Source organism: Mustela erminea, chromosome 3 (genome assembly GCF_009829155.1).
Source record: "Mustela erminea isolate mMusErm1 chromosome 3, mMusErm1.Pri, whole genome shotgun sequence".
NCBI classification, from domain to species: domain Eukaryota; kingdom Metazoa; phylum Chordata; class Mammalia; order Carnivora; family Mustelidae; genus Mustela; species Mustela erminea.
The window spans coordinates 71,197,544-71,677,676 of record NC_045616.1 but is presented as its reverse complement, the minus strand read 5'-3'; the positions used below and the strand labels follow the sequence as shown (position 1 = coordinate 71,677,676).

Sequence of the window (480,133 nt, the reverse complement as noted above, 5' to 3'; positions counted from 1 at the left end):
AGAGATTCTTACTTTCTCCTTTAATATTCTTTCTGTATTTCAAAAATATTTTCAAAGACATAATGAAAAGGAAAACTACCACATAAATTGCATATTTAAATTCGAAATAATCGATGATTGTTCTCCATAAGTGGTTCTCAATGAGGAGATGTGAGAATGCCTATATTCGTGAGCTAGGGTTGCTGTAACAAAATACCATAAAGTGAGTGGCTTAAGCAACAGGAATTTATTCTCTCTCCGTTCTGAAGGCCACAAGGCCAAGGTTACCATGCTCATTGTATCAGGTCCTTCTGAGTGCAATGATGGAGAGTAAGTCCCTATGTTCCATGCCTCTCTCCTAGCTTCTTCACACGATGTTCTCTTCGTATGTATGTCTGTATCCAGATTTCCCCTTTCTGTAAGGACACAGTCATTCTGGATGACAGGCCCACTTTTCTCCAGGATAACCTCGGCAACAACCCTAGTTCTAAATAAAATCCCCTTCTGATTCTGGCCATTAAGATTTTAATGTGAACTTTGGCAGAGTAATACAATTAAACCTGAAACAGTGCATTATCTCTGGTTCAAAGATAAGTAAAAAATTAGAAGAACAAATATATATATATATATATATATATATATATATATATATATATATAAGCAAATGTAATGTATTTGGACCATGTGTTACAGTCCGGGTTTTTGGCTTTGACATTTTAAACTGAGACTGACCATTAAAAGAAGAGATCTTCATAGCTGATAAAATTCTATCGGTAAGTTTCATGGCATTACAGAAGAATATATGCCCTTTATTCTCCTTCCTTCCTTCCTTCCACAAGTATCTGAGAATGAAAGGTCCCCCAGTAATGGGTCTCTGATTAAAGAAGCGAGACTGATACAAAGCGAAGGTCAAGCAAAGCTTTATTTCCTCACCAAGCATCGAGAATCAAACCCACCGTTCGGGGCCGCACCTCTTACAGACAGGGCGACCTCTCTATGCCTTACAGACTAGCTTTTAAGGGCAAAGGCCATGTGGTTGGGCCTGGCCATGCACAGGTGGCCAATGAGATTGTAACACAGAGAGAAAGCTGCACAGTCCTGCTAGGTCACACATAAGTGACCAATTGAATTACAATTTACCCTCTAGTAGATATTTGAACTAGCCTATCACCTTGGTCAGAATTGGCACCCAAAAGGTGCCCAAAAGGCAGTGCCCATACTCCTTGGTAACTAGGGAGACAGTATGTGCACTCCACTGATTGGATGTCTCCACCTGGCCTGACCCACCCTTGTATTTGGGCTTTGTTACCTGGGACTGGTTTCCAGGACTTGTTTTTAAGTAAGTCCCCTGACGGATGGGGGTGGGGGGGTGGAGGTAGGGTCAGTTTAAGTTTTACTGCATAAACAACAAAATCACTGTTTAATCCAAGATGGAATCACTCTGGCTAAATAGGCCCTTACAAGAACACCTAATGTGTATAGCCGGTGTTATTACAGGAGCTGGAAATAGAAAAGAAATGAAAATCTTTGCCCTCATAGAGTTTCCACAACAGTGGAGGGGATACGCAATAAAATAAATACATTAAACATACCGCATGTCGGACAGTGAAAAATGCTAGGGAGGAGGGACGGGGTATGAAATGCTGGAGTTGTATTTTGTACAGGGGAGACCAATCAAGGACTCGCTGAAAAGGTAACTTTGGAGTAAACACTTGGAAAAAGTGAGAGAATAAGCCTTCTAAATATCTGGAGCAGAGTACTGGAAACAGGAATGCAGGAAGGGCAAACACCCTGAGGTCAAAGGAATTTCTTATTCAAGGAATCACACTGACAAAAAGACCTGTGTCGCTGGAACAAAATAAATAGGAAGAGCGTAGTAAAAGATGGCATCAGCAAGTGGAGAGAGAACAAGGCATGAGAGGATTCTGGCATTTACTCTGAATGCGGTGGGAAAACACCGGAGACCTTGAGGCAGAGAAATGATCTGATCTAACTTCCGAGGCAAGAAGACTCACCACAGATCACACCTTTGACAGCTTTACGACCCTGAGGATATAGATCTATTTGCTCAAAGGTTTACAACTTCTAGTCCGGCAAGCACCACTAAGTCAAGTCCAAGTTCGAAACAGGTTGACTGCTCTTCCTCAGGCTCATGCTCTTCCTCAGGGAAGTGAAAGCCTTCCAGGTAGAACATGTCAGCATAGCCAACAGTTCTACGCAACTGTCCACCATTGATTATGTTTTGTTCACCCTGTTCCTCTTTCAGTGTCTCTTGTCTCCATTCCAGGCTATAGGATTTGCTGTGATAAAGGCTGTCATCTTCAACTCGATCCTCTCGCTTGCCGTCGGAGTGGCACAGACTTGTCTTGTCTGCATGTGTGCAAATTCATTCATCAGATAGTAATTTTTAGTCTAATTTTAAACAGAATAGGAGGTGGGGAAATTATTTTTCAAGAAAAGTGGCCGACTGCAAAGGAAACAGCGCAGTATCTAATCCAGGAAATGCCATGAATGTCTGTCCAAAGATGTGTAAAGTAAGTTTAAGACTAGTAACACATCCTGCAGAATAATGGAATCCTTAACTAAAGACCGATTTAATTGGCCCCCAAATACCATCTTGCCTGCCTCAAAGCAATTTAAAGGTATCTGACACTATCTCTGCATCTAAATCAACTCAGATTTCTGACATCACTACATACAAATCAAATCAATTTTTTAAAAGATTTTATTTATTTATTTGACAGACAGAGATCACAAGTAGGCAGAGAGGTAGGCAAAGAGAGAGAGGAGGAATCACGCTCCCTGCCAAGCAGAGAGCCCAAAGCGGGGCTCGATCCCAGGACCCTGAGATCATGACCTGAGCCGAAGGCAGAGGCTTTAACCTACTGAGCCACCCAGGCGCCACATCAAATCAAATTTTAACGGGTGTTGATTATACCTGGGAAATATCTCCCACATATATCCTCTCCAGCCCCTCAACAACTTATTTTCCACCCTGTCACTGCCACTGGTTATTTTTCTAAAATATAAATCAGATGTTGCTCCCCTGCTTATGACCGTTCCCCTTAACCCACAGTGAAAGGTCTCAAATATTTAGGACACACATTCCCAAGGCTGGCCCTACATTGCCTTTCAAAACTCATACCGCTATCTCACACGCAGGATGTACTCCTGCTCCTCCATGTACAAAGAACTGCTTTATTCCAACTCCCAACATGTTTTATGCCCTGGCGAGCCTCACTCCCCCTTGGTGAGAAAAAACACAAACAGCAACAATGAAACATTTATTCACTCCCAAGGGAAATATATACCCAAGAAACACACACCCAAGAGAAATTAAAACCTAAGTCCGCAATAAAAAGGAACGAACTAAGGGTGCACGCGAATGTGATGTGTCCTGAAAATATTTGCTGTGTTCATAAATGACACATATTCCATGATTCCATTTATACAAAAGATCTGTACTAGACAAATCTATAAAGAAGCAGATGGGTGGTCACCTCAGACTGGGGGTTTTGAGGGAAAACCAAAAATGACTGCTAATGGGCACAGGGTTTCTTCTTGGGAGGATGAAGAGGTTCTAAAATTGACTATTATGATGATCACACAGCACTAAAAATCAGTCGTGTACTTTACGTGGGTGAATTGCTTGCTATAGGAATTCTAATTCAATAAAGCTATTAAAATTTTTTAAGTGATATATGGAACTTTATCAAGAAGATTCAGTCTAAATGGGTACCCTTTTCCTACCCAAGTCAATTCTTTCTATGGTATCTGCCTTTGCACGTAATATCTCCTGCACATTCCTCAAGGTTAATGAGGATGACCTTGAGTCATTCAACAGGGTCAATTTTAGCAATAAATTTGAAGGCAGAAAAGCACACAGTACTTTATGGAACAATCTTACTAAGTTTTCATCCAAAATGATGAAATTTCTGTTCTGATATTAACTCTCAGCTGGAAAAATCCATCTTTTCCTCCTAGCAGACCTGGGATGTGAATAATTGAGGATTTCCCTAAAAACTAATAATATTTAACATAGAAGAATACAAGAACTTGTGAACATAGAAATTTCTTGATTGCCCAAGACAGGGCACATGGGAATGTTTGTCCAATAGCTTTCACTGAAGAAAAGCTGATACAGCACCGCCCTTAGCCTGAAGCTGGGTTGATTTTGGCATTCGACTCAGTCTTCTTATTTGCCAGCCCAACTAATGCTGACAGCCAGAAAGCTTTTTGTTATTTTGAAGATTTTATTTATTTATGTGACAGACAGCTAGACAGCAATAGGCAGAGAGGCAGGCAGAGCCAGAAGGAGAAGCAGGCTTCCCAACAAGCAGGAGGCCCTATGCGGAGCTCAATCCCTGGACCCTGGGAAGATGACCTGAGCCCAAAGGCAGACGCTTAACCAACTGAGCCACCCAGGTACCCAAGCAAGAAAGCCCTTTTAAATGAGCTGACCTCCAGGCAAACAACAGTGCTGCTCAACTCTTGCAGGGTCGTTTCCCTGCTACCACACCCACTAACCAGATCCCTAAGAAGGATATGGAAACCATCTCTATGTTGTAATTATCTCTTTTTCACAGCTTCTTCCTTCCTCCTATCATCTTCCCCCTACCTATTCAACATGTCAGTATTCAGCTAAAACCCAGTTAACCACGGTAAAGTCTAAAATACCCTAAAATAATTTTTACATTTTTAGTTCTGACTTCAAACATTCATTCTGCTCCTGCGATGTGCCCCTCCCCTACCCCACCACCAGGCCCTTATTCTAGGGAAATAAGTTAAAATATGATTAATTCCTGTCTACTCCTCATTTCATACTAGCCTATAAAATTAATGAAGAATGTCTAAAATGCCTTACTGGGTGCAAGATGCCTTTTGGGTATACTCAAAAAGGGAAATGACACGGAGTGACTTTATACTAGGAGAACTCTGAAAGAAAGGAAATTTGCCTCATAGATCAGAATATACATGGAAGCCTCATAGAATCTATTTCCACCCATCTGTAGGCTTTTTCTGAAGAAAATGACCAACCCAAAAGGAGAACACTGGATAAGAGCCTACTAGGCCAAGTAATACAACTATAGTTTGAAGAAAAACCAATAATCTAAATAAAGTAAGGGCAAATAAATAAATAAATAAAGTAAGGGCAAAACCTAGGCCCAATTAAAATCGTGTGTGAAATCCCCTTATGGATGTACCTAACAACACTTAATATCAAGAGGTGAACTACTTACAAGGAAAAAAAAAAACACTACTGGCTATAGCTCAGTCTTAACTGCACTTACTGTGGGAAATAAGCATTTCTAACTTTGGGGGAAAAGGCACTTTCTCTGCACTTCACCTTCAACTGTACACACAGGTAGCCAGTTAACTTACCTTAAGTTTCTTGAGTTTATTCTCCATGTTAGCATCAGATCAGTTTGATGTTAAAATGTAATTTATTTTGATGTTAAAATGTCATTTATTGAACATACCAAAAACCAGTTGGATGGATGAAACTTGAAAATATGATAAGGGCAAGAAGATAGTAAAAAGGTAAAATAAAAAAAAAATTAAAAAAAAAACCAGTAAAAAGTAAAAAACAAAAAAACACCAAACCAGTTTAGTGGTTACCTAGAGCTGGGTCAGGGGTGGGAAAGAAATGCCGAGAATGACTGCCGAGGGCTATAGGGTTCCTTTTGAGAGTAATGGAAATATTCTAACATTGACCACGGTGATCGTTGTACAACTCTGTGAACATACTAAAAAAACACTGAAAATTGTACACTTTAAATGGATGAGCTATATGGTATGTGAGTGATATCTCAATAAAGTTTTTTAAACAAAACCTAATTGATAACAACATTTTGTAAAAGCAAAAAAAAAAAAATTTCTCTAAGCTTTCTCTACAAATAGCTGGTCTCACTCTATTTTTTAGGCTCTTATTAATGCCTGCTGCTTGGTACTCTACCATATGTACAGTAAAAAACAGTATAGATCACAAAATTGAGTTTCTACCATGTCATATATTTTGGTTGAAGGGGAAAAGGGAGGGAGAAAAAGATCCTAAGCCGTAAGCCTACTGTTCCATCCTCATTTACTTCAGAATTCTATACTGGGACTCAGTATAAAGCTGATTTTTAAAAAAGTAGTATTTCTCAAATAAGAAAGAAAAAAAGAATTTTAGGTGGTTAGATACTGAGATTAAGGGCCCACTCATGTATACCCATATACAACTAAAAATTGTCTGAGTTTTTAACAGAAAGTATAATTTTTACTGACCAATATTTTGACAAACTTGTGCTATTTCTTAAAAAAAATAATTTGAGATACTTCTAAACATCCTTATGCACATTTAAAAATTTATTAAACTAAATTTTTAAAATGTTAAAAGCTATTTAAATTCAGAGTTTTCATTCAATGTCCATGATGGAAAAAAAAAAACAAACTACAGAATACTTTAATTAGTAGACACTTACACACAGGGCACCTGAGTAGCTTGGTCATTTAAGCATCTGTCTTTGGCTCGGGTCATGATCCTGGCGTCCTGGGATGGAGTCCCATATGGGGCTCTCTGTTCAGTGGGGCGTCTGCTTCTCCCTCTGCCTCTCACCCCTGCTTGTGTGCTCTCTCAAATACATAAAATCTTTTTTTTTTTAATTTTTAAAAATTAAAAAAAAAAGAAACTTACACACAAAACTCCCATCTACACCTGGATATTTGGGGAGAGGAGAAGAGTGCACAAGTAGGAGGGGCAGAGGGAGAGGGAGAATCTGAAGCAGTCTGTGCTGGGCACAGAGCCCGACATGGGGCTCGATCGCTTGACCCTGACATCACAATCTGAGCTGAAACCAAGAGTCGGGCCTCAACCAACTGCCCCTCCCAGACGCCCTGTCCAACTGGGTACTTGTACACCCCACTTTCGGCTGCCTCAGGCATCTGTGCACCCGTTATTCTCACAACTGAAACAGGATCCACTGTGGGAAGGAGAGCCACGAGATCATACAAAGTGAAGCTCCCTGCTTGATGTATTTGTATTATCGGAGAGTGTCTATAGTTATCTCAGAGGGAAAAATACATACGTTGATTTATTTTTTCCATTAAGTGTCACCTATATAACTCAATCTTGTGTTCAAAACTTCAAAATTCAGCATCACACTGACAAAAATGTTCTCCTGCATGTTTTCCCATTCCTAACCCCATATTTCAATTCCTGTCCTCACACTTACTTTTATCTTAAGCTATAGCTGTATCTAGAATATTCATTTTTGGAAGATTACTTTCATGTTAGCCAATATTCTCTTTTTAATTACAGACGGCTTTCCCATGCTTTCCGACATGATCGTGCCTCAGGCATCTCAAAGCAAGGGTCTTCCATTTCTGATGATCTCCATGGGGGCCGCCCCAAAGAGGTACTATGGAAAGGACTTGAGAGTTTACTAAATCTCATCCTTGGGAAATATCTCCACAATCTCATGTATATTATTCATGTGGAAGATTAAGATCACTTGGGTTACCAGCTAAAATGTCATGAGAGGAGGTTGGGATGTTAGATGACATTACATTCTAAACTTTTGAATAATTAATGTGACAGTGTCTGAAGCTCCAGATTATGGCATATGAATCAAGGTAGGTTTCAAAAAAGGATAAATCTTATTTGGCCTATAAAGACTCTTAATATCTTACGACTCATTACAAAAATGGTTGGGTTAGAGGGCAGTTGCTTTGCCACTCACCCTACAAGATGTCTTTTACCACATCCCTTTACTGCCCAGGTAAGAAGGGAAAATTAACAAAAGGGCGAGAACTTGAGTTGAAAGATTTCATTGCACTGTTTCTCATATAATCAAGGCCTGAATGAACACTGAGTTTAAAGTAGATAAAAGACGGCTTCTGTATCTTGGCTATTATAAATAAATTATAAATAATTGTTATTATAAATAATCATAAATAATTATAAATAAATAATAAATTATAAATATCAACGGCTCTTATAAATAATACTAAAAATAGTAAACATAGGATACATATATCTTTTCAAATTAGTTATTTTTCTTTTTTGAGGGGGTAAATAGTAGTGGAATTACTGGATTATATGGGATTTCTATTTTTAACTTTTTTGAGGAAGCAACAAAAGTGTACACCAACTTGGGGCACCTGGGTGGCTCAGTGGGTTAAGCCTCTGCCTTCAGCTGAGGTCATGATCTTAGGGTCCTGGGATCCAGCCCCACGTTGGCCAGAGAGCCCGATGCAGGGCTTGATCCCAGGACCCTGGGATCATGACCCCAGCCCAAAGCAGAGGCTTAACCCACTGAGCCACCTACGCCTCCCTCTAAATATCAAAGTATTAAAGAGATATTAAATTACTGTGTATTTCAACAATCATTAACTTCTCAGATTCATTTAGGGGGCTAAGTTATCATAAATTTTAGGAGCCTGTTTCAATAAATTCTAGAGCCAGGAAACTGTTAACAAAAATATTTAACATCACTGATAGCAAGCTGATCTGAATATAAAGTCATCCATTAACACTAGACCAAAATCAGAACAGATAGCGCCTTTCCTATTGAAGGAATCTAGCTACCAGAGGGTTATATGAGAAAATGCATGTACAGATGTAAACAGAACCCAGACCATACTTCGCATCAAGCTCTTGCAAATGTAACACACAAACACACCCCTAGGACACAATTTTGCAGAAGACAAGATCTGGAACAAAAGACAAGACTCAAGGTCTCAAGGACGTATAAAAGTTAATGCAGACTGATTATAAACCACTCACAGTTTGAGGCACTTCTATAGGGAAAAAAAGAGGAGGGAGCTACTTTTCATTACAACTGATTTAAATTCACCTGCTCTTTCATTAATTTAGTGCTGCTTAAATTTGAGTGGCAATCCCTTTATGAAAGTTATAAATTCTTCCATAATTTGGAGTGTTGAGAAATGTTGTCATAATGGTAGTTAAAATAAGTTCAAATATTAAATTAAGTATAAATCTTTGTTGCTTATAAAACTGAAATGAATTGATAAACTGATCATGAAAATTAAGGTCCAATGAAGTAAACACCATCATTTATTTATTGTGATGGAAGAGGACATGTGCTATGTTGGTTTTACACTTGAGTTATTACCTTACACCCGTCAGAATGGCTAGAATCAAAAAGAAGTAACAAGTGTCTGTGAGGATGTGGAGAAAGGGGAATGGAACCCTCTTACACTGTTGGTGGGAATGCCAGCTGGTAGAGCCGCTCTGGAAAACAGTATGGAGACTCCTCAAAAAATTAAAAATAGAACTACCAAATAATTCCATAATTTCACTACTGGTATTTACCCAAAGAGTATGTTTTGAGTCCTCAATAATAAATTATCCTTTCCTTATCATTTCTCTTTCTTTCCCGGTAACTTTGTAAATAGTCCTGTTATTAAACTATACACTATAGGTAGTCACTACTAAACCTAAAAGGAACTACAGTTGAGTTTTGTCTTTCTACAGAGATCAGTAATGAGAATAATCATCCACTGAAACCTTCATATGCTATATTTAATTTAATTTACTATAAAAATAATTGATTCTAATTTGGATTCTAATTTGGAATGTGTACTGGATTTAAGAACCGAAGAGATGTTTATGATTTAGCTCTGTGACAAAAGTACAAAGCAAACCATATATTGTAAGAAGCATAGCTCAAACTGAGAACAAAATTAAGGATTTTGATCATGCTAGTACGTATGCCTTGAAGTCAGATATCATAATACGCTTACACCATTTTTAACAGACATTCATTTCTTGTATAAATTAGTGAAAGAAAACATCCTATGTAACCTTGTAAGTTTCCCATCTATCAAAAGTTTATCAACAAATGCCTCAGACTAGGTGCACTTTTTTTTTTTTAAAGATTTATTTATTTGCCAGAGAGAGAGAGAGAGAGAGAGAGAGAACACAAGCAGGCAGAGAGGCAGGCAGAGGCAGACAGTGAAGCAGGCTCCCCACTGAGAAAGGAGCCCAATGTAGGACTCAATCCCAGGATCCCAGGATCCTGACCTGAGCCAAAGGCAGCTGCTCAATCGACTGAGCCACCTAGGCGTCCCAACTAGGTGCACTTTTAATGAGTAGAATTAGGTTTTTAAATGCTCTCCCATTTCAAAATAAAATTTACTACTTAATTTCACCATTTTGGCAATATCAAGTTCCATTAAGATGAACTGTTATCAATTAATCTCTCAGAATTAAAGCAATAAATGTAAACAAATGAAAGAAATTCAATGGGCTAAATCCAAGCTGTGTGCCCTACTATCAATGATAGACAAAGACTAATCCTACATAAAATGTTACTTTTAATAATGGAAATAAAATAGGCAATATAAAAATTCTCAGTTTGCAAATACTTTTTTAAATTTTTTAAAAGACTCTATTTATTTATTTGAGAGCAAGATCATGAGCAGGGGGGAGGGGTAGAAGGAAAAGCAGACTCATCATTGATCGGGGAGCCTGATATGGGACTCAGTCCCAGGACCCTGGGATTGTGACCTGAACCAAAGGCAGGCACTTAACTGACTGAGCCACTTAGGTACAAAATTTTCAAATTCTTGAGTACACTTTAAAAATCTCTTATCCAGGGGCGCCTGGGTGGGTCAGTGGGTTAAGCCTCTGCCTTCGGCTCAGGTCATGGTCTCAGGGTCCTGGGATTGAGCCCCGCATCAGGCTCTCTGCTCAGCAGGGAGTCTGCTTCCTCCTCTCTCTCTGCCTACTTGTGATCTCTCTCTCTCTCAAATAAATAAACAAAATCTTTAAAAAAAAAAAAAAACTCTTATCCATAAATTGCATGATTGCTATTCTAATTCAAAAACTCAGTTTATCATTTATATAAAATCGAACTATATATTCAAAATAATTCCCATAATCCAATTACATCATAACTTTACCCAATACTTCCACAGTACAATGTCATACATTAAGTGGAATGTGTAGTCCTTGAAACTTATGTTTGCAAAGCCTTTTAATGAGTTATTATACTTCATATCTTCAGAAGGCTTTTCCAGATTCACTCTCTGTCTCTGCCCTGCTTTGGGCTTAGGTAGGCCAAACCCATGGACTATATGAACTGGCTCCCTATTGGGTTTAACCCATCGTAGATACAGCCAGAATTTGAGAAAAGGCCTGGAAAAGAGAACAGGGGGCAAAGTATTTATCGCCCAGACTCTTTTCCTTTCTGGGTCCATGTATGCATTGGTTACAACCCTCTACTGAGGATCATGGTTTTTATCAGCTTATCTTTGAAATGTACTCCATACTAGTATTATCTCAGAGAAATATCATCCAAATAATGCATACAATTTTAATTTTTCTACTAGCCACATTTTTTACAGAAAGAGATATAATTATTGTCAATGTATTTCATTTATTTATCACAAGGCATCCAAAAGATTATTGTTGCAATATGGAACCAATATGAAAAATGATTAATGAGGTATTTTACATTCTTCTATTTCATACTAACTCTTAAAATCCAGTCTAATATATTAAACTTATTGCACCTCTGAATTCAGACTAGCCACATTTTAAGTCCTCAATACCATATTACCCTTCACTTATGTCGCCCCTTTCTCTTCCACAACTTTGTAAATAGTTCTTTTATCAATAACTTTACCCAATACTTCCACAGTACAATAAAACTATGATAAAAACAGAGAGAGAGCCAAGACATAAGAGACTGTTAACGCTAGGGAACAAACGGAGGGTTGCTGGAGGGAGGGTGGGAGGGGTGGGTAACTGGACGACAGGCATTAGGGAGGGCACGTGATGTAATTAGTGCGGGGTGTTCTATGTAACTGATCAGTCACTCTACGTCCTGCAATTAAATAAGACAGTGTATGGCGACCAAACAGAATTGATATTAAAAAACAATTCTCCTCAGATTACCCACAAGTGTGTATCATCTATATTCTGTCAGAATGAAAATTATATACATGGGGAAAAGCTTGATACAATGGTTAAGAAAAAGTAGTGCCGGAGATTACACAATTACAGTTCAGTCTCAACTACGTGAAAAATGCACATAAAAGAAACTGCAAGGAAGTAGCCCAAAATGTTTACCTAAAATAATGAAATTGCCAGCATTTTCTTTTTCTCGATGCTTTACTATACTCTTCAAATTGTATAAAATTCGTAAAAGAGAATTTTAAACGTCAAAACAAAAATTCAATATTATACTTAGCAAAACTGAGAAGATGAATACAACTCAGAGAGTGACTATTTGTGCTCACCTTCTTCCAGTAGCAGAACCCACCCCTAAAAGGCCTCTCAAAAGAAAACTGAAGTCCATCATATATAGATTTACGGCATAAACAGAATGTCAAACAAACTGGAAGTAAACATCACTTTCAGCATATCTATACATTTCTCAGAAAGGAGAGCCAAACACTCCTGAGTTCAAAAAAGGCTGTCAGGTACACTGAGTTTTCAACCAGAGTCCCTCTTTCACAATATAGGTACCAGAGAACAAAGTCAGCACATAAGGCCCCAGTGTAATGCTGAGGACTAAAATTAGTAATCAAATAAACTGGATTTAAATGTGGAGCATTTCTAGATTTTCACATTCAAAATCTACATGGTAGTGAGTTCAAAAATATTCCTTAGTGTGTGTCAAGACAAAACAAAGAACACAGAAGCACGTGAAGAAAGGGTACCTCTGGGGCGCCTGGGGTGGCTCAGTGGGTTAAAGCCTCTGCCTTCAGCTCAGGTCATGATCCCCAGGGTTCTGGGATCAAGCCCTGCATCGGGCTTCTCTTGCTCAGCAGGGAGCCTGCTTCCACACCCGCTCTGCCTGCCTCTCTGCCTACTTGTGATCTCTCTCTGTCAAATAAATTAATAAAACCTTAAAAAAAAAAAAAAAGAAAGAAAGAAAAGAAAAGAAGAAACGGTATCTCAATACAGTACTGATTGTGTCTTCTTCAGTCATTATCCTCTCTGTTGCCCCAAGAAACAAAGCCCATTCAGAGTTGGAAAAACGGAACAAATGATTTATATAATCGTTTCCTCCTTTAACTATTTGGCTTTGCCACCATAGCAGGCTTACATTAGACATGCCCTAAGAACTGTGTAAAATACCTCAACATCCTTTTGTTCCCCACATCTGCTGCCTCTGATGTCTTTTAATACCAGTTTTATTGTAGTAACAAAAATAATCAGAAACAATTTAAATATCTATTAAAAGATTAAATAATAAAACATCCATTAAATGGAATACTGTGCAACTATTAAAATTAATGTTATAAAAGATTATTTCATGCACTACAACGCGAATGTACTTAATGTTACTCAACTGTGCATGTAAAAATAGTTAAAATGCTAAAAATCTATATTATATATATTTTACTATAATAAAAAAGACAATTGATAACATGGGAAATGCTGACAAGGTATTGTGGGGTGGGTGTGTGTATGTGTGTGTGTTTTGAAAGAGAGAGACAGAGAGAGAGCACAAGAAGGGGGAGCGGCAGGCAGAGGCAGAGGGGAAAGCAGACACCCACTGAGCAGGGAGATGATGCAGGTCTTGAGCCCGGGACCCTAGGATCAAGACCTGAGCCGAAGGCAGAGGCTTAACGGACAGAGCCATCCAGGCGCCCCTGTATTGTTGGGGTCTTTTTAGTTAAAATATTAAGGGAGGATGAACCAATATAGTATGGCAACTCATCATTAAACAAAGGGAATCGATCTCGTTTGTCTACTGTATAAAATTTAGAAAAGCTCCCAGAAAGTATTTAAAACCTCCTTTATCATCCGGCTATAACAAATGCCAATCATTGTATCCCTAAGATGGGCTAGAGTGATATTGATATCGGTCCCTACTAATGTCGTCCTCTATCCATATTCCCTAATAATCTCTTCACCGCAGGCAAATAATGCCCAGACAATTATCTCCTCACTTCTCATCAAATCCACACATTTCAAGGCCCCTGGGTGGCTCAGTCAGGTAAGCGCCAACTCTTGGTTTCAGCTCAGGTCATGATCCCAGCCTGAGATCAAGCCCTGCCATCAGCCTCCACGCTCAGCAAAGAGTCTGCTTCCTCTCTCCTCCTGCCCTTCTTCCCTGACCCCTGCTCGTGCACTCTCTCAATTTCTCTCCCTCTCTCTCTCTAAAACAAATAAATAAATCTTAAAAAAAAAAAAAAAAACACACACACACATTTCACTAATAGTTCAAACATCCTTTTTCCCTTAGTCATTATTTGTCTGAATAAAAACAGATAAAATGTTAACTGTGTGCTTACTATTTTACCATTCTATCTATCTTGTTTAATCCTTACAAATCCCGGGTGAAGCAGGTACCATTATTTTCCTTACGTTGCGTCTGATAAAACTGAGGTTTTGAGAGATCAGCCACTTTTTTCAAGATCATTTAACTAAAGGCTGGTGGAACCACATTTCAGGTACACGTCAGCTAACTCCAAAGCCTGTGAGCCTAACTACTCAGAAAATACTTCTGACTTTTGTATAGGCACAAATAAAAATCTAGCTCCACAATCTAATAATAAAATCAAACCTAAGTTTAATTACAAATTTTCAGATTCTTTCAAGAGTCCTGTTGATCAGTTCCTAAATGCTCTGTCTCAGTGAGTAAAACTGGTAAACAGGATTACTCAACCTCACCATGGTTGTCGAATTAGAAAGACTCTCTAGGGATGCATGATGTATACTCTGAAAACTTTAAGAAACTGATGAAATAAATTGAATACAAAAATAAATGGAACAAATTGGCTGATGAATAGATAAAGAATATGTGGCATATATATACAATGGAATACTAAGCCATCAAAAAGAATGAAATTCTGCCATTTGCAATGATGTGGATAGAACTAGAGGGTATTATGCTAAGCAAAATATGTTAATAAGAGAAAGACAATTATCATATGATTTCACTCATACATGGAACTTAAGAAACAAAACAGATGAACATAGAGGGAAGGGAAGGAAAAATAAAGTAAGAGGAAACAGAGAGAGAGACAAACCATAAGAGACTCTTAAGCTATAGGGAATAAAGTGAGGGTTGCTGGAGAGGTGGTGGCTAAGGGGATGGGGTGACTGAGTGATGGGCATTGTAGAGGACACTGGATGTAATGAGCACTGGGTGTTATATTTAGGTTATGAATCACTGAATTCTACCACTGAAATGAATAATACAGCATATATTAATTAAATTGAATTTAAATAAATAAAATTATATTCCGTGCTCATGGATTGGAAGAATTAATACTTTTACAATATCCGTACTACCCAATCTATTGATTTGATGCAATCTCTATCAATGGCATTTTTCACAGAAATAGAACAAACAATCCTAAAACTGGTATGGAACTATAAAAGATGCAAAAAACGCCAAAGCTTTCTAATATAGGAAGCTATAGTAATCAAAACAGTGTGATGTTGACATAAAAACGGTCACAGAGGGGCGCCTGGGTGGCTCAGTGGGTTGACCTCTGCCTTCTGCTTGGGTCATGATCCTGGGGTCCTGGGATCAAGCCCTGCATCGAGCTCTCTGCTTAGTGGGGAGCCTGCTTCCTCCTCTCTCTCTCTCTCCCTGCCTCTCTGCCTACTTGTGATCTCTGTCTGTCAAATAAATAAATAAAATCTTTAAAAAAAAAAGTCACAGAGATCAATGAAATAGAATACTGAGCCCAAAATAAAGCTACACATATACTGTCAATTAATTTACAACAAAGCAGCCAAAAATACACAGGGTAGTTAGATTCTTCAGTAAATAGTGTTGAGAAAAATGGCCAGCCACATGCAAAACAATGAAACAAGACCCCCATTTTGCAACATGTTTAATAACTAACTCAAAATTGATCAAAGATTTGAATCTGAGACCGAAGACCATATAACTGCTAGAAGAAAATGTAGGTGGCAAGCTCCTTGATATTGGTATTTAAGATTTGATACCAAAAGGAAAGGCAACAAAAGCAAAAATAAATAAGTGGGAGTCCATCAAACTAAAAAGCTTCTGCCACAGCAAAGGAAACCTTCAACAAAGGAAAAGGCAACGCACTAAATGGGAGAAAATATTTGCAATTCTTACATCCGATAAGAGCTTAATATTCAATATATATGAAGAACTCCTACAACTCAGCCAAAAAAGAAACACTCTCATTAAATAGTAGGCAGCAGATCTGAATAAACATTTTACCAGCAAAGATACATGAATGGCCAAAGGACACATGAAAAGGTGTTCAGCATCACTAATCATCAGGGAAATGCATATCAAAATCACAGTGAGATAACATTTCACATATATCAGAATAACTACTATCAAAAATAATATAAGAAATAACAAAATAACAAGTGTTGGTGAGGATATGGAGAAAAGGGAACCACTGTATATGCTTGGTGAGAATATACACTGGGGCAGCCACTATGGAAAACAATGGGAGGAATCCTCAAAAATTGAAGACTGAAACTACCATATGATCTAGCAGTTCCACTTCTGGTTAGGTATCTGATGAAAATGAGACACTAAGTCAAAAAGATATATGCATCCCCATGTTCACAGCAGCCTTATTTACAAAGTCAAGATTCAGAAGCAATCTAACCATCCATTGAGGAATGAATAAGGAAAATGGGATATATATGGACAAATGCACATATATATACATACACACATATATGTACACATATGTATGTCCACAACACATATATATGTACATATATATATACACCGATACATGCACACACCAAAAACGGAATTTTATTGAGCCATTAAAAAAAGGAACTCTTCCATTTGTGACAACATGGGTAGACCTTGACGGCATCATACTGAGTGAACTTAAGTCATATATATAAATACCAAATCACTGTGTTGTACAACTAAAACAAATATACTACCAAATGTTAATTATATCTAACCTAAAAATATTTTAAAGATCTTTCTATCTGATAGGACAAGCAAACAAAAAATAAGTCAATAAATATATAAAATATTTAAAGAATATGATGAACCAACTTGACAACACTGGCATATCAAACACTATACCCAATGATAGAATATACTTGTGCTTGAGGAGATACGAATCACTTCACAAAACAGACTATATGCTGGCTCATAAAGCTAGTATCAAACATTTCACAGTAGTATAACATATAGAGTATGCTCTCTGACCATAAGGAAGCTAAACAAGCAACTCATTAATAAAAAGGTAACTAGAGGGGAGCTTGAATGGCTCACTCGGTTAAATATCTGCCTTCAGCTCAGGTCATGATCCTGGGGTCCTGGGATTGAGTCCTGCAGGTTCCCTCCTCAACAGGGCATCTGCTTCTCTCTTTTCTTCTCTACCTACCCCTCCAGCCCCTCACTGCACCCTTCAGGCTCACTCATGCTCTCATTCTCTCTCTCTCTTTCTCAAATAAATAAATCTTAAAAAATAAAAGATAACTAGAAAATCTCTAAATGTTTAGAAATTAGGAAACACAAATCTGAGTTGCAGATCAACGAAAAAAAATCACAACGGAATTTTGAAGTGAATAATAATGAAGAAACAATTCATTAGAACTTGTGATCACTGTATGCTAACCAACTTGAATTTAAATTAAAAAAAAAAAAGAACTTGTGGAATGTAGCTAAAGCAATACTTAGATGATAATTTATAGGTCAAAGTGAATGGAGAGTAGAAATATTGAAAACTATACATCAAGCTTCCACCTCAAGAAGTACTAGAAAAGGCAAAATAAGTTGAAAGTAAAACTATTAATAATAAGAGAAAAATAAACAAAATAAAAAGCATATATTCAACAAAGAGAAAAGCAATGAAATTATAAGCTCACTCATTAAAAAAAATTAATAAACCCTAGTAATAATAAGAAAAAATAGAAAAACCACAAATTATCAGTAACAGAAATAAAAAAGAGAACATTCTAGGGGTGCATGGGTGGCTCAGCAAGTTAACGCTTCAGCTCAGGTGCTGATCTCAGAGTCCTGGGCTCTAGCTCCATATCAGGCTCCCTGCTCAGTGGGAAGCCTGTTTCTCCCTCTCTCTCTGCCACTACTCTCCCCCTCCCCGCACTTATGCTCTCTCTCAAATAAATAATTTTTTTTTAAAAGAGAAAGAACATTCTATAGAGTCTACAGTTTTTCAAAACATAAAGGAAGACATTATAAATATATTTCTATCAGTAAATGTAAAAATTTAGAAACAAAGACCAATTCTTTGAAAAATAGAACAAAATTGACATGAAGGGATATAAAAACCAGAAATTTCCTCTACCTAGTAAAGAAATTGAAACCATAATTTAAAACTTTTCAACAAGAACAATGAAAACTCTAGTCCCGGAATTTCCTGGGTATGAAGACCCATTAAAAAGTGATGGTAATTAAGACAATATAGTCTTAAATCAATAGAAAAGAATACAGCCTTATAACTGGCATACACATACACACACACACACACACACACACACACCAGGAGCTTGATTAAAGACACCAAACCAATTCAGTGTGGAAAAGGATAGTCCTTTTCATAAAGGTGCTGGAGCAACTAAATAAAAATAAATATGAACATTACAAACATATAGGAAAGATAGGAGGAGAAAAAGTTGACCACCCCCCACCTCATCTACTTAAAAAAGTTAATTCAGGGTACATCACAGATCTAATACACACATCAAAGCAACAAATCTTCTAGAGGAGCTCATAGGACAATCTCTTCATAACCTTGGAGCAAAAACCTTTTAAGTCAACCAGAATCAGCGCTAATCATAAAAGAAAATATTGATAAACTGGACTTCATTTAAATTAAGAACTTATGCTGATCAAAGTAAACCACCAAAAGAGTAAAAAGGCAAGCCATTGATTAGGTAATATATCTGCAAAGCTTATACACAAAGATGGAAAAATATTCAGGATACAGTAAGGATTGTTACTTATCAATAAGAAAAAAAAAGACAACCCTATTTGTTTATTTTTTTATTAACATATAATGTATTATTTGCCCCAGGGGTACAGGTCTGTGAATCATCAGTCTTACACAATTCATAGCACTCACCACAGCACATAATCTCCCCAATGGCCATAACCCAGCCACCCCATCCCTCCCACCCCTCTCCCCTCTAGCAACCCTCAGTTTGTTTCCAGAGATTAAGAAGACAACCCTATTTTTAATAGGTTTTTAAAAAAAATTTAAAGAATAAATGCAACTTACAAATTAAAAAAAAATACTCAATACAATTTTTCAATGGGAAATACACATTAAACCCACGATGGTAAAACTAAGTAGACAATACCAAATGGCAAGAATGTGGAGCATTTAAAACTCTCAAGCACTATTCATGAAAATATTGCTGGTAAAACTATTTTAGGAAAAGGCTTGGCAGCATCTTTGAAGCTATACATATACCTGTATGTGACACACAAATTCCACTCCCGGGCATACACCCAACAGAAATGAGTCCTTCTGTCCACTAAAAAAATTATAGAAGAATGTTGAGAGTAATAATTTCATAACCTCAAACACTGGAAATAATCCAAATGTCCTTCAACAGTAGAGCAGATAAATCAATTATGATATATTCACACATTAGAATATAATTCAGTAATAAAAACAAATTACTGACAAATGCATCAATAAAGTGAATCCAAATAAACAATGTTGAGCAAAAGAAGCCATACATGACAGAGTACAGTTTGTAGACTCTCATGATAAATGAAAGAATAGTGGTCTGTACTTGGGAAGGGCATGAGGCAGACATGGAGGGTGTTAGGAACACTTCATATTTTTGTGTGGGTGAAAATTACATTAGGAAAAAATCATGGAGCTTCCCACTAGGATCTGGGTAATTCAGAGTAATACATCACTTATTTAAAAACAAACAAAAAAACCGAGATCCCTGGGTGGCTCAGTTGGTTAAGAGTCTGCCTTCTGGAGGGAGAAAAACCATAAGAGACTCTTAATCTCAGGAGACAAATTGAGGGTTGCTGGAGGGGAGAGGGCTGGGAGGGATGGGGTGTCTGGGCAAAGGCCATTGGGAGGGTGAGTGCTGTGAAGTGTGTAAGCCTGATGATTCACAGACCTGTACCCCTGGGGCAAATAATACATTATATGTTAATTAAAAAAAAAAAAAAAAAAAAGAGTCTGCTTTCAGCTCAGGTCATGATCCCAGGGTCCTGGGATGGAGCTCCTCATTGGGCTCCCCTGCTCATCCTCGCTCTCTGTCTCTTTCAAATAAATAAATACATTTTTTAAGAAAATATACAAAAAACAAATTGAAAATAACACAGACACACTATGCAAAGTAGTAAAAAAAAAAAAAAGGAATACAAAAGCGAGTGATACAAGAGATCAGAGGACTCTCGGAACAGTTAAATCTAAAATGGAAAGTAAAGCCATAAGATCTGGACTGACTCTTGCATAGACAGGAACGAGATAAGCACAGAGAGTGAATGTATGAGTAAATAATACAGTGAGGAAACATAAGTCATATGCAATTGATGAGTATTTCAAGTAAAATGGTACAGATGAGCCGTTCCTAAATTATGTCCTCAGACCAGCAACATCAACATCAGCTACCAATTTGTTAAAAATTCAAAAACTACAGGATTTCATTCATATGTGCAATTTAAGAAACAAATGAGCAAGGAAAAAAAAAGAGAAGACAGAGGTAAATGAAGAAATAGACCTCTTCACAATGGAGAACAAACTGATGATTACCAGAGGGAAGTGGGTGGGGGATGGGTGAGAACAGGTGATGAGTACTAAAAGTGTACTTGTGATAAGCACCGGGTGTTGTAATAGAAGTACTGAATTACAATACTGTACACCAGAAAACTAATATTAAACTATTTTAACTACAAGGAATTTAAATTAAAGTTTTAAAAAAAGAGGTCAGGGCTAGGTGTTTGATATAGGACTAGAATATACAAAGCAACTAATTCTAAATTTATAAATTGCTACACATTGCTAATTCCTAGGGATACAAAGATGAACCAAAAGACTCTACCTTTATTGCCAACAATATAAATCTACATCAGAGGCTCTTTATTAAGACTCTTTTCACTCTTAAAGTTACTAAGGACCCCAAAAAGCTTCTTATATGGGTTACATCTAGCAATATTTACTACATTAAAATCAAAATTGACAAATTAAAATATGTGCCTATTAATTCATTTAAATAACAATAAACCCCCTACATGTATTTTTATGATGAATTTCTTTCCGAAAGAAAAAAAAGTCCATGAATAATGTGGATTTCTGCAAATCTCTTTGATGTCTAGCTTAAGAGGAATAGATGGAGTCTCATATTTGCTGTTGCATTTAATCTACTGGAAGAGAATGCTTTGGCTAAAGTATGTGAAGCAAATCTGTTCTCCCACAGACAGGTAACTGGAAAAGTATTTCAATAAACTTCACAGATAATGGTGAATATTTTTCTTTAATATACCTCAAAACTCAACCAGAGACAGTTTCTTAACAATTAGTTGCAATGTGATATCTGAAACCAAAAGAGCAAACTTTTCAAACTCCACAGACAGGAGAAAATTCGAGTGAACAAGGCAAATAGCATCTATTAAGACTGTTATTAAAATAGTTTGGCTTTGAAGACCTTCAGAGGATCTCATGGAGACTTCCAAGGATCCCCAAACCATTTTTTGAGAATATTTGGCAAAACCCAAAATTGTCAACATGGTGTACACAGCTCTGTTTATTCTGATCCATGCTACCTCTCCGAGTTCATCTTCTACCAAGCTTCCCTCTGCTTCCTCTGGTCCAGCCCCTGTCACCTCCTGATGTTCATGGAACCCTCTAAGCGCATCCCTACCTCAAAATCTTTGATTTTGTAACTTCCTCAGCCTGAAACACTTTCCTCATAGCTTACCACATGTCTCATACTACCTCATTTCACTCAGATCTGTAAAGGTTACCTTATTTGGAAATAGGGTCTTTGAAGATGTAATTAAATTAAGGAAAGGTCATTAAGGTAAGCCCTAATTCAATGACTGGTATCCATAAAAGATGAAAAAAATTTTGACACAGAAATAGACAGAGGGACAACGCCATGTGAAGAAAGAGACAGAGATTCTAATAATACATGTACAAACCAAAGAACACCAGGGATTGGAAGCCATCACCAGAAGGTAGGAGAGAGGCATGGAACAGATTCATCCTCAGAGCCCTTGGAAGGAGCCAGCCCTGCCAACATCTTGATTTCAGACTTCTAGCCTCCAAAACTGTAAAAGAATAATTTATACTGTGTTCAGCAACAAAGTTGGTGGTACTTTTGTCACAAAAGTATAAAATAGAAAAGAAGACAGTAATCTCTCACGCCAAAGTACTCCCAATAATTTACGTAGCTACTTTACCCTCAAGGAAGTAGAGCAGAACTTCCCACTCTCATGGAAGTATAGGCTGCACACAGTGACTTCCTTCCAAAGAGTATAGTATGAAAGAGCAGTGTTATGGAGATTAGCTTTACAGTAGAGAAACCCAACCAAGGTCAATATCGACAGTGATAAGTCCTGTGAATAGTAATGCAACAATGATACAATGTAATGAAAATGGCACTTTACCCCTATGGTCTTCCTTCCAAAAACTCATAACCCTAGTCTAATCATAAGAAAATGATCCAAAAGATTTCAAGGACATTCTACAAAATACCTGACTAGTACTCCAATAAAGTCAAGGTCATCAAAATACCTGACTAGTACTCCAATAAAGTCAAGGTCATCAAAAACAAAGAAAGCCTAGGGGCGCCGGGGTGGCTCAGTGGCTTAAGCCTCTGCCTTCAGCTCAGGTCATGATCTCAGGATCCTGGGATCAAGCCCCACATCGGCTCTCTGCTCAGCAGGGAGCCTGCTTCCCCCTCTCTCTCTGCCTGCCTCTCTGCCTACTTGTGATCTCTCTCTCTGTCAAATAAATAAATAAAATTTTTTTAAAAAAGAAAAAAACACAAAGAAAGCCTAGAGAAAAAAAAAGTTTAAGATAAAGTTTATTAAAAAGACAGCAATGGCCAAGAATCACTAGAATTTAGCTCACCACTACTACCAATGCAGATTAAATTATGAAGTCAACATTCAGAGCCATTCTATCTAGTTCTAATTGTACCACACTTCCCATATTTTACCATTCCAAAAAGTATGTATTCAGTACACATTATGTACCATAGCAGACACTATTATGGGTGCTTAGAATTAAATGATGGTTAAAATCAAATTCCTGCTCGGAATAGTTCACATTTTGATGTGAACACACTGCAGTTTTTAAACATAGTCAAAGATGTATACAGGTTCCTACATGATCCCCAACATACAGTTCCAAGTACACAACCCAGAAGATCCACGACTAGACAGTCTTCAGTGAAAACATTTAGGCAAATTAGCCCACTCCTAATATCGGGTACTTGGTAGTTCCCAAAAAGGCCAGTATCAGAACAAATGAGCTTTTCCTTATAGAAGCCACAGAATTTAAGGATTTTCCCCCTCAATTTATAGAAGAGCTATACATGTACAAAAGAGCTTGTAAGGAAAAAAGTGAATTAAAATACTAAAAAGAAAAAGGATGGTTGAGATATACATTTTGCCTAATTATTTGCTATTTACTTCTATCCACAAAGTAAACGCACACCTTAAATTCAACTTACCTTTCCAACACCAATTCCCATCACACCAGCTACTCTGCCAGAAATAGTTCAATGCTCTTGCTACCCAGTAAGACAAAAGAGTAACTGGAGACCCCCTTCCTTTTCCATATCTGTACACTGGTACACACATCACTGAATGAGCAACTATGTCTTATTCACTGCGCCTGCACTCTCTCAAATCCACCCATTACTTTCAGTTCTTACTGGCCCACAAAAGGTCCCATCAATTTCTCTTTTTTTCCCTATTTAAATTCAATTAATTAACATATAATGTATTATTTGTTTTGAGGTACAGGTCTGTGATTCATAAGTCCTACATAATACCCAGTGCTCATTACAACACATAACCTCCCCTGTGTCCATCACCCAGTTACCCCATCCCTTTCACTCCCTTCCCTTGGACAACCCTCAGTTTGTTTCCTACAATTAAGAGTCTCTTAATGGTTTGTCTTCCTCTCTAGTTTCATCTTATTTCATCCCTCTCTTCCCCTATGATCTTTTTCTTCATTTCTAAAATTCCACATATCAGTGAGATCATCTGGTAACAGTCTTTCTCTCACTGACTTACTGTGCTTAGCATAATATCCTCTAGTTCCATCCATGTCAATGCAAATGGCAAGATTCCATTTTTGATGGCTACATAGTATTCCATTGTGTATATATATACCACCTCTTCTTTATCCATCTAGGCTCCTCCCATAGTTTGGCTACTGTGGACATTGTTGCTATAAACATTCAGGTGTACATGCCCCTTCAGATCACTATATTTGTATCTTTAGGGTAAATACACAGTAGTGCGATTGCTGGGTCACAGAGTAGCTCTATTTTCAATTTTTTGAGGAATCTCCATACTTTTTTCCAGAGTGGCTGTACCAGCTTGCATTCCCACCAACAGTGTAGGAGGGAAGTTCCCCTTTCTCCACATCCTTGCCAATATCTGTCATATCCTGACTTGTTCATTTTAGCCATTCTGACTGGTGTGAAGTAGTATCTCACTGTGGTTTTGATCTGTATTTCCCTGATGCCAAGTGATGTTGAGCCTTTTTCCTATGTCTGTTAGCAATATTATTTCTTCTTTGGAGAAGTGTCTATTCATGTCTTCTGCCATTTCTCGATTGGTTTATTTGTTCTTTGGGTGTTGAGTTTGTTTTTTTGTTTTGTTTTGTTTTTTAAGATTTTATTTATTTATTTGAGAGAGAGAATAAGAGAGAAAGAGAGAGCATGAGAAGAGGGAGGGTCAGAGGAAGAAGCAGACTCCCTGCCAAGCAGGGAGCCCAATGCAGGACTTGCTCCCGGGACTCCAGGATCAAGACCTGAGCCGAAGGCAGTCGCTTAACCAACTGAGCCTCCCAGGCATCCCCAGGTGTTGAGTTTGTTAAGTTCTTTATAGATTTTGGATTCTAGCCCTTTATCTGATATGTCATTTCCAAGTATCTTCTCCCATACTTTCAGTTCTCTTTTGGTTTTGTCAACTATTTCCTTTGCTGTGCAAAAGATTCTATCTTGATGAAGTCCCAATAGTTCATTTTTGCTTTTGTTTCCCTTGGCTCTGGAGATGTGTCTGGCAAGAAATTGCTGTGGCCGAAGTCAAAGAAATTGTTGCCTGTGTTCTCCTCCAGGATTTTGATGGACTCCTGTCTCACATTGAGGTCTTTCATCCATTTTGAGTCTATTTTTGTGTATATGGTGTAAGAAAGTGGTCCAATTTCATTCTTCTGAATGTGGTTGTTCAATTTTTCCCAACACCATTTGTTGAAGACACTGTCTTTCTCTCCATTGGACATTCTTTCCTTTGTCAAAGGATTAGTTGACCACAGAGTTGAGGGTCCATTTTTGGGTTCTCTATTCTGTTCCATTGATCTATGTGTCTCTCTCTGTGCTAGTACCATACTTTCTTGATGATTACAGCTTTGTAGTAGAGCTTGAAGTCTGGAATTGTGATGCCACCAGCTTTGGTTTTCTTTTTCAACATTCCTTTGGCCATTCACAGTCTTTTTTGATTCCGTACAAATTTTAGAATTGTTTGTTCCAGCTCTTTGAAAAATGCCAATGGTATTTTAATATGGATTGCATTGAATATATAGATTGCACTAGGTAGCACAGACATTTTAACAATATTTGTTCTTCTAATCTAGAAGCACAGAATGTTTTTCCATTTCTTTGCATCTTCCTCAATTTCTTTTATGAATAATCTATGGTTTTCTGAGTATACAGATCCTCTGCCTCTTTGGCTAGGTATCTTTTGGCATTTGGTACAATTGTAAATGGGATTGACACCGTAATCTTTTTCTTCTGTCTTGCTGTTGGTGTATAGAAATGCAAGTGATTTCTATGCATTGATTTTATATCCTGCCACTTCACTTCCTGTAAGAGTTCTAGCAATTTTGGAGTGGAGTCTTTGAGTTGTCTACATATAAAATATCACATCATCAGCAAAGAGTGAGAGTTTGATTTCTTCTTTGCCTATTCAGATGCTTTTTATTTCTTTTTGTTTTCTGATTGCTGAGGCTAGGACTTTTAGTACTCTGTTGAACAGCAGTGGTGATAGTAGGCATCCCTGTCATGTTCCTAATCTTGGGGGGAAAGCTTAATGGGAAAGTTTTTTTCCCATTAAGAATACTTTTTGTGGGCTTTTCATAGATGGCTTTTATGATACCGAGGTATGCTCCCTCTATCCCTACACTGTGAAAAGTTTTAATCAAGAAAGGATGCTGTACTTTGTCAAATGCTTTTTCTGCATCTGTTGAGAGAATCATATGGTGCTTGTTCCTTCTTCTATTTATGTAGTGTATCACACTGATCGATTTGCAGATGTTGAACCAACCTTACAGCCCAGGAATAAATCCCGCTTGGTCATGGTAAATAATCCTTTTAATGTTCTGTTGGATCCTGTTGGCTAGTATTTTCTTCTCCTTAACATATTTTCCCCAATCCAAAATTTTCCAAAAAAACTACCTTTCATATTGCTAAAACACCTGGGAGTTCAAGTCACAATTTTCTGATCATTCTCAAAAACCTGGACAAGTTTCCCAACTGCCAACCCAGCATCCAAAGTTTTCTACCACTGCAAGTTTTATACCCTACTACTCCACTACATGATACCCACTGTATCTCCCCATTTCCTAGTATTTTCCATCTAGATCAATGTCAGATGGTATCCAACCTCCTAACTTTACAAAAAAGGCAAATAAACTCAGAAGTTCAAACACCTTGCCCTGCCCCAACATAGGAGGCGAAAACAAACAGAAATCCAAACGTAGGTCCCATAAATGCTAATCCTGAAATGTTTCCCAGCTCCACTTCCACGTCCTACCTTTAAGTTCTAGTCAAATGTCTTCCTTGGTAATTTCAGGTATACTAGTTTTTAACAGTCTTAGCAAAGGAGAAGAAAAGATATGCTGACAAAATTTAGTAGCTCACTATTAGTAGTTTTAGATGTCTCACTCACTCCTGGCAATTTTAGAATACAAAAAAAAAAAATTAACTGACAGTAGATGCTCACACAAGCTAGACACAGGGATCAATGCTTTGCATGAATTTCCTCACTTAATCTTGCAGAGGAAAAAAACAATTCTTCTCACAAATGATGGAAAAGATCTAAGAAGCATATGCCCTTGTCTAAGATCACACAAACCATTGGTGGAAAAGCTGAATTTGAACCCAGGTTTGGATTAAATCTATTATTGGCATTTCCCTTTGCTCACATGTCAATAATAGGTTTTTATTCCCTTATTAACATGTGCAGACACCACTACCATTTTTTTCCCTTTCTTAGGCTTGCCTCTAACAACCAGCCTGGGAAACCATGGTGACATATTCGCCAGGACCATCACTACCAGGGCTATGGGAGCTAACAGGGCATCCCTGGTTTGTGTGGGAGAAGCTCTCACAGCTTCCAAGGCTTCTTCACCAGGTTCCCAGACTCACCACCCCCATTTCCCCTCCAGGACTGTGCAGGGTGGATGGCAGCCAACAATAGTGGTGCCTCCCACAAGCTCCTGCAGGTTTCAGTCCACCTTGTGAAGGTTATTGAAAAGAAAGATGCTGGAGTTGTGAGACCAATGTCCCCTGCACTGCCCCCTTAGATCATCAGAGAGGGCTCAGCCTGCAGCTCTGAAGGCAAAGGCAGTGACCTGTGGAACCTCCCTAGGGGCCTCCATATCTCAGTAAAGGACCTAGCAGTGACCTCCCGGGCATTCTCAGCCTTGGCAGCCCAGCTCACTGAGCAGGCCCTGGTCACCAGACACCACTGGACCAATGCCAGTTTAGAGAGGCCGGGCCAAGGGGCTGTGGGGACCTTGATGGCTTAAGGGTAACACAGATCCCCCTAAGTCTTCTCTTCCTGGGATGTGTGAAACAGTTTGCAAACTAGCAAGCTCTGGGTTCACAGAGTGCTGTCAAAGCTCATTGCATTAAAATACTACTGGGCAAACATTTTTGTCTAGGAGCCTCACACCTCTCCTCTATAAGGATTTTGCCCTCTTTACAGGAAAACAGCCTGTTAGTCAAGAACTCTTTCAGTAAAACACTCTTGTCATCCATTTCCCAGATTATGCTTCATCTAAAGAGTCCTTCAATTTGATAGTTAATTCACCATAATTAAATACCCTTATTTCAAGCAGGTGTGGGGCTGAGGATAAAACTAGCATCATAAATACAGCTTCTGGGTGCCTGGGTGGCTCAGTTGGTTGACTGTCTGCCTTCAGCTCAGGTCATGATCCTGGGGTCCTGGGATGGAGCCCTGAGTCGGGCTTCCTGCTCAGCAGAGATCCTGCTTCTCCCTCTCCCTGCCTGTTACTCTGCCTACTTGTGCTCTCTAGCTATCAAATAAATAAAATCTTAAAAAAGGAAAATAAAATCATACACATATCCATACAGCTTCTGTTCTAAAGAAGATTACACTGGATGCCTTCACCTCCCCCCATCCCATTTTTTCCAGGCTTCGCCACAATCCTGGTGGCCCCTTTCTGCCTCTACTATAATTCTAAAGAGCCTTTATTTTTTCCACTTTTACTTAAAATCTAGACACTCCACACTTTGTTTTCTGATTAACCACGTGATCCTTCAGGAGTGGTTTTCCATCACATCTAATACTACAACTCAGAAATCCTGTCTTCTCTTGTGGTGTGTGCTCTGACATTCTCTGTGAGAACAGGCTAAAGGGGAAACTAATGCTTGTATCGAATTCTATTTTACAGATGGAATCCCAGTTAATCAGTAAGTACTCCCGGAGTACTGCAAGGCCTTGGAATATTGCCAGTTGGTCATTTGTTCAATTGAATCTGGATTAAATGGATACATCTAGAAGAATACAAAGTGCCAAATTTGATAAAATAAGCAAAATAAAGCTTGAATAAATAAGTAAACATTAAAGAAATTGAAGTGATGGCCAAATATCCCCCCTTCCAAAAAGCCAAGAATGTTTAACAGATGAGTCGTACAAAGCTGTTCAGCTTATTGCATGAGGCCAGTGTAATTATGATACCAAAATCAGATAATAACAGTAAATGAAGAAAAACATGTATGCTCATTTTATTTATGAATGTGGTTTTAAAATTATTTCAAAAGTAACTAAATACAATAGTACTTTTCAAAATTACATTTTTTAGAGTTCGTACATTCCTAAGAATGTAGTTATGATTTAGCACCGGAAAAAATCTATCAATGTTATTCACCATAGTAATATGCTGAAATATAGAACTGAAATCATTATGGCAAACAATGAGGGGGGGAATTCTATTAAAGTAAGTGGCATCTGCCATGAAAAATTCATAAGTATCTAAGAAATAAAAGCACGTTTTTCAGCCTGGTGAACCAACAAAACATTACATAGTAAACTAACTCTAAATATGTTCCTGATAAGATCATAAATAAGACAAAGGTGGCCCCATGACCAACATTGATTGACAGATTATTGAAGGTCCTGCAAGACATTATATATATTTAAAAAAAACAAAAACAAAAACAAAAAAAGGACAGAGAGAGCAAAAGAAAAAGAATGCAAGGGAGAAAATAATTAACTCAGTATAGCAGATATGGGAATGAGTGACACAACCTACATGATCCCCTCAACAGACACAAAAAAATCACTGGACCAAATCCAGTGTCCATTTCTCAAAAATGAAAAACAGAAATGAACTTCCCCAACTTGATAAAGAGCCTCTCTGTAAAACCTATAGTTAGTATTGTACTTAATGTTAAAAGTCTAAATTTTCACCCCCTGAGATTAAGAACAATGCATGGATATCCACTTTGAACACTTGCATTTATGGATGTTCTAGACAATATAATCAGTCAAGAAAATGAAATAAAAGACAGCCAGATTGTAAAGAAAGACGTAAAATTCTTTAATTACATACAATGTGATCCTGTTAAAAAATTCCTAATAAAGCCAACTACAAAATGGCTACATGAACTCATAAAAGTTAGCAAAAGCAAATAACACTAGATCAGTTTACAAAAACTGATCTTATTTCTATATACCACAAATAATCAAACTATTCAGAAAATAATTCCATTCATAATAACATCAAAAATAACAAAATTCTGACAGTAATATGGCAGTTGGTGGAGCAGAAAAATCCTGAGCTCACCTCCTGCTAAGGATGAACAGAGTCAACAGCTACTTGTAAGGCAATTTACTACAAAAACAACCTGAGACTGACACAGCAGACATTTCACAGCTAAAGGCATAAAGAGAAAGCTCCATTGAGAAAGGCAAGGTAGGGAAACAAACCCCAGCAGAGTGCAACCCACAATCAGGAGGTATATCACAGGTGTGGAGGCACAACATGAGAAGCAAAGGGATCAAGCCCAAGTGGGGTTGGCTCTGAGGACCTGCAATGGGAGGAGGAGCTCCCATGATATATGACTTTGAAAATCAGTGTGGCTTAATTCTAGGAGGACCAGGGGGCTATAGGAAACTGAGTCTCTGCTCTTAAAGGGCCAGCATGCTGTATCACTTAGCCAGAGGCCCAGCACAGAAGCAACAGTTTGAAAACCACATAGGGAATACAGGAAGGAAATGTATTAAATTTTAGGACATCTGCTGGAAGGGCAGGCTTCTACAGGAGCATTCCCTGGGAAGAGAAGTGCTACTGGGTGCCATTTTCATGGCCTCCTTCAGCCTACCCAGCTGGATGCTCATGAAACGAGCTCTGACACTCTCCATCTTTACCATGCTGGCTCTGCTTGCCCCACCGTGCAATCACCTCTGGACCCACCCTACCCAAATGGCCTATCAGGCACCCCCCAAAGTAACTCTAACCCCATCACATTCAGCTGGCAGACTCAGCCAGCGCAAGCACCTTTAAGAGCAATTCCTGCCTGAGGTTTGGGGAAACTAGTCCGATCTACCAGTGCCTCCACAGTAGCTACAGTGAGGCCTCTCACTCAGCTGGGCCAGGAGCTAACCTTACCCACCAGGAAGCACACAGCAGTTGCATTGGTCTATACACACAGCCAGGCTGAGAGCTAGCCTTGCCAAGTGGGCGTCCTTAACAGTTGTGGCTGACCAACAATAGGAGGATGCATTACCTTACAGAGGGGTTCTGGTGACCAGGAGGACAACAGAACTGGGCACCAGAGGTCATAAGGCCACTCACTACTTTCAAGACCAAGAGACATAGCTGATCTACCTAATTGATACTAACAAACACAAATGGTCAAACAAAACAATGAGAGAGAGGAATATAATTCAACCAAAAGAACAAGACAAAACCACAGAAGAAGATAAGCAAAACTCACATAAGCAATCGACCTAATAGCTCAAAGTAATGGTCATAAAGATAGTCACCAGACTTGAAAGAATGGATTAACTCAGTGAAAACTTCTACAAAGAGATAGAAGATATCAAAAAGAACCAGTCAGAACTGAAGGATACAGTAACTTATGTAAAAATACACTAAAGGGAATCAACCACAGATTAGAGAATGATGAAAAAGAAAACATATGAGAGTTGAATGACATGGTAGTAAAAAGCAACCAAGCTGGAGAGGAAAAAAAATAATTTTAAAAAATGAGGATAAAGGCACATTGGCAGCACCATCAAGTGTACTAATATTACTAGCATTCACTTTATAGGGGTCCTACAAGGAAAAGAGAGAGGAAGAGGGCAAAAAACTTATTTGAAGAATATTAGCTGAGAATTTCCCTAACCTGGAGAAGGAAAACGACATCTATGGTGAGGAAGCACAGAAAACCCCAAACAAGATGAACCCAAAGTAGTCCACAATACACATAATAAAAAGGCCAAAGATTAAAGGTACAGAAAGAACCTGGAAAATAACAACTAATTACACACAGTGGAAACCCCCTAAGTGTCTTAGCTGATTTTTCAGCAGAAACTTGACAGATCAGAAGAAAGTGGCACAATATATTCAAAGTGCTCAGGGGAAAACTTAAAAGCAAAAATACTTAACTCAGCAGGATTATCATTCAGAATTGAAGAAAACATAAATAATTTCCCGGGAAAACAAAAATTAAAGGTGTTCCCAATCACAACAGAGGCCTTGCACGAAATGTTAAAGGGATTTCCTTAAGCAGAAAAGATCCTAAATATAACTCAGACAATTACAAAAGAAAAAAAACTTCACTGGTAAAATCAAACATACACTGAAGGTAGTAGTAGATCAGTCACTTAGCTAGTATGAGGGTTAAAAGACAAAAGTGATAAAACAAATTTTATCTACAAAAAACTACTCAAGGGATATTCCAAATATAAAGATATAGAATATGACATCATTTATATAAAACATGTAAGAAGGAGTCAAAATGTAGTGCTTTTAGAACATATTTCTAGATTGCTATGTACACAGAATGTTATATATCAATTTCATGATAACCACAATCCAAAAATCTATGACAGATACACAAAAAATTAAAATTAAAAAAAAATTAAATCCCTTGTGAAATCACAAGGGAAGTGAACAGAGAAGAACAGAGAACCACAAAACAACCAGAATACAATTACCAAAATGGCAGTAAGTACATACCTATCAATAATTACTTCAAATGAAAATGGATTAAATGCACCAATCAAAACACAGAGAGTGACTGAATGCACAGAAAAACAAAACTCACCCATATGTTGCTTACTAAGACTTATTTCAGACCTAAAGACACAAAAGGACTCAAAGTGAAAAAATGGGAAAAAACAGTCTATAAAAATTAATGCAAAAAAAGAAAGTTGAACCAGCAGTACTTCTTTTTTTTTTAAGATTTTTTATTTATTTGACAGACAGAGATCACAAGCAAGCAGAGAGGCAGCAGAGAGAGAGGAGGAAGCAGGCTCCCTGCTGAGGAAAGAGCCTGATGCGGGGCTCGATCCCAGGACCCTGAGATCATGACCTGAGCCGAAGGCAGCGGCTTAACCCACTGAGCCACCCAGGCACCCCAAGCCAGCAGTACTTCTATCAGACAAAACAGATTTTTTAAAATGACACAAACAAAAGACAAGGGTGTGGCATAATAGTAAAAAAAAAAAACAACCAAGAAAGAAAAGTCAATACAATAAGAAACTATAACAATTGTAAATATCTATGCGTCTGACATAGGAACACTTACAAAAGGCAAATATTAATAGACATAGAAAAAATGACAATAATACGATAATAGTGGGGACTTTAACACCTCACTTACATCAATGGATAGATAATCCATACAGAAAATCAACAAGGAAACAGTAGCTTTGGAGGGCATAGTAGATCATAGGGCCCTACCAAATACATACAGAACATTCCATTCAAAAGTAGCAGAAAACAAGGACATCTGGCTGGCTCAGAAGCATCTACTCTTGATCTCGGGGCTATAAGATCAAGGCCCCATACTAGATGTAGAGATTACTTAAATGAATAGAACCTTAAAAGATAAAGGAAACAACATTCTTTTCAAGTGTACATGGAATATTCTGCAGTATAGATCACAGGTGAAGCCACAAAACAAGTCTGAATAAATTTGAGAAGATTTAAATCATATCAAGCATCTTCTCTGACTATAATGTTATGAAACTAGAAATCAATTACAAGAAAAAAAATCTGAGAAAAAAATAAACATGAAAAGCCTAAACAACATGCTACCAAACAACCAGTGAGTCAAAGAAGAAATCAAAGAGAAAATTTAAAAATTCTTGATGACAAACAAAAATGGGAACACCAGAGTTCAAAAAGCTTGGGACATAGGAAAACAGTTTTAAGAAGGAAATGTTTACTATACAGGCTAACATCAAGCAACAACAAAAATCCCAAATAAACAACCTAACTTTACACCTAAGGAAATAAAAAAAGAACAAATAAAGCCCAAAGTTAGTAAAAGGTAGCAAACAACAAAGATCAAAGAAAAAATAAATGACAAAAAGACTAAAAAACAATAGAAAAGATGAGTGAAATTAAGAGTGGTTCTTTGAAAAGATAAACAAAACTGACAAATCTTCAGCCACTTTCATCAAATAAGAGAGAAGACTCAAATAAAATCACAATTCAAAGAAAAATTACAAATGATACCACAGAAAAAGAATTATGAGAGACTAGTATGAAAAATTATATGCCAACATATTGGGCAACCTAGAAGAAATGGATAAATTCCTAGAAAAATTCAAATCAGAAAGAAATAGAAAATCTGAACAGACTGATTCCTAGTACTAAAATCCAATGACTAATAAAAATTTTCCAGCAAATAAAAGTCTAGAACTAAAAAGCTTCACAGGTGAATTTTATCAGACATTAAGGAAGAGTTAACACCTATCCTCTCAAATTATTCCAAGAAATAGAAGAAGAAGGAATGCTTCCAGATTCATTCTTTAAGGCCAGTTTTTCCCTGATACTAAACCACACAAAGATACTACCAAAAAAATTACATACCAATATACTGCAGATATATTGAATACAGATGCAAAAGCCCTCAACAAAGTCTTTGCAAACCACATGCAATAACACATTAATAGGATCATTCAACAAGATAAGTAGTATTCATTTGGAGATGCAAGGATAGTTCAATATCTGCAAATCAATCAATATGATATACCACATTAACAAAACGGATAAAAATCCTAATTTTTAAAAAAAAAATTGAAAAAATTTAACCTTGTTCATGATAAAAGGGTCCATATATAGGGAACAACAAAGTCCATATATAGGGAACATACCTCAGTGTAATAAATGTCATATATGAAAAATTCACAGCTAAAACCCTACTCAGTGTAAAAAGCTGGCAGCTTTTCTTCTAAGCTTAGAAACAAGATAAGGATGTCCCCCTCACCAATTTTATTTGACATATCACTGTAGGTCCTAGCCACAACAATCAGAAAAGAAAAAAAATCTTCCAAATTTGTAAGAAAGAAGTAAAATTGTCACTATTTGCAGATGACATGACACTACATATATAAAACTCTAAAGACTCCACCAAAACTACTAAAACTAACAAAACTCAAAATGGACAAAAGACCCGAATGTAAGACCTAAAACCAAAAAACTTCTAAAGGAAAACATAAGCAGTAATCTCCTGGACATTAGCCACAGCAATATTTTTCAGAATATTTCTCCTCAGGAAAGGGAAACAAAAGCAAAAATAAACAATTGGGACTACATTAAACAAAAGAAAAAGGAGTCTACTGAACAGGAGAAAATATCTGCAAATCATCTATCTCATAAGGGGTTAAGACCCAGAATATTTCAAAAACTCAAACATCTCAAAACCAGAAAACAAAAAAAAAAATACCAAATCCAATTAAAAATGGGAAGATGACCTAAATAGACATTTTTCCAAAGACAACATATGCCCAAAGACACATGATTAAGTGCTCAACACCACTAATCATCAAGGAAATGCAAATTAAAATCACAATGATGAGTGAAATAAGTCAAGCAGAGAGAGTCAATTATCATATGGTTTCACTTATTTATGGAGCATAACAAATAGCATGGAGGACATGGGGAGTTAGAGAGGAGAAGGGAGTTGGGGGAAATTGGAAGGGGAGGTGAACCATGAGAGACTATGGACTCTGAAAAACAATCTGAGGGTTTTGAAGGGGCGGGGGGGTGGGAGGTTGGGGTACCAGGTGGTGGGTATTATAGAGGGCACAGATTGCATGGAGCACTGGGTGTGGTGCAAAAATAATGAATACTGTTATGCTGAAAATAAATAAAAAATAAATAAATAAAAAACACAATGAGATAGGGCTTCACACCATTAGAATGGCTAGAATCAACAAGAGAAGAAAGAGGAAGTGTTGACAAGAATGAAGAGAAAAAGGAACCCACATACGCAACTGGTGGGAATGTAAATTGGTGCAGCCAGTGTGGAAATGGTATAAAGTTTCCTCAAAAAATTAAAAATAAAAATATACAACCCAAAAGTCCTCCTTGGGGTATTTGCCCTAGGTAAATGAAAACACTAGATCAAAAAGACAGATGCACCTCTATGTTTATCTCAGCACTATTTAGAAGAGCCAAGATATGGAAGCAACCTAAATGTCCATCAACAGATGATGAATAAAGAAGATGTGGCATTATATATTCAAGGGAATGCTACTCAGCCACAAAAAAAAAAAAAAAAAAGAATGAAATCTTACTGTTTGTAACAATCTTGGTAGACCCAAAGGTTATTAGGCTAGTGAAATAAGTCACACAGAGAAAGACCACATCATTTTTCGTATATGTGGAATCTCTAAATAAATAAATATATAAACAAACAAACAAACAAACATCAACAACAACAAAGCCAGACTCATACACAGAGACTAAATTTGTAGGTGCAGAGAGAAGGAGGTGGGGAGACAGGTGAAATAGTTTAAGGAGATTATAAGGTAAACTTGCAGTTACAAAGCAGTTAAATCACAGGAATAAAATGTCAACACAGGAAATATACTCACTAACATTTTAACAACTTTGTACAGTGATGCAAAGTAACTAGCTTTATTGTGGTGAGATTTCATAATGTATGTAATTGTTGAATCACTATGTTGTACACCTGAAATCAATGTATGTCAACTATATTTCTACTAGACATACAAAAAATTGGGTGCTTGGCTGGTTCAGACAATAGAGCTTCTGACTCTTGATCTCGGGGTTGTGAGTTTGAGCTCCTTGTTGGGTGCAGAAATTACTTAAAATTAATTAAATCTTCTAAATAAACATGCATTTTGGGGCACCTGTCTAGACTGGTCCACAGAGCATGTGATTCTTATCTCAGGGTTTTGGGTTCAAGCCCCACATTGGGCATGGAGCTTACTTAAAAATAAGTAATTTAAAAATTTAAAAATTTTAAAAATAAGTAAGAAAAAGACATACAATTTTTTAAAAGATTGGAAATTTTAAAAAGGATAAAATACTTAGAAACAAAGTTAAAAAATGGAAGACTTGTACATCAAAATTTACAAAACACTGAGGAAAATTGGAGAAGATCTGAGTGGAGAGGAATATTTCAGGTTTATAGATTTGAAGACTCGAAATTACTAAAATGTCATTTCTCTCCAAACTGATCTATAGATTCAGTATAAACCATATCAAAATCCCTGCAGGCTTTTTTGCAGAAACTGACAAGCTGATTCTGAAATTTATACAGAACAGGAAAGGATCTAAACTGCCAAAAAAATTTTGACAAACAAGAACATTTATTTTTAGTTCTTTGAACACATTTTCCTTTAATTCTATGAATATATTTATAATAGTTGCTTTGAAGTCTTGGTCTGCTAAGTCAACATCTGGACCCATTTGAAGTCATTTTCTACTGAATCCTATTTTTCTGAGTATGAGTCACACCTTCCTGTTTCTTTGCATGTCTAGTAATATTTGGTTGGAAACTAGACATTATATAATGATGTTGTAGTGACTTTGAATTGTGTTATGTTCGTCTGCAGATTGTTGCTTTTTTGTTCTACTGGGTAGTTTACTTGCCTGGACTGAAACTGGAAACTTTGTCTTTCCTAGGTTATGCTACCGCTGCTATATCTATTCTCATCTTACAGTGTGTAGTAATTGTTATGTTAGCCTGTGGTACACACTGTGCCTCAATGCTTTTGGAAATTCTTGAAGTTACTGGAGGTTTTGAAAGTAATTTCACAGTCATCCAAGGATATGGACAGACATTACACTTATATCTGAGAGATCACCCTCAAGTTTTCTTGCTTCTAGGCAACCCACCCTCCAACCAACTTCAAATCAACCTGCCATCCTCAGTCCTGTCCTCCAATTGGTTTTATTCTTAAATTTTCAACTTTATCTTGCCCAAAATGCACATAATTGGAAAATGTACTTGCTTTAAAAAAAAAAAAAAAAAGTGGCAGTAAATTCATGGGTGCCTTTTTAAGTTCTATCTTTCAAGCCTCCTTTTTGTTGTCTTCCCTGGAGTCAATCAATTTGGCTGTTGGCCAGGAATTTAGGCAGAGTTGATACTCAGATTTTTATCTTACTCTTTATTACTGTCCCACACAGAGTTTCTCCTTATACTTTCATCTAGTTTTTCAATGATAAAGTGTGATTTGGCACGTTGAGGTGGTAAGGCAGTGGTTTATATCTGTGGGTTTCTAACTCTGTAGCTGTGGGGGTTAGGAATGAGGCCAAACAATTCTCAAGCCAAATCACAACCTTGAAATTCTTAACACTTCAGTATTTTTTAAGAGAAAACTTTTCTCTGGCTTCTATTTCAGATGCCCACAGTACCTTCAACCCAGTGCATTTTAAAATATTTTATCCAGCTATTATTGTCATCATTACCTCTAGTGTGATTCACATAATTACATGACGCCACACACATTTACTAAAAGGTTCCCCTCCTCTCTTTTACTTTAAATTTCTCATTTTTTGGTAAGTTCTTTTAAATGTTATCAGCACTCATCTTTTTTTTTTTTTTTTACTTCTTTTTAAAGATTTTATTTATTTATTTAACAGACAGAGATCACAAGTAGGCTGAGAGGCAGGCAGAGAGAGAGAGAGGAGGAAGCAGGCTCCCTGCTAAGCAGAGAGCCCAATGTGGGACTCAATTCCAGGACCCTGAGATCATGACCTGAGCCTAAGGCAGAGGCTTACCCCACTGAGCCACCCAGCCACCCCCTATCAGTGCTCATCTTTAAAGGTATTGCTAAACTTACACTGATTTCTGTTAAAGGCAATGCTACACAATGTATTCACTTCTTCCTGGTTGAGACCATCGCATAGGTGAGAGTGGTCGGTGGGAACAGGCTGAATGGACACGGGAAATGTAAACGGCTTAGAAAATTTGAAAACAAGAATAAAACCAAGTTAAAGTTGGTCTGCTTTTTTACTATTCCCATGACTAGTAAGGCTAAACAATGTAACTCATTAAATACAATTTCCCTCTCTTTTGAAGTGTGCCATTGTTGTGATAAGCACATTTTAACCCCCATCCTTCTCCCCTCTGATTCCCAGTTTTTCTTAGCAAGGTCGGAGATTTGAGGTCTAGATTATTACTGTGTTACTATAGTTATACCATAGAAGTTCTTCTGCTTCATCTTCTTCTTCTTTTTTTTTTTTTTTTTTTTTTTTTTTTTTGCCTGTGTATTTCTTGGCTTTGGTTAACAGTGTGTGTGGCCTGAGGTCCAGTTTATTACTATCTTGTTATACTAACACCACACATTGCCTCTTTCGAGATTAGTTATATGCCTAGATCAATGCCAACTCATCATACTTAGCTTTGTTTTTTATACTTTGCCACTCTTGAGTTCTTCTGCTGTATCTATCAATAATTTTACCAAGAAAAATAGGTCATTACAGACAATAAACTGTTTTCATTTAACTCTCAGATGTAAAAACTTGGGTATAAAATTTGGAAAACACAATCTTTCCTCATTATTACTACAGACCTTATTCATTATCCTCTGGTACATAACATTGCAAAAGAATTCTGAGGTCAGCCTGATTTTTGTTACTCTGGAATTAAGGGTTTTTTTTTTTTTTTTTAACCTCTGTGCTTATATGATTTTTTAGTCTAATATTAGAAATATTTTACAAGGGCCGCTGGGTGGCTCAGTGGGTTAAATCCTCTGCCTTCAGCTCAGATCATGATCCCAGGATCCTGGGATCGAGCCCCGCATCAGGCTCTCTGCTCAGCAGGGAGCCTGCTTCTCCCATCCCCTCTGCCTGCCTCTCTGCCTACTTGTGATCTCTGTCAAATAAATAAATAAAATCTTTTAAAAAAATATTTTATGAACATATGTTTTGGGGTAGATCTCTTATTTTTACTGAAATGCAATGTGTTTTTTTTCAATCTGGACCCTTAGAGCAGAGATTTAAGATTTAAGATTAGCTTAGGGAGCACTAAAGAACACTACTCAAATGTCAGTGGCAGGATAAAAACTAGATGAGGGAATTTACTTAGAAGGGGAGTTTAAGTTTACCCAAGGGAATCTAATAATAGGAAAAGAATTCATATTTTTAAATTTTAAACTTCAGGATATTTATGCCGCTAACTTTCTATTATTTGTACTACACTATTACCTGGTGACATCTGATACGGGGATGTTGGGGTTCTGAGAGAAGAGTCAAGAAAGAATTCTGCTGATGTCTTTGGTGAAAAAAGTTGATTTTATTAAAGCACCGGGTCAGGATCCATGGGCAGAAAAAAAGCTTCACTGAGGTCATGAGGAATGGCTGATTATATACTTTCAAGTTGGGAGTGGCCAGGGATAGGGTAAGTCTCTAAGAGATTTTGGAAGCAAGGTTTCCAGGACCTTGGGGGGCTAGCTGTTGTTAGGAAAAGGTCATTTATCACTGTCTAATAAAACCTTAGTCATGAGACCCTTCAGATATATAGCAGTAGGCCATATGCTGGAGGAGGATTGCCAAAATGCATCTTAGGGGATAGAAATAAAGGAAATTTCTGAAGGAATTTTTATATATTAAAGGATACTTACAGGATCCAGGAAGTCAGAATAATGTAAAGTTTGCCTTTGGCCCTTAGCAAAGTATCGGCATCGAGGCAGTTGAGTTCCTATAGCAAGGTCACTCTGCCAGTCTCGAGGATTTGTCAGTGGGTTGTAAGTTGTAAGGAAATTTAATTTTTTCTTTTGCTTTTGTTTCCTATGTCAATATCCTTGTTCTATAAGTTCAGTTAGACAATGTTACTGACCGTAAGTTCAGATAAGAAATAGAACTAGATGTGAATTCTTGGCCTAATATTTAAGGAAGACTCAAATTACTTATTAGTTTTCAACATTTTAGAAATTTCAGAGGATAACCCTAATAGAAAGGAACAGTGGCAAAAACTGAGAAAGGAACCATATGAAGTTATGGAAAAGAGTTCTCTTATATTCCTTTGATCTCTCTCTCTCTTTCAAAAGAAATAAACCAAATCTTTGATAAACCAATGCTCAAATTTCAAGCTTATTAGTTAAGATAACAATTTTAAAAAAATTTAAAGCATAGGAATGTTGGCCTCTAGAGGCCATTTCTTTCTCCATTTCTTTCTCCCAAAGACAGACAGACAGACAGACAGACACACACACACACACACACACACTTCATGCCACCCTCAAAAAAAGGTTGTTACCATTGGCCAGACAGAGGGATATTTCCTTGGCCACTTCCACTTGCGACCAGTTAAAAAGATAAAAAAGAGATGTGGACACTTGTACCGTCTTTCATAATACCATGTAAATGGAATACTTAAAAGGGTTGCGCTGGCTGAGCCAGCTTTCACCTTTTCTCTCTCCCTGCCTTTTTTCTTTTTTTAAGTACTTTATTTATTTAATTGACAGACAGAGATCACAAGTAGGCAGACAGGCAGGCAGAGAGAGAGGAGGAAGCAGGCTCTCCACCGACGGAGAGCCAGAAGCGAGGCTCAATCCCAGGACCCCGAGATCATGACCCAAGCGGAAGGCAGAGGCTTCAACTCACTGAGCCACCTAGGTGCCCCTCTCTCTGCCTTTTTAAAATTCTCTTCCTCCCAAGGCTGTGAAGAATTCACAGCTGGCTAGTACTTAATTCTTTGCTGGCTCTCTTTTACTGCCATGGTCTTGTAAAGGTTAGACGGCAGCATTTAGGGAGTTTTCATTTTCATATAATCACTGTTCTTTAGAGTGCCTACAATGTGCACAAAGCTAGACATGTGGTGAGCACTTTCTGATACCCTTTAAATAATAAATGAATGAATAAACCCATCATCACCTAGATTTTTATTTCAGACGCCTGAACCACTTTTGGCTTTTCCTTATTCTAAAACTACTTCCTTTTCTTTCTTCCATTGTTTTTGTTTTTTTCTTTTCTTTCTTTTTTTTTTTTTTTTTTTTTTTTGGATGTCTATATATGTTATTCTAATGTTTCCCAATGCCTCTGAAAGGAAACAACAATCCTGGACACATATCAATTTATTGTGCTATACATCTATATTATGACTAATTTTTTAAAAATATGGGTTGATCTATTACCTATTGAGAAAGGTATGTTACAATCTCCCATTATGATTGTGGGCTTGTCGATTTCTCCTTTTAATTAAGTCATATAAATCTTTGCTTTATATGTTTTGAGGTTATGTTACCAGTTAGCTTCCTAGTAAAGCTTTCACCACCATGGGGTGATTATCTCACATTAATGCCTCTTATTTTATTTTTTTAAGATTTACTGATTGATTGGGGGGAGGGATAGAGAGAGTGGGAGAGAGAGAATCTCAAGCAGAATCCCAGCTGAGCAGGGAGTCTGACTCAGGGCTTGATCTCAGGACCCTAAGACCATGACCTAAGCCCAAATCAAGAGTCAGACACTTAATCAACTGAGCCACCCAGGCTTCCCAGTGCCTCTTATTTTAAAGTATATTTTTTCTGATATTAATACATCTATTAACTTGAATTTGGTTATTACTTGCATGAAAGCTATTTTTCTCTTTAACTTTCTATCTTTCTGCATCTTTATTTAAATGTGGCTCTTATCAATAGCAATTTTTAATGATTTTTAGTTTAGAATTATAGATATACAGGAAGTTGAAAAGATATTATAGGAAGAATTACAGATTTGTAGGCAGTTTAAAAGATATTAGCTTCACTCAGTTTCTCCCAATGATTACATCTTACATAACCATAGAACAATATCAAAACCAGGAAGCCAACATTGGTACAACATGTGTGTAGTGATCTAGGCCATTTTACCCAGTTGTGCAAAACTACCATTGTGATCAAAATACAGAACTGTTCTGTCATCACAAAGACCTAAACAGCCAAATAAACAAGATGACTTAGCCAACTAATGTTAGGTAGCCTTTGTTTGGGTCGCTTCTCTCACTGTGTGGTATGGTGGCCTCTAAATGAAGTGGTGTATTGCAGACAGGAGGTAAAACTATAGTCACCAATATCTGGTTCTAAGGATTCAAATGATGACATTATGGCTCTGCCTCCCTCTGGGGTGACTGAGTTATCAGGTAGGTTCTATTTATGTGGTAGTAAAGAGGACTATAGGAAGCTTCTGGCTTCCATTATCTACACAGTGAGTGATTACATAGAAAAGAGTTGGCCCTCTTTACCTTAATCTCTAGGCCAAATCCTAAAAGGATAGAGCGTCTTGTCTCTACCTTTGGACTAGTCACTATATCTGGGAGATGGATATTTTGACTGTCCAAACTGCATCCCCCCATCACCAAATCATACAAAGAGAGAAGGAGGCAGCTTCTAAAATACAAGGAGGCTTCTGTTAGCAGAAGAGGGGTGTTGACAGAAATGACAACTGCCATTGTACCAGTGACTTTGATAGATGGCCTGGGGACAGTCATTCGACGCTTTCAGAGATTTATTCTCAGGCCCTAAACTTTCACTTCTACCAGGGGACTTCTCAGACATCCATCCAGAGCCCTCATCTCTTTACTGACTTTCAGGCATGGCATTTATAATGATCCGCAAGGCTTCTTCCCAAAGAAGTCTTACCAACACCACAACTTAACACATTAAGATGCAGCCTAATTACTTCCCCACCAAACCAGCTTCTCCTCTGCATTTTCTTATTTCAGGCAACGGTTATATCATGATTCGGCCTCCTAAATTTAAAACGCTGGAAACATTCTCCACACCACCCTTCCCCATCTCTGCAGATTTTCCCAAGTATTCCTAGGTAACATCCCTCACAAATGCCCTTTCCTCCCCCGCCGTGGCTTTTGAATTCCAGCTCCCATTATCTTATGGCATCAGTCTTTCTCATTCTAACCCTATCTTCTCCATTCTGTATATTGATAGCAGATTAATAGTCACAAAACATTGCTGGACTTCAACTCCCAAAGTAAAAAATAAATAAATAAATAAATGAAATCAATTTTCTCTAGTGTTTATAGGATACAGTCCAAAACACTTGGCCTGATATTTCAATATCTGCTATAATCTGGCTCCAATCCACTTTCCCAATCTACTTGATTATCATTTGCTTATATAGACTCTCCGATCCAGCCAAACAGATGTACTTATCATTCCCTACACATACTACAGACATCAGAACCTCCTTGTGTTCTTGCTTCTACTGATCCCCCGCTTTGAAAGGTTTCATTATTGTTTTCTCCTCATATCAGTCCTCTTTTAAGACCCACCTCCAATTTCATTTCTTCCTGAAATCTTTCCTTCCAACTTAAGCAATGTGCTAGCTCCCTCCTCTATGGGCAATCTGGCCCATTACTCATTCAGTAACAATATGTGAGGCCACCTTTCTGAAATCAGGTAAGTCACTCTGTGTGTCCCAAGCCCACTCTACCTTTCACCCAGCGCCCCCCACCCCAGATACTCCGAAGACAGGTCGTGCATCACAATCTTCAGATCTAAAGTCAGTTTTGTTGGCAAAGACCAGATGCCTGGTGTGGGTGAGTTTCTATACCCATGTAATCGTTGAGCTGCAAACTTTCTCTGTCCCCAAGAGTGTTGGCATGGTCTAGTAGCAGCAAACTCCTATTTTACATTTCTAAGTTTTTCTTCACCTCTCCAATTCCTTCTGGAAAACAGGATTCAGTTCTGTATGGCAGCTCATTCTCTGTAACCCTCTTGTCAGCCTGCTTTCCTATTACCCTGTCTTCTGGGAGATGCACTCCCAACACATTACTCTCCCAGATGATACCGCCACCCGAGGGATTGATTGCCATTTCTACTTCTGTTGCTCTAAGTTCCTCATCAGCAGAAATTTACCTTGTCTTTGGATCCCCAGCAACTTGCACACAGTAGGTACATGAGTCATGCTTTTGAACAACAACAACAACAAAAATCCCCACTAAATAAGATCTCCATGAACTCTTACGTTCATACGAATCAGGCCAATTTTGTCCTTCCCCTTTGCACACTACATAATGGCCTGTTAGTTCCCCACCAAGGATCAGTTCTCCTTGTTTCCATCCTGTCCAGATTCTCTTCTTCCCCTTCCTTATATGTCCATTCTACTAACTTCCCAGAATGCTTCAGTCAGGCAAGAGTGACAGCATTTAGCACTTGCCGTTTTAGACTGGTATCTGTTCAGATGGCTCTGAGGATGGACATGGTGTCATCATCTAATTTCTTAGACTCCCGATTGCATAGCTCAGTGCCCTAAAAACACCAGACACTCAATAAAGTTTTGCTGTTGATGATCTGAGTTTATTATATAAAACTGAAATGTTCTGTGGTCTTTAATGTTATAACAAAGAATTATCTATCAATGACTCAATATTGGTTTCTTATTCCTCAATATAACCCTGGACTGTGCCAGATTTAGATAATTCCTCCTGTTGTACTGTACTTCCCAGTATCCTCACCCGAGCATTTAATTATGACTAGAGTAACAAGAACAATTTTATTTGTAAAAAGGAAGGAGCTAGTAGCTCAATTTAAGGCACACAAAAACATTGATAACTAATAAGGTCCTCTCCTTTTGAAAGTTCTAAATAAATCAAACTTTATTTATCTTATCTATTTTCTCTCTTTTTAGGCCTGATGTAAAAGCCTATCGATATCCATTTGCTCTTAACTAACATTGTCATGTAAGGTGAGAATCATATCTATCATTTGGATCATGGAGTCAACAGATTACTAAAGCAGTCATTTAGTTTTAAAAAGTAGTAGAGACTCTGTTTATTTGTGGGCTATACCACAAAGGTCTAAGAAAGTTGCTTTTACTTTAATCATATTATAAGAGACCTTATTATAGAGTTAGTTCCAATTCTTTGGAAATAACAAAAATGAATGCATGCCTCCTGGAGGGAAAGGTGAAGCAATGGAATTATTTTAGTCTGAAAGGAAAAAAACCTGAAAGGTGACTTGCCATCCTTCTTTAAGGATGTGAGAGTTACTGTAAAGGGAACGGTGGCCTTATTTTACCCATCGTTGTGCAACGACTCGGAGAACTGGGGACGGACTGGGCCCTGGCAGTTTTGAAAAAGCCAGAGGTACTGCAGCTGTATTTACTGCCAAACTGGAAGTCAGACACACTGTCCTTCTGCCAGGCTGCCAGAACAGAGACATCAGATAAGTCCTTCCAACTGCCACAGAAATGGAGAGAGAGGACAGAATGAGCCAGACGGGAGGGGCTGGAACCCATCTTAGGCTGAGGCTGAAACCTCCATCTTGTACTGCCCCGAAAGGGCCCTCTTATTCCCGGATTCCTTGGTGGAGGAAACCCCCCCAATATTCCTCCATGCCTAGGAATCAAGAGACACTCTCCAGCCTCAATTCTGTCTTATTTCTGTCAGACCTTAGAAGACTTCACTACACCATCAGTTTCAAAGCCAGTTTTGATATTAACTCATCCATCTCACTTCCAGCCTGGCCACAAATGCTCTTTATTTCCTACATTCCCTAAGAAAATGGAATTAAATTGCTTCGGGGGGAAATTTAGAACATACATAAAGAATGATGTCCTGACTACAAAGTTTCCTGGGTCTAGAACAAGTTATTGAGAGAGACTTTAGAATCTTCTCCCAGAAACAGCCTTGAAGTGGAAACATAAGCCCGGTTCTCAGCTGGCCTCTCTTGTGAGAGGAATGTCACTCACCACCCTCCGATGCTTCTGAATTTCAGTCATCAGATTGGAAATTCAAGAGTTTGAATGCCTGAATCCCCGAAGCCAGCCAATGGTGTTATTTTGTGGCCCTTGATTGATTCAATTGATTATTTTATTAGCATTATCTAAGATCTAAACACTTTAAATCTAGATTTTATTTTCAGTATTGAACAGAGATCAACAACACTGAATTCCGATTAAGAACTCTCGGAAATATTGTCCATACTCTTCTCGTTTCCAAAAATACCAGTAGATTTCCATTCATTTGCATATTGGACCACATTCTTCCCTCTCTTCTCTGATGCCTTTTTTCTATAATTATGTGTTTTTATTAAAACAACATGTAACTTTTGCTTATCCACTGGTTCTTCCCTTGTCCTTCAAAAAATGGGCGTTGAAAGGCAAACACCAGAACCCCCGATTCTGTATCAACTGTCCTATCTCTGTCCTTCTCATACTCACTGGCCCTTCCTCCTTACCCTGTCCTCCTTATCCTAATTACTCACTTACCATTTGGGTTTTGTTTCTTCCATTTATTAGATATACACAACTTTCCCCAATGACCTCTCCTTGCCAAACGGAATTTTTCTATGTCCCTTTCCTCCTTAGTATCTCTAAGACAACTTACGGCTCGCTCCCTAACTGGGACTCTGCCTTGTGCTTTGTGACACCGCACTGAGTGATTCTTCTGTTTTTCTGGCAGTCCCTTCTCTATGCCTGTGCTGGCTCCATGTCTGTCTCACCTCTTACCTGCTGACATGCCTCAGGATATCGTCCCTCTGCCCGCTTCCCTTCCTACACATATTCCTTCCTGGAAACACAGCCATTCTCCAGGCTTCAATGACCAGTTTTTCTTCTGACTTCTAAATTTATACCTCCAGCCCTAAGCTGTTACCAGATCTAGCATTTTCAGTTGCCCGATTCTATCAGGAAAAGCTCCATTTTCTAATTTCAGAGACTAGGAAATATGAATTCATCTTTTACTCTTTTCTCTCATCCCTGCCCTATTTTTCTTAATAGTGAGCCATCTGGAAGCCCACTCTTCCGGAGGTGGGCTGTACCCTACTCAGGGCTACTCACATGAGCAGGAGTTCTGGAAACATGAAGAGTGGAAAAGTAGTGTGTGTGCGTGTGCATGTGTGTGTGTGTGTGTACGTGCATGCATGCGTAGGGGATCATTACCAATCCAGAAAAGGCTACAAAGAGTCTTTGCTAAGAGGACATAAGTAAGTAGAACCTTAAGAGGAGAAACTAGAAGGCTGAGAGGTAAGAATGTATGATCAATATAGAAAGTCAAATTGGCACAATTTAAGTTTAATGATATCAAACTGGTATGTGAGGAAACCTGTACTTTTGTAAGAAGCCAGCAGGCATGAAATATGATACAGCTACTTGGGATACAAATTTCAAAGTACCTCTTACAAATGTAAATGCACGTACTCTATGATCCAGCAATTTCACTTCTTTATAAATTCTTATTAAATATATGCCTTCATATGAAGAAAAAGGCACGCTTAAGAATTTCCTTACAACACTCTTAATATTAAAATATTGGAAATAATCTAAATGTCCCAACTAGGGGATGGTTTGGTGAACGGTGATGTATCTCTTACTCTGGAATACGACGTGGCAGGGATACGTAGATATGTACTGACAGAGAACCGTCTCCAAAGACAACACCATTGAGCAGAAGATAGGTCCCAGAGTAACACATACAATGAATCATTTCTATGAAAATCTACACAACATAAACAATGCTGAATGACTACCTTCTTTTCAGGGAGATGTAAAATATACAACCATGTAACAGAAAATCTACACAGCAAACCACTAGGAAAGATTATATCTAGGGAAACAGGATAGGACCGAGGCTGGGATGGTACTCAAAGGGGACTTTGCCCTTATCTGCGCTATCATTTGTTTTAGTTCCTATTAATTATGTAATTATTGGAGAGACAAGGACAGTGGGAAATGAAGAGGGAGAGGGAGGAAGAGCGAGAGAGAAAGAGAGGATGAGAGGCAGCAAACAGGAACCAGGGACTGAAGCAAAGACAGGAAGCAGAATAGCCAGAAATGAGCCAGGGCACAGACAGATCAAAGGACAGTTAACCAACTGGCTCTGCAGACACAGCCTGTCCACTGCAGTGTTCCTTGGACATGTGCTTCAGCACACTTGGCAGGCCCAGAACCGTCCTCAAAGGAACCAAGTTGTGTTGGAAAGAGTGGCCACTGAAGACAGAGTTGGACAGTTGGTGCAGATCAGGTTTAGACCAGAGCCATGGTTGGCAAAAAAAAAAAAAAAAAAAAAAAAAAAAAAAGAGGTCTTGTCAACGGGCAGGAGGTTCCAGAAGAATCCATTAACAAGGCAGGCAGAACTCTGGCCAAAGGGTACATGTCCTGGGTATACAGAAGGCTCAAAGAGCTCTACACACTGAAGGTTAGATGTTTTTTTCTGTGGAGACTGAAATGCTTGCTGCTTTTTACCTCAGATAGTTCACAATGTTTTCTAGTCAGTTCTATTATGAGGTAATGCTCTCACTATAAAAACATCTTAAATTTCTCCCCAGTTCTTAGTGACCAGTCAGATTCCCAATCTACTTGGATTATTTTAATAGCCTAACGAATAGCTTCACTCTCTCTTCATTACAGTGCATCCTACCTACCACTACGAAATTCATTTTCTTAAATTATCACTTGCCTCTTATCAGATATTCACTTCACCAAGAAATAGCAGTCATTCTCTTTTGCCCACAGTCCATCCCAACACAGTGTCAGGATCAAACTCCTCTGTTTTGCTCTACAAGTTGGCTGCCATGAACTCCCTCTCTGCCCATAACCTGCATCACTGTTTTCTTAGATCACTGGAAGAGAGTCCCCAAGTCTACTCCTTCGAAAGTCTACAGAGTCAGTGGGAGACCTGAGTAGTCCCCTAGCGTTTCTTCTCAATGTGGCTTAATGATTGTCTTTCAAAGAAAATTGTTTTCTCTTCTTCTAACTACCATCCTCCTTTTCCTGAACCGAAGTACCTGAGCCATTTACCCTGCCTCCATGACTGGAACCCGATCACTCCCACACTAGCCCGTCTTCCTTCTGTTCAATTCAGTTCTGTTCAATTCAAATCAGGTTCTTCATGCACTCCACTCTTGTGCCTTTGCCCCTATTAGCCAACTCCTGGGCAGCTCTCCCCACTCCTTCATCTATCCAGATCCTACACATACCTCCATTAGGCTGCCTCTATCTCTACCACATAGCCTGTCCTAGTAATTGTACTAGTAATGTCCTAGTAGCCTATAGAGGTTGATCCCGTCTCTAAATTCCTGCAGTATTCATATACATCAGAAAATAACACTAATACAGATTTTACCATTCTTCTTTATTTCATGTATGCATGTATTCATCTCCTCAGTTCAAGTACCTGAGAACGAAGAACCATACCTTTGATTTTTTTGTATTCTCCGTAGTCAACATGTTCATGTGAATAGTGAATAGTTCATTGTTCATGGTGAATAACTACCATGATACCATAATTTGATGCATCCTATACTTGAGCACAATTAGCCTTCATGTATTATTTTAATCAGAACTCTTCTGGCTGCATATTGTGGTAACTCTGATCAAACCAACTGAATTTAAAAGGAATTTGGTTCACCTAGCTGAAATTATAGGTATAAATTAAGGCCAATTTAGATCCACCTATTCAAGTAATATTAAAAATCAGTATTTCTACAATGACATCAAAAAGAGTAAAACACCTAGGAATAAATTTAACCAATGAGGTGAAAGACACATACACTGAGAACTTTAAGAAATTGATTAAAGAAATTGAAGACACAAACAAATGGAAAAATATTGTGCTCATAGATTAAAAGAATTAATACTGTTATAATGTCCATGGTCTCCAAAGCAATCTACAGATTCAATGCAATCTCTATCAAAATTCTAATGGCATTTTCCACAGAAACAGAACAAAGAGACTCCCAATAACCCAAGCAATCTAGGAAAAGAACAAAGCTGGAAGCATCACACACCCTGATTTCAAACTATATTACAGAGATATCATAATCAAAACAGTATGGTATTGGCGTAAAAAGAGGATCACCAATCAACGGAACACAGTAGAGAACTCAGAAATTAGCACACACATATATGAACAATTTATTTGCGACAAAGGAGCCAAGAATATACAATGGGGAAAGGACAGTCTCTTCAATAAATGGTGTGAGCAAAATGGACAACCTCATGAAAAAGAATGAAACCAGACCCCTAACTCACACCACACTTAAAAATTAATTCAAAATGGATTAAAAATTTTAATGTTAGATCTAAAGCCATAGAAAATATATGTGACAGTTTCCTTGACATTGGTCTAAAGCCATAGAAAATATATGTGACAGTTTCCTTGACATTGGTCTTAGTAGTTTGGATTTGACCCCAAAAGTAAAGGCAACAAAAGTGAAAACAAACAAGCAGGATTACATCAAACTAAAAAGTTTTTGCATAGGGGCACCTGGGTGGCTCAGTGGGTTAAGCCTCTGCCTTTGGCTCAGGTCATGATCTCAGGGTCCTGGGATGGAGCCCCGCATCGCATCGGGGGCTCTGCTCAGCAGGGAGCCTGCTTCCCCCAGCCCCCTCTGCCTGCCTCTCTGCCTACTTGTGATCTCTCTCTGTCAAATAAATTAAAAATCTTAAAAAAAAAAAAAGTTTTTGCATAGCAAAGGAAACCATGAACAAAATGAAAAGATAACCTAGTGAATGGGAGAAAATATTTGCTAATAATCTATGTGATAAGAGGTTATTATCCTCTATACCTATATATAAAAAAACTCCTACAATTCAATAGCAGGAAAAAAAAATCCTACTAAAAAATGGGTAGGGGATCTAAATAGACATTTTTTCCAAAGAAGAGAGACAGATGGCCAAAGGGTACATGAGAAGGTGGTCAACATCACTCATCATCAGAGTAAATGCAAATCAAAATCTCTAGTAGATATCGTCTCACACCTGTTGGAATGGGCATTTTTCAAAGGCCAAGAAATAGGGGGCCTGGGTGGCTCAGTTGGTTAGGCAACTGCCTTAAGCTCAGGTCATGATTCTGGAGTCCTGGGATCGAATCCCACATAGGGCTCCCTGCTTGACAGGGAGTCTGCTTCTCCTGCTGACCTCTCTCATGTTCTCTCTCTCTCTCATTCTCTCTCTCTCTGTCTGTCTCTCAAATAATAGATAAATAAAATCTTGAAAAAAAAAAAAAAGAAATGACAAGTGTTGGTGAGGATGTGGAGAAAAGGGAACCCTCAGGCACTATTGGTAGGAATGTAAATTGGTGCAAGTTACCGTGGAAAACAGTGGGGAGACTCCTCAAAAAATTTAGAACTCCCAGCAAGTCCCTTCCAAGGAATTTCATTTTCTGAAGAAAATGATAATACTAACTCAAAAAGATACATGCACTGGGGCACCCGGCTGACTCAGTCAGTAGAGCATGTTACTCTTGAACATGAGTTCAAGCTCCACGCTGGGTGTAGAGCCTACTTAAAAAAAAAATTTTTAATAAAATTTAAAAAAATAAATTAAAAAGATATGCACCCATGTATTAACTACAGCATTCTTTAAAATATCAAGATATACAAACAATCTAAGTATTCATTGATAGATGAATGAATAAAGAAAACGTAGTATACACACACACACACACACACACACACACACACTCACACACACAGAGTAGAATATTATTCAGCCACCAAAAAGGAAATCATGCCATTTGCCACATCATGGATGGACCCAAAGGGCGTTATGCTAAATGAAGTGAGACAGAAAGACAAATGTATGATCTCACTTTTGTGTGGAATCCAAAAAGAGATAAAGAAAAAACCAAGCTCAAAGATACAGAGAAAAGACCAGTGGTTGCCAGAGGCATGGGGTGGGAGGGGCAAAAATGGTGATGGGAGCCAAAAGATGCAAAATCCCAGTTATAAAATAAGTAAGTTATGGTGACATCATGTCCAGCATGGCAAATATAGTTAAAACCACACTGCATGTGTGAAAATTGTTGAAGGAAACCTTAGAAGTTCTCATCACAAGAAAAATAATTCTGCAACTGTATATGCTGATGATATCAACCCTACTCACTGTGGTGACCATTTTGCAATACAGTTGATCCTTGAACAACTCGGGGATTAGGAGTGCCTACCCCCATGCAGTCAAACATCCATGTATAACTCTGACCACCCCAAAACAACTACTAATAGCCTACTGTTGACCAGCAACCTTACTGAGAACATGGTAGTCATTCAATACATATGTGTAAGCTGGATATGTACTGTATTCTTATAAAGCTAGAGAAAAGAAAATATTAAAGAAAATCACGAGAGAAAATATATTTACAGTACCATATTGCATTTATCCGAAAAAATCCATGCATAGGTGGACCCATGAAGTTCAAACTCGTGTTGTTCAACAGTGAATTGTTTATACCAATATGGAATCACTTAGCTATATACCCAAACCTAATACATTATATGTCAACTACATGAAGGAAGGAAGGAAGGGAAGGAGGGAGAAAGGGAGAAAGGGAGGGAGGAACAGACTCCTTCTCCATCTCTCCATTTTGTTTTCTTCTGAGTTGCCTCTCAGGCAGTCGCTTAACCCTGAGTGGAAAAGGCTGCCACCAGGAACTACGGGCTGTTATCCTACCACCCTAAGAAACCCAACACAAAGAAACAATATTAGGGTGAAATTACCTCTGACATAGGTCAACAATGGTTGACTGATGGCTATTTCATATGTTTCCACCCAAGAGTTCCAGAGTCCCCAGGGTCTAAAGTTCCTTGGCTCAGCTTCAATGTTATGCCCACTGTGATCCAATCACTGTGGCCACTAGAATAGACCACTCTTTTTGACCACATCTGAGACATGTGTCCATTCATGAGTTATGTCACAAGAATTGAGGTCAGACCGATTCCTCAAAGAAAACTTAAGGAGCTACTATCAGAAAAGGAGGAATAAAAATGGAGGAAAAACATCAGATGCCCACTGTGCATAAAACAGGAACAAAATGTGTCAATTTACCATGAAGGTATTGAAGACTCACTTCAGCAAACCTCACCTGCACAGGCTTTTTCAAAACCATTTATCTAGTTTCGTATTTACATTTTTCCATCTTTTTTTCTTACGAGTGAGTTTTATTTGCACTCTGACCCAAACACAGATCCAAACACATATAGATGGTATAGTAACCAGAGCAAAATATGCTTTCTTGTGCTTTATTTCCCATACAAAACAATGTAGCAGGGTTCTTTTTCTTTAAAAGGGGGCCTCCAAATTACATAAGCTTTGGGGCCCACAGACCGTGGATGTGCAACTAGTAAAAATACTCAAACCTATTTTTGAAACTAGTAAGTATGTATTCCCAGTATATTGTACTTCCTTCTGCGTTTAGTGGAATAAAGCATTTAGTAGGTAGTTTGCTCACTAAATTCTTTTCAACAACTCAATCTCTTTTGACACTAACAGGAAATAACCCGATCATTCCCTTCAAATCTCCCCAACTTCTCAGAGCTCGGCATCTTCATGAATATTTCTTTGCCTGGGTCACAGACCAACACAAATAAGGTCCTTTCTCACTTTTGCTCTCAGCTTCAGCTTCACTCCCAGGTGAAACCTGCCTCCCATCTGGGCATCTCTGGGTCTCAGTGTGGTTCCTTATAATAGATTTTTTTTTAAGATTTTATTTATTTACTTGACAGAGATCACAAGTAGGCAGAGAGGCAGGCAGAGAGAGAAAGGGAAGCAGGCTCCCTACCAAGCAGAGAGCCTGATGCAGGGCTCAATCCCACAACTGGACCCAGGGATCATGACCTGAGCTGAAGGCAGAGGCTTTAACCCACTGAGCCACCCAGGCGCCCTAGTGTGGTTCCTTATAGCCCCAACCTGAAGAAACTTCACAGACACTCCTAGTCACTCCTAACTAACATTTTTTAAAATTGCAAATCAAAATGAATTCTCTGAAATTACCAAACAGAGAATGTGAAAGGCGGATCTTATACTGGAGTGAATCTAGGATAGGAGATGGCGTCAAAGCAAATAAACCTACAGAGGACCCATTATTAGGGTTGTGCCGAAACTGGGTCTGGACGACCAGAAAATGTGCCCTTCTTATAGGGATTTCCAACTGCACTTTACCCTTCGATTTGGCAGTCAGACAGCCCCAGGAATGTAAATTCACGCTGTTCTGAGTGTGGGGGAAGGTGAGGGAACTAAGCCTGCCTGCTGCTATTCTGATTACAGCATTTGTCCCTGGGAGAGACAGCTTTGGCACGGATGCTACTTTTCTCCCCTCTCGGGAAAATGGCTCGGGCTGTGTATCAGGGAAGGCCAAGGGGCATCGACAAAGGTAATTTCTGCTTAATCCCCCAGCAGGTTTCCAAATCTGTAGTCCTTCAGATGTGGCATTGAGTTTGAATCCATTTTTTTCCCTCCCCCACCTCCTCCAAGAAATATGGCTAGAAACCGGGCAGCACAATTATGTCGCCTTTTTTCTTTTAATTTGTTGAAATTGTCTCTAGGCAGAAGAAGGGGGGAGTTGAAACCAGATGGTTGTAGTTGGAGTAGAAGCCTACTACTGAGGAGCTTTGAGACGCTCAAATCTGGTGACAGCCACTATCACCCCGCAGGGAAAAGGAGGAAACAAGAGAAAGGTGGCAAAAGATTTTCCAAAGAGTGACCATCAGCATCCTGTTTTCTTTATCCTCTGACCACACACATGTAAAACGGAGTCTCCTTTCCTTTAATTCCCCAAAGGGCTACCAACCTTGGGTTAAAGCCGACTTTAACTCCTGGGGGTGGAGGGGTGGAAAGGGTTCATTACTTGTTATGAAAGGGGTTTATGTTATCACCAGGACTTAAAACAGTTTACAAATGAGTATTATCCATTCTTTCTTAAGGCTCCTTAGCCTGCCTGTAACTACTTTGTCAGCATCCCCATGCTTCAATCACATGCTAGCAAATCTCACCGAATCATCTGAAGCGTTTCTCAACTTCTCCCTCCACACAGAAGCACAGAGAACATGGAAACTGAGGAAAGAGGAATTGTCAGAATGGGCTAAGAGTTATCTTTTATCTTCCTTTATCTCCCAGTATTTGGAGACACTCTGCCAACAGAAGAGCTCCACCCTGGTCTCCAAGTCATCCAAACACCTGGAGGGAAGGGAGCACACCAAGATTCTCAATCTTTGTAAAATACTAGGCAACTACAACTGAATATCCATCCAGATGTCCACCTGTTAGGGTTTTTTCTTCCCCAACGGCCAGTGTCCCCTTCACCACTAGTTCAACTCTCCAGCAGCAGCTGGGTGTTCTGGAATTCCTCTCCACCCTGCCCCTAACTGCCTGGAGTTAGCATCAGACTCCATGGTTTAAGGGCTCTGTCTCACACAACTGCCTACACTCCAGGGACCGACACGAGTACCAGGTCCACAGATTGCCCACACTCTGGTCGCACCTGAGACCCATTCAGAGGCTCCCACAAACCCCCCCTCAGATTGCATAATTTGTCAGCCTGACTCAAAGAACTTAGGAAAAGGCTTTAGTTACCAGTTTACTATAAAGAATGCAATGAAGGAAGAGATGCCCAGGGCAAGGTAGGGGATGTAGAGCTTACCACTTTCCCAAACCTTCCACACCTCCAACCTGGAAGCTCCCCCAGTCCCACTATGTAGTGGTTTTTATGGAGGTCGCATGATGTGGATATGATTCAGAAGGTTACCAGCTATTCATGATTACATCAATCTCTAGCCCTTCTCCTCTTCAAGAAAGTTGGAGATGGGACTGAGAGTACAAATGTCTAACCAATTCTTCGTCTTCCTGGTGACCGAAGGCTCCTATCACCCTTATCAACTCAGGAAATTCCAAGGCTTTTAGGAGCTCTGTGACAGGAACTGGGGACAAAGACCAAGTATCTTTCTTATCCCACTCCTTTATGTTTACCTATCTTGTTAAAAAAAGGCGGGGGGGGGGGGGGGGGGGGAGAAACACAATCCTAGAGACACCTTCCTTAAGGTGTCAGTCTTCCTATTTCTGGCACTCCCTCTGTGTGTACTCTCCATATCCTCTTAAGAGAGTGACCAGGAAGTCTGATTTGTTCTTCATGAGGCTGTGGGACACATAATTAGTTCCCCTGTGGTAGACCTCTTCATCTGTCCCCGCCAAACAAATCATTCATGAGAACAAACATTAGAGCAGAATGCCAATTCCCCCCTCCCTTCTGCCCACAAGAATCTTCAGATGTCAGTGGTAAAAGTGGACTTAAATGGCCCAGCAACTCACTCCCACCCCCCCCCCCTTTACATAGGCACCCCCTCCACTTTCCTGGACCACCTCCGCTCACTGATGTCTCATAAGGGAGACCTGGAGGCTCGCTCTTGTTATGTCTCCAACGGGAAACAGAACGGTCTGGACACTCTGGAACACAAGACCAGGAACGTTACTGGTGAAAACGGGAGGAGGACCGATTTGACTGAAACTGTGGGTTCTGCCCTACCGGCTGCTAGTCCCCTCCCTGTATGCCCAACAAAGACAAAACAAAAACAAAAACACAACTACACCAGCAACACACTCAGGGAAACAAGGCTTTCCTTTTAGGTCAATCAAGACATTTTTCTTTTGAATGAAAAACCACGCTTGCGCCTCCGTTTGGGCTTTGATTCTCTGTGGCCCCCAGATGGCCTGAGATGGTGAGGGCCTTCCACGCACACAGGTTGGTTTGAAAACCATGTTTAGGTCCCAGCATGTGGCAATGTGCTCCACTCTGATGACACTTTGCGCTTCTAAGAATAGCGCAGATGAAGTAATATTGCAACTGACGTTCCCGGGGATTTGATTGGGTAAGTGCATAAACTGTGGAGGGAGAAGGGGGGGTGGGTTCTCTGGCCGGATCACATTAGTATTCCCGTCCTATCAATGTGCGGGGCAGCGCACAACGTCAGGCGGACCGATTCCCGGCGTCTGCCAGTCCCGCCACGGATTCATTTGGGATCCTCAAACAGATGAGCCCGTAGAGACGGGGGATCAAGGCAGCCTATTAGAGCCGACTGCCTGCTTCGGGGACTGCCAGCCCTTCCAGGCCCGGCGACGGGGGGGCGGGAGGGGAAAGACGACGGAGCGCCGCTGCGGGAAGACACTGAAGCCGGAGCGACACTCGCAGCCCCCCCACCCCCACCTTACAGCGCAGGCTTTGAAAGCTGCTCCCCCATCTGAATGGAAACTCAGAACCGCCTGGCGGCGCGTTCCTCCTCGCCCAGCGTTGCGATCCATGCCGAGGGGAAGGTAGTGCGAGCCCGCGCCAGCGCCCAGCTCCCGGGACAGGGCCGGCAATGCTGCTGAGCAGAACTTGACCGAGCCCCTTCCTCGCTGCTCAGTGGAAGCGATGCTGCACGGCACAGCCAGCGTTTTCCCGGCTCTCCTTCAAGCTGAAGGTTACCCACCCGCGCAGCCAGCCCCAACCCTGTGAGCGCCGCGCCTCGATTCCCGGCTTCGGCTGCTTGGCGGCGCGCAGGGCAACGACCGGGCCGCCCGCGCCGGGGCGCACTGCACCAGCGGCTTCGGCTTGGTGGATGTGTATGCATGAGTTCTGCACCGAATGGGCGCAAAAAGCGCCCCAGCCGGTCCACCCGCTCCTCGATCTTCCAGATCAGCAAGCCCCCGCTGCAGAGCGGGGATTGGGAGCGCAGGGGCAGCAACTCCGAAAGCGCCCACAAAACCCAACGAGCCCTGGACGACTGCAAGATGGTAGGTGAAAACTGCGCCTTTTTTTTTCTTTTTCTTTTTTTCTTTCTTTTCTTTTCTTTTTTTTTTTTTTTTTTTTTTTTTTTTTGAGAGGAGGTGGGGGCATCTTGTATGTTAATCGTTTGCTTGACTGCCAGCCACTCCTCCACCCTCACCTCCTCCATGCCGATCACGTGCACATGCACTATTTTTAAATCTGCAGTCCCCAGATTCGGGGTGACACCCGGGTCGTAATGTCCCCGCAAAGAAGTGCCACGGCAAGGGTCTTAGGGTCAGCGGCTGTAAGTCATGCCTCTACCCCCTCAGAGAATGGTGGATAGGAAAGGCACGGTGAAGTGGCTTGCTCACCAGGGAGGGAGAGGATGGGAAGGAGGGGGTGCTGCTTTGTGGGGAGACAGCAGCAAATAAACCCAAACAGAGCACACGGGGCGCTGCAGAGGGGACGAAGGTTCCAGCGCAAAGGCTGTGGCCGGTCTTCCAGTCAGGATCCTAAGCCAGTCTCTGGTTCAGTGGCCTGGGAGGAGGTGAACCGTTTCCCTATTGCAACCTATCTTTGGCCTTCTTCCCCACGCAACTTAAAATCCTTATCTTAGCTGTAGTAAAGGGGATCATTATATGTGAGAGTTCCCAGCATCAAGCTCTAGTGACCTGGGAGTGGCATACGCTCTTGCTCTTCAGAAACTGAATTGGGGTGCGGGGGAGCGGGGCGGGGGGGGGGGGGCGGCGGGAGGACGTCTGGAAATACAGCTTCTGCGCCCGGACTTACTGATGAAAATAAACACTCGCCTTGGACAAAGAGAAACTTGCCATCTTTCTACCTTGATCTTTAAGCAGTCTGTAGCTGGAGACTTGTGGAGTTGGCTGAGGGGTCACTGAAAACCCATGTTTGTATACACCCAAATAGGAAATGTTCCTGAAAGAAAGTCAATTCTTTTCCAGCTTGTCCAGGAGTTCAACACGCAAGTGGCCCTGTACCGAGAGTTGGTCATTTCTATCGGGGACGTCTCTGTCAGCTGCCCCTCACTCCGGGCGGAAATGCACAAGACCAGAACCAAAGGCTGTGAAATGGCTCGTCAGGCACACCAAAAACTTGCTGCCATCTCAGGGTAGGAGACTCTTGGCATTATTTTTGCTCATTCGTATACTGATGCATGGATGCTGACAGTGATTTCTGGTGGTCAAGACCTCAGAAGTGATCTGCAAATCTGGGGTTTTAACCAATCACCCTGAGCCAGGACTCTTTCGAGAGCTGTAGACAGACTAACTAGGTGCCAAATTACAATCTGAAGGTTGTGTGATTCTTAAATATACATATATTCAAGATCTGGGTCATTACGTGACTTTTCTTTTTTAAAATTAACTGGCAATATGCTGTCCACATATCCGGACGCAGGGCTTCGGAATTTTTTTGCAGAATGTTGGCTGTCAAAATGAAGTTAAGTCATCACGCTTCGAGATTATTTGTCATCTGCTGAACATCTACGGCACGAAAGGCCAGTTCAGTAGAGAGAAAATCTTTGCTTAATCCTAGATTGACTAAACTATTTATACCATGAGATAAATTCCTATGATACCATTTAAAATAAAATCTCTAAAATAAAGTCTTGGATGTAAATTACTCTCCTCACTGTAGTGTATGAGAGGAAAGTTTTAACAGAAGAAAATTTTTATGAAGACTGGGGAAATTCACAAATCCATCTAAACCTAGGCTGTTCATGTGCCCCTCTCCATTATTTTTATCTCTTTTTATCCCCCTTATGGGTCCCAGGTCCTACTTTAGGTGCTAATACAGTGAGCAGAAACTTCTCCTCTGAGACCCCATCTACTTCTTCCTGATCTCTCATTATCAGGAAAGATGTTAGTCATGGATTTTGTCAACAGTTACTATACTCAAGTAAGAACACAGAGTGAGGAAACACAGGAATCCTTATAGAAATACATTAAGTGTTTGAGTCCATCTGGCTATAACCTTTATCTGTTTATCTGTGTATGTCTGTATCATAATCAAAGTTCAAGTCTATTAGACTAAGCTGATAATGTTGCAGATTAGTCATGTGTAGGAATTGAATCTAATTATCCATTTGAAGAAATCACTCTGTCATTTTTAATGCCAATAATATATGGCCGATAATATGTATCATGACTATATATATATATATATACACACACAGATTAGAAGGCCCTATGTTGCCTTTTTCAGTAACTGCATTTAACAAGTGGCATTTTATATCAAGAGAAAAGACACAGTATCTAATGTCCTTGAGATGAGACAAAAAGTGTATTACAAACCTATTTCATTTGGTAGAAATAGTTAGAACCCTCATCCTTTTCTGTTTTAACTGTTATACTGTGCCTAACAGGAAGTGAATCTGGGATTCCATCTAGAAGGTGAAGGGGATTCAGTGTTTAAGGAATTCGGGGGAAGAAATGCAGCTGTGATAAATCCCAGACAAGAAGGGAGGTAGAACAATCAGAAGCACAAAGGGGAACAGTGGTGGAAAAAAAACTGTAGAGAAACAATGATTCCGAAGGGAAAACAGCTTAACAACAGGAAATGTTATGCCCAGAGCTAAAGAGTAGCACCTTTGTCAACTTTGCGTCCAAGACTGTACGATGGGGTTATATTCAGGACCTCTCTAAGGAGAAACACAAACGGTGACAAGTTCTAATCACAGAAGATAGACTGGAGAAAGAAACAAAGAGTTCGATTTAGTCTGCATTACCAAACACAAGAATTTCAGGTCCTTCCAAACTTTCAGGAAAGAAGGAGTCTGAAACTACTGGCTCAAAGTTGAGTTTTGAGGATTTGAGATGGATTTGATATCTCAGGGGTTGGTAGCCCCTTGCTACTTACTTTTATGTTACCTGAGAGTTTATATTATTGGGAGCAGTTTTCTAAGACTTAGTGGGGAAAATATGTTGTTCTTAGAGCCTTGCAAAGATAAGGCCTGCTCTGTACAGTGTTTTAGGAGAGAATCTGAAACATTTTCTCCTTAAAATAATGAACACAATTTAACCTTCTTCCTTAAAAAAAAAAAAAAAAAAAAAAGACAGCATTATGACCAAAGGAAATCCCTTTAGCTTCTTACCATCTGGGTTTCATTAATGAAGGATGTGATGATTCTTCTCAGTGCAATTATGTTCCTAACATCGCTAGTTATGTTGGCTCTCATGTCAAGTTTAATGTTAAAGCTGGTAGGGAGACTGTAGTATTCACCTTAAACTCTGATGCAGGGTTAAGAAAAGCAAAGGCTCCTGGGGAATGTAGAAACAAAGCCTGGATTTCTTGAGCTCCCATCACTTGCCAGCACAATCCAGATAATTCATAGAATGATCCTCTGAGGGAGAGGTGATTATTATCCTTATTTTTACAAATGGGTCTCAAAGAGGTTAAGAAACTTGCCCAAAGTTACACAACTCAGAAGCGGTAGGACTGTGATTTGGCCCCACGTTGCATGCTTCTGAAATCCATGATCTTTCCTCTACATAATGCTGCCACTTGAAAAAGTATTATGTAAAAAGAAATGAAATACAAAAACACACTAACATATAGGTGAATCAGAAGAGTTCACTAAATCAAAGACAGCAGTTACAAAATGCCACATTATTATATGATTCCTTTTACATGAAATGCTCAGAAAAAGCACATCTATACACCTCAAAAAGGCGATTAGTGGCTGCCTAGATCTGGGTGGGAACAGGGAGTCACTGCAAATGAGCTTGAGGTAACTTTCTGGGGTGATAGAAGTGTTCCAAGATTGAACTGGTGATGATTGTACAACTAAATCATTGAATTGCACATTCAAAATGAGTGAAGTTTATGATGTGTAAAATATAACTCAGTAAGTGTCGTGTGAAAAGGTATGATCACCATCACCATGAATAATAACACTTGGCCTTATTCTTTTCTACATACACACCTTTTAGTGAAAGGGGTGGGAACTATAGGGATGGGGAAACAGAAAACTTGACTCTCCGTGCATTCATCAAGATGCCGGCCTGACACCTGTCACCTAAACTCCAGTGCTTTGCTTTGAGTAGGAACACTGGTGGGACAAAAGCAAGACTTGGAGGAGTAAATGAAATGACTTATTTCTTAACCAGCACAGACCCCCTCCTTTCCTGTTTATCACTTGGCACTGAAGCCAGAGGAGGGAGACTGGGTTGAAGGTAGGACAGGGTAAAAAGAGGACGAGGCAAGATAAAGAAGAGGAGAAAAGCCCATGAGTTTTGATTAAGCCACAGATGCTTAGACCCCTCCATCCTTAAATGACACCCTCAGGGAATGGTGACCACAAGAAAACTGAGACTGTGTCTCTCACTAGCCAGCCCTGGGGAAGAAGGCCATCATCACAGACATCTTTACAACAGCTTTTCAAACTGTGTCTAGATCAGCCAAAGTTGCAGTATATCCTTTTCTTTCAAAGGCAGCTGATGTTTTCTGGACAGAGCCAGCCAGGTGAACCCCCAGTCTCTTCTGCCTGGTATGAGTGACCACAGCTACTGTCCCTTTACGATGCTGATCCCCTCATTGGTACTAAAGCTAAGAGGGGCCTCAGGGATCCCTTGCTAGAATCGTCCCCAAACTTGTTTTAGCAGCAGAATCTTCCTTCTGTCTACATGTGCAAAGTCAGACTTAGAAGGCAGATTTCAAGTGGCATTGCTCTGTGTGTGTGTGTTTGTGTACATACACACACACATCAGGGGTAGGTGGCTACTGGGGCCCGACTTTGGACTTCCTTCTCAAAACGACTTCCGAAATACCTCTGAAGAATCCCTAGGCCTTCAGGGCACAGAGTGTACTCATACAGCACCATTTCCTTGTTTCGTATTTGAGGAGATTTAGAGGCTTTCAAGCAGCTTTAGAGGCAACTTGGGCAAGTGTATGTGAAGACTTAGCATTTAGGCAGACCTCGCAGAGAACCATCTTCTGTGACCTTGATGGAACTACTTCACTGTCTCAGTCTCGATTCCCTTCTCTGTCAACTGGCTGTCATGCTCCCCACGGAGTAGTTGAGAGCGTCTGTGGGGCCAGGTAGGTGACTCCCAGCCTCCAGAAGTTACTCTGCCAATCCAAGGCTGCTCTAAGACTGGAGCCCATGCCCATCGCTCCGCGGTCTGGCGCCAGTTCCATCAAACATGTCCTGAGATCCAAGAGAAAAGAGCACAGCATATGCGCGCAGGCTAGGAACGGCCCCAGAGGAGCCTGGGTCCTCCAGCAGATGCCGGGAGATAATGCTGTGGCCGGTGGGCTGGGCGTTGGGCAGACAGGCACACTGGCCTAAGTACACAGACTATGCCTGTGTTCAAATCTCAGCCCTGCCTTTTTACAGATAGTGGAACCTCGGATAAGGGCAGATACTGTCCTTCCCTGTCTCCGTTTTCTCATCAGAAAATGGGGTTAATAGCTAATGAGACTGAATCATACAGTATTGTTAAGGACTGAAAGTGAAGATACATCAAGCACTCAAAAGACTGACTAGCACATGGTTACACTATTATGAAGTTCAGATTGTGTTCAGGTAATTATTCATAAGACATGCAAAATTCAGGACATCATGATGCACTTATATGAAAAATAAATGTATCCATCAAATATTTTTCAAATACTTTGGTTGAAATAAATTTTTGTTTATCTTAGTTCCTTACATTATGTTTGGAGGAATCTTCTAGGTTGAAGCTTCCCAGATGGCTATCAAAAGGCTTCAATTTATTTTTTTATTTTTATTTTTTTTGAGAGCATGATTAAAGGGGAGAGACAGAGGTAAAGATTATCTTAAGCAGGCTCCACACTCAGCATAGAGCCAGACATGGGCCTTGATCTCACAGCCCTGAGATCGTGCCCTGGGCCAAAACCAAGAGTCAGATGCCCAACCAACTGAGCCACCCAGGAGACCAAAGGCTTCTTTAATACCTTAAAAATATATGGATATGTGAGGGTTCAGAAGTAATTTAGAAAGATTTTCTTTGCATAACTCAAACTGTATTCCTCATAAATTACATATTTATAAAAATATTTTGGCCTAGCTCTGGTACAGGCTGTGTGACATTGGACAAGTCTGTTAAATTCTCTGCACACCTCAATGAAAGGGCTGAACTGAGGGACCTGAGTCTTCTAGCTTCATCATTCCAGTGTTCTGTGTTAATTCAGGGTGAATCACAGACGTTGGTTACAGAACTAAGCTATAAAAAATAAAATAAGCATCATGCATGAAGTTCGATGATTGAATTCCAGAGACAATTTGTTGAGATGTGAACACATGGGATCACAAGGAGAATCTTAATTTTCTAATGGATTCTGAGAATAATGTAATGAATATCATAGAGATTCATACCCAGAGATTTCAGATTTTTTTCCTCCAGCAATTGGTTTCCGACCAACCACACCTAGTTTACTCTTCTTTTCTGCTTCCACCTCTCCTCCTGGTTTTTTTTTTTTTCCTTTTGGTGTGTTTTAGTTTTGTTTGACTCCTATTTGACTTTTCTGCCCCATTTTTTCCAGTCCCACTTTTAGCTGGTTCTTATTTGTTCCTTGTTCTGTTTGGTAGGAAGTCAGGAGGGCAGGGAGAGGGAGAATTCAGATTGGCAGCTTGCTCAGTAATGCTTCCTTTCCACGGCGAGGCTGACACGGCAGCCAGTACATGGGGTGGGAGAGTATGGAAGTGCTTGGTGAGCCTGGAGGCAGCCTCCTCAGCTTTCTTAATCCACGTGATGGAGGAGGCCTTATTAGTCCCAGAGGCCTGGTTGGCAAGCCTGCCACGCCACCCACTCTGTCCTGTGTGTTCCCTTTCTATTACAGGTGTTTTTGGTTTAAAAATGTTAACTCTCACTGGTCAGATAATGAAAGGGGAGTTCCATATGCTATCCATCAAAGGGAAGGACCGGAGAACAATTCTCTATTAGTGTGCTAGGGCTGCAGCGACAAAGTAGGCCCCAGTGGGTGGCAGAAACATCACGAAGTTCTTGTCGCACAGAAGGAGGCTGCACATCCAAGATCAAGGTGTAGGGAGGGGTGGTTCCTTCTGAGGGTTGGGAGGAAGAATCTGTTCCTCTCTTCTAGCTTCTGGGGGTTTGCTGACAATCCTGCTTGTTCCTTGACTTGTTGAAGTGCCTCTGTCTTCATTTTCATACATCCCTCCCCCCGCCCGCCGCCATGTATGTGTGTGGATCCAAATTTTTTTTCTCCATAAGGCAACCAGTCATATATCAGTCATATCAGATTGGGGGCGCCTGATCTATTCTGATCTGACTTCACAGTAACAGGACTAATTGCATCTGCAACAATGTATTTCCAAAGAAGATCTCATTCTTAGGTACTAAGAGTTAGGACTTCAACATACGAATTTAGGGCTGAGGAGACTTAATTCAACCCAGAGCAAATACCTTTGGCCCATCTGTAGGAGAATGAACACTTTGGGTTGTTGGGCCCAATGAGAATGGAGGTAGAGCTCTGCCCAACACCTCCACACAAAGACTCCCCAGTGCCCAGTGCTTTATCATTTGCAAGACTTCACTTAGCTCACATTAGGGGTGGAGTTTGGGACCAAGGACTAGATCCCTTTCTGTATGCAATAAATGTGATCACAAAGGTACTGAATCCCCAATATGGTCAGCCCTTGGCTCTAATTAATTTAGCTACTAGTGTATAAACGTGGAACCAAAATCCAGCTGCAGGACAGAATATCTGGAGGGAGGGGGATAGGAGAGCCTCTTGACAGTCCACATACACGGTGTTCACATTCTCTCGTCTTCTTGGCTAGAAGTCGGCCGGTGCTGGTGGTCTCTCCATAGTACTAATATTGTTGCTTAAGAACCATAAGCAACTGACACAGTACTGACTCAGACCAAATTAAAGAACAGTGTTATGGGGCGCCTGGGTGGCTCAGTGGGTTAAGCCGCTGCCTTCGGCTCAGGTCATGTTCTCAGGGTCCTGGGATCGAGTCCCACATCAGGCTCCTTGCTCAGCAGGGAGCCTGCTTCCTCCTCCTCTCTCTCTCTCTGCCTGCCTCTCTGCCTACTTGTGATCTCTCTCTGTCAAATAAATAAAATCTTTAAGAAAAAAAAAAAAAGAACAGTGTTATTATTAGCCACAAAATGACAGGTGATATGGAATCTAGACAGGGGCTCTCCCGTTGCCTGTTGAAGTCAGCCTTTTTATGCTTTGAACAGATCTAGTGACCTTCACCCTGCTAGAGCATTCTTAACAAATGCACCAGTCAGAGAGAAAATTAAATTAAAATGAACTTTCGGAAAATTTACTGTCACTTTATTATTTAGATGGTGAAGTACAAGAGAGCAAAGCCGTGCTTCATTCATGCTTGCTCCCTGTGTGCCAAGTCAGTGAGGATGTGTCCCTTCTGTTCGTTCATTAACTTTAGTTGGTATTGTAAAACCTATTCCAACAAAGACTTCAGTAAGAACTGACCAGTTAGACTAACTTACATTTTATGATGTATCTATTACTTTGGACCATTATTTCTTTGTGATTTGTAGCTGTAAAACCAGTATGTTGCTTTTAAACAACAGAAGACTTAAAAAGCACACTTAAGGGGTGCCTGGGTGGCTCAGTCGGTTAAGTGCCTGCCTTGGGCTCAGGCCCTGATCTCAGGGTCCTTAAGTTCCACATCAGGCTCCCCCTGACCCCTCTCCCGTCATGCTCCCTCTTTCTCCCTCTCAAATAAATAAAATCTTTAAAAAAAAAAAAAAAAGGCACACCTACAAGCACTTTCCAAGGCGTAGGTATTCATTATTACAATGGATCAGCAGACAGGGTGTTATTTTAAGGTTACTCAAGTCAGGTTTAAAGTTATTTGATAAAATATCACCCTAACATCTATCTGCTCAGTGGATATGGAATAGTTGAATAATGATTTTTCCATTAGGATCGCCCTTAAAAGCCATCTTCTAAAAGGATATGTACATAAAGCACAGCTCAAGAGCGGTAACTATATTCATTTATTTCCTCTGCTCTACAAGACAAGACTTTAAAAAAAGCAAAAACCACATGAAAAAACATTTAATTGCTTGTCTATATCCATATATGCCCATATGTATAGTCCTTGTCTATATGTATATATGCATGTATTTATATATAAACAAATACTCAAATTGGTCAAAAAGACTCTTGTTAGTGTAAAGTGTCTGAGCCTTTAAATGGAAGAGCTGATTTAGCAAATAAAGGTTCCCCCACCAGCTTAACAAAAATCAACTTAATATTTGTGGCTGGAAGGAAACTAATCATCTACAACCATTTAACTGAGTTTGAGCAAAGGTGGGGATATATGGATGAATCCAGAAGTCAAACCCCTAGTGTATTCTGTAGGCACGAAGAATGAGTGAGTCAGTAAATAATAAATCCTCCTCTCCTGTCAGGTAGTAAACTCTGTGAGCTTTTATCTTCTGCAGTGTCCACTGTCTCTCTCCTCTCCTCTCCTCCGCATTTCTGAGGTCACCCTCTTAGCTCACAGATGGTGTCCCCGAGGCCATCAAGCACCGCACTGTCTCCCAGTTGGTCTCCATACCACCCGTCTCTCACCTCTTCTTTTCAACTTATTCACTAGTTCTAGATGAATGCTCCTGTCATTTTCTTCCGATCTTGCCACTTCTTTGCCTTTGAACTTGAAGTCCTTGCCCATTACCTAAAGCAGTGTTTCTTCAAAGCTCATCCTCCCAGACTGGCGGTCTCAGAATCACCGGTGCCCTCACAGCTAAAGAAGCAACATCTCTAGAGAGTAAGGGGTGGAAATTCCAATTTTTAACAAGGACCACCCCATTCCCCCCGGGGATTCCTGAACATGCTAAACATCAGGGCTGGCAGCCTAAAGCCGTGATTCTCAACTTGGGCTACACACTGGAACCACCTGGAAAGCTTTAAAAAATTGCTGATGCACGAGGGCCATCCCTAGAGTTTTTGATTTAAACGATCTGGGATGCAGCCTGGGTGTTGAGATATTTTTTTTTAAAGCTCCCCAAGTGGGCATCTGTATCAAAGTGGCTTACATTTGGCCGCATTGAACAAAAAATTCAAAGAAGCAGTTGCTTAAAGACACCAGGATTTCTTCTGTCACAGAAAAGCAGCCCCAGAATGGGAATTCAGAACCGGCGCGGGGCTCCATGAAATCATGGCTCTTCTGCTCCCTCTTAGCATAGGCCTTCCACCCTCAACGTGACTTTATGATGCAAGATTATGACAGAAGCTCCAGCGAGCAGTCCCAAGGAAAGGGTAAAGAGGGGAAAGGCCACACTTCGCAGCTGGGTCAGCTCTTTTTAAATAAACCCAAACGCTTCTTCCAGAACTGCATCCCGTGCTCCCACCTAAGCACAGGGGAGACTGGAAGTGTATTCTTCTCTGACTGGCACCTTGACTAGAAAGGAAAGGGAGAGAATGGATACGGGCCAACCACTAACTCTCTGGGCCACAGCACCCAAACTGTATTCCTGGGCTCTTCTCCTACCATCTGATGTGAATTCTTTACCTCCTCAAACGGATCGACTTCTTATTCCCTGAAAGTATATAAAGGATGGTCCCCGTCCTATCAGTCTGCATCGGTGGGTTCTCTCTATATAACTTACCCTTCAGACATTTTTTTAAAGGTTTTATTTCTTTATTTGACAGAGAGAGACAGCAAGCATAAGCAGGGGAGTGGGAGAGAGACAAGCAGGCTTCCTGCTGAGCCGGGAGCCTGACACGGGCGAGATCCCAGGACCCCGGGATCATGACCCGAGCTGAAGGCAGACACGTAACCAACGGAGCCACCCAGGTGCCCCAACCCTTCAGCCATTAAGAGAGATCATTTACTCTCCTGAATGTCAAGGTCTTATGTGTAGTCTCCTGATAGCCCACCATACTCCTCACACCGAAATGCCAGACAGAAGGGAGAGTCCCAAGGGGATTAACAAACCTCTCCCACTTTAAATGGACCTGTGGAAAAGGTAAGAGGTGCAGGAACCACTGGGGAGGGCAGGAAGTTCGGCAAGGGTACGGTTGAAGGGGATTGAGTATAATCTCCAGACAGGATGTGAAACGGGATGGGGGCTGCAGGGAGTATAAGCAGCAGCACTCAAGAAATCAATTTGAAAATAACTACCTGAGACTGAGCAAGGCTCCTTTTGGAAGGATTTTATAACTTCCTTTAATAAACTAAAGAAAGAATATCATCAAGGAGTTAAAATCTGACGGGCTATCAAGAATTAAAGGTAGAGGGGCGCCTGGTGGCTCAGTGGGTTAAGCCTCTGCCTTTGGCTCAGGTCATGATCCCAGGATCCTGGGATCGAGCCCCGCATCTGGCTCTCTGCTCAGCAGGGATCCTGCTTCCCCCTCTATCTCTGCCTGCTGCTCTGCCTACTTGTGATCTCGCTCGCGCTCTCTCTCTCTCTCTGTTAAATAAATAAATAAAATCTTTAAAAAAAAAAAAAAGAATTAAAGGTAGAGAGGCAGTGCTTTCTGGTTATAAGGATAGGCTGCGGGACAACCTATGATCAAGATTGCAGTGAGGCCATTAGGAGAAACTGAACTAGAAACTCATCTAAACTATGTGAGGCAGCAGTTAGGTCCTAAAATGCATTTAACCCATTGTTTCCTAAATTATAAACCCGTGCAACATAGAACAGTGTATTCTACGGGGAAAATATATTCTTTTTGCAACTCAGAAAGTTTCCTCCCTGTCTGGGAAACTATTTATAGAGCACCCAACATATGCCACGTGCTTTTCTAGGTGCTGGAGATACAGCAGTTCTGAACAGAATAAAGAAGGTTCCTGCCTTCTTGGTTAGGGTGATCAAGAAGTGCTATGGGTCTGAACGTTTATGTTCCCACACAGCTGCTACGCTGAAAACCTAATACCCAAAGTTATAGTATTGATAGGTAGGGCCTTTGGGTGAAGCTCAAGCCATGAGGGGGAAACCTTCATAAATGGGATTAGGGCCCTTATAAAAGGGGCTCCAGAAAGATCCCTCGCTCCTTCCACCATGTGAGGCCACAGCAAGAAGGCACCAGCTATGAACTGCGAAGGGAGCCCTCACCAGATGTTGACCATGTGGCACCTTGGTCTTGGACCGCCCAGCTTCCAGACCAATAAGCAATAAATTTCTGTTGTTGCAAACCACCCAGTCAGTCCACAGTTTGTTATAGCAGCCTGAATGCACTGAGTGAAAACGAACAGGCAAAGGGGACTGCAATTCAGAGAGTGATAAATGCAGTGAAGAAAAGAGAATGATAGGATTAAAGATTGATGGAGGACTATGGGTAGTTCTTCTCCAATGGGGTTTTCAGAGAACTCCCCGCCCCCCAGCCCTGCACAGGATGACATTCTAACCTAGTATCTGACCTTGAGAAGGTGCCAGTTAGGTGATGATCTGTGAGAAAAGTACTTTGGCCAGAGAGAAGAGGAAATGTAAAAGCCCAGACATTAACTGACCTAGTCATGTCTAAGGAGAAAAAAAAAAAAAAGAACAAATTATCAGTTTGGAATTATCTTTGGCTGCAAATAACACAGATAGAATTTCAGTGACTTAAACACAGAAGCGTTTCTTTTCTCACATCATTAAAAACTCAAGGGTAGGGAACAGTAAACATTGGTTTGTGATGCAAAGAGATCAGGTATGAGATGTGAGAGGTCCCAAGACTGCTGCTCCAGCTCTAGAAATTGTGTCTTCATTCCCAGCAGGGAGTAAAAGGCAAAGATGTAAATAATTAAATGCATCCTTTCTGACAGACTTTCTCAGAAGCCTCACACAGAACTTCCATGAGCAGGTCACTGGCCAGGACCAGGTCACATGGATCTCCCAATCACAGGTTTCATGATCTGACTCACATACATCCCTCACCCTACTAACTGTCCAGTGGGGACAAAATGTCCCAGGCTGTAAGCCAAAGTGATGCTTCCTGAGGCCTAGGACGGGATCTTTAGCAAGACTGGGGATGGGTAGGGAGCTTGGACATGACACATGGGGAAAGGGCTGCTACAGTGGGGAGAAATAAGGAGGCGGCAACCCCTCACTGTCTATCAGCTCCCTTCTTCCATTTTCTTCTTGCTTTGTTTGTTCATTCATTTATCCGTGAAATCCTGAACACCTACTGTGGACCAGGCACAGTGCTAGGTTCTGGAAATATAAAGATAGATACAACCCAGCTCTGCTTTTGTGGAACTTAGGGGCTAGCATCTGTGTAGAGACACACATGTCAATAGGTCATCACAGAACATGGCATGGGCGATGCGATAGAGATGTGCAGGTGATACAGGACAGACACAAGGGAGGCAGTGATCAGCTCTGCTCAAGTGACTGTAGCCAGGAAACAAGACTTCAGAAAGGGGATGGTGGCGCTTGGACCAAACTTTGAAGAACAAGCAGCAATTCCTTTCTCTTTAATTTGTGTGGCTGCTGGCTCCCTGCCACAGAGTCAATGTTTCTGTCTTGAACCAAGGGAAAAGAGAAATAGCAATGTCCATGTGAGAACCATCGATGTGCAGTACACTTTCACGAGGACATGCGTTCATCTGAAATAGTATCTACTTAGTCCAGGGAGAGGTTTTCAAGTCTGATATTTTGGCTAAGAAATGCACCCACCTCAAAGTCGCAGGGATTAGACTACAGGGGTCTAATCATAGACCCAACTATATAGGTAGCTGGGCACTGGGGTTATCTCAGTAGTTGAATCATATGAGGACTATGGTCTTTGGGCTTCTGTTGTTTTCATTTTTCATATTTTCTTAAAATATTTGAGGTGGGGGGGCACATGCAGGCCCACACAGAGGGGAGGGGCAGAGGGGGAGAGAGTCTCAAGTAGACTCCATGCAGCATGCAGAGCCTGATGTGGGGGCTCGATCCCACAATCCTAAACTGAAACCAAGAGTCGGATGCTTAACTGACTGTTCCACCCAGGCAGCCCTGGTCATTGGGATTCTTGGCACTGTTCCCTCCTGCCTCCACTAGAGTGGGGCCACCCACAGCCAGTGAGGCTTCAGGGCTCTCTCTTGAATCCAGAGGAGACACACCTGGAGGCTTTCCAGCACACCCAGGATACTATTTTCCTAATTCTCACTTTGTAGTGCATTTATGTTGAGAAAGTTGAGATGTTTGGTTAATTGCTGGGGCTGGGGTTTCAACACTGGTCTTTATTCTTGACACTATGCCAGGCTATTCACCAGGTGGTTTTCTTTCTTGGAATGGCTCTCAAATTGGCCTACCTGCCTTCCTTCCCTTTCTCTGCCACTAAATACTATTTCCACTCAAAGCCTCTGCCCTCCCTTGGACACACTTCAAGACAAGGACCTCTTCACCTGGCACACAGCTGAGTTTGAAGGCTTTTAAGGTTTACTCAGCTAGTAAGAAGAGGAAAACAAGCAGGAAGGAAAAAAATAACAACACAGTTAGGTCTTTCTGAAGCCGCCAGCAGAGTGTGAATGGACCTCGGCTCTGCATTCTGGAAGCCTCAGCACTTCTCTCTGAGCCCCAACTCTTTCAGACTTTCTTTCTCCATGTTAGGTCTACTAAGATCTTTCCATTCTTAGGAACCTTCTTTCCTGCTTGCCCGTGCAAGTCCTAAAAAGGAGTACATGCCATCAGACTTTCATTCAGGCCTGTGTAGGCTGAATTCTGGGTTTCAGGAACCAACATGGTTGGTGTGAGTAGGACATGTGAGTAGGAGTGGGACACCCCATGACCACAGTGACACTGACAGCCTAAGGCGTCATTGAGCACAGGGGTCAAGAGAGAAATGGAAGTGAGGAATGCTATCGAGTGTGAAGGGACTCAAAGGACAGAAAACTTCCCACTGAAGAGGTGATGGGTACACCCAAGAAAGGAACATTCAAGCCAAAGAAAAATATAGGAAGAACTCAAAGGAACAAGATTGGAAAGATATCATCAGACCCATCTCAAAACACCCCTTCTTAAAATATCCCAATCCTTGGCCAGTGAACCCACAAGAGCCCATTTGCCAAGCAAATGGAGTTTAAAATCACCGTAGTTATTATCTACATTGCCCCCCTCAACAGAGTTCCAGTTTTTAGCCAGAATGACAGCTTGTTAGAGCTTCAGGCTCTGAATCTTGGACTCTTTTATTCCCTTAGTGGGTCTAATTTGGAACTATTTCAATTTGACTTGGAATACCTATTTCCCTTCTTGCCATCTACTTACAGAGCTGAGGAATTAGGTGAAGTGGATTTTTTTCCTTTCTCACCTATCATCAACAGATCATTTCTAATTTTTCATTTTTCGTCCTACCATTTCATCACTGTGGAAATTCCTATTTAGCTTAGAAGATAAATCACGCCCCCTCACCCACATGGACATATTTCTGATGCAGATTTCTGATATGTCCATTTATTAGGTAGAAATAGACTTCCAAAAATTGTTGCTGGTATATAGTAAGCACTTAATGCTTCTTGAATTCTGTATCTCAGGATACAAGATTCCCTGTATTCAGGTCCTCAGTGGAGTAGACAAGGCCCATACACATTAGGGAGAGCCATCTGCTTTCCTTAGTCTACCAATTCAAACACTAATCTCTTCCAGAAATACCTTCACAGACAGAGACAGAAATAGTATTTAACCAAGTATCTGGGCAACCTGTGGCTCCACCACATTGACACATAAAATGAACCATCACACTGTGTCCATTCCCTTGACAACAGCAGATGGCTAAAAGCCCCATAACCCATAACTCTCCTAGCAGAGCTGTGGGGAGATCCCCTGTGGACACTGGTAAGGCCTTCTCTACGGGCACAGTGAGGAGAAACTGGACGAAACCCCTACCAGTCAGCATACGGTCAGGAACGAGGACAACATTCACCTCTCACCAGGGACTAACTACAGAGCAAACAGTAGGTTCTGAGGGAGATCGCTGGATCTTCCCAACTGGGGGGGGACTCCCATGAACATCTTTCGCCAGAAGTCATGTTTTCTTACTGTCTGAGTTTTGAGCTCAAATGGCTGCATCTGTTTCAGTACTGTACCATCGCTGAATAATGAGGAAACTGCTCACATTATTTTAGGCCACAGCATGCACCATAATGCAAAATCGCTCGGCAAATGTTCTCTCCATAAAACAAGCCTTATCAACCATTTTTATATTCATAGATTCAATCTTTTGTTTTCTGAGGATGAAATATGTTTTTAGTTACCAAGTCTGTTCAGACTCAGAGTGCCTTTAAATTACACTCTGAATTTCAGTATTAGGTTATGGTACGGGCAACACTGTAGACCTGACATGAAGATGGGAAGTGATTTCAGGTATCTATCTGGGTGTCATCTTTGCGAAGGAAAGATCATCACAGTCATTTGGGGACAGTCTTTTCCTCACACTTCAGCATTATAGGAGCATTCTCCAAGGAAGGAAGGAAAGAACGTGAGGAAGGAAGAATGAATTTGTTCTTTGGAAAATGGGCTGATTAAGGAGTTGGAATGGCCAAGAGATACAGGAATGAAGTGAAGAGAAAATAAAAGGAAAGAGGCAGTCAGGTTAGTGGTCAGAGAAGTTCAAGCTTCCCAAACCCAGGTCCACCACAGGCACAGAAGACAATGTGAAGAAATGAAGTGGTGTTTCGGGGAGAGAGGGTGCCCCTGCTACCCAAGCTTCACGGATTGCTGGTTCCCATGTGGAGAGGTGGGCCAAACCTGCCTTATTTGTGGCTTTTCCGTTTCTTAAGAGAATCCATGAATTCATGCTTATGTGTCAAATAACCCAATTTTTAAATGTTGGCCCAGAGAAAAATTCTACAGGCTACAAATGGCCCCAAGCCATTAGTGTCTTCCTCTGTTAATCATCACCTGCTTCTTGCGCGGAATATCCACAGACTGTTGGTTATGAACAGTAAGAAACACCAGGAGGTCTTCTCTTTTTAGTTGGCATTAGTAACTCTGACCTGTATGATGTTCTCAATTTCTTTGTTGCTTTCAGAATGGCAACTTGGGGATTTAAAACTTGTCAGTGTCTGTCACCTTGTTAAAAAAAGATAACCAAATACAGAAATATATACATATCTTAGCCTTGAATTGTTAGTAAGGCCAAATACTTAATTAGCTTTAAGAACATGTTAAACATTTCTGGAATTGAACCTAAAGAGAGAAAATAGAGTATTTGTACATTTGCCCTGAAGTCAAATTCCTTGAAAGACCCTTTCTCCTTTGATAACAGGACAATTATTTAAATTATCATACAGCTGACACATTACTTTCTCATATCAAACAGGAGCTATTGATCTTACTACGATCAAGATCAAGACAAACAGCCTGCCAGATATATAACAGAGTCTGAGGTCCACATGAATGCTGAATAGGGAGCAAGTTTTTTTATCTATATATCTATAGATAAGTTTTTTTATCTATATATCTATATAGAGATATAGTTTTATCTAAACTATATCTAAAGTTTTATCTAAACTATATCTCTATAGTTTCTGAGCTTTCAAAGTGCAAGAAATTTTTAAAGATCTTATTTATTTAACTAAATGACGGGGCCGGGGGTGGAGGAGCAAGAGTCAACCCGATTTCTTGTTATTTTTATCATTTGGCAGCTGATAGGATTTCACCAAAATCCTGTGTACCTTTGTACAGAGATACTCTGTACAAAATACTAACGAATGCCCATTAACCCAAGAGTCATGACCATTTCTAAATAGCGATTTCTGAATTCCCAGCAAAAGATACTCATTCCATGACCTGTTTGTTCTGCTTACAAGTGTGGAACCTACATCAAACCTTTCCTTTCAATACTCTATATGTCCCTATGTAAGAGTGAAGACTTAGTGTATCCCAGTGGATTATCCATTCGTCTCTTGCCCTTCCCCCCGCTTACCACACCCCTACTCCCTCGATGACCCACAGATCTGCCTCAGCCTCCAGTAGGGTTACATCCTGATAAAGCCACTATAAATCGAAAATATTCTAGGAAAAAAAAAATATTCTAGAAAGAAAATCCATTTAATACACCTAACCTACTGAACATCATAGCTTAGCCTGGCCTCTGTCAAGGTACTTAAAACACTTACACTGGGCAACAGATGGGTAAGATCATCGAACACCAAGCCTGTTTTATAACTGAGTGGTCAACAGCTCACGTCAGGTACTGTGAGAAATGGAGTGGCTGCCCGTGTGTGGCGTGTGTGCTCCCGCATGTGTGCATGGCAGATTGTAAGCTGAGGCTCCCTGTCAGTGCCCAGCGTCACATGAGTGCATCACACCGTACCTTGCTAGTCTGGGAAAAGGTCAAAATTTAGAACTGAAAATAGTTTCTACTCAAGGTGTCTTGCTTTTTCACCATCGTCAAGTTGAAAAATCCCAAGTCAGACCATCCTGACACAAAGACCACCTGTGTACAGGTGAAGGAAGGTGAAGGTACAGGGGAGGTGGCCCCCGCAGAGGGACAGAGGTTTGGAGAAAAACTTAGACATTTGCAGAGAAGCTGGATCAAACAAGTGGCCGACCTGTAAGTTTAAGAAAACGGTAAGAGGCTGGGATTCTCTGGCAATTTAACTTTTTCTTAAGGGTCTGTTCTAGTTACAGATTCGGCATCAACATTTGAAACATCGATGCTATATTGTTGATACCATTATACCTTTGGGATTTTGAGGTCAGTAAGGTCTCTATGGTTTCTGAGCTTTCAAAGTGCAAGAAATTTTTAAAGATCTTATTTATTTATTTGACAGAGAGAGATCACAGGTAGGCAGAGAGGCAGGCAGAGAGAGAGAGAGGAGGAAGCAGGCTCCCTGCTGAGCAGAGAGCCCGATGCAGGACTCGATCCCAGGACCCTGAGATCATGACCTGAGCTGAAGGCAGAGGCTTTAACCCACTGAGCCACCCAGGCACCCCACAAGAAATTTTTATTATTATACTAATCCCCGCAGAGATAGCTCCTAGGAGCCCACGGATCTGTTTGTCATCACAGGCACCAGGCTCTTCTGGCCCTGCTCCCTCTGTCCTGTCTCAGCCTCTGCCCCCGACGCCCCTTCACACCCTGAGCAATCGTGCCCCTCAACTTTCCTAGCCCAGGCCCTTGGATGGAGTCTGCAGCTTTGAACTGAAAGCTGAATCGCTAAAGGCCAGAGTTCTGCAGATGCTTCTTCAGATAAACTGACCACGGGGCAGTCTTTCTAACTTGCAGTCTCTGCCCTCAAGGAGCAGTGGGTAATCTCCACTTTGCTCAGTCTTGGGGTACAATTCCCAGCTCCATTGTAGCTAGGAAGGGGCAATGGCAATGGCAGTGATGGACAGTTCTAGTCCAACAGGCACCTCTGGGACACCTGGGGCCTGAGGCTGCAGAGGATCAGGCCAGAGGACTGTGGCAGTGAGCAACGAAAGGCAGGGCTTAGACACCTACTGATATTTTACAGAAATAACCTCAGGGTTCCTGGAAACGCCTGGGGGAGGCTGGCTGCCACCAAGCAGGCAAGAGCCCAAAGCTGTAGCGAGCTGAGGGCTAACATGAAGGGGCCTTGTAGCTGTGGGGGCAGGTGGTGGCCACCCAAAAGCTTTAGCTCCTCGTTGCCCTGCTGCCCTCCTGCTGGATCAGCTCTAGAGCAAACATTCAGAGCTCTTGAGAAGCTTATTACAAGAATACCCATTCCACTTTCCACCCCATGAACATTAACTATGACGTCACCCAAGTAATTTACTCAGGGGCTGGTAGCTCCAGAAAGAATTGTAAGAGGTTTATAGTTCCACCATTAATTGGCACAAGTGAGTGCCAGGAGGATCCCAGATCACTTCTCTGTGAGCTCCTGGTTCCAGAAGCCTCGAGGCATAACCACTGTTCCCAGCCCTCCTGCTATTCCAGTTCCCAGAGGGTTTTGTTTTTGTTTTTGTTTTTGTTTTTAAGGACACTCTTAATCAGAGCTCCACCCATAGATCCACTAAATCAGAATACCCCCGGTGAGACCCAGACACAATATTTATTTAAAAACAAAAACAAGGGGCGTCTGGGTGGCCCAGTGGGTTAGGCCTCTGCCTTTGGCTTGGGTCGAGGTCTCAGGGTCCTGGGATGGAGCCCCGTGTCGGGCTCTCGGCTCAGCAGGGAGCCTGCCTTCCTCTCTGTCTCTCTCTGCCTGCCTCTCTGCCTACTTGTGATCCCTCTCTCTGAAATAAATAAATAAAATCTTAAAAGAAATAAAATAAGAACAAAATAAGAACAAAAACAAAACAACCCCTCCCCCGCCCCCCGCCCCCCCCCCCCCCCCCCCCCGCACAAGCCCGCTACAGGTGTTTTGCAAACCTACAGCAGGGTTTGAGAACCACTGAGTAGTTGAAAGGAAAGAGGGTAGGACTGATAACCAAAAGACCCTATTTCTAGTTGAGGCCCTACTTTGAACTGGGTTATTTCGCTCAATCCCCTTGACTACTCCGGGCTGTAGATATCACTCCTACATTTCCTTGAAGCTGTACGAATGTGTGTGTACATTACAGCAGGACTTGTAACAGAAAAGCACATGAAAAACGATCTAAATATCCAGCAGAGGAGTGGTTAATATAGCCAGGTGCTAGACACTGTGCAAACATTTACAAGGACATTAAGTGAAAAAAAGCACATTATAAGTTTTACATAACGACCCCATTTCTGAAACGAAGTCAAAATTACATAACTAGATACAACTGCAAGGATATCCACCCCAAATTTTACAGCATTTCCTTTCTAGATATGTGATTTCCATCTTCTTTTTACACATCTGTATTTTCTAAATATTCTGTATTCAATGTTAAGAGGCAAAATCTACTCACACATGTCAAGCCTTGAATATCAGTCTTAAATGCTAGCAGAGGAAATATGAAAAATATTTATTTATATAGGTAAAGTTCTAGTTCCTGTATTTCTAAGGCAAAAATCTGATGCTTCACTTCACCTCTAAGTTACTTACAAGAACGGTACTAGCCTTGAACTCGTTCATCTTCCTTATTAGGAACTACAGATCGGGGGAAGGCCGGGTGGGGGGGCGGGGGGATGAAACAAAGGAATTCTCCTACAGTATATGTTCTGGGAACTTGTGGGTCTGCCCCCATTTGCTCGGAGAGAATAATTGGACAGGAAACTGGAGTGAGAGAGTCAGGAGGCCAGAGAACCAGGGGAGAAGGCTTTTGATCTGTTTCTCTTCAAGAACATTCTGTCACATTTTTTGCCTGGTGTGCTGGTGGTTATGAAGATAAAACGAGAACATCAGTGAAAGGACTGAGCACACCTTTAGATGCCCAAATGCTCAACAAACTCCCATTCATTCATGAATGTTTCCGTGAAGGGAATAATTTAGCTACTTACCCAAGGTGTGACCTCAGAGCATTCCCATCTCCTTCATGTCTGTTTCTATCCCTACAAAAGCAAGGAAAATAATAGCATCCACCATCCCGGGTTGCTCTGAGACTTAAATGAGGTGATGTATGCAAAGCACTAAGCAAAAATTGAACATATAATAAGCACTCAATACATACCAGTTATTACTAATATTACAACTTAGTCCAGTATTCCTTAACTGAAAACACCTTGCAGTATTGATAAGATTTTCATTGTAATCCAGAGAAAGAATTTATACAAGTGCATAGCTCTAACAGTTTGGGATGAGAATGATAAAAATAGTTTGGAAGATTATATTTTGATTAGAAAAATGTACTTTTTTTCACCATTTCAGTGCTAAAAAAAGATTATTATTTCAACTGCTCAAGAATTATCCCTCTGTGGTTTAACACCAAGAATAGAATATTTCATTTCAGAAAGAATGCCTAAGAGAAATGATAAGCCACCAATAAAGGTTATTACAGCACAAAATGACTTTGGGTTTCAGGCAAGTATTTTTGTGTTATAAGTGATTAGGCCTTTAGAAATGTTTTCAAAACAACTAAGTGTATGCATGTAAGACAATGAATGCGTAATCACTTTTGTTGTTGGGCTCAAGGTTTCCAGAGACCCAGGAGTTGGTAGAGGAATGGGGAAAAAGAAAGCAGACATTGATGGTGTGAGAACAACGTAGACCAAATGTTCCCAAACTCGTGATGTCCTGGAATTACCTGGGGAGCTTCAGAAGACCGTAGTGCCAGGGTCTTCGGCTCAGTGATTTTGATTTACATGGTGTGGGGCATGACCTGGGCTCCAGGATTTATTAAGTGTCTCCGGGTGATTCTGATGCATGAACAAGTTTGAGAACGCTGCCACAAAGGATCTGTCTGAGCAAACGGCACCCAGGGGGTCTCCTTCCCTTTCCTCAAGGGGACGTTCCCAGGGCATGGCGGAGAGAGCAGCCCATGCTGGGGACCCTCTTGGCTTTCCACTTTTTGCCCTGCCCTGTGCTACAGGAGTTACGTCAACGGCCCAGAAACAATTTGGGTTGTATCATCCAAGTCCAGCGATCAGATTTCAGACTGCAATTCACTCTGGGCCAGCATCACACCACCTCCCTTTCTCTCCATCTCCGGCTCAGCTTGGACCCTTCCTTTAGCTGTGTCACAAAACCAGAACACTTCCATTTCTGGCCACCGAAGAGCCTCCATGGGCTGGACTTTAACTCTGTACTCAGTGATATCAGTAAAATGAGAAAACATGTTTCAATCACTCATTTTTAAGAAGAAGCCAAAATTCAAGTGGTAGCTTTAAAGGATCTGGTGGGCCACAGGCAAACACCCTGTGGTTTGAGCTCTGCCCTATGTGCATGAGTCTGTCTGTCCAGGGCTGAGCTAAGTTGGGTCAGAAATAAACTTAGCTTTTGAGTTGAGAAAGAAGGCAGGCATCTAGACACCTTTTAAACAGAGTTTAAGTTTTACTGCCTTCGTGTGAAGTAATGATACAAGGTACTTTTAGAACTAAAATCTGAAGGCCCAAGTATTTTACCTCCCAGGCGATATCCAAAAAAGAAACTAGGAAGTATGTAACAGATGTGGATTATGTACAAAATGAAATTATAAAGAAGAAATTTCGTTGGCCTGGAATGATTAAAATAGCTTGACGTTTTAAAAGTGCTTTCGTGATAAAAATAATCTCATCTTGTCCTGAGAATATACCTGTGATATTTTTATTCTTATGCTCCAGTTGAGGAAATGGAGGCCGACAAAGACAAAGTATCTTGCCCAAGGTCACATGGTCAATAAACAGGGTCAGTACTCAAACTCATACCCTCTTCATCCCAAGGCCACTGGATGTTCCACTCTGCCACAAGAATGCAAGTATGGCTGACTACAACTCAGATTTATGAGACAGAATTTCTAACTTGTTGCTTTTCCCTTCATTTTCTTTATAAATGCCAGGAATAGACTTAGCTCTGTTACTGTAATTGAAGAGCTATATTAAGATTTTTTTCTTCTTGCAAGGAGAGCAGGTTTCTCTGAATATCTTAAAGAGGAAGATTTATTGGGAGGTTATGTAGTTTTGCGGGGATCACGCAATCGAAGGCAACATGAGGGAAGGCTTGGAAAACGGACGCGAACCAAGGAGACTGCACAGAGTGTGTAACAGGCTGGCTAAAATTTTGTCTCAGTCAATGCCACTGCTCAATGCTGCTGCCCCAGTTAAGCCAAAACCATCCCTTTCTCTTGGGTCACACACTACAGATGCAAAGCCCTAGTTGGGATGCCTCGTTGGTCAGGCGCGGCGTCCTGGCTGTAGGTGCTAGAAGAGAGGCTCTCTTGCTTTCAGCTTCCACTGTGGGAAGGAGGACACTGGGACTCCTCAACACCAGGGATAAAAGGGAATCTCCCAACAGAATGATAGGTTGGATATTGGGACACCCAAAGAAATGACAATTATCTCCTGCAGAACAACACTGATTTAAAAGGATATATTTTTGTATTTTCCTGCAGCATTAGAACTTTTTCTACAGATTCGAGAGAGAGAGCGAGAGCATGAGCAAGAGGTAGGGGCAGAGGAAGAGAGAGAAGCAGGCTCCCCACTGAGCAGGGAGCCCCATGCGGGGCTCCATCCCAGGACCCCAGGATCATGACCTGAGCCGAAGTCAGACGCCGAGTAAGCCACTTGGGCGCCCCAGTATTAGAAGACCTTTAAGGAAAGTTTCTAAGGAAAATTATAAGCTACTATAAAAAGTATCTGTATTTATTCTTTTCATTATGAAAAAAATCCCTGGTTAATAACTCAAAGTCACTGGCAACATTAAGTCAGCTTGCACGCTGAGAAAACAAAAGTCTGTCCCTGGGGAGTGTGCTAGGAGGTCTGTGGGGTTACCCTCTCCTGAGCTTTCTAACAACCCAATTTCACTCCACAAAAAAAATGCCCCATGCAACAGGGTCACATCCGCTGTAAGCCAGTCTGCTTGTCCTTCATTCGTTCAGCCTACATTTATTATGCCCTCTTCCATGTGCTAGGAATTCAGGTATTCAGTACCTGGTACTAGGAATACAAACATAAAAATTCAGATATCCTGGAAAAACATCTTGTCTGTGCATGTATGTGCCAGGCCTGCCTTCGCAGGTATGAATCTGAGTTTGTGTATGTTGCAACGCAAGAACTACAGATAATCTAATTTTTCAAACCACTCAGGGGATTTAGGTAACCTGCTAAAATGTTTAGACCTTATCAAAATTTATCATCTTGGAAATTCACCTCCTGCTGGATCTTCAAGTCTCCTACCTGCCAGATTTTCCCCCTTTTTAGCTATGTGCATACATACTCAACCAAAAAATAAAAATTCCTTATTGCTAAGTGCTATTTTTAGAGAGAATCTTAGGTCTTCAAAGATTTTGTTCCATAAATCTGTTCAGCGTGCTGCCTTTCAGAAAAATAAAAAGGAGGGAGCTCACCAAAGACAGGTTTATACTTACAGTCAGGCTAATTTAAGTGATAAAAAAGGAGCTAGAGCCATATATGGGAAGAGCTGAACCAGGACTTCGTGTATCAGAGTTTAAATCTTTCTCGAAACAGGACACGCACCACCACAATTTGTGGTAATATCCTTTCTTTCCTGAAGCTGTATCTGGGCTGTACCAGCTCAGGGTCTGTTTTCATAAACAGAAACAGAAAAAGCTCCCTAGAACAATGAGGCTTAATCTGCAAAACACAGAGAGGCAGAATGGGCTTTCTAAAAAGAGCATTTACTCTTAGGAGAAACTGTGTAAATACCTTTTCAAGTGTCAAAATAATAACCTTTTATTTCCTGAAGTTGGGTGGTGAAGCAACTATGCTTTTCTAGGTATTTAGAAGGCCATTTCCATTTAAAAACATGAGGTAAAACACGAGGATGACCTGTCTCTGGCTTCACAGAGAAAGTAAAAGCATCAGCTGCTGGAGCACCTTTATAAATAAGTAAAACAGAGTTTCTCTACTTCCGACTACTCTTAAAAACCTTTAGTGGCCCTCCCGCATCCTTCAGGGAGCCCAGTGCTCCCCACGGTCCCCACACTCGGGGCAAGGCTGTTCTACTCCCGGGCATTTGGGTAGCACGGGGCCCGTCCTTTATTCGCCACGGAGTCAGCTCCCACTGCGGACTGAATCGCCCATTATTAGTAGACTATCCCCTTGGTGTTGCTCGCGCCTCTTGGGTCTCTGGCTCTTTCCTCACAGCTTCCTCCGATAAACACACTGATGGGAATCTTGTTCACCACTCTTGTGTCATCATCTCCCAAGGCAATGCTAACATGAAGGTGCTGTTACCAATTGACCTATCCCCCTGCACAAGCGCCCCCTGGACGCCATCCCTGAGCATTCTTCCATGTCTTGCTATGAACCAGGTGAGAACCATGACCAGTTTCTTCACTGAACCACGCAGGTGGTAGTCCCTTCATTTCTTTCCTCTTCAGCGAAACATCATTCCCCACCTGCATTCAGACGAGATCGGGCGCGTTCAGCGTGGTATGGCCGTAGACCCCACCTGCATTCAATTCTCTTATTGTGGCTTCTGGAAAGTCTTAGACTTTGTGTTACCTTCCCAGCTTTAGAGGGACCCATGTGGTTGGTGATACTCAAACCCAGCCAGGATACAGAAGGCCTTTTCAGGCCAACCCTGGTCATATTAATGAATAAAAAACTGGTTAAAAAAAAACCTCTAATACTAGGTTCTAAGACAAATGGCTCTACTTTCCAGATTTTATGGACTTTGGGAAATTATTTCATGAGATCCAAAAATATCCTGTAGGACAAGTGTTCTCAACTTTGGATGCATATAGAATCACCCAGAAAGGGGCACCTGGGTGGCTCAGTGGGTTAAAGCCTCTGCCTTTGGCTCAGGTCATGATCTCAGCGTCCTGGGATTGAGCCCCGCACCGGGCTCTCTCTTTAGCAGGGATCCTGCTTCCCTTCCTCTCTCTCTCTCTCTGCCTGCCTCTCTGCCTACTTGTGATCTCTGTCTGTCAAATAAATAAATAAAATCTTTCAAAAAAAAAGATCACCCAGAAAGCTTTTACAACCCCGCATGCCCAGGCCACAACCCACACCAGTTACATCATCATCGCTGGTGGTAAGACCCAAGCTACTCAGGTGATTCCAAAGGTCAACCAAAGTGGAGAACCACTGCCCTCAAAAGTGTTAGGAGGAGGAATTCAACATAAATATCATTTTTTCTTCCATGGACTAACTTAAGTACCTATAAGACACCTGGATTGTAAGATCAGTTTCACACCCTTCTAAAGCTTTATTTCTCTTTGTAATTACACACATCGAAGTAAAAATGCATTACAAGTAAAGGTTAGAGGATACTTCAACTTTTTTTTCCCCTCATGTCTATTTCTGAGCTACATTACTCTTTCAGCAAAGATTGATTGAGCACCTACTATTCACCAGGCACTGAGGGTGACCCAGGAAATAAAGCAGACATGGTACACCCTGATGGAATTTATATCCGCTAGAGGACACATACAATAAATAAGAAAATTATTACAAATGTGTAATAATTTAGACAAAAAATCTAATAGAAAATAATTTAAACAAAGAATCTAATAGAAAAGGATAAAGTGGCAGCAAGCGTGTCCCTTCCAGGGACAGGAAATGGGCAGTTGGTTTAGGTGCCACTCTCTGAGGGAGTGACATATCAGATGAGACCTGAATGGTAAAGAACTGGCCAGCTGAAGATTGGGGGCACAGCATTCCAGGCAGAAGTAGGGGTGAGTGCCAAGACCTTGAGGCGGGAACAAACTTGGCCAGTTTCAGATTCTGACAGACTGGAATGTGGCGACAGGGTGGGAGAGAAGGACAAGACAAGGTCAAGGAAGGTGTTCGAAGCTACGCAACCTGGTTAAGTCACAGGGAAGAGGGGATAGGATTCAAAAACTAAGAAGCCACTGGAGGAGATTCACGTTTTTTAAATGTGTGGGGAATGGTGATTGAGGGTAAGAGAGAAATCAGTTTCTCTGGTGATAGTGGCTCCTTGTATTGTTCTAGTGATAAGGCCAGAAGGACTTCCAGATGGAATGAGGGTTGGAGGGGGTGGGGTGGGGAGGGAGGAGGGAAAGGGAAGACTCAAAAATGAGCGCTCTGCTTCTGGCCTGAGCAACTGGCCACATGGTCCTGCCTGCCAGGTCATGGAAGAGAGAGGTCTCGGCGAGGAGCATTTTGAGAGACGAGAGAGCAAAAATCAGCAGCTTTCTCCGGACATGATAACTTAGAGATTCCTTTAGGCATCCATTAATATCCATTAGAAGCCAGTGTCCATTAGGACAAGTCTGGAGCTCAAAGGAAAGGTCAGAGCTGTACATTTAAATTTGAAGGTCACTGACATGGAAGTGGTATTTAAAACTTTGGAACTGGAAGAGTTCACTTAGAAAATGAGACAGAAAACAGAAGAGAGCAAAGGACTGAGCACTAAGTTACTCCTAACCTTTAGGAAGAAAAGAGAGATCCAGTTAAGGAGACTGAAAAGGGGGCTAGGGGTTTTGAGTTACAGGGCCTTGGACGTCCAAAGAAAAAGTGTCTCAAGATAGAAGGGATGATCTTGGAGCCAAAAACTGTTGAGATGTCAGAAATGTCTAATAAGAGGACAGAAGGACCGTGGATTCTGTGAGATGTTCTTGGTGACTTTGACAGGAGCAACCAATGAGGCAACAAGGACAAAGAAATCCAGACAGGAAGGATGAAGAAACAGTAGTAGGTGAGGAAGGCCAAGGTGGTGACTGCTGACACACGTACCATCAGATTTTGCTATGCCTGGAAGCATGTGCTTCTCCACATCCTGACTTACACTCTGAGCAAAAAGACACGTGACAAACATGCACACTTCTCTTACCAGGACCCAAGAGGATGCATTAGATGCGTGCCCAGTTTACACCCCATATATTCAGTGTATCCCCTGGCTGGAACAATGGCCACAAGAAACACGAATGAATGTTTGGGGTAGGATTGATTCTACCCTTACCCTGTACATTTTCCTTTTGGAAAGACGCTCCCTACGGGGCCCACCTCTCCAGCTAACCACCATGATCAAAGAGCAAAATACACAGTCAGCTATAAACCTATAAATGGAAGTTAATTATCAAATGAGAGAAAAAGCTAATATACCTTCAACCTTAAATCGCATAAAATAATACTTCCTCACATTCCTATTCATTTTCACTTAAAACTTGAATAAATCTATGGCTTTTAGGTGAACTAGATTTTCACCTTCCTTCCACAGCAAACAGGAAGCTGTAATCCTCCTTTACAGAGATTAAATGGTTCTGCCAGCACTTTTTATAGGTCGTGGCCTCAAGAAGTGGTTGCATGTGTTTGGACAGTAACTGTCAGCGAAACAGCTTAATATCAGGTTTTCTTTAAAAAAAAAAAAAAAAAAGGCAAAGATCTAGCTTTTGGAGGAGAGACCTGGAAATCAAAATGGGTATCATAGAAAAGATTCAAAGAGACTTAGTTGTCTGGGTGTCCATGCATATGAGCCTTTGGGGTACAGTCATGACTGACAAATTACTATTAGAGGTGCCAATTTAAGTCTCTGTTTTGCAGAGAAGGATAGTTTGTAACTTTCCAAGTCAACATAGTCTTGCTCTGCATAACGGCTTTCTGAGCTGGAGTTCCCCAAGTCTCTTTGGATAAGTAATGTCTTCAGTAGACATCAAGGAATAGCTAAAAAAGTGGCCCATCATCTTGGAGCAGGGCCAAGTTCGAAGACAGAAAAGCCTGTAGCCATAGTAGCAAAAGGAAGATCGTTCTGATTTTTATGGGCAAACCTCAACTGGGAGTAAGAGTAAGATCACCATCGCGGTGAAGAGATTAGAGAAATAGAGAAAACTCTGAGTGAAACCATGTGAGGAATTCAGCGGGCATCAGGGAAAGTGTGGAGAAAAAGGAAATGTGTTATAACCAGGGTGATTGTGTTCCTTCTGGTGTGATTGCCATGTACATTCACATTAAAGAAATCCAAATGTGTTCAGAAGTAGTAGTCACAGTAGTAGAAGTAGTTGTAGGATGAAAATCTTAACCCTATTTGCACTCACGCCTGCAACTCATCTTTCTGCAGAGGGGGGTTGATTTCTAATCAAGGCAAGAAAGACGTACCACACACTTCAGTTTTCAAAACAAAATGTACATAAAACAAGCATGTAGTCTGTCAGTCAACGACACAGAATATCTACATTTCAGGTACGATAGGTATTATTTTACCTTTCACTTACTTGACTTACTGGATTAAGGGATGCCCCCATTGCCTCTGTAAAACCAACTGATGAATGCTCATGTTAGCAAATATCTTCTATACCTGCTTTGGACTTCTTTCCCACCAGCCAAGTTGTAGGTTATCAAGAGTCAAGTTTTATTGGTTTCCAAACCTCTTTATATTTATGCTGTAATTCTGACTGATCATATGAGATAGGAGGAGCAAAAAGAGAGCTGCTCGTAGGGGCACCTGGTGGTGATCCCAGGGTCATGAGTTCGAGCCTTGCATCAGGCTCCATCCACAGCATGGAATCTGCTTGAGAGTCTCTCTCTCTCTCTCTCTCCCTCCCTTTCCCTCTGCCCCTCCTGCCTATGCTCTCTCTTAAAGAAATAAACAAATCTTAAGAGAGAGAGAGAGAGGGCTGCTAGTATTAAAAACTAAGTAGTTGAATAACTTCAGAAAGTAGAGCTGATAAGAAAAAATGTAGTATCAAATTAGGTGTGGACCAGATAGCAATAAAAGGCTATGAACAATAATCATAAAATTCTAGGAAGATTCTACACTCCGTGTGCATCACGAGTATCTTTAAGTTCTGGTACACTAAAAAAAAAAAAAAAAAAAAAAAAAAACCTGTAACGGGAAATTGGAGATGACGTGTTGTGAGTGTGGTTTTTGCCAGATGGAGAGCTCCACACTCAAAGAGAAGTCCTTAGCTTTTCACCAGAAGACTGGTGGAGGAGTATGTAATTGCGTCTCAGCTTTAAATAACAATTTAAGATAAGAGTTACAGCCAACCTATTAACCACCGAATTGCCAGTCTAAGTGATGCTGGGTGAGTTTCTACTGTAGCTGTAGGGAGGTACACTTGGAGCCTCTGAGCTTTCCTTCTCACTAGAAGCTTGGCTAAAATCATTTATACTCAAGAGATATATCCTAGAAATATGTTAGCTCTATCCCTGGATCAGGTCAGATCCTCCAAAAGTTGTATCGCAAACCATGGTGCTCTAGACAACGATGGAAATTCCTTCAGAGAAATATGATTTTAGTGTTAGACTCTTGACTTTTATAGAGGGCCCATAAAAGGAATGATCACGGGAAGAATATCTCTGCCTGGCTTGTCAAACTGATATTTAAGCTTTCTAATACACCACTCAAAGCCTGGTACATACCAGAAACACCACATGATAAACTTCACCCTGTTAATCACCCAAAGGCATCATGTGGGAAGGGTGGGAAAGAAGAAAGAAAGAAGAAAGAATTGGGTCAGTTATGTATAACTGTATAACCAATTAATTACAAAGCTCCTTTTTCCTTCTGCTTTACCATGTTTTCTTCTGGATTCATGAATTTTAAAAGTTAATAAACCTAATAACTATGTATTATTTTACCTACTTAACCTAAACTGTATGTATAATTCTTTTTCTCTGCTTTTTTAAAATTGAAGTATAGTTGGCACACGGTATTACGTTAGTTTCAGGTGTACAACATAATGATTTGACAAATCTGTATGTTATGCTAGGCTCACCAGAATTATAGCTCCCGTCTGTCACCATACAACACCATTATCATACCACTACCTATATTCCCTAGGATGTACCTTTCATCCCCATGACTTATTGCTTCCATAAATCCAAGCCTGGATCTCTCACTGAACCTCACCCACTCTGCCCATCTCCCCCCACCCCCTGCACTCGGCAACCACCAGTTTGTTTTCTGTGTTTATGAGTCTGTTTCTGCTTGGTCTGCTCATTTGCCTTGTCTTTAAATTCCACGTAAGTGAAATCACATGGTATTTGTCTTTATCTAACTTATTTCACTAGCATAATACCCTCTAGCTCCATCCGTATTGTCACAAATGGCAAAATCTCATTCTTTTTTATGGCTGAGTAATACTCTATTATGTATACACACCACATCTTCTTTAACCATTCATTTACTGATGGACACACAGGTTGCTTCCATATCTTGATACTATAACTAATGCTGCAACAAATGTGGGGGTGCATGTATCTTTTCAAATTAGTATTTTTTGGTTTTTTTGGGGGGGGAGTGTAAATACCCAATAGTGGAATTACTAGATTGTATGGTCTATTTTTAATTTTTTGAGGAACTTCCATGCTGTTTTCCACAGTGGCTGCACCAATTTATATTCTCACTGAACAGTGCACAAGGGTCCCTTTTTTTCCACATCCTTTGCCAAAACATATTATTTCTTATCTTTTTTATACTAGTCATTCTGGCCAGTATAAGTGATATGCCATTGTGGTTCTGGTTTGCATTTCCCTGATGATTAGTGGTGGTGTGCATCCTTTCATGTGTCTGTTGGCTGTCTCGATGTCTTCTCTGGAAAAATATATAATGTTTTTCTGCACATTTTTAATTGGACTTTTTTAATATTTTGAGTCATATAAGTTCTTTATATATTTTGGATATTAACCCCATATCAGATATATCATTTGCAAATATCTTCTCCCATTCAGTAGGTTTCCTTGTTATCTTGTTGATGGTTTCCTTGTCTATGTGAAAGCTTTTTTATTTTGCTGTATCCCAATAGTTTATTTTTGCTTTTGTTTCCCTTGCCCCAGGAGACCTAGCTAGAAAATTGTTGCTAACACCAATGACAGCGATTACTGCCTATGTGTTCTTTTTTTTTTTTTTAAGGTTTTATTTATTTATTTGACAGAGAGATATCACAAGTAGGCAGAGAGCCAGGCAGAGAGGGGGGAAGCAGGCTCCCTGCTGAGCAGAGAGCCCAACATGGGGCTTGATCACAGGACCCTAGGATCATGACCTGAGCTGAAGGCAGAGGCTTAACCCACTGAGCCACCCAGACGCCCCTGCCTATATGTTCTTCTAGACGTTGTATGACATCAGGTCTCACATTTAAGTCTTAAATCCATTTCGAATTTATTTTTGTGTATAGTATGACAAAGTGGTCCAGTTCCACTCTTTTGCATGTAGCTGTACAGTTTTCCTAATACCATTTATTGAAAAGACTATCTTTTCCTCGTTGTATATTCTAGCCACCTTTGTCTTAGATTAATTGACCATATAAGCATGGGTTTATTTCTGGGCTCTCTATTTTGTTCTGTTGATCTGTATGTTCATTTCTGTACCAGTACCATCTTGTTTTGATTCCTATAGCTTTGTAATGTATTTTAAAATCTGGGGTTCTGATACCTCCAGCTGTATACTTCTTTCTCAAGACCACTCTGGTGATTTGGCATCTTTTGTAGTTCTCCACAAATTTTAGCATTATTTGTTCTAATTCTGCGAATAATCCTATTGGTATTTTGATAGGGATTGTACTGTATCTGTAAAGGCTTTGGGTAGTATGGACATTTTAAAAATATTAATTCTTCTAATCCACAAGCATGATATATCTTTCCATTTCTTCAAGTCATCTTAAATTTCTTTCATCAATGTTTTCTACTTTTTAGAGTACAGATCTTTTACCTGCTTCATTAGGTTTATTCCTGGGTATTTATTCACTTTGGTGCAATTATAAATGGAATTGCTTTCTTAATTTCTCTTTCTGCTACTGTTATTAGTGTCTAGAAATGCAATCAATTTTTTATATTAACTTTGTATCCTACAACTTCACTGAATTCATTTATTACTTGCAGTAGTTTTTTTGGTGGAGACTTACAACTTTCTATCTACAGTATCATGCCATCTGCATATAGTGACAGTATAACTTCTTACAGATTTGGATTCCCTTCATTTCTTTTTCTTGTCTGACTGCTGTGGCTAGGACTTCCACTACTCTGTTGAATAAAAGTGGGGAGAGAAGACATCCTTGTCTTGTTCCTGATCTTAGTGGAAAAGACCTCTCACTTTGTCACCACTAAGTATGATGTTAGCTGCGGGTTTGTTACATATGGACTTTATTGTGGTGAGATACGTTCCCTCTAAACCCACTTTGGTGAGAGATTTTGTCCTGAAAGGATGTGGAATTTTGTCAAATGCCTTGTCTGCATCTACTGAGGTCTTATCCTATGAGTCTTATCCTTCATTTTGTTCATGTGATATACCACATATCACACTGGCTGATTTGCAGATACTGAAACATTCTTGGATCTCCAGAATAAAAATGATGTTTTTACTATATTGCTGAATGCAGTTTGCTAATACTTTGTTAAGAATTCCTGCCTCTGTGTTCTTCAGGGATATTGGCCTATAGTTTTCTTTTTGGTGTGTGGTATCTCTGCCTGATTTTGGCACCAGGGTAATGCTGGCCTCGTAGAGGCTCTCCATCTCTTTTGTTATTTTGAATAGGTTGAAGAAGGTAAGTATTGACTCTTCTTTTAATGTTTGGCAGAATTCACCTGTGGCTCTCTCTGGTTCTGGATTTTGCTTTGTTGGGAGTTTTTTGATTACCAAGTGAATTTTGTTACTAGTAATTGGTCTGTTCATATTTTCTATTAATTCATGATTGAGATTTAGCAGACTGTATTTTTCTAGGAACTTATCCATTTCTTCTAGTTGGCCCAGATTGTTGGCATACAATTTTTGTAGTAGTCTCTTATAATTCCTTGTTTATTTCTGTGGTATCAATTACTTCTCTTTTGGGGGGTTCCGATTTTATTTATTTAAGTCCTCTTTATTTTTTTCTTGATCAATTTAGCTAAAGGTTTCTCAATTTTGTCTATCTTGGTTTTATTGATCTCTACTATATGTTGCCTAAAAGAGACCCATGTCAGACCTAAAGACACACACAGACTGAAAGGGAAGGGACGGAAAAAGATATTCCCTGTAAATGGAAATTAAATAACAAAAACATAAACAGCATAGCAATAATTATGAGGCAAACTAGACTTTAAAACAAAGACTATAACAGGAGACAAAGGACATGTATAATGATAAAGAGATCAATCCAACGAGCGGATATAACAACTGTAAATACCTACGCACCCAACATTGGTACGTAAGACAAATATTAACAGATATAAAGGTGAATATAGGTTTTTAGTTCTCTTGCGTAAATGCTGAGGAGTAAAATGCTGGATCGTGGGCTAGGTATGTATTTAGCTTGAGTAAATACAGCCACAGTTCTTTTAAAGGGGCAGTAACTATTACCCTCCCCAAATCAATCCACAGAAATTCTTCTCACCAAAGCTTGTTATTATTTTTCTTTTTCATTTTAGCTTTCCGGTAAGCGGACATTTTGAAAGTCAGGTTCTCTGAGATAATAAACCACAGCCTCCCGGTTGGCACAAATACAAATTTCAAAGCTTTCTACCTTAAGCACTTCCCATCATCGGCAACTGCCCTTCAGTAAACTAAATCTAATATTAAAAACATGTAAACATAATTCAAGAGGTTTCATCATAGAGAGATAATATCATTTTCCTTTAAAGTTAGCTAATTTAACAGAATGATCAGGAAAATCCTGCCAGACAGAGTCTCACCATGAAATATGAAGATGTCGGAAGTATTCCCATCCAATGTAGGACTAAGAATCGAGTAACTTATATGGTGATGGAAGTTCTTCACTGATACATCTATTCCAATCTGCATTCTGTATTAGCAGGAAATTTGGAGATAATGGTTCTATTTCCTCTTCTCATTTTCTTTTTAAGGAACTATATTTGCAATCATCATTCGCTACGATCAGAATTACAAACAAATATTTTGAAAAATGCTAGTGAGTCTTTTGGGGGGGAAATAACAAAATAGAATAAACTACTCACTTACAATTAAATACTGATTATCTTGTATTTGACTCACAGTTTCCCTCTCTGTGATGCAGTTCTTTCTGTGGGATGCAATATCCGAAATTTGGCAAAGAAAGCAAATATAGAACACTCAAATAATGTTATCTCTACAATTGACTGTTGCGTTAAATAAATATTTATTCATGTTACTAATACACACAAAATTGGTTGTCAACACCATCAGCTAATAATTTATTTAATTGTTACATGCATTATGGTAAATCTGTTGCAAAACCCATCGCACATTCACCAGAATGGGATGGGTTACAGATTTAGGTTTAAAAGCCAAAGTGATAGGAGTACTGTTAAATAATAGAGACACACACATTTATATAATTAAGTTTTGGAAAGGGCTTTCTAAAAATGAACCCAAGCCTGTGACCATAAATAAAATGTTGGATACGTTTAAGTATATAAATATTTTAAACATGTGTATGCAAATAAAAGAACACCACATAGAAACAGAGAAATTCAGCATGTGTACCATCTTGCTGGGTAACTGACCCAGGCTCTTCAAAAACAAGCCACCGTTGGGGCGCCTGGGTGACTCAGTGCGTTAAGCCTCTGCCTTCAGCTCAGGTTATGATCTCAGGCTCCTGGGATCGAGCCCCACATTGGGCTCTCTGCTCAGCAGGGAGCCTGCTTCCCTCTCTGCCTGCTGCTCTGCCTACTTGTGATCTCTCTCTCTGTCAAATAAATAAATAAAAATCTTAAAAAAAAAAAAAAGGAAACAAGCCAATGTTATGGGGGGAAAAATGTGAGGGACAGTCACAGATTGAGAAGAGATGAAAAGAGACTTCATACCCTGTATAAGCCTTCATAAATTTTAGGTTTGGAAAATTAAAAAAGGTATTTAGCAACTATTGAGAAAATTTGAATTCAGATAGTATTCAACATGTTTTGTGTATTAACCGATGACATATCTAATGTATTTATCAGTTTCTGCAGCTATTTATTTAGCAATTGAAGGAAAACCATACGATGAAAAATATTTCAACAATTGTTTCAGAAAGAAGTTAATAACTTACCTTTAAAACTTTTATGTTAGTAGAAGACAAACACTTCATGAGTAAAATAAGCCAAGGACATGAAATCCCAAATCATGAAAAAAGAAATACGAGGAGTGGAAAGCTTATGGAAATTTTACCTAGTTTGGTGGCAAGCAAAGAAATGCAAATTCCATTGCCAAGGATTGAAAAAAAAATAGGAAATCTACATAGTCTCAGAAATGACTGGTACAGGACATAAATTAGTGTACACCTGATGGACAACTCCTCAGCAACATTCATCAAAAGCCTGAAATTGATTCCTCCCTTTCGTGGACCTGTTAGCCATTTGCACATCTTTCTTTTGAGAAGTGTTTCAACGTCATCAGTCATCAGGGAAATGCAAATCTAAATCACAATAAGGTATTACCTCACACCTGTTAGGATGCCTAATAACAAAAAAACAAAAAGTAACAAGTGTTGATAAGGATATGGAGAAGGAAACCCTCTGCACTGTTGATAGGAATGTAAATAGGTGCTCCGTTATGGAAAACAGTATATGGAGGTTCCGCAAAAACCTAAAAATAGAGCAACCGTATGATCCAGCAGCTCCACTTCTGGGTACATATCCAAAAGAAATGAAGTCAGGATCTCAGAGAGATATCTGCACCCCCTTCACTGCAGCATTACTCATAAGAGCTGAGATAAGGAAGCAAGCGAAGTGTCCTTGGATAGGTGAATGGATAAAGAAAAGATGGTATACATATAAAATGCAATATTATTCAGCTTAAAAAAGAAGAAAATCATGTTGTTTACAACAACATGGATGAACCTAGAGGGCATTATCCTAATTAAAATAAACCTCACACAGAAAGACAAATATTCACATGATCTCATTTACATGTGGAACCTAAAAACATCAAATTTATAGAAGGAGAGAATGGAATGGTGGTTGCCCAGAGTTGAGGTCAGAGGAAGTGAGGAGATGTTGGTCAAAGGGCATGAAGTTGCATGCAGGATGAATGAGGTCAGAAGAGCTAATGTACAGTTAATAATACTACTTGAAATTTGCCAGGAGAGAGATCTTCCCATCACACACACACACACACACACACAAATGGTAACTATATGAGGCAATGGATACATTAATTAGCTTGACTGTGGTAATCATTTCACAAATATATACATATATCAAAACATCACACTGGACACCTTCTATATCATTTTTGTCAATTATACCTCCATAAAGCTTATTAAAAATATTCCAACCTTGAATGAGAAATCCCAATTGTGGTAATTTATCCTAAGGAAATAATCCCGCATTTTGTAAGTATGCATGAATAAGTTTTCCATAAAATGGAATTCTGCTTGTGTACTAACATGGAAAAACTCACAATGTAGCATTACTCTAAAAACAGGTTACAAAATACTATTTATGACATGATCCCACTCATTCTAAACTTGTGGGGTTTATATATTACACATTTACTTAAGAAAACATTTGAAAAATACAATGAAAGTCAATTATTACTAGTGCTTATGTTGCCTTCTTTATCCTAAAGTGACTTGCCAAAGATTCTATGACGTGTATATATTCATTCCTTATTAAGGGGGAAAAAATGTTACCTTTAAAAGAAAGCAATCCATTTGGAGCTTTGCGGGTCTTTTGAGATTTTTTTTCCACTTCCTTTTGCTGCAAAGAACAGTGTTCAGAACCAACTTGATTGGAGCACCCGCTTTATTTTTGTCTGATTTAAATCTGTATCTGGAAATATGAAGTACTTTCCCACATTTTACCCACACAAAACCCCAAGATGGCATTTGAACTAAGTCTGATCTCTTGTTTTTATAATTAAGCAAAGAGAAGGTCACAGTGATGAGCTGGATCTTTCCCCTCAGTCAGTGGGGAGAGGTAATGAGCGGGGAGCCAGGGCTCCTGACTTTTTCCGTAGACCCTCAGGAGTCACTTTTGAAACACCTGTCCCAGAAGTACATCATGCCAACTGTATCTCATTTGTTGTTCTCGGGACTGACACCGTTTACTGCAAAACCACCTCGAATCAAACCTAAATATTGCTTTTTAAGTGATTTTGAAAACAAAATATTTTTTCATTAATTTTTTCTTTTCAGACTTACAAGAAAGTTGCAGAAATAAAGACTGTGTTGGTACCTGCATACCTATTGTAAATATTTTATTCACTTAATGTGAATAGTTCACCCCGTCTGCTTTATCATTTGCCATATATATCATTAAATATATGACTATTTTCTGAATCATTGAAGGGTAAGCTGAATATTATCATGGCTCTCGACACCTGAATATTTCAGTGGATATTTCCCAAGAATAAGGATATTGTCTTCTATAACCCTAGCATAGTTAGCAACATCATAGATGTACATTGAAATAATAATGATGTAATCTACTGTCCATATTCCATATTTGTCAGTTGACCTTAATAACTTTTATATAGCACTTTTTCCTCAAATTTAAAGGCTTTACTTTAGGTCAGGTATTGCATTTAGGTGTTATGACTCTTTAGCTTCTGTTAGTCTGGGATATTTCTAAAGACTTTTTTTTTTTTAATCTTTTATCATATTTTTTGAAGCAAAGAGCCCTCCTTTTTTCATAGAACTCGTAGTTTGCTCTGGCTGCAATAACAAGATATCATAGACAGGGTGTGAAAACAAAGAATTGATCTTCCCACGGTTCTGGATGCTGGAAGTCCAAGACCAAAGCACCAGAAAGGTCGGGGTCCAGTGGGGGCCCTCTCCCTCGCTAGCCTTTGGCTCCCTTCTCACTGTGTCCTTGCACGGAGAGAGAAAGAGAGAACACGCTCCCTGCTGGCTTTTCATTTAAGGGCACTAATATCAGACAGGCATTGCCCTCACGGCCTAATCCAATTTGACTCGTTGCCCAAAGGCCGCATCTTCAAACACCATCACACTGGGGCTTAAGGCTTCAACATAGCAACTTTGAGGGGGATACATTCAGTCCATAATATGGAACATCCTTCATTTTGTAAAATAAATGCATTTTTAGATAGATTAGAAATGAAATGGCCTAAACCTATAAAGCAGTATTTTCTAAAGCTATTAAACCAGAATAAAATCATAGCAATTTCCCAAACTGAGTGCTCACGGAGCTGATATTTTATTGTGTTGAAACCCCAGTCATTACCAGCTAGTCTCTGTATTGGACTTTCTATTTCTGTGTCACCCTCATTCAAGAATGTGCCCCCTTCTGCCAACACAGTATTAAAATAGAAAAAGATTACTCTCTACAGAAACACACTGTGTCTCAAGTATTTTTATGGAAGTCAGCCTATATCAGAACCATAGAATGTACTTCAATTCATTTTTAGACATCAAGTATTCAGAAATATTATTTCAGATCAGCACTTGGCTAATAAGAAAAAAGGGATTTTTTTTTCATGCAATTCCTGATCTTTTAATTTATTTAAGAGAGAGCACACGTGCACATGCGGGGGGGGGGGGTGCGGGGGAAGGACAGAGGGAGAGGAAGAAAGAAACCCAAGCAAACTCCACATTGAGCATGGAACCATCATGGGGCTCAATCTCACAACCCTGAAATCAGACCCGCACCGAAAACAAGAGTCCATTGCTTAACCAACCGAGCCACCCATGTGCCCCGATCTTCTTTTTAAAGTCATTATAATACAGTATGTCTTTTCTGTACTTTGTTGAAATATTGCATCTTTATTTCCTTTCAGTATGTGTTAAGCAGTTATTCACAGTGAATGAATTGAATTCCATACTAGTATACTGTTTACTGTCTTTACTTTTAATCTAAAATCGTTTACTATTCAAATTTTAAGACAGTTTTTCAGTTGTTCCAGTTAGGTATCACCTGGTTCAAATGCAGTTTCTTTTTATTTTTTGTTTTGTTTTGTTTTTAGAGAGAGAGAGAGAGAGAGAGAGCACACAAGTGGGGCTGTGGTGTGGAAGGCCGGGAGGAGGAGCAGAGGGAGAGAGAGACTCTTAAGCAGGCTCCATGTTCAGTCGGGAGCCCCACTCAGGGCCTGATCTCACCACCCTGAGATCATGACCTGAGCCAAAGTCAAGTCAAAGGCTTAACCACCTGAGCCTCCCAGGCACCCCAAATGTAGTTTCTTTTTAAAATTTATTTGTTAACCTAACATCCTTACATTATGTTTACTAGTGGACCCAAAACAGTACCCTACTCCATGTTTGATACCTTAAAACTTGACCTTCCTCGGTAACTGGAATCTGGGTATGCACCTTTTCCAAATATTTTTGAAAAATTAAAGCATCTCTTTATCTCTTACCTACAGAGTTCAGTTTTCTTATTTTCAAGGTATATTCTAAAACAAACTACCCCAACGTTCAGGAAAATATGCCTCTTGGTGATCACAAAATGTTGATAATGTGGTCTAATTAAAGTCTAGAGAAGTTTACGCACTAAATAACAAGTTTCCAAAATGATATTTTTAAATGTACACATTAAGAAAAATTCTCATTTTTTTCTTTTTAAATATCTTTTCTCTATTCTGATTATTTCTTCCAAAGTTAGTAGTATTTTTAACATACTTTTCCAAAATTATCCAGTTTTTAGACTATATTTGCTACATCTCACATTTTCTTGATTATTTAGCCTTTCCAATAGGATAGGTGTTACTGCGTATCTTTTCCCCCTTTCCTTTGCACTGATTTCTCAACAAAGCAGAATTTTTTCTTTGTTTCTGTAAAAACAAAAGTTCTGAAATAAAAATGACCCAATGCGCCTAACATCTACTCATTTTTATTTTCTTCTACATATGAAGCAATTATTTGACCTGATTTGTCATAATCTGGATATAGAACTTCTTCTAACACCTGGTTCTGAATTTAAGTCAGGGTTTTCTGAACTTATAAGTGTTCCTTTCTTCTTTCCATCAAGCGTGTTGAGCATTTCATCTATTTGGAATCTTTTGATTCTGTTTTGAAACAACAAGGTCATGATACGGCTGTAAATGCTCAGATAATCTGAAATCAGGATTTTCTATGTCATGGTCTTCTATGATCCATAGGAAAATAAATGACCAAGATTTACCTTTTTTCCTGTGTTAATGATGATGTCTATGGAAGAAGCAATGTCAAATTCACACTTGCAAGCTGTAATACTTTAATGTTAGTCCTTTTATTAAAGAATCTCACTGTTCTTGTGTTTCAACCTATTTATCTTGTCTTTTCTTCTTGGAGCTTCTTAGTTAATTTCGCAGCTGACCTCATATTGCTTGAATTTTTTAGGTTTCCTCCCTCCCTCCCTTCTTTGTTCCATCTTCCCCCCACCACCACCACCACCAAATGGCAGGCACATAGCATGCCTCCACAAGAGTATAATGTAGCATAAAGAGCCTGGACTTTGGAGTCCCAGCTTACTTATTCTGTGACCCAGGAGAAAGTAATCCATCATTAACATTTCTAAGGATATCTACATCAGAGAGTCTGTGTAAGATTGGGCAGGGTAATTTGTCTCGTTTTTTTTTTTTGGCAATGCAGTTAGTAAGGTGACTCTAGGGCATACAACACAACTACCTTGTATAAAATCTGACAAGCAAACACCCTTTTAAATATATAACTGAACTTGTAGGAAAGAGAAATCCCTAAGGTCAAAAATGAAAAGGGAATCAAAAGTAGGGTGGTAGACAGCATGGACTGATCCAATGGCTTCCCTGAGGGAGTTTGCTGGCTCCATTACTGAAGAGCTTGCAGTGGGAAGGTCATGTGGGAACAGGAACTACAAGTGAAAAATCACATACTGTGTAAATCGCATACTGTGTAAAATCACATACTGGATGGATATTCTCTGCCCCTCCAGATCCACTATTCACCCATCTCCACCCTGAATCATGAGGCTCCCTTCTCCTCTGGCTTCCAGCTGGCCTTAGCCAATGAAGAATAAGTTGGGAAAGAAGAAGAAGAGTGAGGTCGGGATATTTATTCTCTTGTTTCCCACCCTACGCTGTCCCTTTGAAGTGGCCTTGTCCCATAACCCCACACCCCATGGAGGCCCGCCTTATACAACTCTCTCCCCTGGGGTTCCAGGAACCTCCTTTCCCTCTCATTCCTCGGTGCCTATGAGTGGTCACAGCACCACATGGTCAGCTTCAAGCTGCTGTGACTCCCAGTTGCGCCCCATACCTTCATAATCTATCCGTGTATGAAGAAATGCTCCTCAAACCTTTTCTGGTTGAGATTCTGAGACAAATCGAGACTCTCAAAGGGCTATGTGTTCAGGGAAAGGGGAGTCCAGGGAAAATGTAAAACCAGCACCAAGAAATTAAAACCATGCTTTACAATGCCCTGGAGTCCAAAAGTAACCCATCTCAGGTATCTACAGAGAAAGTCTGGCTAAATAGGAGATCACAGCCTTAAATGGTAAAACAACCAGGGAAAAAATCTTGCAACGGTGAGACCTGCAAAACAGACAGTAGGATTTAACTATGCCAGAGGGGTAGTTAACAGCATTACCCGATAAGGACTTGGAATTATTAGAGACACAAAAGAACACTTGAAAACATGAGACCAAAGAGAGTATGTAAGAAGACCAAGCACACCTGGAGAAGAACTCAAAAAATCCCAGGAAGGAAAAACATATAATCTTTAAAAGTAAAACCAAATGGCTAGATTCTACAGAGGAAAAAGAGTTGACTGGAAGGTAGATATGAGGAAAATGCCAAGAACTCAACAACGGAAAGGTATAGATGCAGGAAACAAAAGAAGGGGATTAAGACACAAAGACTGGAATGCAAAGGTCTAACATATTTCTAATGAGAGTTTCTGGAAGAGAAAATAGAGAAAGGATACCACAGGACACTGGGAGGGAAGGAGGCTGAAGATCTTAAAAGCAACCAGAAAGAAAAGACATTACCTACGGAAGAAATGCAGTTAAAGTGGAAGTTTTCTCCACAATAGGAATTGAAGCCAGGCGGCCAATGGAATAAAAATGTGTAGCAGATTAAGCAGCACACGGTAAATGTGCAAGCCCCTTGCTACACCTCTCAGCTGACTGCTTCCTTTTGAACTGGATGAGCTCTTCATATGTTACACAAACATATTTGTGCTCCTCAATGCAATCCAGCATTGGCATATTTCTTCTAATAGGAGTTTAGGGTTTTTAAAAAAGAGTTTACTTCCTTACTTGAAAGAGAGAGAGGGAAGGAGGGAGAGAACACAAGCAGAGAGAGCAACAGCAGGACGGGGAGAAGCTGACTCCCCGCTGAGCTGGGAGCCCCACCCAGGGCTCCATCCCAGGACCCTGAGGTCATGACCTGAGCCAAAAGCAGACGCTTAACTGACCGAACCACCCAGACATCCCACTAGTAGTTTAGTTTTTATCTAGTTAAACCCATTCTTTTTAAAGATTTTATTTATTTGACAGAGAGATCACAAGTAGGCAGAGAGGCAGGCAGAGAGAGGAGGAAGCAGGCTCCCCGCTGAGCAGAGAGCCCAATGAGGAGACTCGATCCCAGAACGCTGAGATCATGACCTGACCCGAAGGCAGAGGCCCAACCACTGAGCCACCCAGGTGCCCCTAGTTAAACCCATTCTTAACTAAAGCTGTTTTAACCTTTAAACAAGAAGCTGGAAGTAAAAATGCAGAAATATTTTAATGCTTATTGAAAAATGCAATGGGAAAAATTGCATTGACGTTTCAGAGGATACAAACTAAAAAGAAATTAAGGAGTATATAAAAGTGGTAGGAACCAGTGCCAGGAAAAAAAATAATACTACCTGGGACTTCTTTGCAAGAAAATAGCCAAAGGGTATGGACAGATAGTTGGAATAAGCAAACATAAGAGAAAGTATTCAACTCTATTAATAGTTGAAAAAAAACACATTAAAATATAGAGTTGTACATACTGTAAATTAGCAAAATGTCAACAAATGATTATAGCCAGCTCTGGTAATTCTGTGGTAAACCTGGTATACTTAGATATTGCTAGAGGCATAGAAATTTATACATAACTAAAGGAAAAAAATTCAGTTCTGTAGTCACACTAGCCCATTTTGAGTGCCCGAAACCACATGAAACTAGTGCCTCTCACACTGTTTGGCACAGACCATCTCCATCGTCACAGGGAGTTCTACTGAACTCCAGCGGTTGGGGACAGACACAGAAGTGATGGGTTTTTTAAGACAAATAGCTTCCCTTGTACTTGGTGATTCCAAGTTGTTCTCCAGTTCTTCAAGGCTTTCCAACAGTATCAATCCACCCTTCCACTGATACGTTACTCAGTCTCCTAAGTAAATACACTTGGTATTTTCAGACTTATTTTTCTAATCTAATAGGTATGAGATGATATTTCTCACTGATTTAAATTTGCATTTTCCTGATTACTAATTAGGTCAAGTATTTTTTTCATGTATTTATTACCCTTTCATATTTCCTCTTCAGGGAGCTTCCCGTTTTTTTTTTTTTTTTCTTCACATTACCCTGTTGCAATGATTTAAAATGGGAAAATGTTTATGATATAGTGACAAGTTTAAAAAAAGAAAGGACAAGTTCTTAGTCCTTCTCTTCCAAGTCTTCCTCTTGACTCCATGTAGACGGAGGGATTATTTTTCTTTATTCCTGATATTATTTTTATTTCACATTATTCCTTTCTGATAGAACACTGTGTGCTTGACCTAAAAAAATCTGTGTCTCTATGTGTGTGTGTCTGTATGTGTGTGTGTGTGTGTGTGTAAAAGCTAAGATCGAGCAGTGAGAGAAAAACAACATTTCAAGATTTGTATCTTTAATTAGACTACATGTTTAAATTGCAAAGGAAACTGCCTTTCATAATTCAAGTAGAAGGAAATGAATTCGCGTATATTGCTTGGAGATTTCACATATTCATGATGTGGAAATTAACTTAAGCACACACCAGTCTAAGTAGTCAACTTGGAAAAGAAATGACATTCTTCAAAGAAGTGGAACAGCACTGTTTAAAAACAAAAACAAGATGCAGTGAAATGGGAGTGTAAAAACTGAACAGAGATTAATTCCTACCCAGCCTGAGTCCTTGGGGGAAAACAGGCCATGGTCCCTAGCATGTTCCACAGCAGCAACAATATCCAGCACGTGCAACCTTCCACGCTAGTGAAATGCGGTTAAATCCCCATATGTACCCACGCAGATTTGTCCCCTATTGGTCCTTTCCCTCTGTTTTATTGTCAACTGGGCCCTTTTCTATCATTCTTTCCTTTCCTATCTAGATCAAACTTTCCCAATATCCCTGTTAATGCTTTGTTGAACGTTTCCCACCCCTGGTACAAGTGCTCTTTGCAGCAGGTAGGGAGAGAATAAGCAGGATTTTTTTTTTACCCCTAACAAAGACAGACAGGAGCTGTCTTTCTACATGCTCCCGGAGACCACAGGCCCTTAGGTGATGCTGCAACCTCACATTCTCCAAGCAATTTTCGTCTATTTATCTGTCAGGGATCTCTCCAGCATTTTAGGAGTGTGAGCTGGACTGTGCCTTTATACATTCTCTGCATTTCCCACTTGCTTCCATACGAGCACCCTCGTAAGTGACTTGCTCAGAGCAGGAGGCAGAGGGCCTCTGCGTTTATTGTTCCTGCCCTTGCCCTCGCCAGTGGCCTCTCCATGCCGGGCTCTTTGTGAACTCAAATAGTAATTTGTAGAGTGGGTGTTGCCGCATTTCCCTCTGCTTTGCAGTCAGATGTCAGTTCCTTCTAAGGTGTTACAACATGAGTTATGGGACAGGAAGTGAAAGAAGGCCACACTGAAGTAAAATTTATAAGACAAGATGTTTTTAAAATGAGGATAAATCCTGGCCGGGTGAAACCTGGAGCGTGAACGAAATAGGATTTGCAACTTGAATGCACACCCTTCAGGAGGCCTCTCAGAAGAATGTGCCAAGCTGGCTTGACTTCCCAGGGGTGCTTGTATGCAGGAGGGCCTTATCACTGCAGTCCTAGAACCTCCCAGGGTCTTCCATCTGCTTAAGTTGGAGCTAAGGTGTGGGTTTGGATCTACTTACTAACACTTCCCTAATGTGTTCCCTGAACACTATCTGGGAACATTTTTCCCTCCTTGGGCCTGAAACGTGTGGGGATGTTTCCTGAAGCTACTCTTCTGTGTAACAGGCTTGGATTTGCAGCTGTGTGTCATGATTTGGGGGCACTCTATAGGGGCGTCTGTTTTAAATACCAGCCTTACCACTGGCTTGCTAACTATATGACTTCTTTCCTTTGGATGCTGGATGCCTTCCCTAAAGGATAGGCTGTAATAAGCTACCCCATTGTTTCACAAAGTGTGGCTCCTGAATCAGTGGGGAAGTTATTAGAATTCAAATAACCAGGCCCCAGACCAGACCCACTGAACTAACTGGAAACTCTAGGGACGGTGCCCAGCATTCTGGAGCTTAACAAGTCTTCCAGGTGATTCTAATGCCCATGAAAGTTTGGGAGCCTCCTACTGAAGCCTGAGCTTCAAACTGACATGGGCAAGAGGACATGAAAGAAGGTATTCTAGTTTTGAACTTCATAGTCTCTGTTTCTAATTTCTATTTTTGTGCACTTTTATATATGTAACACGTATACTATTATAATACGTACATGTATGTATTCGTATTACATATATGTATGTAGTATACGTATGTATACGTACATGTATGTATGTAGTATACGTATTACATATATGTATGATTCATCAATAAATTCGCGCTGTCTACTAGAAGTTCGTGTTTAATTTTGTTACTGACAGAGAGGCATGATATACAAAGTCTGAAGACTACTTGTATAACATTTTAAAACACTTATGCTTTAAATCCAACTGAGCTGTTAGCCACCAGTAATGTCACACATTTGTGTTAATATATTTTTCTCCTTAGTTCTAAAATGCTTTGCACGTAATTTATAGCTTATTCTCCTGTTGTGCGGAGAACACTCACATTCCCAGTAAAGTGAGAAAAGGGGGCCTCTGTGTTGTGTCCTAGACTCTTTCTGCCTGTCCTTGAACAAAGGAGAGACCAGCAGTGACCCATGAACAGCGTCAATGACACCTCCCCATGTCCCCCCTCGGCACATTCATCAGATCTGCATGCAGGAAAGGGTACAAAGAGCGAGAAAGAGGATTCTGTGCCCAGTCCTTGCGATGTCCTTTTCCCACTCCCATTGCTTGGCTTAGAGGAAGGAATCCCTGGGGTCTGGGGAAGCACTCTGTTCTCGTTCCTCACTCCTCAACAAATACCAGCTTGCACTAGCGCGGTAGGCCTCCTGTGTTACACACTCATGCTCCCTTTGTCTTCGTATTCCAGAGCTACCCAGAAAATACCGCTGTATGCTTATTATAAACGGGAAAGTGGAGGAACTGGGAGTAGGGCTGACTTTTAAGCCACAATAATTTAGGAGCTCAACAAAGAAAAAGGAAAAAAAGTGGTTATTTCCTTCTTAGTATAATATGCACATAAAGTATGCTCTCCAAAGCTATGCGTGGCATGAATGAACAAACACATAAATATGGTTCGGTTCCTGAGTGCTGAGTTCTAATACATAGCCGCTAAAAGCATAAATCCAGGTTTGAGTCTTCTCACGGCACTTAATATTTCTGTGACCTTGAGGAAGTCCCATTACCTCTCTTAAGCCTCATTTCCTTTGCTCTGTAAATTAGGGATAAGGATACCAAACACTCCATAAACTCATTGTGAGAATTAAATGAGATATAAGAGCTTAGCTTAGTATCTGGCACAAAATCAATCCCCAGGAAAGGAGAGCTATGTTGGATGTTGCTAGCGCTGAATCAAATGCTGAAAAGGAGTAAATCGTATTCCTCCCCTTCGGTCGTCTGTCAGGGAAGCTCACAACCCCTCTTTTTTTTTCCCTAGCTCAGGCCAATGATCTTACATAATCTATGCTATTTTGAAATCACAAGTAATGCCTTAGGGCGTGGCTCGGTGGGTTAAGCCTCTGCCTTCGGCTTAGGTCATGATCTTAGGGTCCTGGGATCGAGCCCCACATGGGGCTCTCTGCTCAGCAGGGAGCCTGCTTTCCCCTCTCTCTCTCTCTGCCTGCTTCTCTGCCTACTTGTGATCTCTTGCACTCCGTCAAATAAATAAATAAATAATCTTTAAAAAAAAAAAAAATGTAATGACTTTACTAGAGAGACTGACCTAAACATTTGTTAATCGCTATCTCCTCCAGCCCGTATGTCTGTATACCTGGAAGAGCTGTTTTCGCTCTGAACTACTGTAACTCCTGGTCAAGGTGCAGAGTCCTTTCATTCGGTTTCACCTCACGATACACTGTCCTTCATCATTAAGAGAGAAGGGGGGAAATTCTGTATAGATCTCCACGCAGAAGCCATTCAGTTGAAAACTGGATGGCCGTAAAATGATACCACATGAAGGAAGGGATAAAAGACTGCACGTTTTCTATCACTGTTTAGAAAAATTAATTTGTCTCAGAGGAGACTTGATAGCATGTTACCATCAAAAAAATCACAGGATAATAATGGAAGTTTCCGTGAACTCTGAAAAGAAGGACTCAAGGAAAAGTAACTCTTCTCTCTTCCCCCCCCCATTCACCCTTTGTGAATAATGGGAAATCAATAAATATGATTTGATTTAATAAGGAAGAAGGAGGCCTGTGACAAAGGTGTAAAGATGCCAAGGCAAAAAAAGCACCAAAATTGCTTCCCTGAGACAATTCTGCTCATTTGTGCTTCTTATAATCACATAATTCCCATCTGGCTTGATTTAAATATTTTCAGTACTGTATGAAATAGGTATTACCATCTTAATTCAGTATTTCAGGCAGCAAGAATTTGAGAAATTTGCCCAAGGTCACAGTTAAAGTCATGAAATGGAGATATAAATCCCAAACCACTTACGGCTTCATGTGGAGGAGAAAGGGACCTTTATGTTCATCTCTTCCTTCTTCGAGAAAATGCAAATTACTGCCATAAAGTGGACCCCTTGCTCCCCCGATCACTTAACCACTGCTTTTCCTTCACCAACTAGAGCACTCTGAAGTGACCAGCCTTGCCCCTCTGAGACTGCTGGATCTGTTGCACAGACTCAGATAAGGGTCAGCCATGAATGTTCAGTTTGATTCATTTCAAAAAACAGGGACTTAGAACCTTCAGTGAACCAGGCACTATGCTAGGGGTTTGGGGACCAGAAATAATGGATAAAACTTCCTGCTCCTAAGGCTATCGGTCTGGAAGGAAATAGACCAAAATGATAATAATGGAACCTCTGGCATTGGTTTAAGTCATCTTTTCCTCTTTTCTCTTACCTGCATAAAATGTCTAGTAATGTGTGCTACTTTTATAGACTAGCTTAAAGAAAAGGGGGGGGGGTGCTGCAAGAGAAGAAAGTATTAAGGAACTGATCTCTAACAGTGAAAAGAGGATGACAAAGACAGAGCCAGCAGTGTAACCCCAGCCTTCTGACTCCTTACACCCTAGAGGCATTACTGTGGAAAGCCACTTTGGGGAACTCTTTAATTGAGAACCTGCTATGATGCAGGCTATCTGAAACATAATCTGGAAGTCACAGAGATAAATAAGATCAACTTTCCAGTGGAAAAATGGTGGATTATGATATTTTCCAAGTGTACAGATACTGCTCTTACCTGTGTGCATGAAGCTTTTGCCTTTTTTGGCAGCAAGTATCTATTATATCCGTCTAGAAATGCAAATGGCCATACTGGCATGAAAGATGTCATCTTTTGAGAGCTATGCAAAAAACACAAATTATCATTGCATGCCAACAGAAAGACAGAATAACCCCACAGAATCCTATTAGATCTAATATCCAAAGAACCTCTGCAATCAGGTGGGAGTCTAAAGCTGAGAAAGTCAACTGCAAAATGCTACATAAGTCTTAAGGCTTCTCAAAGTCCTTCACATGAACAGAAGAATGAAGCGGGGTGGGGGGTGAGGGGGGTCACCTGGGTGGCTCAGTGGGTTAAGCTTCCTCCTTAGGCTCAGGTCATGATCCTGGGGTCCTGGGATCCAGTGGGGTTCCCTGCTCGATGGGAAGCCTGCTTCTCCCTCCCTCACTCCCTCTGCTTATGTTCCCTTTTTTGCTGTGTCTCTAATCATCAAATAAATAAATAAAATCTTAAAAAAAAAAAAAAATGAACCAGAGGGCTGAAGTCCTAACCCATAGCGGAAGCTCTGTTGTATCTGTTGTTATACTATGACACACAGATGCCAGAAATGCCAACTTTCTACTCTATTCCTGAATCCTCCCCACAGAGCCTTCCTGGTTGAATCCTTTCATGACGCCAAAAAGGGATAATTTCAGGCTGTGTGAGCCACACTTTGGAGTCCCCTTGTCTCCTGTCACCCTTCAGCCCATCACCCTAAATAGCCTCTCGCATGTAGGAGGAGGCCTTTGGCACTGACGACAAGGGATGTGACTGCTTTTCTCTAATTATACAACCCATACGTCATCGCTACGTATTCAAGTATTGGTCAAGTATTGATCATTTTGTGCTGTTACAGTTAAATGAGATGAGTTATCAAAAACTCTCTTGTGGATAAACGGAACGAGTTAAATTTGCTCAGCCGGGTTATCTGAGGTTGTTTTAAAACTGTGTTATCATTTTGGCTAGATCACTGAACCCCTAGTTTTATCTAAAGGGAAATATGATATCCCCTAAATTAATGACATGATTAAGAATGAAGGGCTGAATGCCCTTTAAATAAACCAACAGTTTAATATATTGAGCCCTAAAATTCTGGGGGATAAAAGCAGGAATTAACTGCAAGCTGCAATTAATGACCCGGACTTTGAATATAATGAAACGTAATGAGCTGAATTCTTTCCGGTGTAACACATGATAATTGAATGATAATTGACCTTTGAAGATCATTGGTATCAGGTGAAAACAGGACGCATCAGAGGATGAAAATCTTGATTTTCGACTCAAAAAAATATTTTCCAATTATAATGTGAAAACCTACATATGCTTAATTTAAATATAAATATATACATATGTACATATTTAAAATTAAACTGATCCCTGCTCAAGTCAGGGGGCTACGGCTTTGTTGGAAGCACAGAACCCCCTGCTGACTGTCACCCCAGCAGACAGGCCAGAACCCAGGACTCATTAGACTATCAGCCACATGCTTCTCTTTGCGAGCCTGTACGAATCACGAGACCTGGGAGACCCAAGCTAAAGAGCTATTTGCAGACCCCGTATGACACCCAACCAGAGACCATCAAGAGAAAAACACTGAGAGGTTCAGAAAGGAAAAATGGAAGTTCCTGGAGAGTCTCAAGCCAGAAAGGATAAAGGGCAGGGAGGCAGGCCAAGACAGGATAAGAAAGGTATTTCATTTTGGAGAGTGAAGAAATATTGCTTTGTAAATGTTAGCTTTCCCTGATCGATAAACAGGAGTCTCGAGTATCAAGCAAGGGAAGTCATAATGTGCAGCCCATTAACTCCTTCAACCTCTAATGCCCCGAGAAATGCCCAGAAATTCCCTTCACAATCACCACAAAAGTCATCCCCTCTCCCCACCCCTGCCCAAGAACGCCTTAAACGGTGACATTTAAAATAAATAAAAGATGATTTATAATTCAGGAGTCATACTTTTAGTCTTCATTATTAAGTATTATAATGTCAGGAAACTGATGGCTATTGATTTTTTTAAGTGTTTAAATACAGTTTTTACTCTTCAAATGGAAAAAAAAAAATGAGTAAGATGCTCAGTAATACTACCCATTATTTATCCACTCTCCCTTCTGGCTTATGGGGAAATGCCAAAGGTCCTGCTGGAGGGCAAACCAAAAGCCACAGGCAGATGAAGACCAGAACAGAGCCCTCAATCAGAAAAGGCTCTCGGGCTCCCGAGGCTTTGCATAAAGGCACCTGAAGAAACCACCCACAGATAATTAAGGTGCACTGCACATTTCACTTTGCTGTTCAAAGTCACGTCTCATTTCTGACTGAACCCCGAACAGCTCCCAGGCGGAGTTTCATCCCAACTCTTGTTCAGTGGTGAGGAAATCCCGGAGCCCTGCGTTCCCATGGAATGGCATGCTGACAAGTGAGAGGAGTTATTGCAATGACTTCTTCTAAGGCTGCTGGCGGGAACCAGACTTGCTAGGACCCTCTCTGAAGATCCTGGAAGAGATTGCCACCGAAAACACAAGCTTCATGAGAACTCTCTGAAGAAAGTTTATGAGAAAAATGGAAACAAGTGGGAAAGTCAACTGTTAAATACACAGATACCTTGAAAAATGCTTCTGTTCTTCTGATTAACTAGGCTCCTTTTTTATTTTAGAAAAAGATTTTATTTCTTTATCTGAGAGAGACAGCATGAGCTGGGGGCGGGGGGGTAGGGAGCGTGGGGGACAGAAGGAGAAGGAGAGAGACAAGTAGACACCCCGCAGAATGCAGAGCCTGACCTGGGGCTCAATCCCAGGACTCTAGGATCATGACCTGAGCCAAAGTCAGAGGCGAAACTGACTGAGCCACCCAGTGGCCCCTAAATGGATTCCTCTTTTTATTACAGTGCTTACTTTGGTGTAAAAGAGTACAGTCATTTAGTAGGTACTCAGACCTTATTCTGTTTAGGAACTTGGCTAGAACTTGTAATCATGCTTAAGAATTTGAAACCTAAAATAATACCTGGGGGACACACACACACATGCATTTGTGCCTTCTCTGTCCTCTAACTATCCATTGATGACTTGTGCTATGAAGCCACCTTGAGAAGTCTCCTGCATGGAAAATATGAGAAGGCAGGCCTCTGCATCGGTCACTGCATGCGACCTAGACCCAGGGTATCCTGTTGTTAAGTGGAATCCATCTGAGAGGAAACCACTGGGGGTACTCAGAGACATCCTGGAGCTTGCTATCCTGGGGTAAGTCAGTTAATCCCCATCCTCCCTCGCTATTTGCTCTGAAAAATAAAGCAAAGGGTATCACCCCCTTCCCTCGTGCTGTTTGGCTCCCTGAGTCTTTCCTTGCCATTTCGCCTCATAGCCGGCGACAGAAGCGATTCTGTTAAGAGAAACTGGGATCTCTCTCTGCTGCAAGCTCGGATTCTGGTTTTCGTCTCTGGGAGCTGACAAACCCCAAGTGTTCATCTGTCATCACCCAAGTCTGTGAAATGCTGAGGGGTTGTCAGTGGGGTCACATCTTTTTTTCTCAGTCTAATGGCATGTTTATTTAACCAAAGTCCATATTTGGGAACTGTAAGCAAATAAAGAATGTTACAGAATAACAGATAATTTTTAAAACCAAAGACTGCACTCCAGCAGAATGCTAAGTAAACACAACTTTGATGTGTTAAGATGGACGGCAGCCAGCTTCGAACAATCCGTCACAGTTGTTCCTTGTTTTCCCACACAGGATCTCACTTGATCCTTGCGAGCCCCTTGAAGTACTTCAGTCGCGAATTGCCGTTACCCCTATTTCACAGCTGAGGAAACTGAGTCTCAGAGAAGTTACCATGGTTTTCCTAGGATCACAGTTCTAAGCAGCAAAGTCTATATTTAGAGCCGAGGGTTTTTTTTAAGATTTTATTTATTTATTCGACAGAGAGAGAGAGATGCAAATTGGCAGAGAGAGAGGGGGAAGCAGGCTCCCCGAGGTGCAGAGAGCCAGATGCGGGGCTCCATCCCAGGACCCTGAGATCATGAAGTGAGCCAAAGGCAGAGGCTTAACCCAATGAGCCACCCAAGCGCCCCTAGAGCTCAGTTTTCTGACTCCAGACCCACTCCCCTGTTTTTATGTCTTGCTGCCTTCGAATGAATATACAAATCATGACTTCGGGCACAGACTTTCAAAACAACAAAAATTTTGCTGTTTTTTAAAAAGCCGGTAGCAGCAACATAGAACGCCAAAATCTGGCAACCTTGACCAAAGAACAGACAGATGCGGGGCGGAAACATTTCCCTGGTGTGTCCACGCCGGAATTTGACCTTAATAGTCATAAAGTTTCTTTTTTTTTTTTTTTATTGATTTGTTCAATTTATGCCATGTAATTATTTGGGGAACTATAAATCCTTGGACGGCAAGTAAATACCCACCACCTAGATTCTACAATTAACATTCTCTTACACTTCCTTTAATGGGTTATCACCCTGTCTGTCGATTTCTCTAGCCACCCCGCAACCCATATTATTTTCCTGAAGTTGCAGGTATCAGTAACGTTTACCCCTAAGTAGTTTGGCTTGCATATCATTCATTAGAATTCAGTATTTGCTGATGGTTCTTATTTTTTTTTAAGTAAAATTTGCATATAATCAAATATATAAATCTTAAGTGTACCATCCAATAAGTTTTGCCAAATGTATATACCCGTGTAATTCAAACCTCTATCTAGACAGAATCTTAACCCCCCACCCCAGAAAGTTCTTTCTCCTCATGCCCCATCCCAAATTCCCTCTGCACCACTATCCTAATCTTTATCACTGACAATCAGTTTTTTCTCTTCAAGAATGACATATAAATGGGGTCATACAGTATTTACTCTTCGGTGTTAAGGATTTTCTCTCTCAAGATCCTGTGTTTGAGAGTCATTCATGTTGTTTTGTGTATCACTTTACTCCTTTTAAGTGTTGAGCATTACTCTACTGTAAGAATTTATTAGGTTCTTTATATCCACTCTCCTCTAGATGGGCTCTTTGCAGTTTTTAGGTATTCTAACGAAGACTACTAAGAACAGTCTTATAGAGATCTTTCTGTGACTATGTTTTCATTGCTCTTGTTAAATACCTAGAAATGGAATTGCCAGGTCAAAAGGAGGTATGTTTAGTGTCGTACGAAACTCCCCAAACCCTTTTCAAAGCAGTTGTACTGTTTTAACTCGCATCACCAGTATATGAGAGTCTCTGTTGCTCACATCTTCAGCAACATTTGGTGTTTTCAGTCTTTTTAATTTTAGCCGTTCTGGTGGGTGTTTATCATATTACTTTTTGAATTACCCAACAAGAATATCCACCAAGTATACCTACACTTGCATTATCAAGGGGCATCTTGGGCAATATTTATATTTATAGCCCACTAGTACTATATGCCAATTCAGGCTTCTTAAGCCATGTGATTAAGACATTAAATCTCAGGTGTTTGGGCGGCTCAGTCAGTTAAGTGTCTGCCTTCAGCTCAGGTCGTGATCCTGGGAGTACTGGTATCGAGTCCCACATCATGCTCCCTGCTCAGCAGGGAGTCTGCTTCTCCCTCTGACCCTTTCCTCTCTCATGTTCTTTCTCACTCTCTCTCAAATTAAAAAAAAAAAAAATTAAATCTTGGTTCTCCTCCTTTAGGACTAAAAGGTTCATTATTTTACAGTTATTTAAACAATTTTGGCTTCAACCTGAGCTCTAGTTCACTGAATACCATTAATCTTTAGGATGTTTTTCATTAACACTAAGACTTTCAAATTCATCAAAATGATCAGGTTAGGTCTTGACTTACACTCATTAGAAAAATAAGGAAATAAGCACAACCTAGTCACTAACCTATAAAATGGCTTTGACTGAATTACATGGGCACCACCACAGCGGTTACTCTCTTAGACCTAAACGTGTTTTTTGTTTTTTGTTTTTAAGATTTTTTATTTATTTGACAGACAGAGATCACAAGTAGGCAAAGAGGCAGGCAGAGAGAGAGGAAGGGAAGCAGGCTCCCCGCTGAGAAGAGAGCCTGACGCGGGGCTCCATCCCAGGACCCTGGGATCACGACCTGAGCCGAAGGCAGAGGCTTTAAACCACTGAGCCACCCAGGCACCCCTAAATGTGTTATTAATAACAGTGAGTCCATTTAGATGAAACTTAAGTAATAGGTGGTAAAGATTTCTCCCAGTTAAATTGCTTCCAGTTGCTGGAGGAAGTCATAGGCCTAATTGTTTCTTAATGCAAATTCTTCCTCAGGCCTTCTAATTGATCCTTAGAAAGTTTTCAAGCTTTTACACCGCTGTTTTCTTGGCTTTTGCTGCATTCTGCCTGCTCTAACTTTATTGCTTATTTGTCATGAAAATAACCTACATGAACTTAATGCTCATCAAAAATGTATTTCAGTCCACTGCTCATAACATTAGATGTAAGTCATCTGGCATTCTGTCTTTTAATGAACGTTTAGTGAGCAGTAGCAGTAACGCAGCCAAGAGCTCAGAAGTGGGAGAAATAAACTGTACACATCTTGAAGCCGACGGAACCTGGTCAAGGCATCGCATGGAACACTAATACGAATGATAGGTTAACTTTTCCACTGCTCTTTTTTTTTTTTTTAAGATTTTATTTATGTATTTGACAGAGAGAGAGAGAGATCACAAGTAGGTAGAGAGGCGGGCAGAGAGAGGGGGAAGCAAGCTTCCTGCTAAGCAGAGAGCCTGATGCGGGGCTCGATCCCAGAACCCTGAGACCATGACCTGAGGCAAAGGCAGAGGCTTAACCCACTGAACCACCCAGGCAGCCCTTCCACTGCTCTTTAACTAACTTTTCTTCGTACTTCAATTCTCCAAGATATTAAAGGCTACTGTGCAAGGATTCATAAGAATTTTTGAACTGGAAAATTTATAATGCAACCTTAGTATTGATTAATTTTTGTTGGGCAGATTATATTTCTGGTGGCACCTATTAGGTTCCTTCCCGTAACACCTAGAAGAGCAAGATGCTTCCACAGTTTGAGAATTCCCCTGGTTACAGAGGCAGTAGGGAGATGGCACCTGAGGGAATGTGATGAACTAGGCATTTTAATCTCTGTCCTGACTTGCCTTTTTCAGGAGCGCTGAATGCACAGCTTTATCGCTCACTGTGTAGCTGTAAGATAATAAAACATACTGGTTCTTATGATATGTTAATATGGTAATCATTTGTGTAAATTACATAAAATGTCACCTATACATGAGTTTGCCTATTTGGGGAACTAACCACTAGGCACATATTTTGTACTTCTGAAAATAAAAATACTCCATGACTTGAAATGATATTACAGTGACTAATTGTCCCACACATCAAATGTGCAATATATACCACAGATTTATCATAGGTTTCTTCTTCTTCTTTATTTTTAACGTGCCTATGTGCCAGCAGGGCCAATGTTATACACAGGTGAAAAGATTCTGGGATGACACTCAGGAAAAACCTGACTGCCTTAATATATTTTTCCGCTAGCCTGCCTTAGGGATGAGGCACTTATCTTCAGATTTTCCTATCAAATTTCCTATCAAGTCAATGTATTATCAGGTAATACATGAATATCACTTTTCATTAAACAAACCATTAATGCCCACTATTCCTCCAGAGTCTGGCAGAACCCGAAGGGATGGAACACAGTCAGAGACATTTGAAAGGCTGAAGGTGATATGAAGGAGCGAGACACTGTGTCTGTGCGGTGGTGGTGAGGGGGGAGGAAGAACCCCGGGGAGCGGGAGGACAGCTGGAGAGTGAAAGGCACCTGTGGGAGGAAGCTCTGAAAGAAAATCTGGAACTTTTGCAAAAGAGACACTTGTTTGCAACATTAGCCTAGGGCTGGACCCACCAGACACAAATAAGAAACTAACATCGTTTACTTTCCAGAGAAAGCCAAATTTTGCATGTAAGCTCTTTTGAGGCACTTTGTTGTGACATAGGAAAGACAGAATAACTTTGCAGGCATCGATTGTACCGAGACCAAAAAATGGTGCATTTTTCTGTTACATAAGCCAGATAGTTAGATAAACTCTAGTTCATCTACTAAATAAGTATGGAAAATGAAAATTGATTATCATTGTAAAGGGCTACATAAATGCAAATTCTTTTTACTGTGAGTCCAGAGCTTAAATAAAAATCAAGTCATCATTCTTTTCTGATAATTGTCCCTCACATTGTGCCAGCGACCACTTTATAAAGGAATCAAATCCAAACGCTGCATTATTTAATCAGATTTCATTGCATACTAAATGAACGGGGATAGAAATAAAGGTAACACATTAGGACATGTGACAGAGCTCACTTCTAGGCTACTTCCATTTCTAATGTATCTCTAAATTTTATCCCTTTTATTTAGTTTGCTTTATTCAGTACATGCTATTTTAATGGCATAAAAAGATTTCAATGACAACTAATTATTCCCTTAATAAAAATAAAAGTGATCACTCCATGTTTTATCATATTCCCATTTATCCATTTTTGTAAAAGATTTTATTTATTTATTTGAGAGAAACAGAAAGCGCCTGAGTGGTGGGGGGGGGGGGGGAAGGAGGAGGCAGAGGGAAAGGGAGAAGCAGACTCCCCGCTGAGCAGGGAACCCAACATGAGGCTCAATCCCAGGACCCCCATATCGTGACCTGAGCCAAAGGTAGATGCTTAACTGACTGAACCACCCAGGTGCCCCCCATTTGTACATTTTATCAGAATCAATAGAGAAAGGCTCATGGACTTGTGAATAAATTTTAGAGCATAAGTTCAGTAATTAATTAGCTTTAGATTGTTAAGCATAATTATTAGAATTGTATAACTTTTCTTTTTCATGAAATTTTTATGTTTTCATTAAAATCAGATGGCCTTTTTTAAATTAACTATAGCAAACAATAAAGGAATATTCTTCAGACTGAGACAAAAGACCTTGTTCAAAATAATTGATATCTTGGCTCTCTAATCATATTATTCTAGGGTCTTAATATTAAAAAGCTCTCATGGTTGATAATTGAATAGGTCTTTGTTAGTTTCTCTAAAAATAAGAGTTTTTAATCTCTTTTTGTGGCTAGGAGAGTCTTATGACTTAAAAATATTTTGGAAATTTGTTTCAATGCTTAAATGGAAAATGATACTTTCAATTACTTAAAACATTTATGATTTTAAGCTCCCAGCAGAAATCTGCTGCTAAGGGGAAAAAAAAAAATTAAAAGCTGTTAGTCAGAAAGACGCTTATGTAAGAACTGTGACATTGGTCATTGCTATGAAAGCAGGAAGTCGTCCTATATTTTAGAGTCAAGGCTTAAAGGAATTTTTCTCGAGCATTTTCCCCTCTCGGAGCTGAGACAAATGGCTGAGGAGTGAAATCTTAAGAAATGCTCACGGCTTTTCTCCTTCATTCTGTTGCAGCCCAGAAGATGGTGAGATCCATCCAGAAATCTGTCGGCTTTATATCCAGCTGCAGTGCTGCTTAGAAATGTACACAACAGAGATGCTCAAATCCATATGTCTGCTGGGGTCTCTTCAGTTTCACCGAAAAGGTATCTGCCTTTAGCATACTACCATAAACACTGATGTTACACAAAAGCTTATCTTTTCCAAAGGCCTGGAAGCACCCTGCTGTACACACAGTTGGGATGGATGTCAGTGTCCAGGAAGTATCTGATACAAATTAATCAAAGAAGTCTATACCAGTACTAAGTGCCTAGGAACACGGGTCATCTTGAACAGAACCTGTGGTAGAAACTGTTCTCAGATGTAGTCTTTTACCACTTGCGAACATGACTTCGGTTACACTTGGCACAGAGAGCAAAAATACGTAACGATCTTCCTAGGGGTAAATGCCATCCAAGACGGCTGCTCTTTCCCTAAATGAATTTGGCTGCAAGACGACAAATTACATATTATGTCTCAAAGATTTAAAAATAGGGGGAACTCAACCAACAATAGGGAGGCATATGAGTAACAGAAAAATCTCCTTCCTTGACTTAAACTATAAAGGAACATACTGGCTAAAATGGCTGAAACGTCCAGAGATGGCAGTGACTTTAGTGTGGTCTCATCAAGCTTTTGACCCACACACCGAATGATACCCTGCCTTCTCCTGGGTGGTGGCCTTACCCTCACACTGCTTTCCCCCACATGAGCAGAGGGATCCCCGCAGTTCCAGTCATCACATCTGCCTACTAAAAGATCCATACAGAGAATTTCTCCCCACCAGAGACTCAGATGTGTCGTGAGCTTCATTCTGATTGGACCAGGTGGGATCATGGGTCTGTGCCTGAACCAATCGCTTTAGCCAGAGGGATGGAATTATACCGATTGGTTTCAAAGCCCATTCCTGGATCTAAGATAGGAGTCCACACTACCCAACCATTGGCCATTACCTGATGGGAGCAGGTGGAATAGAACAGATGCTGGGGAGGAAACCAGAAGTTTCTGTCAGTGGAAGATTCAAGCTCTATTTCTTTCCTCATTCATTGTGCAATAATTTATTGGAAAGCTCCTGAATGCAAACACTTCTTGCTTGAGCTCAAGAGGATAGGATGATGTATAGAAGGTAATCCTTACCAGTAATTTAAATCCAGAGAGAGAAGAAACCCCTATAATATTCAGGGAAAATCTTATAGAAAGGGTGAGGCTTGAGCTAGGTTATGAAGATAAAGTTGAAGCAGGGAAGGAAAAAGAAGGACCTTGCGAGGGAAGAAGCAGTTAAAGTAGAGATTTGAAATCAAATGAGCATGGAATTTGTGGGGAAGTAAACGGCATGACAAAGAACTTGTAAAAATCAAATCTTGTGTATTCATGGATATATGCACAAGGCAGAACTAAAAATAGGATTATGCTACACTGCTCCCAAGAGAGAACATTTTCTTAAAACACGAGTATTATTTTTTTTTCCTTTTTCCTTCTTTAAAAAAAAAAAAGATTTTAATTATTTATTTGAGAGAGAGCACACAAGCTGGGGAGAGCAGTAGAGGGACAAGCAGATTCCCCACCAAGCAGGGAGCCCGATGTGGGACTCGATCCCAGGGCCCTGAGATCATGACCTGAGCTGAAAGCAGACACTTAGCAGACTGAGCCACCCAGGTGCCCTCCTTTTTCCTTCTAAAGGCAGAACTTTCAACAGCTTCTTTTTTTTTTTTTTTTTTAAACTTCTGTTATTACTGCAAGTGAACATGTTAGGAGAGATGAGGTCCTAGACACTCCTGATGCCTGATCAGAAAACTGAATACTCATATACACTGATGGCCATTCAAATAAGTTGTCCCTGGCCCAGTGTCTTCTCTTTTCCTGTCTGCTCTCAATCTCTGTCTCTGTCTCTCTTTCTCTCAATCTCTATCTCTGTCTCTCTTTCTCTCTCTCTCTCACATACACACACACACACACACACACACACATTCTCACATAAACTCACATATACAGATTATATACAGAGTACATTTTCACTCTTTTTAATTATGGTTGAACAGAACATAATAGTTTTTTCCCGAGGTCTGCACTGGCTCTTACATGTTTTATTTCACGGCCACGAGGCCACAGGAATCATCCTCGTTGATGACATGTCCGCAACACCCAATGTCCTCCAGCTCCACTATCGCTCTAACTCCTCAGAGTGCCACTTGGTCTCCTGCCGTCCACTCCTACTCTGTCTTCTCACGATTGGCTTTTGAAAGATGAACCCTTCTCTGCTAGCTCTCTGGTCAGAAGGAAAAGGTAGGGGCCCCTGGGTGGCTCATTCTGTTGAACTTCCGAGTTGATTTCAGCTCAGGTCATGATCTCAGGGTGGTGTGATCAAGCCCCTCAAGGAGCCTCACTCAAGTGCAGAGGCTGCTTGTCCCCTCTCTGCCCGCCTCTGTTCCTCCTCCCCCTTACCCTTGCTCATGCACTCTCTCTATATAATAAAATAAAATTAAATTAAATTAAAAAAAGGAGTCCCTCATGCCAGTTTATTCCTTACTGTATTTGGTCTTGAGCACACAAGTAAAAAACACATCCCCTCTTAACTGATCAGCTCATTTGGTCTTCACTTCCTGCTGCCTTCACTGTCAGTCTCTGATCTGCTTCTTTCCCTGCCTCTTCTTTTAAAAATAAGTCCCCCTGGAAAGAGAAAAAGGGAAAAAAAAAAAAAAGTCCCCCAGCTCTCTGCTCTAGCACCCGGCCTTCTATGTCCGACTCTAAAAAGAATCTGCCTGATAACGTCGTTGATTGCTCCCACATGTAGGATTAAGGCTGTGCTTGGACATCTATTTTATTCTTCTAAAATCAGCATTACTTAAAGTGCAAATCCTTAGCAAATCTGCTTCAAAATTACCCAGGATGCTGAATAAACATGCAGGCTTATGGACCCTGCCCAGGACCTACCGAATCAGAATCTCCAGGGGCATTCCAGGTGATTGTGAAACACAGTGAGGAATGAGAGCTGTTGCTCTACCTGCGAAAGGAAAGGAAATCAAATCACCCCACCATGTGACTAAAAATGAAAACTTCAATTCCTTGACTTGCCATTCCCTAGTCACCTAAGTATATGCTTTCAACTTTGTTCTCTGCTTTCTTCTTTATCGCCCAAGGTGATTAAAAGCAAACACCAAAGTAGTAGGCATCTCTGATGCACAGAGTTGTGGGTGAGGACTGGTGCTTTCTCCGCCAGCCCTTGATATGACCTTGACATCAAGCTGTGGTTCCCAAAGTTCAGCCTCTCCACTGGCAGCACCAGCTTCCCCTGTTAGAAATGCAAATTCTTGGGCCCCACCCTAGGCCTACTGAATCGGAAACCCCTCAATTTACTTTTTTGCTCCTTGACAAAAATTAAAAGAACTATTCATGGAGACGTTTCTTTAACGGAATACATTTGTAACCTTCTCTACTCACCATCTATAACCAGCAAACCATACTTCTTTACTCTTTTCGAGTATATATATACCATCTACCCCTGGTCAGCCTCCTGTGTTTCCAGAAAACCCCTCCAAGAGCTGTCTTATGGATGGTTGCCTCTCTATGAGTACCCATAGAGGTAAGGCAGCAATGAGGAGAAGGACATTTTCTTATCAGTGAGACATCTTCACACTAGACACAAAGACAATAGTCTTATTTAAAATCTAAAAACCACACCAAAAATGGAAATAAGTCATTAAAAGCAGACCCCCCCCCCAAAAAATGTCATTAAACCAGACAAAATAAGGCACTAGAAAACATGCATGAAAATACACACTGGACAAATACCCTGAAAATTTCTGGAATGCCAAATAAAATACCAGCTCTTGGGAGGGATGGTTCCATTAAAGAAATCATTTTTAATTTTCCTGGCCCCATTTTTTTATTACACTTCTCTATTTCTTTACTTTCCCCATTAATTTCCTTATTACACCTAAGAGATTAACCCTCTAATTGTTTTCAAGTCCTGGCTTGTTTATACTGTTCACTAGTTTATATTCCCACCATCAGGATGGCATAGAAAATGTCAGCTGATGTCACTAGTTTTTGCTTTTTCTATCTTTGGTGTCATTGGAAAGTGGAGAGTAACCTGTGTCCAGAAGCCTTCAGCTAATACACAATAAGTGTATGATATCTGCTGCTAGCAATCTGGAAGGCCTTGGCTGAAAAGAATAGAAACACTTGACTCCAGTGACCATGGACTGCCAGAAATAACTGGAAGAAATATGTCCAGGGAGCCTGGCTGGCTCAGTCAGTAAAGCATGCGAGTCTAAATCTCAGGATTGTAAGCCCGAGCCCCACTTTGGATGTAGAGATTACTTAAAAATAAAGTCTTTTAAAAAAAGAAAAAGGAGGGGCACCTGGGTAGCTCAGAGGGCTAAGCCTCTGCCTTCCGCTCAGGTCATGGTCTCAGGGTCCTGGGATCAAGCCCCGCATCAGGCTTTCTGCTCAGCAGGGAGCCTGCTTCCCCTTCTCTCTGCCTGCCTCTCTGCCTACTTGTGATCTCTGTCTGTCAAACAGAAAAAAAGAAAAAGGAGTAAATATATTCATAGACCACAGCACAAGTTAAGAGATGTAACATGCATCTTGTCCTATAAACATAGTACAACACGTAACAGTAGACACTGGGGAATGAGCAAAGTCTAAGCCTTTTGACTGCATGAGAACAAGAAATGGGGAAGGGATGGGGAAGAAGGCTCTACCAGAGTAACTTACTAAGAAATGGACTTAGGATGTGTGATTATGGAAAAATATATAAAGCCTTAATTTTTTTTATTTAAGGTTTTATTTATTCCTTTCAGAGACAGAGAGCACCAGTGGGGAGGTGGGGCAAAGGGAGCGGGAGAAGCAGACTCACTGCTGAGCAGAGAGCCTGATGCAGGGCTCCACCCCAGGACCCCAGGATCATGACCTGAATCGAAGGCAGACGCTTCACTGACGGAGCCACCCCGGCGCTCCACAAAGCTTTTAAATGAGCAATGGAGTGAAACCTGAAGTGTGGGTGATTTCCAACCTCAGGAAAGGTGGTAGAGGTGGCAGGGGAAGCACGGATCAAGAAACTAGCCCCTTCCACCAGACATACACACGTCTGTCTCCCAAGACTTAAGATGCCAGATAATGTAGTCTTTTTCCAAACATAGTGGTATCTCTGGTGTGGCCTCGAGTTAGGGGAGTGGCCTGTCTAGAAGATCTCACTAAGTCCCTTCTTTCAGGAAGTCAGTAGTCCTCCGAGTCTCAGTAACAGTGACTCCCGTTGTAGTCTGTGACACTCGAAATATCTTTCTGCTTAGAATTTCCTTCTGTTATGCTTTCCCTAATGAATGATTAAAAAAAAAAAAAAAAAAAAAAAAGAAAGAAGCGTTTGGCTGACTCTTAGGTTAGCTAATTTCTTCTTGCTCTGTGTGAGTGTCACCAGCTGGCAACCCCCTTCTACTTCACTATTTTCACTATTGTGTTTCCACCAGGGAGAGGGAAGGACTTGTAATCCAATCATCCAGTCTGGCCAATCTTTGTTGTTGTTGAGATTCGATACTGAAGCCAAAGTGTTTCACAGTTATGTGGACTTTTAATTTATTTTCATTCTCCTCCCCTCATGGCTAGCACCCAAGTCCCGCACGTACTGTGTATCCCATTTAGTTTCCCCCCTGGGTAGGCATGAGCTTACCCTTTGGAGAAAAAGGGCACACGCAGTTACTGCAAGGGCAAAGAGTATGGTTTCTTTCTGGGAAAAATAAGGCTCAGATCATTTTGAAGCTCCTTCAGTGAGCTTGAATTTAGTACCGATGATTGTTTTCCTCTCCCAATTAAGCCAATTAGGAGTATCCTGAGTCCTTAACAGTATCTTCAGTGGAACTTCATGCTCTTTCCATGCACCATGCTTCCGCATTTTTGCTGTCTCATTAAGTCTCATTGGTACAGTCTACTTGGAAATCTTTTTTGTAATTTACAAGATCACGCTACTGCCAAAAAGAAGAAGGAGGAGGAGGTAGAGGTGGAGGAGGAGAAAGAGAAGAAAAGCAGCAATAGAATGCTTTTCTTTTTTTCATGGCCAACAAAGTTAAAGGCAATTACAGTAATGGGAGGTAAAAATCCAGATTTAATAAAGGCACTGGGTTGTACCACGTAGCGTGTGGTTCTGAAGAATTGTTTGTTTCGAGAAGATGACAGATGGGAATAATTTTAGTCATTTTGTAGTTTCATATTCTAACATTTAAAGTTGTAGATTGGACCACTGCTTGACAGAGTGTAATTTCTATGTTTATAGTGCAAAACAGTTGCTCTCCCTTCTTCACACTTAGTTAGGTAGGCAATCTTTTCCCATAAGTGAGCCCATGTATCGCATTGACCATCAGCGCCTGCCGCCTGCCTCCCGAGGAAATGAGATTGCAGGTCTCATTCACTCTGTTGGCAGAAAGTAGAGCCACATTTCTAAAGGAACTCAATGATCCTGCTATTCTGACCGTGGCTTTCCTCTCTCTCACATTCTTCCCCCATTCGATCCATTTTGGCAACATGGCCATTCTCAAAGGAATACACACAATAGAACACTCCTATGCCCCCCCCCCCACGCATGAACTTGAGCTTTCCATCTGTGTTTTTGTCTCACCTTGCTCTGTCAGTGGCCCTCTTTGACTCCACTCCACCTCTCAGCCCCAGCTTACAGCAAAATTGCCTTCGGGTCCTTGGAGGCTATAATGTAATCACCAAGGGAAAGGACAACGGAATGTTAAAAGTTGAAAAATCTTAATTCAAAATCTAGTGGAAGCTGAGAGCTCAAGATACTATAATGAGAAATTAACGAACTGCTATCCAGCAAAATACAGGATGCACTCAAGACAAAGAAGAGAATATGAGCAGTAAAGACTCGGAAGTATTCAAGTCTCCTATTAAGAAATGTAAAGGTAGGGGCGCCTGGGTGGCTCAGTGGGTTGAGAGCCTCTGCCTGCGGCTGGGGTCATGGTCTCAGGGTCCAGGGATCAAGTCCCAAATCGGGCTCTCTGCTTCCCCCTTTCTCTGCCTGCCTCTCTGCCTACTTGTGATCTCTCTCCCTCTCTCTTTGTCAAATAAATAAATAAATAAAATCTTAAAAAAAAAAAAAGAAATGTAAAGGAAATGACCCACACCAGTAACGGAAACAAGCAACATAAAAACAGAAAGAATACTGCCACAAACAGAATCTGCCACAAATGAAGACTTTATTTTCCAAAGAAATGAGGCAATTGATACTAAAATAGTGCAGCAGGTTAGAAGAAATGAAGCAGAATGAATCTTAAAGCAGACTATGATTCAAATTCTGAGTGAAAACATACATTCATTCTTTGAACAAAAATTTAATGAGACTCTGTCGTATCTAAGGCTCTGTTATAGATGCTAAGGGACTTTAACAACCAAGGCTGAAGAGATCTCTGTTATTGCGGAGTATATAATCTAGTGCAGAGAAACAGTTTAAAAAAGGGGGGAGGGGGAAGAAAGGAAGGAAGGAAGGAAGAAAAAGAAAGAGAAAAGAAAAAAAAATTAAATGTTCTAAAAATCCCCAATACTAATAAGTGCAATGTCAGTAATGTCGCAATTAAAACAGAATGTGTGATATCATACAAAGTGACTGGGGAGCTAGCCTAGAAGGGATGGTCAGGAGTACAGAGGACGATGGGGGAAGGAGAAGAGTCCTGTATCTCTTCTGAATTGAAAAATGTTTACTTTTCGGTGTATGGGTAAGAATGGGGCTCTGTTGATGAGAACATTTTTATTTTCCACTATGAGTCTTATGGCACTGTGCATATCTTCCTAGCACAGTGTAGAAAAGCCTTTGAAACTACTTTTTAGTACAGGTGAACAACTAACTGAATTAGTGTAACTTTTTTCTATGCAAATTACATGCTTTTTAGAAACATGGGCGTAAAGGTGGATTACCTCACAAATAGCCTCCATTTCCTCCATGTTTTTTCACAGTGCGCCTCCCAGTTATAGAAATCCTTGAAAGTGAGAAGAACTATCTAGATAAGGTTCCATACATGCTTCTCATGTAGACCGTGTTCATCTCGCTCACAGTCCGGATGAAACTCTTGTGAAAGCTTTCCCTAAGCATAGCAGATAACGTGTCAGGAGTACAAAGAACATGGGAAATTTGCCCCTATCATCAAGGAAATGATAGTGCAGTAGTATAATATTAGCTCAGAGAAGATTGGTTTGTTTCGTTTTGATTCCTGGGGAAATGTATGCAATTGGATAATATTGACATTGCTAGACACCAGAGGTCAAACTCAGGGCCTCCAAAGAGACCTTGTCTAGAGCACGCTTCCCAGTGTCACTGGTGGACTGAAGATGGGCAGGAGAGCAAGAAGGAATGGAAGGGAGAAAGGGAAAAGGAACCGAGAAAAATATAGATGGAGGAGGAAAAGGGTGGAAGAAATAAGAAATCAAGAGAATGAAAGTCAAAGTCAAGTATGATAAAGAACCTCCTACATCTGTAAATAAAGGACCCCAGCCCCATCTGCCAGCGCCAGGGCTGAGGACTTCTGACATGGAGGGAGCTCAGTGGAACTCTTGAGGCTGCCCCACAATCAGATGTGTTTTTTATTTCTCCCAAACAACTGACCATTTCTCACGAATATAAGAATAACCAGCTTTCCAAACTGGTATGTGCTTCATGGGTGGTTTCCCTTAACTTTTCCTCAAACATGCCTATTATATTATCCATAAACAAGCTAAAAATACATGGAAATCCCAAAGGAGCTAAAGGCAAAAAGCCTTGAAAGGCCCTGAGGAAAGTGGCCAACTTTTTGATGTCCTAGTTCTTAACAGTGATAAAGCCAGCTTAGTATGATTTCAAGGTACTCTACAGACTCTCTCCCCTACCCCTGTCCCCTCCTTGAGCAAATATTTGTTCACTGAGGCCTGAAATTGATTTTTCAGGGGCCAGGGTTTTTCACTGCATAATCAGAAATGATTTTAAATGCATATTTACTCTCTTGGGAAAAGTAAAACATTGACTTGAAGTTACCATTTGTAAGCTGGTTGGTCCCTTTCCTGAGAGCAGGGCAGAGAGCCCATCTGATGTCAGAGAACTGACACCCACTCTGAGGACACCTGGTCAAAGCCGGGAAGTGAGGGGTAAAGAACTCCAGGTGGCCACTGTCCAGGGTTGAGGAGCACTCTTCTGCTGCCTCGTTGATGCTGTTCAGAAGAACATGCATGCATTGACCTTAATGTTTCCAGCCTCCTCTTTCACTAGCAACCCCCACCTCACCTGCCCCCCATACCTTGCCATGCCACTCTCCAGGCATCATGAACTACTTATAGGTACCTGAACTTGCACCTTCTTTTCAGTTGCTCCTTTTACCTGGGACATACTACCCATTTCACATTCATCCCTTTTATCTGGCCTAGTTTCTGGGTCAGAACAGAGATGGACTTCCTATAGGAAGCTTTCGTTGGCCCTGCGACCCTGGGCTGATACAGCCCCAACATGGCCCCCAAGCATTTCCATGGCACAACCTGTAGCACCTTTTACACTGAGGGGTAGTTGTGTGGTTTCTTGTCTATTGTCCTCTCTAGATTTGACGTCCTTGAGTGTGTTCACCTCTATATCGCCAGAACTAGAGCAGGCTGAAGTTTCAATTAATAACTACTGAATGAAAGAATGGACTGCTTTTATTTTGCATCTGTCATCAAAAGAGGAATGTAATTGGTGGAAAAGCTTGTCCAGAGACGTGAGACTGAACTCATACCTGTATTTCCCCTTATAGTACCAAAAAAAGTCATTGAAATAACAGAAGAAGATATAATGAAAAAAAAACCCATATTAGTTCTTAGATTTGTCAGGGTAGAGTCACTACGGCAGGAAACAACAGCAAATCTTGGCAGAAGAGAACAATACAAGTTCGTTATTTATCCACATCATAGTCCAATGCCAGAGCTGGGATGGGTGAGCAGTGTTGCTCTTTCTATTATACACATCCACTGAAAGGTCGGGAAGAGAAAAGAAAGCAAGGGGAGTCACATGGGAGGATTTTCAGGATCCAGTTCGGAGGAGGCCTACATCACTCCTACTGACGATCCACTGGCCATAGTTCTGTCCCGTGGCCCCTCCTAATTGTAAGAGGAAAAGAAAACAGAGATCCGCAAACACAGCACAGTCTTCTATGCCCCTGAGAAACAAGGTAGGATGCTCTCTACAAACCAGAAATTTTGGAGAATTTCGCAAAGCTAACAAAGCTCTTGGGAACGGATTGGTGGATATAAACGAACAGGAGAAACCATAGCTGATAAGACACTCAAAGAGAAACAAAAGAAATTCAGGCAGAAGAAAAGTACTGCAAAAATAAAATCAATTCCAGAAATACTTTGAAGCTGGAATCAACAAATGCAAATCACAGGAAGGATTTCTGGAACTGCTGTCAGGGAAATTAAGGTTTGAAATTGCATTCAGAACAAGCTGGCTTTAAAAAAAAAAAAAAAAGGCTGGGCTGCCCCACAGTGACCAACAGAGACCATCACTGCTCGCCCCAGGAGGACATCTGGTGTGATTGTCCAGAAGGGGCACCAAAGCAGAGCCGAGTGTGAAATAACTCTGTGCCTCCATAAAGACAGCTGTAGAAGAAGAAGAAGAAAGTGAGCACATTACTCACGTTTTTCCCAGGCTAAACTGCTCAGTATATCTCGCAGTAGTAAGTTTTAAACAGAAAACTCTGAATAGACAGGGGGCCCAAAAAATAGGCAGGTGCCCAGGTAACTTATACTGGAGATGAGAAACACCCAGAAGACAAGCCTGAAACACACGTTTTGCAGCCATACATCCTGTTCCTTCTACACAATAACAGGAAGGAGCTCCCTATAATCAGAGTGACGGGCAAACAGAGATCCTCACAGATAAACCTGGATACACATCCCGGGATGACAAATTTAAAAATCATAAAGTGGGATCAGATGAAGAATTTAACATATATGTAGTCGATATTCTCAGAGATTTATGAGTCTACCATATCCATAGAACAATAATAGTCTATAACGAGAAGGAAGCAGCCAGATTTGTTGGGGATAAAAATATTATCAATCAAATAAAAACTAAATAGGTTAATTGGTGTTGGGAGACAACTCTCCAGTCTCTTGCATTTCTGTACATCTTATACAGTGAGGCACTGACTGCCCTTTGTTTCATACTATCTTTTCAAGGATATTTACTTAGTAAATGCCTTGGAAAATAGACATAGTGTCTCTCCCCATGGCAGGCCATACTGACTATTCAAGAATAATGAAAATGTTTCCCTCTGGGGCAAAGAGCAGACATGCTTTTAAAGGCAGGATCCCTAAGCTCGGGGTTCCTTTCCTGTCACATAGCCCTGTGTTCCACAGGTAGTGATCTGGCCCTTTCTGTGTCTCCCTGTGGGAATTAGGACTCAAGAAACCAACACAAATGCTTATAGTCTGGCCACTGCTGTTCTGTAAGAAACAAACTGTTTTTGTATCTGACTTAGACGTCTCAAGTCCTCTTCCAGGATCCATGAAACTGTGGCAGGCTAACTCACAGATAGAGTAAAACCTCAGACCCTTCACAGTTCTTAACAATTATTATAATGAATATACTGAGACCCTAAAATAGTGAACTATAAGATCAAGTCAAGGTATTCTCCCAGAATTCAGCCCCCAAAATAAATGTGGAGTGTGGGTGATAGTTAAGAAACATATCAGGGGCGCCTGGGTGGCTCAGTGGATTAAGCCACTGCCTTCGGCTCAGGTCATGATCTCAGGGTCCTGGGATCCAGCCCCGCATCGGGCTCTCTGCTCGGCAGGGAGCCTGCTTCCCCTTGACTCTCTGCCTACTTGTGATCTCTCTCTCTGTGTCAAATAAATAAATAACATCTTTAAAAAAAAAAAAAAAAGAAAGAAAGAAACATATCAGATGGGGGATACCTGGATGGCTCAGTCACTGGGTGTCTGCTGACAGCTAGGGTAATGATCCTAGGGTCCTGGGATGAGTCCCACATTGGGCTCCTTGCTCGGCAGGGAGCCTGCTTCTCCCTCTGCCTGCCACTCCCCCTGCTTTTGCTCTCCATCTCTTTCTCTCTCTCTCTAGCAAATAAACAAATAATAAAATCTTTAAAGAAAAAAATAGAAAGAAAGAAAGAACAAAAGAAAAAAAGAAAGAAAGACAAGAAACATATAGGATGGTTCCAGAGACTCCAGTAAGAAAGAGGAATTCTGAAAGAATGGAGAGAATAGAGAAGGAGATAATCAAGAAAAACAGAAAAACTACTTAAACTGAAAATGCTGTAACTTCTCAATGAATCACTCCATAGAGTACTTAGTAATCACTAAGGGAATAGGGTACATCTATAATGGTGGGTCCCTTTTTCCCACTGGAATGAAAGCTTTGGGCAGAAACCAAGCAATCAATAATACTTAACAACAACGGGACAAAGTGACTCATGAGCTTTCAGATGCACTGCTCTAAGAAGGATACAGTATCACTTCTGTCATATACTTGCCAAAAAATGTTTACTCTGAACCCAGACATGCAGAAACAAGAAGACAAATCCAAACTGAAAGGCTCTCTATAAAACAACCAGTCTGAACTCTTCATTCAAAAATATTAATGACATGAGAGACAAAAAGACTAGGGTGCTCTTCTACACAACACGAGAAGAAAGAAAAACAACGACCAAATAGAAGGCACGGTCCTTAACTGGAGCCTTTGATTAAGAAAAAGCTAGAAAAAACATTATTGAAACAACTGGGGAAATGCGAATACAGTCCACAAATTAATTAATAGTATTGTATCAAATTGTATTGGATATTTAATCCAAGTTAAATTTTTTTTTGGTGCAATTATTGTTTTGAGCTTATGGACGAAAACATACTTGTTCTTTAGGAGATGCATGCTGAAGTATTTAGAATAAAGTGTTATTAATGTCTGCAACTTACTCTTAAATGGGTCATAAAAATGATATTTATTTATAGTTTTAAATATAGAAATTACATATAATCCATATAATCTATATATATGAGACCTATATACATATCATACATATAGAGAAATTAAATTATTAAATTAAATTCAAAAGAAATAAAATACAGCTAAATGTTAACAGTTGGTGAGACCAGAATATCTAGGTGTCCGTTGTGTTATTGCAAGGTTGCAGGTGGTTTGCGAATTTCCAGAACAAAAAAGGGGAAGGTTGCAAATGCCAATCAAATGCCAACAAAGATGAACAGAAAAAGAAGCTACACTTACACAAATTTAGGAACCGTCTCATAAATCAAAAAATTTAAAGATAATACCCTACAAATTTTTCAGAGAGCCGTAAACAGACTCCATACAAATCACTGTGGAAATGGACAAGAGATAAGGTATGATAAGATAAGCTTTGAGAGAAATTTACTTTTAAGATAGATTTCTACATCCAGCCAATTAAACTTTAAGTGTGAGCACAAAGAGAGAGAGGGGAAGAGAGAGATAGAAGAAAAAAGTATTTTCAGTTACTTAAAGAGTAAAAATTTTACATTCCAGATAGGCTCTGAAATCATCAGTCAAGGATATGCTGCAACAAAATGAAAACTGAATCCAAGAAAGCTAAAGATGTGGAACCCAGGAGATGGTATACAAAGAAATCAGGAGCCATGAATACACAGCATTAGAGATATGAAAGAGTTACAAGAAAAAAGCATATTCAAATTTATGTACTATTAAAAAGGTATCGGGGTGCCTGGGTGGCTCAGTGGGTTGAGCACCTGCCTTTGGCTCAGGTCACACTCCCTGGGGCCTGGGATAGAGCCCCGCATTGGGCTTCCTGCTTGGTGGGGAGCCTGCATCTCCTTCTCGCTCTGCCACTCTCCCTGCTTGTGCAGGCACTCACTCTCTCTCTTAAATAAATAAACTATTAAAAAATAAATATAAATAAATAAATTAATTAATTAATATAATAAAAATGTATTTAATTTGTTAACCAATACATAAGCAAGATAATTTCTAAAAGAGATAAGTACCATGAAGGCAATAAACAGACTCCATACTGGGAAGCGATGCCCTCCAGAAAGTCAGTGCTCTGAGTACATGAAAGCAGCAATTACCTACAAGCAGAGTGAACGTGACCCCACAAATACTATGGAATTGAAAACCCCTTAAATTCATACTGATCCCTTCTATCTTTTCAAGATGTTTCAGCCAGAGAAGATACCATACGATCAAAATTCTGCAGAGATTGTGTGAGCTGCTAGAAAGCACTAAACTGCAAGTCCAACATCCAAGGTTTTTATTTTTGTTCATCTACATTAGCAGAGTTAGAACTAGTTCCTAAAAAAGGAGGAGAAAGAGGAGATGACTTGGCATTACAAGCTCACAGGTGTGTCACGGGTGTGTTTCAGGAATAGATGAACTGTTATTTTACTTTGAAAAGGTTACAGAATGATCTTTGTCTTATAGAAGTAGTAGAAGCATTAGGGGCAGTAAGTGTAAACACACTGCTTGTGGAAAGGATTCTATTTGTGCCTTTTTACGTAAAAATGTATCATCTCTGTGTGTATGTGTGTGTGTATATGTATATATATATATGAATGAGACAAAGAGAGGGCTCCGAGAAAGAGCACCACACTACCTTGTGTCCTCTCCTGTCCTCATTTGAATGAAAGCTTTGACCACAGGACAGGGGCTATGGTGGCCCCAAGCCAAGCAAAGCGGATACACGGAGGACTGGGTCTGTGTGTGTGTCTTCTTCCTCTCCCTTTGCTGCCCAAACCATGCTGTGTTCCCCAAGGCATTTCTGCTCCACAGAAGGACCACAGCAGCCATGTGTGCTTTCAGATGGCCCAATCCTTCAGAACTTTAGGGACACCCCCTCCCTGCTTTTGCTTCTCTCTCAGATTGCAGCCACCCCTGCAGAACTGCTTCCTAAGGCCAACCCTGCCCGGCGGGGGGTGGCAGATGGACTGAATTTGTTGCACTCTCCCAGGAAGCGCAATGCAATTGCTTTTAAGAGGTCAGTGGCCTCCAACTGTGAAATGATAATATGCTAAATTACGTGCTTAATTAAATTTCACCCCAACAGCATACCATAAAATTGGAAAAGCCGTTCCATCACTCAAGATCAATGAGCATAAAGTACACACAAAAGGATCAAAAGTTCTCATCAGCAAACTTGTGTTTGAGCTTTGGCTGAATATTCCAAGGTCCATTTCAACTATAGGTTGATGAATGGTGAACAGTTAATTACCACTTAATGGCTTGTCTCTGTTTCCTGGTGTTGCTGCCATATAGGTTAGAATTGTCAGGAATTAGGTTTTTTTTTTTTTTAAGATTTTATTTATTTATTTGACAGAGAGAGATCACAAGCAGGCAAAGGGGCAGGCAGAGAGAGAGGGGGGAAGCAGGTTCCCTGCTGAGCAGAGAGCCTGACACGGGGCTCCACGCCATGTGGGATTTGATCCCAGGACCCTGAGACCATGACCTGAGCGGAAGGCAGAGGCTTAAACCACTGAGCCACCCAGGCGCCCTGGGATGAGATTTTCTGCTAGTCTCCTTCAGCCAGGAATCCAAGGGAAAATCTTCCTATTAGATTTTACCATTCTGTTCACAAATGTGTTTGTTTTATTGTTTTGTTTATATTGGGGTTTTTTTTTTTTTTAAGATTTTATTTATTTGAGGGAGGAGAGAGAGCCTAAGTGGCTGGGAGAAGCAGAGGGAGAGGGAGCAGCTCATTCTCCACTGGGCAGGGAGCTCGACGCAGGGCTCTATCCCAGGACTCTGAAGTCCTGACCTCAGCCACAGGCAGACAGCTTGACCAGCTGAGCCACCCAGGCACCCCTATGTTGTTTTTTTAACCATACAAAACACACATCAGGAATAGGTAAACAGCTGAACGGTAACCTGGTGTAGCTGCTATCTCATGGATATTCAATGATATGGACTATAACAAATTCTTAACAACTCGTCTCCAGCTGCAGCTACATACTACGAATAACACAGCATTAAAGGGTAAAAGAAACAATCCAGCATCAATCGCAGTACCTGATACTTGGCTAACACTCGGGAAGTATTTGTAAGTGAATAAATGAATGAAAGAGTGAATGAACAACTGACAAAATTCAGTTCTCTGACTTCATGATCAGTCATTCCCATGATTTCAGGACACAACCCTGCAGAAGACAAAGTTCATGGCTGAATCAAAGATGTTAACAGAGGCTATCTGGGCCACAGACTATAACTCCCGTTTGACGTCATATGAATTTATTACTGAACCAATTTGGAGATTTGTCTCTAGAAAGTACTGATTTTTTCACTTGAGATTAGGCATGCTAAATACAGTCCTAGTAGATTGGCCGTGCATTGCCATGGACGGCTACCCAGTAACTCCATGGCACTTTAGTTGATGGCACATTATGGTCTCAGCAGAGCAAGTCTGGATCTTGAGGCTGAACTTGAGGCTGTGAGGGAATACCCTCACAGAAGCATAAACTAGAAGCAGTTGGAAAGACAAGGAAATGGAAGTCAAGTCCATAATCTTTCCTGTTTCCCACATACTAAAATAGTACTACTTTCCTCGTACTGGGTCCCAAAATGTATATTTGATTAAGAGATATGAATCTAAGACAGCCAAGGTCAGAATCAGAGAAAAGGGCCAGAGCTCCCATTCTTCCTGAGGGCTATCATCTGTTCCTGGCCATCTTAGTTGCCCTTGAATCCAAGAACCAAAAATCAATTTGATTTCACAGGCTGAAACCCCCCTCCCAAGGTGACCTGATCTACCTCACTAAGAATGCATTATAGAGGCCCCATATTCCATCAAAGACTGAACCCTTATTTTGCCTTGATCTTGTTGCACTGACCTCAAACTATCTTTTGCAGAATATTGTGAAGCATGCTATACACACACACATGCACACACACACACACACACACACACACAAGTACATGTATTTATATAGCTAGAGATAGAGATATCTATAGAGATAGATATCTCTATAGATAGAGCCAGAGATAGAGATATCTATATTCATGTTATTCAGAAACTGAATTAGTATTATATTTAGAATTCAGAAAGTTATTAGGGTTAATGGAGCCTATAACTCAAAGCAGATGATCCTTGCAATGGTGTCTTGGCTACAGAATCTGAATTTATGATTTCTTTTCCTTTTCTCTTTACCAACATCCCCCCCTCCAACTGCCCCCAACATAGGAAAGGAGCCTGGCGGGGGAACCAAGAGTTTGGATTGCAAAATTGAGGAGAGCACAGAAACACCTGCTCTAGAGGACTCCTCATCATCCCCTGTAGATATTCAGCAACATTCCTGGCAGGTTTCCACAGACATCGAGAACACTGAAAGGTAAGTGGGAAGTTACCTTAAATAGACTGCCAGTATTCTTCCAGCAAATACTCTTAGGGGCTATAAAAGTTGAGATTTTTCTCTTTAGATTCAGCTTTTGTATTTCAGATTCAGATTTCAGAAATCTCAGAATATTGAGGTAAAAGAAGGTAAGGAGTCCAAACCCTGCAGCAGAATGCTAGCAGGATTTCCAGTAGTCACAGGCTCCCAGGCCTCTTTTTATACCACTGTACCACACTGTGTCTCCATGGAAATGAAAACAGTGTGCTTCCTTGGGAAGGGAGAAAGTTGAATCTATATACCATCACATCTCACCCACTGGGTAGGGACCAAAATTTCCATTTGTTTAAAGGAGAAGAATCCAAAATCATGCAAAGATGTCACCAGTAGACTCATGCATTTCAGGTGTATGGAATGGCCTGCTGAGCTGTCAGTCAGGGGCTAAGCATTCTGTCCAGTTGACAGCTTTTCACAGAGCTCCCTTCTCTTGCTTTCCCAGAATATAGCTGAATGCCTCCTTAGTGGTCAAAGCCAGTTAATGCATTTGTCTTAACAAACAATAGCTCACTGATAGGGAGTTTCCTTCTAGAGAAGAAGAGATTCTACAGTGATTCAATTTCACTTGGGAAAAGGAAGGAATAATAATATAACAATACGTGCCATGGCTCATCTAGATGCAAAAAATGCCATTCTGGGAGGCAGGAGGATGAGGCCCCTGTTTACTGGCCTTCACAGTGATATCATGTCCTTTGCTACTAATGTCCCTAGAGCTGACACAAAGCAGTTGAATGAATACTGGGCAATTCCACTGAGTGCTTTGTGTGGAGCTGAATCACTGACAAGATAATGAACATTTTATTTTTTTATTTTTAGAAATGTAACACACAATGGCATTTATAGCCATTGTGGTTCTACTTTCATATTGTAATATAATTCTAAAGCTAATTACTGAATTTCTGTGTTTATAGAAAATTGAAACATGTGGTAATTATGTGCTATTAATAAAACTTGGATTTTGTATAAGCTTGGAAATCTAACAATTCAAACAATAAAGCTGTTTGGCATGGTCTGATACAGCTATAGACAAATGGTGAGGGAATGATTTATCTTAATTTATGAAAAAGAAAATGCTTTGCTCTATTCCCAGGAAGAACTGTCTGCCAGAGTGCCATGATTCAGGGCATAATCCATCAGCAAAGACATTTGCCCTTGCACAGCAGCTGTATCTAAGCTTTTTGACTTAGAAGGTAAAAAAAAATAAAAATAAGAGAGGGTGCAGTTGGGTTCAAGATGGTGGCATAAGAAGATGGAACTCACTCCTTCCCATGGATCCAACAAATATACAATAATAATTTCCTCACAAAAAGACCAACAAATTGGATGAACAGAGCCTCCACAACAAAGGACAAAAAGGACAGCACTGAGATGGGTAGGAGAGGCAAAGACCCTACCTTGCCAAAAAAGACTCCACCATAAGTGTTGTGTTCCACAATGAGGCAGGGTCTCAAAATACAGAATTTTTTCCTAAGAAGTGAGGGGTCTGTGCTCCACAGCAGGCTTCTAACCCTTAGATCCTGCGTGATAAAGGAAGAAGCAAAACTGTCACTATCGGCAGATGACATGATACCATACAGAGAAAATTCAAAAGACTCCAAAAAAACTGTTAGAACTAATAAATGAATTCAGTTAAGTGGCAGGACACAAAATCAACACCCAGGAGTCTATGGCATTTGTATATACTAATCACAAATTATCAGAAAGAGAAATTAAGAAAATAATTCCATTTAAATTGTATCGAAAACCTAAGCATAAATTTAACCAAGGTGAAAGACCTACACACTGAAAACTGTAAGACATTGATGAAAGAAAATAAAGATACAAATAAATGGAAAAAATATTCCATGATCACGGATTGCAAGAACAGAGTTAAAATGTCCATACTATCCAAAGCAATCTACAGATTCAGTTCGATCCTTATCAGCATTCCAGTGAATTGTTTCTTTTTACATAACCAGAACAAATAATTCTAAAATTTGCATGGTACCACAAAAGATCTGCAGTAGCCAAATCACTGCTGAGAAAGAAGAACAAAGGTGAAGGTATCACAGTCCCTGGTTTCAAACTATGCTATAAAACACAGTAATCAAAACAGTATCATATTAGCCTAAATATCATATCAGTGATGAAAAATGGAGAGCCCAGAATTAAGCCCACACATATATGGGCAATTACTTTATGACAAAAGAGCCAAGAACATACAGTGGAGAAAAGGCATTCTCTTCAACAAATGAAGCTTAAAAGGGGCCCCTGGGTGGTTCAGTCCTTTAAGCATCTGCTTTCAACTCTGGTCATGATCTGGGGGACCTGGGATTAAGCCCCACATAGGGCTTCGCTGCTCAGCAGGGAGTCTGCTTCTCCCTCTGCTCCTCCTCATGCTCACTTTCTCACTCATTCGCTCTCATAAATAAATAAATAAATAAATGTTTTTTTTATATGGAGCTGGAAAGACTATATATATATTTTTTTAATGGAGCTGGAAAAACAAGACAGCTGCGTGCAATAGAATAAAGTTTGACCACTATCTTACACGATGCACAAAAATTAACTCAAAATGGATTAAAAACCTGAACGTAAGACTGAAACCATAAAATTCCTAGAAGAAAACATAGGCAGTAAGCTCCTCAACATGAGACTCAGTGGTAATTTTTGTGGATCCGATTCCAAAGGCAAGGGAAACAGAAGCAAAAATAAACACATGGAATTACATCAAATTGAAAATCTTTTGCACAGTGACAGAAAGGGTCATCAAAACAAAAAGATGATCTACTGAATGGGAGATTTTTGTAAATCATATATCCAATAAAAGGATTAGGATCCAAAATACATAAAGAACTCATACAACAAAGTAAAAGAAACAATCCAACATAAAAATGATCAATCTGAATAGACATTTCTTCAAAGAAGACATCCAGATGGCCAACAGACACATAGGATGTTCAACATCACTAATCATCAGGAAAATGCAAATCAAAACCACAATGAGGTATCACCTCCCACCAGTGAGAAGAGCTAGTACCAGAAAGACAAGAAATAACAAATGTTGGCGAGGATGTGGAAAGAAGGGATCTCTCATACCCAATTGATGAGAATGTAAATTGGTGCAGCCACTATGGAAAATAGTACGGATATTTCTTTAAAAAAAAAGAGAGAGAGAGAGAGAGAGAGAGAATAGGATTACCCTATGATCCAGCTATCCCTCTTCTAGGTATTTATCCAAAGAAAACAAAAATGCTGACTCAAAAAGATATATCACCCCTCTGTTCATTGCTGCATTATTGACAATAACCAAGAAATTGAAACAACCTAAATGTTCATCAGTGGATGAATGGAAAAAGAAGATGTGGGTGTGTGTGGGTGTGTGTGTGTGTGTGTGTGTGTGTACTATAATAGAATACTACTCAGCTTGCTATTGGCAACAATGTGGATAGACCATGAAGGTATTATGCTAAGTGAAATAAGACACACAGGGAAAAACAAATACTGTATGATTCCACTCATCTGTGGAATCTACAAAGGAAAACAAAACAAAAACAAACTCACAGACACAAGAGGACAGGTAGATGATTACAGAGCAGAAGGGTGGGGGATGGAAGTGGTTGAAATGGTTGAAGGGGGTCAGTTATAGGGTCAACCAGACTTGTAGTGGTGATCACTTTGTAAGACACACAGATGGCAACTTACAATGTTGTACACCTGAAAGTTAAATAATGTTATGTACCAATTTTGCCTCAATTTAAAAAAAGAAGAAGAAGAAGAAGAAGAGTGTAGCCGAGTTTCGAAGTTCAGCCTTAAAGTCCAGATTCAGGTCAAAGGAAGTGGGAAGGACTAAGAAAAATAGGCACAAGAGACCTGGTCTGGGAAGGCGCCTTCCTAAATTCTCCCTCTCTCTTCCCTAAGAGATCAGTGCGTCTCAACCTGGGCTTGTACATTAAAATCACTAGGACGGCTTTTTAAAAACATTGATTCCTGAGCCCCATGCCCAGAAACCAGCTGTATCAGGTTCTCATGGGGTGGGATCTCCGCATATGGTGATTCTGTGTAGCCGCCTGAGAAGTGGTGCTTTCTGGGGAGACCTTGCCTCTGTCTCACATACAGCGTTCCATACCCGTTTGCACTATGTGCCCGCCCACCTCCCAGCCCATCCACCCTTGAACATTTGATAGGAAATCAGAATGTGCCCCTTGCACTTCTGGATGTATGGGCCCTGACTTCCTTTTCCTCCCTCCCCCGCTTGCACCTTCTGTCTCTAAAAACACCCTTTGGGACTTATCAGCATCAACACCCCAACGACATATACTTAAGGAAAAGAATTCTGATTTTTTTTTTTTTTTTTTGTAGGTTTATTTCTACAGCTGAGCCACATGGCTGCTTTTTTTCTCTCTTTCTAATCAGCTATTGCTGAGAAAGAGTTCCTTTTTACATGTTAGTCAATACTCAAGGAAAGACCCTATGGGGTCTCTGGCCTCACCCAGGACAACTGGTCCTTAAACTATACTCAAAAGAACAGTTGTGTATGGAGAAATACACTGAGGCAGGGGCACTGGCTGGCTCAGTTGGTAGAGAGTATTCAACTCTTCATCTCAGGGTTGTGAGTTCAAGCCCCACACTGGGTGTGGAGCCTACTTAAAGAAAGAAAGAAACTGAGGGATTTCAAACCTAAAGTTAAATGGCGATTCTTTTTTCTTCACACAGCAAAAGGAAAATAAGTTAGTAGATAGAATTTCCTCAACTTTTGGACTATCCTCCCCCCAAAACTTTCTTAAATTCTTAATACCCGCTGCTATTGTTTGCCTATTCTAGAGTTAACTAAAAAGATGTATCTGACTTTTGCTCTTGTAAATGAAATCTGCCACTCCGTCCTGTGATTTCAAGAGCACTAACTCCAGGGGATGACCACCAGAACATGTGGAGAACTACTGCCCCAAGGATTTGAGAAGTCCAGCTGATCCCTGTCCCAAACTAGAAGCCCTCGGCATGGCTTCCTGCTCCACAGTTGGGGGATTTTATGATCACATATATTCTAAGATGAGAGAGTGGAGATGTTGGAGGGAGGCAGCGGCTTACCGACATGGGAGGGGCTAGAAGAAGGTCCGTCTGTCCATCTGTCCCAGGTGCCCTCTCTCCCTTCTTCTCCCTCTCCACGCACCCCCTCCCCACGCCCGCCATCATGAAGAGCTCTTCTCTGAAGGTTTTAGAATTCATCCGTTTCCCCTTATTCCAAGTCACTTTAATCAGTGCTGAGCCTTGTGAATCCCTAACACCTGTGTTATACTGACTTTCAATTGCAGTAATGAGGCAATAGCGAGTGAACCAATATAAAACCACGACAGCCATCAGACCTTAAAGCCTGAGAGCAACATCACCCAGCCTCCGCTTTGCCCAGAGCACCCCTGTTATCCTACTTGCGTGTCCTTGACCTCCCTCTTAGAAATCTGCAACACCGGCCTCATTATCAGACTCTTCTCTGACCTCAGCCAGGTCCAACCCAAGGCAGAGATGAGGGCTCCTTCGGCAGAATGCCCTGTGGAAATGTTTGCCAGAGTAGTTCCCATTCCTTCCAGAGCCAGCAATCTCCGATTTTTTTCTTATAAAAGCAAAATAAATTCAATATTTGCCTACTGGAAACTAGAGCTAGTACAATTAAGCGCAGACTCTCGTCTCTCAATTGTCTCACAGAACAGACTGTTTGGGATTGCATTTCAAAAACTTACAGCTGATTTTTTTTTCTTTTTGTCACTTTTACAGAGACATGCGAGAAATGAAAAACCTTTTAAGCAAACTCAGGGAAACTATGCCTTTACCATTGAAAAATCAAGGTAAGTCTTGTCATTTCTCTTTGAGGCAAAGGATGTTTGTAACATGATAAAATTGGTACTTGTTTCTTGAGAAATTACAAATTTGTTTTACACAAACAATAGAAGGCACTGAGTGTACATTCCTCACTCTTTAAAATGATACAATAATGAAAATGGAGCCTCTCAGGAGAACACAGTCATGCTCAAGGAGAGCCAAGATATACTCTGACCCTCAGAGGCCTCTTCCACTGGCCCTGTCAGTCAAGAGCATATATTCATTGACAAGCCCTGGAAAGCACTATCCCAGGTATAGCAAATATAAAACAACTGAAGACTTGGCCCTTGCCTTTAAGAAGCTGGACATTAGGGGCGCCTGGGTAGCTCAGTGGTTTAAGCCTCTGCCTTTGGCTCAGGTCATGATCTCAGGGTCCTAGGATCGAGCCCCACATCGGGCTCTCTACTCAGTGGGGAGCCTGCTTCCCCCTCTCTCTCTGCCTGCCTCTCTGCCTACTTGTGATCTCTCTCTGTCTATCAAATAAATAAATAAATAATCTTTTAAAAAAAACAAAAGAAGCTGGACATTAAGGAGGGCACACGTGGTAATGAGCACTGGGTATTATTTATAAGACTGAGGAAATCACTGACCGCCCTCCCCCACCTCTGAAACCAGTAACACCTAGTTAACTGAATTTAAATTACAAAAAACAAAAAAAAGTTTACAGCCTAGAGGAGGACACTTAAAGAAATTTCGAAAGGGTGGCTCAGTCCATTAAGCAACCCACTCTTGGTTTTGGCTCAGGTCATGATTTCAGGGTCATCAGTTGTGGAGCCCTGCCTCAGGCTCTGCACTCAGGATGGAGTCAGCTTGAAATTCTCTCTCCCTCTGCCCCTCATCCTCCCTCCAGTGCACTCTTTTTCTCTCTCAAATAAATAAAATCTTTTAATAAATAAATAAATGAAAAAAGAAATTTCCAAAGAAACTCCTCTGCCATCTAGATGTTTAGTTATATAAAAGAAGTAATAATAATTAACAAATTGAGACCTTACAGTGCACCACTGGATTCTGCACCTAATTCCAATGTGTGGGAGAGTTTTCCCACAGCACCAAGCAATTCGTGGACACCAGCATGGTGTACTGCAATTCATCTGAATTCTGAGATGACCTGGTGGACAGCACCAGATCCCCTAAGTTAAGGGCTACAAGACCGCCCTCCTGGAGGAGGAGGAGGTTGGAAGTTCCAAGGACCCCCTGCATGAGTCTATTTAATTTGCTAGAGCAGCTCATAGAACTCAGAGAAGCATTTTACTTACTAGATCAGCAGTTATCACAAAAGGGTATAACTCAGGAACAGCCAAATGTCAGACCCAAGCATAGTGTTTGGGGAAGGACAAGCAGATTCTATCCCTTCCCCAGCGTGCGCTGCTTGGTACAGCACCTGTTCACCTACCCAGAGGCTCTCCCAACCTGTCCTTTGTTGGTTTTTATGGAGGCTTCATTACATAGGTGCGATTGATTAAATCACTGGCCATTGGAAATGGAATTCAATCTTCAGTTCCTCTCCTGTCCCAGGAGATTGGGGGGTGGGACTGAAAGTTCCAACCCTCTAATCACACTTTTGGTTCTCCTAGCAACCAGCCCCCATCCTTCTGTGGTTTTTGTGAAAGTAATCTCATTAACATAACAAAAGACGCCTCTATTGCCATCATCCCTGAGGAAATTCCAAGCGTTTTAGGAGCTTTGAGCCAGGAATGAGATGCAAGACCAAAGGCATGCCTTATTATAAGCCACAATGTCACAACCACTATCCTAAATACTTCACATGTGTTAACTGTATTAACTTACTTAATTCTTGGGGCGCCTGGGTGGCTCAGTGGGTTAAGCCGCTGCCTTCGGCTCAGGTCATGATCTTAGGGTCCTGGGATCGAGTCCCACGTCGGGCTCTCTGCTCAGCAGGGAGCCTGCTTCCCTTCCTCTCTCTCTCTCTGCCTGTCTCTCTGCCTACTTGCGATCTCTCTCTCTCTCTCTCTCTCTGTCAAATAAGTAAATAATAATCTTAAAAAAAAAACTTATTTAATTCTAATAACAACTTCGAGGGAAAGGCTATTGATGTTTCCCAACTGGCAGGAAACTGAGGCAAAGAGAGGTTAACTAACTCAGTCAAGGTCGCACAGACTGTAAGAAGAAAGGCTGGGAAGTGATCCCAGACAGTCTGTCCGCGGAGCTATTCTGTGGGACTATACAGCTTCACATAGGAATGGAGAGGTATTTTCACTAGAATGTTAACTTCCATGAGGGAAGGGCCTCTACACGCTTTTGTTAACTGTAACTGTATCTTCCGTATCTAGAGCAACGCCTAGAACACAGTAGAACGACACAGTAAATGTTTGTGAAATCTGCGCGGGACTTGGCTGCCCGGGGGCATCTGATGATACGTACCGAGGACTACCCGCAGCACTTACACTGAGCATGTGCGGGACTTGGAGGCCCGGGATGGGGGGGGAGGGGAAGGTCTGATGATGCGTCTGAAGGACGACCCGCAGCTCTTACACTGAGCATGCGCGGCCGGAGACGTCTGCGGAGGGGCGTCCGCTTCCGAGAGCGCTCCGTCGAGGGTGGGGAAAGGGTTTTTGGAGTCAGAAAGCGACTCCTCTGGCTTCCACTGCAGAGCCGAGGGAGGACAGGGTGCCGCCTGGCTCCGAGAGGACTTGGCAGCAGAGCTGGAGAGCAGAGCTGTTGGCTCGGGGAGCGGCGTGGCAGAAGGTGGAGAGGTGGAAGTGAGAACGCCAGATGAAGAGGCCGAGAAGTAGCGTGGCCTGAGCCGTGTGGGCTGGAGCAGGGTGTCAGGAAGGAAGACGCTGCGCGTGGGGCGTCCGTCACCTGCCGCGAATTGCGCCCTGCAGGGCCTGGGATCGGACTGATGGGCTTGAGCCCTGCGCGTGGTGCTTGGAGACCTCGCGGCGGTTTCAGGAAGCAGAGTGGAGTGAGGAGCGAGCCGTCCGGCCGCAGCTTGGACGCTTGTTGCTAGAAATACGCAGGGCGGTGGGGACATGGGACTTGGGATGGAGACGAGACGACCCATGGGTTCGAATGCTGGCTCTGCCACTTACCAACTTGGTGCCCTGGAAGTCTGTTTAAGATCCACTGGTTTCAATGTCCTCATCCCTGAAAAGGAGATAAGAGCATTACTTACTTCGGCGGGCTGTTGGGGTCTAAACGAAGCACCGCAGGTCTTGTGTCTGCTCCCGACCTTGTAGAGGACAGACACTGGACAGATGCTTTATTGTGATGACTGTTGCTGGTACTGGTATTTTTTTTTAATTTATTTATTTAACAGAGATCACAAGTAGGCAGAGAGGCAGGCAGAGAGAGAGGAGGAAGCAGGCTCCCTGCTGAGCAGAGAGCCCAATGCGGGGCTGGATCCCAGGACCCTGAGACCATGATCCGAGCCGAAGGCAGAGGCTTAACCCACTGAGCCACCCAGGCGTCCCGCTCCTACTGGTATTCTTTACCAGCCGGTCAGCCGGCCTAGCTCAGGAGAATGCCCCATCATCAACAGAACAGCCCGGGCTTCCGCTCGTTAATCTGGAACCCGCAGTGCAGAACATTGGTCCCTGGGACTTTGGAGTTGGAGTTCACGTCTGAAGCTGTTCTTAGTTTTTTTGTGTTTGGCAAATCCCCCATGGGGCAGCGTGGGGCCCCCCTCCCGTACCTATCAGCTGCAAGAGGACATCTGCCAGGGCACGCAGAGTAAATGGCATGTGGGCCATGTAGTTTTTAGTACAAATCAAACCATCCCAAACATCCCCTCCACATTTCATGAAAATGCATCCAGCGGTTCCCAAAACACGCATTAATGGAAAAATAGAAATTTCAGTATATTTACTTGGGACATTTTTATAATCATGAAGAGTAGAAATATTTTGTGTGACTTTGTATTCCCTTTATAAACAGAAAAAAGAATTTTAAGTACAGTTTCAAAATATAATAATAGCAATAAATGAGCAATACTGTGAGTAAAAACATGAGTAAAAAGGGAATAATCCAAATAATTTGATACTCAGGACTGAAACCCTAAATCTGTATAGAGGATGAAAAGGAAAAAGCTAGGAGATTCAAGGAGCTATTCAGGAGGGAATGATGCAGTAGGATTTTGAATAATAAGAAAGAAAAAAATGACGTGAAGGCTTCCATTCAGGGGAATTCAGGTTTCTTCACTTAGGGGAAAAACAGGACCCTTGGCATGAGATGCCACATCTCTGTTTTTTGCAGGTTTTGTGGGGACTCATAGCATGATGTCACTATGAGCTGACCAGTGGAGACAGGGGAGTATGAACCTGAACCACAGGGTTTGAGAAAGCCTGAGGGAAGGAGAGCAGGTCCCTTGGGTCCCTCTGGGAACATTTTTTTTTTTTTTTTAGCAGATGTATATGGCAGTGTTTTTTTTTTTTTTTTTTTTTAAAGATTTTATTTACTTATTTGACAGAGATCACAAGTAGGCAGAGAGAGAGGAAGGGAAGCAGGCCCCCTGCTGAGCAGAGAGCCCAATGTGGGACTCAATCCCAGGACCCTGAGATCATGACCTGAGCCAAAGGCAGCAGCTTAACCCACTGAGCCACCCAGGCGCCCCATATGGCAGTGTTTTAATGAACAAATCAGCCAGATGCCTCTGACTCTGTATACCAAGCTAGACCATAGGAGCCTTCCCATGACCTTCCTGGAAATCTTTTGCCACTGATCTGTTTAGTCTATGGGTAGGTGAACAGTATGGAGTGAAATGTGGAAAGATATATTCCAGTTCTTTTCTCTAGGACCTTATTGTCAAAACATCTTTGTAAGTGGATGAAAACCATTATAGAAAGCCATCTGGTTATTTTCTGGCTTCTTATTTCTTTTCTCTTTTTATTCCATTTACATGTGTGATTGAGGCAGAAAGAAAAAAAGGGGAAAGATACCATGCCTGGTTCCCTTTGTTCCTACCTCAAACCCCCGACCATGTGCCGATCCTGGCCGGCAGGCCCTTGGGGGAACATCCCTGGGAGGAAGGGCTCAGAACTGCTTTCTCCCGGTTCCACCCTTAGTCCTCACCTCAGAACCTTCCTTGTTCACCTTGTTCACCTTAGCATTGAAAGAGTCAGTCCTATCTTCCCCCACCTTCCTACCACAATCAAAACTTGACAACAGTTTGTTGTGAAGTGATTTTCAGTGACAAATAAAGGAAGGTAGCCAAGAGCAGGAATTTTAATGGTTCGTGATTGCGGCCTCCTTTCAAACAGCGCCTTTTCTTTCCCATCCTTCAGTGTGAGACTGGAGACAAAGAGAGGCACAAAAGAAAGGCGAGCTGCCCTCTTTCTGCAGAGCCCCACAGCAGGCTCCTGACCACGTCCAGGTCTCCTGGCTCTCAGCCCACTGTTCTTGCCATTGCTTCAGCACCTCTCCTGTCCCACATTCTGGGTCACTGGCAGCGCTGTAGGGAGCTTCATTAATTATGATAGTCTTGCTGTGTCAAATGGATTACAAATGGAACCACCTGTGGAGAGCCTGCAAGGTTACTGACAAAGGCTAAAAGGAGACTGGAAAGTGAAGGGCAAGCATCTTCTAAATGTATGTTACAATCAAACAAAACAAGTTGGCAGAAATAAATTAAACCTGAAAGACAGTTGCACCTTTTCCAGAATTCTGACTTAATGAATGCTGTGGGGTGTGTTTGTACGTTCACCTTTGCCTAGAATTTGGTTGTTGAGACCAGGCATTGGAATCAGTCTGAGGTGGATCCTTTGGGAATTGAATCTACTCTAGAATGGGTCCCTTCCTGGGGACAGTGCAACTCCAGACTCAGTTGGATCTAGGAACATTTCCCCCAGAGTCATACTCTCAGTCCACTCCAATCTGGAGCCCCCATATCCACTCTAGCTATGTCACACAGCAGTGTCTGACATCTGCCTGGAGAACATGAGGCAGTTATAGCACCTGGTAGCCTCAAGATGATCCTTTAGGTCCTCTCGCCAGGGCCTCCTAGAAAGACTTTGTATACTTCAGTCTGGTGTGACTCTGAATGTTACTCTGGGTAGTTTTTACTCCAGCTGCTCCGTGTCCTTTGCAATCTCTGCAACTTTCCATCCAGGATTCAGTATGCCATATGTATTTCCTCTCTCCTCCAATTAATTCACACATCACTGATCACACATCACTTTCCTAATGCATTACTCTGTGTTCAGCCCCTACTCACAAATGTTACCTTCCTACTCATCGTCTACTAGAGGAAGAACAGACGTTTTCTCCTTGCATCTGGCGTCTCTGCCATCATCTGTTATGTGATGGTAACCTAGAATGTGCCAAGTTCTGTGTCAGGGACTGGGAATATCTCTCCTTCTAGAGGTTCTCTATCTTAACAGAATAGACTGGAGGAGAATCACCTGGAATGAAAGGCCAAATGACAGGTTTCCCCTCTTAGAGATTGGGATAATATTTTTGGGGTAGGGCATGTGAATTCTGGAAACTTTCTCTCTCTCTCTCTCTCTCTCTCACACACACACACACACACACACACACACGCACGCACAATTGGACAGACAAAGAAACTACTGCTTAGAATATAACGGTGCCATAATAGCTAGACTCAGGTCACTGCAAGGGTATATGGGAATCTCACCTAGCCTGATGTGAGCTGTAAGGAGTTGGGTTGTGGGATGGAGGAGAGGGTTGCTGGTGTTGAGAATTGCTTTTTGTAAAGTGAGCTGAGATTTCTGAGGATGAATCAGAGTTAGCCAAAGAAAGAGATGGAAAAAAGAAAAAGAAAAAAGAGGTAGGGGGGAAGAAAGAGAGTCTATGCAGAAGGTTCTGGATATTGAAGGTACACGAGGAGATGAAAGAATAGGGCTTTTTGATGAACTGCAAGCACTTCATTAGTTGCGAAAGTGGTTAGAAAAGAGGCATGAAAGACTAGAAAAGTAGGTGGGTCTATATCATTAAGACCCCTATAATTCATGTTGAGAGGTTTGGACTTTATCCTGAAGCCACTGGAGAGATTAAATAAGGAAGCAGGTGCAATAATCCAAGTGAGAAATGCTTAAGATCTGACCGAAAGCCAGGGGGTCGGAGAAGAGGATATGAACAACTGGATGGGCTGCATATGAGAAAAGGCAGAATCAAGGATGAAAGCCAGGTTCTGACCTGGAAAGCAGGGTGAATGCTGGTTCTATTCACTAAGTCAGAGAGAACAGAGGAGGAGCAGTAGAGACAGAAGACGATTAAAGTTTTGGAGATGGAGGACCTCCAAGAGTGACGTTCAGTGGTGAATAGCAGATGTACCAGTCTTATGCCAAGGTGAGACGTGTGAGCTCGGAGGCTAGAAATACTCATTTAAGCATCATCGACATAATGGTAATTGAAGCCTTAAGAATGGCTGACTCCACCCCAGGAGTGTGTGCATAGAGAAGAGCCCTGGGATGACACAGTTTAAGTTTCAAGGGGAAAGAACTGCAGTTTACAAAGGGCACTGAGAAGAAAATCAGAACATTATGAAAGAAATCAAAAGAAATTGCAAGCTAATCTTGGAGGGACTGGCATTTGTCTAAGAAGGGAGGACTTTTCTGGAAAAAGGAATGGTATGTGTAAAGCTGGAGAGGCAAGATAGGGCACAGTAATATTTAGGGAATTCTTTGTGTTTCTATTTTGTACTATTCCCTCCTTCATATACCTTTCAGTTCACCCTGAACTGTCCCTGAACAGACTGGACTGTTTACTTGGACCCAAATTCAAGTTGCCTCTGATCTCCATGACTGTTCTCTCCAACCAGAAAGCCCATCTCCACCTTCATCAAATGTACAAGTTCTCCTCACACCCAGCATGAATACCAAGACCTCCATGATTTTCCACAATTATCTTCTTCCTTCTCCACTTGGGAGTAATTCCCCCCTTTGGATTTCTCATAGCATTGTATCTGTATCTCTCTTATGGCATTTTAATGAAGCTTCGTAGTTACTCAAGCAAACATTCTTGAGATCAAGAACCCTCTTTGTATTAGGACCCATCTGATATAATCCCCACCCAATATGGAGCCTGCACTTAGCAGGCCTTTGATCAATGCAGGGCTTCTCAGAGTGTGGCCTCAGGACCAGCAACATCAGCATTTCTAAGAAATGGTAAGAACTCTAAATATTCTCCAGCCCCACCCCAGACCTATTGATTGGGAAACTCTGGAGGGAGGGCCAGGGATCTGTAGTTTAAGATGCCTTCAGATAATACTTAGTGCAGCTTAACGTTTGAGAAGCACTGGGTTAGCTGAAAGTGTCCTTTTTTTTTTTTTTTTTTTTTTTTTCTGGAATAGAAATTTGCAACTACGGTTACATTACGAGCACTTCTCTAGATTCTATCTGAAAACAGAGCTTTCAAGTCAAATGCTCAGTGGATTATTTGAAAACTTATTTTTATGTCCTTCTGTTTCTTAACATATCATCCATGTAAGAAATCTCATATCAGCAAAACAAATGTGAACAACAGAGAAATGGTATCATAGTGCGTTGGGGGATTCTGGTGTCCCTGGCTTTAGCAGTATCTAGGAATTAAGCTTCAAATAACCAAGATCTGAACTGGCTGATGGCTGAAGTGCCTATTCTCCTTTCCTTTCACTTTCTCCACTTTTCATTTTCACACCTAAAACGGTCTCAGAGCATGCACTTTGGAGAAAAGATGCTATAAAATTCTCAAACATTCACAATAAAAATCAAAGGTTTCCCAGCAAGGTCAGGTGGATTAGCCCAGAAAGCTGAGAACGAGTCGGGAAAACATTCCATTTTGTCCACAGTCTTTTGGCAGCCCGTAACTTCAGAGACAGGATTTCAATCAATATGAAAAGACATCTTTCCTTGGACTTGAATTCACTCCAAACCATTCCAGGCGTACTTACTGCTGGTGAATTTCAGCATTTACTGCCGGTGTCAGCTTCCTAGGGTGGAGAAAGCTGCTCTGAATTCCTGCCAAAAATTTTCAAGCTTTGTGTCACCTCAACCCTAGGTGATGATCAGACAAGCTCTGGGCTAGGCGAAGGTGTCACAATGCTCAACAGAGATGCCCCAAACCAGCAGCTGTCCTTAATAGGCAGCCAGTCCTTTGCTTAACATCTGAGCACCTTCTCATCAATTCTAACGCTTCTTATTCATGCGAATGCTGTGTGTTTGTGTGTGCGTATAGCACTCACAAGTGAACATATATGTGTGTATCTATCTAGCTATATATAGATAGGTAGATAGGAGAAGAAGACTGAGGAAGGAGAATTCAATAGCACAAAAGATTTTTTGATTCACCGTAATGAGTGCACAGGTACAAAGGTCAGTTTTGATGCGAATCTCATAGTATCTGTGTATAATACCTGTTCTTTTCATACATAAAAAAGGGAACATGGGAGCAAACTTCCCGCCACAGCATACACCCACCGGAGCATACACATACACAGTTTCTTTATAAATTCAACCTGTAGTAGACATTTCCTCATGTAGTGGGAACAATACACATCAGCATTGCCTTTTTACAAAACATAAATACCCATTCCATCACTCCCCAAAAGTGTTTGGAGAAAGGGAAGGATATATAGACATTCAGGAAATAGATCTTCCAAATATAAATGGAAATAAAATAAATTTTTCTTCCCTATAAATATCTCCGTAGTTTTGGTGATTCTGTTCAAGGAACCACTGAATTCCTGGGGGACTTGTGTTTCAGAAAGTATAGTCAGTATCCCAAGAGATACCAAAAGATGCAATTCTTTAGTTTTCAGAGTCTGCTGTAACTTTGCCATTTCCACCTAGGTTAAGTCTGTTGACAGTCTGGTGGTTTAAAAAGTAAGGGTCCTAAAACTGATGAGAAAGTGAGTTATCATCTCTTTCTGTTCTAAATAGACCATGATTCATCTCTGAGAGATTCTCCTGAGAAATAAGGCTCACATAGAGTGTTTGACTTTGCTTTCTGAGTCTTAACTGTTTGGGGCAAGTGTAAGTATAAAAGAGAGATGTCCTATTTTTAGTCTCAAAATGGTGACATCCAGAGTATAGTGAAATGTTTTTCACCACAGAGGAGAGAACGAGCATCCTGTTTTTCTCCACACTTGCAGAATATGAATCTTAAGAGAGAATATTAATCTGTGGAGACCAGGAGAGGGCACTGTGTTTGATTAATTTGATGTGCTCAGCTGGGGCACCTGCTTTCTTCCCTGACTCTGACTTGCTACTCTGGTTCTATCTAAAAGTATAGCATAGGGCACCATTCCAAGCAACACTGTCAACTTGGTGAGTGAGGCTCATGTACAAATGAGTATGACACATGGCAGCCTTTGGGGAATGGAAGGAAAAGCCCAAATACTTGGATGACACAATCCACATAAGAGGACTGGGAAGCCGGAACTTGTTATTGTTCTTGACAGTTTACTGAACGTCTAGACTCCGTAATCAAGAAAACCCATCCTCAGCTACAAACTAGTTTTCTTGAAGTGGGACACATCTTTCCCTTTCTGCCCCCTTCATCCAATTCCTGATTCTGGGCTCTTTCCCAAGGTCCTGTATCTTCCAGGTTGGGATGGGGAAAGGAGGGAGCCCCTTGGCTCTGCTCTGGGCTGGCAAAAGCTTAGGTGCATAAGAGTTACCAGAGCCCACCAATCATTTTGTGGTGCCTCGCTCCATTCTGATTACATCCTAGTGCTCCCCTCACTGGCAATTTCCAGATCATGTCTGTGTGGTCCCTCTCCAGCCTCTGGGACCAACCAGACTGCCAGTTCTGTTGCAACAGGCTATTTCGATCCAACCTCTCTTTTGGGCTGTACTATTTCTTTAAAACCCAGCTCCCTCAACTGAACTTGGCTTACTGGTTTATTTCCTCCTCTCCTTGTCATTGTGTTAAAAATTTCACCCAAAACTTATAAATTCAACAGCTGGAAACCTTCTCGGAATGCCCTCGTGTACAGAAAATCTATAGAAATCAGGGATACCTGGGTGGCTCAGTGGGTTAAGTGACTGCTTTCAGCTCAGGTCATGATCCTGGAGTCCCGGGATCGAGTCCCACATCGGGCTCCCTGCTTGGCAGGGAGTCTGCTTCTCCCTCTGACCCTCTCCCCTCTCATACTCTCTCTCTCACTCTCTCTCTCTCTCTCTCAAGTGAATAAATAAAATCTTTAAAAAAAAAAAAAAAGAAATCTATAGAAATCAGTAGGCAAAAACTCAACAAGGAATAGTTGAGAAACTTCTTCCTGAGGCATAAATAGGTGAGTGGAAGCAAGACAATGGTCCTCTGTAAAGGAAAAGAGTTAATAAAAGCTGTACTTACTGAGTGCTTCCTCTATGCTAGGCACATAGGATACCGGCCAAGCTTCATGTTTTCATAGATAATTTCATACAATCTTCATCTAAGGTAAGTGGTACAAAAGCCTGTCTCACACATGGGAGAACGGAGACTTAGCAAGCTTCCAGTTACATGTTCAAAGTCACAGAGCTAGGAATTAGCCGAGGTGGGTTTAGAAAAGAGGCCAAACTTACCCCAAAGCAGGGGCTCTTTCTAAAACAGCGCCTCCAAGCGGCTTATATTTAATTCTAAGCCGTGATTCTCAACTGCAAGCTACAGTGCTGGTCCCATGCCCCACCCCCTTACACACACACACACACCCCTCCAACCACCACCACCAAAAAAGAACATTTCGTTGCTATCTGGGGGACATTTTTGGTTGTCACACCTGAGTAAGTAGGGCCAGGGATGCTACTAAATGTTCCAGTGCTCAGGAGAGCCCCAACCAAATAATTATCTGGTCCAAAATGGCCAATAGTGCTGAAGTCAAGAGACCTTGATTCAAAAGCTGGTCGATTTTAAAAGCCAATTCATCAAACCGAGGTTATTTTGTCTGTATTCACTCATACGTACATTCTGTCCCATCACAGATGACAGCAGCCTTCTAAATCTAACTCCCTACCCCCTGGTTAGAAGACGGAAGAGAAGATTCTTTGGGCTGTGTTGTCTGGTGTCAAGCTAGACAACTCCTCCTGGAAACCCACCATTGCGAAGACCCGAAAATATCACAGAACCTGAGGACCTCCAGACAGCTGAACCACAGTTATTGGTTTTTGACTATGTTTTCTATGCTTCCTTATTACTTTTATTCGCCTCCCCCTACCGTTTTAAATGATTTTACATTTGAAAGCAGCTGCTGTCAAGGGAAAAAAAGATTCAAAAAGCAGGCTGTTTTTAAAAGGATTTTTAAAGCTGACATTGTGCATGTCTGCTCCAAACCATACCATGACAGATGCAAGAATTATGGTTTTTAAATTATTTCAAGGTTTTTTTAAATGTATTATACAGAGAAAAATTATTTCATGTATAATAGTATATCTTTAGCTCTTGCTGTTCTCATGTGAACAATTTATCATATATGAAAGTCTTTAAACATAGAAATCTATCTAAAACTGCAAAACTGTGTTCAAAAATCCAATCTATCAATATTATTAGGAATAATATTATAACCAAACATATACCACCTCACCTATTGCTTTGTCTGCACTCATTTACATTCAGTCTTCCATTCCGTTGGAATCCAAGAGCTTCTACATACAGATATCTTAATTTATAATGCAACAGAAACCATATATAAAACATATTTAAATTTTGTAAATACACAATAATCCTATTATCTTCGTACAATGCATATGGGCAACTAATTTCCTTTCGATCCAATGGTGTCTTTTTCAGCTTCTTGGAGAATGAGTAATCCAGTTAGAAAATGGTGTAGTAACATATACAATTACCCTCAAATGTAAAATTGAATATTATCACATTTTGTTCTAATTGAAATCTGAAGCATGATGTCTGCGCATCAGCATAGTGTTAAATCTTATAGGGCATGCTGGAATTAGCTCAGATCGTAAAAATATTTAACATTTTACGTTAATAAAATCTTTTTAGTTAAGCTAAGCTTGTCTCATTTTAGATGACTATGCAGATATGACTTTTCCGATGTGTACTTGGTGTCTTGTCTTATGCTTAGAATCTTGAAAGCAGGACACATTAAGCAATACTATATTTTAGAAAGGAGGAAGCCACACGCTTTGTTTTTCTGCTCACAGCTCTCTTACGATCTTCCTCACTAAACTTGTAACATGGTACAAATTGTGTTGTATTTTCCCCTGTTCTTCCTTGGCCCGTTACCTGAACAGGATTTCCTATGGGTTGAAAGATCAGGCCTTTGGACTTCTCTTCTTGCTTTTCAAAAATCTAAGGACTCCTCAAGACAGACAAGAGACACAAGTGTCTAATCCAATAAAAGGATGAGCTACATGCCTATTGGTGGTTTATCCAAGATGCATCTTCAATCCCAACCCTATACTTTCTCAGTACTTCTGTGCACAGGCATTTAGATGTCCAATATTTTTGACCCAACAACTAAATACATTAAAGCTGTTAGCTTTAGTGAAGATGAAGATAGGTGTTTATGAACTACTGGAATAATTATTGTATTAGATTGACCTATATGAAATTGCTGGTATTTGACTGTTTGAGCTACAAAAATGGCAATTTCATATGGTTCAACCTAGTATCTGATGTTGTGGAGATTATACTTCGAATTCTCTTCTAGCTTTTGTGATCGAAAGCAAAAGGATTAGAGGGTTGGAAAAGATCTCAAAAGGCTATGCAGTCTCTTAGATCATACCAGCTGATTTTTGGCCTTATTCTTGGAGTCCAGAGTTCTGTTCCAATGAACTTGTAATTGACACATGGTTATAGGTATGCCTGACTTCATATAAAGAGGTATCTTTCTGAAAGTTATATGAAAAAAAATCACAACTTTCTAAATCAAATAAACAACTGTAAAACAGTTGTTGGAATATGCTCTTTAGAGACTCTTAGAATGAATACCCCCTTGCAAAGCAGGTAACCACTCCCAGATTTATCTGGTCTGCAAACCCTGGTTTCATAAATCAGGTCTGATTGAAGTTTAATATCTTTTTTGAATATGGTTCATTTTCATCCCATGTAGTCAATTCACTTAAGGTCCATTGTTTTAGAAATGATAAAGTAGCCCAGTTGGGCACGTTCTCAGCTCCCGTCTCTGCCCTCATGCACCTTTACTTTACACTATATTGAACCCTTAGTTTCAATCTCATTCCTCTTAATTCATGCAAAGGTATTAACCGATAAATGCAACCTTGGTGTTCAGCACGTTCCTCTAAATGCTTGACCTAAATCACTTCTGCTGGGTTAATTTGGGCTCACTTTCGCCTTAGTCTCGGTATGAAAGGAACACTTACCTCCTGTGCCATTGTCCTTTGTACAACTGAAGACTGTTAATAAATTCAGGTCTCACCTCCAGGTCTGGGAGGGCTATGGTAGCTGTTCATGGAGATGGGAATTTGTCTAATTCCCCAGCTAGGCTTTCCATATCTGAGGTAAATAAATTCAGCCACCTTATCTTTTATTCATAGTGCCTGTTTCCCAGACTTTGATTGCTTTTATAGTTCATGTGGACACACTCCAAGATTTATAGATCTTCTTTCACTAGCAGGTTCTAAAACGAATTTCAGTGCTCCAAGTCGTGATGACCTGCACTGGCTCATAATGGCAATAGATATAGCTCACCACCTCCCACTGGATACGCCAATGCCTCTCTTTAGGGGCTGACCCCACTGTCCTCTTACCTACCAAAGGACTTTCTCAGGTGTAGTCCATGAGATACAAGTCTACCATCTCGGCCTCCTGCTGGTAAATTGCTTCCAGATTAGCAATAACACTGAGCTGATCTCTAGGGGTAAGGAGAAAACACTGAACCCATTCCATTGCATGTCCTCACATGCTGAAACTGGAAAAGGATGTCAACTTTTTCTAGCACACCGTCACCCATTTTACCCCCCCCCCAATTTTAAAATCCCGTGTTGATTCATCATTTTCTTTTTTCCAGATTACAGAAGCGATATATGTTCTTTGTGGGAAATCAGGAACAAACCACCAAGTATAAAGAAAATAAAAACCACCTGAATCCCACCACAATCCTATTGTTAAGTCAGTCAGTGGCGGGGCCCAGAGGCACTTGTGGATAAGGTATGTGAGCGAACGCCCACAGGGCCGAGGTATCACTTTAAAATACCTGTCCCCTGATGTCTTGCATGCCTCTAGGAACAGATGGACTGCAAAATTCTGGCTGAGCCATTGTTCAAGGTACAAAGAAGACTTTAGAAGTAGCACAGCCCTGATGCCTCCTCTCATTAAAGCTCTTAGGGAAATTCTAAAATCCTGCCGGATGATTATGTTCTTCGGTGCTCCTCTAACGGTTGGCTACTTACTGTAGGGCAATACTGCCACCTACCGGATGCTGAGCTTTAGAATAAGAAGGGAAAAGAAATGCACAGAGTGTAAAGACAGCAAACAATGGGCCAGATTAACAAATCCCATATAGCATTCAGATTCTGGAAGTCTCAAAGTTGAAAGGATTAAGAATATCATCCAGACTCACTTCCCTTGCCACACGCATATACCTAAGCACTATCATTTCTTTGTGTTCTAGAACGTCACCAAATGCAAAATGCTCAGCTTTCAGATGACTATAGAGAGGATGAGGAAAACCAGTGATGCTATTGGCCTGTAATAAATCATTATAATTAAATATAAAGATCAGAAATAAACCCAAGAACACAGAAGCATTGAGTGTGTTATAAAGATGGTGTTTCAAATCAGTGGGAAAAGTTTGGATTACTTAACAATAGGGATGATCGGTTGGCTAATTATTGGGGGAAATACTAGATCTATACCTCATAACTTCCATCAGAATAAATTCTAGGTGAAGTTAAGATTTAGACGTTAAAACACATAAGCACATAAAAGGACCAGCAGGCAATATTGACAAATATTTACATAATTTTACTATGAAAAAAAAAAAAAGGCCTTTCTAAGCAGGACAACAAAGGAAGAAACCAAAAAGAAAAAGATGGATAGATTTGACCAATTAAAAATACAGAACCCTTATACAGTAAAAAATAAATCAAATTGAGAGAAAACAAAATTTGAAATATACGCAACAAAGAGCATAGATCTCTAATACGTATCAAGACCCCATTGCCCTTGGAAACTTTCTATGATCTACAATCTGCGCAACCAAGTGTTCCCATTTCATTGTTTCCTCATTGCACTTTTAAAATTATTGCTTGTTTGTCTGTTTCTCTTCACTAAACTGGAAGTTCAAGAAAGCAGCAATTATGTCTATTTCGCTTACTGTTATATCCTCAATACTTAACACAGTGCTAGACACAAAGCAAATACTGAAAACATATTTATTGTGTGAGTGGATAATGAATGCATGAATAAGTAACATTTTATGATCAAAAAGAATCAAGCTTTTGAGTAGAAAATTGAGCCAAGGACACAAACCGTCAGTGTACCATAAATTAATGAACTAATAATAAATATGAAAATATTTAACTAGTAATTAAAAGTGCAAATTCTTACAATATATTCTTTTTTATGTATCAGGCAGACAAAGGGTATAAAGAACTATAGTTCCCAGGGACAACAAGGAAGTATGGAAATGAACATTTTCTCACAGAGTCAACAAGGGTGTAAATTGATCTGATCTTTATGGAAAATATTTTGGCAATATATTTTTTGTGTATGCCAAATACTTCCACTTTAGGGAAATTCTCCTCAAAAAAAGCCAAGAAAAATGAACTAAGGTACATTCATGCATTATTCAAAAAAATATATTTAAAAAGGATGTTTATAGGAGCATTATTTGGAAGAATGGAAAAAATATAAGTAAACCTACAATATAGGGTTGATTAAATAGGGTATATCCTTTCAATGGAATACTGCCCACCAGTTAAGAGTAAGCACTAGATGTATATTGTTAAATGGAAAAGGAAGTTACAGAAGAATATAGTGTGTTTCCATTTTAAAAGTATACATATACATGTGTGCATTACAGCATCTGAAAGGATATTTGCTAAAATGCTAATAGCATCTATCTCTGGGAGGTGAGATTTGGAGCAACTATATTTTCTTTTTGCATATCTGTAATTTCTGGTTTTTCCACAGTGAGCATGTAGTATCTGTATAATTTTTTCAGGGAATAAACAACAATGTTCACGATATATCTTAAATGAAAAAAAAACACGTTATAAAACAGTATGTATAGTATGACACAATATTTGTAAAAAAGAAAATTATATATAAATATTATCTATGTATGTATATATATGCATAAGAAGCTAGAAGGACATACACTAAAATGTTAATAGTAGTTATTTATGGGTAGTGGGATTATGGGTGATTATTTTTTCTTTTTGCTTTTCTGTGTTTTCTAATTTTTCTACAATGAATATGTAACCCTTGTGTAATAAAAGCTAATAATAAAAGTTTAAAAAAATGAAAGAGTGAGACATTGTGACCCCACTTGCTCTCATTCTCCCCACCAACCCCTGGACTGACTCCTCATTGTCACTGTGTGGGCAGTGGGGGCGTGGAGAGGAAACACCAGGGCACCATAACCTTGGGAAGACAGAAGAGTGAGCCAAAAAAGAGGGGAATGGGGACGGGGGAAAGAAAGGAAGAGAGAAAGAACGAATTAAGTGATGGTAAAGTCAGTAGTGGAAGGATTAAAGCAGGCTTTGGAAACATTTTCTCTGACAAGAGCAGTGCGTATCGAAATTTAATCAGTTTTCCTGATTAAAAAATAATTAAAAATAAAAAAAAACACTGAGTTAAATAAATTTGTTTTCTAATCAAAGGAATTCTATACATGTCTGGAGAGACATCCAGGAATTCTGTTCTGACAGGAAGGTATCCTGAAGTTTCTCAAGGAGACAAACTGTGGCAGTCCGGTTGGTTGTCGAGGGCTGTACAGTAGAGCCTGGAGGCACACAGGCTTTTGTCTGAATCTCAGATGTGCCACAACCAAGGATTCCACGATGGCTAGCAATTCCCATATCCGTTCTCTCCTTCCTCCCTATCAAAACAGAGACCCCAAATCTTGGCAAGATGCTGGCCACCTAAATTAAAGACTCCATTCTGCCAGGCTCTCTTGGTTTGATGGGGCTATGTAAGTGAATTATGTAAGTGAATTTTGGCCAATAGGCTACAAGTAGAATTGTGTAATTTCCAAGTAACATCCCTAAAATAAGAGGCATGCATTTCCATGCTCACCCTCCCATCCCACTAAGCTGCAATGAGAACACGTGAGTGGGAGCTGGAACAAGAGGCTTGGACCCACTAATGGACACCACATAAAGACAACAAAGTGCCGTAGCAGACCTGAATCACCCATCTCCATGCTGTTATCTGGTTAATTAATTAAAAACTTCTATTTTATTTAAGGCACTCATAATGAGAATCTTCGTTCAGGAGAACCTGCCCACTTAATTAATTAACTTCTATAAGTCTCAGTTTCCTTAGTTAAGTGAGATGATAATGTTACTATCACAAAAGGGTCAGCCAAATAACTATTCACTGTTCACTTGCTTGCCTAGATCCAAAGTTCTTTCATGAGAAAAAAAATCCAACAAAGGAAACACTGCATGATACTGAGAGTTGCAGGGCAGCGCACGAAGAGGACTCTTTCAAATAAACAGTCTTTTTAAATCAAATGGTCAACTGATTTCCATATGGATAACATTGAAACTTCACCTTTACCTCATTCCAAGTTGACTACTGATCTAGAGATGAAAGGAAAGCAATAAAGCTTCCAGAAGATCATACAGAAAAATATCTCATGCCCACAGAGTGGTGGGATAATTCTTCACAGGACACAAACCACTTCAGAAAACACTCAGACATTATCTACTACTGCGGATCTGATGTGCATCTTGTGACCCCATACTTTCCTAGGTAGAAACGCGACAGATATGTATGTGTACATTCAAAGACAGGTAAAAGAATACCCATGGGGACATTATTTGTAATAACTCAAACCCACTAACAATTTAGAGCTCCATCTATAGGAGAACAGAGGAGTAAATTATGTTCGATTGAGAACACCAACTACTAAAGAGCAGCGGAAAAGAAATGAACTCCATTACAGCTATATATAACCAGATGAAAGAACAAAACCATTATACTGTTGGATGAATAAAAACTAGGTGTTCAAAAAAAAAAAAAAAAGCACATATTGCCATTAGCAACCAGCATTTACAGCAAGTGAGAGAGGGATGCTGTGGCTCAGTTGCACACACGTGGGCATGTACCACAGCGCCCCCTACAGTTCACCCCTGGCACTGCTCAGACCCACCCACCACATTGATTTACTCCACCCAGGTATAGCTTCTTCTGGATTCTGTTATCGCAGTTCACTATACAAAAAGAGGGACAGTGGGATGAACCATAGCTTCCTCTTAATCCATGCTAGATTCCCTTTATCCTAGCACTTCTGAGATGCCTGATAAAATGATCCAGACCCTGACCCCCAACTGGCCTGAGACCCTAGTTATCCAGCCCTTAGTACAATGTAGTTACTATCCTTGCCCATTTACAGTTAAACCTGGGCATACCAAGATGTGACCCGGTGGGTCATATGAGTGCCAAACATACTCCTCTGTGCTCTCATCATGTTGCAATACTCTCCCTGCTATTGATGATCAGAGCCAATAACCTGTCGGTATGGTCACTTTTTTATTTGCCTATGAATTTTCTGGCCTTAGGAACCTTAAGTCACCATGTAGCAATGGTAGCTTAAAACTTAGTGTGACTCTTTATTTTCTCCCTCTACAACTCAGGACCTCTAGATACACAGATTCTGGACCCCCAGATAGACTGCTCAAATTCTTCAGTGGATCCTAGAGCCACTCCTACTCTTACCCCTTGGTTTTTGGACCCATGACTGTAGAGCTATACAATGACCACAGATTGATGGAAGGAGTGGACTGCATCCCATCAGTTGCCCTGTCCCAAGGGTATAAGGCATCCTCGCCTTTAAGAGGTTGCGTCACCACTCCACCAGGACAGCAGTTTCTGCTCGGTGGGTATGTGTAGGAACAGCGGGTCCCACAGTCATGTCTTCACTGATGCTTGGCTAAAAAATGGTGCCCTTGGTCTTAGGCAATGTTATAGAGCATCCCATGCTGGTAGACCAGACACTTAGTGAATCAATGAATACTGGGGCTGCCTGAAGCACCGCTGGCAATAATGGCAAACTCCTATCCAGAAAGTAGGTAAATTCTAGTCAGGATGGATGTGGTCTCCACTTGTCACCATCTGGCAGTTTGTTCTCCTGAAGGAATGATATTATCTGGAGCGCACAGAGTCGGTCTCTAATGCCAAGATGAGGGATGTTCAAGAATAGCTTTAAATAAACTTTGCTGGAAAAGGCTTGTATGAGTATCTTATTGCTGCTGCTATACCAAATTACCATCAACTTTGCAGCTTAAAATAAATCTATCACTTCCATTTCTGGAGCCCCCAAACCAGCTTTCACTGGTTTCAAGTCAAGAGGTCAGCAAGTCTTCTTCTGGAGGCTGCAAGGGGAAAATCTATTTCCTTTTCTTTTCCAGCTTCTAGAGGTTTCTGGTACTCCTGGGCTCATGGCCCCTTTTTCCATCTTCAAATCAACAATGAAGTAGCATAGCTTTAATTCCCTCTCTGTGACTCCTCCTTCTATCTTTGTGTATCCTTCCTACTCTGACTCTCCTGCCTTCCTCTTAGACGAAACTTGTTTTGTTGGGCTCACCCAGATAATTCCGGCTAATTTTCCCACTTGAAGAGTCTTAACACAATCATATCTTAACACAATCATATCTGCCAAATCAGAGATTTGGGCCCCATTACTCTGCCAGTGCTATTGGACCCATTTATAGCTTCCATCTCTGCCAGGAGCTGCTTGTTGAATGGTCTATCTTTCTCTGCTCCTGATAACATGGTCTTGCTCTAGAATTCCAAGGGTCTGTGCTTTGTTAGGGCTCCTTTATTGGAGTTTGCCAGAATGTCCGTATCATCCTTTTACGCCCAGATACTTCCAGCATGACAACCTCAGCCAAATGATATGGCCCACGTGACTACTTATACTAAAGACTAAACCTGCTGCAGAGGTCCTTCTTGCTCTGGAACCAACCTAAAACTAGTAGTCCTAATATAGCCCAAAGGTAAGTCAGAGCTCCACCCCACATATGAAATATGCTGCATTCCAAATGTAAAGATGCTGCCCAAACTTCAGGTTTCTATCTTGATGGTAGGAGATGCAGGGACAAAAACTTGTTTTTGCTTTGGAGGACACGTTGCAGCATTTCCCAGATCACTCAACTAAAAACTGCACTGACGTAGTGTGCCCCCTCATCTCTGCAAGGTCTATCTCCCGTCCTCTCAAGTTTGTGGTTCTTACCAAAGAACCACGTCCAGGTAACTTGATGGGCAAAAGTGATGAGAGTTCTAGAAAAAACTCTCAGATCAATAGGATTGGACTATGCTGTTGTGAGCCTTGGAGAGTTCATCTAAGCTACCCAAGCCTGCTTCCAAAGGTCATCTGCGAAAGCAGAGTCTAGTAAACCCTCTGTACTAAAATACTGAATGATGAAAACAAATATCATACAATGAGGACATAGCGTGCTATAGACATGTGAGATCTACTAGTGGTAGAGAAGTTTGGTTCCAAAAGGTCATCCGGGAGCATGGAATGGGGCTATACCCTTATACACAGCTGCTAAGTTATAATATTATAGAATGAGTACACAGAGTTCCATTTTCTGTGTTCTCATTGTTAGATAAAAGCCCATAACAATTTGGCATAATTTCTAATAGTGTGTATGCATTTGCTGGTTGATAAAACCCAGCCGGGGCTTTTAGGGACCTCATCTCCACCTGCTTCCATAAAACCTCTGCTGGGAACACTTAAGGCTAGTTAATGTGTTGCAGGGAAAATAAAAGTAGCAACTCCTATGAGGGACCCACAGCGTCTCTAGAATCCTAATGCTCTTCAAAATTCTTATCTTGATCCTCTTTTAATTTCTTACAACTTTTTTCTGTCCATAAAGCACAGTCACTAGAGATACTTGGAACTGTGTTAAAGCCTCATGACATATTCTTGAGGCTGTATTAATCCATTCTAGTAAAGATAGCCACAATGGGAACCACAGCTCTATGGGAGCTTCTTAGATAAGCCTGTGGCCATGCTCTTCCTCTGCCATGATACATCCAGTGTTTGAAGAGGCCAAACTGGTGATTAAAATGGGGGATATGCCAAGAACCACCACCTCTGAATCTCTTCCACCATCTTTGTGATAATGTTCTTGATTAAATACTTATAACAGCTTTCCTTCTGTATGTCAAGAAATCAGTGTGATTTCTGAGTATGTCCATAAACTTTTACATTTAGAAACTAGAGAAAAGATTGCTGGATGGTTCCATGGGTACAGCTGGCCCATGGTAAGGCAGATATGGGCCATGACTCCATTTATGAACCTTACCTCCCTCCATTTTTCCCCTGACAAGTGCTGGATCCCTGGGTAGCAGTGTCAACTCCGACCCTTCAAAGATCTAGGTATTTCCTGTTGCAATTGTTTGGTTATCTAGGTGAATGGATACAGGACCCTTTGTGGAATGACTAGAAGCATCACTACTGTATAAACTTGGTAGTTTTGCAGGGTTTGTCTTAAAATCTATGCAGCTCCTTCCATAGATGGATTTGGGTTCAGATGTCTCAGGTCTGGAAACTGAGTAAGAGATTATCACTTTCCTTTGGGGGAGGCTATGTAAGTCTTCTGCTTGTCTATTCTTGATCTCTTCAAACTATATATATATATATATATATACACACAGAGAGAGAGTAATAAAATTTATCTATTTATTTATATAGTAATATGAAATTTTATATATATATATATATATATATATATATATATATAGCCTGTCTAACCTCTAGGAATACATGATCACCATTATTGACCATCTCCAAAGATGCCTGCAGGTCAGCCTCTCCTGCGCTTTTCCGATCTTGTTGACCATGACAGCAATGATGCTCACCTTGCTTACAAAGGTTATGTGCTCTCATCTAGCCTTTTCCAATCCAGGATCCTCTCCATTGCAATGAGCTGCCCTGTTCAAGAGCAGCCACTAACTACCAGCCTGGCCTATAAAGGAAAGACACTACTGAGCCCCTTACCGATGCTGCTGTCCCCCTCATTAGCACATTCCTTATTGCCTTGGAAAGTAAATGGTTCATGGGTCCTCCCAAAGAACAGAGTCAGCTGGGGGATTTTCCAGTCTCAGAGGGGATTTACTTCAACAAATTCTTTCCTCTCTATCAAGCCATGAGAATTTTGGTATCTCAACCTTATTTAATGAAGCTCATCATTTTTTTCAAGCTTCCAAGTACCATAACATTAGCACATTTAAACCACCATCCAGAGCCCTTACCAAAGTGTTAAATCCTACCTTATGAAAGAGCGTCCTCATATTCGTCTTTTGTATTCCATCACCCTTGATCCAGCCCGCTTTGTACCCACTCCTGGGCATGCTTTCCTGGGTTCTACTAGTACATGTGAGTCAGCACCTTTGATGTATCGTCCATCACCTCCCTTCCTAAGCCCAGGACTTGCCTATTGTACAGCTGACCCTCATTACTGATTTTTCAACCAGAAAAGGAAATGAAGGCAGATCTTGGGAAAAGCTAGCATTGTCTTTTAAGGCCCCTGTCTCATTTGAAGGGTCCGTATTGTCTTATCAATACCTTCCACAAGGTAGAGGAGGCCATGTCTTCAGGCCCCGAGAGCTCAGGACAGTCTAGGGATTTAAGAGGCTCACTGAAAATATTCAGAAGTACCCTTTACAGATCTCCATCTCTATCAGGACTTTAACTCTGATACTGAGAATTCAGCCTGCTCTGAAAGCCTGCTGTTCTTACCATGAAGTCTAGTGTCTGGTTTTCAGGGATGTCTGCCCTCCAGCTACAGGACATGACAGCCTCTTTAAATTCTTACCCAAAGGCCCACTGACTCTCATACTCAGCTTGAAATTGTTGACTGATTACCCTGAGCCTGTCATTTTCTCCCAGTGATGTCCACCCAATTCCACAGCCCCCCTAACTGCTAGCTCTCCCATGTAGAGACATCACACGTGAGCCAGTGCATTCCCTCCTACCTCTGTCCCCTCCAAGTTCACCAGAGGTGAAGGTCTTAGCAACTGCACTGCTACACCATGCCAGAGCTCAGTGCTCCACGTGCCATCATGGCTGGAGACCTCACTGCCCTCTGACTGGTGAGGAGGACCATCCTTAGAGACAGCTTCCTAAGACTGCTTGAGTACCCACCATCCTAGGTAAGTTTCATAGGAGCAGATCCTAAAATAAGGATTTATGTATTTCATCTTATCTTATTTTGGAATGCTCTTTGAGAAACACCTGTGAGGGAGAGAAGGAGGCAGGACAGGAAAGGGGTAAGGGCTGAGCAAAGCCATCTCGGGTAAAAATCTAAGCTGTCAGGGGCAGGAGAGGAGGGATCTGCAGCATAAAATATATCACCAGATATGTCACATACGTGGATTATCTTTTCAGTCAACAAAAACCATCATTTCTCCACCATTTCTCTTTCCTCAGAGTATCTGACATGCTAATTGGCCACTCCCGTCTTCTCATCAACAGGGAGGCTGAGACTGCCTAACAGATTTCCCTATATATTCATCTAAGTTCTTTAAGCTCTGTCCTCCTCAGTACCTACTGGGGAAAAATAATCCAAAAGCAATAAATTAATATAGTTGTCAAAAGATGCCACTATGGAGTTACAATTTTGCAGTGCTTGGGTCTCAGCTGTTACTTTTGACTCTGTAAGAGAAATTTCTATATGAAGAAACTCTTTCACTCTTCCACAAAATCTCCACACTCTTCCACAAAACTTCACAAGGTTACAGTCTCCATTATATTACTCCATATAGGAAACTGTAGCCAGGAGAAGACTGCTCTGAGTTTTCTATGGGTTTCTATTCTAGTTCTTGCACGACCGCAGAAGCCTACTTTCTCCTCATTCTATGTGACACTGGGTTACTTTACGTCAGTTACTTCATCCAGAAAGTGGAATAACATGCCTAAGGAAAAGCCAGCAGAACTATATACTGCACTAGGTATCTCAGAGAAAAGAGAGGGGGAAAAAAATTGCACAGGAAAGCTTTGTCAGATTGAATTTGTTCCAATCTAATTCCATTTTTTTTAAAACCTCCTTGACTCTCCTACTATAAATTTATGCACTAAAACAGTACACTGTATGTCTCTGAAGTTTCATTTTGTCCCTTATTCACATCAGAAGTTATCATCCATATGGATAAACCCCACATTAGGGTAGGGTGGCTCCAGCATTCGTGTTACCCCAAAAGCTCAGAACCCCAACTGTGGTACCTGATCCAGGCTTCCTCCTCCCGCCTCCTCCAGCAGCCTTGTCCTTAAAGCTTTCTTGCTTCCCCTCTGTCACATCAGAAATCACTTCTCCTGTGTTTGACTTTCTCACAGATTTGAAAGGGACTTCTACATACCCATGAGTTTCTAGAACACTAGTGCAATTGCATACTTCAAACTGTAATCAAGTAGATATTTCCCCTTTGCTACCTATTGCTATGGTGAGTCTATCAATGAGCTGAGATTAAATGACTTAGTATAGAGCAGGGTAGCACCTTCAAATAAGAGGTAAGAGGCCTAAAAGACATCAAACTGGAGTCAAAGAAAGACTGTATGCTTACTGAATCTATAATTAGCTTTGCTTCATGGATATATAACACGATATGGTTATGGAAGTGAACAGTTCTACCAAAAAGTGGCATATTGATGATTATGGGAAACCTGGTAAATTGTTCAAATCCTATTCTGCCAAAAAAATCCTAATGCTAAAGCCTGTGGTGTGCTCCTTATACATTTACCCTAAATTGAAGCCATTAGTCAACAGATAACACTCATAGTCAGTTTTACTACTCATTTTTAATCACAAACAAACAAGGTTCACTGGACATAGGGAGGGAATAGTCTATAATTTGAAAGAGAAAGATGATCATGAAACAAACAAATCAAAAAACATTGACTTTGGCAGGTACCTGAGTGGCTCAGTCCATTTAGCATCTGACTCTTGATTTCAGCTCAGGTCATAATCTCAGGGTCGTGAGATCAAACCCTGCACTGGGCTCATGCTGGGCATGGAGCTGGCATCTCTCTCCCCGTCTTCCCCTCCCCTCCTCCTACATGTGTGCAGGCGCGCGCTCTCTCTCTCTCTCTCTCTTAAATAAATAAATAAATATAAAAAAAAAAAACATTGACACTGGAGGAAACAGAGATAGTGCTAGTTATATTCAAATAAATTTGAAAAGATATTCCAGCCCCATCAAACAAGTACAGGATGTTCAGAAAAAGGAACAATGAAATAAGAGCTAATAAAAATTCCAATCAACTGCTGCAATAAAAATTCAAAGGAATTATTGAACAAAACACTAGCAAAACATAATATATAAAAGAGATAATTCCAGCTAGACCAAATGGGGACTGTCCCAGGAATACATGGGTGGTTCATTGTTTAAGAATCAATCAATGGGGGTGCCTGGGTGGCTCAGTGGGTTAAGCCACTGCCTTCGGCTCAGGTCATGATCCCAGGGTCCTGGGATCAAGTCCTACATCGGGCTCTCTGCTCAGCGGGGAGCCTCCTTCCTCCTCTCTCTCTCTGCCTGCCTCTCTGCCTACTTGTGATTTCTCTCTGTCAAATAAATAAATAAATTATTTAAAAAAAAAAAAAGAATCAATCAATGTTGGGTGCCTGGGTGACTCACGTGGTTAAGCGTCTGCCTTCAGCTCAGGTCATGATCTTAGAGCTGGGATTGAGACCCACACTGGGCTCCCTGCTTGGTGGTGATTCTGCATCTTCGTCTCCCTCTGCCCCCTGGTCATGTTCTCTCTCTCAAAAATAAATAAATAAAATCTTTTTAAGAAAAGACTCCATCAATGTTATTTCCCATATCAAGAAATCACAGAAGGAAAACCACATGAAAATCTCCAAAAACGTGGGGCGGGGAGAATCATGTAATAAAATTCAACATTGACTCATGATTTAAAAAAAAAAAAAAAAAAAAACCTCTCAGCTACAAAAAGCCACAGCTAACATTATACTTAATGGTGAAAAACTAAATGCTTTCCCTTGAAAAAGAGAGACATCTACTCTTAACATTCCTATTCCTATTGTACTGAAGTTACAATACAAAACAGAAGATAACAGATGTCAGCTAGCAATGTGAAGAAACTGAAACACTAAGACATTGCTGGTGGGAATGTAAAATGGTGGGAGCTGCTTTAGAAAACCATCTGGCAGTTCTTCAGAACGTTAAACAACGTTACCATATGACCCAACAATTTCATTCCCAGGTCTATACCCAACAGAAATGAAAACATGCACCCACACAAAAATCGATACGCAAACAATTATAGCAACATTTTTCATAATAGCCAACAAGTGGAGAAAAAAAAAACCAGCATCAATCATCTGATAAATGGATAAATGAAATTTAGTATAGCCAGACAATGAAATATGAGGTCACATGAAAAGGAACGAAGGATGGACGCACACCACAACATAGATGAACTTCGAAAATATGCTAAGTGAGGGGCGCTGCGTGGCTCAGTCGTTAAGCATCTGCCTTCAGCTCAGGTCATGATCCCAGGGTCCTGGAATGAAGCCTCGCATCGGGCTCCCCGCTCAGCAGGAAGCCTGCTTCTCCCTCTCCAACTCCCACAGCTTGTGTTCCTTCTCTCACTGTGTCTCTCTCTTCAAATAAACAAATAAACTCTTTATTTTAAAAAAAAATATATGCTAAGTGAAAGAACCCAGTCACAAAAGACCATATTTTGTATGGCTTCATTGATGTGAAACGTCCTGAACAGGCAAATCTCTGAGAGACAGAGAATAGATTTCTGGCTGCCTGGGTAAGGGGGCTGGAAGAGAGATAGGCAGTGCCTGCTCATGGGTATGGGGTTTCTTTCTTGCAGGGGGGTGGGTGGGGTTGGAGGCATCCTCTTCCCCAGGCCTGGCTGGGCTCTGCTAACACTTGGCTTCTGCAACTCTAGTCTTCCTAAGCTCAGAAGGATGATTCAGCTCACTTCCGACAGATACATCCTCCCTCATAAATGGTCATACCATCAAGTGAGTCATAATTGAGTCTGGCCGACCTGGGAACAATGGTGCTCTTTGAGGTGACACTGCATTTCTGGGCTGTAATTTATTCACAAGCTAATACCATAGTTTAATTCTTAGAGGGCAAGTTTACTTCCAAGCCCTTAGGGGACTTTCCTTTTCACTTCCTTGTATCATTTGTAAGGTGGCAAAGGGGTAATATGCAATCATTCACTAAATTATTTTTTAAAATAGAATATGGATGATGAATTGTCATAAGCCACAAAAATGACCCCTAAGGGCTGCAGCGTGTTAGAGTAGAGAGCCCTGGACTGTAAGTCAAGAGTTTCAACCTCAGCTCCACCTGCGGCACTGACTGACATGGCCCTGGCCTCAGTGGATCACCCATCGACCCTACAGAGATAGTGATATCTGTCCTCCTGGTCTCCAGAACTATTACAAAAGGTCTGTAAGTTGTAAAATTCCATACCAGTTTAGAGTCCAGGGATAAGAGAATTTCTTCAAGCAACCGGAGAAAGCACGACCATTCTACGGGGTATTTTGATAACTTCACCACATCCTCTGTGCGTCTCTCCCGAGCCCTGCCTTCTCGCAAGCAGCTCACCACCCAAAAGGCAGACAAGCCTTGAGAAGAGTAACGTGGTGTTCACAGTAAGCGAGCACTTCTATGATGAGAGCCAACCTGCCTACTGGGGGAAAGAGCTCTTTGCTCTCTAAGCAGCCACGTTGGGGAGTCTCCTTTTACCCCCCTCCAGATCTTGCTCCTTTCTTCTCCAACTTGCTCTGTGCCCCAAGAGGATGACCCATGTGAATGCCCTCAGGGAGCTCTCTTGGCCTCTGGCTTCTAAATGTGTTTTGTCAAAGGGAAGCCCTGGCCAGAGTGGGGAGGGAAGGAAAAAGAATGAAGTCAGAGTTATGTATTGCCCTGATTCTGTCCCTTCAGAGTCCCAGTGGACTGGCTGAATGTCTCAGCTCCTGATGGAGGACGCCTTTTCCCTACAGCTCTCTCTCTCTTTCTCCAGGTTCTGCTCCCTAGGGTTGGTAATCGTATCCCCACTGTTACTAGCCTTGGGGTCCCACACTAGCTCTTGCAGTTTTCCTGTACCCTGTCTACACTTCATGAGTCCTTTTATTAAACTCTCCCCAAACCAACTGTGTGTTTCCCACACCTTGTGTCTTATATCCCACAGTTGACACAGACACGCTGAGGCACTCATACTCAAGGCAGCACGAAACATTCCCTCCTTCCAACAAATATTCACGGAGAGACAACTCTGCCAGGCTTCGGGGACTATAGCAGTGAGCAACATGAGTAAATCCCCTCCCTGTATCCTCAGATGGCCGATCAGGGAAGGCTTCCTTGAAGAGATGACGCTGAGGCAGAATTCAGGACAACATAAAAAAAACAGACGTGCAAGGATCTCTAGGAAGAAATGTCCAGGCAGAGGGACAAACAGGAATCATGATTCCTGGGCAGAAACAAGACTGACCTTTTGAGGAATGGACAGAACTCCATGTGGATATAAATCCATATAGATTCATCGGCTGCTATACAAGAGCAGACTGTACAGCCAAGGTGACCCAGAGACAAATTACCAGAGTATAATAACAGCTGAGGCAAGGGATGACATTGGCCTGCATCAGGCTGGTGACATGAGAGCTGGGGAGCAGTAGTACTCAGAAAGTATTTCAGTTTGATTGTGCACTGGATACAGGGTGAGGGAAACAGGGAACAGAGGATGTGGTGAAAAAGTGTAGTGTCAGGAACTCGGGCACCGTTTGCCGAGTTGGGGAAGACTGGGCTTTTGCAGGCTTCTGCAGGTTAGAATGGCCGTGGAGAACTAAAACCCTGTGTGTCCACTCAAGGCCCAGACCGAGATGTTGAGGAGGTGGCAGAGTGTGAGCCTGGCTGTCAGGAAAGTGATGAGAGGCCAAGACTCCTATATGCGAGCCATCTACACAGGGGGCTGGATAGGATCTCCCTGCAGAACAGCGAGAGAGGAGAAGGTTAGGGACAGAGACTGAGCCAAGAGCATCTGCTGGGGTGTAAACCTTGGGGGAAAGAGGAAGCGCTAGCAAAGAAGAAAAGAGAACAGTAAAAAAGAAGGAAGATGAGGACAGGTGATGGGTGTTCAAGGCTCATGTAAGTCTGAGAGCCACATCACCTAGGAAAACCCTGTCCAAGAAAAAATCCATTGCACTAGATACTGCTGAAAAGAGGAATAAGACAAAGCCGAAAATTAAAATCACTGAGTTTGCCAACATGGAGGATGTTGATGATTTCAACAGTGAATGACAGAAACAACAGTAGGTTAGTGAGAAATTTAAAGGTTATGGAATAGAGACCAGCACAAATGGACAGCCAGCACCAGTAACTATTTGAAGGAATTTTGCTGAGGGGGAGCAGTGAGAGGGGAAGACAGAGTCAAAGAGGGGCTGTTATTAAGACAGAAGATACTAGCCTATGCTTGCACGCTGATGGAACTTACCCAGCACAGAGAGAAAACCTGATCATGGAGGAAAGAGGGGAGGTGAATGAAGGAACAAGGCTTTGAGGACATGAAAGTTTCACTCTGTAAGCAGAGGAGATGTCCACTTATAGGACCTCAGACATTCCAAAATCTTGGCTCTGAATTCCAACGCATATTAGAATCCCTTGAGAGTGAAGAAAAAGTGTTCTACATCAGATTAAATAATTCAGAATCTCTGGGAGTGGGATTCGGGCATCAGGATTTAAAAATTCTATGTAGAGGGCACCTCAGTGGCTTAGTCAGTTGAGCATCTGACTCTTAGCTTTCGCTCAAGGTCATGACCTCGGGGTCATGACCATGTGGGGCTTCTCACTCAGCATGGAGTTTGCTGGGGATTCTTTCCCTCTTCCTGTCCCTCTGCCCCTCTCTCCACTCACATGTGCACCATCTCTCTCAAATAAATAAAAAAATAAAATCTTAAAAAGAAATACTACGTATAGCTCCTGTCGATAACCACTGAAGCAATGGAACAGCAGAGACTGAGTACAAAGGCAGGTAGCTAAGTCAACCTGGTGAGTGAAAGATGAGGCAATGTTCTGATAGCTTCTGTTTTCTCAAATAAATATAAAACAGGTTCTGAGCAGAGAGGGTATAGTTAGGCTGAAGAGAGAGTTAAGGTATGAAATAAGTTTAGGACATAAGAAAGCAGATCTACTAAATATATATATATATATGTATATATATATATATATATCTCATATATATATACACACACACACACACACACATATATATATATATATTATAGGATTGCAAGGATTTGCAGAGAGCCCACTTGAGATTTGAGGTAATAAATATAATGTGAGCCTGAGTTAGCACAGCTGTGTTTCTTCTCTAGCCACAGCCATCCGGGTAGAGTCAGGGAGTAGGTAGACATATTCTTTCCCGAAATCAGAAGCAGCTGACATCACTTGACTCCTGATTAAAGTTACAGTGTGGAAGGGAGTTGTCTTTGGAAATGTCCTACCTCCATCCCGCTTCCCAAAATTAAGGTACCCCAGGCTGACCTAACCCCTACCCTCAGCCCCCCTCCCCAGTGTTGTAAAAGAGGAGATAGTAAACCCAAATGGAATTCTGGGAGGTGGAAAGGACAATGTATCAGTAACTTACTGAGGCACAACTTACATGAAGTACAGAGGTGTAAACCTTATGCGTCCTTCTTGAAAACTGTGCATTATTTTATACACCAATATGTGATCACCGCTAGATCAGGACATAACAATATTCCCGTCCCCTCACAAGACTCCCCTCCCGCCAACACTCACATTCCCAGATGAGAGACTCCAAGGCTGATTCTCTCATTTCCAGCCTCAACCCAGACCAAGCCCACGGTCACAAAGGATGAAGGCCTGAACCCACCCACCCTTCCTGGCTGCCTGCCTGCCTTCCTTCTTCCATTCGCATAGAGATAAACAGGTGATACGTACTCATGTGGCACCTGGATCTCTGTTTTCTCTCCTTTATGCCAGAGGTTTCCTATCTCTTCTTCCTGGGCCCCTTCCAGAGCTGAAACGTACTACGCTTCCTGTTGTTGAATCCCAAGCTGATCTCAGGGCGGCGGACAGGAAGCCATCTACAAGGACTGGCTTCTCATTCCCTTCCAGCCTTAACAGCTAATCATTGCAGGGGATCAGACTCATCTATAGGCCGAGCCACGTGACAGGTGTTTGTCATTGTTGACTCAATTCCTTATGATTGATCAAGTAGCTAAAAAGCCTTCACGCTCTATGCCATGATCATAATCACTGTTGTTGATACATTTAAAACATGACTATGTTTCTTTTGAAAAACATTGACCGAAAATACTCAGGTGTAGTTCAAAATATGTCCCAAAGATGGCACTACAATTATACTTTGTGATCCACTGTACCTTCAAGTATTTTTAATTCTGCTAACTTAGAAAACACGCTGAGGGGAAAACATCATGAGAGACCGGAAAAACGTGGAATTTTTGTTTTCTATGATTCTCTTACTGCTACAGGAACATGTCTGCAAACAAATAACATCACACTCTGCAAGGTTCTTTGAAATACGCAAAACACCATCACATACCTGATTTCACTGGATCCTCACAACAAACCTGCATGATTATGAATTTAATTGTATATCATGAGGATCAAAGATTAATTATGCCTAATTCAAGGTCACCCAGCTAGTAAAAGCAACAGAACCAGTTTTCCAAAGACCAGAACTCTTTTCCTGTACGCGTCCACTTAGCAAAAAGCAAATATTGACAGGTCCATAATTTCCTTTAAATATCGAGGGTTATTATGACCCAGCAGACACATGGGGTGAAAGTCGCGGAATTTGGAGATGAGATTGTTTGATCATCCTGGTTTGCTTGGGGCTTTACCAGCGTCAGCACGGAAAGTCCCATGTCTTGGGAACACCTCAGTCCCCAAGCAAAGCAGGATAGTTGGTGACGAGCTCCCGCCTCACTTTGCGCACCGGTTAACTGACAGGTGTCCGACAGTTCTCTGGAAGCTCTGCCAAGTGGGACCCAGCACACTGCCCTGTACTTAACACTAGTCAATGCATATTTATGAAATTTTAATTCAGTGTTGTGTTTCATTTGGGGGGAAAAAAAATAGTTCCTGCTTTTTCCTAGATAGGACATAATCTTTGAAGTTACTGTTGTTGACTCCAGACTCTTCAGCTCGGCGCATTTGAGCATCCTTTTTGACTCTGGTCCCATCTAATCTCAACTTAGTCCAGACTTCCTTGAAGTTTTAATATTCGGTATGGAGGCAGCTTTTGGGGCAGGGCGGTAAAGCACAGGTGTGCAGGTTGGCGTGAGTGGGAGAGGGGGACTTTCCTCTGCCGGACTCCACATTTATACAATGTGAGGCAAAACCAAGACCTTTTACGTTTCAGGTACTAAAGCACTTCCTCAATGTTCAATGCATGATACACAAACGGCCCGTCTGCCATTACCCTTGAAGCTATGGGTATGTGAAGATGAACACATCACTGAGAACATAAAAACAAAGTCAGTCACTCGGGACTTGAAGTGTTCTTTCTTCTCCCCAGTAAATGAAGTTCTCAGGCAGGAAGTCGTTCTGTCATTATCGCCCCCAAAGAAGGGAGGAGGGGAGTGAGAAAGCCTCCTCAGGAAGAAGGATATGAAGAAGTGGCCATCTGGCCCCTGTCAGCATCCAGGAGATTATGGAGAGGAGGAAAGCAGTAGAGAAAGCAAGACTTGAGATGTTTGCTGTCTGACTTCAGATTTCTGCGCTGATGTTAGAGAGAGGGCAGGCTGAGAAGAAAGCTGCCTCCCAGGATACCTGAGGAGCCCTGTGCCATACAATGCCCGAGGCCATAATTACAAGAGCAGCCCTTCAGCAACTCAAGGCGACTGCTTTACAGTAAAATTGGAAGGGTTATGAGATTACATGGTCTTGGGGCGCTGCCCAGTCTTCCTCAGCAGCTGGTGGTATAGAAATTGGCTAGTAGCTCCCATTGGCCTGTAGTGGATTACGTAGATGTTGGTGTTGCTTGTTGATAAGCTCCCTGGGGTCATTCTACACTGACAGCCATGTCTCTAGGACAACAGCCCAGTCAAAGAACCAAATAGGATCCACGATCAGATCATAGGGAGAATATGCAGGATCACCAGCAGCTGAGGTGGGTCTGACTATTCCGAGAGAAATTAAGACAAGTTCTCCAGTAACTTCAGCAGACCTCAGAACAGGAGCCAGCAGGGAGATGAGGGACAAGAAGGACAGGGAACATTCCTTCCACAGAAGCACAGGAGTCCACTCCCAGATCAGAGCCCCCTCTGCTTCCCCTGCCATTACCACAAGAACACAGTAAGGCCATGACCCCAGGAGCCATCTTTGTCAGGGAAAGGAGGGAGGGTGAGAAACTGTGAAAGAATAGACACACACTGAAAAGGAAACAGTTGAAATGATAAATGCTTAATTTAAGTTCCCCTGGCCCACACTACCCAGGGGGATAGGAGTGAGGAGGGAGAGCACTCAGAAGGAAGACTGGATTAATTGTTGATCAATGGCATTTTCTCTGCACTTTTCTGAATCAGATAAGTAAATATGCCATTCTGTTGTAGTAGTTAATACAGCGAAATTTTTATGTATTGATAATTCAGCAAGCAGCTCTTTTGATGGATTAGTCAATCAGCTAATTGCTAGTCCAGAAATCACAATGTAGCAAACAGGTACACAGCAAGCTGTGAGTTTTGTTTTTTTGTATTTTGTTTTTTGTTTTTTTTTTTTTTTTTTTTAGCAACATTATCTTTTGACAAATTGCTGTTCAGTGAATTGATCTGTTTCAGCCTACTGGTAAGGAAATAAAGAGAATCCCCACTCTTGTGATGTTTATTTCGATTTTGTATTGTCTTTGCAGCTCCAATTTTGCACTAGTTGGAAACAGGTTAAGACACTAAGATTGCTTCCACACCAGCCCTGCACCCTCACCATTTTGGCATAAACATGAAATCTAATGGACCACGCATGATTGGTCACAAATCTGATGTGAGAGGCTCTCCAAATACAGCTCGAGCCTTTCCAGAATCGTTCCAGGCATAAGCAGGATGCAAAAGTGGGAAGGAGGGAAACGGGGTGGGGGAGAAGGAAGGGAAGAGGGCATGATCCAGATAATCCCGAGGGGAGCCCTATGGGTGCGTGAACAACGCTTCCTCAGCCAGAGCTCGCATGCCTTGCCCTCACTTTGAGATCATCTTCCCCATCTCAAACGACTTTGTAGCTCCACAGCACACAGAATTCTTTCCCGTGGCTAAATGTTGTTGGTACGTGGTAGGCAACAATTTTTCTAAGGTCCACTTTGTATAAGTTGAGACAGGTGTCCCTGGGAGCATCTGTAGTAAGGCAGCCTTACAATCAGAAGCTTCCCAGTGTCATACTCCACAGTGTGGAAGTAGAGCTCTGCATGCCTGATGGGCCCGATTCTAGCTCTCTCTGCTCAACTCGACCCAGGCATTGGTGAACTTGACATGCTAAGGGTTTCCCAGACACCACATACCCCTTCAGCACTGTGTCCTGTTCTTCATTCACCCTCCCACACTGCCCATCTCCTGTTCAGTGGCTCCTTTTTCAAGACTCTCTGATAGCAACAACTGCATGACCCCTTCCATCAGCTACCTCAGCCCACACCCATTTTTTTAGAGACCTACTGCTTGCCTGTTTCACTCCTTTTGGCTCTCAGATTCCATACATCCCGTATCTTCCTTACTTCGTGCACCTGTCATTCCAAAGTCTGTAAGCCTCTCGAACGTAGGTGTTGTGTTTCATATTGTCAGAACATTACTGGGATGAGGACATCCACATCCACTCTAATAAGGGCTTATGGAAGTGAACGGAACTTTCAACTGCAACTTAAACACTTTGCTCTGATTTAGAAATAATTTCGCTTGCTCATACGCTCAAAATAGACACCATACCAAGTCATTCAGTAGAAAGAATGCTTTCAGAAAGATTTTTGTAATGATGGGGAAAGATGGCATTCAGAAATGGAACTGAATTTGTTCTTTGAAAAACAACTTTGGAACATAATATTCTTCTTACAAATTTGTTGAACAAAGCATACAGATCTAGTATATATAGATATTTCTGGGGGGACAAATAAATGTAGAGACAGACACTGAGTAATTCACTATTATTAATAGGGAAAACCCTACAAAATGCAAGATATGGAAATAAAGTACTTATTTTCATATCTCAATAGGTCATAATGAGAATATGAGGTATTTTTACAGTGAATATAATATAGAGTGAATAATATAGGTATTTTAGAGTGAATATAATTTTAGAGTGAATATAATGAGGTATTTTTAGAATGAATATAATATAATATAATATAGGGGGTAGAATGAATGAAGCATATGTACTAATAAACCAGGGTCAGAAAACGAAATAATTTTTGACAAAGGGCTCATACACAGATCTACTGTGTACATATTTAAGTATTAGAATTAAGTCTACTAAGTATTAAGTCTACTAAAGTCTCCCTAAGGAAACTTAAAATTAATTTGTTATTGTAGTTTATGCCTATCTCAAGGCTATATCTGTTACCATAAATACAGAAGACAAAATGATGGTTGCCAGAGGTGAGGGTGGTGAGGGGATGGGGCGAGAGGGAGACACCGGCTTCCAGTTATGGAATGAGTAAGTCATGGGAGTAAAAGGCAAATCATGAAGAATATAGTCGGTGATACTGTAATAATGATCTAATGGGACAGATGGGGCTACCTTTGCGGTGAACATAGCATAACGAACAGACTTGTCAAATCACTAAGTTGTATACCTGAAACTAATGTGACATTGTGTGTCAACTGTACGCAGATTTGCTGCTGGGCAATAAGGTACATTCTTTTTTTTTTTTAATATTTTATTTATTTGACAGAGAGAAATCTCAACTAGTCAGAGAGGCGGGCAGAGAGAGAGGAGGAAGCAGGCTCCCCGCGGAGCAGAGAGCCCCATGCAGGGCTCCATCCCAGGACCCTGGGACCATGATGAGCGGAAGGCAGAGGCCTTAACCCACTGAGCCACCCAGGTGCCCCTAAGGTACATTCTTTACGTCCTACTGAAATTGGTAGATCTTGGAGGTATTGAATTTTCATTTGGGAACATCGTCCAGAAATGTAGAGAAACTGCAGTTAGAAAGCAAAAGAAGGGGCTCCTGGGTGGCTCAGTTGGTTAAGCAACTGCCTTCGGCTTAGGTCATGATCCTGGACTTCTGGGATGGAGTACTGCATCGGGCTTCTATCTCCTCGGGGTGTATGCTTCTCCCTCAGACCTTCTCCTCTCTCATGCTCTCTCTCACTCTCTCTCTCTCTCAAATAGATAAATAAAATCTTAAAGAAAGAAAGAAAGAAAGCAAAAGAAATAAAGGCTTAAAAAAAAAAAACCCAAAGGTTAAAGATTTTGTAAGCATGCTTTGAGCTGTAGAAGTACTGGAATATTTCTGGTGCATATATAAGCCACAATGTTACCATTTACATTTAGATATAGAGAGATAAATACCAGAAGAAAGAGAGCGGAAGGAGGTGGAAATGTACCCCCGCCCAGTGGATGACGGAAACGAACAGGGTGGGACAAGGACTATTTGTTTCGCTATAAGCTTTGTAAAACCCATTGATTTTTAAAACTCTTTATGTTGTCACTTTGAAAAAATTAAAATGAAATTGTATCTCAAGGCTGAGATGCTGAGATGCTGACTGGAGGTGCTGCAGACCTGGATGGAGCTTCTCGGTGTTGGGGTGGGGACTTCACTCTGGGCCCTAGGGGTGGGGGTGGGGGGACAAAGTGGCGAGGGCAGCAGGGGGGTCTGCCACTCTTGTTAAATAGAGACTCTGGGGCTATTTTCCTGAAGTAATATCATAGTGTCTACAGTGGATCAATCAAAATTTCAGGATAAGCCTATTTTTAAAGATACAGAGAGAATTAAATAGTCTTTTCCTCTAAGAGGAACGACAGACAGGTGAGGAAGAAAGAAGTAAATTGTCACTTTCCCTTACAAGCCCATTTTCATCATATGCATATACCACTGGGGACATCAAAAAAGAGTAAAAGCTTTTTTGCTGTAATCCATTATGAATCATTTTCAAAATGTAAATGACCGTTTCCTATGGGGAATTGTGCTATTTTCCCATTTGTTTCTCTCACTTTACTGAGTGCAGTGCTTTTCACATACCAAGGTAATCAATAGGTGTTGAGTGAAAGAACGCCCTTCGCTATAGGCGTCTGCTGCATTTTCTCCATGTGTCTGTCCAAATTAGTCTCCACCTTGATCTACTCCGCTGACTTCCGGTTAGCTCAGACAATGGGCGGCCTGGAAGGAGGTCTGGTGTGGGAAAAGAAAGAGGGCCAGGCATTCGCTCCATCACCTCTTCCCCTCCTCCTTTTTTTCCCTGTGAGGTCCCAGTCTGGCAGTGGCCATGTTCACCCCCACCCCCACCCCAGTTCACCGCTCTGGCTGGGCACCCTTTCTCCACCGCCTCAGCTCTTACCAGATTCTAGCAGCCACCCCCTCTCCTTGTCTCTTCACACTCAGGGGAGGGGACAGCTTCCTGCTCTTTTGGCCCCTGTGTCTTCACCATCTGCCCTTAACCCCGCACCTTTGTAAATGGTCCTTTCTCTCAGCTTCTTCCATTTCTCTTTTGATTCTTCTGCTTGATTCCTCCCCTATTTCCAGCTCAACCTTGACAGATGCAACGTGTACGCAAAGTACTTAGTCAATCCGGGTTTGATGAATCTTTAGAGTACAAGGCGTTGTACAAGGTAATGAGGGAGATACAAAGGTTCGGTCTTACCCTGGAGAAGGGGGCATACAAGAAGACATATATAAAATCATAAATTCAACATATGGATCAGTTTGATTTTTCGTGCCTGTAAAATATTAGAACAGAAAAGTTGGTAAACTCAGAAAGGGCCCACAACTTTCAAGTTTGCTCTTTGCCCACATTGTTGCTAAAGGAGCTCTTCAAGGGAGAGTGGGTATATATCTGTATACTGGGTGGATATATACAATTGTCTTATCCCTTGTCATAACTAAGTTAGAATAATTACCTTAAGCATGTTTCTGGACCTGGGACTCCTTCCAGCACCTATCTGATATGCACTTAAGGCCCTGGAGGGTTGATGTGGGGCAACAAGATGTATAACAAAGACCCAACTCTTTTACTATTTATGAATGCTTTTTTTTTTTTTTTTTGCTAAAAAGCAAAGAATATCCAAGAATTTATGAAGTCAGAGACTTCCCATGACAGAGGGAAAGAAAATACAATTTCCTGATCCTGTTCCCTTTCGTCTACCCTCCTCAGCTTTGTCCTATGAGCCATAAGGTTGTTTTGCTGGGAGAAGAATTTAATTTGTAGACCCGGATGTCTAAAGTTTACAGCAGGCAGTATAGTTTACTAGTTAAGGGCAGCTGGAGTGTGGGTGGCTCACTTGGTCAAGTGTCCAACTCTTGGTTTTGGGCCCGGTCATGATCTCATGGGTCATGAGATCAAGCCCCAGGCTGGGCGCCATGCTCCCGCAGGAAGTCTGCTTGAGATTCTCTCCCTCTGCCCCCCCTCCTCTGACTCATGTGTGCACTCTCTCTCGTTCAAATAAATAAAAAATAAATCTTTAAATAAAATAAGCGCAGACTATTGGGTTCCATCTTGGTGCTGTTACTCCCTCAGACAAGCTATTCAGCATCTCTGTGCTTCAGTCAACTTATCTGGAGAATGAGGATAGGAATAGTACCTATTTCATAGGATCATAATGAAGATGAAATGTGCTAACATGAGCAAAGAGCTTGCACATAGCACATTCTCTATAAGTATTATCTGTTGTTTTGTAATTTTTTTGGAGTTTATAAAGTAGTCATGAAATCCCTTGTCTGCATTAGACATGGCCTCACACATGGATTGATTTTCTTGATGTGAAAAATTCCATATAACTCTTGAAATTTTGTCAGTTAAATGTTTCTGTCTTAATTATGAGTCTTGATTGGATATAACAGTATAAAAGAGAGCAAAATTTAACATTAACTTAAGAACTCTTCAAACTCTAAGATACAGAAGGTTCAAAGGGAAGAAGAAATCATTGTTGATTGGGAACAGGTCAGGAGGCACTTTATGATGGTGGGTATTTGAGATGGAACATGAAAAAAGGCAGTAGGCCTGAGAGAATGGGAAAAGAAAGGTACATGGCTTTCCTCTTGGGGAACCATTTTTAGTTACCAGATTGTGCTTGTCCTTTGTTAATTCCAGGGTACTCTTTCTAAAAGCACTTAATCTTTCTAAGTACAGCACTAACAGGCTCTGATATTGTCTATTCTGGAAAAAAAAAAAAAAAAAGAGGGGCAGAGAGAAAGAGAAAGAAAGACAGCCAAATAAAGGTTATATAACCATGTTTTTTGTTCCACTTTGCCAGAATTTCATTAAAGACTGAGTTCACAATAGTTAGGTACTAACTGAGGGGAGGGGGGTGTGGGTGTGTGTGGCTGTGTGTGTGTGTGTGTGATCCTGATGATAGCCTTTCTCTCCCTGTTTCTAAATCACTTTCTTCTAGTTTATTTGGGGGCAAGGAGGGTCGGTGTCATACCTCTTCTGACTCAGGGCCATGACACAGCTGCTTCTCTCTGCCTGCAAGTGTCCCCACAGGTCAGCATTCACTTTTCTGCTAATTGCCCTCAAGACACCTGACCTATTGCCCCCTTGAAAAGATGTTGCTCCCCACCATAGGCATCAGCAAAGGTCACTGGATTTTCACTGTGCTAATTCTCTATTTCCCTCACCACGAGCCTCCAAATTTGGCAAATTAATTGTATACCGAAGACTGAGAGTTCTAGGAAGTTTACTTCCCGACAACACACCTTCTCAGTGACTATGAGATGTTCTGGGTCTTGAATGTCTTGGCTCCTCTACTATTGGGAATTGCCTTCCTTCCCCTTTTTTACTGCCAAATCTCTCTCTCCTCCTCCCTGGATCTCTCCCCTTCCAGATGCATCCCAGTAAAAAACCTTTGTATATTCTCAGGCAGATCAATGTATCTGTTTGTTTCATCATGCTCTTGGAATGCACGCCTCAGGGTCTATTCTTTCACCCTCAAAGAGGTCACCCAGCGTTCTCCTAAATAAAGGCATTTATTCAGGTACTAAGTGGTAAACATGAGCTTGTAGATGGACCTCAGTGATAGAGAAAGAATTCTCACGGAGGAAAATAGTACTGGACCAGCCAGGATTGTTATTCCTCGACTGCTGCGCTAGCAAATAGACAGACAGTAGCAAAACAGAAGGACCGCCTTCACTTAGTCAGGTTCAAGGTTAGATGAGTGTCTAAAGGGGGACTGCCTAGAAATAGAAGGGAGATGGAGATTACCTCGCAAGCGTTATATGGAGGGGATGCCCTCAGGGTACCCTGTAAGAGAATGAGGACAGCAGGATGGGACCAGGGAAAAAGCCAAGGCACTAAGAGTTCAGTCCAAGTCTAACCCTGGTCTGATCCCTCAGGGAACTCTGGAGCAAGAATAGCACCACAGATTTATCCTAATTTGAGACGAGAGGTCCAGGCTCTCGCACCCACGTGTCAGTCAGACATTAACTGTGCACCATCCTTGGGGGAAGGTATAACCAACCTCCCAAGAATCTCCCGATGAGGTGGCCCTTCTTGGCAGAAGGTAGGTCTCAGAAAGGTGTTACCTGTGAGCTGTTACCAGATAAAACATAGAGCAGCTGGGGGATGGGTGCAGCAGCCGGACTGGGGGAGGGGAGGGGAAACATCTGCTACGTAGATTACATAGTAACAGCATCCACTGCAATCCCACACCTCATCGCAGAACTTTCCGTCCTAGTGCCCAGGTCTGGAGTTGACTGAAGCAGCCACAGGAGAGGGTAAGACCCTGCAGAAGATCAAACACACGAAACTGCATTCTGCCCATCACTTTCTTTTCTTCTTTTTTTTTTTTTAAGATTTTATTTATTTATTTGACAGAGAGAAAGAGAGAGATCACAAGTAGGCAGAGAGACAGGCAGAGAGAGAGGGGAAGCAGGCTCCCTGCTGAGCAGAGAGCCCGATGCGGGACTTGTTCCCCAAATCCTGAGATCATGACCTGAGCCAAAGGCAGAGGCTTTAACCCACTGAGCCACCCAGGTGCCCCTGCCCATCACTTTCTTTTGCACTTTTTCCTCCCTCACTCAATTCAGAATGTCTATCCCCTCCATGTCCTCAGCATATTTCCTATTTTAAGTTTCTTATGACTCATCAAACATGAAAACATCCTTAACTTAGGTGTGTTGCCTGGTTGCACAAACAGTTGAACTATCAAATTCTAACAGATAACATAACTAGATACATGCAGGAGACTTACACAGGATCGAGGCATTCCTGGGTTCTCATTGGTTGGATTCCTTGTAGATTGATCTAAATCTTAGCTAGAGACGCATAGTCACGAAAATTTTATTGCTCTTGCCAAAGAGGTAGATGCCATACTCATTTAATGTGTTATATAGCAGGTTTTCTAAGCAAATATTTGACAAAGTCCCATTCATTTGATAACTGCAGATAAAGGAACCCAAAACACAATTCCTATTTTTAAAAAAAGGAACGGAAAAAGAAGATGTGCACGATTTTATGGTGTAGCATTAGAGCCAAGATCTGTCAGTTACCAAGAACAATCAAACTAATTCTGCCAAAGAAAGAAGTTAATTTCAAGGACTCAGAAATTCACAGACTCTAAGGATAGGCAGGGACATGGAGGGCGATGGTGTGGTCTCCTTCATCCCTATCTGTTTCTGCAGTCTGGTCCATTTGCAGAGCCTCTCAGTCATCTTCTGTTACCTCCTCACCTTATACAGGGCCTTGGCTCAGCTGACCTTAGATCACTAATAACTTGAAACGTCCGTCTAGGTCTCTTGGTTCAAATTCTTGAGATCGGGAATCCAGCCGGCTGAGGTTACTCTCTCTTCACCCGCTGAACTCTCTACAGGATCAGAGAAGCCTTGTCACCAACTGTCTACTCAGCATGGCTGAAGCAAGAAAGTTTTAATTAGAAAATTTAACTGGGCTTGATAGATACACTGATATTTACGATACACTGAGTTTGCAGAACCACACACAGTCATTCCAGTAACGCTATTTCGTGCTCTCTAATCAGTTGCTTTTGTTGCCTCTTGGATCATGTGTATTTCCACTTTTTTTTATAACCTCCTTTGTTTTCAAATAAAAGTATTAAAGCTGTAAATTCCTTCTTAACTATTTCTTTAGCCATATCCTACGAATATTGATGTATAGGATTTTCATTAATATTTAGTTCTAAACTGTTTAATTTTTTCAATACAAAGACTGTTTTTTCAACATGCTACAGTTTCCTAACTTACCTTTGTAACTATTCTTTTGTTTTAATTAGTATGTAGAACATTAATGCCTAGAAATGCATTGAATTTGCCGACATGGCCTATGCTGTAAGCAAAAAGACCAAAGACTCAAACTTTGGAAATAGGGCTCTTGTCACTTACGGAAGATCTGCCTACAGAAAAAAAATGAGAGTCACCATCAGCCATGAGCCAGAGACCATTACCCATCAGTATTCACCATAGGAATTTTGAAGGGTTTCCTCTCCACAGGGGTAAAATGCAAAAGTCTCCCATGTACACCTTCCAGGAATTGCTTTGAGACCTCCCAGGAAGAAAAGACATTGTATCCACAAGTAAAGAATGATTTGAAAATGTGATTTAAAAATAATGGGAGGCACAGTAAACTGGGTTAAATAAACATTTGCAAGAGACAAAGTATTTGCCCAGTGGCGAAAGTGGGAATGTTACTTAAGTCTTTAGAGAGCTACTGGTGATTGTTCAATAAGTTAAACTTCAAGAATATCTTCATGAGTTACTTTTTTAAAAGTTTTTATTTAAATTCTAGTTAGTTGACATACAGTAGAATATTAGTTTCAAGTATACAAGATAGTGATTCAATAATTCCACCCATCATGGGATGCTCATACAAATGAACTCCTTATCTTAACTTATAGAATACATGACCTAATATTCTATTCATATCTCTTCGCTTAATATACAATGTGTTTTGGTAAATATTCTGTGAGTTCTTTAAAAGGATGTGTATTCTCCATAAGTGCAAAGTTTTCTACACATCTGATAGTTCTTGTGGCACTTTTTGGTATCAGTCGTCTTTGCTATCTTTCAGTTTTTAAGTGCGTGTTAAAATCTGCATTCAGTTGTTGAATTACCTGGTTTTTCCCCTACAGTTCCGGCCATTGTTGCTGTATTTCAAGGCTTTTGTTACATGCATATATTTTTAATGTTCATGTTTTATGATCCCATATTTTAGTTTACCAGGATATAATACCTTTTTGTCATTTATAATTGTTGCCCCATATTCTGCTATGTTATTACCATTGCTACTTAAGTTTCCTGTTGTTTAATATTTTCCTGGTATATGTCTCTTTTTATCTTTAATATTTCATTCACTTTTTGTATGGCTCTTACAGAGAAGATATTGTTGAATTTTTTTGAAAGTCCAATCCAAATCTGATCTTAAAATGAACTGCTTAACAGTTTGCATTGTTTTAATTTGATATATTAGGGCTTGTTTCTGCCTTCTTACTTTATTCTACTGACACTCTCCTTTATTTTTATTTCTTTTTTCTCTTTTGTTGCTCCTATTAGGGATTCGAGTGATTTTTTTCTTCTTCTGATAGTTATATATCATATTTCTTTTCTTTTGGTGGTTGTCCTTTAATGCCTACACTCGAGTTTATTTATACTGCGGACTTTTAAAATTTATTAATATCTATAACTTAATCCTAACAAGAAAAGTTATTTAACACACTCTCATGTCCCTGCAGGATGCCATCTAATCCCCCACTTATCATGTTGATAAAATCTAGAATTTTAATTTTTGTTTATTATGAGTATAAGAGTTTTCATTTCCTTTAGTCCTGGCTTTTAAAAATAAAAAAACATAGACTTTAATAAGTCATTCTACCACCCATATTTCTCTTATCTCTTGCTATAGAGCCTAGACTTTCCTTTCTCCACCAGTGCTTTCAGTCAGAGTCTGTGTGGTATGCTGTCTGAGGTATGTATGCAAGAGAATATTTTTACTAAACTTTCAAATTTGATTGAAAATTTGGCTGCGTATAAATTTCTAGTTTTGAATTTTTCTTCTTTCAGTTCTTCAAATATATTGCTTCATTGCCTTTTTGCATCTCAGGTCGCTGATGAGAAATTTGATGTGAGTATGACTTTCATTCCTTTTTGATGATCTGTTCTTTCTCTTGGAAAGCTTGTATAGACTTTCTTTTTGTCTTTGATATTCTTTAAATGTCCTTATCATGTCTAGATATTTCCTTAGTTCTCTTTTTTCATCTGAAACATTATATCATTTTATTAAAAAATTTTCCTCCTCTTTACTTTTATTTTTCTTTCCTTTGCAGTCTCCCGTGGCCTAAATACTGTTCCTGCCCTTCTAAATTTCTTAGTGTTTCCTTTTCTCCTTTATTTCTTTATCATTTTTGTTAGTCTGGGAGAGTTCTGATTTTCCACCTCACTATCTCATTCCCTAGCTAAGCATCTCTGCATCTATCTGACACTTATTTTTAAGTCTCAGGGCTTCTATTCCAGTATTTCTAACTCAGATGGTAAATATTGTCCAATTTGTCATTCTTTTAGAAAGTTGAATTTTTCACCCACTAGTTATTTTGGCTTTTGAGCTCATGTTTTCCCAGGATGTCAGCTTATGTCTTTAATAATGTGCGCCAGCGAACTCCCAGAGTCGGGCCCTTGTCCTTGTCAGTCCCGGTATACTGAGGGAACAGAAGAAAAGATGAGTCAAGGACGGAGAATTGCAGGCACAACAGAAACACTAATGAGCCAACACCAAGCCTTTACCATGAAACCTGGAATAGGCTAGGTTGACGTCATAGCCCTAAGGGTTTGGAAGATCCATGCCCAAAGAAAGACATTGTCCTGCTTTCCTTAACACCGTACCCCAGAAGGACTTAATCCTTTGCCCTGATTTTGTTCCTAGCACACCAGCGTCAGAGTTGATTGTTCTAAGGTAACCCAAAAGGGAAGAAAGAGTAGAACTTAGAAGCTTTATTCAAACCCATCCTCCCTTTGTCACACCTAGCAGCCTTTTATGCCAGACTGAGCCACCCAACCCCTCCTACTCTTTTTGGAAACGCCATAGTCTTCCCAGGGGGTTTTCACTGTCTTTGTGGGAGCTGCTGTTCCTGGAATCTGTACCTTCCTCTTCTACAATTACTGCAGAATTGCTTTTGAGTATAGCAGCCTGCAACAGATACTAGTCCACCATCTTGGCAGAAGACATTTTATAGCTCTTGATCTAGAGTGGATTCAGCATTTTGGACCCCAGCACAGGGGCGGAACATTCTGAAGCAGTTTGTTACAGCCACTAGAATGTACCACAATGCCCACTATTTAGCATCCTCACCAGCAAAGTGTTTACATATCATTATATATTTTCCTAATTCAAGAGAAAAAAAGTACATCTCACTGGTTGAAGTGCATTTCTTTGTTCATGAATAAAGCTGAAAATTTTTCCAAAAGATTTCTTGAGTCCCTGGATTTCTTCTTATGAGAATTTGACTATAGCTTTTGCTATTCTACCTTTTTAAGGCTTAGTGGTTTTCTTATTTAGTGAGTCTCCTATGACTTATTTTGATTTACAATTTATTTTATTTACTGATTTATTTTGACAGTCAGGGTTTTTTAAAGTATATTATGAAAAGACTTGACAGAGTGATAAGAGTGATAACAGATCTGCTAACACCACAGAAATGGCATTCTCTAAGAGCTGTCTATGAAATAAAGATCATAACATTTTTGGTTTTCTATGTCCAAAGTTATTATTTGTATGCACTCAAATCTGTCAATATTTTCCTTGATTATTTTATCTATTGTTTCTAAGCCTATAATTATAAGAAGAACTCTTCACAATCTTCATAGCTATCAAATCATATTTTGTTCTGATTTCTAAGCTTTAGTATTTTATCAGTCAATCCTCTAACCCATCTGAAATGGATTTGGGGCATGAGGAAAAATAGTTTAAAATGTAAAAATTAGAAATTGACTTTCTAAATGTACTCTCCTCTTCCTTTTATCCAGCTAAATTACTACTACAGTGGATGGCATAAGACCATGAATCCAGGCATTGCCAAGAAGATAAATACTCTGTTGTCAGATAAAGATTGCTCAGGCAAAAGAGAATAATGACAGAGAGGAAACTCATAAAAATGTTCTTATTGAGAGACTGTTGTGGTTTTATTTTGCTGTTCTGATAGCTTGATTGTTGGGGGAAGGGCTACAAAAGGAAATGGAAAGAGCTGGCTGATTTTAACTCTTTATCTTGGGCAAAATTGCCCACCAAACACAAGCACAAAGCTTGAACTGCAGAGTTTCAGGGAAAAGCTGAACCATGACGACACTTTGCTAAGCTGATATTCTTTTATTTCCTGAATAAACTCAGTACCTCTAAGATTCCCATATTTTTTTTTCTGCTTACCTTTGATTCCAGTATTAATGAATGTAAAATATGTACACTCCTTGCACCTTACCGAAACCTGTCAGTCATCCCCGCAAGCTGACCTTTGGTTTCCAGTCAGTCTTTGAAGGAAACCAAGGAAAAGTTCCTCGGTCACTTTTTACTAATCATCCGGAAAAATAAGAAACGCATGACAGAAATGTTCTCAGTACCCTTCCTGTGTGCTTTCTCCCTGAGGAAATAATTTGTTTTATTGAATTTATGCAGTTCTTACCTTCAACCTGGTGGAAGGTGTTTATCAAGCTGCTTGCAGAATTCATGCCTGGATAATTGTGCTGCTTGAGCACAATGATCGTCAAATTACTTGAACTAAATCAGTTTCCTTCTTTGTGCCTTAATGTTTTCATTTGCAGTGGCGTGTAGCTCCTGTCTGTTTGAGGATTCAGTTATTCAAAATATATTGTATGAATGTTTGAGGATCATAGTTGAATGGGATTTCATAATTGCAAAGAGAGGTTACAAAAGGAACAATAGAAAAAGAAAATTTAGTTATTTTAACCTATCCACCATAATGGCAACAGCGGCTGCTAATTCTTAAAATGGTATTATCCGGCTTGCTTTACAGGGAGTTTTATTGCTGTTAGTTTTTGTTGTTGTTGTTAGTGCCACCATGTCTAGCATATATAAGTATCCCTTAAATAAATGAATTAGTGAAATCCAGCAATTCAAATTCTATACTCCAAAATTAACTAACGACTCTATGGCAGCCTAAAATCAACCATTTACAGGGACTAATTTGAAGAAAGTACATTAAATCGTTAGACAGGGCCATGCCTCACTAGAAAAAATGTAATACTATTTTGCAACTTTAAAAGCTAATCCCATGAGAAAGTAATTAAGAACAGCTCTGCAGTACTTTGTTTTGGCCTGTTTTCTTATTCTATTAGGAACAGTTGATTAATATTCCTATTAGATGCGTGTAATTCAGATTAAATGAAAAAAAAAAAACTCCACACTTTTCTATTTCAAGTTCTTTCTATCGTATTATGAGATCTGGTTCCTACTGGCCTTTATTACTCAGTGTTAGAATACTTCTCTTAGATGGGTTTTACCCATTAGAAGCCCCTTATTATTAGGGGGCTAGGTTCTCAAATTGGAGTTCTCTTATTAGATTAGCTGCCCTGTTCCTACCCCCAGGCCACCCTGAGGGAATAGGTTCCGTGTGGGCAACGGTCAAGCAGGTGATGGGTGAAGGGAGGCTGGGAAGATAAGGGACAGCCGGAAGGGAGCAGGACATGGGGCATCTGGCTAGGTTTTGTGGGGAGGGAAGGAAACAGGGGAAGCCCAAAATAATAAGGACAAACTTAGCTTCACCCTTAATGTTCAATCAACCAATCAGGCAGTCAACCAACATTTGTCGAGTACCTGCTATAGGCAGGCACTCTGCCAGGTTCCACGCAACTATGTCAGTGTCAAAGACCCAGCTTCTTCCTGTCTTTCAGTTTATAATCTAGAAGAGGAGACAACAGGAAGATCTAATGGTGACAATAGAAGGTAGAAGTTGATAAATGTCATGGGTTCATTCATTCTTGAATTCCTCTGCTCCCAATTTCTCTTAAATCTACTCTAAAAGGGCTCTCACCGTGCATTCAAAACTACTTTCATAAAGGTCCCCGGTGACCAAATGCCAAATCTAATAGCCAGTTCTCAGCTTTATTGGACTTAGCCACAGCATTTGTGAGAATTCATCATTCTCCCTGAAATATTGTCACCTTTTGGCTCCCAGGACAACACCCTTTTTCTGATCTCTGTTGATATCCTTTCTTGGTTCATCTTCTTCCGTTAGATTTCTTTATGTTGGAGTCTCCCAGATTTGGCTGTCGATCTTCTCCTACCATCTACACTCACCGACTCAAGGATCTCATCTGGGCTTCTGATTCTGCATACTGCTTTCTTGTCTATAACTCCTTAGTATAGATCTCCAACCTAGACCCCTTTTCTAAGCTTGACATTCATACACCAAATGAGTCGTTGATACTCCCACTTGGATGTCTAATAAGCACCTTATATTCAACTTGTCCAAACCCAGACTCTTGATCTCCCATGACCCCCAAAACGGACTTAACCCACAACTTTCCCCTTCTCAGGTAATGGCAACTCTAGCCTCCTGTTTCTTCAAGCTAAAACCTTGGAGTCATCTACATCTCCCCTTGTTCTGTCATATCCAAAATCCTGGTGGCTATAGATTTAAAAAAAATTTTATGTCAGCTCATGTTTGAAATCCTGCAATGATTTTCCTTTTCACACCAGCATGAAAGCCAACATCCTTACAGATGGCCAAAAGGACCCCCATTGATGCCAGTTAGCTCTTTCACTAGTCCTTGCTCACTTTGGTCTAGACACACTGCCTCCTGCTCTTTCCCCAACACTCCAGGAATTCTCAGGGCCTTTACACAGGCCATGTCTTGGCCTGGAACATTCCTTTCCCTAGATGTCTGTATGACTAACGCTCCATGCCATCATTGCAATGGGACCTAACCTGACCACCTGATTTAATACCACAAATTATGCACTCCTATTTTTTTCATACTTTTTCATTATTATGTAATTTTTTAATTTTAATGTTTTCCATAGCACTTAACACTTTCTAACATACTATAGAATTAACATATTCATTATCTTTATTGTCACTCTCTTCCTGCTGGAATCCAAGCTCATGAGGGAAGGGATCTTCATCTTCTTGAGTCACTGATATACCTCAGTCACCTCAAACTGTCTAGCATCTTGCATGTGCTAATAAGATTTGTTGACTTGAAACTGAATTTAATGAATTTCAACATCCATTCGGCAAATGTATAGTATTGACTACGTGCCACACACTGTGCTAGAGGCTTGATACTCAGCGTGAATACGGTGGATTCATCCTGGTGTTCGTGGAACTCACAGAGCAGCAGAGATCAGAGCCTCTGAGCAAGTAATTGCAACGTGATAATTAATGCGACAGAGAATCAGAGAGCATTCCAGGAACGCATACTGGAAATCTCACTGAGGCCTAGGAAGCAGAAAAAGCCTCCCGAAGGAAAAGACTCAAGTTCAAACCTGAATAAAATATGAGTGGGGACTAGTTAGCTAGTGGGAAGGCTGAGGAGCAGTGAGAAAACAGGTTGTGATGGTATTGATAAAGGCATGTCCAGAAGGAACAGCTCGCTTGTGCCAAGGTGGTGGGGAAAAGCAGCAGGATGGAGATTCCGTTTAAAAGTAAATTGAACTAACCAGGCACGATGGTAAGGACTGAGAGAACAGAAGTAAGCATGTACCAGATGGAGGGGCCAGTTGAAGCTTAAAATGAAGAGGCAGGAAAATGAAGCATTTGTATAATTCAGTTTGCCTAGAACATAGTGTTGGGTTCTTTTTATTTATTTATTTATTTATTTAGATTTTATTTATTTACTGGAGAGAGAGGTAGCATTAGCAGGAGGGAGTGGCAGAGGGAAAGGGAGAAGCAGACTCCCTGCTGAGCAAAGACCTCCCCGCCTACCCCCCATGCAGGACTTGATCCTAGGGTTGGGCTTTTCAGGAAAGCACTGAGAAAAGACAGAGTGGGACCAGAAGGCAGTGGAGAGCTCCTGAAAGACTTTATAGCAGAATGATAGCATGACCAAAACTGCACTGTAGAGAGATTGAATTTAGCTGCAGGATGGAGACACTATGAGAGGGTGAAAACAGCAGAGGGTGAAGGGTCTGCAGAACTTATCTCTACTTAAAGGACCTCATTTGCACTAAGGAACGAAAGACAAAGTTAGGATAATGAAAACTCACAGGGAACTAGGATAAAAATGGGGATCTCCGTTTGCTGTGAGGAATCTGTTACAACGACTGGAAATCCTTGTGTTAATGAACTTGAGCCATTCTTTCCATGAATGGAATGGAAAATGGTGACAAGAAGTTCTTTCAGAATGTGCAAGAGAAATGTCACAAAGACTCAAAGTCTAGTTTGCCTGGTAAGTGGTGAGCTCTTTCATCATCAAACCCTAGGCCACCACGGAATCAGGATGAACGGTTAGCTGGCCTGGGTGAATGGCAGACATGAATCTACAGCAATCTGTTGAGACTGTCTCACAATTGGAACTCAGAGTTTACCAGAGATTCTCCACCCTGGATCGGAATCTCTTGAAGAGAATTTAAAAGATACCATGGCTACCACACACACACACACACACACACACACAGAGGAACGTGTGCGGGGGTGTGCATACACACACAAAGGTAACCATGAAGAGCTGGTGAATTTATTAATTGGCTCGATTGTAGTAATATATATAGATACAGATATATAGAGATATAGATATCTCAAAACATCAAGTTGTACATCTTAAATATACACAATTTTTATATGTCCAAGACATCTCATTAAAGCTTTAAAAAATACCAAGGCCAGTTAAGCCTCTGCCTTTGGCTCAGGTCATAATTCCAGGGTCCTGGGATCGAGCCCCGCATCGGGCTCCCTGCTCATCCGGGAGCCTGCTTCCTCCTCTCTCTCTCTGCCGCCTGCCTTCCTTGCCTACTTGTGATCTCTGTCTGTCAAATAAATAAATAAAATCTTTAAAAAAAAAAAAATACCAAGGCCAGGCACCACCCCAGGTGAACTGAATCAGAATTCCTATGGGTGAAGCCAGGCATTGGTATGACAGAGGTAGCTGCTTCTTCTTCTTCTTCTTTTTTTTTTTTTTAAAGATTTTATTTATTTATTTGACAGACAGAGGTCACAAGTAGGCAGAGAAGCAGGCAGAGAGAGAGGAGGAAGCAGGCTCCCTGCTGAGCAGACAGCCCGATGCGGGGCTCGATCCCAAGACCCCGGGATCATGACTGGAGCCGAAGGCAGAGGCTTTAACCCACCCAGGTGCCCCATGGCAGAGGTAGCTTCTAATAGCTCCCCAGAATTCTCATTTTGGATCTGTCCAGCCACAGGCTCTGGAAGGCCTTCTTCATTGCACCTTCCTGTTGGCCTTGGGAACCTTCCTTGTGATACTTCCAGAGATAATTAGCTATAGTCAGTTTGACTCAGTCTGGCTCCATAAACTCATTCTTTTATTATTATTTTTATTACTTTAAAGGTTTTATTTATTTGAGAGAGATAGAGCAAGTGAGAGAGAGCATGAGTAGGTAGGGGGAGGGGCAGAGGAAGAGGGAGAGGGAGAAGCACTCTCCTCACTGAGCAGGGAGCCCAATGTGGGACATGATCCCAGGACCCTGGGATCATGACCTGAGCAGAAGGCAGATGCTTAACCAACCAAGCCACCCAGGCGCCCCTCCACATATTCATTCTAAGACATTCCGGAGGAGAGTTTCCTGCGGACCCGGGAGCATCCTGCTTTGAACTCATGTCTGTCTCTGTTCTTTTACTCATACATTGTTCACAAGACTTTTCCTAATGGACAAAGTTTTCCTCATCCTCATGTTTTGGAGTGAGGGGGTACCTCACTAGGGCATTAGAGGAACTGAAGGGAAACCAGCCTAGAACAGTAAGGCTGGCCAGAGATCCAAGCAGTGGTCCAGTCTCTAGGTTTTATGAAGATACTGATAGTGGGACAGACACGGAATGGAAAGGACAGAGTTGGGGGTGGTAGGCAAAGAAAGGAATGGGAAATTAAATCAATTATATTTGATTCAAATAGTCCTCTTTGTACCCCAAATTTTTAACAGTTACAGAGGAATAATTAAAGTCAGTGTGGGGGGGTGATTCACAAAGCATCACAACACAGAAAATTGTGGAAATTGTTCTCTGTTAAACATTGCTTCATTGACAAACTAACACAAGTTTACCCTTTATATTTTTTTCTAATGTACCTTTGAATATTTTACTTTTTCTCTGTCTCTAAATTACATATTATATAGCAGTTGGACTGTTAGGTCACAAAGCAGAAGGCTGAGCAATCAATAAGTGCATTTTGGAAATGCTAGCAATCACTCCAGACATGTAGTTTCAGACTATGGCCACACACGCGCACACACACACACACACACACACACACACACATGCACATGCATGGTATACCTGAATAATCCAAATGTTGTATTCAAAATGATTTCCGATCTTGGTAGTAATAAAGATTTTGCCATCCTTGGCTTTTCTTTGACTATGCAGGCAAGAGGTTAAAAAACAAGTAAGTGAGACAAAATATAAAAAAACAAAACACCTCTATAATGAGTGTCTCCTACACAGTTGAACATTTCTGTTTCAGACAAGGAATACGATTGTTTGACTTTCATCACTGTTCCCAGAGATACTTAGAAGCAATGTGTTCTGTACCAAATCCCTTTCCTGTTTTTTTCCCTCTGCATTCAGGGATATAGCGCAATCACCTAACTATCTAACCAGCTGTCCTATTGAGTTAATAATAGGACACTTGCTTTTTCATTCTGGAAGTTTCCTCGTTCATTATTTCGATTCAATAACACCTATCTCAATTACAAAGTACACCAGACTGGGAAGTTTTTGACAGAGAAATACGATATCCAAAATTTTAGAAAACAGAACATTTGCCAAATTTTAAACACGATAGCTTGAAGTCACTGGTTTAAAAAACATATATACAGATCCTTTTGTGCTCAAAACTTTACCGAGGGCCCCGAGAACTTTTCCACAGTTAGACAGCAGGCCCTGGGGACTGAATGTGCTCGAAATAGAGCATCCCCCAATGCAAACACCTATGGGGACTGGGCTGCAGTCGGTCTCAGTGGGATTCAGAAACAGAATACTGACAGAAGCATCTTTGGGATGTTTGCTCTGTCCCCATGTGCATCAGTCAACTTGTGCTGTACCAAGAATACTCCCCAAAACTCTTGAGGTACAACAACAGACATCTCTTTCTCCCTCTCAGGTCTCGTTCCGACCGACTGGGGCTCTGCTGGCTAGGCCTGGCTCTGGTTGCGGTCTGTGTCATATGTCTCTCATTCTCTGGGTTTCCTTCTGCCAGAGAAGAGGACAGAAGGCAAGTGGGAACACACACGCCTCTGAAAGCTTCTGCTCAGAATGGCTCAGTGTTTCTTCACCCCAAGCCCCATCGGTCAGAGCCCAAAGCCAGGGAGCTGATGACAGGTCTTCCTCCCACAGTGAAGCATGACAAGGCAGGGAAGGGAGCGCAAATTGTGGAAAACGGTACGATCCACCCTTCAGTTGCTCTACACGTCAACGTCCTGTTGCCCCAGAGTTAGGGCTCTGGCAGAAATGTTTATCAACGTGGTCGGAACATAAAACCCAATTTAAAAAATTGTTATCACAAGCAAGATAATGGCAATGTCTTGCTCATAATTTGAAAACACGGATAGTAAAGCCAGCCTACTTTGCCACATGTGGTAGGCAGCCCACAGAATGGCCCCCGGCGATCCCTGCCTGCAGGCATTTCCCCGTGTGATTCCATCTCCTTGAGTGTGGCCTGGACCACATGGCTGCATCCAGGAAAACCACTCCTGCATTTTCCTTTACTCACACATGCACAGTACTTCTGACGGCCTGTGTGGATGTGTGCGGTTTCCATAAGTCAAGCAATTCTCTGCACTACCAGCTGGGTGTCCTACAGCTTAATAAATTCTGATTCTATCTACTTGGAGTTAGCATCATCCAATTTCAAAAGTTTGGAGCTCAATCCCTTAGCTGTCCCGCTTCAGACACCGCCCCCGAGTCCCAGATGTCGCCTATACTTTTGACCAATCGGCTCTAAAGTGGGGTTCCAACAACCCCTCCTTGTGTTTAATAATGTACTACAATGACTTACAGAACTCGGGAAAACAATTCCTCAGACCGGTTTATTACAAAGGACATAATGAAAGATGTAGGTGAAGAGCCAGATGAAGAGATACACAGGCGAGGTGTGTGGGAAGACGCTCGGAGCTCAGCCCCCGCCCCCCAGCACCTGCAAGGGTTCACTCACCTGGAAGCTCTTCGAGGGATTTTAATGGTGGCTTCATCATCTAGACATACTTGATCATGAACTCCAGGCCAGTTTCTCTCCTCTTTCTGGGGGATGGAGGATGGGGCAGAAAGTGCCAATCTTCTAATCATGGTTTGGTCTTTCTGGGAACCAGCCCCCAACCTGACTTTCCATTAGTCCACCAAGCCTCACCTCTTTTATTTTTTTTTTTTAAAGATTTTATTTATCTATTTGACAGAGAGAGATCACAAGTAGGCAGAGAGGCAGGCAGAGAGAGAGAGGAGGAAGCAGGCTCCCTGCTGAGCAGAGAGCCTGATGCGGAACTCGATCCCAGGACCCTGAGATCATGACCTGAGCCGAAGGCAGCGGCTTAACCCACTGAGCCACCCAGGCGCCCCCAAGCCTCACCTCTTTAGAACAAAAGATACTCCCGTCACTTAGGAAATTCAATGGGACTCAGGAGCTCCGTGCTGGGAACTGAAGGCAGACACCTAATACACATATTTTCTATTATTTCACACACTCCCTTCGAATAAATGAAAAAAGGCAAAAGTGATGGGTTGTCACTTCTGAGATTAGGTTACAAAAAGACTGTTACTTTTCTCTCTGTCTGTCTCTCTCAGAGTTCTCATTCTAGGAAAGCCTGTTGCCATGTTGTAAGAAGCTGATGGGACAAAAAACTAGTATGTTCCTCTAACAGCCAGTGAAGCCTGCCAACAGCCACGTGCGTGAGGATGGAAGCCCACGAGAGCCTGGGGATGACTATACTCCTGGCCAAGACCTTGAGGGTGAAGGTTCATGAGTCCTGACGCTGAGGCTCCTGGCTAAGCCGCATCCAGATTCTGACCGCAGAAGCTGAGATAATAAACATTTGTTGCCCTAAGGTGCCAAGCTTGGAGATAATTTGTTATGCAGTAATAGATACCTAATACGCCATATGAAAATCGGAATAATTAAATTGGCTGGACTTCCTGCTAATGCTTACTGAGATAAATGCTATTATTAAAAAGTGAGACTTGAATCTAAGAAAAAAGAACAGTAAGTATCTAAGTCATTACACCTAAATTAAATTACAAAGAATGACAATATTCTACCACTTAGCTGGACATACCTGTAATAAGTTTTGTTTTGTAATAACATAATGAGGTAATGAGTAGCCATTTTGTAAGGGTAAGAGAAAGATGATTACTTTTTTAAAGTTGTTTTTTTTTTCCCCTTGGTGTGTGAGAGAGGAAAAGGAGAAAGCAAGGGAGAGTGAGACCATACGCAGCTTCAGATAAAAGTGTTTTTTCAAGGGTAAACAGTTCCAAATATATGGGAACAGGCTGCATGAGAGATCCTGTGGATATAGCTCCAGTCAGGATGATCTTATACTAGAAACTCCTATAGCTTTAATCACACAGTTCAGACATTGGCTCTAAAAAAAATATCAGGGGCATCTTTGTGGCTCAGTTGGTTAAGTGTCCAACTCTTAATTTTGGCTCAGGTTGTGATCTCAGCGTCCTGGGATTGAGCCCAGCATTGGACTCTGCACTCAGCCCAGAGTCTACTTGTCCCTCTCTCTCTGCTTCTCCCCCATGCTCACATGCTCTCTCTCTTTCTCTCAAATTAATAAATTAAGTATTTGAAAATAAATAAAAATTAAAATTAAAAAGATAAGTCTCAATGTAAAGAAGAGAACAGCCCAATATGGCCAAAGACCAGATTTTCTATAGATCTCTATATTACTTCAAGTCCAGTCACATGCATAACTAGAAGGCTTATCCTTTTGTCACTTTTCTTTTTTATTCTCTTATTTGCCCTCTTCCTATCTTGGGCTGCAGGCTGTGCTGATACATTGTTTATATTGGACATATGCTTATTGAATGAATCAGTGAAAGAAGGAATGGAGGAACTGAAGTTCAGATGCTGACCGCATAAATTGATGCAGCATCCTACATAGTATCATTTTTACTCATTAGAAACATAGTGCTCAGGTTCCCTGAATCACATAGGCTAGAACAACTGAACTATGAATATGAGACTTATTTCTAAGTAACATGCAACAACTGTGCCTGAGGCTGTAGGGTATTCACTTTCTATCCTGAAGGTCATGTGTACACTGTCAAGTTCATTTAAGTGACCTCCTCCGATCATTCCCTCCCCGGTTCATGCTACTCTCATTCTTTTACCTGTTGGCAATTTCTTGGAAAAGTCATTCCTGCGAGACACTCAGTTTTCTTTAAAAATAAATAAATAAATGAATTAATAATAATAATAATAATAATGTTCTCGGTGACCAGAAAATCAGTAAAAGCAATGAAGGCTGTAACTCCTATACCAGGTTTAAAAGTTAGATATGCAAAAATAGAGTCTTAAATCATATATAGCACTGTTATCGTCCACCATCTTCTGTAAGAGCCAAAAAGGGCAGTAGGAGGGGGTGCTGTCATGTCAGGTGATTCGTGAGGTCCTTGATGACTTGCTCCCTTTTACAAAGTTACTTTCTATTTCCTGCACGTACCAATACCAGTGAGATTCCATGCCAGGGAAAGAGTTCCCTTTCTCTTACACATTCGCCTTGCAAACTCCTGCTCCTTTTTCTGAGTCCAACCTATGGAATCAGCCTCTTCCAGCCACCTCCCACCCCCAAGGGAGAGCTAGGCGACTCGATGCCCACCCCCCAGGGTGTACACCTGTCTGTCAGAGCACTGAAGGTATTTGTTGACATGGCTTTCCTCTCACGAGATCAGGGATGAAAGCTCTGTCTTATTCAATTCCGGGTTGGGTGTTAACATAAGGATGTTAATGAATGATCCAGAAACAGTCTCAATATTGTTATTGGTTCAAAAATCTTCCACCAAGTATCCTCATTGAGGGAGGATCATTTTTATATCAGTAGCCAAATAAGGGGGGAAATGTCATCATCAAAGTATTTTTAAAATATTTACTGGCTGTATGGTGACAGATGGCAACTGTACTTATAGTAGCAAGCACAATGTAAGGTACGGAATAGTCAAATCACTATGTTGTGCACCTGAAACTAATGTAGCACTGTATGTCAACCAGACTTCAATAATAAAAAAATTATTTTTAATGTTTAATGGCTGGGAAGCCCCCTTTAACTTACCACATCATTCTGGTAGAAGACGAAAGCAAAGTATGTGACTTGGTAAAGGAGGCCTAAGGGAGACCCACATCCCCCAGTTCCGTCATCTTTGTTGTTTTATCCTCTCTCCTCACAAAGCCAGAGTTGGGATTTCACCACAACAGTGAGAAGGAAAGTCATTTCAAGGCACTCCCCAACGTGTGCCCCTATCCCCGGCTCCCTGGACCATGAGTGGGGTCTCAGCTAGAGTAAGGATGACAGTGGGAGGAGAGAACACAGATAGAAGAGCCAGGCTCCAACCCCACTTCTCACAGGGGACAAAGGCCTTGATTCACTTAACTACCAGGAGCATGGACTCAGAAAACAGAACATGAAAATTTTGTGTCACCTCTATGCACCAATCTTTGATGTAAGGTGACCTGACCCACCAATAAAAAATGGCCCCAGTAAATGTTAAAATTAATCAATCAGGTTATGAACTTTCTCCCATAGGCAAGAGTCAATAGGGGAATAAGAGGTTAAAAAAAAAAAAAAAAAGGTTGCCAGTGTTTATTCCCAAATCCCCCCTGATGGTATGTCAGTGTCATCATTCAGGAAGCACATTGGGACAGAGTGGGGAGTGTAGCAGGCAAGGGGGTGGTGGAAGAACAGGGCAGCACCCTGGGAAGATGAAGGAGAAGGAAGCACGAATGGGCAGGAAAAGGTTTTGGACCATAGTTCTGATCTAACACCTGTAAAACGCAAAGGAGAAGGAAACAGGATCATTAGAAATGCTCTCAGACCACAGTGGGGATAGATTCAACAGTCTCAAGCAACCTAGCAAGAGTTCTGAAGCAAAGATCAGTGTGATGGTTAATTTTAAGTGTCAATGTAGTAGAGCACAGTACCCAGATATTTGGCCAAACATTATTCTAAATATTCTGTGAAGTTGGTTTTTTTTTTTTAGTTGAAATTAACATTCAAATCAGCAGACTCTGAATAAAACAAATTATCCTCTGTAATGTGGGTGGGCCTCATCCAATCAGTTGAAGGCCTTAATTTCAAAACAAAACAAAACAACAACAACAAAAACCCTGATCTCCCCAGAAGAAGAAGGCGTTCTTCAACAAGATGTCTTTAGGCCTGAAATTTATTTTGGTATTCATACATGAAATAATAGAAAATATGTATATTTCAGTTTCCGCCTGCAATTCCAGGCACAGAGCTCCTCAAATCCTTGTAATTTCCTAAGGGATAATAATACTATATGTAGTGAAAAGAAGGGCCATATGTACCCCAATGTACACTGCAGCAATAGCCACAATCGCCAAACTGTGTAAAGAGCCAAGATGCCCTTCAACAGATGAATGGATAAAGAAAATATGGTCCAAATATACAATGGAATATTAAGCAGCTATCAGAAAGGATGAATACCCAACTTCTGCATCAACATGGATGGGACTGGAGGAGATTATGCTGAGTGAAATAAGTCAAGCAGAGAGAGTCAATTACCATATGGTTTCACTTACTTATGGAGCATAAGGAGTAACATGGAGGACATTAGGAGAAGGAAAGGAAAAGTGAATTGGGGAAAATTGGAGGGGGAGAAAAACCATGAGAGACTGGGCTCTGAGAAACAAACTGAGAGTTTTGTGGGAGGTAGAGGGATGGGTGAGCCTGGTGGTGGGTATTAAGGAGGGCACGTATTGCATGGAGCACTGGGTGTGGTGCATAAACAATGAATCTTGGAACACTGAAACAAATAAAAGTAAGATGTGGAAAAAAAAAAAAAAGAACACTAGGTGCATCTTTTGTTCTAATATTTGGTCTCAGGCACCTTGGACTGGACTTTTTTTTTAATATATATATATATATTAAAGATTTTATTTATTTATTTGACAGATCACAAGTAGGCAGAGAGACAGGCAGAGAGAGGGGGAAGCAGGCTCCCCGCCGAGCAGAGAGCCCGATGCGGGGTTTGATCCCAGGACCCTGGAATCATGACCCGAGCCGAAGGCAGAGGCCCTAACCCACTGAGCCACCCGGGCGCCCCTGAACTTGGACTTCTGATTTCTCAAGAGAATACATTTCTGTGTGTTAAGATGCCCACTTCATGGTAATTTATTACAGCAGCTATAAGAAACTGATACAGCTCTCCATTATTTCCCCCAAACTAAGAAAGCAGTGAGTACTTTGGTTGGGGACCCTGATCTGCCATGCATCCAGATGATATGCTTAAAGCACTGTAGAAGGAGAAAGAGCCATTATCTCTTAAAGAGCAAAGAAAATGAGAGGTTTCCATCTGCCTATTCTTAAAAGTGTGAGAGTATTCATTTCTATCCTCAGCACCTATAATTAGTCTTTAATAGTAAGCAAGTCCTTTATGTAGAATGTATGCATTGAGGTTATCATTTCACATGAAATCCTGTGGTTGTGTCCTTTAAAAATGTATAAGAGTTCCTTTTCTTTTAGTATCCTTTTGTCATTCATTGTGGTCCTTCTGCTCTCCTAATTAATGTTTCCATGAATTAAAAAAAAAGTCCTTGTTGTTGATTTCCTGGTTTTATTTGTAGGAGGAGATAGAAGGCCTTTCTAAACTTGATTTAATCATTTATTTATAAGAGGTATATTTTTTTCAAGGCATGTTTTGCAGCTTGCATTCAAGATTTCATTTCTTATTACATTTTTATATGCATGGCTTCTTCTTACGATGCATTTTCTGTAGTTATTTAAAGCCACAGTTTATTAAATCAAGAATTTAAAAGTGGCAGACCCTTTTATTGGCAGTGTATGTGTGCAACCAATAGCATTCATTACACAAGTTACTTTTCATGTCTTTGTTTGTCGGGTTTTTGTTTGCTTTGATCCTTAATTTCTTTGGAGATTATTTCTGTAAGAGCAACTTCTATAAAAAATGGAGCATTTATAGAGAGCGATTCTCACTGCTGTGTATGTTCATCTTATTTCTCAGATTTTTATACCTTTTGCATATTAATTATGAAGTTCAAATTAGATAGTTTCTATTATCTACATTATTTATTGCTACCAAGTTGTCTGTTCTCTGTAGCTCTTTACTGTTTTACTTTTCATCTCCAATATAAAAAGGATACTATTTCATTAGGAAAGCAGTGTTCTCTTTTCTTCCACAGTTTTTTTTTAAAGATTTTATTTATTTATTTGACAGAGATTACAAGTAGGCAGAGAGGCAGGCAGAGAGAGAGAGGAAGAAGCAGGCTCCCCGCTGAGCAGAGAGCCCGATGCGGGACTCGATCCCAGGACCCTGAGATCATGACCTGAGCCAAAGCAGCAGCTCAACCCACTGAGCCACCCAGGCGCCCAGTTTTTTGTTTTTTGTTTTTTTAATGTAAGGAGTTTTTTTTTTTTTTTTAGAGCTTTATTGAGCTATATTCCATATACCACACAATTCACCCACTTAAAAGTGTATATGTCAATGGCTTTTGATGGTGTTTTATTCATTCGTGATTAACTCCTCATATAGGAATCCCCATGACACCCAGTAATTTCCATGAAAAGAGCATGGAGGGATGGAGAAGAAGCTGAAGAAGTTATAACCTAGGGTCTGCAGAGGGACGATCAGCTGGAAGAGAAGGGGAAGCTCTCCTTCAGGTCACACAATAGTCACTGCCGCAGGACGACCTGGGAGAATGGCACAGGCTGACGCAGGACCCCGCCCCTCAGGGCATGGAAGAGAGGTAAGGTCTAAAACAAGATCACTAAGCGACAATTTGTGCAATGAATGGTGGGATATGTAGCTTCCCTCACCCAATCCACTCCCCCAAATGCTAGCAGCCAGGATAACATTAACACACACACACACACATACACACACAAGCGCGAAGGAAAATTAGCAGATTTTTTTTTTCAGGGAAAAAAATGAATGCCCCAGGGAAAAAAAAGACTTTCACAAATGACATTTAGTGGTCTCCAAATACAAATGTGGCAAGCCCACACTTTGACTCAGATTTTTAGTACCTAACATTTCAATATGAAGAGAGTCAAAGATCACCAGACATTTAAGGAATGTTTTCTATGAAAGAGAGTCCATCATACACATGCGCATGCACACATACACACACAGACACACACACTCCTGGCACTTGGAGAAAATGGAGACACACCGACAAGGAGGGACAAAGGAATTTAAAGGAGAACAAAACACGTACAAGGAAGCAAGCAAAATCATACTAGATGAACTGCCTTGGTAGGGAATAATTATTACAATTATTTTTAATTGTAATATAATTATATATAATATTATCATAACAATGTAAAGAAAGATTAAATAAGGTGATATAACTATATTGGGAGAGGCAGGAGGAACAGAAGAATACAGTTTTTAAAAGCTAAATCTGGGGCACCTGAATGGTTCAGCGGGTTAAGTGTGTCTGGGTCGTGATCCCGGGGTCCTGGGACTGAGCCCTGAGGAGGGTTCCCCATTCAGCGGGGACCCTGTTTCTCCCTCTGACCCTCCCCTCTCGTGCTCTCTCTCTCTCAAATAAATAAAATCTTTTTTAAAAAAGTAAAAAAATAATGTGGGCGCCCGGGTGGCTCAGTGGGTTAAGACTCTGCCTTAGGCTCAGGTCACAATCTCAGGGTCCTGGGATCGAGTCCCGCATAGGGTTCTCTGCTCGGCAGGGAGCTTGCTTCCTCCTCTCTCTCTCTCTGCCTGCCTCTCTGCCTGCTTGTGATCTCTCTTTCTCTGTCAAATAACTAAATAAAGTCTTTTTTTAAAAAAAAGTAAAAAAATAATGTAAAATAAAGAGCTAAATCATCTACACTGTGAAGCAAATCATAGATGATGTCTAAAATGGATAAATCAGTAAGTTGCAAGTGAATTATTTTAAAATGTGGAGAAAAGCATCCACAAGTATCAAATGGACAGCTAAGCCCATTGTAAGGGCCTGCCTCAGGGAAGTGGATTGGATTAGCACTGGGCTGCGGGTAAATGAGAAGGAACTGTTTAAAAACGACTGCTTTCATTATAAGGCTTTCGGAGAACTATTTAAATGTTTATCTTTAACTATCCATACATATTACTTTAATAAAGAACACAAATTAATTAAAAGGATAAATCCAAATATAGTAACTTCGTGGGCAATTCTTGGTTTGTGTTCTGAATTACAGTTTGTAAAGGGAGAGAAGCGGGGAATTTTGTACTCTGGCTTGCTGTGTTAACAGACCAAGGCTTCTAATATTTTTAAGTCAACTGGGTATACATCCTTACATGATTCCTCAGTGGGGAAAATTTTAATAATTTCTTCAGAAAATAAACCTTGAAATTTAAAAAAAGAAAGCAGGCAATCATTTTTACTGCAAAGAAGAAATAAAAATTTCAAGAGGTGGTAATAATATTTTTCTCAGATATATGTCTTTGGCCTCGACCGCCTAGAGGATGTGAGAGCTGATTCTGTCCCTCCTAGTCCCTCACCTCCTCCCACTTTTTGGCCTTCCTTCCCTCCCCTGCCTTTCTCCTCTCCTGTCCCCTTCTCCCCTACCAGCACTGGCCATAACATGAAAGATTTTTCTTTTCAGGTATACCTCACTGAATAAATAATGACAGGTGAAGAGGTAAAAATTTCTTTGTTCAACTAAAAATGATTTTTAATTTTTTAAAAGATTTTATTTATTCATTTGAGAGAGAGAGCACGCGCGCGCGCGCGCGCGCACACACACACACACACACGAGCGAGGGGGAGGGGGAGGGGGAGGGGCAGAGGGCAAGGAAGAAGCTCCATCCCAGGACCCTGGGATCATGACCTGAGCTGAAGGTAGAAGCTTAATGGAATGAGCCAACCAGGTGCCCCAGAAATGATTTTTTTTTTTCAGAAATGATTTTTTAAAAACTCACAATGACCAAAAGAACTGCATATATGCTTTTTTTACTTGGTTGAGAATGTTGAGTACCTAATAACATATGAAGATTCATCACGACTGATTTTTTTTTTTAAAGATTTTATTTATTTATTTGACAGAGAGAGATCACAAACAGGCAGAGAGGCAGGCAGAGAGAGAGGAGGAAGCAGGCCCCCCGCTGATCAGAGAGCCTGATGCAGGGCTCGATCCTAGGACCCTGAGATCATGACCTGAGCCAAAGGCAGCAGCTTAATCCACTGAGCCACCCAGGCGCCCCACATCATTACTGATTTAAAAGAAGAAAAATGCACAGGCGTATTTTCCAGCAGGCTACAGATGATGCATACACAGTTTAAGGGCTTTAGTGGAGACACAGACACATGGACTCCAAATTCACTGCTCTCCTCCTAAGCGCTGTGTGTCCAGATTCGAACTTGATCTCTGCAGATAGGATGTCTGCCCTCCCGTCATCCTTCTGAAGGGAACAGAGCCTTCAGATCTCTGCCCTTGGCTTTCCGAAACTGTCTGTGGCCTTCTGTCATCTGATGGCTCGGTCTTTGTTCCACCTTGCCGAGGAAATGACTTCCCAACAACTCTAAGTGTGAGTATTTCATTACAGCAATTCTTGAGAACTATCTATGACCATTTAGTCTGGGCTTTTTGAGTGGCAACCTACATGCTTTTCTTCGCACTTGACAGAATTAAATAATTTCCATGCTAGAAAGAGAATGACTGATGGAGAAATGTTATATTAATAGACATTGAAAACATAGCTTCTTACATTTAAGATATCTCCAGTTGACATTCTCTTTTTTCTCTCTCTACCCCTCTCTTCATTTCTGATAATTCTGGGATCTACAGAATCATTAGAATTTCCTTCTTCCCTTGCCCTCCTCTCTCCTGCTCCGTATTTGGGGTCAGCATGAAATCAGTCTTGCTTCTGCCCTTATCCTCACCTTGTCGTTGACAGGGCACTGGCTCAGACTTGCAAGTGAGCTTGAGGTCATTGAACAATCAGGACTTTGCCTTCTTCCTTGTGGGTCTCCTGTACCCAGTTCAGAGCAGATAGCTACAGAAGAACTGTGACAACTCTGGTAATCAAGGAGGAGGCTGTTGCTAGGCAACAGGAGGCAAGCAGGATGCCTAGTGCTTGGGTCTTGGCTGTGTGCATAGGGAGACCTGCCAATTGTTGCTTGTCCTCAGGAGACCACTTTGAGGTGCAGGTGTAGGGTAGGCCCAGAATGTAGAGATTCAGCGCTGGCATCTGGACTCCTCTCAGGGGCCCTAGTTTGCAGCATGTCGCCATTCCCTTCCCCGATGCCTCTTTCTGCTAATGGAGCCCTTGTCCTCAGTAAGCATCTCTTCCCCCCGGTAGGTTCTCCTTTCCCCTCTTGATACATTTTATTTCTGAGAACCAGGCTTCTTATATTCCCAGCTGAAGATCCTCTGTCATTCTCAAGATCTTGCTTAGAGTCCCCTGTCTCAACCCCACCCTAGGACAGAGCCTCAATAATGACAACAGTACCTTCCAGCCATACCGCCTGCCCAAGTGGCACCACCACTGCGGCCCCCACCTGTTGGGGGCTTCCTGCATTCTCCCTGGCTTGGGACTGACAGTGAGAATTTCCCAGCTCCTTCCTGGCCACCCGCACCCCCACCCCACCCCACCCCAGTTTCTGCCCTGCCTGACTGGAAGGTCTAATACTAGGCCCCAGCCCTCATTCATCCTCCCAAATGCAATCCTTTCCCCACACATACCCCAAGTTCCAATGTCCATGCCTCTTTGATAAATCCTAGGCATGATGTTAACTATCTATTTTCGCCTTGTTTTGATGCTCTTATTTTGAACCTTTGTTCTGAACATGGAGGCCCACACAGGTGCTTTGGGCATGGGCTAGACACGTGATCCAGACTAAGTATGAAGTACCAGAGGGTTTCTAATTTACAAATGGGTTTTGTTCCCCCAGAAGAGTCTATCCTAAGACAATAACTGAGTCCAGAGGAACAAACACTTCAGAGTCAATGCCATAAATTGTTGCTGGGTTCTTCTGTTAGCCTGCAAAGAGCTATTTGATAGAAAATGCACCAGAGGTACCATACTTGAGCATTATTTCAACTCTGGCAAAAACTGTTCCTGTGAATAAACCGAATCTGGGCTCTAACCAGCAGTTCCAGAATCAAGCCTGTGAGCCCCCGCAGTTGAGTAGGGGACCTCACTCATTTCCCACAAGGGCAGGTGGAATCAGAAAGGCATTGCAGGAGTACAAAGAGTACTGGAGTGGGAAGGGAAAGATGAAAAACAAATTGAACTCAGCTATTGCTACATAAGCTGAGGTGTGGGGATCCCATCCAGCAGAGAAGGGGAGGTAGAGAAGACGCTATCTGTTGCAAACCCTCACGCCTGAGCAGTCAACACCATTGGTAGAGAGACAGCAAACTAACATGACCCAGGATGATCAAACAGGGACTCGCTGTCTCAAATCTGGGACAGGACAAACTTGGAACAGGACCAAGATTATGAAGAAGAGAATGGTAAAAAGGAAGAAGGAATGGTAAAAACCTATGGGACTTTCTGCCCAGAATTTGCTTTGCAAACACTGTTCCCTGCACCCCACCAGTACCCACAGTCATGTCATGGTAGCCTGGGGTCGCCAGAGTAATCCAACTCTCCCTGAACCAAATAGATCAGACAACTAACTTTTCACCTTCCCAGAAATTTGATGTTAATATTGGCACGACTGAGGTACTCTCAGTACGCACGGATACGACATATAAAAATTCGGGGACTATGTGTTGTCATCTTCTGTCATGTGGCCAGAGAGAAAACTGATTGCAATAGAGAAGAAATAATTCCTTTGTTCATTCATTCATTCATTCAGCAAGAGGGAAAGAGAAAGGCAGAGGAAGGGAACCTATGCTTCACGAGAGCTTCGTATGTATTAAACAGATAACAGACAGGCTGCAGAGAAAACTGGACAACTTTCAGGAATGGGTGGTGTAGTCAGTAGGGATTGTTTGCTTGTGACGACGAATCAGACACACCTGGAGTCAAGACCCAGGCCATTCCTTGGCTGTTTGAGGTATCCACCCAGACCTCCCAGTCCTACCATTAAAGGGATTTTTTTTCTTCTCTTGCTGAGTGCAGCAAACCTAAGAGAATCTCCACGGGTAACTTCCTGGGATTAGTAAGTTGTTTTCTCTATGCATGTAGGAAAAATTAACGACCTGGCTCAAATAGCCATGATGTTCTAAAGGAAAACAGGCCGTGTTGAGGAGAAGCAAGCACCCTTACGCAGAATCACCAACAATGTGTAGAGTGAGTTAAGCACCTTGCATAAGAGTCGGCACAATTGGGTACTTCATGGTTTTATTGATGAATATTGTTTTACAAAACTGATCTTTTTTGTCACCTTGAAAGAGACACCATCATCCACATAATAGAAAATAACACTTTATCCTGACAAGCCTACAGAACAATAACATCATCAGTGATGAACACTGTTGTATCCCAGAAAAATGAAGCCAAGTTGTAATTAACACACTCAGGGACTCAAGTGGAATATAATACTTCTAAGCTTCTGTGAGTTGAGTACCAGAAATGCAATCGTTTTTACTTCTCTAAATTGATAGCACTCTTAAGAATCCCAGCTTAAATACGATTCCATGGTACTCTTGACAAATGCGACAAGATAAACGAAAAGAATAATTAACTGTGTTTCATGTTTCCATGCTCTCAAGACAAAACAGTGAGATGCACGACTCCAAATTCCCTGTTCCCACTCTGACCCATCACCCTCTAATGATGCGCGCACAGCGCTTGTCCGGGAAGGCTGCGGTACCGAGAGCTGAGAAGGGCAGCGGGCTGAGCCGGCACGCTACAAGGAAGGGATGGCAGTTACCCATGATCCCCACTGTCCCTCCCGCAAGGCGTCAGTGGCTATTGTACTGCAGGGGAGAAGACGGGTGCCCAGGAGTCACAGAAACAGTCCCAGGGACTGTGTTAGGCAGGCCTGCCACCTTCAAACAGACCCTGGAGCCAAGAACAGTGGCATCTCATCTCTAATGGAATGAACACAGATCATGGGTATAGCGAACACACTGGACACCAGGAGCTCACCTTTTTTTCCTTTTCTTCTTTTGACATCCTTACCTCCATAAGCCAAATTGTTTCAAGAATTAATCACATAATAATAACTATTTTCCTGATGATTCATTCCTTAGCTTCAAAGCAAACTGTTAATTTAAAATACAAAATTTCAATTTGAGAGTTATTATGCAAATTCTGCAGATAAAGAGGCTCTAACGAAAGGGGAATATTATGCATTGCAGCTCGCATGCTCATTCCCTGTTTTAAATTGTAAACACAAACAGAAATTCCAGGTTGTTATACAGAATGGGAGAACCGGAGTGGCTGAAGGTCTGCTTCTTCTTCTGTCTAATCCGTGTGTTGTCTTCGCTTCTTCTGAGTTGAAGCCACAGTTTGGGCACAGGAACATGTAGCCTCATGGGGATTCACTCAAATGGTTCCGAGTCTTTAGCAATGTAGACCTAAACAAGCGTATACGACTAATGTCCCACGGCAGGCATGGGGGTTGGGAGCAGGGGTGGGCTGAATACCTGAAGATTCTTCTAACTCAAGTTCATGTAGAATGAAAGATTTATGAAAAGATAAGTAATAAAAAGTGTTTTTAATAAATACTCATCAGGGGGTGCCTGGGTGGCTCAGTGGGTTAAACCTCTCTGCCTTCGGCTCAGATCATGATCCCAGGGTCCTGGATCGAGCCCCGAGTCGGGATCTCTGCTCAGTGGGGAGACTGCTTCCTCCTCTCTCTCTCTCTGCCTGCCTCTCTGCCTTCTTGTGATCTCTGTCAGATAAATAAATAAAAATCTTTAAAAAAAAAATAAATACTCATCAGTATTTATTATTTTTTTTATTTTTTTAAAAGATTTTATTTACCTGAGAAAAGAGAGAGAGGGAGCGTGTGCATGCATGAGTGAGGGAGAGAGGGTAGAAGGACAGGGAGAAGCAGACTCCCCGCTGAGCAGGGAGCGGGACAGTGACAATGATGACAAATCATCGTCATCCCTGGGCTTGATCCTGGAAACCTGGGATCATGACCTGAGCCAAAGGCAGACGGTTAACCAACTGAGCCACTCAGGCACCCCACTCAAGAGTATTTAAAGCAATTGTTCAGACTTTATACCCACAGAGATTTGTTTCATGAAGGAGTTCTATCACTGTTTAAAATTGCCAGTGCGTGGTGATAATAAAAAGCAGAGCAACTTTTTAATCAGCATTATTATTATTCTTAATTATCTACAAAAAAAGCACCCCTGATTGCTAGCAGCTGGGGCAGACTGTTCCCACCAGCCCACTTGTCATACTCACAAATTGTCTGCAATCAATCACCTCTTGTTGCCAGGACATTTGCAATATGGGGCAAGAGGAAAAGGCATCCCCAAATATAACTGAGATTAAGTTTCCCACCACTTAGACTGGTGTTTGCATCAGATTTCATCTAGTTTTAAAGAAATGATTTTTCACCTGAGTGTTATAAAATAAATTTGTATCAGTTGTCATAATATCATATCATAAAACAATACTGCTACAATATAACCAACATAAGTGATATATTACACGCTTAAGTCTTTGTTTTTTCTAAATAAAAAACATCCAAGCATTTCTATATTTTTCTTCTGGTAAAATATGGGAGGAGGCAGTCAATTTTTCAAAAATTTATAAAATAAATCTATCCTAGAACTTAGTAAAACATTTTTTTCTAAATAATTCTCCTACCAGAAAGCCTTGTATAGGTAAGGTTTAAAAAAAAAAAAAAAAAAAAAGGTTCTCTTGCTCCCTAGCCAACTTGGCAGTCACCAAAAGTGTTTCAGGCTTGAAAATTACTCAGCCTGTGTTTGCCCAGGTCACACCATTACACGATGCTGCATAAATAGTAATTAAAAGCATTTCTTTGCTTCAGCTTCCCTCACTATTTCAGCACTTACAGTCACTTCCCATCTCCCCAGTTACCTGCATTTATCTCTGGGTGAATACAGAGGGACAGCTCATTTCTGCAAACAAATAAGCCCTCTTAGCCTTCGTCAATTCAGAGATCTCTCTCCTGCCCCCCAAAGCCTTGAGGCCACCTAAGGCCACTATGTTGCCACAATAGGCCTCTGCTTTCACTGCCATCCAACATTCACATTCACAGAGCTGCTGCTGTCACAGCTGTGGCCACAGCCCTGGGGCAGTGGCTCAGCTGACCTAGGAGTCACCCACAGATGTTTGAATATTGGTAGCAGTACTTGAAATTACAACCAGAAGTTAAGAACATGGACAGTTTATTCCAGGAGGAGAACAAGAAGTTTCCCCAGGAAGCATGGAGAATTGGACAAGGCCAAGAGGCAGTGGCAGGGCTCACTGTAGAGACAACACGGTTATTTCTCCTGGCAGGAGCATCCCTCCCTGAGGCACCAAAACTTTCTGGCCAGCAGAGCCCATCCCCAGTCCTTGACTCCCGGACCTGCAAAATCCAGCAGACAAAGGGGCAGAGTCTTTGAGTAAATACTGATTTAGACTAGTTTCTCCAGCCATACAGATCACACGGAACCGTGGTAGAGTGGCCATCAATTTTGTCTTTGGGAACCATCCATGCACTAAATCTGAAGATTTTAATGGATTAGGCTACCTCACTTCTGCCACTCACTAGCACCCACCTCTCTGGACCGCTCATTCACTCCATACTTAAGAGCCTCTATCTGAACAGTGCCTCTGCCGTCAGATGCCAAGAGCACAAACGGTCAATTCCACTCTCCTCTGGGAGAAGGGGGTAGGACGAGCTCCTCTTTAGGACAACATCTGACTCATGGTCAATGCAAAATGGGAGGAGGAAGCAAGATGGCAGACAAGTAGTGGACCCCATTTCAACCGGTCCCCTGAATTGAGCTAGATATCCACCAAACCATTTTGAACACCCACGAAATCAGCCTGAGGTGTAAGAATATGTATCTGGATCTCTACAAGCAGAGTAAATGTGAAATGAGTAAGAGTCTTTTCCTTTTTCTTGGTAGGGGGAGGGCAGCTTAAAAGTAACTATTAAAAGTAGGTTAGTAATTGTTAAACATACGTACTGTAAGAGAAAACCCCTTAAAATCACAAAATACCATACTGAAAAATGAAACTCTAATCAAACTGCCTCCTCCCATGAGGAAGGGCCCTTTTCCTCGCCATACATCTGGAGAGTTTTAGGGAAAGGAGAGGCTCAGAAATGAGTCGTTGAGCTCTTCTGACACAGTGACCTTGCCTCATTTCTGCCCCACCCTGGGGACTAGTGGAAGACCCAGACCCCTCAGGAGTTGGGAAGGAGACTTGTCTCAGCTCAAGCCATGAGTGTTACATGAGGTGACCTGCTTTCAGTGGAGGATTTGTGTCATCTGTTGATGACAGCCACCGCTTCCTGGTGAAGTGCCAGAGCTCCTCACTGGGTTCCCTAACTCTGCGCTGGTTCGGTCGTGTTCTTCACCTGGAAGCACAAAACCTTTGAATATCTTTGCATGGTGATGCTCATCCCAAAGGAGAAGAATATAAATCAGCCACATCCACTGGGCCATGAGCCATTACCTTGTTTAGCTCATTCATGGGCCAGAATGTTCTCCCGGCAAGTTCAGGTCTTAGATGAAATCTGACAGTCCATTCTACATCAGATTGTGATTCTAAGTTTGGCTCCTGCTCCTACCCCTACAGCTTCTCCAGGAGAGGGGCCTACTCTTGGGCCAGGTACCCTTCCTTCAGCAGTAGCTGATGTGGAGAGACCCAGCTTGGATCCCAGCAAGAGAGTTTCTTAGACGAGGGTGTACTCTGGAGACATTTTCTTTAAACTTTATGAACAATAATATACAAAGTAAATAACATGTAATTTTATGCATAGACAATGCAGGAGGGCAGTATATGGACACATATAAAAAACATACTTCAAAGTATAAAGAGGAATGTCCCTTCAAAAATCACTGGAGGCATTCAGGAGCAGAAAGGAGGTACAGCTCAGAAGTTAAGGCTCTCAGAGTATAAGGGTTAAGGAAACAGAGCCATGTAGCTGGGGTTAAATTCCTACTCTACCTCTTGCTGGCCGTTGGACCTTTACTTTCCTGTGGCTCAGCGTCCTCATCTCTGAAGAGGAGCAAACCAGGAAGCTTAAGGGACACAAGATACATGAAGGGTTCATGACAGCCCCTGCACATGCAGAACTGTCACCCCTTGGTGACATGTGCAGAACTGTCCTCCCTCCACAGCCATCACTGGTGTGCGAGGACGCACGGTCGTGTCCTGGAGCCGGCGCCACCACAAGCACCCTCTTTCACCACCCGCATTCTGTCTATTCTTCTTTTACCCCCTGACTGGGTCAGAGAAGTATCTGAGGTGAGACAGTCCTCTGAGGTCCCAGACAAAGCTAAGGTAATGGCTAGCATCCTTCCGTCTTCTGTCTGTGGTTGGGATCCTCCAGTGGGAGGCAGTGAGGGAGTACTATGAGGCCACACATGGGAGTAAGGACAGGAAGTGTTAGGTCTACCTTCCTCACCTCCCCCAGCACATCTGGGGTTCACAGGCATTCCCCATAGCCACTGAGCACTGAGCTTCCGATGTAATGTGTGGTTTATTGAAGACACTGCTGTTAGCAGTGTCTTTGGGGTGTCATTGAAACTCATGTTGTGGGACTCCCAGGTAAAGTTCCCAAACCAGGCCTCACAGCCCGCAGCTCTGCCAAGCAGCCGCGATCCAGCACTTCTCCAGTCCTCCCAGCCACCCTCCGGCCAGAGGGCGGGGCTCGCACCAGTTGCCCCAGATGTTAGAATGGGCCTCCTCCTCCTGAAACATAGTATTTGTTGGGGGTACTTCTAGTTCTAAGTATCAGAAAACCCAGCTCAGAGAGGTTTAGACAGTAAAGCAATTAATTGGCTGCTAAAGGAAACCTCAGGCCAGTGACTCCATGTGGAAAAAGGACCCAATTTCCTTCTGCCCCTTGGCATGGCTGCCTGCAGCGTCCTCCTTATCCCAAGGCAAACTCCCATTGTTGTTGTAGCATAACTGACTGCCAGTGACCTCAGCGCCCGGGCTTTCCTCCACCTCCAGAAGGGACAGACAGCTTCTGTCCCAGGGTTGCAGCAAGAGCTTGAAACACACTCTGACTCAGCCTGCTGAGGTCTGATGCTTAACCCTTGAAGTGGTGACTGCAGCTAAACAGTCAAGGGGCTAGCCCTGGTGCCGGGGGAGGACGTGCCACCGCCCAAGTCAGGGCTGTGCCCAGACACTAATGCATGGACAACCTTCGGAAGGAGGAAGGGAAGAACAATCACTCATTAGAATCAAGACGTGATCTGAAAGCTATAGAGGGATGTGCATCTTAAGGTTCTCTAACCTTTGCTGTGTTCCCCCAAAGTCAATAACAGCTGTAATGTTAAATCTGGTAAAGGGGATTTCCATCCAACCAGGAGGCACTTGCAGGAATCCAGACATTGCTCCCATGGAGGCTGGTACCCGAGGGATGGAGGGACACACAGGGCTCTAGGCTCTACACATAGCGTAGGGCTTGCTATGACCCCTACGGCAGCAAGAGGCATTGTCACCAGCCCATCGTGGGCATCACACTCACTCAGGAACTCCCTTTCCTCTTCTAACCTCCTTCTATCACTAACAAGTAACTTTACTCCTTTTGGTTTCCCATCTGCGTATGCGTGTGTTCTGCTGCCTGGGAGCTTATAAGCCATAAGCCCAGCTTTGTCAGGACCCCTGCTTTCTGGTGACCTCATCACATGTGTCTTCTCAAATGCCATTCTATCTAGGAATTGCCTGACTCTAGCAGTTTCAGGGAGCTGGGTGGTGAGCTGCAAGAGAAAGAAAAAAGTCAAGGTATCTCTTGGATGGAAAAATACATGAAGATGATTCTGAGGCAGGAAGGAGTCTGTTTTGCCAGAGCAGGAGAGCACGTTCGAGATGGTCTGAAGAGGAGTGAAGTGAGGAGAAGGGAGTGGCCCTGGTTTACAGCGGGTTTAGAAATAAGGATCTGTTGAAAGCTTTTGAGCAAAGCACTCATCTGGCCTCTTCATTTTTTCTACAGCCAAGTCAGCTTCATTTGAACCCTGGCTTTGCTTTCACCCAATAGCCAGATACCTACTGTTCTCAATCTTTCTCTCCATTTGTTCCATCATGCCTGTTCTGGTTGAATCATGTTGGGCTAGAGATCAGAGGTAAGGAGCAACACTCACCTCTGAGACATACCATAGGCCGTTGCCCTACTGATAGAGCTTAATAGTCATTCTCAACCCTATCCAACTCAAGTGTCCCCTGTTATTTTAAGAAGTGTCTCAGTAATTTTCCTTTTGCTATTTTGAAATGAAGTGTGTACACAGCATGATTGATCTACATGCCCAATGGTATGAGATGAATCTTAGCACACCCCAACTCGTATGGCCAAGTCCTAACCCCCAGTACCTCATTCAGAACGTGACCCTATTTGGAGGTAAGGGCTTTAAAGAGGTAACTGAGTTAAAATGAGGTCATTGTAAGAAGAGGAAATTTGGACACAGACACATACAGAGAGAAGACAATGCAAAGACCCAGGGAGAAGACGGCCAGCCACAAGCCAAGGACAGAGGCTGGGGGCAGATCCTTCCCTCACAGCCCTGAGAAGGAACAACCCTGCCAACACCTTGATCTCAGAATTCCGGCTGTGAGAAAATAAAGGTCTGTGGTTAAAGCCACCCAGTCTGTGGCTCTAGCAGACTAACGCAATCTGTGCAATGCCTGCATCGTGGTATCGAGCAGTGAACGGAACGAATCTGTGATGGAGTATGTATTTCCATGAGGACGTGCTCAAGCACAACGATACCTAGAGATATAACATTGACACTAACAGTGTGCACGCAACGGCTCTGAGGCACTGCCGAGCCCAAATGCAGGCTGGTGCAGGCGGTATGCCCAGGTGCCAACCCACACACGACATTGCAGGCAACATTACCATTGGGAGCAGATTTTCTCCAGGGGTGGAAAACTCTTGGTAAAGTTCCACACGAAACAAAGAACAATCTTCCCTCAAATTACATGGTAGTTACGTTCCTAGAAAATTCAACAAATACGTTATATTTTATTCGTAGCCCAGAAACAGGTTCTAGATAAACACAGTTTGCATCTGTGTGAATGTCCTGGGGAACAGTTGAAAAACACAGACAATTCTTCATTTTTCTGTAGATGTCGCAGGATGTCAGGACATTGAGCAATCCTGGCCTCCATCCCTCATTGCCAGGAAGGCATTCGGTCATCATGACAATCAAAACTGACCCTTATTTCCAAAATACTCCCTAAATATTCCCAAAGGAGGAGGGGTACCACTTTTGTTGAGAACCAGTGAGATACATGAAAATAAAAGGTGTAATTTATGGCCGTCTCCAGGTGTTGGGTCAGCCCCACCTCCACCGGCTGCCAGAAGCCCTCCTGTCTGGAGGCCATGACCTGGGGACTGGGTCATATGGGACCATGTGGCAGGCATCTTCTCAACCCTCAGTCTTGACACTGCCCTTAAGTCCCATGTAGTTAAAAAGCTCTTTTGTTTACTCGAACCTCAGAGGCTTCGAGGTAGTCCAAGTTTGGTGGAGGCTAGCAGCTGCGGGCCTGCCTTTCTCTGTGTGTGTGTGTTTCATGCGTGTACGGCATGTATCTAGGGCCAGAGAAGTGCCAAGGCCCTGTGGTGACTGTAGAGGCATGGGGACAGGGGGCAGAGCACAGCCGCAGAGAATCACCCGGCAAGTCCTACTGCTCACTTCCCTGCTCCTGCTTCTCCATCATGGAACATTCGCTGCTGGAGAAAATCACAGGACCCAGCAGAATGGTTCCACCAGAAAGCTTGAGCTTCTAACTACCCCCGGGGCCCTCAGCGAGGTGCCAGTCCTCCCTCTGCCTGCCACCCGAGCACGCTTCCTAGTATTTGCTCTTGGTTTCCGTCATTCTCCCGACCACTCACGTCGCACCCTGGTGTCTCAGGCTCCAGAAAGACTTCGGTATGTTTTATTGAGATAGTCGATAATACGGTCCAAAAGAACTTTCATTCTTTTCATCCCTGAATTTCTTTTCCTCTTACACAACAGGAAGAAAAGTCCACTCGTGCTGCCTAGAGTGCTCCCCAACCCCACACCATCACCTTGCAACAGAACAAGCTTCATCGGTCAAAGAGCCCAGGTTTCTGCCTTTCAAGTGCCTGCTCTGTCAACTTCACAGGAAGCCATGCTGTAGGAGTTAGAACGTTTTGGGTGCAACTAGTAGAATCTGAGTTGAATGCACTTCAGCCAGAAAAGGGATTTTACTTTAAGGAGTCAGGGATGTCCCAAAAATCAGAGTGCTGGAAATACAATGGATCTCAAGAAAGGACTTGTTCAGAATTGCAAAACCACTGGCACTCCCCTCCACCCTTCTTTGCTGCTCTTGCCTGCTTTGTTCTGTCTTTCCTGTACACTAGCTCCCTGGGAATTCCTGTCCCCAGGGCAGAATCCTAATCCCAGGACAGAGAACCCTGCTGGCCTATTTTGGATCAGGTCCAATCACCTGGCCAACTTCAGCTAAAATGGCTTGAGACAAGATTAACCCTCTTACTTGAAAAAACTAAAAACAGGAAACAGATTGTGGATATCAGGGAGCCCAGGACAATGATCCCTAAGAGAGGGACAGACAGGAGGGCTTATGATTGCCCTGGCTTGCTGTCTGGGGAGTTTCCAGATGGCAGCAGCACCAGGAGAGGACCCAGTGAGACGCCAGTGGTTCCCCTCGGGTGAGAAGACTGAGTTGTGAAGACAAGAAGCCATGGTGGCCAGAGGATACCAGGGAGTAGAGAGCTGGAGAGACAGAACTGGATTCCTGGAGGATCTCCTTGAGTCTTTAGCTGAGTACTGATCAAGAAACTACCGGAAGCAGGGAAAGAGCTACCTAAAAGGAGTAGAAGGAACACTTCTGTGAGCTGTTGGGAGGCCTTCGAATAGTTTGTTTCCATCAGTCAGAATGGTAAGACTAGGAATCCACAGGTGTCGAGTAAAGGGCTCAGAAGAGCATCATGTCAGTGACTGGGAAACTTTAGTCCTCAAGACCATTCTGGTTCTGCCAAAAAAGGTTAAAAGCAAACTCAAAAGACTCCAACTGTGTCCAAGGGACTTAACCACATTCCAGAATGATGCTGGGAATACAGAAATACCCAGCACCCAACAAGGTAAAATTCAGAATCACAACATCCAACCAACTCTCTGGCTAAAAGGAAAGATACAGAAAAAAAAAAAAAAAGAAAAGAAAAGAGGAAGGAACACCGTTTTATCTATCTTACCATTCTATGAATGTCAGTCTTCTCCTCTCCCACCTTATGGCTATTATTATTTTCTTCTTTACACTCCCAGATGTTCTTTGGTTTACTTCAACGGCATCCATTACTATGGCTATTTTAAAAGACTTTGCAAACAAATGCATCCTCAAATGAGAGTATCACACAAGAGACATTTCTGTCGCTCTTCAGAACGGATGCAGTTCTTTCCTATCTCCTTTGCCTCCTTCTCTTTCTACCCGTCTCTGCAGAAAGCCCGGGCTTTCTTTTCTTGAACCCCTGCCCTGTCCTTCCCTTTGCAGCCCATTTCATATTATACGGAATGTGTGGCTAGTTTTTTGGTGAGAAACCTTGTTACTGTCTTTGATTTTCTTCCTTTCTTTCTTTCACTGGCAGATTTTAACGTTTCACGTGTACTCCTCACCACCCACCCCCTCCCTGGTAGTTCTGTCTTTGGCTCTGCCCAGTACACAGCCCCAGCACAGGGGTTGGAGGAGTTCGGTGGCCCCCCTGTGGGTGAAGGCTCCCCGGGCCCCACACTGTCTTTGCCTGGACCCCACCTGCCCCGTCCCCGGCAGGCAGAACGGCAACTTCGGCGAACATATACGACACCTTCACTCTTCGGGTGAAATCGCTTTCTGGCGTGCAGTGGGACCAGCTGAGCTCCCCAGGCTGCCGATGAAGTGAGGAGAGGTGGAGGGGAATCGAGGGAGCGTGAAGAAAGCCCACGAGGGAGGGGAAGAAGCGCGAGTAAAGCAGACCCCGTGTGGACAGCGGGAGGAGAGAGCGCAGAGGAGGCGCGCGAAGGCTGAACGCTGTCCGACCGACCCCGGCTCGCAGGGGTGCGCGGGCGCGGGCGGTGCGGGACGCGTGCGGTCCGAGGGCAGGTCCCGGGGCTCTTGTGCCCCTGTCCGCAGCCGCCCGCGATGACCGAGGCGACCCGGGTGTGCTCGGGCTACTACAGCCTCAACCACAGCTTTGTGGAGCCCTTCGAGTGCCCGCGGAGCGGCGAGGGGGCCGCCCTGCTCTACTGCTGCGGCTTCGCCGACCTCAAGTACTGCTGCAGCGAGCCGGGCAGCTACTTCCCCTACAAGCACAGCTATATGTGGAGCCTCAGGTGGGCAGGGCGGCGGGCTGACGGCGGGCTCTGGGGAGGCGACGAGCGGGGCCACCCCGGGAGTGGCAGGGTCACCTGCTCGGGTCGGGGCCCTCCGGAAGGACATGGAGGCTCCGCGGGCGGGTGAGGGACCCGCAGAGAAAGCGCGCCCAGCTCAGAGCTCCCCCATTCCCCGCCCCGGGACGGGTTCGGTGCTGCCCGGGTCCCGCGAGCGTCAGGCTGTGGCTGCCAGAAGTGTGATTGGGCCCTGGCCCCCGGGGCTGGCGGGGAGGAGCGCGGGCTGGCGCCGGAGGGGCGCGGGTTGCGCGTCCAGGGCGCACGCAGTGCGGGTTCCGCCGCCCCGCCGCGCCCGCCGGGGACCAGTTCCAGGCAGGAGGCTCAGCCCGCAGAGAGAAGACGCACAGATAACTTGAAGAGGTTTTCATTCTCTTTATTTGTTTGGGCTTTTGGTGCTTTGAATAGAAAGGGGGCGAGTTTGGGACTCATTTTAATGTATTAACCAAGGACCAGAGTGTTTAAAGTCTCTCTGAGGGTGTGTGTGTGTGTGTGTGTGTGTGTGTGTGTGCGCGCGCGCGCGCGTCTGTGTGTACGACAGGACTTGACAATTGGCGCTTTTCAGATGATCTGACACTGACCCAGAACCGAACTGGAGACCCACAGGCAGGAAAGATTTTACTCTCTGTAACACATACTCTGTAGAACGTTTTTTGGGACAGCCCTTTCTCAACACCTCGGCCACTCGGCCATTACGGGAAAGACAAGAGACTTTTTCTAAGGTGGAGTCTTTCTTGCTTTTTTTTTATTATGATGGGAATTTACACATTCCACCTAGTATTTATGCAGATATTTTCACTGTGAAATGCTTTCTTCACCCCCCCCCCAAAAGATTGCAACCTTTGAACTTGATTCTTTGATTTTGCCTGGAGAATGAATGTGAAAGGATTCCAAATCCACCTTCTATTGTTTCTCACACACCTATTAGCTTATGCGTGACAAGAGAGAGACTGCTGGCAAGCAGAAGGGTGTTATTTCTCTAATCCTCTAGCATGATCCAGAATTTGTCACACATGTCCAGTCCACAGCAAGTGACTTTAAATGCTATTTCTTGAGGCAGTAAATTATTTTTTCAAGATGTATTGCTAGCGTCAAAAAAAACAAAAACAAAAAAAAACAACAAAAAAAACAAAAACAACTCAGAGTGCCACATAACCAGTAAGTTCGGCTAACATTGTGTTGTGCCAGAGTGGGGCATAATCTTGGAAAATAATGGCAGCTTATTCCTCTCATTCAGAGAAATAATCAGTATTGCAATGGTATATTATCTGGCCTGTTGGAAAATAGCATAGTAACCCAGCTCTGAGTCTTTCCAGGTGTTAATAATGACGGCAGCACCTTGGACAGAGGCTGGCAACTCTTAAGTCAAACTCGATTGGCAAAGTGCCTGGAATTCTCGGATCTTTGAATAGTTCCAAAGTGATAGGCAGCAGAGCATAGGTTTATGAGGGCACAAAGAATGAATAGCTCACTGGGGTCTTCATTCAGCATGGACACAATGGACAGTATGGCTCGGTTCCTAGGACCTACAAAAATCATTTCAACTGAGAGCATCATTGGTAATGTTAAACCTGGGAATATTAGTTACTGAGCATTGAGAACACAAAGGGGGGGCAAAAATTCAGTGCTTCATTTCCCTCATATTCTTTGCTCTCCGCCCAAATTTAAAATAGTTCAACTGAGCAAAATATTCTCAAATTCACTAGCATTCGTTCTGAGATTCTACAGCTGCTGGAGAAAAGCAGAGCACAGGTACTCCTAGGGAGTAAGCCAAGGTGCTAGGTAGGAGAACTGTGACATGAACAAGGTTGCAACCTCAGACCCCCCATCCCCAGGGACTGGAAAGCAGACTACCATCATGGTGCTGTGAGGAAAGGATAAGGCTCTCTTTCTTGTGGCGGGCCCACCACAGTCTTTTTCCCTCTTCCAAATCCCTAACCTCATAACCTGCTTCAGGACCTAGGAAAATAATGCCTGTTGCACAGGGCAACACATGAGTTCAGTAAGTAGTTGTGAAAATGACTGTTTTAGGAGATTCCTAGAGTTCTGTCTTTAAGCAGAGTTTTGTATGCAGGAAGCAAAGCTTCTATAAAATGGAACTGTAACACAAGCTGTCTGTCAAGATTATGAAGAACCTTCTTTCATTATAACAGAAAGCAGAAAGAGCATGCTTTGTTTCTCCTACAAATCACATGATGGGTTTTTAAATTGTGTACATTAAAAGCTCACAATACACATGTGGAATTTAATTAGGTTGACAATCTTACTGATTACTTGACTAAATTACTTTTTTACTTTGAGCATTTTTTAAATAACTGGTTCTCATTTCAAGAATCTTTCTAGATGTGTGGCAGCCTAGCTGTCTAGTACAGCAGATAATGTTAATGAAGTGGATTATGTTCCCCTGTGTCTGCGCCTAGTCCTAACCCTCCCTGATGCATAGAACCTATAAAGCTTTGGTGTCAACAAACTTGAAAGACAAGTTACCAAAGCCAGGGATTCTCGCCCTTGGAAGAGAGCCCAGAAGTGAGGGCAAACTCCAATTTAAATGCAAAACATATACTGGCTCTAGCCACAGAATTACACAGTCCTCACTGTGTGCAGGGCTTGGGGGACTGGGCTGACATTAAGAGACCAAGCACAAGTATCTTTGGAGGTCTGACTCCAAGTCTGTGGCCAAGGAAGCAATCTCTAAATGGTGGGGGTCCTTATCTCCTAAATCAAGGATAATAGGGATGAGCTTGAGCACTTCACTTTTAATTCTGTTCTCCCTTTTTTCCAGAGCTCTAGCCTCCCTAGTCAAGTTCTCCCCTCCTTCCCTTTAGTACTTGTCAGACTTGTCGGAGCCCTAATCTCTAGGAAATAGCAGAAGCCTGCAGGCAGGCCAGGACAATGATGAAGAAAAAGGTCATTACTTTTTATGACCATTTCAATGTTGATTACTTTTCAGTGATGATTATACTATAATATACTTTTTTTTTTTTAAGAGTTGGCGGGGAGGGAAAGAGAGAACCTCAAGCAGGCTTCTCACCCAGCCTGAGCCTGTCTACGGGCTCCATCTCACCACCCTTAGCTTGTGATCTGAGCAGAAATCAAAAGAGTTGGCTGCTTAACCAACTCAGGAGGCCAGGCACCCCTCTATTTACTATCATTTACTTCTGTTTACTATAAACTAAGTGCCGTATTCAGAGCTTTTAATATGTATGCCCAGCACTATGGGAAAGTCAACAGAAGTCTGTGTTCTTGAGCAGCTTAAAATCTCTTTATATGCATTTACATACCCACACATACTTTGGATTCGAGAAAGTAAAGTACATATGTTTCCTTCTTAGTCTTTCAAGATAACTTTTTTCCAAGCTCCTTTTCCCATTTAAAAATATGAAGTTCACAGGCTTATGAAAACTGTGTTATTTCTCAAATGATTAGTCTTATAGATAACTGTATCAGAAGGAATTATTACAAAGTGAATGCAGAGAAAATAATATCAGATATACATTTTTTTTTTTTTGAGAAAAACACAAGGGTTTCTTCTTTAGTGCCAGAAGCCATTGGTGTTATGCTCTTTTAGAAAGGAAAAACTCAGGCTACACCTGCGTGTTATATAAATTCTATAAACATTGCTTTCCTTTCTTCTTTGTTTTAAGAGTTGTGGTTTTGGATATTAGTAAGTGCTATCTTCCACACGTGTCTCCAAAAGAAAAGTTCTCCATTTCTGGTAAAAATTCGCTTCACTACTTTTGCACTGGTCATTATTTTTTTTTTCATCTTTTGTGGGTGAACACAATTTTTCCTTCTAAAATATACTAACAAAGGTTTCTTTGACTGAAATATTTTTAGACTCGCCTGAGAGAATGATGTGACCTTTCACCTGCCATGAGTTCACATGGTTTTCCATACTAATGTTAATATATAAATGTGTAGAGAAAATAGAAGAATTTGAGGAAAGCAAACGTTGACCTGTAGATTTCCATCAGATACTGTTTATACTAAAATAGAGTTTGGTGAGGAATGACTAAAGCGAGGACGAACAATCTTCAGACCTTCTCTTTAGTGTATGTGTAAACCATTTTGTGTGACAGTGAGAATGTTCTTCCTGTTTCTTCAGCATTGGTGCCCTGGTTGGACTGGGAACTGCTGCCCTTGTTCTACTTGCCTTTGTCGTCAGCGTCTGTGTCCTTTGCTACTTATTTCTGTCGACAAAGCCTCAAAGGTTAGACACTGGCCTTAAACTTCAGCACCTCGAGGCTTCTTCCACTCAAGAAGGTAATCTGTGTCTATTATCTGCAGCCAACTTCCTGCACTCTATTCAAGAGAATCGCCCGTCCCTGGGTAACCCACCACCCTGTGAACAATGAATGTTTTTTAAAAATTCAACTCATTATATGCCTTTATAGAAATTCACAGGAAATTAGGCGTTCATGGTGAAAGACTTTTGAGAAATTGGGCCAAAGGACAGAAGAGGGGCAGGATGTAAATGTTCTCATGAAAAACCACCCATGGATCCAATAAATCCACTCTACTGTATTTAAGGCTCTTAGTTATAAAGGCTTTAGCCTCTTGGAGTTGTTTGTGGTAGAGCCAAAGAAGTCGAATACATAGAGGAGTGGAATATCTGATCATTAATTCTCGGGGTTGCCTTGCTCTAGATGGGTCAGTCAGTGGTCAGCTGGGTGTTCACCTGCATGCCTGAGGGCTGCAGAATTCAGAGGAGGCGCCTAAAATATTTCAGAGGCATACAGAAGGAATAGAAAAACAGGAAAGGTAAATAGAAGACCGTCTTTGTTCTTGAACAGATTACGAACTAGGTAGGCTGTGCTCATGTGCAGGGGCACACAGAGTGACTATAAAGTAGAAAGAAATGTTTTTGTATAGTTTGTGGGACTGGGTATCATCATCTCAGTTACAAGGTGCCACACAAATGCTAATGGTTAGCATTATGAAAGTCAGTCAGAAAGAATGGTCACAATTTTTGTGAATATAAATTTCTGTTAGTGTATGTAAAAAGCAGTAGTCATAAATTTCAAGATATAGAGAGCATTTTTAATAAAAATTTAGAATCTATAAACAGACTACATACAGGTACCATGTACATGTATATATTTAGAATAAGAGACATGTGCTCACTAACTTCTGTTCAAAAAGAAAATGAAGGGGTGCCTGGGTGGCTCAGTGGGTTAAAGCCTCTGCCTTCAGCTCAGGTCATGATCCCAGGGTTCTGGGATTGAGCCCCGCATCGCATTGCATCAGGCTCTCTGCTCAGCGGGGAGCCTGTTTCCCCCTCTCTCTCTGCCTGCTTTTCTGCCTACTTGTGATCTCTGTCTGTCAAATAAATAAATAAAATCTTAAAAAAAAAAAAAAAGAAGAAGAAGAACATATTTAAAAAAATAAAAGAAAATGAAAAAGTTTACTTAAAAAATTTTTTGGAAAATCACTTGCTTGGATGCTGTCTTTCGCCTGATCCCTGAAACTTATATTTCTGGAGTACATGCTCTGTGACCTTATCAAATACACTTTCACTGAATGATCACATTAGCTCTGCTTTCTTTTTCTGTAGAGCAGGTATCTCTCAGAGGGCGTCTTGTGTCACAGAGCAAGAGGCCAAGGTCCCTTGGCAGTTCTTTTCTGAAGCACCGTTTGGAACTGTGAGGCTGAATCAACAGGATGTTAGTTGAATTTAGTTCAATGGCTAAGATCCTATTTCTCCACAGGCAAAATGAAGCAGTGGTTTAGTGACTACCAAATCATTAGATCATAAAATCAATTTTTAAAATTTTTTAAAAATTCTTTTAAATTTTTAAATTCTTATTTAATTTTAATTTTTTATTAGCATATAATATATTATTTGTTTCAGTGGTACAGGTCTGTTATTTATCAGTCTTACAGAGTTCACAGCACTTACTATAGCATATACCCTCCCCAATGCATAAAATCAATTTTTGTTTTTAAATTTTCCTATACATAAGAATCACCTAGGAAGTTCGTTAAAACTGCAAACTCCAGACTCTGCATTTTAGAACAAATAGCTTCTCTTCCCAGCTAAGTAAGCCCTTGCTCTCCTGCTGTCTGCTCTCCACAAAGCAGCCAAAGTGTGCCTATTACAAGCTAAGTCAGGTATTGTCATTCCTCTGCTTAAAAACTCTAATCCCTTCCCATCTCTAGGATACAGAAGTCTTAACTGGGACCTACCAGGGCTTCTGTGGTCTGCTGTCTCCACCCACATTTCTCTCCTCTTCTGTGCACAGACACAGTAGTCTCTTTGCTCTTCCTTGAAACTCCTCTGCCTCAGGGCCTTTGCATGTGCCGTCACCATGGTCCAGAAGGCTTTTCCCTCAGATACCCATATGACTTTCGCTTTCTTTACATCCTTACTGAAAGTCACCTTCCTAGGGAGTTCGTCCCTGGTCACCATATCCGGCTTTTTTTTAACTCCCCTCCAACATTTCATATACCCTTCCTGTTTTATTTTTCTCCTAAGCATTTGGGATTAATATACTATATATTTTAGTTATCTATTGTGTAACTTTTCTCCACTCCAACTGGAGAGTAAGTTCCCAGAAAGTACTAATTTTCACTTGTTTCCTCACTACTGTATCCCTATGGCCTAGAACATGTGACAAGGTTTGCTGAATGAACTGAATGAGTGGTACTACACCTTTACAGTACATGATCACAGGAACATCTTTCCTGTCCCCTCTAGAGGCATCATACAGTCATTAAATGTCTCCTCTATGCCATGCATTGTGCTAAACAGAAGTTGATTGTTTTTCCTGGCTGATCTCAGGGACGGCCCCTAAATGTTATTTCATGTTGGCTCTGAGACCTAGCAACAGAATTAGTTGGCTTGTTGATTCAAGTATTGTAGCCTTACTGCTGCTTAGCTAAGGAGATCCATTAATGCGCTTCTGATGTCATTAGAAGCAGCTCCTTTCTTGCATGGAAATGTCTCCTCTCAAAAACATTGTGTTTATGAGGCCACCAAACTCAAGACACCATTCCTGAGTGCTTGCTATTGACAAGGTAGGATTTCAGATGATCACTGCCTTACTGCTGCTTTCCAATGAGGTGATTCTGGTCCTCTGGGTTGATTTTAACCAAATCAGATATGGTGGAGTGCCCAAAACAAAAGGTAATTGAAATGTCACTGAAATAGGGAGAGAGGGTGGTTTCTATTTGAAAGTGACCCGTTCAAGTGAAAATGCTGTGGTGGACTGTGAACTGTGAGACGCTCTGCTCCAGTGACTCTCCTACCTGGGAACAGGTTCCAGTGCTCTAACTATTAAAAGCAAGAAGTCTTTCTTCCACTTAAGGAATGCCTTCAAGGTCAAGGATAATAAGTGTCTGAAGAAGAACCAAGTAGGTAAACATAACATCAGAGGAAACTGATTTCATCTTCTTTCAAAATGATTCATTCTTAAGAGTCAACCTCCCATTATTTTACATTAATTTTTACAATTGAGACTGTTTTCATTACAGGCAATTTGGATGGCCAGAAGGGAAAAATGTTTCTGTGCACATTCTAAAACTGACGCAGGGCACTAACCTTTCCTGTTTCTATAAATGATAACCATCTAAGTCTAAAATAGTCTCATCTTGGGTGGTTTTGCCAAGGTTTTCCCTTTGTGTATCTTTAGTCTATTGGTCTTTTTTTTTTTTTTTTTTTAAACATTTATTTATGAGAGAGAGTGAGAGCATGAGGGGGGAGGAGTAGAGGGAGAGGCCTGAGGGACAAGCAGACTCCCCACTGGGGATGGACTACAAGGCAGGGCTCCATCCCAGGACCCTGAGATCATGACCTAAGCCGAAGGCAGATGCTTTAACTGACTGAGCCACCCAGGAGACCGCTCCTTTTTAATGTATACAATTTAAGCCTTTATAGGTTTTGAATTGATCCTGAAAACAGCAGGCCAGTGGGAGGGACTGCAGAGTTTCACTGGGCTACCTCCAGGGCTCACTTTGTGCACAGGAACTGTCACTGATTGCCTTTAAACTGTGTCCCATTGTTCTTTTCTTCCCTTTTTTTGTGTTTTGTTACACATGTTTCCAATGCCAGTGTTTAAAGGATCCCCTTGCTTGTCAGTTGTATGGCTCCAAGAAGACGGCTGTGTGCAGGGCCTCTTCTCAAGTAGACACTCTTGAGGGGGAGGACTCATTTCATAAGATGTGTAAGAATGAATGGCTAACAAAGAAGCAGTTTGAGGGGGTGAACGTCCTAGATCCCTGCTTCTCAAGCTTTTCCCCAGGAAAATCCTAAAAGGTGGATGAGAAAGGAACTTGTACCTCCAGAATTCCAGGGGCTACACTGGAAAGGCTTGCCTGAGACCTCTGAGCTTTAAGTTATTTCAAGTTCCTATTTTATTTTATTTTTTTCCCCATCTTATTTTTAAAGTTTACATCATTTTTTCAATTTGGCTGAATTTAATGGCTTATTTGAGTCTAATAACATCTTCTCCTTCTCATATCTGAAGAAAATTGGTGCTCCGGGAAAATCAAGCACATCCAGCCCGTGGTTCTGAGTACCCACTGACACTCTGGGGGTACGGGGTGCGGGGGCTGGAGGCCTGAGGAGAGGGGCTGCTGGAAGCAGGGTTCTAGGGGGAAATTAAAAGAGCAGACATTAGTAGAGCTGCTTGGCACCAAATAAAAGAATACAGTTGCACAGAGATAACAGACAACTTCAAGCCCCTGTATCTGGTGGGCTCTTTTGTAAAGGCAGACGATACAAATGAAAACAGGTAAGCAAATGCTCACAAAGGTGCAGCTGTCTGGGAGAAAAACATAAATTACACGTGGCGTACTGAGAAACCACATCTGAAGATCACACAATTGTTTCTTCTGCCCATGAACAAAACATGACTCGGACTGGCTCCAAATGGTCTGCGGTATTTTTTTCTTCTTGGAAGAGACACCTGGAAAGAAAAACCTCTCTTTCAACTCACTTTTAATGATGGAAAATTAGAAAATATAGAGAAACAAACAAACAGTGTATTCCGTGGCCCCACCAAACAGAGATGAGAGTTGTTAACACCACGTTGATTTCTTCCATGGATTTGTGGTATGCAGGTCTACAACAAAGTGGGGGAGGGGGTGAGTCTTATGCTTTTTTTTTTCACTGAACAGTATCAGCATCTTTATTTGCCAATAAATAAATGCCTTTGCCATAGACTAGTTCCACTTTAATATCCTGATGGAGTGCTGTAGGTTTTTTTATTCTTTTATTTCAATATAATTTTACATTTCCAGAAACGTTGCAAGAATAGTATAGAAGGTTGTATACGTCTCCTCAGATTTACTTCATTGTTTTTTGGTTTTTGTTTTTTTTTTTAAATATTTTATTTATTTATTTGACAGACAGAGATCACAAGGAGGCAGAGCGGCAGGCAGAGAGAGAGAGAGAGAGATAGAGGAGGGAAGCAGGCTCCCCGCTGAACAGAGAGCCTGATCTGGGGCTCGATCCTAGGACTCTGGAATCATGACCTGAGCTGAAGGCAAAGGCTTTAACCGACTGAGCCACCCAGGCACCCCAGATTTACTTCACTGTTATATTTTGCCTCATCTTCTTTACCATTGATTTCTCTCAAGGCATATTTTCTAAATCATTTGAAAATAATTTGCAGATATCATGCCTTTTAAACATAAATATTTCAGTCAGTGTTTCCTAAGAACAGGATTTTTTTTTCCTTGCATAGTTACAGTATGTTTATCAAAGTCAGGACATGTAACACTGAAACAATAATATTATCTGATCTGCAGTTCATATTAAAATTTTGCCAGTATCCTTTTTTTTTTTTAAAGATTTTATTTACTTATTTGACAGAGAGAGATCACAAGTAGGCAGAGAGGCAGGCAGAGAGAGAGAGAGAGGAGAAAGCAGGCTCCCTGCTGAGCAGAGAGCCCGATGCAGGACTCGATCCCAGGACCCTGAGATCATGACCTGAGCCGAAGGCAGCGGCTTAACCCACTGAGCCACCCAGGCGCCCCTTTGCCAGTATCCTTAATAGCAATGTTTTTCTCATCTAGGATCTAGTCTTGGAATTCGTTGTCGTATTTCTTTAGCCTCCTTTAATCCTCAGGCTTTCTTTGTCTTTCATGATCTTGACATTTTTGAAAAGCAGAAGCCAGTTATCCTGTAAAGTGTCTTTCAATTTGTCTGATACTTTCTCATGATTGGAGAGAGATAATACGTTTCAACAAGAATACCACAGAAGTCATAGTCTCAGGGCATCCCATCAGGAAGCACATAATACTGGTTTGTCCCATTGGGGTGATGTGAACTTTGATTCGTTGGTTAAGGTTGTATTTGCTGGATTAACACATTGTAAAGTCACTATTTTCTCCTATTAATTCCTAAGTAATCTGTAGAGAGGTACTTTGACACTGAAAATATGCTGTTCCTCCTCAAACTTTCATCCACTCATTGATGGTTCTTGATTGAGTTTTTTCATTAAAAATTTCAAAACAATTTTAAAACTATTATTATAAGAGTTCTAAAATGGCGACTTTCCAAGCCCCATATTCCTTTAATGTTGATTGTTTGTTATTCTACTATAAGGAAGAGCTTTCCCTTCTCCCTCTTTATTGACCTATTCATTTATTTTTTTCAGATCAGTACAGACTCAGATGCTTTGTTTTAAAATATTCTGACTGTCATTATTTATTCTGATCCTTACATTGTCACAGATTTGGCCTGGGGGAGCCCCTTTAAATTGGGTCCTTTGTCCTGAAATGTGTCCATAATTTTTTGAGAACTTTTTGGCTTTCTGTCACAAAATGCTGTGTCACAAAATGTTCTAGGCAGCCTATATGTCCCCTGTTCCAGCCCTGGAATCTGACATTTATCTAAAAAGCCAGGTTCATTTTAGTTGGGAACAGGATTTAGAAACCAAAATCCAAGTATACTATCTTTTACTATTGACTTTGAACAAGCTCATATATTTTTTTTTCCATTACACACATACATTGCACAAACTAAGTATTTTCTTAGCATAAATCCCTGAGAATAGACTTGTTGAGCAAAGGACAGGCACATATTAAAGGCTGTGGATACAAGCTGATGACTGCTCTCCAGAAAAGTACTATTTCATGTGTACTATTATTTCAAAAGATTTATGTTTTACTAATTTCCTTGAAAGAAAAATAATAGTGTTTTTATCTCAAATTAAGAGTGGGAGTAGACTTTTTTAAATTTTTTAAAAATTTTTTATTAACATATAATGTATTATTAGCCCCAGGGGAACAGGTCTGTGAATCGCCAGGTGGGAGTGGACATTTTAATGGTTAAGTCATTATTTCTTCTTTTTAAAACCATTTCTGAGTAATCTCTCCACCCAACGTGGAGTTTGAACTCTTGGTGCTGAGATTAAGAGTTGCATGTTTTGGGGCGCCTGGGTGGCTCAGTGGATTGGGCCGCTGCCTTCGGCTCGGGTCATGATCTCAGGGTCCTGGGATTGAGTCCCGCATCGGGCTCTCTGCTCAGCAGGGAGCCTGCTTCCTCCTCTCTCTCTCTCTGCCTGTGTCTCTGCCTACTTGTGATCTCTCTCTGTCAAATAAATAAATAAAATCTTAAAAAAAAAAAAAAAAGAATTGCATGTTTTTCCAGTGGAGTCAGCCAGGTGCCCCGTCATTTCTTTTGTGGCATACTGTTGTTCATATCTCCTACATGTTCCTCTGTGGGGATGTACATTTTTCGCTGCTTTAAAAGAATTTTACACACAGCAACTCTTTTCCGCATATATTACAAAAGTTTTCACACTTGTTTTCCTTGTAATTTAGTTTGTGCCAATTTTTCATTTAGAGAAGTTTCTCCTTTTGTATTTTCTCCCTTTAGTTTCATACTTAGAAAATTCTCACCTTTGGGGGCGCCTGGCTGGCTCAGTTGGTAGAGCACGTGATTTCTTAACCTTGGAGTTATGGTTTCAAGTCCCATGTTGGGTGTAGAGATTATTTGAAATAAATAAATAAATAAATAAAAATTTTAAAAGTCTGGGAAAAAAAAGAAAGTTCTCACCTCACTATAAGATACAAAGATATTCACCCATATTTTCTTCTAATATATTTATTCATTTCTATGTTTAAATTTTTATAATGTGGAAATTTTAGTTTTGGTCTAAAGTATGAGGTAGGGATTTGTTTTTTTATTTTGCAAATGAGACCACTGTCCAAATATCTATTGGATAATCCATCTTTCTCTTGCCAATTTAGTATGTCGTAAACTGAATTGTTATATATACTGTGATCTGTTTTTAGACCTTCTGCTCTGTGAATTTATCAATCTATTTATTCTTAAGCTGAAAATATACTTTAAAAATTATTCTAGTGGTATAATTTTAATATCTGACCAGGCAAGACTTTCTCCTCCCTCCCATTATGCTTCTTTATCAAAGTTTCTTGGCGACTCTTGTAATGTTCAAGTTTCCAAATGAATTTTTGAGTCATGTTGTCAAATTTTTAAAAATCAAGTGGTATTTTGATGGGTTTTGCACTAAATGTATAGACAACTTTGTAGCCTTAACACCCATCCAACAAAACTCTGCTCAAAACTCTTATTAATTAGTCCGCCAAATTATTTTGTAATACCATTATTTGTTTCAGAAAGACTTAAAAAAAAAAAAGACTTACTTATTTTCGACAGTGAGTGAGCAAGAGAGCAGGAACAGGGGGAGGAGCAGAGGGAGAGGGAGAAGCTGACTCCCTGCTGAGCAGAGAGCTGGATATGGGATTCGGTCCCAAGACCCTAAGGATCACAACCTGAGCCAAAGGCAGGCGCTTAACTGACTGAGCCACTCAGGCATCCTTTCTAAAAAGAAATTTTGTTATTTTTTAATATTTTACTTATTCAATTGAAAGAGAGAGAGAGAGAGCACAAGCAGTGGAAGGGACAGAGGGAGAGGGAGACTCCCCATCGAGTGGGGAGCCCACCACTGGGCAATGGAGCTGAAGGCAGTCACTAACTATGTGAACCACCAAGGCGCCCCCACAAAGCCTTTAAGAACTCACTGAGATCTTAATAGAAATGGGGTAATTTGAACTCAACAATAGAAAAGGTTCTGTGCCTCCTAAAGGCAACTTTCTACTTACAGTAATGAGTTCGTAATTTCCTATGACTGCTTTTGTTCCTAGATGTAGAAAATCAAACTGCTCAGCAGAGCTATTACCACATTCAGTATTTGTGGGTCTTCGTCAAAGCTAGGGGTTAGGCAGTCTTGGCTGATGTTGGAACCAACGACCAAAATAGAAGCTAGTCTCTTGTGAAATTCATTTAGAGGATTTTAAATATGAGCTGAGTTATTTGTGAGTTATGTTAGTCGCCGGTGGTTGGAAAAATTTAATAATGCAGAAAAGAAAAAGGGAAAAAAGGCCTGTGGTGGAAAAAAATAGGATAGGAAAAATATTTCTGGATAGAACTGCCTTCGCTCATTGATGGATGGATAAAGCCAAAGGGCAAGTCTAAGACTGTAGCTTTTATGGTGAATTTTTAACTACATTTATTTGAGATACATATACATATACATATATATATATATATTTTTAAAGATTTTATTTATTTGACAGAGGGAGAGAGAAAGCACAAACAGGGGGAGTGGCAGAGGGAGAGGGAGAAGCAGGCTCCCCACTGATCAGGGAGCCTGATGCAGGACTCAATCCCAGGACCTGGGGATCATGACCTGAGCCGAAGGCAGTCACTTAACCAACTGAGCCACCCGGGTGCCCTGAGATACTTATATATTCTTAAGAAGGCAGGGTCGTGCACACGGTAAAGCACAATACATCAGCAGGTCACCGGGAAAGTTTTGCCCACTTCACCATTAACTTGGGATCCAGCCCCACGCTTCATAGTAAATTCGAAGGGAAAAATATCCTCTTGCGGATCAAAACCACTTAGGGTACAGATTTTTAAGGTGGCTTGTTTTCACTAGTCGGAACTATGGGATGAGCAGATTGTGTAGATTTTCCACCCAGGAGTAAAGTGAGCCAGCTAATTAGGAATTAGAAGCTGTGGTAGGACTGAGAATTTTACACAGAAGCTAGGGGGATGGAGGCAGATAATGGCAGAAATGCCTAATTACAGTTCTGGCCTGATACTCAAAGAGACAAAGACCTACAGGGGTCTCCAGCATTCTTTTGATATTTTGAAATGGCAGGCAAGGGCAGAGTTCATAGAAGTGTTTTAAGATAAATGGATTTCTGAGGACTGGTTCTGAAAATGAATGCAAAACTTAACCATGATCAGAAAAAATATATTGGTGCATTTCATGATGAGGATACGTGCAAAGATTGTTTGATGAATTGGACTTGAATTCTGGCAAAGGCCAAAGCTTTAGTGTAAATGTCAGTCTGAGAGGTATAGGATTAAAGGAAGGTTGAGATTTCCCTTTAATGACCAGAAACAAAAAAAAAAAAAAAAAAAAAAAAAAAAAAGAATGAGCAGCAGAAAGAACAACTGATATAAAACCCAGAAAAGACCAATAATGTTGGAGCTTTGCACTCTGCATTCAGTAAGGAAAAAGAGGAATTAAATATAAGGAAACCCTTTTATGTGTAACAAATCCCTTGGGAGCTCAATGGAATTATAGATTTCTTATTTAAAATCTAACCCATGTTGTAGTCCTGGGACAGAAAAATAGGCTGCTAATTTTATCCCTGTTGGTTAAGAAATTAACTTCTATTTATCAAAGCAAAACTAGGAAAGAGTGAAGTTGCTCAGACTTTTTCTTTTGTCTTTTTTAAAGTTATTCCAAAGGGATGCGATTAGCTGGACTCTGTATCACTGTAGTTACTCACTGCAGTTGTTTTTCTCTACATCCAGTTATCCAACTTACTGGAAAGATGTACACTGAAAGCACCTTTGGGTTTTTTTGTTGTTGTTGTTAAGTTTTGAGAAGAAAGTCAACACTAGGGGTGTTAACTTGGTAATCAAAATTCCTGCTTCAAATGACATTGGTATGGTGTTTATAACAAATCTTTTCTTGTTGGCAAAGCAAACTGATTCTATTAGGGGGACTGCCTTACCTTAAGAAGCCAATCTAAGAACATAGATATCCATCAGCAGATGAATAGAGAAAGAAGATGTGGTATTTATACATAATGGAATACTATGCAGCCATCAAAAGAAATGAAATCTCGCCATTTGCAACGATGTGGATGGAACTAGAGGGTATGATGCTCAGCGAAATAAGTCAATCAGAGAAAGACAATTATCATATGATCTCCCTTATATGAGGAATATGAAAGGCAAAGTTGGGTGTAGGGAAGGAAGAAATGAAAACAAGATGGGATTGGGAAGGAGACAATAAGAGACTCTTAATCTCACAAAACAAACTGAGGGTTTCCGGGGGATGGGGGTAGGGAGAGGGTGGTGGGGTTATGGACACTGGGGAAGGTATGTGCTATGGTGAGTGCTGTGAAGTGTGTAAACCTGGTGATTCACAGACCTGTACCCCTGGGGCTAATAATACATTATATGTTAATAAAAATAATAATAAAAAAAGCCAATCTAAGAAACAAATTTGTATCTACACCAATTAAAACGATCCGGTAGCCAGGGGAATAAGGAGTTAGGGCTGGAGAATGGGTGTCTTTGTAAGTCCTAGATGAAGAAAAACCTGTAATACTGGAATATGTTTTCTTTTTCTTTTTTTTTAAGATTTTATTTATTTATTTCACAGACAGAGATCACAAGTAGGCAGAGGCAGGCAGAGAGAGAAGAGGAAGCAGGCTCCCTGCTGAGCAGAGAGCCCAATGCGGGATCATGACCCGAGCTGAAGGCAGAGGATTTAACCCACTGGGCCACCCAGGCCGCCCCAATACTGGAATATGTTTTCAAGCCTTTAAATCTCAGAGAGCAGTAGTAGACAGTAGTAGACAGGTTAGAGAAACTTTTTCAGTTGCTGCCAGAAAATACATAATGGAAACTAAAGCGGTTAGAATGGAGATGACTTAGAGAGAACCCCTACGTTAGGAAATAACCTCCTGAATTTGTTTCTCACTTAAAAAAAAAAGACAAAAACAAAAACTGTATGTGACAAGGTAGATAAAAACACCATGAAAAGTGTTTGAAAGTCTTACTGAAGTATCTTACGATTCTAAGTATATGAAAAGCTTAGGAAACATGAAGGACTAGAATTAACCAACATTCAGTTCAGACTTTCAGGAACTCCAATAAAAATTTAAATTTTAGATGTTTAAAGAAATGCTTATGCAAGATGCAAAAGTCACCCAGATAATCTGCAAATAATTTACATCTTATATCCTTGATCTTTACCTGCTAGAATACTGAAGAGGACAAACAATGCTATGCCAGTCAAAAATTAACCTATAGGGCGCCTGGGTAGCTCAGTGGGTTAAGCCGCTGCCTTCGGCTCAGGTCATGATCTCGGAGTCCTGGGATCGAGTCCCGCATCGGGCTCTCTGCTCAGCGGAGAGCCTGCTTCCCTCTCTCTCTCTGCCTGCCTCTCCATCTACTTGTGATTTCTCTCTGTCAAATAAATAAATAAAATCTTTAAAAAAAAATTAACCTGAAAAATGTTGTTTTTCTCATGTTACATGAGGAAAACAGAATCAGTGGTCCCCACAGAGAATAAGTTCCATTACTTAAATGCTTTGTAGCTAAATTTTCCTCTTCTTTTTTTTAAAACTCCATTTTGCAAGTAAGTCAAGTCAAATGTATCAGTTTATTAGATTTTCATGCCAGCCTTTCCAGTTACTCCATTTAGCAGAATTATTGCTGACTGGTCATTGAGCTACTTGACAGGCTAGAAAATGTTGTGCCTATAACAAATTAACTTTTAAAAATCAAATTATATGGTTGAAACACTGTGATTGAATGTTGAGGAGAACATTTTCTTTCTTTCTTTCTCTTTTTTTCTTTTCTTTCTTTCAACCACCACAGAGGTTCAAGAGTTATAAAATAAAGCCATCTAGGCCCTTTACTTTAAACTTACAGTATTTTAAGATAAGCTCAGAGAACAATACCACCCACATTTCAGTTCTGTGGGCATGATCTAGGAGCTGGAGTGAGACATCATTCTTTATACCTTATAAATAATATTGCCCTCTGAGTGCTGAATTCTGACACCAACCCACAGTGGGGGTATTCTGATGGTGCCTGGGAAGCAGTCTGTACATTACTTATAAATGGGCAAAGCCAGGCAGCATGAACACACTGAAAGACGAGAATCGACTTATGCAAATAGCAAAGGGTAGAGGAAGGACCTGTTTCTAATAGTGGAACCTCTTGGCCAGTGGGTCCTGCTTCCTCTGAGGCAGGTTCAGAGTGGATTTTTCTAAAGGAGACTAATTAGGGAGGAAAAGGGTGGTAGGAACCAAAGGGCTGAGACCTGAGGGTCTCCTAAATCTAAGAGGCTGGGAGAAAGAAAAGGACAGAGGAGACCGAGAAGGAGCAATGGAGATAGGAGGTGAGTCAAGAAAGGGTGGTATCAGGGTGCCTGGGTGGCTCAGTGGGTTAAGCCGCTGCCTTCAGCTCAGGTCATGATCTCAGGGTCCTGGGATCGAGTCCCACATTGGGCTCTCTGCTCAGCAGGGAGCCTGCTTCCCTTCCTCTCTCTCTCTGCCTGCCTCTCTGCCTACTTGTGATCTCTCTCTGTCAAATAAATAAATAAAATCTTAAAAAAAAAAAAAAAAAGAAAAAAAGAAAGGGTGGTATCCTGGAGGCCAAGGAAAGAAAATGCAGACAGCATGCAGAATATGAAGTGGGCTAGGGATTCAGCACCAGGCGAGCCGTAGCGACAGTGAGATTAATCTACTGCTTCTACATATTTATACATTATTTAAATTTGTATGTATTTGTATATGTTTTATATATATTGGCAAACTAAACGATAAAATTCCTTTTCTTTTTTTTAAAGATTGATTGACTGACTAATTTAGAGCCTCTCATGCAGACTCCACGCTGAGTGTGGAGCCCGATGTGGGGGCCTCGATGTCACGATCATGACCTGAGCCGAAATCAAGAGTGGGATGCTTGACTGCCCACCCAGGCACCCCCTTAACTTTTCTAACACTCATTCTTGAAGAATGATCCATTTCTTTGCTTTAAGCTTTAGTTTTTTGTGATGAGCCAAGGTCCATATTCCTCTACCCTTGTGCATTTTGGACCTATATTTATGTGGAATGAGTGAATGCAATTGGGGCACAAATGTGGTTTTAAACATTACATCTAAACGGATTATGATCGTAAAGCCTTAAGAGGGCTGCAAATTATTAAGATAAGCTTTAGTATAATTTTGTTCATTTTTATGCATAGGGATAGTCATACTTTTACTAAGTAACCCAGAAATTGTTGCCTTCTTCCCAAATGTGTAATATCCTCCACGGAGGCACGGAAGACAAAAGGGTAAGCACGGAAATGAAATTCTTACTTCTGTTACTAAGTCTTTCTCTAATTTGACTTTCAGAAGGAAATGCTCAAAACAACCTTGAAATGATTCAACTCTCACTCATCCACATAGCATTTTCAAGACATATTTTCAATATGGCTCCAAATGTATTCTTTAAGCACACATAAAGCCAAATTTTATGTCATAGTTCCAGATAATTATTTCATTTTGTTTTGTATTTTGCAGGGAACCCAAGCAGGAAAACCAAAGCCCCCAATTCAAATGCAGCATCAAATTCAACAATTGAAACGTCCTATGAAACTGATGATGTAATTCAAGATCCAAAAATGGATACAACACAAATCAAAACCGTGTATTATTAAAAAGCCTGTGTTGCAAAAGCTCACTGGAGAGGTGGAGCAATGCAAAGAAAGAATGCCATCTCAAATACAGTGTAATTGTAGTGTTCAAAAGTTCACCATTTACAAAGCAAGACCCAGCTGCATTTTTGATTATTCAATTAATTTATTAAAAACCCACTAAGGTTTCTGATCATGTGCAGTTTACTTTTATTTGCTAATTAAGATGTTTCTGTATTACATGAAATTATGCTAATACTTCAGGAGAAATTAAAGAACGTATCAACAACACAGACGAGCGAAACTATGCCAGTGTGGAACAATGAAAGATTTGTCACATTACCAACATTTCACAATTCTTTTGATACTCAGAGGCAGTTCTTTTTATGAGAAGATTCTGAACAGGTAAATCTCAGGGTGGGGTGGTCTTATAAAACAAAGGTGGCCTGTTAAGCCTCTTAGAGATAAACCACTACCTTTTTTTCAGGGCTTGCTGGGTACAAAATGAATGTACTGTGTTTATACAACCTAATGTTCAATAACAAAATACGTAACAATGAATAATCTGCATAATAAATATTTTCTGCATACCAAGGATAACCATAACAAAAATCCTTCACTGATAAAATTCCTACGGAGCTCCTAAAATGAAAGCTTTTTAAAAATAATTCTCTATTCCCACCTAAGGCTATTGCATTAATACTGTAAGACATCTAGAAACAAAACTATGGTTTCTGCACATTGTAATCGTCTTAGAAGATTTTTATTCCTAAGTATGATTTCTATTATAAGAACACAGACCTTGTTTTCTAAAGGAATTTACTAGGAAAAAAGGATTACTTTTAAAAGCTGGCTCTGCCCAACACATCCACTGTGTTGTGTAACATTACTGTAATTGAAAGAGTAGCCTTTCAAAATGAGTCAAATATGGCTTCTCTTGTCTGGGTGGGGGGAAAAAGGAATGCCCTATTGCTCTTGGCAGGCAAAGCTCAGGTTTCAAAACTTTCTACCATTAGGCTGTCAAAATTTTGACCAAGAACTGGGGGTATATTCTCTACTAGCACTGTGCACAAGTTTCTGTGGTGACGGAAATGTTCTTTCTGTATCTGCACTGTCCATGGTAGCCACTAGCCACATGTGGCAACTGGGCACTTCAAATGTGGCTCATGCAACTGAAGAAGACATTTATATTTATTCAATTCATCTAAATTCAAATAGCCATGTGTGGCTATATTGAGAGTATAGCTCCAGATCATTACTGCAACATCCACTGCCTGTGCTGGATTTCACACTGGCTGTCCTGATACACAGATATTCAAAATTAACACTATTAACCAGATGTTGCCTCAGGCAAAACCCTGGGATGAGAAAGTTAAGGCGCTGGTACAGTTCAACCTTTGCTCTTCAAGGGCAAGTGCAGGTGCCATAGATAACACAGGAAGCAGGCAAATGGGGTCAAGGCCAGCAAAATGCTCATGGTCCCCCAAACTCCTCTTAACCTGTGAAAGGTACTGAGGCTGGGCATGGCCGAATGTGTGGCTGGTTGGGGCCTCTGGGCTCTGAAAGTTGGATTACCGTCATGCTGGCTTTTAAGACACATACTCTCCTTGAATGCCAACTGCTCAGGAAGATGGAATCCCAGCACTAGTACTAGGTATAGTCCCTGCCAAGCCAGCTTACCTGAGGGAGAGCCACCAGGCTCAACCAGAGGACCAAATGGTATGTGTCTCTGTAACTCTGAAATAGTTGTGCTTCACACACTGAGACAAAATATTAAGAAAGTGAGAAGCCTCATCAAATTACAACCAAGTCTATAGAATGAAAACTACGTTAAATAATTTTTTGGGGGGTGTAACAAATACTAACCTAGGGACAGAATTTCAGTCAGTCAAAAATAATCTAAAAAAAAAAATCTTCCTTAAAATAATCTAAGAATTTAAGACAAAACACATTTTCAATTATGCACATATGCCGGTCATTCTGGGGATGGGTCTGATAAGGAATATAGTAGCTTTATGTGTTTTTAGAAGACAAGTCACTGGAATCTTTGGTAATCATCAAATCTTAGAGAGAAAAGTGGGTCTAGAAGAAGAGAACATGATAGGAATATACAAATAACAGGATGCAAAAGATTCAAGTTATTATTTATGTGGCCTTCTCATGAGAGCAATTTCATCTTTTAAAAATTGTTTAATTGGATTTTGAAATGGGTGAAACCAAACCTCAATAAAAGTCATTTCTTTCCTTAAAACTCTCTCATGTGTCTCATGAGATTGAAGTCCAAGCTTCCAAATTAGAACTTAAGACCACTTTCTCATGTTCCTGAGAACCTACAGAAGTAGTCTTAATTCTTCACACTTCATGCCTCACATATTGCTTGCAATTCTTGACACACGCATAACTCAGATTTTTCTGTTGTGGTCTCTGTTCACAGTACCCACTCACCAGTAACTGCCAGCACTTCCACTTTCATCCTCCATCAAAATCCAAGACAAACAATACTTTCTTTAGGTTGCCTCTTCTAACTGCTCCAGGCAAGCTAAGTAACCTTCTGTGCTTCTATAAATGCATGCTCAGGTCAATTACTGCACTTATCACAGTGTTGTGTTCTGCTGCTTCTCCTACCAATTAAACTAGGAACCTCTTCAGGGAAGCAAATGGGTCTTAAGAATCTCTGTATCCCCAGTACTTGGCAGAGTGTTTGCCATGCCAGGTGCTCAATCGGTGTTTGCTGAATAAAGGAACTGATGGTATTTCGATCAACATTATTCAGAACTCTGCAACCTAGTTTAACTGAAGGTGACCTGGGGTTATATAATTTTATATATATAATTATGTAATTATATATATAATTTTAGACAGAGTCAATATATAATTTAAGACAGAGTCAATTGGGGTTATATAATTTTAGACAGAGTCAATTGTAAATACAGACACATAAGTTGTTTTACTCCTTATTTATTGATGTTTTGGCCTCAGAGAACCAAAGACATAAACGGATATGTATGAAGGGTGAACAACTAAGGATACCTCAAAGATATTTTAGCCAAAAGATAATAATGGAGAAAAGAGAGAGGGAATTGTATAGGGAGTAGATCCATCAGCTAAAAGCAATAGCCTTAGGTATTCAGGTAATCAGGTTACAGATACAAAGCTAAACAGAAATTCTATACACATCTAGAGAAAATGACACACATTTATTGGTAAGAATGTAAAGTAAATATCAATTACCTGCTTAAAGAAGTTGAATGTGTTTAACAGTTGTATTAAGTCAAACTTTACCATTACAGAATGCTACCTTATTACCTATAATTTCTAAAATGAATAATATTACTTGAATTGTACTAAAATATTGGTAAGCATATACATTAAGGAGGGGAAGAGGTCTCAGAGATAACTGGGTACAGTATGTTATAGATGAAAGACACCAAGGCCCAGAGAAGCTAAATGATTTAGTTAAAAGTCACACAGGTGGTTAGAAAGGCCAGGACTTTTTAGATTTTTACTGTTAAATTCAGTTTTCCTTCTGCTACATAGCATCTCAGGGAAAATTTCACTAATCTTCCAAAATTTATGAATGAGATCTATATCCAATCCCAGTAATAAGATCATTTTAGATGAAAATTAGTGAAAAGAAATGGATTTTATTCAGATGAGAGATTTCATAAACTGTTCTCATACTATAGGGAATTTACTTAAGAATAATTCCAAGAATATTATCTAGTAGAAAAAATTATTGAGCAATCAAGTTTTTTAATTTGCACACTATATTAGTTAACAAGTGCTGAATTGTATATAACTCTTCTGGATAATTATTAATTGCGTCCCCATTCAGGAAACAAATCTAATGAGCCAATTATTAATCTCTACAATAAACAGAAATAAAACTCACAAATACCTGAATTAACTTTGTTTCACTACAATTATTAGCATTTTTTTAACCCTGTTACACATTCAATAGGATGAGGTCATCCTTGTGCATGCAGCATTTTTCAATCATTTTTAAAAGTTTTTTCTATATTTTTTTCATCATGATAATCAAAGAACCATATTTTTGTAAAATGCAGTTTAAAAAATACGTAAAATACAGCAAAGGCCAAACAAACCCTTAAAAACCAGTAACTGTGTTTCTCCTCAACAGCTGACAGAACTACCAAAAAAAGAAAAAGGTGGGGGGAAGACTTCTTTTTGAGGAGGCCATCTGACTAAATCAGATTATGGGAAAGCTAGAAGTGTGAAAGCTTCCTCAGCTGTACCGCTCGAGTAGGGATGGTGATGTGGCTTCCCTAGAATGGGAATATGGTGAGCACAGGTCTGAGGAGTCAGAAAGCTCCCCTAGTCTAACTGAGGTCATGACCGAGGAGAGCTGCATGAAGAATCAGTACACCTTTCCAGCTTGGGAGGATACGTGTACTTACCTGATTTCACCAAAATGATTTCACCTGTAGCCATGTCTGTAAGTGAGCAACTTGAAAATTTCTAACTGCACCACAGTGAGGTACCTGCAGTCTTTGGTGCGGAGCCATGATAACTGGGTGACATTTGATGCTGCTACACCAGTAAGTGTTTGACTTACTGGATGTCAGGGCTAAATACTAAGCAAAGTAAGTGACACTGATCACTGTGAAATTAAAAATGTAAGAAACACTTCTATCTACTAATATATGTTTGAAAATGCTTACCCATATAAAATTTCCATTGTTATATAAAGGCTTTCATGATGCAACTCCCTGGCTCTTAAGTTTAAAAAGTACAGAATAAAATTCTTAATCCTAAATTTTTGTCACTGCACTTAAGGTCTATGACTGAAGTAAAAGAGAGAAACATCCCCAAACTGGTCATTATTGAAACCATAAATTCAGTGTGAAACCAGCTTCAAAACTACAAATTATTTTAGACAAATAAATATATATGTTCACATTTATAAAAATTTTCCACATTACTCATAGAAACAAGCTTCATAAAATTTACATACAGAATACAATAAAAATCAGTTCTAATGATGATTTAGCTGTCATCCTCCTAATTAAAAAGTTCTGTGTTTGAGGTATCACTTGAAGAGATGCCAATATGGCACAGTTGTAAAACAACCCAGGAGTCTGTCCTAAAAATTCTATCCAACACAGCGTCATCTCTATGAGGCGGAACTACACTTGTCTTTTTAAACAAGGAAGGAAATTGTAATTGTTACGGTTCAGAGGAGGCAGATACTAGACACTCTGTTTTGTATAACAGTAAATATTCCTTATAAATATTTTCATTTCATCTTTCTGCCAACCCATTCATTTCAAATGTTCTAATTAAAACCAAGTAAGCAGCTTCATCTCCTACGACATCCAAAAAAGATGAGATCCAAAAACAACAGTGAAAAATTTCACCATCTTTATATATTATCATAGGATATAAAGCTATTAAATCTTTCAGAGTCCAGAGCAAAGCATTATCCCCTACCTCACTTAATCACTGGAAGGTGGATACTTGGTTCAACAAATACTCATTAAGTGCTTGGTAGGTTATCTGTGTTGACTGTAGTAAAGCCATTTACAATCAACTTAGGAAGCAGTAACACTAGTCGGACAAAGAGTCATGAATACCAAAAATGATGTGTTTTGTATGTACAAATATCCATATTTGGGGCATGTCTACCAAGTAGTAAGACTGATTCAATATTTTAGAGTCAGCACATTAAAAATGTATTGCCAGATGACAATGGTCCCATATATGAAAAAAATGTCTATATGGAAAAGGCTGTGATTTATTGCAAGGCATAATTATATAGCAAATTCCAAGGAAGGTCAGATAATTTTCAAAACCAATTTTAAAATTTAATGGCTTAGGCCGAAGATCCAGTTACTTTTTGGAGATCTCAGAAGGATTAGGGGTGGAAGAATGCTTTTCCTTTTTTCTCTTCTTTTTTTCCTTTTTGTGGTGTTTCCCCCTTTTTGACTTATTCTTTTTTTCTTTTTTCTTTTCTTTCTTCTGATATTTTTGTTTCTTTTGTTTTGAAGTGTCCTCTTCAGTGGAACTGGATGAATAAGACCTATGGGCAATAATACATACTGACTGATAATTGCATTTATGGCAGATAGGTAAATTTTAAATGGTATTTTAACTGTCTTAAATCATTCTTGGAGCAATGTGAGGTATAAACAAAGAAACTCAAAATGTGCTTTATATATTTGTATTCTCTTCAAGTACTGACTTTGGAATTTTTGCTCGTTGGCCCCAGAAACTGATGAGTAATTCTGCTCAACTCTAGTAATAAGTTTTAAACTCAGTAAGGATGTAATGGTTTTTCTGTGATTTTCAGTTTTTCATCCTGTCATACCCTTCAAAATCTTACAAGGTAAAAAAAGCGTCATTTACCAAGCCTTTATTATACATACAATTCAGGCGTGTATGCAATAACTTGTTAGCAGGGTCTCTTAAAAGAGCTACAGAAAGAGGCAGTTATATAAAAAGGGCTATAATTGTACCTGGGCATTAATGGGTGAAAGCTGAAAATTAGCAAAGTAAAAGCACTTTTGTTAATTCTTTTGATTTCTCAAGTTAGAATACTTGAATCTTCTAGATGCAGAATGACACAGCTGAGGACTTGCAATCCAAAGTAATTTTCACTGGTTACAAAAAAGATGTGTTTGAATGAGTATAAATGAATGAGGATGACTAAGCATTATTCTTTTTTTCTAATATTACTCTAATAAAAAAAAATTAGGGGGGAAAACTATAAAATTCCTTCCACTACTATGAGAAAAAAAGAAAAGTAACAAAAAACAGAGAAGCCACCTCTTAAGATCTTATATAAAAAGGTATACAATAATCTGCCCCAAACTCTGTGAAAAGACACAAACCGAGTAAATTTAAAATTAAAAAAGACATCTCAAGAAATAGTTGAGTGATCTAATGATTAAAAGTTAAAGCCCAAGCTAAGAAAACCCAACAGAGACATACGGAAGGGAAAAAAATTAGTGTCTGAGACTGTAAGGTTGAGTCTGTAGAGTGACTCATGAATCCTGTGTAGGAAATCCGAGTTTTCCCTTGTTTCTGTGATGCTGTACTCTCTTCTCCATCTTGTCTGTCTTACTTGGACTTCTGGCTGTTTCCTGGCCAATTTTCTCATGGAGTCTCTTGTTCCCTTATTGTCAACTCTTGTCTGTTTTCCTATTTTTTTTTTTTTAAGATTTTATTTATTTGACAGAGAGAGAGGCAAGCAGAGAGAGAAGTAGAAGCAGGCTCCCCATCGAGCAGAGAGCCTGATGCGGAGCTCGATCCCGGGACTCTGAGATCATGACCGGAGCTGAAGGCAGAGGCTTAACCCACTGAGCCACCCAGACGCCCCTGTTTTCCTATTTTAAAGACCCTGCTTGACCTATGGATTCTGACTAGAGCTTCTTTGCCTGTACATTTTTCTTTGGCTTTTTGGTCCTAGATTCTCATTTCTAAGATAAGGTGTTATACTTGTACACAACAATTCTACTAGGTGGCAAAATCTCTGCTAAGCATGCCTAGAAAAGTTCATTTAATTTCAGGCCCTGTCTGAGTTGATACTAAAAATTCACAGGTGGCTGATGAGGGTTGTTGAAAGACTTGAAGGAATTTTCAGCATCATTAGTGAGTATATAAATCCTACTAGTAACTTAATTTTGTAGCCATGACAATGATATTTTGAGAATACAAATATTGAAGCTCCAACTTCATATATATGAGGACAAAATATATATGTAAAGAACTTAGATATCATCCAATTAAAAGCCTGGCTGATGTTTTAAAATCAGAATTCTAGAACACATAAAAGAAGGGAGGGTGGCTATTATTTATTTATACCTTAATTTGCTCCAAAAAAAAAAAAAAATTAAGGTGGCTAGGTATCAACATTTTGATTCCTGACTTTGTTATTATACTGAAACAACTGAATATCTTAACTGAATTAGTGTCAAATTAACTGGACAACACACAAAAAATAAAATTTTATAATCCATCCTGGATTCACAGTCCTGCTTTTAAAAAACAAGGATGTTAAAAAAAATACCTTTTCCTTTTTTTTTTCAACTTGATTTTCTCTTTGCTTTTTGCTTTTTTCTTCTCCTCTTCTTCATTTACTCCTGTGTGTTGAGGGGAAAGAATCAGGATACCATGAATCTACACACTAATATGGTATGCATACATTTTTTTTTTTAAATTTTGGTTGTTGGCTGATGAATTTCATTGGTTAGGATATTGCACTTTTCTTGTAATAACTTTTCCTTTCCTGGTAGTTTTTTTTTTTTAATTGAGGTATAATTGACATATATCATTACATTCCTTTCAGGTGTAAACATAATAGTTTGATATTTGTATATACTGCAAAATAATCACTGTAAGTATAGTTAACATCTATCACCATGTTACATAGTTACCCCCCATTTTTTTTTTTTTGTGATGAGGACTTATAAGATCTCTTCTCCTAGCAACTTTCAAATATACAGTACGGTACTATCAACTATAGTCAACATGCAGTACATTATATCCCCATGATTTATTTTGTAACTGGAAGTTTGCACATTTTGATTACCCTTATCAACTGCCTCTAACAATCATAAATCTCTTCTCTGTATCTTCTAGCTTGGCTTTTTTGTTTATTTTTTAGATTTCATATATAGGTGAAATCATACAATGTTTATCTTTCTCTGACCTATTTCACTTAGTTTAATACCCTCAAGGTCCTTAATTGTTTTTATTTATTAAGAATCTTGTAAAAACTATTATATGCTTTTTTAGAAAAATTTCTATCACTGCTAGGTACATTAAGTAAAAAAAATTCATGCACTCCACCATGAATTTCCATAGCAAATCAATGTCAACAATTTGGTGGGCAGCACTTCAGGTCTTAAAAAGCAAAACAATACAATCAGATACAGATTTTCTCTTCCTTCTTCCTTTCTTCCTTCCTTTCTGTCTCTCTCTTTCTCTTCTTCCTTTCTTCCTACCTTCCTCCCTTCCTTCCTAGTAGACGCCATGCTCAACATGGGGGGGTGAACTCACAACCCTGACATCAAGAGAGTTGACCTTGCATGCTCTACTGACTGAGCCAGCCAGGTGCCCCTTGAATACAGCTTTTTAAAATTTTCTTTTTCAAACAAACTTAGCATTATGGGATTCTAGGATCATGATGTTAGGATCCCAGGACAACAACAACAGATCTAGTCTGGTGTGTTTTCTTCTAAGCTTGCTCTCTAATAACCAAATATGCATATACAGTCACTTATGTAAAATAGTTACATATAAGTCCTAAGTTTTTCTCTCTTTTGAAAGATGGATATATGGTATTTTATATGGTATATAATACAGTGGCATATATAATATTTTGCAACTTATTTCACCTTTGTCAAAAAATCAACTGAGCAGCAAAAAAAAAAAAAAAAAAAAAAATCATTTAGACTTCTGCTTCTGGGAAGATGAAGTAAGTGTATTTTTTTCTATTTCTCCCAGTAAGTTCAACTAAAAAGTACCAGACATTATAAAAACAAACATAAAAAATTGAAAAGTAGAAATAAGACAGACCAGCTAAGGATCCTGAAACCCAGAGAAGGACAGAGTAGTGAGTTCCCTGGAATTCTTGCTTCCTATAGCCCAGACTGGAAGCGCAAGAAGCAGGCAACCTGGCAATGTCAACAGGTACATCAAAAAATGCCCTAACGAAAGCCTCATTTCCTTACCCAAAGGACCAAAACAGGGACAGCCTAGGAACAGGTAGCTAGTAGATAATAACTGCCCTTTCTGAAGTCAAATATCACAGAAAAAATAGGCACCACCCCCACCCATGTCAGCAGATGCTAGATGGGAAACCTAGACATTCCACCCTTGTAAAGCTGTGATAAGGCACCTCAATTTCCCAGCGTGCCTAAGTGGGTGGCCAGAACTTTCATCTCCACAGGCCAGTATAGAGATCTGCACTAATAGTGTCAATGGAGACCACTTAGGAAGCTCTGACTTCTGCTGCCACCCAGTAGTAATGAGGGATCCCTTCCATCTACAGTGAAGTATTGGCAGAGGAGAGCTCATGAAAGTCAGGGCCTTCATCATCACTCAGTGGTAACAAGACCACTCCCACAATGCGATACCTCAACAGGGAGTTGGAACTCCTACCTCCACCCGGCAGTAGCAAGAAGTCATGCCACTTTGAGTATTTGTGGAACCTGAGTGGGGAAACAGAACTTCTGTCTCCTCCTGGCAGTCACAAGGTGGTATCCCCACTTTTCTTTCTGTGGTCATACCAGAGAAAATCAGATAAAAGAGAAGGTTTAAGAAAAGTCAGAGATGCATAATACAACATAACAATGCCCAAGTTTGAGCTGAAAAGAACTCAGTAAGTCAAGAAGCAGGAAGGTCTCAAATTGGATAAAAAATCAAACAATGAATATGCAACACCATAATGAGAGTGGTATTAAAATAATCCAAAAAGATTTTAAAGCAGCTGTTATAAAAATGTTTCTATGAACTATAATGAGATGCTGGAAACAAATGAAAAAATATGAAAGCCCCCAAGAAACTATAAATCCAAAGAAGAACAAAACAGAAATTTTAGAACTAAAAATATAATAAGTGGAATTAAAATATTCAGTGGATGGGCTGAATAGCAGAAGGCAAAGCACTGAAGAAAAATATCAGTGAACAGAAGAACAAAACAAGAGAAATCACCCAGGGCGCCTGGGTGGCTCAGTGGGTTAAGCCGCTGCCTTCGGCTCAGGTCATGATCTCAGGGTCCTGGGATCAAGTCCCGCATCGGGCTCTCTGCTCGGCAGGGAGCCTGCTTCCCTCTCTCTCTCTCTCTGCCTGCCTCTCCATCTACTTGTGATTTCTCTCTGTCAAATAAATTAAAAAAAAAAAAAAAAAAAAAAAGGAAGAGAAATCACCCAGTCTGAGCAATGGAAAGGAAACAGGCTTAAAGAAAAGAGACTGAGGAATCTGGGGGACAGTAACAGAAGACACAGTATTTATGGCACTTGGAGTCCTGGGAGGAGTGTATAAAGAAGGAGGGGCATAAAAAGTAATAGCTGAGAACTTCCCAAGTTTGGCAAGGGACATAAACGTACAGACTCAAGATGCTGAGTAACCTGAAACAGGGTAAAACCAAAGAAATCCATATCAAGTTAAATGACAATTTAACCTTTGAAAACAAATGAAAAAAAAAATCTTGAAAGAGAAAAATAATACATTACTTGTGTGAGTGAAACAATTAGAATGGAAGCAGATTTCTTATTAGAAAGCACAGAAGCCAGAAGTTATATGGCACAACATTTTTTAAGTGCTGAAGGAAATGTCAACCTAGAATCCTCTATCCGGTAAAAATATTCTTCAAGAATGAAAGAGAAATCAGGACACAGTCAGATAAGGAAAGATAAAAGAATGTGTTACCAGCAGACAGACCCTAAAAGAATGACTAAAGGAAGTTCTCTAAATGGGAAGTTATTGTAAAAGAAGAAATGCTGGAACATTGAGAAGAAAGAACACAGTAATCAAAAACCTGAGTACAATAGGCTTTCCTTCTCTTGAGTTCTAAATTATGTTTGATGGTGGAAATAAAAATTAAAACTATTGTCTCATATGGTTCTAAATGTATGTAGAAAACATAATTAGGACAACAGTATTAAAAAGGGGAGAGGGTAAAGAAACATAAAAGGAGGCATGGTTTCTACCCTTCACTTGAATTGGCAAGATGACAATACCAGTAGACTGTGATTAATTTTGTATACATAATACTTAGAGAAGCCACCAAAAATTTTTACATAAAACACCATAGAAAAATTTAAAAACACTATGGACTTGCATTTCCCATTAAAAAAAAAAAAACAAAACCACTATGGACAAAGCCAAAGATAGTACAGATACATCAAAATGCAATTCTACAAGTGTTCAAGTGACACTATAGCTAAATCAAAGCACTAGAGATAATTCTAAAAGATATTCAAGTAACCCATAGAAGGCAGGAAAGAAAAAAAACAAGAATGAAAAAAATAAGAATTAAAAACAGAGAAAGTCAAAAGAAAACAAATAATAAAATGGCAGAATTAGCCCTAACATATAAATAATTAACGTAAAAAAAGAGATACCGATTAAAAGAAATTGGCAGAGTGGACTGAAAAATATGATCCATCCATCCACACTGTTTATAAGACTCCCACCTCAAATAAAATGATATAGACACACAAAGTAAAAGGACAGAAATATGTCAAACATTATCAAAGAAAACCTAGAGTAGCTATATTAATAGCAGATAAAACAGACTTCAGAACAAAGAGGCATAATATAAAGATAAAAGTTTTGACTCACTAACAAGACATATCCTAAATGTGTATGCACCAAATAACAGAGCTAAAAATACATGAAGCAAAAACTGATAGAAAGGAGAGAACAGGCAAATCTATGATGGTAGAGATTTCAACATCTCTCTCTCTCTCAACAATTAATTGATACCATATACAAAGTAAGCAAGAACAGAGAAAAACTCCATAATACCATCGATCAACAGAATCTAAATGATATTTTAAAAACACTCCACCCAACAAAGGTAGACTATACCTTTTTTTCCAAGTGCCTACAGCACATAGACCAAGACAGTCTATACCCTCGGTCATAAAGCAAATCTTAACAAACTTAAAAGAACTGAACATATACAAAGTTATGTCTCTGTCCATAATGGATTCAAATGAGGAATCAGTAAAAGAAAGATAATAGGAAAATTTCCAAACACTTGGGAAAAAACAACACCCTCAAGTAATCCACTGGGCAAAGAAGAAGTCTCAAGGAAAACAAAACACACTGAAGTGAATGAAAGTGAAATATATCAAAATTCGTGTAACACAGTAAAGCTGTGCTGACAGGAAAATTTATAGCACTAAATGCTTACAAGAGAAATGAAGAAAAGTCTCAAATTAATAATACCTAAGCTTGAATCTCAAGAACATAGGGTGAGAAACCTAAATAAACATAAAGCAAGTAGAAGGAAGAAAATAATAAAGCACAAAAATTAATGAAATTGAAGACAGAAAAAAAAATAGAGAAAAAGAATAAGAAAAGGAGCTGGGTCGATAAACCTGACAAGTCTCTAGCAAAATGTGAAAGAAAAAAAAAAAAGACACTAACAGTGTCAGGAATGATAAAAAGGATATCAGCGCGGACCTGTATACATCAGAAGCATAACTGAAATAAATCTGACAACTTAGACAACATGAACTCCTTTCTCAAAAAACAAACTGCCACAACTTATTTCACATGAAACAAAATATTTCAAAAACCCTTTAACTGCTGAGGAAATTGAATTTGTAATTTAAAAACTTCTAAAAAGAAATCTTTTTTTTTTTTTTTTTTTTTTTTTTTTTTTTTTTTTAAAGATTTTATTTATTTATTTGACAGAGAGAAATCACAAGTAGATGGAGAGGCAGGCAGAGAGAGAGAGAGAGGGAAGCAGGCTCCCTGCTGAGCAGAGAGCCCGATGCGGGACTCGATCCCAGGACCCTGAGATCATGACCTGAGCCGAAGGCAGCGGCTTAACCCACTGAGCCACCCAGGCGCCCCTAAAAAGAAATCTTGAGGCCCAGAGAACTTCACTGAAGAAGTTCACCAAACATTTAAAGAAAAATTAACACCACTCTTATACAAATCTTATTCAATCTTTCAAAAAAAAAAAAAAAATAGAAGAGAATGAAATCGCAATATTCTATGTCACTGTTACTCTGATACCAAAGTCAGACTAATATAGTACAAAACAAGAAAACTATAGGCCAACATGTTTCATGAATATAAACGGAAAAATCCTTAATAAAATATTAGCAAATAGAATTCAGGGGGCAGAACTGGTTCAGTTTTCAAAAATCAATAATATAATCTACCATATTTACAAGCTAAGGGGAAATCATAATATCATACTGATCAATGCAGAAAATGCTTTTGGCAAAAATCTGACAACTATTCCACAATAAATACTTTGAGAAAAAACAGGAATAGAGAGTATCTTTCTTAACTTGATAAAGAGTGACTACATAAAAGTTAATGCTAACATTATACATAATGGTCCAAGTATAAATGCTTTTGTCCTCTAGGATTAGAATCCAGGTAAGAATGTCTTCTCTCACCACTCTTTCTCAACACAGTGCTGTAAGCTCAAGGTATGGTAATAGAGAAAAACAAACAAACAAACAAACAAACAAGAAAAAAGAGACTTACAAATCAAAAGGAAATAAATAAAACCACTCCTATTTGCAGATGATATGTTGGTTTACATAGAAAATCCCAAGGATTAAAGCCTCTGCCTTCAGCTCAGGCCATGATCTCAGGGTCCTGGGATCGAGCCCCACATCGGGCTCTCTGCTTAGCAGGGAGCCTGCTTCCTCCCTCTCTCTCTGCCTGCCTCTCTGCCTACTTGTGATCTCTGTCTGTCAAAAAAATAAATAAAATCTTAAAAAAAAAAAAAAAAATCCCAAGGAATCTACAAAAAACTCTTAGTGTAAACACAGACAAAAGAATTGCGTTTCTGTAAGTCAAGCAGAGAAAGACAACTATCATATGATCTCCCTGATATGAGGAAGTGGTGATGCAACATGGGGGCTTAAGTGGGTAGGAGAAGAATCAATGAAACAAGATGGGATTGGGAGGGAGACAAACCATAAGTGACTCTTAATCTCACAAAACAAACTGAGGGTTGCTGGGGGGAGGGGGGTTGGGAAAAGGGGGGTGGGGTTATGGACATTGGGGAGGGTATGTGCTTTGGTGAGTGCTGTGAAGTGTGTAAACCTGGCGATTCACAGACCTGTACCCCTGGGGATAAAAATATATGTTTATAAAAGATAAAAATTTAAAAAAAAAAAAGAATTGCATTTCTATATACTAGTTATAAACACAGAGACAACAAAATTCAAAATAGCCTAGTAATAAACAGAGACAATAAAATTCAGAATACACCATTTATAAGTATTTTTAAAAAGAAATATTTATAAGTAAAAAACTAATAAAACATGTACAGGATTTTATGCTGAAAATGACATAATGCTGAGTAAAGAAATCAAAGATCTAAATAAATGGAGAGAGATCATGTTCATGGATGGGAAGACAACATAGTAAAGATGTTAATTTTCCTAAATTGATATACATTTTTAATGCAATTGTTTTTTTTTTAATATTTTATTTATTTATTTGACAGACAGAGATCACAAGTAGACAGAGAGGCAGGCAGAGAGAGACAGAGAGAGAGAGAGAGAGAGGGAGAGAGGAGGAAGCAGGCTCCCCGCTGAGCAGAGAGCCCGATGTGGGGCTCAATCCCAGGACTCTGGGATCATGACCTGAGCTGAAGGCACAGGCTTTAACCCACCGAGCCACCCAGGTGCCCCAATGCAATTCTTAACAAAATCTTAACAAGATTTCTTTGTAGATATAGATATTATTCTAAAATTTATATGGAAAGAATAGAGAATAGTTGAAACAACTCTGGATAAGAATAAAGTGAGAAGAATAAGCATATTCAATGTTAAGACTTATTATATAGCTATGTTAATCAAGACTGTGTGGCAGTGGTGGAAGAAAAGACACAAAGATCAGTGGAATGGAAGAAAGAAACAAACCTACACAAATATGACCGACTGATATTTGGCAAAAATGCCAGAGAAATTCAATGGAGGAAAGATAGCTTTCCAACAGAGTGCTAGAACTGTTGGTTATTTTTAAGCAAAGACCAAAACCTGGCTTGAGTCTCTCATCTTAAATAAAAATCAACTCAAAAAGGATCATGGACTTAAACACTATTCAACGAAGAAAAGAAACAAACTACGGAAATGTGCAGCAACCTGAGTGCATCTCCAGAGAATTATAGCTAGTAGAAAAAGACAATCTAAAAAGATTATAAACTATAGAATCAATTTATGGAACAGTTTCAAAATTATATTACAGAAATGGCAAATTTTTGGTTGCCAGAAATTAAGAAGGTTGTAAGGACAAGAGGGACGTGGCTGTGACTTTAATAGAAATATTATCTTGATTCTTATCAATGTCAGAATCCTGGTTGTGATATTATACTACAATTTTGGAAGATGTTATCATTGAAGGAAACTTGGATAAAGTGTACAAAGTGCTCTCTGTATTATCACTAATAGCTGCATGTGAATCTACAATTCTCTGAAAATAAAAAGTTCAAAGAAATCAATTGGCCATAAATGTACGGATCTGTTCTGTTCCATGGATCTATCCTTACATCAATACCCCATTGCCTTAATTACTTGGAGCTTTACACCAAACCCTGAAATAGGTTGTGCTAGTCCTCCAACTTTATTACTCTTTTTCAAAGTATTTTAGCTATTCTAGTTTTTTACATTTCCACAAGACCTTTAAAGTGGCTTGTCAATTTCTAAAACAGTCTGTTACAATTTTGATTGTGATTAGTTTGAATCTATAAATCAGGTTGGGGTGAACTGACACCTCTCTCTTTTTTAAAAAAATTCAGTTATCCAATACATAGTACATCATTAGTTTTTGATGTAGTGTTCAATGAGAGAACAGACATCCTAAAAAGATTTAATCTTCTATTCCACGAATATGGTCTATCTTTTGATTCGTTCATTTCTTTAATTTCCCTCACAATGTTTTGTATGTTCCAGACTTGCACATCTTTTGTCAGTTTATTCCTAAGTACTTCACATTTTTAATGCTGTTACAAAAGGTATTTTTAAATTTTCAGTTTTTGATAGTTTGTTGTCAAAATACAGAAATACAATTGATTTGTGCCCATTGGTCAGTCTCGTATTCTACAACTTTGCTGAACTTAGTTTTCAGGTTACTAGTTTCTGTAAGTTTATTTTTTGTTTGTTTGTTTTTGTTTTTGTTTTGTTTTGGTAGATCCTACAGGATTTCTATATAGAGGACCAAGTCATCAGTAAATAGCTTTTACTCTTTCCTTCCCAATCTGGATGCCTTTGATGATTTTTCTTGTCTTATTGTGTGGCTGGACTCTCCACTACAATGTTGAACAGAAGTGGTAGGAGTGGACATCTATGTTTCGATTCTTAGGTTATAGAAACATTCAGTCTTTCGCCATTAGGTATTATGTAATCTTCCCCCCCTTTTTTTTTTTTTTAAACATACGTCTTTTATCAAGTTGATAAAGTTCTTTTCTTTTCCTAGTTTGCTGAGCATTTTTATAAAAAATAAAGTTCTTTTCTTTTCCTAGTTTGCTGAGCATTTTTATCAAAAACGGACAGTGGACTTCCTCATATAATTTCTTAAAATGCTGTAATTATCATATAGGTGTTCTTTTTAAAAGAATATTGAAATGGTGAATTACATTGGTTGGGTTTGAATTAAAACATATCTTATACTACTGGGATAAACACCACCTGGTCATAACATCCTTTTCACATATTGCTGGATCTGATTTGCTAAAATTCTTTTAATTGCTTAAAATTGTTTGTGCCTGTGTTTGTAGGAGTCTCTATTTGCAGTGTTATCAGAAGAATGCTGGTCTTATAAATTAGGTTGGAAAGTACTCCCTCTTCAATTTTTAAGATTTTATGTAGAAATGGTATTATTTCTCCTTCAACATCTGGTAGAATTAAGAGAGAAGCCATTCGGCTATGGAGTTTTCTTTGTTGAAAGTTTTTAAACTAAATATTTGACTTCTTTAGTACATGCAAGCCATTCAGTTTATTTCTTCTTCAAAGAGTTTTGGTAGTTTGTATGTTTTAAGTAACTGTCCATTTTATCTAAGTTGTCCAATTTATTGCAATAAGGTTTTTCACAGTATTCCATTATTTTAGCACCTTTATAATTTGGAGTGTTGTCACTTCTTTAATTTCGGATACTGGGGTTTTTGTTTGTTTGTTTTGATTTTTACTTATCAGTTTGGAGAGCAATTTTTCAATTTTATAGATCTTCTCAAAGGGCTGCTTTTGGTTCTACTAATTTCCTCTATTGTTTTCCTATTTTCCATTTCAGTGATTTCATCTCTGACCTTTTTTATTTTCTTTCTTCTGCTCACTTTGGGTTTCATTACTCTTCATTTTCTAGTGTTTAAGGCAGAGGTTACATTATAAATTTGAGACATTTCTTCTTTCCTAATACAGGAATTTAGTGCTGTAAATTTGCCTTTTTTTTTTAAAAATTATTTATTTATTTGTCACACAGAGAGAGAGAGAGATCACAAGTAGGCAGAGAGGCAGGCAGAGGGAGAGGGGGAAGCAGTCTCCTTGCTGAGCAGAGAGCCCAATGCGGGGCTTGAGCCCAGGACCCTGAGATCATGACCTGAGCCGAAGGCAGAGGCTTACCCCACAAGAGCATCCCATAAATGTTACACCGTCTTATGTTCAAAATGCTTTCTAATTTCCTTTTGCCTTTTTTCTTTGACCTAATGGATTACTTAGAAATATGTTAGATTACATATATTGGGAAATTTTGTTAGAAGGTATTATTAAATTCCTAACTTAATTCCCTTGTGGATAGAGAACATAATTTGTATAATGTGAATCCTTCAAAAAGTATTAAGACTTGTTTTATAGCATATAATAAAGTCTATCTAGGTAAATGTTTTACCCGCTCTTGAAAACAAATGTGTATTCTGCTGTTGTTGGGTGATGTGTTCTACAAGCACTGAATAGGTCAAGTTGGTTGACAGTGTTATTCAACTCTTACATATCCTTTCTGATTTACTGTCTACCTGTTCCATCAATTAATGAGAGAGGAATGCTGAGATCTCCAACTATAATTGTGGATTTATTTACCTACAAGGATTTTCCCTGGTGGTTCTAGCAGTTTGTCTCATACAGTTTGAAGTTGTAATTAGGGGCATAATCACTTAGTATTCATAAACACTTAGAATTCAGATGTCCTCTGCACTAACACTTTCATCATTACAAAGAAATCCTCTTTATCCCTAATGATATTCTTTGTTTTGAAATTGACTTGATCTGACATTAAAATAGTCACTTTAGCTTTCTCTTGAGCAGATTTTTTTGATATCTGTAAGTTCAGAATGACTACTATAAACATGCCCTTCCTGCAAAGTTGTAAGAAACCAAGCAAATAAGTAGCTAGGGGAAAAATAACTACTTCCATTTAGGAATGATGGATAAGGAATCCAGTGTCTCGGTTACATACAGAAATTAGTTCTAATAAAAAAGAAATAATTCTAGAACTCAAGAAATCTTTTTTCCTGGCTATGACACTTAGGAAGTAGCAATATTGACAGTAACGGTATAAGAGAATTCAAGCACTGAAGACAAAAAAAAGTTTGATTTAGACAGTTCAGTGTTTCGATACCACCACTCTTAAAATGATTCCACCTCTATTTATTGAAGTTCCTTCTGAGACAGGATATTGAAATGTAATAGGCATAGGGAAAAGAATCTGAGTTTTTTCAAAACAGTATTTTCTTGGAAAATGATACAATTAACCTTTGGAGTACAAAATTGAAGGCAAAAAGCCCCTATGTACTTTACCACTTAACGTTTCTAATGTTCAGCAAGAGTGGTAGTCTCTTGTGTAACACACAGGCATCACAGGATATGATCCAGTGCTTGGGAGACAACTTTGGGATAACAAGAAAGGAACACCTAGTAGCACCAGCAGCATCAGCCACTACATCTTTGCGTATGTCACCAGGTGTTTAGTTTACTCCCATTGCATTTCAATACCTAAGTGGTTCCAAACCTAGATCCATTAGTCTAAATTTCCATTCACTTTTGTGACTTCTAATCAACTACTTAGCAAATATCTTTTGTAGCTTTCTTATGAAAAGTACATTTTTAAAATAATTTTTTCAGTGTTCCAAGATTCATTGTTTATGCACCACACCCAGTGCTCTATGCAATACGGGCCCTCCTCGAAAGGTACATTTTGAGCCAAATACTAGTTTCATTCTAATCATGCTATGGATTCACTTAAGCCCTATCTTTATGAAGACTGAAACCACCATTGTAAGTTATTTTCTTGAATCTGATTCCAGCAGGTACTAAAGGGAATAAGAGACACAATTATGGTAACATACAAATACCTGACTGTGGTATTTTCTCCTGGGCAGCATTCAGTATCAACCATCCTTAAATAATATCAAGTATGAACTTAACATAAACCTTCCTTAAACAAACAAAATCATACCAAAACATCAAATGAAGCCCAAACCCCCAAATTTGTCAAAATACAACATTTCTTTTGTGGACTGCACTAAAGGAATATCATAAAATATTAAGGGATGAGAAATCAGGAGAGGACAACCTCCTGATTACAGGTAAATAGCTGATTAATACTGAATGATGCTAGGTAAAATAGAATGAGAAAAAAATCCATACTCTTGATTTCTTGGGTCCTTTGGAAATAGTAAAATCCTTTTACTTTGGCTTTCTGCATACTATAACATAAATAGGACTTCAGATATTTGCTACTATCATGTATAATTCCAAAGGCAAGTTTCTTTAGCAAGTTCAAAATATACTATAAAACCTTAAAAAGCTTACTAACTCATTGTAATGCCACTGAACAGAAAGCATGCTCACACACAAACATACAGTAATCAGTAAGATCTTTAAATTCTTGTTAGGTACAGATTATTGACTCTTTCCCTGTTCACAGCACTTGTAATGCAATTTTATAAGGCTGCATGGGTTCCAGGTTGTTGTACTATAAGACAGCAACTTGTTCTCATCCATGCCAAGTCCTGCTCTCACATTATCTAATCTGTGTCAAAAATCGATGTATTTGTCATTTGGACTTTTGTTTTAAATGAAATATCAAATTATGTTCTTTTAATTCTTTAAATACATTAAATACATTGAAAAATATGCTATATAATAGAAACAAATGTAAACAAAAGCAAAAAATATATAACTTAAACGAAAATAAGTTTTGAGTTTTATTTGGGGACATTTAGCTCTCTTCCCCTTATGTCTCTATTTCATAAAAGCAGAACAACTAATTAACGTTAAGTATACTAAAAATTCTTTGCTTTCTCCTGGCTCCCCATTTTTATTGTCAACCAAAAAAGTACCCCCCAAACCATAACTTATTCAAAAGAGCTGATAAAAGAGCTCCCCACCTCCAAGAACCAAGGAAGGATTTAGGAGCCCTTGGTACCACTAAAGCTTATGGCATGAGAACTCACACTCAGCAAGTCCGTGTTTTACCCTCATGCCATCAGAGATCCTGAGCAGCATCAGAAAGTTATCAATGCAACTAAGAACCACTACCTCTGTATACTTTTTCTTCCTGTATTTAGGAAGAGGTTTATTGTTTATTTGAGTAGGGGGTCACTGGGCTTCCACCAGATGACCATGAAATAAATATGGATCCCTTTTATAATACTTTTTGAAATCTGCAAGATATCCTGAAATAAGCACTGTCTTGTGTGGGAGCAATGAGACTTGGAAACAAGTTCTGAGCATTTAAGTGACGGTAAGCAAGTGTATCTTTTTAAGGGGGAAAAAAAAAGTCTGTATTGAGTTAGTCATTCTCAATGTGAAGTTAAGGGAAAGCTGATTCTAACAAGGAAGTCTGACCAACCACTCACTATTCTGGTATATGGTATGTTAACTCCCTCCCTTTTCCTGCCAGGGTAAGATTTGCCCCAAGTTTTCTGATTCAAAAGTCACCTCTAGACTAAGCCACTATTCATGATGAGGGTGTACTTTCTCCTTCAAGACTGATGTGGTGAGGGAAAAAAGGTCAAGAACCAATAGACTGGGTAATCCCTATGGTAGGAAAGCACCACACTGTAAACACTATAGGACAAGAAGGTGAGAAACATGGATCACAAGGATCACAAACATGGTGACAAGTTAGTGACCTGGGGTGACCATGGTGACAAGTTAGTTACCTGTCCTCAGCTCCTTTCCTGTAAAACTAGGTTTAAATTATGTGTTCTCTAGCAGCCTTACTAAATCTAGAGTTTTTGTTTTGGTTTGATTTTGGGTTTTCTTGTTCTTTATTTTTAGATAGGACAGTGGAGATAGATGGGGTAGGAACTGTCTCTGTGGAATTGAAAATCTTAGCCTTTCTCTCCTAGAATCTTCATTTTGCTCTTTCAGCCTGGTCTCTATGACGGGAGTGGCTGCCTTCCTGAGACTGCCTCTACAAGTGCCCTAGAGACTCCCTTCTTATCTCTTCTATTCCTATAAAGTCTTCCTTTTTAGGGTCTACTCCCTTACTTTGTTAGAAACCTCTGGAATCAGTGCTCTAAGAAAGAGTACGTGAGAGGTAATTCTTCCTTCCTTCCTTCCATTCTCTCTCTCTCTCTTTACTTTGAATGCCTGCCACAAGGCCTTTATTCTATTTCACACTCGGTTGATAATTTGGGCGGGTATATAATTCTCATTTGGATATAATTTTCCTTCAAAAATCTGAAAGCATTATCCACATCTACTAGCTTCCAGTATTTCTTTACAGAAGAACAAAGTTATTCTGACTCTTGATCTTTCACCTATGACCTGTTTTATCCTGGACTATTGAAGTGTGAATTATAATCTCCTTATCTCCTATGATACAAAGTTTTGTAACAATGCGTCTTTGTGTGGGTCTATTTCTAACACCCGTAGCCTGCTGAGGTGATAAAGGGAAGACATCTGGCTTCACTGAGTAGGCAAAGGGAACTGAAGGGGATTACTTCAGATTTTTAACCAGTCCTTCTGTTTTTAGATTTACAGATGCCTTTACAGAGGTACCTAAGGACTCATTACCAAGTCTTTGGGGAGTTTTAAAGTATTTACTATCAGGTGACTCCTCAGACTTCCTACTATTCAAGGATTGAGCTTCCTCAAGTGTGCTGTCCATTATCCCTAAACCCACCTGCTTTTCAAAATTTTGTTACTACTGCTTCCTATTTCATTTTCTTTGCCTTTGTGGGTTTATGTTTTTTAAAAAAATTCTTCCACTCTCACTTCAGTGGTGTTTCAGTAGGTAATAAAATCAAGTGTGTACAGCCAAGAAGCTATCTTTACCTGAAGCTGTATGTACTCATATGTAATGTAAGTCTTGCTTGCCCTTTCTAGGACTCTCCTCCTCTTGCCTTCTCAGCCCATCCTACTACGCTGGCATTTGACTTCACTTACATTCACTAGATATAATGTGGAAAACTTAAAAAGTTTTAAAAGGTACATGGTTTATTTTCTGATGAGCTAAAATAAGATTTTAACATTTTGTATCTCTCTCATTCCATGCCTAAGCCCATATTCAAGTAAGTTGCATTTTTATTCTGTGTGACATCTACCACATGGCATTTTGAAGTTCAAAAAGTATTTTCACCCTACAGCATTATATTTTATCCCTAAAAACCCCACTGCAAGGATGGGCCATTTTATACACAAGATGGGAAAGAAATGGTTAAACAGTAGCTATGCAATCTTCTCTTTGAGGAGAGAGGAGGATGCCCCCAAGAGAGAAAAAAGGCAATTTAGTCAAATCTCTTCCTAAACAGGCTAATGACAGACCTCCTGGAAACAAATGAATGGTATTTCCTAACTAGAGAATAGTTGGCCAGGGGGAGGAGGGTGTTGTGCTTAATTAACAGAAATTTATTTCCTCACAGTTCTGAAAGCTAGAGGTCCATAATCAAGTTGCTGGCAAGAGAATCCTTATTTACAGACTGCTTAAAGTAGGATGTAGCTGGTTTGCCTAAGATTATTTATGGGACCTAATCCTGGGATTTATGGATTTATGAGGCATGGCTCCCTGGACTATATGGATATAAAATTGAGATATTTCATGATTAAAGGACTTTCTTTTGGGTAAGTAATGAAGAAAACTCATGTTAATCTTGGCCAGAGTGGGTTCTGAAGTAGAAAGAAAACATGTTGGGAGCTGTATTGGTGGTCCTAGAACCCTTGCAGCTTTCCCTATGCCTCATGTCATGTATATACTTGAAATTACTAGTAAATCTGGCTACCAGTGAACATCTCTGATTGGAGTGAGTGTGACTTGACACACCAATTCTTTGTGATACCCCACAAGGAAATTAAGACTTGAAGTGGTTAAATGACTTGCTGAAAGGCACATGCTACAAAATGGCCAAACAGGTCTAAAAACCAAGTCTCAAATCAGAAGCTTTGTACCATGTGACACATCTTAGTGTGATGGAAAAACAACAACAAAACCTGCCTTGTGGAATCAGAAACAGACTTGCCTCCTGGTTCTAACACTGATCACTTGTTTGATTTCGGGCAAAGCACTTACAATAAGTCAAAGCCTATTTCCTTACCTATGCAATACCTATTACGTAAAATACACGACCTATCTAACTGATCAATACAAGAGGACAATGAACATGACATAATCATAGGCAGGAAGTTTGGAAACATTTCTAAAGGACGGAGGGAAAGAAAAAGCACCACTCACTTTTTTCTTGTAGCGCCTGCGATTTACTCAGTTCTGCGTGCTCTTCCTCGCTCTCTTCGCTGCTGGTGCTGCTCACGTCCAGAACTATGTCCCTTTTGGGGTCCACTCGGAGAAAATTGCGGCATTCAAATGTCAGGTGACCAGCTAAGTAAAACAAACACACAAAAACGTGAAAGACAAAATAATATATACATCATGTATTTGTGGTTTGTTGCCTCATGGTTAAGAAACAAGTTACAATTTTAAAAATACAATGTCTAAACTTTGATTATTCGGTGGGTGATAGTTTGCTTTCCCTGAATGGACCACTCAAGAGAGAGAACTTCCTTTCTTCATCAGGGCTTCTAATTTAATAAGCATTTTTGGCTACATCACACTTCCTGTATTTTCCCTTTTTATGTACTTAATTACATAGCAACTATATAGCTTTCATCTAATTAAAGGTGTCATAATAATATAACTTTTTTTTTTTTTTAAGATTTATTCACTTTAGAGAGAGAGCGAGCATGTATAGGGAGGAGCAGAGGGAGAGGGAGAGAGAAACTCCAGGAGACTCCTCGCTGAGCCCAATGTAGGGCTCCATCTCATGATCCTGAGATCATGAACTAAGCCGAAATCAAGTTAAAAGCTTGGGACGCCTGGGTGGCTCAGTTGGTTAAGCAGCTGCCTTCGGCTCAGGTCATGATCCCAGCGTCCTGGGATCGAGTCCCACATCGGGCTCCTTGCTCGTCAGGGAGCCTGCTTCTCCCTCTGCCTCTGTCTGCCACTCTGTCTGCCTGTGCTTGCTCTTCTCTCTCTCTGATAAATAAATAAAATCTAAAAAAAAAAAAAAAAAAAAAAAAAAGATCGACCAACTGCGCCATCCAGGGTGCTCTTCTACAGAACACTTAAATAAAAATTTCATTCTGAAAAAAAATTTCATTCTGATATCATTCACCCTCTAAAGACTCTCCCCATTATAAAACTGTAATAGTTACCCACTTAGTGCATGATACAGCTTTTCCAAAAATCATATAGTACAAATAACACAAAAGTACAGGAAATTATATAGCCAATATATACCCAAGTGCCTATCACCCACATGTTAACACTTTGTCATATTCACTTAGCTTTCTTTTTTTAAAGTAAATCTTTGCAAAAGTACTGTACACACACACCCGTGCACACACACATACACACACACAAAGGTGGGGATCTTGCACCATTCCTTGGGGCACTGTCCTAATCCCATTATTCTGTCTTTGGAAGCTGGTATATTACAGTTGGTATTTATCTTTCCAAAACAGCACACTGCATTATTTTATAACCTAAACTCAATTATACCTACCTATCAGTCTGCAATTAGTTTTTGCCACTCAAAATTATGTTTTGCACTTGTATACACATTCAAATACAGATACACACTAACACATTAACAATGAAACGAAAAGTTACCTCAAGCATTACTACATTTGATATTCAAAAACAAAGATAAGAAACAACACACAGTGCTGATGGTAACCACATAATTGATTCCACGATCCATTAATGACTCACTCTAACTCTATGCTAGGGTTTATTTCTAGTCCTCTTACTTTACGTGTGAAATCCTTTGTAAGTTCTACATTTATACAAGAACACCTCTTATTAGAGTCCCCATCTTAAGCAGAACCCCAGGCCTTGCTTTTATCTGTTATACTCTTCCAACCCACGAAAACACAAGTTCATGAACACTGGGTTCAGGAAATACCCTCAAGTCTTAACCTCTTTGAATTTCTGTTTTCCTTTGATTGTTATCTTCTAGTTCTTTATTTTCTTCCTAGAACACTACTGTAACTAATATATGTATTATACATTTTATACAAGTTTCTTAATTGTTTGCAAGAGGACCCAGTCTGCCATACTGCTAGAAACAAGTTTCCTCTGTTGTGATTTCTTTCAAATGAATCAAAAGTATTCTTTTTAGTTTACAAACATATGGAGTTTTCAAATTATGCTTTTGTTGTTTTATAAATTTATTACACTGCTACCAGAAAGTAGGGTCTGTATGAGATCAGTTATTTGCTATCTGCTGAGATTTATTTTGTGGACTATCACCTAGTAAAGTAAAATACATTTGGATGTATTTTAAAAGAATGTATATCACACTGTAGGATAGAGTGCTATGTCTATTTTGTTGTTTAAATCTTCTCCATTGTATTTTTTTTTTGTCTAGTAACTTCTGATAGTGTAATTTCTAAACACCTCTATCATCAAAGATTTGCCAATTTCTCCTTGTAATACAGTTTTTACTATAAATATTTGGAGACTATATTAGTAAGCACAATCAAGATCATTATCATTTTACCTTTTTCACTGTTCTTGAATCTCTATTCCTAATACTGCTCTTGTCCCAAAGTCTGATGTTGAAATTTCTCTACCGGGCTCTTTTGGTTGTTATTAGTTTAATCATATGAAGTTATCATTTTTGTGAGAAAAACCACTAAATATCAATGATATTTAATCTATCTCCTCTTCATTCCCCAATCCCTTTATTTTGAAAATTTTTACACAGTCTTTAATTTTCTGTTATTTTATTAATAATGACATATAGCAGGGGCACCTGGGTGGCTCAGTGGGTTAAAGCCTCTGCCTTTGGCTCAGGGGCTCAGGTCATGATCCCAGGGTCCTGGGATCGAGCCCCGCATCGGGCTCTCTGCTCAGCAGGGAGCCTGCTTCCCTTCCTCTCTCTCTGCCTGCCTCTCTGCCTACTTGTGATCTCTGTCAAATAAATAAATAAAATCTTAAAAAAAAAAAGACATATAGCTGCAATTAAGTTTCTTTATCTAATTTGATATTAGTCCAATTTTCCCCACACTTTTATTTAAATTCCAGTTAGTTAACATACACTGTAATACTAATTTCAGGTTTAGAAGTAGTGATTCATCAATTACATATAGCACCAGGAGCTCATTCTAAGTGTCTTTCTTAATGTCTATCACTTATGAAACCCATCTCCTACCCACCTCCTTCATGGACCTTCAGTTTATTCTCTAACATGAAGTGTGTGTTTCTTGGTTTGTCTCTCTTTATTTTCTCCCTTGTGTTCATTTGTTTTGTTTCTTAAATTTCACATATGAGTTAAATCATATGCAGACCAATCCTTTCTCTTTTTTTAAGATTTTTTTACTTATTTGACAGAGAGATCACAGGTAGCTGAGCAGAGAGCCTGATCTGGGCCTCAGTCCCAGGACCCTGAGATCATGACCTGAGCCAAAGGCAGAGGCTTTAACACACTGAGCCACCCACGCGCAGCCCACACTTTTTTAAAAGTAATCTCTTACACTCAACATGGGGCTTGAATTCATAACCCCTAGATCAAGAGTTGCAGACTTTACTAATTGAGCAGGCCAGGTGCCCCACTACCAGATCAATTTTCAATATTAATTTCTTAACCTGGAAAAATAGTTCCTGCCTCGCTGGAGGCAGTGTAAATTCACTCCTCATACTTACACATGGTATAAGCCTGGGTTGCCAATTCTTGATTATTCCTTTTCTTCTGATTATTATTTTGCAGGAATTCATACAATAAAGTTTTCTGCCACTCTCCCTAGATAGTGAATGTGATTTTTCTAATCCCCACTTCGCAGCCTTTAGAAAAGTCGGGCTTTATGCAGGAGTTCCCATCCCAGCCATGCTACCATCCCATAGTGGTCTGAGGCTTCATTCCCTATCCATAGAAGTCTACCCAGTAGGCCTGTGGACCTCATCGCTTTCAGCTATTATTCCCTGTTCTGGCTTTGAGTTCCTTTTCATTTCCAGCAGTTGGAAGTTCCCTTTCATTAATTTGAGCTGGGTTATTTCTTTGTTGTTATTCTGGTTTTCTCAGCATTTCTGTGTTGAAAGCATAAGGAGGACCTTCAGTCTTGGTTCAGCTTGCCATTTTGATCAGAACTCCTGATGATACACTATTCCCTTTACTTAAGCTAGCTCTGCACCCAAACACTTCATACTACCATGAATATTTAAAGTAAATAAAATACTGAAGTCACAACCACACTGGCAGCAAGCTCCATCTCACATGCATTTTAGCTTTACTTCAATGAAACTGACCCTAAACTAATCTTAAGACAAGTGACCCATGAAGCTACAAATAGAGTTTCCTATTTTTTTTTCCTCTTGGGGGAATAAGTGAACAAAATTAGGAAATAATCATATTCCAAATTACAGTTCTTGTGACTTCTTATCTAAACAGACTCTAAGCAGACAATGATCAGAAAGTTCTTAGGTGACCAGAAACAAATTCTGGCCACAGATACACAGAGACATTTCAAGTTACAACCTTTTACTGGCTGATTACTCCCAAATTCAAGGTGCCCTGACTAGCCAAACAATCCTGAGAAAGTATAAAAGTTGAAGACTCACACTTCCTGATTTCGAAAATTTCCACAAAATTATAGTAATCAAAACAGGATGGTACTGTCACAAGAATAAACATATAGGCCAATAGAACAGGATTAAGAACCCAGAAATAAACCATATACATATGGCCAATTTTTGACAAGAGTGTCAAGACTGCTCACTGGGGAATGAACGTCTCTTCAACAGATGGTGCCAAAACATCTTGATTTTCATATGCAAAATAATAAGGTTGAACATCTTATTCATATCATATGCAAGCCTGACTCAAAATGGATCAAAGACTTAACAATATAAGATTTAAGACCATAAAACTCTTAGGAGACAGTATAGGGTCAGTCTTCATGACCTTGAATTTGGCAAAGGATTCTTAGATATAAAACACCAATGGCACCTGGCGCGCCTGGGTGGTACAGTTGGTTAAGCATCTGACTGTTGGTTTGGGCTCAGGGGGTGATCTCAGGGCTGTGGGATTAAGCCCTGTGTTGGGCTCTACACCTAGCATAGAGTCTGCTTGAGAGTCTCTCTTCCTCTCCTCTGCCCTTCCCACTCACTCTCTCTCTCTCTCTCTCTCAAATAATAAATAAATAAATCTAAAAAGAAATTACCAACAGCACCAGCAAAAGAAAAAAATGATGAACTGGACCTCATCAAGATTTAAAACCTTTTTGCAAAGAAATTATTATGAAAGTGAAAAGATAACCTACAGAATGAGAGAAAATATTTGCAAATAATGTATCTGATAGGGTTTAACATCCAGGATCTATACAAGTGCTGTAACTCAAGAAAAAAATAAAGTAATCATGAATATTAATATACCATCCCCCAAAAGTATAAAAATTAGCATATAATAGTAACACAAAAGTAACAAGATAATTTTTTAAAATATTTCAGAAACAGTTTAATAATTTAATAATTTTCATATAAAACAGCAAATTAAGAGGCCATATTGTAAATTAATTGTGTATTTTTTAAAACTGCATTACAAAATACTATCGCTGTTTTGTTAATTAAAGCAGAAAATATCTATTAAAAAAAACGAAAAAAACCCCCAACTCACTTAAAAAATGGATGGAAGACTTGAATAGACATTAATCCAAAGAAGAGATACAAATGTCCAATAAGACTATAAAAAGATGCTGAACATCATCAGTCATTAGGGAAAATGAAATCAGAACTACACTGAGATATCACTTCCTATCTACGAGGATGGCTACACTTATTAAAAAAAAAAAAAAAGGAAAAGAAAAATACATATCAGCAAGAGAAATTGGAATTCTTGTATATTTCTAGTGGGAATATAAAATTTCTAGTGGAAAACACTTAGGCAGCTCCTCAAAAAGCTGACACAGATGACCCAGCATTCCACTCCTAAGCATATACCCGAAAGAACTGAAAAGAGGGATTCAAGCAGATACTTGTGCATGGATTTTCACTGCTCCATTAGTCACAATAACAAAAAAATGGAAATAATCTAAGTGCCTACCAAGAGATGAATGAATTATACAATGTGGTGTATCAGACACACACACATACACAGGCTACAACATGGGCGGACTCTGAAATGTTACAAGAAGGGAAATAGGCCAGCCACAAAGTACAAAGTACAAATATGATTACACTTCCATGATATATCCAGAATGGCCAAATTTGTAGAACAGGAAGTGCATCAGAGTCTGGGGCCCGGGGCAAGGGGCGGCTGCAGAAATAGAGGTTATAGCATTTCTGTTTAGGGTGATGACAAGTGTCAGAATAGACAGTGGAGACAGTTGTACAACACTGTGAATATAATTAATGCCCCTCAATTGTATACTTAAAAATGCTTAAAACAGCAAATTTTATGTTATATTTGTTATATATATGTTATATATTTTACCACAATTTTTACAAATGGTGGGGAAAAGACCATGACATAGTGTCAAGTTTCACAAATTACAATTCCAGTTTTCCCACTTAATAATAAAGAAATCCTCCTGAGCCTGTTTTCTGATTTATAACAGTAATAAGAGTCAGTAATAATTATTGAGGAATTCCTATGGCAAACCATTGAGCTCAACCCTTGCATTAGCGAATTTAATCTTCACAACAACTCTGTGGAGCTAGGGGCTATAACTGTTTCATTTTATAGACAGGAAACTGACACAGGTGGTAGAGCAAATTCCCTGATGTCACAAAGCTAGTAAGTGCCCGAGGGGGTTTGCACTGAGGCGACTGATCTGGGTATCAGTCTTTTCTTTTGAATGTTCATAAAAATGGAGACCATGAAACCTACTTCATAGGGTTGTTTTAAGAATGAGACACAATTAATTGTATCTTTAAAGCGCTTAGTCCAGACTCTAGCACCAAGTAGGTACTTTATACATGGTGTCAGGTTATGACCATTTATGACCAATAAAGGGAAAGGTATATTCTCCCTTGTCTGCATTCAAGGAGTGGCTAGATGGGTAATGTCAAGTGCCAAGTAATAATAAAACCTATCATTGGATTTAGACTGTCCTGATAAAGATCTGTCAATGAATGAAAAGAACTTCTGTTTTATAATTAGGGTGCTCATGTACGTTTTACCTGGCATGTGGAGTATACAGACCATGTGAACAAGGGCTAAGTAAATCAGCTTTTGGCTTTACCTAAGGTTCTCAGTTCTGAGAGCATAAAAGCTACATTACAAACTTTTCAATTATTAAACACAATTAATTCCACCAAGCTTCACCTCACTATCATTGTGATTCCTACCCAAAAATGCAGGCTTCTGTATCCATTTATCTTCCTTGAAGTCTTATCTTCATATTGTTTCTGGTCCCCTGACCTAACAGATAATCACTCCTTTCTTTCCCAATCTTTTTTTTTTTTTTTTAAGATTTTATTTATTTATTTGACAGAGATATCACAAGTAGGTAGAGCAGCAGATGGGGTGAGGGCGTGAAGCAGGCTCCCTGCTGAGCAGAGAGCCCAATGTGGGGCTCAATCCCAGGACTCTCAGATCACAACCTGAGCCAAAGGCAGAGGCTTAAACCTCTGAGCCAGCCAGGCACCCCTCTGCCAATCTTTTTATGACATCTTCTGAAACATGCAATCCTTAATGGACAGACTGTGATACCTGTTTGCAGTTTGCTCCCTCCACCACTTGCTTTAAAGGATATTTGGCTCTTCACTGGGAACACTTTTCTACAGCTTACCTCTTTATTATTAGTATCTGCTGGGCTTTCTTTCTTTCTTTCTTTCTTTCTTTTTTTTTTTTAAGATTTTATTTCTTTACTTGAGAAGGAGCGAGCATGCAAGGACAAGCTGAGCGAGGGGCAGTGGGAGAAGCAGGCTCTCCTCTGAGCAGGGAGCCCAATGTGGGGCTCAATCCCAGGATTCTGGGATCATGACCTGAGCCAAAGGCATCCCTATACAAAGCCTATCCACTGAAGTCTTTGGAATCAGGCTCCTATTCGAGTTCTTCACCCTAAGCCCTTCCACAAGGCTCAATGGGCAGTCTAGAGTGTTGCATGGCTTTTCTCAGTTCCTTGATATTCTAGATGCCATGGCCACACCATGCTCCTTGTCAGAACCTGAAGTGTTCCATCTCAGAAATTTTTTTTAAATTTTTTATTTTTTTAATAACATATAATGTATTATTAGCCCCAGGGGTACAGGTCTGTGAATCACCAGGTTTACACACTACACAGCACTCACCATAGCACATACCTTCCCCAATGTCCATAACCCAACCACCCTCTCCCTACCCCTTTCTCCCTGGCAACCCTCAGTTTGTTTTATGAGATTAAGAGTCTCTTATGGTTTGTCTCCCTCCCGATCCCATCTTATTTCATTTCTTCCTTTCCTACCCACAAACCCCCCATGCTGCCTCTCAACTTCCTCGTATCAGGGAGATCATATGATAACTGTCTTTCTCTGATTGACTTATTTCACTCAGCATAATACCCTCTAGTTCCATCCACATCACTGCAAATGGCAAGATTTCATTTCTTTTGGTCAATGCATTGTATTCCATTGTATATACCACATCTTCTTTACCCATTCATCTGTTGATGGACAGCTAGGTTCTTTCCATAGTTTGGCTACTGTGGACATTGCTGCTACAAACATTTGGGTGCATGTGCCCCTTCGGATCACTACATTTATATCTTTTTTTTTTTTCAAAGATTTATTTATGTATTTGACAAAGAGAGAGAGACAGTGAGAGAGGGAACACAAGGTGGGGGAGTGGGAGAGAGAGAAGCAGGCTTCCTGCAGAGCAGGAGCCCGATGCAGGGCTCGATCCCAGGACCCTGGGTTCATGACCCGGGCCGAAGGCAGACGCTTAATGACTGAGCCACCCAGGTGCCCCACTACATTTGTATCTTTAGGGTAAATACCCAGTAGTGCAATTGATGGATCTTAGGGTAGCTCTATTTTCAACTTTTTAAGGAATCTCCATGCTGTTTTCAAGAGTGGTTGCACCAGCTTGCATTCCCACCAACAGTGTAGGACGATTCCCCTTTGCATCCTCGCCAGCGTCTGTCATTTCATGACTTGTTAATTTTAGGCCATTCTGACTGGTGTGAGGTGGTATCTCATTGTGGTTCATCTCAGAAATTTTAAATTCCAACATCATACTTTGACTCAAATCTTTTATCCTTCTAGCTTTCTCACTCACACCCATGCATCGATCTGATTTGGAATCTTAAGACCTTAACTCACTCAATCCCTTTATTTTCTCCTAGTCTTTCAAATTTCTCATTCTTGACTCTCTGAATACTCTTTTATAAGCCTCTCTGACTCATTCATATTCTTGTTCTTCTATGATACCTCACTGTAAAACAAATACTCTGGCTCAAAGCTAACCTTTGGATTGTGCCTATCCCTGAGCAGTCAAGCAATGTTTGAGCACAATCATACATTGACGAACGTTAGCACAAACATAAAGCATTTCATTTTTTTTTGATCTGTCCTATTTTCCTCAGTGACTTTTCCAAACTTATGCCTGACTTAAACTATTGTTCAACCACTTTCCCGTCCCACTCAGGGCCCGCTTCCCAAATAGCCAGCTCTGCCTCCTAAGTTTACCAGACAGCATCTCCTTTTACTTTCTATTTCTACACCTGAAATATCTGTACTTATTCTCACCTAGCTTCCTCCCAAGTTAAGAGATATCCTTGTTATAACTCTTAGATGAAATTGCTTAATATTTTCCTATCACCTGTATCTGAAACATCTCCTGTATCCCCTCAGTCTATATAAACACATTATATCTTAAATATAAGACCCTCCATTTATCCTGAATTCCCTTCCAGGAATTACAGTTGACCCTTGAACACAGGGGTTGGGGCAATGATCTCCAGGTAGTCAAAAATCCACATAAAACTTCTGGTTCCCCCCAAAACTGAAATACTGTATTTAATGTGATAGAAAAGTAAGATACAAGTAAACACATGATGAAAAACAAAGCAATGGTGGAGAAAACTTGCAGAGAAGGCTAGAACTAGTTCATTGAGGTCTTGAACCAGGAGGTGCAAGAAACAGGCTCTGGGGAAGGATTCTTGGTGAAGAAACTAAGGGCCACATGATAACATGCCACCCCACAACCCTCTGACCAAGGGGGTGCAGGAGGACACCAACACCAGACAGAAGCCTGGGCCCTAGGGTGGGACACTGTCCAAGGTGCTGAATATTTTCTGAAGAGGGTAGCTAATATTGTAGGGAAACTGGCAGCTTACTCCTTGACAGCATTTTCCATGAGAGCATTTTCCATTAGAGCCACATAAAGTGGATCAGGTGGAACAAGTGATCTAGAGAGAAGGGTAAAGGTATTTTGGCTTCCCCTGGTTATCCCCCTTCCCTGGACTCCACATGGAAGGACATTTTCCACATTCCCAGGAAAAGAGCAAGAAACGGGTATTACTATAGGATCTATCCTGGCTAAGTGCAGGTGGGGAGGGGGAGACATGGTGGTTCCTGTTCTACTGCTATACTGTATTTATTAAAAAAAAAAAAAAAGACTTAAAACTAAACCCGTGCAGTTCAAACCTATGTTGTTCAAGGATCAACTGTATTCAGTATGTTCCTGTTATGACCTGAATCTTTGTGTCCCACCAAAATTCATATGTTGAAATTCTAATCCCCAAAGAGAATGGTATTAGTTGATGGGACCTTTGGGAGGTTATTTGGTTCTGAGGCTGGTACCCTCATGAATGGGATTACTGCCTTATAAAAAAGACTTCAGAGAAATCCCTAGTCCTTTCCACCATGTGAATATAAAATGAAAAGTCTAGGACCTGGAAAACTTGCTGGCACCCTGAACTTGGGACTTACAGCCTCTCCAATGAGCAATAATTTCTGTTTATATGCTACTGGGCTTGTGGTATTTTGTTATAGTAGTCCATAAGGACTAAGATGGTTCCTTACTTTACCCACATAAATTTTTGAAATAGGAGACCATATAGGATCTCTACTTTTTTATCCCTCCCCATATAAGCCTGAATCGGCACAGTTTGCTTCATGACATATTTGTTATTATTAGATATGTTTGCCTATATACAATCATGTAAGGCCAAAAATATAAATGTGGGGCAAAAAAGAGTGGCTGTTTCTATAAAACAAAGTTGTACTTTTGGAAACACCAGATTTAAATGAGTTATTTTTATTTTTATTTTTTAATTTTTAAAATTTTTTAATTTTTTAAAAAAATGAGTTATTTTTAAAAGCAGTTTTCAATTTAGGTACTAGAAAAGACTGTACAAGATAGAGGGGAATAAAACCCAAAACAATGAGAAAAAATTCTCAAAGGGGGTGGCCACTGTCATTCTGAGGCAGACAATTCTTCACTGTCCAATACTGCCCTACACATTACAGGATGTTTATAATCTCTATATCCTACATACTAAATGTCCTACTGTTGCCCTCAACCCCGTATGGACAACTTAAAAAAAAAAAAAAAAAAAAAAGGCCACAGATTTCCAGGGGGGGCTGTAGAGGAAGGCAGTATTACCGCTAATGAGAACTAAAGAAAAAATGATTTTGCACTCATGGTGATTCACAGACCTGTACCCCTGGGGATAAAAATATATGTTTATAAAAAATTAAAAATTAAAAATTAAAGAAAAATGATTTTGCACTCAGGTTTACTATTTTTCACTGCTTATCTCTGAAGAAACAAACTATAAAAAAGTAGCAAATGCATTTCAGATATTTGCACTTAAAAGTCTATGAGAAACAATAATGAGCAGACCCACAGGCAAAGAAAAGATCATGAATGTCTATTAATAAATAAGCATTTCAAGTTAAATAAACCTTAAAGATATTTTGGTATGTTTTTATTTCCTGCTGCTATGATTAAATGCTCAACTACTGAGTATAATAAACTGAACTGAACTTTTTAAAGGTATATTTTCTGAGAACTATCAAAATTATTTGAGACATTTATTCTATGGAAAAAGGCTTAGTGACCTTGTAGCTTTTAAATAATCAGAAGTTGCCACTCCAAAAAAACTCAACAACTTATCACAGAAATAAAAATTCTTATTTTGTTGAGGGAACTTCCATGAAAAAGTGACATCTGTTATTTAGTAACACACTCACTCTTAACTTGAAACTTAAAAACAATATAACCAATATTGAAACATATTGACAATAAAATCTTTTCAATCAAATATTAAAATTTTTTAAATAGTACAACCTAAACCATTAGTTTCACAACACTAGAGAGGCAATACTCTTTTGTGACTGACTGATGAATATGCACATTTTTAGGCATTAAAAACATTTCAAAGAGTTTCATGCACTTCTCTATTACATCTGCCATCAATACAAAGATTTTGGACTGCAAATAACAGGTAATTTTTAAAATGTAGTTTCTATCATAAAGACATGTAAATGGAAAAGACCGTCATCTTTAAAAGATGTTTATAACCCATTTGTTTTTTTTAAAGATTTTTATTTATTGATTTGACAGGCAGAGATCTCAAGTAGGCAGAGAGACAGAGAGGTGGAAGCAGGCTCCCTGCTGAGCAGAGAACCAGATGCAGAGCTCCATCCCAGGACCCTGGGATCATGACCTGAGCCGAAGGTAGAAGCTTTAACCCACTGGGCCACCCAGGCACCCCTTTAACCCAAGTTTAACCCAGAAGGGAACTATTACTGAATTTTCCATAGGAGACAAATGAGAAGTTATTTAATAACTTAATCATTAAAATAACAGATTAAAATAATAAAGCAGAAGGAAATAAACTTAGACCGCCTATCTGCTTACCTGCCTTCTCAAAAAAAAAAAAAATCCATTTACTACAGATAGTTGCATCATTGTGTAAAATAAAATAACAGTAAGGAGACTAGATCAACAAATACTCTATTTCCAAAATATTATTTTTATTATTTTCCTATAAGTCTTTTTTTTTTTTAAGGTTTTATTTACTTATTTGACAGAGATAAACAGGGAGAGAGAACAAGTAGGGGGAGTGCCAGGCAGACCAAGACGGAAAACCAGACTTCCTGTTGAGCAAAAAGCCTGACGTGGGGCTTGATCCCAGGGACCCGGGGAACATGGCCTGAGCTGAAGGCAGATGCTTAACAGACTGAGACACCCAGATACCCCTTAAAAAGAAGTCCAAGTAGATAAACTGGTATTTTAGACAAACTGGAAAGTCCATTCTAGATTTTGAAGTAAATAAAACAGCATATAAGGAAGAGAGAGAGGATGAGTGAGCAGGTTCTTAAGTCCTAAATCAAGAAATGGAACATGGAAATTAGCAAAGATTTAAAGAAAGGAAACAAAGCAGAAATAAATACATATACGTTTAAAACACAGAAAAGATTTCACAGCAGTCATTTCTTACATGAAAGTATAGTCTTTACGAGTTTTTATTTAAATGAAGGATATGTATGCTTATGCTCCCACTTTTGTTAACTGAGCAAAATTCCCTTATGCCACATTTCAGCCTTTGCTTGGAAGAATGTGACTTGGTACTCTCAGCATGCTTTCATTATGAGCCCTTTTAATGAAGATTTATGTACTGAGTGCTCTCTTAGCGCATGTTCTTGCATGGACATCTTTTATTTTTTACATAACTTTTCTGTACAGAATAGGGAATATATATAGTCGATGTTATTATAATAGCACTATATGGTGACCAATGGTAACTACCCTTGTGGCAAGCACAGCCTGAAGTATAAACTTAATATTATGTTGTACATTTGAAGCTCATGTAACATTGTGCATCAAATGTAACTCTACTTCTATGTAAATTAATTAATAAATTAATTTTATATGGAGTATTAACCATAATCCAGGCTCATGTACATGGTCTCCAATTTATAAAACAACAAAAGCTACTGTTCTCCCTGTTATCAAAGCTTTAGGAATTATTACATTTAACTAAAGAAATTATATTTGTGGTACATAATTACAAATTTAAGTTATGTAATTGTACATGACTTAAAGTTTACTTTTCTAGGGGCGCCTGGGTGGCTCAGTGGGTTAAGCTGCTGCCTTCGGCTCAGGTCATGATCTCAGGGTCCTGGGATCGAGTCCCGCATCGGGCTCTCTGCTCAGCGGGGAGCCTACTTCCTCCTCTCTCTCTGCCTGCCTCTCTGCCTGCTTGTGATCTCTCTCTGTCAAATAAATAAATAAAATCTTTAAAAAAAAAAAAGTTTACTTTTCTATTCCATTTCATTGATCATAATAGAGATGAATGACTGTTTACATCAACTTTTGCCTGTGAGCAGAAATTCTAGGACCAATTTCATCCTTAAAAAGACTAAATTTAATCAACAGGAAAAACCTTTAAAAATAATTTTCACTGCTTTCCCCTTTTCACCCAGTATCTAGAAAGACAAGGAGTAAAAGATTAAGTATATGTGTACTTTTTTTTTCCTGGATATACTCTCTCCAGTCCCCTAAATCTACCCCACTTGAATTTGACATCTTTGCTAGTCACTAAATATACAGCCACCTGTCACTGAGTCTACAGCAGGGAAGAAAGGAACTGTTTAGGGCTGACAGAGCAATTTCTGAATCATCTGCAAACCCGGGCTAAATAATAGGGCTTCAGAACTATGCTGAAATCAGGACACTGAAATCAGGATGCCAAATCACACAGCCCAAAGAGGCAATGATTCACTCTTTGAAATATTGTGTTTTTTAATGTACTTACGATATCCACATTTTTTACAGCCAGCTCGGACACTATCCTTGTTGCAACCTGAAATAAAATTGGATGACATTTTAGGAGACATGTAAAAAGAAGAAATGCAAGAATTTTTTTCACATGAAAAAGCTAAGAAACCTCTTTTTGTAGAATTTCTTTCTTTAAAAAAAAATCATTCCTGACCCAAATTAGTAACCCTATTCATTCAATTGTTATGGATGTTAGAAATCACTGGAAAAGCCAGTTCACTCAAGTTATTTTATTTGGCAGTATTTCAAGAATAATTCCGGAATATATTTTTCTTTAACAGAAATGCAGTGTTAGAGTCAAGAGCTTAAACATTCCAGGAATTCTAGAACACTAAGGAAGAAATTCCAGAGTGTTTCAGCTTGTCTCTCAAATGTAAGTAATTAGTGATATATGTATATACTCACTATATATACTAGTTATTATACATATGTATATGAACATTTGAGATAACAAATGTTTTTCTGCTCTCCTTTAGAAGAAAAACAAACCAATTTTTTAAAAGGAATTGGTGAAAATCCAGAAAAATACTTTGCTAGCTATTCTAAGAAACATCTGAATTCAGCAATCAGATTCTGACAAGAGAAAACAAACTGCTAGTTACATATCCAGTCTAAGCGATGTTCAGAAATATTTACAGTGTCTTTGTATCATTAGTGCTACACGCAAGCAATGTTGGAAGATAGTAACAGATGAAATAAATTGATTTTGTAATAAAATATACATAAAATTTATCCCCTTAACCACTTTTAAGTGTGGAATTCAGTAGCACTGAGAACATTTACAAAGTTGTACAGCCATCACCACTATTTCCAAAATCTTTCATCACCCCAAACAATAACTAAACCTATTAAACAATAACTGCCCATTCCCCCTTACCTTGAGCCCATGGTAATCTCTATCCTACTTTCTGCCTCTATAAATTTACCTATTCTAAGAATCTCATATAAGTGAAATCACACAATATTTATCCTTTTGTGTCTGACTTATTTTACTTAGCATAATGTTTTCCAGATCATCCAAACTGTAGCACATATCAGAAGACCATTCCTTTTTATGGTTGTATAATATATAGAGTTGAAACCAATTTTCACCTCCATTAAGGGCTTCTGGCAACCAGAAGGTCAGGAAAGAATTATTCCATTACCTTAATGCAAGGCATCAAACTCCTAAATCCTTCACATGGAAATATAGCCCAAATTCACTAATAAATTAAAGTACATGGGATGCAAATATAAAAGAATGTTAATTTTAAAGCAAAGATCACTTTTAAACAATCTCTTCACTGCTATGAAGTCAAAACATTAGTCATTTTTCTCTAATCCCAAATTTACTTTAAAATACACATTACTGAATAATCCTACTAAAAATACAGTCAGGTGTGCTATAATGCTTGTTTTAAAAACATAAAATTTGTTTCAATGCAACTGATGTAAGAGAAAATGACTTGCACATAATGTGACTTTTGTCCACGAAAAACCTAGATGAATGCAGAAAGTCGTACCCAGTTGCTCTAAGGCTCCTAGGAATATACAAAACACATGTAAAGACACACCCCAGAATATTTCTAGTGACCTCAGATCAGCATGTGTGCTATGAGCAGTGCCCACCCACAGAAGCTGTTATAACGCTGATCTGATTTCACATCATCCTCTTCCTACCATTATTTCAGAACAATTCACAAACTGCAATTCTTAATGAAGTCTGCTTCCACAGCAAATTGCAGGTCAAGGTATAGTACACTATTTACTGTATTATTTATGTGCCTTTTAGCCAATTAACATGTGCAAAACTGTGCTACTGTTATTAGGTTTCTATCATTTTTTTATGTATCACTGAGGAAGTTTTTGACTTTTGTTCCCCAATCTCATTTTTTCTCATAAACCTTGTGGTTTGTATTGCATAGGGTGGGAATGCATATGCCGCACTGTAGCAGAATTGTGGTATAACACTGGATTAATAATAAAATCTGAGGCTCTTTCATTATGAAATAATTGCCTGTTGGAAAAAAAGCTCAGAGAATCCAGGTCAATGTTAAGTCTGTTTCCATAGAAACCATAGACGCTAAATGAGACAGAACAAAACTGTTCTAAAAGCGCCATTACCATTCCTATGATAAACTAAAAATGTTGTAATGGACAGATCTGAAATTATCTCATCTCAGCACTTATGAGAAATTAACTTATTTATGATGAACTCTATCTCGTACTTTTAGAATGAACCAACTATCAAACTTTTTCAGAGTAGGTCATCTTCTTTAACAAAGTTGTAACTTTTACATAAAAGGGCAACACAACAAGAACTCTAAATAAATAACTCCATATCAACTATGTCCTCTCCAGCTTTTGGTTAAGTTAAAATTTCAAGCTTCATTCATCCTAATTTCACGACTGCTGGGCTAAATGAATGCTTCTACCTGGGACATTCAATCTGACACCTCTGATACAATCAATCAGAGAAAAGTGACTCTATGAAGTGGGGACATTTCACTCATTCTCCTGTCAAGGTGTAGTTTCTAGTGGCAGTGATGCCACAGAGAGCACTCTTAACCAGGTCTGGGGCTGTCCACCGTCTTGACTATGGGTGCCCTTGGTTTCAACTGTTTTCCAAGCCTTGCTATCTAGCCTTTGCTTACATTCTGTGGGCTACCTGAGATAGTTCATTTTCTTCTTCAATTAACTAGTCAGTTTCTGTTGTTGGGAACAAGAACTCTGCTGACACAACTGTACTCAACATCCCTGTCAAACTGAATAGGAAGGCCATATTGAGAGGCCCTTATTACTTCAATTAGAAGTTAGCCATTTCTCCATCAGAGGTTCTCATGCTGTTCTTCGTTCCATTCCTTTTAAAGTTTGCTAACACTGTTCAGAGTAATAGAGCCTGTCTCCCTCCAAATGTTCCTTTGTAATCATGACCTATAATCCAAAAACCATTCTATAAAAACTTATAAAATTGCCTACATAAAAAAATGGCGGAGACCAGCTAAAACAAATTCAAAAGACACATGAAAATGTAGGAACAAATATTTGCAACTCATAGCACCAATAAAGGGCAATTATGCCTACTGTATAAAACCCAGAAAATCATTATGAAAAAAACCAACAACCAACACAAAGAAAAAAAAAAATCAGCAAAAGAGCTAAACAGAAAGCTCAAAGAAACAAGTTTGAAACATGGAGATGCTCATCCTTACTCATAATAAATTAAATGTACATAAAAATCTATACCGAGATTACATTTTTCCCTATCATAATAGCAAAGAAAGGGTTGAAGAGAGTTTGGGGCAGAAACACTCCCACACAGTGCTGAAGAGTAGCGTAAATCAATACCACCCCTGTGGAAAGCAAGCTGACAAAACCTATCAGAACTATAATGTACACACTACTTTGACCTAGCACTTTTCCATTTGGGAATGAATCTTCACAATTTGCTTACACAAATTCATACTTATATTGACTTACATACAAAGTTATTCACTAGAGCATCATTTATAATAGTTGAAGAGTGGAGATAATTTAGACATAAATAAATTATGGTTAGTCTTAATGATATCTGATGATCTCTAAGATATAAAGGAAAAAAGCAAGGTATAGAACAGCGCTTATGGTATGTTGCCATTTATATGAAAGAAGATTAGATATAGCTAAGACACAGATTATATGTAGATTTTATTTATAAATAGATGGAGATACACAAAAAAGATCTCTAAGAATATAAATTAGTTACCTGGAAAAAAGAAGTGCCACCAGGGGTAGAAAGGGTGAGAGATATGTCACTATACACCTTTTGCTACCTTTAAAATCTGCAGCATGTGGATGAATTATCTTCTCAAAAACCAAACTAAAAACCTCCCTCAAAAATCCCAACATAAGAGTTGCTGTTGTGCAAAATTCTCTAACAACTAACTGCACTTGTAAATTCTTCAGAGAAGGCACATTATAGATTTATAACAAAATTTTATTAACTGATGGTTTTAGGAATAAACTGCAGAGGTCTTTATCTCTTATTAAATATCAGCAAGGGCTTACTCTGGATTTAGAACTCTTAATGTTAAACAACTTGAGTGGAAGGGGTCAGGTAAATGGCTTTTACCTCCCAGAAACTTAAAGAAGTAGAGAGAGCTTGTTTTTCTAGCTTCCAGAACATGCCATTCGATTCTATATACACCTCTCTGCTTAGCATAGTGTAGCCTTGCTAGATGTCCTCAACAAATGCTTGTTCATTTGAGGTTAGAAACTTAATACTTAGCACTTGGGAATCAGTAATGTATGCAGCTCCCAGTTGCTAGCTGTGAAACTTGTGTCTGCAGTGTCACTGGCCCATCTGAGGAAGATAGGCACTGGAAGAACAGTTACAAAAGAAGGACAATTAAAAAAGAAAAGGGGGCGCCTGGTTGGCTCAGTTGGTTAAGTGACTGCCTTCGGCTCAGGTCATGATCCTGGAGTCCCAGGATCGAGTCCCGAATCAGGCTCCCTGCTCAGCAGGGAGTCTGCTTCTCCCTCTGACACTCTCCCCTTCATGCTCTCTCTCTAAGTAAATAAATAAAATCTAAAATAATAACAATCATAATAATAAAAAATAAAAAAGGACAATTGAAATAAAACTAACGGTTATTTAGGCAAGGGAAGGGGGAAATGACAAACAACGCCTTCCTATGGTGATGGAAATATTTAAAATCTTGATCTGGGGGATAGAGAAATATGAAATTCACAGATAGGAGCCAAGAACTAACTTCTTAGCACTGGCTGCCCAACCCACCCCAGGAATGACAGGATCAGATATATAATTAAGAAAAATACTTCAGCAGCAATGTGCAGCACAGACTAGAGAAAAGAAATTATGTACAGTTTAGGAATGAAAAGCAATTGGATACATTGTAATTTAGAGTACTTCTATTACTAAGAAGTTACAGTGATGTGTTTTAAAAATTTGACTCACTTTCATATGCCACATATAATGTTATTTTGGCTACAGAAAATTCCCTATCTTGGCTATACAGATTTTACTGAATGAGAGAAAGAGTTTTTGTGCCAGCCACATGGGTAACATTCACTGACACTGGTGTTAGGCAGACTCTTCCTGGGGAACGGTGAATCATTAACATGAATCTCAGAACTAATTTTAACAACTTGAATGGGCAAAGTAGTTTCTAAAAGAAAGTCAACTTCACTGAAATCTGTATTTAAAGCTCATTTTTATTATTTTTTAAAAGATTTTTATATCTTTATTTTGAGAGAGAGGGAGGGAGAGAGTGAGCACAAACAGAGAAGCAGACTTCCTGCTGAGCAAGGAGCCCTATGTGGGGCTCCATCCCAGGACCCTAGTCCATCATGACCTGCGCAGAAGTCAGACATTTAACCAACTAAGCCACCCAGGTGCCCTTAAATGTCATTTTTAAAATAACAAGTACGAGTCTACAATTTCCCTAAGAAAATACACATTTCATTGTGTTGCCTACATAATGGTGTATGTTTACACAAAATGCTGTGGAAAAACAGCTGAAGTAGGTGAGCATAAAACAAAAGAGGCTGATTTTCACTTGTGGAAAGCATCCTTGTCACTTTATAGTCTTATAATAATAATAATCACTAGCAAGACAACCCAAGAAATGCCATGCTGAATCCATATGAGCATTATACCTAAAAATAAAAAAGCATAACATAATACTTGGCCTTCTCAATAATTATTTCAAAAGGTTTCTTGTGGAGCCCTATTTTTCTTCAGTCCACTACCTGGATCGATCATGCAGGAAATTATCTCAACATTTTCTGTAACTCTATTTCCTAATGGTACTTGCATTGTACTCTTACAGTGCTGTCATAATTATTATCTTCATTTTTGCTGGGTTTAAACAGTCTATCCATGTCTTGCCATCTAGCTTAATGGCACAATTTAAGATTATTATACTTTGGACCATTATTTTGAACTGGAAGAAGGTTAACATATCTATAACACTGGTCTAAGTTTAAGGAAATTCCAATAAGGATGTTTAAAAAAAAATCACTTTTTTTCTTCTTTCTTAAGCACCCCGCTTTCATTGCTAGACCTGTTTCATGAGATCACAAGCTGTGATATTGTGTGCCCTAGAGGGTCTAGACCATGTAAGTGCTCAAAAACGCTTGCTCAAGTAATAAAACCAACCATTTAGGAATGACAGCAACTCAACTCTAGTTGTAGTGGTGCAATACAAGAATCACCAGGGCTGATGTGAAGGCTCACGATGCCTAGGCAACCTACCACGCAGACTAGCCTTCCTCTGCTAGCTCCTTACATGTTGATAAGCTCCAGGCTGCAACCACAGACCCTTTCTTCAGTCTCTACACACTCCACCTGAGCACAGGCAGACACTACAATGGTCTCAACTCCTATTATACCTGTGGATGACTCAAACTGTGGTCTTTGATTCTGGCTTCTTTCCTAAGCTACAAATTTTCTCTCTTACTACCTATTAGATAGTTTCAGTCATATGTCTGACTATACCTCAACACAAACCCTAAACTGAAATTCTCATCATCCCCCTAAAACCTGCTCCTTCTCAGGTTTTACGTATAGTAGAAAATGGCCCCACCCAACTGTGTAACAGTGAAACCCATGTATACCCCACTTCCTGTCTTACCCACCTACACCGAGTCAGTCACTGATTCCTAGTGAGTCTACCATTAAAAAGGTATCTCCAATCCATGTGTTTCTCTCCGTTCCTGATACCATACCTGAAACATCATCATAACATACCAGAAATTACTCCTAATCAGTGACCTTGTCTCCAAACTAGTTCCCTTCCAATCTACTGTCCAGCCAGAATGATCTTTCCAAAATATGAATCTCTTAAAACTTTTAAATGGCTTCCTTTAGTCCTTGGGAAAATATCCAAAATATTTGTCATAGCTTCCAAGGTCCTTTAAGAGGTGGAAACTACTTTGTAAATTATACTGTAACACAGCCAAGATGAATAAGTGCATGGGGATTAGAAGAGCCCCCGTGACCTGTCACTTACTAGCTATCCCTTAATTAGCAAGTAACTTTGTTTATCCCTCAGTATGCTCATATAAAATTTAAGTATTCATACTTATTTTACAGTACAGATGTTAAATGAGATAAAATACAATCCTTGACACAGTGTGACACATCTGATACATAGTAAACACTATTTACACATCTGATACATTAATAACTATTAGCTGTTATTAACTCTCTAGTTAATTTCTCACTTCTCTCCCATTTGTATTCTGAGTTCCATTTATAGGGAGTATCTTTTACTTCTTTTATTTCCTCTTCTCACACATTTCTTCCTCCTTTATAATATCCAGTCCCACTGGCTGCACTTCCTCTCTCACCACTCCAACCCTCCTGGAATTCTTCAAGATTCATCCGAAATGCCACCTCCTCTAGGAAGGCCATTTTCCTAGCCCCTCTAGTCTTCTGTGAGGTGCCCTTACTATGCGCTCTTGAAAACTCCAAAATTTCCCTGCCATACATACGTCTGACTTTTTGGTCCTTCCTCCCCATAGCTACATTCTAAGTTCTGTGTGAAGTGCAACTGTCTTGTTCACCCTGTCTTGTTCACCACTGTATTGCCATTGCCTAGGACATTACCTAGCACGTGGCAATACAGAGAGTTCTGTGTATGACTGAGTGTATCTTTTTCCTCTTTCATAATTCCCCCTCCTCCCAAAACTGCAGTGGTTAGAAAAGAGCACTATTCCTGAAACAGTGATCCGTAAAATATGGTTCAGAAAAGGCTGCCACGGTACAAACATGCTTAAATAAGACTGGGAAGGGTAGGTTAAAACTTGAGTTCGGACTTCTGCACCGGAACACTTCTGAGTCTCTCCTGTACTAAGGAGCACTGTGCATCTCCAAGCTGTGTGTCTGGGGGCTGGACGAGTTGGGGGGGGGGGGGGTGAGGAGGGATACAATTCTCAAAATAACTTCTGCAACCAGGGTTCTTCAAGAGACATCGCAGCAAACCTGGTTGAAGCAGATGCCCTCCCCGACCAGAACGTCCGAGTGAGCTGGTAGCTGTGGCTCAGCAGTCTCTGAAGCACTTATTTCGTAGGGTTCACTGTTGGTAGGTCGGTACCCACTGGACACAGAACCCGAGAGCGGGAAGAAACCGCAGACGCACAAAGAGAGGCCCCGCGGGGCACCGCGACGGGTCGGCCGCCGCACAGGAACGCCGTGCAGGAGGAAGCGAGAGAAGGAGCCCAGACGTCAGTGTCGTCCTGCGACTTCCACGACAAACAATGCCTCTGGCTGCTCCGGGCCGTCAAGGGTTGCCACCTTGAGTTTTATTTTCCAGCCAAACCGAAGCGAAGTGCGTGTTTCTCGGCGGCTCGCCCCCTAGGCCTACGGTTCCCGGCCGCCTCCCCGCACGACACACGTTCCCTGTAATCCAGGCGGCGCCGCGGGAGCCCGGCTGGGCTGGGGGAGAGAGTTCCGGTCGCTCCTTCTTCCCTCCAGAGATTACTTGTGGAGTGTAAACTTTTTCAAGGAGACCAAACGAGCCCGTTCGTTTTAACGCCCCCGCCTCCATCCCCATGGGCGCTACTCCCCAGCCCAGCGCACCCAACCCACCCTACCCGCTCCCTTCCTCGCCTCGACCTACGGGCCCTGGCGTCGGTCTTCACCTGGGACTGCCATGGCGCTGGTAAGAGGGGTCGCAGGAGCCGCAGGCTTTCGAGAGGACGCCCGCCTCACGCCTGCAGCGAGGACAACAAATGGCGAGGGCGGCCTCTTCCTCCCACCGGCGCCGCGGGACCTCGGTGACAGTCCAGGAAGGCCTCCGGCGATAGCGGAACCCAGTCGCGTTGATTCAGTTTCCGGGGGAGGTATATTACAGAACACACATGGTCCGAACCATTGCTGCCAGCTTGGGGGGGGGGAGCGGTGAGTGAGACCTGCACATACGCGTAGTGAAGCAAACAACACCAAGATTTATAGATTGAATTTAAAAATTGTAACACAAATTAAATTAATCTGTGGGTTCTTAGTAATATTTTCTGCTTCCCTGGAGCCCATCGGAACCCCCCTTTTCAGGATTAGCGGTGCTCTGGTCCGGGAGCGACATGGCGGCGCCCGTGAGGAACTAGTTTGGGGTAAAGGTAGTGCTTGGTTTCGCTGTCTTGGCGACACTGACAAACTGGAGCTTTCCGTGACCATCCGACTGAAGGAAGCCTTCACTGATAGGTGGACAGCTTTAGAGATCGGCCCTCCGTTCTTATTCCCAATTAGAAGCCGAGTCCTGAGCACTGACCAGCATGAGCAACATCTACATCCAGGAACCTCCCACGAACGGGAAGGTGAGCGCCTCATCTAGGGAACCTGGGCTCCTCGAAGTGATACCGCACCGACCAAGGGAGCTCTGGGGTCTTACGGTTGGAAAAGATCACAAGAAGTCATGTCCCGTACTCCTGTCTCTGAACAGGATTCCATCTATTAAACACCTCTCTGCAAACACTTTGAAAAAGTCCTCAAAGGCAGATTTCTCCATCTACCAGCCTTCTGGTCCTATTTCTTGCTTCAGCCTAACTCAGGCAGGCGTTTCTAGGGTCTTAGGTACATTGTAAATTTCGACTTTTTTTCCCCCCTCTTTTTGCTTAACTTGGAAATCACTTTCTCCATTCATCTTACAGTTACTTATGGATGCCTGGTAGGCACCAGGCACTGTACTAGGTGCTGGGGCTACAAAGATGGTTGGGTAATGTTGTTGCCCTGGAAGAGCTTATGATTTTCTCTGGGAGGCAGGCAGGGAAAGAAAAATCTTGTGATATGTCTAGGCATGCTTAAGGAGAGAGGAATCTAGTGCTATGGTAGTACTAAAAAGTGAGCAACTGGGAAGGAAGAGAAAAGCTTTGTGGATGACGTATCTTTTGAGCTGGTCTTACTTTTTTTTTTTTTTTTAAGATTTTATTTATTTGACAGAGATCACAAGTAGACAGAGAGGCAGGCGGGTGTGTGTGGGGGGGGCGGGTAGGCTCCCTAAGCAGAGAGCCTGATGCAGGACTTGACCAAGGGCCCTGAGATCCTGACCTGAGCTGAAGGCAGAGGCTTAACCCACTGAGCCACCCAGGCACCCCTTGAGCTGGTCTTAAGACATGAGATGGCTGTCAGAAAAAGTAGGGAATGGGAAATGTTCCCACATTAGAATGGGAGAATGATTTTCTGATTGATTTAAATGGTCAAGGTATGTCAATTCCATTTGAAGATTTTTCTCTGCAGTCTGAGGCAGAGGAGTCAGTGATGGAGTAAGTATCACCTGAATTCTTAAAGTGAGAACTAGTCTATATCACGTATGAAAGACAATGAACCAGCATAATGGGGAAAATAGTGTGGCTGAGAGTACATAGTTGTATTAGGATAAACTAAATTTACATTAGATGGAATTCTATTGCATGATTGTATCATAGTTTGTGCAATTTTTTGTTGGTTGACATTTTGTAATATAATGGAAGCAATTTGAAAACAAAAACAATAATGCTCTAATTGATACCCCCAGCAGAAATTTCACTGGGTATTTTGAGCTGAGCAATTATTTTAATTCTTTGTTGTTTGAACTTCTCCTTACTCCTTACCCCTACCTCACATCATTGGGAAAACTCAGAATACCCCTTTTCATATTTCAAAATGTTTTTTAAGGGTGATATCACCCACAGTTGATAAACACTGGTAGAGAATTGATACATTGCCCATCCTTCTAGACTGGGCCTTCACACTTAATGTTCCTTTCTCTGGTATACTCTTTGGCCAGCTCAAATGTCCCCTTAGCAGGGAGGAAATCCCATTCATGTCTTGCCTGCCTCTCAACATTCCCTGCCTCTCTCCCTTTACTAAACTCCCTTTAGTAGTTTTTTCTAACTACTTACTAGTTACTGTTTATTGTGTCCTCTTCCTTCCCTTCTCCCCATAGAATGCAAGCACTCTGATGGTAGGGACCTGCTTCTAGAATGATGCTTGACAAATGGTAGGAAGAGTGCAGATATGTACTGACTGAACGAATAAATGGATGAATTAATACTATATTTCTCTTAAAGTATTAAGCATCAGTGAGTTTGAGGTTATACTGCTGCTGGTCAAGGGAAGATTTAGTTGCTTTACTCTGGAGGAAGATTTGATGTGATCATAAAGAGAAAAAGCTTTAACAGAGATACATTACTGAACAGGAGATCTTTTATTCAACAAATGTTTATTGAGCAGCTAGCACATGACACCTCTATGCTAGGTCTTAGGGATACAAGGGAAAGAAAAACCAGCATTGTCCCTATTATCATGGAGTCAGTGAAGTAAAATATACATTCACCAAATAGTCATGCAAATAAGTACATGCCAATTGTGATAAACACTGTACTTGTGGAACAGAATTGGGCTTATGGAGAATATCAAGCCTAGCCAAAGTTTTCTTTCAGAAACAACTGAGGATTTTTTCCCAGTGTAAGTCCAGTTGAAGACATTGAACCTCAAAGTTCTGTATCATAGAGAGCACGTGGCAAGAATTTTGGCCTGGAAAGAATTTAAAGATTTTATTTATTTAATTGACAGACAGAGATCACAGGTAGGCAGACAAGCAGGCAGAGAGAGAAAGGGGGAAGCAGGCTCCCTGCCTAGCAGAGAGCCCGATGCAGGACACTCGGGGCTTAATCCCAGGACCTTGAGACCATAACCTAAGGTGAAGGCAGAGGCCCAACCCACTGAGCCACCCAGGCACCTCTGGCCTGGAAAGAGTTTAAAGAGATATAAAAACAAGTTTGCTCAGTGGATGTTTAGTGCCTGTGCTGTCTAATGACACATTAGGTACTAAAAGAATAAAGAGATACTCAGAATAAATGGGACAAAGTTCCTCCCTTCAAAGAGCATAGTATCAACTGAGAAGTAATTGACATGTTATATCAGTGGTAGAACCCCTAGCAATTGTCTACAAATGTGCTGTGTTTTGCTGTTACTCAGGCCTCTGAATCTGAGGCACAGAAAGTACCATTGAGAAATGTCCTTTTACACTCAAGATGAAATTGCCACATACTATGAACACATAATTTAAATTGCATATTAATATATATTTATTAAGAAGCATAAAGTGTTGTCTTAGATGCTGCAGGAAAAGGAGCCACTGAAACTTCACAAAGTAGAGCTGGCCAACCAAATGTATGCAGAAAGGAGACATGTGCCTTTTTTTTTTTTAAATTCTTTATTCAAATTCAATTTAGTTAACATACACTGTATTATTAGTTTTAGGAGCAGAATTTAGTGGTTCATTAATTGCATATAACACGCAGTGCTCCTTACGTGTCAGGGCCCTCCTTAATGCCCATCACCCACTTACCCCTTCCCCCGATTCACCTCCCCTCCAGCAACCTCAGTTTATTTCCTAGAGCTCAGCATCTTCTATGGTTTGCCTCCTTCTCTGTTTTTATCTTATTTTATTTTTCTTCCCTTCCCCTATGTTCATATGTTTTGTTTCTTAAATTCCATATATGAATGAAATAAAATGGTGTTTGTCTTTCTCCAACTAACTTATTTCACTTAGCATAATACCCTCTAGTTCCAGCCACGTTATTGCAAATGGCAAGATTTCATTCTTTTTGATGGCTGAGTAATATTCCATTGCACAAATATGCCATATCTTTTTAATCTGTTCATCTGTCAATGGGCATCTGGGCTCTTTCCATACTTGGGCTATTGTGGACTTCGCTACTAACCTTGGGGTGCATGTGCCCTTTTGAATCACTTATGTGTGTATCCTTTGGATTAATACCTAGTACTGCAGTTGCTGGGTCATTAGGATAGCTCAATTTTTAACTTTTGAGGAACCTCCATAATGTTTTCCAGAGTAGCTATATCGGTTTGCATTCCCATCAACTGTGTGAGAGTTCCCCTTTCTCCACATCTTCGCTAACATCAGCTGTTTCCTGTGTTGTTAATTTTTGCCATTCTGACCAGTGTGAGGTAGTATCTCATTGTGGTTTTGATTTGTATTTCCCTAATGCCAAGTGATGTTGAATCTTTTTTCTATGTCTGTTGGCCATTTGTATGTCTTCTTTGGATAAGTGTCTGTTCATGTCTTCTGCCCATTTCATGACTGGATTTTTTGTTTTTTGGGTGTTTAGTTTGGTAAGTTCTTTATAGATTTTGGATGCTAGCCCTTTATCTGATAAGACATTTACAAATACCTTCTCCCATTCCATAGGTTGCCTTTTAGTTTTATTGACTGTTCCCTTGCTGTGCAAAAGCTTTTTATCTTGATGAAGTACCAGTAGTTCATTTTTGCCTTTGTCTCCCTAGCCTCTGCAGAAATGCCTAGCAAAAAGTTGCTGCAGCTGAGGTCAAAAAGGTTGTCAGTGTTGTCCTCTAGGATTTTGATGGATTCCTGTCCTTCATCCATTTCGAGTTTATTTTTGTGCAAGGGGGAGAGGGAGAAGCAGACTCCCTGCTGAACAGGGAGCCCAATGTAGGGCTCGATCCCAGGACCCTGAGATCATGACCTGAGTCAAAGCCAGATGCTTTTTAATAGGTATAAGCATTCTTTTTACTAGGTGTAAGTTGACTGTGGCCAAAGAAAATTATATAGGAATAATAATTACAATAGTAATAGCTACTATTTTTTGAGCATTTACTATTTGTCAGGTACCGTTCAAAGGAGTCTATGTAGAATAAATCATTTTGTCCTCACAACAAACCTATAAGAATATTACCCCTATTTTTACATAAGGAAGTTGGGTCACAGATATGTTAGATATCATGTCTAAAGTAACAAAGCTCCTTTACCCTTTGTAAGTGGAAGGGTCACTATTGTCCTTTGAGGACCCTGACTCCACATACTACAAAGGCAGGGATGATGTATATTAGCTCGTTCTTTAGATCAGTGGTTTCTTTTTTTTTTTTTAAGACTTTTTTTTAAAATTTATTTATTTGACAGGCAGAGATCACAAGTAGGGAGAGAGGCAGGCTCTCTCTCAGTAGGTTAAAGCCTCTGCCTTCAGCTCAGGTCATGACGCCAGGGTCCTGAGATCGAGCCCTGCATCGGGCTCTTTGTTCAGCAAGGAGCCTGACTCCCTTCCTCTCTCTCTGCCTGCCTCTCAGCCTACTTGTGATCTCTGTCTGTCAAATAAATAAATAAAATCTTAAAAAAAAAGCCACATATTGTATGATTCCATTTATATGAAATGTTCAGTAGGCAAGGCATAAATATAGAAAGTAGATTAGTGGTTGCCAAAGGATAGGAGTAGGAGGAAATAGGGGGTGACTGCTAATGGGGACGGGGTTTCTTTTGAGGGTGATGAAATGTTCTGGAATTAGGTAGTGGTCATGGTACTAAAAACCACTTTAAAAGGGTGACTTGTTTTGGTATGTGAATTATATCTCAGTAATGCTGTTATTTTTAAAAAAGTTTCATTATATCACTAGTAAAGAAGATTAAGATTTATCTAAAAATACTGTTTTTATGTAATCCTTTGAAATGTTTATATTCTGTGACTCTTAAAATACTATAGGAAAAAAAAGTACATATTTGAGGACTGTGTGCGCCCAATTCCTTAACTCCTTCCCACTTCCCTTCTCATCTTTGCTAATACGGATGCATACTTTGAAAAAGTTGGAATCATTGTATTAGAATTGGAAAGGAGAGAAGACATGTGTAGGTTCCCTTTAGCAGTAACATTTTATTTTAAGTGTACAAGGGGATAATAGGTAGGACAGGACATTGTCTTTTTAGATATACTGTATTTTTGGGATTGGGATATATACCAGTTTTCATTAAAATCAAAAGATGTTACCCAGTGTTCTAGATACAGTCTAGGGAGTTACTCAGTCACTCACTTTGCATCCCAAAAATATACCTCCCAAGAGTATGAGAATCTAGTTGGGTTGATTTGTCATGATAGAGTATTTCTTTTATTTTCTTTCTTCCTTCCTTCCTTCATTTCTTCCTTCTTTTCTTCTTTCTTTAAGATTTTATTTATTTATTTGAGAGAAAGTGAGAGAGCATGCACACATGCACCAGCCAGGGGAGATAGAGGGAGAAGCACACTCCCTATTGAGTAGCGAGCTTGACCTGGGGCTCAATCCCAGAACCCTAAGATCATGCCCTAAGCTGAAAGCAGAAACCTAACCTACTGAGCCACCCAGGTCCCCTCCAGAATAGATCTTTTGGGCGTTGTTTCATGCCAAGCCAAGTTAGAAGTCCTTATCTTCATGAGAAGGTAGAAAAGAGGCTATCAAAGGATTCCACTGACTATAGATGGTGATTTTGAGATATACCATTTTAGTAATATACAACCTAGAATTAGATTGAGAATGTTTCATTGTAGGTGTGCCTGGGTGCTCAGTGGGTTAAGCCTCTGCCTTCAGCCTATGTCATGATTGCAGGATCCTGGGATCAAGCCCCGCAAAAGGCTCTCTGCTCAGGAGGGAGCCTGCTTCTCCTTCTCTCTCTGCCTGCCTCTTTGCCTACTTGTGATTTCTCTCTCTGTCAAATAAATAAATCTTTTAAAAAAACTTTAAGAAAGAATATTTCATTGTAAATTAGGAATTTTTTTTTTTTTTTTTTTTTTTTAGAGAGAGAAAGAGAGAGAGAGAAGGAGGTTGGGCAGAGGGAGGGAGAATCTCAAGTAGACTCCCCACGGAGCCTGGCATGAGGCTCAATCTGATGACCTTGATGTCCTGACCTGAGCCAAAATCAAGAGTCAGATGCTTAACAGACTGAACCATCCAGGTACTCCAGGAATGGCATGATTTTGAATGAGAAAGTAGAATGTTTATATGTAAAAACATAATTGTAAAATTGTCTTATGGTGTCAGGATTTCATGGGTTCATTGTTCTTTAATTTCTTTCTTTTTTTTTTTTTTTTAGATTTTGTTTATTTATTTGACAGATCACAAGTAGGCAGAGAGGCAGGAGAGAGAGGAGGAAGCAGGCTCCCTGCTGAGCAGGCATCCTGAATGTGGGGCTCCATCCCAGGACCCTGGGATCATGACCTGAGCTGAAGGCAAAGGCTTTAACCCACTGACCCACCCAGGCACCCCTGTTCTTTAATTTCTTAATTTGCTATGCCAATATTATTGGAAGAAAGGCTGCAAACTTTCTTAATTAAAGCAAGTTTAAATGATTGATTTTTAAATGAGTAAGTTTTTCTGATTAAAAAGGTATATGCTATTTTTTCCTTAAGTCCTAAGTTGTTTCTGAAAATGGTATTTGAAAGATATAAATTTATAATGACTTGTATTGAATTTTTTTTTTATTCAAGTATAATTAACATACAGTGTTATATTATTTTGAGGTGGAATGATTCAACAGTAGAATTACTCAACAATTCTATACAATATTCACTGCATTCATGAGAATAAACGTACTCTTTAATTGCCTTTATCTGTCTCACCATCCCCTACTTCCCCTCTGACAACCACCATTTTGTTCTTAGTATTTAAGGGTTTGAGGGCTTTTTTTGATGTTTTTGTTTGTTTCTTAAATTCCACATATATGTGAGAACATATGGTATTTGTATTATTGTCAGACTTACTTCTCTTAGCAGTATTACACCGTCTTTATCCATACTGCTGCAAATAGCTGTATTGCATTCTTTTTTTTTTTGAAGATTTTATTTATTTGACAGAAATCACAAGTAGACGGAAAGGCAGGCAGAGAGAGAGAGGGAAGCAGGCTCCCCGCTGAGCAGAGAGCCTGATGCGGGACTCGATCCCAGGACCCTGAGATCATGACCTGAGCCAAAGGCAGCGGCTTAACCCACTGAGCCACCCAGGCGCCCCTGCATTCTTTTTTATGACTAACATTCTACTACCAGATTTATATATATAATATATATATTTATGTACACACACACACACACACACACACAGGCATCCATGCCACTTCTTTATCCATTCATCTATGGATGCACACTTGGGTTGCTTCCAAATCTTGGCTATTATAAATACTGCTGCTGTAAACATAGGGGTACAAATATCTTTTCAAATTAGTGTTTTTATTTTCTTAGGGTAAATACCCAGTAGTGGAATCACTGGATCATATGGTAATTCTGTTTTCAATTTTTTTTGTTTATTTTTTTTTGTTGAAGATTTTATTTATTTACTTGACAGACAGAGATCACAAGTAGGCAGAGAGGCAGGCAGAGAGAGAGAAAGGGAAGCAGGCTCCCTGCCGAGCAGAGAGCCTGATGTGGGGCTCGATCCCAGGACCCTGGGATCATGACCTGAGCCAAAGGCAGAGGCTTTAACCCACTGAGCCACCCAGGCACCCCTGTTTTCAATTTTTTAAGTAATCTCTGTACTGCTTTCCACAGTGGCCACACCAGTTTACATTCCTACCAACAGTGCATGAGCGTTCCTTTTTCTCTACATCCTTGCCAACACTTATTTCTTCTTGTCTTTTTGATTCTAGCCATTCTCACAGGTATAAAGTAACATCTCATTGTGGTTTTGATTTGCATTCCCTTCAGTATTTGCATTGCTCAGCTGATTTGAGCATAATTTCCTATGTCTGTTGGCCATCTGTATGTCTTCTTTGGAACAATGTCTATTCAGATCTTCTACCCATTTTTTTTTCTTTCCTCTACCCATTTTTTTTTAAAGATTTTATTTATTTATTTGACACAGAGATATCACAAGTAGGCAGAGAGAGAGAAAGGGAAGCAGGCTCCCTGCCGAGCAGAGAGCCTGATGTGGGGCTCAATCCCAGGACCCCGGGATCATGACCTGAGCCTAAGGCAGAGGCTTTAACCCACTGAGCCACCCAGGCACCCCACCTCTACCCATTTTTAATTGAATTTCTTTTTTTTTTTTTTTGGTGTTGGGTTGTATAAGTTCTTTATGTATTAACTGAAGAGACATGTCTATAAAAACATTGCTAAGGCCAGTGTCACATTGCTATCTGTTTTTTTTTTTTTTTTCTGGGAGCTTTATGGTTTCAGGTCTCATATTTAAGTTTCTAATCCATCTTAAGTGTATTTTTATGTATGGTATAAGAAAAGTGGTCCAGTTTCATTCTTTTGCATATAGCTGTCCAGTTTTTCCAATACCATTTGTTGAAGAGACTGTCTTTTCCCTGTTGTACTTTTTGAGTGTATTTTTTTTTTAAGTATAGCAAGAAAAGCTCAGCAAAGTTTTTAAATTTAAAATTGAAAACTCATTAATGAATGCCTTAAATTGAGCAGTGTTTCAACTAATTATCAAGCCAAGATGATAATTTAATGTAATGATGTCATATTCTTTCTACAGGTTTTATTGAAAACAACAGCTGGAGATATTGACATAGAGTTGTGGTCAAAAGAAGCTCCTAAAGCTTGCAGAAATTTCATTCAGCTTTGTTTGGAAGGTAATCATAACTCTTGAGTTCTATTCTGTAGGAAAACTTATTAATTTAAAAATAAACTGAAGTGTATCTTTCCACAACATTGAGGCCTGCTGTTAAATGGTGGTGATGAATGATAGGAGTTGATATGAGTGATATGGTGTTGAGCTACTGCATCAGGAAATGGAGGAGATAAAGACTGTCTTTCAAATAAATCTGTGTATCTTCAGTAGAGAAATTTATCTCTCCAATAAAACTTTGATCATTTTTTATCTTTGTCTATTCCCCACTTCTTTCTTTCATCCTCCAACTAAAGGTACTCCCTGAGATTGCCTTGAGTTCTTTACTCTTCAGTTGTTACTTCTATCCAAATAACTGTCAGATTTAAAATTCCAGCCATTTTCTCTCTTCTTCACTCTAATTTACATATGGAAGTGGACTTTACTCCCAATTTAGGAGTGTACTTTACACTCCTCTGTCAGCTATAACTAAACCAGATTGCCTTGACTTTCATCTGCTGATTGTGATTGGCTTTTACCTGGGTCTTTCTCTCTGTAGTCTTTAATCTGTATACCCTCTTTTTTTATTCATCTAGCAGCCAAATCCTCAGATGGCTTGGCTTCCTAGCCTTCCAGCCTTGTTTTTCATCGCACTAAATAACCATATGGCTTCAGCTGACTATTACTTTTACTTCCTGAGCACTTCCTTCCCATTTCCACTTTCACACATACCCTCATACCTTCCTTCATATCCTCAGTCTCCTTTCAGAATACTTTTTCTTTCCTTCTTTACTGTTTGCCCACTTTTTAATATCTGCCCACAGTTCCATCTTCTCAATGAAGCCTTCCATTCAACATTCAGTGATGTCATTATCAATGTTTCCAGTATGATTTTAGACCGAGTCACAAAGTGACTATTTTTCTTTCAATAAACTTTACAGAATTATACATCCACTTGAGTGTTTTCTCCTTCAGAATATTCTCCTGTAGAACTAAACATTCTAAATATTTTTGTAACTTACTGGCTTTTGGAATACATTGCATATGGTTTCAGATATGTACAGGGGTGGCAAATCATTATCTCTCTAAGTTATATCTGATTGGTAAAGACAGACAGGGTTAATCAGGTATCAGAAAACAACATTTCGAGTCAAAAGCAAGGTGTGAAAGAGAACTTAGTATAACCAGTAGGAGGGTACAGAAAGAGCTCTCCAAATAGATAATAATTATACAAATAGATAATTACCAGGGGAGGATTTAAGATATAAAAATGAATAGATTTCCCCAAAACCTGCCCCCCCAAAATAGAGGGAAAGACATCTGCAAAAACCATTATTAATAATTGCTATGGCAGGCAGGAAGGAAATTGAGTCAGACAGGTAGTACAGTCAGAGAAGCCTCAAGTAACTATCAACAGAACTAAGAAACACAGTAGACATAGAGAAGTCAGACTCGCTTCTGGAAAGAAGTTTTGAAGACTCAAAAGCTCAAATTTTATAGGGGAAGAGTGAAAGTACAAAAACATTAGAAAGAATGAATGGTAATTAATAATCCATGACCAGGTGAATGGAAGAAACAGAAAACATCTGGATATAATATGATAGTGAAGAAAAAATAAAGTTCTTAAGTTAGGTCATGGTGGAACTTAATTGGAACAACAAAAAAATTATTCCCCTATTTATAAGAATACAAAGAGAAAGAAAAAAGAATAGGAAAATCATAAGAAAAATAACTTAGAGCAATTCTCTTAAGTTGAACAGGTGAAAGATAGAATTATTACTGCAGAGGCTGAGAAGAAACCTGAGAAGATTAATTTAAATGAGAGTACTCCCAAATAAAGTCAAGGTTTTAAAATCGAGAACCCCATTTTAATTAACTAATTCTATGATTTAAACAAGTCATGAAATTTCTAGGTCTTAGAACATTCATATCAGTATTTACTTCAACAAGGGATGATTTCCAGAATTAAAAAGTAAATGAGTAAAAACCAGGAGGGTGGAACATGATGTAGATAGGGCAGTTAAAGGCAAGTTTTTAGTCGTTTTTTTTTTTTTTTTAGCTTTACTGAGGTATTATAGACAAATAAAAATTGTATATATTTAGGATGTACAACATGATCTTTTTAAAGTGTACAGTGTGATGATTTAAGACACATACACATTGTGAAATGATTATTACTATCAAGTTAAGTAATATATCCATCACCTCACATAGTTACCTTATGAGTGTGTATGTGTGGTGAGAACACTTGAGATCTACTCTCTTCGCAGATTTCAAGTATACAACACAGTACTGTTAACTATAACCTCCATACTATACACTGGATCCCCAGTAGTTATTTATTTTATAATTAAAAATCTGGGGGGTATCTGGGTGGCTCAGTCAGTTAATAATGAGAAAATTATATGTATATCATGGTAGATGATAGTTAATAATATTGTATTGTATATAGGGAAGTTGGTAAGAAAGATCTTAAAAGTGCTCATCGTAAGAAAAAGGAATTTGTAACTTTGTGAGGTGCTGGCTGTTAACTAGGCTTACTGTGGTGAAACTGCACAATATATATAAATACTGAATCATTATGTTGTATACCTGAAACTACTGTAATGTTAAATGTCAGTTATATCTCCATTTTTTAAAAATGGTGGGAAAAAATTATGTTTAAGGCTACCCAGCCAACAAGATGCAAGAGTCAGAACTCCTGAATGCTGCCTAGTTTTAACGTACTCTGAGTAAATGGTTACTTAATACAGGAGAGATACTTTTAGACTCAGTTTTTACAGTTTCTATTTGTAACCAAGGAGCACTTCTTTGCACTGAGTCTCTCTTGCCAATATTGCTTTAAAGTATGGATTTTACATCCAGATAGATCTTGCAAATGTAAATAATGATGAGGGTGCCTACAAGCCACTGTATTATATAGTACTTTATGAATTACGATAAACCATAGTCTTGTTTTGACTCATAAAGTAGACACTTGATTGTATTTGTCATTGAATGAGTTACCTTGTGTTTAGGTGCAAGTAAGAGAAGACTCAACTCATTATTTACATAATAAAGACTTTATAATCCTGTATGAATGACAAGAAATCTGGTGTCAGGCAGTTCTGCAGCTCAGTGCAGCTTTCAGGGAACTATTCTCTCTCTTTCTGCTTTCCAGTCCTAAGCACGTGACTGAACTAGGACTACATTCAGGAATTAACTCCATCTCCCATCTACTCTGCTGCTACTTGTTTTTTGTTTGCTTTTACAATAATAATAGGTTTTGTTTATTCAGTACTTCCTTCAGGGCTACATATATATTCTTCATATGTTTTCCACTTAATATAAACTGATTCTGTCAAGCCCTAAAAATTGCCCTTCTGCCCCCAACCAACTTCTTGGCTCAGGATTTACCTCACTGAGATGCTGTGCTTCTGCCACATACCACTTCTTTTTCTTGGTGAAGTCTCCTTAATGATTTCAGGTTCCAAATAGTAAGTACTATTAAGAGATTATATATGATCCCTCTTGTATTTTTATAGCTTCCAAACATATTTATTATATGTTCCAAATATATTTAATATATTAATATATATTTTATATATTCCAAAATATATTTTATATATTCCAAATATATTTATTATATTAATATGTAATCTGGAGTTGGAGAGAATCTTGGAAATAATTACAATACAACCACCACCATGCTTTTTTGTAGAAATTGTACTATTTTGAGTAGACATTTTAGGGTAAGTAGGGAAGAAGAGCTTTGAGTTATGAGCCTATTTAATAGTGTGAGAAAAAAATCTTGTGACTCTAATACTAACTCTCAAAGCTATACACTTCGTTTTAGACTTTGCTAAATTATTTTAAATTTCTTTCAGCATATTATGACAACACCATTTTTCATAGAGTTGTACCTGGTTTTATAGTCCAAGGGGGAGATCCTACTGGCACAGGGACTGGTGGAGAGTCTATCTATGGAGCCCCATTCAAGGTGAAACTGAATTTTTATTGTTACTTATTTGCAAATCAGTTTGGATTGCTTAATTGAAAATGACTGTGCCCCACATGAAAAAAATGCATTTCACATTAGTGCACAAAATCTGGTACCTGTCACATGTTTAGGATTATCAGGTATAAGAGCAGCACTTCCCCTGTCAAGCATTCTGGGTTGTCTTATTGCTAGCGTTTACACTAGGTTGAATTCAGGTACACCTGCTTGTGGTCATGAGGAAAATGTGAGGCAGGAAAAAAAACTATCTTATGTAATTCTTGATATCTGATAATATCTGATCTCTGAAACTCTGTAAATGTAAAAGATTTTTAGAACATTTCATATGCCATCCTATTTTAAAATATTTTATTTAACACTATATGGAATTTATATTAATCTGTTTGGACCATTATAATAAAATACCACTGATGGGTTGGCTGAAACAACCCATGTTGTTTGCTTAAACAACAGCAGTTTATTTCTTACAGGTCTGGAGGCTAGGAAGTATGGGTCAACTTACTAGCATTCAGTTTCTGGTGAAGGGTCTCTTCCTGGCTTGCAGATGGCCACCTCCTCGCTATGTCTTCACATGGTAGAGAGAGTGAACTTTGGAGTCTCTTCCTCTTTTTATAAGGGCACTAGCAGTCCTGGATTAGGGCTTCACACTTATAACATCACTTAACTTAGCATTATCTCCTTGCAGGCCCTGTCTCCCATACAGTCACACGGAGGGTTAGAGCCTCACTATATGAATTGGGGAGACACAATTAGGTCCAAAGCAGAACTCATTCTTAATTATGCACAACAGATGTTTGTAGCCTAAAACACACGTCATAACAGGAAATCACAAGGGGGACAGAAGAAAGAATTAACATAAAAAATGTTAGAAAAAAAGTGTATTAATTAAGAATAGGTCTGTGATTTATTAACTGCCTACACAGATCTAAAAAGAAAAAAAAGAGCATTGTAGTTAATATTAATATCAGTGGGTTCAAATAAAAACTACAATTTAGGTTATTTATTAATCTGATGGTACTAATGTCATGTTCTTTGTATGAGTAAACATCGGTAGCTCTTAAAATATGAGAATTTTTAAAGACATCATGTTTATATGAATGAGATAGAGGGTCTGGAGTTTCTTTTAATTTTTTACTAGGTCACTGTGTGATTCTTGAGAAAAATATTTGAACTGTTTGCTTTAATTTCCAGATGATAATGACCTTAGAAAATGAGGAATGGCTATAATAAAAAAGTCTCAAATGTCACTAAAAACTACTTTGCATTTTACCAAATTAACTTGTCTCATGATTTTAGAGCTTCCATCTAGTAGAAAGCATTCCTTTATTCTGTTGTTCAGTGTAACAGTATAGCACTTTCTCATAATTCCTTTCTAAATTGAGATTTTTACTTATTATATAATACCATTATCTTGTTAAGTTTTTCAGTTAGGCCACTTTCGATACAGTATAAAGAGTTATGGCTTTTTTGTTTTTTTTTTTAAGATTTTATTTATTTATTTGTCACAGAGAGAGAGCACGAGCAGGGAGAGTGGCAGGTAGAGGTAGAGGGAGAATCAGGCTCACTACTGAGCTAGTTGCCTGATGTGGGACTCGATCCCAAGACTCTGGGATAATGACCTGAGCTGAAGGTAGATGCTTAACCGACTGAACCACCCAGGCATCCCAAGTTATGACTCTTTGTGCTCAAATCTTTAACAATTACTTATTAAGGAAAAATAACTTTCCCTCTGAAAAGCACTGATTACATCATACGTCTGTATTATAAATGAGTCTAGTATCAGGTCTGGACAGAAATTCTGTTAACTGAGAGACTAATGTATGTTATGTAGCCCTACCATAGCAAGAAATCCACTTTAGAGAGGCTTGCTCTGGTTCTTTGGAAAACTGGCAAATGGGAGCAGTGCCAGTTCAGAAAAGACTCAACAAAGACCTTTAAAAAAAGTAAAGCACATAACACAATTAAGTAGATTCCTTGAATTAAAAAACAAGAAGAAAGCCCTTTTTTTAAGACCTTTAGAATGGAGTGGGGAGGGGCAGTAGTTGAAGACCCTACAATGACTCCAAGGTAGTGTTTTTGGAAAAGAAAAACAGAAGGTTCTAAAAAGTTAGATAACTTTAAGGGTTGGATAAAGGGGAATGACTTAGAAATCTCTTCCCCTTTGAGTGCCCTTCTGTGTAAATAGGCAGCTTTCCCATAAAATGGGATACATTTGTGGTTGAGGATATTTAGAAGATGCTTACAGGCTAGTGAAGTCGAGTTTAACATTAGAGAAGGAATAGGAAGTATTGGATTTGATTATACTTGAAAATCAGTCAAATAAGACTTTAGCATTTTTGATTGGAAGTTATACAGAACCTGGTTAACAGAGTAGGAAGAACCTTATAACTGAGGTCATTCACTAAACTTTTTTTTTTTTATGCTTCAGGATGAATTCCATTCCCGGTTACGTTTTAATCGGAGAGGACTGGTTGCCATGGCAAATGCTGGTCCTCATGATAATGGCAGCCAGTTTTTCTTTACACTGGGTCGAGCAGATGAACTCAACAATAAACATACCATTTTTGGAAAGGTTTGTGTCCAGTTATCTTCAGCTTCTTTGATAAATATGACCAACTTATCTAGGAGCTGCCCTCATAAAAATATTCCCTGGGATATTTATTATTTCTAAAAATGATGGAATATATTCCTTTTACAATGAACTATCAGGTACCACCTTTATTTTTGTTTGTATGTTTCAAATAAGTCATTAATTATGACTGTAAATGTTCTTTTCTAAAGTCATACTGATGATATTAGCTACTATATTGCTCATCTGATAATTTTTGTGTTTTTAGAAATCTAGGTAACAACATTTAGTAGTTTAAAGTTTATTTTTGTCAATGATGAATTTCTTAAGTGAAGAGTGGAAGTTGTGTTGACATTAAACCATTTTACCTGAAATATTACTTTGAGTAGTACCTATTTAATTCTGTTCACATTTAACATCTTTCTTTAAAAGGGGATTCTGACGGTTTTGTTTTTTCATTCTCCCTTCTAAAAAACATATTTCCACGTTTTAACTCGTAGGCATGTTAGACATCACTAGTGTATCAGCTCCCTCTACTGGTTCAGTAGGAATGGTTTCCCCACAGCCTAGGCAAAACTGGATTGTGTGAGGATGAAAGGGAAAAAACAAACTGAGCACAACTGGAAAATTGGTATTATTTTAAAACTCCTGAGAAATGTTGAATGAAAGGACTCATGCTGAAAATGTTGAATGAAAGGACTCATGCTGAAATCTGGTTGCTTAAAACTTAACAACATAGGTTAAAATATGCACATTTGAACCACTATAACACAGGTTGTCTGATGTTCGTAGATTTTCCTTCCTACTGTTTTTAAAAAATAAAAACATATAATGAAGTGAGATTTAGATTGTCATTCTGCACCACTTCTTACAATTGCTAATATAGAACTTTCACATTAGAGACAAAGTGTAGCATAGTAATAAGAATTCAGAAAGGCCATCACTGTTGGCTCTGTAACTTCTTTGAATCTCAGTGTTCTTACCGAGAGAAGGAGGATAATGGCAGTACCTGCCGTTAGGATATTTGTGAAGATATAACAAGATAATGTCTGCTAAGCATTTACAGGTGGTACTGTTATTTGCTTGTTCCACCCACTTCTAAAATCTGAATTTGTTTATTTTGTTTAAATGAAAAGTTGTCATTCGGTATGAGGTTACTTGGCATCATATCTTCACTTTTAATAAAACCTGATGTTAAATATATATTGGAAGTTTTCTTGAAATGTTATTGAGGGATTGAACTCCCTTTATGCTTTTTCCCCTTGAGAAGAAGTTCCTTTATTTGCATTATTTAATGCATAGGCTCCTATATAAAAATATGAGATTTCCTCTTAATTATTGAAAAAGTATTTTCAGAAGCCCTCTCTCATTTCAGAGAATGAATGTAATAGTTTACAGCTAGGTTTTCTGTCTTGTTTGATAGGTCACAGGGGATACAGTGTATAACATGCTGCGGTTGACAGAAGTTGATGTAGATGAGGATGAAAGACCACGTAATCCACACAGAATAAGAAGCTGTGAGGTAGGAGCATGCTGTCCAAGATACAGCGCTTAAATTATCACATAAGAGAAGCGGGCGTTAGTATTTTTATTTATTTTATTTTTAAATTTTTATTATTTTTTTCTTAGGTTTTATTTATTTATTCATGACAAACAGAAAGAAAGAGAGGCAGAGGGAGAAGCAGTCTCCCCACTGAGCAGGGGCTCCTGATGCAGGACTCGATCCCAGGATCCCGGGATCATGACCTGAGCTGAAGGCAGATGCTTAACCATCTGAGCCAACCAGGAGCCCTGTTAGTATTTTTAAACTGTTGGGTAAAGGCTTTATACTAAATCAACATCATAATTCGGATTTTGTCTCTGTAATTTAGGCACAATTTCTGATTTAAGAATTTTTTTTTTTAATTGAAGGTTTTGGTTTCAAAGATGAAACTTTAGCTGATAATCCTGTATATGAAAACCTTGACTTATAAGGGAACATTAGAAGAATTAGGCTTATTTAGCTCAATGAAGTACCTTCCTGGGTAATGTTAGAGTGATCCTTCATTGAGGAAGAAGGTCCTTAGAAGCATTTGATTTGGGGTCATACTCTCTGAGTTTGTTTTGCTTACTCTAGGTATTATGTTTTATTGAATGTTTTTCCGTTTTGTGAAATCAGGATAAAATACCTTTTACCTAATTACACATAGGATTATCAGGAAAATCCAGCAAGGCCATGTAAGTGGAAGTACTTTATGTAGTAAATATATCACTAGGCTTATAATAGTTATGTGAGCAAAAAATACAGAAGTTAATATTAATGCAATTGAATACTGGTTTTAATTTTTTGTGAAATTTTTAAAAATGGGAAAATGTTTTCAAACTATTTTTTCCATAGGTTTTATTTAATCCTTTTGATGACATCATTCCAAGAGAAATAAAAAAGCCAAAAAAAGAGAAACCAGAGGAAGAAGTAAAGAAACTGAAGCCCAAAGGCACAAAGTAATCAGAAATAATAGAATAATAGAAATTCATTCATTTTGTTTCCTTTTGTAACAACTGTTTAGTTGTAACAACTGTTTAGTGAAGGAGAGGCCAGTGTGGACTGGGGAGATATCTGAATTATGAGGTGTTTTTTTTTTCTAAATATGCATTTCTTTTATTAAAATACTATATGTAACAAGCTAAAGAAGTATTGTGTCACATGTCTGCATGAAATCTGTATTAATATTTATGATCACTATAGCAGTTATTTATGTAAATGAGTTAAGAATTTTTGTGTGGTTTTTTTTTTTTTTACTTGTTTTTCAACTAATATATGCTCCATGTAAAGAATTTGGAAAGTCAAGTATGAAGGATATAATGACTGCATGGTTACATAATTTAACTTTTCACTCCTGTTTTGGAGTAAGTAAGTTACAGTATTTTGTGAACAGTATTTTTCATATTATTAGTTTTGTCTATTTTATTAAAATAGGTATCAGAGAGTTAGATTTCTACTTCCTCTTTTAGTGAAGTATAGCATCCACATTAGTGATTTTAGTATATTCATAGTTGTTAGAGTCAGACGTTCCAGGTACAATTCTGCCTGACACCATTTATAAGAGCAAAGTGTGTTCATATTTCTGAGCTTCAGTTTCCCCATCCTGTAAAATGGAAATTATAATTACAACATCTGGGTGTTAGGAAGAGAAAATGAGCAGGGGAATTTGAAAACACCCAGTGGCATAGGTATTCAATCACATTTGTTTCTCTTCCATGATACCCTACAGTATAAGGAAGTTAAGCTGCTTTTATAAACTGTCAAATGTGAGCCACTTCAATAAGCAGTTGATGTTGTGGCAAAATAAATTCTTATATGGTAGTGTATTTGATATTCTTCTATTTTTTGATTCATTGCTTTTGACTAATTTACCTCTGGGTGAAAGGTCAGCATCACCATATTCAGGTACAATATTTCATCACTGTTATTTATCTTGATATTAGCCCAAAAGCTGGGTGTTTTTGTTTTTGTTTTTAATTCATAGCAAATATATTAGGGATGATATGGTAGTCTTTGATTGCATCTAGGTTTTGAAATAAAAAATTCTTCTTGTTGCCAAATCTTTTATTTTTTCAGTATTTGAGAGAGAATTTTAATAACTTGCTATTTATCTTCCTTGGGCTCTCTTTAGTTTGAAGGCTCAAAGAAAACAAACAGTTTATTCTTCCCCATGGGCTATTTTTTGTTATGTTTACTGCTTATATTTTTTTTATTTGACAGTGTTGTGTAACTTATCAATTTCGAAGTATTATGACATTTTGGAAGACACTAGCTTAATTGCTTCCCATTTGTAGTGCTCTCAGGGCTATATATTTATTAGGTTTCCAGAAAACTCCCATTTTGCTAACCAGTTTTTATAAATATAAAAGGCTTAATTATTTCTGTCATGCTTGACTTAATATATTTAATGGTAGTGCTGAAGATGGATTTTTGGTCATTAGGTTCATCTAATATATGAATTTCTTTGGTCTGAGGCCAATGCCTTAACATTATGCTGAAAATACAGGTCCTTAGTATATTTCTGCTGAATGCTAAGTCATATTGTGTATTCCTGAACAGTTAAAATGTGTTCTTGTAAATTCTGTTTTATTGCCTTGAAAATATAGTATAAGTTTTGCTTAATTTTCTTAATTTTCTTTCATTCTTCTTTCCTTTTTTCTTTCTTTTTTTGATAAGAAATTTTAGTTTACTTTCATTTGGAGAGGAAGCTGAAGAAGAAGAGGAGGAAGTTAATCGAGTTAGTCAGGTAAAACTCTAATCCCTTTGTTCTGAGTTATGAAAGATATAAGGGTCTCTCTCTCTCACTCATTTTTGTATCTCCTGCTATATATATGGCACAGCATGTTTTCCACCGTACACGGTCAGAAAGTGTTCACTGAACTGTTTTGTAAAATGATTTGTTGTCAGTAATATTTGCAATTCCTAAGCTGATATGCCCTCTTGAAATTAGAGTTTTATGGGGTTTTTTAACAAGCTATTTTTTTTAAATTCAGAACTAGAGTTAAAAAATGATTCAACCTTGTGATTTAGATTTTAATTACTATTTAAGTGTTTTGCTAGATGATAATGATTATGATTGTTATTATAATAGTGTTGGACCAAAGCTTTTATATTCATTTTAATATTATCTGTATATTCATTAATGTCATTAATTTTCATCATTGCCCTTTAAGATAGGTATTATCATTAGCCCATTTTACCCAAAAATAAATTAAGGTATAGATAGGTTGTAATTTGCTCAGTCACACAGCCAGTAAATAGCTAGAGCTGGGATTTGAACCATGTAAGATACATGTATTTGGATTATAAATCCACTCCTGGTCTTTTACCCCACCAATGCTTCCATTAGGCCTTTAAGTGTGGTTTTCCTGAATACCACTTTTGACACAATACTCATTGCTGAAACACCTATGCCTTGACAATATTTAGAATAGTGAGTCTGTTAAATACACTCCAAGAAAATCACCTTCAAGGATTTTTACTCCCAAAGATTCTGCTATGTATTCCCTTAAATGATGAAGAGATGAAAATTTGGAGAGTCAAATCTAGGGAAGGGGCTGGTGTGCTGGGGTAGCCTTTGATACAGGAAGTTCAGTGAATTATAATAATAGTGGAGGGTTGAGGGACACCTGAGTGGCTCAGTTGGTTAAGGGTCTGATTCTTGATTTCATTTTAAGTCTTGATCTCAGCATCGTGAGATTGAGTCCTACATTGGAAGATTCTCTCCCTACCCCTCCTCCCTCTCTCAAAAAAATTAATTAATTATGAATAATAGTGGAGGAATGGAATGTAGAGTTTTTTTTAAAGTGGATAGTTCCTGGGGTGCCTGGGTAGCTCAGTGGGTTAGGCCTCTGCCTTCGACTCAGGTCATGGTCTCAAGGTCCTGGGATCGAGCCCCACATCGGGCTCCTTGCTCAGTGGGAAGCCTGCTTCTTCCTCTCCCTCTGTCTGCTTACTTGTAATCTGTCTCTCTGCCACGTGAATGAATGAAATCTTAAAAAAAAAAAAAAAAAAGTGACTGTTCCTGTTCTTACATCTGTTTGTAAAGAAAATCATAATGCCTTTAAATTACTCTTCTGTAAATAGATTACCTTTCTGCAGTGTTTAAAAAAGAAAGAAAGAAAGAAAGAAAATTAGTGAATACAGAAACCCAAAGGGTTAAAAGTTCTGTTGTAATAATTAAAACTCTGTAACTTAGCCCTGTCTTATTTGCTTAATATAGTTACCTATTTCTAACCAAAACTAACAGTAGCACTAGTTTAAAAGCACATTATTTTTACCCTGGTGTTTAATTCTTTATCCATGTGCTTCCCTCATAATAGAGGATGGTTTTGATAGGCTAATGTTGGGCATTTAGTAAGCACACTGCTTCTACCCTTTGCATTAAGACACTGAATTGAAATGGACATGTGTAAGAAATGTTCTGGTCATGACTTTTTCCTGCTGTCTTCAGTATTCCAGAGTGATATATTTGATACCATGGATTCTCACCTTCCACCTGTATACTAGTATTCTGAACTCTGGGACACCTGGACAAATATTATTTCTGGCCTCTTATCTGACATTCTTGATTTCCTTTAGGAAAAATCTCTACTTTAGATGTCAAAATTAAATTCATCTTTATATGAAAACCTCCTTTCCCTAGACCTCTTCAGCATTATCAGTCATTCCGGTACCCTTCTTTAGATGTTAGTGCACTAGTCTTGCCTTATTCATGATTTAAAGTTCTGCCTTATTAAAATGAAAGATATAGTATATGTCATGATTGTCTGGGTATACTTGTAAATGGACAAAACAACAAATGTTAGATCTGGAAATTGCCAGTAGTCCCTTTCACTGATGTTTTCTAAAGATGTCAAGTTCAAGTGCCTTCCCCACAATCCTCCCACTCCTGTTTTTCCTTTTGCTTGGATTAGGTTCTCCTTTATTTGGTTAGTTTTTGTTTTTCCTTTATGATTTAACTCCACTATCAACTCTGGACTACCTCCACCCATCTCTGCCCATCTCCTACCCAGGCTAAGTTTAACTTCTTCCCATGGTAATCTGTGGCCATCAAAGCATATGTTAGACTGTAATTATTTTCCTCTGCTACCTGTGTTAAATATTTATGTTATGTCACCTCTATAACAACCACATGCTAGAGATGTTAGTACTCCTATGTAAGGGAAGAAATCAATTCTGAGAAAGGTTAAATCACTTGTGCAAGACCATGTAATTAGGAGGTGGTACAATCAGAATTGCGAACTTAGCTTTCTATAGCTATTTATGTCTCTAATATGATCTTGAATGCTGCAGAAGCTGCTTCCTTTAAGCCCAAGCCGTCTAGAAGACTGGCGGGAAATTAAGCTGGTAGCACAGCATTCTGTGGTGGAAGGCAACTCAGTGCAGTCAGCCCCTTACCCTTTCCTAACTCACATGGAGTCCTGACTATTAGGCTGAGCAGCCTGAGGAAAGCACAAGGGTAGGAGAAGGGAGTTTTTCTGTTAGTCTTTTTGTGAGTTAAATTTCTGGTTGAAAGTATGTTTTGCTTACCCTTACTTTGAGATCAACTTTACTAGGAAGTTAGTTTGAATTTTTTCTATTGTAACAACAGTATGTGTTATATGTTTCAAGCATATGTTACTATGCTGCTTACTATTATACAAAGTAAAACAAAATGTTTAACTTACACTGACTATAGTGAACTTGATAACCCCAAAGCAATCTGTGTTTGCTACAAGGTTGAAATGTGCAAGGATACCACTGCAGATGGTATTGGCTTGTCCTTTATGTCGCCTCAAACCGGAAAAACACTTCAAACAGTGGAAAGACTAAGTAAATTCATTCCTTTTTGCCAAGAAAATTGCAACCTACAGTACATTATCATGGGAGTAGTATATGCCTAGTATTGTGTCATCGTATTTCTCTCATCTGACTGTACTGTGTGATAAAGTTTTCAAATGTTTGCTTCTGGGGCGCCTGAGTGGCTCAGTCAGTTAAGTGGCTGACTTCGGCTCAGGTCATGATCCTGGAGTCTTGGGAATGAGCCCCATGTCAGGCTCCCTATTCAGTGGAGAGTCTGCTTCTCCCTCTGCCTGCTGCTCCCCCTGCTTGTGCTCTTTCACTCTCGCTGTACCTCACATAAATAAATAAAATCTTTAAAAAAACAGTGTTTGCTTCTGACTCTCAAATCTCTATCTCTAGGCTGGCTTACTTTTCTTTTCTCCAGCTGCCTATTGGCCATCTCTCTATGTTTAAATATCTTCTAGTAACCCAAGTCCTGGCCAAGGCTTAATTCATTATCTTTGTTTCCCAGACTTTTCTGTTTTGTGACTTCGTTTTCTACTCCCTGGTATCAGTATTCTCTAGAGAAGAATTTTAGATCCTGACTTTTTTCTTATTCTTTCTCTGCAAAACCAATTTGTTGCACTGTCCTACCAATTTTTCATCCATGACATATCTCAGATCTATTTTTTCCTTTTAATTTATTTTGTTACTACCCTCATTCAGGTCTTTATTTCTAGCCTCTGCTGTTGCTCTAGTCTACAGACTTGTCTCCCATCTCCTTGCTTTTCTTTCCCTTTCACTCATTACCATCAGGACAGTCTTCCTAAAACCTCATTAAGGTATCACAATTGCAGGGTGCCTGGGTGGCTCAGTGGGTTAAGCCTCTGCCTTCAGCTTGGGTCATGATCTCAGGGTCCTGGGATCGAGGATAATAAAATAATAATAATAATAAAATAAATAATAATAAATAAAATCTTTAAAAAAAAAAAGATAGCACAGTTGCTTTCTGTTGACTGTAGAAATAAGACTGTGACTCTCCATTACCAACTTGGCCCTTTAGTTAAATACTTCTTAGACCACTTAAAAACCACAGAAATGTCAGATCCAACACTGTTTTAAAAATTAAAAATTAAAACCTTACACCCTCCTCAGACCTATGGAATTAGAATCTCCAAGGGAGGAGCCTGGGAAGCTATACTTGTTTTTTTTTTTTGGTGGAAGCTATACTTTTAATGAATTCCTTGGAATTCTTAACAGGGAAAGGTAGAGAACACTGTGTTAGCAGATCTGAACTATTTGCTGTTCTGTATATATGTTTTGTGTTTTTCTTTCTGTATGTCTTTTTTCATGTTCTTTTCCCTGCATGAAGTATCCTGTCCCATTCTGGATGTCAAAGTCGTATTTATTTTCAACACATAAAATATCATCTTTTCCAAATGTCTTTTCTTAATCATTCCTTTTTCTTATCTAACGTTTGTCTGGCTTGTAATGCTTACATTTCCCTTTTAAAAATATCCATTTTGTTTTATTACACAAGAAACATGACTGTGTTCTCAATGTATACTAAAACATTATACCCTTTTCTTTCTGCCCTATTAAGTGTGTAGAGTCCTAGGCTGTGAGCTCTCTGTTGGTAAACTGCCATCGTTGAGGGGCAGTGTGTTGGAGCAGAAAGACATGGATTTGGGATCATACACACTGATACTGGCTCTTCACTTTCCACTGATACTCTGTGACTTTGTAAAACTTAGGCTCTCTGAGCCTCAACTTTCTTCTTTGTAGCATGAAAATACCAGGAACCATTTAGAGTTGTGAAATAAGGAAGTGGATAGTCATTACTTTGATTCAATATGCAATCTCGGAAAATGGTTTTGAAATTTAAACGTCTTAAGCAGTATACTCTATGTTATAATTTATATTTGATTCTCAGAAAGCTGAAGAATATCAATCTTTGGTATGATTGTGGTTATTAGGCAGAAGGTGCTAAAGCAGTCTAGAGGGTTGACAAAAAAAACTTTACCAACAGTTTAGCTTTCTGGGGTTGGAAGCCTTAACTCAGCACAATGGCCTGACTGTTCTTCCTGAGCACTCCCACTGGGTCCTGGATAGTAGCTTGAGCAGCATTTAAGAGCACTTGGGTACACGTGTATATCATGATCCCCCAACAACCGATTCTTCTCTACATGTGAATGCATCTTGGCACTTTGTACAGAGTCTTTGGCTCACAGAATTCACCTGTTTTGTCTGTTTATATAATAAAATGAATAAGTTTAGCTTGAGAAAATAGATCAACGATAAAAAGAAATCATTGAAGTTTATTGGCTTAGAGGAAAGGAAATTTCTCTAGAGGGCATGAGATGAATTTTAGAGTGAATCACAATGGAAGTACAGTTTATTTATTTTCCTTTTGTACTGTTATTCAGACTTTAAGAACCTTCTAATACATTTTACCTTTGGAGTAAAATGAAACCTTGGTAAGAAAAAGGAACACTAGCCTGAATATTGGAAAAGTATGACCAATAGATAAATTTCTTTAAAGTTAGCCTTACTGTTTTAAACACATCTAATAATTAGAACCAAAGTCAAGTTAAGTATCTTTTACAAAGACTAAGAACAATTTTCAGTTACAGGGCTTGCATGAAATTAAATATTTGCAGAGGTCTTAAAAATAATTTGTTTCATTATTCATTTACTTATCAAGTTTCTTTTTTCAGTGACTCCACAGTATGTTAAGCTTTATTCCAGAACCTGTCTAACATCACAAGTTAATAATTGGTAAAGTCTGAATTGGGGCTTTGCTTTATCTGAAAGGAGAAAGAAGATGGAGTCCCCTCTGGTTTATGGATTACCAGTGTGGGATTACAGACACTACTTCACCCCACTCATTTATTCATGACAAGGTACCTCTCCCACATGGGTTAGCTTTCCTTCCTTATTTATTTCAGTATCTTTCTACTACCTGATAAAATCTCTTTTAGAATAATAGAATTTTATAGCTCAAAGGGATCTAGTCCAACTTCCTTGCTTTATAGATGAGGAAACTGAGACTCTGGTTAAGTGACTTGCCAGACTGACTTAATTTCCTTTTTGATAGGATTGCATGATAGAATGAGGCCGTAATAACATATTTTGAGTTCCAGAGAGTACATTGTCAGAGTCTCTCATCATAGTCTTGTGGACAACATGAGGAAATTTGATCTGGGAGATAGTCTAGTCAGATGGATTTATATCTGATTGAATACTTCTGCCCAAAGAGTGCTTTGTTGTCAACCTGCGCATGATTATTTGAACTAGTCAGTTAAAGTGTAATAGGAGTACATATAAATTCTATGCTTGAGTTTAATGCAATCAGCTGAATAGGTATAAGACTTAATAGCCTGTAAGCTCTAGTTGAATTATTAAGAGTAAGGTCTCTGGAATAAGAAATTTAACATTCTTTGCATTTTGGGTGATCACGTTTATAGCATTTTGTTCAGTTCAGAACGTATTTAAGAAGGATACTGACAAAGAAAAGAGAAAGAGGGAGAGAGAGAAAGGGCAAGAAAGAAAGAAACTGACAAACTAGATGCATTCAGAAGAAGGGAGGATCGTGAGGAGGACGGTGATAAAGCCAAGAACCACTCCACATGGAGAATGCTTGAGGAACTGGATATACTTTGGAGAAATAAAAGCTAAGTAAAAATATGATCCTAGGCTTCAGACATTCAAAAAGTTTTTATGGAAGATCCCTCCTTTCATTTTGCTTCTTAAATGTTAGTTTTATTCAAATGTCTCCACTGGTTTAAAGGTTACTCCTGAATCTTTGTATATAACTTAAAAACAGATGTCAGAAAATATTTTTCAAGTGAGAGCTTACAATCAGACAAGTAGTTTTCATGAGGCAGGTTAAATGGTAGATTCATTATAAAAGTATCACAATAGCTAGATTTAAAAATACTGATTAAGTTGTGCCACACTTACAGTGATACACATAGTATTTCTCTCACTGCAAGATATGCCAACATTTTACCTCAAATCCCAAGTTATAAGAAGGCTTTTTCCTCACCCCAAAAAAGTTATATTGATAGACAAATACACTCACTGCTTTTGAAAATAAAGTAAGAATATTTTGTCATATTCTTGTTTAGTCCAAGAAATTAAGCTTTCCCAGGAGGTTAGGATTGGTGGGAGAGGAAGTGGCAGACATGGCATGGAGAGTGCCACTAGGCCTTTTGCACAGAGGTTGTAAGAAGTGTTGAACAGTCTTTTATATAAACTGTTTTTGCCTCATTATATTGTATTAAACTTAATCTTTCTAATTGTTTACATTGAAGTAATTTTAAAAAGATGTTAATATATTTATGTTTGTCTCATATTTCTGCTGTAACTAATTACCATAATTTAGTGGCCTGAAGCAAAACAAATTTAATATGTTACAGTTCGGAGGTCAGAAGTCCAAAGCAGGTTTCACTTGGCTCCATATTGGGGTATTGGCGGGGCTGCCTTCCTTCTGGAGGCTCTAGGGAGAATCTCTTCCCTTAACTTTTCCAACTTCTAGAGCTCATTTGCATTCCTTGGCTTGTGGCCCCTTCTTCCATCTTCAAAGCTAACAACAGACCATAGCTTCTTTCTTATGCTTTATCTTTATGAAACAGACTCTCCTGCCTCCCTCTTTTACTTGTAAGGACTTTTGTGAGAACACTGGATATACTCTGACAATCCAGGATAGTCTCCTCATCTCAGAATCCTTAATTTATCTGCAAAGTCCCTTTTGCCATGTAAAGTAACAAAGTTACAGGTTTTAAGAACTAGGACGCGGACATCTTTAGGGGGCCATTATTGTACCTACCAATCTCTTTGTATTTAAACTAAGCTCTCTGTAGTTCTAGAAGGTAGGACTAAGATTAGTTGGATGGTTGGAAATTACACATAGATTTTTTTTTCTCCAATTACAGAGAGAACTGTCCAACTTTAGGAAACATTTGAAAAGGAGTGATTTGTGTGTATGTCTAAGGAAAAGCTCCTTTCAGGTGTTGAAAACACTGGCTGAACTAGTTAGCAGTGATGTCAAAAAGATTCCTGCATTGGGTGGGAGACTAGATTAAGTGGCCTATAAGATCTGTTTGTTTCTAAGTTTTTCTGTCTGTGCTTCAGGTCAAAGAATGTAATAGGATTCTTCAGAGAAGCAGAATACATGTATACATGTAATTCTGTGCAGTATGGCCTATGTGTTTGAAAAACAATTGTGTGCATTTATTTCAAATTACTCTTGTGAACTATCTTCTAAGTTTTACTATCTGGGTCAAAGAATTAGTTTAGCTGTATGTATATCATACATACAGCTAAAGCATACCAATCATAATATTTGGAAATAGTAATCAATAAACTTATTTTGAAGGATTTATTACTTTTAGGAAGAAAAAGTATTTTTTTAAAAAGATTTTATTTATTTTATTTGACAGATAGAGATCATAAGCAGACAGAGAGGCAGGCAGAGAGAGAGAGAGGAGGAAGCAGGCTCCCTGCTGAGCAGAGAGCCTGATGCAGGCTCAATCCCAAGACCCTGGGATCATGACCCGATCCGAAGGCAGAGGCTTTAACCCACTGAGCCACCCAGGCACCCCCAAAAAGGATTTTCAATCAGTGTGAGAGTTAGCTTCTTATTTGTAAAGCTTTAATTTATATTGAAAATTTCAGGAACATGTATCTTTTGTTAGCCATATTATAACAGTACTAGATTTTATATAAATGTGTTAACTTGTTCTTTTGGAAAACTTATTTCTTCTTATGATTATATCCTACATTTTTCCTTAGAGCATGAAAGGAAAAAGCAAAAGTAGTCATGACTTGCTTAAGGATGATCCCCATCTCAGTTCTGTTCCAGCTGTTGGAAGGTTAGTATGCTACAAGTGTGATCCTAAGTGATTCTCTGGCTCAGATATTTTCTTGCTGCCCTTGTAAGAAAAAAGACAGTTCACTCTCTCTTTTTTTAAAATATTTTTATTTGAGCGAGAGTGTGTGCCATGGGTGTTGGGAGTGCTGGAGGGAGAGGGTGAAGAATCTCAAGCAGACTCCCCACTGAGGGCAGAGCCCAGTGCGGGGCTCAGTCTCACAACCCTGAGATCACAACCTGAGCAAAAATCCAGAGTCAGACACTTAACTGACTAAGCCACCCAGCACCCTGGTCAGTTCTCTTAAGTGCAGTTTTTTTAAACTCAGACAAATAACGAAAGCATTTTGGTGATGGAGGTAACAGAGCTTCTAGCATAATGGAGGGAAGCATTCTGGCCCCTTTCATTTCGTCTTGCTATCTATTTCTTCTGGGCTAATTAAATTTAAAATTAATTGCTTAACTTACATCTTGGTAAAGTTTGAGTAGGAAACAGTTTGCTTTAAAAGTTTAATGTTTAATTCAGAGTTACTTTGTTAGCTTTTTCCTTAAAGCATTTTTGTGCCAGTTGGTACCATAGGTAAACAGGGCAGAGTTGAAAGGTTATGTGAAGAAGTCACCACATTTTAGACCAATCCATTGAGTAGTTCTTTCTTATACATTTTGGTAGTTATCAGGAAATGTCTCTCTCTGTTGCTTCTCTTGGAGAAGGGAAGATGTCTTCTGTTAAATACAGTTGCACATGATATATTGGGTTAGTGTCTCAAAGGGGATTAAAATGCTATTGCGTTGAGTTTAGCTTGTTTTCAAAAATTCTATGTAAAAAAAATCTTTTCTTAATATCCTTGTATTTGAAGGATTTGGTTTTTTCTGCTAGAGTACATCAAGCTGATGGAAAAAATTGTTCACTGCAGCCGTTTATTTATAAAAACAGCACCGTTAGTTGTTGTTTGCTTTTTTCCCATTAATTCTAGTTAATTTATATGTGTGCTCATGGAGCATTGTTCTTATTCTATTTGTAAAAATGACTCTGTTGTAGAATGTTTCTATTTGTTCTACAATTTCATTCAGAAATTCCTTTGTTGAGGTAGGTCTTTGAACTATTCATCCTAACAAAGTATTTCAAATTTTGAATGATCCTAGAATTTGAATAATTTTAGTAGTTTCACTTTGAGGCTAAAATTTTCCTGTTTTCATTCCTTTTGTAGTGAAAAAGATGATGCAGTAGGAGAGTCAACCAATGTAAGTATTAACTTTAGTATATAGTTTGAACAATTAATAGAAAATTCAAAATGTTTATAAAAATTTAATATTTTTCTTAAAAGGTAGTATATGTTACATTTATAATTATATATTTAAATTTTTGAAAAAATTAAAAATCTGAGAAGTAAATCATTTATTTTGATTGGAATATTTCCTTCCAAGCATATGTGTAGATGTGTATGTATTTCCCTACAAAATTGAAATCTTACATGTTTATGAATTGCTAACCTGTTTTTTCTCCCTCTCACTACCTGAATACTCAAAATTCAGATGTCATTGATTTTATTTTATTATGTTAACATAAGTTTAAATGTTGATGCATAGGTATCCTACATGGTGTATGGGAAAATGTTTCGATTAGTTATTTATAGTATTCCTTTATATACACAATTCTGAAGATCCTTTTTCAAGACTATGTTGATCTTTCTTTATTAGTTGTATTGGGTATTAAGGCAATAAAAAAAGACTTGAAGGTGATGAGAGGGCAGGCAATGCAGATACATGGAATATGAGTGTTTCGAGATAGAAAGAACACCAGCTCTAACTGGTGATTCTTATGATTTTATCCTACATTTTTCCCTAGAAAAATGGTGTTGCTGGCCTGGAGTTGTAGGAAATTATGTCCAGGAGGTATGGAATGTATAGGGTTGTAAGTGAGTTGGGGATCCACTGGAGGATTCTGAGAAGAGGAGTAGGTGGTATAACTAAGATTATAGGAGGAAATCTCAGCTTCTCCACCTCCTGATTCTACTGGAATTAATCTCTAGTTGAGGCCAGTCAACTGCCTGCAGAAGCCACATTGCCCACTGGGAAAGAATAGGAATATGGATAGACACAATATCCTGGGTAATACAGAGGGAGTATGGCCCGTGTTGCACAGAAGGGCTATGGGTTAGTGAGCAAACACCCCTTATTTGGGTATCCCATACTTACATAGTTGGCCTAGAGCAGACCCCAGGAGAATTCCCACCTGGAATAGATTCTTCAAGCCCCTACTAATTAAAGACAAAAGAAAACAAAAAACAAAACTGGCCTAGATAGAATGCAATGATGAGAGTCTGAGATGGATCTCTGGAAGTTTAAGGGGAAAAGGGATGCCTGGCAAATATTCCACTTCAATTTCTACAGGATGGAGAATATGAAGGTGCAGAGCATGATGAATATATTGATGGTGATGAGAAGAATCTGATGAGAGAACGAATTGCAAAAAAGTTAAAAAAGGACGCAAGTGGAAATGTTAAGTCATCTGGAGAGGGAGACGTGAAGAAATCAGTTAGCCGCAGGTGAGTCAATTACTGTGTGTCTGACAGGTGTCAGTTTGTCTTTTTTAGACTTCACTTTAAATTAGTATGAAGTCCTCTATTCAACTTATTTTTTTAAGCACTATTTTCATAATGTTTGATATGTATGCCATTTGTGTGTTAGCCTATTTGGAGGCCTAAAATAGATCATTTTTGAAGTACTTATAGCAGTGGTCCCCTGAGTCAAATTCTACTTCATTTCTTTCTAATCTCTTCTTTAAAAGCCACTGTAAATTTTCCTATGTGGGGTAAACAACATATTAGTTACATGTGGAAGGCCATGAAATGAACAGAGTGTTCTATAGAATAAAAAAAGAAGTCCTCAGGGACGCCTGGGTGGCTCAGTTGGTTGGACGACTGCCTTCGGCTCAGGTCATGATCCCAGAGTCCCGGGATCGAGTCCCACATCGGGCTCCCAGCTCCATGGGGAGTCTGCTTCTCTCTCTGACCTTCTCCTCGCTCATGTTCTCTCTCACTGTCTCTCTCTCAAATAAATAAATAAAATCTTTAAAAAAAAAAAAAAAAAAAAAAAAAAAAAGAAGTCCTCAGATTTAGGTGAGTAAAATTTGTCAAAATTGCTTGTGAAAGTATGTGGGCCTGAAAACATTCTTAAATATCTTTTCAAGTCTGATTCGTACTATATACATCTCCTGATCTCAGTGGTATCATGAAAGAAATGTCAGCAAATGTGTGATGATAGTTGTTGAGTTTTGTGACTCCTGAAATTCAATTTAATTGAAAAGCTCTCCTTTGTGATTCTGTTATTACAGCTGTATGGTATACATTTAAATAATACTGCTTTAACTATCTTATTATTTATTTGAGGGAGAGAGAGCATGCCCACAGAGAGAGAGTGAGAGCGAGAAACAGACTCTCTGCTTAACAAGGAGCCTGATGCAAGGCTCCATCCCAGGACTCTGGGATCATGACCTAAGCCAAAGGCAGATGCTTAACTGACTGACTGGGCCACCTAGGTGCCCCTAAATAATATTGCATTATAAAAGGTTTTCGGGGCACCTGGATGGCTCTGTCAGTTAGGTATCTCAGAGTCATGACCTCAGGGTCCTGGGATCGAGCGCTTTGTCGGCCTCCCTGCTCAGCAGGGTGTCTTCTTCTCCTTCTCCCTCTCCTTCTGTCCTTCCCACACAACTAGTTCTTTCTCTCTCAAATAAATAAGTAAAATCTTAAAAAAAATTTTTTTTTGGATTATACACATTTGTTGATAAAATAGATGTAACTACATATAAACAGTATTCTTTTTCTCTATTTCTGTTTTATATAGAAAAACATTTAAAAAAAGAAAAACTTAAAAATGAAAAACATTTCCATGTTTTCATTGCTTCACTCCCTTAATTTTTTCTTTATGTAACCAGAAAAGTAATTCCCAGAAATTCCCACTGATAGTATAAACTTCTATATTCAGAAATAGTAATTAAATATAGTAGATTACCTTTGGGCCACTATTGACAATATTTTAGCGCTTATACATCACATCAGCTCAGTAAGTTTAAGTCAGATTACATATACAATCAATATATTTTTTTCTCTCTTTCATTCAAGACATGCATTTTCTGATTATTAAGAGCTATGAATTATTTAAAGATTAGGTTTATAATGTGACAAAAATATATTTTCAGTTTTTAAAAAAGATTTATTTATATTTAGAGAGAGAGAAAGAGCACATATATGGGGAGGTGGTACAGAGGGAGAGGGAGAGTATGAATCTCTAACAGACTCCAAGCTGAGCACGGAGCCTGAGCACGGGCTCTGTCTCAAAACCCTGAGATCATGACCTGAACCAAAACCAAGAGTCAGATGCTCAACCAACTGAGTCACCCAGATGCCCCCATTTTTAGTTTTTAATAGATGAAACAAATAGTTGTTATGTTTAAGTGCTTAATTCCTCAATTCTACTGTCTTATTGGCTTTCATAACAATTTCCAGTACTACACCTGGCTTCCTGCTCTGTGAAATAAGAGTAACTCCTTCCACTTACTCTTTTCTTTTCCCCTCCCTGCCCTTTTGAGACCGATCCTTAGTTTCTTCTCCTCTGCTGCAAAGGGAAAGGAATCTCTCTACCCAAAGTGATTCCACCCTCTTTCCCATCTTTAGTTTTCTCTCTTTACTGGTTCCTTTCCTTCAGCTTACGAATAGACTTAAACCTCTCCCAGCATTCAAGAGTGAAAACAAACAAAACTATTCCATTTTATTTCCTGTTCCCACCTTATTACTTCCTATTTATTTCTAAATATCCAACAGTTAGATTCTCCCCCATCATTCCACTGAAACTACTCTCACTAAGGCCTTCTAATTGGCGATTCTAATGGCTGCTTTGCAATTTTTGTTTTTCTTGGTGTCTCTGCTGTGGAATATTGGGCATTTTTTTATCTCTTGTCTCTTGAAACCCATTTTGTTGCAAAACTTTGCTACTTAAATTGTGATCTATAGACTAGTAACATTAGTATCACTTGGGAAATATTTAGAAATACTGAGTTTCAGGCCCTGTCCCACACTTGAGGAATCAATCTGCATTTTACAAGAATCCCAGCTGATCTGTATGCATACTAACTTTTGAGAAATACTTTTCTAGAATACCAATTTTTAATTCCCCTGTTACTGGACTAGTTCAAGTTTGTATATCATCTTACCTCCAAGGTCAGCAACTTGGTAGTACCATTTCTGACTCCTTAGGGTGTACATATTACACCTTTCTTTTCTTTGTTTTTTTTTTTTTTAAGGAGATTTTATTTTGTTTTATTTTATTTTTTTATTTTTTTTTTTTAAAGATTTTATTTATTTATTTGACAGAGAGAGAGATCACAAGTCGGCGGAGAGTCAGGCAGAGAGAGAGAGAGAGAAGCAGGCTCCCGCTGAGCAAAGAGCCCGATGCAGGGCTCGATCCCAGGACACTGAGATCACGACCCGAGCCGAAGGCAGCGGCTTAATCCACTGAGCCACCCAGGCGCCCCTATTTTGTTTTATTTTTAAGATTTTATTTATTTCTTTGACACAGAGAGACAGACACAGTGAGAGAGGGAATCCAAGCAGGGGGAGAGGGAGATGGAGAAGCAGTCTTCCTGAGGAGCAGGGAGCCTGATGCGGGACTCGATTCCAGGATCCTGGGATCATGACCTGAGCCAAAGGCAGACATTTAACACCTGAGCCACCCAGGCGCCCCCATATTACACCTTTTTTTTACATGTCTGTGATAGTATGATGTTAGCTTATACCTTTCTTTCCTTCCTTATGTACCCTTATTCTGTACTTTTCTTGAAGTTAACTTCTCAAAGGCAGAAAATTGTACCATTTGTTTGTGTTTTTCCACGGTCAAACATCATAGGTACCCAAATATTTGTATAAACGAATGAACAACATCAAAATGATTGAATTTTTCTTTAACAAATCACTTTCACCTCTAGATCTTGTAAGTAACTTGCTTGTATTTATCATATGGGATTTACTGGTTTACTTATCTATCCCTTGCCTAGATTAAATTTCTCCAGAGATTATATCCTTTTTTATCTTTTCTTTTAAAAAAAGTTTTTATTTATTTGAGAGAGAGAACAAGCAGGTGAGGGTGAGAGCAACAGGGAGAAGCAGACTCCCCACTGAGCAGCGAGTCTGACGTGGGGCTCAATCCCAGGACCTTGGGATCATGGCCTGAGCTGAAGGCAGACGCTTAACTGACTAAGCCACCCAGGTGCCCTGTGTCCTTTTTATCTTTATATCCTCTGAGCCTAGTATAGTAAGTAGATGGTCCTTAAAGTTTGTATGAGTAGATTAATAAATGAATAAATATATCTGTGATGGGGATATTAGAGGAATGGTTTTTCATTCCCAACTTTCTGTTAGATTCCCTGGGGGAATATTCAAAGAAATACTGATAGCTAGGCCCCAACTTCACAGATTCTGAATCATTTGGTCTGAAGGAAAACCTGGACACATCCTCCTCTTTAACTTTTTAGCTTTTAATTAAAGTATATTATACATACAGAATATATTTGTCTTAGCTCTATTTCACAGTGCACATATAATAATTATATAGCTTGCTAAATTTTTACAAACCGTATATACTCATACCCATCATCCAGATCAAGAAACAGAAAATTCTGTCACCCAGAAATCTCCCTCTTGCCCCATTTCCCTCCCCTCACCCTCTAAGAGTAACTGCTTTTCTAACTTGTAAGAACAGATACTAGTTTAGGGCAACAATACTTTTTAAAATCTCCCCAGATATACTAATGTGCCTCCAGGGTTAAGAACTCTGTTCCCCTCTAACCAGAATTAGAGCAGAGATCAATGAGTTAGAAACTAGAGATACAGTAAACACATTAACAAAACTAGAAGCTGGTTCTTTGAAAGAATCAATAAGATTGATAAAACACTGGCCAAACTAATTGAAAAGAAAAGAGAGAGGACTGAAATTAATAAAATTATGAATGAAAGGGGAGAGATCATGAGTAACACCAAGGAAATAGAAACAATATCAGATATGACTATCAACAGTTATATGCCAGTAAGTTAAGCAACCTAGATGAAATGGATGCATTCCTGGAAACCTATAAACTTCTAAGACTGAAACAGGAAGAAACTGACAATCTGAATAGACCAATATCTAGTAACAAGATTGAAGCAGTGATCAAAAACCTCCCAAACATCAAGAGCCCAGGACCTGATGGATTTCCTGGGGAATTCTACCAAACATTCAAAGAAGAGATAATACCTATACTCCTGAAGCTATTTCAAAAAAATAGAAACAGAAGGAAAACTTCCAGACTCTTTCTATGAAGTCAGCATTACCCTGATCCCCAAACCAGGCAAAGACCCCATCAAAAAGAATTTCAGACCAATATCCCTGATGAATGTGGATGCCAAGATTCTCAGTAAGATACTAGCTGATAGGATCCAACAGTACCTTAAAAAGATTATCCACTATGGGTTGCATCCCTGGGATGCAAGGGTGGTTCAAAATTCACAAATCAATCAATGTGATAGAACAAATCAGTAAGCAAAGACAGAAGAACCACATGGTCCTCTCAATTGATTCAGAAAAAGCATTTGACAAAATACAGCATCTGTTCCTGATTAAACTCTTCAGATTATAGGGATAGAGGGAACATTCCTCAACTTCATAAAATCTATCTATGAAAAACCCACAAGGAATATCATTCTCAGTGGGGAAAAACTGACAGCCTTCCCTTTGAGATCAGGAACACCACAAGGATGAACACTCTCACCACTGTTATTCAACATAGTACTAGAAGTCCTAGCAATAGCAATCAGAAAATAAAAAGAAATAAAAGGTATTCTAACTGGCAAAGAAGAAGTCAAACTCTCTTTGCAGATGACATGATACTTTATATGGAAAACCCAAAAGACTTTACTCCCCCCACCAAAAAAAAAAAAAACTTTACTCCCAAACTACTAGAACTCATATAGCAGTTCAGTAATGTGGCAGGATACAAAATCAATGCACAGAAATCAGTTGCTTTCTTATACACTAACAATGAAAACACAGAAAGGGAAATTAGAGAATCAATTCCATTTACTATAGCACCAAGAACCATAAGATACCTGGGAATAAACTTAATCAAAGAGGTAAAGGATTTGTACTCAAGGAACTACAGAACACTATGAAAGAAATTGAAGAAGACACAAAAAGATAGAAAAGCATTCCATGCTCATGAATTGGAAGAGTAAACATTGTTAAAATGTCTATACTGCCTAGAGCAAACTATACTTTCAGTGCCATCCCAATCAAAATTCCACTGGCCTTTTTCAAAGTGCTGGAACAAACAATACTAAAATTTGTATGGAACCAGAAAAGACCCCGAATTGCTAAGGAAATGTTGAAAAAGAAAAACAAAACTGGGGGCATCATGTTGCCTGATTTCAAGCTATACTACAAAGCTGTGATCACCAAGACAGCATGGTACTGACACAAAAACAGAAACATAGACCAGTGAAACAGAGTAGAGAGTCCACTCTGTGGTCAAATAATCTTAGACAAAGCAGGAAAAAATATACAGTGGAATAAAAGACAGTCTCTTCAATAAATGGTGCTGGGAAAATTGGATGGCTATGTATAGAAGAATGAAACTTGATCATTCTCTTACACCATACACAAAGATAAACTTGAAATAGGTAAAAGACCTCAACGTAAGGCAGGAATCTGTTATAATCCTAGAGGAGAACATAGGCAGTAACCTCTTCGACATTGACCACAGCAACTTCTTTCAAGATATGTCTCCAAAGGCAAAGGAAACAAAAGCGAAAATGAACTTTTGGGACTTGCTCAAGATCAGAAGCTTGAAAACAAAACAAAACAAAGTCAACAAAACAAAGAGGCAACCCATGGAATAGGAGTAGATAGTCACAAATGACACTACAGACAAAGGGCTGATATCCAAGATCTATGAAGAACTCCTTAGACTCAACACCCAAAAAACCAGATAATCACATAAAAAATGGGCAGAAGACATGAACAGACATTTCTCCAAAGAAGAACGTACTAACAGACACATGAAAAAATGTTCATCATCATTAGCCATCAGGGAGATTCAAATCAAAACCATATTGAGATACCACCTTACACCAGTTAGATTGGCCAAAATTAACAAGACAGTAAACAGCATGTGTTGGAAAGGATGTGGAGAAAGGGGAACCCTCTTACACTGTTGGTAGGAATGCAAGTTGGGTACAGCCACTTTGGAAAACAGTGTGGAGATTCCTTAAGAAATTAAAAATAGAGCTACCCTATGACCTTGCAATTGCACTAGTAGGTATTTACCCCAAAGATACAAATGTAGTGAAAAGAAGGGCCATATGTACCCCAGTGTTCATAGCAGCAATGGCCATAATCGCCAAACTCTGGAAAGAGTCAAGATGCCCTTGGACAGACAAATGGATAAGGAAGATATGGTTCATATATACAATGGAATATTACGCCTCCATCAGAAAGGATGAATACACAACTTTTGTATCAACATGGGCGGGACTGGAGGTCATTATGCTGAGTGAAATAAGTTAAGCAGAGAGAGTCAATTATCATACAGTTTCATTTACTTGTGGAGCATAAGGAATAACATGGAGGGCATTAGGAGAAGGAAAGGAAAAGTGAATGGGGTGGGGGGAGACGAACCATGAGAGACTATTGTCTCTGAGAAACAGACTGAGGGTTTTAGAGGGGAGGGCGGTGGGGGTTTGGGTGAGCCTGGTGGTAGGTATTAATGGAGGACACGTGTTGCATGGAGCACTGGGTATGGTGCATAAACAATGAATCTTGGAACACTGAAAAAATAAAATTAAATTTTAAAAAAAAGACTCTACTCCCCACCACACACATACTCCCTTGATTACTTCTGAGGCACAGAATAATGTAAAGGTGGATTTTTAAAAATCATGCTGTCACTTCAGATAATTTTTGCAGTCTAACAGTGATATAGGACACTTACGTCAACTAAATTTAGTTTTAATCTTTGAAAAACATAAAATGGTCAGCATAGTGGGACTCAAATAATTTTATAAGAACTAAACTATGACACTTGAGTATTTCTGATGTTTTTAAAAGATATGTGCTGCTAAAGACTCAGATCAATGTCTTTCGACTTTTCTGTACATTTAGATCACCGGAGAACATGCTCCACCCCAGACTAAGTCAATCAGAATTTGTGGAATGGGATCATACGTTTAAGAAAGCACCCCAGGTTATTCTAATGTGCACTCAAAGTTAATTGTAAGTTTGGGATTATTTGGAGCTTATCTTTTGGAAAATCCCATTTTAAAATTGATTATAAAGAATTATTTTTGCCTGTAGGTGGAGCTCAACTGCTGCGAGTTCATTCTGTAAACCAAATTGCGTTGTCTGCTCTACTGTTTTTTAACATCTGTGTATTGATTTATAATAAACGACCAAAGAGTAAAATCAGATGTAACAAGCAGACCAAATAGTTAGAAGTCAATGGTTTGTTGTGATGATTGTAATCATTACGGAAATTCAGTTTTTGTGTGATTTCTATCAAATGTAATTATGGTGTGATTTCTCTTCTAAATTATTTTCATCAAATTGAAATATAAATAAAATTACTAACATACCCTCAAATTATAATCATCAAACGTTTGATAAAAATGTTTCAAGGTTAACTGGGATGGTATTAGTTTTAATGTTTGAACAGGTTCCAGTTTCATCAGCTATGTTCTGTTTATCCATCATATTTGCTGATCTTCTTCATAAAATGACTCTCTTATTTGGTAAAATTAAGTGGAATTTGTGTTTTAGTTACGATCTGTGTTAGTTGGATATGAAATATCATTATTATGATAGCACCAGGAATTTAGATATGGATATTGAAGTTGAAATTGAGATTAAAGATCTGATGAATTGGGGCGCCTGGGTGGTTCAGTCGTTAAGTGCCTGCCTTCAGCTCAGGTCATGATCCTGGGGTCCTGGGATTGAGCCCCGCATTGGGCTCTCTGCTCAGCAGGAAGGCCACTTCTTCCTCTCCCACTCCCCCTGCTTGTGTTCCCTCTCTCCCTGTCTCTCTCTCTCTTGCTGTGTCAAATAAATAAATAAAATCTTTTTTAAAAATCTGATGAATTGGATTGAATTTAAAATTATGAAGCAAGGGAAAATGTAGTCATAAATACCTCCTGAGTATACTCCGGGAGGCCTGGGTGAACACCCAAATTAGATGTTACCAGTTGTTGTCTCTCAAGGGTCTCTTTGTCAGGTTTGGCATGTTACTAGAATTTCTTACTTCCCAGGATTTCTGTCCTTGAAAACATTTGTAACCTTTCTTTCAGCCTTGGGAAATCTTTTAGTCTTAATATGATCAGACATAGGAGGAACAGATTCAAAAAGATAATACAATATTTACATTTCAGAAATTTAGAAGATAGTGGGACACCTTGGTGGTTCATTTGGTTAAGGGTCTGCCTTTGGCTCAGGGTCCTGGGATTGAGTCCTGCATCGGGGTTCTTACTCAAAGAGAAGCCTGTTTCTCCCTCTGCCTGCTGCTCCCCCTGTTTGTGTGCTCTCTCTCTGACACAAAAATTAATAAAATATCTTCTAAAAAATTTAAAAGATAGTGTGCATTTTTAAACTATAGTACAAATTTTAAAAGATAATATAGTAAAAAAGATTGAAATCCACAGATATTTTAACAATGCTGTATGAACCATTAGAATCATCATCTGCAGAAGTGCCCCTCTTCCTCTCATTAGAACATTTACAAGCAACGAGTGCATTATCCATTGAGAGCATTTCGTCTTCCTTTTACTTTCCTTTCCTCCAAGACATACGGAAGCAGATGGTAGGAAAGAGGAAGAGAAAGACATGTGAGGCCTATATAGTGGGTAACTGGACTCCGAATAAAGAAAATTTGCAGTTATTATTTCTTTGGTATGGAGTAGTAGTGGTCCAAATATTGTATTTTCAGGAAATATTTGGGTTTATCAGTAGGTACTAAGCCTTGGAGCCATCCTAATTTTAATGAAGTTTTGCATGGTAACTTACACTAGAGATTGATTTTATTTTTTTGTATGTTCTTTCCTAAGCAGTCAGCCTATTCTCAACATACACTGCCAGACACTGCAAGAACTGCTAAGCGCCAGACAGTGCTAAACTCAGGAACACAGAAATAAAGGAGAAATTATTTCTTTCTGCAAACATTCATAATATAATATAAAAATGAGGTTACAAACAATTAATTACAATTCATCATGTCAAATACTCTAAGAGACATGCATACATGCAAATTATTAAGGATGTTAAGTAGGCTATATGTATTTCTGGAAAAGATGAAAGTACCAAGTCAAAAAGAGTTGAATGTAAAATTGCCATTTTTGTAGATCAAGAACAGCTAGCAATTTCATAAGTTATACCCTAATGCTAATAAGATAAACCATTTGGAGGCACTATTGGAAAGAAATAACATTTTAGCATGAAGTCTAGTCCTTTAGTGTTGTATAATCCTCCAGTGTAGACTAGATGGTTTATTTTACTGCCTTTATCTATTTCATTTAAAATTTTGGAATAGTAACAATTATAAATCATACCATCATTTGGCATTTCTGGCAAGCTTCCATTTTTCTTATGTTTGGGTCTTTATAGCAAGGATTTTTGGATATTCTGAACAAAACTGTTTCTTGGGCTATTCAAAATAAAAAAACACTTTTAAAATTCCCAGTTGTGGGGCCCCTGGGTGACTCAGTTGTTAAGTGTCTGCCTTCAGCTCAGTTCATGATACCAGGGTCCTGGGATCAAGTACTGTGTCCGGCTCTCTGCTTGGCGGGGATTCTGCTTCTGCCTTTCCCTCCCCGTGTTGTTCTGCCTGCTTGTGCTCTCTCTCTCTCTCTGTCAAATAAATAAATAAATCTTAAAATAAATAAATAAATAAATAAATAAATAAATAAATAAAATGCCCAGTTGGTTCATTGAGAACCTTAATCCACATCCAAGGACTCACCTTCAAAGTAAAAGAAAAAAAAAAATCCTTGAACTTCAGAAATACAACCACCCTACTGTTTTTACAATTAGATTTCAGATGGCAGACAGGAAGCAGTGAAATGCACACGTGAGGAAAATTCTCTTGTCAAAATGGGGAAGAGGTGTTTGCATTTCTTTAGAATGTATTGACTTCTATTACTCTTGAGAGTTATGTTCCATTGATCTGGTAGTATAAGTTGTTTTTGGAGGATGCAATGTACATTTGAAATGCAGTATTGAGATTATGTGCAAAAAACATTCTTTAAGTTATTCAAGCATCTGAGGAAGTGTTCTCTACCCTGGAAATCTAGTTGTATTGAGTTTTGAAATTCATTGTTTTCCTGCTTTCCTTGTGTATGCTTTGTGAATTCACCTATAAATTAAATTGGCAAGTATGGGGTGCCTGGGTGGCTCATTCAGTTAAGCATCTGACTCTTGATTTGGGCTGAGGTCATGATCTCAGGTCCTGAGGTTGAGCCCTGCGTTGGGCTCCATGCTATTCCAAGATTCTTTTCCTCTTCCTCTCCTTACCCCTCTACCCTTCCCCCACTTGCACACGTGCTCTCTCTCTCTCTCTCTCAAATAAATAAATAAATAAAATCTTTAAAAAAAGTAAATTGGCAGGTATAATTTGGATAAAATACAGAACAAAGAGGCCTCTCAAGATGCAAAGATCTTTGTTTAACACAAAATTAAAAGCACTTGAAGTTACACATGGGCCTAAGAGGTATTTATAATTAGTGATTCTATTTTTTCTTTCTCTAGTTTTCTCTCTGGATCCTTTCCCCCCCTAATTGTTCAGGGATTTTACCACCTTTCAGGTATGGTTTCGCTTATGCACAATAAGTTCTTCCTTTGTACTAGGCACTGTGCTAGGTTATGGGATGCTCAGATTACTGTGTCTGAGTTTCTTTACAAGTTGCTTAGTGTCTAGTAAAGGAGACAGTTGTATGAACAGATAAGGACTGTGAGGTATTCCTAGGTGCTGTAGCCAGACAGCTATTGTTATTCCTTGTTCTACAGTGTGACCACTTTGCCAACTCAATTTATTTCTCTAATTTAACCTCCATAACAAAGCTACAAGGTATAGTCTATATTATGATTCTCATTTTTAAAGTGAAGAAAACTAGACTTATGTGCATAGAAAGTGGCAAGTCTGGTACTTGAACCTGCAGTGGTCTGACCCCTCTCTACAGCTGTTGGTTGGTTGGGGCCAGCTCACAGTATCTAGCTGATGTGTAACTCTCACATGGGATGTTTCTAGCAAAGGTATGACATCATGTTAGAAATACTATTCTGTATGAGTGTAGGGAATGGATTGGAGGAAGGAGACCAAAACAGAAAGACACATTAGTAGATTATTACATTCATCGAAGGGAGAGATAATAAGGGTCTAATTCCCTAAAGCAGTGTCTATGGGAATGGATTTAGAGATAGTAGAGATAACAGATTTGGATATAGGAGACCGGAAGAAAAAAGATACACTCCAGATGACCCCGAGGTTTCTGGCTTAGATAACTTGGCTGAATGGTGGTGATAAGCATTGGGATAGGAGTTCTAGGTGTTTCTAGTGCTCCCTTCCTGTTCATCCTTTTAGTCTTTCCTGATACTCTTCAATGCCCTGCATATAAACATACTGAATTGCTTCCTTTATTAGTCAGCTTAATTTAGGTTATGCTATGGTAACAAACAACCCCCATATCTTAGTGGGTCAAAACTAATGTTTGTTCTCTAGTTCTGGCTACATCCTGTTAAGATCTGTGGATAAACTCCCCAACACTTACATTCATGGGCCCAGAATGAAGGAGAAGCCTCTTGCTGAGAGGCACAGCAGAAGCAAAAGAGTGACGATGGAATCATATGCTAGCTCGTAAAGTTTCTGCTTAGAAATGGCATCCATCACTTCAGCATTTCACTGGTGAGAGCAAGTGATGTGGCCAAGCCTGGTATGGTGAAGTATAAACCTTTCCCAAGGAGGAGCAGTGAATGCTTAGAAACAATATGTAATCTCCAGGCTTTGTGATTTAACCAGGAATTGCTGTAAATACCCGTGACTTTGTAATGAATTTAGTCAGCATCTTCCTGGTGGACAGGACAAAAAAAAGACATAATGAACATTACTTAATTGCCATTATCTGAATTTTAAAAAGAAGAATATCACTTTTGTAATTATCACATACTTTTTAAAAGCATAAAATTCTAAAGGAAATTCTCTCTTATCTGTCTTTCCATATGGGATAGAGAAGAACACAGTGATCTTCCACGAGTTTCACAGAAAATGCAGAAACACTTCATATGCACGGAACATCAATCAAATCATAACTTTCTTATTAGGTACCTTAAGGATCCTTCGGTTGTAGTGAATAGAAACCTACTCAAAAAAACTCCCATTTTTCTAGAAAGGGATTTTACATATTAACTGAAGGGATTTCTGCGTAAAGGAATAGAGGAGTTGCACAGAATCCAGATAAAAGAATTGCATCAACCCTGATATGAACGGAAGCCGTGACATGAACTTCTATTTTCTCTCCTTCTACAGCCTCAACTCTCCTTTTCTTTGTTCATTTGTTCTGTTACTTTCTACAGTCTTGTATTTTCTCTGTAGGATTCTAGTCTAGTATCTCTTGCAGTTCAGTCCTTCAGAAGTAAATTAACTTAATTTCTGTGTCCCACAGCCTGACTCTCCAGAGAGAGAATCTTACTGGCTTGGCTTGGGTTAGCTATCCATATATGTTATTGAGAGGATGGTGATAGTGGAGGGGCTCTGGAAAGCCATGAGATGTGGAGGTGTGACAGAGGTGTCTTGTCCTTTCACTATCCACTTCCCTTCTTATTTAGTAATGAGAACCCAGATATCTAGCTGGACTCATGGCTGCCTCATTAAAAGATATTCACCATACTCCTTTGTAGCAAGGCAAGGCCTTGTGACCAAATTCTGGCAATGAGAGGAAACAGAAGCATATCACACTTTCAGGAAGTCATTTCTAAAGCAAAGAAAGAAGGGGCTAGCCTTGGTGGAATAGAGAAGTTGAAAGAGCCTGGGTCCTTGAAGACCTCATGGAGCCACAATTCTAGCTTAGATTGCCTATCTGGAGTTGTTCAATGTGGGATAAAAAAACATTCAAGTTATGTAAGCACATTAGTTGGAGTTTCTGTTAAGTGCAACAGAACCTAAACCTAACTGACACAGTAAGGCTGTTTCTTCCAGGGTTATGAGTAGGGTAAGTTCTCTGTGGTGGGCATGTGGACAGAGAGGAAATGAATAGCTGTTCCATTATTTTTAATAGCTTTCTTGGTTGGTTTTCATGTTATTGCTGGAAGAGAATCGTATTAATTAATAATACCCAACATCTTCACTGCTCTTCTACTTTTGGCTGATCACCTTGTTCCTTATTTTATTATGAAAACAGAAACGGTGAGAAAAATTCCTCATTTTCCCACCAACAGTGTACCCCTCTGCATCTGAATTCATACGCTTCTGGCAAAGGCAACCCGTTACTCTGTGTTGTGGTCCACACACCATCCACTTTTTCACACACTTTGGCCAAGCTATTATCCACCTTACTCTTGTGGTTCACTTCAAATGCTGCATATTGTCTGTCCTTCTTGCTGTTTCCTGGACATGCCAACCCCATTCTTTTTCAGGCCTTTTTCAGTTACCTTCAGGTAACTTTGGGTTCCCTCAGCTGCAAAGTGTCTTCTCTAAAATAATCTTAGTAACCATTCCTTCTCTTCATACAGTTTCTTCCTCAAACATTGTCTTTTCCGACCACATTATTTAAAATAATTCCCTCCATGCCTATCACGGGTAGATAAGCAAATAACCAAGACAAATTTAAAATTTGTTTGGCTTTTACAAAATGCATCTGCGAGGATCCACACCCTTCAAGAAATAAATACCAAACAAACAAACAAAAAATTCATCAGTAGTGCTAGGATGTGATTGGTTCATAGTTCGTATAGCCAGATAATGAGTGATGAAAATCACGTTACTTTGCCTTTTCCTATATGTTGGGAACATTAGGTGAAATGAGGATAAATGAGGTTAAAAATTAAGTTAGGATCCAGATATCTGTCCTCAAAGCTAGGCTCAGATGTTTGCAGAAGACAAGGTCACTCTTTTCTAGGGAGACAAAGTGAGAGGGTCTCTTCTCCCAGCCAAAATCAGTTTTCTATAAGTTCTGTAACGCTTTAAAGAACCTTTGCCATAATATTTCATCAGTATTAATCTGAGTGGATTTTGTTTTATTTTGTTCACTTTATCAACTCTTTGCCTTTATTTAAGCTTGTCTTTTTAAAAGCAGACACAATATAAACTATTTAGTAATGACCTACTTTGAAGAGGAATCTCACAGAATTCATTACAATTCTTTCCTACCTTTTTGCCAACTTTGATCCATTAGTAGTATTTGATCTCTCTTCTCTCCTTAGTTTTTATTGTTAAGATACTGCTACACCATGTGTATTAGTTCATTCAGTATATTTGTGCATTCATGTTGATTTCAATGTGTTTACTATTTAAATGTACCTATTTGAGTGTTAAACCTTAAATAGGATTTCGATTATTATTTTTAGGTATGTCAGTGGCTTACTAGATTTTTCATCTAATTTTGTATTTGATTTATTATTATTCTACTCAAGTTTACCTTTTATTTTAAAGATTCTTAATACATTTTCCTGGTATTGCTAATTGCTAATTTTGTCATGTCAGGTAGTTTGCTTTTCTGTTTTAAAATTTATAGTGTTGATTTAGGTGCTTCTTTAAAGAATTATTTTGTTTAAACAGTCTCAAATTTGTTATATTATAATGGGTAGATTTCTGTTCTTACTGAAAAGTACTTTTCTTAGGGTAAAGGCAGATATTAATTGGCATATAAGCTAATGAACAAAATCTTTTCTCTCTAATTTGTATTTTCAGTTTACACACATGCGCACGCACACAAGCACACAGTCAACAGACAGGAAGTTAGATTTGTCCTTTGCAGTATATTTGATTTTCTGGAGTCTGTGAAAAAGAATGTTTTCTTAACTATGAAAATTGTATAATGACTTCCTACCAATTTTTCTTCCTTTTAGATAAGCATTTACTTTTTTAGACTTATTAATCATTATAAATCAATAGAAAATTTCTGGATATGCTTATTTGTTCATAATATTAACGATAACTTGAAATAATTTAAAGACAGTCTTTGTTGAAGGGAATTAAGAAGAAAATCCCTTGGCTTGGCTTCAGAGAGTTTAGAAAGATACAGTGTAGGCCTCATACAAAGACTAGAGTGTTGCAGTCCTTGTATTTTATGTCCTGCTGCTGTATGATAAGACTCCATTTTAGTTGTAGTGTATGTACTTGCTCAGTCACCTAGATCTATAACCGACCTGTGGAAGGACATTTAGTGTGATAGAAGGTAAGAATGTCTAGTCCTGATGCTGCTGGAGAGTGGCCCAGAAATTGAAAGCCAAGATAATATCGCGAAGTTACTCACCAGCCTTAATTGTTTGGCTTGATGCTCAGTATTATATTCTCAGGTAGGATTTATCAGTAGTCCAGTGAAGTTTTAAAAATTATATTTTCTTCATTTTATTGTTTTAGCATATGTTGTATAGTCTGGAAACACAAAATGTGTTTACATTTAAGTAGATGCTTAAAGGTTTTGCTCATCATTTTTGTATTGAATGAATTACTGAGGAAAATATGAATATTGCTTAACCTTTTCCTGTATGTTGGGAACATAGGTAAATAAAGGTATATATTTAAAAGTCAAGTCTGGATCTAGATTATTTGTCCTTCCCAAGGCTAAGTTAGATGTTTGCCGAAGACAGGGTTACTCCATTCTAGAAAGACAAAGTGAGAGAGAGTCCTTTATTCTAACTAAACTACTCTTGCTTCTAAGCTGTGCCAGTGAGTAGCAACAGTTTTAAGGAACAATAAAGGGACTTAACACCTGTTACAGTAATCACAGCCTGTAGCAAAAATTAAACACTTAAGAGCCTAGCCTTCAGAGGAGGGTTACACCCTAAACATGGTGAGACTACAGCATTACCACTTTAGGTCTTTGGTGCTGTGGCCATAAGATGGAATGATATCTGCATTACCTTAATTCTTGGACTCTTAAGATGATAGAGAGCCTTTATAGTTATAAATGCTTCTATTAACTCAAAATAATTTTCATAAAATACTGATGAAATACTCTTATCCCCCCAAAATGCATAAAAGAATGTATGAGAAGATTACTTTCAGTTTGTTCTTGCTAAAAGTTTTTAAAGTAGCATTTGAAGAATGTTTATAAGTTCATACTGTATATATCTTTGAATTGTTCTTTTTTAAAACACTGTAGCTGCTGAATTTTAGATGAAGATCTGGCACCTAAACCAGGTTAAAATAAAATGCAAGCAATTACCCCCCCCCCCAACTATAAATTTGACTTGGAAATAGATTCTGCAAAAGAGATTCACCTCATCTGGGCTCTTTAAAGTTGAAAACTCACTTTCAAGGCAGAGTAGTTGCCTAGCCTTTGAATATTATTGCATTCTTTTCCTGCTTCACATTAGTCAGTTCTGTTTAAGTTTACTCTTTATTGTTGCTGCATTTCTGTTTCTAAGTCTTAGAACAGAAAGCAGTCCTTATTTGGAGCTATGATACCTTGAACTGAGTATACTTAAGTATATGCCATTTATAAAAATCTACAGCATTATATACCTATTAAATCATACAGAGGGAAAAAATAGATGGTTACTGGATAAAGAGAGAGAGAGAGAGATCAATAGAAGAGAATAAAGCGCCCAGAAATAGACCCACACCTACACAGATATAATCAACGGATTTTTGACAAAAGTACAAAGAAAGTTTGAGAAATGATAATCTTTTAACAAATAATGTTAGAGTAACTGAGAGTCTGTGTGCAAAAAATTGAACATTAACACCTACCTCTTTCTACAAAAATTAACTTCTAATGGTTCATAAACCTAAAAGTAAGACTATTAAGCTTCTAAAAGAAAACATAGGAGAAAATCTTTATGAACTTGGGTATGCTAATGAGTTTTTAGGCACAAAAAAACATGAAGTCCACTGATAAATGAACATCATCAAAATTAAAAAAAACTTTGGCTCTGGAGAGGTTGCTTTTAAGGAATGAAAAGACAAGCCACAGAGTAGGAAGCAGTATTTGCAAATTACACATCTAATAAGAGATTTGTATCCAGAATATAGAAAGAATTCTGAAAACTCAACACTAAGAAAACAAACCAATTTAAAGAATGGACAAAAGATCTGAACAGATATTTAACCAAAGATATATGAGGCAAGCAGTATATGAAAATGTTATATGTACATCCTTGCTGAGATAGACCACTACTGCAAGCAAGGATTTAAAATTTGTATGTATTATTACTTCACATTTTAGTATATAGTGACTAAGGAGCTTGAAGAAAACAAAGGTTAAGGCTTGTCTGTTTTTCAGTCTGGAACTTGACTAATCACATCTACCTGCAAGGAACCTAGAGCTTAGATTCTAAATTGGCTCTTAGATATATATTTTACACAAATGTCAAAGTTGCCCACCAAAGTATAGGAATAGAGTGGTTTTGCAAAGAGTAGGGGAGGAATGGTGAAGTAGACAGCTTTCTAATCTTTCTTCAGTTGTGTTTGCAAAGTTTAACTTACGCAGGATTACTCTCCAAGCAATGGACAGTCCAGGATTTAAACACATATATTTGACTTAACTGCCATATTATACCTCCCCTGAGATGAGGCATTAAAATGGAATATTAGAATTTGGGGCGGGGGTGCAGGATGCAGACTGTGCATGCAAAGGGATTGGTGAGAATTTGATATCCTGATATATGTGGGAACTTATATATACAGGGACACATACCTGCAGGAATTATGGTAGGAAGTTATTAGAGGAGTAAACTGGGGCCAATCAAAATGGGCCTTGTATGGCATACTTAGAAACTGGACTTTGTTCTTTAGATGGTGGAAAACAATATAAAAGGTTTAAAATTGGAAAGTGACATGATTAGCATTTTGTCTTAGAGGGATCATTGTGGTAGTAGCATGGAAAATAAGCTGGAAGGAGCCAAGACTAGAGGTTGAGAAGACTGACCAACCAGAATACTGCTTTAATTGTCCAAGTCCAGGTAAAATATAATGAAAACCCCAACCAAGACAGTATTCTATTTGCAAGGAAATTTGCATTCAGCAAACATTTTCCCAAACATCTAAAATATGCATGTGGTAGATAGAAAGATAAAGATATTCCCCTTGCCTACAAAAAAGCTCTCAGCTGAGCCAGGCTTTATAACACATACATACACAATGAACTCTATATAAAGCCGAGGTTCAGAGAAAGTACAGTAGCTCCATGGAGGAGGGAGAGATTAATTTTGACTTTAGGGATCAGGAAGTCTGCATGTATGCAAAGTGGACAGCATTAATACTAGGCCTTGAAGAAGGGGCAAAGTTTGAATAAGAGGAAATGGGTGGGAAAGGGAATTTCCAGTAGAGGAAACAGAGAAAAGTACAGAGTGTATTTGAGGAACAACCTGTTGTGACTAGAGAGGATATTGTTGGAAATAAAGATAGAAAGATAGGTTGGGACCAGATCATGAGGTACCTGCCAGGCTAGTAAAGTGCAAATATAACTCGTTTTGCTCTATGTATGTGTACAGGAAAACATAGATCAACCTCTTTTTTCATTTAAAGTATGCCAACTTGAAAGACTCAAGGTTGGGTGAATACTGGATTTCTACATTTTTGGACAGGAGATATGTGAGTAGGAGGGTTTGGTGAGATGGCTGGAGTAGAGAATCATGTTTATCTTAGTTTTTATAATTTGAAAGTGAACACTAAATCCCTATAGTAAATGAGGTGGTAGTTGAGGGGGAGGAATGAATCTACCTAGTGACAAGATGAAAACAAATTTTGTGAAATAATACGTGTGAATTACTTTCAAAACATGATGCCGGTGATGGCTAGTGGTTATAGTTTAAAGTGCCTTTAGTGACACACAATCCAACCTTAACAGCCTTAGAATCGCTCACTTTCTGGTAGCCCCTTCCAACCATGCCATATTTCAAAATAAAATGAAAACCTAATGCCAGGTTAAATGTCAATGGTTATTAAGCATATATAACAACCAGATTAGTATTTAAGGTGATGTATGTAATTAAAGGGGCATGATATCAATGAAGTAGAAGAGATAAACCCAGTCCACAGGGACAATTTGGGGAGACAAGCCAAGCATACCTAGAAGGAAAATGAGACACTGGTGTCCTTCATAAGCATCCTGGCTCTCCCACCTGCCTCCCACATCTCTCCTACACTACAGAGAATTACTCTGCATCAGATGTGATTTGTTACTTAAGAAAATAATACATTAAAAAGCACAAAATGGCATAGACAGACTGAGTACTCTAAATGCATAGGAAATCCCAAGTAGAAATGGTGTAGAGTCAGATGAGGTTTATTAGTTTTCTTGAAGATTTGTTTTCAGGCAGGTTTATACTGCCAATTGCCAGACCACACACTGGAGTAAGCTGATGATACGAGTAATTTTGCTGGTAAAAGAAATACTCTCTTATAAGATAATGAGTGTGCTAATTTGTTGCGCTTTACTTAAGTTGTTAATAACTATTTTTACCTCATTTGTTTCATTTTGAATGTTTATTTTAAAAATGGAAGTATTATTTTTGAGAACATCCTGTTTATAATAAAAACTTAATGACAACTACATAAAACAAAAATAGCATGTCTACAAATGTGATTATGGACATGTTCATTTAAGGAAACAAATTTAAAAGATAAAATTCTAACTTTAGCTAGCGTATGCAATGGTTTTATTTTAGAAAGGTAAATGTCCTTGCTGAAAATTCAGTGATGACATTTATTGCTTAGGAAAACATGTTGCTATATTTTTCCCTCTATGTGATTTTTGATATAGCACTTACAGAAACACTTCAAATCTTACTAAACAAAACAAACTTAGAATGTCACTTTCTAAAATGAAGTACTGGTAATAAAGTTTACTGTCTACTCTTAACACTGTAGTTCTGCTTGAATATTTCCAATGTGAGAACCTTGGTCTGTCAAGAGTTAAGATACAGCTTAAAAAATTTAAGATACGATTTTTAAAAAATATTTGACTTGTTTATGAATGGAGCATTTTTATAGAATGATATTACCTGATGTTCTCCCTTCAACAAGATGGTGAATGACTGATAAGCAGGGCTACCGAGGAGAGTTGTGCAGAACACTTAGCCATGGAATGTGAATATGAGCTGGCATCTAGGCGGAGTTCCCCTCCAAGCCCTGTGCACTGGGGAGGGCCACATTAGCCCCAGGAATGGGTGCCTTTTTCTAATCTTTGAGCCAGGAAAAGGTATTTGTTTCCTAGGAGGTTCCACTAGAGGGTGTGCCCTTTTGTAATTAACATGACGGTGCTTCAGGCGCTAGCCTATAGATAAACTTAAGAATTAAAAGAAAATGAGCAGCTAGGCTGTAGCTTTTCTCAATGGGTACTATTACACAGGTATGTGGCCAGTTTTTAGTGACAGGAAAGAAAACTTGGAGACGGTACATTGCAAGGGGAATTCCTTTCGGAAGGGGTTTTGGAAACCAGGGTTCTAGTCCTTGAGCACAGGTGTTTGACCTTGGGTGTTCTGTTCTTGAAAAAAAACCTTGAAAACCACCTTTCAACCTTGAAGGGTGCATCTAGGAATGCATCCAGGAATGTTTTATCAGGAGCGTGATAAGCAAGGAGAGGTTTGATCTGGAAATTTTCCAAACTGGCACATCTGAAATGTCATTAAAAGTCTTGGAGATATGTATTTGCAGGATCTATAATAGTACGTCTTGAAATAAAGTATTTCTCCAACTTTCTTCTTTCTACTTACTTTGTTTAATTTGCTTCTTCTCGCCTTTTCCTTTTTCTTCTTCCTGTCTATTTTTTTGTTGTGGTGGTGGTGGCTGTCGTTTTGTTTTGTTTTGTTTTTAGCTTCTTATGCTGGAACCTTACATAATTGATTTTGGACTTTCTTCTTTTCTAATAAAGCATTTAAAACTCTAAGCACTGCTCTCTCTGCATCTCACCAGTTTTGTTGTCATGATAATCAATTTTATGTACCAACTTGGCTAGGGTACAGTCCCTAGTTGTTTAATCAAATACTAATACAGGTGTTGCTTTGAAGGTATTCTATAGATGTGATTAAAGTCCATAATCCGTGACTTTTAGGTAAAGCAGTTTATGATCTGGGGGCCTGATTCATTTAAAAGACTGAGGAAGAGAGCTGAGGCTTCTCAGAAGAAGAAATTCCATCTGGGGAGAGCTGCTTTAGCTTGTACTGTGGAGAGTTCCAACTTGCCCTTCTTGATGGCCTATTTGCACAAATGCGTGATCCACATTTTGGATTTCAGACTAGGCAGACCCCGCAACTGCACGAGCCAGTCCTTTACTGGATGTGTGGGGGTGTGTGTGTGTGTAATATTTATAAATTTGCTTTGAATTTCATTCAGTTCAAAATTTTTCCTATTTTCTTTGTGGCTTCTTCTTTGACCTATGGGTCATTTAGAACTGTACTGTTTATTTTCCAAATATTTGGGAATTTTCTAGATATTTGTCTGTTACTGATGTCTAAATTAATTTTATTGTGGTCAGAGGACATATTCTATACAATTTCAGTTATTTTACATTGAGATGTGTTTCGTGGCTCAGTATGGCTTATCTTGGTGCATGTTACACGTGCACATGAAAAGAATGTGTATTCTGTTGTGGTTGCTTGGAATGTTCTATAAATGACCCCAGTATTTGTTACGGCAGTTTAGACTTGAATTTTAATGTTTAAATTATACCTGTTAAGTTACAAATTTCCTTGATTGATGAGATTTTTCGAAATGATACTATTTCTGAATAACTAAACGACCAAGTAGTAATTTCTGACTTTATACTTCACTAATTATTTCAATTAATAAGTTAATAGTTACTTTAAACTTTGTTTCTTGCTACTTGATTATTTGCAGTAGGCCATAATACAACTGTAAGTTTCATGTCTTTTGCTTTCAGTTTTGTCTTATATAATACTTAGAAATATTTCTACATTTCCTCTTGATTATCCAAGAATAAATTTTTAGTTGGTAAATTTTCTTGGACTTGTCCTACTTAATTTTCTTCAGATCATTTTGTGCGTGTGTGTATGTGTGTGTGGCAGTTTTGTTGTCTCAATCTAAGAACAGAAAAAGTACATAGAAATGAAAAAACAAATCAGTGTATTTTTTTCTGGAGCAAGTTTTTTAAGAAAGCATTAGTAACCAGGGTTAAAATGGCCTTTTGAAATTTCAGTGCATTTTTCTTTTAAGCAAACTCAGTGAGAGAAAATAGTTAAAAAGAAAAAAGCAAGTCTTTGGATCCTTTCCTTAGAAGATTCTGTGATTATTCCTTTAAATTATATACCTCCTATTTGTGATCAATCTTTAATTAATGTAATAGAAATTTTAAGTTTCTGTAATGAGTGGAAAAATGGATTAGATAACATTTAAGCTTCAGTGAGTTGAGAATATTACTTAAACTTGAGACATTGAAGGTGCCTGAGAACTCAGCACAAAACTTATTTTACTGGAATTCATCCACATCCTAAGCTGTTATACTATGTTTATTTGGGATTTCTTTTTCCTTGCTGTTTCTATTCTTGTTACCATTAGTAACTGAGACTTGACTATAAAAAAGAGATTCATTTGTAGGAATCAAAATGCATTATGTGCATGGGTGGTTCCGTGGTAGAATTCTCACCTGCCAAAATGCATTATGTAGTGGGAAGAGTATTGGTTTGGAGTCAAAAGCCCAGGTTGTGCCATTTTTTAACTAAGTATCCTTGGGCGAATGAATTATTTATCTGACTCTCAGTGTCTTCCTGTAAAATGGGAATAAAAAGGGGCACCTGGGTGGCTCGGTCGGTTAAGTATCTGCCTTCGGCTCGGGTTGTGGTCCTGGGGTCCTGGGATCAAGTCCCATGTCGGGATCCCTGTTTGGTGGGGGGGGGGAGCTGCTTCTCCCTCACCCACTCCCCCTGCTTATGTTGCCTCTCTCACTGTCTCTCTCTCTCTCTCTCTGTCTGTTAAATAAATAAATAAAATCTTTTTTAAATATGGGAATAAAAAAGACCTATTTTACCTGATTGTTGCATGATGAGATGAGTTGGTAGACATTCAATAAATTATAGTTATTAAAATACATCAGTTATAATATTTAGTTTTCAAGATACTACATACTTATAATAATATTCTCTAATAATATTTTCAGAATCTTCAAAGTGTTTCTTTCTGAATACTGTTCATTTTACTATTTGAGTTTACTTAAGTAAAATTATTAATGTATATATAATACATTCTGAAAAGAGCTAGGATGAGTCACTACTTTTTTTCCCCATTAAATAACATTTAATCTCCTGGCCCTCCTAATCTTCATATGCCAACTGTTCACAGTACCTAAATAGAATTAGGACATTTTAAAGTTGGAAGAACCATATCAACTGTCTTTCAATTTCCTCATTTTACAGATAAGACCAGTAGAGAATAAGTGACAGATCATTTTGTTTTTGCCAACCTAGGTAGTCTCAGTGAGTCTGAATGTGAATCTAGCATACTTTTTCCTTTACTTCCTTGTGAAAGCTTCTAAGCCACTCACTAATCTACAACAATATTTTAATAGTGGAAACAGCTATTAAATTCACATTATTTTTCCTCCACTCACAAAACAGTTAATAAAAAGGGGACAAAGCAAGAAAAAGGCCAGGAAACCATCTGAAGAATTGGTCACAGCTGTGCCAGTGGTCATCTAGTATATGGCAAATATTCAACCATTGTTAAAGAAGTAAGTGAATGTCAGATCTATGATCGTGCAAATGATAATAGCAGTGATTATACAAAATGCAAGTGTGGTTTTTTAAATTATTTTTATATAAATACAGATTTGATAACAAAAGTATAATTAAGCTTTTAATGTCATTTCTTATAAAATAATTTTCTTGATTTGCATTTTCTACAAAGAGTCCTCATCGATACCTTTTATGACTCATGTTTTATTCTTTTTTGTTATTAGACTATTTTTTGGGTTCAGGAAATTCAATCATTTTCCATTTTTAGAATTACTGGCTGAATGTCAGGGTACATACTGACTCATAAATGGATCATGTTTGCAAGTTTATTTGTGTGTTACTTAGAATTTAAGAAAATTTTCCTATTGAAACAGGCCGCAATTGATAATTGGTTTTCCCCAATTTGGGAAATTATATTTGGGATCTATTGGAATACTATTGGGGGACAAAAAAGTTACCAAAATATAAACATTTAACCTATGTTTGTATGCATATACAAAATTATGTGTGTGTAAAATCTATGAAATCCCATTAGAACTACACATAAAGCCACATACATGTGATTGCTATAGGTATCCTAACAATAATTTCAATGACGGCCTGAGGAAGAAGAATCAGTTTACTCACTTATTTTTTCAGTTAACAGATATCATTTATTGAACATCTGTTTTATTAGCACATATTTTAAGAAGCTTTATTTCAGCTAGATTTTCAAGGATGGATGGGATTTGAATAGGTGCTATATTACATTATGTGTGCTTATATCAGTATTTGCCTTACATAACACATATGGTCTGTTTGTGAACCACACATTTAATTTGACGTTCTTCAAACATTCAAATAGGTTTGCTGGTTGTTTAACCTTCAGAACTTTCTGGTTTATTACAACTATTTTCTTCTTAGTCAAAGTACTACTTTTTTTTTTTTTTTTTTTTTTTTTTAGTGCTGAATAACGCTTTCTTGTAATAGAGAATTATAATTCCAAGGTAATTCTTATGTTTGTGGTCAGTACATTCTCTTCCCAGTAGGGAAGTAGGGAATCCTACTCTAGCTCTAGAAGATGAATGAATACAGAAGCAGTCAAGGGCTGTTGTGACCCCTGCACCCCACTACCTCACCACATGTACACACACACACTCACACACATGTAGAAGAGAGACAGCATAGCTTCCTAAAGCAGTTCTCAAACTTTTTGATCTTAGGACCCTTTACGCTCTTAAAAATTACTGAGGACCTAGGGCACCTGGGTGGCTCAGTCGGTTAACTGTGTGTCTTTGGCTCATCATCCCAGGGTCATGATCCCTGGGATCGAGCCCCACATCAGGTTCTCTGCTCAGTGGGGAACCTGCATTTCCCTCTCTTTCTGCCTGCCACTTCCTGTGCTTGTAGTCACTCTCTCTCTCAAATAAATAAATAAATAAAACTTTAAAAAAGATTTTATTTATTTATTCGACAGAGGGAGAGCACAAGTAGGCAGAGAGGCAGGCAGAGAGAGAGAGGAGGAAGCAGGCTCCCCACCAAGGAGAGAGCCCAATGCGGGGCTCGATCCCAGGACCCTGGGATCATGACCTGAGCTGAAGGCAGAGGCTTTAACCCTCTGAGCCACCCAGGCACCCCAAATAAATAAAAATTAAAAAAAAAATTACTGAGGACCCCAAAGAGAGTTTGGTTTTATGGGGAATTAATACTGAGAAAATTTTTTAAATATTAACATACTTTATTTTTTTTTAAGATTTTATTTATTATTTGACACAGAGAGAGAGGTCACAAGTAGGCAGAGAGGCAGGCGGGGGGGCGGGGAGCAGGCTCCCTGCTGAGCAGAGAGCCTGATGTGGGCCTTGATCCCAGGACCCTGAGATCATGACCTGAGCTGAAAGCAGAGGCTTAACCCACTGAGCCACCCAGGTGTCCTAAAATAATAATATACTTTGAAATAACAATAATAGACTCTATTATATTTTAACATAACACATACTTTAGAAAAATTAATTATTCTTCCCCCAATAAAAATCATTTAGTGACAAAGACAAGAATATTGTTTCACCTTTTTACAAATCTCTTTAATGACTGGCCTAATGGAAAGCAGCTAGATTCCCATATCCACTCCTTCATTCATTCTGCTGTATGAACTATGTTGTTAAATTATAGGAGGAAAATGTGACCTCACACAAATATGTACATTGAGGAGACAGGAGTATTTAATAGACTTTTCAGACAATTATGGTTATTCTTCTTTTGATACTGTACCAAAACTCAACAAATGCTAATGTCTTACTGGTTAAATGCAATGTGAAATAAAAAAACCCTTCATAATAATCTGTTGAATATTAAAATCCATTGGCTTGTTTTATACTTTGAATGGGTCTTTTACCCATGCATGATTATTATAACATTATGTATTGGTCATTTGAAAAGTATTGGTCCATCCAATTATGCAGATCTTCCAAATAGTAATACACTTTTCCATACAATATAAAAAAAAATCTTATTCATTAATATCATCACTAATCTTCAGAGGCTTCCAGGTTTTGGTCAGTCTCATGGTAGTGGTTTTGAATTTTCCAAAATCTTTTTTTTTTCTGCGAAAGCTCAAATTGTATCATTGTCAACACATATTTTCATTCTCTTTTGTTTGTGAGAGGATCACTTTGTTCCCAGTTCACAATAACCAAAGCTTATCAGTTGTTCTTTCAAATAAAAGTGGTGGACTATTAAAAAAGACAAAAAAAACCCTGACTGTTTTAGCTCAAAGTTCAAATAATTGCATGTTTTCCTCAAAATAACTGTCATACTTGTATAGACAATAAAAGTGCTTTATGCATACTTCAGTTTCAACACAAAATACTGTGCTTAAGGTTGAAATTTCATAAAATTAACAATTTTTATTGCTTCATCAAGGCTATTCTTAGGTGAAAGTGGCTGAAATTTGTTTGTTCTTTTCTGTCAGTACCTGGCAGTGCTGAATACAGTGACTTCTAGCTCAGTGTGCTGCCACTGCCTTGATTCAATGCTATAGGTCCACCGGTTTTACCCATTGTTGTTTTTGTTCCATCAGAGCAAAAGTCAAAACAGTGAAAAGGGCAGATCACATCTTAATATTATTAATAAAATAGTTTGACCTCGTGGACTCTTTTGAAGTGGTTTCAGGGTTTTCCAGGGTCCACAAACCACACTTTGAGGATGCCTGCGTAGTGATTTAAGAGCATAGAGTAGAGATTCTAGAACAAAATGAATCTGGCTCTGCCTAGCTATGAGCTCTAGAGAGCTAGAGTAACTAATTACCCCAGCTTTATTTATAAAGTAAGCTTATAGCAGTACTACATAATAGTATTTGTGTGAGGATATGAGTTAATATATATAAAGTTCTCAGAAGAGTACCTCATATAGAATAAACCTATGTGTTTGCAAGTTATTATTTTGTATTATACACAGATTTATGTATGTATTCCATCAATTCCATATTTGAAAATTCCATTCAAGATCATTTCACTGCTTTTAAATCAGCTCGTACTTAAACCAGACCAAACAGATGACACATACTATAGCTTGAAGACCCTAAGAGACAGTTCTTTGGATATCTTGCTTATACTACTTCGGTTTGCAAAGTATACTTTGAATTGCTTTGATAGCAGTGATGGAGGAAAGCTTCCATTTATATAACTGGATTCTTTTAAGGATCACTCTGTGCTTTTGAGATGATTCCTTCTATAGTTTAAAATGGCCTTAAGAGGTATTTTCAGTGTGATATAAGGAGGTTGTCAGATTGTTTTGGTCTTCAGAATTAAGTGATAGCACAGCTTGACTAGGCTTAAAGTTAAGCAACCATTTGTACTACTTTTTGTAAGCTTTTGCCTTCAGTTCATATATTCTTTGGAATTTGGATCTATTTGAAGGATGATAACTCAGTGACAGAATCATAATTTTGATTCTTTTTTTCTTACAGTCTTCACCCAGTGCTTTGTGCTAAGAAGCTAGTTACCATCTTTGCCTACAGTGTAGGAAGAAAATGTTGAGTCTCTGAATATAGTCAAAATTAGTCTTTGCTAAAGTTAAATCTATCATTTATCCAGAACACAAAAGTGTTGAATACTTCTATCTTTTTTGAACTTATTTGCTAGAACTTCTGATTGAGTATAAAAGTAGTTTTAACCACACTTTTGGGTCCAACAGGAGCCTTTATGCTATTAATCGATCACACTGAACGTAATTATTCTGTTAGAACAGTAATAACATTACAAAACATGATTTGTATAGTATCACTAAAAAGGAAGTAGGAAGAGAATCAACTGTGAATATTTTTGGAAGCAATCTCAAACTTTGCCCCCCCCACCTTTAAAAGAAATCATGTTGTATCATTAATATTGAAATTGTACCTTCTAAACAAAAAAAGTAAAACTAAATTAATTCTTTGAAAAATTTCAACATTTATTGAATTATATCTGTTTGCATAAAAGGGTAATAAATACTATTTCTTTGGTTATCTTTGTAATCAGCAACATAACTCTGTTCTTTTCTGATTTGAACTTTGAATGAACCCTTCCATAAAGCTCTGACATTACGTTTCCTTGTACTATCTCAGTATTCTTCTACATGTCATAAACACAAAAGGAAATTTTCTTTTTTTTAACTAAGAGAACTTTGATGTAATTTGTTAGGATCCTACAAAAGATCTGGAATAATTTCATATTTTGTTTTAACCTCATGTTTATAATTTGGTTTTTGGAGTTCTATGAAACGCCTTTCACTCTAAGTTAGACTAGATGATAATCACTCTTCTCAACTTAGCCAAAAGGTAATGCTCAGTGCAGTTACACATTCAAAAAAGGAAAAGTAGAGAGATTTCCAAGCATTTATCTCAACTTTATTTTTACTGATGTATGTCCTTTCTTGTATTTTCTGTCATTTGTTTTGATTGAAACTAAAGTGTTTCTTTGTAAACTCCAAGGACACATATGTATTCTATACCGAGGGTCCAAATTTCCCATTCATATGCTTATACTACGCTGTTTCTTCAGACTTGTGTACACCTAAGCTCTTAATCCTTTCCCCTGAGCCATCTCCCAAAGTGAGCTTTATATTTGGTGAAACAAGAATTGTTTCTAAAGATTGTCCTTGGATTTACTTGTAGAACAGGAAAAGAGTTTGCAATTCTGGGAGTTCCCCTGGCTCCCACCACCCAAACAACTGGAGGTTTCTGGAGCCTGCAAGCAGATCTCCTTCTCAACAGTACAGAGACATATCTTTTGAAATCTGAATTAACCAAAAAGAAATGGAAGAGCCTTATAATAAATATATACTCTTAGGGTTTTTAGACTTATAAGTATAATTCTGTTTGTTTCAATAAACAAAGCTATCCTTTCAGGCAGATAATAGTAGACTGGAGAAACTTTTCTAACAGTGTATTTCCACTCAAGCTCTTCAGTATGTATTAACATAATGTCTTTAAATAGTAAACATCTTCCAACCTTATAACTGGAAATTTTACTTTTCAAAAAGTTACTAAATAAATGAATGCTTATTTTCAATGTAAAGTAAAAGTCTAAATCACGTTTTCAGAGGATTATAGGCTTAATCTATGTTCCTCCTTCCCATTACAGGCTTGTCCATAAAACAGATGTAATCCTGGCTATGGATATCTTATACATTCAAACTCCGTAGATTGCTGGATGTTTGGCAAAGATAATTATATAGTTGGCTTGGGATGTGGAAACAGCAAACTTTTCCACTTTCCATTATGTAAATTAGCAGTGGAAATAGCTGTATATTTCTCTATGATTTATTTTGCTAAATATAGGTAATGTGGATTCATTTCTATTAGAAGGAATCATTTTCCATGAACTGATGGTCAAGTTTTTGGTATAACTTAAATATCATATTAATATTCTTACAGTGTATGGAAGATCCAGTCTCTTTCAATAATTTACTTTTCCCTCTAAACTTCTACAGAATTATGGCCTCTAACAAAATTAATCAGACTTGTCTCAGGTGATTTTTTTATAGGCTATTTTTATATTTTATGTGGGGTTTTTTCTTTTTTCTTAAAAGTTTTTTATTTGTTTTTTTTATGAGAGACCACTGTATTCTTGCCTAAGGAAAAAAGACTTGAGTTTTGGGACTCCTGACATGTGGGTAGTCAAGCCCAAACAAAGATTTAAAATTTGCTAGTTTAATTTAATGGTAAGATAGATATCAGATGTCCTAATTCAAGAACAAAGTATTTAATGAAGAAGTAAACTAGTTTATAAATTGTAACCTACATCTAGTTTAACAGATATTTGAATACTATATAATACTGTATTCATGTAAGCGTTAATCACATGCAAGGCACTTGGTTGAGATTATATTATTCTAATCACTTTTATAAAAAATAATGGTATCTAGTGAACCCTCAGCAAATGGCTTACACTTAAGTTTGGATATTGCTCAGGCCCAACTTCTTCTCAGTGTTTACAAGTCCTACACCTTTGAGGTGACCTAACTTTCACTGGTGGCTCTAGAACACAGTGGACAGAAAAGAGGAAAGAGGTGAATCTCCAGCAGCCAGGCACAAATACCATTGACTGTTTGCTGTGGTTTTGCAGAGCATGATAGGATATATTCTGTTTTTAGATTTCACTTTAACTGTTACATTTTTACTTTCATTCAGTTGCTAATCAAGAGTTTCCTATGTGAGGATGTTTTTGCCATTCTTGGAACCACATGGAGTTTTCCCTTTAATAATACTACTGTTTGCTGAGGTCCCAGGCATGTGACCTTAAAAAAAAAAAATGGCAAATCATTTTCCTACTTTTAGTATGCGGTTAAGAGTGAGCTGGCCCATTCACATCAAGCTTAATTTGATCTAAGTTAGAACTAACCTTTGACAAAATCCACATTTAAAATTTAGGCTAGAAGGAGACAATAAATCTTACTGTTTAAATCACCCAACAGGGCAACAGTACTGTTTGTAACATTTCTCCAGTGTTCGTTCCTAAATCTGTTATTCTGTGATGTAAAGCCTTGGTTGCTTTTCAGTACTTTTAAATTTGTTTGCAGAAGGTGGAGTCCAGAAAATGTGCCCATCATTGAATGCTCTAAGTTTAGCTGAGGAAAAGCAAGGCTGCTGTAATGTTTCTATTCTAAAAAAGTTGTATTTATCTGAGTTACAGGACTGGTTTACATAAACGAGAAAAACTAAGATTTTCCATACACCAGGAGAAGTTTCAGAAAGATGGCTTTTGTGCCTGCCACTTCATACCCACCAAATGTTACAAACAAATAGTCATGTCTGCAGCAGGGTATTTGTGGGGTATGTGTAATTGCAGGTCGCAAGCCATTCGAGCTCAAGACTCTTCTAGGTACAAATGAGAAACCCTCAGAAAATCAGCTCTCCTCCATTTCTGGAATGAGGTTTATAGTTTTTAAGGTTTATAAAATTTATTTTTTTGCATGAAAGTAGATATACCAGAGGGTTACTTTATTTCCAGAAAGGAATTCTAACACCTTTGGTACAAATGATACTATTGTAATCTTTAGGATATGTAACTACATTTTTTGGTTTTGGAGACTGGGATTTAAAGATGTTAAAATCTTCAATAGCTTACTTCATGTTAGTTAACTCTTAAAAAGAACTTTTGTACCCTCATAAGTTTTTATGTGACTCCATTGCTTATGTTCGCTACTGAAGTGCCAAATTTGGTTTTAGAATTCATAAATATATTCTAATTAGTTACCTTTTCATAAGGAAACGAGAAAAGGTCAGCGAAGTTGTGTTTAATATCTACCATTAGTTTTATATATTACTATATGGCAAAATGGCTTGTCCTTAAGCCAACAAGAAAGAAATCCAGGCTTAATAAAATCCATTTTACTAATCTTCCCCCCCCATTTTGGACATTAAGAACAAACAAAACAAAAACTGCTTATAAGAATCTTCCTTATTTAGAATTTTACAAATTTGCATCTTAGTAATTAATTTAGTGTGTAATTTTGCTCTACACATTCCAAAATAGGAAATCTGAAGTATTTATTCCTGGTTCTAGAAACCCATTTCCTTTTGAAGTATTTTTGAAGTTGAAAACTTTGAATAGTATTTCCTTTAGAGGGCATTTTCAACCTTTTCTCTCTGTTGAGGTATCATTTCTAAGACATTAAAGTATCTCTTAAAAAGCACCTTCCTAGGGAGGCCTCGGCGGGTCAGTCAGTTTAGCATCTGCCTTGGGCTCAGGTCATGATCTCAGAGTCCCCAGGATCAAGCCCCATGTTGGGCTCCCTGCTCAGTGGGGAGGCTGCTTCTCCCTCTCCCACCGCCACCACCCCCCCCACCCCACTGCCGCTTGTGCGTTCTCTCGCTTTCTCAAATAGATAATAATAATAATAATAATAATATATAAAGTCTTAAAAAAATCTTTTCAGTACATTTTCCTTAGAGATTCTCGAATTATTTACATTTTGTGTCCTGATGAAGAGTTCTCCTTACTTAAGATTCTCTTCAATTAATCAAATGAGCATTCTCGTCAGTATTGATCACATAACTGATTTATTCCTAATTAGCATTACTTAAAAGTGATTAGATTGCCTTTGCTATGTTAGTTTTTCTTTAAGTACAGTGTTTTAGGTGGGTTATAGATTGACAGGAAGAAAACATACATAACATTCATTATACACATATTTTTTTTTAACTTTAGTTCCCAACTTAATTAACCACAGTTCCAGTATTGTTATCAGAGGTCAAGTCAGAGCGGAAGCAGATATAGCACATCTTAGCAAAGCTTCTCTTCACCATCATGACCCCTATTAGGGATTAGCAGTTCTTAATAAAAATATACATGCAAGTCTGACAGGGTCCCTGAATCGGGAAAGTTCATTTCTTGTTGTGTCACTACCCTTTTATATTTACTATTCTAAGAGAACTAGCAATCTGTGGGCTATTCCATTTTCATCACTATTCCAGAAGAACTTGAAATAACAATCTCTGGGCTTCCTTTTAAGGGAATGTTTATAATTACCAGACTTTCCTGGTTCTTGAACCAAACTAAGCGTCAGCAAGGAACTTTCTCATCCAGAGGGAGAAAGCAGAGTTAATACCCAGGTGTCCTCTGCCTTTTAAGTTACAAGTGTTCTGGAAAGCCCATTTCCCCATAAGTATTAAAGCTGAAATTTACAATTTTGAATCTTAGAATAACTTAGTAAGCTCTAGATTTTTTGCATCAAAGAAAAGGAGCAAAAGTATGGTAATCTAAATTGGCCAAATTTGTAAAATCACTTGTGTTGAGAATGATTTTTATACTAAGGTTTGATTGTGGCCCTATATGCTTAGGCTATTTATGAAAAATAATGAATAATACTATGAAAACCTGACTCAAGATGAACTGAGAAGCCATCTGGTCTATCTCTTCTTTGATAGGAAAACAATGTTTCAGAACAGTGCAAGGTTGGACCTAAAAGAAAAAACTATTTCTCTATTCACAAAGCTTCTCATACCAATGTGAACATTTTCTGCAAGTCATTCTCTGTGGATACCAACTAGGTGTTCTACAATTTAATTCAATTCTGATACTTAGTACCCAGAATTAGCACATACCCCATGGGTTTTATACACACCTACTTCCTAACTTCTGTCCCCTGCCCCATTCCATACTTTCTTAAACTGTAGGCTTCTGACCTCAAGTCCCACAAGACTACCCTCCACTTTAGATGCCAATCAGAAATGCTAGGTTCCCAGGTTACTTCTAAGAACCTCTGTCTAACTTGGCTACAACTCTGGGATTCCCACAGCCCCTTCTCAGTTTCAGTAATTACCAAAACAGCTTATAGAACTCGGGAAAACACTTTTGTTTGCTGGTGTATTGTAAAGGATTTTATAAAGGATGTAGATGAACAGCCAGATGAAGAGATACATAGCCTAATATCTGAAGGGTCACAAGCACAGGAGCTTCTTTCCCCATGAAGTTTAGGGTGTACTGCTCTTCAGCATATGGATACTTTGGACAGCTCAATTCTCCACACTCCTTAGTTGAGGGATCTTCACTGAGGCTCCCTTACATAGGGATGATTAGTTATTAACTCACTCTCCAGCCCCTCTCTGCTCTGTGGAGGATATAAGAGTAGGGCTAAAAGTTCCAAGCTTCTAATCAGACTTGGTCTTTCTAATGACCAGTTCCCATCCAGAGCTTTCCAGTTAGCCCACCAAGAGTTACCTTATCAGAACAAAAGATGCTCCTATCATCCAGGAAATTCCAAGGAATTTAGGAGCTCTGAGTAAAACACTTCTATCACTCCCATCACTCAGGAGATTACAAGGGCTTTAAGGCTTCTCTGTCAGGAACCAGGGACAGAAACTGAATATATATATATTTTTTCTTACGTCACAGACTGGTTTTTGTTAGTTTAATTCAATCCTCTTTGTGAATTCCTAACCTCTGTGCCTACATGTACTAAGTGCTCAAGAAATAGTTGTATCCAAGAAGTACTTTCATTAGGCTATTTTTTAAAATTATAATCATTCTATTTTATTAGTTACTGTTGTTAATGTCATACTGTGCCTACTTTATAAATCAAACTTTATCATAAGTATGTATGTATAGGAAAAAGCACAGTTATACACGGTTTGGTACTGTCCTTAGTTTCAGGCATCCACTGGTGGTCTTGGAATGTATCCCCTGTGGGTAAGTTAGGGGGTACTACTACATTTTAAAGTATTCTCTTATATAGTATTTGGTAATGTTTAAAGCTTGAAGATTTCAGTAACTGTATTTTCATCCTCTGTCTTTACTAAGAAATATGTTTATTTACTTTTATTATGTTCAGTTAGCCACTTAACAGTACATCATTAGTTTTTGATGTAGTGTCTTAAATATATTAGGTGCACAGCAGTTAGACATGTGAGGACAATCAGTCCCTAAAATACTTTTGAGAAGAAATATTCATTTGGTGTTCATCCCTTGTACAGGGAATTATAGTAGCCTCTGTGAAGATTCCAAAATGAAGAAGATGAGGGTAAAAAAGCTATAGTAAAAGGACGTTTGGAACAGGGTGGGGACAGAAGTTAGAGAGTAAGTATGTATGATACAGGCAGTATTAAAGGAATTCAAGTTGACTTTCGTGAACAAGGAAAGCGTAATAGGATAGGTAGTATTTAAGCCTTAAAATTTAGTAGGATAAAGATGGTAGAAGGATGATCTTCCTTTTTGGAGGGGATTTGAGAAAGTACCTGCAAGTGGGAAAGAATGGGTCTGGTGAGGAATCCGGGAGAGGCCCAGCTATCTCTACAGGTAAATACTGGGAAAAGAAGTGTGGAGATCATGAGGTGTACTGTTTCGCTTTCTTCAGAGATCTATTCAAGTTTATGAGTACTACATTAATAAGGTGGATTACAGTGGTGGAAGACTAGAGGCAAAAGGATCAGTGAGGAATCTGGACAGTTATACAAGAGAGATTAAATCACTTGATAAAAACAGAAAAGAGAAGATGGGGGCAAGAGGGGAAAGTTGGTTGTAAAAGAAGAAAGACAACCAGTCATAGAACCTGATTGCGTGCCCAGAGAAGATGGAATCAAAGAGAATTCCTGACACTGCTTATAAGGGGCATTGTAACTGTCTGCAAGGTCATCTGTGGCCAGAACTGCAAATTATAAACTCTCTCAAACCTAATCTCTAAGGCCAGATGAGCTTCCTGCCAGTGACACAGCTCTTCCAGCTTGCCCTCTCCAGAGCCGAATCACCTGCTGGTCTGTTTGAGAGTCAGTGTGGTGGAAACAAGTGTGCAAAGCTGAGAACTGAGCTCTGCAGCCACGCAAGCCAGGCCAGAGAGGGATGACTGCTGCCCGTGCATGAATAGTGGCCTCAGGGGGTAGTAAATGTGAGGATGAAGGCTTCCCGATGACTGATGGGAAGGAGCTGATAGGAAAGGGAGTTTGTTGTCGTTCTTGTGTGTGTTTTGAACTTTCCCTTTTCATTAAAAAGAAAGTAATATGTAGTCATTCCGTATATTTTAAGAAAAGAGCAGGTAAAATGGGAAAAAAAATCATTTAAACAATCTATATAGAGCTGTTAATATTTGAGCATAATTTCTACAAGTCTTTCTATGAAACATGTTTTTTTTTTTTTTCAGTTGAAGATTGACAGTATGCACCAAACAAAAGCAAAACAGAGCTACTGTGATTGCTTGTCACTATCTAAACAACAAGTAGAAGTCAGATCACTAAAGCTGTTGGGAAGCTGTTGTAGTTTTAAGCATGGGCAGGGCTATTTCAGATTTGTGTCTGAATGGTTCCTTTGGCCATAGTGTAGACAATATATTAGAGGACCCAAGGCTTGATGCCTGGAAACCAATTCTGAAACTATTCCAATAGCCCAGGTCATAAAGGGCTAACCAAGGCATTGGGAATGGGGAGTAAAAAGGGAATTTGGAAGTTTCATAAGGAAGAATTGAGAGGATGTGGTGATTGATACACTGTGGAGGTGGAAAAGCACACTATACTTACTGTCTCTATTACATCCCCTCACTTAAACTGTCTAAATTAGATGTCCCACAGGAACTTCAAATTGAACATGTCCGAAACAGAAATTATCACCATTTTTACCAAAATTACTCCCCATCTTAGACTCTCAATGACTATTCTCACCCACTTATTTCTACTTGCCCAAGCTAGAAATTTGGAAGTCATCCTAGACTCTTATTTTTTTTTTAATATTTTATTTATTTATTTGACAGAGAGAGATCACAAGTAGGCAGAGAAGCAGGCAGAGAGAGAGAGGAGGAAGCAGGCTCTCTGCTGAGCAGAGAGCCCAATGTGGGACTCGATCCCAGGACCCTGAGATCATGACCTGAGCCGAAGGCAGCGGCTTAACCCACTGAGCCACCCAGGTGGCCCTAGACTCTTATTTCTGTAAGGTCTACCTCTGTATCTAGTCAGTCACCAAAACCTACCAGATCTTACGCTTAAATCTTTAAAATCTATCTCTTCACTGTATTTGCCAAGTTCTACTTTTTATTTTTGACTTATAATTGGGGTTGGCAGTTTATAGCCTACAAACCAAATCCATCCTGCCACCTGTTTTTTGAATCTCTTGTTTTAGAAAGTCTTAGTAGAACATAGATACACTCACTTGTTTACATTTTTTTCTGTTGCTGCTTTTATACCACAAAGGCAGAGTTAAGTAAGTAGTTGTGATCGTGACTGTGTGGTCTACAAAACCTACAACATTTATTGTCTTGTCCTTTATAGAAATCTTGCTGACCCCTGGCTTATAATACTGAAATAAAACTCGTTTCCCTTCTTTCACTCTACCATTTGGCCTTTACTCTGTTGATGGAGTTGCTGGAGGAGTCCCCCCACCATTTTGCTCACATTTTTTTAATGGCTCCCACAGCAAGGAGAATAAATCTACAGCTCTTTAGCATAGCAGGTAATGAGTTCTAATATAGTTTTCAAATTCCAGTTTTTCCTCAAAATACTTTTGCCAGTAAAGCCCAAGTGTCAATCTTTAAGTCCCTTGTAATGGTTTACTTTAAAGAGATTATTTACATGAGAACAATACCATTAATGTTAATGTTAGAATGTTTAATCTTTTAAGGTCTTAAACAGGGATTCTATGAAGAATCTGTATTTTTATGAGATGATAGTTCTTGGAAAACCCTGGTGAATTGTCAGTTGTGTATGTCAGTAAAAAGGAAGAAAGTAAGTATTATTGCTGAAGCTTGCTAAGATTTTTAACAGCCTTGCTCTTTTCATTTATTTTGAGATTCTGAGTAGACCACTACTATGTATCAGGAAGCTCAGAGATAAGGAATTCCAAATTCAGCATGGAAAAATTAAAGATAACTCTCTATTCAAGAAAGAATAGGATTCAAGTTTTGCTACATATATGACAAAATATTCATTTTAGCATCTAATTTCTAATTAACTCGGAGGATTTGGGTTGTGTGGGGGTGTATGTGTGGGTGTGTGTAGGTGTGTGCGTTTTAAGTGTTAAGGCATTTCATTTGCAATTTTAGTTTCACTTAGACTATTAATGACAGAAGACTCAGGAGAGACTGGCAATATGCAGAAATAAGTCCTCTTTTCACCCTCCATCCCAATAAAACTTAAATCTATGTAATTGTTTAGGTAAATCTGCATATAGTAGAAAGAATTCTGAGAGAAGAAAAGAACCTTTTTTTCTACGTTGAAAATGAAAGGAACTGAGATGTTATGATTTGGGGGAGGTCACAGGTGCTTCTAAAAGGAAATTACTTGACTCTCTCTTTCTGGACATTAACAGAATTTTTTATAGTACTGGAAAGTCAAAATGGAAATGTAGTTGTACCCAGTCAGATAACTATATAGAGTTTTCTCCCCCCCGCCCCAAAGATATTTATTTATTTATTTATTTATTTGACACAGAGAGAGAGGCGAAAGCAGGCTCCCCCCTGAGCAGTGAGTCCAATGCAAGGCTTGATCCCAGGACCCTGAGACCATGACCTGAGCCAAAGGCAGAGGCTTAACTACTGAGCCACCTTGGTGCCCCTAGATTTTTTCTTTTTTCTTTTTTTTTTTTTTTTAAAGATTTTATTTATTTATTTGACAGAGATATATCACAAGCAGATGGAGAGGCAGGCAGAGAGAGAGAGAGAAGGAAAGCAGGCTCCCTGCTGAGCAGAGAGCCCGATACGGGACTCAATCCCAGGACCCTGAGATCATGACCTGAACAAAAGGCAGCGGCTTAACCCACTGAGCCACCCAGGCGCCCTAGATTTTTCTTTTTTTTAAATAAAAATATGTTGGAAAATTTTTGAGAAATATCAAACTTACTTATATGATTTCATTTAAACACTAAAAAAGAAGATACTGAATAAAAAGCTCATTTCAACTCGAGATTTATTGAACACTTCAGGGCCTGCATGCTCATTTATTCTATAGTTTTTGAAAATTTAGTCACATTTATCTTACTTATTTTCTTTTCCCTTTTCAGGTGTATTCCAGCCCTTTAAAACTAATAAAAAATTTTACTTAAGTACTTGAAGCCAAACTTTTCAAAAAAGTTTACCAACACTTATTTCAAGTGCATGACATAGCCTCTTATTATAACTTAGAGAGCGTATCTTATAATTTAAAAAAAAATGATATTTTACCTAAATTACTTTTATTATTTCCTGAAATAAATTTTCACTAGAACCAAAACACAAGAGATTTCTGTAGAGATTAACACATAAATAATTGGTTAGAGTGCTTCATTAATTTGTAGCTGCTGCTAACTAATGCCTAGTATTACTTCATGTTTATGTGTACATAAATGAGCCCGATGATCACAGTGACTAAAAGTGTATTAATCACCTCGGATTGAGTAAGTGCTGAACAGCTAAAATCTCCAACACAAATGAAAATGAAATGGGAACTAAGAAGATATTATGCTTCTGGCATAACCTTTAGCCCAAAGCACTTTGCTAGCAGCGTTTATTAGATATCTGAGAGCTACTTGGGAGGACAGAAGAGCCAAATGGAGTTCCAGGGTTTGGCAGCAGGAGATTCAAGAAGTAAATCCCTTTTAGTTATGAAATTAAATCCCTTTAGTTATGAATTTAAAGGCTGGCATTTTAGAAAACTTAAAATTACAAATGATTTCAAATGAATTCACATTTCTTTGAAAACTTGTAAGCAGATCTTTTTGAACTCCATTTTAAGATAAAATGGTGTAGGATTATTTGGATTCTATTGCCCATCCTTCAGGGCAATGGGCTGATGGACTTACTACAAAGAAAATAGTGACTATGATACTAGGGCATTTCCCATAACCCCTTTATATTGAAATGTGTTCATATGAAAGAAGAACTAGATTTTTTTCTGTCCTCTCTAGGGCTCCTAAGGACAGAACCAGGATAAATGAATGAAAGTTACTAGGAGACAGATTTGGGTTTAGTAATAAGGAAAAACTGTCTAACAGATAGACCAGGCCCAAAATGGAATGGAGCTGCCATCACAGAGAAGTACAGATGTTCAAATGGGAGTTAGTGGCCCTTTGCCAGAGGTACTGTGGGAGAAGGTGTGGATATAACTTTTATTTGTGCATATAACAAATGAACTTAAGTCTCCTTCTGACTCAAACAATGAACACCTGCTTTCCTCTGAGGAAGCAGTGCAAAACTTCTAAGACTTATTCCAGCATATCATCAAGGATATCATCTCCTGAGACAAGGGAAATAAAAGCAAAGATAAACTATTCAGATCACACCAAGTAAAAAGCTTTTACACAGTGAAGGTAGCCATCAGTAAAACAAAAAGGCATCCCCCTGTGAATGGTAGAAGATACTTACCCACTAAGGGGTTAATGTCCAAAATATATAAAGTACTCCTACAACTCAACACCAAAACAAACAAACAAACAGTGCCATTAAGAAAATGGGCCTGACAAAGACATTTCTCCAAAGAAGACATGCAGATGGCCAACAGACAGATGAAAGATGCTCAACATCCCTAATATCAGGAAAATGAAAATCAAAAGTATGATGAGATATCACCTCACATCTGTCAGAATGACTAGGATCAAAAAGATAAAAACTAACAAGTGTTGGTGAAGATATGGGGAAAAAGGAATCCTCCTGCATTACTGGCAGGAATATAAATTGGAGCAGCTGCTGTGGAACACAGTGTGGAGGTTTCTCAAAAAAACTAAAAATAGAATTACCATATGATCCAGCAAATCCAGTAAATACCCACTACTGGGTATTTACCTAAAGAAAACAAAAACACTAATTCAAAAAGACATACACACCCCTATGTTTACTGCAGCATTATTTACAATAGCTGAGATAAGGAAGCAGCCCAAGTGTCCATTAGTGGGTGAATGGATAAGTAAGAGTGGTGTGTGTGTGTGTGTGTGTGTGTGTGTGTGTGTGTGTGTGTGTGTTATGGAATATTACTCAGACATAAAAAAAAGAATGGGATCTTGCCATTTACAACAATATGGATGGACCTAGAGGGTATTATGCTAAGTGAAATAACTCAGACAGAGAAAGAAAAATAATACATGATTTCACTTACATGTGGAATCTAAAAAAACAAATGAATAAACAAAAAGCAGAAATAGACCCATAAATACAGCGAACAAATTGATGGTTTGGGGAGGGAGGGCTGGGTGGCAGGAAATGGGCAAATAGGTGAAGGTGAGTGGGACAGACAAGCTTCTAGTTATAGAATAAGTCATAGGGATGAAAGGTGTAGCACAGGGAATACAGACAGTGGTATTATATTACCATTATATGGTGACAGATGGGAGCTACACTTGTGGCAAGCATAGCATAACATACAGACTTGTTGCATTATTATGTTGTACACCTGAAATTAACAGTGTGTATCAATTACAATTCAATTTTTATAAAAATTTTAATTTACTTAATACATACTAAGCATTATCATATGCAAAGTAGTGACATAATTTCTGTTTTCTTCCACTCAGGAAATCAATTTAAAAAATCCTTTTTTAGGGGGATCATGGGTGGCTCAGTTAAGTGTCTGCCTTCACTCAGGTCATAATCCCAGGGTCCTGGGATTGAACCCTACCCACATCAGGATCCCTACTCAGCTGGGAGTCTCCTTCTCCCTGTCCCTCTTCCTTTGCCCCTGCTCATGTGCACACTCTCTCTCTCAAATAAATAAAATCTTTAAAAAAAATTTTTTGGGGTGCCTGGGTGGCTCAGTGGGTTAAAGCCTCTGCCTTCAGCTCAGGTCATGATCTCAGGGTCCTGGGATCGAGCCCCGCATCGGGCTCTCTGCTCAGCGGGGAGCCTGCTTCCTCCTCTCTGCCTGCCTCTCTGACTACTTGTGATCTCTATCTGTCAAACAAATAAATAAAATCTTTAAAAAAAATTTTTTTAAATTGTAGTAAAATATAAATAAAAAATTTACCATCCTAACCATTTTAAGTGTGTTCAGTAGCGTTAAGTATATTCATATTGTACAGCCAATCTCCAGAACTTTTCATCTTGCAAACTCTTTACCCATTAAATAGCTCCCCATTTTCCCTTCCATCCAAGTTACAGACAACCATGGTTCTACTTTCTGTTTCTATGAATTTGACTAATTTAGGTACCCCATATAAGTAAGGTCATACAGTATTTTTCTTTTTGTGATGGGCTTATTTCACTTAGCATCAATTACCTCAAAGTTCATCCATGTTATAGGATATATCAGGTTCTTTTTTAAGACCAAATAATATTCTATCATATTTACATACCACATTTTGTTCATCCATTCATCTACTAATGGACACTTGAATTGCTTCCACATTTTAGTTAGTGTGAATAATGCTGTTATGAACATGAGTGTGCAAATATCTCTTTGAGATCATACTTTCAGTTCTTTTGGACATTTACCCACAGAGGGGACTGCTGGTTCATAAGGTGATTCTACTTTTAATATTTTTGAGGAATCACCATATTTTCCATATTGCTGCACCATTTTACATTCCCACCAACAGTGCCCAAGGGTTCTGATTTCTCTACATCCTTGTCAACACTTGTTATTTTCTGTTTTTTTGTTTGTTTGTTTGTTTTAACAATAGCTGTCTGAATGGGTGTGAGGAGTACTGACATAATTTTGACTTCGGTGCCTTGTACAATACCCTACACATAACTTCTGTTTTATAAAAGTCCATGGTTGAAATGTTAAAACTTTAATATTTTCATAAAACATAATAATGTTTTGCCTTATAATATTGCCTTATAATGTCTGTGTTTGCCTTATAATGTTAATCTTGGATAGAGATTATTAATAGACTGAATGTTCTGTGCTTTAGGGTAAAATAAAGAAGACACGTCTTAGAAATATCTCTTCTTATGGCTGTTGCACTATTAATATTCCACTTTTCAGCACTGATGTTGACTTTTATGTGTTATTCTTATAAACACCCATCACTGTGCTAGCTTAGAGTCATAAACTATCCATGGCTTTAGTAGTCTGCTTCTTACTTTCAGTCCAGTGATTTTTTATAATACTTGTGAAAGACAAACAATGCCGATTCCTCTATAAGAAAACCATTCAGTGTACATAGGAATTGAGGTTTTAGAGTTTTGTTTTGTTTTGTTTGGTTTGGTTTGGTTAAGAGGCTTGTCAAGAAAAAAAAAAATCCAGTTTACTACATTTAGAATTGTGGTGTTTAGTTTTTCTCTTCTTTTCTCCCCTGCAGTGCCTACAGGCTGATATGAGATCACTGGTGCTCTGAGCCAAGTTTATAGTTAGTGTGGTCATGTTTAAACTTTTGCTATCTTGAATAAATGCTTTCTGACTTCAATATTAATGGTATAATAATTAGCAATTCTTGGCTTTTTGAAAAAGAGATTTATTGTTGTTGTCATACTTGAAAAAAATTATTTGAGAGTAAGTAAGAGAACAGAGTGTTTTAACTCCTTACTAGTTATTGCAGAAGAATGCTTTAAGTAGTATTTTTGATAGCACTGAGTGAAAGCAACATTCTCAGAGACTTTTGTGTTTGCAACTAGAAGATATATATCTTTCTCTGAACATGTTCGCATAATAGGTGGTTTGTAAGTGTTTCACCTTTAAAGTGTTGATATAGAACAGGGCTCCATTAGTTCTATGTTTAAAATAATTCACTGTTTCTTTGGAAGTGTTATAATAAATGTGTAAGGTATAGTTTTGCTGTATTTATGACTCAAAACCAAGTGCTATTAGGCTTAAATGAGTAGAACATCTTATTTTGACCTTACAGAGATGAATTTTTATTGAATAATGACCAAAGCAAGCTTCCGCGAGCAGTTAGGGATACGGTGGTAACACTGTACCTACTTAAAAATCCCTCTATCATGACCATTTCATTAATAATATTTGGTTGAATACAAAAGGATTCTTCAGAAAGCTTTCTCAGGTTCTCCTATTTACTTAATAGGACAAGAAAGATAAGGGTATGGAAGTTTGAATAACTCTCACACTGAAGAAATGGGAGTAACCTTTTTTATTCAGACATATTCTTCTTATCCTCACTTTTATTGGAGACAATTCTTTCCCGATTTAATGCACTCCTGTTTTAGGCTTCCAATGGATAAGCAAAGAAAAAAAGTGGATGTTTGTGAGAAAGCCATAAGATGAACAGGTTAAATGTAGATTCAACTAGCAGGAGGAAACTTGGATTAGGGGGAATTATAAAACTGACATCGTTTTTAGTCGAAGAGTTTAGAGATTATTCTTTTGGATGCATATTTTGTGGGGTTTTTAAAAAAGATTTTATTTATTTATTTGACAGAGACAGAGACAGTGAGAGAGGGAATACAAGCAGGGGGAGTGGGAGAGGGAGAAGCAGGGAGCCTGATGCAGGGCTCGATCGCAGGACCCTGGGATCATGACCTGAGCCAAAGGCAGATGCTTAACAACTGAGCCACGCAGGCACCCCATATTTTGTGATTTTTTAGATGATTTCAATCTCCAACGTTAAGGATTTTTTTTTTTTAAGCAGATACTTTACTATCTCTTATAAAAGCAAAAAAGGTCCTTTGATGGGCCAGTTACATCACCAGTGCTCACCACTTAATGTCTGTATTTATGGGAACACAAATGATTTGTTCTTATTGTTTAAGTTTTTAAAATGTTAATATATTTATTTTTATTTTTTAAAAGATTTTACTTATTTTGACACACAGAGAGAGAGAGAAAGAGCACAAACAGGGGGAGCTGTAGGCAGAGGGAGAGGGAGAAGCAGGCTCTCCACTGAACAAGGAACCCTATGCGAGGCTCAATCCTAGGATCCTGGGATCATGACCTAAGCCAAGGCAGACACATAACTGACTGAGCCACCCAGGTGCCCAAATATCTTTATGTTTTAATTAAAACTTCTGTAGAGTATCTTTTGAAAAGTATATGCAAATAGTTTTCCTTATTAGAAGAAATACTATAAAGCATATACTTTTTTTTAAAAGATTTTTCTTTCTTTATTCAACAGAGATCACAAGTAGGCAGAGAGGCAGAGAGAGAGTGGGGATGCAGGCTCCCCACTGTGCAGAGCCTGACGCGGGGCCCAATCCCAGGACCCTGAGATTATGACCTGAGCCGAAGGCAGAGGCTCAACCCACTGAGCCACCCAGGCACCCCTATAATTTTATATTTATATTTATATTTTCATATTTATATATATTTATATATTTATTTTTATTTATATATATATAATTATATAAATAATTTTATATATAAATATACTTTAAAACTGAGTTAGCTTTTAAAATTTTCTCAGAACATTTCCTGTATTTATATTTTGAGAGTTGTTATGCTACTTTCATATTTGTCTTACAGAAATTTACTCTATATGTGAAAGGTTATTACATTTCAGTCCGAACTTCTAATAGTTAAGTTTTTCAGTAAGGTTTTATCTTTATTTTTCGTGGTGACATTTGGTGTAAGAAATTTGTGAGGTTCTCTTATTGCTCTAGTTGCAATAGTAATTCCTCAAAGACTTAGGGACTTGGATCATTCAGGATATCATGTTCATCAGAAGAAAAGAAGATAATTTTAAGTCATTGATAGTCTTAAGGAATAGAAATTGTTTCAGTTAAAGATAAGCATTTGAAAGAATCTTTGGAAGCAGTAGAAACTGACTTATTCTTAGTTGTCTTTTCACAGCCTTTCTGTATAATAGCAATAATAATATAAAAGCAAATAATACTATTTGCTTATAATTCTGAAAATCAGATCTGAATTAAATTATATTTCTGTAATGGTCTCTATACAATAACACTCTGTGATGGATCAGATGTTGCTAGCTAATGTAACTAGCCTAGGTTGAAAATAGATGTTGATAAAAATCTATGAATGTGTCAAAGCCTGTAAAGAATAGCAATATTTTCATAGCCAAAGGACAAGTGTCCATTGATGATGCATTTTTCATTCCATTCTCTCTGAGAAGGTACCAGATTAGAGACGTTTTAAGTTCTTGCTTGATTTAATGTTTGAGCAGGTTAACATCTGGGCAATATACTGTTCTAAAGAATAAAGTCTAAGCAGCACCATTTATTACCAGTTTAAATTCTAGTATTCAGTTCATTCATCATGGCCTAATAAAGACTAGACTTCCTTTTTCACCACATTTACTCACTGGCTAGTGCTCTACCACTGTTCAGAAAAAGACAGACAAAAACAAATGCCTGTGTGTAGGCAGGAGACTCTCAGTCAGGAATTCATCTGATAGCTATCAGGTTTAAGAAATCTAGCAATACAGGGGCGCCTGGGTGGCTCAGTGGGTTAAGTCTCTGTCTTCGACTTGGGTCGTGGTCTCAGGGTCCTGGGATCGAGCCCCGCATCGGGCTCTCTGCTCTGCGGGGAGCCTGCTTCCTCCTCTCTCTCTCTCTCTGCCTGCCTCTCTGCCTACTTGTGATCTCTCTCTGCTAAATAAATAAATAAGTTCTTGAAAGAAAGAAAGAAAGAAAGAAAGAAAGAAAGAAAGAAAGAAAGAAAGAAAGAAATCTAGCAATACAAAGCCAAAAAAGTGGAACCACTGACAGGGTCCCACTGTTGGGTCCCACAGAGGACCTGTTAGCAGCTTTTGGCAAGCTGGTTATATACGTATCATAGTGTAGTCCTGTTTTAATTATCTGTTGCTGTATAAAACCATTCCAAAACTGAGTTACCAATGGGATATTACTCAGCCATCAGTAAGGATAAATTTACATTGACATAGACAGAACTGGAGGGTATTATGCTAAGTGAAATAAGTGAGTCAGAGAAAGACAATTATCATATGGTTTCACTCATCTGTGGAATATAAGGAATAGTGCAGAGGATCATAGGGAAAAAAAGAGAAAACGGAATGGGAAGAAATCAGAGGGAGACAAACCAGAGACTTTTTAAAAAATGAACATATAATGTATTATTTGTTTCAGGGGTACAGGTGTGTGAGTCATCAGTCTTACACAATTTACAGCACTCACCATAGCACAACCCTCCCCAATGTCCATGACCCAGCCACCCTATTCCTCCCCACTCCCTGCCCTAGCCAGTTTGTTTCCTGAGGTTAAGAGTCTCAGGGTTTGTCTCCCTCCCTGTCCCATCTTGTTTCATTATTCCTTCCCTTGCCCCCACGAACCCCTGCCCTACCTCTCAAATTCCTCATATCAGAGAGATCATATGATAATTGTCTTTCTCTGATTGACTTATTTTGCTTAGCATAATACCCTCTAGTTCCATCCATGTCATTGCAAATGGCAAGATTTGGGGGTTTCTTGAGGCTGCATAGTATTCCATTGTGAATACATACCACATCTTCTTTATCCATAGTATGAGAGACTCTTGACTCACGGAAACAAACTGAGGGTTGTGGAAAGGGAGGTGGGTGGGGGGATGGGGTGGCTGGGTGATGGGCATTAAGGTGGGCATGTGATGTGATGAGTACTGGGTGTTACACACAACCGATGAGTCACTGAACAGTACATCAAAAACTAATGATGTATTGTATGTTGATTAATTGAATTTAAATTTAAAAAAACTTAGTCACTAAAACAAGAAACATAGTTGTATGGATCAGGAATTCAGATAGGGTACAAAGAGGGTAGTTCATTTTGCTCTACTGTATCTGGGGCCTTAGTTGGAGTTGCTCAATTGGCTAGGGATTAAGTGAGATAGTAGGCATGGATGTGCTTATTTTATTAAATAGTCACAGTACTTAGAAAATTTGAGGATTCGAGAAAAAAGAAAAGTAACCATGTGAAATTCTAATTATATTACTTTGTTGATTATAACTTTTTAATAAAAAATAAAGGAAAATTTTAGCTTATTGACAAAATAAAGGACAAATAATCTTACCCCATATCTCAAATTAGTTTAATGAAAAGCAAAGGGATCTACAGTCATATGTGCATCTTATTCTATAAAATGGTAGCTTTTATTCATGAAGCATGCATCAAGCCTAAATTAAGAACCCACATAAATATAAATAAAACATCTTTTCCATTTGGATTGAACTAGTTTGAATTTCACATTAGCTAAGTTAAAAATATGTTTTTATTAGGTGCAAGTAGTTTCCAAAGTGCTTTTCCTGGCCCATATCTTGTCCTTATTTTCTTGAAGGGCTGGTGTAGCACAGTTCAGGCAAAATTTTTGGTCCTGTTTATCTGCCAGGTGGTAGCAGAGTAGGAAACCCACAGAAAAGTTAAGTCCTACACAAACTTACAAAAAAGAAAAACTGGCCTTTTCCGCAGCAGTACCCTAGGGATGGGTCTGTTTTTGCATCCCATCACTAATGCCTCTGAGGATGCAACTTGTTTTCAGCTAAATGCCAGATGGAGTTCTAGAAGTAGAAAATGTGTAGCTTAATTTAGAATACATCTTTAGCCACAATGCCGGTGAAAGTTTTTTAAAAAGTAAGGAAGCATAAGCCGATGGCCCCTGCTGTGGCTTAGTGCCTTTTGTATCCACAATACTTATATTGCACTGTGTGGTTTATGGAGTTAGAAAGGAAAGAAAATTAGTTATTTTTTTCCTCTCTCTCAATTTGAATCATTTTTGTTTACTGCTGAAAAACTGTAAAACCTTTCCTCTTCTTGTTTGTTTCCTAATTTCTTCCCCAATCGCTTGCCCCTATGACCCTTAGGATAGAAAAGAAAAGAAAAAAAAAATTTTTTTAAATACAAAAAGTTTACATTCCTTCTCCAAAAAATTCTTAGTGGCTCAGAGCCATAGAACAGAAGCATATATCAGGTGGGCTCCAAATGTTGAGTTGTAAGAGGTGTGATCAAATTTGAGCAAAATGTTTTTGTAATAACCCGAGCTTGTAGTTTCATCACATTCATAAAGCAAGTTGATTTATCCTTGCATAATTAAATCACAGTGGAGATTTTAAGGAACATTTGCTTAAAGATTCAGTACTGTCATTGTAGTAATAGACTTATGAGTACAAATTGGAGTATTCCGTATGTTAAATTTCATTTGTCTTGCAAAAAGATAAATCTAAACATGTACGCATTCAGGTATTTCCCGTGTTTGACTTTATATATGCTACTAAAATACTCTAAAATATCTAAGATTATGCAGTGAAACCATTGTGGAAATCAAAAATCAGTAAAATACGTTAAGTGTTCCGGCTGTCAGAGTATTTTTAATTAAGTTTAACTTCTTAGTTTTATTTTTTTTTTAAAGAAGAGTACAGAAGGAATAATGGATCATAATATCTACCGTTAATATTCAGATGAAATCATTTGAAATATTCCCCCTGAAAAAAGAGACTTTTCTTTTTCTGAACAGAAATAGGTTAATCTTTATAATCAGAATTTAGAGTTTATAAAATCATTGTCACATAGTATTGTACTCTACAGAGCTAATCATTGTTTTCATTTTGGTAAGCATCCTTTCAAATCTTTTTCTTTCTTTCTTTCTTTTTTTTTTAGTTTATTTATTTATTTAACTCTGCACCCATTGTGGGACTCAAACTCATAACCCTGAGATCAAGAGTCACATGGCTCTTCTGACTGAGTCAGCCAGGTGCCCCTATTTTTGTTTTTGTTTGTAGGCATGCACACATTCATAAACACACAATTCTATATAAATTAAATAATACTTTGTCTTTATTATATAATTTGTATTATATAGTCTGATTATTTTCAGCAGACATTTTGCATTATAAAGAGTGTTATAATGAAAAGTCAGTACTGTTTCGCACCTGTCCAGGTGCTTGAACACTTTGGCACCTTACAATGCATGCCTAGAATTGCTGAACTAAAGTGTTCACACACTTACCATTGATACATTTTGCCAGTGCTTAAGAGAAATGAATTTTTTTTTTTTTTTTTTTTTAGTGTTAGTGTAGTATTTGACATATTTACTGAGTGCTGAATACTGCTTGTGTGTCAGATTCTGTGCTAGTTATTTGGGTTATAAAAGTAAAATGACTTGGTTTTATTGGGCTAGTGGATCTTACAAAGAAGTAACAGGCAGTTAAAATACCGTATTCCAAGTGTAACAGTAAGGATAAACATTAGGGAACTTGTGTACCAATATCAGAGTTCAGAAGTCTCTGCAGAGAAAGTGGAATAGAAGCTGAGATCTGAAAGGTAAATGTGAGTTCTATATAAAAAGGAAGTAGAAGAGAGGAGTGTGGTAGGCCTTGAGGAGTAGGTGTCAAAGATTATGATACATTCTAAGAACTAATGGGGTTTTAGAATGTGTGGAATGCATGCAAAGGATGAGACACCAGAGACAGAGATAGAGAATAAAGCATAGCTGAGACCGTGAAGAACCTTGTAGTAAAGTTAATAAGTATGGATTTTAAGCATCAAGGGGTGCCATAGCAAAGAAGCTATGAGATCAAATTTGAGCTTGAAAAAGTTATCCTGACTCTAATTAGAGACTGACTTGAAGGCAAGCCAAATCAGAGTCCCATGGTCAAAAAGATGCAGTGAACTTGATTTGGGAAGGCATCTGTACCCAAAGAATCTAAGCTTGCTCATTAGACTAGGCAGTTAGGAAGGGTAATCTTCAAGTCAGGTAAGTAAGAGCACCATTTATCTAATGGCTCCTCTGTCTTGAAAGAGCAAGCAAAGTACTTCTTGGGGAACTTGGGAACTCCCACCCACCTAGTGAGAAGAGAATCTGAAATTAAAATTAGGAAAATAAGATATGATATCATCATCATCATCACCACCACCATCTTTTAGTTACTATCAGAAAGGCTACACTTGCATTAGACTTGATTTTATAGACCTACAATAGTGTGATTCATTCTTGAGCAGAATAGAAGCTTATGATGTACTTTTTGTCCTCATCACACTGGTCCAGGAGCCACATAAAAGGGGCATGCAGGTGAAAGAGGGACCTCAGTGTCTCTACATGCATTAGATAAAGAAGGCAAGGCCAATAGTCCTTAAGCTTAAAATAGGAAAGGTTTCAGTGACTAAGAGGACCACCCACATGCAACTCCATTTGTGAAAGAAACACTGTATAAAACTTCATGATCCTCTAGAAGCCAATTTGTATAATTCTAATTCATGCTGATCAAAGTCTAGCTGAATACCAGAAAAATTTCTCCCTCTCTTTCCTTATTTAATCCATACCATGTACTCTATTTAAAATCATTTGTTCACCTTTTCATACTTTTACATAATATTGAAGCTGTTTTGATGTAAATTTAGTAAAGCAAGAGTACTGTGGGAAATAGGAAATCTTTAATAAATAATTTACATAATGCCTATTTGTCAATAAGTATGACCTTCACAAAAATTACATCACCATTTTTTGGTATACTTTATATTATCTGTTGCAGTTTTCTTAGTGGTTTTTATTTTCTGTGTTATGTTTGAAATATCTTCCTGTAAAAGTTCTCTTGCCTAGCCTCCACATGTCTCTCTGATGGTTCCCAGGGTTTAGTATTATGATACCATTTCTCCCTCAGTTTATGCCTCTATTTGTTTAGCCTAGACTACATACTGAATTACAGTGTTAGATACTGTGATAAATGTAGTCCATTATTTTTTTTTCTAAATTACTTTAGTTTTTTGTAAAACTGTTGCTTACTCATAAAAAATTAAGGGAGTATGTCAGAGCAAGAAGAAAATAGGAAACCCAAAACAACAACACACGTATATCCAGAAATAACTATTATTAACAGAAAGTGAATATTATTCTAGACATCTCTTAAACTCAGGACTGAGGGAAAAAGAAATGGTGGTGAGTAATAAATCCATTTAAATATAAAAGTAAGACCATATATGGGGCACCTGGGTGGCTCAGTGGGTTAAGGCCTCTGCCTTCAGCTCGGGTCATGATCTCAGGGTCCTGGGATCGAGCCCTGCATCGGGCTCTCTGCTCAGCAGGGAGCATGCTTCTCTCTCTCTCTGTCTGCCTATCTGCCTACTTGTGATCTCTCTCTCTCTCTCAGTCAAATAAATAAATAAATAAATAAATAAATAAAATCTTTAAAAAGTAAGACGATATAACTGAAAATCCTACATATAAATGCTATGAACATTGACAATGTAAAAACAATAATATAATTAACCCAAACTGGAAAATGGAAAAAATATTAAGTATACTAATTTCTTCAACCTTTAGGCCAGGAAGTGAATCAGTACAGCCTAAAATGTCATTTGAAAAAAAAAAAAAAAACCCAATCTCTTAATATTTTTATAACATTTTTTTCATAAAATGGAAGAATTTCTTAGGAAATATCTTGACACAAAGAAACATTTATATAAAATTTAGAAAATTTTTTAGTCTTCCACTTAATATTTTCATGTTAAATTCAAGTAGAATAAAAATATATTCTTTTTGAATGAAATTATTTAACTTTGCTTCTTTCCTCTTCTTGGATCATCACCAGATGTGAGGAAAGAGGGCAAACTTCTGCCTCCAGTATTGGAAAGACAGACAGGTGACCACAGGGAGTTGCATCTCACCTGAGCACAAAGAGAAACTGCCATGAGAACAGTGCTGGGATGAGAAACCTGAACTATGGTTGATGAATTGCTGGAGGCTCTGTGTGGACAAATAATCTGAGAGTTAAAAAATCCAGGGTGGCACAGTCATAGGGAGGCCTCCCCATAATATCGTGAGATTTATCTCTGAGTGTTCAACTAGATTCTTAGAGTAAATATAACAGAAAAATCGCCTAGGGCGTCCTCCAGAGGAAGGGTAAAGGAACATTTTGAAATATAATGGAACATAGTCTTCTTCTTATTAGCTTTTAGGGAAAACTAGTTAACCAGAGCCTGACTTGCTGGGGAATTATCAGAGCCCAATTTACCTGGGGGAAGGGAAATAGCCAACTTCCTCTAGCTCTAGCCCTCCTTGTGGGAGAAGTGAAACATCCAACTCCAGTTCCCTCTAGCCTTTCATGTGGGAGAAGGAAAATATAAACTCCAGTCCATGTAGCCATCCTGCCCCACCTAAGGGGGAGACAAAAAACAAAACAAAATAAACAAAAAAATAAACCAGAGAAACACTTGTGAAGTCATAGACCAGAGGCATAGTATCACTAAAAGACTAATACCTAATCATAGGACTGTAGGGCATTTCCTCCCACTCCTCACCACCACATTACTAAAGGCCTATTTACAGCAGCTCCTTTGACCTAGCACATCATGAATGGCTACCAGGAAAAAATTGCAAGGCATACCAAGAGGCAAAAGACACAATTTGAAAAGACAGAGCAAGCATCAGCGCCAGATATGGCAAGGATATTGGAGTTATCAGACTGGGAATTTGAAACAATCATCATTAATATGCTGAGAACTCTACCGGTTGAAATAGACCACATGAAAGAACAGACAGGCAATGTAAGCAGAGAGATGAAGACCAAAATGATGAAGAAAGATGAGAAGGAACAGAAAAGAAATCCTACAGATCAAAAACACTGTAAGAGAAGTGAAGACTGCCTTTGAATGGACTTATGAGTAGACTAGACGCAGAGGAAAGAATCTCTGAGCTAGCGGATATGTATCAATAGAATCTTTGAAAACCCAAAAGCTAGGGGAACAAAGACTAAACAAAATAGAATAGAATATCCAGGGACTGTGGGACAACTGCAAAAGATGTAACATGCATATTGGGAAACTTGTACTTCTTTTAATGAGACCTGTGATCATACACACTCTTTTGGGCAGTCACATCATGGTGTTGACTCAGATTGTGCTGTCAGCTAAATCCCCTTCAGTCTTTTATATTCTTGCTGCCATTAGTACTCTTTCCACTACCTGGACCCACCCATTCATCCTACACCTGTAGTTGGTTTGCCTTTTGGTTATAGTCAAGGCAGCATTACAGGCCAGAAATGGTAAGAACCTACTCTATAGTACGTTAGTAGAAATATATCCCAAGCTTAACTTTGACCTGCTATTTTGCATTCTTGAAATAGTTAAGCTAGTTAGGACTAATCTATAATCATTTTTGTTTACACATCCAGCCATTATTTGTTCTTTAGTTTAGTGACAATAATGAAAGACATCATTTTATGTTGTATAAGTCCATGACTACTTTATTCTCACAATATGTTTGGCTACTTGCTCTGTCAAAGAAAAAAGGTGAATTTAATTTTAAGTAATTTATCCTTTCTTTCTTTCTTTTTTTTTTTTTTTTTTAAGATTTATCCATTTACTTTATTTGAGGGGGAGAGAGAGCATACAGGACAGGAGTGGGCAAGGGGAGGCAGAGGGAGAGAATCTCCCAGCAGACTTCCTGCCAAGTGCAGGACTAGTTTCCAATGGCCCATGAGATCATGACCAGAGCTAAAACCAAGAGTGGGATGCTTAACTGACTGAGCCACCCAGGTGTCCCTTTGCTGATTGTTTTAAGATCAGTTTATGGTGTTCTGCATTTTGACTATGATATGTCTGCATTTAGATTTTCTTTTTATTTATCTTGCTTGAATTCATTGAGTTTCCTGAATCTAAAGACATACTTTTCATCAGTTTTGGAAAATTTCCAGACATTATTGTCTCAATTCCCGTTTCTGTTTTCTCTTTCTGCAGTTCTACTTGTAATGGACTTTTTCACTCTGTCTTCCATTTCTTTTAACTTCCTACAGTTGTTGATTCTTTTCCCTCTGTTTTGCATCCTGTGTTATGTGTGTTTTCAGATATATCTAATTCACTCAATCTTTTTTTCAGCTATCCAGTAGTTCATTGAGTTTAGCTGTCCAATTTATCCCTTTTTAAAGTTGTTTTGATTCTTCAATTATTGACATAGATTTTGTATTCTGTTTTTTAGTATCTCCATATAATAAATATACTTGTTTTATTTTTGCAGTCTAAAGTTTTGAGGTCCAGTTCTATTATTACTTGCTATTCCTCTGATTCTCACAATGCTTTGTTTCCTTGTATATTATGAAATCTTTAATAGGGAACCCCCCCCCTTTTTTTTAAAGAACTCTTCAGAGTCCTTTGAAATCAGACTGTAGATTTCTTCCTTCAGATAGAATTTGCCTTTTGTTTCAACAGGCACAATAGAGTTTAATAGATCACTGGTGGTTTAATTAAAAATACTCCTTAGATATCCTAAGAATATTCATTAGCTTGAGAGCCTGCATAGACCTGAGACAATCTTCTTCTTAGTCTTTTTTTCGTAGAGTGTTTATTCTCAACTTCCCTATGAGTAGAGAATCTTTAGATTTATGTGTAGAAGTACTACTTCGATCCTTATGACTAAAACCCCATGTTAAAACCCACAATCCTAGGTTAGTGAGACCACTTAACTCAGAGTGTCCCAGTAACAGTGCAATGCTTCTTGCTCTGGTTCTTAGTCCTCTTCAATCCCTTGCTTTTTAGCAAGCTGAGCTATGGATTTAAAGAGCTAAGTTAGACATTTATTATATTTTTAAAAAATGTACTTTATTCAGCTCTCCTAGGTATTTAATTGCAAGAGAATTTTCAGGTTTCCTCCTATGTTACCTTACTAGAAATGGAAATCTCATGTTTTTCATATTGAGTTAATATCATTTGTAAAGTTGGGTTGTGGAATAGACATATGGCTTAAGACCGAATTTCTGCCACAACAAATTTACCCCACTTATGTGAAATGTTAGCTAAGCCAAGATCTTGCCATAAAATAACATGTTTGATTCTGCACTTTTTACTTGGTATTTAGACAGAATAGCAATATTACCTACTGTTATGGACATTTTATGATTCTGTGCAGGATTCACTGTTTAGTCTGTTTTGGAAAAGAGTAAAACTTTCTAATATTTGGAAGAGATCTTACAAGACTAATGGCAATCTACATTGGATGTCTAAACTTTTTATTTAGAAATAAATGTGATGGGGCACCTGGGTGGCTCAGTGGGTTAAGCCTCTGCCTTTGGCTCAAGTAATGATCTCGGGGTCCTGGGATTGAGTCCCACAGCAGGGAGCCTGCTCCCCCCTCTTTTTCTGCTGCTCCCCCTGCTTGTGCTCTCTCTCCTCCTCTCATTCTCTGTCAAATAAATAAATTCTTTAAGAAAGAAAGAAAGAAAGAAATGTGATGTTTCATATGAAATGAGTAAAATTTTAAGTCTAAAGGCTATATGCAGTTGCATTTAGGCTCCTCCTTCGTTCCAAATTACAGTCTTTCTGTTCCTGTATATTGGTGTAATGATTATGAAGGACATGTAGAGCATTATCTCTCAGATTAAACCTTATCTTTTGATAAATGCTTTCTAAGATCATGTAGACTAAAAATAATGTAGGTTTTCCTTTAGCCTTGCTCATATAATTTGTAAGTATATGTACTTTTCTTTTTTGACTTGTTTATTCTTTACTTTATCGGCTAGATTATAATGAAAGAAAATAACCAGTTCAGTTCCAAGTGTTTAGAGACCAGAATTAGGAAATGGGAATTTTGTAATTTTTAGTTTTTTTAAACTGTTGCATTTTTCATTTTCATAACATGTGGTGTTTAATCCAAGCAGTGTATTAAATACAAAAATTTATCAGTAAGCTTTTGAAATCTATACATTCATGAGAAAAATGAAAGAATTTGCCATTGTAATCTTTTGAGTTAGCCTGACGTCTCAGGTGGTTAGTAATTGATTCTGTAAATAGTAAGAACAGAAAGTGTTTGTGGTAGGGGTGAGAAAACTAATGGTAATAGAAGCAAACTGATGTTGCAAACATATTCTGAGCCTCATGTTAAGTATGCTAAGCAGTATCCATGGAATTGTATTCATTTCTTACAACCTTAGTATTTTTCACATCTCAAAATGCAGAAACCGAGACTTAGATTTAATCTAGTTGTCTAAGGCCAGACTGTCGGTAATAGTTAAAGGAGAGCTTTAAATGTACAGTGGGTTTCCCTGACTTAATTTGGTTAGGTATTTCCTGGATATATGTATATATTTTCACAATTCATGTATAAACTACAACATATTCTGATACCTTTTGATCCATGCTAAACCTCCATTCCCTGCTTCAGCTGATGATACCAATAAGCCTAAAAATTGTGCTATGTATCTATAGTTTTAATGCTTCTGATAGGCTATTATTATGGCTATTTTATGATTTCATCAACAGCCAAGCTGTTGTTTCATTATATACAGAGTCAGTATCTTTGTGATTAAAGCAGCAGACTGAAAACCATGAAGGGTGTACTGTTTGCTTTGCAATCATTTCCATGTGTTATGAATTCTTATCAGATGTTGGGAAATAGCAGGCTTAAGCTAACTGCAAGTTCCACATCTTTGGTCCCAGAAACAATGATCTGTAATGGACATATGTTTAGCTGTCAGCTTGTTTAATAAGGTCTCTAAACAAATTCGTTTATTGTCCACTTCATTTTCATAGAATAAAATTCTTTTCAAAAGTCAAATGCAGGGCTTCTGAGTGGCTCAGTGGGTTAAGCCTCTGCCTTCAGCACAGGTCATGATCTCAGGGTCCTGGGATTGAGCCCCACATAGGGCTCTCTGCTCAGCAAGGAGCTCTGTGCTCTCTCTTTCTCTCTCTCAAATAAGGAAATAACATCTTTAACAATAAAAAAAAAAAAGAAAGAATGTCAACCAGTCAGGTCTTTTTTTTTTTTTCTTAAGGTGAATGTTAGAAAACATCAATGTTTGAATTCATTACCCTAACATTAAGATGATATTTCTCATGCCATAAGAAAAAAGAAGAGATATAACTCAGAATTTTCCTAAGGCACATTTCTGGAAACAAGAATATGAGAAAAACATTTGGGAGGATGCCTGGGTGGCTCAATTGAGCATCTGATCTTTGGTTTTGGCTCAGGTCATGATCTCAGGATTATGAGACCCACCAGCATTTCAGGCTCCACACTCAGCAGGGAGTCTACTTGAGATTCTCTCTCCCTCTCTCTGTGCCCCTCCGCCTGCTCATGCTCTCTCTTTCAAATAAAGTAAATTTTTTTTTTTAAGCATCTGGAAAAAAATAAAAACTTACTGAAAATTATGTAAGATAACGGTTGCCATTTTAAATCCTCAGTCTCAAGTTGAAAAGCTGCACAATTTAAAACACTGCAAGGTTTTTAACTGCTACTATAAAATAATAGTCTGACAAAAATGTACGCACACCATAATTATAAAAACTTTCCTGTGTAGTTACTTATTCATAGTGTCTTCTGTTCTTTAAAAAAAGTTCAGCTTAAAAATCAGGTATTAAGTCAACATGTACTGTTCACTCAGTGAATAGTTAGCAAACTAAATGAGAAGCCATATAAAGAATCAGGAGCCTCTATCATGTTTACAGTTCCATACTGACTTGGGCAATATTGATAAAAATCTCTTACTGTCTTCACATTTCACCTTCTTGTATCTAAGATGAAATGACCATATTCGGCATCTCACCATTTCCTGCAGTATTGGGTTTTAAGATCCTTAATACAAAGAAGTTGAAACAGAATGATCTATAGAGTGTAATCACTTACACTTTTCTCAGAATGTACTTGGATGATGATGAAACTGAGGCAAAGAAGTAGGATTAATTGCTTGTGGTCATATCATGATGTTGGGTCTAGGCCTTCTGATAAACATGTCTCTGTTTTTACCAAAATGTTTTGTTTAATCTTTGAAATGGACATTAGATTTAAAAAGGAAAAAAACCCATCAATGGCATTAGAGTAGATGCATTTAATAGTATAGTACTTAGTATCATTCTACCATCAATTTTTACTAAAATGTTTAAATTTCATTTAGTTTTAATTATTGTATGGAGCACTGAGTATGGTGCATAAACAATCGATTCTGGAACACTGAAAAGAAATTTTGAAAAATAAATAAAAATTTAAAAAAAAGAATGTGGACAGCAAAAAATAAATAAAGTTTTAATTATTTAAATTGTTTATGTAATTTAACAGTCATGAATCTATTGTAGTACATTTGTCATTAAAAAACCCTGCCTTCTAAGCAACTGATAGTGCTGTTACTCTGACTTATTCTTAATCTTTGCATCAGCCTCGTTGTAACACATATGCTGAATACAGCTACAGTTTATAGATGAGAAAACTAAGGCTCAATGAGCTTGGCAACCTTGCCCCAACACTGTACTCAGGTGCCACATTCTCCATGATGTACTGAAAGCTGAGGGAAATTTTAGTAAACAGAAATAGGGAGGAAAGACCATTTTAGTTAAAATGGAAATAGCACGAACAAAGGGATGTGTGTACTGAAGCTGAAATACATAAAGAGCATCAGGCTAATAATTTTGATTTTGTACATTGAATGCATTAGGACAGATGGAACTAAGTCCCAAATGTGCATGAAATCTAAATAGAAAGAGAGAGGGTTGACTAGGCTACTGAGAATTCCTTAAATCTGAGGAGCAGGGGTCTAAGAGTAAAACCCAGTGGAAACAGAGACAGAATACTAGAAATGTAGAAGATCTGGTATGACACTATGTCTGAGATTGCAAAAGGTCATAGGTAAGGTGGTCAAGAAAGATTCTAATGAAAGTCCAAGTTAACCATTGAAAGGGAAGCTATTGAAAGTTGTTATTAGGAGGTCATAAGTTACTTCTTCTAAGACAGCAATTTAAAGAATGTATGGGCTACTAGCAAAGTATTAAAGTAGGTGGATAGTAGGTAAAATGAAGCAGTAAGAGCAGGTCAGAAATTGAATATTAAAAAAATCGAAAGCTCAAAGCTGTAGAAAAATTGGAGGAAAATATTCCCACCTGGTCACCCATAAATGCTTGGCATTTAGACTCTGTCCCAGATTCTCTTCCTAGCTCTATCTTTTGTTACTAGCCCTAACCCTACAAATATTTATACTATAGCATAATGTTTTAACACCCACCCTGTGTTTTGCTGCCTCCCTGTCTTGATTTAAACATAATGCCTAGGTGAGTCTTCACTGTATCTCCACATGGGTGGCTAATTCCTATTCATCTCTCAGGGTGCAGGTCAGATGCCTCCTCTGTGAAGCCATCCCTTATTTAGCCTACTGTAATCTTTCCTTCTCTGAATTGGAAAATGCTTCAGGTACTTCTTTATCATGGCAATTCACCACTTTTTATTAAATACTGTTATTATTTATTTGTGTACAAGATTTATGTCCCTCCCTGGAATTTAGGCTCCTTGGAGATTTTCTCAAGGTATTAGTGTACCACAATGTAAAGAATATAGACACTCCCATTTTTAATTTGGACCTCTATCAGCTACTGATCAATAATGTGACTTCAGGCTAAGTACTTAATCTCCACAAACCTTGGGCTTCTTATCTGTAAAATGCCTATACCACAGGTTATTGAGAAGACTAAGTGGTAAAGGAGGTGACTGATTTAAAGAATCTAGCTAGGTTAGGTTACTTTCCCTCCTTCTTCACTTTGATTTCTGTGCCATCACTCAGAATGGTACTGTGCAAATATTAGATGCTCCAGAAATTATTGAATAAATTAGTAATTTCTTTGCTGTTACTAAATATAAAGGTTACTATAATTTCTAGGCTGCTGATATTTTATTGGGCTGATTTTTTTAAAAGAAATTCTTTTTTCCATTGGACCAGATTAAAAAATATTACAAGGTAGAAATAATCTGGTGGATAATGGTGATATCATACAAACCATATCAAAAATCAAATGAATTTAAATTAGAAACATACTTACTAGGGAAAAAAGTTAATTAGCTCAGAGTTGATAATCAGTTTACAGAAGGCTTTTCTTTCCTTTTCTTTTTTTTTTTTTTTTTTTTGAGAGTGGGAGAGAACAGGAGTGGGGAGAAGCAGAGGGAGAGGGAAAGAGAAAGAATCTTCAAGCAGACTCCCCACTAAGTACAGAGCCTGACATGGGGCTCAATCCCAGTACCCTAAGATCTTGACCTGAGCCAAAATTAAGAGACACTTAATCGACTGAGCCACCCAGGCACCCCAGAAGCCATTTCTTTTTATCATACAAACAGAAACTAGGCTCTGAGGGCAAAAAGATGCTGCCTGACTCCAAAGCAAGCCCCTAATTTGGCAGTATAAGGTGACATGTACTCCAGGCTTCAATTTTTACTCTCATTTTAATAGATTTAAATATATTCTAGTGCCAGTAGATAAGACTATATTCTAGAGAATATAAGATCGGAAACCCTAAAATTAGACTGTGACCTAAGGATTAGTTTTAAAACTTGCAGTTCATTCCAGGAGTTATGGATTCCACAAGTACCAACAAATAGTGTTGTTTCAGTATGGGAGATTTTGACAATGTTGTAAATTCTGAATCATTTAGAAAATTCAGTATAATGAAGCTATTTTTAATAATCTTATAGACCTTCCCTTCTCTGTCTTACTTAGTCTTTTTTTGAGTTTTTATTCATCCTTATTCAGTTTGTAAGTTATTATGGCTACTTCATTAGTACATCCAAATCTCTGACTATTTAAGCATAGATCTTTAGAAGCTGGCATTATGTGTTCCTTGCCATTTATAAAAATTATGAACAGAGTTAACCTCCATATGTAGTAAAGGTAACATTTATTTATAGTAAATAACATAATGAAGAAATATTCCTAATTCACAAAGAATCCTTAACTGTAGTGCTATTTTAAACATGATCTAAATAATAATAGCTACCATCTGTTGAACATGTATTCAGTGCCTAATATTTTAAATATCTTAAACCATTTTATAGTTGAAGAAACTGAGTCCCAGAGAAGTTAAGTAATTTTTCTTAGGTCACTCAGATACTAAGTGTGATAGAATTAGCCTTTAAATCAGGACTTTCTGAACTCAAAGAATCCTTTTGATTATTGTGCTTTACTGCCTCTGTGACAGTACATACTGTCATCGTCTCTCATATTTTACATACTTCAGATTACTCTCATAACTAGTTTGTTCAGCCATCATGCAGTATTTCATATTAAACTTTCAAAATAAGCTTTGCCTCAAAGAAAACATCTAAATTTCTGAATTACTTACCAAATTAAAAATTTTTTTTAAATAGTATAAAAGAAAAGATAATGGTGTTTAGTGGATGGAGCAAAGATGTGGTTGCTATTCCCTGTGCTCATATAACTTCAAGAAATAGGAAGTAATTACATTTATTGGAGGAATACATAATGAGAGCCTAAACTAAGCACTGATGTTGAGAATCAAGAGGAATAGTTATACATGAGAGAGATTGGAAAATGACATACTTTGACAGTGATTCAGTGAAAGGGTGGGGGAACAGTCCCAGAGGAAGTTTAAAGTCTGGTCATTAGGAGGAAAATGGTTCCACAATCAAATAGAGACTTCCGGAAAAGGAACAGATTTGGGCAGGGAGGAGATGACTTCAAGTTTGAACACAGTTTGTAATTAGGCAGTGTCTAGCCTCTGCTGTCCATCTAGATCTTGGCCCTTGAAATATGGCTAGTTGAAACTGAGATGGCCTGTCCCAGATTTAGACATTTAATATAAAAAAGTGTAAAATATAGTGTTAATATTTTTATGTTGGTTGCATGTTGAAATAATGATATTTTGGACATAATTAAAGTAACTGAGTTAAAATAAGTTGTTAAAATTAACCTGTTTTCTTTTATCATTTTTTAATGTGGCTCCTAGGAAACTTAAAATTGCATATATGTCTTACCTTATATTTCTGTTAGACAGCACTAATGTACATAGAGATTTGTAATGCATAGTTAGAAATGCAGGACCAAAAAATCAGGATGAAACATCTAGATTTGGAAATTACATATATAAAAGTGATATTTGATGTTATGAGATTAGATAAAAATGCCAGTGTACAGGGTATGGAAATGAGAAAAATGCCAAGAATTCCAGGCTGAGAACAGAGCAAGTAATTAAGACAATATCACTGAATGGTAGAGAAGCCGAAGAGGAAAAGGAAGCCTGAGAAAAGACCATTGAATTTGGTTGATACAGAAGCAGTTTCAGTAGAGTATAAGAAGGGTAGATTGCAAGAGATTAAGAAGTTCAAGGTTGAGAAAATAGACTCTATACAGAAACTGTTCTTTCGGGGAAGGAGTCCACTGGTGAAGATAATCATCACTTGATTGGAGCAGAGTCCAGGGAAATTTGAGTATGTTTGTTGGCTGAATGAAAGGATCAGTGAAGTAGGAGTGCTTGGAGTTGTAAGGAAGAGAAGATAATTGCTATAGGGTGGTCCTAATGTACTGGATCCCAAACCTGAATGCATGTTGGAATCACCTGGGGAACTCATTACATGGGCAAATTCTCAGGCAACATCTTACATCTAACAAAATAATATTCTCTGGAGGTTTGTCTCCTGGAGCTTGTTGTGAACAAATTCTTCTTTGTGATTATGATATATTCATAAGGACAAACAAGTCAAGATAATTAAAGGTGCTGGTGAGGATATCAGTGAAATAACTAACCTTATCATCCAAAATGGTTAGAGAGCCAGGTGGGTAAGAATAGGCACGTTGGATGATGAACTATGAAGATGTTGGCTTTCATTTTAACGTAAGTGAGCACAGGTTCAATAGGAATGAAAGACTGGGAAAGTTAAAAAGGTCGTAGGTTTAGATCAGAAAGGGAAGTTTCAGAATTCAGGATCCTGGAGGCCAACCAGATAGAAAATATAGCTATATGTGTTTGATGTGGAAATGAGGGAAAAAGAACTGAGTGGTGCACACTGTAAGACCTATCAGTTTGGTAACTGATACAGGACTGTGTTTTAAAAGGGGAAAAAAAGTATAAGATTTGGGGATCAAGAAGAAGCACAAAGGTTGAATCAGTATGGAACTGTTTAGACTTAAGATTCCACAAAAGCTTGGCTTGGGTTTCTTTTAGACCTTTTCCAGACTTGTTACCTACTCGGGTTTACAATGTTCTTTGAGTATCTGTTATCCATTCTAGCTTTTACTTAAATAGTGGATACCAGACATTCACAGATATGAAATGCAAAGTTTTGACTGGCCACAAGTGACTCTAAGGGTTCATGACATGGGTACAAAGCACATGTATGTGAATCTGCCCAAAACTGGCTTGTAGAAACTAGTCACGTAACAACTTGTAGTCAAGTTGGTATTTACATCTCCGTCTACCTTTAATATATGATTTTATTAATCATCAGAATACTGCAGCCTGCTAGGTTTCACAGAAGAAGAAATTATTTGCCAAGCTGTGGCATTATATGGGCTCAGAATTAATTGAGTTTTACAACTTCAGTTTAAAGCATTTTAACACCTCTCCTAGCATGTAATTACTTAATAAATGGTAGCTACTGGTGCCAGTTCAGGAATTCATCAAGTTTTAAAGACACATCTTTTTATGTATATCCATGTTTAAAAAGTAGAATTTCTCTTAAAATTTTGCTTTGATTCAGGATCTCCATGATTTATTAAACTGGAACTAGAATATGAAATTCACAGCTGAATAAGGAGGACAGTGGGTCATTTATCACTTATCTATTCTGTTTGAAATATCTGAAAGGGAGTATATTTTATAGGTAATTCATATTATATTACTATTATGAAAAATTGCAGCTTTTGAAACATCCTTTGGCTATGTTTCCATACCACAATAGACATGTAAGGAACAAAATGTATTACATTATTTATTTTGTTTTTCTTAGAGATTTAGTGTACCTGAAAACCAATAATCCTGGTTTTTTTTTGTTGTTTTGTTTTGTTTTGTTTTAAGATTTTATTTATTTATTTGACAGAGAGAGATGACAAGCAGGCAGAGAGGCAGGCAGAGAGAGAGGAGGAAGCAGGCTCCCTGCTAAGCAGAGAGCCTGATGCGGGGCTCGATCCCAGGACCCTGAGATCATGACCTGAGCCAAAGGCAGCGGCTTAACCCACTGAGCCACCCAGACACCCTCAATAATCCTGTTTTTGCTAAGTAGTTTTCTCTCTCAGTCTATTATATACTTACGTAACTGTTTTTGCTTTATAGTGACGAGCTCAGAAAAGAAGCAAGACAGTTAAAGCGGGAACTCTTAGCAGCAAAACAAAAAAAAGTAGAAAATGCAGCAAAACAAGCAGAAAAGAAAAGTGAAGGTAAGGATATTTATCAGGATTTTTATTTTCACTTGGTACATTTCCTTCTTCCCTCCATCTGCTCTTCCTTTTCTCCTCTTCCTTCCCTTTCGCTTCTTTCCTTCCCCCTTCCTTCCTGAGTTTTCCTTTTTATTTTATTTTTTTTTTTAATACTTGCTTTGGGTAGTTAGCCAATAAAATAAATTTCTTGTTAGGATTTTTGTCTAAGAAGTAAATTCAGGCAAACATGATCATAACTATTATTCTAAAAAGCTTAATGAAAACTAACAGACTTGACATCAGATAAAACTTAAATACCATAACACATATCTAGGAGGGCACAAGAATGGAATGTTCATTTTTTATATTGTATACCTTTTAAAACATTAAGAAAAGCATTTAGGCCCTATGTTTGGGACTTCTATAAACATTTGTGCATTGATTTGAAGTAGTATGAAGTATAAAGTCTTGTTTTTTATTTGTTTGTTTATAAGACACTGAAAATCTAAAATACTAATAAAGCTGATCAAAAACAACCAAAATATTACCCTGTTGTTTATACAGGTTCAATGTGTTCCTTGTTTTACTATGATTTTTAAGAAGCCTAAAAGGGCTTTTTTTTTTTTTTTAAAGATTTTATTTATTTATTTATTTGACAGACAAGAGATCCAAGTAGGCAGAGAGGCAGGCAGAGAGAAAGGAGGAAGCTGGCTCCTCCCTGCTGAGCAGTGAACCCGATGTGGGACTTGATCCGGACCCTGGGATCATGACCTGAGCCAAAGGCAGAGGCTTTAAACCACTGAACCACCCAGGTGCCCCTAAAAGGGCTTTTTAAAGTTGCTTCACTGATGATTCTTATTTTAAAACTGTTTCAGCTATAAAACATGTAATGGCCAATTTCCAAATTAACAGATTAGAACCTTCTGTTTTCTTTTCACAGTAATAAATTACAGTATAGATTCAGTGAACATGATCAGAAATTTTATTCTTAGTTTTAATAATATGTACTAAATTTGGCTTAACAAATCTGCTTTATGCATATGTCTTCTGTATTCTCATGCTTTTTGGATACCAAAAAGTACTTTTATATACCAGATTCTATCACAGTTATTGGAGATAAATCAAAGAATAAGATGCCACATCTAGCCTTAAAGATTTCATATTCTAATAAAGAACAGTCATAGGCATTAGTACTTTTTTTAAGTAGCAAAAGTAATACCATATAACTATCTAAAGGACATATTGCTTATATTATTTGCAGCATATCCCCCACTGACTATTAGAGTAAATAAGGCAGGTACTTAATAACGAAGTCAAAGTCACTGAAATATATTTGAATGAAACTACTAAAAAATTAACTCACCTATAATAACACAAATTATAAGCTGAATTTAAAAGAAAGGATAAACTTGTGTATGACTAGGTCATGTAGGTAAAGTATAACCCAGAAGAGAAACAAGCTATATTGACAATACCGAGATTTGAAAGAAGTACAGTGAGGGTTATTTCATTTTTAAGTTTAGATGTAATTTTCTCAGAGTATTGTTCCTAATAATTAAAAGCATTTTAAATATATCAAAGTAATTCCTTTATCTTGAACTTTTTAATTCATTTTTGAGCTAATAATTATTATTATGCCCATGTCTCAAGAACCATGAGGGCCAGAGGGATGAAGTTGGCAAGAGATGGATGGTTCTTGCCTTTGTAGTTTATGATCTAGTAGAAGTGAGAGAATTGGAAATAGATAATTATTGTAATAGTGCTCTACAGTTAAGGCGTATATTAGATACAAGCAGTGCTATTTTAACTTGATCTGCCTTTGAAATATTAAATACAATTAAAGAAAGGTTTGAATCTTAGAACGATTTCTTAACACAAAACAGAAGATTCTTCTATAGCTTATGTCAGTCTATTTATGAGAAAATTAGCCATGTTAAAATCTTTTTTATGCCATAGTTAGAGAATTGTATTAGTTAGTAAGTACTTTTCTGAATTTAATGTTGCTTATATCTTTGAGAAATATCTGGATTTTCCTTAAATTTGAATGTCAGCGAAAAATTAGCTTCCACAAAAAGTGGGGCTTTTTACTAATTTATTTTTTATTGTTTTATTTTGAAATAATTTTGGAACTACGGAAGTTACAGAGTTCCCATATACCTTTAATGTTAAGGTCTTATATCAATATAATACAATGATTAAAACCAAGCAATTAAAGTTGATACATTACTATTGACTACAGACCTTATTAGAATTTCACCAGTTCTCCCACCAACAACCTTTTTCTGTTCAATTTGTCCATCCAGAATTCCATATTGCATTTAGTCCTTGTGTCTCTTTAGTCTCTAATCTGTGACAGTTCCTCAGTCTTTTCTTGTCTTTCATGGTCTTGACACTTTGAAGAGTCCTGGTTAGATACTCTGTGGACTGTCTTACTTGAGTTTGTCTGATGTTTTCTCATGATTAGATTATGCATTTTTGGGGCAAGATTGCCAGAGAAATGATATGTCCTTCCCAGTGCATTATAAGATTACCTATTGTCTTTCTAGTCATGATACTACCTGGATCATTAGCTTAAAGTAGTGTCTGTTGAGCTGTTACATTTCCCTTTGAGATTTTAAGTATTTGGGGAAAAAATACTTCGAGACCATCTATCCTGTTTCTTTTCAAGCTTCCCCCCACTAATTTTAGTATCCATTGGTGGATCTTGCCTATAGACAACAGTTATTTACTGTGACATTCTAATGGTTACTTTTTATTTTTTATTTGCCTGATTCCCATGATTTTTTTTTTTTTAAAGATTTTATTTATTTATTTGACAGACAGAGATCACAAGTAGGCAGAGAGGCAGGCAGAGAGTGAGAGAGGGAAGCAGGCTCCCTGCTGAGCAGAGAGCCCGATGCGGGACTCGATCCCAGGACCCCGAGATCATGACCTGAGCCGAAGGCAGCGGCTTAACCCACTGAGCCACCCAGGCGCCCTCCCATGATTTTTAATACTTGTAATTCTTCTATAAGAAAGATCACTTTCTATTTATAGATTTACTTACTTATTTATATCAATTTGGGCTTGTGACTATTTATTTTGTTCTGTGTGTTATAATCCCAAACTATCATTATTTATTTTATTGTTCATACAGTACCAGAATTGGTCATTAGTAGTTCCTTCCGGTTGGCTCCTATGTCTTTGCATCTTGCTCCCAACTTTGAGCACATTTTTACTTTTAAGCACAAAAGGCTCCAGGTTGATCTTTTGTTTTCCCCTCTCCAGGCCTGAAATCAACCACTTCTCCAAAAAATTCTGGTTTTCCATTGTATTTGGCACTAAGAAACCAAGACCTAGGCACTAAGTCAGTCTTTATTTTGATTCTCATAATTTTACAGTGCTATTAGAAACAATATTGTTTTATCACCATCTTATTAGAATGCTGAACAAAATTTGCTTTTAGGCCCTATCTAAGATGCATTATGAATTACCTTTTTCTTGGAATTGTATTTCTTCTAAATTTATTTTACTTTTTAAATTGACTAGTATGGCCGATGCTAGGAAATTGTATATTATGTAATATTTGTGAATTTCAGCAAACACTACATTATATTTGAAATTCACATGTCCCTATGGAGTTTTTAAGTCTAGTTTTCCTTCTTGCCCCATGATTAAAAATGACACCACGAGACATATCACTGCACAGCATTTTGGAAACAAAGCAGAATTTTAAGCATCCCTGAATGTCAGAACTTAGCTTATCTTCCCAGCTGAAAGATATTCCATGGTTAGAACTATATAAACTCTGGGAACAGATCCAAATGTTCTCATAAGCATTTTCATAGTAAGATCATCACAGGGAAAGAAGCTGAAGGTATTATTTGACTTTGGCTCTATACCTTCATACATCAGCTGAACCTATTCAGGAAAGATTTCTTAATTGGGCTATATGGCTGCATAGCTGGCTTTTATAAAACATTTTATTTTAATCCAAGACTTAATTATCTGAGTATTATCATAACTCTAGATGATTTGGTCTTTTGAATATTATATACTATATCTAGAAATTTAATTTGCCAATTAACTTGGAAGGAGATAATTGGTATTAAAAAGAGGCTTTTAGATACTTTGGTTTGTAAACTGTTGTGTAATGTAGACATGCCTTCCATGTGAATTTCCATCTGGATGCAGGTACCACATTTACTAATATAGAGAGACTAAAAATATACTTATTTTGGTATTTTTAATAGTAATTTTGATAGTAATACTAAGTGCTTATTATATGTAACACTAAAGGTTATAAGAATACTTTAGAGTATTAAATCTTCTAAAAAAATAAACAGGAATGTATTGAGATTTTAAAGTCCATTTACTAGCAGTGAAGTTATTTAAGCCTGTGTGATTCCATTTTCTTACCATAAATCCAGATAGAAAAATGCTTTGTGTACCCGTCAAGTTTCTTCTAAGAAGTAAATTAGATAATGAGAAGACCTTTAATAAATTTACAGTGCTATATAAAAATAATTTTAAATTTGTAAGGAGAAAGATAAAGCTATTTTGCTTTCCACTTTGTCCTATCCAAATCCCACAAATGGAAATTTTGAATTTTAATACTGTGTTAGTTGCAGTTAAAGCCTGTAATCAATACAGCTGTATATAAATAAAACATAAATCAAAATTTCAAAATAAATATTCCTTTCATGTGCTTTCACAATTACATTTCAATAATCATTTTCTTTGTTAAAGGGTTTATATGTGAGTTTGTCTACATGCTTAAGTAAAGCATCCAGTAGCATTTCCTGATTTTATGAAGTTATCTGGCTAACACTTGCTGACCATTGCCACTTCACTTTAGAATTTAATGTAATATCCTCAGATTAAAAGTACTTAGGAAGATACCCATCAGAACAAAAAAGCTTTGTATTCTAATGCTGGTGCTTTAATCGGCCCATTTTTGGCCTTCTTGTGTGAGTTGGAGGCCTCCCACTTAGCGTTTAGCCAAGTGTTCTAATAGATGTGATACTTTATCTGGGCTTCTGTTGTCTAAGGAAATCTCCTTTGGTGAGAGTAATAGTCCTTTGGTTTTATACTCTTTACCCAGTTTCTTGAGCCAGATCCTTAGCCAGATTTATATAGGCAAACAGGAATTTATATTCTGACTATAGCTATACTTATAAGTCTCTTCTATCACCTCAGGCAAGTTACTTTAAAATCAGGACCCATCTATTTCTCTCTGTATAAATATAAGATAAATAAAATGTGCTATTCCTATATTTATAGTGTTTTACTATTAAGTATTTCCTTTTTTATTAACTCCTTCAATTCTGGTATGACAGAAAATAAAATACTTTTGATGCTTTTACATCAATAAATACTTTGGGCCCCATACAATTGAACAAAATTATACTGGTATTTGTTATTACCTATTGTGGTGATAGTGCCGTGGGTATAGGCGCACGTCCAAACCCATCAAACTATACCTGTCCAAACAAGTGCAGCTCTTTTATATACCAGCTATGCCTCAACAAAGCTGCCCCCCCAAGAATATTAGTCCATAACCCAAAACCTCCTGAAATCTCTGCCCTAGTAAGAAAACATATAGTTAAAATTGAGCCAACCTATTAATCTTTTGAAAACCAATGTAAAACAGAGCTTCTCTATATAGTAAAAATGTATATAGGACCATCCATTTTCTTTTCAGTCTTCCCAGGAAAACTCAAAGTCTGCTATTCCTTATATCACAAGGGTATTGTTGGGTAACAAATATGATTATACCTCTATATAAGAAAAGCATTCCATAAATATAACCTTATAATTTTTGCTATTGGTTTGCCATCTAAATATGTTTAAAGGCTTTTATTTTCAAAGGCTTCACTAAATGAAAGAAACAGAGCATTGAGGAATAAAGCCATTATTTTAGTCAACAATTGGAATTTTTTTTCTTTTAAAGATTTTATTTATTTATTTGTCAGGGAGAGAGGGAGAGAGAGAGAGTGAGCACAGGCAGACAGAGAGGCAGGCAGAGGCAGAGGGAGAAGCAGGCTCCCTGCCGAGCAAGGAGCCCGATGTGGGACTCGATCCCAGGACGCTGAGATCATGACCTGAGCCGAAGGCAGCCGCTTAACCAACTGAGCCACCCAGGCGTCCCCACAATTGGAATTTTTTATGATAGCGTAAATTTGACTCTAAAATTCAAAGCAATTAGGTTGTATATTCACTTGAATACAGAGTCTGCAGTAGGTTCTAACACCCCAGTTTAGGTAAACAAGGAATGTAGTGTTATACTTTAGATACCAGCAATGTTGGAAGAGATGTGCTACCAAACAATCCTATTTACAGCCAGGGAGTCTCTGTACTCTCAGTGCAAATCATCCAGGCCTGTCCATGGGGTTTTCATACAAATTTTGAATAAGACTGATAGTTAATCTGAGATAGAGTTGGTTTCCTAGATTGGCTCTGTCAGATTCTCTAATAAACTACATAATCCTTTTCATTAAATTATGTCTCTAAGTCCTTTCCAGGTTTCTTTGAGTTTTATCACATCAAAACTAGTACCAAACTGAACATAGTCACATAGAGATACAGGTTGGGACATATTCTCTAATCAATTTTAGAGAGATAAGGTATCAGATCCTCTTTTCAAAGTTCAAAGCACATAATACCTATTCTCTGACTAGTGCCAGAAATTAGAGCAGGAAGGGCAATCTGAGCTTGTAAATCAAGAAAGAATTCTAAAGCCTCTTCATGAACACATCCTTGGGGTGTTCTGTACCTCTCAAATTGTACCAGGCCATTTCAAGTTTCATCAGACTCTCTTTTTAACACTGGATTAAGTCAGACTAGGGCCCCTCAGGCTTGATAGGTTGTAAAAGTATATAGTTTTTGACTACTTTTCATCTATCTAACATATGATGTTAAACTAGCTTAATCTTGGTTTTTGTAAGAAACAGAAGCTCTTTTGGAATACTAGGTCTGTGTTGTGCCTAATACCATGTAGAATTCATTCCTCTCACTAAGCAAACTGGTACTTTTTTCCAAAACACTTAACTTCCTTTAGGTACTCAAGTCATCATTTTTTTCCTTGAAGGCTGTAAGTATCAAGCCTGTTTTTCCCATACTCTACTCTTAATCTTAATGCTAATTTTTAATGCTATTTACATAGTAAAGTAAAAGTATATGTGCAGTTGAATCATAGAAAGCCTCTCAGGCCAGCCATCAATAATACTCTATTTATTCTTATTTTGTGCATGGTACTAATAAACTGATTGTCCAGTTCTAAGTTCAGAAAAGATGAAAGAATAATAAAAGTGAGGGAGAATACCCTTTATAAGGGGAGATGTTATGGAATATGAAATATACCTGAAAATTATAATATAAATAAATAAATAAACAAAAGCATAGGCCAGCCCCTATTAGGTTGATTTTTTTTAAACAATTAATGCAATATGCTGGCAGTTTTTGGTGGATATGTTTTCAAAATTCTGCATATAAACTCTTGCTAGCTCACTATTTTATTGGAATTAAACAAAATTAAAAATAAAAAGAGTGAGAGAGAAAGGCACAGCTAGGGACTTCATTCTGGCAGCAGCAAGACATGATAGTCGACCACTTGACAGTAAGTAATAAAACACAATAACTAATAGGAGTGGAATATTATGGATTTGTTGTACTTCATTATACTTGGAAAGCATGTTAGTATTAAAGTTATTGATGCTCATTCAATTAAGAAAAGTTTAGATGGTACTTATTATTGTTTAGTAAGGCAGAGATTGGGCAATGATTCTAACCTAACTGGTTAAAAAAAAATTTTTTTTGATCATTTTGCTCAATTAAAGACAAAGATTCTCATTTCTAAAATATTCAGTTATATGAAATACTTCATTTCTTAGAAATCCTAGAAAAGTAAAGACTCCCTCTGTAGCCAGGATAACCAGTCTCAAAAGTAAAATTTTTTTAAATACATGTCACTACCTTCATGTGCCAGAAAGCATGTTACATTTTTAACAATGCCTTTCAATAGTATAATTTTAAAACTAGTAAAGATTTTTAAAGGCAGATAGCAAATGTACAGATGAGCATACCCTCACATTTAGACCAAGAATTTCACTAGCCATCATGAGCAAATCCTGTCGAGCTTTACTTTGAGAATCATATATTATGGGTATATTTAATTTTATGTGTAGTGAAAAATGAACTTTAACCAGTCGTCCTCATTTGTTGTTGTTGGGGGTTTGTTTTGTTTTGTTTTTAATGAGCCAGTGTGTTAGGGGTATCTCTTTGCAGCCCTTCACTGTCTTAAAATAATTTTAAAAGAAGCATTATTTCTGCCTGGTGTTAGATGTAATTCCAATATAGGAAATTTGACAAGAGCCTTCAGCTATATTTTTAGTAACTGCACTTTGTCTTCCTATTGATGCCATTCCTAACCCAGTAAAAATAGGTTGGTTAATTGATACAGGTAAGTAATAATCTTTGGCCTTAACTGTCTCTTTAAAAAAAGGGGGGGGTCTTTATTATTTCTTCCAGTGATAAGAGTAATGTATATCCTTTGCAAAAATATGAGAACTGCAGAAAAGCATAAAGGATAAAAAGAAAGATCACTCCATAATACTTCTGCCAAAAACAACCATGGTTAACTATGTGATATTTGTTCTTCTCAACTTTTTTATCTTCATGTCAGAAACATGTGTATTGTTTTCCATAATGTTATTTTATCATAATCTTGTTTGATATGCTTTTTAAAAAACTTTGCAAGTGAAATTGAGATAACTCTTAAGAGAACAACCTGATTTTAGGGGTATTCTTTCTCTTAATTTACTCATATCAGCAGGATATATAGGAGGATAGATATAAAGAGTGTATAAATGTAGTTGGAAGGTTAAAAATTCCCACCGTTTTCCGCTCTATTATGTGAGGCCACTGACACCCAAGGACTCCATTTCCATTGCTGATGGGCATTATTCATACCTCTCATGAATTAATACTAAACAACAAAAAAGTATTGATTGACGTAGGCTGGGGTAACCTGCCACTTCTTCATTTGTCAAGTGGCCAGTGATAAATCTTCAGGGAAACATTCTAATCAGTACTCAGAGCATGAACTGAAATAATTACAAATATGTCCTATTTAGAAAGTAACAGACGAGGGGTGTGTGGGTATATGCACATGTTGTTTTTTATTTTGTTTTGTTTTGATATTTAGATTGTCTCACGGGGAGAACTAATATCATCATTAAAATTTTGATTATAACCAGCATTCTTATTTGGGATTGGAGTTAACTATTCCAGACTGCTGTCAAGACCTTATTTTAAGTGAGATGTTTTTCTTTTATGTGACATTTTATGAGGTTTTGCCAAAAATGACATCAAACATATAATTCATTCGACTGCTGAGTTTCTTCCACATCTTGCAGCACTTAATCAAATTTGAAAAAGATAATTTTTTCACAACTTCAGAGTGTAAACCTGTGAATATGTTGCATTAAAACTTACTTTGGACAGTTTAATCTGTGTGGTATTAGGTTGATTTTTTTAAAACAATTATTGCAATATGCTGGCAGTTTTTAGTGTATGTTTTCAAAATTCTGCATATAAACTCCCAGCAGACAGTATAGATGTAGCTTTTGAGTATTTGTAACTTTTCATGCAAAAAAGGCATAATACCTAAATTATATTAAGAGTTACAATAATTTGGGGCGCCTGGGTGGCTCAGTGGGTTAAAGCCTCTGCCTTCGGCTCAGGTCATGTTCTCAGGGTTCTGGGATCGAGCCCCGCATCGGGCTCTCTGCTCAGCAGGGAGCCTGCTTCCCTCTCTCTCTCTGCCTGCCTCTCTGCCTATCTGTGATTTCTGTCTGTCAAATAAATAAATAAAATCTTTAAAAAAAAAAAAAAAAAGAGTTACAATAATTTGAAATGCCAGAAAGGACAAAGAGAATAAAGATGTTCTCAGAACGTCAAAAGATATCAAAGAATCTTGAAGATTCTATTTTGAAGTATAAAAGGAGTTTATATTGATTTAATGGCCACACCAGTATGCTTATTTAAAGCATTATGCTGCTGTATGTTTAAAATGTGAAAGTAGACTGGCCTTAAGGAATGTCTTGAGTATGAGAAACTCTGATCTTGACTGTGCTCTATTTACACTGAATACTTCTCTGCAATCTTCATACAGTTTTAATCCTGAAGGGAACATCCAGTCCTACCCTTTCATCATATACATAAAAAGCCAGAGGCCAACCAATTAAGGGGCTTACCCAAAATCACACAGCAAACTCAAGCCTTCTGGCTTCCATAGCTCTGTTCTTCAACTTGATCCAACCTTGAGGAGATACAGTCTATAAAGTTTTAATTGGTATTTGTTAAAATCTACTTTGATTTTGGTGAGAATAATTGTTTCTAAAACCTTTTGTACAAACCTAGAGTTTTTTTAAAGAGCACATTAATGTCATACTTGTGTCTTTTCAAAGACTAAACATGTAATTTTGCGATGACTGGCAAAAAATTTAAGTGTTCTAGAAAATGTTAATTCCTGGCAATATGGCAGACCAGAAGTCCAAACTGATCTTCCGACTGAAAACAATTAAATATGTTAGATGTAATATAAAAACATTTTCTCACATTATCTTGGGAACTTGCAAAACAAACAAATAAAAAACTGTCCAAACAAACAAAATAAGAAATACCCAAACCAGGGAATTAGTAAATATGAATTAAGAGAATAAGTGGAACACTAGGTCTGGCTTTAACTTTAACCCTAATGACATTTGCTAAACCGAATGACCTAGAAAATTGTTTTTTGAAGCATTACAAAGACATAACATAAAACCCAAGGTTTTCTCAAGGTAGATAGTGTCTAATAGAAGACTATCCCATGTAGCTGGGAGCCCAAACATCCTTCTTCTTAGTGGCAGGGAGAATTAGAAATAAGCAGAATCACCTCACTCCCATCAAAGATCTACAAGGAAAACTATCTGTCTTGGTAGTAACTAACTCTTTTGGTTACTAACTCTTTTGGGGCCAAGAGCATTTCCTAGGGACTCAAGCCATAAGAAAATTTTCTCATCACTTCAGAGCCCCAATTCATCCTGCCTGGGTGGCCTCAAAATCTCCCAGCCAAAAATTTAGTTTGAAGCAGTCCTAGATCCTTAGTGCCCCCAAGTAGTCGATACAAATAAACACAAATCCTTTCAGGAGAAAGCTGCTTTCATTCACTGTGCTCAGAGACAGTTCAGAAGAAAATGAATAGCTCTGAATAACCACCCCCCCCCGACACACAGAGAATAATACAAGTACCTGACAAAAAGCTAATAGAAAGAACAGACAATAGGATCAGACTCACAAATAATATAGTAAGTTTTTTATTTAGACGCTAAATGTTAAATTAAGTATATGTAATACATTTCAAGAAAAGAAATGTTTAAAAGTATATGGAACAAGAAGATTTTATTTTTATTTTATTTAAATATTTTATTTATTTACTTATTTGTCAGAGAGAATGAGCACAAGCAGGCAGAGGCAGATAGAGAAGCAGGCTCCCTGATGAGTAAGGAGCTCAAAGTGGGACTCGATCCCAGGGCTCTGGGATCATGACCTGAGCAGGAGGCAGGGCTTAACCCACTGAGCCACTGAGGCATCCCTTGGAACAAGAAGATTTTAAAACTAACAGGAAATCTCCTAGAAATGAAAAGTATATAGTAGTTGACATTAAAAATTCAATAGGTTTTATAACACATTAGACATAGCTAAAAAGAGCACTGGTAAACAGAAAGATAGAATTGAAAAAACTATATGGATTTCAGCCCAAAAAGAGATAGGAGACCTGGAAGAATAGAAAAAAAGAATCTAATAAATCTAATCAAATTCTAGGAGGAAATCAAAGGACAAGCAAAGGTAATACCTGAAGAGCTAATAGCTGAAAACTTTCTCTAACTAATGAAAGACATAAATTCACAGAGTAAAGAAGAATGAAAAAACCTAAAAGAGGATAAATAAGAATAAATCCAGATATACACATACCACAATAATATTCAGAGTGTTCAACACAAAGAGACCTTACAAGTAGCCAGAGAGAAAAGAGATTACCTTTAAAAAGCAAAAGCTGGGGCATTTGGGTGGCAGGCATCTGACTCTTGATTTCAGCTCAGGTCATGATCTCAGGCTTGTGAGACTGGGCCCTACCCAGTGGGGAGTCTGCTTGAGATCCTCTCTCTCCCTCTGCCCCTCCCCCATTTGTGGAGGGGGTGCTAAAAAACGTAAAGAAGAAAAAATAAACAAAATAAAAAACCAAGTGCTGATTTCTCAAGAGCAACAAGCATGGACATAGGACATAATATTATCTTCAGTGTAGTGAAGGAATGTTTTCTTCAGGCAAAGAAAATCAGACTCTGCTACCTGCATACCTTCACTAAAGGAAATTCTATAAGGACATACTTCAGGCAAAAGATAGGTGAGCTCAGATGGAAGGTCTGTACTACAAAGAGACAGGAGCATAGAAAATAGTCAATATATAACTAAAGAAATATTAAATGAGTAAAATAATAATGTCTTGTGCTTAAAATAAAAAAAAAAAACTAAAATAGCTTGTAAGTTTGCGAAGCAGGTAAAAGGAATTTGGAAAAGTGTTCTTGCATGAATCCTTCTTCTGGAAGAAGCTAGAAATACAAATGAACTTGAGACTGCAACATTAAATATCTATGTTAAGATTTTAAAGAGGAAGAGGAAAAGGTCATAACTCTGAATGTAGTAGAGAAAAAGATGGAATTGGAGGGGGAAATTCTATCTGAAAGTTGACAAGAAAGAAAAGAAAAAGACATGTAGACTGAACAGAATATTAAAAACAACAGTGCAAAATAAGATAGGAATAATAAAATACAGATCTATCAGAAGCTATATTAAAATAATTCAAAAAGTCAAACTCTTCACTTAGAAAACCAAAACTATCAAACTGGGCTGAAAAACAAATTCAGTCATATGCTACCTACAGGAAAAACATCTTAAATATATCAGACAATTGCATCTTTAAGACAAAATGTGTTATTATGGATAAGAGGGCCTCTATGTAATCTTCATTTTGCAGGAAGATTTAATCATCCAAAACATGAATGGACCCAGTAACACAGACTCTAAATGTATGAAGCAAAATTGATAGACATATGAGGAGAAGCAAACAAGTCCTTCTTATTAGATTTTAATACATTTTTCTTAGTAACTGAGTAAATAAGGTTATAAAAAATTAATAAGAACACAATTTAACATGCCTTGATATCGTGCACATAAACAGTGTGTGGCCCTCAACAGCTACAGAATACACACTCTTTTCTAGCACTCTTGAAACTTTTTTGGAAAGTGGCCACATAGTGGGCCATAAAGAAAGTTAGAAAATTTCAGAGGATTGTTTTCAAACCAACACTCTGCTCTGAAAAAATGCAGTTAACAATTAACAAATGATTTTAAAGTTACTGATTTCCAAGTATATTGACGTGGCTGTAGCAACACTTAGAAAGAAAATTATAGCTTTAAGACTTTTTTTCAGGAAATTACTGGAAACATTTCCCATGTAAAGAAGCTTTAAAAAATGCAGGCAAGGGCGCCTGGGTGGCTCAGTGGGTTAAAGACTCTGCCTTCGGCTCGGGTCATGGTCCCGGGGTCCTGGGATAGAGCCCTGCATCGGGCTCTCTGCTCTGAGGGGAGCCTGCTTCTTCCTCTTTCTCTGCCTGCCTCTCTGCCTAGTTGTGATTTCTCTCTGTCAAATAAATAAATTTTTTTTTAAAAAATGCAGGCAAAATTAACTCAACAAAGTAGAAAGAAGGAAATACGAAAGAGCAAAAATCAGTAAAACAGAAAACACCTGTTAGATTGGGGTTACAATAATTATAATAAGCAGTAATATAACTTTTTGGTCCCTTACACATAATAGATAACCAGAAAATTGATTTGATTTTGTTGTGTTAGACAATTGTCACTTGTTCTTTCCCAGATGTCCTTCCAGTCCAGAGAAGGTAACTACTTATTATGTAGAAAAGTGCCACATATGGAAGTTTCTATTAATACAGCTAGTTTTGTAAGTCACAAAAGAACTTGGTATTAAAAAGAGCATAGAGAGAAGCAGACAAACACTCAAAAAATACAGTGTTTAAATAATATTGGGGATTATTTCTCTTCTGTAAAGTAGCCAAGGTATAAACCCTTCATGGCTAGCAGCTCATTCAAAGACCTAAGTTTTTTTTCTTTTCTTTTTAAAGATTTTATTTATTTATTTGAGAGAGAGAGTTAGCAAGTGAGAGAGCACATGGGCAGAGGGAGAGGGAGAAGGACAAGCAGCTTCCTCTGCTGAGCAGGGAGCCTGACTCGGGGCTTGATCCTAGAATCCCGAGATGAGGGCCTGAGCCTAAGGCAGACACTAAACTGACTGAGCCACCTGGGTGTCCCACCAAATTTCTTTGATTTTGTTTTTCTGCCATCTCCTAGGATGTTGTCATAGTCCACATGATTGAACCTGGCCTTTGCTGAGTCTTCATATCTGTGTTCCAGCAGGAAGGAAAGGGAAAGAATAAGTACCAGACAAGTGGCTGCATCTTGAAGATGAAGATGACCCAAAAATTGCACACAGCAGTTTCAATCATATCATAGCATCTTGAATCATATGCCCATACCTAGATCTAAGAAAGGCTAAACTACATTTGGGTGGGAAAGTGCCTAGCTAAAACTTAGTGTTGGGGGTCGGAAGGGTGGAGTTTGGTTCTATCACTAAAATGTTAAAGGGGAGAATGAATTCAGGGAGAAAATTAGCAGATGCTGTTACATAATATAAACAAAGGCCTAGGAAGAACCAAAAAAAGCAGTATTCCATTTGGTCAGGAAAACTTGACCAAGTATCTGAGCCAGGTATTAAGAGATGATGAGTAAGATTTCACTGCAAAATGAAGGGCAGTAAGTACAGCAATAGTTGAAAGAGTGCCCTACAGGGCAGAAGTCATAACTGATTCATTTCCATATGCCTGCTACTTGACACGATGACTGGCAAAATATAGGCATTCAACAAATAATTGCTGAAGGAATGAATGAAATTATCTTTTGTTTAAATGGATAATTATATAATTTATAAGCTAAGAAAAAAAATAGGAATGAAGACAACTCAAGATTATCTACTTTTTGAGCATAAATCCATGATAAAATAAAGACCACATATGAACAAATAATGAACAAAGTAATTTTAGATAATAACGGCTATGAAAATAATCTCTAACAGGACAATGTGATATAGGGATTGGAAGACTACTTTAAATTGGGTAGGTATAAGAAAGGACTCAGTCAAGAGACAGACTCCACGAACAGTAATTTGAAAATAGAAAAAATATTTTTAAAGTATTTTTAAAGATTTTATTTATTTATTTTACAGAGAGAGAGAAACCAAATAGGCACAGAGGCAGGCAGAGAGAGAGAGTGGGGAAAGCCGGCTCCCTGCCAGAGAGCCTGATATGGAACTCGATCCCAGGACCCTGAGATCATGACCTGAGCCGAAGGCAGAGGCTTAACCCACTGAGCCACCCAGAGACCCCAAAAATAGAAAAAAATACTTTTAACAGCTTTACTGAAGAATAAAGTGAACAATTTAATTTGTTTTGACATACGCAGTGCCTGTGAAACCTTCACCACAATCAACACAGTGAACATATTCTTGAAGGCCCAGCATGTTCTCTTGCCCCTGAGTAATCCCCTTTTTAATCCCTAGGCAACTGCTGAAGTTCTTTCTTTCACTCTAAAAGTTTGTGTTTCCTAGAATTTTATTTAAATAGAATCATATACTCTATGAAACCTTTTTTATGTGGCTTCTTTCACTCAACATAAGTATTATGAGATTTATCTATATGGCTGTATATATCAGTAACTTCCCTTTTATTACTAAATAGTGTTCCATGATATAGATACTCCACAAGTTTTTATGTGGCCACATACTTCTCTCTTGGGTAAAGACATAGAACTGGGATAACTAGGTCATGTAATAGGTGTATGTTCAACTTTTTAAAAACTGCCAAACTGTTTTCTAAACAGGTCATCCCATTTTACACTCTCACGAGTAGTGTATAAGATATCCTAGTGCTCCATCCGTATTAACCCTGGTATAATCACTCTTTATGGTTTTTTTTTTTAAAGATTTTATTTATTCATTTGAGAGAGAGAGGGAAGGAGAAAGCATGAGTTAGGGGGGAGGCTCACAGGGAGAGGGAGAGGCAGACTCCTTGCTGAGCAAGGATCCTGATTATTTGGGGCTCAATCCCAGGACTCTAGGATCATGACCTGAGCTGAAGGCAGATGCTTAGCTGACTGAGCCACCCAGGCACCCCGAGTCACTCTTTCAGTTTAGCCATTCTCATAGTTTATAGTGTTATTTCTGTACTTTTAATTTGCATTTCTCTAACTAATAGTGATGTTGAGCAGCTTTTCATGTGCTTATTTGCTGTCTGTATATATTTTTTGGCAAGTATCTTCTCAAATCTTTTGCCCATTTATATGTTTGTTATCTGCTTTTGGATTGTGAGTTCTTTATATACACTGGATACAAGTCCTTTTTTTTTTAATATTTTTTATTTGTTTATTTTGAGAGAGAGAGAGCATGAGAAGGGAGGTCAGAGGGAGAAGCAGACTCCCCATGGAGCTGGGAGCTCGATGTGGGTCTCGACCCCAGGGCTCTGGGACCATGACCTGAGCCGAAGGCAGTGGCTTAACCAACTGAGCCACCCAGGCGCCCTGGATACAAGTCCTTTATCAGATATATGATTTTACAAATATTTTCTCCCAAATAGTGGCTTCTTTTTCATCCTCATACTAGTGTCTTTTGAAAAATAAAACTTTCCCTTTTTTTTTTAAGGTTTTATTTATTTATTTGACAGAGAGACAGCAAGAAAGGGAACACAAATAGGGGGAGTGGGAGAGGGAGAAGCTGGCTTCCCACTGAGCAGGGAGCCTGATGTGGGGCACGATCCCAGGATCCTGAGGTCATGACCTGAGCCAAAGGCAGGCATTTAACTACTGAGCCATCCAGATGCCCCCAAACTTTTCCAATTTGATGAGGTCTAATTAGTTCATTTTTTTTTTCATTTTTGGATTGAATTTTTGATGTTGGAGTTAAAAAAATTTTGCCTAGCCCTGGGTCACAAAGATCTTCCCGTATGTGTTCTTCTACAGATTTTACAGCTTAAGATTTTACATTGATGTATATGATCCACTTTGAGTTACTTTTTGTATTTAGTGTGAAGTATGGGTCCAAGTATGGTTTAATCATGAGTGGCTGGAGACAGGGAAGCAGTGTTAGGAGTCTTCTGCTTTGGCCAGGTAATTTGAACTAGAACAACTAGAAAAGCTGGACAAATATTTAAAATCTTCAAAAGAAAAAAAAAATCTTCAAAACATTGGAGAACTAACAGGAGAGTAAAGAATTTCAGGGCCAGGAGGGATGCCTGGGTGGCTCAGTGGGTTAGGCTGCTGCCTTTGGCTCAGGTCATGATCCCGGGGTCCTGGGGTTGAGTCCTGCATCGGGCTCCTTGCTCGGTAGGGAGCCTGCCTCTTCGCCTCTGCCTGCCTCTCTGCCTGCTTGTGTGCTTTCTCTCTCTCTCTTTCTGACAAAAAAATAAAATCTTTAAAAAAAAAAAAAAAAAAAAGAATTTCAGGGCCAGGAGCCAGTAAAGAATAGAGGTCCAGGTTTAGGGGCAACTCTTCCCTTAGGAAAATTTGCTAAATTCAGAGGGCATAGTGTTGAGGCTAAAAGATAATACGTTGCTTTTGATAGCCTCTTAAGAAGATGGGACAGGGAATGGACTCCAGCACCTGGAAAGGCTATGTTCGTGAATGTTTTGGCTCTGGGTCTTTTCTCTACTGGTAAATGTTAACTGGAAGTGGACAGGCCTCCATAGGTATACAGCTTCAAATCATCTCAGTTGGATTAAGGTGATCTTGGATTGCTAGTGTCCTCATATACTGGCAGAACCCAATGTAAATCATCCCTGAAGAAAAATAACACCATTCCTAGGCACTGTATTTTTCTGCAAGCAAATGCAATATCTGACTCACAATTAAAAAATAGGCAAGCATACAGAGAGACAAAATCAGTTGACCAAAACCAGCAGAAACAATCAGTAGAAGCAACTGTGAAGAGACTCCAGAAACTCAAATTATCAGAAGCAGTCTTTAAAATAAATATACTTACTTCGTTCAATAAGTTCAAAGACTAACCTGAGTGAGTACCCCTCTTAAGTTAGAAAAAGAGAAAAGCTAATTAAACCCAAAGAAAGAAGAAAGAAGTAATAAAAAATAAGAGCAGAAATCAGTGCAGTAGAAAATATGCATACAGTATAGGGATGACAAAGACAAACACATTCTTTTAAAAAACTAATCACATGGCTAAGTTCTTCATTAACTTGGATTTTAAAAGAAGGTGTACATAACCAATAACAATTTTTTTAAAAACATAATTACAGATCCCACAAACACTAAAAAGCTTTCAAGACGATCTGAACAACTGTATGCTACCAAGAAATATTGTACCTTACTAAGACTAACCTAAGAAGTAGGATTCTAAATGTTACTTCTAACTTAAAGAAATCAGATCCATAATTTAAGACTCATATATTACACCAATCTCACAGAAAGTTGACTAGAGAATAAAAAAGGAGAGAACACATTACTGTTCAATTTATGAAGCCTGTACAATTTTGATAAGGAAACCTGGTAGAAACATTTCAAAAGAAGGTGGTTATAGGCCAATCTTCATAAACTCTAAGCAAAATACTAGTATATCAAATGAGGCATTATTTTCAATGCATAATGCATTTTTACAAATTTGGATATATTCCAGGAATGCAGTTTTGACTTAAGATTCAAAATCAACCAATATAACTTACCACGTTAGTAGAATCAAGGGAAAAATCATTTTATCATCTTGAGAGAAAGAGAAAGAACATTAATAAAATTCACAAGGTGTTCACGATTTTAGCTAAAAGTTCTAGGACATTAGAAATAGGACTGTACTATAGAAAGGGTATCTAAAAAAACTGATAGCAATATGCAGAATGGTATGATGATATCTGACATGAGTAAAGGTGCACATTATAATCTGTTTTACTCAGCATAATTACATTCATAAAGATTCATGGGAGAACCTAGCTTGTATAATAAGGGCAAGAATTAAAAGTGAAAAGTTTTGGAAAAGAGGAAACAGTAAGATTCTGATTTTCCCCCAAACTTCTACAGTTTCAATAAAAATTCACTAGGTTCTGTAGAACCTGATAAGCTGATTCTAAAATGTATAGGGAAATCCAAGAAGCTAAGAGTTATAAAGGAGATGAAGACAGTGACAACAGTAATGACTCTGATACCTTATAAAGTTAAGTAGTTAAGACAGTGTGCAATTGGTACAATGACAGACAGGTATGGGAAATAGAGCAGGAAGCAAGTTGGCCCTGCAACATAATGAGGAAAAGAGAGTCTTTTAAGTGATGGTGTTGGAACTATTGGATTATTAATTTGAGGACAGAAAAATACTTGACATCTTATACCACACCATACATAAAAATCGATTTCAGATAGACCTGTAGATCTAAATGTGAAAAACACAGAAGTAAAACTTCTAGAAAATAATGTAGGAGGATGGCATTATGACATTGGTATAGAGATATAAGGATTAGGACACAAAAAGAACTAATCTTAAAGAAAGTGTTTGCTCTATATTATGTTAAAATTAAAACCATTGTTCATTAAAGACACCCTGAAGTTAGTGAAAAGGCAAGCCAAGGAATGGGTGAAGATATTTACAAGATAGCCAAAAGATCTCAAGAACTATTATCAATCAATGAGAAAGATAATTAACTCAAAGAAAAATAGACAAAAGACTTCAGTAGCCACTTAACAAAATATCCAATGCCCAATAATCCCAAGAAAATTTGCTCAACCTCATGTGTGTTCAGGAAAATGCACATTGTAGCCAATACTACACTCTGTAGAAGAATGACAATATCCACTGCTACTGAGAATGAGGAACATTGGAACTCTTATCCTCTGGTGTTAAGAGTATAAACTGATAAAGCACTTAAGAAAACAATAGACATTTTTTGCCAAAATTAAAAACACATGAACTCTGTGATTCACTGATTATACTCTTTCTTTGGTAAATTGCCATCAGAAATGTGTACAATGTGTGAGAATGTTCATGGTAGTATTATGTCTAGCAGCCAAAACAAACAAAATGCAGCACAAATATCCATCAATAGTCGAATAGTTTAAAAATATAATATATTTCTAGAATAGAATACTATATACCAAGGAAAATTAATGACCTATAGCTACACACAAAATAAATAGATGAATTCATTTATATAAAATTTTAAAAATAGGCAAAATTAAATAAATTTAATAACACATACTGAAGTGTTACTATAAAGTAAAACTATAAAGAAAAGAAAGAATGTGATTGTCCCAAAGCATAGTATAATGGTTGCTTTTGTCCCAGAGGAAAGGTTAGACAGTAGCTGGAATGGGCAGCAGGGGTACTTCTACAGGACCAGCAGGTGCGATTTCCCAACTTGGCTGTTTACTTCATGATACATCACTGAGCTCTACATTTTAAATCTATGCACTTTTCAGTATCGGCATTACTTTCACAATAAATGCAGTATGAAACACAAACACATACAAAGGCAAGAGATCCTAACAATGAATTAAAAACTCCTTTCCTTGAAATACTTTTATCCTTTTGGTTTGCAACTGTGTGTTATTTCCACACTTCTCAACAGCCTTCTCCTGTCAGCCCCCTAACCATTATCACCTGACTCAGTTTAATGACAACTATAACAATAATAGCAACTACCATTTCACAAATACTTACCATGTACCAGGCTCTATATTAGAAGATTTACTTATATAACTTCAGGGGCACCTGGCTGGCTCAGTCGGTGGAGCATGCAACTCTTGACCTCAGGGTCATGAGTTAAGGCCCCTCACTGGGCATAAACTTTACTAGAGAGAGAGAGAATTTAACTTCACACCGTGACCCTATATAGATAGACATTTTACAGATAAGGTAACTGAGGCTCAGAGAGATTAATTTTGCCCATTTCACACAATTATGGAGCTTTAAGAATGAACATTTGGGTCTTTCCATTTTATGAAGCTGCAAAAGAAAGTCTGTGCACCCTCTTTTTTGCTAGTTTATCTAGAGATTCTTAAAAGTTTTATTTTCATTTCTTCTCACTGATTGATAAAGAGCACAGCTCAAGTACCATTTTCTTATACCTCTGCCTGTCCTTTTACACAGTATCCAAATAACCCAACTCAGATATGCCTACTAAAGATTTTCCCTTTCAACAATGAAATTATATTTTATAGAGTAATTTTATAAGATTTTCCATGTTAGCTTAACTCTTTTCAGAAAATTTATTAAAGAAGCCAAGATATAAAATCAGGAGAATGCTACAGTTCCTTTTGGTGGCAGATACCTTTAGAGGATTCCAATTTTCAAAAACCAGTGAGGTATCATGGTTAAAAGTATAGCCTTTGAAGTCAGAAAAATCTAGGTTTGAGGTCTTAGCTCTTCCACTGATACCTGTCTGCTCTTGGATAAATTATGTAACATTATGTAACATATGTAACAAATATAAATTATGTAACATATATAACATTATGTGTATTTCTTAAGGTTCTTGATCACAAGCGATTAAAATTTGAGCCAAAGGATGAGATCATTGAGATAGCACACAAAGTGGAACACAGCTGAATGGCCAAACCTCAGGTTGCGAAGGAAGACCAGAGACCTTGGATGCAAGAGCTCTTGGACTCCTTCTAGGATCTATCATCAGACAACTCACCCTAGCTTCTTTCTAGAGCACCAACTCCTAGGAGACAATGACTGATTGATCATGTGTCACTCTGCCATTGGGCAGAATCTGTTAGAAGTGGTCAAAAACACATTAGGCAAACAAAAACACAGCTATAGCATTTGGCCTCTTCTAGCCTCAGTTTCCTCATCTGTGAAGTGGGTGTATTTGTTTGTTTACTTTAGTGTAGGCTTTAAAGTGTACAGTATCTAAAACATATGGTAATTTTGGTAGCAACAGTGGTAGTGGCAGTGGTGATAGTAGCAAATTTGTACTGAAACAAAACACTGTGTTGAAAGGGGATCTTCAGATCCCGAGCCTCAAGTGGTATTTGTGGAGAGTTAATAAGGATTTTCTCCCCTTATTACCATGATCTGCATGAAGAGATAGTCAAAACTCCAGTGGAGCTCTGAGGCTTACGTTTAACTGTTTTTTTCCCCCCGATATAGCCACATGACTTGGTGCTGAGAGATTGGTTTTGCTGTATTTTGTGATTTCCAGCTCTCTCCCTGAGTTCCATGTACTTCCACCCACATGCCCAATTAAAGTGCTTGCTACTCATCTTCTGTAGTCTCCTTCATGTATAATGTAACTAACGGAGACAACACTGGGGTACAACAGTAGCCTTTTGGCATTAACTGGCATATTTCCTTGTCCAAGTAGGGTATCTGGCAGTATCTTCTTTAAATAATATTATTACTTTGACGTGAAAGGCTTCAGAAAACTGAATTCTGTTAGTTTCGTCATGGAAAGACAGAGGCTCTTTATCTGAAATGATGGTTAATTTTATGTATCAATATTACTGGGCTACAGGGTAGCTAGATACTTGGTCAAACATTATTTTGGTTGTGTCTGTGAAGGTATTTTTGAATGGTATTAACCGTTGAATCGGTAGACTGAGTAGACTGCCCTCCCTAGCTTAGATGGCCCTCATCCAAACAGTTCAAGGCTTGAATAGTATAAAAAGGCTGACCTTCTTGAAGTAATAGGGCACTTCTCCTGCCTGTTTGCCTTGAGCAAGGACACCAGTCTTCAATGCCTTTGGAATCAAACTGAAACGTCAGCTCTTTTTGGGTTTCAAACCTGTGGCTTTCAGACTGGAATTTAAACCCTCAATTCTGCTGATTCTCAGACCTTCAGACTCAAACTTGGGTGTCTAGCTTACCAACTGCCAATTAGGAACTTCTCAGACTTGATAATTTTATGAGCCAATTCCTTACAACCAATTTATTTCTACATATATATGCATCCTGTTAGTTCTTTCCCTCTGGAGAATCCTAATACATCTGATAAATTCAAAACAAAACAAAGCAAAAAACCCTTTTTCACTTTTCCATGTGTTTGTTTTTCAGCATCCTAGTCTCAGTTCAAAAAGGAAAAGAAGGAAAGGAGGAGAGGCTTATTTTAAAAAATACAGCCCCCCAGGGGCACCTGAGTGGCTCAGTGGGTTAAGTCTCTGCCTTTGGCTCAGGTCATGATCTCAGGGTCCTGGGGTTGATCCCCGCATTGGGCTCTCTGCTCAGCAGGGAGCCTGCTTCCACCCTGCCTGCCTCTCTGCCTACTTGTGATCTCTGTCTGTCAAAGAAATAAAATCTTTAAAAAAAAAAAAAAGTGATGTTTCATAACATGATTAGGGTTTTCATCAAAAGAGTTACAACTAAGCTAGAGGGAAAATGCAAAATCATTCAAAGTAGGCTTAAAAAAAAAATACAGACCCCTCAAAATATCAGTAACAACTTAGTATCCTTAATGGGGTTGACAGAAAACAGACCACTACCCACACAGAAAATCGCTAAAAAAAAAAGGTGGAGTTCTTGGGGCGCCTGCCCGGCTTAATCATAGAGCATGCGACTTTTAATCTCAGGGTTATAAATTCAAGCCCCACGTTAGGTGTAAAGATTACTTAAAAATAAATAAATAAAATTCCTTAAGAAAAAAAGGGAAATGGAGTTCTTAGCAGATGATACTCAATTATTTTTATCTTGAGGATATTTTTATATATTCCAATAAGATACAAAAATGAAAAAAAAGACCATTTGGTATTAATATTTTTCTCAAATTTAACACCTGCAATATAATCTTTTCTGCTTGTTGCTTTATGGATTTCTGTTAATAATGTCTTTCACTTCCTTTTCAAATGGTTGTATAGTGTTACTGCTTTGTTCCACAGAATATCTACCACAGTCCCCTACACTTCTCTACGACCCACACCATCCCAACTCCATCCCTCAGTGGTTGCATACTGAACATGAGCAAAGTCATTCTTCCAGGGTTTGTAAAGCCCTTTGGGATTACTGAGTATGAATGGTGTTATATAAATGTCAGATTGTTTCATAACAGTTCTTAAAACAATGAGATAATGTCTGTTACAGGATTTTAAGTTCCATGGAGAAACGCAAGGCATAAAACAAGACCTTTTTTTATGTTACATCTATATATTTTTGCTGTACAATTTAAAACATTATTACATCCTTTAAAAATATAAAAGCTAGGGTATGTCTCTGTGTGTATGCATGGACATGTCTGTGTGTTTCTGTATGTGTGTACATGCACACTGCTGACTATATAGAACTAAAGAACCAGAATCTATCGCTTTGTTCTGGCATTTGGGTCCAATAAACTTTTCACCATAAATACTGCCAGAGTAAAATTAGAAACCTAAAACATTCTCTTTCTAGGATTAAATATGGTTTTTATCTCTGAATTTAAAGTTTTGTACTTGTACAATACTGATTTTTTTTCTTAAACATATAATGATTTACTGAGTTTTATAAAGATTTCATTGAAGTCACTTATTTAAAATAATTCCTGAGTCCCTTTTTCTGAGCTTTAGGCCCACATTTTCAACTCCCTTTTTAAACACGTTGACTTAAAACTAATAGTAACCCAAATTAAGTGTATTTTCTTCCCCACAAAAACAAGTCCCAGACCTAACTTCCCTACTAGTACTGTTAATGGCACCTCTGTTCTTTCAATCAGCCAAGGTTAAAAAAAAAAAATTCATGTCACCTTTGGCTTCTTCTACTTCTTCACTCACCCCTTAGCCCTACCCTACAGACATTCCCAGTACATTTGTACCTATCTTTTCATTTCCATTACTTCATCCATTGCTCTATCTAGGTGTGTCTCTCACTACCTCTTCCTAAAGTTTTGAAGTTAGTTCTTCGTTTTCCTTGTCCCTGGTGTTTCCTTATTCCAGTTAGTTTTAACACTTACGAAGTTAAGAAATATTGACCTGGTTTTTTGTGTTTTTTTTTAAGATTTTATTTATTTTTTGACAGAGAGAACACAAGCAGACAGAGGGGAGAGAGTGAGGCAAGACTCCCCACTGAGCAGGGAGCCTGATGTGGGGTTTGACCCCAGGACATTGGGATCATGACCTGAGCAGAAGGCAGATGCCCAATGACTGAGCCAACCAGGTACCCCTTGACCTGGGTTTTAATCTTATCTTCATCTCATACTAGTTTCCCTCAGGAAAATTACTTAAATTCTCTGAATCTCAGCTTCTTTATCTTGAAAATAATTACCTACTGGGTTAATTCAACTGTGATAGTTCACTATGATGATGTCTTACTCTAGTCTGTACTTTATTGGTTCCATTGTCCAAGAATTATTCAGTCTCCTTTAGGGGGGTTCTTGTAAACACAGTGGAGTCCCATGAATACTCAAAGACAACAGCCAGAGTAGACAGGTAGATTGTGCTCAGAAACTGAGGCTGTTCTCCTTTCAAAGCGATGTAATCTGCTTCTCCCTTTGTCTGCTTCTCCCTTTGTATCTCTACTTTTCTTTCTCTCTGTCTCCTCTGTACTCTTCTTTCTCTGCACAGTCTATTTTTATTATCCTTTAGAATTCTGTGTTGCACATGGTCTCAAATGACCGTTCCAACTCTTGATGTGTGCTTCCTTCTGTGTATCACCAGCTGGCTCATTCTCACTGTATTTGCAAGATAGAAATCTGATTGGCCCATCTCACATTTTGATTAGCTACACAAGTCATAGTCATTTGTGAGCATATCTGGCTCATATTCCATCCCCAACCCCAGCTTCTGAGGCTAAAGGAAGGAACAGCAGTTGTGAACAAGAAAGATTCCACTAAAAGTGGTTATGGACAAGCTGGTAATGATTGGCATCTATAGAAATTTTATGTAAAGTTCTTAGCATAATGTTCAATGGCAGTTATTATTTTTATATGCCAAAATAAACTAACCAAAGTCAGTCTCTCTCTCTCCCTCTTTCTTAGACACACACAAACACATATGTATGAAAACATAAAAAATAAAAAACTTACAGTTAGCAACATGGGCCTGGAACCATCATCATATATGAGTTAGAGGTGTAAGTCTGTTATTCAAAACCTATGTGATCTTGGACAAATTACTTTCTCTATCCTGCAGTTTCTTCATTTGTAAAATGGGAATGACATTTTTAATTAGGAATCTTATGGTTTTAAATAGTTAAAAAGGCTTATAATAAAAAATTTCTGGGGTGCCTGCATGGCTCAGTCCATTAAGTATCTGTCTTTGGCTCAGGTCATGATCCCAGGATCTTTGTCAGGCTCCCTGATCAGTGGGGAGCCTGCTTCTCCCTCTCCCTCTGCCTCTCCCTCCTCTGGTGCTTGCTCTCTTTCTCTCCCTCTCTCTCTAATAAATAAATAAAATCTTTATTAAAAAAATTTCTTTGGGGACTATAATGTAGAACTGATTCCAGGCACAGCTTTAGCAAAGGCTAAATGTGGACCTAGATTTTCTCTTTATATATCCATCTCTTGTTTCTGCTTTCACCCTATCCCCAACGTATATACCCTTATTTGTGCCACTCAGGCTTTCCCTGTGGGCTTGAGTAGTTATAACAGCAACTCCTCACATCTTCCCAGATTCTAATCCAGTGGACAAGGATGCTTCATTTGTCCAGAAGTCTCAGTAAAAATCTCCTACCATCTCATTGTCACTGATACCGTCATGTGCCCATTCCTGAGACAATTACTGTAGCTATGGAATTAAAGGCTCTAACTGACCAGTCCTGAGTCACATGCCGTTTCTCCAGCCAGAGATAGAGTCGGAACCACTAGAGTCCCATGGACTCAGGAGTTCAGGGAGAAGTATGTCCACCAAGATGACGAACATGACTGTCCGGAGGATTAAGTTTGATAAAGTAAGCAAAACCCTTGATCTGTGCTCATCCTGTTATTTAGCAAACTATATGCAGAATCCTCAAGATCTGCAGTACTACAGATTATAAGTCCTTTCTTCTATCACTTCCTTAGATATATTCCTATTCTCCCCAAAATGCCTTCATGCATCATTGACTACACCCTACTCTTTCTGGTGTGTCATTTTGCTTGTGCAATCCCGTTGACTTGAACATCTTCCACCATTTTAGTCTATTGAATTTTTGTCCTTCATGTCCTGTCTCAAACACTCCACATCCTATAAACCTTTTCCAAACTCCCTTACACTCTGTTCAAAACCCCACAAAAGATAGGTTATTGATTTCCTTTGATAGATGACTCCCCAATCTTCATTTCTAGCTCCACGCGTCAGATACATTTCAAAACACATTTACCAGGATATCTCAGTGAATTTCTTATGCTATTTACGACATTCTTCTTTATATTAATCCTATCTGTGATTCTACATCATAAATTCTGAAGGTTCACAATAAGTATTTCTCTCACAAAATTAAATACAATTTTAACTAATTCACATACTTTATAAAACTTTAAACCTTTTGTTTTACTTAAGACAAGCTTCTAACCTTAACAAGGAATTTTATACTCTTGATTCTAGTATATCTTAAATATATAGCAGTAATCTAGTAAACCAAATGTATAGTCAGTTCTTAGTAATCCACAATGCTGATATCACTTACGTCATAAATAATCTATTTTTCCCAGCCTTGCTTTTTCCTGATATGCATTAGGATTCTTTGGATTTGATTTTCTGTTCATTAACCCATATTTGTTGAGTGCCACTATATTCTAGACACTATCTAGACACTGTCTATATTCAAGACACTGAGGATAAAACAGAACAAATTGATGAAGTGTCTGTTCTCATGGGCCTTACATTCCAACTGGGAGTGGGAATGGGATGGGTAGGGACTGGCAGTAAAGAAAATAAATACAAATATTACGTTAAGTGATGCCAGTTCTGCCAGTTTTAAGTTGACAGAAAGATTGTTTGTTTTAACATCTCTGTGTTTCGAGATTAGTGTTGGAAAGGAAATTACTATAGGGTGGACTTCAAATAAAGGGAGGGAAGGAATATATTATACTACTTCCTGCCCAGAGCTATACCAGAGAATGCCTTTTCAGTTTCTTGTACTTTGTTACTTTTTAATCTCTCTCTCAGCTGGGATTAGGATTAGCTGCCATTTTATATTATGAGTATCAAAGTCAGCTAACTTTGATTTGGTCTAAAAATCAAGAGGCATTCTTAAATACTGTTCTGAAAAAAATGGTGAGTTTTACTATGAAATAGTAATGTTTGTTTATTTGGTTAAGTATAATGGCAGACAGAATTATTTAGATACTTGATATTACTAGTTTAAAATAATATGTAAAATGTGTGTATATAATCACAAATATGCATATTTCTAATTCAGATTTGGCAAGTGCAGTATTTTTTAAAATTCAACTCTTGAATTGATACATTGTTTGTAATTTTATGGGATAGCTTAAAATTTTTAGTTCAATAATAGAAGGATGGCAAGAGTTTCAGAACAGTTACATCATTTCACAAAGCTGAAGAAATTCCAATACAGAGATTGTTGTGTTTATATTGTTCATTCTGTCCTGTGTTCTCCACATGGCCTCTCTGTGCCAAGCATTTTCCACAGTCTTCACATCTCCAGTGCCAACCCTGCCTCTCTGCCCCAACCGTGTACAGATTACCTCATCTTTACTCTTTTGAAAAGACCATCTATGTGAGCTTCTCTCCACCACAGAATTTCTGTTTTCCCACACATTTCTCCAGCCTGTCTTTTCTCTCAGGGCAAAGTGACCCTAGTTCTTTTCAAGATTAACCGGCCTCCCACCCCTTCCCACAGTCTTCAAAAACTTTTCCTTCTCCTTGTCCTTTTGCAGAAGTCTTTCCATATCCACTGACTTTTCCCTCCTTCTGTCTCAATGTATTCATTTCGTGCCCAGCTTTAAAGATACGGTTTTAACCTTGTTTCTTCTGGGTCTCCCTTCCAAACTCTGCTTCCACTGTTAACCAGTTTCTGAGGAGAGTAGTCTGAAACCCCTACCTCTCCTCGTTCACAACTATTCTTGGACTCTAGTTTCCCAACTTCACAAGTGTACCAAAATTGTTCTTTCAGAAGTCAGCAGCCACCCATCACCACTGCGTCTTCAGGCTGACAACACAGGGGTCTCAGATCTGTTTCTGATATACAGTTTTTACTCTTGTACAGCAAAAATATTTAAAAGAGCAGATATTCAATATGATATTAGGTAATGATTATATTGCTTTTTTTCATTGTTAGAATGCTTTGTTTTTGTTTCCTTGTAGCAGTCTCCAGTAAAGTTAGCATTGGAAAGATTATTAGCTGATTATTTCCAATAAAGGCAGAAAAAATAATAATTTACTACTTCCTTCCTAGGGGTATACTGAAAAATGCTATTTTTTGTTGTTGTTGTTCTTTGAAAGTAAGGGGAAAAACTAAGTGCAAAGCAATATATGCTATACAAATGTATAGCAATATATGCTATACATATATAGCATATATTGTCATACATATAACATAGCCTTTTATGTGAGAAAAAATACGACACACACACACTTTTTTGAAATCTTTTTTTTAAAGATTTTATGTATTTATTTGACACACAGAGATCAAAAGTAGGCAGAGAGGCAGGCAGAGAGAAAGAGAGAGGAGGAAGCAGGCTCCCTGCCGAGCAGAGAGCCCAATCTCTGGCTTGATCCCAGGACCCTGGCAGAGGCTTTAACCCACTGAGCCACCCAGGTGCCCCCACACACACACTTTCTTACTTTTATAAAAAGAAACATAGGAAGGATAAACCAAAAGAATCGCAATGAGATTGTTTTATTTGTAAGAAATGGAAGAATGAGAATGGGTAGAATAGATGGGGAGGCAGGGACACCTCTGAGTTTATCTTTTGGTATACTTTTGGCTTTAGGAAATGTATTCATGTTCTATGTATTTTAAAAATTAAATTAAGTCAATAGCATGGAAAGGAAAAAGAAACTAAAACAGTATGAACAGAAACAAATAACTGTTTCTAATCAGTAACATTACATTGATGAATACACATAACTACACATTATCAAGAAAGAAAATTAATTCAAACTTTGAACATAATGTTTTGACTATATTATCTTTGGTCGTGAGTACGGGAGAAGAATAGTGAACAAAACTTGAACTCTTTCTAGTAGGTTTTGATTTTGAATGGCTATAACATACTCATTATAATACTATTTTATATATATGATAAGATTTAATAAATGAATACATAGGTGATGTTGTAGGAGCAGTACATATATTGTTATTCTTATAGAAAAAAGGACATAAAAATAGGGAATGAGGGAAGACAAGAAAAAAATTTCAGAGGATGGATATGATTTGTAAGGACTCATAATATCTTATACTTAAGTGTGTGTGTGTGTGTGTGTGTGTGTGTGTGTGTATTTATTTATTTATTTATTTCCTACAACTGGCTGCTAAAAAGACCTAGATAAATAATAATCAGTAACAGCACACCTGGCATATTGGTTTCTGATACCATTTCCCATTGAAAGGAACCAGGGCTTTCTGGACAAATGGCTAGTCCCAAGACTGGAGTACCTACTATATAAGAAAGTAGAAAATGCTTGGGAAAATGATGGTAGCATGTCGAGAGGACATAGTAGGCATCTTGAAAGGTCTTCCCCCTGACTCCCAGACCAAATCTGGGATAATCTGCTCTTCAAGTAACTGAGGTCATATAACTCAAAAATACAAAATATAAACAACCCAAATTAAAAATAGGCAAAGCATTTGAATAGACAAAGAAAAATATACCAACAGCCAATAAGCACATGAAAAAATGCTCAACATATTGCATTAATTGTTAAAAAAAAAAAAAAAAATCAACCTAATAGGGCCTGGCATAGGCCAGCCCCTATCCTGGCGTTTTATTTATTTATTTATATTCTAATTCTTAATATATTTCATATTTATATTTCATATTCCATAACATTTCCCCTTATAAAGGGTATTCTCCCTCACTTTTATTATTCCTATATCTGTTCTGAACTTAGAACTGGATAACCAGTTTATTAGTACCATGCACAAAATAAGAATAAATAGCTAAAATACAAAAGAAACAAACATGTTGGCAAGGATGTGGAGAAACTGGAATGCTTATACGTAGCTGGTGGGTATAGCTACTTTGGAAAAAGTTTAACAGCTCTCAAAAAGCTACACAATGAATTACCATATGATGCAGAAATTCCATTCGTAGGTATATACCTAAAAGAATTAAAAACAAGTGCTCAAACAAAAACTTGTACACAAATGGGTGTCTGGGTGGCTCAGTGGGTTAGGCCCCTGCCTTCGGCCCAGGTCATGATCTCAGGGTCCTGGGATCGAGTCCTGCATCGGGCTCTCTGCTCAGCAGGGAGCCTGCTTCCTCTTCTCTCTCTCTCTGCCTGCCTCTCTGCCTACTTATGATCTCTCTCTGTCAAATAAATAAAATCTTTAAAAAAAAAATTCTCTAAAAAAAAAAAAACTTGTACACAAATGTTCACAGCAGCATTATTCATAATGGCCAAAAAGTAGAAACAAGATAACAACCTAATAAAATGTATATAGCCATATAATGAAATACAATTCAGCCATGAAAAGGGATAAGGTATGATTCATGCTGCAAGATGGATGAACCTTGAAAATATTATGCTAAGTGAAAGAAGCCAGTCACAAAAAGCCACATGTTGTATGATTCATTTATATGGAATGTCCCAAATAGGAATATCTGTAGAAATAGAAAAGAGATTAGTGGTTGGCAGGGGTTGCAGGGTGGTGAGAATTCTGACTGCTAAGAGTGTTTCTGCTAATAAGATAGAGGGTTTCCTTTTGGAGCAATGGAAATATTCTGAATGATATCATGCAAGATGGTTGTACAACACTGTGATTATACTAAAAACCACTAAAAATACAACTTAAAATGTTGAATTATCTTATATGAATTTTATCTCAATAAAAAAGATCCAAAAAATAATAATTAAGGACAAATGAAATTTAAGTCATTGTGGAAAAATAGGAATCCATGACTTCATAATACTATAAATGAATGAATGAATACTTAGAAGAGAAGGGATGTCTCCTCCTTACAGTAAGATGCCAACCAGTAAATGAGAAGGATGTGGTAGACTTGGAAAATTACTGTTTTCGTAGTAAAGACTGGTTTGGCAATAAATATCAATGGTTACTAAATCTAGAGGGAATATTTGAAGACAGGTATATTTGCATGATCTTAAATCTCCCTGATTGCTTCCTAGGTGCAATGTAAAACACATAAGAGAAAAGGTAACAAGTTGACTGATCAGAATTAATATCATTGGGACAGTTGGATGGCTCATTCCATTAAACTTCTGCCTTTGGCTCAGGTCATGATCCTGAGTCCTGGGATCAAGTCCCTCATCGGGCTCCCTGCTCAGCAGGGAGTCTGCTTCTCCCTCTCCCTCTGCCCCTCTAGCTGCTTGTGCTCTGTCTCTCTCTCAAAATCAATAAATAAAATCTTTTTAAAAAGTAATAACATTAGCAACAAGAGGCAACAGGTATTTTCTAATGATACCCTGAGAAGAACACAAAATCAGGCAGTTCTAAGGTCTTCTGGCTGGGAATGCATAACCTGAATCTAGTTATAAGGGAGCAGAGGACAAACCCAAGGTGTTTTTTAGAAAAACAACTGCCCTATGTTCTTGAAAAATGTCCATGTTACAAAGTTCAAAGAAAGGCTGAGGAGACTAAAAGAGACATCAAAACTAAATATAGTACATAATCCTGTACTGGATCCTGGAACAAAGGGAAAAATAATGCTAAAAAGGATATTACTGGGCCCTTGACCAAATTGGAATATGGGTGGTATATTAAAGTATTGCATCAATATTTTATTTTTGGATTTGATATCCAAGCTATAGTTACATTAAGAGATTATCTTTGTTCTTACAAATTACAGATGAAGAATTGAGGAATAAAGGTCCATGGATATATGGCAAACTATTTTCAAGTTGAGAAAAATATACATGCAAAGGGAGAAAAAATAATAAAATCTGTAGTAAAATGTTAAAAATTGGTGATCTTGAAGAAAAAATTATATGAGTTTTCATATTACTCCATATTACATTTAACTTTTCTATAAGTTTAAAATTATTTCAAAATTAAAAAAACATTAAAATGTGGTTTTTAAAAATATATCAAATTGGTGGACTGTCATTTTTCCTCTTGCCTTTGCCTTTACCTTATGAATTTTAAACATACAGAAAAGTACAGGGATTTAACCTGGTTTTTCTACCCAAATAATCATATATTTTTTAATTTGTTTTAGATTTTTTTTTAAATATAAACTTTACAGTTACTGTTTAAGTCCACTGTATGCTCTTCAGTTTCATTTCTCTTCCCACAAAAGTACCCACTACCCAGAAGTGAATGTGTTTCCTTCCTGTGCATGTTTTTAACCTTTCACTACATGGGTTTATATGTCGCTGTTAAAGGTAATATTGTTGACTATGCCACTTTATATAAGTGGTATCAAATGGTATGTGTCTTACCATACCTTGTTTTTTTTTTTTTTTTAATTTAACATTATTCTTCCCACACTTATCCATGGTTTTTAAATGTAGGACATGTTTGGGGCGCCTGGGTGGCTCAGTGGGTTAAGCCTCTGCCTTTGGCTCAGGTCATGACCTCAGGGTCCTGGGATCGAGCCCCGCATCGAGCTTTCTACTTAGCAGGGACCCTGCTTCCCCCTCTCTCTCTGCCTGCCTCTCTGCCTACTTGTGATCTCTCTCTGTCAAATAAGTATATAAAATCTTTTAAATAAATAAATAAATGTAGTACATGTTTTTTCATTTTAGATAATGTAGTCTCTGAATGCTTATACCAGTTTGTTTTTCTCCTGTTCATGAACTTTGAGGTTTTTCCCATGTATTTTCTACTTGAAACATTTTGCGGAAAGCATCCTTACACATTTCTCCTGTGCATAAAAACAAGAGTTTTTCTAGGGTATATCTTGAAATGGAATTGCTGGGTCTGGGTTGTTATTATCATAATTCTAATAGCAGATGTTTACCAATGCTGTGTGCTAAGAACTGTTCTAAGTATCTCAGAGGTATTTATTTAATTCTCAGAACAATAGATAGACAGTATCCCACATTTTACAGATAAAGAAACTAAATTATAGTGGTTAAATAAATTGTCCAGAATCCTGTAGGTAGGAAGTCTCAGAGCCCTGATTGAACTGATGTATGTTTTCAGCAAATACACTGTACACAAACCATATTCTGTGGAGTACACACACCTCTGGCTCCTCTAGATACTGCCATTTCTTCCAGAGTGATTTTACTAAGTTACACTCTTGACAGCTAATAGAAGTCTTTTTTTTTAAGTTCTTAATTTGTAAAATTAAAAAGCAACTGATCCATTAAAGTTGCTTGGAATGTTTACAGATCTTTAAAATCTGCAAGTCTTACAACCATTTCCTTACATGACACTGTTTACAGAAACATGCTTTATAGAATCATAAGGCTGGAATCACGGCTTCCTTACTTGACACTGTTTAGAAGAACATGCTTTTATAGGATTATTAGGCTTGGGATGCTTGGCCTTTAAAAGGCTCAACTATAGGAAGTTTCCTTGAATTCATCCAGATCCAACCTGTTCTATCAGCCATCCAGGCTTGAAATCTCATTAACCTTTAATCGCTCTCATCTTTTCCTCGCCCCTTCCCTTTTCCTTACCCTGAGCCTGTATCAAATTCAGCCAAGTGATAACTCTTAGGCAACTCACCATTGTGGAATCTCTCATCTATTGTCTTCTAGTCCTATAGGCTAATTTAGGTTCTTAATACATCTTTCTTGGCACTATTATAAGACACTTAAACTGGTCTTTTCCTCTAGAATCTCCCTAGAAGTGACCCATTCTATACACTGGTACTAGGGTGATCTTAATATAATTACTATTCCTTTGCTCACAAACTTGTAGTAGTGTCTTATTGCATACTAAATTAAGTTTTAAAAAATAATCTCTCTCTTCTCCACAATCTTCTTTCAATGGTTATCATTTATCCCTATTACAACTCTCTATCAGTAGAACATAAATAGGTCCAGAGTGGAGCTGAATAATTGGATTTCTCTCAAGTTTTCAAGTAAAGCTGATGGTGCAGGTCCAGTCTGGGTACCACACTCAGAACTACTGCTCTAGCAAATCCGTAGGACCTGGTATCAGGTCTTCTACATGAGCTGTTCATTGGATATATGTTGACCCTTGAACAACGGGGTTTGAACTGACCAGGTCTACTTATACATGGATTTTTTTACAGCACAGTATTGGAAATGTAGTTTTTCCTTATGATTTTCTTAACATTTTATTTTCTTTAGCTTCCTTTATTGTAAGAACACAGTATATAATACATATATAAATTATGTGTTAATCAACTATTTATATTATCTGTCAAGGCTTTTGGTCAACAGTATGCTATTAGTAGTTACATTTTAGGGGAGTCAGAAATTACATGCAAATTTCTGCTCTGCCTTCTAATGCCCAAATTGTTCAAGGGTCACCTGTATATTGAATAGTGTTAAATCTTTTTTAAAGCCTAGAAAAATTGATTTTCCCTTAGTCTCCTTAGAGACTAAGCATTAAAATCAGAAGAGATGATTACTTTAAAAAAAAAAAAAGTTTCAAAGTTAAAGAAGAGTTATAAGAACAATACAATGAACCCTTATATGTTTTTACTTCAGTTCACCACTGGTTTATATTTTGTTACATTTGCATGTGCTCTATGTATGTATATATGTTTGTATATATACATAATTTTTTTCTTAAACAGTTTGCACCTTAGTGATAGGTCTTTCCTCTAAATACCTAAGCATATATTTCTTAAAAAGACTATCACAATTACCATATGATCTCTCTGATACAAGGGATTTGAGAGGCAGGGCAGGGGTTCGTGGAGGGAAGGGAGGGAAAAAATGAAACAAGATGGGACCAGGGAGGGAGACAAACCATAAGAGACTCTTAATCTCAGGAAACAAACTGAGGGTTGCTTGGGGGGTGGGGGAAAGGACAGGGTGGCTGGATGATGGACACTGGGGAGGGTATGTGCTATGGTGAGTGCTGCGAATTGTTTAAGACTGATGATTCACAGACCTGTACCCCTGAAGTAAATAATACATTATATGTTAATTTAAAAAAAAGACTTTCTCTGGGGCGCCTAGGTGGCTCAGTGGGTTAAGCCTCTGCCTTCAACTCAGTTCATGATCCCAGGGTCCTGGGATCAAGCCCCACATTGGGCTTCCTGCTCAATGGGGAGCCTGCTTCCCCCTCGCCCTCTCTCTCTGCCTGCCTCTCTGCCTACTTGTAATCTCTCTCTGTGAAATAAATAGATAAAATCTTTAAAAAAAAATTCATAGATTTTTTTTAAATATCCTTTAGACCTATTTAGGTTTTTTTTCCCCTAGTGCAGAAACCAATCTAAAATAATGTATCACATTTAGTTTTAAGCAAATATTTTGAGACTGTATAAATATGGCATATCTCATCAAACTTTTACCATTAGTTTTAGTGTTCACTGATGATTTTCTAATTCCATCATTCCTTTTATATTTATAGCATTCCATTATAAAAAAGATATTCCCTTCTCTATTTTCTTAAGTATATCAGACTGAATTCATGGAATCTTATTTCATGGGTCATTGTCTGTTTTGTCATTATTTATTTTGGTGCTCAAAACAAATATTTTTATTTTATTTGGCCAGTGGGAACCCTTTCAGGCTGGTTCCTGTATTCTTTTGATATTTTTCCATTATTATTTGAGTGCTTCCTTATTTTCTGATTTAACTAGATGTTCTGATGTTCTTTACTTATACTTTCCTTGCCCCTGCCCTGAAATCACCCTTTATCTAAGGAGCTGTTTTCTTTTAGTGGAGAATAGTATTTAAAAATCAATAGGTGAGTGCTGTGAAGTGTGTAAACCTGGCGATTCACAGACCTGTACCCCTGGGGATAAAAATATATTATATGTTTATAAAAAATAAAAAATTTAAAAAAAAATCAATATGTGGGTGCTAGTTGTGCTCATTCCTATTGCCTCGAGGCATTCTCAGCCAACGGAGCAGGGAAAAATACTGATAGAGTAATTATAGTCCCCACATCATGGTACATTCTAATTTTTCCATCCTTCCATAATTGTAACCAATACCAAGAATCCTTGTTCCTTTGCTATTTTTTTATTCAGGCAAATACATTATTTAAAATTAACACATATATAGAGACACCAGGATGGCAATGTCAGTTAAGCATCCAACTCTTCATTTCAGCTCAGGTCACAAGCCCTGAGTCGAGGCTTAAGATTCTCTTTCTCTACCCTCCTCCCTCTGCTCCTTCCCCCACCCCTGCATACATTCTCTCTCTCCCTAACAAAACAAAACAAAACAAAACAAAAATTAACATATTTATTGCAGAAAATTTTTGTCAGTTAAATTGCTAAATGCAAAAGTTTTATATTTTTAAGACATTTTAGCCCCTCTGCTGCACTATTAGGAGTATGATTTTAACAGAATCCTACCTCAGACAGATGAGGGCTTCATCATTATTCACGCTGATTTGGGGGATAGGTGATCTTAGGCAAGTCATTTCTGAGCTCAGTTTCCTTATCTATAAGATGGGAATAATAATTTTAAAATTAATTTGTTATAAGATATTAAATAATGTGTGTCACCACAGACTTCTTAGCATAACAAGCATGCAGCAAATTACAACTGTTTTGCATATTATCAAAGCAATTATTTACATGTGTAGACAGTTTATTGATAGCATGGTGAGTATATTATACTAGATTAGAGCACTTGTTGTTACTGTTCTCACTGTTTTAATTCCAGTACAGTTAACATACTGTGTTGTATTTCAGGTATACAGCATAGTGATTCAGTAATTCTATATATTACTCAGTGCTCATTCAGGATAAGTGTACTCTTATTCCTCTTCACCTATTTGACCCAACCTGCCCCACCCACCTCCTGTCTGGTAACAACCAGTTTGTTCTTAAAGTAAAAAGTACTTTTTGGTTTGTCTCTTTTTATCTTTATTCATTTGTTTTGTTTCTTAAATTCCACATATAAATGAAATCAGTCTTTCTCTGACTGATTTATTTCCCTTAGTATTACATACTCTCTAGATCCATCCATGTTTTTGCAGATGGCAAGATTTCATTCTTTTCTGTGGCTGAGTAATATTCCATTGTGTAAGTAAACCGCATGTTCTTTTCATCCTTACATCTATCTACGGATCCTTGGGTTGCTTCCATAATCTAGCTATTGTAAATAATGCTGCCGTAAACATAAGGATGCATGTATCTTTTCGAAATAGTATTTTTGGGAGTTCCTGGGTGGCTTAGTTGGTTAAGCATCTCCTTCAGCTCAGGTCAAGGTCAGGTCCTGGGGTTGAGTCCCACCTTGGGCTCCCTATTCAGGAGGGAGTCTGCTTCTCCCTCTCACTCTCCCTCTCTCTCCTCTGTCTCTCTAATAAATAAATAAAATCTTTAAAAAATAGTATTTTCGGGCGCCTGGGTGGCTCAGTGGGTTAAGCCGCTGCCTTCGGCTCAGGTCATGATCCCAGGGTCCTGGGATCGAGTCCCGCATCGGGCTCTCTGCTCAGCAGGGTGCCTGCTTCCCTCTCTCTCTCTCTCTCTGCCTGCCTCTCTGTCTACTTGTGATCTCTGTCTGTCAAATAAACAAATAAAATCTTTTAAAAAATAAATAAATAAATAATAGTATTTTCATAGTATTTGCATAAAGAGCCAGTAGTGGAAATACCAGATCACAGGGTAGTTCTGTTGTTAATTTTTTGAGGAAACTCCATACTATTTTCCAAGTGACTGTACCAGTTTGCATTCCCACAGGCAGTGCAGTAGGGCTCCTTTTTCTCCACATCCTCACCAACACTTGTTTCTTGTGTTTCTGATTTTAGCCGTTCTGACAGGTGTGAGGGGACACCTCATTGTGGTTTTGGTATGCATTTCCCTGATGAGCAATGTTGAGTATCTTTTCATGTGTCTGTTGACCTTCTGGATGCCTTCTTTGAAGAAATGTCTTTTCACATCTCCTGCCCTTTTTAAAATTGGATTATTTGGTTTTTTGGTGTTGACTTATACAAGTTCTCTATATATTTTGGATTCTAACCCTTTATCAGATATGTCATTTGCAAATATCTTCCCCCATTCAGTGGGTTGACTTTTAGTTTTATTGACTGTTTCCTTTGCTTTGTAGAAGCTTTTCATTTTGGTGTAGTCCCAGTAGTTTCATTTTGTTTTTGTTTCCCTTGCGTCAGGAGACACATCTAGAAAAATGTTGCAATGATCAGTGTCAAAGAAATTACTGCCTGTGCTCTCTTCTAGGATTTTTATGTTTTCAGGTCTCACATTTAGGTCTTTAATCTCTTTGGCGTTTCTTTTCTTGTGTGTGTAAAAAAGTGGTCCAGTTTCATTCTTATGCTGTAGCTGTCCAATTTTCCCAACACCGTTTGGTGAAAAGTCTTTTTCCCATTGCATATTCTTATTACCATGTCAAAGATTAATTGGCCATATAATCATGGGCTTATTCTGGGGCTTTCTGTTCTCTTCCATTGATCTGTGTCTGTTTCTATGCTACTACCATACTGTTTTGATACTATCGCTTTATAATATATCCTGAGATCTGGGATTGTGATCCCTCCAGTTTTTTTCTTTTTCAAGATGGCTTTAGCTCTTCAGGGTCTTTTGGGGTTCCATGCAAATTCTGTAATTATTTGTTCTAGTTCTTTTAGATTAAAGCATTTTTTAAAAAGATTTTGTTTATTTATTTGACAGACAAAGATCACAAGTAGGCAGAGAGGCAGGCAGAGAAAGAAAGAGAGAGGAGGAAGCAGGCTCCCTGCTAAGCAGAGATGCAGGTCTCAATCCCAGGACGCTGGGACCATGACCTGAGCTGAAGGCGAAGGCTTTAAACCACTGAGCCACCCAGGCACCCTAGATTAAAGCATTTTTAAGGGCAGGAGGTGTTATATATTATACTACTAAAGAAAAAATTTACAGAAAATCTTTTTTTTAAATAAATAAATGATACAATTCTATATTATGCATATATATCCATAAAAGCATATTATGTATTGTATATAAATTAGGTATGAATATATATAATATATTTAAGGCAAAATTAAGACTCTTAAGTTGTTTAAGAGTCAAAGTTTTATATATGCCACAAGATTGATGAATACATGTGTTATATGCTGTCAGAATGTGCTTGGTCAGGCTGTTTTTAGCTTTCATGCTTATAACAAGTAATGAAAACATTGGTTTTCCAGTCAACTAAATATTTGTTTTGCTGCTACTTACTTGTTACTGTAGACTAAATAATTTTTCTTGCCTTCAGAAGCATAAATATGGTTTTAGTCCAGCTTGTGGACACTTCAGCTTTAATTTTATTCCTTTGCATATAATGCCACTTGTGTGCTCCTATAATAAAATTGTAAGTACTTGATTTTCTGTCATATGGTGAAGGAGCTCATTGTACTCAGGTATACAAAAATGATTCCAGAAGAAAAAGATAATGGTATCTGCTAAAATGAAAGAGGGAAAGAGAATGCTGGCATGGAACATAGAAATATAACTCTTCTAAAGAAAAAAGCAGACCTCGAAACTCTTAAATGTTTAAAACAGGGCATCCTGTATGCTTTTCAATAAAAACTGGTGATAGCTGTGGTAAAATATTTCATCAGTATGATTGTACTCCTAGGTCAAAAAAAGATGGAGACAAAGGGGAAAAATGAAGTTAATGAATAAAACAAATGTTACCCTAGATCATGGTCCTGTTTGTGTCTCACTAAGGATAAATATAAGGATTATATGATATATATTTATTTTTGTAAGGGAATTCAAGAAATTATCAGAAAATGCTGATACAGGACAAAATATTTTATAATGAGCATTCAAACAGCAGCAAGCTGATTTTCACAGTCTGGGAAGTTTACTGCATTTCAGAGTCAAAGTCACCTAAACCTGCTTCTACTTTTTAGCACCCTATATTCACCCCATCTTACCACTTAGGGCATAGGAGTATAATTATCTCTTTATTTGCTGGTGTACATCAAAATACCATAAATTTCCGAAAAACGTCCATCTTGATCATAGTTCATTTATTTAACAAATACTTATTGAGTGTATACTATGTGCCAGGTTTGATACTTTGGAATCACCAGTTAACAAAGTAAAGACCTCTGGAATCCTTTGCAATGTATATGCATATCAAATCATGGCCATGTAAACTTCAAATGTCTTAAAATTTTATTTGTTAATTATACCTCAAGTTGAAAAAAAAAAGGCCTCTGCCTAATGGACCTTATATTCTATCCATATTTGCATAGTTATCGACACATATGTTATAGGTTTCCCCTCAGTGTCATAATAAGATGTCTGTAGCAACTTGAACCATAATGTCTTCATAGAATAGCATCCAAAGCAGAATGAAAGGTAGATGAAAGAACCTTTCTCTTTCTGGACCTTTCTTTTTATGGGAAAGAAAATATTCCCCAGAATCCCCACCAGACCTCCCTTTGCATATCACTGGCCAAAAGTGGATCTACCGAGAGTAAACATGTGACCTGGACCAATCAATGGCAAAGCGGAGAGGGATTTCTCAACTATAAGCAAGCAAAGGAAAATCTCTTTCATGACTACCTGCTCATCTGCATTGTGGGCCATTTGTTTGCCTGCCCTCCTGTAACTATGGATGAGCTATTCATTATCTGAGGCCAAATCCCTCACTTGTGCAGTAGATCTTGCTGTCTTTCACCTACTTGCAGACAACCCTCCAACAGCTCTCTCTTTCCTGCATCATTAAAGTTCCCTCTTAGGGCACCTGGGTGGCTCAGTGGGTTAAGCCTCTCCTTCGGCTCAGGTTATGATTGCATGGTCTTGGGATCAAGCCCCGCATGGGGCTTTCTGCTCAGCAGGGAGCCCACTTCCCCCTCTCTCTCTGCCTGCCTTTCTGCCTACTTGTGATCTCTCTCTCTCTGTGTCAAATAAATAAATAAAATCTTAAAAAAAAAAAAAAAAGAAAGTTCCCTCTTTACTGGATTGTTTATCATCAGCATGAAAACATGCTGTATTTTCTCCACTAAAAAAGTTTCCTGTCCCCATATCCCCTTCCAGCCACTGCCCTTTAGCTCTGATTCCTATCGAGAAAAAAAAAAAAAAAAATCCTGAAAGAATAGACATGCCTGACATCTCTAATTCCTCTCTTCTCATTCCCTCTTAAATTTACTTGATATACTTCCATTCTCACAAGTCAGCTGCTTAGCCTTCTTCTTAAATGATTTATTACCAGCGTTGTGCTCTGTTGCTACTCCCTCCTCTTTGAATCACCCTTTTACTTGACCTCTCATTTCTTCTTATACTACACTTACTTCTTTACTAGTGTCTTTTAATCTTATGGATTTAAATATCATCTATATGCTTATAAATTCCAAAGTGTTTAATAGACATCTTAAACTTAACATGTCCCAAATTGAACTACTGATCTTATCTTCCAAACCTGCTCCTCCTCAAATCTTCCCAATCTCAGTTCATCTCTGAGTCACCCTTGACTTCTCTCTTTCTTTTATAGCACTCATCCAACTGATCAACACATCTAGGATATATAACCTAGCCACTTCTACTGTTACTCCTCTCATGGGAGCCACAACCATTTCTCACGTAGATTAGTGCATTTGTCTAATAACTGGTTTCTGTTTCTACCAGGGGCCTCTGAAAGTCTATTCTTAATATAGTAGCCAGGATGGTCCTTTAAAAATCTAAGTCAGATCATGTCGCACTTCTTTCTTTAACTCACCAATGGGTTTCTTTAAAAGCTAAAGCCCCTATGTTTGTCTGTAAGGATTTCCATAATCTATGCCCCACTTCCTTTTTACCTCTGGTTTCAGCTCCTTTTACTTATCTCTCCTTCACTCTGTTCTAGGCAGAGCAGTCTCTTTGTTCTTAGTATGAGGCAGGGAGCATGCCTCAAGATCATTGCACATGCTGTTACCCTGTCTGGACAAATAATCCACATGACACATTCCCTTACCTCTCACGTCTTTTTCTCAGTGAAGCCTTCTCTGACCACTTCTGTTGGGCACTCCCTGAACTGTCCTTTCTTATTTCATTGTTGTCTCTCTCATTACCTTCTCATATATTGTGTATTTTATTTATTTACTGTTTTCTGGCTCCCCACTAGAATTTTTGTCTGTTTTCTTTAAGAAAATGCCTAGAGCAATATTTGGCATGTAGAGGCATTCAAAAAAAGATTGGAGAATGAATGAGTGAAATCAAAGATGAAAGTTGAACTAAATGTCTTCAGTCATGATTTGGTACCCTGATACCGAATACTAAGAATACTAAGCATTCTGTTGCTTAAACCAGATCTGGATTTTGTTAGCAAAAAAAAAAGAAGGTAAAAGAATTATTGCTTGGGCAGTCAACTGTGTCTTTAACATAAGTCCATGCTTGTGAGTAACTTTATACCTTTTTATTTTTCTCTTCCTCCCTTATTTGTCTCTTACAAGAACCCATGAGGAAAGTAGGACAGGTAGTATTTTACACACAAAAAAAATTGTGGCTCACATAATTAATTTTTCCCTAAGAGCATCAAAACAGCTGTCAGGACATAAATTGCCTGATAGTAACTGTAATCCTCTTCCCAGAGTGGTAACAGTCAATACCTAGTACAACATTTTGTGGAATACTGTATAATCTTTCATGTCAGCCAAGAGAGCCTTTACCTCAATAAAAGTGATTATGAATCTGCCTTTTTTTTTTTTTGCCTGTCATCTCAAAATGAAAAAGAAAAACCAATATACTGCATATTTAATACAAGATTTTATTCTTTTTATTCTTTCCTGTATCTTGGATTAATTTTGTAATAGATAAACTAGCTGCTGATATATTATTTACTACCATTATGTACTTTTTAACAACATGGATTATCAGAATATGTTGCTTTGCTATCAGAGTCCTCCATATTTTGTCCACATCACTCCCCTCTCCTCTTTACTGAAAATTATCTCTCCTGGCAAACATTCAAGCCAGAACCAAAGTCAGAATATTCCAAATGCTAAATAAAATCATTATTTTTAATTGGTCAAGTAATGTGAGCAGACATGATTGTCTTCTATTTTATTAGGTAGTAGAGAAAAAGATACTTGTAAACTCTTTTACCTAAAAGGATTATTTAAAGTTTTAAATGTGCTGAGATACTAATATACTAAGCTATGTCTATATACATAGACATAGACTATAAATGTGTACACATTATATAATGCATAATGAAATATGCAATAATGAAAAAATTCATTAATGAAATATTTCAATAATGAAATATCTAGTTACCACTATAACTATCCTGAATGTGATTTATTCCCTCTTTGACATTTCAAAATACAGTTCCAGATTTGGGGGCTCCTTTTATTGAATGTCAGGGTTATTATTTATCATTGCATTGTGGATAGACAGACGTTCAGGTTCCCAAAACTTGTGGAGAGTGGAGTGAAGGACATTCAAGTTCCCTGTTCAGTGAAGAAGACACAGTGGGTGCCCTTTTGTACTAACATGAGGTTACAGGATGGAGCAGAAGCAAGCACTTGGGCTATATCCGTCTGGGACTTGAAACATCTATGCGAAGTTTAAGAAAGATGTTTATTAATGAAACTGGTATTTACATTTGCCCATATTAGCTTTTACAGTTATAAAAGTTACCTGTCTCAAGTTTTACTTCTTTCCTGCAATCAGACAAGCAATTTCTTTTCTATCTGATTTTTGTATGGACATCATAGGTTGTCTATGGTTTTTGGTTAGCATGGTGAGAAGTCAGGCCTCTTAGCTGACTAGGACTTAACATTCTTATCTTTACTATTCCTCTCATGCCTAATCTGTTGATGTAAAAAGACCAAGCATAAGCTTGCATCAAGTAGAACTCAGCTTAGTTGCTAATATGCATATCTATGTGGCCATTTATTATTTGCTTTAGGTTTATATTTTTCATCACATTGTTTGAGTATCTTCTTTTCTACATCAGCCACTTATTTTACTTTCTTTGATCCTTTGTTTTCTAAAACCTAAAAACATTTCTTTTATTGGCAACTTGTGATAGTTCCCTTCCAACCAGGTTTCTGTATGTCGTCTTACTGCTACTTCCTAAAAAGGAAACATTCCCTCCAGCCAGCAACTGTTCCACCTTGTTCCTCATCAGTAGGGCTGGCACCAGTTCAAGTTCTGTCAACACTGTTCCATCAGATAAAGCTGTGGGTAAGAGAAAGGATGAGGGGGGTAGTGTGCATGCAGCACATGATTCAAGCACCAAGAGCAAGCTAACAGCATTCTTACTGCTTCCATGTTAGCCTGCATGCCCATGCCTTGCTTGAAGTCGGTGCTGATAGTGACAACTGTCAGGTATGTATCAGCATCTGTCTGATAATAATTTACTCATTTGGATAAGAGCTCATGTTTTGTGGTTTTCATTGACGAAATGGCTAGTAATTAAGCATATGTACAAGATCTTTATGGAAAATCATTTTTAATAAGCTAAAAGCCTAATCAGGATATAAGCAGTAAGGCCACAATCTATTATAATCTGTATTGTTTCACTAGTTACTAACAGAATTGGATAAACTTCACTTTTAGAAAATGTTAGCAGCATGGAAAGTTTCAGTTCATCGAGCATGATGGTGATCTTCTAGAAAGCAAGAAAACAGGTGTCAGACAGAAATATTCCCTATGGAATATTTCTTTCCACAGAGAAAGGGCTTCCTTTCTCTGTGGAAAGAAAACTGGCACTACATGTAAAGTTTTTTTGGCTAGAGCATTATAAAACGTATCACTGGGATTGCTGAACCTCACCCCCAGAGTTTCAGATTCAGTAGGTATGGGATGGGGTCCAATAATTTGCATTTCTAGTAAGCTCCCAGGTGATGCTGATGCTTTCTTTAGGTTCAAGGGCACACCTTGAGAATCACTCCTCCATCCAACATTAAGGGGGTTGAGTCACATTTTGTGTGATATGATCAGTTTAGTTGTGTCAAATCAGAAAAGATTTAGTCAAGATCTTCAATCTCTGAATTCTCTCCAGTTAGTATGATCCTTGCCAGTTCTGCTAACGGCACAGAGTTTCCAGGCCATTGGACCATCTTTATTACTTGCTTCATCTTTACCTCGCTGCTCTTCTCTGGGTGTCTCAGAATCCCTTTATCTGTTAGTGTAGGCTACAGGTTAGAGGTTAAAGCAGGGTTTTTCAAATTGTAGCCAGTAATTCACTGGTGGATCATAGAAATTGGTAGCATTATCTTAATCAACATTTTTAAATTTAATTAAATGGCATAGGCTAGAAAACATGAGAATATATCACATGTAGCTAAGGTAAATATTCTCTTATGAAATTTTGAAAACTTTTTTCTTTACATTTTGTTGAACAATATAAAATTGCCATTTTTATAGGTAAACAAAGCATAATGTCAGTAATTTCATATGGTTTAACTTTACATACAGTTTTATATGTTAGCTATATACCAAACATATATGTGTATAGAGTTAATACAAAAAAAAATTTCCTGTAATATGTCACAGTACAAAGAGTTAAAAAACCACTGAATTTGAATAAATGTCTAATAGCACTGTGCTAAATAATCCTCCCCAAACCCACAGAATGTTTTTCTCTAGTTCTAAATTAGCTGGTCTCTGCTACATAGAACAAGACTAATTCATGGGAAACAGTTTATATTTAATACTGAAACTGTAGTAATAACTACATAATTGAACAATATTCATAATTAATAGTATTTCAAGTGCTTACTTGAATTTTGGTGTGCAGATAAGCTATAACATTTAGAGATATTCAGAGCCGTGAGAAGTGCATGTAGTCGAGGAAAGCTTCACTGAGGAAGATGAAATGAAAAAATCAGCCTGCCTAGAGGAAAGGGTACATGCCTCGTAACATCTTCATTTCTATACCAAGAGTTCAATAGTTTATTGAACTTTAATTCCATAGAAGATAATCTGTAAATCAGAAAGAAAGAGTAGTACCCAGTTTTGATCAGGATTGGGTAACAGTTTGACCTTGACAATGTGGTGACCTTGACCTTTAATGTGGTGAAGGACTTTATGATCGGGAAGACTTATCCAATTGTTGCAGCCTATCGTACCCTACAAAAGAGCTTTAATTTTATTCAGTTGGTGTTTTTTAGTTTTTATTTTAGATACAATTTTTCTTTTAAGAACCTTGGGAAACATAGAAACCACAACCTCAGGGAATGTGTTACCTTGCTTAGAAAATAAAGAATTTCTTAAGATTTCCTAAATTGGGGGTACCTGAGTGGGTCATTCAGTTGAGCATCTGACTCTTGGTTTCAGCTCAGGTCATGATCTCAGGGTTGTGAGATCTAGCTCTTTATTACCACGCCGAGTGGGGAGACTGCTTGGGCAATCTCTCTCTCCTGCCTCTGTCCTTCCCTCTGCTCCCTCCCTCTCCCTCTCTCTCAAAAAAATAAATAAATCTTTAAAAAAAAAAAAAATTCCTAAAATGAATGTGAAATCCAAGACCTCAGGGAGAATTATTTTGGTTACTGTTTTATTGTCTACATACCTAGATGTATTTTTAGAGAAAAACATCATTCATCACATGTCAATGAGGGGTTAGTGTTTGCATATTTTCTTGGGTGAAGAGAATTAGATTTAGATCTGAAAAGACTACAATAGCCTCAAAACAAGTCTGTTCCCTGCACATTTTTCTTAACAAACTCCACCCCTTTCCTGTAGGTTTCTAGTGCCTTATGTCCTACCGTGACCCTTTTAGCCACAATTTTTCTGTTGGACTATTTTAACAACCTGCTAACAGGCTGCTAACAGATATCTGTTGCTAATCTTAGATCCTGCCAATGCATTCTGTGTGTGGCTTTTCTTAAACACAAAGTTGATCATGTGTCAATCCCCTTCATAAAATTCTTTAATGGCATCTCATTTCCTACAGGATGAAATCCTTTGCAGGCCATACAAGGCCCTACGTGGCTCAACTTTCCCTGTCACACCAGTCTCATCTCTCATTATGCATCCTGTGCTCCATACAGGCTAAATTTTTCTACATGGCAACCTATTTCCCACCCAAGCCTTCACTGTCACAACTTCCTTTTCTTAGAATGCCTTCTGTATGCAGTGAATATTGCCTCAATATTCAAGTTGCTGTTTAAGGCCATTTCTCTAAGATGCCTGTTCTGATTTCTCCTTCATCACTACATCAATGGTTCCCAAGCTTTCCTGTACATTAGAATTACCTGGAAATCCCAAAGCTCGGGAAATGAAGCCCAGTACTTTTTGAAGTTCCCTAGATATCTGGTCAAGATGGTTTAAATATTCATCTGTATCTTCCTGGAGTTCTTTCCTTTTTGTTTTGTTTTTTTTTTTACTTTTACTTTAGTTGCTTAAGCCACCTGAAAATTATTTTAGTTCATGAGGTGGGGTAAGAATATGTGGTTTGTAATTTAGCATGTGAAAGAGACAAACTACCAGTTATTAATATAACATGGTATACATGCTCATGAAGGTTTGAGGGAGCAAAAGAAAGGCAATTAAATCTAAATGGCAACATATCTTTCTAGATGCACAAACCCAAATAGAATCATCAGCTATTGAGACCATTGGTCTACAAAAATGTTTTATTACACCTGCAAAATAAAGTTTTTTATTTTATTCTTAACAGTTTTATTGAGATATATAGTTCACGTACTACACAATTCACCCATTTAAAGTGTGCAGTTCAGTGATTTTTAGTATATTCATAGGTATCTTCAAGTATCACTACAGTCAATTTAGAATATTTTCATTATCTCTAAAGGAATCCTTGTGCCCTTTACAATCTCCTCCTACAGACTCAGCCTCCCCTCTCCTTGCCCTTGGTAATCACTGATCTACTTTATGTTTGTATTGAGTTCTCTATTCTAGATGTTTCATATGTGATTGGCTTCTTTCACTTAGCATATTTTCAAGGCTCATCTATGTTTTAGGTTGTATTAAATACTTCATTCCCCATTATAGTTAAATTACATTCCCTTTTATGGCTATACCACATTTTGTTTATCTATTTGTCAACTGATGGATATTTGGGTTGTAAAATAAATTGTGAACATTACCAAAATATGTATTTTAAATGTATTTATGACTCATCTGTAGGTATTACCAAACACATATATTGTATACTATATATAACATACAACAACAACAAAATAATAGTTTAAATATAAATAACATTCTTGGGGTACCTGGCTGGCTCAGTTGGTAAAGCATGTGACTCAATCTCAGGGTCATGAGTTCAAGCCCCATGCTGGACAAAGAGCTTACTTGAAAAATAAATATATAAATAGATAGATAGGGGCGCCTGGGTGGCTTAGTGCGTTAAAACCTATGCCTTTGGCTCAGGTCATGATCCCAGGGTCCTGGGGATTGAGCCCCGTATCGGGCTCTCTGCTCAGTGGGAAGCCTGCTTCCCCCTATCTCTGCCTGCCTCTCTGCTACTTGTGATCTCTGTCAAATAAATAAATAAAATCTTAAAAATAAACAAACAAACAAATAAATAAATGTATTACCAATAAATAAAGCATTCCAATATCTTCTTTTCACCTCTCAAGTGGGTCATTTTGTACACTAAGAAACCTCTCAACTTCTATAAATTTTTGAAGCTACTGGTTCAGGTGAGGAAGTTAGTTGAATGAAAGTGTTCCTGACAGAGGATACAGTGTATGCAAATGCACTGAGATAAAAGAAAGCATGTCACCTTTCTTATCTTGCAGGGTGTATGTGTGAAACACAGAGTGGAAAGGATATGGAATTTTTCATGGCAGTCATTTTTACCCTCTCCCTTACGATACTAATTTAAGCTTAATGAGAGAACATCTATTTATTCTTCAAACACTTAAGAAAGAATAATAAATAAAAGTTTTATTACACTATATAAGTCCCTATTTTTATTGTTATTACTTTGCAGATATACGATACACTGTATTATTATACTTTCTCTCTAGAAGCAACCTTCCAGTTTGGTCTCCTTTCAAATAACCCCAACCAAGAATAAGCAGCATCAGTTTCCTTTTTACCACTTTTGTCTGGTTTATTTCTGAACATCTTATTTGCAGTATTATTTTTGACATAGGAAACTAAGTCTGTGATAGAAAAACAACAACAAACATAAGTCCTTTGTACTTTGTCTTCCACAAACCCATAGAGAAGTCCCTTACACTTCATTCCACACTGTGATGAGTTGCCATATGAGGCATATATAAAAGAATAATTATGTTTATTCTTACCAATTTGATTGTAGTTAAAGAGAAAATGGTTGCAATATTTACTAAGCTAAAGACTTGCTGGTCTGTGGTATCTTGTTAAGATGTTAGACAGACTACTGGGATATAATCCCCAGTCAACTGTTTCTCAGAAATATTTCTCAAGGTCGGCTTGCTTATTTTTCTATTATCCATACTTTAACTGCCTTGCATATTTTAACAGTGTAGCATACTAATTAATTTACCACATTAAATGCCTTAAAGAAAATAGTAATTAATAAAGAATTGACCATCTAAGACAACAGAGACAAAGCATTTGTGAAGCAACTCAAGCTTTCACTCCAGTGAGTGACAAAGCTGAGAAAAGAATGTGAAGTTGCTAACTCAAAATATTGAACCCAGTCCATTCAGTGTGTTGGCTTTGTTTTGTGACTAAGCCAAAGGTGATTTTTTTTTTTTAAATTAATCAGTGAGAATGTGTCTGTAATTATGTTATAATCCAAAATAAGAGGGTGAGAAATTTTTCACTTCACCAAGAAAAAAATATAAGATTGTTTGAGTTAATAATTTCAGCTTAGGAAATTAATCAGACAAACCCAAATAACCCTTCTTTATTAACTGATTAATGCCATTTCAAAGCTCAAGCACTTTAAAGATTTTATTTATTTATTTGTCAGAGAGAGAGAGAGAAAACAAGCACATGCAGACAGAGTGGCAGGAAGAGACAGAGAGAGAAGCAGGCTCCCTGCTGAGCAAGGAGCCCAATGTAGGACTCGATCCCAGGACGCTGGGATCATGATCTGAGCTGAAGGCAGCCGCTTAACCAACTGAGCCACCCAGGCGTCCCATCTCAAGCACTTTAAAAAACAACTTTTTTTCTTTCCCCAGCACATATGTTTTTATAATATAGAGTTCAGACACTTTAACTTTAGTTGATCTATCATCCTAATGAGTATTATATTTCCATTGTTTCCTGATCATTTTTTGGCTGCAGGTACCACAAAAGAAATGTTCAGAGACATTAAGCTTAAGGTGGCACCTGATGACTGCAGCTTTTCAGGGTTTGGGACAAGGAAGGCCAGTTATTCAGATTCTTCTGCTTTGTCCCTTCTGTCTCCCCACTCCCTCTTTCAATTAACTTTCCCTAGGAATCCCATTTTCCTCTGAAAAACCGCCTTCCTTTTAAAAAGAAATCTTAATTAATTTATTTAAATAATATGTCAAGTATCTGAAACCTTATAAGCAGTTGTTCAATCTCTAGACATAAAATGGTGAATAAAATAGAAAAGTTCCTGCCCTCTAGGAACTCACTTTCTTAGGTCCAGCTTGGTACCCATCTCAATCATAGCTCACTTATCACATGCTTTTCCAAATTTTGGCTTTTTTCAAAAGGATACATCTAGTGGCAACTCCTTTCCTGTTATATTAAATACATTATCTTGCATAAAACACTTAGGATACTGACTGGCATGCGGAAAGCATTATTTGTACAAGTGTCCTACAGGTAGAGGATAAGTAGAGCAGAGCATATGCTAGCAGATAGTGCTTATTCTTTTTTTTTTTAAGGTTTTTTTTTTTTTTTAAGATTTTTATTTACTTGACAGAGAAAGACACAGGGAGAGAGGGAACACAAGCAAGGGGAGTGGGAGAGGGAGAAGCAAGCTTCCTGCTGAGCAGGGAGCACAACTTGGGGCTCTATCCCAAGATCCTGGGATCATGACCTGAAGGTAGATGCTTAAGGACTGAGCCACCCAGGTGCCCCCAAGATTTTTTTTTTTTTAACCAATCCCTATACCCAATGTGGGGCTCAAACTCACTACCCTGAGATCAAGAGTCGCATGCTCCACCAACTGAGCCAGCCAGGCACCCCAGGTTATTCTTAAGCAAATTCAGATTCATAGGTAAGCGTCATGATAAGAATGTTACATTTGAACATCCAAATTTGTGGAAATATAAATTAAGTTTTGATAATTCACTTCACAAAAGGATTGTCTAATTTTCTTCCAATTATGAATTCTATTAGTGCTTTGAAAATATGACTTAATATACAGAAATATTTTTTATTCAAACAAATATGTTAATAAAATGAAAAATATATCTACTCCTTGCTTCTTCAAATGAGATTTAATTTTTTGAAGGAAGCCATAACTATAAAGTAGCTTATAGACATAAAATATGGTACCCTGTATTCAGTGCCAAATAACACCTCATATTTATATAATATGAACAGTTTACAAAGTCTTGTCATTTGCCTCTTTACATTTAGTTCTGTAACAGTCACAAGAAGTAGAGTAAACAAGTTCTATAGTTACCGTTTCGCAAACGAAGGAGCCAAAGCATTGAAGACATTTAGTATTCAGCCTAACTCAAACAGATTTGAGGAGTCAGAACTTCGTCCACTATTCTTTCCATTATAAAGCTATAAAGCAGTGTTTCCTTAAAAAAATTAAAAAACAGGGACACCTGGGTGGCTCAGTTGTTAAGCATCTGCCTTCGGCTCAGGTCATGATCTCAGAGTCCTGGGATCCAGCCCCTCATTGGGCTCTCTGCTCAGCAGGAAGCCTGCTTCTCCTTCTCCCACTGTCCCTGCTTGTGTTCCCTCTCTCGCTGTGTGTGTCTCTCTCTCTGTCAAATAAATAACTAAAATCTTAAAAGGAAGAAGAAATAAAAAAAGAGAAAAAGAAAATTAAAAAACAAATAAATAAAACATAAAATAAAATAAGCTACAAGCAAAATGACCTGTTAGCTGGAAGCCAGAATCGGCAGATTGAGGGCTGGCTTACAGCAGATAGCAGTAACAGTAAGACTAAGCAGGGTGACCCCCATCCAACTCAGACTCCAACCCCAGGTTCCAGAAAGCATATCTGAACACAGGTCAACTTCAGATGAAGCATAACTTGATAACCTTTGTCCTACCCTCACCTTCTCTCAAAATTTAGTTTGTTAGAGATATCATTTAAGATGGGAATTGAGGAAGAGGGGTGAAATCTGAATCAGAGTAAGTGTACCTATAGTAGAGAATATGGTCTAGGCAGTTTAAAAAATTCTGAGACAGTGAACACAGCCAGAAACAATTGGGCATGGTACTTTGAAGTAATTGCACATATTTTCATATTTAAGTTAGACTATTCTGATAGATATGGAAAAATAATTTTACCAGGATACTTTTCAAAGTTCCTTCTTAAACTAATTAGGGAAAATTCTAACAAGATTTTAGGAGTCAGTCTCTTCTCTCTCTCTCACTTATTTGTCTTTGTCTTCTGAACTACTGAAGAAGGCATTGTTTTCATTAAGAGAAGTGTGGGTATCAGAAAACTTGCAACTTTAGCCTCCATTTTACCAACTAACTCAAACTAGTATTATAATAAGAAAATACACTTTAAATTTTTTCTTTTCTTTTTTTTTTTATTTTATTTTAGAAATGAGTTCAAACAACATACCAATGTAAGGTGGTTCAACACACTTCATTGACTTTAACAAAAGGCTTGCAGATACTTGTAAATAATTTCCTTGCAATACAGACCTAGAAGATAGGTCTTGTGGCTACTTGTTACTTACCAAAATAAAGTTCCAATTCATTAATCTAGCACTTAGGTACTTGCATGATCAGATTTTTCTTATTTTCCTTATTCCCTATCTTATTCACCCCATTCTTCACTTTCACAGAACATTTTTTTCTCTTTCTCTTGTGCATACTGTCCTCTGTTGTCTTCCTGCTTGGTTATGGTGTCTCTTCTACCTGCTATGGCTTAATCTTCTTTCTCCTACAAGGCCCAGTGATCCTGCCACTTCCTCCTCCCACCTTTCCTCTGTCTCCTCTGCATGAATTTCCTAAGTACTTTATCAGGACCTCTCTTATGCCATTTGTAACACTGCACAGTTAAAGAGTATAGCTGTCTTATCCCTTTTCCAGCTTAAAAGCTTCTTACATTGGGAACCATCTATATTTCACTCACTGCCATATACAGTAGTGCCCCCCTTCGTTCCCATAACTGCTTGCAGTGTAATAGAGTAGAAACAGCATGGGCTTTGAAGTCCGACAGCCCTGATTTCAAATCCTTGCTCTATCATTTATTAGCCATATAACCTTGAGCACGATACTTAACCTCTCTAAACCTGTTTCCTCTTTCATAAAAGAGACGATAATACCCATTGTGTTGTTACAAGAAAAAGAATTGAGAAAGCAGGCACAGAGTTCTTAGTATTATATCTCAGACATGCTAGGTCCTAAAAAGTGATGATAGTACTAGTAGTAGTGGTCTTAACTTATATTTTAGAAGCTACTTTATTGCTTCAATGCCTCAGTCACACAGAGGATAAAAAGAAGCCCATGTGTATCACACATGCAAGTATTTAAGCACTATTTTGAACTGGTCTGTAAACTCTTATAACTACTTGGAGAAAAGTACCTCATAAATTTACTGCAGAACAGTAGAACTCTCCTTTAAGTGCTATTAGAAATGCAGATATTCTGCAGTGTTTAATTTACTAGGATAATTATAGCCTTAGGCAATTTTAGGTACCAATTCTTTAGTATCTGCCCTGATTCGCTTCATGAAATCTTTTTATCTTAAAGAATTTTGTATATCTTTTCTTATTGCTACAACACAGAGTACAAAATTTGTAGTTTCCATATCTAGAATGACAGTTCAACATAGGGATGTTATCAAAATGGCCATCAAACTGCAAGAACTGTGGGTCACACCATCTGGAGAAGTACACAAAGTGTGCTCTGTTGAGAAACGTGGGGGCAAAATCAATCAATCTTTGTGCTAATCCTAGTGTCCAAGTGAGGAAGAATGAAGTAAATTTGAACAGAAACAACAGAGTAGAACAGATAGGTGGAAAGTTAGAGCCCCAGAAGTAAAGCTATTAATGCCCCTCAATAATTCTCAGTACTCATTTTTATATTGTAATTGTTTCTTGTGATCATTATTCAGAAAAGTGGAGAAACATCTGATTTTAAAAAAACTTATCAGACAGAGTCTATATAATAAAAAAAAATGTATTAGTAATTTAAGGCAATTTCATGTTTAGGGTTCAGAACCTGTCTTTACTGATATAAGTTCTCTTCATCTCTTAATTTATTAGATAAGTTCATTTAATTTATTTGAATTGATTTTTAGTATAATACTTTGTGGTAACTAATGTATGTGTTGTTATATAAGTTATTACCAACACGACTGCTATTTGAATTATAAACTCCACAAAGCAATATACTGGGGGAAGTAAAAGTTAAAATTTTGTATTTGGATAGGACCAGGACCTTAAAATAAGTTTTAAAAAATTTCTAATAACTTAAGGGAAAATAACAAAAATTAAAATTAAGAAAACTCCCAATTAGAGAATTAAATCTATATTGGAGAGTCATGCCATTTTATAAATGGTCACATTGTAGTATAAATGGATATAATTTCAAAGTGATTATTAGACTATAATGAAATACATCTGTGGTGATTACACATTCTAAAGAGAAAGAACACACAGTAGTGTATGTAGAAAGGAAACAACATTAAGTTGTCAGAAGATCTGGATTCTGATATTCCAAGCTTAGCACAATCATTTGACCTCTCGAAACCTCAGTTTTTTCATCTGTAAATGAGCAGTTATTGCTGCCTAAGAACTTTATAGTACTAATATTTTGTATTGTGATTATGGACATACTCCTTTTATAGTGAATTAAAAAATTAAGATTAACGGGGCACCTGTGAGTGGCTCAGTGGGTTAAAGCCTTCAGCTCAGGTCATGATCTCAGGGTCCTGGGATCGAGCCCCGCATCGGGCTCTCTGCCTGGCGTGGGGCCTGCTTCCTCCTCTCTCTCTCTCTGTCTACTTGAGATCTCTACCTATCAAATAAATAAATAAAATCTTTAAAAAAAATTAAGATTAAGTAGCCAGTAGATTATAATTATACAGAGCCCCTATATATGAACTTTCATTTATTCATAGGCTACCCCTGCTAGAAATGTTTAATGGAAAATACAGCTGAAAGTCAGTCTTCTTGTGCAGAGATTAAAAAAAAAAAAAACTAAAACCTAGTCAGGCCAAATTAAAATTTCTCTAACCGAGGGGCACCTTGGTAGCTCAGTCGGTTAAGTGTCTGCCTTCAGCTCACGATCCTACAGTCTCAGGATCGAGCCCCACATTGGGCTCCCTGCTCAGCCGGGGGTCTGCTTCTCCCTCTGCTCCTTGCCCCACTTGTGCTCTCTCACTCTCTCTCAAATAAATAAGTAAAATCTTGGGGAAAAAAAAAAAAAATTGCTCCAACCAAGATGCAAACCCAAACGGAGGCCATAAAAATAAAGATGGACAAATCAGAGGAGTGAACCAGCAATATATAAGATTAAAACTATGGAAAACAATGAAGCTGAAATGGAGAGAGGAAAAAAAAGTAATGAATCACAAAGGGAGACTTAGGAAACTCAATGACTTATTAAAACGTAGTAACATTCATTTCATAGGAGTCCCAGAAGATGAGGAGAAAAATGGGCAGAAGGTTTATTCGAGTAAAATACAGCTGAAAACTTCCCTAATGTGGGGAAGGGCACAGACATCAAAATCTAAGAAGCATCAAGAGCTCCTATTAAATTCAATAAAAGCTGACCACCACAAAGGCATACCATAGTCAAATTCATAAAATACAAATAGTGAAAATAAGTATTTTTGTATTTATATTCAAAATGGAATACAGTCTAAAAGTCTGGATTAATTTAACTGTATTATAACTTGTTACTTTCACATTTCTCTACTCAGTTAATAGAAAAACACAGGAAAATATTGTGTATTACTTTATTTTGAGGGTTATTTTAAGCCTAAAATAACCTGAAGCAATGAAGCTAGGATGAACAACAGCAAAAGAAAAAGAAAAATTCCATGTAAATGTAGACTGAATTCCCTTTAATCACTGTTCAGTGATAAAGCATATGCCAGTGTTCAGTGTTCAAGCATACTTCAGGCAATTCCTGAATTATTTAACCACTTTTGGCTTATTTTCATGGAACTACAGGCTTATTTTGACCACCAGATGGAGCCAGTATTCAATTCGTAACAAAAAATATGCTGAAAATAAGAAGTGGTTAAATAAAATGAATTAAATCATGGATTTCTTATTTTAGTTCACAGTACAGAAATAAATTAAACTCTAAATTTCTGCCTAGTCTTGTAATGAGCATAAGACACCTCTATTAAATAATTTCATTGTTGTGAATAATTTTCATCTTGGCAATTTTATAGGATAAAGAGACCAGTTTTTTTCTGATTCACTTTCTAAGGACATCATCTAAGCAACTTTTAATTATCTTTAAAACAAAATTAGTACAGGGCACCTGGGTGGCTCGGTCAGTTAAGTGTCTGCCTTCAGCTCAGGTCACGATTTCAGGGTCCTGGGATTGATTCCTGCATCAGGCTTTCTGTTCAGTAGGGAGTCTGCTTCTCTCTCTCTCTCTCTCTCTCTCAATCCCTCTTGCTTCTCCCCACTCTTATTCTGGCTCCCTCTCAAATAAATAAATAAAATCTTTAATAAATAAATAATCCCCCAAATTAGTACAAATTTAACCTCCTGTCATTCAATAAATACTATGGATTATAATTATGAAAATGATAATAAAAAGTATATGTAGGCTCTCATCTTAATGGCAGAGAATATCCCCATTATTATAATTTCCATAATATATTTTCCTAATAAAACAAACCAAAAAATGGGCATTCTGACTGGGGGGAGAATATATAGTTTATCCCCAGTAGCTCCTCAAGGAGATGGTGAAGCGTCAATCAATGGCTACAACTCTAACAGATTCTACCTAGAAAGCTTAGTGTTCAAGTAATCAGAAGTAACTACCTTAAAGTTGACTTCTACTCCTCTTACCTATTTAATACATGTCATAAATTATTTATCTCTAACTCAATTTAATAAAACAGCTATCTGCTGAAAAAGTATTTGTATGCTAAGGGCCCTGAGCCCCTACAAGTCCCTCAAAGAGTCTTTCATCCCACAAAAGCAATAAGACTACTATGGACACTGCTGTAATTTAAGATCTAAGAATGATCAGATTGTTCATTTGTCTATTCAGCTACTATTTATTGAGTACATACTATATGCAAGGCATATGCTAGGCCACAAACAGGGCATAATACCTGCCATGTGAGTTTGTAGACTAGGGGGCAGTACAGACAAAGAAGCAGTTATGATAATAGTATTTAAACTGTTTAAAGGTTCAAATGAAGGGGGATATGACTAATTAAGGACTATCAAGAAAAAATCATTGAGAATTCTTCCTAGGTAGAAATTATTTACATAAACCCACGTTTTGGCAAACTGTATTTCCCATTTATCATGGTCTAGGAGGAATATAGAACCTTTTTTGGTAGGATTTTATTTCATCAGATACATCCAGCTGGTAACCTGAAGCCTTTTTATGTTGAATTGGAGTACTTTCTGTTCTCTTGTGGTCAGACATGAAGAAGAAATAACCAAAGTGGTTAAAAACTTGTCATTTAGAACCAGACTACATGGGTTTATATTCTCATGTTTATAGTCCCATAATAAGTTATTTAACCTTTTAGTACCTTAATTTCCTTATCAGCAAAATAGGGCTAATACTATGCCTTCCTTATAGGGTTGGTTATCAGGATTAAGCAAGTAATTCAGGTACTGGTATCTGGCACATAATGAGTACTTAAAATGTTAGCTATCATGGATATTGCTTTTCAAGCTGGTACTTTTCCGAGAATTAAGAACTGGTGTATATAAAATGTTATTTTATTTTTTAATTTTTTTTTTTAAGATTTTATTTATTTGACAGAGATCACAAGTAGACAGAGAGGCAGGCAAAGAGAGAGGGGGAAGCAGGCTCTCCACCGAGCAGAAAGCCCGACACGGGGCTCGATCCCACAACCCGAGATCATGACCTGAGCCGAAGGCAGAGGTGTAACCCACTAGCCACCCAGGAGCCCCATAAAATTTTATTTTAAGAAAACATACTTTTTAGCTTCCAAAAAGTATGATAAGTACAACTAGGTATCACCAGCATTGATGTTTTCTGTGTCCATTAAAGTCTATCCGTTTTGTTTTCAAATGCTATTTACTATTAGCAGTAACATATTACTTTTATTCATATAAAAGTTTTCATTTATTATGGAAATTTTTCAAAAATTTCCTCGAAGTACTGGATGCCAGCATATTTAAAATAATTTATAAGCAGCCTTACTAACAGTTTCTGATACATACTGATTATTCAATAAGCCTTTTTCAAAAAAATGAATGAATGTAACAACTACGTGGAGCTGTTAAGCAACTTGAGCGCTGATCCTGAGACAGTGGAGGGAATAAGCCCTTTATCTATAAGACGAGATTTGTAGATGGATACCACTGGTTCATTAGTTAAGTAACCACAGTTGAGTCATCGTCCCTTTATGTTCAGAACAAAAAGTTTTCACAGTGAAGAGATTCAAGTGGAGCAAGGATTAAGTTTCTGACTAGCTCTCAGAGGAGGGGTGAAGGCATTCTTTATAACATGCAAGGACAGAAGTGCCGTACTTAACTTTGTCACTTAAACTAAGCGTCAGAACACACGTTTTAGCCCAGGCGCTGCTGGTGATCCCTCTGGGAGACTGGCTGAGAAACTTCACTCACCTAAACACTGGTTCCCTCACCTATTGACTGAGAAGGTAGATTGGTCAATCCTTAAGGTAACTTCTAACTCTGGTGCTCTAGTGAGCTGATAGTCCAGTGATAAACTGATGATTATAGTGACGTTGGACATTCTTTTCACCAGACCCTTTCACATATATTACCTACCTATATTATCTCAGAGATAGCTGAGATACTTTATTCTAATACTATAACATATGTAAGCTTTAAGCCCTCTAAGGAATCAGCAATTTGAAATTTAAAGTCAGTGGCTTGATTTCTTAACTATTTTCATGTATCTTAGGTTTGTTTCACCCTTTAGACTACATTATAGAATGAAAAGTTTGTATCATTTTTGTTTTAGATGTCTTTCATAGCATTTCTCAGAATGCCCACATATGAGAGACACTAGGTAAAATTTTATTTTCTGGATTGAAGTTTTAGTTGAAGTCACTAAGCACAGTGTGCCCAAATGCCAGCTCTACCATTTTGTAATTCCTGTCTCCTCATTTGGTGTATGGATCCTTTATAGATCATCAAAGCACTTTAACATGGTGCCTAACATATACTCTTTGGTAAATGTTCTTTTTTTTCCCTACCACTCTTCCTTCCTATTTATTTAGCATATTTTGTACAAATTTCAGTTAATGACAAATAGTCATCATATTATATCATCATTATTTATGAATTATCATCCACTGTATATTGAGATTTATAAGAAAAGTAAAAGCAGAACAGTCTGTACTTAGAAAAACTAAACTTTTCAAACTCCTTGTGTATTTTATTAGCCAGTTTTATGTCACTAAAATCATCCAGTCACTTATTCAATTTTTGTTTATTCAGGGGGATTCAAGCACATGAGAAATGAATGTGCTACTTCCTGTTCTGGCAACATGGACTGAGTTAGCACAGACCTTCCTTCTTCTACACATATATAGAAATGCTGGATAAAATATGATCCCGCCCAATTTAAATACTTAGCTAAGCTTAAGAGAGGGAGAGAAAGAGAGAAGAGAGAGAAGGATAAAAAAAGAAAGGTCCTAGGTACCAGAAACAAAGGGGGAAAAAAGAGCATTAAGTGCGCAAGGTGATATTATCGTTGCCCAGGGGGGTAATGGAACCAGATGTAGGCTCTACTAGCTAGAAGCTGGGAGTTTTAATCTCAGACTTGGAGAGAGATGTGGCTGTGGCTCAAGAGAAAATGGAAACTAGAAAAACCATCCACCTAGCCAGGAAGGCCACAATGAAGCTTGTCATGTTTCAGACCTCTATGTGGGGGAAATTTAAAAAAAAAAAAAAAAAAAAGTTTTTCAAAAAAGCAAAACTCTAAACCTCTACCAGGCATGGCTACAAAGTCTGAATATACATTCCCTATATGGTATAGGAATCCTAAGCCAAGAAATTAACTTGAAAAAAAAAAATGTCTAGACTACTGGACCCCCTAAATTGCCTGGTAGAAACAAATGCAAAAGTTTTTTGTAGAAACTCTTAAACAATCCTGGGTGCCTAGAATTCTTACAGAGCATGATGGAGATGCAGCTCTAGCTAAATATAAACTCACAGTCAAAAATTAGAAAACACATAGAGAATTGATGAGCCTAGGAAGAGAGTCAGAAGACTCTCCCCAAGAGAGATGCCCAAGAAGAATCTGAAAGATACAACATAACAGGTGTTTTAAATAATTAAAAGAGATTTTTAAAGGACTAAATATAATTTTAAAAAGACTGAGACTATTAAAAGAACAGATGAATAACCAAAAGAATAACCCCAAAAAATACCTAGAAATAAAAATATAATTAAAATCAATTGCTCAGCTTACATCTTAAAAACTGAGTAATTATAACTAAACAAAGGATTAATAAACTGAATTATAAAACGAAGGAAATTATTCAGAATATACTTCTGAGAAATAAAAATAAAAAATTAACGTGCTATAATTATTCATAGTTGATCATATTGTAAAGGGAAGTACTTATACTAATGTGATATACTCAGTTATGAAATAGAATAGTTGACCAGATTTTTCACAGAGTTGGGTTTATGCAGCAAATGTCACAGCATTAGAAAATCTCAAACAAAATGGCTGATTGTTAATACACTGCACATTAATAACATTCTTCAAACCACGTAACAAAGATGTAAGCAACAAACCAAGGCTTGAATAGATTACTGGCATTCTTGATTACATCTGGCTCATCTTCATTTGCCAGCCAAAGATAAGAGATAGGTTGTTGGTTTTGGTTTTTTTATTTTTCAATCATAAATTTTCACTAATACGAATGCATGTAAGTTAACACAAAATGTTAGTACTCTTCTTGAGACAAAACTGTGCTCCATAAACCCAGATGTTAACTAATCTTCACAGTTAACTAATCTTCAATACTTTTCAAGTATTGCAGGATCAAATCTATAAATTGGTGTTCTAATTTCTAACTTAGTAAAAATTACTTTGATCTGCTTCTGATAGCTGTCCTGACTTATTCGTTGGATATACTTGTTTTTTACGATAACATCAAATTGAACTTGTTTATTAGTTGTTGCTGTTGTTGCTTTAACTGAGTGAGCAACAGAAGTGGCAGGTTGCTGGAAAATCAACCAATATCAAACAATTGTATCTTATAAACAGGAGAAGAATGTAAAACAGCAGTGCTGAATTTTAGGAGAATCGTAAATATTATTTATTTATTTATTTATTTGACAGACAGAGATCACAAATAGGCAGAGAAGCAGGCAGAGAGAGAGAGAGGGGAGGAAGCAGGCTCCCCACTAAGCAGAGAGCCCGATGCAGGGCTCGATCCCAGGACCCTGGGATCATGACCTGAGCTGAAAGCAGAGGCTTTAACCCACTGAGCCACCCAGGCGCCCCTCTTAATTATTTTAAAAGCGAGATAGGTGATTTTATACTCAAACAAGTGAGAACTACAATAATACATTATATAATAAAGATGTTTATAAAATTGGTTGATAAGTCAACATTGATCATTGTCCAGCACAGGAAATAGTTTTGGAGCTGGATCCACTTATTGGTTTTGTTTTTATTTAAATTTTTTAAAATAATTTATTTATATATTCGACAGAGACAGCAAGAGAGGGAACAGGAGCAGGGGGAGGAGCAGAGGGAGTAGGAGAAGCAGGCTTCCCGCTGAGTGGGGAGCACAATATGGGGCTCAGTCCCTGGGTCCTGGGATCATGACTTGAGCCAAAGGCAGATGCTTAATGACTGAGCCACCTAGATGTCCCTGGTTTGATTTTCACATGGGTGAAAACCAATCCCAGGTTCTGACCTCCTCTTCTATAATAAGCATAGATGTTAATATGAAACCACATAGCCTTTTTATTATTTATTCTAAGAATATTGTATTATTTTTCAGAGGATGAAACTGATCCTGATGATGCTGTTGCAGAATACAGAAGAGAAAAGCAAAAGTATGAAGCTCTGAGAAAGCAACAGGCAAAGAAGGGGACTTCCCGGGAAGACCAGGTAACTTCATAAGCCTAAATCTATATGTAACGCATTGCCTTTTAATGGTCTTGAGGTGTCGCTAATGAAACCTGATTTGATTACACATCAGAAAAACACTACCTCTTAAAAATGAAAAAAGATATATCCGTAGAGTGTGGGGTGACAGGAATCTTGGACACTCATGTTCTTTCCAGATATTGTAGGCAAAAAGCCTAAAACTTCCAGGTTTCAACCTTGTACTCCCATATCAAGCATAGGAACCATATAAAGTCACATATTCTCAGTAGCCAGGTAGAACCTTTGTCTAAGTAAATATAAAATGGAGTGGTGGCGATTATAAATGGTGAAGAGATTTCTTCTAGCACAGCATCTCACATACTGACTAGCCAGTTCTGCTCAAAATTGTAAACTGCCTGTAAATAAGGCATTCAGTCCACTAGTTGATTTCTATTGTAAATAATATCACAGGACTCTTCTTGTTTCAAATAATTTATGAATTTTTAAGAACTCATAAAAGATGACTGTTAGAAATAAGAATAAAAAAGCTCCACAATCTGAAAGTCAATTTTATATACCATGCAACACTTGGCATTTAATAAAATAAATATCTCCAGCAGTCATTCATGTTGAAAAGCTAGGGGGAAGACCAAAATCATTTATATGTGATACTGCCATGTATATCTATTTGAGAAAATGCCATTTTAGGTGTATAGATAAAATAGGCAAAATAAAAGTAAATTAAAAAGCCCAAGTCTATTTGGATAAATTAATATAATCAGGGACTACATTATAAATGACACCCAATTCCTGGTAAAGCAGAATCATGCATCAGTACTTAGCATGAAAATAATCATAAGGAAAGTTCTACAAGAAGTCAGATACAGGAAATTGTAATTATAGAGGATGAATTTGAGCAATTTTCAAAAGAAATGGCATATCAAATGAAATTAAGAAAAAGTACATTATTAACTTGTTTTCATGGAGTCATGGTGAATAGCAACTGCAGTCAATAATACTACCAAAGATACCCAAGGATCACTCTTATTCATGCACTCCTCTTTTTTGCTTCCTAGCAAATAATTATTAAGAACCATGTACTAATCAGGATATTTGGTGGTAAACAAGGTAGACACACATATGTCCTGAGCTATTAGGGAAAAGAGCCAGTTAAGTAATACCATTAAAAAAAGGTGAGCATTGTGACAGGTTAAGTGGAACTATGGAAACATCTAATAGGACCTAAGATGGTCTGAGAATCTGGGAAGGCCTCACTGAGAAAATGATTCAGCAGTCGAACTGTGATGGTTGAATAGATAGGTAGCCAGACAAAAGGAAGAGTATCTGATCTCTTTGCAAAGAACTATATGTTAAGTATGACTGTAACATAAACTAAGAGAAAGATGATGCTAGAGAGGTAAGCAGAAGCCAACTCATGCAAGACATTTTTGAGTCATATTAAGAAATTTAAATTTACCCTAAGGGCAGTGGGGAGCCATTGAAAGAAGGAAGGGACATGATCTCATTTGCAGTTTAGGAAGATCCCTCCAACCTGGCTGCAGTAGAGAGAGTATACTGAACCAGGACAGGACTAGAGGTGCAGAGGCCCACTGAAGAGACTCTTACGTGTAGATGCACATGCAACAAAGTCTGCAAAGGCAGGGCCTCTTCAAAACAGTTTCCTCCTGCTAGGATAATTCTCACTATGCTGAAGAGCCATGCTATAAGTAGTTGCCATTCATTCCTTCAGCAAAAACCAGAAGACTAACTCCCTTAATAGATGCCAAACAGAAATGTCCCTATGTAAATCCTATCTTCTTTTTTTTTTTTTTTTTTTAATTTTATTTATTTACTTGAGAGAGAGAGAGAACAAGTCAGAGAGAAAGAGAGAGAGCGAGAGAGCATGAGCAGGGGGTAAGGGCAGAGGGAGAGGGAGAAGCAGACTCCCTGCTGAGCAGGGTGCCTGACGTGGGGTTCTATCCCAGGAACCTGGGATCATGAACTGAGCTGAAGGCGCTTAATTGACTGAGCTACCCAGGTAGCCCAAATCCTATTTTTAGTCTATGTTGTGCCCCATTATTTTTGTGATGTTTATTTTTCTGCCTTGTGTCTTCCCTTGCCTTTAGAATGCAGCTAGAGAAAAGTCTAATCCTGAATACAGGAGAAGCTAAAAAAGGCCAAGATAATGTTTTCTACTTGTTGCAGTCCCCCTCCTCTGAGCAAAGGCCCGTAGCAGGCTAATTGGCTCTAAAAATAGACAGCCTTGCCACTTTCAACTCAAGGAAAAAGATCCAGGTCTAGCATAATTTTCCAGGAAGCTTTTAAATTTGATTCCACTAAGAAGTCTCCTTTGTTTTCATTTTTCTTTATGCCTTTAGAAAAGACATTTCCAAGTGTACAAATATCCACCATTAAAAATTGATGGGCTTGGGGCATCTGGGTGGCTCAGTCTGTTAGGTATCTGCCTTTGGCTCAGGTCATGATCCTAGGGTCCTGGGATAGAGCCCTGCGTCAGGCTTCCTGTTCAGCAGGAAGTCTGCTGCTCCCTCTTCCCCTACCCTTGCTCAGGCTCTTGCACAAGCTCACTCTCTCTCCCTCTCTCAAATAAATAAATAAAATCTTTAAAAAATCAGTGTTTACTTTATAGATATAGAAATATGCATATACAGATATATTTTACATAATATATATAATAGATATATAAGCTCATACACATATACACAAAAACACCTAAAAAGTCTTTAAGGATATTTGCCAAAATGTCGACAATTGTTATTCCTAGTTGTGGGATAATAGATATTTTTGTTTTGCTTCTCCTTGTTTTCTAGTATCTCTAAATTAAACTTTTTCTTATAAAACAAATACAGGGGCACCTGGGTGGCTCAGTGGGTTAAAGCCTCTGCCTTTGGCCCAAGTCATGATCCCAGGGTCCTGGGATCGAGCCCCGCATTGGGGCTCTCTGCTCAGCAGGGAGCCTGCTTCCTCCTCTCTCTCTGCCTGCCTCTCTGCCTACTTGTAATCTCTGTCTGTCAAATAAATAAATAAAATCTTTAAAACAAATACAGAAGTTTGCAAGCAAAATTTCTTTTAATGAGTGAGGTTTAAAAACAAGGGCTATCTTCTTTATCTGTTAACACTGCTTGAAGAGCTTAGTCTTTTAATTACTACTCCTGAAACAGAATAAAATATCTAAACCCTAATGCACTAGGCAGCCCTTAGAATGCCTATGAGGATATTCTGTAGGAATTTATAGTGTTTCCCCAAAACTCATCTCATTCAATAGCCATGGCAATGTGTACATTTTCACCTGTTGTTCATGTGGGCATTAAATTTTACAGACCTTATAAAGTATATAAGACACTTTCGTTATCATTTTTAGCAATAACTGTCTTTGATTCTTGCACCACCTGTCTTTACTGAGCTTAAGTTCTAGACCATCATTTTTCATGAACCATGGTCTTAATGGTATTTCCTAGATAAATTACGGAGCCTAGCAATTTATTGTGACTCCTTATTATACTTGTTACTCTCATACTGAATTATTATACATCTTTTTTCTTATGAAATATGAATATTTTAGTACTGAATTCAATATGACAGTATCTTAATTAGACATTTGATTTTTTAGACAGGTAGTACTTCACCCCATTTCACAATTATGTAGTTTTTTAAATTGTAGGGAAAAAAATTTTTTTCCAACTTTTGTTCTCTGCTCAAAATCTGGAGTCAACTATTAAGTTATAGCCAGGAGACAATGTGATTGTTTGTTACCCACAAAGGACACAGGAGAAAAACAAAAATTAGAGACATGGTCCCTTTTTAAAAAACCTACTGAATCATGGTAATTATGCCCTACTTCTTTTACTTAACAATAGAATGTAATACTTCATGAATATAATTTTTATAATAGTGTAATGGCATGCATAGTCACTGTTTTTTAGGAAATTTAGGAAATTTATCTAGTTCCTTATTGACAGACATTTTAACATGTTTCCATGAGAACTTGTATGAGTACTGCTGCAGTGTACACTTTTTGCATAAGCCATTTTCCATGTTTCACACAATTTCTCTTCATGGATTCCTGGAGGGGCGCGTGGGTGGCTCAGTTGGTTAAGCCTCTGCCTTTGGCTCAGGTCATGATCCCAGAGTCCTCTGGGATCGAGCCCCGCATCGGGCTCTTTGCTCAGCGGGGAGCCTACTTCCCGCCCTCCTCTCTTTGCCTGCCTCTCTGCCTACTTGTGATCTCTGTCTGTCAATAAATAAATAAAAATCTTTAAAAAAAAAAAAGTGATCGAATCAAAAGGAATGATCATCTTAAGGCTTCTGATAAATTTAAATGGCTTTCTAAAAATGTCACTCCCATTTACTCATCTTCTAACAGTTAATGTGTTCATTTTACCTTCCTTAACAATGAACTTTTTAAGTTCATGGAAATTTATTCAGTGACAAATAGTATTTATTTTTGGTATTTTAGTTTTAATTTTGCATATTTTAGTAAAGTACATCCTTTTCTATGGACATTAACAGTTAGCCATTAACAAACATACATTTTATTGTTTAAGAGTCTTTTATATAAGCAAATTTATGTTCCCTAAGTCAGAAAGCAGTCACCTGTGTCTATGGGAAAATGTCAGTGCAGATGCAAACAAAGCAATTTCAAGGTCTGTTGCAGTTTTGTAAAATTATATTTATCCTTATCAGAGAACTTAGCAGTGTAATTGTTATTTCAGACCCTGGCGCTGCTGAACCAGTTTAAATCTAAACTCACTCAAGCAATTGCTGAAACTCCCGAGAATGACGTTTCCGAAGCAGAAGCAGAAGATGATGAAGGATGGTAAGGGCTTTGATTCCTCGGTATCAACCCTGAACAAAAGGCTCAGGGCAGAGACGCTATTAGGACATTCCCACTATATCGCCCTTTTTTTTCCTCTTTCAGACTTCACCTTTCATCATCCCCTTGTCGTTATATAGGGCCTCAGCACCTTTGACTTCATTTCACTTGAGTAAGCACTTATTGAGTGCTCGCTGTGTTCCCAGTATTATGCTAGCCAGCGGAAAATACACAAGAAATATGTGACTTTCGCCCTGTCCTAAATAACTTTCTAATATTGTGGAAAAGATAAGAGTCACATTAAACAGCTAGAAAGCAGCCTCAAAAGATTCTAAATCATTAATTTTTTACACTGTCCCACAGACATTTTAGGACTCAGTAATACATTTCATAATCCTACTAAGTTCCTCTTAAAATTTATGACCTACAAGATCCTAGCAATTCATACGCAGTCAACTTATTTTTCTCTTTGGCTATTTTTCAGCTTTTTAAGACACTGATAAGAAATAAAGGAATTAATGACTCGTATATGTCCTATCCTTAGCACTTTATCCTATAATGGCAAAAAAGGGGGGAAAAAAGGGAATAAGAATTGCGCTTTCCCTTATCACACTCCTCTGTCCTCCAGTTGACTTCACATGTAGTATATTAGGACTCCCCACACCTAACTGCCCTCACCTCCCACTCACCCTGGCTCCAGCACATTGCTGCAAGCAAGCCAGTGGGTCACCCCCCACATATGACTCACCCTCTGGAACCTCTGAACTGTCACATGTGCCATTACCCCAACCCAGAATCATAGCCTCACTCCTCTCTGCCAGACAGCATCTCTCTCCTATTTCAAAACTGCTCAACACTCCCATCCTCCAGGAAACCAGTCAGCAAGATTTGTTGAGTACTCACAAATCTAGAGGGTGGAGGAAAGAGGGCTGGGACACACATTAAAAAAGACATAAAAACACTTATTAAGAAAACATTTAAGCTAGATTCTATGACTATATATAACTTTAATCAAAAGGGCTGAGGGGATGATTTTTTGAATGGACTGAATCCTACCTCCCCTAGGACCCTTACGTACCTATGTATTTCTCAAGATATAGTTTCTGTATGACTAGGTTATTTTTTTTTTAACCCTGAGACTTTTTTAATGGGTTTCTATTACTTATGTGTATTTGTTTACACTTAAGTTCAAAGTTGTTTAAAGGCAGAAGCTGGCTTCTCCCACTGTCCTGTGCCAAAGGGGAAGGCTCAGTGACAGTTGATTGACCCATCGAGATAAATGCACATTACAAAGAAGAACTTTCTGTTTTTTATATGACTGGACAGGTTTAGTTTTATTTTGGATTCCTTGAATGTCTCAAAATATCTTTCAAATGTTTTGGGTTCAGCCACCACATAAAAAAATGTTTTGCCAAGTCCTCTTCCCCTTATTTTTGAATCCATATGCATTTTTTAAGGAAACATGATCCATGTGTTTCTGATTCATTTACACTTAACTCATCAAGATGGTGTTTTGTAAGAGCAGTTTGATGCCCAATAAGTTTTTTTAACCTTTTTATAAGCCATTTAAGTCCTTTTTTATTGAACAGGAAAGTCACCAACAAATTTAAACCCAGAAGTTTCATTTGAAACTCATAACCCGCAGGATTCAAATTTACTTTTAACTTGGCAAGACCATTTAACTTCCCAGGGTTCTTCCTAGCCACTTGGTTCAGTATTTTCTCATTGTGAATTCCTCATTAGCTTCAGATATCATTAGTGTTTTTTAAATTGTCATTCTTGCTTTTGTGGTGATTTCACAGTACAATCTATGTCCTAACATCTTCATTAGAAAGTAAACAAATGGAAAAACTTTACCAGATGGTAAAATCACTGGTCAATGATGTTGACCACTTCTCCATCTGGGGAACAAAAATAAGTGGTCAAGGAAAGGTAAGTAAGTTAAAGACATGGTCTTCAGGGGGTTCATTTCTACCTTCAGTTGCAGTCTCCTTAACAGAAAGTCAGAACTGTAAACTCTGTACGTACACATTTTTCGTATTTGTTTTATTTAACATCTAGTAAAATACCTTTTGTGTTCAGGGTACTAAAGAGAATCATACAGAATACATGGGACCCTTTTTATTGCACTATAGACAATTGAAATTTTGTAACCCGGTAAGCAACAACATCCTTTCTGTTCCTAAATACACCCGTTCCACTTTATCAGGTCTCTAGTGATTTAGATCATCTCTCATAAAGTATATTCCACTCAGAAAAGAAGTCTTATATTCAGAATGATTTATGGCAAATATTATGAGTGCATGGCATGTGCATGTGTGTTATGCATAAATTACATGGTTACCAGACTATTTTGTAGGTCACGGTTACTGCTTTTCTAAGAAGTGAAAGTCAGCCAGTGCTGTACTACACTGTCAGGGTCTGTTATCTGAGGTAAAATGATTGCTTCTCAGACATTTTTATGTGTCCACATGAGTGACCACACATTGAGGGATCATTTTCATTTTCTGTCAAGATAGAAACCATTACCAATTTGTTATGTTTTCTTTTACTTGGCAAACTCTTCTATTCGCATTTTTGGCTGAGCTGCTGTATTGGCATGGTATACAACAGACATTTGGGTACCATTCAGCAGCATTCTACTTTTTATGCAAAAAAAAAAAGTGGGAGGGGGAGAGAAAGAAAAGAAATATGATTCTATTGTAAACACTGTATATGGTGTTTGATAATTATTCCCAGATTTCACTAACAAAGCATTTAAAGAAGTGTTATTAGTAGATCTAAGCTGAAATGCATGATAGAAATTTTTCACTCAAAATTATTAGGATTCTTCCTTTGTTGGGATATGTGCTGCCAATATTTGGTGGCAGTGATGGCTCCCAGATTCCCATGTAGCAGCTAAAGTAGCCTTCTTGCCACTACATTCCTTCATCCCACAGCATCACACTCTTATAGCTATAGAATCCTTCTTCAAGCATGGATTTTATAAAACCGATTAGATATATGGCAGGAGTCATCAGCCAACAGATTCATATGACCATGTGGATGAAATCCACATGCCATTTTGGGTTTGGTTAGATAAAGCTTGGTTAGTTCCCAGAAAAGTTTTGAGAGAGCGGTGTCTGACAGGATAATAGAGAGACATAAAAAAGAAAGCCACCTGCTCCGAAGGAACAAAACCAGCATTCCAAGGAGAGGAGAAAAATTAAATCTATGAGATTAAAGTGTGATTTTGTGAACATTTAACTATTTGCTGCTAAGTTCCTTTGAATTTTTTTCCAGATTGCTAAATCCAAGATTAACCTAATACTTTATCACAAATATTCATGATAAAATAATAAACAGTATAAAATCTGTCTGCTTTGCTCCCTCCTTGTCTTCTCGCCTCACTCTCCTCTACCACTTTCCATAAGACAGTATTCATTATCATAAGAATTAGAGAAATACTAACAATTGCAATGGTTGCCTCAAGTATTTTAATAATTATTTTTATTATATAAAGAAAAGATGTTCACTATAGCAAATCAGAATTCAGACCCTCAAAGAAAATAAATAAAAATCACCTGTAATCCAAAACTCAGCAGTAAATACTATTAATTTATACCCTTCCTGATATTTTTATGCACATATATATATCTTTTTTGCAGAAATGAAGCTGTATAATGCTGTAATCTTATAACTTGCTTTTTTCCCCTCAGCAATATATAGTAAGTATACTGATTAAGTATATATATTGATTAAGTACTTTTCCTTGCCATATATAATTTTATAATTAATTTTTACATTTTTGTATCATGGCCACATAGTATGCCATTATATGGTAAACCATAGTTTACTTGATCAGCCCTATGTTGCTGGATATTTAGGCTCTTTCCAGTTTTTATCATTATATACAACACTGTAGTGAACATCCATGTGTCTTCATCATTGCTAGTTTTCTCTGGATTAATTGCAAAACTGGAATTTCTTACTCAGTGGGTATGCATATTGGGTTTCTGCTAAATATTTTCAAGTGGCCCTCCCAAAATGTCATTCCAGTTTATACTCCCATGTAAATACCATTTTTATGACTTGCTTTTAGGGCTGTGACAATCTCAAGAATTAATTAAGGTACTCTGCTGTACTTAGTGAAAGAGAATAACATTTTACAAAAAATGCTTTGCCCTTTTAAAGTTTTAAAAAACACACAGTCTGGTTTGCTTCTGTTTTTAATAAAACTGGTACAGATTTCATCATGATTCCTCAGCATCCTCAGGTCTAAGTGGTTGTGTTCTTGGTTCTGAAAAATTCTCCTTCCAAGATAATCTTATAAGTTAGAACTTTTGAATCTAGATTCTTCTTTTATTTGTTTTTGTTTTTCAGTTTTATTATTGCACCTTGACTTGCATTAAAAATCAGTTTGTCCATCAGTCACTGTTTGTTTGTGCTAGAGATTGGAGTTCAAGAACCAAGGTTTAGCATGAAGTAGTTTTCAAGCGTTCCTCTGGAGTTAGCATAGCATAGAAATAACAAGGACTGGTTGTCTGAGTATCCAAAATTGTGAAAATTTAATAATGCAGACATAAAAGTAATTATTGATAGGCCCATTCAGAGCTCCTTATAAGGTACCATTGAAGGACATTGCTTCATCTCACTGGCAAAGCTGTAAACACCTTTTGTGTATAATACATACTGTAATTTGTATATGGCTTAGTCATGTATTGAGTAAAGGATGCAATAACTACAGATGAATATTTTAATTTTAGTCTCTACTTCAGTGGAGTCAGGACATTACCAGGCATGGGTAGTAAGTAAATGTAGACAAGCCCAGATATAGGTATGAGGACAAACACTGTGAGAACAGTGAAAGCCCACCTTAGCCAAGTGAGAGATCTTCTTTACCCCTTAGCATTAAGTAGGAGAGCAGATCTCAAAAATTTTATCTCTGGACCCCTTTATACTCTTAAAAATTAGTGAGGACTCCAAAGAGCTTTTATTTGTATGAAATATATCTATTGATATTTACCTTCTAAAAATTAAAACTAAAAGAAAATCACTAAAATCATTTCATGTTAACATAAATAAATTTTTTACAAAGAACCATTGTATTTTCATAGGAGAAAGTCTAGTAAGAAGAGTGGCATTGATTTACCTTTTTTACACATCTCTACTATCTGACATAACAGATCAGCTGGATTCTTACATCTGCTTCTGCACTCCATTTTGATATTACACATCAGGTATTTGCTGAAGAATTCCACTGTACATTCATAAGATAAGAATAAAAAAGGCAAATAATGTTTTATTATTCATACTAAAATAACTGACTTTGGAGACATAAAGAGCCCCAAGTCACACTTTGAGAACTGGTGGACTAAAGCATCTTTAGTCATTGTGTCATTGCTTCATGATGATTCTTTGTTAGATATAAAACCCAATCTATAGGTCCTGGGAACCTTTATTCAACTTCCCAGTTTGTGATCCTTGTTTTCAAGCAGTACCAAAGTAATGCTTTCTGAATTAAATGTGCCCAACCTATTGGTCTAGACCTGCTTCCAACATAACAATGCCCATAACAATTCCAAACTGATACTTAACTGTTTTTTTTCTTCTTTTTCAGAAGTGTTTTGTAATAGACTTTATTTTTTTAGACCAGTTTTAGATTCACAGCAAAAATAAGCAGAAAGTGTAGAGTTCCCATATTCCCCTGCCTCTCCTTTCCCCTAACACACAATCATCTCAGCGATCAATATCTCACACCAGAGAGGTACATTTGTTAAATATGATGAACCTACATTCACACATCATTATCTCTCAAAGGCCACAGTTTACATTAGGGCTCACTCTCGGTGATATATGTTCTATAGGTTTGGACAAATGTATAACGGCATGTATCCACCATTATAATACCACGCGGAGTAGTTGCACTGCCCTAAAAATTCTCTATGTTCTGCTTCTTCATCTCTCACTTTCCAGATAATGCTGACAACCAGAGATTATTTTACTGTATGCATAGTTTTGCCTTTTCCAGATTCACAGAGTATGTAGTCTTTTCAGGTTGGCTACTTTCACTTAGTAATATGCATTTAAGATTCCTCCACATCCTCTCATGGCTTCCTAGCTCTTTTTTTTATGTGCTGAATAATAGTGCATTGTCTGTATGTAGTATACTTTACTATACTACTATGTAGTATAGTTTACATCCCTACTAAAGGGAAAATCACTTGCTTCCAAGTTTTGGCAATTATGTATAAAGCTGCTGTAAATATCCATGTGTAAGTTTTTCTGTGGACATAAGTTTTGGGGTAAATACCAAGGAGCATGGCTTCTATAGCATATGGTAAGAGCATGTTTAACTTACAACTCATCCAAAGTGGCTTGACCATTTTGCATTCCTGCTGCAATGAATGAGAGTTCCTGTTGCTTGACTTCCTTACTGGCATTTGGTATTCTCAGTGTTTTGGATTTGGCCATTCTGATAAGTGTGGAGTGGTATTTCACTGTTATTTTAATTTTCAATTCCTCGGTGACCTATGATGTTGATCATCTTTTTACATGCTGTTTGCCATCTTTATATCTACTTTGGTGAGGTGCCTGCTAAGGTTTTTTGCTTGCTTTTTAATCAGGTTTTCACTTTCTTATTACTGAGTTTTAGAAGTTCTTTGCATATTCAGATGTGTCTTTTGTAAATATGTTCTCCCAGTCTGCGGCCTGTCTTCTCATTCTCTGGACATTGTTTTTCACAGAGCAAAAGTTTTTTATTTCAGTGAAGTGTGTCTTCTCCATTGCTTGTTTCATGGATCATGCCTTTGGTGTTGCATCTAATAGCCAAAGTCATCTAGATTTTCTCCTTTGTTATCTTCCAGGAGTTTTACACGTTTACATGTTGCATTTAAGTCTTTGATCCATTTTTTAATTGAAGTATAATTAACATACAGTGTTAAACTAGTTTCAGGTATACGACGTTGATTCAACTGTTCTCTACATTCCTCAACCACAATAAGTGTCATCACCTTCTGCCACCATAAAATGTTATTACAGTATTATTGACTATATTCCCTATGCCATGCTTTTCATATCTATGACTTACTTACTTTGGTCTACAAATCCTCTTTTTTTTTTTTTTTTTTTTTTTTTTTAGATTTTTATTTATTTATTTATTTGGCAGACAGAGATCACAAGTAGGCAGAGAGGCAGGCAGAGAGAGAGGAGGAAGCAGGCTGCCCACCGAGCAGAGAGCCCGATGTGGGGCTCAATCCCAGGACCCTGGGATCATGACCTAAGCCGAAGGCTTTAACCCACTGAGCCACCCAGGCATCCCTATAATCCATTTTGAATAATTTTTTTGTCAAGTCTGTAAGGTCGGTGCCTAGATTAATTTTTTTTTTTTTTTTTGCTTATGGAGTGTTTATGTTTATATCACAGACTTTTTGGTTTTAGCAAGTCTGCAGAGTTACTTTAATGTGCAGTCTCATCATTTCCTTTTAACAATAGCCTGTTAAGTATATTTTTACCCAATTATCAATTATTCAGATTAATACAAAATAACTGATGGAGTAGAAGTCACTTATACTTGACTTTAAATATACATACTTTTTATGCTTTTCAATCCTATTCTTCTACTGGTAGTAGGAGTTAAAGGTGGCTCTTAATCCTACCAATTCATTCTTGAAGCAGATATTTGCATGTGCTGTATTTCAGGTATCCTGCTAGGACCTTAATGCTATCTTCCCTCATTTAACCCTCAGAGGGCTCATAGGTTAGAGACCAGCTATGGTGGATTTGTTTCTTACAACTCCATCAGATAATTAGGGTTAGTCCCATTCTATAAATGAGGCAGCGTTGGCCTAGAAAAGTAGGTTATTTGCCCAAGATCACACAGTCATAAATGGTGAGGCTCTTGGTCACACGTAAGACCCTATGCTGCTTCCAGAACAGTGATTTCAGCATGAAGTAATAATTAATAGAGTGAAGCAGGGGGAATCAACTTGACTTTCATAGACCTTTGATTCTAAATCATAATATCTGTCTTCTAGAGGTGGTTACAGCATATATCATCCATCCTCATGTTCAGAATACTTTCTACATTCTTTTAAAGATATACACCACCATGGGCACCTGGGTGGCTTAGTCAGTTAAGTATCTGCCTTCGGCTTGGATCATGATCCTGGAATTCCAGGACTGAATTTGAGTCCTGCATCAGGCTCCCTGATCAGCTCCCCTGATCAGGGGAATCTGCTTCTTCCTCTGCCCTTCACCCCGCTTGTGCTCTCTCTCTTGCAAATAAATAAATCTTTAAAAAGAAGAAGAAGAACAGAAAAACAATGCACCACCATGGAGAGTCTCTGTAATCCTACATGTTGAATTACCCTTTAATTATATTGCAAGCTGTTAAATCAAACTGCCTGAGCAAGCAACCTCTATTGCAAGCCTCAGTTTCTTCACCTATAGAGTGGAGATAACAATATCTACCTCAGGATTATTATTAGAATTAAGTGAGATAATTCATGTAAAGCAGTTATAAAGTTATAAAGTGCTCGATGCTAAGGAAATACTCAGGGAATATTAGGGGTGAGAGAGGGAGGGGGCATGTATATTACTGAGGTAATATTGGTAAAGCCTGACAAATTACTAAAGCAGCACAAAGTAAACATTCTTAATTAAACTGACAAATTGTTACATAGTTGTCTTCATGTAATATTATCAAAGAAAAATAATATATAAAGAAAAGGCAAATGTTATTTTACCTCAGTTATGTTGTCTGTGACCAAAAAGGAATGTAAATTCAGTAAATATACTAGTTATGCTTGATGGCTCTATTTTAAAATGTCTTGAGAAAAGGAAGTATTATAAAGCAATTTCTTTAGCTGAATCAAGATTATAAAACCCTAAACCTTCCAGAGTATAGCTGATGTAAATTTAGCATTCAGAGAAAGAAAAGGAGAGTGGACAAGACTACCTTTTCTATCCTGGGAAGACACAATCATAGATTATGGACTTGGACTCTCTCTACAATCTTTTTTTTTTTTTTTTTTTTTGAAACAGAGAAAGGCCCTGTAGGCATAAGTAGTTCATTTTTATTGGAAAGAAAATTTAAGGAGCCAAGGTCCTTGGGATTAAGCACAAAGCAGTAAAAATTTATTTCACAATGGGAGTTACAGATAGCAACCAAGCCAGTACAAAATGAAAGTTCCCATTGTACACGGGCAATCAAGAAAATAGGAACAAAAGTTCCATTACTTTAACCATATTTGAAAGTGAAATGATGCTTAAAGTGGGACAGAAAAACCCAATAGTAAGATTTCAGGTGAAATTTAGTGAAGATGCAGAATTTGTATATACTTGTTTGTATTTCTGTAAAAAGAGTTTTAATTGTATCATCTTCTTTCATAGAATTTTTTAGATAAAATTTATACAAATTGTCATATCGAGTCTCCAAATTAACCTAATTTGTGTTTATAATAGTCAATATAAGAAATACTGAAAAAGAACAGGAAAGAAAAAATCAATAGTAATTTCATACCCCAGAGAGTGATCATTAATGCTTCTTTCTATCCATATATATATGTACACTTTTAGAATGGAGAATTTGAATTGAATGGAAATTATTATACAAAATTTATCCAATTTTTCATGGTTTTTCATGAGTGAATAATCCAAGTTAACATATTTTGTATGTTCAATGTCATTTCCTTAGGTTAAAGGAAGTGAAACTGCTGAGTTAAATATGGTTTTTTTTTTCACTTTAACAAGGAATAATTTACATATAAGAAATTGCTCCTCTTATGCTCAAAATAATTTGTTCAATTTTTAAAATTGCCTACACTCATTTAAACACCACCAGCACAAGTGCTAGAACATATACATCACCCCTGAAAGTTCCCTCATGCCCCTTTCAGCCAGTTCTTTGCCCCAAATCATTCTGATTTTTGTCAGCTCAGGTGTGTCTTGATAACATCTTTGCTAGATTGCATTCCAGAAAGTTAAATCATTTATACCTGTACCAGCAATGTATGAAGTTGCTGATTTCTCCAAAGTATTATGTTATGTGTATGTTGTAATATATCACAGATAACAGATAAAGATACATTAATTTTTGCCAGTTTCTACTTTGTATTATTTTGTATTTCTTTGTTTACTGGTGAACTTGAACTTCTTAGGGGCATCTGGGTGGCTCAGTCAATGGCTCAGTCAAAAGGCTCAGTCGGTTAAACATCTGCCTTCCGCTCAGATCATGATCCCAGGGTCCTGGGGCTGAGCTCCACATTGAGCTCCTTGCTCAGTAGGGAGCTGGCTTCCTGCTCCCTCTTCCTGCCACTCCCTCTGCTTGTGTTTTCCTTTTCTCTGTCTCCCTCTCAAGTAAGTAAATAAAATCTTTAAAAAAAAAAAGAAGTTGAACTTTTTTAAGATGTGAACTGTCCATTTATATTTCATCACCTTGTGGTGGTGGCTGTTTATTGTATGATTATATATTTCTTGCTGATTTACCAAATTTTTTACATATGAAAGATATTTTTGGTTTTAAATATTTTTACTAGTTTGCCATTATGATTGTTGTTTTGTCTTGCTTTTAAGGTGGAGTTTTAAATATGCATTGCTAAATCTGCCAATTTTTTCTTCGTGTTTGTGGCCCAATGTCACTCTTTAAGTTTTCATAATGCCAGGATTATATAAATACCTACTTGTATCTTTCTCTAGTGTTTTATAATTTTATTTTTATTTTTAACTGACATCTTTACCTGGAATTGATTATTTCGTGATTATGTTAAATTACTCTTGCAGCACTTTTTTCTATATTGCTAACTTCCACAATTGAATAGTCCTGTGTTTTCCCCCACTGCTATTAAACACATCCTTTACATAGCGTAAGGACTTGGGAATATTTTGGGGTCAGTTTCAGTATTTTACATCGATTTTTCTGTCTACTCCTGTGTCAGTACTTCACTACTAAATTATTGTAGCCATATAATACTCTTTAATATCTGGTAAGCAAGTTGGACCTTTATTGTTCAACACATATTTTTACTTTAAAAGCTTAAGCATCTGGATAATGTTGCTCCATTCGTATTTTCTCTGAGGTAACCACACCTGGAAAAATCTTAGACAATTGACCATGGAATCAATAAAAGGTCCCATTATTTAACAGGTGGCCACTACCTGAATTGCAGCCCCAGTGCCAAAAAGGAAATAATCAGTCTTTAGACAAACTCCCTACCTTCAAAGTAATGGAAAAGATTGCATGTGGAAAATAAGTAGCATGAAGAATAAAAAAAGAACAAAATCTAGGATATTTGATTGCCATTTTATAGTATAAGTTTATAAATGTTTTATGAGAAGTTTCAACAGAATTTTTTCCATCTCCCTGGTACTGAACAAAAAAGCACAAAGGATTAACAAAATCATATAGTGGATAACATCTCATTTTTGTTATACATGATGTCAATCCCCAGGACATCTAGGGTGGCCATATATATATGTAAGCCACAAAGTCATCTTCCAAAGACATTCATTAATATTCTTCCTACTACCTACCATTTTGAATTATTAACACCCTTATCCTCTCTGGTATTATTAAAGATAACCAAGTTAAATTTAATAATAATGTTCTTTCTGTTCCTTGTGTGCAGCTAATTCAGTTGGCCATAATATTTAAAATGTTGGGCTTGGCCTGTTTTTTAGTAGAAATAAAAATTTTAAGAAGGAGCTAACTTTTCCTGAACATGTACAAAGCATCAATCTTGTTTAAACCTATAAGCTAGATCTTATTCTTACGCCCAGATTATGTGGGAAGAATCTGAAGCACAGAAAGGTTAAATAATTTTGGTGAAGATCTCATAGCTAGTAAGTGGTAGATCTCAAAAACAGCTAATCATGCTTAGTTCAAGTGTGTGTGTGTGTGTGTGTGTGTGAGATTTTATATTGTAACAATTTCTCTAACCTACATATTTTTCACATTTGCTTGTTAAAGCAGTGTTGTTGTTGTTGTTGTTTTTGTAAACTGTGGTAACAAGGCCAAACAAGTGACTTCAGGACTTTATTATAAATTTTTGGTCAAAAATTGTCTATCTTCCTTAAAATCATGGTAGATATTAAGTCCATGTCCCTAATATTATAAACCCTGTATTATCTGAAGAATTAAAATTCAGAAAGTTATTTAAAAGTTTAACTTAAAAAGAAGTGCCTCATTTACCCACATTTAGTCATAATTTTCCATGGGAATATAAAGAATAGATTGGTTATGAGTATGGGATTTGGAGTCAAACCTGCTTTGAATCCCCACTTGGAAATTTACTAGCTATGTGATTTTAGGAAAATTGTATAATCTTTCTAATCCTGTTCCTTACACCGTAATAGGATAGGTTAAACTGTAATTCTGATAGGTTAGTTTGTGGATTAAATGAAATACTTTTTTTAGAGGATTTAGCAGGGTATCAGTGCTCAATAAATGTTTTGTTATTCTCATTTTTTATATTGTCTTTGTTATTTTTGGAAAGTAATTCCTCTGCATTTGTTAGTAGATCTATCAAAATAATTATTGGAATTTATACCATTACTATAATGTTTGACAAATTTTATGACCTTTTCTTAATTAACCCATAATAAGTTGCAGTAGATAACTTTAGTTTTTATCATAATTCTTTTTGAGAAAAAATAAACTTGAGATTTGATAATTTTATGGTAAACAGTAATGCCTCATTAATGAAATATTGTTTTTTCTCCTTAAGCTGGTACTGAGAAAAGGGAGGGATGGAGGGGATATCAGTTAAAAATAAAATTTAAATATAATGCAAAAGAACATCATCACTTTAGAGAGCAGAGAATTACAAGCTCAGTATAATGTAAATGTTTTTCTTCTATTCCTCTTAGCCAAGTTCTAAAGTAGTGATAAAATGAAACAAGGAATAGGATTATAAACCTTGTTCCCTAATTAGTGTTCATTTTATTAAGGACTGTAAATAATGCTGCAGAAGACCAAATGAGATTCTTCATAAATAGGAACTTGTCAGGGTCGCTGACCGTGGGAAAGGTGGTTATTTTATTTCTAAGCCCTCCGACCAGTCCCCGAAGTCACCTTTTTCTGCCTTTTTTTTCTGTCTAAAGAAAGCTCTTCTGTATTGACTCTGCTTTTATAGTTTGAACTGAAATAAATTTCTATCACATTAGGTAAGTTTGCTTTGTTCATGGATTTGTTCTGAGAGAGATGGGCAGATAGCCATGTACCCCAGCTGCTTACCAGGACTTTTTGACTGAGAACTCCATCTTCCCAAGTTGTTTTGTTAGTTCACTAGCCATAGATTAAATGTTATTGGCTGACCAGTTGGTTAAACCCCAGGGCAGGTGTTAGAATGTGTATTTCAGATTTATTCTGGAAAGCTTCTTAAACCTTTCCACCTGTATCCTACTGAGTGTGAAGCATGTTAGATAAGCAGGAAAGCTGAGAAGTTATTCCCATGCTGATGAAACTATTTTAAAAATTACATCTTTCACTTTTGCTCCAAAAATACTCAATATTTATTAAAGACACTCTATGAGGATTATTTTTTTTCTTTTTAAATGACGGAAACAAAAGGTTTTTTTAAGAGTTGGCTTTTCAAAACCCCAAACCAAGGAAGAAATACTATTAACATTCATTCAAAATTCAGAAGAAAGGAAGTTTTCCCACGTTAATGGTGAAGAGTAAAAAAAATTCCACTAGTGTTTATCTTTGTTTTCTTTTTCCATAGGCCAGCATCTTTCTTGGTTTACCTAATGCTCTATTTTCCTATACTTATCTTCATTTGTATTTCAAATATTTAAAAACTTTTTTTTTTTTATTTTTGTTACTGCTGTCCTCCCACTGTCAATTTTTAAATCACTCTTCTAAGTTTTGGCCACTTCTGTCTGCATTTTTCTCTGCTTCCTTTAAGTCACTGTTTGTCTCCTATTTTGAGTTTTCTTTCATCCTTTTCCTCCTTGATTTTCTTCTCCTATTTAGCCTCTTCTGCTTCTCAGTCACCTCTGTCCTGTGTTGCCCTACTCTGCTGGACATGAAGAATCCCAGTGACTTCACTTTCCTGGATGTTTGTTTGTTTGTTTGTTTGTTTTTAAAGATTTTATTTATTTATTTGACAGAGAGATCACAGGTAGGCAGAGAGGCAGACAGAGAGAGAGGGGGAAGCAGACTCCCTGCTGAGCAGAGAGCCCCATGCGGAGCTCGATCCCAGAACCCTGAGACCATGACCCGAGCTGAAGGCAGAGGCTTTAACCCACTGAGCCACCCAGGCGCCCCCTGTTTGTTTGTTTTTAACACATTTTGATCTCTGGCCTCACTCATGTTTTTTCTGTCTCTTCATATGAATTACTGTCATTTCTACTATCTAATTCATGTTGAAAAAGACTCACAGTACTTTTATATGGAGTGATACTTTAACCCTTTAACTTCTTAATTCCTAAAGAAGCTTTAACATTTGTGAAAAGATAACCCTAAGTTACTTATAATCAGTGATGGAGAAAAGTTCTAAAATTAAAAATTTATATTGTTTTCACCTAAATATTACATTTTGATAGTTAAGATACTATCAAAATGTAAGAATCATCCAATTGATATTTTAAAATATATTCTAGAAATCATATGAAAATGTCAAAAGTTTAAACAAAATTGCCATTTACATTTTAAGCCGTATCAAAAGTGAACACAGAATCACAGAAAAAAAAGAGTTGTAATATTTGGGGTTGATAATGTCATTATTCTCTATATGATGAGTTTTAATTAATTCATTTGAAGGAAAACTAAAAGCTTATTATTAGATATACTTTCTTAAAATTACAATAAGTACCAAATGTTTAACTTAGTTACCCAGATTCTGCAGAAATTTTTTGATCTTTATTTTACATTAGCAGCAAAAGTACCTGTAACAGTATCTGTCATCTTTAGGCTTCCAAAGTTTCTAGACTGTGAACTGGGAAGCAGGTTCCAGTTTGATAAGTAAGTTCAATATCTTCTCTTTAGTTACTTATATGTAAAAATGGAATGGAAGAAACCAAGTTATCTGCAGATCTAGAAAATCCAAAGTTATCTACCAGAAGTTCTAAGACTTCATTATTGTGGCCAGATACACAATTAATACACACAGATCAGTATCAGTTAATCAATTAATTAGTGCTCTAAAATAATCACTTAGAAAACATTTTTTTAAAGATTTTATTATTTGAGAAAGAAAGCACAAATAGGGGCAGAGGGAAAGAGAGAAGCAGACTCACCACTGAACAGGGAGCCCAATATGGGGCTGGATCCCAGGACCCTGAGATCATGACCTGAGCCAAAGGAAACACTAAACCAACTAAGCCACCCAGGTGCCCAGAAAACTTTTTTTTTTTTTTAATTAAGAAAACGCAACCTGTTTTATGGCTAAATAGATAGGTATACTATGTTTCTAAAATGCTTAATTTTTAACAAAAAACAAATTGTCTCAAAATTATTTCATAAACCTAATATAATCCAAATAAAAATACCAGTTGAAGGATGGAGAAAAATATATAAGCAAAAATAGCCAAGAAATTTTTTAAGAAAGAGTAGGAAAGCATAACTTCTCACTCCTTAGGTATGGACTACACATAATAAGTTCCCTCCAAAGAGTACAAGATGGAAAGCTGGAGCTGGGGGTGGGGAGGGCAGAGAGTAACTTTAGAGTGGAGAAAACTGACAAGCGCTCAGTGAGGTGATCAAGGTCAACATCAGTATCATAAATCATGTTGGTAGTATTTGCTTTTGATATAATGTAATGAAAATTGCACTTTACATTGTGGTCTTCCTCCCAGTAGCCCATAAGCCCACTGTGATCATGAGAAAAACATCAGATAATTTCCATCAGTATCGGCATCCCACAAAATACCCAGCAAGTACTCCTGTAAGCTGTCAAAGGGATCAAAACAAGGAAATTCTGAGAAATCACCATAGCCAAGAATAGCCTAAGGAGACATGACAACGAATGTGATATCCTTATTGGGATACTGGAATAGAAAAAGGGACATTAGGTAAAAGCTAAGTGTATTAATCTCCTAGGGCTACCATAACAAAAGTCCACAGACGAGGTGGCTTAAACAATAGAAATTTATTTTCTCACAGTTTTGGAGGCTAGAAGTCTAAGATGAAAATGTCAGCAGGGTTGAGTTCTTTTTTTTTATTTTTTATTTTTTTTTAAAGATTTATTTGACAGAGATCACAAGTAAGCAGAGAGGGAGGCAGAGAGAGAGAGAGGAAGTGAAGCAGGCTCCCTGCCAAGCAGAGAGCCCAATATGGTGCTCCATCCCAGGACCCTGGGATCATGACCTAAGTCGAAGGCAGAGGCCTTAACCCACTGAGCCACCCAGGCGCCCCAGCAGGGTTGATTTCTAATGAGACCTCTTTCCTTGGCTTGCAGATAGCCGCCTTCTTGTTCTGTTATCACATGGCCTTTTCTCTGTGTGCATATGCTCTTCGTGGTTCTTCCTCTTCTTTTAGGAACATTAGTTCTCTTTGGATTAAGGCACACTTTTATGACCTCATGTAATCTTTTTTTAATTGAGGTATAATTAGCATATAACATTGGTTTCAGATGTGTGACATAATTATTCAACATTCGTATTGCAGAATGACATTTTATCTTAATTACCTCTATAAAGGCCATATCTCCAAAGACAGTCATATTGGGAGTTAGGTCTTCAACTTACGAATCTGGGGGGAACACAGTTTAGTGTGTTCTAAGACTAAGGAAATATAAATAATCTATGGATTTAATAACAAGGTATCAATATTGGTTCATTAAGTGTAACAAGTGTACCATACTAACATGAGATGGTAATAATAGAGAAAATTGGTTTGAGGGTATAAGGGAACTCTCCATACTAACTGCTCAATTTTTCTGTAAATCTAAACCTCTTAAAAAAAACAGAATCTATTTTAAAATATAAACAAATTTTGATAAATGTTGTTTAAGAGTAAGAAAGTAATGATCTTTCCCAGTCAGATGCCAAAATTATGAAAAGAGAACTGTAAAAGTGGTGTTGAAAATTTAGGTGGATAATTTACATGGTATTAATGTGAAGAAAGACTTAAGTATGACTTTAAGGACAGAGGCCACAAAGGAAGAGGCTGCTCACAATGACTATATAAAAAACTGTAAAGTTCTATATCAGAGGGTGGAAAGAAGGGTGGAGAGAGGAAGAAAGGAAATAGGTAAGTAAAACTCAACAGAAAAAAATAAAATCAAAGGACAAATGATAAGCTAGAAAACGCATTTTGAATATATGTGATAAATATAGATTTATATTCTTAATATAGTAAAATTTCTCACAAATCCAAATGGAAAAGCTGAATATCACCTTTTTTTCCAGTGGGCGAAGGATAGATACACATATCACAAAAGAAGAAATACAGATATGGGGCGCCTGGGTGGCTCAGTGGATTAAGCCGCTGCCTTCGGCTCAGGTCATGATCTCAGGGTCCTGGGATCGAGTCCCGCGTCGGGCTCTCTGCTCGGCAGAGAGCCTGCTTCCTCCTCTCTCTCTCTGCCTGCCTCTCTGCCTACTTGTGACCTCTCTCTGTCAAGTAAATAAATAAAATCTTTAAAAAAAAAAAAAAAGAAGAAGAAGAAATACAGATAGCCAAAAACATGGGAGAAAAGGGAAAACAAAAGCTATTAAGGAAAATAAGGCACTTTGCCAATGAGGGTGTAAATTGATAAATCCTCTCTGGAGTGAAGTTAGACCATTCATATGAAATACCTTAAAAATGTACAAATCGTTGTCCAAAGAATTCTACTTCTTGGAATATATCCTAAAGGTTAGTAAAGATTCTCTATTACAAATGATAGAAATATCTTAAACAAAAATGGGGACTCTATCAGCAAGGGAAGCTTAAGAAGTAAAGCTAGGGCATGAGTAGACCAGAGAATTCAACCAGTATTCTCTTTTTTCTGTCTCCTGGCTCCGTTTTCCTCTCAGTTGGCCTCATCCGTAGGCCAGGCTTCCCCTAGGGGGTGCCAAAGATGGCCGTCAGAAGCTCTAGGATTATATTATGATCAACCTTAATGGTTCCAGGAAAAGTTCTGGAACCAATTCCGTTTGGCCTTTTCAAATTCAAATGCCCATGCCCTGATGTAATCACTGGTTTTCTGGGCAGGCCTATTACATGAGTCCTCATCCTGGGACAAGGACAGCAGATGTCATTCTACTCCAACAACCTGGACTGAGAGTGGAGAGGGTCATTTCTGAAAGAAAAAGAATTATGCTACCAAAAGAAGGAATACTGTACCAGCCTTTCTTCCACAAAATTTCTACAAATAAGAAAATCCAAAATTCTCTTATTCACATAGATACTATTAGCAACATTTTGTTTATAAAGGTGAAAATCTGAACAAGCCTAAGAATCCTACAACATAGGGTTGATTGTAAATTATCTATAGGATAAACTATTAGACAACTTTTTTTTTTTTATTTTATTTATTTATTTAAGAGAAAGTATGAGCAGTGAGGAGGAGCAGAGGGAGAGGGAGAAGCATACTCTGCACTGAGCAGGGAGCCCAACCTAGGGCTAGATCCCAGGACCCTGAGATTATGGCTTGGGCTGAAGGCAATTAACTATTTGAGCCACTCAAGAACCCCCAAATACTGGAAAGCTAATTAAATGATACAGAAGTATAGTTATCCGGGGTCCCTGGGTGGCTCAGTAGGTTAAGTGTCTGCCTTTGGCTTGTGTCATGATCCCAGAGTCAGACGATTGAGCCCCATGTCTGGCTCCTTCTTCAGCAGGGAGTCTGTTCTCCGTCTCTCTCTCTCTCAAATAAATAAAATCTTTAAAAAAAGTTAAAAAGTAGAGTTATCCATGTAAAGATGATCGTGGTATAGTTGGGTATGAAATGCAAATTATAGGACACCCGGGTGGCTCAGTGGGTTAAGGCCTTTGCCTTCGGCTCAGGTCATGATCTCAGGGTCCTGGGATCGAGCCCCACATCAGGCTCTCTGCTCAGCGGGGAGCCTGCTTCCTCCTCTCTCTGCCTACTGTGATCTCTGTCTGTCAAATAAATAAATAAAATCTTTTTAAAAAATGCAAATTATAAAATGTATAAAATATATGCATTATGATCCCTTCATATACACACACACAAATATCCATATATATATATTATACATGCATATATATATATATATATTCAGAGAGATGCACAGGAAAAGTACAGGAAGTGATGTACCTATATAAGTTTATAATAATTATTGATGAGCTATGGAATTACAGATGATTTTTTTTTTTTACTTTTTTTTTTTTTTAAGATTTTATTTATTTAGTGGGAGAGGGAGAAGCAGGCCTCCCACTAAGCAGGGAGCCTGATGCGGGGCTCAGTCCCAGGACCCTGGGATCATGACCTGAGCTGAAGGCAGTTGCTTAACCAACTGAGCCACGGAGGCACCCAAGACTGGATATATTTTAAAATATACATACAAGCCTCCAAAGTAAGTAAGATCAAATAAGTTATGTGTGTATGACGGTGTACACAAAAACATCTGAAAAAGTCTATGCAGTATAATAAAATATTATAAAATATAACTTTATACAAGCACAGGTTATGTGTAGCACATATATACAAAATACAAAATAAATTGAAATAATAAGTGTCGGACTTGGTGGAGGCATGATGTTTGAATCTCATTCTAATTATGTGACATAATTAGGGCGCATATCACAATCTCCTCTTCACAGATGAAGAAACAGGCCTGAAAAGCCATGTGACTTTCCTACAGTAGCATTTAGTAACTGAACTATAACTCAGGTCTTCCAACTGCAGTGCACAAAAGTTTCCATAGAAAGTATCAGAGAACTCAAAAGTAAGGATACGGAAAGCCAGGTCAGTCAGAAGATTTTTAAAAGGGATGGGAATTACACTTGGGCTTTGAAAGGATAGGGGACACAGACCAGTGGGAAGGGGGTGGTAGGACATTCCAGAGAAGTGACGTGGAAAGAGTATGCTGCAGGCCATCTATGATACAGAGCTGGGTGTGGTCCTTTCAAAGAATCAAATGTGGGCAAAACTTGAAAAATGTTTTGTCTTGCTGAAATTTTTCTTTAAAAACAAAAAGGGCTATTTTTGCTTTCAAATGCAAATCTCCTTTCCCTCAAAAGAAACCTTCAACCAGATCATTTAAGTTTCTTATCTGTAGTCCTGTAGAATAATAAACTTAAATAATAACTAGGAGTTATTTAGTTGGGTTTCTTAGGAATTCTAATCTAATAGAGAAATGAGAAGCTGTCAACACAGTATACTAAAGACAAATTATGAGGATGACAGTTTCACAAAGAATGGCAAGGCCTGTAAACCCAACTCAAGGGAGGCTGTCTGAGGACAATATATGTGTTTTGCCCCCACCTCAGATCTCAAAGACAAAGAGTACAAAAGACAAATGTCAATTCATAGGCAATTTAAGTGGCCATTTGAGGAAGATAAGTATTGGATTTTCATAACATAAAATTAGTAGTGGTGGGAATACTTTGTTTTAGCTTTTTGAAATATTAACCTTTTCTCTGGTGTTGTGGAGTTTGAAAGTTACTGACCTAGAAAACGCAAGGGTTTATAAACGTAATAGCTAAATAATTCAGAATTATATATATTAATATTAAGGAGAATGGTAAAAAAAAAAATTCAAAATTCTAGCCGAAGGTTTTAGAAGTAACCAGAAGTGACTGGTTACCCAGAAACATTTATTAATTCATCAGAAATTTATTGAGAGTGTTCTTCTTGCCAAGCATTGCTGACTGGTGCTGGTGCAAAAGCAAGTAAAACTGAGGCAACTACAGTCTAGTGAGGGAGCCTAAACTAGAGAAATGTACAGAAGAGGGCCTAACCCCACTAGAAAAAGAGGACAGGCCAGGAGAGGAATCAGGGACTGGTTCCCACAAGGGATGACACCTCAGCCAAGGCAAGGGAGAGAAACGTATCACCATAGAGAGGCAGGAAGCAGGCAGGAAAGTGCAGGTCTTGTTCAGGAAACTGCAAGTAATTCAGGATGTCTGGGGTATAAATGGGATCAGAGAAGGTGATACAGGAACTTGGAATCAAAAACCAAATTACAAAGTCCAAATAAGAAATTTGGGTTTCATTGTGTAGACAATGGGGAGCACCAAAGGATTTAGCACAGAAGAGTTTTCATGGCTAGATTTGCATTTTGAAAGATACATCTATAACAGAAAAGACCTGGATATCATCATCAACCACAGTGCACTCCTTACTAATTAGATGACTGATAGGAGACTGCCAAACAACCAACCTCCGAGGGGCAGGCTACGGGCACTTGGCTCTCCCGCTTTGGGACTCCAGCTGAAGGGGGTGTCCCAACCTAGCATCCTCATTTGAGGAAGTATAAGGTGAAACTGAGACTGAGATTCTAAACAGCGCTACTAAAGACAATAATGGGATAAAAATTTACAGTGAAAATTACTTTTTTTTTTTTTAGCAAGTTTTCTTCTAAAAGAGAGGTATCTTTTCCCAAAGAGCCTCCTATGTTGCTCAAGACATTTGTGAAACTTCTCTTTTGGAATTGCTTTAAAGGCCAGTCTGGGAACTAAACAAATAATCATTCTTGTCTCTTTATAGTTGGATTTTTAAAAAAAAATTTAGTCCAAAATAAGCACTACCCAATCTGATTTTTTTTTTTAACTTATTCACTCTATTTAGCACTGAATTAACTTTTGGATTGTTCTTAAAGTTAAATCCATCTTCACATGATGAACATTTCTTACCTCTGAAGACATTTATTAGAGTACCTCACCAACTACTTACCAGCTACAGGTTTCTTGACCATGAATCTCACAAATTGCCTGTGCAGTGGGGGTGATGACAACATCTTTCCTGCCTCCCCCATACTACTACAACTGTGAAGATTATAGCAAACAACATGTGAAAGCTTTTTGTGGAGAGCTGTGTCCATAGATGCTCTTACTGTCACCTCACGCTTTGCAAGCAATCCCAGATGTGCATTTGTTCTGGTGTCTGTGTGTGCATCTCCCTAACAGACTGTTCGCTTTAGATTGGCAGGGCCTGGGTCATATTTGGCTTGCGTCCCTGGTGTCTGACACAGGTTCTCACACATAATATGTCCTCAGATGTTTGTTGAGTGAAGAATTAAGTCCAGTTTCTTGCCTTATCTTCAAATGATATATAAGAAAAGGATAATACACTTGAGATTATTCAGTTAATGAGCTCAGAGGCCACTTATGCTTCTTCAAGTACCTGAGTAGTTCATCATTAGGAACTGGATGTTCATCTCTGAAGGGGCCAGAACAAATGGCTGATGAAATAAATCAATGTGAAAATGTAAAGATTCTTAAACTTCAGTGCTGTAGTCTTAAATTTGACTGTATTTTTAAATCACCAGGAAAAAATTTTAATTACCAACTTAATTACCAATGCTGGGGCCCCATCCCAGCACAGTTAAATTAATACCTCTAGAGGTAGAAGCCTAGCATAGTTTTTAAAGCTACCCGAATGATTCTAACATACAGCCTGTGTTTGATGCAGGGCTCTAGGATTAGTCTATGTAAAACTGCTTTAAAAAGTATCTATCAAGGAGCACCTGCCATTATCAGTCGGTGGGGCATGTGACTCTTGATCTCGGGGTCATGAGTGCAAGCCCCATGTTGCACACAGAGTTTACTTAATAAAAAAATTAAAAATTAAAAAAAAACATCTAGTTTTACAGTAGGAACCATAGTCAGTAGAAAAGAAGATAAGGCATGCTTCCACTGAAGTCTATGAGTACAACCAGCCATTAAGTGATAGGAGGACAGTGGAAAAGCAGCATTCAGTATGTGCTGAGCTATGAGAGGTCATGAAAAGGTGGGCTTGTGCTGAGCATGAGACTTTGTGCAGACCTATTAGACATTTTAAAAGTTTATCACAAAAATAAAAGACGTTCCCTGCCCAAAAAAGGAGGCCAAGTGTTAGTTTAGCAGACCAGCTAGTACCAGCCAACAGGCCTGGCCAGTACAAAGGACCTGGGGGTTTTGCTTTACAGTACAAATCACCATTCTCGGCGCTGGGAATACAATTATGAACAAGACTCAAACCGTCTCGAATAACTGATGGTCTGATCACAATTAAGTGGATAGCCAGTTACAAAAGAGTAAATGATGAAAGAAACAAAATAAGGTTGGTAAGATAGGAAGATGTAGTTGTTAGAGAGTTTTAAGGGTCTGGCTGAGGTAGTTCAGTCTAATACAATAGTCAGTAATTCCTGGTCAAAGAAATATATTAGAAAGATTATTTTAGGGGCACCTGGCTGACTCAGTCAATAGAGCATGTACTCTCGATCTTGACGTTGTGAGTTCAGCCCTGTGTTGAGTGTGGAACCACTTAATTTTTTAAAAACTTAATACTATTTTAGAACCTTTGCAGGATTGGAAGGAGAAATAGTACCGATGTAGAACAGTTAGAACACCGACCAAAGTCTAAGGATGGGGTGGTAAGTTCCTAAATTGGTGAGACTTGGGAAGGAGTAGTTTATAGATTTCCTGAGAAAAAGATGGCTATTTACAATAGAAGTATAAGTAATCTTGTGCTTATGCTTAATGCATTTTAGTCAGAAACAAATTATTCTGGAATTCTATATTGTACTACTTACTGTATGTTTGAGAATAAGTACCTTTCTAGTGTTCTCCATTAATATCAATTGCTGTCATTTCTTAATCTATTTCACGATTTGGGAGAACTTTAAAAACTGAATGTCAGATTAGTGAGTTTAGTCAAGGTCCAGGTCCTTTTTGAACAATCAGTTGTTTACTTTGTTTATAATTTCATACAACCCCACTGGGGGGGGGGGACAAAAAACCTGTTCTACCAAATAACCTCTATGAAAATGTAAACCTCCATATTTCTGTAACACACTGAAGTCAGTGTTCTTATTTGAGAATCTGAGCTTATGTAAATTTTTTATTAAAGAGAACCGAAGTTTTTGTTTTTGCATTCAAGTGAACCTTCTAAAATGTTCATATGTAAATGATCAGTGTGCAATTAATTCCAAAAAATTAACTGCTCTTGTTGGGCCAGTTCCATGACCAGACACAGAGTGAATAGTATTGAGTTATCGGGAGATACAGTATTGTAAATGACCAGACCTTATGTACTTGAGTTAAGTCTGTAGTATAAGTCTGCATGTGTATTCTCACAGGAGACTGTAAAATGTGGGCATGCTTTCAATTCATGCAGTCTGTGATTTATGGAGGCACATAGGTCAGGAGTTTATTATGCTGAAAATCATAATAACTGTTTTGTTCTGCTTTTTAAAATGAAGTGACCAAAGCATGTTGAAAGATAAATGGGTGAACCATTTGATTATGCTTTTATTTCTTTTAAAGATTAAATATTATTGCTGAGTAACCAGCCATGCTAAGTATTATGATATTAAAGCTGAAGTAGTTTGTAAGCTGATAGCCCCTTCTTTCCTCTGGGTTTAGGTTTGTTATTAATCAAAATGTTGGACTTGTTTAGTGCAGTGGTGTGTGAAACAAACAGTTGAAAAAGACAGCTACTTTAATTTACGGCTTTCTGTTTTTTTCAAATTTGTAGGAAAATCTGTTTCTCTTTGTGGACTTTGTGCTGTTATTCACATGTTTAGAGTTCAATTCTTATACCAGAGCCAACTAAATCCAATGGTTGCAAGATACTCTCATGGGATAGAAAGGAGGAAGGTGCCTATAAGGTTTTAATTGACAAGTTCTGGTAAAGTCATTTTTGAAATGTGGGCAGTCCTAATAGAAATGGGTATTACCAAAAAATCCATCTGTATTTTTGGACAGAGAGAGCAATAATTTTTGAAATAGAAAATGTTTATATAGAAAGATATTAATAAGTTAAGGACAGTGGTTTTGTTTTTCACTATCAATACAGGAATATTGAATAAAATTGTTTTAAAGGGTATGTTTTGAGCTACTTCCTGGTTTCAGCTTAGGTATCTGCACAAGAATCATTTGCTAAACACTTACTGAAATGCAGTGTAGGGTCTGTACTCCCCACAATGTGTGGTAAAAAACCTTCAAAAGGACATCCTGCCACCCTTCTAAACTTGTTCCTCAGAAGTGCAAATACACTTAAAATTCCTAAAAAATATACTCTGTGGGGAATGCAGAACTGATCGTAAGATGTGTCAAAGAAAAATACCACCTCTTATTACCTGAAACAAAAAGTTTAATTTATTACTTAAGTAAGGAAGAGCTATGCTTTTAGGTCCAGTTCCTGGGCAAAGTGGGTTGGAAATCTTTAATATAGAGTTTTGGGGTCAGAGATTATTTAGGGATTGACAGCCTCAGAAGCCCAATACCAACAAGAGACTGTCGGTGATTGGTTGGTTTCAGAAATATGATTAGTAAAGTCCACCACTGACTGATTAGCCAACTATCAAAAGCATAAGGCTCTCACTGACTAGTTGGTTTTCAAAGGTGTATTTACTGAACTGAGTTGTCACTGACATTTAGGTCTAGGCAGATCATCATTAATTGATTAAATCCAGTTCGATTATGTTTCAAAGTGGTTCTAGTTGTTCTTTGTTAACCATGAATGTAGAACAATCAGCCTTTTTCTAGGAATTGGGAGTTTTTTTATTCTCAGAAGCTAATACATAAACACTGTAGGTAACTGAAAGCATAAGAAAATCAGACTTGAGGAATCCATTTAAATAACCAATGATCCTATGATGCATTTCCTTTTTCTTTCATACTTGTAGTTTCCAGGATTTTATTAATATCTCCAATTGAAAAGTTGTAATCAAAACCTATGAATACCCTATCTTCTTCCTCCCACAGAGAATCTACAGATTTTTCCTACTAAATTGTGTGATTATCCATGATAAAATTGATGCTATTTATTCTGTTACTGTAAACTTAATTCAGAGCTCTTTTTTCTATTTCTTCCATTAAATCTATCTGTTCATCTTAAAAGAAGATAGAAACAATTTAAAATGGAAACTAAGGAAGCATGGGCCTCATTATCACCATTTCTGAAATTATCTATCAGCATGGTTTTTCCACTGTACTTGCTATGGTAAAGAAGTCACTATATTTTCTGATTTTCTTTTTTGTTGTTACTTCTTTTTTTTCCTTTTTTATATAGTTGCCATACAGTGTTATATTAGATTTAGGTGTACAACATAGTGATTCAATTATGTACACCTTATACCATGCTTACCATAAGTGTAGGTACCATGTCACCATGCAACACTATTACAATGTCGTTGACTATATTCCTTATGCTGGGCCTTTTATTTCCATGACTTATTCATTCCATAATGGGAAGCCTGTACATCCCACACCTCTTTACCCATTTGGCCCATCTTCCCACCCCTCTCCCCTCTGTTCCCAAAGATTGCTGTCCGTATTTATAGGTCTGATTCTGTTTGTTTGTTAATTGATTTGTTTGGTTTTTTAGATTGTACATCTAAGTGAAATAATATGGTATTTGTCGTTGACTTATTTCAGTAAACGTAATACCCTCTAGGTCCACCTAGAGGGTGCCATGTTGTAAATGGCAAGATCTCATATGATGCCTTTTGTAAAAAAGGGTGTTTACTAAAGCAAGAGAAATGTAAGAAGCCAGCAGTTCTGACAGGTGATAGGGCATTTTCATGTATTGAAATAAGTTATGAAATCTGATGCAAATAACAAATTATTAATAATAAAGTATTAAAATGTGCATGTGACTTACCTCATTTGGTAACTTAAAGTAAATTCTAGGTCATCTGTATAATAATATCACTTGTACTAATTGCATTCCAGTAAGCGCTTCTGGGATGGAAGGGGTGGGAATGGTAGTTAAGACTCAACTTGTCAGCCCTCAAGAACAGTAGCTAGTGAATGCTAAGTACCACTAATACTGTAAAATTTTATTTCTCTACAAAATTTTTTCTTCAAAACGTAAATATATCCATGAGAGTTTATCACATAAGTAAATTTCACTCAGCATTTGTGCTACTGCAGGGAAAAGGGGTGGGAGGATTTGTGTTGGTACCTACTGCCCAAATCTCTGCTTGTTCAGGGGAAAGAAATTAATGTAATATTTGGGTTTCATGTGAAAGTTACAACGGGTGTATGGGGAGTGTTAATCCTATAGGCAATTTAGCTCTATCAGCTGTGATAAAAGTGTTGGGTATGCCCACTTTAAAATTGCTTAACTAACAAGTGGGAAAAGCCTTAGTAATTTTGTTTATATTATCAAAACTGAACTTTTCTCTTTCCAGATTCATTCAACTGCCCTGAAATCTGGTCTTTGACTTCTCCATTTATTTCTGACACCTCCTAATGGCGGCAGCGCTAATCACTTACATATTTCCCTGCTGCTAAGGATAGCCAGCTTATGACCACTTATGATTCAAGCACATGTTGATACCTTAAGACCAGTAAGCATTTGATAAAGTGGGAAAGCAGGATGGTTAAATTTGTTGTAATCAACAGTAAGAGGAGGAAATTAGTCCATGGAGTTATGCCAAAGCTTAGTTTCCTTTTGCACGAAAAAAAAATCATTTTTTTTTAACCCTGCAACTCCCCAGAAAAGGCAGTCTTAATACCATTTGAACAAGAATTTTCTTAACACATTCCTGACTCTTGACCCCTTTAACTGCTGAAAACAAAAAGATCAGATAGGGCTGGTTTGTTGTCTGGAGTTCTGCCCCGCAACCCTGGCTAAGTGACTGTGCTCTTTAAAGGAAGTTGGCAAAATGCTCTCTGAGTTTAGCTGAAGGAACATTTCTGGGGAGAATTCCTTAACCTCCCATCAGGAAAGGACCTTCAAGTGAAGACTGAGGCAAAGAGACTCATTACCAAAAGTACAAAGCAACAGAACAAACTCCAGACATGTTTTTCAAATTTAAGTGTTTTCTGAGAAGTTGGTTTCCATGTGGTATAAGCACCAATAAACAATAAACCCATGTTGGTGTTCTGTACCCTTATGGTTCATTATGCCAAGGACAGTATAGTATAAAATTTCTACTTTCTGTTCTCCTGCCAAAATCACTGAACCATCTCTCTCCCTCTTCAGGATGTCACATGTACTTCAGTTTGAGGATAAAACCAGAAAAGTGAAAGACGCAAGCATGCAAGATTCAGATACATTCGAAATCTATGATCCTCGGAATCCAGTGAATAAGAGAAGACGAGAAGAAAGCAAAAAGTTGATGAGAGAAAAAAAAGAAAGAAGATAAAACAACAGTAATGTTTAACTAGAACTAGCTAGAGATGTTCCTGTAATAAATGGCCTCATAACAGCCATTGTTCCCAACAGCATCACTTATAAGGGTGTGAAGAGAAGTATTTTCAAACCTGTTGTCTGGTTTTGAAGAACAGTTATCTTGTTATGTAAATCGTGGAATGATATAAGCAAATGTTTTTATTTACCGATACATGCTCTTCCCCCATTTGAACTTTTATATTGCTAAATCTGAAATAAAATAACTTTCCTGCCAGTTTACATGTTAACTATTTGTAGACTGTGGCAGCCTGTGTGTTATCTCTTTATCCTAAATATGTAAAGGCTTCGTTTTCAATATTTTTTTAATAAGAAGTTCTTGCAAGAAAGAGTATTTAAGGGAAACCTCCCTGGCATTCTGTTATCACATTACTGAACTTGGAATGTAATAAAAAAAAAAATACATAATATAAAGATTGATTTTTGTTGTTGTTGTTCTGGATCTAAGTATCTAAAAATAGCCACATCAGTAAGACTCAGTAGCCCCATGCCATAATGCTTGAGGATTCCCCAAGGGAATATTCTCACCTTCATCTAAGCCAGCACCTGGGTTTTATAAGTGTAATCAAGACATTAATACACTGAGTTATATCAGCCAAACTTTACTGCACACACTGGCTAATACAGGGCTACC

The 480,133-nt window shown here is 38.6% G+C and overlaps 4 protein-coding genes and 1 long non-coding RNA gene across 7 annotated transcripts; 4 read left to right on the top strand and 1 right to left on the bottom strand.

Annotated features, from left to right (window-relative positions):
- Positions 1-57,454: 57,454 nt before the first annotated feature.
- On the top strand, positions 57,455-158,094 carry RGS7BP (regulator of G protein signaling 7 binding protein). 2 transcript variants are annotated; one of them, XM_032336144.1, is made up of 6 exons: positions 57,455-58,302; positions 59,239-59,405; positions 117,519-117,649; positions 134,711-134,858; positions 140,664-140,734; positions 152,630-158,094. In XM_032336144.1, exons 1-6 carry the CDS (start codon positions 58,138-58,140, stop codon positions 152,719-152,721), a joined length of 774 nt encoding a protein of 257 aa, XP_032192035.1. In that variant the 5' UTR covers positions 57,455-58,137; the 3' UTR covers positions 152,722-158,094. The 2 variants fall into 2 exon arrangements, with proteins under 2 accessions (XP_032192035.1, XP_032192036.1); XM_032336145.1 differs by lacking the exon at positions 57,455-58,302 and adding an exon at positions 58,510-58,580.
- Positions 158,095-219,284: 61,190 nt separating this feature from the next.
- On the top strand, positions 219,285-238,579 carry SHISAL2B (shisa like 2B). The gene is made up of 3 exons (XM_032336140.1): positions 219,285-219,649; positions 223,809-223,966; positions 238,282-238,579. Exons 1-3 carry the CDS (start codon positions 219,459-219,461, stop codon positions 238,416-238,418), a joined length of 486 nt encoding a protein of 161 aa, XP_032192031.1. The 5' UTR covers positions 219,285-219,458; the 3' UTR covers positions 238,419-238,579.
- Positions 238,580-241,336: 2,757 nt separating this feature from the next.
- Positions 241,337-286,062, bottom strand: SREK1IP1 (SREK1 interacting protein 1). Of its 2 annotated transcripts, XM_032336141.1 has the most exons (5): positions 285,889-286,061; positions 277,241-277,288; positions 262,731-262,874; positions 246,424-246,496; positions 241,337-244,434 (listed from the first exon to the last, which is right to left on the bottom strand). In XM_032336141.1, exons 1-5 carry the CDS (start codon positions 285,899-285,901, stop codon positions 244,245-244,247), a joined length of 468 nt encoding a protein of 155 aa, XP_032192032.1. In that variant the 5' UTR covers positions 285,902-286,061; the 3' UTR covers positions 241,337-244,244. The 2 variants fall into 2 exon arrangements, with proteins under 2 accessions (XP_032192032.1, XP_032192033.1); XM_032336142.1 differs by lacking the exon at positions 246,424-246,496 and having other exon boundaries at positions 285,889-286,062.
- A 122-nt stretch (positions 286,063-286,184) lies between these two features.
- CWC27 (CWC27 spliceosome associated cyclophilin) lies at positions 286,185-479,923 on the top strand. The gene is made up of 14 exons (XM_032336143.1): positions 286,185-286,560; positions 295,481-295,577; positions 299,419-299,531; positions 301,978-302,121; positions 303,542-303,640; positions 304,496-304,599; positions 306,317-306,386; positions 315,200-315,279; positions 316,484-316,517; positions 317,667-317,821; positions 382,890-382,993; positions 446,363-446,472; positions 451,182-451,285; positions 479,293-479,923. The coding sequence occupies exons 1-14, from the start codon at positions 286,519-286,521 to the stop codon at positions 479,453-479,455; spliced, it is 1,419 nt and encodes a 472-aa protein (XP_032192034.1). The 5' UTR covers positions 286,185-286,518; the 3' UTR covers positions 479,456-479,923.
- LOC116586317 lies at positions 330,157-343,413 on the top strand. The gene is made up of 3 exons (XR_004283976.1): positions 330,157-330,169; positions 333,728-333,730; positions 343,240-343,413. It is a non-coding gene; the product is annotated as an uncharacterized LOC116586317 (long non-coding RNA).
- Positions 479,924-480,133: the final 210 nt, after the last annotated feature.

Bases quoted from the DNA above. Each gene is read 5' to 3' on its own strand.
- CWC27 (XM_032336143.1), top strand. From the start codon at position 286,519: ATGAGCAACATCTACATCCAGGAACCTCCCACGAACGGGAAG. The intron at 304,600-306,316 runs GTAATCAGAAAT...TTTTTTGATAAG, and splicing joins CTGAAGCCCAAAGGCACAAA to AAATTTTAGTTTACTTTCAT. The intron at 316,518-317,666 runs GTAAGTATTAAC...CAATTTCTACAG, and splicing joins CAGTAGGAGAGTCAACCAAT to GATGGAGAATATGAAGGTGC.
- SHISAL2B (XM_032336140.1), top strand. From the start codon at position 219,459: ATGACCGAGGCGACCCGGGTGTGCTCGGGCTACTACAGCCTCAACCAC. The intron at 219,650-223,808 runs GTGGGCAGGGCG...CTGTTTCTTCAG, and splicing joins AGCTATATGTGGAGCCTCAG to CATTGGTGCCCTGGTTGGAC. The intron at 223,967-238,281 runs GTAATCTGTGTC...TGTATTTTGCAG, and splicing joins GGCTTCTTCCACTCAAGAAG to GGAACCCAAGCAGGAAAACC.
- RGS7BP (XM_032336144.1), top strand. From the start codon at position 58,138: ATGAGTTCTGCACCGAATGGGCGCAAAAAGCGCCCCAGCCGGTCCACC. The intron at 58,303-59,238 runs GTAGGTGAAAAC...ATTCTTTTCCAG, and splicing joins CCCTGGACGACTGCAAGATG to CTTGTCCAGGAGTTCAACAC. The intron at 59,406-117,518 runs GTAGGAGACTCT...ATTCTGTTGCAG, and splicing joins AAACTTGCTGCCATCTCAGG to CCCAGAAGATGGTGAGATCC.
- SREK1IP1 (XM_032336141.1), bottom strand. The intron at 262,875-277,240 runs GTAAGTACATTA...TGTTTTACTTAG, and splicing joins CTGTAAAAAATGTGGATATC to CTGGTCACCTGACATTTGAA. The intron at 244,435-246,423 runs GTATTTTTTTTA...TATTGCCCATAG, and splicing joins TTGAAAAAAAAAAGGAAAAG to GTCTTATTCATCCAGTTCCA.